The sequence below is a fragment of the Neofelis nebulosa genome, chromosome 3 (assembly GCF_028018385.1).
Source record: "Neofelis nebulosa isolate mNeoNeb1 chromosome 3, mNeoNeb1.pri, whole genome shotgun sequence".
Classification (NCBI taxonomy): Eukaryota; Metazoa; Chordata; class Mammalia; order Carnivora; family Felidae; genus Neofelis; species Neofelis nebulosa.
The window spans coordinates 97,103,562-97,680,277 of NC_080784.1; the positions used below are offsets into that span (position 1 = coordinate 97,103,562).

Consider the following 576,716-nt stretch of genomic DNA (forward strand, 5'->3'; position numbering starts at 1 on the left):
TCCAATCAAAAGACATAAGGTGACAGGATGAAAAAAAAAAGGCAAAACAAAACTCATGTATATGTTGCCTATCAGAGACTCATTTTAGAACTAAAGACATCTGTAGATTGAAAGCGAGGGGATAAAGGAACTTCTATCATGCAAATTAGTGTCAAAAGAAAGCCAGAGCAATACTTATATAAGACAAAACAGACATTAATTCAAAGACTGTGGAGCACCTGGGTGGCTCAGTTGGTTAAGTGTCTGACTTTGGCTCAGGTCATGATCTCATGGTTCGTGAGTTTGAGCCCCACATCAGGCTCTGTGCTGACAGCTCCGAGCCTGGAGTCTGCTTCAGATTCTGTGTCTTCCTCTCTCTCTGCTCCTCCCCAACTTGCTCTCTCTCTCTCTCTCTCTCTTTCTCTCAAAAATGAATAAGCATTAAAAAAAACAAAGACTGTAATGAGAGACAAACAAGGACACTATTTTTAATAATAAAGGGGACAATACAACAAAAGATACAATTGTATTATTATTATACACAAACATGTAACATATTATAGACCTAACATGAGAGCACCCAAATACACAGAACAGTTAATAACAAATATAAAGGAACTAATCAATAATACAATAATAGTAGGGGACTAATTAACATCCCATTTACATCAATGGACATATCATCTAAACAGAAAATCAACAAGGAAACAATGGCTTTGAAAGACACACTGGATCAGATGGATTTAACAAATATATTTAGAACATTGCATCTTAAAACAGCAGCATATACATTCCATCCTAGAAGAGCATAATACACGTTATTTTCAAGTGCATATGGAACATTTTCACAGAACGAGAACAAACAATCTTAAAATTTGTATGGAACCACAAGAGACCCCAAATAGCCAAAGCAATCTTGCTGATAGCATGGAGCATGCTTAGGATTCTCTCTCTCCTCTCTGCCCCTCCCCTGCTTACATGCATGCTCTGTTTCTTTCTCTCAAAATAAATAAATATACTTTAAAAAATAAATCTTGGGAAATGTAAATCAAAACTACAATGAGGGGTACCTGGGTGGCTCCACTGGTTAAGTGTCTGACTCTTGATTTCAGCTCAGGTCATGATCTCACAGGTCACGAATTCAAGCCCTGCATCAGGCTCTGCACTGAGTGTGAAGCTTGCTTGGGATTCTCTCTTTTCCCCTCCCCCTTCTCAAAAATAAATAAATGACCTTTAAAAAAAACTACAATGAGATATCACCTCACACCTGTCAGAATGGCTAAAATCAACACAAGAAATAATCGATATTGACAAGAATGTGGAGAAAAGGAATCCTCTCACACTGTTGATGGGAATGCAAACTGATGCAGCCTCTCTGAAAAACAGTATGGAAGTTCCTCAAATATTTAAAAATAGAACTACCCTATAATCCAGGAATCACATTACTGGGTACTCACCTAAAGAATATAAAAACACTAACTCAAAGGGATACATGCACCCCTATGTTTATTACAGCATAATTTACAATAGCCAAATTATGGAAAGAGCCCAAATGTCCATTGGCCAAATGAATGGATAAAGAAGTGGTACACACACACACACACACACACACACACACACACACATACACAAAATATGTAATATTACTTTGCCATAAAAAATGAAATCTTCCAATTTGCAGTGACATGGATGGAGCTACAGAATATAACGCTAAGTGAAATAAGTCAGTCAGAGAAAGATAAATACCATATGATTTCACTCGTATGTGGAATTTAAGAAAGAAAACAATAAGCCAAATGGAAAAAGAAAAAAGAAACAAACCAAGAAACAAATTCTTAACTACAGAGAACAAACTGATGGTTACCAGAGGGAAGGTGGGTGGGGAATTAAGGAGTGCACTGTCATGATGAGCACCAGGTGATTAAAATAAAAACTAGGGGCCCCTGGGTGGCTCAGTCGGTTAAGCATCCGATTTCAGCTCAGGTCATGATCTCGCAGTCTGTATGTTCAAGCCCCACATTGGGCTCTGTGCTGTCAGTTCAGAGCCTGGAGCCTTCTTTGGATTCTGTCTCCCTCTCTCTCTGCCCGCCCCCCACTCATGGTCTGTCTCTCAAAATATGAATGAAAAACAAAATCCCTAGTCTCCATTCAAGATTCCTGAATCTGAATATTAAGGGAAGATCCAGTGTCTACAGTAGTGCCTTGCACATTAGTAGCTACATGTCAAGGATCAGTTAAATGAGTAAATGTATGAGTTATTGACTCCCATACTGAATACTTCATTTCCTGAAGACAGATGGTTAGTTCATTTTGTGGGACAGAATCATTAGGATTTTGCCCACCTGTATTTTTTGCTAGTCTAGATTTTCCCTGGAATGTGAGCTCCTTGAAAGAAGGTTTGACTGTGCTATTCATGTATTTAACTCCAGCCACAAGAACAATACCATATATGTACATGGTAAGTGCCCACAAATATTTATTGAGTAAATGAATCAGTCTATAAACCTCATATTTATCAAGTCCCATACAAAATGCCAAGAGTGTTTAATCAGAGTAGAACTTATAATATTGAATATAGATACATCCGAGCCAGAAAAGTTGAAGTTGACATTGATGACTTCAATCTATTTTAAGAGCCCATTTTCATTCTTCAAACAACAATGTTTACAAGGAAGGATTGTAATGGCTATCATTTAGAGATCAAATTCTGATTTAAACCTGCATGATAATGTCCTATAGAATTATATACCTACTATATGCCTAATGCTAAAAATGTGAAATGTATTTGTTTGTCAACATTATGGCAGATTTTATAGATGGCACAAATATTTCAATGAACTTCTAACCCAAAGAACCATCCTAGGAGAAAACATACTCCTTCAGATACAAATATTTTTTTCTTCCTTTCAGAGAAAAGGAGATTTCCTTATTTTGTAGATTCCCAGTATAGTTTATATTTTGGTGTTGTTCATTTTTTAAAAATTTTGCTTCTCCTTTGTTTTTTTTTCCAAATAAGAGATACTTAAAGTAGATATAAATAAAACACATACTAAAAAAAATCATATAAAACTTGTAAGAAATCCAATGTTAACTAAATTAACAAAACACTTAAAAAAGTAATAAATGACATTTATTAGTGAAAGCTTCACTAAAAGTGAAAGCTTCAGGAGAGGTGACATATTATTTGACTCTGTATCCTCTGGCCCTAACACAGAGCCAGGCCCATAAAAGGTACTCAGTGAAACCTGGATTAACAAATGAAAGAATAAATGAATGAATTCATTTCTGCCTAATAAATATACTTAAAAAACTAATTTTGTTTCATTAATCAAACCCATTTTTTAACAAACTACTTTCAGTAGCAATTTGCTTGATACTCAAGTACACATACCTTTTTCTACCTATGAAAACAAAACTGTGCTCCAGTTTTCAGTGTTGATTATGCTAGATACTACAGTATGACAGAGCCAAACCATTTCAAGAATTCAGCAAAACACTTCACTCTATTTGACACTTAAATAGACAACAGTATTAAATCCATCACCTTCGTTCTGTTACCTCCACTACTGGGATTTTAATCCAGTTGGTATCCACCTAACACTCAATATACCCACAGTTCTCAATTTTGATTTTTCCCCTTCCATGAAATGGAAAATCAAATGGTAAAGTTAACAGAAGGGTAAAAAACACAGTACCAAATGTATTTTAATGGCAGTGTGAGTGTCGTTTAGGATAGCTGCTCTCTGAATAAATAGATTTGGGGCCTAACAATTAGAGAAAAAGGCATGGCATGTCCATCGCATAGACCTGAAGACCTGTTGGCTGATCACTGTCCAGTTATGATTACTGGTCTCACCTGCAGTTTCCCTATAGCTCAAAAAACTGTCTAGCTGATTTTGTATGCAGAGGTTCCTAGATCAATTTCGTCCTGGAATAGATTCCTCACAAACAAGGATAATCCTTTATTTGAGGTATAGTCACTTGAATTCCTCTCTGTATTCTTCACTGTCAGGCTTTGCAATTTTTATTTATTCTTAGTAGAATGCACTTACTATTGTAGTTATGGCACTTTTCACTCTAAGTCCTTCTTTTCAGAGTCTTCAAGAAAGAAAGGTCTTTAGCTAGAAATTTCTCATGCTTGTTGACAGTCCAGAAATGATTTATTTTACAAAGGAATAGAGGTGAAAGGAGTAGAAAGATAATTTATTCTACCATCTTTGAGAACGTGATTATCAGTTAATCACAAGTTTACTGTTAAATGAAATGTGATGGCTTTCAACCTTTAATTTTTATTGCTTTTATCTTTGTTAAGAGGTAACACTAAAATATTTCAAAATTTCCTGAATAGAGCAAACCTAGGGTAAAAATATTGTCCGTGGCTAAAGTAATTTTAATTTATTCTCTTCCACATTAATGTGGTAAAATGGATTACTATAACACTAGACAATGAAAAACATGATGTAATCTTATGTATATATTTACAAATACATTTACAATATATTTATTCATACATGGGTCTATATATAAACCACTATTTACTTATTCTGTAGGTGTCCCTTCCAATGTTTTTAAACATTAGCTTCTTCCACACATGAAAGAGTCCATGATAATCAGAATTGTCACTCTCTAAAACCTCCACTTAATATTTTGACTATTAAATCCATTGCTTTCCAAACCTTTTCCCCCATAAGAATTACTGCATATAGGGGAACCTGGGTGGCTCAGTTGGTTAAGCATCAGACCTGGGCTCAGGTCATGATCTCACAGTTAGTATGTTCAAGCCCTGCTTCAGGCTCTGTGCTGACAGCTCAGAGCCTGGAGCCTGCTTCCGACTCTCTCTCTCTCTCTCTCTCTCTCTCTCTCTCTCTCTCTGTTCCTTCCTTGTTTGCTCTGTCTCTTTCTCTCAAAAATAAATAAACATTGAGAAAAAAAATTTTTAAAGAATTACTGTATATATACATAGGACTAAATTATAAAATGGTGGGGCACCTGGGTGGCTCAGTTGGTTGAGTGTCCAGCTCTTGATTTCAGCTCAGGTCATGATCCCAGGGTCATGGGACTGAGCCTTGTGTTCAACTCTGTGCTAAGTGTCAAGCCTGCTTAAGATTCTCTCTGTCTCAAATACAGCATCCTTCTGGATTAAAACCCTCAAGAAAGTAGGGATAGAAGGATCATAACTCAACATCATAAAAGCCATATATGAAAGACTCAATGTTAATATCATCCTCAATAGGGAAAAACTGAGAGCTTTCCCCCTAAGGTCAGGACGAGACAGGTATATCCACTCTCACCACTGTTATTCAACATAGTATTGGAAATCTTAGCCTCTGCAATCAGACAACACAAAGAAATAAAAGGCATCCGAATCAGCCAGGAGGAGGTCAAACTTTCTCTCTTAACAGATGACATGATACTCTATATGGAAAACCCAAAAGATGCCACCAAAAAACTGCTAGAACTGATTCATGAATTCAGCAAAGTTGCAGGATATAAAATCAATGCACAGAAATCGGTTGCATTCCTATACACCAACAAAGAAGCAACAGAAAGAGAAATCAAGGGATTGAACCCATTTACAGTTGCTAAAAAACCATAAAATACCTGGGAATAAACCTAACCAAAGATGTAAAAGATCTACACACTGAGAAGTATAGAAAGAAAGAAATTGAAGAAGACACAAAAAAATGGAAAAAGATTCCATATTCCTGGATAGGAAGAACAAATATTGTTAAAATGTCGATAATACCCAAAGCAATCTACACATTCAATGCGATCCCTATCAAAGTAACACCAGCATTCTTCACAAAGCTAGAACAAACAATCCTAAGATTTGTATGGAACCAGAAGAGACCACGAATAGCCAAAGCAATCTTGAAAAAGAAAACCAAAGTAGGAGGCATCACAATCCCAGACTTCAAGCTATACTACAAAGCTGTAATCATCAAGACAGTATGGTACTGGCACAAGAACAGACACTCAGATCAATGGCACAGAATAGAGAACCCAGAAATGGACCCACAAACGTATGGCCAACTAATCTTTGACAAAGCAGGAAAGAATATCCAATGGAATGAGACACTCTCTTCAGCAAGTGGTGTTGGGAAAACTGGACGGCGACATGAAGAACAATGAACCTGGACCCCTTTCTTACACCATACACAAAAATAAACTCAAAGTGGATGTAAGACCTCAATGTAAGACAGGAAGCCATCAAAATCTTCGAGGAGAAAGCAGGCAAAAACTTCTTTGATCTTGGCCACAGCCACTTCTTACTCAACATGTCTCCGGAGGCAAGGGAAACAAAAGCAAAAATGAACTACTGGGACCTCATCAAAATAAAAAGCTTCTGCACAGCAAAGGAAACAATCAGCAAAACTAAAAGGAAACCAACAGAATGGGAGAAGATATTTGCAAATGACATTTCAGATAAAGGGTCAGTATCCAAAATCTATAGAGAACTTATCAAACTCAACACCCAAAAAACAAATAATCTGGTGAAGAAATGGGCAAAAGACATGAATAGACACTTCTCCAAAGAAGACATCCAGATGACCAACCGACACATGAAAAAATGCTCAACATCACTCATCATCAGGGAAATACAAATCAAAACCACATTTAGATACCACTTTATACCTGTCAGAATGGCTAACATTAACAACTCAGGCAACAACAGATGTTGAGGAGGATGCAGAGAAAGAGGACCTCTTTTGCATTGTTGGTGGGATGCAAGCTGGTGCAGCCACTCTGGAAAACAGTATGGACATTCCTCAAAAAACAAAAATAAAACTACCCTATGACCCAGCAATTGCACTACTAGGTATTTATCCAAGGGACAGGTATGCTGTTTCGAAGAGGCACATGTACCCTAATGTCTATAGCAGCACTATCAACAATAGCCAAAGTATGGAAAGAGCCCAAATGTCCATCGATGGATGAATGGATAAAGAAGATGTGGTATATATATACACAATAGAGTATTACTCAGCAGTCAAAAAGAATGAAATCTTGCCATTTGCAACTATGTGGATGGAACTGGAGGGTATTATGCTAAGCAAAACTAGTCAGAGAAAGATAAATATCATATGACTTCACTCATGTGAGGACTTTAAGACACAGAACAGATGAACATCAGGGAAGGAAAAATAATATAAAAACAGGGAGGGGACAAAACATAAGAGACTCTTAAATATGGAGAACAAACAGAGGGTTACTGGAGGGGTTGTGGGAAGGGGGATGGGCTAAATGGGTAAGGGGAATTAAGGAATCTACTCCTGAAATCATTGTTGCACTATATGCTAACCAATTTGGATATAAATTTTAAAAATAAAATTAAAAAATTAAAAAAATAAAATAAAAGATTCTCACTGTCTCTGTCCCTCTCTCTCTCTCCCTCTGTCTTGCTCCCCTGTTTGCACACTCTCTCTCTCTAAAATAAAAAATAAATTACAAAATGGTTATTGAAACAATTATTTAACAGCATTTCAAGATGTATCAAACTCACTGTGGAATGCTCTGATTTTGCTACATAAAATATTTAGACTAATTTCTTTAGAGAATAGCAAAATTCAAGACAATCAACGGATTGCCTTTTTGTTCTAATAAAGGAAATTCTTCAAAGTAAGTTAGTGTTAATTACTTACAAGTTCATCCAGGGAGAAGTAAAGAAAGAATAGTGACTGCATTTGTTTAAAAGACTATTATTTTGGGGCACCTGGGTGGCTCAGTCAGTTGAGCATCCAACTTCAGCTCAGGTCATGATCTCGCAGTTGATGAGTTCGAGCCTCGTATCAGGCTCTGTGCTGACAGCTCAGAGCCTGGAGCCTGCTTTGGAGTCTGTGTCTCCCTTTCTCTCTGCCCCTCCCCCACTCATGGTCTGTCTCTCTTTGTCTCAAAAATAAACATTACAAAAAAATTTTTTTTAAAGAAAAACTATTATTCTGACTTTCCAAATGTGAAATCTTCAATATAGACTAGTAAATAGTACAGAGACTATAGTCGAGTATATACAAAGAGTAACACTAGATATAACTATTAAGAATGTAAAGGAGAGGCACCTGCGTGACTCCGTCAGTAAGCATCCAACTCTTGGTTTCAGCTCAGGTCATGATCTCACGGTTGGTGGGTTCAAGCCCCACATCAGGCTCTGTGCTGGCAGCACAGAACCTGCTTGGGTTTTCTCTCTCTCCCTCTCTCTCTCTGCCCCTTCCCTGCTTGTATGCATGCTCTCTCTCCCTTTCAAAACAAATAAATAAACATTAAAAAAAGGAATTTAAAGAAAATTTGTCATCATCTTAATTAGATGTAAAAGCATGCTGTTTATGAAAATTAAACCCATACTAATTTCTGATTTCTTATGCTAACTGTATGCTAACCGTGAAGGGTCTACAATGTATAAAACCCACCAAAATATTGAATTCATATACAGATAATGATTTCTCAAAACCAGGTTTATATACCAGAAACAGAAAGAGGAGAAAAGTATACATAAAAATATAAAGTTATATATTGTGTTTATTATTATTATATTTTTTTCATTAGAGCCCTAGAACTTGATTTTGTCTCATTTTTGTAGTTCCAAATGTAAAATTAAAATAAATAATCTACTTTTTGTCATATTTGAGTTTGGGTAAGACTAAGATAAAGCTATTACTAAATTTAAATTCCCTTCTCCTTTTAGGGTAGGACCAATAAGTAAGAGGTAAGCCAGGTATGAATATCATACATCAGGAATTACCCAAAAGGACATACCATATCCAGAACAGAACTTAACATGTTATAAAAACAGTATAATGAAGCACTCATATGGACTAGAGTTGTCTTAGCTTTTGCTCCAGGGAGCATAAACAGGTACATAAGGTCAAAACATAAAGAATGATTCTCTCTTTTCCTTCATATTCAGAATGATACATTGAGTCACCTTCTTGAGTACAAGGAGACAAACATAAATGACTGTTGCTCAACTTCCCAACACTGAAAACTATTATGCTCGCTTGAAAATGCTTTTTTTTTTTAGCACAAAAGCATTACTTCTCACAGATTCTTAAATAGCATAAAATTTTGTGTCTAATCAAATATTATTATGACTGTATATGGAACACAGTAGGACCATCTGTCAGGTATATTATTTGGGGCCAAATCCCAACCTGTGTTTAAAAACAAAAAGTACTACATAAACTGTTCAGTTAGATGTTAGATGGTAGCCAGGGTTCAAAATGAAAACATGCATGAGCCATTCAGAACTTATGAATAAATAAAAATGGAAAGGTCAGTAATGGTCTTTCTTCCTTACTGTTACTAAGCCTTTGAAATAAGCTCAGGAAATGTATGCAGGTGGTTTTTTGATTAATTTGATAGAGGTACATCCATGGAACTAATTTACAAGTGATTTGCAGGCAGGCTGGCATTACTGAAATAAACGGTGCTATTACTATGATTTATGCTACCATTTCTAACACAAATGATAAAGTGAAATTTACAGTCCTTAATTACCACCATGAAAAATTGGGAGGGAGAGAAAGAGCAAAGATTGGCAATTTGCAAACTTGTCATTAAGGCAAGATACAAAAATCCATTTGTTATATTTAAATAAAAAAAAGATATTGCACAAATAGGCCTTACTATATTGTTATCAATCCACTGGGGAGAAGGAGGGACTTAAAAAACAAATGACAAGAACTTGACCTTGAGATGCCAGGAAGTGTGGTGGAGGAAAGCAGCTAACAAAATGTAGCCTCTCTAGTTCTAAAAATCAGGAAAGTGACAAAATACAACACTATTCTACACATTATTCTGGGCCTCTCACAAGATCCAGTTTATTCTTCAAATTATTTCTTTTCTATTCTATTTTTCTTTTCCATTCTATTTTTCACATGTTTTATAGCAGGAAAAAAAAAACAAATTAATCATATGTTAATTTTTAACTAAATGTTTTTCTCTTTTCCCACTTATATCTCTTATCATTATATCTCTTCCCTAGCGATTGGAAGTCTGCTAGGATATTCAGAGATGGTTACAGAGGTGTTGCTATCCACAGAACTCTAACAAAGCAATACAGAGAACTCATTCTGAGAGACTTGGCTCAAGCACTGCAGTGTCAAGAGGTTGCATATAATGTGAATGCCCAATTGCCTAGGCCATGGCTCTTTCCTCTCTCCATATTTAATCACTTCCTATTTTAATAATCCAGACAGGCCTGGGGTGCCTGGGTGGCTTAGTTGGTTGAGCATCCCACTCTTGGTTTTGGCTCAGGTCATGATCCCAGAGTCATGGGACTGAGCTCTGCATAAGGCTCCATGCTAAGTGTGGATCCTGCTTAAGATTCTCTCTCTCTCTCTCTCTCTCTCTCTCTCTCTCTCTCCCTCTACCCCTTTCCCTGCTCAAGTGCTCTCCCTCTAACCACCACCACCATCATCATCATCATCATCATCATCATCATCCAGCCAGGGTTTATTTCCAATACTCACACTTGTGTGACTGACCTACTACCAGTAAATGCCTAGAGTTCTAATGGATCTTCTAACCACTATTTGCTAAGTTTGGTTCAATATGTAGTCAGAACGTGTAGCCTCATTCACACTGCTTCACAGACTTGTGTATGGCAAAACTCTGAAAAGTTACAAAATATAGCAACTAAGTATATATGAGGGGCAAGGGAGATGGGACAAACAGCAGAAGTTTCTGGTCTGCCTGATTTAGAAAATAATAGTACAATTTTAGAAGGAAAGAAGGCACAACCAAAACCTGGGAATTGATAGATTAGTTTCAGAAATATTAAGTTTGAGTTGTTATCAGGACACCCAGGTACAGATGTCCAATAAACATTAGTAGGAATGTAGGACTAAAGTTCCCGAGATAACTTAGGCCCAGATATGTAGGTGTTGGAGAAATCTGAATAGAAATGAAGATTGAAGGCATGAGAGAGAATCAGATGGCCATCATGGAGAATATAAAGCCAAGAGACCTTACAGCAAAAACAAAGAGAAGACATATTTGGAAAAGTGGGAGAAAAGAAAAGAATGAGATCACAAAGGGCTAATAAGAGGGAAAAAAGGAAAATCCTGAAAAGAATCTAAAGAAGAAATAAATTACCATCAATGTCACATGCTGCATAGAAATCATGAAGAATAAGAAGATCCCATTAACTAATTTCAACTGGTAATTGCCAAAATAAAAGAATTTAAGAAAAAAACACATTTGAGAAAAAGGAGCTGCAAGGGTAGAGTTCTATTAGAAATCAAACAGGAAAAGGTTAAGAAGAACACTTCAGAGATGGATTAGTAGAAGACTTTGTAAATAATACATATACAGCACATACAAGTATCTCATTGATTTCTGATTTCTTGCCACTTCTTGAAAGTTTCTTCTTTCATGACTGGGATGTTATAGCACATAAAAAGCATTCAGAGAAGCTTTTAGTGGAGTTTGTCTCTTTTGTATGTGGGACCCCAGTGATCATAATGAATTATTTTATCTTTGCTTGTTCCCAGAAAGCCTAAGAGCATTTGGGCATTCTACCATGAACCAGTTTCTCCAGTTCTACTTCCCATCAATTCAAGCTTTGTTCCCAATCCACAAAACTTCATTTTTTTAAGCAGCATTTCCTCCATTTTAATCATTTTCCTCCTAAGATTTTATTTTATTTCATTTTATTTTATTTTATTTTATTTTATTTTTATTTTATTATTATTTATTTTTTGAAAGATAGAAACAGAGTCTGAGCAAGGGAGGAGCAGAGAGAAAGAGGGAGACACAGAATCCAAAGCAGTCTCCAGGCTCTGAGCTATTAGCACAGAGTCCAACGCAGGGCCTGAACTCATGAACTGTGAGATAATGACCCGAACCAAAGTCAGATGCTTAACCAACTGAGCCACCCAGGCACCATACCCCACCAAAATTTTAAATTACAATAAAATTTCACACCGTCTTTAACAACCTCCTTCATAAATTTCATACTTTTCTCTCAGGAATTGCCCATACCTCCATTCATCTGTATTTGGAGAGTATATCTTTTTCATAAGCATTTTGTAAGTCATATTTTCATCACAGTACTGAAATATACCACATGGCATTCTCAATGCTCTGAAACAGAAAATTCTGGTTCTAACTTATAAATTATTTTCATCAGTAGTTAATGTTAACTAGCTTTTGAGGGCTTACTTTATATATCAAACATTTTGTATAGTGCCTGATATTCATTATCTCATTTCATCATCTCCAAAGTCCTTTTTTTTTTTAAGTTCATTTATTTATTTTGAGAGAGGGAGAGAACACACACATGCATGAACAGGGGAGGTGCAGAGAGAGAGAGAGGGAGAGAGAGAATCCCAAGCAGGCTCCACACTGTCAGTGCAGAGCCTGATGCAGGGCTCAATCCCACAAACCTTGAGATCATGTCCTGAATCAAAATCAAGAGTTGGACACTTAACTGACTGAACCACCCAAGTGCCCCTCCAAAGCCCTTGAAAATGATTATTTTTATTCACTCTAATTCATTGACAAGGAAACTCTAAGTGTCAGAAAGATTAGGTCACTCATCTAAAGTCACACAAGTAAGCAACAAAGAGGAAGTTTGAACCTACATCTATTTCACTCCAATGTTCATCATCTATCTTGTGGAAAATTTTATTTCAATCCTTTTGTAGTCTTACTTTACAAGAACATCAATCATTCATTAACACCTTTTCATTATTAGAATGCTGCACAAAACAAATTCTCATTACTAAATGCAGACATCTGTCAATTCTGGTTCATCCTATTGCAAAATACTGAAAAGGACAGAATTCAAGAATTGTTTTGTTCCTTCTTCACAGTTTTACCAAGTAGCATCCTGCCTCCTAAGAGACCCTGAGTTATTTTAATGGGTCTTTGCCCTCTTTCATTCTCTCTGTTCTTTTCTCTATCAATGCATCTTTATTGATAGATAGTGTGAATGTGCCATAAGATCACAATTTGAAATTCATCCTTAATTATCATCAAAATTATGATACATCTTCGGGGCGCCTGGGTGGCGCAGTCGGTTAAGCGTCCGACTTCAGCCAGGTCACGATCTCGCGGTCCGTGAGTTCGAGCCCCGCGTCGGGCTCTGGGCTGATGGCTCGGAGCCTGGAGCCTGTTTCCGATTCTGTGTCTCCCTCTCTCTCTGCCCCTCCCCCGTTCATGCTCTGTCTCTCTCTGTCCCAAAAATATAAAATTAAAAACGTTGAAAAAAAAAATTAGAAAAAAAAATTATGATACATCTTCTAGGGTTAACTTTAGTATAAATTATTATTTCTTATCAAATAAATATCATGTATCTCTAAGTATATATTCACACTATTCAATGGTATTAAGTTAGTAGCATATCTTCATGTTCTATAGCTTAGTGTGAATATGTTAAATTTTTTATTTTTATCATTATATATATATATATATATATATGTAATTTGATGGTATTATACTAGCAGTGTATTTTCTATTAAGTAATTCTCAGACAATACACATATTGGTTCTTTGTTACATTCCTTTTATAATTTTTTCTCCTTTCTGTTTTCACAACTGAAATACAAGTTATACTTATGTCTTCTCAAACACATTAAAAATTGAACAACACAATTATATTTACAAGAAAAAAAGAAGATGCCATGCCTATATGTGATACTTTCTGTAAAACTTCACTGTCCAATATTGTAGCCATTAGCCACACCTAGCATTTAAATTTAATTAATTAAAATGAAATAATAGTTAAAATTTATTTTCCCAGTTACAATAGCCACATTTCAGGTGCTCAGAAGCCACATGTGGCTAGTGGCTCCTATTCTGGACAGAGCATATACAGAACATTTTCCATTATCACAGAAATTTCTTTTAACAGTACTGATTTACAATTTTCATTACATAACTCAATCTTTAGTATGTTTTGCTACTTCTCTTATTACCCTCCAAGAATGGATAAAGAAAATATGGTATATGCATATAATAGAATATTAGATTCCTAAAGAGAAGGAAATTCTGCAATATGTGACAACATGGGTGAGTCTTAAAGACATTATGCTAAGTGAAATAAGCCTGTCACAGAAAGATAAATACTGTATGATTCCACTTATATGATGTATCTAAAACTGTCAAATTCAGGGGCGCCTGGGTGGCGCAGTCGGTTAAGCGTCCGACTTCAGCCAGGTCACGATCTCGCGGTCCGTGAGTTCGAGCCCCGCGTCAGGCTCTGGGCTGATGGCTCGGAGCCTGGAGCCTGTTTCCGATTCTGTGTCTCCCTCTCTCTCTCTGCCCCTCCCCCGTTCATGCTCTGTCTCTTTCTGTCCCAAAAATAAAAATAAAAAACGTTGAAAAAAAAAATTAAAAAAAAAAAAAATAAAACTGTCAAATTCATAGAATCAGAGTGGAATGGTGTTTGACAGGGGCTGGGGGAATATAATGGGGAGTTACTAATCAAGTAGCATAAAATCTCAGTTTAGAAAGATGAATTACCTCTAGAGATCTGCTATATATAACACTGTACCTATAGTCAACAATAATGTATTTTACACTTAAAAATTTAAGAGGGTAGATCTCCTGTTTTTTGTTCTTACCACAATAAAATACTTAAAAAAAAAAAACAGAGCTATATCTGGCATGGTTCAGATGGGAAACAAATGACAGATAATAAATTATTCTTTTACAATTGGAAAAAAAGTATTATCTTCCTTCCTACCTCTTTCTTTTTTTTATATTGCCAATACATACATAGCCCCTATAAATTTTTCTACTTACTACCACTTTGAAATAATAGTGTTGGAACTATTTTACAATGTAATATCAATAACGCAAATGTCCTCCAAATCAAAAAGTCTTTCATAACTTTTCCTTAAACAAAATACCCAATAGAGCTTGAGTCACTTTGTTATTTCCCCTTGTGCCAAAACTTAAATAACAAAACAAAGTAAAATAATCCTTCCTAATAGAGTGTGCAACCTTTTGTAAATTCCAGTTATATTCCTACTGGTGGTCCCTTGCTGAGAATTTTGTTTCTAGAGTTGGAAAAGAACTCTGCAAAGGTTTGTTATGATTCCTATGGACAGGTCATTATTTCAGTTCTTAAATCCTGTATTTCTACCACTGTCAGCAACTTCATAATAGGCACCTGGCTTTTTCCTTGCTTATCTATTTTCTGAAAAGTTTGAAGTCAACAGACTACACATATGAAAAGCTGACAAAAGTTAGGGTTGTAGTGTATACTTAAGGAACACACAAAAGATAACTGGCCAACGTATACACCAAACTTCTAATCTTGGCCTTCTTATCAATACACTCTTTGAGATATCCTTAACAGAAAGTTTACATCTTAATGCATTTCTTATTAGAAAAAAAGAGGTACATCATACTATTGTGTCTTCTTAATGATTAAAAAGAACCACCAAATATAAACCATGTACTTTAAATATGGAAACAAGAAAATAAAGCTAAGACTCTTAAAGGCAGTTGAGTGTGGAAATAAGGCTAGAGTGAAGAATAATGTGGAAAGGAATACTGTATTTAGCCTTAAAAGCACTTCAGGTGATTTTTAAACCATGTACATTTAACAAACAGCTTTTTAAAATAATAAACTTGAATATTGGGGGAAGATGGCGGCGTAGGAGGACGCTGGGCTCACTGCATCCTGCGGACCACTTAGATTCCACCTACACCTGCCTAAATAACCCAGAAAACCACCCGAAGACTAGCAGAATGGAGTCTCTGGAGCCAAGCGCAGATGAAAGGCCCACGGAAGAGGGTAGGAAGGGCGGAGAGGCGGTGTGTGCTACACGGACTGGCGGGAGGGAGCCGGGGTGGAGGTGTAGCCTGCCTGGCAAGGCAGAGCTCCAGAGTCTGGCTTGCAAAAGCAGAGGGGCCGGACTGCATGAGTTCTGATAGCCAGCAGGACTTAACATCTGGAAGGTTATAAATTAACAGCTCTGCTCGGAGAACAGGAGGGCTGGAAGACAATGGGAGGGAGAGTTGTTGAGCCCTGGACGACAGAGCTCAGCTTGATGGGGAACAAAGGCTCTCGCCAGCGCCATCTCCCTCACCCATCCCCCAGCCAAAATCCCAAAGGGAACCGGTTCCTGCCAGGGAACTTGCTTGCACCCCACAAACACCCAACGCTGTGCTTCTGCGGATCCATCCCTCTGGCCAGTCTGACTCCCTCCCGGTGCCACAGGGCCCCTCCCGAAGTGGATATCTGAAGGAAAAGCGAGCTGAGCCTGCCCTTCCCACCCCTGTGCACCTTGCCAATCCACCCCAGCTAATACGCCAGATCCCTAGCACCACAAGCCTGGCAGTGTGCAGTAGCCCAGACGGGCCATGCCACCCCACAGTGAATCCCGCCCCTAGGAGAGGGGAAGAGAAGGCATACACCAGTCTGACTGTGGCCCCAGCGGTGGGCTGGGGCAGACATCAGGTCTGACTGCGCCCCACCCACCAACACAAGTTATTCAAGACAGCACAGGGGAAGTGCCCCGCAGTCCCCCACCACACCAGGGACTATCCAAAATGATGAAACGGAAGAATTCCCCTCAGAAAAACATCCCGGAAATAACAACAGCTAACAAACTGATCAAAAATGATTTAAACAATATAACAGAAAGTGAATTTAGAATAATAGTCATAAAATTAATCACTGGGCTTGAAAACAGTATAAAGGACAGCAGAGAATCTATTGCTACAGAGATCAAGGGACTAAGGAACAGCCAGGAGGAGCTAAAAAATGCTATTAATGAGCTGCAAAATAAAATGGAGACAACCATGGCCCGGACTGAAGAGGCAGAGGAGAGAATAAGTGAACTAGAAGATAAAATTATGGAAAAAGAAGAAGCTGAGAAAAAGATAAAAAAAATCCAGGAGTATGAGGGGAAAATTAGAGAACTAAGTTGATGCACTAAAGAGAAATAATCTACACATAATTGGTATTCCAGAGGAGGAAGAGAGAGGGAAAGGTGCTGAAGGTGTACTTGAAGAAATAATAGCTGAGAACTTCCCTGATCTGGGGAAGGAAAAAGGCATTGAAATCCAAGAGGCACAGAGATCTCCCTTCAGACGTAACTTGAATCGATCTTCTGCATGACATATCATAGTCAAACTGGCAAAATACAAGGATAAAGAGAAAATTCTGAAAGCAGCTAGGGATAAACGTGCTCTAACATATAAAGGGAGACCTATAAGACTTGTGATTGATCTCTCTACTGAAACTTGGCAGGCCAGAAAGGAATCGCAGGAGATCTTCAATGTGATGAACAGAAAAAATACGCAGCCGAGAATCCTTTATCCAGCAAGTCTGTCATTTAGAATAGAAGGAGAGATAAAGGTCTTCCCAAACAAACAAAAACTGAAGGAATTCGTCACCACTAAACCAGCCCTACAAGAGATCCTAAGGGGGATCCTGTGAGACAAAGTACCAGAGACATCGCTACAAGCATGAAACCTACAGACATCACAATGACTCTAAATCCATATCTTTCTATAATAAAACTGAATGTAAATGGACTAAATGCTCCAACCAAAAGACATAGGGTATCAGAATGGATAAAAAAAACAAGACCCATCTATTTGCTGTCTATGAGAGACTCATTTTAGACCTGAGGACACCTTCAGATTGAGAGTGAGGGGATGGAGAACTATTTATCATGCCACTGGAAGTCAAAAGAAAGCTGGAGTAGCCATACTTATATCAGACAAACTAGACTTTAAATTAAAGGCTGTAACAAGAGATGAAGAAGGGCATTATATAATAATCACAGGGTCTATCCATCAGGAAGAGCTAACAATTATAAATGTCTATGTGCCAAATACAGGAGCCCCCAAATATATAAAACAATTACTCACACACATAAGCAAATTATTGATAAGAATATGATAATTGCAGGGGACTTTAACACTCCACTTACAGAAATGGATAGATCATCTAGACACACGGTCAATAAAGAAACAAGGGCCCTGAATGATACATTGGATCAGATGGACTCGACAGATGTATTTAGAACTCTGCATCCCAAAGCAACAGAATATACTTTCTTCTTGAGTGCACATGAAACCTTCTCCAAGATGGATCACATAATGGGTCACAAAACAGCCCTTCGTAAGTATACAAGAATTGAGATCATACTATGCATACTCTCAGACCACAATGCTATGAAGCTTGAAATCAACCACAGGAAAAAAGTCTGGAAAACCTCCAAAAGCATGGAGGTTAAAGAACACCCTACTAAAGAATGAATGGCTCAACCAGGCAATTAGAAAAGAAATTTAAAAATATATGGAAACAAACGAAAATGAAAATACAACAATCCAAATGCTTTGGGATGCAGCGAAGGCAGTCCTGAGAGGAAAATACATTGCAATCCAGGCCTATCTCCAGAAACGAGAAAAATTCCAAATACAAAATCTAACCACACACCTAAAGGAAATAGAAGCAGAACAGCAAAGACAGGCTAAACCCAGCAGAAGAAGGGAAATAATAAAGATCAGAGTAGAAATACACAATATAGAATCTAAAAAAACTGTAGAGCAGATCAATGAAACCAAGAGTTGTTTTTTTGAAAAAATAAACAAAATTGATTAACCTCTAGCCAGGCTTCTCAAAAAGAAAAGGGAGATGACCCAAATAGATAAAATCGTGAATGAAAATGGAATTATTACAACCAATCCCTCAGAAATACAAGCAATTATCAAGGAATACTATGAAAAATTATATGCCAACAAACTGGACAACCTGGAAGAAATGGACAAAGTCCTAAACACCCATACTCTTCCAAAACTCAATCAGGAGGAAATAGAAAGCTTGAACAGATCCATAACCAGAGAAGAAATTGAATCGGTTATCAAAAATCTCCCAACAAATAAGAGTCCAGGACCAGATGGCTTTCCAGGGAGTTCTACCAGACGTTTAAAGCACAGATAATACCTATCCTTCTCAAGCTATTCCAAGAAATAGAAAGGGAAGGACAACTTCCAGACTCATTCTATGAAGCCAGTATTACTTTGATTCCCAAACCAGACAGAGACCCAGCAAAAAAAGAGAACTACAGGCCAATATCCCTGATGAATATGGATGCAAAAATTCTCAATAAGATACTAGCAAATCGAATTCAACAGCATATAAAAATAATTATTTACCATGATCAAGTGGGATTCATTCCTGGGCTGCAGGGCTGGTTGAACATTCGCAAATCAATCAACGTGATACATCACATTAATAAAAGAAAAGAAAAGAACCATATGATCCTGTCAATCGATGCAGAAAAGGCCTTTGACAAAATTCAGCACCCTTTCTTAATAAAAACCCTCGAGAAAGTTGGGAAAGAAGGAACACACTTAAACATCATAAAAGCCATTTATGAAAAGCCCACAGCTCATATCACCCTCAACGGGGAAAAACTGAGAGCTTTTTCCCTGAGATCAGGAACACGACAGGGATGCCCACTCTCACTGCTGTTGTTTAACATAGTGTTGGAAGTTCTAGCATCAGCAATCAGACAACAAAAGGAAATCAAAGGCATCAAAATTGGCAAAGGTGAAGTTAAGCTTTCACTTTTTGCAGATGACATGATATTATACATGGAAAACCCAATAGACTCCACCAAAAGTCTGCTAGAACTGATACATGAATTCAGCAAAGTTGTAGGATACAAAATCAATGTACAGAAATCAGTTGCATTCTTATACACTAATAATGAAGCAACAGAAAGACAAATAAAGAAACTGATCCCATTCACAATTGCACCAAGAAGCATAAAATACCTAGGGATAAATCTAACCAAAGATGTAAAAGATCTGTATGCTAAAAACTATAGAAAGCTAATGCAGGTAATTGAAGAAGATATAAAGAAATGGAAAGACATTCCCTGCTCATGGATTGGAAGAATAAATGTTGTCAGAATGTCAATACTACCCAAAGCTATCTAAACATTCAATGCAATCCAATCAAAATTGCACCAGCATTCTTCTCAAAGCTAAAACAAGCAATCCTAAAATTCATATGGAACCACAAAAGGCCCCGAATAGCCAAAGTAATTGTGAAGAAGAAGACCAAAGCAGGAGGCATCACAATCCCAGACTTTAGCCTCTACTACAAAGCTGTCATCATCAAGACAGCATGGTATTGGCACAAAAACAGACACATAGACCAATGGAATAGAATAGAAACTCCAGAACTAGACCCACAAACGTACAGCCAACTAATCTTTGACAAAGCAGGGAAGAACATCCAATGGAAAAAAGACAGTCTCTTTAACAAATGGTGCTGGGAGAACTGGACAGCAACATGCAGAAGGTTGAAACTAGACCACTGTCTCACACCATTCACAAAAATAAACTCAAAATGGATAAAGAACCTGAATGTGAGACAGGAAACCATCAAAACCCTAGAGAAGAAAGCAGGAAAAGACCTCTCTGACCTCAGCTGCAGCAATTTCTTACTTGACACATCCCCAAAGGCAAGGGAATTAAAAGCAAAAATGAATTACTGGGACCTTATGAAGATAAAAAGCTTCTGCACAGCAAAGGAAACAACCAACAAAACTAAAAGGCAACCAACGGAATGGGAAAAGATATTTGCAAATGACATGTGAGACAAAGGGCTAGTATCCAAAATCTATAAAGAGCTCACCAAACTCCACACCCAGAAAACAAATAACCCAGTGAAGAAATGGGCAGAAAACATGAATAGACACTTCTCTAAAGAAGACATCTGGATGGCCAACAGGCACATGAAAAGATGCTCAACGTCACTCCTCATCAGGGAAATACAAATCAAAACCACACTCAGATATCACCTCACGCCAGTCAGAGTGGCCAAAATGAACAAATCAGGAAACTATGTGGAGAAACAGGAGAGGATGTGGAGAAACGGGAACCCTCTTACACTGTTGGTGGGAATGCAAATTGGTGGAGCCACTCTGGAAAACAGTGTGGAGGTTCCTCAAAAAATTAAAAATAGATCTACCCTATGACCCAGCAAAAGCACTTCTAGGAATTTACCCAAGGGATACAGGAGTGCTGATGTATAGGGGCACTTGTACCCCAAAGTTTATAGCAGCACTCTCAACAATAGCCAAATTATGGAAAGAGCCTAAATGTCCATCAAGTGATGAATGGATAAAGAAATTGTGGTTTATATACACAATGGAATACTACGTGGCAATGAGAAAGAATGAAATATGGCTCTTTGTAGCAACATGGATGGAACTGGGGAGTGAGCAAGGGCACATGGAAAACAAGCCTTATTAATGACCTACCCATTAACTATCCAAACCAGTGATTCATTAAAAAAAAAAAAAAATAGCCTCATGCACATCAACCCTACTCAAGCCCTTACACTTTCTTATTTTGCTTCTTTTTCCCATAACTTCAAAGAAGATAAAGGTTAAACACCAAGTATATAAATATTCAAATTTCTGAAAACATTTAAACCTGCCTTTAAAAGACACAGTCATTTTAACACAAAGGTCAATTTGATTGAGTAGAAATTTGTAGTACTCACTGCAAATGCATCAGCACTGGAAAGCAGTAGGACTAGATGCTGTCCATGCCTAAGTGAATAAAGAGAATCATAATGATAAAGTTGAAATTAGGCTCAATAATTCAGGCATTTTCAAATTAAAATGGCATCCAATTTTCATTTTTATCTAATCTTATTCTTGATTTTCCAGTAGCTCATTCTCAGAAAACTGCAGGCTGCTTAACTGATTGAAGTTACAAGCAAGTGATGATGGGGACACAGAGTACTTGCATTTACAAAGTTAAAAGGAAGAGGTTTGGGTTTTCCACTTGTGTAGATTATATAAATCTCTTCAACTTATAAAAAACCTACTAAACACTGTCCATAAATCTAAACTTCATCTAAATTTTCAGCTCTACATCTATTAACAGCAGAAGTTAATTGCTAGATAAAAAGAACATCAATTTCAGGATGAGGTGTTGGATTCATGTTAATAATGTTCAGCACACTGTACATGATATGCTAAAGTACTCCACTCACAAAATAGTCAGAGATGGCAATGTAACAGCATCTACCCAACCCAGTCAATTTATTGCCCTTCACATAAGAGATAGGTGTATTTCAGTCAACTACAAACTTGCCCAATGTTATATTTAATAAGTTCAGAAGCTAAACTTGCCTCATCAAATATCTTAAGGAATGAATATCTTGAAAGTATCTCTTAAGGATTCAGATTCCCCCTGTCCCCCTGCCAAAAGAATTCAGGTTCCCAGTCATGACATTTTTAAAATTAAAAATTAAGATTATATTAATAGTGTTCAAAGTTAGTAACATAAGATAATTAAATTGCAGAATTTTAAATTTTGATTTCTTTAAAATTAATTACTAACATACTTAATTCATTTTTAATAATGGGCAAAAAATGTCACTCAATTTAACCCTGTTTGACCCCAAATTTTAAATTTCTTACAATGATGTATACTATTATGTATTTTATTTTCTGTATATTATGATGTTTTGACATCTTAAAAAAAAAAAAAAAAATTTCTGTTTGGAGAGAGATTGCCCCTCCCTGGGCTAGCCAATTCTTAGAGATAGCTGAGGGCCCAGCTGGGAACATGTCTTTGATATGCACACTAATCCAAAGGTATACGTCCTCTATCTGGCCATACAACTCAGGAGGAAATGTTCCTATACCTTAATCATCCCAGGGCCAGGTACAAGGCAACTAGGGACCACTCTTAGAGCTTAGAGCTCACCAAAAGTATTCAAACTAATCAATCCTAAACTGTTTTCCCTGTTCTGCCTTGCCTTTCTCTCAGAAACTCCAATAAAGGCAGTGACTTGGGTGCTCTCCTACCTCTTGCCCTTTCAGCCTCCCAATCCATGCTAGTGTTTTCCCATGTAGCCCTTCATGGTATGGCATGGCATGCCTCCTGTTTCTAGGACCTATGCATATAATAAACTTAGTTTTCCTGAGAATCTCCTGTGTCTCCTCTTGTGGCCACAGTCGACTGACCATCACATAAAAGAACATAGAACATGATGTTTCATTTGTTTTCCTGTTTTCTACAGGCAGAATTACTGATGATTGTCCATAAATATCTATTCTCCCCTGCTACCTTTTTATAATAGATATCACTAGGTTTACCTAACCTGTGATTTCCTGGCAAGCAGAGAAATTTCCCAGCACTCCCTGAACATAGATATAGCCTAAGTGGCTAGGTTTTGGGTCAAACTTAACACATAGATAAGAAATAAAATTTGTTTTTGTTAATATAAAAGGCAGAACTAGGACCAACATCTAGCAAATGTAAATGTATATAAGTGAGTTTCAATTAAATATAGAAAATTATTTTCTAATATTGACACTCTTTAGAAACTACTGCACTTCCAACACTAGATCTGCTTTTCCTTCTTTTTATTATCATTATGTTTTGTTTTGAGAGAGAGAAAGAACATGCACACACGAGTGGGGAAGGGACAGAGGGAGAGGCAGAGAGAGAAGCTTAAGCAGGCTCCATGCCCAGTGCGGATCCCCACACCGAGCTCTCAATCTCACAACCTTGAGATCATGATCTGAGTTGAAATCAAGAGTCAGACACTCAACTGACTGAGCCACCCAGGTGCCCCATAGATGTGCTTCTCAAAGGTTGGATAATGTCCTCCACCAACAAATGGAAGGAGAGATTTCTGAATTGAATAAAAGTACTGAATAGATGACCTTCAAAGTTTCTTCCAGCCTAATATCCTGCAATTACATATTAGGTAGGAAAAGGAAAGTTGGAAGGAGGATGAGAAAATGGGAGGCAAGATAAAAAAGGTCTGGAGGGGGGCGCCTGGGTGGCTCAGTTGGTTGAGCGTCCAACTTCGGCTCAGGTCATGATCTCACGGTTCATGAGTTCGAGCCCCGCATCAGGCTCTGTGCTGACAGCTCAGAGCCTGGAGGCTGCTTCAGATTCTGTCTCCCTCTCTCTCTGCCCCTCCCCCACTCACACTCTGTCTCCGTCTCAAAAATAAACATTAAAAAAATTAAAAAAAAAAAAAAAAAAGGTCTGGAGAGCACCTGAGTTGCTCAGTTAAGCATCTGACCTTGGCTCAGGTCATGATCTCATGGGTCATGGGTTCAAGCCCTGTGTCAGGCTCTGTGCTGACAGCTCAGAGCCTGGAGCCTACTTCAGATTCTGTATCTCCCTCTCTCTCTGCCCTCCCTCGCTCACGCTCTCTCTTTTTCTTTCTTTCCTTCTCTCTGTCTCTCTGTCTCTCTCTCTTTCCCAAATAAAAATAAAACATTAAAACTTGTAATTTATAACCAAGGAATAGGTTACTGGGAAATACATCTGAATAATTAGAAAAAAATTATTTTAATTATCATTTTTATACAACACCAAGTTTCACAGGTCTCCCCCCTCCCCAAAAAACAGGATAACCATAACATCTTTCAAACAAATATGTTTGAAAATCTAGAAAGCAAGCTCCAGATTCAGAGTATAGATATAAAATTATATCTCATGGTCTGAAATTAATTTGACTGGAATTGAAAATTCCCTTCATTCATCATTTTTGGTAGCAGTTTTAGACTGCTTGATTGATTCATGTTACAATCATGAAGTAACTTACTAAACTGACAACATGATGTCTCTTGACTTTTGCCATACTTATATTTACATCTCCCCTAGATTCTGTCACTTTATAAACATCTTAATGGTTCTCTCCAATTTATTAATAAGTTAATTAAAGCAAATAACATAATTTACTATATCATGCCATCTTTGCACTATCTCTACTGCCTAACACAATGCCATTGTTATAAGTGGGCCTCAGAAATACTTTTATTCAATGATCATTTATTGAGGCCCTACTCTATACCTGCCAATGCTCAAGGCACTGGAGATGATACAGCGCTGTGGTTAAGAGTGCAGGCTTCTAAGATGAATGAATCTAGGTTTGAATCCCTGCTCTGCCACTTAGTCTATCTCAGTTTCTTTCCTTCTTTTTTTAATTTTTTTTACATTTATTTATTTTTGATAGAGAGAGACAGAGCACAAGTCGGGGAGGGCAGAGAGAGAAGGAGACACAGAATGCAAAGTAGGCTCCAGGATCTGAGCTGTCAGCACAGAGCCCGACCTGGGGCCCAAACTCACAAACTGCAAGATCATGACCTGAGGCGAAGTCAGACGCTCAACCAACTGAGCCACCCAGACGCCCCTATCTCAGTTTCTTATACCTCAGTTTCCTCACCTGTAAAATGGGCAAAATAATAATACCTTCTTCCCAGGTGAAAACTGAATAAGATAATATATGTAATGTGATTAGCATTGTCTAGCATATGGTAAATCCTCAATAAATGCTATTTATAAGTCAATCACATAGCATATATAAAATAATGTCAATAATATAACCATTCATATTATAATCTATGTACTATAATTCATTGGATAAAAGTTCCATGAAAAAAGGATATTTGCCTATTTTAAATAAATTAATCAGTAATCAACACATTTTTTTTACATTAAAATGATTTAATTTTCTTTGTTATGGACATTTGTTTCAAGAATTAGAAACTAAATGGAAGAATGCTCTATTAAGATTAAATGAAGTATGACTTCTAACATATCAAGATAATATAATTCCTTCCAGGATCCTGTCTTATAAAGGTAAGGTCTGTTATATAGGCAATAACTACTTAAAGTAAAAATCAACAATACAAGAAACAACAGGTGTTGCCGAAGATATGGAGAAAAAGGAACCCTCTTGCACTGTTGGAGAGAATGTAAACTGGTGAAGCCAGTCTGGAAAACAGTATGGAGCTTCCTCAAGAAGTTAAAAATAGAACTACCTGGGGCGCCTGGGTGGCTAAGCTGGTTGAGGTCTGACTCTTGATTTTGGCTCAGGTCAAGATCCCAGGGTCATGGGAACAAGCCCCACAAAGGGCTCTGCACTGAATATGGAGCCTGCTTAAGATTCTCTCTCTCTTTCTTTCTCTCTCTCTCTCTCCCTGCCCCTCACCCTTGCTGATACTTTCTCTCTAAAATAAAAAAATAAAAATAAATAGAACTACTCTACACAATCCAATCACACTACTGGGTTTTTATCCAAAGCATACAAAAGCACTGGGGTGCCTGACTATGGCTCAGTTGACTGAGCATCCGACTTCAGCTCAGGTCATGATCTCTCTGTCCGTGGGTTCGAGCCCTATGTCGGATTCTGGGCTGACAGCTTGGAGCCTGAAGCCTGCTTCTGATTCTGTGTCTCCCCTCTCTCTGCCCCTCCCCTGCTTGTACTCTGTCTCTCTCTCTCTCTCAAAAATAAACATTAAAAAAATTAAAAGAAAAAAAGAATACAAAAACACCAATTTAAAGGGATACATGTCCCCCTATGCTTATTGCAACATTATTTACAATAGCCAAATTATGGAAGCAGTCCAAATGTCCACTGATTGGTGAGTGGATAAAGTGGTGTGTGTGTGTGTGTGTGTGTGTGTGTGTGTGTATAATTCAATATTACTCAGCCATAAAAAAGAATGAAATCATTTGTAAGAATAAAATCCTTGCCATTTGGATGGAGCTAGAGAGTATTATGCTAAGTGAACTAAGTCAGAGAAAGACAATATCATATGGTTTCTTTCATGTGGAATTTAAGAAAACAAAACAATGAGAAAAAGGGAAAAAGAAGACAGAGAAAGAGAAACAAGCCAAGAAACAGACTCTTAATTACACAAACTGATGATCACCAGAGGGGAGATGGGGTGACGGAATGGATGGAATAGGTGTTGGGGATTAAGGAGTGTACTTCTCATGATGAGCACTGAGTGATGTATGGAATTGCTGAATGACTATATTAAACACCTAAAGCTAATATAACACTATGTTAACTAACTGGAATTAAAATACTTAAAAAAAAACTACTTACAGTAAAATGCCTACCTCTCTACATAATCTAAATAATAAAATCTTTAAAGTGACAATAAATTGGTGAGTTCATTAAACATGCCTGTTAGATACTCAGAGACATCTTTAACACATAAGAACTTGGAAAACCCAAAATGATAAACTCCTGATTTTCTTATTAATCTTGGGACAGTATAAGACAAATGCTTTTAACAGAAGAAATTAAAATATTAGTAATTCCAATCTTATCTCCCTACAACATATTTTAGTAGTCCTTGGTGTATGGCAAATGGTTTATGCACATTTGTTTTCCATTGAGTATTCTAGAAAATTTGTGAAAATTCGGGGTTGCAGATAGAAAAGAAGAAAGAAAAATGAAAAACTTAAATAACCCACAAGGATTTATATTTAAGAATTATATAATGACTACTGGAGATGTGGAAATATAATGGACACCAGTCACTTCTATCACATTTTCTTTCTCCTTTTTTTCAAAAGCCCTATAGCCTTTGAAGAACTGCTCCTTACCTTTAAACTTTGTGACTCAGACAGGGCTGCCAACTACAATATCACAGCCTCTTTACATACTGAAGTGGGAAGAAGAAATCTGTTTCCTTTATAGTGGCTAAATTAGGATTACTGCCAATTTCAATTGCCTGAGTCATCTCCGTCACCACCTCATAAGAGAAGCCTCTACAGGGGACGGGGCCCAACATGGCAGAGAAGTAGGGGGGATCCATAGTTCCCACATCTCTCAAACAAAGAGGTGTAGAAGCCAAACGACTTTGAACACCAGAGCCTGGGAGGAAAAGAGACTGAATCTACTAGGAAGAAAATAGGAAAGCTGGAAAAAAAGATAGGTGGGTAACTGAACTGGGGGAGATTAAAAAAAAAAAAGGCCACGTGGGCATAGAGGAGGAGGACCCCCTTCTGCTGAGAGACAAAGGGAAGAGAAAAAGCGGCTAGGGAAGTGCAGGACGGTATCTGGACAGGAGAGGAATCCGATCTCTAACTGTGGGACTTTCTTTGGACAGGGGATGGCTCCTTGTTCCACACCTGGGGTGGAGGGAAGCCAGGCCTGGGTGTGGTGGTAGGTCAGAGGTTCAGTCCGCAGTTGGAGAAAGTGGTTCCCTCCCTGGAGGGCTGCGGGATAGTACAGAACCTGCCTGTGTCCGCCATCCCCAGGCGCAGTGGCTGGGCCGAGGGCAACGTCTGCAGGAGGAAAACAATGCCGTTTCCCTGGAGTGCTGCGGGAAAAGACAAAGGCTGCCTGCATCCACCATCCCAGGGGCTCTTGGGGAGGGTGGCAGCTCAGTCCATAGTAAGAGAAGGCAGTCCTCCCTTAAGTGCAGTGGCACAGACAAAGCCAGCCAGGACCACATATCAGGCCTCACTGAGAGTTGCTTCCCCAGCGCCAGAGCACATGGAGCAGGACTTTGAATCCTAGCCAAGCGTAGGGTCGGGGGCTTGGCAGAGTGAGAAGGACCATCCCGTCTATGCCCACGGCAGTGAGGACGACTCAAACTGAGGTCACCTTGTCTAGCTCTGTGGAAAAGAGACTGGGGAATCACCATTCCACCCCACCACCACCGCCAAGGCGGAGCGTCAGGGATCACTCCCAGGGCCCATTGTGGAGGTAGGCTCAGATTACGCCAAACCACACCCCCTTGTACTGGGTAACTGTATATCCACCAAAGCAGCACAGACCCTGCAGATAGCTATTACCTACAAGCAATGCAGCATTTTCCTGGATTAACTCTAGGTCAATTCTGGATATATAGATATATTCTCCTCCCCACCCCCATTTCTCCTCCTTATCTCTTCCCTCTCCTAGGCTGGTTACTCTGGTTATTGGTCTGTCAAAACAGACATATTTAATCCATTTTCTTGATACATGTTCTACACCTCCTTCGATACACTCCTTTCTCTCTCTCTCTGAAATAATCAAGCCATATATTTTCTCTGTCTGGGTAACTTTATCTTCATTTCCTTTTCCTTGCCTCCTTCTTTATTTTCCTTTCTCTCTCCCTCTGGATTAAGACTTTTAGTCTCTCTGCTGAACCAATGTTTATTTTTTCTTCCCACCCCCCTTCCCCACTCCTGTCATTTCTCTCTTTGTATGTGCTCTTCCATCAGCACCACCTCCACCCTCTGCTTTACTTGTGGTTGGTGTTTTGGGGTTTTTTGTTTTTAGTCTTTAGATTTTTTTTTTGTTTATTTGTTTGTGTGCTTGCGTGTTTTTGTCTCCTGTTTGTGTATCTGTTTTCCTTTACAGAGCTACTCCAAGGAACATATCAAAGCACATGTGGTGGAGGGTCCAAAATATTACTATGAGTAGGGTAATAAAATAACCAAGGTCACACCAACAGAGAGCAAGTAACAATCCCTGAAAAAACACCTCCTGAAGGGCCAGACCTTGGACAGTGTATGACCTTCCTTTAATATAGCAGTGCTTGAAGGTACAGAGCATACAACAAGCTTTAAAACACATAAGGACAGAAAACTAGCCAAAATGACCAAATGGAAGAATTCTCCTCAAAAGAAATTCCAGGAAATAGCGACAGGTAACGAATTGATCAAAAATGATTTAAGTGATATAATGGAACAAGAATTTAGAATAATAGTCATAAAATTAATCGCTGGACTGGAAAAAAGCATAGAGGACAACAGAGTCTATTGCTACAGAGACAAAGGGACTAAAAAATAGTCATGATGATTTTAAAAATGCTATACATGAGGTGCAAAATAAAATGGAGGTGGCCACAGCACGGATTGAAGAGGCAAAGGAGAGAATAGATGATTTAGACGATAAAATTATGGAAAAAGAGGAAGCTGAGAAAAAGAGAGATAAAAAAATCCAGGAGTACGAGAGGAGAATTACAGAACAAAGTGAGGCAACCAAATGAAACAATATCCGTATAATAGGAATTCCAGAAGAGGAAGAGAGAGAGAGGGGCTGAAGGTGTACTTGAAGAAATCATAGCTGAGAACTTCCCTGATCTGGGGAAGGAAAAAAGCATTGAAATCCAAGAGGCACAGAGATCTCCCTTCAGACATAACTTGAATCCATCTTCTGCATGACATATCATAATCAAACTGGCAAAATACAAGGATAAAGAGAAAATTCTGAAAGCAGCTAGGGATAAACAGGCCTTAACATACAAAGGTAGACACATAAGGATAGTAGCAGACCTATCTACTGAAACTTGGCAGGCCAGAAAGGAATCGCAGGAGATCTTCAATGTGATGAACAGAAAAAAAATGCAGCTGAGAATCCTTTACCCAACAAGTCTGTCATTTAGAATAGAAGGAGAGACAAAGGTTTTCCCAAACAAACAAAACCTGAAGGAATTCATCACCACTAAACCAGCCCTACAAGAGATCCTAAGGGGGATTCTGTGAGTGAAATGTTGCAAGGACCACAAAGTACCAGAGACACTACTATAAGCAAGAAACCTATAGATATCACAATAAGTGTAAACCCATATCTTTCAATAATAACACTGAATGTAAATGGACTAAATGCTCCAACCAAAAGACAAAGGGTATCAGAATGGATAAAAAAACAAGACCCATCTATATGGTGTCGACAGAGACTAATTTTAGACCTGAGGACACCTTCAGATTGAAAGTGAGGGGATGGAGAACTATCTATCATGCTACTGGAAGTCAAAAGAAAGCTGGAGTAGCCATACTTATATCAAACAAACTAGACTTTAAATTAAAGGCTGGAACAAGAGATAAAGAAGGGCATTATATAATAATTACAGGGTCTATCCAGCAGGAAGAGTTAACAATTATAAATGTCTACACACTGAATTCAGGAGCCCCAAAGTATATAAAACAATTACTCACAAACATAAGCAACATTATTGATAGAATATGGTAATTGCAGGATACTTTAATACCCTACTTACAGCAATGGATACAACATCTAGACACAGGATCAATAAAGACAAGGGCCCTGAATGATACATTGGATCAGATGGACTCGACAGATGTATTTAGAACTCTGCATCCCAAAGCAACAGAATATACTTTCTTCTTGAGTGCACATGGAACATTCTCCAAGATAGGTCACATACTGGGTCACAAAACAGCCCTTCATAAGTATACAAGAATTGAGATCACACCATGCACACTTTAAGACCACAATGCTATGAAACTTGAAATCAACCACAGGAAAAAGTCTGGAAAACCTCCAAAAGCATGGAGGTTAAAGAACACCCTACTAAAGAATGAATGGCTCAACCAGGCAATTAGAGAAGAAATTTAAAAATATATGGAAACAAATGAAAATGAACATACAACAATCCAAACGCTTTGGGATGCAGTGAAGGCAGTCCTGAGAGGAAAATACATTGCAATCCAGGCCTATCTCCAGAAACAAGAAAAATCCCAAATACAAAATCTAACAGCACACCTAAAGGAAATAGAAGCAGAACAGCAAAGGCACCCCAAACCCAGCAGAAGAAGGGAAATAATAAAGATCAGAGCAGAAATAAACAATATGGAATCTAAAAAAACTGTAGAGCAGATCAATGAAACCAAGAGTTGGTGTTTTGAAAAAATAAACAAAATTGATTAACCTCTAGCCAGGCTTCTCAAAAAGAAAAAGGAGATGACCCAAATAGATAAAATCATGAATGAAAATGGAATTATTACAACCAATTCCTCAGAAATACAAGCAATTATCAGGGAATACTATGAAAAATTATATACCAACAAACTGGACAACCTGGAAGAAATGGACAAAGTCCTAAGTACCCCCACACTTCCAAAACTCAAACAGGAAGAAATAGAAAACTTGAACAGACCCATAACCAGAGAAGAAATTGAATCAGTTATCAAAAATCTCCCAACAAATAAGAGTCCAGAACCAGATGGCTTCCCTGGGAATTCTACCAGATGTTTAAAGCAGAGATAATACCTATCCTTCTCAAGCTGTTCCAAGAAATAGAAAGGGAAGGACAACTTCCAGACTCATTCTATGAAGCCAGCATTACTTTGATTCCCAAACCAGACAGAGACCCAGCAAAAAAAAGGCCAATATCCCTGATGAATATGGATGCAAAAGTTCACAATAAGATACTAGCAAATCGAATTCAACAGCATATAAAAATAATTATACACCATGATCAAGTGGGATTCATTCCTGGGATGCAGGGCTGGTTGAACATTCGCAAATCAATCAACGTGATACATCACATTAATAAAAGAAAAGAAAAGAATCATATGATCCTGTCAATCCATGCAGAAAAAGCATTTGACAAAATTCAGCATCTTTCTTAATAAAAACCCTCGAGAAAGTCGGGATAGAAGGAACACACTTAAACATCATAAAAGCCATTTATGAAAAGCCCACAGCTCATATCATACTCAATGGGGAAAAACTGAGAAATTTCCCCCTGAGGATCAGGAACACAACAGGGATGTCCACTGTCACCGCTGTTGTTTAACATAGTGTTGGAAGTTCTAGCTTCAGCAATCAGACAACAAAAGGAAATCAAAGGCATAAAAATTGGCAAAGATGATGTCAAGCTTTCACTTTTTTGCAGATGACATGATATTATACATGGAAAACCCAATAGACTCCACCAAAAGTCTGCTAAAACTGATACATGAATTCAGCAAAGTCACAGTGTACAAAATTAGTGTACAGAAATCAACTGCATTCCTATACACTAATAATGAAGCAACAGAAAGACAAATAAAGAAACTGATCCCATTCACAATTGCACCAAGAAGCATAAAATACCTAGGAATAAACCTAACCAAAGATGTAAAAGATCTGTATGCTGAAAACTATAGAAAGCTTATGAAGGAAATTGAAGAAAATATAAAGAAATGGAAAACATTCCATACTCATGAATTGGAAGAATAAATATTGTTAAAATGTCAATACTACCCAAAGCTATCTACACATTCAATGTAATCCCAATCAAAATTACACCAGCATTCTTCTCAAAGCTAGAACAAGCAATCCTAAAATTTGTATGGAACCACAAAAGACCCCAAATAGCCAAAGTAATTTTGAAGAAGACCAAGGAGGTATCACAATCCCAGACTTTAGCCTCTACTACAAAGCTATAATCATCAAGATCATCAAGACAGCATGGTATTGGCACAAAAACAGACACATAGACCAATGGAATAGAATAAAGACTCCAAAATTGGACCCACAAATATATGGGCAACTAATCCTGACAACACAGGAAAGACTATCCAATGGAAAAAAGACAGTCTCTTTAACAAATGGTGCTGGGAGAACTGGACAGCAACATGCAGAAGATTGAAACTAGACCACTTTCTTACACCATTCACAAAAATAAACTCAAAATGGATAAAGGATTTGAATGTGAGACAGGAAACCATCAAAACCCTAGAGGAGAAAGCAGGAAAAAACCTCTCTGACCTCAGCTGCAGCAATTTCTTACTTGACACATCTTCAAAGGCAAGGGAATTAAGAGCAAAAATGAACTATTGGGACCTCATCAAGATAAAAAGCTTCTGCACTGCAAAGGAAACAATCAATAAAACTAAAAGGCAACTAACGGAATGGAAAAAGATTTGCAAATGACATATCGGACAAAGAACTAGTATCCAAAATCTATAAAGAACTCATCAAACTCCACACCCAGAAAACAAATAATCCAGTGAAGAAATGGGCAGAAAACATGAATTTCTCTAAAGAAGACGTCCAGATGGCCAATAGACACATGAAAAGATGCTCAATGTCACTTCTCATCAGGGAAATACAAATCAAAACCACACTGAAATAACACCTCACACCAGTCAGAGTGGCTAAAATGAACAAATCAGGAGAGAATCGATGCTGGTGAGGATGTGGAGAAACAGGAACCCTCTTGCACTGTTGGTGGGAATGCAAACTGGTGCAGCCACTCTGGCAAACTGTGGAAGTTCCTCAAAAAATTAAAAATAGACCTACCCTATGACTCAGCAATAGCACTGCTAGGAATTTACCCAAGGGATACAGGAGGGGTGATGCACAGGAGCACTAATACCCCAATGTTTATAGCAGCATTTTCAACAATAGCCAAACTATGGAAAGAGCCTAAATGTCCATCAACTGACAAATGGATAAAGAAATTGTGGTTGATATACACAATGGAATACTACTTGGCAATGAGAAAGAATGAAATTGGCCATTTGTAGCAACGTGGTTGGAACTGGAGAGTGTTATGCTAAGTGAAATGAGTCAGGCAGAGAAAGACAGATACCACATGTTTTCACTCATATGTGGATTCTGAGAAACTCAACAGAAGACCAGGGGGGAGGGGAAGGGGGAAAAAAAAGTTACAGAAGGATGGAGGCAAACCATAAGAGACTCTTAAATACTGAGAACAATCTGAGAGTTGATGGGGGCTGTGAGGGAGGGGAAAGTGGGTGATGGGCATGAGGAAGGCATCTGTTGGGATGAGCACTGGGTGCTGTATGGAAACCAATTTGACACTAAATTTCATAAAAACAAAACAAACAAAACAAAGGAAGGAATGATGCTGGAGAACCATACAAGGAAAAAAAAAAAAAGAAGCCTCTACAGAAGGAAAGTATTAAGACAGATACACGAAGACAAGAAAGAAATGTAGAGATTAATGGGGGGGGGGGTCAGATATGGGGGTGTGAGAAGAGAAAAGAGGAAAAGAAAAATATCTGTTGCCATCACCCTAATCTTTGGATTGAGTCAGGCCAGCTAGCCCACCTCTCATCTTCTTAAATTCTTGAGCCAACAATTCTCTCTTTCTGCTCGAATTTCCTAGTTTCACTTCTTTCATTTACAAATAAAAGAATTCTGATGAATACAGGAGACTTCTAATTTTACTTACAAATATATAGAGGTAACTTTGTAAATCAAAATATTTCAAGTCATGAATATTCAAGATTTTCAACTTTGGGCACTATTTTTTGTTTCATGTTTTTAATATTTTATGCCTTTATATGATTAAAACTGTAAAATATTTGCATTTTACTTATTGAAATTACTCTCTTTTGATATCTGAATGCCCACACAATTAATAAAAGTGAAGAAAATAAATGATTCATTTTGAAGAAATTATACTAGCAATTCAAGTTAATATAATAATTATTAAGTTATCAACAGATGCAGTATAGTATGGGGATTAAAAAGCATGGACTATGAAGCCAGATAACCTGGATTCAAATTTAGACTCTTGCACCTACTAGCCATGAGACCTTGGTCAAGTTATCCAACAGAGATACGTTTCCTCACCTGAAAAATGGATTATGGTGTGCTTAAAGTGTTTGAAAGGTGAAAAGTGCTTAGAATGGCATCCTACACAATGTTAGCATTACATTAGTGTTAGTCATTATTATTACTGTTATCTAAAACAATATCGTGTTTTAAAATGCCTCATTGAAAAAAAAATCCTCATTGGTTGACTCCTCATCTCAGAGTTTACTTCAGTGAAAGAAATGAGTATCAGAACTGCTTGATAGATGTGCAAAAGTTTAGGTATACACATCCAAAGTAATGAAGCATTTTAGCAACGTTAGTAGTTCCAAACACAAGAATAACATGGCGGTTCCCTTTGCCACCTACCTTTTTTCTCTAAAGAAGAGGAATGCAGTGGAAACCAAATTATCTTACTGGGAATTTGGGACTTGAGACTGAAAGAATCTAATGCTGATGCTTCTGCCTATTTTCTACAACAATACTATAATGTGTTTTTAAAAATGTTGTATTGTGATTCAGAGATCGCTCCCTCAGATATGTGGAGGACCACGCATGCTCTGTAACCACGAGGAGCACTCTGAGTCTTGTAAATTGTAAAAACACATTGTAAGCTTTAAAAAAATCTAAAATAGTTACAGAGAGGGAAGGAAGCAAACCATAAGAGACTCTTAAATACAGACAGCACACTGAGGGTTGATGGAGGTGGGCAAGGGAGGGTGGGAGAGGAGATGGGAAAATGGGTGATGAGCATTGAGGAGGGCACTTGTTGGGATGAGCACTGGGTGTTGTATGTAAGCAATGAATCATGGGAATCTACCCCCCAAACCAAAAGCAGACTGTATACTCTGTATATTAGTAAACTTGACAATAAGTTCTGTTTAAAAAAAATAATAAAAATAAAACAAAAAAAATTCTGCTGGCCATATTCAGCCATTGGGATGCATGGTTATACGTCCAAAAGTGAATAGTGATTTTATCTGGGTAGTAATATTACAGATTACTTTTATTCGTGTACTTTTTATTATTTCCTAAGTATTGTACAATGTATATAATTTTCTTTTATCATCAAAAGAGAAAAATACACAAAATATATGATCTTTTTAGAAAAATTATAGGTTCATGACTCAGCTACATGTAACTGAATTTGATAATTTGTTGCATCTAAGAAATCCTAAAAGAAGCCTTGGGAGAAGAACATAGCATAAACAAGCACTTCAAGCAAAAACTTTACGAAAAGATAAATCTATGGGTGAGGTTAATTTTAGGAGGTAAAGAACATCCTTAGATGGCTGGCTGTCACTGAGAAATGTCCAGGATAGCATTTTCAACAGGCAGAATGTGAAGTGATTCAAATAGACTAGATGTGGTAAGTGCTTTTTCCGTGTGGTAAAATTGTATTTAATTATCCAAATAACATCTAAAGAATTTTTTCTTTAAAGCTAGAGCCATGCAATGCATCTCTAAACCATACTTCTTGACTGAACATCTTTACAGACATCAATATTGTTTGTCCAGCACAATTAGGGCCAGAAGAATCCATATACCCTGTACGGACTTTGTATAGAAGCAAGTGATGCCACCGACAGAGCTGAATATATCACTATAAATTTTATAATTTTAAAGTTTAAAACAAAGGCTTTGGAGCTCAGAATTCATCTCATTAGGAAATTGGCTTCTAAATTTTGTTTGCTTGTTGACTTAAGGTCTATAAACCATGGGAGAGGTATAGAACTTAGTGAAGTTGAATTAATATTCTAATAATAGCACCCTAAGGAAAAAAAAAAACACTAGGTATCGTGACTATCTAGAAGCTCTGTACAGTTTTCAGCTCTATCAGACTAGTTTCATGAAAAGTCACTGGTCCTGATGAATTTAAATCAGGAAGTGATTTAAGCCAGGAAGTGGGTCAGCCTTAGGAAATACCATAATCCCTGTTACCTGTGTGATTTTGCATTTCAGAGGAATTGCATAGTCTGCTTTAATGCTTCTAACTTTGTACAATGCCTACCATAATAATTATGGGTGGGACTCATCCACATTTTGCAAACCAAACAGAATGTTTGAGAGTTTAATGACTTTAAAAAACTGTTTGGAAAGCTGTCCTTAAGAAGCAAGCAGCTTTAGTATGCATTAAAAGAGAATTTACCAGCAGAGTTCCACCTTGAGGTACTGTTTCTTCTTGTTTTACAAAAACAAAACAAAACAACATTTCAAGGCAGTACATCTAGCAGTCCCACAGACCTGTCTCTTGCTTCAACAGTGTTTGAACCAAACAGACCCATAGATGCCCCTTCTTCCAGCCTCAGACCACCCTCCAACTTCTTTTCCAGTTACAACCTTTGGAACCATCTTCTCAGCTATCCTCTGCCTCTGGCAATGGGCCAACATCATATTTTGAGCTTAGCTCTTTATTGCCAATCAACTGTGAGCTCCCACATTCATCAGAATTATTCCACCAGGGTGGAGACAACACTCAACCGCCTGATCAACATGCATCTTCAGTCCTTCTACACCTAACTCTCTCTAGGCTTCTATTTTGACTGTGACAATGTGGCTCTGGAAGGTTTAGAAGCTTCTCAGAGACTTGGCTGGACTTGGCTGAGGAGAAGCTCAAGGGCAACAGTGTCTCTTTTAATTTTTTTTAAGGTTTATTTATTTATTTTGAGAGAGTGTGTGCACAGCAGAGGAGGGGCAGAGAGAGCGAGAGAGAGAATCCCAAGTAGGCTCTGCACTGACAACACAGTCAGATGCAGAGCTCAAACTCAATCATGAGATCATGACCTGAGCCAAATCAAGAGTCAGATGCTGAACTGACTGAGCCACCCAGGCATCCCAGTGTCTCTTGATGCAAACCAACTCAGCAGCTGTGCTCTCTTCCAGGATATGCAGAAGCCATTCCAGGATGAGTGAGGTAAAACTCTGGATGCCATGGAAGCTACCATGGTCTAGAGAAACCCTGAACCAGGCTGTTTTGTATCTGTACGCCCAGCATTCCAGACCTACATCCCTGTAACTTCCTGGAGAACCACTTCCTGGATGAGGAAGTGAAACTCATCAAGAAGATGGCAACCACTTGACTGATCTCCCAGGCTGGCTGGTCTCTAGGCTGGGCCAGGCCAGTATTTCCTGGAAAAGCACACCCTCAAGCAGGCTAGGGGCCTCTCTGGCATCCCCTCCTGTAAGGCTTTTGCCTGAGCCTCTCTGTGCAGCCACTAGGTAGCTTTTTAACCACCCTGATGCCCTCTCCCAAGCCAGGGACCAAGTGGAAATAATTGATGTTTTTGCAGAAAAAAAAAAAAAAAGATTCAACAACTATAAGTAAAAAACAATCATCATATTGAGACATCCAGAAAGAGTCAAGAAAGTAAAGATTGCAAAAAGTCACATTCTGAAGAAGGAAAATCTAGAACCTTAAAAAATAAAATTTTATATTCAACATTACTGCAAACTACTTTTTAGAAAATTCAATATAACTTAAAAATTAAAAATTAAAAAATTCAGCGTAACATTCTCATTAGCTGGTGAATATTAAATGTTAAAGCAATTTATCTGTTGTCCATACAAAATATTCTATTCCAAATTTACATAAATATACATATATACAATTGTTCCAATTGTTTCCCAGAATGATTTCACTGAAATATTAATTTGACAGAATTTTTATAGATAGTAAGTATTAAATGTGGGAGGCAGCATAGAATAATAGTTGAATTCAAATTATGCCTACTTCACTTACATGATCTCAGGCAAATTTCTTAACTGCCTTATGTCTCAGTTTCCTAATCTATGAAACAGAAATAAAAATGGTATCTGGGTCATAGGACTAATGAATGAAGTGTTTAGAATAGTGTCTGGCACATAGTAAATACTCAGTAAATGGTAGTTGGCATGGTTACTGATATTGCCACGTAAAGGAAAAAGTACAGTAGACAAATATGTGATATTTTGGGTTAATAATATAAAACAGATCTCTCAGGGCACATGGGTGGCTCACTAGATTAAGTGTCTGACTTCGGCTCAGGTCCTGATCTCACAGTTTATAGTTTCAAGCCCCACGTCAGACTCTGTTGTCAGCACAGATCCTGCTTCAGATCCTCTGTCTTCCCCTTTTTCTGGCCCTCCCCTGCTTGCTGTCTCTCAACTTAAAAAAAATTAAAAATATAAAAAATAAAACAGATTTCTAAAGGATTTTTGAGTTATTAATATGATAATATTCATAGTGACTCTCTAAGGGACAGAGTCTGCAGAGCTTTCCAAGCTTTTCTCACTAGAACCTTTTTTCCCCACTCAGCATATTTTTCAAAACTAATATCAATGAACAGGCCTGAAGGATGTAAGTATAAAAAAAAAAAAGAGGATTTCAAAAAGAATTTTTAAAAAAAGACAATACAAACAAATCTGTCTATTGTAATCACTTCAGTAAGGAATTTTTAAAATCTAGTTCTAAAATCAGACCTGGCTTTGAGTACCCACTCCATTACTTATGTACTGTGTGATCTTAGGCAAGATAATGAAATTCTCTGAGCCTCTGCTTCCTCATTTGTAAATCTCACGGGATTGCTGTGAGGATTAAATGGAACAAGATTTGGGAAGTACTTGCCAGAGTGCTGTCAAACTGGGAACAAAGACTCTGCTTGGAGCAGCCTGTGCACTGAAGTCTCTCCATTCCCCTACCCCACTCAAACAAGGCTATGACTCTCTGATGCTGAGTATAACTTGAGAAGCAGGAGAACTCAGATTATCTCCAAATATTTCTGGCTAATGACCCATTATTGCTGGCATAAGATTTTTTTTTAATAATAACATCAATCCCAACCATAAAATAACTATGGCATAACAAATTATTCAGCTTCATGACTGAGCCCTGCTGAGACCATGTTACTACCATACTTAGGGAGGCCAAAGGACACTGCTCAGAGATTCTATATTTTCTCCTGCTTTGTATGTGATTGCTTCTGTTAGATTTTTCTATTTGTTATTATTATAAATTGGAGAATTAATATAATTAATTATATTGGAGTTTGGGTGGGATGGAGGAGGGTAGCTCTATCTGTAGCTAAGCATAAATATTATAATAAAACAGTGCCTTATCATGAGCACACAATAAATATTCCCATGCAGGGTTGGATCCAGGGTTTGTGGGGCAGAAACTTATACAATATGGGAGGGCCCTGTCTGAAAAAAAAAAAAAAAAAAAAGAAATATAAAATCAGACACAGGACCTTAGAAGGAACCCGTGCAAGGGGCTCTGAAGCATAAGCTTTATTAGCTTTATAGCAAATCCACTCAGAGGACAGAAAAATATATATTCCTGCCTTGAAGCAGTTTTAAATATAATAAAGGAAATAAGACAGTACCTAAGAGTTTAAACAGCAGTGTAAATTATAAGAGAAAATTCAATATAGTGATACATAAAGGTCACAAAGCAATACATAATAAATGGGTAAATGAATGGCATAGTTAATATATATTACAGGAGTTCAAAAGATAAGCTGATCACCATGAACTGGATTACCCTAGAAGGCTTCACAGAGGAGGTAACATTATAGTCAGGTTGAAAAGGGAGGATAAGGGTAGGCAGAAAGAAAGGACAATTCTATGTGTTCAAAGGTTCAAATCATTTAAGTTAAAATGACAGGCCTGCTTGGTTGAGGCAGAGGTTTCTGGAAGATAGAAATTGAACACAGTTTGGGAGCAGCCACTTAAAGACTCTGAATAGCAGTCTAGCAATTTGGGGCTTAACCTTGCAAGCAAAATGGAGCTACAATCTTCTCGAAAATAATGAAGTGGTGTTTTAGGACCACCAGCCACGTATTTGTGTATGGGATAAGCAGGATTAGAGAGACATTGGCAGCAGGAACACTATCTAATAGTCTAATGGTCCAAGAAGTAATGTTGAGGATGGAAATGAAGGGACATATTCATGGGACATCCCCAAAGAAGAATCAACAGGATTTGATAACTAGTGAGCAGGGGAGGTGGGGTAAAATGGTCAGTGACGACACAAGGATGTCATCTCAAACTTAAGTTAACCGAAACTGGAAAGTCAAAAATAAAAGTGATTTTGTATGATGACAGGTTCAGATTTAGGTGTGAAAATTTGGGATAAAAAAAATATTCAAGTTTTCATGTCTATAACCAAAGTTATGAATATGGTTTCAAGAGAGTTTTCAGAGAAAGAATTTCTCCTCATCAAATGCTTAAGAAGTGAATTTTTTTTAGCAGAACAACAGTATATATTGGAAGGTACTGGATTTGGAGTCAAGAGGTGCTAGATGCAGACACAGGTATGTTTAAAGTAGCTAGACTACTGGATCCCTCACAGAGCTCCAATACACTACTGATTCCATGACAAGGTCACCTTCTATTTTCAAATTGTTCAATCAAATCTATACATTACAACAACAGAAAATATATAGATGAAAAATCTTTATCAAAATATATAGCTAATTTTTACAAGTATCACAATACTACTGTAAATTTTTTTAAAAAGGGGATGCAGCTTTAGTTTATAGTTCCTAGAGCTCAGAGAACACTCAATTTAAATTCAATGATGCATGCTTTGCAAATACCACTCAACACCTAAAATAAAATAATTATCTATATTTATTACTCAGACTAACATTTTCACAGGCCTTGCTGATTATTACTATTTCATAGATAATTTTAAGTACCTATGAGATTTAGACTGTTCACCCCAAATCCTCATTCCAAGTCACACAGTTTTGATCCCAGCTCTCCATGCCATTGAATTTTCAGTTTCTCACTTAGGTAGCATGAGGTATCTGTAAACTCTGAGAGGAGTAATAGATATGGTAAAAGAGCACCCCATATATAACATGTGCTCTCTATTTCTCTCAGCTTTGGTACTCGAAATAGAAAAGTTTCACCTTCATACTCCCAGGGTCCATCATGAGGCTGATCTGCATACTCTGGTGGTGTTGGGAGATCATCAAAGGAAGCATTCACTTCCATCAGTAAGCCTTGAATCCCTGATTTAAACTTGAGACTCACAAGCCTGTGCAACACTGGTAAATTTTCCCATGCAGTAAATTCTATAGTCCAACTGTCAAAAAGACACAAAAGAGCAAATACTATGATGTAAATAAAGCAATGTGTTTCTTGCTCCTCAAGTCTTGATCTAATTAAATTTAAATAAAATTTTTTACTACTATCCTCAAAGCAATCAACACCTGCATTACATTTTAAATAATTCTAATTGCAGTAAAAAGTTTTTATATGGTATTCGCCCATAGCAAAATCTGCACAAAAAATATTTTGAGGAATTGCTTCCTTTGACTTAATATACAGATACATTTATTTATGTAGTATTTATAATGTTTAGTGATGTGAATTTGCTTTCATTCATTCCACAAGTAATTTTTGAGGACATAATATGTGTGCAGCTTCTCCTTAGGTCCTACAGAGAAAATTCAAAGAAATCAAAGATGTAATCCCTGACGTAAAAGAACATATAATCTTTATAATCACAAAGCAAAGATAAAAATATACATCTACAAACTAATGAATTGTTCAAGGAAGGATAGATTTAGAATCAGATTGGATTACACAGAAAAGTAACAGAAATATGGAGATAAATGTGAAGTTGTAATAGTCAGAAAATGCCTCCTGGAACTTAAGTTTCACAAGAAAGGAAAATACATATATTGAATATAACTATCAAGGATAGTTTATTTTGGGTGTTTATTTTGCCTACTTTAATTTCAAGCTTTTCAAAAACTTAAAATAATAACACCAATTGGTCAGCATTTATTATTCACGTTTCATGCTAGGTGCTAACTTCTAGTATTCCCCTAAAATCTATTTGATTGTTGTTCTTACCTAGATATACATTAAATGTTCATTAATGCTAATCCTTTAGTTTAACAAACATTTGTGTAACCACTATCTGCCTTTTCTGTGCTATGTGTTAAAACTACAAAAACAAGACATTTCCCTTGCCCTTGGGTAACTCCCAATCTAGTAGGAATGAAAACTGTAAACAATATGTGAGAAAACTGTGAAAAGTGCTTTAATAGAAGTTTGGAAACACATAGCAGGAGCCTCTGGTTCTGACAGTGGGAACTGGAAGAATGGGGAGTATCTCAAAGACTTGACAGAAGTTACAGTTAAAGATGCATAGGAACAGAACAGGAAAGGAAACCTTTGATGGGAAACCTATAATGGGAAACCTTTAATGGGAAACCTATAAATGGGAAAATTGGTGTGAACAAAAGCACAGAGCATGTGAAAGCCAAAGAAGAGATGGGAGAGCAAATACAAAGGGAGCATATGTGCATGGTGGGAGGTGGAGGGTGCGGGGTGGGGGGCAGTGATACGATGAGAGAAATGATGCTGGTAGAAGGGGGTGCAGAAATCTGGATAGCTAACATCAGGGCTACATACTGAAGGCATGTGGAGCCAATGTAGGGTTTTAAGCAAGAATTTACTGACAAGGTTCCTGTTTCAGAAGAATCACTTTGGAGGATGTATAGAAGAACAAAAATACTCTAAGAAATTTTGAAGTCTTACCTAAAATTTATTTTTCTATCTCAGCTTCCCCTAATGATACTCGTAAGCTTTCATTTTCAAAGTTAGAGTCTTTATTTCAAATGATTCTTTTGAACGTCTGAAGAGAAAACTGTCTTAAAGAATTGAACTCAATTCAATAACAATGGAACTCTTTATTCCCTCTGTACAACATAATACTTCTTGAATGTCCCAGTGCTAGATACACTCATGCCTTCTCAATTATTCCTTTCTCGTTATATAAAGAAAATTAACCAAAGCTATGCTGACTGAAGGAAGAAAGCAAAATTTAGAGCCAAGAATAAATTACTATAAGCATTGAATACTATAGGTTTAAACAGCCATTTAGAAAACTATCCCATCTTAAAGCAAAAGAAATGTATCTGTGCAAAAGTTTAAAACTTGATATATTCAATGGTATTATTGTTCTTTTGCTCCTAAATATTCTTAAATTATGTCTAGCTTTGAGCTACTTTTGTGTAGAAAAAGAGTTGGAACAATTTTTAAAATGTATTATGGTGATAGGTTTTTTTCCCTTTCTTTATAAACAGATTATGTTCTAATATCTCAAAATGGTCAAAGGCATTCTTCTGGCAGCTTGCAAATATCAGTAAAAATATCACCTCTAGTAAAAATTCAAAATGTCACGTAATCTTAATTTTGTACTAAAATTTAGTTGTTTTGTTATATACTTTACAAATAGCAAATGCCAACAAGAAAACTTATGGAACAAAATAGAATTAATATGTATGGACAGAAAGCACATATTTTTTTTTATTCTAGTATTCAAATGTTCTCTGGTATGAAACTTCACACTTAGTATATAAAGAAAAGCTTAAATGCAAAAACAAAACAAAAACCTCACAACACTATATGCAACAGTTTTAGGTATCCTAATGCTCAATGCTGATGCAATTAAGACACCAACCCCCTTCTAAAATACCTCAATGTTCACAAAATTTTCAACTGCTTAAAGACAGCTTTCTATTAAATTTATGAAATTCCCATTTGATGCCAGCACTACATAGAACAGAATTTGGCCTATGAAGTTTGGGCTTTATTTTTATTTTTTTAATCAAATTTCCACAAAGGAATAATACATCACCTGTAGTTAACAGAGACATTTTTTGCCAAAAGTGCTGACTCCAGAAAGGCAACACGAAATTTTTCTAAACTGAATTAAACTTCTAAAAGTCAATAAAAGACCAGATTACACTCAATATACATGTCTTGTTTAGCTCTATAACCTTTTACTGACTTCTCTTCTTCTCATTTTTAAAAAATTGAGATAAAGTTGACATATATTAGTTTCAGATGTACAATAAAATCCTTTGATATTTGTACTCATGTGAAGTCATCATCACAATTGGGCTCGCTACCATCCTTCACCATTCAAAGTAAAAAATTCTTTTTTTCTATCCTTGTGATGAGAACTCTTATGAGTTCTCTTGGCAACTTTCACATATGCAATGCAATATTATTGACCATAAAAACCATGCTGTATATTACATCCCCATGATGCCGCATTTATTTTATATCTGGAGATATGTGCCTCTTGACCTCATTTACCCATTTCTCCCATCCCTAACTCCTTTCCCCTCTCACAACCACCAATCTGTTCTTTGTATCTATGAGTTTTGTTTTCTTTTGTTTAGATTCCACATTGAGAAAAATCATACATTATTTGTCTTTCTCTGTCTGACTTATTTTACTTAGCATAATGCCCTCCAAGTCCACTCATGTTGTTGCAGTTGAAATAATTTTCATTCTTTTTTATGGATGAGTAGTATTCCATTGTATATATACACCACAGTTTCTTTATGCATTCCATCCAGTAACATTTAGGTTGTTTACATATCTTGGCTATTGAAAATAATGCTGCACTGAACATAAGGAAGCATGTATCTTTGAATTAGTACAATTCCTGGATCATATGGTAGCTCTATTTTTAATTTTTTTTTGAGGAAACTCCATACTGTTTTCCATAGTGACTGTACCAATTTACATTCCCACCAACATTGCACAAGAGTTCCCTTTTCTCCATATCCTTGCCAACACTTGTTATTTCTTGTCTTTTTCATACTAACCATCCTAACATGCGTGAGGTAATATCTCATTGTGGCTTTGATTTCCATTTCTCTGGTAATTAGTGAAGTTGAGCATTTTGTCATGTGTCTGCATATCTTGTTTGGGAAAATGTCTATTTAGTTCTTCTGCTCATGTTTTAATCAGACCATTTGATTTTTTGTTATTGAATTGTAGGCATTCTTCATATATTTTTGGATATTAACCTCTTACTTAATATATAATTTGTAAATATTTTCTCACTTCTGTAGATTATCTATTCATTTTGTTGGTTTCCTTGGCTTTTAGTTTGATGTAGTCCCACTTAATGATTTTGCTTTTATCACCTTTCTTTAGGAGTCAGATCCAAATTAAATTTAGTGCTCCTGGTTTCATTGATATGTTCTATTGTTTTTTTAGTTTCTATATCATTTATTTCTGCTCTAATCTTTATTACTTCCTTCCTTCGACTAGCTTTTGGCTTTGTTGTTCTTTTTCTAGATCCTTAGGTGTAAGACTAGGTTCTTTCCTTGAAATGTTTTTGCATCTTAAGGTAGGCCTTTTTTGCTATAATCTCTCTTAAAACGGCTTTTGTTGCATCCTAAATATTTTGAACTGTTGTGTTTTCATTTTCTTTTGGCTCCATGTATTTTCTAATTTCCTCTTTGATTTCTTGGTTGACCCATTTGTTGTTTGGTAGCATGTCATTTAACCTTCGTGTATTTGTATTTTTTTCTAGATTTTTTCTTGTGATTGATTTCTAGTTTCATACCATTGCAATCAGAAAAGATGCATGATATGATTTCAACTTTTTTTTTTCAATTCATTGATTCTTGTTTTGTGACCAAACATGTGATCTATTCTGGAGAATATTCCATGTGCACTTGAAAACAATGTGCATTCCACTCTTTTAGGATGAAAGGCACTGACCATACCCATTAGGTCCATCTGATCCCAAATGCCATTCAAAACCATTGTTTCTTTGTTGATTTTGTTTGGATGATCTGTCCATTGATGTAAGTGGGGTGTTAAAAGTCCCCTACCATTATTGTATTACTGATTTCTTTCTTAATTTCTGTTAATAGCTGCTTTATGTTGGGTATATAAATATTTACAGTTGTTATATCTTCTTGTTGTATTATTCCCTTTATGACTATGCAGTATCCTTTCCCTTTTGTTACAGTCTTTGTTTTAAAGTCTATTTTGTCCTAAGTATTGCTACCCCAGGTTTCTTTTTGTTTCCATTTGCATGATGTTTTTCTATCCCTTTGCTTTACATGTGTCTTTCGTTCTGAAATGAGTCCCTTATAGGCAACATATAGATGCGTCTTGCTTTTCTATCTATTCAGTCACCCTAAGTCTTTTGATTAGAACTTTTAATTTATATTCAGAATAATTATTGATAGGTAAATACTTATTGCCATTTTGTTTTGTTTTATGGTTGTTTTTGTAGTTCTTCTCTGTTCCTTTCTTCTCTTGCTCTCTTCCCTTGTGGTTCAATGGCTTGCTTTAGTGATATGCTTGGATTCCTTTCTATTTTTTGCATATATGTTGTAGGTGGGTTTTTTATTTGTGATTACCATTAGGTTTATATATAACATCATAGCATATAGCAGTCTATATTAAATTGATGGTCACTCTTACATTTAAACCTATTCTAAAGGCATTAAATTTTTACACCTCCCCTACCATGTTTTATGTAAATGATGTCATACTTTACATCCTTGTATTTTGTGATGTAAATGGTGCCCATCACCTCCTAAAATCCCTGCACCTCCAGTGCACATTCTGACATTAGTAAATAAATCTTCCCTTAAACTTCAAGCATTTTTCAAACTGCTGCTTCTATGCTGTATCTTGGTGGGGTTGTTTGTTATGCTGTCTCTTTAAGAGTGGAGACTCGGGGCGCCTGGGTGGCTCAGTCGGTTGAGCTTCCGACTTCGGCTCAGGTCATGATCTCACAGTTCGTGAGTTCGAGCCCTGCGTCGGGCTCTGTGCTGACAGCCCAGAGCCTGGAGCCTGTTTCGGATTCTGTGTCTCCCTCTCTCTCTCTCTCTGACCCTCCCCCGTTCATGCTCTGTCTCTCTCTGTCTCAAAAGTAAATAAACGTTAAAATATATATATATATATTAGAGTGGAGACTCAGTTTCCTATAGCCCTCCAGTACTCCCAGAACTGAGTCTGTCAAGTTTTAAAGTACCCAGAGTTAAGGTCCAGATTTTAAAACTTGTGAAGTTACCCCCCACTGATTTTCAAAGCCAAATGTTATAAGGACCTGTCTTCCCAGTGCAGGTTCCCATGTCTGGGGTGCCCAGTGTAGGATCTATTCCTCTCCCTTCTCCATGTTTGTGGTATCCCTCCCATTTGTGGTTAATCTTGCCAGGAAATTGATTCCTGACTGGGTCTCTGAACCTCCAACCTTTTTTCCATGTTGCCTCAGAATTTATTCCATCAGTTTTCAGGTCATTTTCTAGGTTAGTTGCACTGATGTGGCTTTTATCTAGGTGTACCTCTGGGATGAGGTGAGCTTAGGATCCTCCTACTCCATCAACTTCTGAGTCTGTCATGTTAAATCCTCATGTTGGATTGACCCCTTTTTCACTATGTAATGCCTTTCTTTGCCTTTTATTACTGTCTGTGTTTAAAGTCTGTTTTGTCTGATGTAAGTATTGCTACATCAGTTTTCTTTTCATTTCCAATTTCATGAAATATCTTTTTCCATATCTTCATTTTCAGTCTTGTATATCCTTACATCTGAAGTGAGTGCCTTATAAGCAGCATACAAATGGGTCTTGTTTTTTTATCCATTCAACAACTCTATGTCTTTTGATTGGAGAATTTAGTCCATTTACATTTAAATGAATTATTAATAGGTATGTACTTATTTCCATTTTGTTAATTGCTTTCTGTTTGTTTTTGTAGTTCTCTCTTCCTTTCTTCTCTTGCTCTCTTCCCTTGTAGTTTGATGACTTTCATTACTGTTATGGTTAGATTTTTTTTCATTATCTTTTGTGTATATACTATAGGTTTTTGCATTGTGGTTACCATGAGGGTCACATAAAACAGCATATATATATATATATATATATATATATATATATATATATATTAGTCTATTTTAAGTTTATAGCAATTTAAGTTTAACATATTCTAGAACTCTCTATTTCCCCCATCAATGTTTTGTTTGGCTATATCAATAGATATAGATAGGTATATAGATGTATAGATTTATCAAGAATAAATCAGAATATTATATATGTTATATATATACACACATAAATATGTTTTTTTTAAATTTTCATTCTTTTAAGTGTAAATGTTTTGTATTTTTTGATGTCACATTTTACATATTTTTATTTTGTGTATCTCTTACTAGCTATTATAATTAAAGTTAACTTTCCTACTTTTGTCTTTTAGCCTTCCTACTAACTTTATGAGTAGTTAATCCACTACCCTTACTATATATTTACCTTTACCAGTGAGATTTTTACTTCCCCAACTTTCCTATTACTAATTAATCCTTAACAATCTGTTGATAGTCTTACGGGGTGCTTTTGTATGTAACAAATTGAGTTGTTTTTCTCTTGCTGCTTTTAAGAGTCTCTCTTTATCTTTACTTTTGACATTTTAAGTATAATGTGTCTTGGTGTATATCTGTCTGGGTCCATCTTATTTATTTATGTATTTAATGTTTATTTTTGAGAGAGAGAGAGACAGAACAAGCAGGAGAGGGGCAGAGAAAGAGGGAGATACAGAAGGGAGAAACAGAATCCGAAGCAGGCTCCAGGCTTCAAGGTATCAGTACAGAGCCGACGCAGGGCTTGAACTCATGAAACATGAGATCATGACCTGAGCCAAAGTTGGATACTTAACCAACTGAGCCAGCCAGGCGCCCAGGGTCCATCTTATTTAGAACGCTCTGTGCTTCCTGCACCTGGATGTCTGTTTACTTCTCCAGATTAAGGAAGTTTTAGTCATTATTTCTTCAAATAAGTTTTCTGCCCCTTTCTCTCTCTTCACCTTCTGGGACCCCTATAACACAAATGTTTTTCTGACTGGTGTTTTCCCATCAGTCTCTTAAGCTATCTTCACTTTTTTAAAATTCTTTTTTTCTTATTGATGCTCTGTTTGGGTGAGTTCCACTATCCTGTCTTCTAGATGGCTGGTCTGTTCTTTTGCCTCATGTAGTTTGCTGTTGATCCACTCTAGTGTATTTTTCACTTCAGTGATTGTATTTGTCAGCTCTGTGACTTCTGTTTGGTACTTTCTTATATTTTCTCCTTGTTGAAGTTCTCACTGTGTTCATTCATTCTTCTGAGTTCAGTGAGCATCTTTATGACAATTACTTTGAAATCTTTATAGGGTAGATTACTTATATCTATTCCTTTAAGGTGTTTTTCTCAAGTTTATTTTCTTCTTTCATTTGGAACATATTCCTCTGTAACCTCATCTCACCTGACTATATATGTTTCTATATATTAAGGATAACAGCTACCTCTCCCAGGCTTGAAGGAGTGGTCTTTGATAAGAGAGAAGTCTGATCATTCAACCTTGCCCTAACCCTTGATTGTCTCTCCAACCTTTGTGATTACCCAAGCAACCTGATTTATTCTTGATAAATCTCAGTTGTTGAGAGTATACCAAGATATGTCAGTGTTCCAAACAGTGGAATCTAGTGTCAGCACCTAGTTTCAGGCTGCTTGGAAGACAGATCCTCAAGTAGCAGCTTTTAAGGTTTGCAAATACATACAATCCGGGGGGCCACAATTTTAAACATTTTTGGCCTCTAGACTAGGAGATCTGGAGGTGTCCCCTAGCCAACAGTTGCAAAAATCTCGGCTTCAGACAAGTGTATAAACTCCTTTCTAGTAGGTACCTGTAAGCTGTAATGAGGGCAAAGGAGAGTGCAAAGATGGTGTCTCCCTAAGTTCCCTGAGAGCCCCATCATAGCCTTGCAAATCTGAAGCCTATCTCTTAGACTGAAGCTCCAGACCAAGTAAATAGTCTTCAGTGGAAGACTGGGCGTGTGTTTCACCCCACTGTCTGTGCAGTGGCCTGGGAGTGATAGCCTGCTGAGAACTGTCTTTTTTGATGCTATAGTCCTGTGGGGCCCATGCCCAAGTCTTCCTGGCCACCAGGGTCAGGTGATCAGGGGCATCTCCTATGTGGACTGCGTGTAACCTCTGGCTTCAGCAAGGCAGTGGGAGAGTGTTGAGGCTGGGGCACACCCTCTGGCTTTAGCTAGGCAGTGAAAGAGCACTGGGGTGGCAGGGCACATCTGTTGGCTTTAGCAAAGCAGTGGTAGAGTGCTTTGTGTGCATCTACTAGCACTTAATGACTTTGTGCTAGCAGCAGGAGTGTGCTATGACTGCTTGTGACCACTTGCAGTAGCAAGGGAGATGGTGAGAGCAAAAATGGCACCAGTTAGTGCCTCCATCATTGGAATCCCAACTTTCCCCTGCCACTCTGGCAGATGCTTTAGTTTCATATATATATACGTATATATACACATACGTATTAATACACACACGTATATATATATATATATATATACACGTATATATATATATACGTGTGTGTATTAAAAATATATATATATGTGTGTATATATATCTATAGATATAGATATAGATATAAATATTTTTAATTTAGAGACACTGCAAGCAGTGCAAGCAGGGGAGGCACAGAGAGACAGGAGGACAGAGGATATGAAACAGGCTCTGCACTGATAACAGCAAGCCTGATTGGAGGCTTCAGCCAAAGTCAGACACTCAACTGACTGAGTCACCCAGGTGCCTCCTGGAAGATGCTTTAAGATTAACAAAAGAATCTCCTTCACATATAATCTACGTGTTTTTCAAACTGCTGCTTTTGTGCTGAGCCCTGGGGCAAGTGAGTCCACATGCAAGCCCTTTAAAAGGAGTAGGTCAGTGCCCAACAGCACTTTGGTTCCCTTGGACATTAGCCCCATTAGTTTTTAAACCTAGACGTTTTAGGTGCTTGTCTCTCTAGTGCAGGTCCCGAGGGTTGGAGTGCCTGATGTGGGCACACACCCCTCACTCCTCAGAAAAATGTTCCAGACTTATGAGATCCTTCCCAATTGTGGAACACAGCACTACGGGTGGGGTTTTTGGCAAGACCACATCTCTGCCTCACCTACTGTTTCAGTGTAGCCCTCCTATCTTTTGTTGCAAAAGAGCTGTTTAGCTAGTTTTCAGTTCTTTTTCAGAGGCAATTGCCCCATATATAGTTATAGATTGTCATATCTATGGGAGGAGATGAGTTCAGTGCTGCCATCTCATTGATAGTTTTCTGTTTAAAAAGTCATTAAATGGAAAACCACCAATGATTTTCAATGATAGTCACTGGAAACCAAGCTGCATTAAAGTTAGGGCTGAGCTATATCAAATTAGAGAATTTTATTTCTAGGTTTTCTACCTGCATCTATAATGGCAAAAAGTTAATGGGAGTTATGCAATTATGTTGAGTCCATAGAATCAATGTAAATACACAGTCTGGGTAACTAAGCTAAAAACTCCTTGCTACATCATTTCTTCAATTATAGGACATACAATTTTTGTCCAGTTTTTTTTCAAATAAATACATCTATTGTCCACCTTGCTTTTGTAGACACCATCTTTTGAAAAGGCCAATAATTTATGCAGGCATCTGTAGTCATTTTATATCCTTCTGATAAATATATTTGAAATTATATTTTTCATATCTAATACTAGTATTGAGCTACAATTACTTTTTTTAAGATTTTAATTATAGATGGGCAGAGAAATTGTAATATCAAACTAACGTCATTTGCTCTGTAGAAGGATTAGCTTATTTTACAAAGTGTATGAAGTATCAGCAAAATAAAAATTATTAGTTTCATCTAAAGAGATGTAAACATGGCTAATAATTTATTTGTATTAAAATCACTGGATGGGGCGCCTGGTGGCTCAGTCGGTTAAGCGTCCAACTTTGGCTCAGGTCATGATCACACGGTTCGTGGGTTCGAGCCCTGCGTCGGGCTCTGTGCTGACAGCTTGGAGCCTGGAGCCTGCTTCAGATTGTGTCTCCCTCTCTCTCTCTGCCCTTCCCCTGCTCACGCTCTGTCTCCCTCTCTCTCAAATATGGATAATAAAACCTTAAAATTTTTTTTAAATAAATAAAATCACTGGGATTACCACTTTGAATTCAAGAATATAGGTATATATGTGCTATTGATACAAAGTTCCTTTATAGAATAAAATGGTGAAGCTATTTATAATCTGAATTTATTCATTTGAAATTATAAATACATAAAATATATAAATATATAAAATTATTCTAGGTAATCTAGTAATCCTATGTATTATCATACATATATCAAGTTTACATAGGATTTAATAAATAACATTTTTACTCCCAGTAAGATATAAAACAATATTTTTTTAGTTTTAATTAAGCCTTAACTGTAAGGAATGCAAAGAACAAAATAGGAAAGTAAGGTTTAAAATTATATAAGGGTATCCTACATACATTCCTAGTAACTAAAATAGTGATGAACTGATACAAATAATATTATATGAGTAATATAGAATATGAATCTGGGAAAAAAGTCACAAGATCCACATTGAACTACACAAAATTATAATACCATAAAGTTTGTCCCACTGTAGAACAAGGTGATCTCTGAAATTACAAGGCGGTGAATTCAGAACCATAAAAAGGAAATATTACTTCACAACCTTTAGTTAACCTGTAGCTAGGAGGTCATAAAATCAAATTCTGTGGTTGGATTTAAAAGCTGGATAATTTTATAGCCACTCATAATATCAGGGTTCAAGCTCATTGCCTTCAGTGGCTGGACTAGAATTCTTTGATCATTCACATCAGTAGACTACTAGGCATGAACGTATGTGGTATGTTTTGTCTTAAAGGTTAAATATTGAAATAACTTCTTGGGAGTCAAATGACACTGTTTACCACACTATTCTCCTTTCTAGGATGTGTTAGAATGGTGAAGAATGGAAGGCAGAGGAAGCTGTCTTCAGAAGTCAGAATTTATCATTCTATTATGACAGAGTCTTCCCATCAATTTACAGGCACACATACACAGTAAACCTATGTTTGATAAAACACTGGCATCAGATGGAGGCTAGTATCCATATTTCCAGTTTATTTCATCTTGACTGATCTGTTTCTAAACTGAAATTTCACTTTTCCAGAATGCCCACTCTTCTCTACATGGTACATTAACTAGTGAGGATACTTCCTATATCTATTATCTGCCTAAAGAATATAAATTACAATGTCTTATCTATGCAAACTTTTAAATTGCTTTTTAAAATGTACTGCTCTTTCATCTTTAAACATTTTTTAAGCTGTTATTTCTTGCCTCTGTGCCTTTGCTCACTCTGACTCTATCACTGAAATGCCATCATCTGCCTCTCCCACTTCAAGGATCCATTTTAGTTTCAGTTTCTTCTGGCTCTAAAGAATCCTGATCTCCTCAGATTAAAGGGAGGAGATCTACCCTGTATGTCCAAAATATTGCATCTATATTTCTCATATTTATCCATTTCTACCTTATTCTAAATGTATGCGTAAATGAATATGGCTTACCTCTTGATTAGCTCTCTTGTAGAGTGTAAAAATCTTATAGACATAAAAGTCTTATAAGTCATCCCTTGTGAATTTCTCAGCACCTAGTCTAGAGTCTTCAATGTGCCAATTGCTCTGTAAGTATCTGTGGCACAAAAGAATAATTAAATGAATGAGGTTTGATGTTTATCTGGGTGTGTGCTTCCTTGGACAATAATGTATGCGAAGATTACTTTGTGGCATACCTGTTATCGGTATCTTTATATAATTCTTACCTCTCTTCTTCCAGCTGGCAATTATTTTATTTTTTGGTTACTTTTGAAAATTCTAATACTTTAAAATAACAAAAATAAAGTTGACCAGTACAAAAATTTAAAAAAAAATCTAAAAATAAAAAATTCTTAAATCCAGTATTCATATGAAAACAAATGCTGTAATAAAAATGTATAAATAAAAGAATGCTGAGACTGTCATTATTTTAAACACAGTCTTGTGGTTGTTTCTGTGTAGAATTAAATGAAGTACCAAAAATATCATTTTGTTAACCTACTTCTTCCATCTAGTGGCAAAAAGCAGTAAGAAAAAAATGTCCTAGAAAAACACCATGATGAAATGGTTCTAAATGCCATTGCAGGAACTACTGGTGGTGAAGAGTCCAACATCCAAGGTTTAACTTATAAGTATATTTAAAAAGTATATAAAGTATTACAAAAAATAATTCTAGCAAATTGACAGTGTTCAGCTAGGATAATTGAGTTATGCAATTGCGTTGCATATGTGTATTTGTACATTTTAACAAAGACTTCTGGTACATATGTAAATGTATGTATCACCCTGTACTAAATCAGGATGAATTTGTTTGGGTATACAATTGTATTTCTGGACCAAATTTTGGGTAATTATTTACAATTCTATTATTCCTTGACTGTCAGCACAGGGCTACTGTGTTGTTATAAGCTTCAAGAAATATAATTGAAAACCACTGTAATTGACCTATCCCATTGGAATTATTAGTCAAAATACTTCTACAATAATAGGCAGTGAACTACTTCATGGCCTGAAGCATAAGGTCAAGTGCAGGGTGGGGGAGGTCACAAACTTTAAAGAAGGCACAACCATTTGGTCTGCATTGTTAGAGCTGCTTCAAAAACATTAATGAAAAATAACATGCAATGCATAGCATAATTGTACATTCTCTGCACTCTCAAAGGCCACCAGCTTATCCCTAATACATGAAGCTTGACTGCCCTTCTAACACTTTGTTTGCCTGACTGCAAATGTAATTAATATTTTAGGAGTTAAATGTTGGGTTATGCTAAAATGGAAAAAATGTTCTCCAAGAAAGCAAGCTTTTCCCCTTCCCCTATTTAAGTGAGGCAACTAACTGTATAATGGTAACATAAATTAAGAGTTTGTTGGGGTGTCTGGCTGGCTCAGTTAGTGGAGTGTGAGACTCTTGATCTTGGAGTTGTGGGTTCAAGTCCCACAATGGATGTGGAGATTACTTAAAAATAAAATCTTTTAAAGATAAAAATAAATAAATATAAATAATAAAAATAAAAAATAAATTAAGAGTCTTTCAAAGTTTAAAAATATATTTAGACTACATATTGGAAATGAAAGTATTAGGGAATATCATAATTATTTCAAATTCAATATTTTAATTAAAAGGCTGTTTGTTTCCTAATTTTCAAGAACAAAGAAACCCTCCTTAACACCCTGAACCCCAAAAGCAAATTTGAGTATAGTAGGATTGGCTGTAATGAAATGAAGCATAAGATCAGAGAATGGAAAAAATTCATTCCAAAGCACCCAATCAATTTTTCTGACCCTGTGTAATCTGAGTTGGAGTGAAGTGATTATATGGTAAAAAATTTTTGTACAAAAGTATCTAGAGAACAGAGACATATTTTCATATTTGGATAGAATACATTAATGCTAAAGGCCTATCCAATATTTGAAACCTTATTCTTTGTAATTAAGGAGGAAGAAAGGACTGTCATAATTTGCACACAAATCCGTCTGAGTTATTATATCCAGTCACTCTTGTTTACTTTTCTGAAGCCAACTTGTAATTATTAGTTGATCACCTTTAATATTCAAAATATTTCTGAAGGACTCACAAGATTACAAAAACAAAAAAAAACCCCACAAGGTAACTTTGAAATATTTTAGGCTTCTAAGTTAAATATTTTTCTTTGCATGTCACATAATTGCTTTTTCTTTCTGAGTCTACACATTGTTTTAAATAAAATCAGAAGTTACAGATGTGCCCCAGTTTTGACTCAGTCTACTGGACTTTAACACAGAATTTTTCACCAAACATCAAACATATACATGAGGTCTGGGTGATAAATGATTGAGGCCAATGTTTGAGATGACAAGTCACTGGCATTGCTGAGCAGAGGTGTGACTTGATCTAACATTTTAAAACATAGCTCTGAACTTCAGCTTGTACCTATGAAAAGATAATTGCTATGGGACTCTTATATGGGGCTTGCTATGGGACTTGCCATAAACTGGATAAAATACATGAATGAAAAACAGGATAAATATATGAAGCCCCTATGTTATATATTAGATAACATGCAGTACAAGAAAAGGGAAACAAAGTTAACGCATAACTACTCTTGCTTTTGGCCTGGAAGTAATTTCCAGAACGCAGCAGAGAGAGAGCTTTAAAAAGTCTCAAAAGGATCAATATGGTAGAGTAATGGGATATCACTTCTGATGGTAGGTTACAAAAGACTACAGCTTTTGTATTAGGTTCACACACTTGCCCTCTTACTCTCTTAGACTACTTGTTCTGGGGGGAGTCAGCAGCCATATCTGGAGGCAGCCCTGTGGAGAAGCCCAGATGGTATAGAATTGAGTGTGAACAGCAAGTTGAGTGAGCTGGGAGGCAGATCCTTCTCCAGTTAAGCCTTCTGATAAGACTGTGGACTCAGTCATTAGCTTCGCCATAATCTCATGAGAGACTTTGAGTAAGAACCACACAGTTTTAAGCCATTTCCCAAATTCCTAACCCATAGGAATTATGAGATAATAAATATTGTTTTAAGACACTAATTTTGGGAGTCATTTTATATGCATCAATAGGTACCTACTACAATACCTGAAATGAAAAGTTCACCTGATAGGACTGACAGCAGATTCAGCACTGTAAATGACAGGTTCACTGAATGTGAAAACAAAATAGTAACTCTCCAAAATAAAAGCATAGAGCAAAAAGACTGGGGAAAAAATGAATAGAATCTCAATGACCGATGTGACCAAATAAAGCAGTCTTGATTGAGCAGAGGAAGGCACAGGAAAGTATTTAAAAATTAATGGTGAGGCACTTGAGTGGCTCAGTCAGTTGATTTCGGTTCAGATCATGGTCTTGCAGTTCATGGAATTGAGCCCCATGTTGGACTCTGTGCTGACAATATGGAGCCTGCTTAGGATTCCCTCTCTCCCTCTCTCTCTGCCCCTTTTCCACTCATGCACTCAATCTCCCTCTCTCTCTCTCTCTCAAAATAAATAAACTTAAAAAAATTAATGACTAAAAGTTTTCCAAATTTTATTAAAACTACAATCCAGAGATCCAAGAAAATCAACAAAACCCCAGTTAAGATAAATACCAAGAAATCCATACCACAGCAAGTCATAAACAAATTCCCAAAACCCAGTGATAGAAGGAAAATCACAAAATTGAGTGATTGAATTAAAAAAGACACATTACAAACAAAAGAAAACAAAATAGCATACTTCATCAGAAACTACACAAATAAGAAGGCAATGGAATTACATCTTTATCATACTGAAAGAAAAAGCCAACCTAGAATTCCATGCTCAGTGAAATTATCTTTCAAAAATTAAAATAAAGACTTTTCAGACAATAAAATTCTGAGAGAATTCTTTGAATCAGGCTTATCTATACCCTAGTAAATATTAAAGGAAGTTCTTTAGGCAGAAGAAAATGATGCCAGATGAAAAAGAAACTTGGATTTCAAAGGAATGAAGAGTGCTGGAAATAGTAAATATATAGGTAGACATACAAAAAAAACTTTTCTCATTTCTAAATTTTTTTAATTTTTAAAAATTTTTAAATTTAATTGTCTAATTCAAGCAAAAATAAACATACTGTGTTATGGATAGAAGAGTAAAGAATGTACTAGCATTCTGTATTATGTATTCAAGGAGTATTATTATGGTATGTATTATGAATTCAAGGAGTAGACATTACAACACATTTGAGAAAATTAAAAGGCAAGCCAAGACATAGACTGGGATAAAATATTTGCAATACATAAATTTGTCTAGGGACTGATATTCAGAATATATTTTTCAAACAGCCCAATTATAATAAAGACAGAAATGGGCAAAATATTTGGACACTTCACAAAAGAAAATATATGAATGGCAAATAGGCACATGAAAAGATAATCAAAATCATTGGCCAGTCAAGAATTACAAATTAAAACCACATTGAGAAACCAGCACACCCACACTTGAAAGTCTAAAATTTAAAGACTGACAATATCAAGGTTAGTGGGAATGTGGAACAATAAGAACCCTCATGCATGTTGGTACTATAAAATGGTAAAACTACTTTGCAAATAATGTATCATCTCCTTAGAAGCTAAATATACTGTTACCACATAATCCAGTTCTCTCATTTACTGAAGAGAAATAAAAAATTATGTTTGCAAAAATATTTGTCTACAAATGTTTATAGCAGTATTATACAAAATAGCCAGAAACTGGAAACAAACAGAATGTCCATCAACAGGTGAATCAATCAATAAATTGTAATACATCCACATAATGGCATAGTAATGAGCAACAAAAAGGAATAAACTACTGATACATGCAACAACATGGATAAATTTCAAAAACATCATGTCAGTGATATCTCAGACACAAATAACTGATCATAGTGTATGATCATAGTGTATGATAATAATTATATAAAATTTTTAGAAAAGGAAAAACTGTGGGAACAAAAAATAGATTAGCTATTGCCTGGGTTTGAGGATGGGAGTAGAGATTGGCAAGAGACAGGAACAGGGGATATTTTCAAGCAATAGAATTGTACATTTAAATGAGTACATTTGTTTTATGTAAATTTCACCCTGATAATATTGCTTTTAAGAAGGAAATTCTGGCTTCTGTGTAGAGTATAGACTTGGATGGGGGCAGGGAGCAGGGCAAAGGGAGAAGCATGGAGATCAGTTCAAACACTACTGCAATAACCCAGGGTTGCAACAATCCAGGGAAGGTGATATTGGGTTGGGCCAGAGTGGTAGTAATGAAGGTGTTAAGAAATTGTGAGATTCCAGATATATTTCAAAAGCAGAGACTGGAAAAAATGGACTAGATGTGGGTCAAGTGAGAAAGAAATTTTTGTCCTGAACTACAAGAAGACTTGCCATTTAAGATGATATAAACTTGGGGAATATCAAGTACAGTGGCTGAAAAGAGTTCAGTTTGGGATATGCAAATATCCCAATACGAGTATAAAATGCTCATCAGACATCTTAGTGGCAATGTCAAGATGTGTATGTTCAGGCACACATTAAGTGGATAAAGATATACATTTGGGAATCATTAGCACATACAGTAAAACCTTGGATTGCGAGTAACTTGTTCTGCAAATATTCCATAAGGCAACCATTTTTAATAAATTTTAACTTGATAAACAAGTGATGTCTTGCAATACGAGTAATATGTGATGCCGAATGTCATATGATCACAACTGAGCCAATGGTTCTTCTCTCTCTCTCTCTCTCTCTCTTGCTGTAGGATTGTGGGTAATCATCTTACATGCTTGGATGTTTGGTCTTAGGCTGCAGTGTTTGGCAGAAATCGATGATTTTTCAGAACATTGGAAGTTGCGCACAACTGAAACTAGTGTATTTTTTGTCACTTCAAAGTACCTATGGATAGTCCTTTGTTTTTCCATACAAGAGTAAGCTTAGGAATGCTTTGCTTCATTCTAGGTCATTGGAAAGACTCCTTGTTAAAGGTGCAGGAAAAGAAAAAGATTCCATTGAGCCAACAGATATCAGTAATTCCATTAGTGATAGTGAAATCATCCTACACAATAACCCTCTTCTCACTCATCTCCCTCACAGCAGCGACGAAGGTTTGCAAAGGTAAGTGCAGGTTAATTTGTTTATTTTTCTTCATATTTTGTATTTTCTTTATTGTTTTTGTGTTCTATTACAATATTGTAACCATTTTTATATGAATATTTTTGGGTTGTGGAATGAATCATCTGAGGTTCCATTGTTTCTTACAGGGAAATTCACTTTGATATACAAGTGCTTTGGATTACAAGCATGTTTCTGGAACAAATTATGTTCACAAACCAAAGTTTTACTGTATATTGTATTTTAAATCACAATATTGACTGAGGTGACCAAGAGAGGGAATATACAGATAGAAGAGTTCTATAGATCGAGTCTCGGCAAATTCCATTTTTAAAGTCTGCAAAGAGAGGGAACTAACCAAGAAGAATTAGAAGGTGAACTGAGAAAATGATATTCCTAAGACAAATGGGGGAAATCTAGAATGAGCAAGACGATGTCTAACAAACTTATAATAAGGTAAATGCAAATTAACATACCATTCTCAACTATCAGGACAGCAAAATCTTGAACGTGTGATAACATACTCCATTGAAGATGGTGTGGGATAACAGAAACTATTATACTTTGATGGTGGAAATGCGAATTCCCTATACAGTATAATTTTGTACTTTCTAGTAAAACTGTACATGCATTTACCCTTTGACTCAGGAAATACCTTGCCTAGAAATATCAAAGATATTTGGGCAAAAATACACAAGTCTTTGTAGAACAGCAATCTATTACTTCTTTTATATGGGAATATCCTAGGTAAAAATAAAATGATCCAATCAAATCTTGTAAGCTAGATCATGATAAATCTGGCACAATAACAATATGTGCTAGCAGAAGATTCCTTATCTATTGAATACTTTTAGCATGATGTATTTGGTTGGTTTAAGATTGCTTATGATAAACAAACTCTAGATTTGGACTTATGCGGTATGGATCCTTGGAAAATATCATACAAGAAGTGTAATAATTTGAATATAAAATGGAGATGGCTATTGACTAAAATATAGCCCCCTTTGGTGTTCAGTCCTGTAGCTGAAAACATGATGCATGTTGCTTCTGCCCTTTTTATAGGGGATATTGACTAAGTCCACCCTTCACCCAACTTTCATGGCCATGCTAAACACCTCTGGAATTGGCTGAATCCTCCTCAGTAGTAAACATTAAGCAATACAAAATTCTAGGAGGACAACAATGGATGATTGTTCTAATTAAGGAAATGGTTGAGGTGTGAGTTTTGATTCCCATTATTTCCCTTTTTTAGCAGTCCTTGCTAACATATAAAACAGTTCCATTGCTTCTCAGTCTTTTGGCTAAGACCAAGTGTAAAACAGAAAATTTCAAGGGGTGCCTGACTGGCTCAGTTAGTAGAGCATGAGACTCTTGATCTCAGGGTCATGAGTTCAAGCCCCAGTTGAGCCTAGAGCTTACAAAAAAAAAAAAAACAACAACAACAACAACAAAAAACCCCAAAACAAAACAAAAACCCAGAAGGTTTCACAAAGTTCCTAAAGGTAAACAATAGACTGTCAAAGATCAAACAAAGTAGTTTCTCAGGTTATTTCAGTTACACCTAATATGGTAAAGATTATATAAGAAGTACAACAGGCCAAGGGGGCCTGGTATGCCAATATGCATTTAATTAATAATGCCTTCTTTTCAATCCTGAGTTCAGAATCCTGTCAGACACAGTTTGCCTTTCATGTAAATGTGTAATGGAAATCAATGTAAATTTACTGTATTGCCACAGCAATATGTAACACTCCTGGCATATTACCACAATCTACTGACTCAGTACTTGGACATAACCATTAACAGCAAATTTTTAAGTGCACTACATTGACTCCTCAAATAAAGAAGTTCAAAAGGAGTGAAAAACCATGGTCACCTTTATGACAGAAGATGGCTGATAAATCCAGCTAAAATTCAAGTCCAGTCCAATCTGAGAGATTCCTGGAGCAACCAGAGATATTTCTCAAACTGTATGAAGTAAGTTATTGCCTTTTAACAGACCCTTCCAACAAGCAAGAAACTCACAGCTTGGAGGACTATTTGAGTTTTGGCAAAATCACATTGCTCCTACAAAAATAGTGTTAGCCCTTATCACAAAGTCATCAAAAATAAGTCTTATTTCAAGTGGGGTCCTAAGAAGAAACAAGCATTAAAAGATTCACAGAGGATGATGGCACAGGGAACCACACTAAGACCTTATGATCCAACTGATTATGTAAGAATATCTATCTCCTAGCATATTTACAGCTGTGAAGCCTTTGGAAGAAGTCGAATAGTGCTAGTCAGCAGACTTCTTGAATTTGGATTTGAAAACTAGCTGAGGTAGTTGACCACTAAAGTCCATTTGAAAGACAGTTGCTAGCTTGTTACTGGGTATTGGTCAAAACTGCCCCCACGTCAGAAGGGCATTAGATAATTCTGAGGTTAAATATCAGTCATGTCTTGGATTATGTCAGAAAGACCTCAAATAGAGAAAGGGCTGCATAGCAAATCTCAGTGACCCAGAACAAATGCTATATGGTAGAATACCCTGAGGTGGGAAGTTGAGGGGGAGTACACTGAATACATGAGCACGCTTCTCACAGATCCAATTAGAGAGCTCTCCAAGAATCCCGCTTGCTCACATTACTCTGACAAAGTAGCTAACTGGTTCACTTATAGGAGTTCCTGGCTTGAGAGCCGTGTTACTGTTTGGAAATTGGCAGCTATGTGCCATACTGATAGAAAAAAGAAAAAAAAAAAAAAAACCTTGATGAGAGAAGGAACAGGCAAGTTGGCAAATTTGGCAGAGTTGAGAACTGCTAATTTAGCAGTGTGAGAAGAATTAGTCTCCTGATCTCAGAGGACCATTTGGATATTTACAGACTTTGGGTTGTAGTCAACAGCAAATGGGTCCTAGATCACCAGACAATTGAATACCCTTATGTGGCACTCAATTAAGTAAATCTCTGTGGGAATTAAGAATTAGAAGGGGTCATGTGTATGTTAACAAAAAAACAAACAAAACAAAAAATCCAGTTTCCAGTTTAGAAAGGAGATTGGAACACTAAGGTAGATGCCTTAATCAGATTCCTGAGCTAACTATCTGGTAGGTATGCATGTTCAGATAACCGTAGCAATCTGCCTCTTCCCTAGCAGGGGTAAATGTTACATGACACTTGTAAAAACCGGGACTATAACATCTGGAATAAACCAAATGGGATCCAGAATTTATTGAACAATGGACTCTAGTCACCAACCTTATAATGGGGAATGTGGTATATGAGAAGTCATTTCTTTGGGAAGAAATTGAATAATCCCATAATATTAACTGATGTGTGGTGTGTCAAACATTATTTTAACCACTCTTCCATAGCTGTATGGTGTAACAAAGGATTTGTAAGCTTATTTACACAATTAGATAAAAAGCAAAAAAGCAAGATATATGTAAACAATGATTCTCCAGGATGAGAAAATATTTTTGGGAAGCCGTATTAAATATCCCAACAGATGGAATATTTACAGAAACTGATTAGAGAAGGCAGTGGATTTGGCCTTAGAAGAAACATAGACTTAAGTTAAATGCTTCCATCAACACACTATAAAAAGGTTCAAATAACTGTGGATAAAAGGAGGAAAAAATGTAACTGAGTTGGTAAAAGAAATTTAAAAGGCTTATGAAGCTGAATGGTCATCATTAAGGTATTTTGTAGAGCGAATTCTCTACACAGCAGCTGCTGGCCTGTGATATGTTTCTCTCTGATTACCAAAGTAACATTCTCTGGGAAAGAAAAAAAGATAGGTGTCCCTGTCTAACCTCCTTGTAAACATGCTGATAACTGACTCCTTAAACTAAATATATTTGCTAGAAGGAATGTTCTTAACTGTGGAATTCCCTTAGCAAGACTGTTTCTAGAATCTATGGATTTATAAGCATGGCTCCTGGAAAAATGTCACATAAACCCTTTACCAATCTAAATATAAAATAGAGATGTTCCATAACTTAAAGAACTGCCCTCTTGTTATGTGAGGTCACTTATAAACCTCATTTAAATTCTTCATCTATTACTGACCAGAGAAGGTGTCCAACACAGAAAGGAAGGGCCAAGGTAGCCACAGAGGTGAACTGGACTTCTCTCTGACTTTCCCAAGACTTTCAATAATTTATAACCTCAAACATATTAGTAAACCTGTGTAAGACTCCTTATTCATGTAAGTCTAATTTGACAGCACAATTTTTTCTGTTAGCTCCAGTATGCTAACATTTACCACTAAGTTGGAAGAAGAGAATGTAGCTATTTATATATATTGCTTATATTCAGATGGAAGTTTAAAGTATAAATTTTGTTAATGGTTATCTATAAAGAGAGAAAGGTAACAGGTTAGAGGGAACTAGAATAGAGGCCAGAGTTTTCTGAGTATATCTTTATTTGTAGAATTGAATTTGGAAACTCACAAATATTTTAAATTATTTAAATTTCCCAAAAGTGAAAGGGGAATGAAACCAACGAACCTAACTATGTATTGAGTTTGGTGTCATAACACAATGACAGAAACTGCTTTCAACTGACTTTAAACACAGTAATTTGCTATCTATCCTTGCTGGGATATACCCTGAGGTCAAAAACGCTAGAAAAAAACAAAAATAATATACCCTTTAAGCTTTTTCCAGTATCATATTGCTGTTAACAGTGTTATTTTATTCAGAATCTGTGCTGTGTATTGTGGGAAAAAGCAAATGAGAAATTATGTTGAAATCACTGAAAACCTATTTGGGTGATGTTAGAAGGGAAACAAATTTAAGATGCATGAGATGAAGTAGGAAGTATCAATATGAAATTATAATGTATTTACTCTAGATCGGATTCTGTGTCTCCCTCTCTCTGCCCCTCCCCTGTCCGCATTCTGTTTCTCTCTCAAAAATAAAATAGGGGCGCCTGGGTGGCTCAGTCAGTTAGGTGTCCAACTTCAGCTCAGGTCATGATCTCACAATTTGTGAGTTCGAGCTCTGCGTCGGGCCCTGTGCTGACAGCTCAGAGCCTGGAGCCTGCTTTGGATTCTGTGTCTCCCTCTGTCTCTGCCCGCCCCCCCCCCCCCCCCCCCGTTCAACTCTGTCTCTCTCTCAAAAATAAAATAAAAACATGTTAAAGGCCTAGAAAAATATACCCAACCATTAGCAATGGGCACTCCTAATGTACAAGTAGTGGTCTCTTTTGCCACTAAGAGAAACCAAGAATTACTGGAAGAATGGCTAGCTCTATGTCTATAGCAGGCAATGTGCAAGATGAGCTTTGAATATCTTGCCATACCAGAAAGCAAATAAGTTATTAAAGACTACTAAGGTCATGTCAAAAGACTTAGAAGTCAACTTAAAGATATTCCCATTGGCCAAAGATTGAAAACACAGACCATATATGAGATATCTACAATGGATTGATATACATAAACTATTTTTAAGATGGTTGTAGCTCTCTCTACTTACTTATGTACTTATTTATTTACTTACTTACCCATTCATTCATTCATTCATTCCAAGTAAGCTCTGCACCAAACATGGGCTTGAACTAATGATACTGAGATCAAGAGTCACACATTCTACCAACTGAGCCAGTCAGCTGCCCTGCATATAAACTACTTTTTAAATGTTTATTTATTTTGAGAGAGAGAGAGAGAGAGCAGGGGAGGGGCCTAGAGAGAGGGAGAGAGAAAATCCCAAGTCGTCTCTGTGTCGTCAGCATGGAGCCTGATGCAGAACTCGATTTCATGACCACGAGGTCATGACCTGAACTGATATCAAGAGTCAATGCTTAACCAACTAAGCCACCCAGGCAGGTGCCCTCATAAACTATTTTTATTTTTATTTTTTATTTTTTTAATTTTTTAAAATGTTTTTATTTATTTTTGAGACATAGAGAGACAGAGCATGAGCAGGGGAGGGGCAGAGAGAGAGGGAGACACAGAATCTGAAGCAGGCTCCATGCTCTGAGATGTCAGCACAGAGCCTGACACAGGGCTCAAACTCACAGTGTGAGATCATGACCTGAGCTGAAGTCGGATGCTTACCCGACTGGGCCATCCAGGTGCTCCCCCCCCTTAAACTATTTTTAAATCCATGAGTTCAGAGAGGTTTTTTTTAAATTCTGGTAGAATTAACATACCATGTTATATTAGTTTCAGGTGTACAACATAGTGCTTCAATAATTCTACAAGTTATTTAGTGCTCATCATGATAAGTGTACTCTTAATCCCTGTCACCTATTTCACCCATCTCTTCCCCCACCCCCACCTTATGGTAATCATGTTTGTTCTCTATAGTTAAGAGTCTGTTTTCTGGTTTGTCTTTTTTTCATTGTTCATCTGTTTTGTTTCTTAAATTCTCATACGAATGAAATCATATGTTATTTGTCCTTCTCTGACTGACTTATTTCACTCAGGTTTATATCCTCTAGATTATTTCATGCTGTGGAAAATGGCAAGATTTCACTCTTTTTTTGTGGATGAGTAATATTCTGTGTCATATATATATATATATATATATATATATATATATCCAGTAGTGGATAAAATATATATAAATATCCAGTAGTAGAATTACTGGATCATAATGATAATTCTATTTTTAATTTTTTGAGGAAACTCCATCCTGTTTTCCATAGTGGTGTACCAGTTTCCATTCCCCCACAACAGTTCACATAGGTTCCTTTTCCTTCATATCTTCACCAATACTTGTTTCTTATGTTTTTCATTTTAGCCATTCTGACAGGTATGAGGTGATATCTCATTGTTTTGATTTGCATTTCCCCAATGATAAGTGCTTCTGAACATCTTTTCAGGTATCTGTTGGCCATGTCTTCTTTGGAGAAATGTCTGTTCATGTCATCTGCCTATTTTTAATTGGATTATTTGGGTTTGTTGGTGTTGAGTTGTGTAAGTTCTTTATATATCTATATATATAACCATCAGATATGTCATTGGCTAATATCTTCTCCCATACCATGGGTTGTCTTTATTTTTGTTGTTCCCTTTACTATGCAGGTTTTTATTTTGATGTAGTCCCAATTGTCTGTTTTGCATTTGTTTCCCTTGCCTTAGTAGCCATATCTAGAAAAATGTTGTTACAGCAAATGTCAGAGAAATCATTGCCTATGCTCTCTTCTGAGATTTTTATGGTTTCAGGTCTCATGTTTAGGTCTTTGATCCATTTTAAATTTATTTTTGTGTATAGATTAAGAAGGCGGATCCAGTTTCATTCTTTTTGCAAGTAGCTGTTCACTTTTCCCAACACTATTTGTTGAAGAGACTTTTTCCCATTGCATATTCTTGCCTCCTTTGTTGTAGATTAATTGACCTTATAAATGTGGATTTCTGGGATCTCTATTCTGCTTTATTGATCTCTGTGTCTGTTTTTATGCCAGTCCCATACTATTTTGATCATGATAGCTTTGTAGTATAGTTTGAAATCTGGGATTGTGATGCCGCCAGCTTTGTTCTTCTTTCTCAAGATTGCTTTGGCTATTCTTTTGTGGTTATACTCAAATTTAAGGATTGTTTGTTTGAGTACTGTGAAAAATGTTGTTGATGTTTTGATAAGAATTACATTAAATATATAGATTGCTTTGGGTATTATGAATATTTTAACATTATTTGTTCTCCTAATCTATGAGCATAGAATATCTTCCCATTTGTTTGTGTCATCTTCAATTTATTTCATCAGTGTTTTATAAGTTACAGAGTACAGGCCTTTCACCCCTTTGGTTAAGTTTATTCCTAGGTATTTTATTATTTTTGGTGTAACTGTAAATGGGATTGTTTTTTGAATTTCCATTTCTGCTGATTCATTATTGGTGCATAGAAATGCAACAGATTTGAAATTCATTTATCAGTTCTAATAGTTTTTTGATGGAGTCTTTCAGGTTTTTTATATATATAGTATCAATCGTGTCATATGCAGATAGTAAGTTTTATGTCTTCCTTACTGATTTGGATACCTTTTATTTCTTTTTGTTATCTGATTGCTGTGACTAGGACTTCCAATACCATGTTGAATAAAACTGGTGAAAGTGGACATCCTTCTCTTGTTCCTGACCTTAGGGGAAAGGCTTTCAGTGTTTCCCCATTGAGGATGACGTTAGCTGTGAGTTTTTCATATACGGGCTTTATTATGTTGAGGTATGTTCCCTCTAAACTTACTTTGTTGACACTTTTTATCATAAATGGATATTGTACTTTATCAAGTGCTTTTTTTTTTTTAAGTCCAGTCAAGGTTAATGTCAATGCTCTGAACTTTTTCAATAAATTTTTAAATGTCTTTTTTTTTTTTGAAAGAGAGAGCAAAAGTCCAAGCCTAGGGAGGGACAGAGAGGGGGTGAACAGAGGATCTGAAGCAGGCTCTGTGTTGACAGCAGAGAGCCCAATGCAGAGCTTGAACCCATGAACTGTGAGATCATGACCTGAGCCAAAATCAAGAGTTAGATGCTTAACTGGCTGAGCCACCCAGCCACACCTCAAATGCTTTTTCTACATTTATTAAAATATTTTTATGGTTTTTATTCTTTCTCTTGTTGATGTGATGTATCACATTGATTGTTTTGTGAATAACAAATCACTTTTACATCCCAGGAATATGTCCCATTTGATCATGATGTATGTTTTTTTCATGTACTGTTGAATTTTGTTTGCTAATATTTGGTTGAGGATTTTTACATCTATGTTCATCAGAGATAGTGGCCTGTAATTTTCTCTCTGCATTTTTTTTGTAATGTCTTTGTCTTGTTTCGATATCAAGTTAATGTGGCCATATAAAATGAATTTGGAAGCTATCCTTCCTCTTCCAAAAATGTTTGGAATAGTTTGAGAAGTATTAACTTTTCTGTAAATGTTCAGAATTTTCCTATAAGCCATCTGGTCCTGGATTTTTGTTTGTTATGAATTTTATGATTACTGCTTCAATTTCATTGCTGATAATCAGTCTGTTCAAACTTTCTAGTTCTTCCTGATTCAGTTTTTGGAGGTTATATATTTCTAGGAATTTATCCATTCCTTCTAGGGTTGTCCAATTTGTCGGCATATAATATTTCATAATATTCTCTTAATCTATGTTTCTGTGGTATTGATTGCTATTTCTCTTTTTCATTTCTGATTTTGTTTTTTCAAATTTTTTAATGTTTATTTAATTTGGAGAGAGAAAGAGAGAGAGAGACAAAGTGCAAGTGGGGGAGGAGGAGAGAGAGAGAGAGAGGGAGACACAGAATCTGAAACAGGCTCCAGGCTCTGAGCCATCAGCACAGGGCCTGATGCGGGGCTCAAACTCACAAACTGTGAAATATGACCTGAGCTGAAGTCGGACACTTAACCGACTGAGCCACCCAGGCGCCCCTGATTTTGTTTTATTTATTTGAATCCTCTCTCTTTTTCTAAATTAGTCTGGCTAAAGGTTTATAAATTTCTTGATCTTTTCAAACAACCAGCTTCTGTTTTCACTGATCTGTTCTATTTTTTTTTTATTTTTAGTTTCTATTTCACTTATTTCTTTTAAAAAAAATTTTAATGTTAATTTTTTTTATTATTGAGAGACAGAGAGAGACAAGCATAAGCAATGGAGGGGCAGAGAGAGGGGGAGACACAGAATCTGAATCGGGCTCCAGGCTCTGAGCTGTCAGCACAGAGCCCAAAGTGGGGCTTGAACTCACAAACCACAAGATCATGACCTGAGCTGAAGTCAGAAACTTAACCGAGTCACCCAGACACCCCTATTTCATTTATTTCTGCTCTAATCTTTATTATTTCCTTCTTTAAACTGGTTTCAGGCTTTGTTTGTTCTTTTTCTAGTTCTCTAGGTGTAAGCTTATAGGTTTGAGATATGTCTTGCTTCTTGAAATAGCCCTGCATTATTAAAACTTCCCTCTTAGAAAAGTTTTCACTGCATCCCAAATATTTTGGACCATTGCATTTTCTTTTCCATTTGTCTCCATGTATTTTTTTTTTATTTCCTCTTTGATATCTTAGTTGACCCATTCATTATTTAGTAGTATGTATTAACCTCCATGTATTTGTGTTCTTCCCAGAATTTTTCGTTTGGTTGATTTCCAGTTTCATAGCATTGTGGTTGGAAAAATGCATGGTATGCTTTTGATCTTTTTGAATTTGTTGAAACTTGTTTTGTGGCCTAATATATGATCTCTTCTGCAGAATGTTCCATGTACACTTGAAGAGAATGTGTATTCTGTGTTAGGATTGTATGTTCTGACTATATCTATTAGGTCCATCTGGTCCAATGTATCATTCAAAGCCACTGTTTCCTTGTTGATTTTCTGTTTGGGTAATCAATCCGTTGAAGTAAATAGGGTGTTAAAGTCCACTATTATTATTGTATTACTATCAATTACTTCCTTTATGGTTATTATTAGCTGCCTTATGTATTTGTGTGCTCCTCTGTTGGGTGCATAAATATTTACAATTGTTACATCTTCTTGTTGGATTGTCCCCTTTATTATGATACAGTGTTTGTTCCTTTTATGATTATGTAGTGTCCTTGTCTCTTGTTACAGTCTTTGTTTTACAGTCTCTTTTGTTGATGTACATATTGATACTCTAGCTTTCCTTTCACTTCCATTTGCATGATAAATGCTTTTCCATCCCTCACTTTCAATCTGCGTGTGTCTTCAGATCTGAAATGAGTCTCTTGTAGGCAGTATATAGATGGGTCTTGTTTTTTTAATCCATTCAGTCACCCTATGTCTTTTGATTGGAGCATTCAATCCATTTACATTCAAAGTAATTATTGATAGGTAAGTAACTTATTGCTGTTTTATTACTTGTTTTATGGCTGTTTTTGTAATTCTTGTCTGTTCCTCTCTTCTCTTGGTTTCTTCTCTCAGTTTGCTGGCTTTCTTTACTGACATATTTGCATCCCTTTCTCTTTAGCATATCTATTATAGGATTCTGATTTGTGGTTACCATTAGGTTTATATATAACATCTTATGCATATAGCAGTCTATATTAAAATGATGGTCGTTTAAGTTTGAACACCTTCTGAAAGCACCAAATTTTTACTCCTGTCCTCCTGAAGTTTTAGGTATGTCATACTTTATATCCATTTATTTTGTGAATTCCTTCACTGAAATTTCTGGATATACTTAATTTCATTGCTTTTGTACTTCCTGTTTTCCTTACTCTTGCTTGTGATCTTTCCTTTCCAGTCACAAAGTCCTCTTTATCATTTCTTTTAAGGCTGGTTTAGTGGTGATAAACTCCTTTAACTTATGTTTGTCTGGGAAAACTCTTTCTCCTTCCATTCCCAATGATAGCCTTGCTGGATAGAGTACTCTTAGTTGTAGGTTTTTTTTTTTTTTCTTTCAGCACTTTGAACATATCATGCTACTCCCTCTGGCCTGTAAAGTGTCTGCTGAACAATCAGCTGACAGCCTTATGAGGTATCTCTCTCTCTCTTTTTCAAATCATATTTCATATATGTGTGTGTGCGTATATATATATATATATATGTATATATATATGTATATATATATATACATATATATATACATATATATATACATATATATATATATATATTTTTTAATGTTTATTTATTTTTGAGAGAGACTGCAAATGAAGAAGGGGCAGAGAAATGGGGCCAGAGGATCTGAAGCAGGCTCTGCTGACAGCAGCTAGCCCAATGTGGGGCTCGAACTCATGAACTGTGAGATCATGACCTCAGCCGAAGACAAATGATCAACCACTGAGCCACTCAGGTGTCCCATGAGGTTTCTCTTGTATGTAATTGTCTTCTCTTGCTGTTTGTAAAATTCTTTATCAATACATTTTGCATTTTAATTACTATATGTCTTGGTGTGGACCTCCTTGGGTTAATTTTGTTGGGGATTCTCTGTGCCTTCTGGACCTGTTTCCTTCCCTATATTTGGGAGAATTTTCAGCTATCATTTCTTCAAATAATTTTTTTTGCCTCCTTTTCTCTCTCTTCTCCTTCTGGCATCCCTACAATGCAAATGTTATTGTTCTTAATGGTGTCACTGAGTTCCCTTAAACTATTTCCATTTATTATTATTTTTTTCTCTTTCCTATTTAGCTTGATTGCTTTCTATTACTCTGTTCTCCAGGTCGCTGATCCATTCCTCTGCTTCCTCTCATCTACCATTTATTCCACCTAGGGTATTTTTAATTTCAGTTGAGTTCTTCATCTCTGGTTCTTTTTTATATTGTCTGTCTCTTTGTTAGGGGTCTCTCTGAGGTCCTCCATTCCTTTCTCAAGTCCAGTGAGTATCTTTATGACCATGACTTTAAATTCTCTAACAGGCATATTGATTACCTGTATTTTGCTTAGCTATCTTGCTATGATTTTGTCCTGTTCTTTCATTTGGAACATATTCCTTTGTCTCCTCATTTTGTCTGTCTGTGTCTGTTTCTGTGTGTCAGGAAAGTCAGCTGTGTCTCCTGCTCTTAAAAGCAGTGGCCTTGTGAAGAAGTTTCTGTAGTGTCCTGTAGTTCAGTGTCCCATGTTCACCAGAACCTGGCACTTCAGAGGTATCTCCTATGTGTGCTGCATGTGCCCTACTATTATGGGTAAACCATGTTTGCCTTCAGTCCAGTCGTTTACAATGGTTCTTTTTGCCTGTTATGGGCACTGTTTGGTCCCTGTGTTGTTTTGGAGCCAGTATGGGGCTGCCTTGGGCTTGAGTTGAGTAAGACCAGGTGCTTTCTAGAGGTGTAGTAGCACCAAACTGTAGGGTGCTCTCCCTGTGTTGTCCTATGGGAAGCTTTCATTGGTGGGCAGCGCCAGAAGTCAGACCAGATGTCTGCCCCCAGCCCACTGCTGAAGCCACAATCAGACTGCTGTGTGTGGTTAACTTCCCCTCTTCCTGGGGCAGGAGTCACTTTGGGGTGCTGCTGGCCCCTGCTGGGGCTGCTTGCACACTGCCAGACTTGTGGCACCACTTTGGATGAACTCTTGTGAAAGGCATGTTGGAGGCTGTGTCTGCAGGAGAAGGAGAAGGGGTTGGGGCACTTGGTGTCATCAGGGTCTACACAGGTCTGCTGTGGGAGAGGACCTGCATCTGCCTGGGAAAACTCCTGTGAAACCTGGTTGGTTTGGAGGGGGTGGATCTGAAGAAGTGCGTGGAACAGGATGTGCTGTTAGCAAGCTAGGTGGAGGGTGTTTTCATTGCACTGATTCGTACAGGTGTCTGCGTGGGGTCTGGGGTACAGGGGAGGGAAGTGGCACATGCCATTTGCTCTTAGAGAAGTCTCCTAAAGCTCCCTGCCCCTCAGCACATGCTCTGAGACTACTAAATAAATCTTCCTGTATACCCCAGGTATTTTTGAAACTGATGCTTTTGTGCTGTATCTCAGCAGGGCTGTTTGCTGTGCTGTCTCTTTAAAGGCAGAGACTGCTTCCTATTGTCCTCCAGCTCTTCCAGAGGAAAGCCTACTGATTTTTAAAGTTCCAAGTGTTGGGCCCCATTGATTATAAAAATTCATGAAGCCAGGCCCTTCTGGTTTTCAAAGCCAAATGTTATGGGATTCATCTTCCCAATGCAGGTCCCTGTGCCAGGGGTGATTGGAATGGGGTCTGTTCTTCTCCCTTCTCTGTGCCCCATGTCATCCCTCCCTCCTATGGACAGTCCTGCAGATCACTTTTGCTCCCAAACGTCTCTCTGCCCTTCCTACCCTCTTTGACGTGGCCTCTTCTCTACATCTAGCTGTGGAGTGTCTGTTCTGCCAGTCGTCAGGTTGTTTTCTATTAGGACTGGTGTGGTGTTATCTAGTTGTATCTGTGGGACAGGTGAAGCCAGGATCATCCTATTCCACCATCTTCCCTGGAAGTCTGAGAGATAATTTAAAAAATCTCATTGGTCATCTTTGGAGATTGCCATAGAACCAATTATTCATAGAACTGCTAAATAAAATAATCAAGTATTATCCTGTAAAAACAGTGCTTCTTGGTATCCTATAATTGAATTGGGATCATTTTTCTTAATAGAAGTACTCCAGCTAAGAAATATGTAATAATGACAAAACTGGATTATCAACATTTTATAAGCCCTAATGAATTCATGAATTTAGGCAATACTCACCTAGTGGCATCTAATATCACAAAATGGAGACAAGTCATTATGCATCTCCTGACAGAAGAATACAACACCATCTATGAGATATTTTTACCAGAAATTGAACCTGAATGTAATCAACCTTCTAGATGTAATTCACAGAAAATATAGGAGGCAGATGAAAGCATGGGGATATAACTACCAAATCCAGACTGCAAAAGACTGTAATTTCTAAAATATGAGGAAAATATCTAGAATAGTGGCAAAAATCACTGAGTATTTTCTCTTGCACTGGATTTGTGGTTTGTCATTGTGAGATCTGTAATACCCAGTTACTTCATATACAAAAAGAAGTTGTCTTTAGATGAAGATGACCTAGAATATGGGAGACCAAGAAAACCTCATATAAATGGACCTAGAAACCTGATTACACAGTGCAATTATCAACCTCTACATCAAACTGTGAAGTCTGCTGTATCTCCTTTTACTGTTTAAGCTGGTTTGAGCTGAACTTACTTTTATTTGTAACCAAAGCTTCTTAATTTATAGATTAGAAAAGGAGCTAGACTGTGAAAAGGAACCACTTCCAATAAATATATTTACAATTTGAGGCTCTGTATATGCAAGTCCTATCTATCTATCTATCTATCTATCTAATCTGTTTTTTTTTTCAAATTATAAATAAAATCAAATTGAAGAGTAAAGTAGAAGGCTGTTTTTCTTCCCTTAGCTTTTAAGCTGCACTGGAGCCACTTTTAATGTTTATTTTTGAGAGAGACAGAGACAGAGTGTGAGTGGGGCAGGGGCAGAGAAAAAGAGAGACAGAATCCAGACCAGACTCCAGGCTCTGAGCAAGCTGCCAGCACAGAGCCTGATGTGGGGCTCAAATTCACAAACCACAAGACCTGAGCCAAAGTTGGATGCTTAACCAACTAGCCACCCAGGTGTCCCTGGAGTCACTTTTATTATTTTTTTTTTAATTTTTTTTTAACGTTTATTTATTTTTGAGATAGAGAGAGAGAGAGCATGAACAGGGGAGGGGCAGAGAGAGAGGGAGACACAGAATCTGAAACAGGCTGCAGGCTCTGAGCTGGCAGCACAGAGCCTGACGCGGGGCTCAAACTCACGGACTGCGAGATCATGACCTGAGCCGAAGTCGGCCGCTTAACTGACTGAGCCACCCAGGCGCCCCCCTGGAGTCACTTTTAAATGTAACGTTCCCCTCCAGTCACTAATCATTGAAAATCTTCTCCAGTCACTAATCATTGAAAATATTTTAGATATTAACTAGTTACCCAAAAGATAATACTGTGAAAACCAAAGTGTTTAAAGCTAGTGTTCTGTAAACACTTTAAATTGATGGATCTTGAACATTTGTTCCTAGATCCAAAATAAGAATAAACTCTTAAAACAACGTATACATGTAATAAATGGTGACAGGGCCAATCGCACCATGGTCAAAACTGCTGCAATATCCTCTCCTGTTCCTGGGAATGACCTCAGGGTGGGAGGTGGACATACTGGACGCACTATGAGATGTTCTTAACCAAGATTCCCTTGATCACCTGGTCTCCACGTGTCCCATTCTAATAGAGGGCCATAATGGCAATTCAGGTCCCTCACTATCAGTGTCAACTTAGTCACTGAATTTACCTTTTTCAGCAATCCCAAATGTCTTAGTAGTAACCTTTCTTCAGACTAGAGTTATTTGGTTAAATGGCCACATTTATCTCCCTGGGGAAGAATTAGGAGGATATTTATCATATATTCTTGGAGCAAAATTTCTGGTTATTTTATTAACAAGATCCAGCTTTTCTTTCAGTCAATAGGACCTGGGTTTGAAAACTGGATTAAATCTACAGAAAGGGTAACAAATCAAAATGATCTATTCCAAGAGCTGAAAATAGCCTGCTGCCCACCAGCTCTCAATTTTTTTTTTCTGGTATATAAGTCAAGTTGGCTAGCTACCCATATCACTCTTAGGTACACCTTAAACTATTAGCTAAAGTCATGGATATCTGATGTTAATGCACCCTGACTGCCACCTCCAGCCCTGCTGCTCATTATAGTAATTACATTCTCATAGCTTCTGTTAATTCGTGTCTCCCTAGGAATCTGATATTCTGGAAATTTATCATACCCATCAACACTAGACATCCCAGTTCTATGCCAACACTGCCTACTCAGTCCTGGGCTACAGAGGCTACCTATAGTTATCCAGATCACAACTGAGTTTCTCAAGAATGACAATGTTCCTCTCTACAGTCTCTTCTATTCTATTCTCCTTGACATAAACATAGTCAGATGGTAGGTTCTCTGGCCTCATATAACATTCTACATTTATAGTCTAATATCATAACATTATCATCTCTCCAAGTCTTTGACCTTTCCTAGATTCTCCACCAAGGCAATTTTAGCATTTCTGCTTCATATACTATAAGCCACCATTTCATCCACTTCAAGAATTCAGTTCAGTAGCATATTAAGACAAGTTCCAGATGTCCTTGTCAAGATGTTAAGCCCCCAGTTTAACAACCCATGTCAACATACATTTTCCCTTTCCAGCCACACATACTAACTTTTTTAGATGAACTCCAACATGTTCTTCCCTTGTTCCAGGTCCTGTATCCTTTCAGTGTGCACAATACTTCTCACAGCATGTACTTATTATTTCTACTATGCCTTGCAAAGGGCTGTAGTCTGACCCTTATTTTAAGTCTGGTGAAGAGAGGACATATTTTGAGAACAAGGATTACTTAAAAGACACTTGCTTCAGGTGGGGTTTTGGGTGGACTATCAAGGCAAGTTGATGATAATTTCTTCTAACAAGGTTAAAGGACCTGCTTCTAGAGAGTGAAGAAAAATCTGGCATTCAAAATACACCAGAAGAGGCTCATCCACACAAATATCCCCACCCCAGGTCATGGATCCCACTCTTTCCATTAGATATCTCTCATTTCAAAATAGGAGACCTGTCAAGGCTCAGTATTCAGCAGTGTAGCTATCGTTACCATTAAACCTTGAGTTTGAGTTTCCATAGTGTTTGTGCTCCAGCTGCTGTAAATAGGACTTTTCAAACACTGAGATGCATTTTTCTGATGCTCACAGTATACCCTGAGTTTGTAGTTGCTTATTTTTTTCTCAAGTCAGTCTAAAGACTTAATCAAAAAGCAGTCAAGTCCACCTTCAACAGATTTCAGAATTTAAAAAAAAGAAAAGTTTTATCAGGTAATTCCACCAGTGCAACTGTTGTCTAGGTGGGGAGAGAGATTCCTGGTGCTTCCTATTCCACCATCTTCCCAGAATCCTCTCCAAATTCTAAATTGTTGTTTTTCATTAATGGAGAAATATAAAATAAAATTATTTCAATATCAGAATAATTTTAAAAATAAAAGAAACCATGAACTTCAGTCCTTATTACTGCCACTGTCTCTATGCCAAGTGCTACCTATCACTTATACAGATGTTTCACCTTCACTGGCTCCTCAAGCCAGTCTACCACTGGAGACAGTCTTAGTAACTGTGATGTTACACTAGAGTCATCACCACCACCAATAGTGTCCCTATCACTGCATTGCCCTGAGTGATTCAGACCTGATTCCCATCCTGACAGGCTCCTTTCTAGGATCACTTCAGGTAACAATTGACTTAGCCTGAATTCCCCATAAAAGAGACCTGGGATGAGAGCTTGCATGTAGGATGATTTTAGTGAAGTAACTGCAAACAAGAGTAGGGAAGTAGGAAGAGCAGAACAGGAAATGAAGAAAAGGCAATATAAAATGTGTTATTAGTTCACCACTGCTGCTGTTATTAGTTGGCAACTGGAGTGTGATCCCTTTAGTAACCCTCTGACGAGGGACCTCAGAATTGCCAACCTGAAGAACAAAAGAGAAAAGTATTTAACCACTTTCTCCCATCCTCTTGTTCAAGAGTTGCCCCATGTGGTATTAGCTACCTCACACATCCAGGGCAGTTACATAATGGCTAAGTGGGTTCTTGCACATGTTTCAAACAGCTGAGGCAGCAGCAAAGCCCTGCACCAAAAGGAATGGAACTAATTGCTGGAGTAAAATGTTAGGCTTAGATAATAACAGATGGGCCAGAAGAACTTTCTAATGCACAGTAGGTAAGTGCTCTAATAAAGCAATGTTAAAATACTACGGAAATTTAAATGCGGAAAAAGCAGATGATCCTTTGGTTTTGAAGCATGACTTCAAAAGCATAGCTCTTTAGGGTGCCTGGGTGGCTTAGTCGGTTAAGTATCCAACTTTGGCTCAGGTCATGATCTCATGGTCCGTGGGTTTGAGCCCCGAGTCAGGCTCTGTACTGACAGTTCAGAGCCTGGAGCCTGGTTTGGCTTCTGTGTCTTCCTCTCTCTCTGCCCTCCCCTGTTTTAGCTTTGTCTCTCTCTCTCTCAAAACTACATAAGCATTAAAAAAAAAAAAAAAGCATGGTTCTCCCATGACTGGAAGAGCTGAAGGCTTAGAGTAATTGCTTTACCATTTGTATCCTTTCTTCTTCCTATTAAATATCAGCTTAATTATATTCATTATCTTCTGCCCCGAAAATCTAATGTTTTAAAAAGAGGAAAAAGAGGACAAAAAATTTAATGCTTTTTCCGTGGCAAAATATTTTTAATGTAAAAAACAATGCAGGGGAGGAGCCGAGATGGCAGAACAGCATGCATGGAAGTTTTTTGTGTGTCTTGCATCCATGAAATACAGCCAGACCAACACTAAACCATCCTACACACCTAGAAAACTGATTGGAGAATCAACACAACAATCTACACAAACTGCACCACAGAATTCAGCAGGTACATGGCGCAGGGAGATGAACTTGGGGAGAGAGAAGGTGGCTGCAGGCAGGGAGCCACCTTTGCAGGCAGAGAGGACGGAGATTGGGGCAGGGAAGAATATGGGAAAAGCACCCCTCCCCAAAAGCAGCTGGAGAGAAAGTGGAAAATTGGAAACAGCCTCAGGGACTAAACTAAAAAAGGAGAAAAGAGAAAGGAGAGCGTTTAAATTCCATTAAGACTGTAAACAAGGGGAGTGCAAAGGCAGCAACTCTGCAGCTCGATACCTGGTGGTGCTCTGGTGGGAAGAGCGAATACACAGGGACAGAGTGCGGTCTGGGAGGTTCTCGAGCCACATGGGGAAAAGTGGTTCCACTGCTGGAAGGACATTTGGTAGAGACTGTTGAAGCCACTTGGTCCCAGCAGACCCCAGAAAACAGTCACATTCGCTGGTGCCGGAACAAGGTTGTTATGAGTGAAGCCTGGTGCCAGATGTGTGCTATGATTTTCCATAATCCCTGAAAAGCCGCTGCTACACTATCTCGTGAAATTTTTCTGGGGCGGGTTGGCACCTGGCTGCAGTCTCAGGGGACTGGCAGCAGCAGGGTCCAGCAGGCATTCCTGGGTGCAGTTGGCATTCAGCCATTGCTCGGTGAGACCCTCCAGCAGAAGGGTGGAAGGGGTCAAAGCCGCAGTCCTTCAGAAGTAAGGGGCTGGGGAAAACAGCAGCATCTGAGACAAAACTTGGGAGAGAGGTACTGCCTGGGGATCGGTCACAGTGAAAAAGCGGGGAGTGGACGAAAGCTGAAGACAGAGGACGGGTGCGCAATTGCTGATTGGAGAGAACAGAGTTCCGATACTAAAGACTGGGTAGCTGGGTGATGCCATTTTCACCACTCTCGCACATGCACATAAGCACATATGAGCGCCGCAACAATCCACCCCAGTAGGCTAGCAGCACCATTTATTGGAGAATGGAGCTGTTACACTGAGCCCTGCCCAACTGGGCCAACCTCGTTCTTGAAGAACAGAAGTCTCACTGCTTACTTGGTTTATGGACTATAAAGGGCTACATAGTCTGACTTCTAGAGGAAAACAAAGTAATTTCAATACTATTTCAATCTGCTAGCAGGTCTATCTATTCAATTTTCTTTTTTTTTTCTCTTCTACACTATTCTTTCTCTGAATACAGAAAGAAAAAAATTTCATTTTTATTTTCAATTTTTATTAAAAATATTTTAAATTTTTTTTTACTATATTTTTTACTTTTGGGTAATTTTTTTCAAATTCTATCTTCCATCATTCTATTTTAGTCTACTTCAGTGTATTCACCTTTTCAAATCATCAAACGATTTACTTATTTTCTTTTTTCTCTTTTTTTTCTTTTTCTTGAATGCAGAAAGTGAAAAACTTCATTTTTACTTTCAATTTCTATTAAAAATATTTTTCTTTAATTGTTTACTATTTTTTTTTGCTTTTATGTAAATTTTTTAAAATTCTATTTTACTTCCATCATTTTATTTTAGTCTACTACAGTGTATTCACTTTTTAAATTTTCAAACAATTTCATTTTTTTCATTTTTTCTTTTTTGTTTCTTTTCTTTTTCTGGAATACAGAAAGAGAAAAAATTCATTTTTATTTTTAATTTTTATTAAAAGTATTTTTCTTTACTTATTTTCCTACTATATTCTTTATTTTTGTGTAAATTTTTTCAAATCCTCCTTTACTCCCATCATCTCATTTTAGTCTACTTCAGTGTATTCATTTTTTCAAACTCTCAATCTCTCCCCCCCTCTTTTTTTTCTCTAATCTGTCAAACCACTTTCAATACCCAGACCAAAACACACCTAGGATCTACCATCATTTATTAGACTTTGTGTGTGTGTGTGTGTGTGTGTATTTTTAAGTTTTTAATTTTAATATTTTAAAAATTTTATTATTTAAAATTTTAATTTTCTATCTCATTAATATCTTTTCTCCCTTCAAAATGACAAAACGAAGGAATTCACCCCAAAAGAAAGAGCACAAAGAAACAACAGCGAGGAATTTAACTAACACAGATACAATCAGGATGTATGAACCACAATTTAGAATCACAATAATAAGAATACCAGCTGGAGTCAAAAATAGATTAGAATACCTTTCTGCAGAGATAAAATAAGTAAAAAATGGTCAGAATGAAATTAACAATGCTATAACTGAGCTGCAATCATGAATGGATGCAGCGGCAGCAAGGATGGATGAGGCAGAAGAGAGAATCAGTGATATAGAGGAAAAACTTATAGAGAATAATGAAGCAGAAAAAAAGAGGAAGATTAAGGTAAAAGAGCATGATGTAAGAATTAGAGAAATCAGTGACTCATTAAAAAGAACAATATCAGAATCATAGGGCCCCCAGAAGAGGAAGAGAGAGAAATAGGGGTAGAAGGGTTATGTGAGCAAGTCATAGGGGAAAACGTTCCTAACCTGGGGAAAGACACAGACATCAAATACTAGGACGCACAGAGGACTCCCATTAGATTCAACAAAAACTGACCATCAACAAGGCATATCATAGTCAATTCACAAAATTCTCAGGAAAGGAGAGAATCATGAAAGCAGCAAGGGAAAAAAGTCCCTAACCTACAAGGGAAGAGACATCAGGTTTGCAGCACACCTATCCACAGAAACTTGGCAGACCACAAAGGAAGGGCAGGATATATTCAGTGTGCTGAATCAGAGAAATATGCAGCCAAGAGTTCCTTATCCAGCAAGGCTATCATTCAAAATAGAAGGAGAGATAAAAAGTTTCCCAGAAAAACAAAAATTAAAGGAGTTTGTGGCCACTAAACCAGCCTTGCAAGAAATTTTAAGGGGGACTCTCTGAGGGGAGAAAAGGTGGAAAAAAAGTATGTGTACATATGTATGTATGTCTATATATCAAAAGCAACAAATATTAGAAGGGACCAGAGACCACCACCAGAAACTCCAATTCTACAAACATCATAATGGCAATAAATTCATATCTTTCAGTACTCACTCTAAACATCATGGACTCAATGCTCCAATCAAAAGACACAGGGTAACAGAATGGAAAAGAAAACAAGATCCATCTGTATGCTGTTTATAAGAGACCCACTTTAGACCTAAAGACACCTTCAGATTGAAAATAAGGGGATGGAGAACCATCTATCATGCTAATCGTCAATAAAAGAAAGCCGGAGTAGCCATACTTATATCAGACAATCTAGACTTTAAAATAAAGACTGATCCAGAGATGCAGAAGGGCATTATATCATAATCAAGGGGTCTATCCACCAAGAAGACCTAACAATTGTAAACATTTAAGCACCAAATGTGGCAGCATCCAAATATATACATCAATTAGTCACAAACATAAAGAAACTCACTGATAGTAATAACATAATAGTAGGAGACTTCAACACCCCACTCACAGCAATGGACAGATCATCTAATCAAAAAATCAACAAGGAAACAATGGCTTTGAATGACACACTGGACCAGATGGACTTAACAGATATATTCAAAACATTTCATCCTAAAGCCGCAGAATATACATTGTTCTCCAGTGCACATGAAACATTCTCCAGAATAGACCATATACTGGGACACAAATCAGCCCTAAGTAAGCACAAAAATCAAGATCATACCGTGCATATTTTCAGACCACAATGCTATGAAACTCGAAATCAAGCACAAGAAAAAATGTGGAAAGGTAACAAATACTTGGAGACTAAAGAACATCCTACTAAAGAATGAATGGGCCAACCAAGAAGTTAAAGAGGAAATTAAAAAGTATATGGAAGTCAATGAACATGACAACACCACAACCCAAAACCTCTGGGATGCAGCAAAGGCAGTCATAAGAGGAAAGTATATAGCAATCTAGGCCTTTCTAAAGAAAGAAGAAAGATCTCAGATACACAACCTAACCTTATGCCTTAAGGAGCTGGAAAAAGAACAGCAAATAAAACCCAAAACCAGCAGAAGGCAAGAAATAATAAAGATTAGATCAGAAATTAATGCTATCGAAACCAAAAAAACAGTAGAACAGATTAATGAAACCAGAAGCTGGTTCTTTGAAAGAATTAAAAAAAATTGATAAATCACTAGCCAGTCTGATCAAAAAGAAAAAGGAAAAGCCCAAATAAATAAAATCAAGAATGAAAGAGAGATCACAACCAATGCAGCAGAAATCAAAACAATAATAAGAGAATAGTATGACCAATTATATGCCAATAAAATGGGCAATCTGGAAGAAATGGACAAATTCCTAGAAACATATCCACTACCAAAACTGAAACAGGAAGAAATAAAAAATTTGAACAGACCCAAAACCAGTAAGGAAATTGAATTAGTAATCAAAAATCTTCCAAAAAACAAGAGTCCAGGGCCAGATGGCTTTCCAGGGGAATCCTATCAAACATTTAAAAGTTAACATCTATTCTCTTGAAGCTGTTCCAAAAAATAGAAACGGAAGGAAAACTTCCAAACTCTTTCTCTGAAGCCAGCATTACCTCGATTCCAAAACCAGACAGAGACCCCACTAAAAAGGAGAACTATAGACCAATTTCCCTGATGAACATGGATGCAAAAATCCTCAACAAGATATTAGCCAACCGGCTCCAACAATACATTAAAAAAATTATCCACCACAACCAAGTGGGATTTATACCTGGGATACAGGGCTGGTTCAATATCTGCAAAACAATTAACGTGATTCATCACATCAATAAAAGAAAGGACAATAACCATATGATCCTCTCAATAGATGCAGAGAAAGCATTTGACAAAATAAAGCATCCTTTCTTGATAAAAACCCTCAAGAAAGTAGGAATAGAAGGAGCATACCTTGAGATCATAAAAGCCATATATGAACGACCCAACACTAATATCATCCTCAATGGGGAAAAACTGAGAGCTTTCCCCTAAGATTAGGAACAAGACAGGGATGTCTACTCTCGCCACTGTTATTCAACATAGTATTAGCCTCCAATCAGACAACACAAAGAAATAAAAGGCATCCAAATCGGCCAGGAGGTCAAACTTTCACACTTCGCAGATGACATGATACTCTATATGGAAAACCCAAAAGATGCCACCAAAAAACTGCTAGAACTGATTCATGAATTCAGCAAAGTTGCAGGATATAAAATCAATGCACAGAAATTGGTTGCATTCCTATACACCAACAATGAAGCGACAGAAAATCAAGGAATCGATCCGATTTACAGATGCACCAAAACCCATAAAATACCTGGGAAAAAACCTAACTAAAGAGGTAAAAGATCTACACACTGAGAAGTATAGAAAGAAAGAAAGAAATTGAAGAAGACACAAAACAATGGAAAAAGATTCCATATTCCTGGATAGGAAGAACAAATATTGTTAAAATGTCGATAATACCCAAAGCAATCTACACATTCAATGCAATCCCTATCAAAATAACACCAGCATTCTTCACAAAGCTAGAACAAACAATCCTAAAATTTCTATGGAACCAGAAAAGACCCCGAATAGCCAAAGCAATCTTGAAAAAGAAAACCGAAGTAGGAGGCATCACAATCCCAGACTTCAAGCTATACTACAAAGCTGTAATCATCAAGACAGTATGGTACTGGCACAAGAACAGACACTCAGATCAATGGCACAGAATAGAGAACCCAGAAATGGACCCACAAACGTATGGCCAACTAATCTTTGACAAAGCAGGAAAGAATATCCAATGGAATGAAGACACTCTCTTCAGCAAGTGGTGCTGGGAAAACTGGACAGCGACATGCAGAAGAATGAACCTGGACCCCTTTCTTGCACCATACACAAAAATAAACTCAAAGTGGACGTAAGACCTCAATATAAGACAGGAAGCCATCAAAATCCTCGAGGAGAAAGCAGGCAAAAACTTCTTTGATCTTGGCCGCAGCCACTCCTTACTCAACATGTCTCTAGAGGCAAGGGAAACAAAAGCAAAAGTGAACTACTGGGACCTCATCAAAATAAAAAGCTTCTGCACAGCGAAGGAAACAATCAGCAAAACTAAAAGGCAACCAACAGAATGGGAGAAGATATTTGCAAATGACATATCAGATAAAGGGTTAGTATCCAAAATCTATAGAGAACTTATCAAACTCAACACCCCAAAAAACAAATAATCCAGTGAAGAAATGGGCAAAAGACACGAATAGACACTTCTCCAAAGAAGACATCCAGATGACCGACACATAAAAAAATGCTCAACATCACCCATCATCAGGGAAATACAAATCAAAACCACATTTAGATACCACTTTATACCTGTCAGAATGGCTAACATTAACAACTCAGGCAACAACAGATGTTGACGAGGATGCAGAGAAAGAGGATCTCTTTTGCATTGTTGGTGGGAATGCAAGCCGGTGCAGCCACTCTGGAAAACAGTATGGACGTTCCTCAAAAAACAAAAACAGAACTACCCTATGACCCAGCAATTGCACTATTAGGCATTTATCCATGGGATACAGGTGTGCTGTTTCGAAGGGACACATGCACCCCCATGTTTATAGCAGCACTATCAACAATAGTCAAAGTATGGAAAGAGCCCAAATGTCCATTGATGTATGAATGGATAAAGAAGAGGTGGTATATGTATGCAATGGAGTATTACTTGGCAATCAAAAAGAATGAAATCTTGCCATTTGCAACTATGTGGATGGAACTGGAGGGTATTATGCTAAGTGAAATTAGTCAAAGACAAAAATCATATGACTTCACTCATGTGAGGACTTTAAGAGACAAAACAGATGAACATAAGGTCAGGGAGACAAAAGTAATATAAAAATAGGGAGGGGAGAAATCAGAAGAGACTCATAAATACGAAGAACAAACTGAGGGTTATGGGAGAGATTGTGGGAGGGGGGATGGGCTAAATGGGTAACAGGCATTAAGGAATCTATTCCTGAAATCATTGTTGCACTATATGCTAACTAATTTGCATGTAAATTTAAAAAAATAAAACAAGTTAAAAAAAAAAAAAGAACAGCCATCAAATCATAAGAGGTTGATATAGCAGTCATCCAAGACTTTAGGATGTTAAATACATGTCTTTCTTTTAATCAAACAAAACAGGACTGCGTTGCTTTTTAAAACCAAATTGTAAGGTGATCCAAAAGTAGAAAAAGTAGATCATTTGCATTAAGTGGCCAAAATTAGACAACTAAAAATTAGATCTCTTTGTGGACTAATTCATAGACTGTATGAAATTTTTTTTTCAATTTTAAAATAGGTTAGTATGTTTTGAAAGCTGCTATTTGGCTATAACCAGTAGAAACATTTTTCTTATAAATAAATATAATGTAATTAAGAAAATGCAGTTGGTGGCTAAAAATACAATGTATTCATTAGTCCTTCCTATCTGTGGGGCATTATGTTCCCAAAACTCCCAGTGAATGACTGAAACCATGGATAGTACCAAACCCTATGTATACTATGCTTTTTACCTTATATACATGCCTAAAACTGGGATCAATAACAATAAAACCAGCATGAATTTCTTTTTCCTTCTTTACAATTTCACAGATAGAAGATTCATTCTTACTATAGATCTCAGCAACCTCAGCATGTGATTTTTTTCTTTCCCTATTTAGTTGAGAATTTTCAACTATTCACTTCAGGGAAGCACTTTCTGGTGTTTCTTTGGCATCTCTGAATTGCCAGTATCACCACTCTTGAGGTTTGGGACCATTATTAAGTAAAATAAGGGCTACCTGACCACAAGCACTGCCATACTGTGACAGCTGATCTGATAACCCAGATTGCTAAGTGACTAATGGCTGGGTAGTGCATATACAGTATGGATACATTGCATAAAGGGATGATTCTCATCCTAGACAGGACAGTGTGAGATTTCATCAGGATACTCAAAATTTCATGCAATTTAAAACTTATGAATTGTTTCTTTTTGGAACTTTCCATTTAATATATTTGAACAGTTGACTGCAGCTAACTGAAACCACTTAAATCAAAACAGCATATGGGGGGGCACCTGGGTGGCTCTGTCGGTTAAGCGTCCGACTTCGGCTCAGGTCACGATCTCGCGGTCCGTGAGTTCGAGCCCCGCATCAGGCCCTGTGCTGACAGCTCAGAGCCTGGAGCCTGTTTCCGATTCTGTGTCTCCCTCTCTCTCTGACCCTCCCCCGTTCATGCTCTGTCTCTCTCTGTCTCAAAGAATTAATAAACGTTAAAAAAAAAACTTAAAAAAAAAAAAAAAAAAAAACAGCATATAGGGGGTGGAGGAACTACTGTATTTCCCCCCAGACTGTGACTTACACTTTACTGGAGCTGTGAAAAAGCATGAGAAAACACCTGAACAAATGCATGCACTGTGTAATCTATTTAGGTGGTGAGAAGAGAAAATCTGATGCCATAGTAAACAATTCAGAACATAGCAAGGAAATGGACTTATACATATATTAAATAAAAGAATGATTATTCTGTTATGGTCCTGAAGTTGAAAAGCAAATTTCAAACAGTGATTACAAACACCATTCTCAAATGCTAAGTTTCTATAGGGTGCATTGTTTGTATCTTACTAATGGACAAAGTTTCCAAAATTCTGTGGTTGAACTATATGTTCCTTTCAAAAGAAAATGTTTATATAAGTGCTCTTGCTTGCTTAGTATTGGAAGAAGGAAAATATTTCTTATCTGGACAAAAGAAAGCTAAAAGATATTTTAAAGACACCTAAACAGAAGAGGATACATAGCAGGTTTCAGAAAGTTCACAAACCACAATATTCAAATTCAATATTTTACATGGCTATGATTATATCTAAAATATCTGTACTTTACTTTCCCCCCATATTATAAACAGTTACACTTTATATCTGAACCTGTGATTCAGAATGACAGATTCACTTCTCAAATCAGGACACACTAAATGTATCTTTTTTGCGGGGGGCAGGGTATAGTTTTATGTGTGTTTATAAAACTGCTTCAGGTAATTTATAGGTAAGGCACTGCAGACTATTTAAAAAAATTTTTTAATGTTTATTTTTTGAGAGAGAGAGAGAGAGAACAAGCGAGTGCTTGAGCAGGGGAGGGGCAAAGAAATGGAGACACAGACTCTGAAGCAGGCTCCACACTCCAAGCTGTCAGCACAGAGCCCGACGCAGTGGGGCTCGAACTCACAAACTGTGAGATCACGACCTGGCCAACGTTGGACACTTAACTGACTGAGCCACCCAGGCACCCCACAAATATGCCTTTTGTATATAAAACTGGCATATTGTTGTCCTATCAAATTAGTTGCTACTGTTGATTTTAAAAATATTTTCTGAATTTATCTAGGATGCCTAACACTGACACCAGCATATGTAGTTATGAAGACACTTACAGCCTTTTGTAAAAGTCAGCATTCATCTTACACCAGCTCTTTTCAGATAGAAAACGTACTTAATAAATGAAAAAAAAATAGTTAATAAGCCACATTTAACTAGCACTAGTGACTGTTCAATGAAACAATACACAGTAGAAGTTAACTCCATTTAATTTACAGCTTATTTTATAACTCTATTTTATTAAGGTATAATTCACAATAGTAAAATCACATATCTTAAATATACAGCTTGGGGAATGTTGACAAATATATGCAGCTATATAACTGTCAGCCAGATCAATATACAAATCATTTCAACTGCCCCCCTCTCAAATTTCCTCATGTTCCTTTTACAGCCAGTTTGAATCCCCTGACCTCACCCAGAGAAAATAGTCGTTCTGAGATCCATCACTACAGCTTAGTTTTGCCTATAATTGGCCATCATATAATTAGTTATACAGAATGTTCTGTCTGGTTTATTTTGCTCAATGTAATGCTTTAGAGATTCAGGTAAGGTTATTACATTTATCAGTAGTCCATTCTTTTTCATAAGTAGTACTTCATTGTCTGACTAAATCACAATTTGTATATCCATTCTCCTATAGATACAAACTTGATTGTTTATGTTTTGTGCCATGAATAAAACTGCCATCAACATTCATTTCTCTTCAGTATGTACTTAAGCATGAAACTACTTAAAAACAGAGTGTGTATTTAACTTTCGAAATTTCCAGTTTTCCAAAGTGATTGTACCATATATTACATTCCTATCCATAGTGTATGAAAGTTCCAGGCACTCCACATTCTCATTATTGCTCAGTCTTTTTTAGTGTTAGCCATTTAACCAGTGTGTATATTTTGTAATTTTAGTCATTTAGTGGTATCTTGTGGTTTTAATTTGCATTTCCTTGATGATAAGTGATGTTGAGAGCATTTCTATATATACTTATTGGCCTTTTGTATATTTTTTCTGTGAAGTGTCTGTGAAGGCTCCTTAACTGGCTTCTCCTTTTATTACAGGTTTGTAGGAGTTCTTTATATATTCTGGGTAAGAGTCTTTTGTCAGATATGGGTATTTTGAATATTTTATTCCAATCTGTGGCTTGCTTCTTTACTTTCTTAATGGAAGCTTTTGAGGAACAGAAAGTTTTGATTTTGATGAAGTCCAATTTCTCTTTAAGTTAGTGCTTTGTGTGTCCTATTTGAAAACAAATGTTTCTCTACTCCAGATTATGAAGATTTTCTCCTAGAACCTTTTTCGTTTCACCAGTCACATATAAGTTAATTTTTATGTAGATTAAGTAGAGGGTCAAGGTTCTGTTTTCATGCTTTTTTCAGCTATCCCAATACCATTTGTTGAAAAGATATCCTTTCCCTTTTTAAATACATTGGCACCTTTGTTAAAAAATCAACTGACTGTATATTGTTTCGTTTCTGGTTTCTGTTACTTTGATGTATTTGTCTAAATCTATGCCAATGTCACACTGTCTTCATTATTGAAGTTTAATAGTAAGTCTTGAAGTCAAGTCATGTAAGTCCTCAAACTCTGTTCTTTTTCAAAATTGTTTGGCTATTTGAGGTCCTTCGCATTTCCACATAAAATTTTAATGTCTGTCAATTTAGACCCCAAAAAAGCCTTCTGGGATTTTTAACTGGGATTGTATTAAATCTATGGATCAACTTGGGGAAACAAATTAGGCAGCTTCTTTTCTCCTGTATAAAGAAGTCAATAGGTAGGCAGTCCAGATATGGTATGTTACTCTACTGCATTGTTTATAATCCAGGCTCCTCTGTCCTGCTGCTCAGCTCTCCCTGGATTGTCTCCTCATTGATACAATACAGCTAGTGTGTTACCTCAGGTTCCAATTATGCAATTCAGGAAAAAGGAAAGGGGAGGGCAAAGGACAAAAAGTGTATGACAGCTGAATCTTTCATCTTCAAGTCATCTTTCCTTAAATCCCCACCTAATACTGTGTACTTATATCACATTAACCTGAGCTGCTTTATCATGCCATTTCTGTCTTCAAAGGAATCTGGAAAAATGTTTTTGAGCAATGCCCCTAAAAATTCAAGTTCTGTTAGTAAAAAACAAGAGAATAATGTATATTGTTGTGTATTCTGTACAATAGAAATTCTTCTGCAAGGCTACTAACCTCTGAGTTAAGAATGCTAGTGGAGAAACAGGTTTAGTGGAGAAGTTCACAGATGATCTGCTAGATGGCTTCAAACTCTGAGCTATATTATAGCACAAAATTTGAAAATTCTAGACCAGGAATGTTTAATGCTCACAAAATAAAGCAAAAACATTTTCACATCTGGTTTAACAGCATACATAAGTAAGTGTCATCTGTTTGTAAACAAAAGTAGAATCAGTTGCCCAAATTCAAGGCTACTTCATTCCATTTCCTTCTACAGACTAAAAATAGCCTCCAAGACAGGAAAAACAGCTGGTTAAATACATATGTATCTTAATGGTGCCTTAACAAATGTGGATCTCCTTCTCAGCTGAAATAGGTCATTGTTTTCAACCCACTTGAAGAATGCAGAAGATTCTGAGTAAAGAATTATTGTACATTACATGGAATTAAAACATGTGCAAATAAGATGTTCCAGTCTCAGGCTGACTGAGGTTTAGGGAAGTGGGAAGAGAAATAATGATTTTGGCTGACAGAGTGGGAGATATTTGGGTTGAGGGTGGTAAGGCAGACAATAGAACTCATTGACATGGTTGCTTCTGGACTAAATGACTCTGAGGAACATTTTAACTTACTAGATAAACTCATCTACAAACCTTCAATTTTCTTGTTAACTCATATACAACTTGCCACAGAGACACTGTATTTTCACTGACTTCTATGAAAATATTTGCTGTTGAAATGTGCTGGTGGTACCATGATTAAAAGAGATTATACTTATTATTGGTTTACCTTAAAAGATACAGAGAAGAAATGATTGATATGATCATCTACTATACTCCTATACATCAGATTTCTCCATGCCACAGCTCTGATTCTGGTTGTTTCCATTCTTCTCCAAGCAGTGTGTTAAAATTGAAAGGCTTAAAGTATTCCAGACAATGGCTAAACACAAAGAAAAAGAAGGTGGGAACTGAAATGAATTATGCATTTGTGAAACAGCTGTCCTCAAGGGCTATTTGTCACATTTGTGACAGAACAACATTCTATTTTAAAAATACCAAAGGTAAGATGTTTTCTATGTGTACAACTTTCTCATTCTTTCTATGAAACATTCAGCTCTGAAATTCACCACATCTCAAAGCACTCTCAATTCTGCAAAAGCTCCCTCATGGCTGAGGGGAGAAATAAAAATCAACCCTCAAAACCTGACTCATTCCATCTAGCCTTAACAAATATTATACTCTTACAGATATTTTTATATTCAAAGTGTTATATACTTTATATGCCATATAGATAATTGTTTTTAAAGCTTCAGCTCAATAGATTATAGAGAATAGACTATTTTGTCAAAGCAAGGGCGGTTAATGTAAAAGAGATTTAATCCTAGTTCTCTCCTTTCTGGGAAAACCATTTAAACTATTGTGGCTTAATGAGGAGAAAGGCTTCACTAACAAGTTACAGTGGATCTCAGCTGTGTAGGAAATCACTCTGCCCTGGCTCCACCTTGTCCAATAGTATAATCATACTTTAATCTAGGGTAAAACTCCAATAACTTGTAAATGAGGAGCCTGAATACAGGAAGGCATTAGCTAGCTGGTGAAGAACCAGAGAAACAAGCCATCTTGATATGAGGGCCCTGAGTGAGTTGCATCTGGATTCCTGTCCCATTCTGCCCCCCTGGCCAGGCTGAACCTGGTTTAGAGTCACATGGTCAATGTAGGAAACTTCCAGTTACAAAATGAATAAATCACGGGGATAAAAAGTGCAGCCTTGGGAATCTAGTCAATATAGCCTAGTGAATATATTGTAATAGCATTTGTTGTATGGAGACTGATGGCAGCTACACTTATGAGCATAGCATAATGTACAGACTTATCGAATCACTATGTTGTACACCTGAAACTAATGTAACAGTGTGTCTCAACTATACTTCAATTTTTTAAATTTTAAAAATTAAAAAAAAAAAGAGGTTAGGGAAACAGTGAAGGATAAGATAAAGGGTCAGGACTGGGACAAATGCAAAGGGAAAAGGGAAAAGTGTGTCAGGCAGAATAAAGGCAATTGGCTAGAAAAGATAAAGGTGAAGTGAGTAAAGAGCGTGACAGGAAGGTGAAAGCTAAAGGGAGAGGAATGGCAGTATAGCACTTTCTAAAGGTAAAAAGGCAGGAAAGTCAGTCTACCATGGTACAAAGTCCACCAGGATATCTGTTAGGCTATTCTAAACATGCAATCACACCAGACTATCTTGGCCACACTAGGTACACCCAGAGAGATACAGAGTAGGAATCTCAGTTTGCCCCAGGACAGCATGTGCCTTTCCTTCCTAAGGGAGCAGTGTTTACAGCAGTCCATGAAGCATTTATGAGGCTGGGCAGGAATCATATTCTCCTTACGTGACAGGTTCAGGTGCAAAGAGGTAAGACTCAAAATGAGAAAATGTAGGCAATACCTTAGCTTACATGCCTGCTGCCCCACAGGAGCCAAAATCTCTTGTAATAATAACTTCATAGGCATAGTTTCTTACATCCCCACAGGGAACGAGACTGTTAAGGGGAAATCCCAAAGTCATGCTGCCCCTATCAGGTATTCATAGTTTATTCGTAATTCCTCTCAGATCAGAATCAATTTACCAATTAAGGGTCATTACTATGACAAGCAATGTTGCCTAAAAATATATCTGACATTTTTATCATCATGAGGTTACCAGGGGAAGAGAGCTAGAGAGTTGGCTGAAGATCACATTTTTAAACAGCAAGGGAAAAGATTAATTAACCCCTCACTCACATCAGGAAACATAGATGCCTCTGGCCATTTAGCTCTGAAAGGGATCATAAATGAATTTGCAACCATATTTTTAAACTAGCCATTGCAATACTAAGCAACACTTTTCTCATGCCGCTATGGAAATGTAAGTGCTCTACTGACAGCAGTAAGAGAGACAATGTCTGCCCAAAGTCAGTCTGTCAAGTATTTACTGGGGACCGTCACTGGACATAAGACTCTACTAGGTATTTGTACACGTGTCTTCTTGGAATGAAAAATGTTACTACTGTTCTACCACAAATTAGATTCCAAAAAACTCAAAATCGGAACGTATCTTTATTTTCTACTTACAAATCAGGTTTTTGTCCTTGTTGCAGTTCATGCTGAGGTACAGGGTAAAGAGCTTCATAATTTCTTTTATCTTTTGACCCATGAATTGCAAATGAATTGAATTTTGTCACCTTTGGTGGAAAATAACTCCAAGGAAGATAAGCTTTGCCTTCCCATTTTGTCTCTTTTCTGGACACTCTGAATGATAGAGCAAGCTCCTGCTATAGAAACATGTGAAACACAAAAGGTAAATTTAGATGTTTTAAAAAAAGAAAATTTTTAATGTTTATTCTTGAGACAGAGACAGAGCGTGAACAGGGGAGGAGCAGAGAGAGAGGGAGACACAGAATCCGAAACAGGCTCCAGGCTGTGTGCTGTCAGCACAGAGCCCGACACGGGGCTCAAACCCACGAACTGTGAAATCATGACCTGAGCCGAAGTCGGACACCCAACCGACTGAGCCAACCAGGCGCCCCAGTAAATTTAGATTTATACTTGAAACATTTTATATAAGACGCACCTCTCTACATATCTTATGGATTAAAGGATTTTGTCTAATATTTTTATTTACTTACTTTCCATACATGTCTTCTTCCAGAGAGTAAAAGCACCAAATGTTGTCCGTGACTGTCAAAATTAAAATTCCTCATGAGTGTTTGAAAGAAACAAATGTTATTTTCTTTACTTTCCTTCATACCTGCAGTGTGTGTGCTTATATCAAATTTCCAAATAATTAAAAGGTGCAATATGAATATTGGATAATTATAGGGAGAACTAGTGTGTTCAGTTACTTAGAAATGTGATTTTCAAGCTTACCATTTTTCAGACCACTGCAGTCAAATGCAGAAAGCTACATGTGTCAGATGAGGCAAAGTATGAAAAAGGGATGGGGGGGGGGGGGGATACCACAGTATCTGATGGCATAATAAAACCCATCTTGAAAACTAAAACACCATAAAGGAAGTTTGCACAAATATCTATGACTGAATCCAACAACTTTACTAAAGGCTATTTCTGTTAAAAAAAAAAGAAAAAGAAAAAAAAAGAAAAGGAAAAAGAAAAAGAAAAAGAAAAAAAAAGACTGACGCTCGTCAGGAAGATAAGAAATAAAAACATAGATTGTCTAACACAAGTCAACAGGCTGAAGATTTTAATTTGTATCTCTTCTTTCACACAACTCTCCACCATCCGTCTGCCTGTTGTGTTTTCCTATTTTTTTAATTTGTACCATTAGCTCAGACACTGATGTTACATTTTCAAAGATAAACAAAATATATCCTCAGAAGGAATTCTATTAAGAGAGCATAATTGGGATGAGCCAGGTCAGTAAGAATCAAAGGATTTCAAGTAGTTACATGAAACAAATTTACTGTCTCTGGAAAACACTAAACATTTCTCCTCAGAGGGTCTGCTGTAAGCTTTTCAGGAAGGATTTCCTTCAATAAATAATTCTAACAGAAGTATTATTTTCACTTAAAAGTTCTCTGTTTATTTGTATTATTATACAACCTTAAGAATATCCTAAGAGGAATAAAAAGTCCTTGCAAATTAAAACAACAATTTTCTTCATGTTGCTTTCCTAGAGGCTAATTAACTGTCATAGGAGTTGATAGCCTGAAGCAAAACCATGATTCTTGATTATTAACTGTCCTGGAATATATGAAACTAAACTACTCTAAGGATTTTTTTTAACTTTTAGAATTATTAATTATATACATAATAGTTACTATATAATTTAAAAACAAAAGAGAATCTAATTATCCTATTCATATACTACTAAACCATTTTATGAAAAGACACTGATAGTATCATCTTTAATGAACTTAAAACTAAGGATAAAACTTTAGAATTCTAGCATACCCAAGTTCTTAACTGCTTTCTAAACAAGTTGAAAGCCTATTTGCCTTAGCTTTCTCTCCTGTATGATGAAAATAATCACACAACAGTTGAAGTTTTATTTCCTCATATGACAGTTTAATCGTATTTTCAACAAAAGATTCTGGCATGTTAGTTAAAAGGTACACACAAAAATATATGATTGTTCTCAAAAATATAATTGTGAACATCTATGTTTTCCACATCAGAATTAGCAAGATATCAAAATAAGGGAAAAGAAAAAAATATCTAAAATTTCATTTAAATCAACTGTTTGGGACTCTGCCCACCCTACAAAGGGACAGAGGCTGCTGGATTTAGATACTAAGAGGTATTTAAAAGGGGTGCCTAGGTGGGTCAGTCAGTTCCACATCTGACTTCGGCTCGGGTCATGATCACATAGCTCATGGATTTGAGCCCCGCATTGGGCTCTGTGCTGATAGTTCAGAGCCTGGAGCCTGCTTCAGATTCTGTGTCTCCCTCTCTCTCCACCCCTCCCTTGCTTGCCGTCTATCTCTTGAAAATAAACATTAAAAAAATTTTTTTTTAATTAAGGTCATTTAAAATGAATAATGGCAATATAAAGAAATATTTCTTTACTAAATATTTTACTAATTTAAATTGTCATAATTTAGATGAAAGGTAGCCATAAATTTACTTTTTTGCATATATAGGAAAAACTGCCAACTAGGTAAAAAGGGTTCCCAAAGGACTGGTTAAATTTAAACAACAGTCCAAGGTTAATTTTTTTAATAAGTCTTTAAAAAAGCTATGTGTGATTTAATTTTTATCCCTGGCATTGAACACAAAGTGACATAGTATACACTCAATAACTGAATGATGAATAAAAGAAGCAATACATAATTATGTAATACATAAAATTCAAATTTAATCCAGTCATTTAAAAGATTCCCGAAAAGAAACTAGTTCAATTCATTATATCTATATCTCCTTTTATTTCTGAATAGCTAATATATAATAATGCAAATTTTAGAATAAATGAGAGGAAGTTTTGTTATTTATAATGATTTTTCATTTTATAAAAAACCCAATTAGAAAACAAGACACATTAGAGAATTGAGAATAATATCAACATAATATTTTCAAAGGTTTATAATATATGTTATACACTAACTTGAAAATAAAGAATTATACATAATTCAGATTAGTTCAGATTAGCACTCCTATTAGTTGAGCTTTTCCCTGACCATATAATTTATAATAAGGAAATAACTGTATTCAAATTACATAGTAATGAGTTAGAAAAAAATGTTATACTTACGGACAAAGTTCAACTTCTAAATACTGCTCAGTTATGTCATTCAAGAAAAATGCTTCCACAACTTTTGAAAACAAAGATAAGACATACTGAGAAGGTTGATTTTGCTTCAGTAATAAATACTTCATTTTTTAGAATATAAAATTAATTAACTCAGTATTTTTAATTCTATCCCCAAAAGAAAACAAATACGCATTGCCTGGAAGAAGAAATACATAGGAAATAAATCATCATTTTTTTCCTACATCAGATCATCATAAATTAAAAATATTAATAAAGCCTCGTGTTGGGTGACGTTCTAAAACAATGAATATTATTACACAGACTTTGAGACAGTTATCTTCTTTTCTAGGAATTTATCTTAAGAAAATAATCAGACAGGGGCGCCTGGGTGGCTCAATCGGTTAAGTGTCCGACTTCAGTTCAGGTCATGATCTCACAGTCCGTGAGTTTGAGCCCCTCATTGGGTTCTGTGCTCACAGCTCAGAGCCTAGAGTCTGCTTCAGATTCTGTGTCCCTCTCTCTCTGCCCCTCCCCTGCTCATGCTCTGTCTCTCTCTGTCTCAAAAATAAATTAAAAACACATTAAAAAAATTTTTTTAAAAAGAAAATAATCAGACAACTGGGAAAAGAAATAAATATCATGCCAGTCATCAAAGTATTGCTCAAAAATTTAGAATGATCTAAATGGTTATTTCCCACTATATAAATAAAACTCCTGTTATATGGGAGAGCTGTTAAATAAATTATGGAATTTATATATTCCATGCAAAAATATATAATACAGTCATTACAATCAAATATACAGTTAATTATATTTTTTGATATGGGAAGATATCCATGACATGTGATAAGCAGGCAGCAGAATAACGAAATGTACATGAAATAAGAATGTGCATGCATGCCTGTGTCTAGATGTCTGTAAAGGGGAGAGCCTGGGTGGCTCAGTCTGTTGAGCATTTGACTTCAGCTCAGGTTATGATCTCACAGTCCGTGAGTGTGAGTCCCGCATCAGGCTCTGGGCTGACAGCTCGGAGCCTGAAGCCTGCTTTGGATTCTGTGTCTCCCTCTCTCTCTGCCTCTCCGCTGCTTGCACTCTGTCTCTCTGTCAAAAATAAATAAACATTAAAAAAATTAAAAAATAAATGTATGCAAAGTATGAGTGCACACGCGCACGCGCACACACATGCACACAAATGACTGGTTATCTCTGATAGGGGCAATACACGTAGGTGATTTTTCTTTTCTTTACAATTTCCTGGACTTTTTTGTGCATGTGATGTTTTTTAAATTGTTTAATTATGAAAGTAATACATACTTCTTATAAATGATTAAAACAATATAAACATATATAAAGTAAAAAGTCAAAGTCCTTTTCTTTCCACTTTGCTCTAAAATTTTTGTCAGATGTTTTCTGTCCTTCTACAATCTATTTTACCTGCATGGATTTTAAAAAATAAATATGGATCATAATTGCCTACAACTTGCTTTTTTCACAAAAAAATTTGCAGCATATAGATACCTAATGCTTTTAAACTATTGTATAGTATTCTTCTATAGAATGTTATAATTTATTCACACAGTCCTTTATTGAAGACACATATGTTGTTTCCAGTTTTCCATGTGTTATTTTTATAATAAAATAGCTAAGGGTCGCCTGGCTGGCTCAGTTGGTTGAGCATCCAACTGGTGATTTCAGCTCAGGTCATGAGCCCAGGGTCTTGGCATCAAGCCCCGCTCGGGCTCCTCGCTGAGCATGGATACAGTGATTCAGGCTTATTGCCCCTTTCTAAGTTTTTTACCTAAATGAATTAGAATGCTTCCATGATGGTTAATTTTTGTGTCAACTTAGCCATAGTACCCAGATATTCGGTCAAACATTATCCTAGATGTTTCTGTGAAGGTATTGTTTACATGAGATTTAACATTTAAATTGGTAAACTTTTAGTAAAGCAGATTATTCCCTATAATGTGGCTGAGTCTCATCCAATCATTGAAGCCCTTAACAGAAAAAAGACAGACTTCCCCTGACCATGAAGGAATTCTGCCAGCAGACACCATCAGACTCAGACTGCAGTATATACTCTTCACCACATCTCCAGCCTGCTGCTCTACCGTGAAGATTTTGTACTTGCCAGACTCTAAAACTGCATAACCCAATACCTTAAAATAAATCCCTCTCTTTCTTTACACATACACACACTCACACACACACTGTATCTCTTGGTCTTGTTTCTCTGGAAGACTCTAATACATCTTCTAATTACTACTTTCCATAATCATCTTAAAATCATTTTTGCATCTTCTCTGAATTAAACCCTGTATCAGATTCTGGGAATACTTTCATTAGCTTACAACCTAATCAGACATGAAAGTGGACACTTCTAATAAAAATATCAAAAGGGAAGGAGGTATGGATTGCTACCACAAGAAAAGAGAAAACAGATACTTAGCTCCAAAATGTGGTTTAGGGAAGGATTCCTGGAGAAGGTGTTACCTAAGCTCCATCTTGAAAGATGAGTTGGAACTGGGTGAAGAGGAATGATGAAAAGGGCATTCCAGGATGAAAGAGAAGTATAATCAAATGTACATGATTAGGAAATATTTTCCCTTAAAGAACTACAAGCAGTTCAGTCTTTCTAGGCAAACATTGAAGTGCATGAAGAAGCAATGCTGCAAAGAGAATAAGGGGCTAGGTCATGGAAAATCTTATATAGAGATCATAAAAAGAAGGATGAAACTATTCCGAGAGGACAGGGAGCCTGAGAAGGTTTGTAAAGACCTGAATTATGAGTTTGAATTTTCATTTTATTTTTTTTATTTATTATTTTTTTTTAATTATTTTTTTATTAACGTTTATTTATTTTTGAGACAGAGAGAGACAAAGCATGAACGAGGGAGGGTCAGAGAGAGAGGGAGACACAGAATCTGAAACAGGCTCCAGGCCCTGAGTGGTCAGCACAGAGCCCAACGCAGGGCTCGAACTCACGGACCACGAGATCATGACCTGAGCTGAAGTCGGCCACTTAACCGACTGAGCCACCCAGGCGCCCCTTGAATTTTCATTTTAGATAGATCACTCTGGCTTCTAAGTGAAGAATGAAGCCAAGGGCAAAAGGACAAGTAAGGAGGCTTTGACTGGCCCTGGTGAAAGATCATAAAGGTCTAACCTATGGCAGGGATAGTGGGGATGAAGAAGAACTAGCTTAGAGAAACATTCAGGAGGTAAAGCTGATAGGACTCAGTAAATAAATCCAAATATGGAGAGTGAGAGAGAAGGATATATTGGAAAGACCTCATATTTCTGTATTTGGTGAACTGATGTATTAAGTAATTGGGCAACTGGGGAAAGAAGCAGGTTTATGACAGAAGTAGATGAGTTGAGTTTAGGAGCTCTTGAGTTTGGTGTCTGTGGTACTTCCAGTAGTTAAGTCACATTGGTGTCTACACCAGTAGGTAGCTGGTATATTTAAGTTCGGTATCAGTAAAAGATAATGTATGTTTTACATATGGTAAGTTAACACTGACAAAATGCATGCTATACAGATGCTATACAGATTGTATGGATTACAAGAATCATCAAAGGTTTTTTTTAAAGAAATGAAACCTATATTAGACCTTAGAACTAAGTGCATTACAGGTGGGGGGGATAGAATGAGAAAAGGTACATGGGCGAGAACATTCATGGATAGTAAGACCATCAGCCTTTCATAAGTCAAGAGCCTTTGGTTGACATATGGTTTCACTTATATATGGAATCTAAAAAACAAAACAAATGAGTAAATAAAAAGTGGAAACAGACCCATAAATACAGAGAACAAACTGATGGTTGCTGGAGGGAGATAGGGAACATGGGTGAAAGGCAGTGGGAGATACAGGCTTCCAGTTTTGGAATAAATAAGTCACAGAGATAAAGGGAATATAATCAATGGTACTGTAATAGCATTGTATGGAGACTGATGGCAGCTACACTTGTGGTGAGCATAGTATAATACACAGACTTGTCGGACCATTATGCTGTACACCTAAAACTAATGTAACATAGTGTATCAATGACACTTTAATTAAAAAAAAGAGCTTTTGGTTGAATATGATAGCCCAACCCATGAGTACTCTGAAATCTTACAGGAAGGGTTTGAACTTCATCTCAGGGACAGTTATGGTTTGTGATCTGAGGAATGGAATCATAAAGAGTATTTCAAAATATAAGTTTGGTTGCTTAATTAGAATACATTAGGAGGGGATCATATAGCAAACCTGGCAAAATGTAATTTCATGGTATGTCTTTTAGTCTTCATTTGACATGTGAGATTGTCAGTATAAAATAAAAACTACATTTCATATTAAAGTTGATAGTATTTCTGTAACTAAAACATCCCCAAACTTCCAGAAAGAAGGTTTATAAGGTTAAAGTGGCAATTTGAAGATACTTAACGACAAAACAGAAATGCTGAACTCTTCTTAAAATAGGTATCAGAAGTAAAGGAAAGAAATATGGCAGCAATTTAAAAATCTGGATTTGTAATTGCCATTTTTCACTGTTCTAGTTATATAGCTGAAGTCACACAGGTGATGGTGAAAAAGTCAGAATAAGAGATTGGTAGGGAACGGAAGAAACTGCACACATCAGCTGCTCAGAAGAGCACACACTTCCTTACAGCAAGATAAAATAATAGTTCTAGGAGAGGGTATTATAAAAAGATTTATGTTTGCAATAAAATACAGTACTTCCACTTACCTTCATAATCCCACAGTTCATTGAAAGGTTTTCCTGGTTCTCCAAGTGGGGCTGGAGGATCATTGAAAAATGGGGCGCTAACTTCCATCACCACTCCTCCATCACCTGGATTCAGCCTGACAAACACTGGCTCATGCTTCACTGGAAAACCATCCCAAGTGTATTCTATTTTAAAATCCATCTGAAGACTCTAAAGGAAAAAAAAAAAAAAATAAGACAAACTCTTTAACCGTATACAATTGTTTCCTATAGTTAGAAATGAAATGGAAATGTCAATGTCAAATAGCAGGAAAGCAGCAGAGGGGCAGACACACAGTTCTGAGAGTCAAAAGGCCATTTGTGCTATGGCAAACCGTGGATGTGAGTTCTATTATAAGATAGGGAGTTGGATCCAAAAAGCTTTAAGACTAGGTCTAGATGCAGCTCATGTTACCTTGTAAAGAATATATCAAAATCATTTTTAAAAACCAATTAAGTCCACTGAAGAAACTATTCATGTACTTAATGACTATAAACACTATGAGTGTCTACATTCTTTATCTTTTATTCTAAAATGTGCAGGTGTATTGGACCCCTTTGGGAATCAAGATCTATATAATAAAAAAAACGATTTGATAAAAAAAATAACTACAAATCAGCAGAAGCACTGCTGTTAACACTTGTTCTTTTGGCTAAAACCCTTTTCTCTTTGGGGTGGGAATTGCGGGAAGGGGGGTGCTCCAACTATTTGAAGGTTAGTAGAGTTTAATATTGTCTTCCTTGATCTCAGGGTACAGATTTTCTTAACCTTCTCAATTGTTGATATTTCAAGTGTTAAACACAACATGTTAATCCCTTCTCTGACTGAAAAATAGAATTTATCGTCTAAACTTTGCAATAGACTAAATACATTTGACACAAGCAGTATTTGCATTTTAAATTGTTTCTCTGAGGATTAAATGCAAAGAAAGCATTATATTTATAAAATTACATTTTTATTTAAACACTATAGATCAGGCATTTTATAAATGTTATCTCACTTAATTTCACAACAAACTTGCAGAGGATCTATTTTTATCCTCATTACAAATGAAGAAAACAGATTTGTCCAAGGTCACATGAAACTGAACTAATATAAGCCACGTTTTCCCAAATGAAGATACATCACTGGGGTGCCTGGGTGGCTCAGTCGGTTAAGTGGCCGACGCCGGCTCAGATGATGATCTCACGGTTCGTGAGTTCGAGCCCTATGTTGGGCTCTGTGCTGACAGCTCAGAGCCTGGAGTTTTCTTCAGATTCTGTGCCTCCCTCTCTCTCTGCTCCTTCCCTGCTTGCACTCCGTCTCTCTCTCTCCCTCTCTAAAAAATTAATAAACATTAAGAAAAATGAAGGTACATCAGAGATCTGTAAGGAGATGAAAACCTTATTTTAGGAGTGGTGGATTCCTCAACTTATATTAGGTCCTTATGTCTTGTTCAGAAGATAATCTTGATTAGCAATGGTGCTATTTCCAAACTTCAATTTCCCTTATCTGAAACCTTTGAATGCATTTCCTTGCTTCATAGGTTTTTACTGCAAATAATAAAGTTATTAAGTTTTGAATAAATTTATTTCAATGAATAGATACTGAGTACCTACTGTGTACCAATCATTGGGAGATCCAAATATATAAGCTCGGTGGCCCACAGGAATCCAAGATCTTTGAAAACTTTTTCTAAAGTATGTAGTAGCTCTTCCTAATTTTCACTACATGCTAACAAATTTTAATTGATAATCTCTAAAATTAAAATAAAATAATTCTGGCATTACAATCCATTTGCAACTTACAGTATTTGAGAAGAGGATATGTTCAGCAATTTATGTTCTTCATTATTAAAATAAGCTCAATGAGTGATAAGTCTGCATAAATTGAGTGATTTTTGTAGAACTTAGTACTGATTTTACGTGAAATAAAATACCTCAATCATAAATTTACTATCCTTAGTTGAAATATCAAGGCACATTCTTCATGTATAAATGGATAAATCTCTATCCCAAATTTTGGTACTGGTTAAGTACCATCTTGAAGCATACAGGAAGAAATAAGAACAAATCAAGATGTTAGAAATGGTGATTAAATCTGATTCTGGTACCAATATGCCAGAGAATATGCTATTCTCATAACCTGGAGCTTTACAATCCTGGCAAAATATAACTTAGTGACTTGGAAGTTTTGGCGGATTCACTCATTCTCCACAGGACCATCATATCTACAAAAATATTGCACACATTAAAGGGATCTCTATCCTAATCAGTGGGTTTCCACTACAGAATTCTCAACGCCCAGCTATTCTAGGCAATCATCTCTATGTCTAAATGGAATTAAACCACACACAGTGATTTGCTCCTAAAAAGTGGCTTGTCACTTCCATCCACACATGGTGGGTCTTGTGGTAAGACTGACATGTACTTTAGAGTTTCAAATTACAAACTACTCTATAACTTCAAATTATAAAATGTAATCTTACTTAAAAGTTCAGAAGAAATTAAATATAAAAGCAGAGCTACTCTTGTTGAGAGTATAAAGTAGTGGAACTTCAAGACCTTCTATTAGCCTTTTTCCCTGAATTTCTTTGAGCAGTGTTTGAAAATTACTGCAAGAAATATTGACTAGACTTCTACCAGCAGGGAGGAGTGTCATGGATGACATGTCCAAGGGTAGCATGTAACTTTGGCTTTAATTGCATAAATGACTTTAGTTTCCTTATTAGAATGACAAATTTGTTAATTTGCTTAAAGAGCATTCCTGTTAATCTAAATGTACACAATGTTTATAACAAAATTAACCTAAAAATATGGTCAAACCCACTAGTTTACAATGTAATCTAAATATAACATGGGCCCAGACAAAAACAACACATTCTCCCTTTCAATTTCCCTGGGATACTTAGAACTGTCTCCTGAAGCTTAACTCTCACTACCTCTCAATTTTTTTGTTTGCACATGTACTCATATGAAATAAAGACAATTCAACTGTCCACGTCCTTTGTGACCTGTGCTAGTGTGCATCCCTGCAGCACTCTACTTCCTGTCACTCTCTACTGTCTATACATGATTCACAGCATTACAACATGTTTACTGTCTCTCCATTCCCAACTAGAATGCCTGTAAGTAATAGGAATTTATTATTTATTTCTTAAGTAAATAATCATTCTAGTCTCTGGATCCAAAATTTCATGATTCTAAGGTTTTGTGCAATAGAAATCAACTGTGTTTGTGGTAGCATTTCTCTTTCAACCAAAACAGTGGTAAGTAACTAAGATAATATATCATACCTAGAAACGTCCTTTCAATTTAGTTTATCATAGGTGTATTGGGTGCCTGGGGGCTCAGTCAGTTAAGAGTCCAACTTCAGCTCAGGTCATGATCTCGCAGTCTGTGAATTCGAGCCCTACATCGGGCTCTGAGCTGACAGTTTAGAGCCGGAACCTGCTTCAGATTCTGTGTCTCCCTCTCTTTCTGCCTCTCCCTCACTCACACTCTGTCTCTCTGTGTCTCTCAAAAATGAATAAATGTTTAAAAAATTTTTTAAAAAAGGTTTATTAACTACTCACTTTATTTCAGGTGACATACCAGGTGCTCAGGAAATAAAGTTTAAGTCTCTAGGGAGTTAGGGATGATTCTCATGTAGCTAACCAACCAGGTCTTGTATAACTAAACCAAACAGGTCTATTATCAATTAGTTCATTTTGCAGTCCAATTTAATAAGGTTGGATCCCTATACCAAACTATAAATAGCTTATATAGTATATTTAAATAGTATATGTTATATATAATATGTATAATACATAGTATAAATAGTAATATATTATATATAGTATATATAATATATACTATATTTAAATAGTATATAAAAATAGTATATATATTTAAATATAGTTTGGTATATTATGTTCAAATTTAAATGAATCAAAAATTTAAACATAAAAACCATATTAAAAAATAGAAAAAATGAATTTTTAAAAAACCTTATAGTAGAAAAAAAACCTTTTAAAATATAACCCCAGGGGCACCTGGGTGGCTCAGTCAGTTGAGTGTCGAACCCTGGCTCAGGTCATGATCTCACAGTTTGTGAGTTTGAGCCCTGCATCGGGTTCACTGCTATCAGCACGGTGCCCACCTCAGATCTTCTTTCCCCCTCTCTCTGTGCCCTTCCCTCGCTTGCATGCTCTGTCTCAAAAATAAACTTAAAAAAATGAATAAAATATAACCCCAAACCCAAAAGACATAAAAGAGTGATACATTTGGCTGCATAAAAATAACAAAACCAGAAGAAGTCTGCCTACATCCACAAAAAAACAAAACAAAACAAAACAAAACAAAAAAACAACTACCACCATTACAGGGGCACTTGGGTGGCTCAGTTGGTTAAGTATCTGACTCCTGATTTTGGCTCATGTTATGATCATGACATCGAACCCCATGTCGAGATCCACGTCAGGCTCCGTGCTGGGCATGGAGCCTGCTTGAGATTCTCTCTCTCTCTCTCTCTCTCTCTCTCTCTCTCTCCCTCCCTCCCTCCCTCCCTCTGCCCTTCTCCCTGGATCATGTATGCTCTCTAGAAAGAAAAGAAAAGAAAAGAAAAGAAAAGAAAAGAAAAGAAAAGAAAAGAAAAGAAAAGAGAAGCCCACCATTACAAAATCAAAAGATAGTTTGGGAACAAAAACATCTTCAACTCATATTTTAGACAAATAACTAACTTCTTTGATGTTTAAAGGGCTCCTAGAAATCAGTAAGGAAAACATCAATATCCCAACAGCAAAATAGGAAAACACAGTTGACAGAAAGTAGATGCAAAATGTTCAACCTCACTTATGATAGAAATGCAAATTAAAACAATACATTACTATTTCCATGGATCAAAAAGTTTGATAACATGGTATGATAAAGAGGGCACTGAGAAATAATCACATATTGTTGTGGAGGCATTACTGGCACAGCCTCTGTGAAGAGCAATCCCTCAATATCTATCAAAACAAAAAAAATGCAAATATTCTTTGACTCAATTCTAGTTCTAGGAGTTATTATACCTGCACATATTCAAAATGACATAAGTATAAAGACATTCACTGCAACATTATTTATAATAACAAAATATCAAATTAATATCATAATTTAAATATCCATCAGTAGAGGACTGGTGAAGAAATTACACTATTATTAAGCAAGGAAATACAATTTAGCTATTAAGAATGAGGCGGCTCTCTCTCTCTCTATATATATATCTAAAATATATTCAGTGAAAAAAGCAAGGTGCAAAAAGCATGAATTTATTTCATTAAAAAAAAGGCTCTTTGCATATATACTTGTGAATGCATATAGTATCTCAAAAAGCATATACAAGAAACCAGTGATGACAGTGGTTACCTCTTTTGAGGGAATTAACTGCCTGAGACAAGACAGAAAGGGAGGTTTACTTGCAACCATTATCACTTTCTTTTAAAAAACTACCTGAATTTTATATTATGATAGGCACACATCACTATCAAAAAATGAATGAATCATTTGAAACTATTTTTAAAGTCCATTTTATGGCTGGATCTCTCAAAGACTATAGTGACCACCTCTTCTCTATAGACGCTTCTCTGACTACATATGCTGAACATTTCTAAAAAGTCAGAATGAACACTGGGAATATTATTGAAGGAATATATTCATTCAAGGTGATCACCAGTCTATTATGCAATTTCAGTGTTGGCTATTTAAACTTTTTTTCATTATTTTTTAATGTTTTATTTTATTTTTGAAAGAGACACAACATGAGTGGAGGAGGAACAGAGAGAGGGAGACAGAATCTGAAGCGGGCTCCAGGCTCTGAGCCCTCAGCACACAGCCCGACTTGGGGCTGCAACTCACCAACCGTGAGATCATGACCTGAGCCAAAGTCAGATGCTAACCCACTGAGCCACCCAGGTACCCCTATTTAAACTTTCTTAAAAGAATGTTTGTTAATCTGTGTTTTTCCACATTTTTAACCTCTATTCTTCAAACTCCTCTTTCATCAAAAAAAGTCACAATTTTTAAATTATTTTCATGCTTTATCTGTACTAGAGAAAAGGCCTTTAAAAGGAAATGAAGGGAGATAAAGAAGACAGAACCCCAGAACACTGAGCACCTGGAAGACGGAAAACATTCTGCAAAGGTTAAGTTACGGAAAAAGGTGTTTTCTCTACAGAACGTTTTACAAGGATAATTTCCAAATTCCTTTTTTCACGAAATTTTCTGTAGTTTCTCACGAAATTATTTTCAGTTTGCATTCTACTTCCACTTGCACCCCTGCCCATTTACGAGAAACGGAGAAAGAAGAAAGTCAGTCCGAAAGTGGGAGTAAACTATGCCAGCAAAAGCAGCGGAAAAATAAATTACCATAGAAAAAGCCAACAAGACTGGTCGAAGGTGCCAGTAATGACAGAGGGAACAGCGCATAACTAGGAGACACCACAGACCCGGAAGCTCTTTTCTGCACCACACTCAGCTCACTAGCTTCTGTGGGGGTCACCGGAGAGGGCTCAACCTTAGGCTCCGCCCAGCTGCCTACACATTCTGGGGGTGGGGCTCGGAGGACTGAGGCCGAGAGGCCTGGTTTTTGCAGGAAAGAAAACTGCTGAAAGACTACCAATGAATATCTGAACTTTTAATCTTTCCACTTAAGTTTGAGCAGTCTAGCAGGGGAAGGATGGGTAATTCAGCAATATAAATACTGTGCAACAATCTCAAAATGGATTATAAATCATTAAAATTACAATAGAACGAGGGCTCCTAGGTGGCTCAGTCAGTTAAACACCGATTTTGGCTCAGGTCATGATCTCATGGTTCACATAGCCGAGCTCCACATCCAGCACAGAGCCTGCTTTGGATCCTCTTGCCCCTCCCTCTCTCTCTCTGCCCCTCCCTCCATCTCTCTCCCTTTCAAAAATAAACATTAAAAAAAAAAATTACAATAGAACACATACAGCAATAATTCACTTAATGTAACTAAAGGCTAACTGGCCCTATAAGCAAAAAATTGTAAATTAATTTTATATTACACTCATTATAAATAATATTACCCTAAATGTAAATTATATTACACTACTGGGAGGCATATACATAGTGGTCAAAGATTGTGACATTGGAACCAGACTGCCTAGGGTCAAATTCCAATTCAAGCACTTTCCAACTGTGATCATCAGCAAGTTACTGTAAAAAGGATTTTAAAATAGGACCTAGCTTCAAAGGTTTTTGTGAGCGGATATATATATATCATATATACACACACACACACACACACACATATATATATATATATATATATATTTAGTACAGTGCCTAGCATGTATGTAGTGAATATAAGAGATTAGCTGTTATTATTAAAGTATATAGGTTTGCTTAAAAAATATTTTTCTGTTGAAATCATTAAAATTACATCTTTCTTAAGTGGTTTTCCTTTAAAAAAAACTAGACTTTGAGGTAGGAGAATCTAACTGATCCCTGAGATCATAAAATATGGTTAAGTGTTCTAGAGATACACATCACGGCTCTGGTTGGTTCAGTCTTAACTATCCGAGCATTTATCAATCTATTTTCCTTCATTTAGTGTCTCTTTCATGCCAGTGTAAACTTATTGTTTCTAAAGAGGATTAGACACAAACTCATAACACAATTTTGTGTAAAATTTTAAACTTCTCAAGAAAAGGTAATAATTTACAGAACTACAATATTTCCAAATAATAGAATCACTCTGTATTTTGGTTGCTGAGAGTTACCAAAATGTCTATAGGATCTATGGGTTTAATTCAGGAGGAGTCACTGCACTTGAACTTCATAGCTACTCTGAGAATACTGTGCATATGCTACATATTTAAGTCAAGTCACCACCATTTTCTCCTGCTCTGCAAGAGCAGACATTAGTATGTAGCCATTACTCAAAAATCGTAAAAATTGCAATTTCACATGGCTCAGCCTAAATTTATTTTGCTTATAGCACACTTTTAAAAACCTCTTTGGGGGAAAAACGGCTTTTGTATTTGTTTTACCACAACTATTATTTTTGTTTTATAAAAATCACTTTGGGTGGGAGAGGGAAATGAGGAGTTATTGTTCAATAGGTATACAGTTTGAGTTAGGTAAGATGAAAGAATTCTAGAGATCTGCTGTACAACAATGTGCACATAGTTAACACTACTATACTGTACACTTAAAAATTTGAGAGATTTCATATCATTTTATATTACAGAAATTATAATAATAAAAAAGACAAGCTTAAAAAGAGAGCTCCCAATTTCCAGGCCATGCTTCTCTTGGCTGGTGAAAATAAACATAATTATGAAGAGCTTCTTAAAAATCAGTTTTTTATGGCATTTAATTATACCAGAGAATGTTTCATACAGTTTTCACCCTAGCTTAAAGTTCCAACTTTGTATTCTTTATGATGCTTTCCATATAGTACTGGGTGCTCAATGTCAATTTATTAAATAAGTTAATATTAGTAAAAGCTATCAATTTTCAAGGGTTTTCTTTATTGAGGAAATAGATCTAGGGCTAGAGAATGGTTAAACACATACTAAGTACTTTTTTTCTCTCACTTCTCATTCCTTGTACTCAATTACATTAATACTTTCCAAGCACATCTACTGAATTCTTTAATTCCTTCTTCACGTATTTGTTGAGCCCTTACTGTGTTCCAGGCAGGAGCCTGGAGACAAACTACAAAACAATGCATGAAGCATTAAGGAAGCACCTTCCTTGGATAAAGAACACAAGGGAACCTTTAAAATCAAGCAACACTAGAGGCAATACTTTAAGGACAAGTGGAATCATCACAATTTTGTTTCATAAGGATGAAAAATTTTTTGAAAAAACTCCACTGAAATTCAGAAATTCAACTAGCTGAGTTTTGTAAACCAGCCCCCCCCCCAAACACCAAATCCCAAAACTACAGTTTGTATTGAGCTTGACTGTATAAACCAGATAGTTCAAGTACAGAGATAAAAATTCCAACTTCAGATATTTAATTTATGCAATGCAAAGACAATTCATCATTTATATCCAGAAGGTACTCTTTGCCAGCACTAATATATATTAACATCTATAACTTCTACAAATGTAGAATTAAGTTTATTACTATTTGATGGCAAATTAAACTACAATATGACAAAATACAGGTTCAAATGTAGGAGAACTTAAAAACAAGTCCTTGAGGAGTCAGTGAAGAGTTCATGAAGAAAAGTCATACACCGACCTTCAAAAAAGAGTTGAAACTTGCCCACTCAATCTCTCCTTCCAATAAGTTTTTGGGTTAACTTCAAGGCTACCAAAACCAGATCAAGTTCAATCTTCACTGACACAAAGCTAAACTAAACTTTTTTATGGTTATTAGATATACCCCCATATTTGCCAGCCTTTAGAGGAAGGGACCACCTCATCCCTTATAGGGAGTATGGAGAAAGCTTCAGGATTTCAAATACCTAAATGGACATAGTGGGACAAATTTTTTAAACTTCTTAATATATTCTGCTAACATTATATCATTTATATTGCATTATGAGTACAGAACAACAAAACTTAAACTGTTAAAGAGAAAGCCAAATGGAGCTACATCTTGACATATCTAGTGAAACCATTTCAATAAAACATATTTGGCAGAACCATAATCTATTAAAGCTAGCTTCAAGTTAATATTTTTGCTAGTGTTGAAACTTCCTCCAATAGTAAGATAAGGCTTATATCCAGACAAAATCAATTTTTAATTCTGATAATTGTAATTTACTCCAAAATTTAAAGTTTTGTCTAATTTTTTCTTGCAATACAATGTAACTTTTTTCTTCTTTTTTAAGGAAGCAAAGTATCTCTAAAGAAATAACTGCTGGGGCACCTGGGTGGCTCAGTCGGTTAAGCGGCCGAATTCGGCTCAGGTCATGATCTCACAATCCGTGAGTTAGAGCCCAGCGTCGGGCTCTGTGCTGACAGCTCAGAGCCTGGAGCCTGCTTTGGATTCTGTGTCTCCCTCTCTCTCTGACCCTCCTTCATTCATGCTCTGTCTCTCTCTGTCTCAAAAATAAATAAACGTTAAAAAAAAATTAAAAAAAAAAGTAACTGCTGAATTTGCAGGACCTTTGGAGTACTTGTAACTACATGCCTTACTGACACACAGTTAAATATTTAAAGAGGTGTTTCCTTTCTCTAAAGACCCAGAGGGGCAGTATCGTACTTAGCTTCTGGAAATAAAGTCCATACTCAAAAATCCTCCAGAAGTTCAGCCTTGGTGGTGGACTCTGAAGCCGCCAGCATGGGTTCTGCCTCCAGCTCCAGAAATTTACTTACTTTCCACTCACTCCTTTTGGCCAGCACGTTCTCCCAGTCCAGAAGTACTAGGTATCAAAGATCCCGGGAACATTTAAAATATGTATTTTATGCCCTACCTACGCTTACATCTTGGGATGTAAACACACATAAACACACACACGTAAACACTGTACTCCACCACAGGAAGACCGAAAGGAGCCAGCTCACCCCTGCCACGCTAGTGGCTCAATTCCCTGTTATCCAGGTTATCGCAGCTCCGCCTATAGCTTGACAAATAGCCAATAGCGTGTAAAGACTCTAAGAAGCGCGATGATGTAAGCATGGACGTTCACGTAGTGACGCAGGCGGCGTTACCGTCTCCAAGGAGCGGTCCAGGGCACCGGTTTCAAAGTCGCAGGGCGGGCCTGGTGGACTTCCGCAGTTGGCCCCGGGTTTCCCCGCGGTCCTGAAGTCAACGCCCCCCCCCCCCCCCCCCAAACGCTCCTTCAAGGACGCCTCCACCCGGCCTCCTGGCTGGCTTCCTTGGCTCTCTCCTAAGTGGCCCGACACGACCCCGAGTGACCTGCGGGACGTCTATATCCACCCGCGTCTCCTTTTTACCCGGCTGGGATTCGAGTGAACGTGGAACAAAATTCACTTGGCGGGTCCCCAGCAAACCTGAAACCTGAAGTCTGTCGCCTGAGCGAGGAGGGGCTCGGCTGGGACTCAGGAGAAGGCGCGGCGGGGCTGTTGACGCCGCGTGAGTAGGATACTGATTACACTGCTGAGTGCTTGACAACCTCCAGCGTTGCTTTAGTTTAGCTTTCCCGGACAGCGAGCTCTCTGGGGTTTTTTTGTTTTTGTTTTTTAAGAAAGTGAAGGTGGTAAAAGCTCCAGACTGAAATTGTATCGAAATGGCCACGGAAATCGACTTTCTGAGAGATCAAAGTAAGCTCCATATTCTTTTATTTGAGAATGCTTACATGTTTAATGTCGTCATCGCTAACCAACTAACATTTTTCGAATGCCTGTTCGGTGCATGGAAATTTGTAAAAAGTTAGCTTTACAAAAAGCTTGGTGGTATGCATGAGGATGTGTATGTACTTAAGCAGAACCGTTTGGTAAATCCTTGTACGTTCCTTTAGCTTACATGGAACTCTACTAGACACCAAACATGGTTGTTATGCTTCTCGCATAACTGGAGAAATTAGAAGGCTAATGTCCAGGAGGAGTTTCCAAGTTTGCCATTAGAACCTAGAGGCACAGTTCTGGCCATTTGTAAATAGATTTTTGTTGAACTACTCCTGTTTCAGTTATGCCAGACTCTGTACAGACATAGCTGCTGCTGCAAAGATGAGGAAGACAGTTCTACCTTCCAAGAATTTGAGAAAAGAAATGTGTAAATTCCATAAATACACTGAAGTGGAAGCAACCGCTCTTTTGCCTCAGTTTCCTTATAGGGTTGTTGGAATGATTAACTGAGTATTAAATATGTAAAGGATTTAGCATACTATCTGACACATAGAGGTAAACAAATATTGACTATTACAGGATTATTATTAGCTGTGGTCAAGAAAGGTGTCATTTGGCCTGAAACTTGAAGTACTAATATGAATATAGATAAAGAATTGTGTAGGTATCCCAAAGAGAATAGTATTGCAGCTTTGAAGGAATTAGGAATATGTTTTGTGAAAGACTTGGAACAAGGTTGGCTTGTACGAAATGTGGTTTATATAGGCAAATAGCAAGTAGACCTAAAGGGAAGAATGGGGCTGGATGGTGAAGGGCCTTGGCTTCTGTGTGTTGAGTTTGGACCATAACACAGGTTATTGGAGCCAGGGAAAGGAATTCACTTGAGAGTAACATGATTGGATTGTGATTTGGAAAGCCTGGTGTGGCTGTTATGAGGAACATGCATTTTAGCAGAGTACAAGTTAGGTGACTATTGTTACCATTCACGTAAGGGGTGAGCTAAGGTAGTACGGTGAGATTGGAGATTAGGGAATTTGAGAGAAAGAGGTAGAGGGCAACTGAGATTTTTGTGTTAAGGAGTGGGAAGGTAGGAAAAAAAGTAGTAAGTTCCATTTTGAAAGCTTTATAAACCAGTGGTTAAAAAAAAACAAAAAAAACAAAACAAAAACCAGTGGTTAAAGACTCAACCTCTAGATTGAGTCTGTCTAGGTTCATATCCTGGCTTTTTCTTTTTTCAGGTCTTTGACCTGACCTTAGCTTCGCTGTGCCTCAGTTTTCTCATTTCTAAAATGGGTATAATAGCACAATAACTCTCATAGGGTTGTAAGGATTAAATGAGATGATGTAAATTGCTTAGCATGATTTCTAGTCCATATTAAGTGCATTATGTATATTTAAAATTATTAATGCCCTGTAATGGTACTATATTATTATTTCTGTGTTTTAAGTGGGAGTATCTGCCATCCCTAAGGAAGACTAGCTAGCCATCAGCTGAGTGGTGTGGGATAAGAACTGGGTGATAAGTAGTTTGGTTGGGGTGGGGAGGGTACCTAAGTTACACAGAAACAATGAGTTTTAGAGGAATGAGCCAGCCGTTTTTTCGTTTTAACTGGACCTAGTGTGCCATTTACAGCTGGGTAGATTACCCAGTTAGACAAAACACCTGGACACCACCTGAGGTAAATATAGATGGCTTGACCCTCTCCCACCTATTCTGACCTTCTCTGCATTAACTTCAATTGATCTTGATTGTCTCTTTTCATTTGTTCCATTTGGATTTGTTAATCTAGTTTGAGACAGTTTGATTTGGCATTTCTCAACTGGCAACCCCTGTGATAAAAGCATTAGCTTTACAACTAACTACAGGCAATTGCAGACCTAACTATGCTCCTAACAAACTAGCATTTTTGTAGTATACCATTCTTCACCTCCATCTGAGAAGGGAAATCTGATAGTCCTTAGGAAACTTGTCAAAGAGATACTTACTTATTAAGCTAAGGAATGAAAAAATCATTCTTGTGGTAGGAATTTGGGAAGTGGTGATTATTATTATTTTTTTATTCTTTAAGTGTTCTTCACGGAGAAGTTTTTAATTTTGACTAAATTCTCAATTTGTTCTTTTATGGATGTCATATCTAAGATATCTTTGTTTAATCAAAGGCTGCAAACATTTCCTTCTATGTTTTCTTCTAGAAATTCCGTAATTTTAGGTTTTATATGTAGATTTATGATGTTTGACTTAAATTTTGTACAAGGTGCAAGATAGGGGTCAAAGTTCATCTTTTTGCATACGGATACAATTGAAAAGACTGTCCTTTCTCCATTGGATTACCTTTGCATCTTTGCTAAAAATCAGTTGTCCTTATTTGTGTCCATCTATTTCTGGACTCTATTCTGTTCCGTTGATTTGTTTATCTATTTGAGTACCAGTATCCCAGTGTTTTGATTATTGCAGCTTTATAGTAAGTCATAAAATCAGATGATGTTAGTCTTTCAAATTTGCTCTTTTTCAGTTATTTTGGCTATCCTAGGTACTTTGCACTTCATATGAATTTTAGAATCAGTTTGTCAATTTCTTCCAAAAAAGATGCTGAGATTTTGAGAGACATTGCATTGAATCTATTGATCAATATGTGTAGAATTCATATCTAATGTCCTCTTACCAATGAAAAGATATATTCTCTCCATTGATGTACCTATTCTTTTATTTCTCTCCGCAATATTTTGTAGTGTTTAGTGTATGGATTTTGGATATCTTTTATCAGACTAATTCCTATGTATTATGTTTCTGATACTATAGTAAATGGTATTCTTTTACATTCAATTTCTGATTTATCATTACTAATGTACAGAAATACTTTTTCTTTTTGTCATATTGTATTCTGCAACCTTTTAAACCCACTTGTTCTAGTAGGGTTTTTTTTAGAGTTCATCAGATTTTTGATATATGGATGATCTTTTCATCTGTCAGTACAGTTTTACTTCTTCCTTTCCAATTTGGATGCCTTTCATTTCATTTTCTTGCTTTATTGTACTGGCTAGAACTTCTAGTATACAATGTTGAACACACGTGTTTGAAGTGGACATCCTTGTCTTCTTCCTGATCTTATAATACAAGCATCTGTCTTTCAGAATTAAGTATGATACTAACTAGATTTTTCTTAGATGTTTTTCAAGGGTTGAGGATATTCCTTTCTATTCCTGGTTTTCTGCGAGTTTTTTTTTTTTTTTTAATGTTTATTTACTTTTGAGAGAGAGAGAGACAGAGAGAGAACCAGCGATGGAGGGACAGAGAGAGAGAGGGGAACAGAGGATCCAAAGCAAGCTCTGCACTGACAACAGAGAGCCTGACATGGGGCCTGAACCCATGAACCATGAGATCATGACCTGAGCTGAAGTGGAACGCTCAACTGACTGAGCCACTCAGGCGCCCCATCTGAGAGTTTTTAATCAGAATGGATGGTGATTTTTTTTTTCCTAATGCTTTTTCTGCATTTATCGAGAGGATTGTTTTTTGTTTGTTTTTTTTTTTTTTCACTTTTAGCTTGTTAATAGGGTGACCACTTAACATTGATTAATTTTCAAATTTTAAGCCTTCCTTACCTTTCTTTTGGGGATAAACTCCTCTTGGTCATGTATTATCCTTTTTATATGTTGTTAGGTTTGATTTTCTAAAAGTTTATTTACAATTTAATTTTCTATGTTCATAAAGCCTTTTTTTCCCCTTTAATGTCTTTGTCTGGTTTTGGTGTTAGGTGATGCTTGCCTCAAAGAATTTCTTGGAAAATATTTTGTTCTCTTTAATTTTCTGGAAAAGTTTGCATAGAATTGGCATTATTTCTTCCTTAAATGTTTGGTAGAATTTACCAGTAAAGCCAGTGGGACCTAGAGTTTTCTTTGTGGAAAGATTTTAAACTGTAAATTTAATTTCTTTAATAGATAAAGAGCTACTCAGTAGTCTGTTATGTACTGTTGTATACAGAGCGACCCTCCACAGATTTCATATATCCAGAGCTCTCTCTGTGTAGCTTTCTCGCTCATATTTTGTCCTGCCAATTCTAATTCGCTTGGTCTCCACCACTTCTTTTTTTTTTTTAACTCCTTTATTTTTTTTTATTTTTTTTTCAATATATGAAGTTTATTGTCAAATTGGTTTCCATACAACACCCAGTGCTCATCCCAAAAGGTGCCCTCCTCAATACCCATCACCCACCCTCCCCTCCCTCCCACCCCCCATCAACCCTCAGTTTGTTCTCAGTTTTTAACAGTCTCTTATGCTTTGGCTCTCTCCCACTCTAACCTCTTTTTTTTTTTTTTCCTTCCCCTCCCCCATGGGTTTCTGTTAAGTTTCTCAGGATCCACATAAGAGTGAAACCATATGGTATCTGTCTTTCTCTGTATGGCTTATTTCACTTAGCATCACTCTCTCCAGTTCCATCCACGTTGCTACAAAAGGCCATATTTCATTCTTACTCATTGCCACGTAGTATTCCATTGTGTATATAAACCACAATTTCTTTATCCATTCATCAGTTGATGGACATTTAGGCTCTTTCCATAATTTGGCTATTGTTGAGAGTGCTGCTATAAACATTGGGGTACAAGTGCCCCTATGCATCAGTACTCCTGTATCCCTTGGGTAAATTCCTAGCAGTGCTATTGCTGGTCTCCACCACTTCTTAGCTGCGTTTCCTTAGAGTCTGCTGAGTCTACTCAGTCACAGAGTCTGCTGAGTTATCCCTGCATTTTCCCTCTTTGTGCCATGGCTTGGAAAGTCTCTTAGGTCGTTAAGCTGGAGCAGTCATAGGGCTCACGTCATTTGTTTGCATCTCTCATCATCGTCTATTGTCTACTGTCTTGCAAACCATAATTTCATTTATTTATTTGCTTTTGGTTGTGTTGAGTGGAAGGGTGGTCCTTCTTCATTCTGGACATAAGCAGAAGTCTTATTCAAGTTACCCTACTTTTGAAATCTGAAACACAAGTTTCTTCCACTGTAACTGTTCTTTGACTTCATCAAGAATTCTCTTCTTTGAACTCTTGATTTTCTTCTATTAACTCTTTCCCAGCTTATTTTTTATTACTTTCTTATACAGCCTATAACCATTACCCATTAGTTCATCTGTTCTCTTGTCAGTAAACATAATATGATTAAACTCTTGCTTCTCTGAGTAGCACATACTCAGTAATACCTAATCTCTAGATCAGTTTTTTTAGTTTGCTTTAACAGTTCTCACAACCAGCTGTTCAGTAGCCATAAGTAAAAATCTCAACTCTCTGGATAAGTGCCATCACAAACTCATGGTTAACTCATAACTAAAAAGTAACTGGGCTGATATTTGAACCCAGGCTGTCTAGTTTCAGTGTCTGTATTCTTAACTTCTACCCAACAAAGAAACTTGCAAAAAAAATGTGTATATATACATATATATATATATATATATGTATATATACACACATATATATGTATATATATAAACCTATTTCACTTATGCATGTGGAAACTAAAATCCTAAATAAAAAATAAATCCAGCAATGACTGTGTGTACATACGTACATATATGTGTATATTAGGTATATACCCATAAAATAGTTGTCTTAATATTGGGCTCATCCCACCAATAGGTAGTTAGCATTAAAAAATTATTGAATACAATAAAGAAGAGTTAGGTTAATGGAGAAACCATTAAAATATCAAATTGCAGATTAGAACACTCAGTATAATAGATATGTCAGTTCTTCCACAGATTAATGGTTAGGTTCGATGCATTCTGAAATGGAGTTTTGACAACATGGTTCTAAAATCTAGTGGAAGAACTAGGGAATTGTAAACAAGGTGGGAAATTTTATTTGCCAGCTATTAAAACTTGGTATAAATATCCAATTATTAAATCAATGTGAGATTGTCAGATTGATAAATCATAAATCAGTGGAATAAATTAGCACAGAAAAAGACACATACATGAACACTTGTTATCTGAAAAAGAACAAACAACATAAATCAGTGGGAAAAGAATAGACTATTTAGCAAATGGTGCTAGGATAATTAGCTATCAAATAGGAAAGAAAAAATAATAAAGATACCTTTTTCACATATATAGAAGAAAACATCTGCAGGTTGATTGAAGAAGTAAATTCTCTTTAAACTTTCAGAAAAAATTTAAGAGGGTGTCTTGATGATCTCAGGATAGGGAAAGATTTCAACAGATATAAACATTTTTGACTAGAAGAAAATACATACAATTAGAGTATTTTAGAGATAAAAGCTTCGATATTGTAAAAGACATCACCAATAAGTGACTAGCCCAGCTGAAGAAAGGGAGAATGTATTTACTAGTAAATATGACTGAGAATTGATTAGCCTGTCCAAAATTTAGAAAGATCTTTCACAAACAAAAATAAATTCATACTAATAGAAAAATGGTTAAAGGATATGACTAGGCCATTTACAAAAAAATAAAATTGAAGAACTAAAAAAACGAAAAATGACAGTCTCCTCAGTAATTCAGTAAATGCAAATTAAATAATAGTGTGATAAGTACATATTGAATGAATGAAGGAAATAGTAGATTTAAATTATAGTAAAATTTTCTTCAGATTAAAGTCAATCTCTGAGGATTGAATGTGTTTTCCTCAGTAATCCACAATTGACTCCTGAACCTATTTTAATCACTGAGAACTCAGATTTAGTATTTTTTCTTATTTGAAAACCCTACTGGGCGGGGTGGGGGGGGGTGGGGGTGGGGGGGGGGAATGTGGTTTGTATTGGAATTACTATATCCATTACCATAACTCCAGCCTCTTTTTAAGACTCACAGGGAAGAAGAGTAACAGGCAGAAATTAGATCCTATATGGGGGTAAAATTGTAGTTCTGTGTGTCAAGTAATTATCTTAAAAGTTCTGTGGGTAACAATAAAATATGTGGATAATTTCTTTTAAACTCAATAAAAAGTTAACCATTTACAGTATCAGTACTCCATGATTACTTGTTTCTTTACCAGAATCACGTTTGTCATATTTCTCCACTAAATTATGTGTATTTTTAAGGAAGAAAACTATTATCTGAAGGTCCCAACATAGAGTGTATGTACTACCTGTGTGCATTATTATATATACGTTTTTAAAACTTACATAGTTTGAATTCCATACATATGTATATGTAGTTATGCATAACATATGTAGCATAACAGAAAACTAAAGAAAACAAATATAAAGCTAAGTGAATGATTACAAAGTTCATACTCCTATAACTGCAACTTAGGTCAAGAAATAGAACATTTCTGGGGCACCTGTATGGCTCAGTGAGTTGAGCATCCGAGTAGTTCATGGGTCTTGTGGTCAGTGAGTTTGAGGCCCCCCACCGTCCAGCACTTTGCTGACAGCTCAGAGCCTGGAGCCTGCTTCCCAGTCTGTGTCTCCCTGTCTCTACCCCTCTCCTGCTCATGCTCTTTCAAAAGTGAATAAACATTAAAAAAAAAAAAATTAGAAAAAAAAAAAAAGAAATAGAACATTTCCAGGTTCGCTTCTCTTCAAAGGTAATTGAAGATAATCAATATCTTTAATTTGCCTATGTTTGAGCTTTATATAAATGGAATCATAAGCTGTGTATTCTTGTTTTTGGCTCCTTTAACATTAATTATGTCTTTGAGATTTACCCACATTCTTGCGTGTAGATGTAGCTTGTGCATTTTCTCTGCTATAAAATATTCCAGTTTTAAATCTATCACATTTATCTGTTTTTCCTTTGATGGATAATTGCAGTTTCTGTTTGGGGGCCATTGAGAATAATGCTGGTATCAACATTTTTTTCATGGTCCTTGGTGCTCAAGTGTACACATTTTGGTTATGTATATTCTTAGGAATTATATATATGTTTAATTTTAAAGTTGTACTAATTAATATCCCCACCAGTAGTATATGAGAGTTCTAATTATTTTATATTGTTACCAATATTTTCTAATTTTAGCTCTTTATTGTCATTTTAATTTGTATTTTCCTGATGCCTAATGAGGTTGAGCAGCTTTTCTATGTTTATTGGTCCTCTGAGTAACCTTTATGTGAAGTGTCCATTCATGTCTCCTTCCACTTTTCTATAAGGTTGTCTTCCTTTAATTGACAGTTCTTGTATATTCTAGATACAAGACTTTTGTCTGTTACATGTGTTGGAAATATCTTCTCCATGTTTTGTGTCTTGTATTTTTACTCTCTTAAAAGTCTCTTTTTGTTAAACAAAAGTTCTTAATTTTAATGTAGTTCAGTTTATCAGTTTTTTTCATTTATGGCTAGTGCTTTTTGTGTTCTGATTAAAAAAAAATATTCCCTAACCTAAGATTTTAAGATATTCTCTTTGTTCTTCTCTAGAATTTGTTTTGATATTCACAGATCTTCATTTCATCTAGAATTGATTTTTATGTATGTTTTATTTTTTATGAGGATATCCAGTTGACCTAGACCAATTTAAAAAAGATTATTATTTCCCCCTCATTGTAATTCAGGTGTTCTGTATGACATGAATATATTTTTGTATTGCTTGTTCTCTTCAATTCGTCAATTTTATTATTATTGTTTTTAATTTATCTTGAGAGGGAGAGAGAGCGACAGTAAGTGAGCAGGGGAGAGCAGGGAGAGAGAGATAATCCCAAGCAGGCCTCGCACTGCCAGCGTAAAGCCTGACATGGGACTTGAACCCACGAACCTTGAAATCATGACCTGAGCTGAAATCGAGTTGAGCACTCAACCAACTGAGCCACCCAAGCTCCCCTGTTTGAGTCTTTTAGATATATTCCTAGATAATTGTGGGGTTTTTTGTATAGTATTGTAAATATTATCTTTTATTTTCTAACTTTGTTGCCAGTATATAGAAATATAATTATTTTTTTGACCTTGTATCCAAAAACCATGCTAAAGGTTATTATTCACTCTCTCTCTGTTTTAAATGTTTATTTATTTTGAGAGAGTGAGAGAGCATGAGCATGCATACAAGCAAGGGAGAGGCAGAGAGATAGAGGGGGAAAGAGAATCCCAAGCAGGCTCTGCACTAGCAGGGCAAAACCTGATGCAGGGCTTGATCCTACAACCAGGAGATCATGACCCAAACCGAAATCAAGGGTCGGTTGCTTAACTGACTGAGCCATCCAGGAACCCCTAAAGGTCATTATTCTAAGAATTTATCAATGTGTTCTCTGGGATCTACCTATACCTACACACTCATAACTATTGATAATGACAGGTGATTTTTTTTTTTCCTTTTCTGTCTTTATACCTTTTATTTTTTATTGTATTAATAATTGCATAAACTAGGACTGCCAGTAGAGTATGACTAAATATCAAGATAATTTGTCATTTTGTCATTACCAATTTCCAAGGGAAAGTTTTCAACATCTCATTCTTAAGTATGATGTTTGCTGTGTGTTTGTATAGGAATCCGTTATTGTATTAAGGAAATTAATTGCTATTCTTACATTCTGGAGGCTTTATCATGAATATATCTTAAATTTTATCATATGCTTTTACAGTAGCTTTTGAGATGATTGTATTTGTTGATCTTTTTTATGAGTTTATTTTCAATTTCTTTGGAGTGGGCTTATCTTTATTATTTCCTTCACCTGACATTCTTTCGGTTTAATTTCCTTTTCTTCTGACTTCTTGGAACGGACTCATAGTTCATTAAGCCATTTTTTTCTAGTATATGCAACTAAAAGCTATAGATTTATTTTTGAGCAAGTTTTGAGTTACTTTATTTTCACTGTCAGCTCAAAATACATTTAAATTTGTTTTGTAATTTCTCCCGTGACCTCTGGATTATTAGTAATTTCCGACTTGCATGCACCACACAAACACCCAACACTGTTCTTTTGTGGATCCATTCCTCCAATGGGTCTGCGTGCCTCCATCCGGGTGCTGCAGGGCCCCTCCCACAGGGGACCACCGACGGCAAAGCAAGCAAAGCCTGCCCCTCCTGACCCTATGCACCTTGCGGATCCACTCCAGCTGTTACGCCAGATCCCATAGAAGCAGCACCACAAGCCTGGCAGTGTGCAAGCAGCCCAGACAGGGGCCACACCACTCCGCAGTGAGTCCTGCCCCTGGGAGAGGGGAAGATAAGGTACACACCAGTCTGACTGTGGCCCCAGCCGTGGGCTGGGGACATATATCGGGTCTGACTGCAGTCCCGCCCACCAACACAAATTACTCCAGACAGCACAGGGGAAGAGCCCTGCAGTTGGAAGCCACCCCAGGGACTACCCAAAATGATGAAAGAACTCTCCTCAAAAGAAACTCCAGGAAGTAGCAACAGTTAACAAATTGATCAAAAACGATTTAAGCAATATAACGGAACATGAATTTAAAATAATAGTCATAAAATTAATCACTGGGCTTGAAAAAAGTGTAGGGGACAGCAGAGAATCTATTGCTACAGAGATCAAGGGACTAAGAAAGAGTCAGGAGGAGCTAAAAAATGCTATAAATGAGGTGCAAAATAAAATGGAGGCGACCACACCTTGGATTGAAGAGGCAGAGGAGAGAATAGGTGAATTAGAAGATAAAATTATGGAAAAAGAGGAAGCTGAGAAAAAGAGAGATAAAAAAATCCAGGAGTATGAGGGGAGAATTAGAGAATGAAGTGATGCAATGAAATGGAATAATACCCATATACTAGGAATTCCAGAAGAGGAAGAGAGAGAGAAAGGGGCTGAAGGTATACTTGAAGAAATCATAGCTGAGAACTCTCCTGATCTGGGGAAGGAAAAAGGCATTGAAATCCAAGAGGCACAGAGAACTCCCTTCAGACGTAACTTGAATCGGTCTTCTGCATGACATATAGTCAAACTGGCAAAATACAAGGATAAAGAGAAAATTCTGAAAGCCGCTAGGGATAAACACGCTCTAACATATAAAGGGAGACGGATAAGACTCGTGACGGATCTATCTACTGAAACTTGGCAGGCCAGAAAGGAATGGCAGGAAATCTTCAATGTGATGAACAGAAAAAAATATGCAGCTGAGAATCCTTTATCCAGCAAGTCTGTCATTTAGAGTAGGAGAGATAAAGGTCTTCCCAAACAAACAAAAATGGAAGGAATTGATCACCACTAAGCCAGCCCTACAGGAGATCCAAAGGGGGATTCTGTGAGTGAAATGTTGCAAGGACCACAAAGTACCAGAGACGTCACTACAAGCATGAAACTTACAGACATTACAATGACTCTGAACCCATATCTTTCTATAATAACACTGAATGTAGATGGACTAAATGCTCCAACCAAAAGACAAAGGGTATCAGAATGGATAAAAAAAAACAAGACCCATCATCTGTTTGCTGTCTACAAGAGACTCGTTCTAGACCTGAGGACACCTTCAGATTGAGAGTGAGGGGATGGAGAACTATCTATCATGCTACTGGAAGCCAAAAGAAAGCTGGAGTAGCCATACTTATATCAGACAAACTAGACTTTAAATTAAAGGCTGTAACAAGAGATGAAGAAGGGCATTATATAATAATTACAGGTCTATCCATCAGGAAGAGCTAACAATTATAAATGTCTATGCACTGAATTTGGGAGCCCCAAATATATAAAAGAATCACAAACATAAGCAACTTTATTGATAAGAATGTGGTAATTGCAGGGGGCTTTAATACTCCACTTACATCAATAGATAGATCATCTAGACATAGGATCAATAAGGAAACAAGGGCCCTGAATGATACATTGGATCAGATGGACTGGACAGATATAGTTAGAACTCTGCATCCCAAAGCAACAGAATATACTTTCTTCTTGAGTGCACATGGAACCTTCTCCAAGATAGATCACATACTGGGTCACAAAACAGCCCTTCACAAGAATTGAGATCATACCATGCATACTTTCAGACCACAATGCTATGAAGCTTGAAATCAACCACAGGAAAAAGTCTGGAAAACCTCCAAAAGCATGGAGGTTAAAGAACACCCTACTAAAGAATGAATGGCTCAACCAGGCAATTAGAGAAGAAATTTAAAAATATATGGAAACAAATGAAAATGAAAATACAACAATCCAAATGCTTTGGGATGCAGCGAAGGCAGTCCTGACAGGAAAATACATTGCAATCCAGGCCTATCTCCAGAAACAAGAAAAATCCCAAATACAAAATCTAACAGCACACCTAAAGGGAATAGAAGCAAAATAGCAAAGACACCCCAAACCCAGCAGAAGAAGGGAAATAATAAAGATCAGAGCAGAAATAAACAATATAGAATCTAAAAAAACTGTAGAGCAGATCAATGAAACCAAGAGTTGGTGTTTTGAAAAAATAAACAAAATCGATAATCCTCAGCCACGCTTCTCAGAAAGAAAAGGGAGATGACCGAAATAGATAAAATCATGAATGAAAATGGAATTATTGCAACCAATCCCTCAGAAATGCAAGCAATTGTCAAGGAATACTATGAAAAATTATATGCCAACAAACTGGACAACCTGGAAGAAATGGACAAATTCCTAAGCACCCACACACTTCCAAAACTGAAACAGGAAGAAATAGAAAACTTGAACAGACCCATAACCAGCGAAGAAATTGAATCAGTTATCAAAAATCTCCCAACAAATAAGAGTCCAGGACCAGATGGCTTCCCTGGGGAATTCTACCAGACATTTAAAGCAGAGATAATACCTATCCTTCTCAAGCTGTTCCAAAAAATAGAAGGGGAAGGAAAACTTCCAGACTCATTCTATGAAGCCAGCATTACTTTGATTCCTAAACCAGGCAGAGACCCAGCACAAAAAAGAGAACTACAGGCCAATATTCCTGATGAATGTGTATGCAAAAATTCTTAATAAGATAGTAGCAAATCGAATTCAACAGCATATAAAAAGAATTATACACCATGACCAAGTGAGATTCATACCTGGGCTGCAGGGCTGGTTGAACATTCGCAAATCAATCAACGTGATACATCACATTAATAAAAGAAAAGAAAAGAACCATATGATCCTGTCAATCGATGCAGAAAAAGCATTTGACAAAATTCAGCATCTTTCTTAATAAAAACCCCCAATGGTGTGCCTGGGTAGCTTGGTCGGTTGAGTGACCGACTTCGGCTCAGGTCATGATCTCATGGTTTGTGAGTTCAAGCCCCGCGTCATGCTCTGTGCTGATGGCTCAGAGCCTGGAGCCTGCTTCTGATTCTGTGTCTCCCTCTCTCTCCCCCTCCCCTACTCATGCTCTGTCTCTCTCTCTGTCTCAGAAATAAATAAACATTAAAAAAAATTTTTTTTTAATTAAAAAATAAAACCCCCCGAGAAAGTTGGGATTTAGAAGGTACATACTTAAACATCATAAAAGCCATTTATGAAAAGCCCACAGCTAACATCATCCTCAGTGGGGAAAAACTGAGAGCTTTTTCCCTGAGATCAGGAACATGACAGGGATGTCCACTCTCCCCTCTGTTGTTTAACATTGTGTTGGAAGTGTTATCATCAGCAGTCAGACAACAAAAGGAAATCAAAGGCATCAAAATTGGCAAAGATGAAGTCAAGCTTTCACTTTTGGCGGATGACATGATATTATACATGGAAAACCCGATAGACTCCACCAAAAGTCTGCTAGAACTGATACATGAATTCAGCAAAGTTGCAGGATACAAAATCAATGTACAGAAATCAGTTGCATTCTTATACACTAGTAACAAAGCAACAGAAAGACAAATAAACTAATCCCATTCACAATTGCACCAAGAACTATAAAATACCTAGGAACAAACCTAACAAAAGATGTAAAAGATCTGTATGCTGAAAACTATAGAAAGCTTATGAAGGAAATTGAAGAAGATATAAAGAAATGGAAAAACATTCTGTGCTCATGGATTGGAAGAATAAATATTGGTAAAATGTCAATACTACCCAAAGCTATCTACACATTCAATGCAATCCCAATCAAAATTGCACCAGCATTCTTCTCGAAGCTAGAACAAGCAATCCTAAAATTTGTATGGAACCACAAAGGGCCCCGAATATCCAACATAATTTTGAAGAAGACCAAAGCAGGAGGCATCACAATCCCAGACTTTAGCCTCTACTACAAAGCTGTAATCATCAAGACAGCATGGTATTGGCACAAAAACAGACACATAGACCAATGGAATAGAATAGAAACCCGAGAACTAGACCCACAAATGTATGGCCAACTAATCTTTGACAGTGCAGGAAAGAATATCCAATGGAAAAAAGACAGTCTCTTTAACAAATGGTGCTGGGAGAACTGGACAGCAACATGCAGAAGATTGAAACTAGACCACTTTCTTACACCATTTACAAACATAAACTCAAAATGGATAAAGGACCTGAATGTGAGACAGGAAACCATCAAAACCCTAGAGGAGAAAGCAGGAAAAGACCTCTCTGACCTCAGCTGCAGCAATTTCTTACTTGACACATCCCCAAAGGCAAGGAATTAAAAGCAAAAATGAATTACTGGGACCTCATCAAGATAAAAAACTTCTGCACTGCAAAGGAAACAATCAAGAAAAGTACAAGGCAACCAACGAAATGGGAAAAGATATTTACAAATGACATATGAGACAAAGGGCTAGTATCCAAAATCTATAAAGAGCTCACCAAACTCCACACCCAAAAAACAAGTAATCCAGTGAAGAAATGGGCAGAAAACATGAATAGACACTTCTCTAAAGAAGACATCCAGATGGCCAACAGGCACATGAGAAGATGCTCAACGTCGCTCCTCATCAGGGAAATACAAATCAAAACCACACTCAGATATCACCTCACGCCAGTCAGAGTGGCTAAAATGAACAAATCAGGAGACTATAGATGCTGGCGAGGATGTGGAGAAACGGGAACCCTCTTGCAGTGTTGGTGGGAATGCAAACTGGTGCAGTCACTCTGGAAAACAGTGTGGAGGTTCCTCAAAAAATTAAAAATAGATCTACCCTATGACCCAGCAATAGCACTGCTTGGAATTTACCCAAGGGATACAGGAGTGCTGATGCATAGGGGCACTTGCACCCCAATGTTTATATCAGCACTTTCAACAATAGCCAAATTATGGAAAGCCTAAATGTCCATCAACTGATGAATGGATAAAGAAATTGTGGTTTATATACACAGTGGAATACTACGTGGCAATGAGAAAGAATGAAATATGGCCGTTTGTAGCAACGTGAATGGAACTGGATAGTGTTAAGCTAAGTGAAATAAATCATAGAGAGAAAGACATATACCATATGTTTTCACTCTTATGTGGATCCTGAGAAACGTAACAGAAGACCATTGTGGCGGGGAAGGAAAAAAAAAAAAAAAAAGAGGTTAGAGAGGGAGGGAGCCAAAACAGAAGAGACTCTTAAAAACTGAGAACAAACTGAGGGTTGATGGGGGGTGGGAAGGAGGGGAGAGTGGGTGATGGGTATTGAGGAGGGCACCTGTTGGGATGAGTACTGGGTGTTGTATGGAAACCAATTTAATAATAAATTTCATATTTTGAAAAAGTAATTTCTGAACTTCAAAATGTATTAAAATTTTTCCTGAATGTTTTTTAGTTTTTAATTCCAGCTTAATTGTGCTGTTGTCAGTTACATGCTCTCTTTGGCTTCGGCCTTTTTGAAAGTTGAGATTTACTCTATTGCCAGTAAATTATCAGTTTTAAATGGCCCGTGTGATCTTGAAAGAATCGGTTTTGTACATTTTAACTGTGTTCTATTGTATGTTTTCTTGATATGAATAAAAATATTAATCACCTTGTGCTTGCTGAGAGCACTTGGTTTTTTATTCCAGTCCTTCATTTCTATTATCTCGTGCTCACTCCTGTTTAATTCATAATCTTTGTCCTGCTGTTTCTCTTCCATGTGGAGGTTTGTTCTGGAACAGAATTTCAGTCTGTTTTCACTATTCTAAAAATGATGGCTACAGTTTATCTTTTCAACTCTTTTCACCTCTAGTAGCAGGGGAAGAAAAAAAAAGTGGAGAGTATCTTTTTTACCTTTGCTAACCTGAAGAGTAAGCCAGGAGAGATTGAGAATTAAATTTATGAAACCCAAAGAATAAGTTCTTTTCAGATATTCTTTTTACCATTGGCAATAGTTGGTTGGGTTATGTGTATAGAAGGGCCTCTTTCTTAAATTTCAAAAACGTGCTGAAATTGAGGATTCATTTTGAGAAACAGTGAAGACTAGCAGTTTTGCATTGGATTTCTCAGGTAAGCTACCTTAGTTGTAATTTTTAAATGTTGAACATTAGCCAATAAACTATAGACTTTTTTTGTTCCTTTTCAGATCAACGACTAAATGAAGTGCTTAGGCGATATCAAATGGAAGATTTTTCCAAATATTCATTGGTACAGGTATGTAAATTAGTTAAGGTCTCTTGATCTAGGTTCCAGTTTGGTTGTAAATATAATTACATAAATAAATTCTATTTAGGATTATTTTCATGTGCGGTTGCCTATAGCACTTTGAAATTTTGCTTACAACTTTGATTCTCATAAGGAGGAAGGAACACTTGTTTTTACTTAATGAATACAAATTCTTTAACCATAGAAATTGACTTTTTTTTCAGTTAGCGCTTACATATTACGTATAATGTTAAAATGTCTGAGTTCTAAAATGAGAATTCATTGACATTTTGAAACATCTTAAAATGTTTTCTCAAGATACATTATAGTAGTAAGTTTTAACTTGGAATTCTCATAAATTATGGCAAGCAAAAGCGAATTCAAAACAGTAAACAATATATGGTATTGTTTTTAATATTTCTTTCCTTGGGTACATGTTCTTATTTAAATATTCTGTTAAAATTTTTTTTGAGCACTAAGGCATACTTATTGCTGAGTTACACAATATTAAAAGGAAAACAGTAGCTCCTACATTAGTGATAGCTCCCTACTGAATTAATAAGGAAGTGTTTTGCTTTTAACATAAATGAATCTTACAATTAAAACATACTGTTTTTAAGATATTGAAAAGGAAGTTGTGTTTAAGAAATTAAAAAGGAATAGTTTATCTGGTTGACCTGAATATACTAATAAATATTTTCTTTAGTGTATTAACATTTAGCCTACTACTCTGTGTTTTTATTTACAAAGACCAGACTCAGAGTCCAGAGGGTCTTAAAACTATCCATCTATGTTAATAACTATATTGTGTTTCTCATGTTACTTTTTTACTCATCCTTAACTAGGAATGTTATCATTTAGATGGTAGAGAATCTTTCATAATATAGTAGCCTCTAAATTTTGCTCAGATTCTTAGGTTCTTTTTCTTCTGCTTAATGTCTCATAGAATATGCCTGAAAGGAGGATTCAAACAAAGATTGATTTTAAAGCCTGAGAGGATCTCTGGGCATGATATTATATCTACTGTACACTGTGGCTGACTCGATTATGAAAGATTGTTTTACCAGATAAAACAATGACTTGAGGTAGCCTTTTAGATGCACCTGCCTTGTACATTGTGATTATAATTAACTAAAGCCTCATGAGAACATGCAAAGTATGGTAAAGTTTTATTTAATAGTGTACTCTTTGGTGAAATTATAGTTCCTTTAGTTTTCTAAAGGTATATGTTCTTCTTTTACAGATACTATTCTTATAGTCACACAATCAAATCTTGATTCTTATCTCTTAGTTTTGGTAGTAGTATACTGTTACTGCCTAAGATTCTTCTGCAGTTCACCATCTCTTCAGAACATGTTGCTGTTGCTGTCTCAAAACACCAATCTCCATGGGTCTTGCCTTTCACTACGTAGTTTGCAGTAATGAAAAAGGAGGTAGTAGGAGAGCATGAGAGGGGAATTAATTTGCTTTCTAGCAATATGGTCCATATCCTTGGCCATATGCAGTGCATTCTTTGGTTCTTCACCCCCAGAAACGTTATTCTGGTTTGTGAAAAAAATGTTCAGGAACAATTGTTTTTATTTATTTTTTTCTGTTTGTAGTAAAGGAAGACATAGAAGTAAGAGGAAACCATTATCAATGGTTATGTGAGACCCAGGAGCACTGACTGAGATCTCTTGTCACTAACTTTAGTGATTGCCACTAGCAGCAGAAATCCTTCATAAATTTACATTTGCCCTTTTTGTCCAACTGTATTTCCCAGGTGCCTAAAACAATTCTTGTTAATAGATGCTCAATAAATAATTGTTGAATGAATGAAGCAATTATATCTTTCCTTTCCTCCTACCTACTTATCTTCCAGTATCATTTGAGTTTTATAGCCAAGTAAGTGAAAGTGGAATTGTAAAAAGTCATGATCAGCTTGTGAAACACAAATAGTTCATGCTTTTTAGTTCTGTATTTTCAAGATAAAATCCCAATGAAATGCCCTCCTCCTTACTTCATGCTAGGTAAATTGCCAGGAGTTGTGTTAAATGAACATACTTTATGAAACTTTTCTAATGTTGGAAAAATAAAGCTGCAGGATCTTGATAATTTATTTCTTGTATTTTAAGTTGGAATTTCAAACTTGATTTTCTATAGAAACTGTTATAAGTGATAGTTAAAATTCCTTAGTGCTATCATTATATAAGGATCATTTAGACTTTCCTTGGATCAAATAAGTTTTGTGAATTGCCTTAAGATGTTTTGTATCGTATGATTTCTTAGGGAAATAAATAGCAACTAGTTTCTTGAATGATATTTTCAGGGTTGTTGTGAAATCTAGTTGTCTTCCTTTGATTATTTTGTGTTTTCTATATAAATAAAAAGTATTTCAAGTGACATTGCTATTTGAGAGTATAGTAGTGGGCACTGGATGACAAGTGTTAAAAGATTTTATTCAAGAAGGTGGGAAATTTCCCTCTTTTCCCAATACTTTGTTCCTACCTTTTTTTTGCCCCCCTTACATGTCTTTCCTCACATGTAGGCTAGTTATGCCTCTGTGCCATACCAGTACATGCGTGTACTGAGGGATGAATGTTTGGGTCTCTTCATGGTTGCTGGAGGGATAAGGTAGAATATTAAAAATAAGTTTATTTTCTCCGAAAACTGTCTTGAAAATATCTTCCTTTTCTAGTTTGGGACAACTCTACTCCTTCTGCTTGAACCCAAAATTAAAGTTAAATTGACATATAGTCTAGCCAGGAAAGAAATGGAACACATAAACTGTCAAACTATGTCAATAAACATAAAAGCATAGTGCCAAGAAGGTATGAGCTGGTTCTGAAAGGGAGAGACAGTCATGGTGCAAATGTATTCATTGATTTAACAACCGTTAATTTATTTTTTTAAGTTTGTTTATTCCTTGAGAGCACATGCACACAAGTGGGAGAGAGAGAATCCCAAGCAAGCTCCGCACTGTCTGCACGGACAGAGCCCTATGAGGGACATGAACTCACGAACCGCAAGATGAAATTAAGAGTTGAAATCAAGAGTTGAACACTTAACCCACTGAGCCACCGGGCACCTCAGCAAACATTAATTTATTAATTCACCAAATCTTGCATTGCATGTGTGTGCTGGGTAAGCTTTGGGGATAGAGCTATGACTATGACAAAGCATCCTATTTCCATGGAAGAGATATAAGTGAATAATTAAGTAATTAATACTGCTATCTTATGTGAAAAAAATAAGGTGCTAAAGTAGAAATTACCACGTATACAGTATAGTAGTGATGTTTGTGGCTGAGATCTATTTTTGGTAGAATGTTCAGAGCAGTCTTCTCTACGGCAGTAGTATTCAAGTTAGCACTGAAAGTTGAAGAAGGAGCCAGAGAAGTGGACCAAAAAGAGGCCCTAAAGCAGGAAAAAATTTGATTATGCTTGCATAATGTATGGGAACTGGTCTCAACTGTAATCAAATAGTAGTTATTTGAAAATACATTGAAAGGGACAGGAGGGCTACTCCTGTTGATCATGTGTTTAAAAATACAAGACTCAATAGATAAAATATAACAAACCACCTGTACTATTTGAATTGAGTCAACTTACTGGCTTTCTAGGCCAGCACCGTCTGATGGAAAACTTACTGTTTTGATGGAAATGTTATATAATCTTGTGCTGTCCAAAATGGTAGCCACTGATCACATGGGACTTTGGAGCACTTTAAATGAAGCTAGTACAACTGTTAGATGATTCATTTAATTTTCATTTTGTTTATTTTTGAGAGGGAGAGAGCAAGTGAGCACACAAATGAACAAGGGGCAGAGAGAGGATCCCACAAGGGGCAGAGAAAGAGAGAGAGAGAAAGAGAGAAGTGGGGCTTACCCGGGGCTTGTGTTTTACCCGAAGTGAGGCTCATGTTCAACCCAAAGTAGGGCTTGTGTTCACCTGATGCAGAACTCGAACTCACCCTAAATGGGGCTCGAGCTCACAAACTGTGAAATCATGACCTAAGCTGAAGTCAGATACTTAATGACTGAGTCACCCAGGCACCCTATTTAATTTTCATTTTAAATAAATAAAATTTAAATAGATGCGTGTGGCTTGTGCCTATTGTATTGGAGAGTGCAGTTGTAGACTCTCCATTTGCTGAATGAAACCTTGTTGATTTTGCATCATCCCATGATGATGTTAGAAAATCAATGACCGTAGCACTTTAAAAAGAGCCATTTGTAAGAGTTTAGCAATTTCTTACACTCTACATTAATAAAGTGATAAATGATGAAAATCAGTCTCTTCACGATATGAATCATATGCTACAACACCCTTAAAATGTGCAACAATATGGGCACCTGGGTAGCTTAGTCGGTTAAGCGGCCGACTTAGGCCCAGGTCATGATCTCACAGTTTGTGAGTTTGAGCCCCATGTCAGGCTCTGTGCTGACAGCTCAAAGCCTGGAGCCTGCTTCAGATTCTGTCTCTCCCTCTCTCTCTGCTCCTCTCCTGCTTACACTCTGTCCCTCTCTCTCCAAAATAAACAAACATTAAAAAAGTAAATAAAATGTGAAGAAACATTTTCACAAAATGTGAGTCAGCTTGTATTTTCTTCCAAAGGATGGCAGAAAGGGTGTCATTAACATATTTGATAGCCAGAGATATAGTTTAAAATCAGGGGCACAAAATTAAACATTCAGAATTATAATTAGAATATTTAGAGAGTGTATAGTTTCCTCAGAGGAAGAAAAGTGTCCAGAAAATTTGTCTACCCAACTATAATTCAATATTATTGGCATTCCTTCTGTGAAATACTCTGACCATCATCACAGGAAGTCATCTTGGGATAAAAATAAGTAGAAATTACTTGTACAGTATCCATTTTTCAAGATTCAAGATATATAAAATTCTGTATATATTGCTTTTATTTAGTGTAATTTATTTAAATTTTGTTTAGGAAATATAAAAAGGATATTTATAAATGCTTTTAATTATTTTTATGGTGAGAATAACAATGTATAGAATTGTCAGATCCCTATGTTGTACACCTGAAACTAAACATGTCAATTATATTTCAATTAAAATACATATATAAATAAATAACACATGTAAATATGGTAATACATATATGTAAATTCTTTTTTTAAAATTTTATTTTTTAAGTAATTTCTACACCCAATTTAGGGCTCAAACCTACAACCCTGAGATCATGACTCACACTCTCCACTGACTGAGAGAGCCAGGTGCCCTTATGTAAATGCTTGTGTAGTTGATATCAATCTTACCCTCCCAACTTGATTTTTTCCACTAGATCTTGAATTATTAAGTCCTACATACTTTTATTCTAAAAGTTTCACTAGCAAGTGGGAAAGGATTACTGAATCTATATTATTATTCTATGAAAATTTTTTATATTTTGTTTTATTATGTTTATCTTTATAATCGTATCATTTTTTCAGCTTATTTATTTATTTTGAGAGAGAGAGAGTGCAAGCAAGTCAGGGACAGAGAGAAACGGAGAGGGAGACAGAGAATCCCAAGCAGGCCTGAAGTGGGACTCATGAATCATGGGATCATGACCTGAGCCCAAATCAAGAGTTGTACTCTTAGCCAACTGAGCCAACCAGGTGCCCTTAGGATCATAATTTTTATAATTTGGATTATTGGTCCTTTATTCTTAGGTTGGCATTTTATTAGCAACTATCATTAGAAAATAGTTTCAGAGCAGTGTCTTTATAGAATTCAGTTTAACCAATATATGTTGAGCACCTCCTATATGTAAGGCACTATGCCAGGAGCTTTAGTGCTATGAAAATGTGTATCATAATACTACCATTTCATAAGGACCTAAAGACTAAGAAATACGGGTTTGAGAAAAATGTTAAATAACATATTATTTAACATATTATTATTCGTATCTTAACCTGAAAGCCAAAAATGAGTATCACAGGGAAAAAGGTGATCATATATAGTTGGAGAGATCAGGGAAAGTTTCCTGAAGGATGTAGCATGTTTGATGAGTACTGAAAAGTAGCTAAGATTTTAAAAGAACTTCAGTGGGGGCTAAAAGAAGAGGTAGTGGAGTATTTATGGAGTAAAACATACTTCATTTTTTCGAAGTGTGTTTGGCGTATATGAGAGAACTTCAATGGGGGCTAAAAGAAGAGGTAGTGGAGTATTTAGGGAGTAAAACATACTTCATTTTTTCAAAGTGTGTTTGGCGTATATGAGAGAAGTAATGGAAAATAACATTAGAAAGGATAGATTGTATTTGCATTGTAGAGGACCTTGAATGGTTAAATTGAGGAGTTTGGACTTAATTTAGTAAACACTAGGAGATTACTAAATATTGTTTAAAAGAACGATAGGGGCGCCTGGGTGGCTCAGTCGGTTAAGCGTCCGACTTCGGCTCAGGTCATGATCTCACGGTCCGTGAGTTCGAGCCCCGCGTTGGGCTCTGTGCTGACAGCTCAGAGCCTGGAGCCTGTTTCAGATTCTGTGTCTCCCTCTCTCTGACCCTCCCCCGTTCATGCTCTGTCTCTCTCTGTCTCAAAGATAAATAAACGTTAAAAAAAAATTAAAAAAAAAAAAAAAGAATGATAAAGTGGAGTGAAACATGGTAAGAGTAACAATTAGGAAACTTCTTTATTTATTTAAATTTTTTTTTTTTCAACGTTTTTTTTTTTTTATTTTATTTTTGGGACAGAGAGAGACAGAGCATGAACGGGGGAGGGGCAGAGAGAGAGGGAGACACAGAATCGGAAACAGGCTCCAGGCTCCGAGCCATCAGCCCAGAGCCTGACGTGGGGCTCAAACTCATGGACCACGAGATCGTGACCTGGCTGAAGTCGGACGCTTAACCGACTGCGCCACCCAGGCGCCCCAGGAAACTTCTAATTGATGGGTGGGAGGTTAATGAGAGCTTGAATTATTATTTTGTAGAATGCCATCCATCTCTAGCTATCAGTCATAACATTGGTAGTTGATTTGATTTTTATAAAAATTCCTAAGAAATTTGAGAAATAATATTTTTAAGGTTTGAACCACTTAGTTATCCCAAGAAGATTTTAACTAACTTTTGGACAATTGAAAGTTAAACTATCTCTTGCCCCTTAATTAATTCTTTAATAAACACAATAACTATTTTTTAATAGTCTAGGATTGAATAAATCCCTCTCTGAAATTGCATAGACTACTGGATTCATTTATTCTTTAATCCATCAGGATTCTCCCTGGAAGGTTACCTTTTCTTTTTGTCTAATTCATCTTACAGTTCTGAATCCATGTAAACATGTCTACTGAGACTTTATATTTTGAGAGCTAATCCTTCCCATGTTGGTTGAAAGCTAATCCTTCCCATGTTGGTTGGTTAGCCAATAGATTTTCCCCCATATTAAGAAAAAAGAAAAAGAAAAAAATAGACAAGATTTATTAAGAGCTTTCTACACGTCAGGAATTATGCTAAACATTTTATATAACATTATTCCTTATTAAATTTACATATTTCTTTTTTATTTTTATTTTTTATTTTTTTTTAACGTTCATTTATTTTTGGGACAGAGAGAGACAGAGCATGAACTGGGGAGGGGCAGAGAGAGAGGAAGACACAGAATCGGAAACAGGCTCCAGGCTCTGAGCCATCAGCCCAGAGCCTGACAGGGGGCTCAAACTCACGGACTGTGAGATCGTGACCTGAGCCGAAGTCGGACGCTTAACCGACTGAGCCACCCAGGCGCCCCAAATTTACATATTTCTTATATATTCTTCAGTACAGTTAATTTTTCAGTAAGGTTATAGCATCCTTTTTTGTTTTTTATTCTCATGTGCTACCTTTTGTTACAGTAGTGAAAAGATATTTCTTTTTACATTTTCAAATTATTGCTGGCACTTGGGAAGGCTACTGTTCTGTTGATCTTCTATGGGATAACTTACCATATTCTCTTATTAGACCTAATAATTGGTAGATTATACATAGAGTTTTCTGGGTAAATGGTCAAATTATCTGTAAATAATAAGAGTGTTGTTTCTTTTTCAACTTTTAAATTCCCAGCCCTTTACCCTAGTTCCACTGACTAGAACCGCTAGTGCAGTGTTGAATTTAGCAGTGATAGTGAGCAACACTGTGTTATACCGTATTTAATGCAGCACTTTTGATGTTTCACCATGAAAGATAGTAATTGATATAGGTTTCTGATAGATACTTTGTCAAATTGAGAAAAATTCTTCCTATTCGACTTTGCCAAGAGTTTTTGTTACATATGGATGTTAAAATTTACCAAATGCACTTTCAACATCAATTTAGATGATTACTCTTTCCTGTTTTGTTTTTTAATTGCATTAAAAGATTTTTCTACGTTTGTGAAATTTTTCACTATAATTTTAAACTACTGTCATTTTGGCTTCGATGATGTGAGAAAACATTTTAAGATGCGATATTCTCTGTTGTAGAAAGCTGTCTTCAAAGGAGGTGGAGATGACACATTAGAGAACACACTAGTTGACCAAAGGTATGTTTGAGTTACCAGAAAAATGCTGTTTTCTTAAATATATTTATTATTGTTAAAATAATTTCTTTAATATTAGGATTATTTCATGGTCTGCTATAATTAGATTTAAATGATCTGTCATTGAATATACAAGTGCGGGAAAGCCAGCATTATAATCTACAAGAGTAGTTCTCAGTTGGGTGATTTTATATCCCTCCTATTTGCAACCTCCTCCAGACCTTCCAAGAGTAATATGGATGTAATCTGAAACTGGCTCCCGTATGTGGAGGGCAAGGACAGACTGAGGGAAGAGGCAGACCACTCCGGGTTGGTAGGTGGCAAATTTATTAAGCAATAGAACCTACTTATGAGTTATCTTGTTGTAGGACACTGCAAGACAGCTAGATTTCCTCACCTGCCTGCCATAATCTTAAAAGTTTGTGTAGAAGCTTTAACTGGGTTCAGTCACATACACAAAAGGCCTTAACTGGGTTCACTTACATCCCAGTACAGACACCCTCTGCATCACATTACTATCTTAAGGCTGTATCCTTGGAGCTGCTTCTGGGTGTGAAGAAAACAAGCAGAATACATATTCTAAGTACAGGGGAGGGTCAGGGAAAGGCCTCCAATTGCCCAGGTTCAGCTCAAGGGTCAACTGGCAGTTGTCTTGATGACCTCCTTCATTACCTCCCCTTCCCAGATATTTGATAGCATCTGGAAATATTAATTGAGATAAGCTTGAGAACACGAAAAAGGCAAAGTATTGATTTTTATGGATAAATTTAACATAAAAATATTGATGTTCTATTTAATTCACATGCTACATATTACACTAGATTAAACAGAATATGAGATTTTTAAAATTATGTATTTTTATTAGCTTTTTAGCTCCTCTTATTATTGAGTATGATAAACATCTGGAAGAACTAAATGGGCAGCTGAAATATTACCAGGTATGAAATCATAGTTTTCAAGTTTTTTTTATAATATTTTATTTTAAAAAAAGAAGTAAAATACTCTTCAAAAACATTGATGGGGAATAACATATTTAGCTATATCTAATCAATTCTTGGCTCTCAAGAAAGTATGAGTGTATTTAAAGATTATCTTCAGTTTCATTTTTTTTTTTAAATTTTATTGATTTATTCTCAAGTTAGTTAACATACAGTGTAGTCTTGGTTTCAGGAATAATTCATCTCTCATATATGATACCCAGTGCTCATCCTGAAAACTGCCCTCCTTAATGTCCATCCCGTCACCCATTTAACCCACCCCTACCCACCTATTCATGTCCCCACCATCAGCCTTCAGCTTGTCTCTGATTTGAGAGTCGTCTATGGTTCGCCTCCCTCTCTGTTTTTATCTTATTTTTCCTTTTCTTTCTCTGTGTTCATCTGTTAAGTTTCTCAAATTCTACATGTGGGTGAAATCATATATCTGTCTTTCTCTGACTGACTTATTTTGCTTAGCATAATGCCCTCCAGTTCCATCCATGTTGTTGCAAATGCCAAGATTTCATTCTTTTTTATTGCTGAGTAGTATTCCGTTATATATACATATAAACCACATCTTACTACAGTTTACTTTTCATCTTTGACAATGGTACATACAGATGACTGGCATTTTAGTAGGCAGTTACATTAGGGTATATGGAAATCATGGTTGTCGAGCTATTCCAGAGAAAGTGGTGACAATGTTAACTTCTTCCTTGTGTGAAGCCATGGGAGTGCGATTTACTGGCTAATTCATTGCAGTGTTTCTACAGTGTAAAATAAATGTAACCTTACTTTTTAGCCTCCCCACCCCCGCAAATTTTTATCTTAATCTATTCATCAGTTCAGAGACATTTGGACTTTTTCCATAATTTGGCTATTAATAGCACTGCTTTAAACATTGGGGTGCATGTGCCCCTTCAAATCAGAATTCCATTGTCCTTTAGATAAATTCCTAGTAGTGCAATTGCTGTGTTGTAGGGTAGTTCTATTTTTAATTTTTTGAGGAACCTTCATTCTGTTCTCCAGAGTAGATGTACCAGTTTGCATTCCCACCAGCAGTGCAAAACGGTTCCCCTTTCTCCACATCCTCGCCAACATCTGTTGTTTCATGAGTTGTTAATTTTAGCCACTCTAACTGGAGTGAGGTGTTATATCATTGTGGTTTTGATTTATATTTCCCTGATGATGAGGGATGTTGAGCATCTTTCCATGTGTCTTTTGGCCATCTGGATGTCTAATTGGAAAAGTGTCTATTCATGTCTTTTGCCCATTTCTTCACTGGATTATTTGTTTTTCAGGTGTTGAGTTTGGTAAGTTCTTTATAGATTTTGGGTAATTAACCCTTTATCTGATTTGTCATTTGCAAATATCTCCTGCCATTCTGTTGGTTGCCTTATACTTATGTTGATTGTTTCCTTTGCTTTGCAGAAGCTTTTTATCTTGATGAGGTCCCAATAGTTCATTTTTGCTTTTGTTTCCCTTGCCTCTGGAGACGTGTCAAGTAAGAAGTTGCTGTGACTGAGGTCAAAGAGGTTGTTGCCTGTTTTCTCCTCTAGGATTTTGATGGTTTCCTGTCTCACATTTAGGTCTTTCATCCATTTTGACTTTATTTTTGTGTATGGTGTAAGAAAGTGGTCCAGGTTCATTCTTCTGCATGTCACTGTTCAGTTTGCCCAGAACCATTTGCTAAGGAGATTGTCCTTTTCCATTGGATACTCTTTCCTGCATTGCCGAAGATGAGTTGGCCATATATTTTGGGGTCCATTTCTGGGTTCTCTATTCTATTCCATTAAAATGTGGGTCTGTTTTTGTACCAATACCATACATCTTGATGATTACAGCTTTGTAATACAAGTTGAAGTCCGGGATTGTGATGCCTCCAGCTTTGGTTTTCTTTTTCAGCATTACATTGGCTATTTGGGGTCTATTGAGGTTCCATACAAATTTTAGGATTGTTTGCTCTAGCTCTAGAATGCTGGTGTTATTTGATAGGGATTGCACTGAATGTGTAGATTGCTTTGGGTAGTATCGACATTTTAACAACATTCTTCCATTCCATGAGCATGGAATGTTTTTCCATTTGTTTGTGTCTTTTTCAATTTCTTTCATAAGCTTTCTATAGTTTTCAGCATACAGATCTTTTACCTCTTTGGTTAGGTTTATTTCTAAGTATTTTATGGTTTTGGTGCAGCTGTAAATGGGATTGATTCCTTGATTTCTCCTTCTGTTGCTTCATTGTTGGTGTATAGAAATGCAACTGATTTCTGTACATTGATTTTATATCCTGCGACTTTGCTGAATTCATGTATCAGCTCTAGCAGGTTTTTGGTGGAGTCTTTCAGGTTTTCCATGTAGAGAATCATGTCATCTGTGAAGAGTGGAAGTTTGGCTTCTTCTTTGCCAATTTGGATGCCTTTATTTTTTTGTTGTCTGATTGCTGAGGCTAGGACTTCCAACACTACACTGAACAACAGAGGTGAGAGTAGACATCCCTGTTGTGTTCCTGATCTCTGGGGGAAAAAGCTCGGTTTTTCTCCATTGAGGATGATATTAGCTGTGGTCTTTCATATGTGGCTTTTTTAAAGATATGTTCCTTCTATCCCAAGTGTTGTGAGGATTTTTATCAAGAAAAGATGCTGTATTTTGTCTAATGCCTTTTCTGCATCTGTAGACAGGATCATATGGTTCTTATCCTTTCTTCTATTAATGTGGTATATCACGTTGATTGATTTGTGGATATTGAACCAGCCCTGCAGCCCAGAAATGAATCCCACTTGCTCATGGTGAATAATTCTTTTAATGTACTGTTGAGTTCTATTTGCTACTATCTTGTTGAGAATTTTTATATTTAGGTTCATCAGGGATATTGGCCTGTCATTCTCTTTTCAGTGGGGATTTTGGTTTTGGAGTCAAGGTAAGGTAATGCTACCTTCATAGAATGAGTCTGGAAAATTTACTTCCATTTCTGTTTTTTGGAACAGTTTGAGAAGAATAGGTATTAACTCTGTTTTAAATGTCTGGTAGAATTCCCTGGCAAGCCACCTGGCCCAGGACTCTTGTTTGTTGAGAGATTTTTGATAACCCACTTACTTATTCATTGGTTACGGGTCTGTTCAAGTTTTCTATTTCTTCCCATGAGTTTTGGTAGTGTATGAGTGTCTAGGAATTTGTCCATTTCTTTGTCCAGTTTATTGGCATATATAGTTTTTCATAGTATTATCTTACAGTTGTTTGTATTTCTGTGGTGTTGGTTGTGCTCTCTCTTTTATTTGTCATTTTATCCATTTGGATCCTCTTTGAGAAGTCTGGCTAGGGGTTTATCAATTTTGTTCATTCTTTCAAAAAGTCAGCTCTTAGTTTCATTGATCTGTTGTACTGTTTTCTTTTGGATTCTATTTCATTTATTTCTGCTCTAATGTTTATTATTGTCCTTCTTCTGCTGGGCTTTATTTACTGTGGCTTTTCTAGCTCCTTTAGGTGTAAGGTTAGGTTGTGTATTTGGGACCTTTCTTGCTTCTTGAGACAGGCCTGAATTGCAATGTATTTTCCTCTTAGGACTACCTTTGCTGCATCCCAAAGAGTTTAGACTGTCGTGTTTTCATTTTCATTTGCTTCCATGTATTTTTCAATTTCTTTTTCAATACCCTGTTTAACCCATTCATTCTTAAGTAGGATGTTCTTTAACCTCCATGTATTTGGAGGCTTTCCAAATTTTTTCTTGTGGTTGATTTCAAGTTTCATAGTGTTGTGATCTGAAAATATGCATAGTATGATCTCAATCTGTTTGATCTCAGTCTGTTGGGGGCTGTTTTGTGACCCAGTATGCGGTCTATTTTGGAGAATGTTCTCAACTACAATTTGTTCAAATAAACCTTCTGCCCCTTTCTCTCACTGTTCTTCTTCTGGAACTCCTATGATATGGACACTTGTTTCATTTCATGGAATCATTTAGGTCTCCAATTCTCCCCTCGTGATCTAGTAATTTCCTTCCCCACCCCCTTTTTTTTTTCAGCTTCCTTATTTTCCAAAATTTTATCTTCTATTTCACCTATTCTCTCTTCTGCTTCTTTCATCCTCGCTGTCACTGTATCTAGGTTATTTTGCATCTCAGTTATAGCATTTTTTAATTCATCATGACTAGTTCTTAGGTCTTTGATCTCTGGAACAAGAGTTTCTCTGGTGTCTTCTATGCTTTTTTCAAGCCCAGTTGTTAATCTTATGACTGTTATTCTAAATTCTTGTTCAGATATATTATTTATATCTGTTTTGAGCAATTCTCTGGCTTTGCTTCTTGCACTCTCTTTTGGGGAGAATTCCTCTGTTTGGTCATTTTGGCTAAATTTCTGTCTTTTGTGTATTTTAAAAGCTTCTTGTGTGTCCTGCACCTGAGTGTACTACTGTATTAAAAAGGGGTCATACCCTATCCAGGGCCTGGCACTCCAGGAAGTGGTTTTTGTATATGTGGTGTGCACTCTGTTGTACATTTTGGCTGCTCATCCCAGTGATCAGTACTGTGCAGAGCTCCTCCTTGCTTATAGTGGTGGAGTGTGTGGACCTTCAACCAGGGAAGCTTTGATTTGTTGTTGAAGTAACCCTGGAAAAGCATAGGGAAAAAAAAGGGTGGGGGAATCCTGATCCCATAAAAAGAAAAATGAAAGGAGAAAATAGTCCAAACAGCAAATCAAGGGGGGGGGGGGGGAAAGGGGGGAAAAAAAGGAAAAACAAAACAAAACAAAAAAGTATAAGGCTAAATTCAGAGGAATAGGAAAATAAGAAATAGGAAAGGTGGAAAAATGATAGAATAAAAATTTCTGCTAAAAAAAATTATATTTATGCACACACACACACACACACATATATATATAGAATAAGAATTGACCAAAAACAAACCAGAAACTATGTGCCTGATTCTAAAAGAATAAAATAGGAGAAAGAACAATTAGAAAGAAAAAGAAAGGAAGGAAGAAAAGGAAGGAAGGAAGGAAGGAAGGAAGGAAGGAAGGAAGGAAGGAAGGAAGGAAGGAAGGAAGGAGAAACGGTTGTCTTTTGGTGCCTAGCACCAGTGGCTGTGCTGGTCTGGAGGAGAGGCCAGCTGAGTTGGCTCAGTCATTCTTGCTCCAGTAGATAAGAAGTTGCCAACCATGGAGGAGCGGTGTTTGGTGTAAGCATGTCCAGCCTCCACTGGGGGTGCTGTGCTGCTCTCTGAAGTTCCACTGTGTTGGTGTTGGGGAGAAAAACGGTGACATCCCAGTCTCGCTCCCCCGACTAGGTGTCTCAACCCATGCTGTTCAGGTAGTCCTCACAGAATAGCAAGGGTGTTCACTTTGCACTGCTCCACAGCCTCCCAAACCTCTTAGGCAGCTTGGCTGCGATTCAAAACCTGATGTCGTCTTCAAGGACTCCACACCGTGTGCACCCCATTCTGCAGTATTGCCACTCTGCCCTGCTGAAAAAAGGCCTTTGGCTGGCACGTGCAGGGTCTTTTGTCCTTGGAGAGGCAATGAATCATCTTCCCAAAGTACTCCAGGAAGGGGACTGTTCTCTCCTAGTGCTCTCCTGAAATTGCTACGCTGTGCTATACCCTGGGGTCAGCTCCCTCCCTCCCAAGGAGCACACGAGTCATGGCACCGGCTCTACCTTGGAGAGAGTCTTGCACTTCCAAAATCTCTCTGCTCCAGAGGCTCCATCCTGCCAAGCTGTCTCCCTACAACTGTGGAGATCCTCTGCTACTCTGCAGATCGATTTCCTGGGTGTTCCATGTGATCCGATCTCAGTACAGCTGTGTTTGAGGGACTAGGAAAATTCCCATTCCCCTACTTCTCTGCCATCTTAACTGCCTCTGCCTCTTCAGTTTCATTTTTTAATCCAGTGTTTCCTTGCTCCTGGTATATCACAGGAGCATATCTTAGATGCTTGGAGCACTTAAACTCATTATTTGTTTACATCTTTATTTTTCCCCCAAGAAGACCAAAAACCATCTCATATAATTTTAGACTTTTAACCCTCATCCTACCTGTATTTCCCTTTGTTTGGAGAATGGATTTTTTCCCCCAATTTCAAACATTATGTCTATCAGATTTGAGATTCATTTGATCATCTTCTAATATAGGTAGGATTATGCTGTGGCATCTTTTGTCTGAAATCCTCTTTAGTAATGAAGGTTTATTTTAGGAGTGAAGAGAGTTTAGAAACCAAGGACCCTTCTGTACCCTAGAATTTCTAAAATTAGGGTATATGGGAGGCTGATAGAAAACTAGAATAATAGCACAACATTGTTCAGGATACAATGTGAGTTTCAGTGAGATACATTTTTAAAGTATACTTGATATTTATAACCTGTTTCTTTGATTTTAAAATGTTTACATTTTTCTCTCAAATTTTGATATTTCTGATTATTGGATAACAGAAGCATTTGTTAAAGAGATGCTACATGTCTCAAGCCCACCTGGAGGCGTTAAACTCCCTTTCCTAGTGTTTGAATATACTTACTACTGTGTTTGGTTTAGGTACTAATCTCTGGATCAGTTCAGTTGGGTAGCAAGTTTCACTGAATTTAATGCAAATGAAAGAAAGTAGAGCAACATTATATAAAAACATCTGCTTAAGACTCATTTCCTCAGAATGGGGCTATAAATGGGCAAACACTAAGAACTTTCTTTTTTTTTTTTTTTTTTTTCAACTTTTTTTTTTTTTTTTTTTTTTTGGGACAGAGAGAGACAGAGCATGAACGGGGGAGAGGCAGAGAGAGAGGGAGACACAGAATCGGAAACAGGCTCCAGGCTCCGAGCCATCAGCCCAGAGCCTGACGCGGGGCTCGAACTCACAGACCGCGAGATCGTGACCTGGCTGAAGTCGGACGCTTAACCGACTGCGCCACCCAGGCGCCCCAAGAACTTTCTTTATAGCTTCCTTTTCTGTTCATGCGGGGACAGCAAGAGATCCTATCATATGCCTTGAAGTCTAGTGCATAATCCCTCAATTCTTGATGAATGAATATAAACCAGGTCTCATTGGAACAAGATGATTAGATCTAGTTTAACAATCTCCTATTTGTAAATAAATGGATTGACTAAAAGGATTTTACTAAAAGAATACATATGCTTATATCTTCTAAAAATAAATTTGGGTTTTCCATTGCACTTGAAATTATTTATACTTTCCAAGAGTAATGAAAGTGATCCTGTAGACCCAAATTTCAAAAACAAGCATTTCTTTAAATTGCAGTTCCTGTTTTATGATAAGTTAAATAGGTGCTTTCCAAGTCTGTACTATGTCCTTTTTTTTTTTTTTTTTGAGCCTGCAGTCATTTAAATTTGAACCAACCATAGATGTCTTTTAATCTTTCTAACTGACAAAGAGCAACAGAAAGCTCTCCTCTGCACAAATGGCATTTTGCTTTTATTTTTAGGGCTAGTGAATTTAAATTTTCTGCTGAATTTACTCTCAGAATTGCTCTAATGATCTATTATGTGGTTTGTTATAAAATGGGATAGCTAGTTATCTTGAATTAAAGGTTTAATTTTTTAATAATTTGATTCATATATATCTTTAATCAGCTATGTTACTAAGGTGTTTAGCTTCATTTTTCCATTTAGCATTCTCAATCTAAGGGTGATTATTGAGTTAATTACAAGAGAGAGGAAACTAGCAAAGAGCCCAAGCAAGGGTCTGTCTATAACAAGAGTAGTTGATACTTTTGAGGAGAAAAGATACTGGCTGCTACTTCTAAGAACAGTTGCTCACATAGATATTACTGATTAGAACTAGTTCTTAGGATTTATTGACCCACTAAAAACATAGTTTATTCTTGTAAGCAAGAAAAGTGTGACTATAATTCTCTATATGAAGGACTTTTTTCGAAAAATATAAATAAGGGAATATTTGATGCTGTTGCTGAGATTTTGTTTCAACTATTAAATATATTTTGAAATATTTTATAGTAAAGAATGTTTAGTGTGACCATAATGATTCACATTTAATCCTAGCTATTGCATATATATTCTAATTATTTTGGTAATTTGAGTAAATATTTTTTCAAGATAAACATTTTTGCAACTTTTAAATATCTTGCAAGATTGTGCAAAATCACTTTTTGTAAAAAAAAAAAAAAATGACAAGATCAGAATAATTGCTACAATAAAATCCAAATCTATTAGTATGGCATTCAAGACCTGCTGTCTGCCTTTCTAATTTTCTTTCATTGCATCGTTGCTCTATGTATGGTCAGTTCTCAGTCATCTGATCGTGAATTCATTCATTTTGGCTTAATTGTGATTCATTCACAGCAAGGACCTGGAAAGATTCACCTTTCCCAAAGCCAGAATTGTATTTAGAGTTGGCTGTTACTGATTTCCTAGACCAAACTGCCTTGAGCTTCTTTGGTTGAAAGGGGGACAAAAGGGCTTAGAGCATTGCCTGTTCTACCCTTCCCTTACCAGGTGCACTCCAGGCTTTGCTTCTCTTCTTTAGCCTAGGATACCCAATCAAGACTAATGGACATATCATGAGTTGATTGCAGTTTAAGTGCGATTTTACATGGCCTCCTTCCTACTCTCCCCTTGCCTATTTACTCTCCCTGAGAGCTGACTACTATTCCTGTATTATCTAATACTTTTTGACTCTGCTTTTACGCATATTTTTCCCTACTTGAAATGCCTTTCCTTCCTGTTGAAATTTTACAATCCCTTTATCTCCTCAAAGAGAATTAATCATACCAATCTCCTCTTTACAATATATATTTTATTCTTGTATTTTAATTAGTGATTTTTTTAACCATTTTTCCCATTAAAGTATTTGTTAGTGACCATATGGGTTTACCATAGCAACCTTGTATTGTCTGGAGAGTTTAGACAGTTAATGGTGGTGGTGAATAAGAGACTAAGTGAATTACTGCTAAAAAGATCTCTATTTTTTTTTCCACTATTAACGTTATACTTTTCCAAATATAAGCTCTTCTATGGGCTTCATCTAAACTAAAGTGAATTAAGATAAACTATATTCAGTGAATTAAGATAAACGAATCTGGCATTTGTTACAGTGACATACTGAGGAATATATATGTGAACATCTATAAATCATAGGGTTACATTTATAAATATTTCTTGTGTCATATAAATATTTCTCTTTATTTCAAAATGAATGTTTTATTATGTTCCAAGTATCATTAAAATATCCATATTTACAAGCACTTGTTAGAAGTAAAGAATCATTGTTTCTTATCAGTAGACTAGTGTCATAGAGTCTGCTTGTATTTGAATGCATTACTTAATAGAGAACTGTCTGCAAAATGTATTGCTATGACCATATTTTAATCTTTCAGAAACAGATGGGTGAGATGAAACTACAACTTGAAAATGTCATCAAGGAAAATGAAAGGTAAATAAATTAACTTCTTTTATTGTTATCCTAGATAATATTTATTGTTGTTATTTAATATTTTATTCATGTAGTATACTGGTTATGAGTGAAGACTCTGGAGCCTGATTTCCTATTTCACTCCCAGGTCCATTACTTACTAGTTTTGTGACTTTGGACAGTTACTTAACCTTTTTGTGCTTTAGTTTTCTTATCTGTAAATTGGAGATAATAACCTATTTCATAGGGCTGACTGTAAAGGAACATAGAGTATGTAATAAGTACTTTATACATACTAGCAATCATTAACAGTACAGTTTATAATAATCATGTATGTTCCAAAACATACTGATAAAAACCTTCAATCCACCATCTAGTTAAGAGCTAAAAAGGTTAGCAATACTGGTACATCTACCCATGTTTTCTTGCCCTATCCCATTCCTCTCTTTCCCTCTGCCAAAGGTAACACTTTGTTGAATTTTGTGTTTATCATTCCCTTGGTTTTTAAATTTTGTTATAGGTGTCTGTGTCCCTAATGATAATTTAGTTTTCTGGGGGTTTTTTAAGCTATATTAAAATTGTATCATTTAGTCTTCTGGGACTTTTTTTTCCCCACTCAGTATCATGCACAAACAAGTACAAGAGTTTCAAGGGATAAAATTGCTGGATCATAGATTATGAAATACTCATTTTTACAGTGTAATGCCAATTTCCAAAGTGGCTGTGCCAATTTACATTCCCACCTGTGATATTTATGAGTTCTTATTGATCTATATCTTTTTATCAGCACTTAGTCTTACCAAGTTTCTTAATTTTTGTTATTTTGAGTCTTAGGTTGTTTTTTTACTGTGGTTATAATTTAATATTTCCCTGAATACTAATATGGTTAACCATTTTTCATATGTTTATTTACCCATGTAGTGTTGTTTTCTCATGAAATGCTTGTTCATTTCTTTTTCCCATTTTCTACTTATCTTTTCCTTATTAAATTGTCAAAGCACTTTATATAATCTGTATTCTGAATATTTGTTGGTATGCCAGTCTGTGTGAATGCAGTAACAATACTGTAAACCATAACCACTAGAAATTTCAGGAAGGGATTCAATCACTTAACATTTGCTACTAGATCACTAGCTTTAGGATCGTATTTAGGGGCTATGATCCTGAAGTCAGGAATTTTTGGTGCTGCCACCATCTCTGTTCCTACTCCTACAGCATCATTTCCATAAAACTGGAGACTTGACATTGGAAAGTGAGGCACAGGGTATTGACTATAAGTGACACTCATGTCTATCCAGTTTTGCGTGCTGTCTTACCAATAGAAAAATGTTCTCAGCTCTCTTCTGTCTTCCATATCCCCCTCAAGTGCTTCTCACTGGTGATACTTTAATCCCACCCACAGCTCCAGCTACAAGGACCTCTGAGAACTGTAGTTTTGGACTTTCAGCCTCTGTGATAGAGACTGAAATATGGAAAGGAATGGGAATGAATGTTGCCACAGTACCATACAACATGCTAGATGATAGGTATTTTCATAGATATATTCCCAGGTTCTGATATGTTTGATAAACAGAATTTTCTATTTTGTTTTTAATTTTAAGGTAATTGAATCTGTCCATCTTTTTTTCTAATGGTTGTTCTTTGTGTCTCTAATAGATCCTCTCTTAGCCTATGATCATAAAGATCCCGTATTTTTGGCTAAAAATATTTAAAGTTTTATTCTACCCCAAGTTTCTTAACTGTAACTTAAAAATTTTTTTTTTTTTAATGTTTACTTATTTTTGAGAAGGAGACAGAGCATGCATGGGGGGAAGGGCCGAGAGAGAGGAAGACACAGAATCCGAAGCAGGCTCTAGGCCCTGAGCTGTCAGCACAGAGCCCAACACAGGGCTCGAACTCACGAACCATGAGATCAGGACCTGGGCCTAAGTCGGCCACTTAACCAGCAGAGCCACCCAGGCGCCCCATTAACTTTAACTTTTAAAGATCATGCACCTGGGCTGAAATCTGATAGATCTCTTGTTAACCTGTGTAACTAGACCAAAAAGTAAAGAAATGAAATTTTTTTAGTTCCAAATTCATTTAAAGCATGGGCTTTTTAAAAGTTAACTTTTTTTTGTTTGCATTTTGCTACATTATATAGCACTTTCCTTTTAGTTTTGTTAATTTATTTTAAAGCATGTTGCTCTCGAGAATAAACTAGAACTCCCACAGAATTCGTATGTCTTATGACTATTTTGTCACCTTCTACCTTACATTTTAAAAAATACGTTTTGGGGCGCCTGGGTGGCTTGGTCGGTTAAGCGTCCGACTTCGGCTCAGGTCACGATCTCGCGGTCGGTGGGTTCGAGCCCCGCGTCGGGCTCTGTGCTGACAGCTCAGAGCCTGGAGCCTGTTTCAGATTCTGTGTCTCCCTCTCTCTGTGACCCTCCCCCGTTCATGCTCTGTCTCTCTCTGTCTCAAAAATAAATGTTAAAAAAAAAAAAAATTTTTTTAAAATACGTTTTCACGATTTCTCCTCTCTTCTAATTTCTGAAAGCGTCATATGTTTAAGCCAGCAATGTTTGCCAAAGTGTAACATAAATCTTTTAATTGGGTTTTCAGTTTTCCTCATTTGTGTTTTTTCCCCATAGAAAAGTTTTTCTAATTTTAACTTTTTATGGTTTACTATTCTTTCTCAAAAAAGTTATTAAATAAGCGATGCTATTCCTAATAAAGGACATTGCTAAGATTTTTGAATCACCAATGTATGTAGATTAATCTTGTATTTTAATGTACTTGGGATAGACAAGGTGTATTATATGGTTGAGATAATCCTTTTTCCTATATTTGACTCAACATATTTAACTTCCTTTCATGTCCAGGTCTTTTTAAGCTAGTCTTTTAAAAAAAATCTGCCTTCACCTATTTAACAGTAATGTGGTTGTGTCTCATGAATGTATTTATTCCTAGTACAATAGGAAAGTGGGAAAAATAGATTCTGAACTTATTAAAAAGGCACTTTTAGTAATTTGAAAATGCTACCAAGTTTTAAAGTGAATTTTACTTATGTTTTTAGGGCAACATCTTACTTTTAATTATGTATTGCAATTAAGGGCTGCAAAATCAAGAGAGTTTATCACTTTTAAGGAAAATATTTAAATATTCATACATGGTCAGTTCTGAATAATAGAAGCTGGCAATGACGTGGATTGTATAATAGTATGCAATTCTATGTTATTGAGTTTTGGGAACATTTTAATATTTACATTTTTATGTGGATGTATGTTTTCTGGGAATTGACTACAAATAGGAAATAATGAAGTCATTTAAAATCAGGCTAAGAGAGAGGTGAAAAAATATTTTATTTTCCTCCCTTCCATTTTTAAGTCTTCCTTGAAATTTAGTTCATCTTGAGAATATAGTGTTGTTTGTTTTATCCTCCTTTTTTCTCTAATTCCATCTTTTCTCCTCAAAACTTAACAGAGGAAGGAAATTTGGTAAGATAATTAAATGGAGAGATATGTACAGCATTTTAAAAAATTACGTTTTTTAAATACTAATTTTTCTAAATACTAAATACTAATTTTTAAATTTCTAAGTTTCTAAATACTAATTTTTATTATTTGTTATTACTCAGGGCATGGAAGACATCATTTGTTACCTACATAAGAGCCGGTTTTTCTTCTTTCATTCATTTAACTCTGATTTTCTTCCACTGTCATTTTGCTCAGGGGAAATTAACTGCTTCCATAATTTTAAGTGATAAGTCTTTTATTTAAGTATTTTATTTTTAAAGTGATAAGTCTTTTATTAAACTTTTATTCAAACTAGTTTGATTTTCTTTTTGCCAGCGATTGGTCTGGGAATGAATATGTAACCCTACTTTTAACCAGTGAAGTATAAGGGAAAGTCTGTTGTAGAGCTTCTGGGAAAGAATTTTCTCCCTGATAAAAAGAGAGGCAGGCAAGAAGAAAGCTTTACCTCCCTCCTGCTGCATGTTATTTTTAAAAGTGATATGTGAAGCTGGCTGGTATAACCATTTTTGTAACCATGGGGGTAGATGTGAAGATTGGAAGAAGGGAAAAATGAGAAAACCTTTGATCCTTATTATATTATTGAACTGCTGAAACAAATCTGGAACCACTTACCCTTCCAATTTAATATTAGATAAGGAAATAAAACATCCATTCATTCATTCATTCGCTTACAAGTATTTATTGAGTACTTAGTAAGTACCAGGTACTAATCAGGTCAGTACATCAAGTGAATACATCAGTGATAAAACAGACAAAAACACTAACTGATATAGAGACTTAATTGCATTTGTCGGGGATTCACAAACTACATCAGTCTATGGACCAGATTTAGCCTGCTGCCTCTATTTGTAAATAAAAGTTTATTGGCTCACAGCCACACTCATTCATTGTGTCTGTGGCAACTTTTGCTCTGTGCTGGTGGAGGTGAATTGTTGCAACAGAGAGTGAATGGCACACACAGTCTAAAACATTTACTGTCTGGCCCTTTACAGAAAAAGTTGACTATTCTTTTGTACATGTAGTGATATTTCACTGCAAACTCTTTCTGTTATCTGGTCTTTAATGCAACAGTCTTTTTTGAAATTTAAAATGGTCTTTGCATTTTTATTTAGGTATAAATGTAGCTTTAGAACTTAAAACTTCAACAGGAAGAAATATAAAGTTATTATTTAATAAATTAAAACCAATGATATTGAGCATATTATTTATTTTACTGTTTTTATTTTCTGATAGTCTGATTTTTATCATTTTTAAGATTATAATTATCAATATGTGATGTAGAAGATTTCAATAGCATTATAAAATGGAATTGTTTTTTATGCTTATTTTCATCGATTTGTTCTCATAATTTGACTACTGATAATTGACTAATAATACATCAGAGGTATGGTTTTAAATTTGATTTCAACTTCCCTAATCATCTCATTCATGAATGTTGACAGTATCCTATGAGCACGTTAAATGCTTTTTTGAAACTTGAGAAATTTGTGTTTATAAAAGCAATAATGAAGCCATTATGTTTTACTAGTCCAAAGACTAGTACATTACATTAGTCCAAAAAAATGGTATTCTCAACCCTAAAACTTGGTTCATTTTTCTAATAGCAGAAGATGAATATATTTGATCTATTTTTGAACGAGAGAAAGAAAAATCTCTGGGATTACATGGTAAATACTGGTGCTCTTGTGCTACTTGAGGCACTGTAAGGAAGACCATCCCCAGAAGTTTGCCAAATCCTAAGCCTTATAAAGTTTTAAATTTAGGTTTTGAATCTCATAAAATCAGAGCTATGTCTCTTTTTTCTCTATATCTGTTTTTATAACTGAGTTTGTTTTTGTATAATTATGTGTACATACATACACTCTTACCACAGTTCCCTTTGAGTACTAATCTCTAGTCATGCCAGCCTTCGTACTTGGCTTCCTTAAACCTGGCAGACCAGTTTCTACCAGAACACCTTACCCGTTTCTTCTGCCTAGAATGCTCTTCTTCAGATCTGCATGGCACTGTCTCCTTCCCTTTGTTCAGGTTTTTTTATCAGGAAAACATTCCCTGACCACATTATCTAGCTGTTTCTATACTCTTCCCTTTTCTTTTTTCTCTAATATAATTTTATTTTATTTTATTTTTGGCACCTATTACTACTTGAAATTATTTATTCGCTTCCTTATTTTTTGTCTTATCTAGTAAAATGTATCCTTCACGAGAGCAAGACCCTTGTCTTTTCTATTTACTACTGTATACATAACACTGTTGAACAGTGCTTTAGCATCTTTTATGCATAAACTATAAAATGCATTCTTTATAATTCTCAGTTTGTTTCTTTGAAGAGTAAAAACTTAGAGATCCCTTTGATCTTTTGATCTTCTGTGATTTTATAATTTTCCTGAGTTTTTGTAGTTATTTTACTTACCTTAATTCACTAGCAGTTCTTTAATGATTCATCTTCATTGAGCCTTTTATTTTCAGTCCAGGTTTCATGGGGGGAAAAAAACAACTCTTTTATATGTTAAGTGTATCACTTTGGGTCATATTTAATTAAATTGTGCAGTCATAGTAAGTAATGCAGCTATGATATAGATTGGCTGTTCCAACCTCTTTTAAGTGTGTATTCCTGTAGTGCAAGAGGCTGGAAAACTGAAATCTAGTTCAGGATATGAATTAGGTTCTGCTAACAATAAGTACTTGTAAGAGGTCTAAATTAGGAGATAAGTAGGAAGAGAAGCAGTATCTGAGGGTCTGTTTTTGTGGTTGAGAATCTAACAAGTATAGAGTAGCTCTAGAGCCAATAATTCTGGGCAGCTACTTCTGTTGAAGCTAAAGCATGGTGTTCTGCAGGTTATCCTAACTGGCAGTAATCCTAATCCCAGGATCTCAGCTAAGAATGTGTGATCTTGGAACCAGCAGTAGGTATAGTTGCTTCCTGATTGTCCGGCTTCCTAACTGTGGCATATTTACCTGTTCCCTCAGCAAATCAGTTTTGCAACTAGCTAAACCAGTAAGATTGGCTTTTTCTAGAAATTGCACTAGAAAGTAGAGATCAACTAATAAGTGGTGGCAGCAGAAAAAGTGAATGCTACTAGTTATTAATAATAAGGATAATATTGTTTACCTCCACAAAGCTTTGTATGATTTCTCTTCTTGCTATCAAGCTGTCCAAAATAATGGAACTTTCTTCTTTTTATTTTCCTCAGGCTCTTACATTTTGACTTAATTATTATATATTTGAATAAATACAATGAGAACCAGAACTCTTACTATCTTCTATGTAATACCCCTTCAAATGTTTGTTGAACATAATTATTAGTGTCTAACTTTCAAAAAACATAAAAAAGGAATGCTTTGAAAAAGATTAATTCCTTAAATCTTTGTGGTACTTAAATAGTTTTATTTTCTCAGTTATATTTCTAATATCTTTGGAGAATTAGATACAATTCATTTAATGAGCATTTACAAATATATTATTACAATTATATTTCAAAGAAAATAAGGACAAAAATAAGTCTGTAGGATAAAAATAAGCATAAGGCTATAGAGGAAAGAACAAATAATAAGTTTGAGTAGGTGGGTATATGTTTGTATGCACTCATTTCAACCGACAAGAATATACTGTTGTTTTCAAAGGCCTATGAAACTTTTGTAAACATAGACATGGACTGCAAACCCTACTCATCGTGTACACAGATACAAATTTAAAAAGTCATAAATCACACCTACAGTAAAGTTTGAAATAACAAAAAACAGGCACAAATAATTTTTAACTACGTTTTCAGCTAACTCCTGAGATGAAAAGAATTAAAAAAATTAAAAACTTCTTAAAATGAACAACATATCAAACTAGTGAGATGAAGCCAAACTAGTACTCAGAACATTTGTAATTAATTGAAAAATAAAATTGAAAATAAGTGAACTGGAGATTTTTGTTTACAATGATGACAGACTAGGTAAATCAGACTCCTTCTGACAAAAACTAGAAATTCTAGACAAAAACTAGGAAATTGGGACAGATATTTGACAACAGTCAGATCTCTTTAAATGAACTCATTGGAGAATTCTAGGGAAGGACCAGGAAAATAATGAAATCCAGGGATATGAGCCTGCATTTGGAGCTGCCTTCATAGGTATATCTCATTATCCTGGAGTAGGCAAAGGTTGAAAAATGGGGCTTGAAACAAATTCACAGAGCTAGAGAGATTAAAATGGAAAGTCAGAGCCCATCAGATTAGAGGCTCAGTGGCTCAGTAAGCTTTCAGGCATTAGGTTGGGGTACCCTATGAGTAAGAGTGACCCCAAAAATCTAGTAGTCCTAAAAAGATCTAAAAAACATAGCTTGGAATTACCTGAATCTCTGTTCAGAGATCGATAATGCCGCTAGCCACATGTAGAAGAAAAAAAAAAAAAAAAAAGAAGACCATTTTATAGGAAGATAACATTATTGCTAGGCCTTAAAATATCTCCCCATGTAATATCTGGCTCATATCTTAAAGAGCATAGTTTTAAACAATGATAAATAATAGACAACATAAAAAAATCCACAGGATTGGCCTTTAAAATAACTGCTTAATATGTTCAGTGAAAACAGACAAAATTTTGAGAATGTTGATAAGGGGATAGGGAACTCTACAAAAGGAACCAAACAAATTCAGAACTGAAAACATATGGTAATGAAGTAAGACATAACTGAAGAGGGAATTAATGGAATACAGTCCAAGTCTGAAGGAAATATTCAGAGTGAAGATCACAGAGACGAGGGGATAGAAAAATACAGGAAATAATGTAAGAGACATAAGGGAAATAGTGAAAACTAAAATTCATATAACTTAAGCCTGAGAAAGAGAGGACAGAGAGACCTCAATCTGCAGGTTAAGGAAACAGCATGTATCATAAGCTGGATAATACAAAAACAAGCAAACAATCTATATCTAGATACATGGCTGTAACATTAAATACAAATTTAAAGACCATTTTTAAAAATGTTCAAAGCAGAAAAATTGTCTTCAAAGAAATAGCAATAAGACATAAACTGACTACTCAACAAATGATGGAAATCAGGAGACAGTGCAGTATCTTCAAAGTGCTGAAAGAAGGACTATTAATTTAGAATTATGTATCTAGTGAAATGTTTTTCTAGAAGTCAAATTAGTACATTTTCAGATGCAAAGAAATTGAAAAAATTACCAGTAGCAAAATTAAAATCCTAAAAGGATATTCTACAAAAAGAGGGGAAAGGGTAACTAAGGGAGAAAGCGTAATGAATATCACATTAACTATTCTGAAATAATAATAATGTTTCTAAAGTATTTGTAGGGAATTAAAATACAAAGCAGCAATATCATAAATTTGGGAAAAGGGTAAATACAGTTAAGGTATTCTCAGGTTTCAGCATTGCCCAAAAGTAATAGAATACTTATTTATTTTAGAGTTTTGTTAATTCTGTGTGTGTGTTTTAATCTCTAGGGTAGACAGTGAAAGTAAAGGATCATATAACTTCCAAGTTAATAAAGTAGAAAAATAGAATAATAAAAAGTAACCAATATAGAACAACAGGAACTCTTAGTCATTGCTGGTGGGAAAGCAAAATGTACGGTCACCTAGGAAGACCATTTGGTGGTTTCTTAAAATATGAAACATCATCTTACTATAACAATTCAGCAGTCATACTCCTTGGTATTTACCTAAAGGAATTGGAAACTTACGTCTACACAAAAACCTGCACATGAATGTTTATACTACCTTTATTCACAATTGCCAAAACTTGGAAACAACCAAGATGTCCTTCAATAGGGGAATGGATAAATAAACTGTAGTACATCCAGCCTATGGAATATTACTCAGCAATATTAAGAAATGAGCTATGAAGCTATGAGAGGATATGGAGGAACCCTAAACATATTACTAAGTGAAAGCAGTCAGTCTGAAAAGGCTACATATTGTATCATTCCAACTACATGACGTTCTAGAAAAGGCAAAACTATGGAGATGATAAAATGATCAGTGGTTGCCAGGAGCTGCGGGGAGAGAGTGAAGGAAGAGAGGGATGAAAAGGCAGAGCACATAGGATTTTTAGGGCAGTGAAACCGTTCTGTAAGCTGCTATAGTGATGGATACACGTCATTATAGAATGTTTTATAATGCTAAGAGTGAACCATAATGTAAACTATAGACTTTGGGTAATGGTGTCAGTGTAGGTTTACCAGTTGCAAAAATGTACCACTCTGGTGGGGGATGTTGATAGTGGGGGAGGTCATGGCAAGGGTGTCAAGGGATATATTAGGGAATCTCTGTACTTTCTGCTCACTTTTGCTATGAACCTAAAACTGCTAAACAATTAAGTCTTTTTAAAATAGTCATCTAAAATAAACACATTTTTTTTAAATAAAAGAAAGCATTAAAGGAGAGAAAATCAAAATAGACAGGGCATATTGGAAGCAAATACTAAGATAGTAGACTTAAGCCCCCCAATAGTAGTAATTATATTAAATTTCAACATATTGGGGCATCTGGGTGGCTCAGTCTGTTAAGCGTCTGACTCTTGATTTCGGCTCAGTTCATAATCTCACAGTTTGCAAGATCGAGCCCCACGTCAGCCTTTGTGGTAAGGGATTCTCTCACTCCCTCTCTCTGTCTCTGCCCCTCCCTTGCTCATGCTCACTCTCTCTCTCTCAAATAAGTAAACTTAAAAGCCAAAAAAAAAAAAAACAAAAAAGAAAAAAAAAACAAAAAAAAAAAAAACCTGGGCAGATGACATTAACAGATATTTCCTCAAAAAAGACATACAGATGCCCAACATCTGAAGAGGCTCAACATCACCCATCATCAGGGAAATACAAATCAAAACCACAATGAGATATCACCTTATACCTGTCAGAATGGCTAAAATCAAAAATACAAGAAACAGGTGCTGGCAGTGATGTGGAATCCTTGTGCACTGTTGGTGGGAGTGCAAGCTGGTGCGGCAACTGTGGAAAACCGTATGGAAGTTCCTCAAAAAAGTAAAAATAGAACTACCCTACCATCCAATAATAATAATACTGGGTATTTACCCATAGAATACAAAAACGCTAATTCTAAAAGATAATATGCAGCATCCTGTGTTTATTGTAGCATTTTTTACTGTAGCCACATTATAGAAGCAGCCTAAGTGTCCATTCATAGATGAATGGATAAAAACGATGTTGTAGATAAAGACAATGGAATATTATTGAGCCATGGAAAAAGAATGAAATCTTGCCATTTGCAGTGACATGGATGGAGCTAGAGTATAATGCTAAGTGAAATTAGAGGAAGACAAATACTGTATGATTTCACTCATGGAATTTAAGAAACAAAACAAATGAACAGTGGGGAGAAAAAGAGATAAACCAAGAAACAAACCCTTAACTATAGAGAACAAACTGGTGGTTACCAGAGGGGAGATGGGTGGGGGGATAGGTGAAATAGATGATGGGGATTAAGGAGTGCACTTGTGATGAGAACTGAATAATGTATGCAGTTGTTGAATTCCTATATTGTACACCTGAAACTAATATAACACTGTTTACTATACTAGAACTAGAGTTAAAAATTGAATAAAAGTGAAAAACATAAAATACTAGAAATATTTTATTTTTAAAAAAAATTTTTTTTCAACGTTTTTTATTTATTTTTGGGACAGAGAGAGACAGAGCATGAACGGGGAGGGGCAGAGAGAGAGGGAGACACAGAATTGGAAACGGGCTCCAGGCTCCGAGCCATCAGCCCAGAGCCTGACGCGGGGCTCGAACTCACAGACCGCGAGATCGTGACCTGGCTGAAGTCGGACGCTTAACCGACTGCGCCACCCAGGCGCCCCTACTAGAAATATTTTAAAATATGAACCTTTGTGTTATTGATAATTCTAAATACTTTTAAAATTTTTAACTAGGAAATAATTAGCAAATTCTGTACTTTCCTTAGGGAGTAATTTCTTGTTGTTCCTAAATTATCCAAACTGTGTTTGATGAACTTTGTTTTCAGTAAATATATTCTAAATATTAAATTGAATTTTTCTAGTTTCAATGGAGATTTTTTAATATCAGTAGATAATTGTCTTTATTTTAAATAGGTGGATGCAGTTTCTTTGGGAAACTTGCCATGAGATATGTTTATTATAAATAACATTTCTTCTTATAATTGTATGAGTTAAGGGTTTTCAAGTTTCTCCGATATTACAAATTTTTTTTTTCTTCCTCTTAGGTTTTAAAGTAAAACACTTAATCCGTCTTTTTAGATGTACCTTTCTATAACTTTTTTTTTGGTAGCTGTTTAAAACATAATATATATGTGTAGTTTACTTTAATGTTAACATTAAAATTGAATTTAAGGCTTTCAGAGTTATGGTCTAGCTGAATACTGTGCCTCTACTAATAGTCTTGATTTCATAACCAGCAACAATTTTATTCTGTTTATTAACTGGATCTAGTAAGTCAACTGAGATTTATGAAATGCAATGGAAAAAATAAATAATTCTACAGAATTTTATATCACATTTCCTTTTAATAGACTAGATGAAACCATTGTTGTATTTACATTTCTGAATGGCTTTTTCATCAATTAATAGGGTGTAATATCTGAATTTTACCTGTTTGAAAAATTTAAATCTTTCTAGGACAAACTGAATTATACTTGAATTAATTATGACAATTTAGTGCGTTTGAAATTGTTATATTTTTACACTTGTAGTGCAGTATTTAATGGTGATTAAAACTTCTAATTTTTGAGGGCTACTTAAAAATGACTTTTGTGTGAAGAACTTTCATTTTAAAGAATGATTTCTGACCAAAATGTTTTTTTAGTTGATTCTGAAAGTGATTACTGCTAGTAAAATGAATTTATATTACTATTGTGTTAACTTTTTCTGAAGGTTGCACAGTGAATTAAAAGATGCTGTTGAAAAGCAACTGGAGACCCTTCCCTTTGGCACAGATATGGGAAATGATATATATACAGATGATGAAACAGTCAGGAATCTTCAAGAACAATTACAACTAGCCAATCAAGTGAGTGACATATATTTTTAAAATTTTATTCTGAATTAACAGAATTTTTTAAATATCTGTTAATCATTATTTATGAATGATAATAGTGGAACAGAAAAATTAATACATACTGATTTTCTACAAGATACATTTAACAGCTAACAAAACGTATGATATATACCCTCCCTAATTGTTATAAATATAGTTACAAAATGTATGTTTTAATTGAATCATAAAGCTTTTGACGTGATTTTTGTCTTATTAAAATATTTTAATTCCCAAGAAAATTTTTAAAGAAAATTATTCACTCACCTAAATTTACATTTTTTATTTTTCTGTGTTTTCTTTTCATACTGTGTTCTCTTCAGTTTTCTAAGATCATAGAATTATATTTTTTCAAAATTATACTTCTCCAAGTTACTTTCTCTCCTTTTGTCCTCCCTCATAGTAATTGAAATATTTGTTATATACATATATATGTATATATATATATACACACACACACACACACGTATGTATTTGTTATGTATATATATATATATATATGTATTTGTTATATGTAATATATGTATTTGGTATACATATATATATATATGTATTTGGTATACATATGTATATATTATACATACATATATCCTGTTTTCTACACTGAACATTTTTGTGATTATACATAAAGGAGTTTAATTTTAATTTATAATTTTCTATTCTAGGCATCTCATAACTTGTATGGATTTGAATCTCATTCTACTTTCTACTTACATGCCTCAGTTTCCTCATTTATAAATGGAGATTACAAATTCTTTATTGTGATTTTGATTTTATAGTTATCTATGAAAAATCACTTTTTTATATCCTAGAAATTTGGTTTTAAAATTTTTATACTTGTGAAATTGAGAATTTAATCAGGCAGGCTGTATGTACCTTGATAAAGGGGCATGTATTTAACTCTGATTTTATTTTTTTAATGTGTAAAGGGAAGGAATTTGAAAAAGCATGCTCTTTACTCTGTTCAAACTAGTATTATCAGTATTTCTAAATATTTATATAGAAATAAATGAAAATTAATTGAAGCTTATGGATGCTTTCTAACCAGGTAGCAAAAGCTGATGCACAATGTACAATTCTCAGTAGTCCATAATAGATTGTGGCAGACCATATGTAAAACAACCCTCTGTTATTATACCTTAAGTATATACAATGATTATTTGTCAATCATACTTCAGTAAAACTGAAAAACAATTAAGAACTAGAAATTGGAGAGGGAGAAGTTAAGATGGCAGAGAAGTAGGGGGACTGGGATTTTCCTTGTCCCTCAAACATAGCTCTATTTCGGTCAGATCACTTGAATACCCAGGAAATAGATATGCAGAGTGGCAGAAGTATCTCCACAGTTGTAGGGAGACAGCTTGGCAGATTCCAAGTACATGTATGTGAATTGGGGGAGATAAAACGGCATAGGCACAGAGGGGAGGGAACCCCTTCTGTGGAGAGAAAAAAGGGAGAGAAAGAGAGGGGCTGTGAAATTCCGAAGTCAAATTAGCACAAAAGGAAAACTTCTCTGGACCACAGACTGGGGAACAAAAAATATGGAGAGTACCAGGTTCTATTTCGCAAAAAAAGCCTTAGAAGCTGAAACGAGGAGATTTCAAAAGTGCGTGGCTTTCTGTGGAACCAAGCTGGAAGCCTTGGCTCATGCTTCTGGGGAGGAGGAAGCCAGCTCCAAAGCACATAGCATGGTGTAGAATCTCAGAGGAGTACTGGGAGAGAACAGTCCCCTTCTTGGAGTACTTTGTGAAGATGGTATATTGCCTCCCCAAGGAAAAGAGACCCTGCAGGTGCCAGCCAAAGGCCTTTTAAATCAGCAGGGTGGGGTGGCTCTACTCCAGAACGGGGAAAGGAGTCCCACTGAGCTGGGTCCTTTGAGACTTTGGGTTATGAATCCCAGCTGAGCACTTAGAAAGCGCAGGAACTGTGGATCAGGGCAAGCTGACTCCCCTAACTATTCTGTGAGGGCTGCCTGAACAGTGTGGGTTGAGATACCCAGTCCAGGGAAGAGAGATTGGGGGGGTTGACATTTTTCTTCCCAACACCAACACCAACACCAACACGGTGGGACTTAAGAGAGCACCTCAGTTGCCCCTAGTGGAGGCAAGACCAGCTTACACCAAACTCTGCCCATATGGCAACTGCTTACTTAATGGAGGAAGACTGACTGATACAACACAGCTGGCCTCTCCTCCAGACCAGCACAGCCACTGGTCCCAGGCACCAACACACAAGTGTTTCTTTTTGTTTGTTTTTCTGTTTGTTTTCCTTTATTCTTTTCTTTTTCTTTCTCTTTATTCCCTCTTTTATGTTTCTTTTGGAATCAGGCTCAAAGTTTCTGATTTGTTTTTGGTCAATTCTTGTATACATATATATATGTGTGTGTGTATAAATAATAATATATTATATATATATATATATATATATATATATATATATATATATATAATATTAGTCATTTTTATTCTGTTCTTTTTCCACCTTCTCTCTTCTTCTTTATTTTCCTCTCTCTCTCCCTGAATTTAGCCTTATAGTTTTTTGATTCTCTATTTGGATTTCTTTTCTCCCTTTTCATTTTTCTCTTTTGATGGGATCAGACTTCCACCCTCTTTCCTTTTTTGGGGGGTGAGTTAGTTACTTCATCAAAAACATTAAAGCACATCTGGTTGAAGGCCCACACATTCTGCCACTACAAGCAAAGAGGAGCTCTGCACAGTACTGGTCACTAGGATGAGCAGCCAAAATGTACAACAGAGTGCACACCACATATACCAAAAATACCTGGAGTGCCAGGCCTGGATAGGGTATGACCCCTTTTTAATATAGTAGTACACTCAGGTGCAGGACACAGAAGAAGCTTTTAAAACACAAAACACAGAAACTTAGCCAAAATGACAAAACGGAGGAATTCTCCCCAAAAGAGAATTCAAGATTTCTTCAAGAAGAAAGCAAGGCCAGAGAATTGTTCAAAACAGATATAAGTAATATATCTGAACAAGAATTTAGAGTAACAGTAATAAGACTAACAACTGGGCTTGAAAAAAGCATAGAAGACACCAGAGAAACTCTTGTTGCAGAGATCAAAGACCTAAGAACTAGTCATGATGAATTAAAAAATGCTATAACTGAGATGAAAAATAAACTAGAAACAGTGACAGCGAGAATGGAAGAACCAGAGGAGAGACGAGGTGAAATAGAAGATAAAATTTTGGAAAATAAAGAAGCTGAAAAGAAAAAGGCAGGGGGGAGGAAATTATTAGATCACGAGGGGAGAATTGGAGACCTAAGTGATTCCATGAAATGAAACGAGTGTCCATATCATCGGAGTTCCAGAAGAGGAGGAGTGAGAGAAAGGGGCAGGTTTATTTGAACCAATTATAGCTGAGAACTTCCCTACTCTGGGGAAAGAAACAGGCATCCAAGTCCAACAGGCACAGAGAACTCCCTTCAGAATCAACAAGAACAGGTCAACACCATGACATATCCTAGTGACACTGGCAATATACAAAGATAAAGAGAGAATTCTGAAAACAGCTAAGGACAAACGATCCTTAGCCTACAAGGGTTGACACATAAGGGTAGTAGCAGACTTGTCCACTGAACCTTGGCAGGCCAGAAGGGAGTGGCAGGAAATATTCAACATGCTGGATAGGAAAATTATGCAGCCAAGAATCCTTTATCCAGCAAAGCTATCATTCAGAATAGAAGGGGAGAAAAAAAAAGAGTTCTCCAGACAAAAAGAAAATTAGAGGAGTTTGTGATGACTAGACCAGGCCTGCAAGAGATCCTAAGGGGTACTGTGTGTGTGGAAAGCAGCAAAGACTACAGAAGGACCAGGGATATCACCATGAACATCAAATCTACAGAAAACGCAATGGCACTAAATTCATATCTTTCAACAATCACTCTGAATGTAAATGGACTAAATGCCCCAATCAAAAGACATAGGGTTTCAAGATGGATAAAAAACAAGAGCCATCAATATGCTGCCTACAAGAGACTCCTTGAAAGTGAGGGGATGGAGAACCATCTATCATGCTAATGGACGTTGAAAGAAAGCCAGAGTAGCCATACTTTCATCAAACAAACTAGATTTGAAAAGAAAGACTGTAACAAGAAATCAAAAAAAGCATTATATCATAATTAAAGGTTCTCTGCACCAAGAAGTTTTAATAATTGTAAATATGCCCCCAGTGTGGCAGCACCCACTTATATAAATCTATTAATCACAAACAGAAGCAAATTTACTGATAAACACCATAATTGTAAGAGACTTTTAAATTTTTTTTTTTTTCAACGTTTTTTATTTATTTTTGGGACAGAGAGAGACAAAGCATGAACGGGGCAGGGGCAGAGAGAGAGGGAGACACAGAATCGGAAACAGGCTCCAGGCTCCGAGCCATCAGCCCAGAGCCCGACGCGGGGCTCGAACTCACGGACCGCGAGATCGTGACCTGGCTGAAGTCGGACGCTTAACCGACTGCGCCACCCAGGCGCCCCTGTAAGAGACTTTTATACACCCTTACAACAATGGACAGATTATCTAGGCAGAAAATCAGTACAGAAACAATGGCTCTGAATGACACATTGGACCAGGTGGACTTAACAGATATATTCACAATTTTTCAAAATAAAGCAGAATACACATTCTTCTCGAGTGCACATGGAACATTCTCCAAAATAGATCATATATTGGGTCACAAAACAGCCCTCAACAGGTACAAACAGATTGAGATCATACCGTGCATATTTTCAGATCACAACACTATGAAACTTGAAAGCCCCCAAATACATGGAGGTTAAAGAACATCCTACTTAAGAATGAATAGGTTAAACGAAATTTAAAAAGAAATTTAAAAATACGTGAAAGCAAGTGAAAATGAGAACACAACAGTCTAAACCCTTTGGGATGTAGCAAAGGCAGTCCTAAGAGGAAAATACATTGTAATTCAGGCCTATCTCAAGAAGTCAGAAAGGTCCCAAATACACAACCTAACCTTACACCTAGAAAAGCTGAAGCAAATAAAGCCCAAAGCCAGCAGAAGAAGGGCAATAATAAACATTAGAGCAGAAATAAATAGAATCCAAAAGAAAACAGTAAAACAGATTAATGAAACTAAGAACTGACTTTTTGAAAGAATAAAAAAAATTGATAACCCCCTAGCCAGACTTAAAAGAAAAGAGAGGGGATCCAAATAGATACAATCACAAATAAAAGAGGAGAGAGTAAAACCAACACCACAGAAGTACAAGTGTAAGATGATGCTATGAAAAACTATATATGCCAATAAACTGGACAATCTGGAAGAAGTGGACAAATTCATAGACATTCATATACTACCAAAACTAAAATGGGAAGAAATAGAGAACTTGAACAGACCAGTGAAGAAGTGAATGGGTTATCAAGAATCTCCCAACAAAAGAGTCCTGGGCCAGATGGCTTCCTAGGGGAATTCTACCAGACATTCTACTCAAGCTGTTCCAAAAAATACAAATGTAAAGAAAGTTTCCAGACTCATTCTATGAAGTCAGCAGTACCTTACCTTGATTCCAAAATCCCCACTAAAAAGGAGAATGACAGGCCAATATCCCTGATGAACCTGGATGCAGAAATTATCAACAAGATGGTAGCAAATTGAACTCAATAGTACATTAAAAGAATTATTCACCATGAACAAGTGGGATTCATTCCTAGGCTGCAGGGTTGGTTCAATATTTGCAAATCAATCAATGTGATACACCACATTAATAGAAGAAAGGATAAGAACTATATGATCCTGTCTACAGATGCAGAAAAGGCATTCAACAAAACATGGCATCCTTTCTTGATAAAACCCTCACAAAACTCGGGATAGAAGGAACATATCTTAACATCATAAAAGCCATATAGGAAAGACCACAGCTAATATCATCCTCAATGGAGAAAAACCAAGCTCTTTCCCCCTGAGATCAGAAATAACGGATGTCCACTCTCACCAATGTTGTTCAGCGTAGTGTTGGAAGTCCTAGCCTCAGCAATCAGACAACAAAACCAAATAAAGGCATCCAAATTGGCAAAGAAGAAGCCAAACTTCCACTCTTCACAGATGACATGATTCTCTACATGGAAAATCTGAAAGACTCCACCAAAAACCTGCTAAAGCTGATACATGAATTCAGCAAAGTCACAGGATATAAAATCAATGTGCAGAAGTCGGTTGCATTTCTATACACCAATAATGAAGCAACAGAAGGAGAAATCAGGGAATCAGTCCCATTTACAACTGCACCAAAAACCATAAAATACTTAGGAATAAACCTAACCAAAGAGGTAAAAGATCTGTATGCTGAAAACTATAGAAAGCTTATGAAAGAAATTGAAAAATATCCAAACAAATGGAAAAACATTCCATGCTCATGGAGTGGAAGAATAAATATTGTTAAAGTGTTGATGCTACCCAAAGCAATCTAGACATCCAGTGCAATACCTATCAAGATAACACCAGCATTCTTCACAGAGCTAGAACAAACAGTCCTAAAATTTGTATGAAACTACAAAAGACTCCAAATAGCCAGAGTAATGTTGAAAAAGAAAACGAATTGGGAGCATCACAATCCTGGATTTCAACTTGTATTACAAAGCTGTAATCATCAAGTCAGTATGGTATTGACATAAAAACAGACCCACAGATCAGTGGGATAGAATAGAGAACCCAGAAATGGACCCACAAATATACCAATCTTCAACAAAGAAGGAAAGAGTATCCAATGGAAAAAAGTCTCTTTAGCCAACGGGTCTGGTAGAACTGGACAGCAACATGCAGAAGAATGAAACTGGGTTACTTTCTTACACCATATACAAAAATAAACTCAAAATGGATGAATGACCTAAATGTGAGACAGGAAACCATCAAAATACTATAGGTGAAAACAGGCACCAATCTCTTTGACCTAAGCCACAGCAACTTCTTATTTGACATGTCTCCAGAGGCAGGGAAATAAAAGCAAAAATGAACTATTGGGACCTTATCAAGACAAAAATCATCTGCATAGCAAAGGAAACAGTCAAGAAAACTAAAAGACAACCAACAGAATGGGAAAAGATATTTGCAATTGACATCTCAGATAAAAAGGGTTAGTATCCAAAATCTATAAAGAACATCTCAAACTCAACACCCAAAAAACAAATAATCCAGTGAAGAAATAGGCAGAAGACATGAATAGACACTTCTCCAAAGAAGACATCCATATGGAAACAGACACATGAAAATATGCTCAAGGGGTACCTAGTGGCTCAGTTGGTTAAGCGTCTGACTTTGGCTCTGGTCATGATCTCATGGTTCGTAAGTGCGAGCCCCACCTCAAGCTCTATGCTGACATCTCAGAGCCTGGAGCCTGCTTTGGCTTCTGTGTCTCCCTCTCTTTCTGCCCCTCCATCACTCATGCTCTGTCTCTCTGTCTCAAAAATAAATAAACATTAAAGAAAAATTAAGCAAAGAAAAGATGCTCAACATCATTCATCCTCAGGGAAACACAATCCAAATGAGATACCACCTCCCACTGGTCAGAATGGCTAAAATTAATTCCAGAAACAGCAGATGTTGGCGAGGATGTGAAGAAATGGGAACCCTCTTGCACTGTTAGGGGGGATACAAACTGTTGTAGCTACTCTGGAAAACAGTATGGAGGTTCCTTAAAAAATTCAAAATACAAATACTGTACAACCCAGCAATTGCACTGCTAGGAATTTGTCCAAAGACACAGAAATGCTGATTCAGAGGGGCACATGCACTCCCATGTTTACAGCAGCACTATTAACAATAGTTCATGAGTTGAAGCCCCGCATTGGGCTCTGTGCTGACAGCTCAAAGCCTGGAACCAGCTTCAGAATCTGTGTCTCCCTCTCTCTGCCCCTCCCCTGCTCATGCTCTGTCTCTCTCTCTCAAAAATAAACATTAAAAAAAAAATTAAAAAGTTAAATTTTAGCTGTGAAATAATAAAAAAATTTCAACATAAGAAATTTCATCTTTTGGGTTCTTCTCTAAATTGTTATTAACACAAGTGCATATCAGGGCATCTGGGTGGCTCAGTCGGTTGTGTCTAGACTCTTGATTTCAGTTCAAGTCATGATTTCAGGGTCATGGAATCGGGTGCTGCATTGACGCCCAGCATGGAGCCTGCTTGAGAGTCTCTTCTCCTTCTCCCCCTGCCCTTCCCCCTGACAAGAAAAAAAAAAAAAGATTAAAAAAAACACAAAGTGCATATCATCAAAAATAGTATGACTATACCATCTTTACACAGTCTTATTTATATTTTTGTGACTTTATATATAAGAATTCATTCTGTAAAAGAATATGATTCATTTGTACTGTGTAATAGCCTACTAATAATTTAATGAATTCTTGATTCTTTTTGTTTTATAGGAAAAAACTCAGGCTGTGGAACTCTGGCAGACTGCTTCTCAGGAGTTGGACAGACTTCAGAGACTTTACCAGGAATATATGACTGAGGCCCAGATTCATGTAGTTGAAAGTCAAAAACAAAAGGTAATCTTGAATTTCATAGTTTTCTTACATATCAGTTTTCATAGTTTTCTTATATATCTTCATTCTGGAGAAACTCAGTTTTGAAGAGGAATGCCTAAGTGTCCATTGTGTTATTTACGTTAAATAGATGATATTTCTTGGACAGTTAGTCAAAGCATTGCCTATTGTACATTAGGTTTTATAATATAAATTAGCAATGGAAGCTTTATTTAGTTCTAAGAAGCAGGTATAAGATGATTCTGTATAAATGGACCCCCAAACTTTTATATTGTTAATTTCCTACCTTGCTTAAGACAGAAACTATTCATTAGATCATGGCCAGTGAAGAAACCTGCTCAAATATAGTGATAACGTCATGTAAGATGAAAATATTAACACCCTTAATGTGACCTCTAAGATAGGTATCAAGTGTTTTACCATAAGTTAATCAGATTAGAGTTTTATAATAGGAAGAGATCTTAATGATTATTAAGGCATTCTTTCTATCCAAAGCAAGAATGATTTTTATTTATTTATTTTTTTAATTTTTTTTTTTTCAACGTTTTTTTATTTAGTTTTTTTTTGGGGACAGAGAGAGACAGAGCATGAACGGGGGAGGGGCAGAGAGAGAGGGAGACACAGAATCGGAAACAGGCTCCAGGCTCCGAGCCATCAGCCCAGAGCCTGACGCGGGGCTTGAACTCACGGACCGCGAGATCGTGACCTGGCTGAAGTCGGACGCTTAACCGACTGCGCCACCCAGGCGCCCCAAGAATGATTTTTATATTGTCAAAGTAGACATTAAGCTTTTGCTGTATACCTCTGTTGACATGAACTTACCATGTCACAAGACCATCCATTCCTTGAAAAATCTGCCTCCTTTATCCTTCCATTGATTCTTTTTCTGCTAAGAACATTGACAGTTGTAGAGTAATCCCAATTCTGATTCCTTTTCTGTGGGTTTTGAGAAGGCAGCTATAAATACATTGGTTATCACGCCTTTCTTTAATTCTCATTTATAGACTTTTCAAATTCCAGTTTAAGATTGTTTCTATTATTATCAGCATTATTGGGAATTTTTACCTAAAGGAGTCATAATAATGCTTACATGATGCTTTGCACTTTACAAAATGATTTTTCTATATATTCCCTGGTTTGCAAATAACCCATATGTAGTCTCAGCCATAAGACGTTTACCTCTGAGAGAAGGGGAGCGGGGAGAATGGGAAAAATGAGTGAAGGGGAGTGAAGAGGAGATACAGGCTTCCAGATATGGACTGAATAAGTCACAAGAATAAGAGGCACATTATAGGGAATATAGTCAGTGATATTATAGCAACATTGTATGGTGACAGATGGTAGCTATACTCATGGTGAGCCATAGCACAATGTATAGAGAAGTTGAATCACTGTGTTGGTTGTACACTTGAAACTAATGTAACATTGTGTGTCAACTATATTCAAAAGTGTGGGGGCACCTGGGTGGCTCAGTCAGTTGAGTGACTGACCTTTGATTTCAGTTCAGGTCATGATCTCAGACTCATGGAATTAAGCCCCATGTAGGGATCTACACTGAGCTTGGAACCTGCTTAAGATTCTCCCTCCCTGCCACTCTCTCCCTCTCCCCCACCCCTCTCTTTCTTTCTCTCTGTGTCAAAAAAAAAAAAAAAAAAAAATTGGAAGTGTGTCTGTGTATGGATATGTGTATATAGATAGATAGCATTTTATCAAAGAGAAAAGGCTTTTACTTCTGAGATCTAGAAACCATTTCTAATACAATCTAGTTCTTTGAGGCTGTTTTCCTCATTTAGGTCAATCTACTAAGTCCTATGTTATTTACCTTTATTCTTGTACTAGCTATGTAACTAGCTATGCAGTTAGTTTTCTTTTTTTGAACAAGACTTTACAAATAATACTTTGTCCTTATTTCCCCAGTTATCTATCAGTCTTTAATTCTGTCATCCAACATATTAACAGCCCCTTCCAATTTTGTGTCCCCTGCACATACTGTGTTTAACAGGATCATAACAGATAATGACATAACTTAAAAATTCAAGCCATGAGAATTTTAAAAGGGGGATAGAGGGACAATAATTCCTGTGCCAGGGTTTTATGTTATAGGTTTTGAGTAGGTTTGAATGTAGTTTTCCAAAATTAAGCAGTGTCTCTCTTAGCATGTCTATTTACTAATAAACCAATTTTTAGAAATAGTGGTCTTACATAAAAAATAAATACATTCATTTTTTGTAATCATTTTTAAAAGTTTTTGTCTTATTTCTTCAACTGTTAATTCACACAATAACAGAAAGGCAAGTAATTTCATCTAAACTTAGGCACAATGAATTTAGACTTGATTTTAGGTTAATTTTACATACAGGTTGAACCTGAATGTCTGTTGTACAGAATGCTATTTATGTACACTTCTACCTTCCTACTATAGGATCAACTGACCAATTTTCAACAACTGACCAAGCAACTTCATGTTACTAATGAGAACATAGAAATGGTAAGTGAAAGTATCCATTTAGTGTGCTTGTTTATACAAACTAGAAATTGTCACTGTAAATATTATTTATGCTAATAAAAATCAGTAACAGAAAATCCTGTGTTACGTGAAATTAAGATAAGTAGGCAGTCCTCTTTTTTATCTTTTACATTCAATAGCATGACAGAATTCACAAAACTTACTGGAGATCTAAAGCTAAAATCTCTCTGAAATATCACCTAATCTAATGGTTATCTTAGGGTCCTAGGTAGGATCTCCTGAGAGTATTCTAGACTGTGAGCTTCTCAAGAGTATGACTTATACTTTATTCTTTCTTTTTTCTTTTCTTTCCTTTTTTTTTTTTTTTTTTTTTAACATTTATTCATTTTTGAGAGACAGAGAGTGCAAGCAGGGGTGGTACAGAGAGAGAGAGAGACAGAGACACAGAATCCAAAGCAGGCTCCAGGCTCTGACCTGTCAGCACAGAGCCCGACATAGGGCTCAAACTCACAGACCGCAAGATCATGACCTAAGCCGAAGTCAGACGTTCAACCGACTGAGCCGCTCAGGCACCCCTCTCATTCTTTATTCTTACCATTTTGTGTAGCACACTGCTAGGTATATAATAAGAATTGTAGAACTGTTAAATAAACTAATAGACCAATTTCTTAAAAATAATGGGACATTAAGGATCATTTGTTAGTGGATTGACCACCAGTATTATTTGGTATATCTAAATTTCCCTTTAATATTTTTCTAAAAGAAATGTAATTAGCCTTCCTAATTCTACTCTTTACCTTTTTTCTCCTCTCACTTTTTCTCTTCTTTTGTCTCCTTTTCTTTTCCTTTCTTCTTGGAATTTTATTTTACCTCATTGTTGAGTAATATAATTATGACATCCCAGGTAATTCCTCTCTTTCCTTTCTTCATTTTGCTTAGTTACTCTGCTAATTCTTGTTAGTACCTAATGAAAATGTCTTTGTTTAAGAGTGGAGTCGTGCCATCAAAAGTAAGTTATTTAATTTTTTCTACCTTTCAAAATTTTCTCCTTTAACCATGCAAAAAATTATTAAATAAATTTTGCCTTATTTAGCTTCTATTTTTTAATCACTTAAAGTTTTTGATGATATGCTTCTTAGACATTTTAAAAACAATATTAAAAGTGCTCCAGAACTAAATGACTAATATCCATAATCAGGAAATCATATTTCTGCATGAAATCAGTAGTCTAACCTATTATCACAATTATTCATTCTTTCAGTATATCTCCTAGAATTTCAGGGATTATATAATCCTCTGTTACCTTATACCACAGAGCTCCTATTTTATTATAAGCAACCCAAAATCATTATGATAAAAGTCATGGGAAGCAAATATTTGAGTATTCATAGGAAATGCATTAAAAATTTTCTAAGACACAAGAATTCATAGATTTTAGCCAAAACTAAGAATAGAAAGTTATGGGTATAATAAAAGTGATAAAGGAGTGACAAGATGGATATAAGAGATGAAAGAGAGAGAACAAAGAAGAGGCTGTCTTGGTGGTTAAAATAAAGGAAAATGGTAAAAGAAATTTTGAAACTTAAGAATTTTTCTTAACGTACCTATCAGGTGGCAAATAAGACTGCTAAATGTGAAGAGACATAGCTAACTGATTGTAAAGATTTTGTATGTCTCAAAGAGCATTCAGAGCATAGGCATAGGAGCACGTTTGAGTAAAAATCAGACTTGAAGAAAAGTACCCTTTAAAAATCAAGCAGTTCCCATAAAAAAGAATTGATAATAAGCTGATTAATGGAATCAGTCCCTATAGATGTACAGTAAATTGGTGAGTATACAAGAAGTAATTATCTTTCATGACCAGTGCACTTTTGTAACATATGGAAGTGATGTCAATGATACGTAAAAGTACAAGTTTATGTTTATTTATTACAAGTATATATTTATTTATATAATAGTAGTTGATATTTCCTAGAGGTTCTCTTAGTGAAATAATATTCTTTTTTGAGATTTGTTCATCTCTATAAAATTACTCAAAAATATTTGCTAATTGCATATTAAGTTCCTTTCACTGTTAAAGGTTGCAAGAGAAATGTGCATCTAACCATAAATTCCTGTCCTACTTGGTAAAACAGGATGACATATGAAATAATCATGATTGATGATTGAAAGGGATGCCTCCTTGGACCTTTATGAATCTTCAAACTCTAGAATATTAATATAGTATTTAATTTTCTTTGTAATGACAAATACAGATCACCAAAGCCATATTCAGTTGCAGTTGTTGAGCTCTACTAGGCTTGCTAGCAAATCAAGTGTGTTAGTTTCTAACACTAGCTTTTTATAATTCACAGTTTCAATTTATAATTCTCCTAATTGCTCTATGTCATTTATTTTTAAGGTGTTCCCAACTGGTAAAAGACACAAGCATTAATTATGTTAATGCTAAGACAGTATATGTAATAAAACATTATGGTGCATTACAGACATAGAAGAATTCAGAGATGTGAATCAGTTTGGACTGAAGTCATTGAGATTGCTTGACAGGAGAATTTGAAATGATATTAAAAGTCATCTATTTCCTCAAATGACATAGGCATCTTTCATTAAATGCTTTTCAGTTAAATGATCATCTAGCCTATGCTTTAGATATTCCTTGTAAGAGATTTATCACTTCCCCAAAGAGTCTGTTCTTTTGAATTCTGATTATTAGAAAACTAAAATCTTCATAAATTTCCTCCCATTGATATGTGATTTTATCTTTTGGAGTAACATAGAACAAGCTCACTTCTTCAAGTTAACCCTTCAATTATTTACATGTAACCATTAGGTCTTTCCTGATTCATGCCCAGTGCTGCACCCAGTTTTTTTGTTTTAACTATTCTGATATGGTATAATTTACCTACCTTTCATAATTCTAGCCTTCTTTTCCTGTGTGTGATAGTTGGCCTCTTAAATTGTGGTCTGTGAATGGACCACTAAATTCTGGTCTGCAGTATTCTGTTTCCCAAAATAAAGAAAGATGCAGTCTTCAAACTCTTCCATGTTTCAATGGAGACATTCATTCATTTATTCCTTAAAGGTTTAGGTACTTAGAATGTACTAAATCATGTGGCATTTACTGAGGATTCTGGGAGAAGGTGGTCTTCAATAAATGACTCATATTTTTGCCAGGAATACATGAACTTTAAATATAATGTTTGAATATAATGTGATGTGTATTGTAAAAATGCATATAAAATTTTATCAAAATATAGAAAGGAAACAATTATTTCTGTCTTAAAGTGAGTGGGCCACACAGGATGTGAAAGGGATAAATGATGGCAGGATGGAATTCTGATTTCAGGAAGAAATAAAATAGTGTATTAAAAATATGAAGTCCGTGGGGCACATCTGTGGCTCAGTCAGTTGAGCGTCCAACTTCGGCTCAGGTTGTGATCTTAAGGTTTTTGAGTTCAAGATCCATGTTGGGCTCGCTGCTGGCAGCACAGAACCTGCTTTGGCTCCTCAGATCCCTCCCTCTTTCTCTGCTCCTTCCCCACTCACACTCTCTTAAGAAAGAGCGAGAGGAAGGAAGGAAGGAAGGAAGGAAGGAAGGAAGGAAGGAAGGAAGGAAGGAAGGAAGGGGAAAGACGGAAGGAGGGAGGGAGGGGGAGTCAATGAAATTGAATAGAATATGATAGAAGCACAATGAAAACTGCTTTGGGGAGAAGCATTTGGACAGATGTATGTATGATTTGTTGGGATGGGAAGAAACTGAAATCAAGACTATGGATTATGAAGTAACTGGAGTCTGTATGACTTTACCTATAAGGCGTATAGATAAAGATGATAAGGATAAGGGATCTGTGCCTTTGTGATAAAACCAGCACTTACAGAAGAAAATCAATTTCCTTTAAAAAAGTTTTTTCTACAGTTGGAAGACTGCTACATATCTTACTTTAGGTTCCTTTGCAGGCTAACCCTGAGAAAATGATTCTAAAGCATGTCATTTATTTAGGAGATAATACAAGGGCGCACCAGTAGGGAAATGGGGAAGTGAGACTGGGAAAGGAAGAGAAGGTAGCCAAAGGGTTTTTAAGAATCATGCCAGTTAACACCGTGGGTAACTGAGACTGAATCCTACCAATGGACTCTGGAAGCCTTTGTATAACAGGCTCAGACTTATTCCACCATGGAGCATAGGAGGAGAGTGAGATGTTTACACACCAGTTCTCTTCAGTCATTGTTATCGAGCTCTTCCAAAGCATACTGGGGACATGAATTCTGCAATACCTGTCACCTTCTGGGCAGTTAAGTGAATAAAGGAGGTTCAAATATTCAAGGAAAGACCTAAAACAGAAAAACAGATGTACATGGTTTGAAGTGAAGCAGACATCCACTAATGTAGTAAAGGTGAGGAAATATTGCCAAGGTTGTATTTTACAGTCAAAAACACTAATCATTATCAAGACTTAATTTTTTCTACTTATATGCCCTGTAGTTAGTCTTTGAAGATGTAGTTTTAAGTGTTCTAATACTGAACGTTTCTGTTTTTTTTTCTTGTGGCAGACTAACCAACACTTTCTGAAAACAGTAACTGAACAAAATGTGGAAATTGAGCAACTCCGAAAACAACTTAGGTAAATTCAAAAATGAATTTTGTTATTTTATTAATAATTTTTTTTCAGGGATGCCTAGTGGCTTAGTCGGTTAAGCCTCTGACTCTTGATTTCGACTCAGGTCATGGTCTCTTGGTTCATGAGTTCCAACCCTGCATTGGGCTCCGTGCTGATAGTGTGGAGCCTGCTTGAGATTCTTTCTTCCCTCTCTCTTTGCCGCTCCTCCACTCACACACATTCTCTCTCTCTCTCTCTCTCTCTCTCTCTCTCTCTCTCTCTCAAGATAAATAAATTTTTAAAGAAATTATTTTACTTCAGAGCAAGTGATGATGCCATAATTTTTCCATGAGTTTTCCATGAATTTTTTTCTTCCCTTTTAAGCTTCTCTCAAGGCAGATTGAAATCAAGGCAATTAGTGAGGAGGCATCTATTAATATACACATGAAAGGATGTTCCATGATAGTAAAACCAGTGCTTATGGAATAAAATCAGTTCCCTTAGAAACATTTTTTCTGCACATATCTTCTTTGTATTTCCCTGTAAGTAGACCTGAGAAAAGGGTGTCAAAGCATGTAGTTTATTGAAATGTAATACCAGGGAGCACCAGTAGGAGGAAAGTGGAACAGAGAGGAAGATAAGAAAGCCAGTAGAGAGTTTTTAAAAATCAGGCAACTTAGGGGCACCTGGGTGGCTCACTTGGTTAAGCATCCGGCTCTTGATTGTGGCTCAGTCATGATTTCAGGGTTGGTGCAATCAAGCCTGGCATTGGGCTCCAAATGACCAAAACTTTTTTTTCACTTTTCGTCCCCCTTAATCATAATACTGAAAAGTCAAAAGTATAATCATAATAGGGTTTTGCTGTATGATGCAGTAACTTAGAAATATCTTTAAATTGTAGTATATATTTACATTTTATTAAAAAAACGTAAGTTTCTGTTTGTTAAATGAACCTTGCTATTTATTTCGTTTTTTACACCATCATGTATTTGGCCCCACAAAATAACATTTTGCTATTTTAAAAAAAGAAGAATGCATTTCACAAAATTTTATGCCTTTATCAGCTTTTTAATTTAATTTAAATAAATTTACATTCTTTTCCCCTAGACATTTCTATTCAAGGGCTCTTATTTGGTCCTCTATATTTCTTTTGATGTTAATGATTTTACATTTTAAAATAGTATTCAATCCCAAGATTTTATTTCTCTTTCTTCCAAATGGAAGTGTCTTATTTTAATTATAAAACTAATATAAGTCCATTAGAGAAAACTCTAGATAGTATGAAAGTATACAAGTTGCAGTGCAGTTCTGGCACTAACCATGTTTAGTCCAGACTCCACAGATTAAGAGCACAATCCCCAATAAGAACCCTCACTAGGATTCAAGTTTAGGGATCCCCGGGCCACCCACACTCGTGGCCAACTGGCTCCAAATACAAGTGTCCCCACAGTAATTCTCTACAATGTCTAAGGGAACTCAGGAAAGCACTATACTTAATGATTAAAATTTTATTATAAAGTTCACAAATCAGAACCAGCCAAAAGAAGAGACCCATTGAGTGAGATCTAGTAAGATCTCAAAATTAGAACTCTCATGTCCTCTGCCCATGGAACTAGGGTGCAGCACCCTCCTGGCACATCACTGTGTTCACCAACTAGGAAGCTGACCTAAGCCTTAGTGTCCAGACATTTTATTGTATTTTTATTATATGCCTATGATTTGTTTTAAATCTAAATAAATTTACTTTTTTAATGATATTTCTCAATGACTGTGTCATCCAATAAAACATTATTTGACTATACTTTTGCAATTTAAATATCATGACTGATTGAATCATTGGCCTTTTGATTGAATTCAATCTCCAGTCTACCTTCTCTCCCTGGAGGTCAAGAAGTCAGGCCTATATTACATGGCTCAAAGCCTCAACTCTCTAATTACCTGATTGCACTTTCCAGCATGGCCCAGCTCCCATTCCTACCTTGAATAGGAAAGATACTCCTGCTATGAGGGGAACGTAGTAGTGGTGGGCTTGAAATTTTATTTTATTTATTTTTTAGGTTATTTATAATTTTTTTTTTTAATTTACATCCAAGTTAGTTAGCATATAGTGCAACAGTGATTTCAGGAGCGGACTCCATAATGCCCCTTACCCATTTAGCCCATTCCCCTTCCCACAACCCTCCAGTAACCCTCTGTTTGTTCTCCATATTTAAGAATCTCTGACGTTTCATACCCCTCCCTGTTTCTATATTATTTTTGATTCCCTTCCCTTATGTTTATCTGTTTTGTATCTTAAAGTCCTCATATGAGTTAAGTCATAGGATGTTTCTGTTTCTCTGACTAATTTCACTTAGCGTACATAATACCCTCTAGTTCCATCCATGTAACTGCAAATGGCAAGGTTTCATTCTTTTTGATTGCCAAGTAATACTCCATTGTATGTATACACACCACTTTTCTTTATTCATTCATCCATCGATAGACATTTGGGCTCTTTTCATACTTTGGCTATTGTTAGTGCTGCTATAAACATGGGGGTGCATGTGTTCCTTTGAAACAGCATACCTGTATCCCTTGGCTAAATACCTAGTAGTGCAATTGCTGGGTTATTGGGTAGTTTTATTTTTAATTTTTTGAGGAACCTCCATATTGTTTTCCAGAGTGGCTGCATCAGTTTGCATTACCACCAGCAGTGCAAAAGAGATCCTCTTTCTCCGCATCCTCGCCAACATCTGTTGTTGCTTGAGTAGTTAATGTTAGCCATTCTGACAGGTATAAGATGGTATCTCATTGTGGTTTTGATTTGTATTTCCCTGATAATGAGTGATGTTGAGTAGTTTTTCATGTGTCAGTTGGCCATCTGGATGTCTTCTTTGGAGAAGTGTCTATTCATGTCTTTTGCCCATTTCTTCACTGGATTATTTGGTTTTTTGGGTGTTGAATTAGACAAGTTCTTTACAGATTTTGGATACTAACCCTTTATCTAATGTCATTTGCAAATATCTTTTCCCATTCTGTCAGTTGCCTTTTAGTTTTGCTGACTGTTTCCTTTGCTGTGCAGAAGCTTTTTATTTGGATAAGGTCCCAATAGTTCATTTTTGCTTTTGTTTCCCTTGCCTCTGGAGATGTGTTGAGTAAGAAGTTGCTGCAGCCAAGATCAAAGAGGTTTTTGCCTGCTTTCTCCTCGAGGATTTTGATGGCTTCCTGTCTTATGTTTAGATCTTTCATCCATTTTGGGTTTAATTTTGTGTATGGTGTAAGAAAGTGGTCCAGGATCATTTTTCTGCATGCCTCTGTCCAGTTTTCCCAGCACCACTTGCTAAAGAGACTGTCTTTATTCCATTGGATATTCATTCCTGCTTTGTCAAAGATTAGTTGGCCATACGTTTGTGGGTCCATTTCTCGGTTCTCTATTCTGTTCCATTGATCTGCGTGTCTGTTTTTGTGCCAGTACCATACTGTCTTGATGATTACAGCTTTGTAGTACAGCTTGAAGTCCAGGATTGTGATGCCTCCGACTTTGGTTTCCTCTTCCAAGATTGCTTTGGCTATTTGGATCTTTTCTGGTTCCACACAAATTTTAGACTGTTCTAGCTCTGTGAAGAGTGCTGCTGTTATTTTGATAGGGATTGCATTGAATATGTAGATTGCTTTGGGTAGTATCGACATTTTAACAATATTTATTCTTCTTATCCAGGAGCATGGAATATTTTTCCATTTTTTTTGTGTTGTCTTCAACGTGTTTCATAAGCTTTCTATAGTTGTCAGTATATAATTTTTTCACCTCTTTGGTTAGATTTATTCCTTGGTATGTTATGGGTTTTGGTGCAATTGTAAATGAGGTTGATTCCTTGGTTTCTCTTTCTGTTGCTTCATTGTTGATGTACAGGAATGCAACCGATTTCTGTGCATTGATTTTATATCCTGCAACTTTGCTGAATTCATGAACCAATTCCAGAGGTTTTTTGGTGGAATCTTTTGGGTTTTCCATATAGAATATCATGTCATCAGTAAAGAGTAAAAGTTTGACCTCCTCCTGGCCAATTTGGATGCCTTTTATTTCTTTGTGTTGTCTGATTGCAGAGGCTTCTAATACTATGTTGAATAACAGTGGTGAGAGTGGACACCCCTGTCTTGTTCCTGACCTTAGGAGGAAAGCTCTCAGTGTTTCCCCATTGAGGATGATATTAGCGTTGAGTCTTTCATATTTGGCTTTTATGATCTTGAGGTATGATCCTTCTATCCCTACTTTCTTGAGGGTTTTTATCAAGAAAGGATGCTGTATTTTGTCAAATGTTTTCTCTGCATCTTTTGAGAGGATCATGTGGTTCTTGTCCTTCTTTTATTGATGTGATGCATCACATTGATTGTTTTTTGGATATTGAACCAGCCCTGCATCTCAGGTATAAATCCTACTTGGTCGTGGTGAATAATTTTTTAATGTATTGTTGGATCCGGTTGGCTAATATCTTGTTGAGGATTTTTGCATCCATGTTCATCAGGGAAATCGGTCTGTAGTTCTTTTTAGTGGGGTCTTTGTCTGGTTTTAGAATCAAAGTAATGCTGGCTTCATAGAAAGAGTTTGTAAGTTTTCCTTCCATTTCTGTTTTTTGGAACACCGTCAAGAGAATAGGTGTTAACTCTTCCTTAAATGTTTGGTTGAAGGGGCACCTGGGTGGCTCAGTCGGTTAAGTGTCCAACTTCGGCTCAGGTCATGATCTCACAGTTCGTGAGTTCGAGCCCTACATCAGGCTCTGTGCTGACAGCTCAGAGCCTGGAGCCTGCTTCACATTCTGTGTCTCCCTCTCTCTCTGCCCCTTCCCCGCTCATTCTGTGTCTCTCTCTGTCTCAAAAATAAACATTAAAAAAAAAATTAAAAAAAAAAAAAGTGTTTGGTTGAATTCCCCTGGAAAGCTATCTGGCCATGGACTCTTGTTTTGGGGGAGATTTTTGATTACTGATTTGATTTCTTTACTGGTTATGGGTCTGTTCAAATTTTCTGTTTCTTCCTGTTTCTCTTTTGGTAGTTTGTATGTTTCTAGGAATTTGTCCATTACTTACAGATTGCTGTTTTATTGGTTTATAATCGCTCATAATATTCTCTTATTATTGTTTGTATTTCTGCTGTGTTGGTGGTGGCCTCTCCTTTTTCATTCTTGATTGTATTTATTTGGGTCCTTTCCTGTTTCTTTTGATCAACCTGGTGAAGGGTTTATCAAAGTTTTTAATTCTTTCAAAGAACCAGCTTCTGGTTTCATTGATCTGTTCTGGGTTGTTTTTTGTTTTTTTTTTTTTTTGGGGGGGGGGTTTGAGTAGCATTCATTTCACTCTAATCTTTATTATTTCCTGTCTTCTGCTGGTTTGAGTTTTTATTTGCTGTTCTTTTTTCACCTCTTTAAGGTGTAAGGTTAGGTTGTGTATCTGAGATCTTTCTTCCTTGTTTAGGAAGGTCTGGATTACTATATATACTTCCTTCTTATGACTGCCTTTGCTGTGTCCCAGAGGTTTTGGGCTATGGTGTTACCATTTTCATTGGCTTCCATGAACTTTTTAATTTCCTCTTTAACTTCTTGGATGGCCCGTTCATTCTTTAGTAGGATGTTCTTTAGTCTCCAAGTATTTTTACCTTTCCAAATTTTTTATTGTGGTTGATTTCGAGTTTCATAGAGTTGTGATCTGGAAATATGCACAGTATCATCTCGATCTTTTTATACTTGTTGATGGCTGATTTGTGTCCCAGTATGTGATCTATTCTGGAGAATGTCCCGTGTGCACTGGAGAAGAATGTATATTCCACTGCTTTTGGATGAAGTGTTCTGATTATATCTGTTAAGTCCATCTGGTCCAGTATATCATTCAGAGCCATTGTTTCCTTATTGATTTTTTTGTTTAGATGATCTGTCCATTGCTGTAAGTGGGGTGTTGAAGTCCCCTCCTATTATGGTATTATTATCAATGAGTTTATCTTTTTGATTAATTGATTTATATTTTTGGGATCTCACACATTTGGAGCATAAATGTTAACAATTGTTAGGTCTTCTTGGTGGAATGTCCCCTTATTTATGATCATGCCCTTCTTCATTTCTTGTTATAGTCTTTATCTTAAAGTCTAGATTTTCTGACATAAGTATGGCTACTCCAGCTTTCTTTTGTCGACCATTAGCATGATACATGGTTCTTCATCCCCTTACTTTCAATCTGAAGGTAGTTTTAGGTCTAGAGTGGGTCTCTTGTAAACAGCATATAGATGGATCTTGTTTTCTTATCCATTCTGTTACCCTATATCTTTTGATTGGAGCATTTAGTCCATTGACATTTAGAGTGAGTACTGAAAGATATGAATTTATTGCCATTATGTTTCTTATAGAGTTGGAGTTTCTGGTAGTGTTCTCTGGTCCTTTCTAGTCTTTGTTGCTTTTGGGGTTTTTTGGGTTTTTTTTGTTTTTTTGTTTTATGGTTTTTTTTGCATCTTTTCTCTCCTCAGAGAGTCCCCCTTAAAATTTCTTGTAGGGCTAGTTTAGTGGACATGAACTCCTTTAATTTTTTTTGTGTGGGAAACTTTTAATCTCTCCTATTTTGAATGAAAGTCTTGCTGGATAAGGAATTCTTGGCTGCATATTTTTCTGATTCAGCACATTGAATATATCCTGCCACTCCTTTCTGGCCTGCCAAGTTTCTGTGGATAGGTGTGCTGCAAACCTGATCTGTCTTACCTTGTAGATTAGGGACTCTTTTTCCCTTGCTACTTTCATGATTCTCTCCTTTCCTGAGTATTTTGTGAATTTGACCATGATATGCCTTGTTGATGGTCGGTTTTTGTTGAATCTAATGGAAGTCCTCTGTGCTTCCTGGATTTTGATGTCTGTGCCTTTCCCCAGGTTAGGAAAAGTTTTCCACTATGATTTGCTCACATAACCCTTCTACCCTTTTTTCTCTCTCTTCATCTTCTGGGACTCCTGTGATTCTGTTCTTGTTCCTTTTGAGTCACTGATTTCTCCAGTTCTTAATCGTGCTCTTTTGTCTTAGTCTCCCTCTTTTTTCTGCTTTTTTATTCTCCATAAATTTGTCTTCTATATCACTGATTCACTGCTCTGCCTCATACATCCTTGCTGTCGTGGCATCCATTCCAGATTGCAGCTCAGTTATACCATTTTTTATTTCATCCTGACTAGTTTTTACTTCTTTTATCTCCACAGAAAGGTATTCCAATCTATTTTCAACCCCAGCTAGTATTCTTATTATCGTGATTCTAAATTGTGGTTCAGACATCTTGCTTGTATCTGTGTTAATTCCCTGGCTGTGGTTTCTTCCTTCTCTTTCTTTTGGGGTGAATTCCTTTGTTTCATCATTTTGAAGGAAGAAAAGGAATTGATAAGGAAAAAAAAACAACCCAAAAAGAAATCAAATAAATGATGTTAGATCATAGGTGTGTTTTGGTCTGGTTGTTGTAAGGACATTGATAGATTAGAGAAAAAAGGGGAAAGGGGGAAAAAAGGAAAATGTCTGAAATTTTCAAAAAATAAATAGATAAAATGAAATTATGGAAATAAAATAGAATTTGAGAAATTTACAAAACTGTAAAAGATATACTGGAAGAAGTTAAATATATTTTCAATAAAAATTGAAAATAGAAATAACATTTTTTCTTTATTGAAGAAAAGAGAAACGAAAAAAAATTGAATAGATGGACCAACTAACACACTGAAATACGATTGAAATTGCATTGTTTTCCCCTAGAAGTCAAACTCTGAAGCACTTTATAGTCCATAAACGAAGCAAGCGGAGAGACTTGTGGTGTTCCTGAAGAGTGAGGTTAGCCCAGTTGTGTGGGGCTTAATGTAACAGCTCCATTCTCCACTAGATGTCACCGTTTAGCTTACTGGGGTGGATTGTTGTGGCACTTGTAGTTGTGTATGCGTATGCGTGGGAGAGGTGAAAATGGCATCACCCAGCTACCCAGTCTCTGTTATCAGAACTCTGTACTGCCTGATCAGCAATCGCACACCCGTCTTTTGTCTCAGGCTTCCGTCCACTCCCTACTTTTACATTGTCCGTGACCAAGCCATCAGGTTGCCAGGTGCCACTTTCCTTCTTAGTTTTATCTCAGATGCAGCACTGTTTTTGCAGCTCCTCACTTCTGAGGGACTGTGGTTTTGACCCTCTCAGATCCTCTGGGGGGAGGGTTCACAGAGCAATGGCTGGGTGCCAGCCGTACCCAGAAATGTTCGCAGGACTGTGCTGCTGCCAATGTCCAGAATCTGTGGCTGGATTCCAGACCACCCCAGAAAAACTTCTCGCAATCATGTAGCAGCAGTGTTTCAGGGATTATGGTAAGTCACAACACATATCTGGCACTTGGCTTCCCCCTTAACGTCCTTCTTCCGGCACCGGTGAATGTCATTTTTCTCTGGGGTCTGTGAGGACCTTTGGCTGTAGGGTGGCTACACGGCCTCTACCAAATGTCCTCCCAGAAGGCAATTGCCTTCTCTTGTGTGGCCCCAGGACTCCCAGACCTCACTCTCTGCTCCTGTGGATTCACCCTTCCCACCAGAGCACCACCAGGTATGGAGCTGCGGAGTTTCAGAGTCTGTGCTCCCCTGTTTTATAGAGTTTTCATAGAATTTAAACACTCTCCTTTCTCCTTTTTCCCGTTTTTATTCAGTCCCTGCGGCTGTTTCCACTTTTCCCCTTCTCTCCAGCTGCTTTGGGTGGTGTGCTTTTCCCATACTCCCCCATTCTCTGTCCTCTCTCTGCAAGTAAAAACAGCTCCCTGCCCTCTGCAGCTTCTCTCTCCCCCAGTTCACCTCTCCGCACTGCCTACCTGCTAAGTTCTATGGTTCAGGTTATGCAGATTATTGTGTTAATCCTCAAATTAGTTTTTTAGGCGTGCAGGAAGATTTAGTGTTGGTCTGGCTGTATTTCATGAATGCGAGACACAAAATGCAAAAATACAAACAAAAAATACAAATACAAAAAAAATACAGAAAAAAAATACAAACAAACAAACAAAAAAACCTTCCATGCTCTTCTGCCATCTTGCCCCTCTCCTGCAATTTTAAATAGAGTATTCAAAGTAAACCTCACTGAATAGTTGAGATATGAACAAAGACTTGAAGGGTATGAACAGATTATCCATAGAATGCAGGGAAACAGTATTCCAAGTATAGCACTTGCCATTGCGTAGGTTGAAAATACTTTTCAATCCTCTTTAGAGTCATATTTGTTAATTATCCATGGTGAGGCACGTCACCAAGTCAATCCAAATTCAAAGGATAGGGAAATAGATACTCCTTTTGATGGAAAGATTTTCAACATCATGTTGCACAGATGTTGATATAGTCAAGAATTTGGTGCCATTTTTTTCAGACTCTTTCTCACTACTATATGTGGAATAGAGTATAAAACAGGAGGATGAGAGTAGTAAAAGATTAAATCAGAAATGATATCGAGGGTGGAAGACACGGTGATATGGGTCCTTGTAGGCTGTAGTGAGCACTTTGGCTTTTTACTGTGGGCGAAATAGGAATGGTTTTTAACAGGAGATTGACACAATCTGACTTACATTCTAATAGGATTGATCACTCAGACTGCCATATTGGAAAGTAGACTGTAAAGAGGAAGAATTGGAAGCAAGGAGACCAGTAAGGAGGGTATTACAGTAACCAAAGCTGCAGTGGGACTCAGGTTGACTAGGGCTGTGGTGGTGGCAGTGGGAGCTGGTAAGATGTGGTCAGATTCTGGAAATGGTTTTGTTTTGTTTTGTTTTTAACATTTTGTATGGTAGATTCCTGATAGATTTGATAGAGGTAACAGAGATTGAAGTATCAAGGATGACTTAAAGTTGTTTTCCACAAGCAAGTGGAAGAATGAACTGAGAAGTCTATGTATAGGTGGCCAGATGGTGGGGGAGGGGGCAGTTTGGACAAATTGGCCTTGCAGTAACTACTGGAAATCCTACTGGTGATAACCATTAACAAGCAATTCAGTAGAGATCTGCACTCAGGGTACAAGACTTTTGATGATCAACATAAGAATAGTGTTGACAGCCATGGCACTGGAATAGATCAGTACAGTTAACCCATGCACAACACAGGTTTGAACTTCATGGGTCCATTTGTATGCAGATATTCTTCAATAAATACATACAATATTATGAATGTGTTTTTTCTTCCTTAGGATCTTCTTAACATTTTTCTTCTTCTACCTTACTTTATTGTAAGAATACAGTATATAATATGTAAAACACACAAAATACGTGTTAATCAACTGTATGTTTCAGGTCAACTGTAGACTATTAGTTGACTTTTGAGGGGGTCAACATTATATGTGGATTTTTGACTACATGGGGGGTTTGGTGCTCCTAACTCCAGTTTTTATCAATGGTCAGCCATACTTGGATAGGAAGATTAAATTTCCTATAAGTTTCCCAGATCTTTAAAATTAACCTTAACGTAGTTTGTATTAAAAACCTCTATAATTTGTGTGTATATATGTGTCTGAGAGAGAAAAACATGGTAATGTAATCCTAACATCATGAAATAGTAAAGTACCATTTACCAAAACCATCCTGTAGAGAATAAAATGCAGTGTTATTTGCAAGAACATGAGTTTGGCCAAATAGAACAGAATAAAGACTATATAGAAATTTAGGGGGCACCCGCATGACTCAGTTAAACTTGATTTCGGCTCATGTCATGACCTCATGGTTCATGAATTAGTGCAGAGCCTGCTTGAGATTCTCTCTCTCTCTGCCCCTCCTACATGTATGCTCTCTTTCCAATTAAATGAATAAGCTATTTAAAAAAGAGAAAAAAAGAAATTTAGTATATGACAGAGGAAATAGTATAAATCAGTAGGGAAACTGATGTCAAAATCATGTCAGGAATGGTTGTTTTCTATGAAGAAAAAAAACTATAATGTTTTTCTGTACACATTTAAGTATTTATGTGTTTTTTTGTTTTTGTTTTTGTTTTACAAGTCAAGTTAGTTAAAATACAGTGTAGTATTGGTTTCAGGAGTAGAATTTAGTGATTCATCACTTACATGTAACACTCAGTGCTCATCCCAACAAGTGCCTGCCTTAATACCCATCACCCATTTAGCCCATCCTCCTGCCCACTTCTGCTCTGGCAACCTTCAGTATCTTCTCTGTATTTAAGAGTCTCTTATGGTTTGCCTCCCTTTCTGTTTTTCTTTTCCTTCCTTTCCCCTATGTTCCATCTGTTTCGTTTTTTAAATTCTATGTATGAGTGAAATCATATAATATTTGTCTTTCTCTGACTGACTTATTTCACTTAGCATAACACTCTAGTTCTATCCACCTTGTTGTAAATGGCAAGATTTCATTATTTTTCATAGCTGACTAATTCCATTGCTTGTGTGTGTGTCTGTATGTGTGTGTGTACACCCACCACATCTTCTTTATCCATTCATAAGTCAGCGAACATTGGGCTCTTTCTGTAATTTGGTTTTTGTTGATAGTGCTGCTATAAACATTGGGGTGCATGTGCCCTTTTTAATCAGCATTTTTGTATCCTTTGGATTAAATACCTAGTAGTGCAATTGCTGAGTCATAGGGTAGCTGTATTTTCTTTTTTTTTTCCTTTAATTCTGTTTATTTAGTTTTTTTAATAATTTATTGTCAAATTGGCTAACACACAGTGTATACAGTGTGCTCTTGGTTTTGGGGGTAGATTCCCGTGATTCATCACTTACATATAACACCCAGTGTTCATCCCAGCAAGTGCCCTCCCCCCATTTCCCCCTCTTGCCTGCACCCCCATCAACCCTCAGTTTGTTCTCTGTATTTAAGAGTCTCTTATGGTTTGCCTCCCTCCCTCTCTGTAACTTTTTTTTTCCCCTTCTCTTCCCCAATGGTCTTCTGTTGAGTCTCTCAAGATCACATATGAATGAAAACATATATCTGTCTTTCTCTGACTGACTTATTTCACTTAACATAATATCCTCCAGTTCCATCCACATTGCTGCAAATGGCAGGATTTCATTCTTTCTCATTGCCAAGTAGTATTCCATTGTATATATAAACCACATCGTCTTTATCCATTCATCAGTTGATGGACATTTGGGCTCTTTCCATGATTTGGCTATTGTTGAAAGTGCTGCTGTAAACATTGGGGTACGTGTGCCCCTGTGAATCAGCAGTCCTGTATCCTTTGGATAAATTCCTGGTGGTGCTATTCCTGGGTAATAGGGTAGTTCTATTTTTAATTTTTCGAGGAACCTCCACACTGTTTTCCAGAGCAGCTGCACCAGTTTGCACTCTCACCAACAGTGCAAGAGGGTTCTCATTTCTCCACATCCTTGCCAACATCTGTTGATTCCTGAGTTAATCATAGCCATTCTGACAGATGTGAGATGATATCTCATTGTGGTTTTGATTTATATTTCCCTGAGGACAAAGATGTTCAAGCATCTTTGATGTTTGTTTGCCATCTGGATATCTTCTTTGGAAAAGTGTCTGTTCATGTCTTCTGCCCATTTCTTCACTGGATTATTTGTTTTTTGGGTGTTGTGTTTGAGAAGTTCTTTATAGATTTTGGATACTAACCCGTTATCCAATATGTCATTTGCAAATACCTTCTCCCATTCCGTTGATTGCCTGTTTCCTTCTCTGTGCAGAAACATTTGTATCTTGATGAGGTCCCAATAGTTCATTTTTGCTTTTGTTTCCCTGGCCTCTGGTAACATGCTGTGGTCCAGGTCAAAGAGGTAGAATTTTGAGTTTTAGGTCTTACATGTAGGTCTTTCAGGCTTTTTGCATCTATTTTTGTGTGTGGCATACGAGAGTGGTCCAGTTTCATTCTTCTGCATGTTGCTGTCCAGTTCTCCCAGCACCATTTGCTAAAGAAACAGTCTTTTTTCCATTGGATATTCTTTCCCACCTTGTTCAAGATTAGTTGGCCATATATTTGTGGGTCCATTTCGGGGTTTTCTATTCCATTGATCTATGTGTCTGTTTTTGTGCCAATACCATACTGTCTTGATGATTACAGCTTTGTAGTATAGCTTGAAGTTCACAGAATTTTAATGCTTCCAGTCTTGGTTTTCTTTTTCAACATTACTTTGGCTATTTGCTGTCTTTCATAGTTGCATACAGATTTTAGGATTGTTTGTTCTAGCTCTGTGAAGAATGCTCATGTTATTTTGATAAGGATTACATTGAATGTGTAGATTGCCCTGGGTAATATCAACACTTTTTTTGAGTATCAACATTTTAACAATATTTATTTTTCCAATCCATGAGCACGGAATATTTTTCCATTTCTTTGTGTCATCTTCAATTTTTTCATAAGGTTTCTATAGTTTTCAGCATACAGATTTTTTAGCACTTTGGTTAGATTTATTCCTAGGTATCTTATGGTTTTTGGTGCAAGTATAAATGGGATAAATTCCTTGATTTCTTATTCTGCTGCTTCATTATTGGTGCAAAGTAGTGCAACCAATTTCTGCATGACTGTCCTGTGAGTTTGCTGACTTCACATATCAGTTCTACCAGTTTTTTGGTGGTCTTTCCGGTTTTCCATGTAGAGTATCATGTCATCTTTAAAGAGTGAGACTTTTGACTTCTTTCTTGGCAACTTGCATGCGTTTTATTATTATTATTATTATTATTATTTTTTTTTTTTTTTTTTTTTTTTTTTTTGGTCTGCTGAAGCTAGGAATTCCAGTACTATACTGAACAACAGTGGAGAGAATAGACATGCCTGTCATGCTCCTGACCTTAGGAGGAAAGCTCTCAGTTTTTCCCCATTGAGAATGATATTAGCTATGGATTTCTCATATATGGCCTTTATTATGTTCAGTTATGTTTCTTCTATCCCTACTTCTTAAGGATCTTTATCAAGAAAGGATGCTGTATCTTGTCAAATGCTTTTTCTGCATCTCTTGACAGGATTAGATGGTTCTTATCCTTTCTTCTAGTAAAGTGATGTTTCACATTGATTGATTTGCAAATATTGAACCAGTCCTGCAGCCCAGGAATAAATCTCACTTGATCATAGTAAATAATTCTTTTAATGTACTGTTGGATTCAATTTGCTAGTGTCTTATTGAGAATTTTTGCATCCATGTTCATCAGGGATATTATCTTGTAATTCTCCTTTTTAGTGGGGTCTTTGTCTGGGTTTGGAATCAAGGTAATGCTGGCTTCATAGAATTGGAAGCCCCACAGTTGGAAGCTTTCCTTCGATTTCTATTTTTTGGAATAGTTTGAGAATAATAGGTATTAACTCTTCTTTAAATGTCTGGTAGAATGCCCCTGGGAAGCCACATCTGGCCCAGGACTCTTATTTGTTGGGAGATTTTTGATAACTCTCAATTTTTACTGGTTATGGGTCTGTTCAAATTTTTAATTTCTTCCTATTTCAATTTTGGCAGTGTGTGAGTTTCTAGAAATTTGTCCATTTCCAGATTGCCCAGTTTTTTGGCATATAATTTTTCACAGTAAATTGTATTTCTATGATGTTGGTTATGATCTTTCCTCTTTCCTTTGGGTCCTTTCTCTTTTCTTTTTGATAAGACTGGCTAGTGGTTTATCAATATTATTTATTCTTTAAAAAAATCAGCATTTAATTTCATTGATTGTTCTACCCTTTTTTTAAAATATCTTTTATTTCCATTCTAACCTTTATTATTTCCCTTTCTTCTGCTGTCTTTAGGCTTTATCTGCTACTCCTTTTCCATCTCCTTTAGGTATAGGGTTAGATTTTGAATTTGGTACCTTCCTTCCTCCTTGAGAGAGGCCTGAATTGCAATGTACTTTCCACTTAGGACTGCCTTTGCTGCATCCCAAAGGGTTTGGACTGTTGTGTTCTCATTTTTATTTACTTCCATGTATTTTTTAATTTCTTCTTTAATTTCCTGGTTAACCCATTCATTCATGTTTTCTAACCTCCTTGTATTTGAGGGCTTTCAATATTTTTTTCTTTGGGTTGATTTCAAATTTCATAGCATTGTGATCTGAAAATATCCATGGTATGATCTCAGTCTTTTTGTACCTGTTGAGGGCTGATTTGTGACCCAGTATGTGATCTGTTCTGGAGAATGTTCCATGTGCACTTGAGAAGAATGTGTATTCAGCTTTAGGATGAAATGTTCTGAATATATTTGTTAAGTCCATCTGGTCCAGTGTGTCATTAAAAGCCATTGTTTCCTTATTGATTTTCTGCTTACATAATGTGTCCATTGCTTTAAGGGGGTATTAAAGTCTGCTACTCTTATGGTATTATTATCAATGAATTCCTTTAGGTTTGTTATTAGTTGATTCTTATATATTTCAGTGCTCCCAAATATATTTGGGTGCATAAATATTTATAATTGTTAGGTCTTCTTGATGGATAGACCCTTTAATTATAATACCCTTTTTCATGTCTTGTTGTAGTCTTTGCTTTAAAATCTAGTTTGTGTGGGGGTCCCTGGGTGGCTCAGTTGGTTAAACATCTGACTCTTGATTTCAGCTCAGGTCATGATCTCATGATTCATGAGATTGAGCCCCGCATTGGACTCTACACTGACAGTGCAGAACCTGCTACGATTCTGTCCCCCTTTCTCTCTGCCTCTCTGCAACTCACATGCTTACTGGCGTGCGCTCTCTCGCTCTCTCTCTCTCTCTCTCTTTCTCTCTCTGTCTCTCAAAATAAACATTAAAAAAAATTTTTTTTAATCTAGTTTGTCTGATGTAATTATGGCTACTCCAACTTTCTCTTGACATCCGTTAGCATTAGATGCTTCTCCATCCCCTCACCTTCAATCTGCAGTTGTGTTTAGGTCTAACAGAGTCTCTCATAGGCAGCATATAGATGGATCTTGTTTTTTATCCATTCTGATACCCTGTGTCTTATGATTGGAATATGTACTCTGCTTACCTTCAGAGTAATTATTGAAAGATATGAATTTTAATGCCATTTTGATACCTGTAGACTTGGTGTTTCTGATAACATTCTCTAGTCCTTTATAGTCTTTGTGGCTTTGGTCTTTTTTTTCCTCCACTCAGAGAGTCCCCCTTAAAATTTCTTGCAGGGCTGGTTTAGTGGTCATGAACTCCTTTAGTTTTCGTTTGTCTGGGAAACTCTTTATCTCCCCTTTATCCTGAATGACAGCCTTGCTGGATAAAGGATTTCTTGGCTGCGTATTTTTCCCATTCTGTACATTGAATATTTCCTGCCACTCCATTTTAGCCTGCCAAGTTTCAGTGAACCGGTCTGCTACTAACCTTATGTGTCTACCCTTGTAAGTTAAGGACTATTTGTCCCCAGCTGCTTTCAGAATGCTCTCTTTATCTTTGTATTTTGCCAGTTTCACTAGGATATGTTATGGTGTTGACCTGTTTTGTTGATTCTGAAAAGAGTTTTCTGTACCTCTTGGACTTGAATGGCTGTTTCCTTCTCCAGATTAGGGAAGTTCTCTAATTTGTTCAAATAAGCCTTCTGCTTCCTTTTCCTGCCCTTCTCTTCTGGCACTCCTGTGATACAGATATTGTTTCATTTTATGGAATCATTTAGTTCTCTAAGTCTCCCCTCATGATCTGATAATTTCTTTTTCCTCTTTTTTCTCAGCTTCATTATTTTCCATAATTTTATCTTTTATATTACCTGTTCTCTTCTTTGCTTCTTCAGTCCTCGTTGTGACTGTATCCAGTTGGTTTTACATCTCAGTGATAGCATGTTTTAATTCATTGTGACTAGTTTTTAGGTCTTTGATCTCTGCAGCAGGGGTTTCTCTGGTATCTTCTATGCTTTTTTCAAGCCCAGCTAGTAGTCTTATGACTGTTGTTCTAAATTCTAAATGTTGTTTTTATCTGTTTTGAGCATGTCCCTGGCTGTGATTTCTTTGGCAAGAATTCTTCTGTTTTGTAATTCTGGCTAAGTTTCTTTCTTTTGCATGTTTTAGAAGCTTGTTATGTGTCCTGCACCTGCAAATACTGCTATATATAAAGGGCTTATACACTGTCTGAGGCCTGGCACTCCAGGAAGTGTTTCCATTGTATGCTCTGCACACTCTGTTGTTGCATTTTGGCTGCTCTTTCCCACTGGTCAGTCCTCTGCAGAACTCCTCTTTCCTTGCAGTAGCAGAGTGTTTGAACTTTTAACTGTGTGTGCTTTGAATTTTTTGTTGGAGTAAACCTGGAAGAAAGGGGGGGGGGGGGATAAATGCCTGATCCCAAAAAAAGAGAAAAGGAAAGGGAACAACAACAAAAACCAAACACGATCAAAAAACTATAAGGGTTATTTCTAAGAAAAAGAAAGGGGTGAAAAAAAAGAAGAGAAAAATAATAAAAAAGCAGATCCAAAAAAAAAAAAAGAGAGAGAAAAGGAAATAAAAAAAACAACAGGTAACTAAAATCCTGATTCCAAAAGAAAAAGAGAAAAAAAAAAAACACAGGTGTCATTTAAAGCACTATATTTTCAATGCACTTGGTGCATGGGGGATGCTGGCTGTGCTGGTCTGGAGGAGAGGCCTGCTGCATTGGCCCAGAGTCAGTCTTGCTCCAGTAAATAAGCAGTTGCCAGACAGGGGTGGGCAGGCATGGTTTAGTGTAAGTGGGTCTGCCTATACTGGGGGCTACTGTGCTATTCTTTGAAGACCTACTGTGTTGGTGGTAGGGAGAAAATGGTGCCACACAGAATAGCGAGGGCAGTTGATTTGCCCTACGCCATAGTTCTCCCTTGTTTTTTCTTTGGTATGCAGCTAGGATTCAAAACCCAAAGTCTCAAAGGACTGGGCACCACGCATATCTGACCCTCTCCTCCAGAGTAGAGCCTCTGCACCCTGTGTCATTAGCCCTCTGTCCCTGAAAAACAGTCCCATGCCTGCATAGTGCACAAAATATATAGTGTCACACCGCTAAAAGCAGCAAAGGTTATATTCCCTCGGGGTGTGCCTCTGACCCATGCTGATGAAAGGCCTTTGCCTGGTACCTGCAGGGTCTTTTGGCTTTGGGGAGGCAATAAACCCTCTTCCCAAAGTACTCCAAAAAGGGGAGTGTTCTCTCCCAATGTGACCTGAAATGCCTACACCACACTATGCACTTCCAGGCCAGCTCCCTCCCCAGGAGTGTGCACCACAGCTCTGCTCCAGAGAAAGTCATGCACTTCCAAAACCTCAGAGTTTGAGCTCCAAATGCTATTTGCAGAAAAAACCCTGTGACGCTCAGTATTTCTTGCTCTCCAGTCCATGATCCAGAGAGATTTTCCTCTTATGCAAACTCAATGGTGCATTTTCTCAGTGCCACTCTCTCTTTCTCTCCCTTTTGTCTCCATGGAAAGGGTTCCCTCCCCTCCATGACACTGCCATTTTTCTCTCCCCCAGTTCACTTCCACACACCTGCCTCACTCTCTCCCTCCAACTGTAGAGATCCTTCTGCTACTCCGCAGATTGATTTCCTGGGTGTTTGAATTGATCTGACCTCAATATAGCTGTGTTTGAGGGATGAGGAAAGCCCAGTGTCCCCCTACTTCTCTGCCATCTTAACCCCTCCCTCAAGTATTTATACAGTTTTATGGATTAAATACCTAAATGTAAAAAAGCAAAACTTTATAGAATTTGTTTTAAAGTATCAAAAAAATCTCTCTTGAACATTTTGCTACAGAAGTAATTCTTAATCAAAATTCAAGTGCAAGCCAAAAAGGAAAAGATTGATATATTTGAATTTGTTAAAATATAAAACTTCTATTATAAGAATCAGTATGTCAAATGAAAGGACAACCCATACCCGTGAGAAGACGTTCACAGTACGTATAATTGACAGTGCATTACTATTGAGGATACATTAACTTAAACATCAATAATAATATAGAAAATTAGGCAAAGAATATGAAGTCAAAAGTCAGCAATCAGGAAAATGCAAGTTAAAATAATGTGATACTATTTCTAAATACTTCTAAAAGAATGTGATCAGTGTGATACCAGTTATCAGTGTCAAAAATATGTGGAGGGATACCTGGGTAGCTGTCAGTTGAGCATATGACTCTTGATTTCGGCTTGGGTCATGATCCCAGGGTCATGGGATTGAGCCCCACATCAGGCTCTACTCACTCTGTGTGGGAAGCCTGCTTGGGATTCTCTCTCTCTTTCTCTCTCTCCCCCTCTGCACCTCTCCCCCACTCGCACACACTCTGTTTGTCTAAAAATAAATAATAAATAAAAATATATAATGAGTATAATAACAAGGTAAAGAAGTTACAGTACAGTATGATACAATTTGTATACATTTTAAATATTTTAAACAGTAATGTGTATTGATTGTGAACATATTTTTTTTAGTTAGCTATATTCATATCAGGATATTTAGTAAAGTGAAATGTAAATATATATATATATATGTGTACATATTATATGTATTATATACTATAAAAGAATAAAATCTAAAAATTAAAAGGACTGATATACCTAACTTCAAGTTTAGTGATTGCCTTTATTTGTAAAAATTGGGTATTAGAGACATTGTAAGTGTCTGTCACTAAGGAAATGGATAGGTAAAATGTGGTGATTGCATCCTGTGGAATAACTGCATCATTTGGAAACTTGTATTTACGTCAATCTAAAAAACAAGGTTTATATTACAGTAAAAAGAGATATAGATCTATAGCATAAAAAACACAAGCATGCAAATAATAATATAAATTTTTCCAGTATACATATATATGTCCAAGAATATATCATAATGTAATATGAACCTTAAAAATGAAGGGGAATGAGAGAGGGATTGGTAATGAACAGGAAAATAAAAGAAACAAATGAGAGCAGTCTTTCACAGCTAATAGTGATAATGGGCCATGGGATGAGAAGTGTGATTAACTCAACTCTGCACTCAGGGTTCAGAAAGAGTGGAAGAAAAAAGAAGAATGTGATTTATGATGTATGTGGTATAAATCAGGGTATGATGATTCTGGAAGGAAGATGAGTAAGGAAATTGGTTCACAAAGACCTGCAGTCATATGATGAAAACAGAAATAGAAAACTGAAATGCATATAAAAGATTCTATGTAGGAAAAATGGTAGAACTTGGTGATATTGGGCAAAAGGGCAGAGGAAGAATTGTAGGATTTTATTGCTAACGATAGCTTAATGATATTAGAAGAAACCAAACTGAACCAAAGGCTCAGAAATTATTTGTCTTGTCCATGGTTGTACGACAAATTCATGGAGCCAAATTAGAGCTCATAACTTATAATTGCTAGTCTAGTGAGTTCTAAACCTGGTTTTCTGACAACATTCACAGCAGTCAAGAATGAGAGTTAATTATTAAAGGACCAAGAGTGGTTACATTGGTTTTTGACACCTGCATGAAGTTTCATTTGGGTTTTGGACATTTGGGCCTAAAGATTATAAGTTGAGGTTAGAGATCAGTAAAGGAAGTAATGGTTTTCTAAAGCTTAGAAAGTCTTAAGTGTATAATTGTCCATGAGCAACTTTGCCATATTTGCTGACAATATTCCATAGCATAACATTAAGCAGTTCATAGTTGTATACATAAAACTATGCTTGCTTTTCCTGCCACAGATCTGAAGAAACATAAGGATAAGCAGATGCTTCTTTTAGGGAAGAGGGTGTTGCTTTCAAGTTTGACAGATTCTGAATGATGGGGCATATTGACATTACCAGAATTTAAGTTTTGAGATGCCCCTGTAACTATGCCAAGAGTAACTAAATTAAAAACTCTTTTAATTCTAGATTTGTTTAAATTTGTACTCGTACTGAAAACATATTAGTTTCATTTGCTGTCTGGTTTTATGGTGCAACAAAGATTAGAATCATGGGACCTCATAATGAAAGCTTTTATCATTTTCCTTTTCAAGAGTTTCTGCTGATGCTCTGTCATAGGAGATAAAACTCTTCAGCCTAGTTTCTAAGAACCTTTATTCACCTTCCCCTTCCCCAACCTCCCAGTTACGTACACACTGCTCAAAATAGTTATTTTATGGTTTCTCATGGAAAGGCCTTTGGTTTCTTCCTTTGGCTTTTGATCATTATTCTGTTTCTCAGAAAACTTACAACTTTCAAAACCTGGTTAAAACCTGCCTTCTCCAAGAAGACTTTTCTCAATTCATTATACCAGATTTTTACTTTTCTTTTCTTGTGGATATACTCAGCATTTATTTATTTTAACATGAGATTTTATGCTGTTTTTCTTTGGGTGCTTTTTTGTTATATTTGTTTATATTTAGCTGGTTTATGGAAACAGTTATTTTTCAGTTCATATGTGCTCAGATTTTTTTATCTTCCTTGTAAAATCTTTGAAGGAAAGGATTGTCATTTGTGTATCTCTTTGAGGAATAAATTGTAAAAAGGACATACTGTAAACTTGTAAAAGGACATACTATAAAGATTGACTAAAGCACTTGCATAGAGATCCATATCATCAGATTGGCACCATCAGAATATTTATTTTAAAAAAAATTAGCCACTAAGGAATGATCTTATTAGCAGATACAGATATTATCTTCATATAAAGAATCTATAACTTGTCAGTCAACTTATTTAATACTTATTGAAAACTTAAACGTGTGCTCTGAGTGTAGAAACAGTCTTTAATAAGTTTATGTATTATACAGCCTCAAACTTGTTGTAATTGGACTCATTTCATTTCACACATCTTCTGTGGATTTAACAATTTCTAAAGATGGGGTCCCATTCCATTTTTTCTAGCTCAGTGTTCTTGTTATCATTTCTACTCCCATAGGTCAGAGGTACTAAACTGTGTCTTACCATATCTCCTGTATCTTTTTATGTTTATGAATGGCACCATCCAGTTTCTGCTTTAGGAAAGTAGGAGGCATCCTAAATCCTTTTCTTTCCTAGCTCTACCTTATAAATGTCTCTCAGATCCTTCAGTTTTGTTTAACTATGTTGGTACTGTGTTTTCATAGTCCATCAGTGCAGCAGTAACCTCCAAATTGACTTACCCTCCACATCTTCTTTTTTCATACTGTCATCAAAATGATTTGAAATAAAATCTGATCATGTCAGTCTCCTTTAGTGGCTACCAAATGCCTGTAGGATTTAATTCAAATTACTCACTATGACATTAAAACCTTCTATGACTTGACCCCTGGCTACTTAACTCTATATTTTGTCAGTCATCCCCTCAATTTTCTGAACTATTTTGTTTCCTAAACAAACCATGCTATTTCATAACTCCCTACTTTAGCTCACATTGTTCAGGCTGCCTAAAATGCCTTTCTCTGATAAATATCCTCTCAACTTTCAAGGTTCAGCTCAGGTGTCACATCTTCTAGAAATCTTTTTCTGAAACGTTATGGTTTCTTCTTCCTCAAGTAGGAGCCAAACATGCCTTTCTTTGTGCCTCAACTTTGGACTGCACATATATCTGTCACAGCATTTTTAACACTTTAACGTACATAATTCTTTACAAATTAATCTGTCCTTGCTAGTTCATAAGATCCTCATTTAGCCATTTATATCTTGCCAACATCTAACACAGTGTTAGACACATGGCAAGTACTCAAAAAAATTTTTTTTGAGTCATTAAGTTAGTTAATTAAGTAATTGTATTTCATTGGAGGGGCAAAACTAAATTTTTGTGGGTTTTTTATTTGTGTACATGACTATTGGCCTTTTGGGGTCACAACTGTTTTCGTGGACTGTAATTATTTAGAAAAACTATATGTTAAATTCTTCAGTTGTGGAGTAATGTAGATCTACTTAGTAGTTTGATTTCTAAAACAACACACCTAAAAAAAACAATTTTTAATATAACAGTAGCTTTGCAAACTGAATTAAAAGATTTTTCAGTGTTTCACATTATGGATACTGGCTTTAAACCCTATTGACTTTTAAATCTGTTTTTATTACCAATCATCTCCAAGTTTGAATGCATGATAGACACATTTAAGTATTTTTTTAAGTTTAGTGTTGTATTTAAATATGAAATAAAATCCAGGAAATCTTTAAAATGTGATAGTAAAATGATTTATAAATAAATTATTTTATTGAAGAACGTAAGAGCTGATGTGGTAGAAATGTAATTGTTGATAGAATTTTATTATGTTTGATGCAACAAAGGTTAAACTACATAAATCACTGTCTATGTATATTCATTGTGTTTATCATTAATCTTTTTTATAGATGCATACTTTTTTTTTTTCAAAAATGTTGTGCCAATAGTTTTTGTATGTTTTAGAAATACACAGATGTACCTTTGCCAGGTAATACTTTTATTTTAGCTGAGATAACAGATTTTTCTCAGATGTTTCATGTTCAAATTTGAATAATATTTTGTCTTCTATTATAAAAATGCTATGGAAATCTGGAATTTATGGATCACTCTTTTGATTCATAGTGTTTCTTGGAAACTATCCCATGTGAGAAATGGTCCAGAGCAGATGTGCTTAGTCATAAGAATTGCCAGACAGTTGCTTATGTGTTGGCAGCTAGTTTTCTGAGCATAGAAAGCATGTTTTTAAAATAAGAAATAGGGCTTTGTTGGCATTTTCCTATCTCCTCATACTGTTTTACTTTAATGTTATTTAAAGAGTTACTTAATGTCACCTCCTACTCAAAAATGTTTATATCTTTTCCTTTTCATCTTTAACAGGCATAAGGAATATTAGACTTTGCTTCTGGAACATACTAGTCAGGAGTAGGAACAAATCCCTAATTTTATTGTTTGGAACTTTACCTCTAATAGGGCATTACTGGTTTATTTCAAAATACGTATCTTATTGGTAAATATAATTATATTGTGCAAATACTCCACATTTGCACACCTAATCTAAGAGTGTGCTTCTATGTGGTATAAAGTTTAAAAAGCATAGTCTTTGAAGTCAGACAGTTCTACATTTGTATTGTTTTTTATATTCTGTTGACTTGGACAGGTTGCTTAACTGAATGAACTTCAGTTTCCTCATCTTAATAATAGAAATAAAATGAGCTTCCTTGTAGTGCTGCAGTATACTGTATACTTTTACTATCTTTGATTTCCTCCATTCTGCTTTAGTATCCAACCTATGTAGGTAGGCTTGTATAATATTTACAAAGCATATACCTGTAGATTTGGGAGTTGGTATTCATATAATAAAAAGACAGTAGATGTTTCCCTCCTGAGCTCTGGAAGATCCATCTTACCTTTGTTGTTGCTATTCTTTCTAAGACTAGATGAAACATTCCTTTCTGTTTTCCTCCTCTCTGTTGTTATAACCTCATGTCTTGTTAGCTATATAACCCCAGTTTTTTGTTTCTTATATCTGATTCCATCAAATATATTCATTCTTTTTAAAAATCTTAGTCTGTCTTTTGTGGGGTTCTTCCAAGACCTCTAGTATACAGATGTCCCCTGATGCTTCCTCATATTACTATATTTTCTCCTTACCCTTTTCTGAAATTGCTTGGAAGAAGTATCGTATGTACTATAGTCACTCTTCCAAATTTCTTTCAGCTTGGATTTGATCCTACCTCTCTATTCTTCTCCTCAAGATTACTGGTACCATTTGTGCCTGAAAATAAAATCCTCCATTCTCCTCTGTTGATTATTTTTCTACCCTTGAACATTTCTCTACTACATCTTTAGTGTTTGTATCCTGATTTCCTCTCTGACCTTTTTGGCCATTTCTTTTCTTCCTTAGCTTTTCCCATTTCCTTAGCCTACCTACTCAGATAGTTCTCTAGTTATATTATACACATCCCCACCTTAAATGATCATATTTATCCTATCCGAGTTAAACTTTAATCTCAATACTGTTGCCCAAATATGTACCTCTGGCCTTGATAACTTTGTTGAGCTCTATACTTGAATTTCTAGAGCAGGAGTTTTCATACTTTTTTTTTTTTTTTTTTAAAGAGAATCCTTTAAAAAATCATACACATAGAACCGCAATATATAAAACTGATCAAAGTTGAACTGCTATGATTGAGGTAAGGATTGCAGGTCTTCCCCATCTTATAACTAATACCATCATCAAACCTAGGAATTTTGCTTATTCTTCTCTTTTGCTTTACTCCCACATTCAAATCTTGTAGGCTCTATATCCAGATATCACAAATCCAGTCATTACCTTTCTCACCTCTATTCCAAGCCATCACTATCTCTTGCCTGTATTTGTCTTCTATCTGGTCTCTCTGTTTTCACTCTTATTCTACTGTAAATCATTTTCAACATACCAGCCCAAGTAGTCTTCTCAAACTATAAAACACATCACTCACCTGTTTTAACATTCAGTAGTTTTCATTGCAGTTGGAACAAATTCCAAAATTCTTACTGTGTCTTTTTTTCTGTGATACATTCCAGCTAATTGTCATTTCTTACAGTAGCCTTTTAATACTATTTGCATTCATTGTTAATTCTCTCTGCCTTATAACTCTCCCTAGATTTTAACTTGAATTCATTGTCCTTTAGATCTTAGCTCAAATATCCCTTCGTTAAACAGGCTGTTCCTGATGACCCACGTCTTTCTCTCATTGTTCTATACCATTTGCTTCATAGCATTATCACTTTCTGAAATTACTTCATTTATTTATTAACATACATATTGTCTATATCCCTCTACTACAATGTATAAAGTTTATGAGGACAGGAGCTTTCTCTCCCTTGTTTACTCCTGCATCACCAGTAGTGACAATAGTACTTAGTATAGTTTACATTAGATGTTCAATAAAATAAGTCTAGGGCTCCAGAAATACAAAACTGAACGAGTCACCAACACTTGAAGCTCAACGTGTCCTGACTATATTTATAGTGTCTGACATATTATAAACATTCAGTAAAGATTTGTTGAAAGAATAAGTGGATGGAATCTTGTAAATTCTATCTTGGTGAAATCTATGCCATCTTACCCAGTGGAACTGCTTACCTATTGTTACCATCACCCTTCACCTTTCCTGCCTCTGTCTCATTTATTATGATCTATTGGTTAAAGAGGACCCTCATTATAGTCCATCCTTTTTCACAAATGCCAGATTTAAATTCCTAAAGTACAGCTCTGATCCCGTTATTTGAGCAGCTCCCCCATTTCATTTAAATTTGTACAGATCACTTAACTTGTTAATTGAGGCACATTGTAACTACCCATTACATTTCCAGTCTTGTTTCCCATCTTCTCTAAATACGTCCTATACTTTCCTACCTTTATGCTTGTATTTGCTTTGTTCCTTCTTGAAGCTTTCTCTTTGTCTCTGCTTGTGAAATCCACCATTCCTGTATCAATTCTCATTTTAAATACCTCCTACTTCCATAGGCTCTTAACTAAATGCAAATGTACTACCTACTCTGAATCATAATACTTTCTTGTAATCTTTTGTGATGCTTGAAGTGTGCTGTGTGCCCCTCCTAAAGATTACTGTATCTCACCTATCTTTATGTGCTTCCTACCACCTTACAAAACATCTTTTCTGTCTGGAACATGACAGGTGTGTGGTAAAAATTTTTGAATATGCCCATTGCCTAAGCCTGTTTCATAACTGAAAATTAATATATTCTTCAGATTATCAGTGGTACTTAAAGTTATATGACTCTAAAACTGTATTTGTAATCATTTCTTAGAGTATTTTTGCAAAGTTAAACATGTTGATTGTGTAGTCATTGTGTAAAATCTAAGACAATGGCTGTATATCAGAATCAACTATAGTGATTCTGAAAAAGAGATGACCAGGTACTATTCAGTCATCTGAAACAGGACTCAGAGACTATGCATATATAGTTGCAAAAAGCTTACTTTCATACACAGAATATAGAGAACCACTACTAGTGTGATAAAAAATTATATTCTAATATAGAATTCAGAATTTTGAACTAAATTGTGTATAATTTTGAATTAAAGTTATGTAAAAGTTATACACAAATGAACTATTTTTAGACTGTAAAACCTATTTTAAATTTTGATAGCTAAGTACAGGAATTATTAATATCCATTGCTTTCACAGTTTCTTAATAGGCTTCTGCCTTTTGAGTAGGTTTAATCATTAGACTATGACTAAAGATTGAAAGGAGAAAAAAATTAAAACTTTTCCAAAAATAAATAATTAATAAATTTAAAAATAAAATAAACTTTTGCTATGATTTTTACTTCAGTTTTCTAAAAGCAGAAGTGGTCGTAAAAATTCATAACTGTGGGAGAGCCTGGGTGGTTCAGTTGGTTAAGTGTCCACCTTCGGCTCAGGTCATGATCTCACAGTTAATGGGTTTGAGCCCCGTGTCGGGCTCTGCGCTGATAGCTCAAAGCCTGGAGCCTGCTTCAGATTCTGTGTCTCCCTCTCTCTCTTCCCTTCTCCTGCTTGCATTCTATCTTTCTCTCTCTCTCTCAAAAATAAATAAACATTAAAAAAAAATTTTTTTTAATTCAGAATTGTCTACAATTATATTTGGGGATTTTCTAAAGTTTTTTAAGCATAAATGGTTGGTTTTATTATCCTGGACAATTACAGAAGTACTTATTAAAGTACCTTATGTATGCCTTTTCTTTTACATTTAAAAATTTTAAATATTCAACAGTAGCCAAATTATGGAAAGAGCCCAGATGACCATCAACTGATGAATGGATAAAGAAGTTGTGATATTTCTCTCCCTTTCTCAATAGATAGATGTAGATCTGTAGCTCACCTTTGTGTGCTTTCTACTACCTTTTATGTGTGTGTGTGTGTGTGTATATAATATGTGTTTATACATATGTGTGTATATATATATATATATATATAGATGTATGTATATATGAAGAAAGCTATCTCACACACACAGTGGAATATTGCTCAGCGATAAAAAAGAATGAAATCTTCCCATTTGAAGCAATGTGGATGGAGCTATGGTATATTATGCTAAGTGAAACAAGTCAGAGAAAAACAAATACCATATGATTTCATTAATTTGTGGAATTTAAGAAACAAAACAGATGAACATAGCAGGGAAAAAGAGGCAAACCATAAAACAGACTTTTAACTATAGAGAACAAACTAAGGATTCTTGGAGAGGAGGTGGGCATGGGGATAAGCTAAATGGATGATGGGTGTTAAGGAGGGCACTTGTGAGCACTGGGTGTGATATGTAAATAATGAATCACTAAGTTCTACTCCTGAAACTAATATTATACTCTATGTTAACTAACTGGAATTCAAATGAAAACTTGAAACAAAAATAAATGTATGTATGGATGGATGTATGTGTGTATATTTTGGAATATGTATCAAATCAGTCAAACTGGGTTTTTTTTCTTTCAGAGCCTTACGGTTTTTCATCATATGAAAGAAATATTATAAACATTTCTAGGATACTGTTGAAATGCCCTACAAAAATATTTAAAATTTTATTGTAATACAACTTAAGCTTATTGTATTTGATGTTAAATCTCAAAAAATATGTTTTGATAATTAAGACATTTTAATTTCTGCCCAAGTTAATGCTATAAGTATTATACTTATTGTATCTTCTATACTTGGTTATACTTTGCTTAAGAGAGCAAAGCTTTATTTTTAAAAAAATTGGGGGGGGGGGCACCTGGGTGGCTCAGTCAGTTAAGCATCTGACTTCGGCTTAGGTCATGCTCTCACAGCTCGTGGGTTCACGCCCTGCACTGAGCTCTGTGATGACAGCTTAGAGCCTGGAGCCTGCTTCGGATTCTGTGTCTCCCTCTGTCACTGCTCCTCCCCTGCTCATGCTTCAGAAAGCAGGCTTCAGGCTCTGAGCTGTCAGTGCAGAGCCGGACACGGGGCTCAAATTCACAAACCACGAGATCATGACCTGAGCCGAATTCGGACGCTTAACCAACTGAGCCACTCAGGCACCCCAGAGCTTTATTTTTAAAGGTTTAATTCAAATCTCTTTAATATTATAAGTAACAAAAATTACATTAATGAAAAATCCCAGAAACTTTATTTACATTTGTGTTTGGTGTAAGAAAGTGATCCACTTTCATTTTTTTGCTTGTTGCTATCCATTTTTCCCAACACCACTGGATATTAATTGACCATATACTTGTGGATTCATTTCTGAGTTTTCTGTTCTGTTCTATTGATCTATGTGTCTATTTTGTGCTAATACCATACTGTCTCCAAGACTATAACTTTGTAATATAACTTGAAATCTAGAATTGTGATGTCTCCAGCTTTGCTTTTCATATACATTTTTATGTTAGAACTGTTGGTATTTTTGTGGTGTTATTTCTCCTTTCTCATTTGTGATTTTATTTGGATCCTTTCTCTCTTCTTTCTGATAAATCTAGCTAGAAGTTCAATTTTATTAATTTTTTCAAAGAACCAGCTCCTGATTTCATTGATCTGTTCTATTGTTTTTAAGTTTCTATATCATTTATTTCTGCTCTAATCTTTATTACTTCCTTTCTTCTGCTGGCTTCAGGCTTCATTTGTTGTTCTTTTTCTAGCTCCTTTAAATGTAAGGTAGGTTGTTTATTTGAAATTTTTCTTGCTTCTTGAGATAAACCTGTAGTGCTGTATATTTCCCTCTTAGGACTGCATTTGTTGCATCCCAATGATTTTGGACCATTGTGTCTTCATTTTCATTTGTTTCTTATGTATTTTTTTAACTTTTTTGATTTCCTGATTGACCCATTCATTGTTTATAATTTTTTTAATGTTTATTTATTTTTGAGAGAAACAGAGTTGGGTGGGGGAGGGGCAGAGAGAGGGAGACACAGAATCCAAAGGAGGCTCCAGACTCTGAGCTGTCTGCACAGAGCTTGACATGGGGCTCAAACTCACAGACCATGAGATCATGACCTAAGCCCAAGTTGGACGCTTAACTGACTGAGCCACCCAGCCACCCTGTCTCATTCATTGTTCAGTAGTATGTTGCTTAACCTCCATGCATTTGTAGTCTCGATTGTGTGTGTTTGTGTGTGTGTGTGGGGGGGGGGTGAGTTGACTTCTAGTTTCATAGCATTGTGGTCAGAAAAGATGCATGGTATGATTCAGTCTTTTTTTTTTTTTTTTAATGATTATTTATTTATTTATTTATTTATTGAGACAGAGAGAGTATGTGATGGGGGAGAGGTAGACAGGAGAGAGAGAATCCCAAGCAGGCTCTTGGCTGTCAGCACGCAGCCCAGCATGGGTCCTGATCCCACGAATCATGAGATCATAACCTGAGCTGAAGTCAAGAGTTGGAGGCTCAACCAACTGAGCCACCTAGGCACCCCTAATTTCAGTCTTTTTGTATTTGTTGAGGCCTGTTTTGTGACCTGCTATATGATTTATTCTGGAGAATGTTCCATATGCACTTGAAAACAGTGTATTCTGTTTTAGCATGGAATGTTCTCAATGTATCTGTGAAATCCATATGATCCCGAGTGTCATTCAAAGCCATTGGTTCCCTGTTTATTTTCTATTTATATGAGAATATAAATATGTCCATTGATGTAAGTAGGGTGTTAAAGTCCTCTGCTATTGTTGTATTATTATCAGTTAGTTCCTTTGTGTTTGTTAGTAATTGTTTTAAATATTTGGGTGCACCCATGCTTGGTGCATAAATATTTATAATTGTTATATCTTCTTGTTGGATTGCCTTCTTTATGATTATATAATGACCTTTCTCTCTTTTTACAGTCTTTGTTTTAAAGGCTAGTTTATCTGATACAAGTATTGCTACTCCAGTTTTCTTTTGACATCCATTTGCATAATAAATATTTTTCCACCCCATTCATTTTCAATCTGCAGGTGTCTTAAGGTCTAAAATGAGTCTCTTATTGGCAGCATATAGATGGGTCTTATTTATTTCATCCATTTGATACCCTCTGTCTTTTGATTGAAGCACTTAGTCCATTTACATTCAGAATAATTGTTGATAGGTATGTATTTAGTACCATTTTATTATTTACTTTGTGTGTTGTTTTTGGAAATATTCCTCGATCCTTTCTTATCTTTGTCACTTTTGGTTTCTCCTTTGTACTCAAAGAGTCTCCTTTAATATTTCTTGCAGGGTTGGTGTAGTAGTCACGAATTCCTTTGGTTTTTGTTGTGTGGGAAACCCCCTCTCCTATTCTGAATGCTAGCCTTCTGGATACAGTATTCTTGGCTGCAAATTTTTGCCATTCAGCACTGTGGATGTATCATGCCACTCCCTTCTGGCTTGCCAAGTTTCTGTTGAGAAATCTCCAGCTAACTTTATGGGTTTTCCCTTGTAAGCTAAGGACTTCTTTTCTCTTGTTGCTTTTAAGATTTTTTGCTTTAACACTATATTTTTCAAATTTAATTACAATATGTCTTGGTTTTGGCCTGCTTTTGTTCATTTTTGATGGGACTTCTTTGTGCCTCCTAGATCTGGATGTCTGATTCCTCCCTTCAGTTAGGAAGTTGTCTGCTATTATTTCTTGAAATAAATTGTCTGCCCCCTTTTCTCTCTTCTTCTTCTTCTGGGACTCCTATAATACAAGTGGTATTTCATTTGATGGAGTCAGTGGGTTCCTTAAATCTATTCTCATATTATATAATATTCTCTTTTGTTCAACTTCATTATTTTCCATTACTTTGTCTTCTAGATCACCAGTCGTTTCTCTGTCTTCCAACCTGATGTTCATTGCATCAAACCTGTTTCCAATCTCATTTATTGTTTTCTTAATCTTTTTAAACTTTTATTAATGTGGTAAGGGTCTCTCTGATGTCTTCTATTCTTTTGTCAATCCCAGTGAGTATTCTTATGATTGTTGCTTTAAATTCTTCATCAGCCATGTTACTTGTCTGTTTCTGTTAGATCTCTGGCAATGGCCTTATCTTGTTCTTTCACTTGGGATAAATTCCTCCACCTTGGCATTTTATCTAAGTTTCTGCTTTCTTCTCTGTGTTAGAAAAGGCAATATGTGACCTGCTCCTGAAACTACTGACCTTATGAAGAAGAGGTCATGTAGTGCCCAGGGCTTGGTGCCTTAGAAAGTATCTCCAGTGTGTGCTGAGTGTGCTCTGCTATTGTGTTTCAGGCTGCTCTGTCCTTCAGGCCAGTCATCTGCAGAGGCTCTCCTTGCCTGCTCTGGGCAGTGTTTGGTCCCTGACCTGAATGTGGTGAGTTTTAATGAGGTGTGCTCTGGTCTGCTTGTAAAATGAGACCTGAGGTGGTGTCCACCTCCACCAGAACTGAGACCCTGCAGAACTCTCTGATTGGGAGATGTGGTGTAGACAGGTTTGTGCTGCTGTTCTGGGGGAAGGTCTGCCACATAGGGACTGAGACAAGTTTGACTGATGAGAAGGGCACTCCTGCCCAGAGTGTAGGGGAATGGGGTTTGGTGTAAGCAATTCAGGTTGCGAATGCCCATGCTGTGCTGCTTCCCACAGGTGGCTCTGTGTTTATGCTGAGGGGCAGGAGAAGGAAGTGGCATCAGCCAGCTTCTTTGTTCCCAGAGAGGCCTGCCCGTAAATGATGCCTCTCAGGGACTTGCTCTGAGAAGAGCAAATAATCTCCCTACTGTGTGCCATAGGTGCTCTTCAGATCCCTGTTTCTCTATTCTGCCTGTCCCCAGGTTTTTTGCCTGCCTTCTCTGCCAGGAACAGAGGAGTGCCCTCTGCACTGTATCCCAGCCAAGCCTGCCAACCTTTAAAACCCCATGCTTTAAGCCTCACTGGTTGCAAGAACTCACAAAATTCAGCCCCTATCATTTCCTAAGCCAATGACTTTGGGGAAATATTCTCCTAGTGTATTCCCCTATGTACTCCCCTGTCCCTCACCCTTCTGCTTGACCGTGGCTCCCTCAGCAGCACCCATGATCCATTTTTACCCTAAACTGCATCTCTGCACTTTCTACCTTCTTCAATGTGGCCTCTTCACTCCCTTTAGTTATGGAGTTTGTTCTGTCAGTCTTCAGGTTGATTTATGGCATATTTAGGATGATTTGATAGTTATCTAATTGTGTTTGTAGGACAAGACCAGCCTAGGGTCCTCCTGCTCTGCAGCCATGTTCGTTTCTGCTAACCAAATCTTAGTTAATATTTAGTATTATTGTTTATTTTTTATCAAATTTGTTTTTCTAAAAAAACTTTTTGACTTATAAAATTATGTACATAAGCAGACATGTATCTAAGACATTTGCATGTAAAATAGTATAAACATATAGTTGTTAAACTTCCTTCATAAAATAAAATTAGGATTATTCTTATTGCTTCCTTTAAAGGTTTTACAAGTCTGAATATTTGAAAGGACTGACAAAACTCCACAGAGTAGACTCATATAAGGCTTTTATTTAAATGCAAAAGATACCATGCAGTTAAAAAAAGAAAGAAAGAAAGAAAGAAAGAAAGAAAGAAAGAAAGAAAGAAAGAAAGAAAGAAAGAAAGAAAAGCATAAACAGGCATAGAGAGGGCACAGGTGACATTCAGCCACAAGCACCCCTAGGATCTTTAGACAATGGCATACTTTGTCTCCAGAAGATTAAACTACCAAGATGCATGTTTTTTTGCCCCTCTGATCACATAGTCCATCCCAGCTATCTAACCAGTACCAAATGAAAACCATCAGTTAAAATCCTGTTTGGGGATTACCAGGTGATATTCAGACTTTAAGCAGCACGTCATAAATCCCACTTTTCATTTCCTGGCTAACAGAGTTAGACATGCATGTATCCCAGTACTTTTTCAGCTATAATCTAGCTATACCACATAGGTCATGACAATTTAAATTCTAAAATAGGGCAAAATTATGATGATAGTTTGCATTTGTATAAACTACAATTAGTTTATAAAAGTGCTTTAATATGCATTACCTTATTTGCACTTTATGGGAATTCTGTGAGCTATACAGGAAAATTGTTATTAATCTGGATTTTATAGCTGCAATTCTGAGACTCAAGAGGTTAAGTGATTGGCCCAGTTTACATGTCTTTTGTGGTGGTAGAGTAAGGTACAGAAGACAGACCTTAACAATTTGTATTCTACAATGTTTTTTAGTATTTCATGCCAAAAATAGAAAGAACTATTCACTTCTTATAAAATAAGGTAGAAATGAAAAAAAAAAAAAAAAAAAAAAAAAAAATATATATATATATATATATATATATATATATATATATATATATAAAATTACTAATTTTTCTCTCAAGCATAGCTTTTTGTGTTTTAGGGAAATTAGTATAACAAATACTTTCTGTATATTTTTCCTTTAATGAGTTTAGATTTCTTAAATCCTTTTTTTTTTTTTTATTTATAACCAAGTTAGTTAACATATAGTGTAATAATGATTTCAGGAATAGAATTCATTGATTCATCACTTACATATAACAGCCAGTGCTCAACCCAACACATGTCCTTAATGCCTCTCACCCATTTAGCCCATCCCCCCACTCAACACCCCTCCAGCAGCCCTGTTCATCCTCCATATTTAAGAGTCTCTTATGGTTTGTCTCCCTCTCTGTTGTTGTATTATTTTTGCTTTCCTTCCCTTATGTTCATCTGTTTTGTACCTTAAATTCCATGTATGAGTGAAGTCATATGATATTTGTCTTTCTCTGACTGATTTCCCTTAGAATAATATACTCTAGTTCCGTCCAATTTGATGTAAATGGCAAGATTTCATTCTTTTTGGTCACTGAGAAATATTCCATTGTCTATAGATACCATATCTTCTTTATCCATCATCAGTCGATGCATATTTCGGTTCTTTCCATACTTTGGCTATTGTCGATAGTGCTGCTGTAAACATTGGGGTGCATGTGCCCCTTCGAATCAGTATTTTTGTATCCTTTGGATACAGATATCTAGTAGTGCAATTGCTGGGCTGTAGGGTAGTTCTATCTTTAACTTTTTGAGGAACCTGCATACTGTTTCCCAGAAGGGTTGCACCAGTTTGCATTCCCACCAGCAGTGCAAAAGGGTTCCTCTTTCTCCACATCGTCGCCAACATCTGTTGTGGCCTGAAGTGTTAATTGTAGCCATTCTGACAGGTGTGAGGTGGTATCTCATTGTGGTTTTGATTTGTGTTTTCCTGCTAATGAGTGATGCTGAGCATCTTTTCATGTGTCTGTTAGCCATCTGGATGTCTTTTTTGGGAAAGTGCCTGTTCGTGTCTTTTGTCCATTTCTTCACTGGATTATTTGTTTTCTGGGTGTTGAGTTTGAGAAGTTCTTTATAGATTTTGGATACTAACCCTTTATCTGATATGCCCTTTGCAAATATCCTCTCCCATTCTGTTGGCTGCCTTTTAGTTCTGCTGATTGTTCCCTTCACTGTGCAGAAGCTTTTTACCTTGATGAGGTCCCAATAGATCATTTTGCTTTTGTTTCCCTTGCCTCCAGAGACCTGTCAAGTAAAAAGTTGCTGTGGCCAAGGTCAAAGAGGTTGTTACCTGTTTTCTCCTCAAGGATTTTGATGGCTTCCTATCTCACGTTTAGGTCTTTTGTCCGTTTTGAATTTATTTTTGTGTGTGGTGTAAGAAAGTGGTCTCGGTTCATTCTTCTGCATGTGGCTGTCCAGTTTTCCCAACAGCACTTGCTGAAGAGACTGTCTTTTTTCCATTGGATATTCCTTCCTGCTTTGTCAAAGATTAGTCGGCCATGTGTTTGTGGATCCATCTCTGGGTTCTGGGTTCTGCTCCATTGATCTGTGTGTCTGTTTTTGTGCCAGTACCATAGTCTTGATGATTACAGCTTTGTGAAATAGCTTGAAGTCTGGAAATGTGATGCCTCCAGCTTTGGTTTCCTTTTTCAGGATTGCTTTGCCTATTTGAGGTCTTTTCTGATTCCATACAAATTTTCGGATTGTTTGTTCTACCACTGGGAAGAATGCTGGTGTGATTTTGATAGGGATTGCTCCTTTTTTTTTTTTTTTTCAACATTTTTTATTTATTTTTGGGACAGAGAGAGACATAGCATGAACGGGGGAGGGGCAGAGAGAGAGGGAGACACAGAATCGGAAACAGGCTCCAGGCTCCGAGCCATCAGCCCAGAGCCTGACGCGGGGCTCGAACTCACGGACCGCGAGATCGTGACCTGGCTGAAGTCGGACGCTTAACCGACTGCGCCACCCAGGCGCCCCAGGGATTGCTCCTTTTAATGACTGAAAAAAAAAAATTCTTAAGACCATTGCAGGAATTTTTTTTCTTTGATTTATGTAGAAGAGAGATTTCTATTTCAAATGAGATAGTATATATTTGGAAGAGTTCATAAAATTATTATTCTAAGATTTCCACACATGAATATTAAATTGGATATGAGGGACCTAAGTTAAATGTCAAGATATAATTGTACCTGTTACTCTTTATTTCCTCCTTTTATGCTCTTTTATTCATTTATGACTTTTACTTGTCTACTATATGCCAAGCACTGTGCTATCTCCTTAGATTTTAAAAAATAGTAAAATGTGATTTTTGCCTTTAATGATCTTATATTCCATATTTTTTTTAAATAAATTCACATTTCCACAAGCGAGTAGGTGTTAATAACATACAAAGTATTATGTAATTTGCAGACTGGCATTATAGGGCCTTTTGACTAGAAGTTAAGGAAGACTTGAGATGTGGAGGTTTTGACCTATGTCTTGAAGATGATTGAGGAACGTTTCAGAAAAAGAGGAAGAAGTCTAGGCCAGTCAAACATGTAAGAAAATAGACAATGATGTGTTTCAAGAAACAGTGAGTTTGTGCTCTGTTATATTTGAAACATAAATTATGTGAAGGGAATTGGTAAAATATGGGACTTTTTGAGGCCAGGTGATGACTAACCTTTATGCCATGTAGAGGAGTTGATTGTGTGCCCAAAGAAGTAAGTAGGAAATTCAGAAAATGTTATTAAACACGAATTTTTGCCACTAGATACCTTTTATTTGCAGAGAAGATGCATTATAGAGGATGAATTAAGGAGGAGACCCACAGTGAAGCCTTCACTTTGGAAAGTAGTGGAATAGTTGTGGGAAGTAATGATGGGGCCAAAGGTTGGGCCATGAAGTGGAAATGGAATACAATTGAAAGATAATTTTAGAATTAGAATAATCAGGAGACCATCTATTTAGGGTTTTGGTCTTTGAAGATTGGCCAGCCACTTCCTTGTTGTTGGATGTGAGATAGCTGAGACAGTCTTGTTATCAAATGAATTGCATTAGGCCTACATTACTAGTTAGTGACAGAACTGGGTTCGTGACTCTAGGGTTTTCCATATTGCACCCTATTCTGATTGTGTCTCTAACCAATAGTTTTTTTTTTTTCTTAATCATGCCATAAGCTTGCATTTGTTTATAGTTTATAGTGTACTTGATGTACATTATCTATTTTGTCTTGTTCAGCAACCTATGAAATAAGTAGAATAAGCATTATTATCCTCTATCTGAAGGTAAGAAAACCAAATCAGTGTGGGTGCTATGCTTCTTTAGAATGTATCCAGTTTTATCATTGCTACCTAAATATCTTACTCCTTAAGTTTTTCCTTTCAAAATATATAGAATGTAGGAGTGCCTGGGAGGCTCAGTCAGTTAAACGTCCTATTTTGGCTCAGGTCATGATCTCATGGTTCATGGGTTCAAGCCCCGCTTCAGGCTCTGTGCTGACAGATCAGAGCCTGGAGCCTGCTTCGGATTCTCTGTCTCATCTCTCTGCCCCTCCCCCACTCATGCTCTGTCTCTATGTCTCTCAGAAATAAACATAAAAAGTTTTTCTTAAATGAATAAACATTTTTAAAAAATTAAAGTATATAGCATATTATAACTGGTAGGTTCATTTTATAATACATTTATTAGTTGCTGTCCTGAAATTATCTCTAAACTTAAAGTAGATTTTAAATGTGTTGGTTTAAGGTGGTCTTGGTTTTAGCTTTGTTGTTTGGTGATCCATTTTGCAAGTAGAAAGGTCTGTTTCATGTCTGATAAATTCAGATTTTTATAAATTGCGTTTATTTTTTATTAAAAAAATTTTTTTAATGTTAATTTTTGAGAGAGAGAGAGACGGAGCATGAGCAGGGGAGGGAGACACAGAATCCGAGGCAGGCTCCAGGCTCCAAACTGCCAGCACAGAGCCCAATGTGGGGCTCAAACCCACCAACCATGAGATCATGGCCTGAGCCGAAGTCGGACGCTTAACTGACTGAGCCACCCAGGTGCCCCATAAATTGGATTTATTTAAAAATAAAAGCATTTCCCTAAAATGCTTAATTTTATATTCTTGAGACCACTTTTTGTAGACAGTTTCTGTTTAAATACCAGTTTCATGTTTAATTTGTGAATCCTTGGGCAAGTTGGTAAATCTCTGTCAACTTCACTCTCTTGACTTTAGTTTGATAGAATAGTCTCAATAGTACTTAATTCACAGAGAGAGTTAATTATATTAGTGAGATGATTGCAAAGAATTTAGGACAGTTCCTGGTATATAATGATTATCTGATACATTTTAGCTATTATTAGATTTTTATTTCCTATTGTTTTATGCCAATCAGAATGTAATTATAAATACTGTTAGCCAAAAGTAAATCAGTTAACATTTATTATGAATTTTCCATCAAATAGTTTTTTTAGGTTCAACAGCACTAATATGATTTATATTTAATACCTACATAAACTATAATTAACAAATAAATATGGTCAGTTCCTATACTAAAGTAGTTTTGTTCCTAAAAATGTATTTTTTTTACATAACCCAGGTGTTTTGTATTCATACTTAGTGCTTAATTGGTAGGATATTAAAAATATTTTTTATCTGTTTCAGAAAGTCTCTCTATCCTAATATCTTTTTCTATGGGGAGTCAAGATACTGAAACTTGACAGTAACAGAACATTCAGTAAATTTGTTATTTTTGTCCTTTGCCACTAAATTTCTGAAAACATTAATAACTATTATACTATCTCAAGACAAATATTTGAATTCGTTATGTTCGGTGGCTATATAATACGTCTGGTGTTTAAGGAATGATTAAGGCACTGAAGCTTTGGTTCATTTTTATAGAAAAGCCAATTAGTGATACTTCTTCAACTCTATAAATTCAAGAAATTACCATAGCTATATTCTACTTAATACTGTCATTCTTGTTAGGTAATTTATTAAGATGATAAAGTACTTTTTCATGAAATATGAATCATTTGAGTATGAAATATAATTTTTCCAAATAAAGTAGTAATAACTCTCACTTTATACCCTTGCCCTTTAGTGATATTTTTCCTTTTCACTCTCTTCCACATGCATTTTATTAGTAATAAAGGGCTCTTTTAGTATCTACCTCTTAGATCCATTTTTAGGTGCACTAGAGTTAGTACTGATTTTATCATATTTGGATTTCTTTTCTAATACTTTTAATTATTTATGGTCTGTGAAAAGTGTTTATTAATTTAATTTCTATTTTAGGCAAGCCAAGTTAGATCTGAGAAGTGCAGCAGCAAAAGTGGATGAGTTAACCAAAGTAACTGAAGATCTTCAAGGACAGATGCAAAAGAAGGTATTTACCTCTTTTTAGGGCAATTGGTAGCCTATAGCTTAGTTTTCTATGAATTTTGTTATTAAACTATTTTGGATTAGGTACTGAAGACAATTGCTGGAAAATGAATTAAAAATCATTTTGAGGGGTGCCTGAGTGTCTCAGGCGGTTGGGCGTCTGACTTTGGCTCAGGTAATGATCTCATGGTCTGTGGCTTTGAGCTCCGCATCGGACTCTGTGCTGACAGCTTAGAGCCTGGAGCTGCTTCGGGTCTGAGTCTCCCTCTCTCTCTGCCCCTCTCCTGCTTGCACGCTCTTTCTCTCTCTCTCTCTCTTTCAAAAATAAACATTAAAAAAAATTCTGTTGCCCTAAATATGAAATATGAAATTAGGAAGCTAAAGTATAATTTTGGAGATAACTTCTTTCCATTTACTTTATCCTGAGTTAATAAAACAGTAATCATTCATAAACACATCATTACTAAAAGACATATTAATGCAAGATCAAATTTGATTAATTGGGAATATGTAAATGAAGAGAAGCATTTAATACTACATTTTGTATTATTTTTAGAAATACTTATTGGCATAAGAAATTGTTTTTTTATGTGTAATAAGGACATTTCACCAGAATCAAGGAATGGTCAGGCTTTAGATTTAGATGGGTCTAATTATTAAAAAGTCTAGCTCTGGTCCTTACTAGGTGTGTAACTTCTCTAAGCCTTATTTCTTAATCTGTAAAAGTTGCTTACATATTTCTAGTAATGGTAGATTCATGAAAGACTTGCAAAACTTCCCATAGATAACAGTTATGAAAATTGGATACATTCTTTCAAACACTGGAACATGTCCCAAAACAGAAAAACACTGAAAGAGGTGTGAATTATAAGTTTTTTAATTTCTGACCTGAGAGTTTCACCAATCCCCATAGTTGTGACTTGAGAAAACAACAGGTTTATATGGATTTAAAATGGCCAAAATCAATGTTTAAGGCTGGAAAAGCAGTTGAAAATTTGAAGAAAAATTATTAGCAGCAAAAGATACACAAAAAAGAGAGAGACCTAAATTCTGAGTACAAATTCTGACCAAATCCGTGTCTAACAGCCAAACTATGCATAGTGGAGTGGGAAAGGGAGTCCAGTGAAGAAGTAGGCAGTAGACCTGAAAGCAATCTACTCTTGAAAGATAGAGCTGTATGGAACTAAATATTTGAGTTTGCTGCTTTCTGTAATTGAGTGCATTCCTGAAATGTGTGCTGTTCAGGCAACAGAAAGCTGAAGACTTAATGTTTGAAGTATCAAAGGACAGAACCCAGAGCAGCTAGAAATTACAGAGGAATCTATAATAGCAACAAAATCATGAAGAGAATGAGTCCTTCCTCTGCCCAAACTTGACAGATCCTCATATTAGGCAGGTACAGGAGAATTTCTAGGAAGCCTAGTTCAAAAACAAACAGTGGAAACAAATAAGTGATCAGAGTTGGCAGCTGCTCCTACCGTAGGGGAAACATTTCAGAGTTTGCACCTAAGCAAGATAATTGCCTACTCACAAAAAAGCCAGTAATGCTCAACAAAATAGAATCCAATGTATTATCTATATTTTCCAGTTTTCAACCAAAACTTCCTTGACAGGAAAGTGTGACTGACAGAGTTGGGGTCAGGGAAACAGTCCATAGAAACACTCTTAGCAGGCCCAGCTCTTGGATTCAGCAGGCAAAGACTTCAAATAATCTGTTATAAATGTGTTCAAAGAATTAAATTACAGTAAAATAAGGTTTCAGTGAAGGAGCAGAAAGAGATTTTTTACTGAGAAATAGAAAATAATTTTAAAAATAGAAATCTTGGAGTTTAGGGGTGCCAGGATGGCTCACTTGGTTAAGCGTCCAATTCTTGGTTTTGGCTCAGGTCATGATCTCATGGTTGCATGAGTCCGAGCCCTGCATCAGGCTCTACACCTGCTTGGGATTCTCTGTCTCCCTCTCCTTCCGCCTCTCCCTGACTCATGCTGTCTCTGTCTCTCTCAAAATAAATAAGCTTAAAAAAAAAAAAAAAGACATTCCAGAGATCAAAAGTATAACAACCAAAATAAAAATTTTATTAGATGGTTCAAGAATAGATTGGGAAAAGCAGAAGAAATAAGCAATGAACTTGAAGAAAGATCAACATAAATTTTCCTGTCCAAAAAACAGAATTTAAAACGTGGAAGAAAAGTGAACAAGTCCTCAGAGATCTATGTGAAAATATGAAGCAAGCCAACAAGAGTGTAATTGGAATTGTGGAAGGGAGGGAAACAGAAAAGATATCTAAAGAAATAATGGCTAAAAACTTCCAAAATTTGGTGGTAAACAGGTGAGATAAACACAAAGAAAATTACTTCTAGACACATCATGACAACGCTGACAACCAGTTATAAAGCTAAAACTTGAAAGCAGCAACAGAAAAATGGCATGAACATGGGAACAGTGATAAGAGTAATGGCTGCCTTCTAATTAAGAAATGTGGAAGCAGAAGGAGTTCAAGATGGCAGAGTAGCATGGAAGCTCTCATCTTGTCTGGACAGTGAAACGCAAATACATCACCACCAAGCCATTTTGCACATCTAGGAAACTGATCTGAGGTTTAACACAACAATCTGCATAACTGGAGCCACAGAACTCGACAGGTATGTGGTGTGGAGGGGTAGACTGAGGGAAAGAACAGCCACGAAGGGTAGGAAGCTGTTTTTGCAGAGGACAGTGAAAGGCAGGGGAGAGTGTGGCGCCTAGGGAGAGTGCAGGAAAAGTACTCCCCCTGAAAGTAGCTGGAGAGAAAGACAAAGAGTGAAAACTCTCACAAGGGGCTGAATAAGAAATCTGTTCCCCAAAATGACTTATGGGGAGAAAGGAGAGGGTTTCAATACCATTAGGATTCTATAAACATTAGAGCACAAAGTCTGAAATTCCAGAGCCCAGTGCTGGGCGGTGGTCTGGTGAGGAAAAAGGGCAAATCCCCAGAAGAAGGCAGTGGGGTCTGAGGGGTCCATGTGCTACACGGAGCGAAGTGGTTCCCCTGCTTGGAGAGCATTAGGTAGGGTCCATACAGCCTCCCCACAGGCAAAGGTCCCAGCGGACCCCGGAGAGCAGCCACCTTTGCTGGTATTGAGACAGACACCAGAGTGCAGTGAAACCTGGTACCAGCTGTGTGTTTGAATTGCCACAATCTCAGAACCTCTCCTGCTGCGCAATAACACAATCGTTTTCTCAGGCAAGCTGGTGCCCAGCCATTGATCAGTGAGACCCTGCCTGAGAAAGTTGAAGCAGGTCCAAGCCCCAGGGTTCTCTGAAGTGAGGGATTTTAAAACACAGCCATGTCTGCGATAAAACTATGGAGGGAGGTGCTGCCTGGCAGGCTGACAATTTGGAAACAGGATAAAGCTGCAGAGTAGACAGAGGACTAAGACAAAGGAGGGGTACTTGATCATAGGTTGGTTAGAATGCAGAGTTCCTGTGCCAGACTAGGAAGCTAGGCAAAGCCATTTCCACCATTCCTGTATACATGCATGTGTGCATACTAGCCACACTGATCCACCCCATTAAGTTAAGTGGTGCCACCTAGTGGAGAATGGAGCCGTTACACTAAGCCCCGCCCAGCTATGCCCTCCCAACACATCCCCTAGAAGACCAGCACAAGTCTCTGAATGCTTTATAGAGTGTTTCATAGTTCTAGAGGAAACTGGATGTAACTTCATTCAGGTTTCATTCTGTTTGCTGGTTCATATACTTGTTTGTTTTCTTCTGTCTTTGTTTAAATTGGTTTTTTTCTTTGTTTTTTTCCTCCTTTTCCTTTTCTCACATACAGTAAGAGAAAATTTTATTTTTATTTTATTTTTTCTTTAAAAATTAATTTTTTATTTTGTAAATTTTCTATTTCACTTTATTTCATTTTCTTCTATTTTATTTACATTTTTTTAATTTCTAAATTTTATCTTACCTTTTTTTTCTCTCTTTCCTTTTTTTTTCTATAGTTTATCACGCTTCTTTCCAGAAGCAGACCAAACATACCTAGGATTCAGCTTCCTTTATTTGACTTTTTGTTTTGTTTTTAAATTTTAAATTTTTATTTTTTATTTCGTTAATTTTTTCTTCCTCCAAAATGACCAAATGAAGGAATTCACCACAAAAAAAAGAACAGGAAAAAATGATAGCCCGGGGCTTAATCAATACAGATATAAGCAAGATGTCTGAACTAGAATTTAGAACCACAATAACAGGAAGGCTAGCTGGGGTTTAAAAAGCATTGAATCCTATCTATGGGGGAAAAAAATAACTAAAATCTAGTCAGGATGAAATTAAAAATGCTACAACAAAGATGCAATCTCTAATGGATGCCACAGTGGCAAGGATGGACAAGCAGAGCAGCAAATCAGTGATACAGAAGACAGAATTATGGAGAATAATGAAGCAGAAAAATAGAGGGGAACAAAGGCAAGAGAGAACGATGCAGGACTTCGAGAATTTAGTGACTTATTAAAAAGGAATAACATCCAAATCATAGGAGTCCCAGAAGATGACGAGAGAGAAAAGGGACAGAGGGTTATGTGAGTACATTACAGTGGAAAACTTGCCTAATCTGGGATAGGACATAGACATCAAAATCCAAGAAGCACAAAAAACTCCCATTAGATTCAACAGAAACCAATCATCACCAAGGCATATCTTAGTCAAATTCATAAGATAAACAGACAAGGAAAGAATTATGAAAGCAGAGAGGGAAAAAAAAGTCGTTAGCCTATAAGGGAAGACAGATTAGATTCACAGCAGACCTATCCACAGAAACTTGGCAGGCCAGAAAGGAGTGGCAGGATATATTCAATATGCTGAATCAGAAAATTATGCAGCCAAGAAATCTTTATCCAGAAAGGCCATCATTCAAAATAGAAGGAGGGATAAAGAGTTTCCCAGACAAAAACTGAAGGAATTTGTGACCACTAAACCACTAAATTTTAAGGGGGAGTCTTTGAGTGGAGAAAAGATGAACCAAAACAAAAAAGATCAACAGCAACAAAGACTACAAAGGATCAGAGAGTATCACCAGAAACTCCCAACTTCACAGGAAACATAATGGCACCAAATTCATATCTTTTTGTACTCACTCTTAATGTCAATGGACTAAATTCTTCAATCAAAAGACATAGGGTATCAGAATGGATAAGAAAACAAGACACATCTATATAGATAAGAAAATAAGACACATGTATATTTCAATACAGATTGAAAGTGGGGATGGTGAACCATCTGTCATGCTAATGGTCGCCAAAAGAAAGCTGGAGTAGCCATACTTAGACAAACTAGATTTTAAAATAAAGACTATAACAAAGAGATGAAGAAGAGCTTTATATCATAAGAGGTCTATCCACCAAGAAGATCTAACAGTTGTAAACATTTATGCTCCAAAGGTGAAAGCACCCAAATATATAACTCAGTTAATCACAAACATAAAGAAACTCATTGATAATAATACCATAAATTGTAGGGGACTTCAACCCCCCACTTACAACAATGGACAGATCATCTAAGCAGAAAAGCAACAAAGAGACAATGGCTTTGAATGACTGGACCAGATGGACTTAACAGATATATTCAGAATAATTCATCCTAAATCAGCAGAATACACATTATTCTCGAGTGCACATGCAATATTCTCCAAACTAGATCACATAGTAGAGCACAAATCAGCCCTCAACAAGTTCAAAAAGATCAAGATCATACCTTGCATATTTTCAGACCACAACACTATAAAACTTGAAATCAACCACAAGAAAAAATTTGGAAAGACCACGCATACATGGAGATTAGAGAAATCCAACTACAAAATGAATGGGTTAACCAAGAAATAAAGAGGAAATTAAAAAGTATCTGGAGGCCAATAAAAATGAAAACACAAAAGCCCTTGGTTGCAGGAAACGCAGTCATAAGAGGGAAGTATACAGTAATCCAGGCCTTCCTAAAAGGAAGGAAGGTCTCAAATACACAGCCTAACCTTACACCTTAAAGACCTGGAAAAAGAACTGCAAATAAAACCCAAAACCAGCAGAAGAAGAAAAATAATAAAGGTTAGAGCAGAAATCAGTGATATCAAAATCAAAGAAACGGTAGAACAGATCAGTGAAACCAGGAGCTGATTCTTTGAAAGAATCACAAAATTGATAAAACCCTAACCAGATCGATCAAAATGAAAAAGCAAAGGACCCAAGTAAATAAAATCATGAATGAAAGAGGAGAGATCACAACCAACACCACAGAAATACAATAATATGAGACTATTATGAGCAATTATATGCCAACAAACTGGTCAATCTGGAAGAAATGGACAAAGTCCTACAAACCTATAACTACCAAAACTGAAACAGGAAGAAATAGAAGATTTGAACAGACCCATAACCAGTAAAGAAATGAAATCAGCAATCAAAAATATCCCAACAAATAATCTTGGGCTGGATGGCTTTCCAGGGGAATTCTACCAAACATTTATTTTTTTTTTTTAATTTTTTTTTCAACGTTTTTTATTTATTTTTGGGACAGAGAGAGACAAAGCATGAACGGGGCAGGGGCAGAGAGAGAGGGAGACACAGAATCGGAAACAGGCTCCAGGCTCCGAGCCATCAGCCCAGAGCCTGACGCGGGGCTCGAACTCACGGACCGCGAGATCGTGACCTGGCTGAAGTCGGACGCTTAACCGACTGCGCCACCCAGGCGCCCCTCTACCAAACATTTAAAGAAGAGTTAACACTGATTGTTTTAAAGCTGCTCCAAAATATAGAAATGGAAGGAAAACTTCCAAACTCCTTCCACAAGGCCAGAATTACCTTGATTCCAAAACCAGATAAAGACCCCACTAAAAAGGAGAACTACAGACCAATTCCTCTGATGAACATGGATGCAAAAATTCTCAACAAGATACTAGTCAACTGGATCCAACAACACATTAAAAGAATTATTCACTACGATCACTGGGATTTATTCCTGGTATCCAGGGCTGGTTCAAAATCTGCAAATCAGTCAGTGCTAAATCATATTAATAAAACAAAGGATAGGAAACACATGATCCTCTCAATAGTGCAAAAAAAAAACTATTTGACAAAATATAGCCTCATTTTTTTATAAAAACCCTCAAAGTAGGGACTTAAGGATCATACTTCAAGATCATAAAAGCCATATATGAAAAACCCACTGCTAATATCATCCTCAATTGGGAAAAACAGACTTTCCCCCTAAGGTCAGGAACACGACAAGGATGTCCACTCTCACCACTGTTATTTAATATAGTGTTGGAAGTCCTAGCCTCAGCAGTTAGACAACACAAAATAATAAAAGGCATCCAAATAGGCAGGGAGGAAGTCAAATTTCACTCTTCATAGACAGTATGATACTCTATGTGGAAAACCCAAAAGACTCCACCAAAAAACTGCTAGAACTGAGCCAGGAATTCAGCAAAGTCCCAGTATATAAATTCAATGTACGGAAATTGCTTGCATGAAGCAGCAGAACAAGAAGTCAAGGGATCAATCCCATTTACAATTGCACGAAAAACCATAAAATACCTAGGAATAAACCTAATCAAAGAGGTGAAAAATCTATACACTGAAAACTATGGAGAGGTCATGGAAGAAATGGAAGAAGACACAGAACAGTGGAAAAACATTCCATGCTCATGGATTGGAAGAACAAATATTGTTAAAATGTTGATTCTGTCTAAGTAATCTACACGTGCACTGTAATCCCTATCAAAATCACACCAGCATTCTTCCCAGTGGTAGAACAAACAATCCGAAAATTTGTATGGAATCAGAAAAGACCTCAAATAGGCAAAGCAATCCTGAAAAAGGAAACCAAAGCTGGAGGCATCACATTTCCAGACTTCAAGCTATTTCACAAAGCTGTAATCATCAAGACTATGGTACTGGCACAAAAACAGACACACAGATCAATGGAGCAGAACCCAGAACCCAGAGATGGATCCACAAACACATGGCCGACTAATCTTTGACAAAGCAGGAAGGAATATCCAATGGAAAAAAGACAGTCTCTTCAGCAAGTGCTGTTGGGAAAACTGGACAGCCACATGCAGAAGAATGAACCGAGACCACTTTCTTACACCACACACAAAAATAAATTCAAAACGGACAAAAGACCTAAACGTGAGATAGGAAGCCATCAAAATCCTTGAGGAGAAAACAGGTAACAACCTCTTTGACCTTGGCCACAGCAACTTTTTACTTGACAGGTCTCTGGAGGCAAGGGAAACAAAAGCAAAATGATCTATTGGGACCTCATCAAGGTAAAAAGCTTCTGCACAGTGAAGGGAACAATCAGCAGAACTAAAAGGCAGCCAACAGAATGGGAGAGGATATTTGCAAAGGGCATATCAGATAAAGGGTTAGTATCCAAAATCTATAAAGAACTTCTCAAACTCAACACCCAGAAAACAAATAATCCAGTGAAGAAATGGACAAAAGACACGAACAGGCACTTTCCCAAAAAAGACATCCAGATGGCTAACAGACACATGAAAAGATGCTCAGCATCACTCATTAGCAGGAAAACACAAATCAAAACCACAATGAGATACCACCTCACACCTGTCAGAATGGCTACAATTAACACTTCAGGCCACAACAGATGTTGGCGACGATGTGGAGAAAGAGGAACCCTTTTGCACTGCTGGTGGGAATGCAAACTGGTGCAACCCTTCTGGGAAACAGTATGCAGGTTCCTCAAAAAGTTAAAGATAGAACTACCCTACAGCCCAGCAATTGCACTACTAGATATCTGTATCCAAAGGATACAAAAATACTGATTCGAAGGGGCACATGCACCCCAATGTTTACAGCAGCACTATCGACAATAGCCAAAGTATGGAAAGAACCGAAATATGCATCGACTGATGATGGATAAAGAAGATATGGTATCTATAGACAATGGAATATTTCTCAGTGACCAAAAAGAATGAAATCTTGCCATTTACATCAAATTGGACGGAACTAGAGTATATTATTCTAAGGGAAATCAGTCAGAGAAAGACAAATATCATATGACTTCACTCATACATGGAATTTAAGGTACAAAACAGATGAACATAAGGGAAGGAAAGCAAAAATAATACAACAACAGAGAGGGAGACAAACCATAAGAGACTCTTAAATATGGAGGATGAACAGGGCTGCTGGAGGGGTGCTGAGTGGGGGGATGGGCTAAATGGGTGAGAGGCATTAAGGACATGTGTTGGGTTGAGCACTGGCTGTTATATGTAAGTGATGAATCAATGAATTCTATTCCTGAAATCATTATTACACTATATGTTAACTAACTTGGTTATAAATTTAAAAACATAGTAATAAAAAGAACAATCTTGGAAGCAGAGAACACTGGAAGAGTATGTGAAGTGCTAGAGGAAAAAAAATGCTGTCTACGAATCCTGTGTCAAGTGAAACTGTGCTTTTAAAAATAAAGGGAAAATAAAAGCATTTTTAGATAAACAAAACAGAGAACTCGTCACTAGCAGAGCTATTCTTCAAAGCATGATGATGGTTAATTCTTTATGCTAAAAGAAAATGACACCAGATGGCAACTCAGATATAGGGAGAAAATAAGAGCAATAATAATTATAAATATGAGATAATATATGTACATATTTTTCTTTTCTCTAATACTTTTAAAAAATTGACTAAAGCAGAATTGAGCAGTATATGTGATGGATTTATAAAGTACACAGATGTAATATAACAGTGGCACTAAAGACTAGGATGATACATGGAAATAAATACATTCCTGCAAGGTTCAAATGTTTTTTATGACTTAAACATTAACTCTGAATAAATTGGGATAAGATAAAATGCATGTTATAATCTCCAGAGCAACTACTAAAAAATAATTTAAAGACATACAGCTAAAAGCCAATAGAATTAAAATGGTATGTAAAAAATGTTTAATACAACAGAAGACAAGGAAGTATCAACAAGGGTTTTTTTTTAAGGTGGTGCCAATCAAACCGATTTATTTCAGAATGTTGCTATGTCAGAGAAGAAATATCCTGTGATTATAACAGGATGCTGTATAACCACGTTAAAAGAGCATATTCTGGGGGCGCCTGGGTGGCGCCGTCGGTTAAGCGTCCGACTTCAGCCAGGTCACGATCTCGCGGTTCGTGAGTTCGAGCCCCGCGTCAGGCTCTGGGCTGATGGCTCGGAGCCTGGAGCCTGTTTCCTATTCTGTGTCTCCCTCTCTCTCTGCCCCTCCCCCGTTCATGCTATGTCTCTCTCTGTCCCAAAAATAAATTAAAAAAAAAAAAACGTTGAAAAAAAAAAAATTTAAAAAAAAAAAAAAGAGCATATTCTGAAGGCTGATTATCTACATACAGTTTGTGCTGTGTTTTGTTAGACTTACACTATAGAAGTAGATTGAAATATTGGTGAAACTTATAATGACTTTTGATTACTGTTTTTCTAATATAAAATTAATAGGTCTCTTCCCCCTTTTTTATTTAGTATATGTGTGATTTGTTTCTAAACTGTTATGCTGATTTTCTTTTTTACTTGTTTAAAAGTTCAACTTTATTATTTTTCTAGTTATAAGGGTAGTGCATGCTATTCATAAAAATGCAAATACCATAGAAATACACAAAGAAAAGCACAATTTATATACAAAATATGCAATAAAGAGATATACAAAATTACCTTGCAGTCAAATCCCTAGGAAGTAATAACTGGTAACAGATTATTTATAGCGTAAAGACCTTTTTTCTCTGTGTGTGTGTGTGTGTGTGTGTGTGTGTGTGTGTGCGCGCGCACGCATATACTTAAATTTTGTTTAATGTAAAATGAGTTGGGGCGCCTGGGTGGCTCGGTCGGTTAAGCGTCCGACTTCGGCTCAGGTCATGATCTCATGGTCCATGAGTTCGAGCCCCGCGTCGGGCTCTGTGCTGACAGCTCAGAACCTGGAGCCTGCTTCGGATTCTGTGTCTCCCTCTCTCTCTCTGCCCCTTCCCTGTTCATGCTCTGTCTCTGTCTCAAAAATAAATAAACGTTAAAAAAAAAAAAAAAGAAATATTTAAAAAAATGAGTCATACCATAAATACTATGCTACAGAATTTTTTTAGTGAAACATATTTCATGGACGGCTCTCATATTTAAATGTTTATTAATGTTTCTTCTTTAATGTTTATTTTTAAGAGACAGCATGAGTGGGGGAGGGGCAGAGAGAGAGAGGGAATCACAGAATCTGAAACAGGCTCCAGGCCTTGAGCTGTCAGCACAAAGCCCAACATGGGGCTGAACTCGTGAACTGCAAGATCATGACCTGAGCTGAAAGTCAGTCTCTTAACCAACTGAACCACTCAGGTGCCCCTGTTATCCCTTCTTTAAACTTACATAATAAATTCTAGAAGTATAATACCTTTATAGACTGAATTCTTTTCTTTATGCTATATAATGATGTATTATATTTTCATATACTCAGGATTCCAATTTCTTTATTTTCTAGGAGGAGGATATGTTGTCTGCCCAGGGAAGAGAGGAAGCATCAGATAGGCGTTTACAGCAGTTACAATCTAGTATAAAACAATTAGAAACAAGGTAAATTGTTAAATACATCTAGCTTTCTCTGTTACCTTCAAAAGGTATTCCACATTAGAATTTAAGTTTATGATATTTTCTAGAATATATATTTTATAGTGCTAAACAAACTATACTTGTAAGTTTGAAATCTGATTCACTGGACATTATTTATTTTAAAAAATCATGTTCAAAATATTGGTATATTTTGAATGTATATTCAAAGACCATTTCTGTCTTACCCTTTCCCCAGTCATTGTCAAGTTAAGTGAATCCCCAAATGAAAAATGTTCTTTCCATCTTAAAGCAGAAAAAGTTGGGTAAAAATTACATAGAAAAACTAATTGGTAGAACCTACTTACTAAGTAGACACACAAGAGAAAAAAAAAATACCCAAGAAATCATTATAGATGTTTGCCCTGGAACCTTCTGGAGCAGTAATTTCAGTTGTCGTTGAAGGTCTAGACTACTTTTTAAATGTATCTGTAGGTTGTTTTTAATTGCTATCTATTTCCTTAAGAGACTTAAAAATTGTCATTTGTAATCCATTAAAGATACAGTGACCACAGCCCATAAATTCACTTTATGGTTTATAAATGAAAAATCTACTCTGATTGGAATCTCATAAATAGCCTGCTAACGTGAGCACATTAAAAATCAAGATCTCCTTGGGGCGCCTGGGTGGCTCAGTCGGTTAAGCGTCCGACTTCGGCTCAGGTCATGATCTCACAGTTCGTGAGTTCAAGCCCCGCGTCAGGCTCTGTGCTGACAGCTCAGAGCCTGGAGCCTCCTTCAGCTGCTGTGCCACCCTCTCTCTCTGCCCCTCCCCTGCTCATGCTCTGTCTCTCTCTGTCTCAAAAATAAATAAACATTAAAAAAAATTAAAAAAAAAAATCAAGATCTCCATTCTAGTCCATGGCTAATTTATTGTTTGTTCAGAAGAAAAATTAGTATACTTAACCTTCTGTTTCCTGTGCTTCAAAATAGTAATAAAAATATTATTTTCTCATAGCAGGTTGAGAACTAATTGATTTTAACTACTAACTTGTGATGAAAGGAGTTATAATTTTATGTACGAGGGTCTTGGGTTTTTGTTTTTCAATTATCTAAACTTTTCAGCAGTTGATTGATTTATTGTACTGCTGCTTTCCTGAACTTCTTTGTGTTAACCTTAGAGAAAAAAATTTGTGATTGTAGATTTTCATTTCTGTTATCTTAGTGGCTATTCTATGCTATGAAAAATGCTAGAGACTTGAGACAGTTAACTGAATAGTGAGTATCAATTCCTTTTGATTCTGATAGCATTGAATCATAAAGAACCTAGGTTTTGGGGGTTTTTTTTTTCATTTTTTTTTTCATTTAGCAGTGCTTTTAGTTGTCTTTTTAATGTTGAGAGTTTGTGGTTTTTTGTTACTCTTGTTTTATTTTGTTTTGCTTTTAATATAAAGCTATAATATGATCTAACCAAATAGCTCTGTAAGAAGAGATCACTGCCTATATAAGAAAATCTAAGGATATTTTTTAAAGTCCAATATTCAGCTAGCCACCTCTGAAAAGGAAATTGTTACATTGGCTTCCTTTTAGAGCTATTAAACTAATATTACTGTTAGAATAAAAACAATTATATATTTTAAACTTTAAAAATCTCTTGTATTTTACGTAGGAGAAAGCAAAGTTATTAGTATATTTGATATGTGTTTCTAAACAATATTTAGCTAGTATGTTTTAGGGGTAAATGTATCTTATTTAATGGAACTTGCAGTTAGAAAAGCTATGTTTTGGGGGCGCCTGGGTGACTCAGTCAGTTAAACATCTGACTGTTGACTTCAGCTCAGGTCATCTCACAGTTTTTGAGATCAAGCTCCATGTTGGGCTCTGTACTGACAGTATGGATCCTGCTTAGGATATTCTCTCTTTCTCTCTCTCTCAAAATAAATAAACAAACTTTAAAAAAAAAAAAAAAAGATAAGCTTTTTAATGGTCATCTTTGTTCCACAAAATCAAAGACATTTTTGCCTCAGTAAATGCTTTTTGGCATTATTAAAATTATTATTTATTTTTAAAATTATTCTTTGTGATTCTTTCAAATGCCACAAACATCTGAGAAGCATTAAGCCATTTCCTTTGTCTTTCAAAGAAAGGATCCCCTCCATTCCCCTTTTTAGATGATTCATGGATCCTGGGAATTAATTACCTCCAGAGAATGACAGTTCTCTCTGGGAAATATTTTGCTGGTTTGTATATGCTCAGCTTGAATAAGGCAGAAGTTAAATGAGTTGAATTGCTCTAAGTTACCTCTTCATATTTTTAAATTTGATGTTTCTTTTAAAATGAGATTATGCAAATAGGACTACAAAACCTTCAGTTATGTGACTGGTGGAAAGTGAATTTCGTTCCAATCATTGTTCAGCTTTTTATTTTCTAACCCTACTCTAAGCATAATAGAATACATAAATTCTTTAAAGATGTTGAAATATGGTCTCGATTTTAAGTAGAATAGAAGGCCATGCATTGGAAATTAGTGAATATGTTGGATAAAATATGGAGGGCCTTGGAGATAGTCAAATTTGGATTTCATGTGATATATTACAGATTCTTGAGTCAGGATTACATGATGAAATTAATATTTTATGAAGATTAATTTGATGATATTTTCAAAGTGAGGCTATTTGGCGACAGGAATATAAATTGTTGGAGGAGAAAGATTTTGAGATTTAGAGGCAAAGTTGCTTTGATTTCTGGTTGTAGTGTATTCTGTCTTTGTACCTTGGAGGAGTTAACCAACCTCACTTAGCTGTAGTTTCTTTAGGATTAAATGAGATAAGAATATATAGGGAACCTAGCACCATGCTTATTATTTTACTTTCTCAAATCTTCCCCTTCTTTCAGAGTAAAGTTAACTTCTTTCTAGAAAACTCACAATTCTTTTCACTTTCAACCTTTACCTTGTATAAGATTTAGGATTTAATAGAATGAACAAGTATTTGGAGGAGAACTAGTCTACTTATTAGACTAACAAATGATGAGAATTCTGAACAGTAAAAAATGGTTTTTGGATCTTAATTGTTTTAATGGTCTTAATGAAATAGAACAAAGTAGAATAAAGTCTAATAAACTGTCACAAAGAATAAAGCAGTCTTCAGTGTTACAAAGAATAAGTCTTAAATCTTTCCCACAATTATAGCTCTTTGGTTTATTATGAAATGTTTTCAAACTAATCTGAGTATTTTTTAATATTGACCAAATAAAATTATTTAATTATATTATTTCTGTAAGGTGGTTTTTATATATTAGTTACAAATTGGCTTTATTCATTTTTAATTTTATTTTTATCAGGAAAATATATATGCATTGTTTCAAAATCGTATAGTACCACAAGCATTATAATGAGAAATACATTCTTGTTAATTATCTCATTTCTTCACATAGTAAGTTTTCTATGTACTTTATACTCATTCTTGGCTAAATACTCTATCAAAGCTCTAAAATGACTCTCAATCTGGTCAACCACATGAGGTCATTGCCATTACATCCTTTTCTTAAAGAAATCCATTGGTGTCCTCCATCCTCTGCCTCAAACTGTTCACTACTAGGACTGATGCAACTCTCATTTTAAAACTTTAATTCACTAGGTCCTGCGATTTCCTTCTTGCCATTCCTATATTGAAGCCTGTCTTTTGCATCCCCATGAATGCTGCTTTCTTTCTTAACTCCTCCTCATTTTGATGGATACCACCAAATATCCATTTGATGGATTCATCAGCTTCCTGAAGATACATGGGATACATTTATTAAGATGTTGCTTATTTAGAAATATTTTTATCCTGCTTCAGAGGTATTTGATAGTTCCTTGAGTAATGAATCATAGGTTGGAAATCCAAGGTTTTAAATCACTTATTCTTAGAATGTTGACATTTTCCTTATATTATCTAGCCTTTGGATGTAGGGAAAAAATTCCTATGTCATTCAAAATTCCAATATTTTCTCTTTGACTCTTCTTTTCCCTCTGAAGACTTTTAGGATCATCTACCACCCCCACCACCACAATCAGTGTTCTAAAATTGCAGTGTGCACATTCAGTGAGAATCCCTTTTCATTCATCTTACTGGGAACACTTCAGTCTAGAAATTCATGTCCTTCAGTTCAAGGAATTTTCATTTGATGGTTTTATTCATTTTTTCCTCTGTTCTTTTTTCTTGAACTTAATATGAGTTTCATATTGGACCTTACGGATTGATTACCTAATTTTTCTATCTTTTCTCCCTGATTTTCCATTCCTTCATTGATTTTCTCCTTTCTTGGAGGTTTCCTTAAATTTTCTTCTAACTAGCCATCTGTTGACTTTTTTCTTTTAATTAATTTATTTTAAGAGAGAGAGAGAGAGAATGTGCATGAGCAAGCAGGGGAGGGGCAGGGAGAGAGGGAGAGAGAGAATCCCAAACAGACTCCGTGCTGTCAGCACAGAGCCTGGTGCAGGGCTCAAACTCAGGAACTGTGAGATCATGACCTGAGCTGAAACCAAGATTTGGACACATAACCAACTGATCCACCCAAGTGCCCCATCTGTTGAATATTTTAGTTATCATAAATTTTATTTTAAAGAGCCATTTCTTATTCTGTTTCTTTTTCTGTAGTAGCTTATTCTTATTTAATATATATTATATCTTAGTTCAGTGTATTAAATATGTATCTTATAAGGTTTTCTTCTGCTATCTGCATTATCTGTGTTCTCTCTACATTCCTTTTTTTTTTTTTTTTTCCAACGTTTTTTATTTATTTCTGGGACAGAGAGAGACAGAGCCTGAACGGGGGAGGGGCAGAGAGAGAGGGAGACACAGAATCGGAAACAGGCTCCAGGCTCCGAGCCATCGGCCCAGAGCCTGACGCGGGGCTCGAACTCACGGACCGCGAGATCGTGACCTGGCTGAAGTCAGACGCTCAACTGACTGCGCCACCCAGGCGCCCCCATTCCTTTTTTTCTGTTTGCCCATCTGTCTTTCTTCAAATGCTTGGTGATCCTTTCTATCCATTGATATTTAATAGTAAGACACCAAAGTATTTGAGCAGCACATATACTAAAAATTGGAATACAGAGAAAATTAGGATGGCCCACATGCAGATCTGTGAAGCATTCCATATCTTTAAACACCAAACCCATAGATAGAGAACAGACTGGTGTTTGCCGGGGAGGGGGTAGGGGATGGAATGGGAGACAATGGTCAAAAGATACAAATTTCCAGTTATAAAAGAAATAAATCATAGGATGTAATGTACAACATGGTGATTATTGATAATAATACTGTATTGTATATTTGAAAGTTGCTAAGAGAATAGATCTTAAAAGTTTTCATAAGAAAAAATTATAGCTGTATGTGGTGATATATATTAACTAAATTTACTACAGTGAACATTTTGCAATGTAAAAAAATACCAAATCATTATGTTGTATACTTGAAACTAATACAGAGTTGTATATCAAATATGTTTCAGTTAAAAATAAATAAAGAGTAAGACCCCAGAAAGCAGATAGGAAGCTAAGTGTGTATAGGTGGGTTGGGATCTGCCAGACTTTATTATGTTTAGTCAGTAAGCTGGCTTTTTCCTTAGGCAGTCCCCATATATGAGAATCTTTCTTGAGCCAGTTTTCCCAGGGTAGGATTCATTAATCTTCTGCTGTGGGCTGAGTAGAAATGCACAAGCGTGAGTGTATTCCAAAGTTGAAGAAGGAGTCTGGAAGTAATGATGTTCAATATTCAAACTTTCACTCAATACCCTGGGTTTTGGTATGTCTTCTGATCCCCAACTTTAGTTGAAATGACCGCCCCCTGCTGTGTAGTTATAGATACATAGATCTGTGGGTTGGATCTGTACCATTTAAGTGGAAGTTTCTATTTGGCAGTATAGTATATTTACTAGGAACACTGGCTCTGGACCTAGACTAAGTTCAAACTCCAGTTTCACCAGTAACTAGATAAATAACCCTGGGCATGTTGATTACTCTCTGTACTTCTGTTTCTTCATCTATAAGATAATTGTAATGATATAACTTATCTCCTATCTTTTATGTACTATAACTTTATATCCTATCTCATAAGTTAATGATATAACCTATCTCACAGCATTGTTGAAGATATTGAGGATTATGTTTTCTTTAACATAAAGTACATAACACAAAGAATGTTATTACAAGTTTTTGCTGTTATCCTTGTTGTTACCATTATTACAAAGATGGAATTGGACCCAATTTTAGCAAGTTGACAGGATTCTTGCAAGATTTGGCTATAGAGCATGTAGAAGCGCTTTTATTAGAGTAAGAATAGTAGTAATACACCTTTTATGTTATAAAATTGTGAAAACCTATATATTTTGAAACTGATTATCTGAATCTGCTTTACTGTAATTCCACTTGACTCCTAACACCAGTCTGACTTTACAGAGCCAAGTGGTTGCTGGGGCTGCTAGACTGTTGAATGCATGTGAATCTTTTCTTGGCAAGGCTTTTTCTGACATGAGTGTTAGTGAAGCCTGGAAGTGAGCGTCAGAGAGACTTGTCTGAGGATTGGAATGCACACAGTCCTAAACAAAGCTTGCTTTTAAGAGATGAAGTTGGCATATGCCTTTCATGAGTTACTTGCTCTGCTTGACCCTGAGGATGCCATGGTAAAGCAAATGGCTCAACTAATAATGCTAGTAAAGTGCCATGTGCCCTATACCTCTTTGGGAGAGGTAGGGACTGCTTCATCTTCTACCACCAATGTTTAACTAAAGTGAAATAGAATGGGGGCGCCTGGGTGGCTCAGTTGGTTGCCGGTGACCAACTTCAGCTCAGGTCATGATCTCGCAGTTTGTGAGTTCGAGCCCTGCGTCGGGCTCTGTGCTGACAGCTCGGACCCTGGAGCCTGCTTCAGATTCTACCTCTCTCTACCCTTCTCCTGCTCACACTCTGTGTCTCTGTCTTTCGATAATAAATAAACATTAAAAAAAATTTTTTAAGTGAAATAGAATGAATAATGTCATATATATAAATCATCACATTAAAATATGAGAGGACTGAATTCCATTAAAAGGCAGAGACTTGCAAAGTTTGATTAAAAAGTAAGGCCCAGTAATATGTTATATTAGAAAATACCTAAAACAAAGGATAAATGAATTAGAACAAAGATTTCAAGGAAAGAAAGATGATTTATTTTAAATTTAAAATAAAGGTTTTAGCGGCGCCTGGGTAGCTCAGTAGGTTAAGCGTCCAACTCTTGATTTAGGCTCAGGTTATGATCTCACAGTTGTGAAATCGAGCCCCACATTGGGCTCCACACTAGGTGTGGAGCCTGCTTCAGATTCTGTCTCTCTCCCTCTCTCTCTCTGTCATAAATAAATATAAAAAAGTAAAGGTTTTAGTGGAGCATATTATCAACTATAAACAAAAAAGAAAGGAGTGAGTCTTACTATTATACTAGGTATGGGTTCATGGTAAAAAGCAGCAAACAGAACAAAGAGAGACTTTATATAGTGAAAAATAGCACCATATTGAAAAAGATACATTAATAACCTTATGTATAGTAAGTAATAAGATAGCTAAATATGTGATGCAAAAGCTAGGAAATTTGATGAAAGGGTGATTTGATAAAATATAGTTATGATCATTATTTTGGGCCATCTGGATCTTATCTCCCTTCCATGTTTGGGTAATTCCCCAGATTATAGTTCTTTATGAGAGAATCAACTAATCCTGTGGTGAAGTTTTAGGCATATTTCTTGCTACAAAGCTTCAAACTTGATTTTCCAGCTCTCCCAGTAAGTCTGTGAACTTACCAATATCTTTTTTAATAAACCTTTTTTCTGCATAAATTAGAGTTGGCTTCTACTACTGCAGCTAAGAACCCTGACTAAAATGGTAGTAGACCTTATCTCACTTCATTCAGAATGAAGCAGAGGGGCGCCTAAGTGGCTCAGTCCATTAAATGTTTACTTTGGCTCAGGTCATGATCTCATGGTCCATGAGTTCGAGCCCCGTGTCAGGCTTTATGCTGATGGCTCGGAGCCTGGAATCTGCTTGAGATTCTGTATCTCCCTCTCTCTCTGTCCCTTCCCCACTTGCATTTTCTCTCTCTCTCTCTCTCAAAAATAAATACACATTTTTAAAAAAGTTTTAAAAAATGAATGAAGCAGATATACCAAACAACAGCAACAACAATGTATCAGAACCTATTATAAAGTCATAATCAAATTGATATGATTTGGGTATAGAATAGGCCAATAGATCAAGGAGACATGATAATCCATAAGTAAATCATTATATTTGCATATTTTAGTATGTTAAAGGGATAATTTTACTTCATCAGTTACTAATGGTATTCATACAACTGGCCATCAATCTGAAAAAAAGTTAAATTGGACTCCTCTCTTACAACACATTCAGAAGTAAACTCCAGATGCATTAAGATTTACTGGTTAAAAATATTAAAGACATAGCAGTCTTTTGAGGAAATCTATGAAATTACATTAGCAATGTATTAATGAAGGAGATAGTCTTTATTAAAAAATGAATCCTGGAAGCTGAAAGATAAAGCCAAATTTAGCTATATTAAAGTGAACATTTTTAGTGTAGTGAAAATTTCCTAAATAGTCAGTAGGCAGCAACAACCAAAAAAGTAGATTTGGAAAAATATTTGTAGCATACAGAACCACCTGAGCATTTATATTTTAATATTAAAAGAGTTCATATAAAGGAATAAGCAAATAACCCATCAGAAAAAAAAATTGGCAGAAGATATGAAGAGGAAGTTCGAAGAGGACAATTCACATAGCTAACAAACTAAAAATGTGCTCAAGCTCTCCAGTATTCAGGGAAATACAAATTAATAGTAAAATGAAGTTCCATCCATCATACCAGGAAAAGAAAGAGCTTTGGGATGTATTGCTTGAGGTGATTTCTGTAAGATATTGAATGAGAAAAGCAAGTGCAGAAAAGGGTGTATATTATGATCTTAATTTTTTTTAATGTTTATTTTGAGAGAGAGAGAGAAAGAGCAGAGAAAGAGGGGGAGAGAGAATCCCAAGCAGGTTCCATGCTGTCAGCACAGAGACCAACTTGTGGCTTGATCTCACAAACTGTGAAATCATGACCTAAAACGAAATCAGTGCTTAACTGACTGAGCCACCCAGGCACCCTATGATCTTAATTTTTATAACACAAAAAAATTATGTTTAAATACCTATGGACCGATGTATATGTACTTTGCATGCTTATCTATGTGTATACATGCATATATATGTGTATACAATTTTATGAACACGGAGAAAAATATTTAAAGGTATACATTAGTAAATTAACATTAAATTGGGTAGAGAGTGGGAAAAGGGAGCCAAGCAAAAAAAGAAAATTTTTAGAAGACAATATAAATAGCAACAACAACTTATTCTTTAAGGATTTGCTTTAAAACATTGTCTTGTGATTATATAATGTAATGTGATACTGTAAAAAGTGTAACATAATTAGAATCAATATCTAGACTCATTCTCAGCACTACAGCTCATTAGCCATATGGACTTAATCACATGCTTAATCTCTCTGGGTCTGTTGTTCTTTAAGATGGAAATAATGAAACCTACTTTACAAAATTTTTGTGCAGATCAAATGAGAAAATACATATGAAAGTAACCAGAATAGTGTTTGTTCTATACTAGATGCTCACTAAATCTCCTATTTTCCTTCTTCCCTTTAAAGATATTTAACTTTCACAATGTGATTATTGACTTTTAGACTCTGTGTAGCAATGCAAGAAGCCACTCAATTAAGAGCACAAAAAACACATTTGGAAAAACAGACCAGAGAATTACAAGCAAAGTGCAATGAATTAGAAAATGAAAAATATGAAGCTATTGTAAGAGCCAGAAATAGCATGCAGCTCTTAGAAGAAGCTAACCTTCAAAAAAATCAGGTAAGAAAACTAGTAAACATGTTTACAAATAATATAATACTGAAAGTTCCTCCATGTGACCTAATAATAAGGAAATCAGTAACTACAGAATAAACATATGAAAATAATATTGCTGTGCTCTGCATTGATAGACATACTGTATTCTTCATGGTAAGACTTAACCACAAAATATGATAAAATAGGGATGCCCGGCTGACTCAGTTGGAAGAGCATGAATTTGAACCCCATGTTGGGTGTAGAGATTGCTGAAATGAAATGAAATGAAATGATAAAATTTTTTTTAAAAGATGATAAAATGTCAACCGTCTCTCAAAACTTTTATATCAGACTTTATGTCTCCAATCCTTATGTGAATAATCTTCATCCCCTATAGTCTCATACTTTAAAAAAGCTATTATAGCACTTTACTACAATATACTATATTTTATTCGGTTGAATCAGATCAATCTTACTCATCTTGATTTCCCCTTCATCACCTACATAATTACTCTAATAGAGCAGAAGCTTAATTGACAGGAATTAAATTTAGCTGTAACGATTTATTAACTGGAACCTTCATGCCACTGTTTTTTTTTTTAACCCTCTAACAATTGTGATTCCTGTGTATCACATATCATATTTTTTTGTTTTATCACTTCCATATAAATGGTGTATAGTTTATAGAAGTCACCAGGTGGATGGATTTGGTTTTGATGTTGTTGCCTCCTTTATGTAGAGATTAAATCATTACTCATTTAACCAACATTTATTGAATACCTAATATTTGCATAATACTCTACTGGGAAATATGGGGAGTACACAGGAAATACTTTATTTATATTTCCTCTTAACATGATAGAGGTTTTCCAAGAAGGCTATTAAAACAAAACCAACGATATAAATCACATATTAAGAAGGTAATAAATAAAAAAGAAATAATATCCTTATTTAAACTGGGAATGCAAAATGCTTGTCATGCCTTTCTGCTAATAATCCCATCTGTGATTTGCATACTGTCTCTTAGGATGGTTGAAAGGCACAACATACACATAATATTCTTGGGAATTGCTCTTAACTCTAAGTTAGCTAGAACAGTTAAGAGCAGGACAGAATTACTTATCTTTCCCCTCTGAAGCCTAGTCATATGAGCATTGTTAACATCCGGTCACTAAAGATGAACATTTTTTGTAAACAACAATGGACAGAGAAGTAGTGACAATACTCATTGCCTATCCCTCAAATCTGCTCACTCAGGTCCGAAGTCAGCAGACCCTTAAAGAGACTGGTTATGGCTGCATATTAAGCTCCCTCCTGACTCATTGTTTAATTGTTAGAGGAATCCCACCTTCAGTTTAAGCAACCTTCAGTTGCTTATTCCAAAGCCAGGGGTTCTCTCAACTGATCACACAAACAGACATGAAACACAGCGTGTTATAGTTCTCTTATGATGCTTCTCTATTTCCTCATTGTCTTATTCTCCCACACAAAGTGGTTACATCATAACAGCTGTTACTGCATAATTTACAATAACCAGGATATGGAAGCAATCCAAGTGCCCATCCATGTATGAATGGATAAAGAAGATTTGGTGTTGTGAGAATAGCTAAAATCAACAACTCAGGCAACAACAGATGTTGGTGAGGATGCAGAGAAAGGGGAACACTTTTTTACTGTTGGTGGGAATGCAAATTGGTATAGCTACTCAGGAAAGCAGTATGGAGATTCCTCAAAAAATTCAAAATAGAACTACCTTACAACCCGGCAATTGCATTATTAAGTATATATCCAAAGGATACAAAAATGCTGATTTGAAGGGACACATGCACCCCAATATTTATAGCAGTGCTATCAATAATTTATAGCAGTGCTATCAATAATAGCCAAATTATGAAAAGAGCCCAAATGTCCATCAACTGATGAATGGATAAGGAAGAGGTGGTATATATATACAACGGAGTATTACTTGGCAATCGAAAGGAATGAAATCCATTTGCAATGACATGGATGGAACTAGAGTGTATTATACTAAGTGAAATAAGTCAGTCAAAGACAGGATATGATTTCACTCATGTGGTATTTAAGAAACAAAACAGATGAACATAGGAGAAGGGAAAGAAAAATAAGATTAAAACAGGGAGGCAACTCATAAGAAACTCTTTAATACAGAAAAACAGGGTGCTGGAGGGTTGTTGGGTGGGGGATGGGCTGCATGGGTGATGGGCATTAAGGAGGGCACTTGTTGGGATGAGCACTGAGTGTTATATGAAAGTGATGAATCACTAAATTCTGAAACCACTACTACACTATATGTTAACTAACTTGAATTTAAATTAAAAAAAGAACGGATGGGCTGTATATATATATACAATGGAACATTAATCAGCCATAAAAAGAACAAATTCTTACCATTTGTAACAACATGGATGGATCTAGAAGGTATATAATACTAGTGAAATAAGTCAGAGGAAAGACAATACCATATGATTTCACTCATGTGGAATTTAAAAAACAAAATGATCAAAAAAAGAAACAGACTCTTAAATATGGAGAACAAACTGGTGGTTGAGAGAGGGCAGGTGGGTAGGGAGATGGAGCAAATAGGTAAAGGGGATTAAAAGTACACTTAATGGTGAACACTGAGTAATGTATAGAACTGTTGAATCATTCTGTTGTGCACCTGAAGCTAATATAACACCTTATTGTTAATTCTACCTAAAAAAAAACAAAAAACCAGCTGTACCTCTTACTAGCTTACCTATTTAAACAGCAGGAAATTTATTAAACAATTGAAAAAAAACAGGTGGGAATGTGTATAGAATCTTTGGAAAATAGTACGGTCAAAACACAGGGCCACTTATTATATGATGATAAAAAAAAAAAAAAAAAGATTCAATCATGCCTAGAATTGGAACACTTCCAGGCTCAGAAAGATATTTGGTCTAGAGGTATAAATTTGGGAGTTATCAGCATATAAATGATATTTAAAACCATGATACTGAATTAAACCATAAAAGGATAGATGGAAATGAAGGATGAAGGACTTAAGTCTTGGGTAGTCAATTTTGTTTTTTTTTATTTCAGTATAGTTAACATACAGTGTGATATTAGTTTCAGGTGTGCAACATAGTGATTCAGCAATTCCAGATATTACCAGTGCTCATCGCAAGTGCACTTCTTAATCCCTGTAGCCTATTTCACCCATCCCTCCACCCATCTCCCCTCTGATGGATAGTGCAATTTTTAAAGAGGTTTAGAAGAAGAGGAAGAAACAGCAATGCAGACTGAAAAGGAGTGATCAGTGAGTTAGGAGGAAAACCCATACTGTGGTGTTCTAAAAGCTGAATAAAGAAAATAAAACAAAGAAAAGAGAGAAATCAGTTATCTCAAGTGCTGCTGACAGATCAAATAAGATAGTTACTCAGAATTGACTCACAGGTTATTAATATGGAGACAATGGATGGTTGAAAGCCTGATTGGAGTTGGTGTAAGAAAAAGTATTGGAGATGAGCAAGTGCAGAATTTAGAGTTTACTCCAGAGAGAAGCAGAGAAATGGGAGTGTGACTGACAACAGAACTAGGATTATAAGAATATTTTTTAATTGGGAGATGAAAATGATTGGATAGATAGAAACATCAAGGAATGAGGTGACAAGGGACATAATTTGAATAATATCAAATAATGGAAAGAAGGGGAAGTCCAAGAGATTTTTTTCCAAGACTTTAATACCTAGACTTGATGACTTATTTTGTATAGGGAGTAAAGGAAAAGGAAAATTGAAAAATAACTCTTAAGATTTCTAGGGGTTAGAAGAGTGATGGCCCTGGCCGAAATAAATACCAGAGGTAAATAATAAATTTTTAGGATAAAGTCAGGTGAGAAGGTGAGGGAAAGTAACAGATTAGGCAAGATTCCAAGTGGAGATGTCCCAGAAGTTTAGCATAAGATGTTTGCTTTCCACAAAGTGATTATTGGATAGCTTTTTAACCATTTATTATGTTACCTTTATTAATAACGGTGTGATCTATAAATGACATCAAGTGATTATTTTTTTGAAGGCTCTACTTGAGGAGAAGCAAAAAGAAGAAGATATAGAGAAAATGAAAGAAACAGTGTCTCGGCTTGTGCAAGATGTTACCCTAAGAACCAGGAAGGAAGTAAGGAGTTTTTAAACTTCAAAATTATTTAAAATTCAAAAGTTTACAGAATTTCACAACTTACAACTAAATATTACCTAAGTTTTTGCCTGATGGACATAACTAATTAACTATCAGCTAATTGCATCAATTGTGCTAAATAAAAATTCAATTCAAATAAAAATTATCTCAGGAAAGCAGTCCCTACCATTTTAGCTAGTATGGGCCTGGGTGGGAGTAGAAGAATTTGGGGGGTGGGGGGGGGGGGTTAGGCTAGGAATATAGTGAAGATTAACACACCTGAAGAAGCCTCAGAAAGAAACTTAGAATGCATAAGAAGTTAAGAGGAAAAAACCTGTTGGCTTGCAGTATCTTAGAGCAGCTTAAGACTGGAGAAATCTGGTTTGACCTCTTATTTTACTGGTAAAGAAACTGAAGCTTCCAAGAGATTATTGACTCCCTCAAAGTTACATACTAATTAAAGCCAGAACTTACACCTGTACCTTCTCCTGCTATACTAAGGCCAGCATTATTTTGATCACATAATGCTGGCACTTACATAATTTGTGAATTATGTTGTTATTTTCAAGTCTGTTATCAAGACTAAATCTGATATTTTTGTGTTAAAATAATGAGTTGTTTGTTGGTTTGAATTGTAAGGCTTATGGAAGTTGAAATTGTCTGAGCAATGTAGGTTTACGTTCATATAAAGAGACAAGGAAGATCTATATCTAGTTGCCTTTTCTCTGGTATGGATATGGATCAGTTCATAAGTGGGGTGGTAAAGTTTGAAAGTATAACATGAATTGTGGAGGAAGAAACCACAAAAACCCATTTTAAAAATGAAAAAAAAAAAACATTTTTAAAACCAAAATACTTAGGTTGCTTAGGGTTCCACCTCTATGAAGTAGCAGAACTAGATGTAAATACAAGTCTGTTGATTCTTGAGCTCTACCCTCAATCACTGTGAATAATTGTTTCCCATTAATTGTGTATTTTTTTATTTTTAGAAACTTTCAAACCCATAAAAAGGTTAAACGTTGTTCAGTGAACACTTATTTACCCTTTAGCAAGATAATTCTTAATGTCTTGCCACACACCCTCCATCTGTCTTTATATACATATGCACTCTTTTTGCCAGCCATTTGGACATGGACCGCAAACATCATGACACTTCACTCCTAAATATCTTGGCATTTTTTTCTCCCTGAGAAAGGACATTTTACTACACAATCATACTGCTATTACCATACCTTAAAAAAAAAAATCAGTATTATTTTTAATCTATACTCATATTTTCCTAAAGTATCCTTTACAGCTTTTTTTGGTTTTGGGTTTTTTTGTTTTGTTTTTTAAAGTTTATTTATTTATTATGAGAGCAAGAGAATGCAAACAGGGAAGGGGCAGAGAGAGAAGGGGAGAGAGAGCCCCAAGCAGGCCCCACGCTGTATGTGGAGCCCAATGTGGGCTATGGCTTTTTGTTTTTTTAAATTCAGGATCCAACCCAAATTTATATATCATTGCATTTGACTACTATGTCTCTGTAGTCCCCCTCAATGTAACCCAGTCCTCTGTCTTCCTCTGTGTATGACAAAGAATCCTTTGTAGAATCCAGAATATTCCACATATGGATTCTTGTAATCATTTCTTTTTGATTCGATTCAGATCATTTCTGGCAGAGTGATAATGTTATCTTCCACTTCATCACGTCAGGAAGCTATAATGTCAGGTTGTGCATTAGTTGAAGCTAAGCTTGACAACATGGTTATGGTGGTAGGACCAGAACTCTCCATTTGTAAACTTTATAAATAACTGGGGGAGATACTTGAAGACTGTACAGTTACGCTCTCTACCAAAAGTTATCATCCAGTGGTCTTAGCATCCATTAATAATCTTTGCCTGAAGTAAATGTTATAAGAAGTGATTACAAATGATTATATCATTTTTATACATTTATTAGCTGTCAGTTTTCGGTAGACTTTTCTCCTTTTTTAATATCGCTATGGTTCATTGGTCTTCTTTAGTTTTTTGTTACAACCTACTACCATCGGGTTTTTTTTATTCTCATAATGTCTCTGCAGCTTTTTTGCATAAATGATATTCCTCTCTCATCTTGTACTTTCCCTACCTCAGACAGGGAGTCAGCCACTTTTCCAGCATGCTTTGGTTATAATTTTTTTATTTGATATTTTTGTCAGAGACACGAATTAGCAAAACTATTGTTTTTTCATTTTTACTATAATATTTACATTAAAATGATTTCCTGTGTATCCATAAAGTCTGTCTATGAAAATAGTTAACAAAAAGGAATGAAAACTAATACTCCTTTCCTTTAAAATGAGCTCCTGTAGGTTAGTTGGGTGCACTGTATATTCCTCCACTGGATAAAATAAAGGTGTTAACTCTTTTCTTACCTGTATTTTCTGTGGGCATTATTATTTCTCTCCTAGATAGACTGAAGTAGACTTGTTTTAAAAAGTCTCATCAGTTAAAGAAAGCTAATGTACTTGCTTTTCTCCCAAGCAACTAAGTGGTAGAATTTTCATTCCTATAGAGTCTCTGTATAAGGTTTCTTGCTGCAAAAGTATTTTTTAGAAATCTGTTACTTTATCACAGGCTGAAATTAGGTGATTTCCTGAGATAAAATCTCTATTTGAGGCAGAATCCAAACTAAAACCCGGTTTGTTGATTTTTTTTTATTACTAATTTTCATACCCTTTCTGTAGGAATCCTTGTCCTATTCTTGGGGTTAAGAATATTATATCTTTGGCCATAGTTTGAATTATTTTTTTTAATATGAAATTTATTGTCAAATTGGTTTCCATACAACACCCAGTGCCCATCCCAACAGGTGCTCTCCTCTATACCCATCATGCACTCTCCCCTCTCTCCCACCCCCAATCAACCCTCAGTTTGTTCTCAGTTTTTAAGAGTCTCTTATGTTTTGGCTCCCTCCCTCTCTAACCTCTTTTTTTTTTTTTTTTTCCTTCCCATCCCCATTGTCTTCTGTTAAGTTTCTCAGGATCCACATAAGAGTGAAACCATATGGTATCTGTCTTTCTCTCTATGACTTATTTCACTTAGCATCACACTCTCCAGTTCCATCCATGTTGCTACAAAAAGCGATATTTCATTCTTTCTCATTGCCATGTAGTATTCCATTGTGTATATAAACCACAATTTCTTTATCCATTCATCAGTTGATGGACATTTAGGCTCTTTCCATAATTTGGCTATTGTTGAAAGTGCTGCTATAAACATTGGGGTACAAGTGCCCCATGCATCAGCACTCCTGTATCCCTTGGATAAATTCCTAGCAGTGCTATTGCTGGGTCATAGGGTAGGTCTATTTTTAATTTTTTGAGGAACCTCCACACTGTTTTCCAGAGTGACTGCACCAGTTTGCATTCCCACCAACAGTGCAAGAGAGTTCCTGTTTCTCCACATCCTCACCAGCATCTATACTCTCCTGATTTGTTCATTTTAGCCACTGTGACTGGTGTTAGGTGATATCTGAGAGTGGTTTTGATTTGTATTTCCCTGATGAGGAGCGACGTTGAGCATCTTCTCATGTGCCTGTTGGCCATCTGGATGTCTTCTTTAGAGGAGGTGTCTATTCATGTTTTCTACCCATTTCTTCACTGGATTATTTGTTTTTTGGGTGTGGAGTTTGGTGAGCTCTTTATAGATTTTGGATCCTAGCCCTTTGTCTCACATGTCATTTGCAAATATCTTTTCCCATTCTGTTGGTTGCCTTGTAGTTTTGTTGATTGTTTCCTATGCAGTGCAGAAACGTTTTATCTTGATGAGGTCCCAGTAGTTCATTTTTGCTTTTAATTCCCTTGCCTTTGGGGATGTGTCAAGTAAGAAATTTCTGCGGCTGAGGTCAGAGAGGTCTTTTCCTGCTTTCTCCTCTAGGGTTTTGATGGTTTCATGTCTCACATTCAGGTCCTGTATCCATTTTGAGTTTACGTTTGTGAATGGTGTAAGAAAGTGGTCTAGTTTCATCCTTCTGCATGTTGCTGTCCAGTTCTCCCAGCACCATTTGTTAAAGAGACTTTTTTCCATTGGATGTTCTTTCCTTCTTTGTCAAAGATTAGTTGGCCATACTTTTGTGGGTCTAATTCTGGGGTTTCAATTCTATTCCATTGTCTATGTGTCTGTTTTTGTGCCAATACCATGCTGTCTTGATGATTACAGCTTTGTGATAGAGGCTAAAGTCTCGGATTGTGATGCCTCCTGCTTTGGTCTTCTTCTTCAAAATTACTTTGGCTGTTTGGGGTCTTTTGTGGTTCCGTACAAATTTTAGGATTGCTTGTTCTAGCTTCGAGAAGAATGCTGGTGCAATTTTGATTGGGATTGCATTGAATGTGTAGATAGCTTTGGGTAGTATTGACATTTTAACAATATTTATTCTTCCAATCCATGAGCACAGAATGTTTTTCCATTTCTTTATATCTTCTTCAGTTTCCTTCATAAGCTTTCTACAGTTAATAGCATACAGATCTTTTACATCATTGGTTAGGTATATTCCTATGTATTTTATGCTTCTTGGTGCAATTGTGAATGGGATCAGTTTCTTTATTTGTCTTTCTGTTGCTTCATTATTAGTGTATAAGAATGCAACTGATTTCTGTACATTGATTTTGTATCCTGCGACTTTGCTGAATTCATGTATCAGTTCTAGCAGACTTTCGGTGGAGTCTATCAGATTTTCCATGTATACTATCATGTCATCTGCAAAAAGTGAAAGCTTGACTTCATCTTTGCCAATTTTGATGCCTTTGATTTCCTTTTGTGGTCTGATTGCTGATGCTAGCACTTCCAATACAATGTTAAACAACAGCGATGAGAGTGGACATCCCTGTCATGTTCCTGATCTCAGGGAAAAAGTTCTCAGTTTTTCCCCATTGAGGATGATATTAGCTGTGGCTTTTCATAAATGGCTTTTATGATGTTTAAGTATGTTCCTTCTATCCCGACTTTCTCGAGGGTTTTTAGTAAGAAAGGATGCTGAATTTTGTCAAATGCTTTTTCTGCATCGATTGACAGGATCATATGGTTCTTTTCTTTTATTAATGTGATGTATCACATTGATTGATTTGTGAATGTTGAACCAGCCCTGCAGCCCAGGAATGAATCCCACTTGATCATGGTGTATAATTCTTTTTATATGCTGTTGAATTCGATTTGCTACTATCTTATTGAGAATTTTTGCATCCATATTCATCAGGGATATTGGCCTATAGTTCTCTTTTTTTTCTGGGTCTCTTTCTGGTTTAGGAATCAAAGTAATGCTGGCTTCATAGAATGAGTCTGGAAGTTTTCCTTCCCTTTCTATTTTTTGGAATAGCTTGAGAAGGATAGTTATTATTTCTGCTTTAAATGTCTGGTAGAACTCCCCTGGGAAGCCATCTGGTCCTGGACTCTTATTTGTTGGGAGATTTTTGATAACTGATTCAATTTCTTTGCTGGTTATGGGTCTGTTCAAGTTTTCTATTTCTTCCTGTTTGAGTTTTGGAAGTGTGTGGGTACTTAGGACTTTGTCCATTTCTTCCAGGTTGTCCAGTTTGTTGGCATATAATTTTTCATAGTATTCCTTGATAGTTGCTTGTATTTCTGAGGGATTGGTTGTAATAATTCCATTTTCATTCATGATTTTATCTATTTGGGTCATCTCCCTTTTCTTTCTGAGAAGCGTGGCTGAGGTTTATCGATTTTGTTCATTTTTTCAAAACGCCAACTCTTGGTTTCATTGATCTGTTCTACAGGTTTTTTAGATTCTATATTGTTTATTTCTGCTCTGATCTTTATTATTTCCCTTCTTCTGCTGGGTTTGGGGTGCCTTTGCTGTTCTGCTTCTATTTCCTTTAGGTGTGCTGTTCAGTTTTGTATTTGGGATTTTTCTTGTTTCTTGAGATAGGCCTGGATTGCAGTGTATTTTCCTCTCAGGACTGCCTTCGCTGCATCCCAAAGCATTTGGATTGTTGTATTTTCATTTTCATTTGTTTCCATATATTTTTAAATTTCTTCTCTAATTGCCTGGTTGAGCCATTCATTCTTTAGTAGGGTGTTCTTTAACCTCCATGCTTTTGGAGGTTTTCCAGACTTTTTCCTGTGGTTGATTTCAAGCTTCATAGCATTGTGGTCTGAAAGTATGCATGGTATGATCTCAATTCTTGGATACTTATGAAGGGCTGTTTTGTGATCCAGTATGTGATCTATCTTGGAGAAGGTTCCATGTGCACTCAAGAAGAAAGTATATTCTGTTGCTTTGGGATACAGAGTTCTAAATATATCTGTCAAGTCCATCTGATCCAATGTATCATTCAGGGCCCTTGTTTCTTTATTGATCCTGTGTCTAGATGATCTATCCATTGTTGTAATTGGAGTATTAAAGTCCCCTGCAATTATCACATTCTTATCAATAAGGTTGCTTATGTTTGTGAGTAATTGTTTTATATATTTGGGAGCTCCCATATTTGGCACATAGACATTTATAATTGTTAGCTCTTCCTGATGGATAGACCTGTAATTATTATATAATGCCCTTCTTCATCTCTTGTTACAGCCTTTAATTTAAAGTCTAGTTTGTCTGATATAAGTATGGCTACTCCAGCTTTCTTTTGAGTTCCAGTGGCATGATAAATAGTTCTCCATCCCCTCACTTTCAATCTGAAGGTGTCCTCAGGTCTAAAATGAGTCTCTCATAGACAGCAAGTAGATGGGTCTTGTTTTTTATCCATTCTGATACCCTATGTCTTTTGGTTGGCGCATTTAGTCCATTTATATTCAGTGTTATTATAGAAAGATATGGGTTTAGAGTCATTATGATGTCTGTAAGTTTCATGCTTGTAGTGATGTCTCTGGTACTTTGTGGTCCTTGCAACATTTCACTCACAGAGTCCCCCTTTGGATCTCCTGTAGGGTTGGTTTAGTGGTGATGAATTCCTTCAGTTTTTGTTTGTTTGGGAAGACCTTTATCTCTCCTTCTATTCTAAATGACAGACTTGCTGGATAAAGGATTCTCAGCTGCATATTTTTTCTGTTCATCACATTGAAGATTTCCTGCCATTCCTTTCTGGCCTGCCAAGTTTCAGTAGATAGATCCATCACTTGTCTTATCGGTCTCCCTTTATATGTTAGAACGTGTTTATCCCTAGCTGCTTTCAGAATTTTCTCTTTATCCTTGTATTTTGCCAGTTTGACTGTGATATGTCATGCAGAAGATCGATTCAAGTTATGTCTGAAGGGAGTTCTCTGTGCCTCTTGGATTTCAATGCCTTTTTCCTTCCCCAGATCAGGGAAGTTCTCATCTATGATTTTTTTCAAGTACATCTTCAGCCCCTTTCTCTCTCTCTTCCTCTTCTGGAATTCCTATTATATGGATATTGTTCCGTTTCATTGCATCACTTCATTCTCTGATTCTCCCCTCATACTCCTGGATTTTTTTATCTCTTTTTCTCAGCTTCCTCTTTTTCTATAATTTTATCTTCTAATTCACCTATTCTCTCCTCTGCCTCTTCAATCCAAGGTGTGGTCGCCTCCATTTTATTTTGCACCTCATTTATAGCATTTTTTAGCTCCTCCTGACTCTTTCTTAGTCCCTTGATCTCTGCAGCAATAGATTCTCTGCTTTCTTCTATACTTTTTTCAAGCCCGGTGATTAATTTTATGACTGTTATTTTAAAGTCATGTTCCGTTATATTGCTTAAATCATTTTTGATCAATTTGTTAGCTGTTGCTACTTCCTGGAGTTTCTTTTGAGGAGAATTCTTCCGTTTCGTCATTTGAATAGTCCCTGGAGTGGCGCGGAACTGCAGGGCACTTCCCCTGTGCTGTCTGGAGTAACTTGTGTTGGTGGGTGGGGCCTCAGTCAGTCCCGATGTCTTCCCCCACCCCACCGCTGGGGCCACAGTCAGACTGGTGTGTACCTTATCTTCCCCTCTCCCAGGGGCAGGACTCACTGTGGAGTGGTGTGGCCCCTGTCTGGGCTACTTGCACACTGCCAGGCTTGTGGTGCTGCTTCTATGGGATCTGGCATATTAGCCAGGGTGGATCCACAAGGTGCACAGGGGCAGGAGGGGCAGGCTTACCTCGCTTTGCTGTCGATGCTCCCCTGCGGTAGGGGCCCTGCAGCACCTGGAGGGAGGCAGGCAGACCCGTTGGAGAGATGGATCCACAGAAGCACAGAGTTGGGTGTTTGCACGGTGCAAGCAAGTTCGGTGACAGAAACTGGTTTCCTTTGTGGTTTCAGCTGGGGGATGGGCGAGGGAGATGGCCCTGGCCAGCGCCTGTGTTCCCTGCGAGCTGAGCTCTGTCTTCCGGGTCTCAACACCTCTCCCTCCTGGTGTCCTCTCACCCTCCTGCTTTCCGAGCAGAGCTATGGACTTATAACATTCCAGATGTTAAGTCCTGCTGGCTGTCAGAACTCAGGCATCCGGCCCCTCCGCTTTTACAAGCCAGACTTGGGGGCTCTGCCTTGCTGGGGGGACTGCCCCTCTGCCACCCGGCTCCCTCCCACCGGTCCCTGTAGCGCACACTGCCTCTCCACCCCTCCTACCCTCTTCCATGAGCCTCTTGTCTACACTTAGCTCTGGAGAGTCCGTTTTGCTAGTCTTCTGGCAGTTTTCTGGGTTATTTAGGGAGATTTGGGTGGAATCTAAGTGATCAGCAGGACACGGTGAGCCCAGTGTCCTCCTCCTCCGCTATCTTCTCCCAACCAAAAAATCATAGTTTGAAATATTTTTGATGGCATATCTTCAAAATATTTAATAAATTTTGTGACTTTCGGTGATAAAAATGTTTTCTCAAAGTACTCATCATCTGAAAAGTCCTCTAATTTTTTTTCCTAATCCTAAAATAAATTCACATTGATTTTAAAGTTGATAGAAGTTGTCTTTTGCACAAGTCCTTAAATAATCTTAGTATAATTTTTCAAAGATACTATGATCTCTATATTCAATTTAAACCTTTTTACAAACATGAATATTCAACTGCTTCTCTACCTAGTAGTCCCACCAGGCATCTGAAGCCTGACATTTCTAAAACAAACTCCCTCTCTTACTCCCTTATCTTCCCTTCCTTGTGGATTCCATTTGATTTCCTTGCATCCAGCCTTTCTGTAGTATTCCAACTATTCGCTCAAGAAGTAATTATTGAGAAATAGCTATTGAGGGGTGTGTGGGTGGCTCAGTCAGTTCAGTGCCAGCCTCTTGATTTCAGCTCAGGTCATGATCCCAGGGTCGTGAGATCCATCCTCATATTGGGATCTGTGCTAAGTGTGGGGCTTGCTTAAGATTCTCTCTCTTTCTCCTTCCCCTTCCCCCGCTCACACACTATCTCTCTCTAAAAAATAAAAAAATAAAAATAAAATAATTTAAAAGAAGTAATTATTGAGCACTAACTGTGTGCCAAGCACTTTGCTGGGTCCCTGCTTTCTCCAAGTCCCACACTATTGCCAAGTTGTTTTTTTAAAGTAAACTTTATTGTTACTATTATTAAAAAGTAATACATGTTCATTATAAAAAGAAATGTAAGAGAAAGAAATGTAAAAGAAAATTAAAATCATAACTCCAGTACCCAGAGATAAGCACTATTTTTAGCATTGCCCTTTGAATTTTCATTTAATTGCAAATTATCAAAGAAATGTTGTAACCATCTGTGAAACAAAAATTCTGGAGACCTATACATGAATCTTTGAATAATGTTAAGCCTGGAAGATAGAATAATGAGGAATCTTTCACTTTCTACATATTGTAATTCTGCAGGTGTGGAATTTCAAGAGTAGGTATTTTTGTAAACAAACTATAATAAGATTTTATACAACATGTAATATGTATTTCCTTATACTTTTAAAACATTTTTAATGTTTTTGATTGAAAATTTTCACCTGTATTGGTAATTGTCCCATTATTATAATTTAATATGTCCTCCAAATAATGTAGAATTAATTTGTTGAATTGGGGATAACTTACATCTAATGACTTAAGTGGTATCTTTTTTTTAACTAAAGTAAACATAATGAATAAATTATCACATATTTATGTTCTGGCTATAAAACTGAACGAAATATGAGAATAGCTTATTTCTTTAAAACGCAGAAAATGCTATTGCTCAGATCTCTCTCAAGTAAAACTTAATTTGTGAAAAAAATTTGATACTGGTTTTGATTTTGATTTTCTGTTTATTTTAAGTCATGGCTTAAAGTTGGTGATCAAAATTATATTCATCCTGTTAGGCAGTATTTGTACCATCATTGTCCTTTTCTATTTCTGTCTCTTGTTAATTTGTCTTACTATTTAGTTTATAGATATCCTTACTATCCATAAACTATAAAAGAAAATGTTTACATGAAGAAAGTGAGGTTGGGTAAGAGGGGATTTTAGTTCCCTTACAGACTTCTGAACCCCAACCACATTAAACTACCTCCAGAAACATGTTATTTGCTCATATAGCAGGGTTTACATTATATTTTATCAGATACCAACCTCAGAAAATTTTCTATGACCTCTGCAGCATATAATTTTATTGATGATACACCATCAGTCTCAGTAGTTATACACAGTCTTTTTTAAAGTATGAATACTTTAATTTGCTGAAGCCATCAACATTATTGTAAAAATGTTTTAAAATATATATACGACTATGGTCATAAACCCTCATGCTAGCTGCATTCATTTCTAGATACTAAAAAGAACACTTTTAAAAAATTGTGTGAGAGAGAGACAAGCAGACATGACTGGCCTTATAGAAACCAAAACTTGTATATTCTAAAAACCTTCATGACTTAATTTCTCTGTGCCTTGATCTTCCTCATCTATAATGAGGATACTGACTACTTAAGCAGATTGTTGGTGAGAACCAGATAATAACACTTACACTGCTCTAAGTAGTCATTAACACATCAAACCTCTGTAAATAGTAACTATGATTATCACTGACCCATAAATAGGATGAATTGATCCTTCATACAATTATTCATAGGCAAAGTTTACATCAAAATCTAAAATAGAGCTAAAATGGACCCACATATGTTTGTCAGGTCTTCAGAAAAATAACTTCTATTAATTAACCAAATAAAATATATGTCAATTTTATAAGTGTTCTAAAGAAGGTTTACATCATGTTTTAGAAATAATCTATTTTATAAGATCTAGACTATTTCCAAAAATCTTTGTTGACCATATGTTTACTGATGATAGCATCAGTATCAATATTCCTCACGACCTTTTTTTTAATTTAAATCCAAATTATTACACATGGTGTATATTACACATAGTGTAATAGTGTATATTACACATAGTGTAATAATTTCAGGAATAGAATTTAGTGACTCATCACTTACATATAATAATACGAGACCCAGTGTTCATCCCAGTAAGTGACCGTCTTAATGCCCATTGCTCATTTAGCCCATCCCCCTACCCAACTATCCACCAGCAATCCTGTTTGTTTTCTGTACTTAAGAGTTTCTTATGGTTTGCCTCCCTCTCCGTTTTTATCTTTTTGTTTCCCTTCTTCTATGTTCTTCTGTTTTGTTTCTTAAATTCCACATATGAGTGAAATTGTATCCTATTTATCTTTCTCTGGCTGACTTACATTGCTTAGCATAATACACTCTAGTTCCATCTACCTTGTTGCAGATGGTAAGATTGCATTCTTTTTGATTGCTGAGTAATAGTCCATTGAATATATATGCTACATCTTTTTTATCCATACATCAGTGGATGGACATTTAGGTTCTTTCCATTCTTTGGCTATTGTTGATACAGCTGCTATAAAAAAAGGGGCTGCGTGTGCCCCTTTGAATCAGCATTTTTGTATCCTTCAGATAAATATGTAGTAGTGCCGTTGCTGGGTCGTAGGGTAGTTCTATTTTTAATTTTTTGAGGAACCTCCATTCTGTTTTCCAGAGGAAATGCACCAGTTTGCATTCCCACCAGCAGTGCAAAAGGATTCCTCTTTCTCCACATCCTTGCCAACATCTGTTGTGGCCTGAGTTGTTAATTTTAGCCATTCTGATAAGTGTGAGGTGGTATCTCATTTTGGTTTTGATTTGTGTTTTCCTGCTAATGAGTGATGTTGAGCATCTTTTCATGTGTCTGTTAGCCATCTGGATCTCTCTTATGGAAAAGTATCTATTCATGTCTTTTGTCCATTTCTTCACTGGATTATTAGTTTTTTTGGATGTTGAGTTTGATATAAGTTATTTATAGATTTTGGATACTAACCCTTTATCTGATATGTTGTTTCAAATATCTTCTCCCATTTCGCCAGTTGCCTTTTAGTTTTGCTGCTTGTTTCCTTCGCTGTGCAGAAGCTTTTTATTTGGATAAAGTCCCAATAGTTCATTTTTCCTTTAGTTTCCCTTGCCTCTGGAGACCAGTGAGAAGTTGCTGCAGCTGAGGTCAAAGAGGTTGTTACCCGTTTTCTCCTCTAGGATTTTGATGGCTTCCTGTCTTATGTTTAAGTCTTTCATCCAATTTGAGGTTATTTTGTGTATGGTGTAAGAAAGTGGTCCAGATTCATTGTTCTGCATTTGGCTGTCCAGTTTTCCCAACACTGTTTTCAGAAGAGATGGTCTATTTTCCACTGGATATTCTTTCCTGCTTTGTCAAAGACTGGTTGCCCATACGTTTGTGGGTCCATTTCTGGGTTCTGGGTTCTGTTCCATTGATCTATGTGTCTGTTTTTGTGCCAGTACTATACTGTCTTGATGATTACAACTTTGTAATACAGCTTAAAGTCTGGAAATGTGATGCCTCCAGCTTTGGTTTCCTTTTTCAAAATTACTTTGGCTATTCAGGGTCTTTTCTGGTACCATACAAATTTTAGACTGTTTGTTCCAGCTCTGTGAAGAATGCTGGTGTTACTTTGATAGGGGTTGTATTGAATATGTAGATTGCTTTGGGTAGTATCGACATTTTAACAATATTTGTTCTTCCAATCCACGAGCATGGATTGTTTTTCCACTGTTCTGTGTCTTCTTCCATTTCTTTCATAACCTTTCTATAGTTTTCAGTGTATAGATTTTTCACCTCTTTGATTAAGTTTATTCCTAGATATTTATGGTTTTTCGTGCAATTGTAAATGGGATCAATTCCCTGTTATCTCTTTCTGTTGCTTCATTATTGGTGTATAGAAATGTGATTCCTGTACATTGAATTTATATTCTGCTACTTTGCTGAATTCCTGGATCAGTTCTAGCAGTTTTTTGATGGAGTCTTTCAGGTTTTCCACATAAAATATCACGTCATCTGCAAAGAGTGAAAGTGTGACTTCCTCCTTGCTGATCTAGATGCCTTTTATTTCTTTTTTTTTGTCTGATTGCCGAGGCTCAGACTTCCAGCACTATTTTGAATAACAGTGTAGTGGAGAGATTGGGCCTCCTTGTCGTGTTCCTGACCTTAGAGGGAAAGCTGTCAGTTTTTCTCTATTGAGGATGATATTAGCAGTCAATCTTTTGTATCTGGTCTTTATGATCTTGAGGTATGTTCCTTCTATCCCTACTTTCTTAACAGCTATCAAGAAAGGATACTGTATGTTGTCAAATTCTTTCTCTGCATCTATTGAGAGGATCATGTGGTTCTTACCCTTTTTTTAATTTATGTGATGTATCACATTAATTGATTTGTGGATATTGAACCAGCTCTGGATCACAGGAATAAATCCCACTTGATTGTGGTGAATAAATCTTTTAATGTATTGTTGGATCCGGTTTGCTAGTACCTTGTTGAGAATTTTCACATCCATGTTCATCAAAGGAATTGGTATGTAGTTCTCCTTTTTAGTAGGGGGTCTTTGTCTGGTTTTGGATTCAAGGTAATGCTGGCCTTGTAGAATGAGTTTGAAAGTTTTCTTTCCATTTCTATTTTTTGGAACAGGTTTAAAGGATAGGTGTTAACTTTTCTTTAAATGTTTGGTAGAATTCCCCTGGAAAGCCTTCCAGCCCTGGACTCTTGTTTTTGGGGAGATTTTTGATTACTGATTTAATTTCTTTACTGGTTGTGGGTCTATTCAAATTTTCCATTTCTTCCAGATTGACCAGTTTGTTGGCCTATAATTGCTCATAATATTCTCTTATTATAGTTTGTATTTCTCTGGTGTTGTGATCTCTCCTCTTTCATTCTCCTTATTCATTCTCCTCTCCTTTTTCATTTTGATCCATCTGGCTAGGAGTTTATCAATTTTCTTAATTCTTTCAAACAACCAACTCCTGGTTCTGTTGATCTGTTGTTTCTTTGATTCAATCTATATCGTTGATTTCTGCTCTAATCTTTATTATTTCCCTTCTTTCGCTGGTTTTGGGCTTTATTTGTTCTTTTTCCAGCTCTTTAAGGTGTAAAGTTAAGTTGTGTATTTGAGACCTTTCTTCCTTCTTTAGGAGAGCCTGGATTGCTATGTACTTCCCTCTTATGACCACCTTTGCTGCATACCAGAGGTTTTGGGCTGTCATGTTTTCATTTTCATTGGCTTCTGTGTACTTCTTAATTTCCTCTTTTATTTCTTGGTTAACCCATTCATTCTGTAGTAAGATGTTCTTTAATCTCCAAGTGTTCATGGTTATTGCAGATTTCTTCTTGTGGTTGATTTCGAGTTTCATAGCAAACTCATGGTCTGAAAATATGAAAGGTATGATCCTGATCTTTTTGTACTTGTTGAAGGCTGATTTGTGTTCCAGTATGTGATCTAGTGTGGAGAATGTTCCATGTGCACTCAAGAAGAATGTGTATTCTGCTGCTTTAGGATGAAATGCCCTAAATGTATCTGTTAAACCATCCGGTCCAGTGTGTCATTCAAAGCCATTGTTTCCATGTTGATTTTCTTCATATTTGGGTGCTTTCACATTTGGAGCATAAATGTTTACAATTGCTAGATATTCTTGATAGATAGACCCCTTAATTATGATATAATGCCCTCCTTCATCTCTTGATACAGGCTTTATTTTAAAGTCTAGATTGTCTGATATAAGTATGGCTACTCCAGCTTTCATTTGACAACCAGTAGCATGATAGATTGTTCTCCATCCCCTTACTTTCTATCTGTAGGTGTCTTTAGGTCTAAAATGAGTCTCTTGTAAGCAGCATATAAATGTGTCTTGTTTTCTTATCCATTCTGACACCCTATGTCTTTTGATTGGAGCATTTAGTCCATTGACATTTAGAGTGAGTACTGAAACATATGAATTTAGTGCCCTTGTGTTCCCTATAGAGTTGTTTCTGGTAATGTTCCCTGGTGCTTCTAGTCTTTGTTGCTTTGATCTTTGTTTTGTTTTGTTTTCTCTTTTGTCCACTCAGAGTCCCTCTTAAAATTTCTTGCAGGGATGCTTTAGTGGTCACGTACTCCTTTAGTTTTTGTTTGTCTTGGAAACTCTTTATCTCTCCTTTTATTTTGAATGACAGCCTTTCTGGATAAAGATTTCTTGGCTGCATAATTTTCCAATTCAGCACATTGAATACATCACTCCTTTTTGGCCTGCAAAATTTCTTGTAGATAGGTTTATTGCAACCGTGACCTATCTTCCCTTATAGGTTAAGGACAAATTTAAGTTATGCAGATTGTTGCATTAATTATCCGAACAATTTCCTAGGTGTTCAAAATAGTTTGGTGCTGTTCTAGCTGTGTTTCAAGGACAAGACAAGTTCAGGATCTCCATGATGCTCTGCCATCTTAATTCCTCCTTCCTTCATGGTCTTTTTAAAAAGTATGAGTAGTTATTAATTAGAAAAATATACTGTCATAGGAGTCATCTTGATGAGATGTAACTAATTCTTCAAAATATTTTGTACACATAAGTCATACTGTTTCTGAAGTATTTTAAATGTTAATTGAAATAAGAGTTTTTCTCACAAAGTAATTTACTTTATACTGAAATATATGCAATATGAAAATATTTTTCTTCTTATAAAACAAAAGTGCCTTAAAAGTTACTAGTTACATTTTTAGTGTGTAATTCAGTTTTTCTCTTGACTTGCTCTATGGCACCAGTTCTTAAAGTGTTGTTCAGAGAGTTTGGAAGGTCACACCTACTTTCATAATTATAGTTTACTGTTTTCTTTTTTCATACTCGTTCTCTGATGAGTGTACAGTGGTGTTTTCCAGAGGCTGATGGTAAGCAGCACAACGGGTTGAACACAGAAGTAGATAATGTGAATCTGGCTATCCCCTGTTCAAACATTAAGGAAATTTACAAAAATGTAAAATAATAACATTTTTCTAGAAAATTTTTTATTTTGGAAAATGAACTTATTTTTCATAAAATGTTATTTATGTTAACCTATAATGACTTAATATCTATAAGGGGGTTAATAAGTAAATATTTTGAAATGTTGCCAGTTTTCACTTCAAATATGGTAAGTTTTCATAGAAATTCACTCTCCTTCCACTGTTGTGATAAATTCTTGACCCTTTAGGGGCACCTAGGTGGCTCAGTCAGTTAAGTGTCTGACTTTAGCTCAGGTCATGATCTCGCAGCTCCCCATCGGGCTCTCTGCTGACAGCCTAGAGCCTGGAGCCTGCTTCAGATTCTGTCTCCCTCTTTCTCTGCCCCTCCCCCAGCCACACTCTGTCTCTGTCTCTCTCTCTCTCAAAAATAAACATTAAAAATTTTTTAAAATAATTCTTGACTCTTTAATACTCAGGTGCTTATTTATTTTTTATGCCGTAAAAGTTTTGTTTTTTTCTCAAAATTATCCTAAATATTTTTATTGGGTATTAATCAATTTTTGTGAACCTAAACAATTTATGAATGTCTTAATTACAGGTTGCAAGCACAAGAAAACAGTATAATGTACAGATTTCTCGACTAACAGAAGAACTTTCAGCCCTTCAAATGGTAGGTTAGAAGACTATATTCTTCTGAATATTGTCTATTTTATTTTTCTTATTTTTTTAATGTTTATTTACTCACCTTGAAAGTGAGGGTGAGAGAGAGAGCAGGGGAGGGGCAGAGAGAGAGAGGTAGAGAGAACATCCCAAGCATGCTCCATGCTGTCAGCACAGAGCGTGATATGGGGCTTCATCTCACGAACCATGAGATCGTGGTCTGAGCCCAAACCAAGAGTTGGAAGCTTAACCAACTGAGCCACCCAGGCGACCCTGAATATTGCTTATTTTAAAGCCAAGATACATTTTAATGTGTCTTGTAATGCACATTCTTGTTCATTCAGAAGATACTTACTAAGCCAGGAACTATGCTAGATTCTAGGAAAAGATTAAAAATCAAGATAAACATGTTAACTGTAATCTTGGAGCCTGTGGTCTAGGAGGACAGATGGATGGCATTTATCACATTTTACTATTACTTTTTTTTTTGACAATGCACAGCATGCTCTGAAGCACCCATCTGCAGCTGCTACCACATGCTAGTTTCATCTGGGAGATTAAGTAGAAAGTAAGACAAAGTATATATGTCAGTGGGATAGAAGAAAGACAAGCTTCCCAAAAGAGATAGAGTACTGAAGGATAAATAGGCAAAGAGGAGAAAGGAAAAAAAATACTTGTTTCGATAGAGGTGAGATTAAATATGTAAATGTAACATTAAGATATAATGAAATGGAATTTAATAACCTTGCTTATAGGGGAATGAAAGTACAAGAATTTTTGGAGATTGGGAAGATATTTTCCACTTCACAAACTCTAATCCTTTCTGAATCTCTACCTCACTTTTAATGCTGCCTACAAAACTTAGCAACAACTTATGTCTTGTAATAAATATGTTACATTATGTTAGTTCTCTTTCCATCTCCCATCTCCTTCCCTCACTCTCCTTTTCTCTTACTTTAGACAAATCTTATCTTTCCAATTGTATTATAAACACCTTGAAGGAGAAAAGTCTTATGCCTTCTTTTATCTTCATTGCCAGCACAGTGTTTTCACAGTATGTATTTTAATAAATACTTATTGACTAATATTTAAACAATTCTGAAGGAAAGAACAGATCTTTTTCCACATTCTACAAACTCTGTAATGTACATCTTGAGACTTTAGTCTTTGTGTACAGGTCCTGAGAGTAATAGACTAGAAACCAGTGTTACTTTTTGTTTAATGTCATTTGTGTTAAGGATGTAGGAACATTAAGTAAAACTAATGGGATGCAGTGTGGCCAAATAGTCATGTCTAATTAATTGTTGTTTTCAAGTTTTACTACTTCTTCTATTACCTTGCTATTTTGCTTGTTGTCTTACATGGACTGGTTTAGCTTTGAGTAGATTCATAGCTAGAAGAAAGTCTTTCCCCAGTCCAGGATCATTTAATGGCTTGTAAACTCTGGAAGGACAAGAACATTATCTCTTTCTGTTTTCCCAAAGGAATGAATGTGTGTTGGATAAGATCTGCAGGGCTTTTAAAAATAATTCTTATCTGTTTACACAACCAGAGCTGTGTAAACTCAATTTCGAGCAAAAAATTATATTTCTTAGGATTTATAGTGAAACAATTATAATACATAGCTAAGTGGATTTTTCTAAAGATATTAAATATTATGTGATGTCATGTTGATTCCATGGGGAACTGTCCTGAATAATTGAAAAGTGTTTGAAATATCAAACATTGAGAAATATGTTTGAAGGAGGACATGTTCAACTACTTTAAAAAGCAGATTTTGTCAGGTAACTCAGAAACTCAGACTATAGTTTGAGACATAATAACCTGATGTTGGCTATTGATTTATATTCTTAAATACCAATTTTATCAGCTGGACCATAAACATGAAGTCAAGGAGGGAGGTTAAGCATACTTTAGCTAACCCCAAACTAAGTTATGCTTGCAGGAAGGAAAAAAAAAACCGTATTTTAAGTTAGTGTGCAGATTTTTTTTGATAGGTTTAAGAAAAGGCCAGAACCAGTCTCTCTCTACCCACATGTCTCCCTTTGGAGAGCAACACAGCTTTTATTTCTCCTACAGTTTCTCTTAAGAAAACTCAAGGCTTTAATTCTGCCAAATAGGAGAGATTATTTTTAACCTACAGTAAATAGTGGGGCGCCTGGGTGGCTCAGTTGGTTAAGCATCCAACTCTTGATATCGACTCAGGTCATGATCCTGCGGTTTAGAGGATCAAGCCCTGCTTTGGACTCTAAGTTCACAGTGCTGAGGAGCCTGGTTAAGATTCTTTCTCTCCTCTCTCTCTTCCCCTCCCCTGATCTCTAAATAAATAAATAAATAAATAAATAAATAAATAAATAAAATGAACTTTAATCTACAGCAAATAGTAAAAAGACTGGTTATAAATGCCCAAATTTTATGCAAGTAAAATGAAAAATTCAATATGATCTTTTTTGGATATGTGAATTTTTTAGAAGTCTAATTTTGAATCTCCATGTGCATAGGTATTTAGATATCTTTTTATTATTGGTTTCTAATCTAGTTAAATAGAGGCCATAGAGTATAGTCTATATGATATTGATTCTTAATATTTGTTGTGATTTTCTTTATGGTACACTATAGGGTATAATTTTGGAAATACTCCATGAGTACTTGAAAAAATATCTAGTTATCATTTGGTCATATTGTGCCCAAAAGGTAGGAATGTTGGTGGTGATTAATAGTAAATATTCATGAAGGCTTTTTAATAATAGTAATTTTAAATACTCACTTTAGTATTACTGTGAATTTTTAATAGAATTAGCATATTTCTCTAGAAAGGTTCAACTTTTCTATCTAATTTTAACTTTGTTGTTTGAGGTTAACCAAATATTTTTTTTTTTTTTTGTCATCATTGGGCAGTGAAATGGTGAATTGGGTAGAGAGAGATGCATAGTATATAACATACCATTATTTATATGCCGTTCACCAGATTCAGAAGTGTGATCCAACCTTGTTGCTAATATCTACATTAAAAATCACATGGGTATCATATAAGCAGCTATAGAAAAAGCATTTGACAAAATCCAACCCCCATTCATGATAAAAACTTGCAGTAAACTAGAAACAGAGGGGAACTTCCTCAACTTGATAAAGAATATCTACAAAAAGCCTACAGCTGTGAAACCAGAAGCTTTCCCACTAAGATCAGGAGCAAGGCAGTGATGTGACCTCTTACCATTACTTTTGAACATCATCCTGGAAGTACTAGCTAATACCATTTGACTAAAAATGGAAATAAAAGTTACATAGATTGGGAAGGAAGAAATTTGATATGATTATCTATGTAGAAAACAAAAAAAAAAAGTGGTGGGGGTGTGGGGGCCCTGGGTTGTTCAGTCAGTTGAGCATCTGACTCGATTTTGGCTCAGGTCATGATCCCAGGGTCGTGGGATTGAGCCCCATGTCAAGCTCCACATTGAGCATGGAACCTTCCTAAAAATCAATCTCTCCCTCTCTCTCTCTCTCTCTCTCTCTCTCTCTCTCTCTCTCTCTCTCTTCCTCTGTCCTTCTTCCCTGCTTGTGTGCTGTCTTTCTAAAATAAAAAATAAAAGTAAAACCCCAAAAAATTCAACCAAAAAGAAAGAAGCAATCATAGCATAGTAAGGTTGCAGGATATAGAGTTAATATACAAAAGTCCTTTGTATTCCCACATACCAGCAATTAACAAGTGGAATTTTATTTTATTTTATTTTATTTTTTTTAATTTTTTTATTTTTGGGACAGAGAGAGACAGAGCATGAACCGGGGAGGGGCAGAGAGAGAGGGAGACACAGAATCGGAAACAGGCTCCAGGCTCCGAGCCATCAGCCCAGAGCCTGACGCGGGGCTCGAACTCACAGACCGCGAGATCGTGACCTGGCTGAAGTCGGATGCTTAACCGACTACGCCACCCAGGCGCCCCAACAAGTGGAATTTTAAACTAAAAACACACTGCCATTTACCTTAGCATGTAAAAAAATTACTTAGATATATATCTAACAAAATATACAAAGTCTATGTGAGGAAAACTGATGACAGATATCAAACTAGAAGTAAATAAATGAAGAGATAGTCCATGCTCATGGATAGGAAGACTCAGTCAAAATGTCAGTTCTTCACAGCCTGATCCATAGATTGAGTGCAATCCCAGTCAAAATCTCAGTAAGTTATTTTGTGGATATTGACAAACTGACTGTAAAGTATATCTGGAGAGACAAAAGACCCAGAATAGCCAACACAACACTGAAGGAGAAGAAGAAAGTCAGAGGACTAATACTACCAGATTTCAAGACTCACTCTAAAGCTATAATAATCAAGATAGTGTGATCTTGGTGAAAGAATAGGCAAGCAGATCAATGAAATAAAATAAATGAAATAAAACAACCTAGAATGGAGTAAAATATAGACCCACATAAATACAGTCAGCTGATCATTGACAAAGAAGCAAAGGTAAGACAGTGGAACAAAGATAAGTCTTTTTAGCAAATGGTGCTACGACAATTAGACATTCACATGTAAAAGAATGAATCCAGACACACCCTCCACAATAATTAATTCGAAATAGGTCACATTCCTGGGGCACCTGGGTGGCCCAGTCAGTTAAGTGTCTGACTTCGGCTCAGTTCGTCTCATGGCTCATGAGTCTGAGCCCCACAGCTCAAAGCCTGGAGCCTGCTTCAGATTCTCTGTCTTCCTCCCTGTCTGTCTCTCCCCTGCTAATGCTCTGCCTCTCTGTCTCTCAAAAATTAATAAACATTAAAAAGTTTTTTTTTAATGGGTCACAACCCTAAATGTAAAATGCAAAACTATAAAATTCCTAGAAGATAACATAGAAGAAAACCTGGATGATCTTGAGTTTCGTAATGAATTTTTGGATATAATATCAAAGGCATGATTGATGAAAGAAACAATTGGTAAGTTGGACTTCATTAAAATGAAAAGTTTCTCTGTGAAAGATAGTCAAGAGAATGAAAATTCAAACCACAGATTAGGAGAAAATATTTGCAAAAGACATAACTGACAAAAGACTGTTATCCAGAATATATGAAGAACTCTTAAAACTCAACAGTAAGAAATCAGCTCAATTAAAAACTGGACCAAAGACCTTGACAGACACGTCACCAAAGAACATATACAGATGGCATATAAACATACAGAAAGGTGCTACACATCATATGTCACCATGGAAATGCAAATTAAAGTAATAATGAGGTGCCATTCATTACATCAAGTATGTGCCAGATATGCCTGTTAGAATGACCAAAATCCAGAACCCTGATACCACCAACCTCTGGGGAAAATGTGGAGCAACAGGAATTCTCATTCATTGCTGGTGGTAATTCAAAATGGTATGGCCACTTTTGAAGGCAGTTTGATGGTTTCTTACAAAATTAAATATACTCTTAACATATTGTCCAACAATTATACTCTTCTGTATTTATCCAAAGGAGTTGAAAACTTATGTCCACACAAAAAAACTCAACATGGATGTTTATAGCAGCTTTTTTCACAGTTGCCAAAATTTGGAAGCAACCAAGATGTCCTTTAGTTAGGTGAGTGGATAAACTGTGGTACATTCAGACAGTTATTTAGCACTAAAAAGAAATGAGCTATCAAGCCATGAAAAAAACCATGGAGGAAACGTAAACACATATTATTAAGTGAAAGAAGCTAGTCTGTAAAGGCTACATATTGTTTGATTCCAACCGTATGGCATTCTTGGAAAGGCAAAACTATGGGGTAAAAAGACTGATGGTTATCAGGAGTTAAGGAGAAGAGAGGGATAAATAGGCATAGGTGAAGCAGAGAGGATTTTTAGGACACTGTACCTACTCTGTAGTGAATACATATCATTATAAATGTGTCCAAACTCACAAAATGAACAGCACCAAGAGTGAACTCTAATGTAAGCTATGGACTTTGAGTGATAAGGTTGTGTCATTATAGGTTCATCAGTATTAACAAGTGTATAACTACAGTGAGGGATGTTGAAAATAGGGGAGGGCTTTGCATATTATGGGATCAAGAAGCATAGCAGAAATCTCTGACTTCTCAATTTTTCTGTGAATCTGAACTGCTCTAAAAATAGTCTATTAAAAATCACATATCAACATAGAAGAATTCCCAAATATCACACCATAAAACTACCTTTTCATAGATTAGCGACTTACTATATGAATATATATGGAATGTTTAAAGTTTCATTTCTTGTGCACTAATAATTCTAGCTTAATGAAAGATAATTTAGATTAATCATCTGATTTGTAACATAGGGTTAAGATCTTCATTATAATCAGAATTCACAATTTAGAAGCTTATTTCAAAATTTAAAAACATTTTGATACTTACATAAAATAAAGTTATGCTGAGTGCACCTGGATGGCCCCATCGGTTTAGCGTCCAACTCTTGATTTCAGCTCAAGTCATGGGATCCATCCCTGCTTGGGATTCTCTCTCCCCCTCTCTCTCTGCCCCTCCCCCACTCACAGGTGCATATGCTCTCTCAAAATAAATAAACATTTTTAAAATAAAAAATAAAATAAAGTTATGCTAAAGATAGTTGAATATTAATTAGTAGTGTACTGACAGTAAGCGGGTTCATCCAAAGCATAATCTACAATTAGTAGAAAATAATCACACTGATTCTCAAAAATAAATAAATAGTTAAAAACAAATAGCTGTGAGGAGCCAGTCATTATAAAGGTTGTTTTTAGTTTAGTCTCATTTGCAAAATATTAAATTTTATCAGCTGATTGATATGCTTGCTCAGTTTTACTGATTAAAGCCTTTTGAGGAGAAATGTTAAAAAAAAGTTTTTTTAATGTTTATTTATTTTAGAGACAGAGTGCAAGCAGAGGAGGGCAGAGAGAGAGGGAGACACAGAATCCAAAGCAGGCTCCAGGCTCTGAGCTGTCCACACAGAGCCCAATGCGGGGCTCGAACCCATGAACCACGAGATCATGACCTGAGCCAAAGTTGGCTGGTTAATCGACTGAGCCTCCCAGGTGCCTCATGAGCAGAAATGTTTAATGATCATGTTAGTAAAATTTACTATGTACGTTGGCTGTTTATAAGTTTTGCCAAAAAAAAAAAATTGAATTTATATACCCATGTACATTTTAGGCCACAGGTTATCCTCAGGATATGGTGTCACTGCCCAGTTCTGTGTTTCCTTTTAAAATACGTGATAAGAGGTCTCTTGATTTCAGCTCAGGTCACGATCTCATGGTTTGTGAATTGGGCTTCGTACTCTCTTTCTCTCCCTCTCTTTCTGCCCCTCCACTGCTAGCTCACGCATGCATTCTCTCCCTCCCCCTCCTTCTGAAAATAAATAACATTTTTAAGAAATTAAAATATGTGATATGAGTATATGAATAAAACTAATATGAGAAAGGGGTCTTATTTTTTTCTCTCTGGAATCCCTCAACCTCTGTCACCCATTTAGTATGTTTACTTAGAACTCCTTGACATTCTGTGCTGGAGGCGATTTCTGAAATCCTGAGATAGGCAGCTCTTTGAAAATTGAGGTTTTTTTGTTTTTGTTGAATAATCAATATGGTCATGCTCTGTTGATAGGGTAAGTGTGGTATTCTTGTTACAAACAAGAATTTGTTTGTTGGTATTTCTTTGTTACAAACAAATCATTTTACCCATTTTTTTCTTAAGTTTTTACAAACATATTTATTTACAATATGAATTGAATTTATAGGAGTGTGCTGAAAAACAAAGCCAAATTGAACGAGCCATTAGGGAGAAAAAAGCAGTGGAAGAAGAACTAGAAAAGGTAAAAAGGAAAAAATACCTAAACTCAACTGCAGATATTCACTATTACTGTTTGCTTTCATCACGCTGCCTACTAGCAACCCCTATATTATAAGTGAGTGTTTTTACCTGGAATATATTCAGAATCTGTACTTAAATACTAGTATTGCCTGAATACATTTCTTTATAAGAGTGGCCATAGTACTTGTACTTTTTACTTAAAGGTGTACATTTTTTGAAGTAGCTATCCTTGATTAAACCTTATTCCAGTAGTAAATTTTACTTCATCTTCCTTGTGTTTTTAAATTCTATGCCAACTTTTATTGGGTTCAGGCCATCTATAAATACAAATATGTATAACCAGAAAATTACAACATTGCTCTGATTTTAACCTTTTAAAAGTATAGATTTTTATTTTGTAAGTAGAAAAATATTACCCAAATGATATTTATGAAAAAATACTGTAAGAAGTGTGTAGTTTAAAATTTATTTCTTACTTAGGTAGCTTTTTTATCATCAGTAAATATCCCACTCTTGTAAAATGCCTTGGGAAAAAACAGAGACTACACTTGGTGCAGAATATATGGTGTTTTAAGTGGTGCATTAGGAACTTTTGTAGAGAGGTTAAGTAAGTTACCTAATGTTAACAAATACTAAATGTTACAGTCAGACTTTGATTTTCAAAGAAGAGTACATACATGCTGTGCTACATAGCATAAAGAAAATCAGTAAACTTAGTAATCAGTAAAAAGCATGTAACATATATGTGTTATTGACATAAAAAGATCATGACATCAGATAGTAAATGAGTCCTTTACAAAGCAGCATATAGCATACATGTCATATTCCAAGTGGGACCTTTATGGTCATCTTTCTCCTGCAAGGTTGATTCCTTCTGAGTTACTATATGTTATGGAATAGGTATAGATCCCATTTAGATTGCCACCTGCTATACATCAGGGCTGGGATGAATTTCTTAATATTACATGGCATAGAGTAAGGAATAGGCTTAATTGAGGAAATGTAAAACTTATAATACTGAAGACAACAGGTAAAGAGAAGGCACAGGTCCCTAATTCTCCCACTGTCCAACAAACAAGTGTGCTGAAGTCAAAGCACTGCTGGGACTATACTATAGGCCTGTATTTTAGTAGTGGGACATTAACTTGCTGATACTTTACCTTTTTATAGAGTAGAAGTGACAAAGCAGTCTTTTCAGTGGAAGAAGATACAGGTTATTGGCCAGGCAGTCTGGATTTAGAGGATAGCCTTGTGTGGAATTTGTCTGAAAATGTGAGCTGCTTAGCACCTGGCAACTTCACACTTCTTGGGATGTTATAGCCCCTGTGTCGTGGTAGGAAGCTTAGTCTTATAAGAAGCTGAGCTTGGGTACAGTCACTCCCGTTGGGGAAAGAGGAACTCCCGTTTCAGTTAGATCATTGTCTAGTTAAACCAGAGTAAGATTCTGAAGTCACTTGCAGATAGTTCTACTCATTCCTCCATAGCATATGTCTGTATTTTTTAATACCAGAATATAGAATTTTCTTAAAAGGTATTCAAGACAATTGAATCAAAACAATTATCTCTAAGTGGTGACATTTAGAGTATTTTTTTCATTTCAACTATTTTATATTTCTTTTTAAAATATTGAAACTGTCCCCAGTACCAGATGACTTCACAGGAAGTTCTATCAAACAGTTAAAGAAGAGTTAATACCTATTCTTCCCAAACTATTACCTAAAATAGAAAAGGAAGGAAAACTTCCATATTCATTCCATGAGGCCAGTATTACCCTAGTACCAAAACCAGATAAAGACACCATTGAAAAAGAGAACTACAGGCTAGTATTCCTGATAAGCATAGATGCAAAAATTCTCAATGACAAAACTGAATCCAAACTATACATTAAAAAAAACAAATCATTCACCATGATCAAATAGGATTTATTCCTGGGTTGCAAGGGTGGTTCAGTATTCACAAATCAGTCAGCATGATACAGCACATTAATAAAAGAAAGGATAAAATATTAAAACTTTTTGAATAGTTTACCATAAGCATGAATAATCTCAAAAAATAAGCAATTATATGTCAGTTTTCAACATTTTATTTTATAAATATGAAACACCAAAATTATTGATATGTTTTAGTGTGTTACAGTGGGAACAGATGAACACATGATTATGGGTTTTTATTTATCCATTGATTTCAGTTTCTAAACTGTATAATTTGTTAAGGCAGTTTTCTTCTGTAAGGTAGTACATATAAGCTTCTTTTGCAGATTTACCATGAAGGCAGAGTAAATGAAAGTGATTACAGAAAACTAGAGGAAATGCACCAAAGATGCCTGGTTGCAGAACGTTCAAAAGACGATCTTCAGCTAAGACTTAAGACGGCAGAAAATAAAATAAAACAACTTGAAATAAAGTAAGTTATTTTATATTTTCTATTAACATTTTTATAATTCACATACTTTTTGACAGATTCTTTACTTTTCTTAAATAGGACTTATATATATGTTGGGACAAAAAATTTAGCACCAAATAGAATTTTTTTCAAGCTTATTTCTGAAAACTAATTTGTTTCAGAAGAAACGATTCAACAGTATTATACCATTTGTATCAAATTTCTCCTTTCTGGCAGTTAAATAGAATGCTTATAAGGCTGGGTTTTTCTTCATACTAACTAAGCTATTGCAGTAGCTTCCTTACAATTATTGCTTTTATAATCAGTTTATACTTATATTTCTTTTTTTTTTTGAATATTCTATAATAATCCTTCATGTTTATTTATTACATTGTCTATTAAAATGGTAAATTTATAATCTGGTATATCCGTTCTAACTAATTTTCTACCTTTCCTGCCAGAGTGTTACTTAATACAGTAAAACTTAATTTGAATTGCATGAAATCTCAATCTGTTACAGAATATGTTTGGTAGATATTTTAAAAATAAAGATGAATACTGTCAGCAATATAGTGGAATGAATTGGACGTACCCAGCCCATATCCCTCCAGAGAAACAAATATGTGAAAGGCATCCCTGGACAAAAGTGCCTTTGTGAAAGCTTTGGGATCCAGGTAGGAGGTTACAAATCACTATTGGAGCCCAAAAACAGAGAGGCAGGTCTACACACCAGTGCCAGCATATACTATGGTCCTATCTATGGGCCAAAGCAGCCCCATCTACATGTGGACTTGGCTCTAGCCCTGCTTGTTGACAGTCCTGCACCTAGCCTCTTCCACTTAGGGATTCAGGAGAAGCCATGCCTGTGAGTGCTTCTGATAACAGGCCTGCCAAACTCAGACCTTACTGTGCCTGCAACCTGGCTTTAGTTCCACTCTACTGTAGTCTGGAAGCAACCCTGCCACCCAGAACCAGCCCAGTTTTGGGAGTACTAACAGTTACCCAGCAGAAGTCACACCTGGCCACACCTCTGGTAACAGGCCTGCCAACCACAGACCTGACTGCAGACTTAGCAAAAACCATAAGACATGGATCCAGCTTTGCTGTACCACAGTTTGAGGTAGTCTTTCATGGCTAGGCGTCCAGCCAACCACCCAAAAGACTCAGCACAAGCTACACCCATAGATGCTTACAGTTACAGACCCACTGACCTCAGAACTGACTACAATCCGTGAAGTAGTTTTGTGACCCAGCTTTAGTCCCACTCTACCACAGTCCAGAAACAGTCCTGTGCACATATGGACCAGTTCAGTGGCATGACAGGAGCACCTTTAGGAACTCACTGGACAAAACACTTGATTGTGCCCTTGGTTACATGCCTGCCAAACATGAACTTGGCAGTAGTCACATGACATGGTTTCAGCCTTGCTCAACCACAATCCCAGAAGCAGCCTCATCAGCTGTGGGACTTGGCAGGAGGAAGTCTTCCTCCTTCAGTCTGTAAGGACTAGAAGAGGAATCTGCTTCTTCAAATACACAGATACCAAGAAAGAATCGGGCAAATATGACATCATCAAAGGAAACTAATAAACTAATAAAGGAAACTAATAATTGACCCAAAAGAAATGGTGATCCATGGACTGCTTAACAAAAATTTAAAATATCGTCTTAAAGAAACTCAGCTATAAGAGAACAGAGTCAACTAAATAAAATCAGAAAAATGTTACATGAACAAAATGAGCAGTTTAACAAAGAAGTAGAATCCATTAAAAAGAAACAAACAGAAATCCTGGAGCTGAAGAACTGAACTGAAAAATTCTGTGGAGTTTCAGTAGCAGACTTGATCATTCAGAAGAAAATCCGCATGCTTGAAGAGAGGTCATTTGAAATCATCCAGTTAGAGGAACAAAGAGAAGAATGAAAAAGACTGAAAAAAACCTACATGAGTTATGGGACATCTTAAAGTGAATTAGTATACACATTATGAAAATCCCAGAAGGAGCAGAGAATGAGAAAGGAACAGAAAGCTTGTAAAGAAATAATAATAGAAAACTGCCCAAATCTGGGGAGGGAATTGAACATCCAGATCCATGACACTCAAAGAATCACAGAAAGGCTCAACATCAAGAGGTCTTCACCTAGACACATTATAATCAAATTGCCAAGAATAAAAAAGAATTTTTAAAACAGGAAGTGACTCATCACATACATGGGACTCCCTCCAACCCCAATAAAAGTATTAATGGATTTCTTAGAAGAAACTTTGTAGCAGAGAGAAAGTGGCATGATATATCCAAAGTACTGAAAGAAAAAAAGTGCAAACCAGGAATACTATACCCAGCAAAGTTGTCCATCAAAAGTAAAAGAGAGATTAAAAACTTCCTAAGATGAACAAAAGCTCAAAAGGGAGTGCATCACTATTAGAGTTGCTGTATAAGAAAAGCTAGAGTTTTCAAATGGAACTGAAAGGATACTAATTAGAAACATAAAAATATGTGAAAGAATAAAACTTTCTGGGAAAGGAAAGTATACTGCCAAAGTCAGAATACTCTAAGACTCATAATAGTACTACATAAATCACTTTTAACTCTAGTATAGAAGCTAAAATATAAGATTATTAAAAATAACAAGAAGTACAATAATGTGATAATTGATATACAATATAAAAAGATGTAAAGTATGACATCAATAACACAGAATGTGAGGAGAGAGAGAAATAAAAGTGATTGAAATTGTTACCAATTTAAAATAGACTCATAACAGACGTTTTATGTAAGTCTCATGCTAATCAGAAAAAAAAAAAAAATGTGTAGTAGACACCCAAAAGGTAAAGAGAAAGGAATGAAAGCAGCTACTACAAAAATTCAACAAATCACAAAGGAAGACAACTAAAATAGGAATAAAAGAACAAAGGAACTACAAAATGGAAAACAGCAAAATCACGAGTTACTACCTATTAGTAATTACTTTTAATTTAAGTGGATTAAATCATCCAATCAAAAGACAGAGTGACAGAATGGATTAGAAAATAAAATCCAACTATATGTTGCCTACTAGAGAGTCACTTTAAACTTGAGGAAATACATAGGCTGAAAATGAAGAGATGGCAAAAGATATTCCATGCGAATGGTGCCCAAAAGATAGCAGGAGTATCTTATATCAGACAAATAGAATTTAAGTCAAAAACTATCACAGGAGGGATGCCTGGATGGTTTGGTTGGTTAAGCATCCAACTTCGGCTCCGGTCATAATCTCAGGGTTTGTGAGTTCGAGCCCCATGTTGGGATCTCTGCTATCAGCATAGAGTCCATTTTGGATCCTTTGTCACCCTCTGTCTGCCCCTCTCCTATTCATGTGCATGTGCTCTCTCTCCGTCTCTCTCAAAAATGAATAAACATTGTTCAGTGCAGTTGTTGGGTTGTAGGGTAGTTCTATTTTTAACTTTTTGAGGAACCTCCATACTCTTTTCCAGACCTACCCTACGATCCAGCAATTGCAGTATTAGGCATTTACCCAAAGGATACAGAGATACTGATTCGAAGGGATATGTGCACCCTGATGTTTATAGCAGAATTATCAACGATAGCCAAACTGTGGAAAGATCCCAAACGCCTATAGACTGATGAGTGGATAAATTAGAGGCAGCATATATACAATGGACCATTACTCAGCCATAAGAAAGAGTGAAATCTTGTCATTGGCAGCAACGTGGATGGAGCTAGAGTGTATTCTAAGTGAAATAAGTCAGGCAGAGAAAGACATACAGTATGATTTCACTCATATGTGCAATTTAAGAAATAAAACAGATGAACACATGGTGGGGAAGGGAGAAAAAAGAGAGACGGAAACAAACCCTAAGAAATCCTTAAAGATAGAGCATAAACTGAGAGTTAATGGAGGGAGGCAGGTGGGGGATAGGCTAAATGGGTGATGGATACTAAGGAGGGCACTTGTTATGATGAGCACTTGGTGTTATATGTAAGTGATGAATCACTGAATTCTGCTCCTGACACCAATATTGTACTGTATGTTAACTAAAATTTACATCAAAATTTGAAAAGGAAAAATAAAATATGTGATTATTTCTGATCTTAGCATCTTTCTGATTTTATCATCCTTTGATCATTTCCTAGATCCATCATTTCATTAGAAACTTTATCAGCCAGAGTTGAATAGGAAAAAAGAGTTATGGTATATGGAACTAAAAGACCTTATATATATATTTCCTCTGACACCTGTTGACCAGAGAATGTTCACAGTATTTGATTAGCTGGGTTTGAAAACATAGAAATTTTAAAAGATAGGAATATAAGTTAGCATATTGAAGCAACATACATGTTTGAAGGTTGTGTTACCCAATAATCCATTGTTGAGAAAGTTCAAGAACTATAACCTATTTAAACTGATAAAATGAGATTTGTAGAGCTGGAAGTTTATAAAAAAAAAATTTTAACTCATGCAACAGAAAAATATGAAATAGGTCTTATTGTAATTTAGTAATCTAGACACCTAATGTGTCTTCCTATGGAGTTAATCAAAGTAGTAAAGGAGTTTTGATCATTATCTACTTCACCTTCCTTATCATTAGCTTCAGTTTATCCTCTTGAAGTCCTTGTTACACAGTGATTCTCAGTGTTAGTAAAAATTTGAAAAAAGTTTCACATAGATTTTATAGGTGAGTAGTAACTGTTCAGTGTATTAGTCAAGATTGCTAAGCTGAATGTATTTGCCTGGGCTAATATAACATTGTGAAACCACATAGTTTAAATCCTCAGTGAAGATAACAACTCAAGCAACAACAGATGTTGGAGAGGATGCGGAGAAAGAGGATCTCTTTTGCATTGTTGGTGGGAATGCAAGCTGGTGCAGCCACTCTGGAAAACAGTATGGAGGTTCCTCAAAAAACTAAAAATAGAACTACCCTACAACCCAGCAATTGCACTACTAGGCATTTATCCACAGGATACAGGTGCGCTGTTTCGAAGGGACACATGCACCCCCATGTTTATAGCAGCATTATCAACAATAGCCAAAGTATGGAAAGAGCCCAAATGTCCATCGATGGATGAATGGATAAAGAAGATGTGGTATATAAATACACACACACACACACACACACACACACACATACACACACACACAATGGAGTACTACTCGGCAGTCAAAAAGAATGAAATCTTGCCATTTGCAACTACGTGGGTGGAACTGGAGGGTATTATGCTAAGTGAAATTAGAGAAAGACAAAAACCATATGACTTCACTCATGTGAGGACTTTAAGCGACAAAACAGATAAACATAAGGGAAGGGAAACAAAAATAATATAAAAACAGGGAGGGGGGACAAAACAGAAGAGACTCATAAATACAGAGAACAGACTGAGAGTTGCTGGAGGGGTTGTGGGAGGGGGGATGGGCTGGATGGGTAAGGGGCGTTAAGGAATCTACTCCTGAAATCATTGTTGTACTATATGCTAACTAATTTGGCTGTAAATCTAAAAAAATAAATAAATAAAAATTAAAAAAAGAAAAAAAATCCTCTGTGAAGAGAAATGAGTCAGAACAAAACAAGTCTACACTATAAAACAGAGTGCTTGACTTCTGTTACAGATCATTAAGTTTAATTAAGGGTTCCTTTTGTTTTTTTATCAGTTCCTCAGAAGAGATATCACGTTGCCAAGAAATGATTCAGAAACTTCAAAACTTATTGGAGTCTGAGAGAGAAAACTGTGGATTTGTCAGTGAACAAAGGCTGAAACTTCAGCAAGAAAATGAACAGTTACAGAAAGAGACTGAGGATTTAAGAAAGATTGCTCTTGAAGCTCAAAAAAAAGCCAAATTAAAGGTATTTTCAAGTCTAGTTAGAGTTGAATGTGTACTTGTAAAAATCAAAATATAAGAGAGACCCAGTAAAACATTTTTAAGGCCTTTTTTTTTTTTTTTGCCTTTTCATCAGATAGCACTAAATCATAATGCAGAGCATTAACCAGTCTTTTTTGTATTGTAGAATTTGGCAAGCATACTTAAAAATGATTGCTTTCACTATCCACACACAAAAAAAATTCTTTCCAACCATGAAATACACTGATATTCTTGCCAAAGCAATTTAAGCAGTGCTAGCAAAACTATAGATGAGATAACTTTACAGACTGTCATCCTTGCTTCTGTAATAGCCTCTTAAAAATTGAACTCTAAAACTAGCTCTATAGAGGATGCTACATCAGTATGCTCTGAGAACCTCTCATAGGTAGTCTAAAATTTCCACGCTAGGAGGAAGGCAAGGGATAAAAGTCTCTTCTAGAAAAAAAAAAAATCCCCTTTATTTTCCCTCTCCTTCCCTCTTTCTTCATGGTAATGTTTAACATGCTTTGACAATAGGAACATGTTTAAGGGAGTTTCAAGAAGCACTGGTGTGACCATCAGCATGTTGCTTGCTTTACCCCATTCCATGCAACTTTTGTAAAAGGTGGCATTAACTCTTTATGGTAAAAAGCTGTATCTTCCAGTTTCATAGTAAAGATTGAGATAGCAGTATTCATGTTTCACTTTGTTTTTTGTTACTGTGTACTCATACAAAGTCACATTCCAACCTAATTCATATCAACCCATATGTATTGCCTTCTGCATGTATCAGACACTGTAGTTATTAATAAAAGCTTTAACTCTGAAAGACAGCTTTGTAGATCATACAGAGAGGTTTGTACTTTATGGTTTAGTATGTGGGAAATCTTTGAAGAACAAAAGGGAAGAATCACACCACCAGATATTGACGATATAAAGCTACAGTAACACTGTGCTATCAGTAATAATCAATTTGATCAATGGAACAAAACATAGTCCGGGGACAAACCCATTTTTCATAATCACCTCATTTATAACAAAAGCACTACTGTAGTTCAACAGGGAAAGAATTATCTTTATAAAAAATGATGCTAGATCAATTGGGTCCATATTTTTAAAATAAACCTTGACCCCTATATCACACCACACATTTAAACTTATTTGAGCTGTCTTGTAGACCTAAATGCAACATATAAAACAGTGGACCTTCAAGCTTCAAATCTTCATGATCTTGGGTTAGAAAGAATTTCTTAATGAGAACACGAAATGCAATAATCATAATAAATTAATTGGATTTCATTAAATTAATATTATTGAGTCATCAAAAGACACCATTAAGTACAATGCAAGCCCTGGTTTGCCAGTCTTGCCTCTTAAAATTCACAATCCGGGGCACCTGGGTGGCTCAGTCGGTTGAGTGTCCAACTTCGGCTCAGGTCATGATCTCACGGTCTGTGGGTTCGAGCCCCGCATCAGGCTCTGTGCTGACCGCTTGCTCAGAGCCTGGAGCCTGCTTCAGATTCTGTGTGTCCTCTCTCTGCCCTTCCCCCACTCACGCTTTGTCTCACTCTGTTTCTCAAAAATAAATAAATGTAAAAAAAAAAATTTAAAAAAAATCACAATCCAATTGTCGAAATAAAAAAAGACACCATTGGGGCATCAGGGTGTCTCAGTCAGTTGAGCGTCTGACTTTGGCTCAGGTCATGATCTCACAGTTTGTGAGTTCGAGTCCCATGTCGGGCTCTGTGTTGACAACTCAGAGCTTGGAGCCTGCTTCAGATTCTGTGTCTCCTTCTCTGTCTGCCCCTCCCCTGCTCATGCTCTGTCTCTCTCTCTCTCTCTCTCTCTCTCTCAGAAATAAACAAATATTAAAAAAAAAAAAAAAAAAAAAAAGACACCATTAAGAGGGTGAAAAGTAAGAAAGTATTTGGAATATGGAAAGTATATATAATGTATGTATAATATAATACACTTGTAACACAATAATATATATGTATATATAATAGAACATAACCAAAAAAAGGACTAATATCTAGAATAGAATATAAAAACTGTTACCAGTTAATGATAAAATAGTTAGCAGTTAATAAGGAGAAAACAAACACCTGTTTCCAAAAGTGGGTAAAAACCTTAAATAGGCACTTCATAAAAGAGAATTTATGAAAAAATGTTCAACTGCATTATTAATCAGCAAAATAATGAAAATTGCAGTGAGGTACCACTGCATACCTACCAGAATGGCTAAAATAAAATTAAAAAAAAACTTAGACTATGAAGTGTTGACAAAGATGTAAAGCAACTGGAACTTTCATACACTACTTTGAGAATGTAAGTTGGTACAACCAGCTTACCATTATCTTTTAAAGTTGGACATACATACATACATACGATGCCAAATAATCCTGGCTACATACCCATAGATATGAGTGCTTATGTTCATGAAGACATCTGTATAAGAATATTCATAAAAGTTTTAATCATATCAAACACTGAAAATAACTCATGTTCATCCACATGAGATTACATAAATAAATGGTGGTACACTCAGATAATGAAATAGATGCACCAATAAAACAGAATGAGTATTTCTGTTTTATTTCTGAGTATAAGTAATTATGGATGAGTCTCACAAACCTAATGTTGAACAAAGAAGCCAGACACGAAAAATCTCTAGTCTATTAATTTCATTATTTGAAAGTGAAGAATAGGCATAATTACCTATGAGGATGAGATCAGAATAGAGGTTACAACTTCAATTACAAAATGAGTAATGATTAGGACATATGAGTGAGCCTCCTGAGATATCTAAATCAGGGTGGTGACTCTGGCATGTCAGTATATGTGTAAAACTTGAGTTGGAATGTAGTTCATTGTAAGGAAAAGAAAGATAAATCTTGGCAAAGGAAAGTTTAGTAGGAGTGCAGATAAAACAAGTAAGTGCACTATGTGGTTGATGGGCACATAGGGATTCGTTGTAATATTTTTATTTTTATTTTGTGTATGCTTGAAAGTTCTCATACCAAAACATTTCCATAATAAAATAAGTCAGTGTACTTGGTGAAAAAATATTTGTACCTTGTTCGATTTTAAATTTTACATTATAAATTTCATATGGGTTTATAACTAAAAGCTATTAGTGACACTATAAAACATTAGTGGGAAATGTAGGCAGATATGTAACTGATAGATGGAAAAGAACTTTCCTAGCAAAACAAACAAAATTGGAAGATATTGCAAATGAATACATTGGTAGGTTTAGGTATATAAAGTTTTTAAATATTTAGAACCATTTTTAAATGTTTTGAAAAGAAATAACTGGGAGAAATAATTTTAGTAAATGGGACAAAAGACAAAAAACATTCATACATAGGAGCTTTAAAAAATATAACCCAATAGAAGAACGTGTAGGAGACATGAACAGAAGTCACAGACTAAGGAAACAAAGTGCTAGTAAATAACTTTTTTAAAGTTTAAAGCCACTATTAATTAATTGCATAGTTATCAGTGAGTGAATGTGCAACTGAGAGTTTAAAATGATACACATTTAGAGGCCCCTGGGTGGCTCAGTCAGTTAAGCATTCAACTTCAACCCAGGTCAATCGACTGTGGCTTGTCAGTTCAAGCCCCACATCGGGCTCTATACTGACAGCTTAGAGCCTGGAGCCTGCTTCAGATTCTGTGTCTCCCTCTCTCTCTGCCTCTCCCTCCCTCACTTGCACTCTGTCTCTCTCAAAAAAAATAAATATTAATTTTTTTTAAAAATGGTACACATTTAGAGTCTAAAATTTTCTTGTAAGAAAATAAGTAAAATATTTCATAATTCAAAAAATCCACTGCAACATTATTCATAACTAGAAATGAAGGAACAATGAGATGGTACATCTATAAAATACTGTATTGAGTCATCATTAAAAATTGGTTCTAAATAATTTATAATGTTTTTTATATTGCTATGTCTAAGTTTTAAAACAATAAGAAAAAATATAAGTATATATATATTGCAATTCTGTAGTCACTACTCTAACTTCTAAAATTCATAAATAAAAAACAACAGGTAGAGTAGAGGTAGTTATCTCTGAGTTGTCAATTACAGAAACCTTATATTTGTTTTTAATTTTTTTTAATCTTCCATTACTTTACAATATGTGTATGTTTAGGGGTTTTGGTTTTTATAATGGGGGAGAGGGAAATTCATGACTTTCCCTACCTGGTGCTACATTTTATCTATCTTTAACAGTTCAGGATAGTAATTGATGTTTTGGAGAACAAAAGGATGACAGAACTATTTGTGTGAGTGGTTCTCTGCAGAGGAAGAGCACAAAGAAAAAAGGGAGACCATAAATCCTTTCTTCCTACCAATATATTGAATTTAACCATTAGTGGGACTTCTGTTATAGGAGACTCAGTTGTTTGTAGTCCATAGCTGCAGATCTGTCCAGTTTAACAGTTGGAATTTCACCAGCTAAAGGATCTGGCATGTGTTTAAAGACTACATTTTGATACCAAAAAGCCATCATTAATTTGGTCTACAGATGTGTTTTGGGAACTTTACTATGTTTCAGGTGCTGAAAATGTAATGAAGACATGCGCCCCCCCCCCAACCTTAAAACTGTCATTTTTTCATGGAGATGGGCAAACTTTAACATGTATTTACAAACTAATAAATACTCTTTAGGAAAAACATAGGGCACTGAGAGAACTTATAACAGAGGGACTTGATTTGGTTCTAGATAGAAGCAATAATTGAACTAAGTTTTAAAAATTGAATAGAAATAACTAAGACAAGCAGGAGAGGTAAGATTACTTCAGGCAAAGGGAACTACATGTGAAAATGAGCCAAGAATGAGAAGCCATTGTAACAGAAACAAAGAAAAAAAAGGGAAGAGTAGCACAACACAAGCTTGTTAGAAGTAGACAAAGACCAGGTTGTCACAAAGAACCTGAGAACAAGGCTTATCAAATTACAAATAAGCTTTCTAAGAAGAAATGGGGAGTTAACTAGGCAGGCAGACTTCTAAAACTGTATAGATGCATTTATCAGTTTTTAATATATATATGAGAGAGACAAAGACAGAAATAGACAGTTCTGCCTAACACATAAGAACCATGGCTTCTCCAGGCAAGGTTGAGATTGAGACAGAGAAGGAGTAGGAGCATATTCAAATCTAAATTTGCAGAATCCAATAAGACAGAAATTAAAATAGCAGGAGTCAAGGAGCCTCAGGAGCTTGTAATATAATAGAGAATTAATAAAACTAAGGTTGTTTTCCCAGTGCCAGTATTTATAATTATATATTATATATAATATATATAATATATAATTATATATATATAAAAGTGCCAGTCTTAAATTTCTACTTGTGTATTATTTGAGAAACCAAATTTAAGAGTTTTAGGAAGCACATTGCATTTAGCAGAAGTAGTGAGGATGGGTGTTTGCAGTTTACCCCAAGAACCATGGATTTTGCTGTTGTTTAGTTTTCCTTGGTATTGAGTAAAGTTGAGTCCTTTTTATTCATCCTTTTTTGATTTTGGAAAGTGGCCATATTTGATGAATTACTATAAGCTATACCAGCTGTAACGATCTTTAAAGCACATTACTTTAAAATATCATAAGATAAATATTCTTTATAATGTTTCTTTAGTATCATAAGATAAAGATGGCCTGAGAGTACACCAAATAAATTGTTCTAGTGACTGTTTTGTCAGTTGCCTCAAGGATGGTATAGACAGTTTCATTCTAGAAGCATTCAAGAGAAGGCAATTCATTACATACACTGAATGCCTGAGAGCATTAGGGCTTAATTTTCTCCCTGAACCCCAATTAAGAATGCTTCTAGAGTATCCAAAAAGCATTTACTTATATGTTTATTCTGCATTATTTTTACCCTAATGACATAAATTAGCTGGAAATAATGGACAATCCTTACATATGAGATTCCAAAAAATCATTATTTATAGTCTTTTTTTTTTCCTGAAAAAGAAATATTTGTTTATACCATAACTGAAGTGGTAAAGAAATTCTTGTATATTACTTTCTTTACAAAACCCTTTAAAAGACAACTTGAAATTTAGTATGAGATGAGTTGAGGAGATTCTGAGTTGAGCACATTAAGGTGCTGAGAGGATGGTGCATTTGGAGAGGTCGTGGAGGCTCTGCACACCCCCAAATCCATACCTTGCCCTATATAACTATTCCATTTGCCTGTTTCTGAGTTGTACCCTTTATAATAAATTAGTAAACTTTTTTTTTTAATGGTTTGAGTAAAAAGCTCTCAGTTATTTGAGAGCATGAACATTTTCCATGGATCCTGGCAGCAAAAGTGAAAGTAGATAATGAGAGCAGTTTTATATTAAATAGTATACTTTTTTCCTACCGGCATTTTAAGATGTTGAGGAAAGTGTTGCAAAAAAAATTGTCCATAATTCTGGTTTCACCAAATTTAAATTACAATACAGGATAAGTCTTCATTTGTGATGAAGGAAAATTGTAAACCTATTTTTATATATCTCATCCAGACATTTCTGTGCCACAAACACAACAATGAGTTATTGCTTTTGTAAGTGTCACTGATCAATGTATCCCCTACAGTAGAAAAAAAATAAATAAAAGAAGATATGTGTTCATTTTGTTCCTTAGATCAGTACAATGGAACATGAATTTTCAATAAAGGAACATGGATTTGAAGTTCAATTAAGAGAGATGGAAGACAGTAATCGAAATTCCACTGTTGAACTGAGACATCTCTTAGTGACTCAACAGAAGGTGGCCAATAGGTGGAAAGAAGAAACAAAGAAACTTACTGAAAGTGCAGAGATTAGAATCAGTAATCTAAAGTAAGTCCACTATTAATTGTTTGATACATTTTACAGAATAAATTATTTAACCTTTAATGTCTTTGCCATCTTTTTGTAAAAATATCTTATTTTTTTATTCAGCAAATATTTATTGAACTGCTATGAAAAATATTAAGCATTAGAAACCAAAACTCATACTACATTTTTGAAAACTTTAGTCACATTCCACAGAATATAATGATTTTTTTTGGACGTGGCAGTTTAGAATCTTAATACTCTTTGCATATAGGTATAGCATATAATATTTTGTAGTTGCAGCAGAATGTGATTGATTTGCAAAGCCTGAAATATTTGCTCTCTGGCCCTTGAAGAGAAAGTTTGCTGACCCCTGCCCGGAAAGTACTTGAGCTTTTATGCTGAATGTGATGGGATGCTATGGAAAGCTTTGAGCAAAGTGATATGATCAGGCTTAAATGTTTAACAAATCAGTTTGATTGAAGTTTGAAGAACAAACTAGAGGGGCAAGGGTAGAAGGGAGAAGGTTGGCAAATACTGTAATAATTGGCATATAAAATGATTCTAACTTGGATTAGGTTTTGAAGGGTTGGAAATCATTTTAAAAAGTTTGTTTGAACCATGTTAAATATGTGCTGCCTAGAAGACATTTAAATCGAGATATTAACTAGTCAGTAGAGTCTGTAAGTTTGAAGTTCAGGGAAGAGATTGCAACAGAAGCTATAATTGTGGTACTCATTAACATATACGTGATTTTTAAAGTCATGGGATAATATTGTGTAGAAAGGAAGTCTAGGTAGAGAAATTAAGCTGTCAGAAGACTAAGTTCCAAAAGTTATATTCTGGAGAGATGAAGACTGAGACTGAAAGAGTCTGAAAGTCTGAAAGAGACTGAGAAAGAATATCCAGAGAAATAAGAATCATGACAGAATGGTTAAAAAAGAAATCTTTTTTTTTTTCAGGAGTATAAGCAATAATAATAGGTGATATTTATTTAGCACATAATGTGTTTTTTTGTTGTTGTTCTAAACGACTTAGATGTACTTACTTAAACTTTACAACAACCCTAGAACTGGATAACATTATCATTTACATTTTACTGTAGAGAAACTGAGGCTGAGGGAGGTTAAGGAACTTAGTCAAAGTCACTTAGCTAACAGAATGGCCAGTAAAGACAATATGCTCTTAACTGTTGTTTTATAAAATGCTACTGAGTGGTGAATATGGTGAGGACTGAGATTGGACCTTTTAGTTTGTTGCCGTTTGATGGTCTTTGTTAACCATGATAAGAGCAGTTTTGGTGGAATGCTGGAATAAAAATGTATTTGGAATGAATTGAAGAGACAAAGAGAATTTCTGCTTCCAGTTAATGGTGAGCTAGGCAGTTTGAACCCGCCCTAGACCACAACCAAAAAAGTTAGATGAATTGTAGAAAACATCTATCGAGAGCATTAAAGAACTAACAAAAAAAATTGTTACCAATTTGGCTTATCCTGGGAATGCAAAATTATTAAAAGCTTAGAAAATAAATAATATAATTTACTGCATTAGGTTTTTTAAAAAAAGAAAAAATTATAAGGCCTTCTCAATACAGAAAAAGCATTTGATAATATTTGATATCCATTTATCATTTTTCAAAATATCTCTTAGCAAACTAGAAATAGAATTTCTTTAATTTTGTAAAGGGATCTATTCTAAAGCAAACATTTTTATTGGCAAAAAATGTTAGTAACTTTCCTTTGAAGATTGAGAAGATACAAAGAAGTTCATTATTATCACTTCTATTAATGTTTGTATCAGAAGTCCTGATTTTCAGTGCACTGTGGCAAGAAAATAAAAAGGTAAACAAACTAGAAAGGAAGGAAGAAACAGTCATTCTTTACAGATAGCATGACTGTATATGTAATAAGTCCAAAATAATTAATAGATAATACGCAAATATATAAAAATCAATTGTATTCCTACATACCTACAACAAATATTTCAAAATTAAACCTATAATAGTAAACTTAACAATGCATCAAAAAGATAAAATACCCAAGAATAAATCCAACAGTGTGTAAGACTTCTACATAACTATGATATCGGGATGATTAAAGAAGGCCTAACTAGATAGAGGTTAGGCCTAACTAGATAGAGGAAGGCCTAACTAGATAGATCAGGTTAACTGATCAGAATACTCAATGTTATAAATTTGTTAACAGCCCTCCCACGCCCCCCGTCATCTATAGATGCATCGTAATCCCAGTTAAAATCTTAGCACATGGAGCAGTATCCAAAATATATTAAGTGAAAAAATCAAGTATTATACAGTGTGTGTAGTATTCTACCTTTTAAGAGGGGGACGTCTCTGTGTATGTGTGTACATATATATACCAGCATGCTACGTATACACTATGTTCATACACATATGCACACATTCTCAAAAAGAGAGGTGACCAAAACAGTAACTGAAATGGTTCTCTGTGAGGAAAGAGAAAGGAGCAAAGGATGAAGGCTAGACTTCTTTGAATGACACTTGTTTTATAGATATATTGGCTTGAGTTTGAAGCTATATAAATGTTCATATAATTATTTTTTAAATTAAATCAAAAATTTTTTAAAAACCCAAAAATTGAAAGTAAAATTAGGGGCGCCTGGGTGGCTCAGTTGATTAAGCGTCCGACTTCAGCCTAGGTCATGATCTCACCATTCCCAAGTTCGAGCCCCACATCGGGCTCTGTGCTGATAGCTCAGAGCCTGGAGCCTGCTTCGGATTCTGTGTCTCCCTCTTTCTCTCTGCCCCTCCCCCACCCACACTCTGTCTGTCTGTCTGTCTTTCTCTCTCTCAAAAATAAATAAACTCTAAAAAAAATTTTTTTTAAATTGAAAGTAAAATTAGACAAATGAGCTAATTGTGTAGGAAGTTAATGGCTTAATTACACAGATAAATTATGTCAAGTTACATTAAACACAGTAATTAGACTGTATATCCCTAGTGAGATAAATCCTAAGGATAAAAGGAAATGTAAAAAAAACCATAAACTGTGTTTAGTAGTTATATCATTAGAAATAATATCGGTATTATTATTATTCTGAAGCTTATAATTATGAGATAAAGCAATTGAGTAATTATATAAATGTCTTTAAGAACCAAGATTTTTGTAATAGAGAAGAAACTCAAAGAAATTAAATAAAACTTACAACTCTAATTGAAATTGGGAATATAATGGGAACTCATGATGTGTTTTACTCTTAAAAACATGTGTCTCCTGGCTCTGTCCACTAAAAGGACCTGGAAGCACTGACCAGTATTCTGTCGCAATGAGGTATCCCAAAAGAAACCAGGACTCTTTAAAGAAATGATTGATAGGGGCGCCTGGGTGGCGCAGTCGGTTAAGCGTCCGACTTCAGCCAGGTCACGATCTCGCGGTCCGTGAGTTCGAGCCCCGCGTCAGGCTCTGGGCTGATGGCTCGGAGCCTGGAGCCTGTTTCCGATTCTGTGTCTCCCTCTCTCTCCCCCGTTCATGCTCTGTCTCTCTCTGTCCCAAAAATAAAAAATAAAAAATAAAAAAAATAAAAATAAATAAACTTTAATAAAGAAATGATTGATCATAGATCTAGGTTAGAAAAGTAGAAGATGAGCCTAGAAAACACTTTGTTGTAGCAAAAGGTAAAGAAGGTATCAACATTACTTGGGTCATGGCAAAAGTACCCAGGAGCTAACTTAAGTAGGCACCCTCTGGCTGATGTGGGGGCAGTTTGAACATCAAAAAGAGTATCTACAATAAATTGAAACATGTCAAATATATTAAAAATCCGTGACTTCAGAATGATATTTAATAAAGAAAAAAAGGCTTTGGACACCTTTGGAAGATGCTGTGGAACCAGCACATTCTGGAAACAGATAAAGTGGAAAGTCAAACTTTTATTGTACCTTTCCTTTACTCACTATACTTCCTCAAATGCTACTTGGTTTTTCCTACTATAATAGCCTTTACTTCACTGCTTACAGAACCAGTGTAGAGATTTTGCCATTTAGTTGTTCAGTGTGTCTGTTCCAATTATGCATCCCAGAACCAGGGAAATAACCACAGAGTTGGATTGTAGACACACTAGGCCCATTGTGAGACAACGTAAGCGAAGACTTCATTGATGACCTGATCTGCATAGACCTCTCCTGGTTAGTGACCACAGTGGTATTTGGGATCTGTAGAATTTTTTCAGCAGCCTTGCTCAGTAATACTGAAAATGTCCTGGATTTCTTTTTCCCCACTGCATGGTCACCCTGCTAACTCTTCACAGGTCCCTTAGACGAAGGCCAAGAGGATGTATATATGGATGTGTAACAGACTCCTTTTAAACGTGTAGATGCATGGGAAAGGGCACCAGCTTCTCCTGTAGGTCATCTACAGCAGTAGTTGGAGATGGTGAGAGATAAATGAAAACAGGATTCTAGTTTGTCCTTATAGTTGCTTCCGTTCATATCTAGCTTTTCTTCATGACATCTAGTTTAGCTGGCCCATAGTGACTTTGGACTTAACACCAGATGCAGAAACAACTGCATTGCATTGGCTTTTCTACCAGCTCCCACAAGTGTGTCACACCTAATTCCCAAAATAAATCCCATATTCTGTATCACTCAGTGTAGCTCTGTTTTCCTGAATAAACCCTGATACATATAGGAATTGGTTTCAATTACAGAAGTAGTTCCAGAAGAATATAACCTCATGAATGGGTACTCCAACTGGATCTGGATTATCTGGAATTGATTCTCTGCTTTGATTAGATTTAAAGGCCACTGGTAAAGGGTACACTGGTAATCCATGCTATGCAATGGCAAAACAGTTACTTAAATTATCACCTATATAATCAAGTGCCTATAAAGGATAAGGTGTGTAAAGTTTTTTTGATGGAGAAAACTGACAAACCAGAGACTCAGGAAATAGTTGCAGGTTGCAGTTTGAGTCCAGTGACATTCAGGCTGGAGACCTGAAGAGCCATTGTTACCATTCAAGTCCAAAAGTGGTCTACTGCAGAATTTCCTCTTGCTTGGGGGAAGTCAGCTTTTTGTTCTATGAGGCCATCAACTAGTTGTATGGGGCCCACCCACATCATGAAAGGTATTCTGCTTTATTCCAAGTCCAGTGATTTAAATGTAAATTTTACCTAAAACACTCTCACAGACACATCCAGAATAATGCTTGATTAAACATCTGGGCACCATGGCCCAGACAAATTGACACATAAAATTAACCATCACACTCTCCATTTTACACATGAGGAAACTCTAGACTTTGAAAAATTTATACAGATCCATAATTCATTGTCTGCAATTTTAAATTTGAAAAAAAAACCCGAAAACAGACTTTTCCAAAGTTAACTGCCTACACTTTGGTGGCAAACCTGACTTGAACTGACAGGAGGCTATTTATGGTATAGGTATATCTGTGTGTGCACACACATATATGCATGTGTATACAGATACACATAAACATTTATTATGCCTATTCACATGTTTTACTGAGAAATATTTATGACTACTGTAATCTCCATCCTACTCTAAACCCTTAAAATACTGTTCTTGGCTGTGTTAGGCTTTGCTATATTATACATGTAACTTGTACACACCAGCTAATTATTCCCAGTAGGTTATTGATAGTGAATGTGTTTTATTTCAGTTTGTATTCTCTGAAGTATCAAAGTACTTTGCCAAAAGGAAGCACGTAGAATGTTGAATATAATTGTCTTGAGTCTGTCAAAATACTTTTAACACAACCCCGTCTATTGCTTTCATCTGGGCTAGAAAGATTGTTAAGGTTCTTTACAACTTGTGACTTCAGGAATAGTACTTGATTTTTTGAAAAATAATTCACCCCAGTTATATACTCATTATCAAGGAATTTTTACATGATTCCCTTGAGTTGTCCCATTATTACATAGGAGTCTGTGAGTTGTAAGATTATTCTTTTTTTTTTTTTTTTTGGCAGGATATTTTGTTAGTCCAGAAAGATCAAAGAATGTCTTCAAAAATTATAGATACCTTTTGGGGAGCCTTGGTGGCTCAGTCAGTTAAGCATCTGACTCTTGATATCACTAGCCTCGGCGGGGCTCCACACTCCATGCTGACTGTGCTTGCTTGGGATTCTCTCCCTCTCTCTCTCTGCCCCTCCCCTGCTCATGTGCTCTCTCTCTCTCAAGAATAAATAAATTTTAAAAATATAGAAATTTAAAAAAGATATCTTAGACTTTAAGTTTTATAGATCTTAACTTCCATACATTTATATTTTAGCATATAGGATTAAATATATTTGACCAGTAAACACCTTAATGAATGTAACAAATGCCCACAAATTGAATTCTTACATCTAAAATCACTTTTTTTGAGAGAGAGAGGGCGCTAGTGAGCAAGGGGCAAAGAGAGGGAGAGAGAGAAGCAGGGTTCACCTGGGGCTTGTGCAGGGCTTGAGCTCACCCGATGTGGGGCTTTAGCTCATCCAAGTAGGACTTGAACTCATGAACTGTGAGATCATGACCTGAGCCGGTCAGATACTTAACAACTGAGCCACTCAGGTGCCCCTAAAATAATTTTAAATGTTCTAACTCATGCTTTTAAAATAACCTGTAAAGTGCTGTGTGAAGGAAAATTTGTATAGTTGTTTTCAATTATAGACAAATCAATGATTCCACAGATTATTTTTCCCCCAAAACATAAATTGAGGCGGAGATCTGGCATGGGCACAAAATAGATGTGTCCCCACATGTGGTAAACACAAAAGATCAAAACAAAGTGAAGATGAAAAAGAGAGTAGACTTGAATTACCTTAGAGGAAGATAGAGAACACAGTGGTGACATTAAACCAGATGGGCTATAATCATAAAAAGAAATTGAATAAAATACTTTTTTTATAAAAATATGCAGAATAAATCTGAAAACATGAAACCTTGGTAGCTGGGATTATTTTTTTTTCTTTGCAGATGTCAGTTAACATTTTATTTTTTAAGTTCTTATTTTAATTCCTGTTCATTAACATACAGCATTATATATGAGTTTCCGGTGTACTATATAGTGATTCAGCAGTTCCATACAACACCCAATGCTTATCATGACAAGTACACTCCTTAGTCCCATCACTTATTTAACCCAGCCCCCCCCCACTCCCACCCCCTTCCCCTCTAACCGTCAGTTTTCTATCTCTCTCTCTTTTTTCCCTTTGCTTATTTGTTTTGTTTCTTAAATTCCACTTGAGTGAAATTATATGGTATTTGTCTCTCTCTGACTTATTTCACTTAGCAGTATACTCTCCAGCTTCATCCATACCATTGTAAATGGAAAGATTTCATTCTTTTAATGGCTGAATAGTATTCCATTGTATATGTATACCACATCTTCTTTATTCATTAGTTGATGGACTCTTGAGCTGCTTCCATATCTTGGCCACTATAAATAATGCTGCTATAAACAAAGAGGTGCATGTATCCCTTTGAATTAGTGTTTTGTATTCTTTGGGTAAGTACCCAGTAGTGCAGTTGCTGGATTGTAGGGTAGTTCTATTTTTAACTTCTTGAGGAACCTCCATACTGCTTTCCACAGTGGCTGCACCAGTTTGCATTTCCACCAGCAGTTCACAAGTGTTCTTTTTTCTCCACGTCCTTGCCAACACTTGTTGTATCTTGTGTTGTTGAGGCTAGCTGTTCTGACAGATGTGAGGGATAGCTGTGGTTATATGATATAATCACTCAGTGCCTTTAATACATACTGATAATATTAACATGGTGATACTAGATTGGAAAGTCATCTATCTTTTGGTAACACTCTTCCTAATGAGCTTAATCAAGATAATAAAAGGCTTCTTTGACTACTCAAACTATAGTTTTCAAATATTGGAAATCACAATAGATTTTAGAAATGTTGATCTGGTGTGAGAATTGAAGGTGAGAAATACACTGCAGCAGAAAAGATCCAAAGCTTAGTAATGAATAACAATTTTGGAGGAACATATTTGCTGGAACATAAAGATATTGGTAACCAAAAATTAATAGTAAATAACATCTTTAATGATAATAGCAATGTTTATATAATGAAATACAGCTACTTTTTTTTTTAATTTTTTTTTTTAACGTTTTATTTATTTTTGAGACAGGGAGAGACAGAGCATGAACAGGGGAGGGTCAGAGAGAGGGAGACACAGAATCTGAAACAGGCTCCAGGCTCTGTGCTGCCAGCACAGAGCCCGACGCGGGGCTTGAACCCACGGACCACGAGATCATGACCTGAGCCGAAGTCGGCCGCTTAACCAACTGAGCCACCACCCCCCCACAGCTACTTTTTTTTAAGATGCAACAAATCTTGGCACTAAAAGATAAAATATAGATATCCAAGAAAGAAATATCACAGGGAGCTCTTCTTTAATCATGTTATGGAATTAACTGTTTCCACAGAGTTGATTTTCACTTGATCTTCTCTGTTCAAGAGTTTCATTATCCAGTTCATTGCTGAATTACTAATCTCTCCTAAAGCTTTCAGTTTGGCCCATTTGGGGTGTGGGGGAGAAGGAAAGAAACCAGGCAAAAATAAATCATAGCTTTTAAGATCGTATACATAGCTGCTACAAGAATGCTTATAGTAGCATTTTTCATAATTGTCTCCAAATGGAAATGCAAATGCCCATTAGCAGTACAATGGATAATGAACTTATTACTCTATAATATCCTGATATACCTAGACATCCCTCTTTCTAGCATATTCCTAAAAATGGAATCGTTGAGTCATAAGGAATGCATATTTTCAACGTAGTAGAAAAGGCCTCACTGTTTCTCAAAATAATTGTAACTATTTACATTTTTGCAAGTAGCGTAAGAATTTCTGATAGTCCTCAGCTCCACTCAGTGAAGTCAGATATGTTAAATTGTGCGACTGTAATGATTATTGGTTTCTCATTATAGTTTTAACTTGCAGCTCATAATTCTATTGAAGTTGAACATCTACGTTTATTGGCCTTGTGAACTTTTATTCTGTGAAGTGTCTCTTCAAGCCTTTTAACCATTTGTCTATTGTTTACTTTTTCTCAAATGTTGCAAATATCTTCTCCAAAAAACAAAAACAAAAATATCTTCTCCTATTTTGTGGCTTATCATTTCCTTCTTTCTATTTTTCTCTTCCCCATCTCCTGACACATTTTGATAAACAGAAATTATTAACTTTGATGGAGTCATATTTATCTCTTTGGTTTTATGATGACTGTGTGTCTTATTTTAAAAACTCCCTTTCTATCCTGACCTCTAAAGATTCTCTTTTAGCTTAACTACCAAAAGTTTTATAGTTTTACCTTCCACAGATAAGTCTTTATTCACTCTAAAATTGATTTTGTGTATAGGGTAAGATAGAAGTCCATTTTTTCCATGTGGTAGCCATTCATCCCTGTAACCTTTCATGACAAAATTGTCATTTCCTCAATATTTTGCAGTGTCCCCTTTGTCATAATTTGTGTTCATATGTGTGTGTCTGTTTCTGAGCTTTCTTATGTTTCATTTGTTTGTCTGCCAATCCTGTGTCGATACCATATTGCTGTTTATTATAGCTTTAGGGGACACTTTTGAAAACAAATACAGAATTAGAAAAGTGACTTGATATCTGATAGAACCACTCCTCTTGTTCTATTTTTCAAAATTCTTGTCTGTTCTTGGCCATGGACATTTCCTATTCATGTTAAAATCGTGTTCTTAAATTCCATAAAGAAATGTGATGAGATTTTGATTGGGAGTACATTGAGTCTATAAGTAAATTCGGAGCAAGTTAAAATAATTTAAAGTTTTAAAGATTCCAATCTTTTGGACATGCATCTCTCCATTTGTTTACATCTTTTTTACTACCCTCAGTAAAGTGTATTAATTTCTTTATAGAAGTCTTACACATCTTTGTTAGATTTAGTTGGTATATTTTAGTAATTGATATTTTATGATATAAATAGTATTTCCCTGATTTTATTTTGTGATCTTTGCTTGCATACAGAAATAGAAATGCTTTTTATAACTGATTTTTTTTAACCAGGAACCTTGCTCAGTACAAAAACTGTAGATTCTTTGAGTTTTTCAACAGCTTTATTGTGGTATAATTTGCATACCATATATCTCGCTCCATTAAGCATACAATTCTGTGATTTCTAGTAATTTTACAGAGTTGTGCAAGCATCACTTCAATCAGGTTTCAGCACATTTCCATCAAACCACAAAATCTCCCATGCCTATTTGCAGGCAGTACCAACTTCCTATTTCTGACAATCAATAATCTACTTGCTGTCTCCTTAGATTTGCCTGTTCTGGGCATTTCCTGTATAGAGAATCACACATCATATGTTCTTTTGCATCGCACTTCTTTCCCTTAGCATAATGTCTTTCAGATTCATCCAAATTGTATCACAGATCAGTATTGTGTTTATTTTTATCGATGAGTCAGTAGTATGGATATATACCATATTTTGTTTTATCTGCTCACCAGTTGATGGACCTTTGCATTGATCCCACTTAAACTATTGTTTAATTGTGGCAAAATATGCATATGACATTTACCATATTAACCATTTTTAAGTATACATTTCAGTGGTATTCAGTGTACTGAATGATGTATCACCACCCATCCTTCTCCAGAATTGCTTTTCATCTTGAAAATTGGAAACTCTGTACCTATTAAACTAAACTCCCCCAGTGCCCTCTTCCCCCTCCTCCAGCCACTGGCAACAACCACTCCACTTCTGTCTCTGTGACCTTGACTACCACCCTAAGTACCTCATATAGGTATCAGAGGTATCAGTCCCCCTGTGACTGGCCTATTTCACCCAACACAAAGTCCCCAAGACTCATCCATGTTGTAGGGTATGCCAGAATCTCCTTCTCTTTTAAGGCTAGCAGATAAGGAGGGACTTGCTTCTGTCATTTTAACTATTTGTTTTCTATATGCTTCACAGCTTTTTTGTCCTTCATTTCTTGCATTACTGTCTTTATGTTTAGCTGATTTTTTTAAATGAAACATTTAAGTTCCTTTCTCATTTCCTTTTGTGTATATTCTGTGTGTGTGTGTGTGTGTGTGTGTGTGTGTGTGTGTGAGAGAGAGAGAGAGAGAGAGCAAGAGCGAGAGAGAGAGAGAGAGAGAGAGAGAGAGAGAGAGAGAGAGAGAGATTACCATAGGGATTACATGTAACATCCTGAAGTTGTAACACTAATTTGGGTTTATACCAGTTTAACTTCAGTAACATACAAAAACTCTGATCCTTTATAGTTCTGTCCCCACTCCTTTCAGTTGTTGATGTCACAAAATTATACCTTTATACATTATGTCCAAAAGCGTAAACAAACAATTGTTCAAAATGCATCAGGCTCCTACATTATGTAGAAAACAAGGGGCACCTGGGTGGCTTAGTAGGTTAAGTGTCTGACTTTGGCTTAGGTCATGATCTCAAGGTTTGTGGGTTCAAGCCCCACACCCAGCTCTGGGCTGACAGCTCAGAACCTGCAATGTGCTTCAGATTCTGTGTCTCCCTCTCTCTCTGTTCCTCCCCTGCGCGCTCTCTCTCTCTCTCTCTCTCTCTCTCAAAAATAAATAAGCACTTAAAAAAATTTTTTAGAGAAAAATATAACTCTACTCTTTGTTTTCTACCTGATTTAAGAGTAATAGATTTTTTAAAAAGCAGTTAGTCTATGGAGTGCCTGGGTGGCTCAGTCAGTTGGCATCTGACTTCAGCTCAGGCCATGATCTTGAGACTCATGAGTTTGAACTCTGCATCAGACTCCTTGCTGCCAGCTTGGAGCCTGGAGCCTGCTTTGGATTCTGTGTCTTCCTCTCTCTGCCTTCCCCGCTTGTGCTCTGTCTCTGTCTCTCAAAAATAAACAAACATTAAAAAAAAAAAAAAGGGCAGATCATCTAAAAGCCAGTATTATTGCAACTTTGGTTCATAACTGTACATTTTGTTTTCTACATAATTTAAGAAATTAATGCATATGTTGGATTTTGTTTATGTATAATTATATCCTCTCTGAATATAACAGTTTTTTTAATATGAAATTTATTGTCAAATTGGATTCCTTACAACACCCAGTGCTCATCCCAACAGATGCCCTCCTCAATGCCCGTCACCCACTTTTCCCTCCCTCCCACCCCCCCATCAAGTCTGAGTTTATTCTCAGTTTTTAAGAGTCTCTTATGATTTGCCTTCTTCCCTCTCTGTAACTTTTTTTTTCCCTTCCCCTCCCCCATGGTCTTCTGTTAAGTTTCTCAGGATCCACATAAGAGTGAAAACATATGGTATCTGTCTTTCTCTGTATGACTTATTTCACTTAGCATAACACTCTCCAGTTCCATCCACGTTGCTACAAAAGGCCATATTTCATTCTTTCTCATTGCCAAGTAGTAGTCCATTGTATATATAAACCACAACTTTTTTACTTATTTCCAGTCGTCATCTGTTTTATTTCCCTTTTTCACCTATTACACTGGCTAGATCTCCATCACAGTGCAGAATCAGAATAATAGCCTCTCCTTTTTTTCAATCTCAGAAGGAAAGCTTTCAGTCTTCATCTTTGTGTATAATGTTTTCTGTGTTGGAAGATAACTTCTGTTAGATTCAGGAAGCTTTCTTATTTTTCTGAGTTTTTATCCTATTGAATTTTATAAAAGATTTTTCTGTATTGTTTGAGGTAATCATTTGATTTTTTTCTTATAATCAATGGGATAAATTTTATAGATCAATTTTGCTAGTGTACCAAATTTATATTCCTATAATAAAACTAACACAGTCCGAATGCATTCTTCTTAATATATTTCTGGATTTGGCTTGCTGGTATTTTGTTTAGTATTTTTTCATCTGTGTTCACTAGAGAGATGGACCTGAAGCTTTCCATTCTTCAACTCTCATTGTTAATTTGTAGAATCAAAGTTATGCCAGCCTCAAAAAATTGTTTTTTTTTTTTCTCATAAACTGTATGTTAGAAATGTTTATTTTCTTTGAATATTTGGTAGATCTCTCCAGTGACACTGTCTTGGCCTGGAGTGTTGTTGTTGCTGTTGTTGTTGTTTTGGGATTTCTATAGGAATATCTTTGATTGTTGATTCCATTGAACAGTTAAAAAAAACTCTTCAAATTTTCTTTTTCTTCTCTGAAACAGTTTTGATAAATTATATTTTTCTAGAAATGCCTCCATGTCTTCTGAATTTCCAAGTATTTTGGATAAAATTTGTTCATAGTATCTTCTTATCTGATGTCTGAAGCATCTGTAATGATTGCATTACTGATACTGATATTATTTGTTTTTTTTTAATATATGAAATTTATTATCAAATTGGTGTCCATACAACACCCAGTGCTTATCCCAAAAGATGCCCTCTTCAATACCCATCACCTACCCTCCCCTCCCTCCCAACCCCCATCAACCCTCAGTTTGTTCTCAGTTGATACTGATATTATTTGTACCTAGTCTCTTTTGTCCTTATCATTCCACCAGAGGATTGTCAATTTCATTACTCTATAAATAAGCTTTGATTTTTTTTATCTTCTTTATTTTATATTTGTTATATATTTTTATTACCTCACTCCTTCTGCTTTCTTTGCTTTCATGTTGCTGTTCCTTTTCTGTCTTCTTAAAATAGAAGCATATCTCACAAATTTTCACCTTTTGTTTTTTCATCATTTGAATATATTTTCTTAAATGCTATTGATTTTCTCCCAGACACTGACATAGCTTTAGCATACAAGTTTTGATACATCTAGTATTTTCACTCTTATTTACTTCAAAATATTTTCTGATTTTCATTTCTTCTTTCAATCCATGTGTTATTTATAAGTACATTTTTAAATTTCTAAACATATGGGGACATACTCTCTTTTTGTTAATTACTTCTATTTTCCATAGATATGTCTCTTAGAAACAGTATATAGTTTTGTTTTAGAACATTTAGTTCATTTATACTCAGTGTAATCCAAAGTATATTGAGATTTGTTATGTTTTATTTTAGTACTTCCTATTTTTATCATCTCTGCTTTCTTTTTCTTTCCGTTCTCATCTTTTTTTATTGACTAGGTATTTTTTTTAATCATTCCACTTCTCCCCTTAAGTTTTAGAAACTAAATACTCTGTTACCCTAGAAATTATGCCATATATATTTACCATAGGAAAGTCTAAAGTTAATCAAAGCCATTTTCCTCTAGCCAGATAATCCAAGAACTTTGGAACATATTAACACCATTTGTTTCCCTGGCCCAACTTATATGTTATTGTTGCCAAATTTTTAAGTCTGCTTTGTAGTGTTTTTATTTCACACTGCTAATTATTTTATATAATTACAGTTCATTTAGCCCATATATTTACCACCTTCTTTGTTCTGCATTTCTTCTTATATCTCAAACATTCCAGTAGGACTACTTTTCCTACTTTTTTTGTTTTTAATGTTTTTTGGTTTTGTTTTGTTTTTTTTTTTTTTGAGAGACAGAGTATGAGCAGGAGAAGGGCAGAGAGAGAGATGGTGGGGGACAGAGGATCCAAAGCGTTTTCGGTGCTGACAGCAGTGAGCCCAGAGTTGGGCTCGAAATCATGAACTGTGAGATCATGACCTGAGCCAAAGTTAGACACTTAACTGACTGAGCCACCCAGGGCGCCCCTATTTTTCCTACTTTTTATGTTCCTATTTGAGCAGTATTTTGGCTGGTTGACAGAATTCCAAGTTGACTGCTATTTTCTTTCAGAAAATTAAAAACAATCTGTTTACCTCTGACTTCTGTTATTTCTATATAGAAGACATCTGGCCACCTCACTTATCACTCCTTTGAAAGTAATCTCTTTTCCTATGGCTATTTAAATGTTTTGTTTTTCTGTCCTTTCACTGTGATGTATCTTAAGTATGGGTGTCATTTCATTTGTTGTATTTTGTGCCTTTTGATGGTGTAGATTGGTGTTGGTTCAGAAAATTGGCAGATGTCAACTTTTCAAATATGGCATCTGGAAATCTCTGTTTCCTGCCATGATGGAGAAACTGGTGCCAGACTTAACTTCCCACAAGAAACAACTAGAAAACTGGACAAAATATTTGAAACAATCATTTTTCTGATACAAGAGAGACAAGAAACAAGATAAAATCTAGACTCACCTTGGATTTCTGTGTCAAGGTACTTTCATGACCATGGTCCAGAGAGGGTACATCTCAGCCACTTCCAAGTCTGCCTGAGTAACTGAAATTTGCAAGGCAGAGAACCAGAGAAGATAGAGCTACACAGAGAAAGAGCTTTAGAAATCTGCATAGTAGTCCCTTTGTGTTTCTTACTCATACATAGAATGAAACTCAAAGAAGCAAGGCAAACAATGACTAAGGAGCTATAAGCTGAAAAACATCAATAGCTCACATAGGGCTAGGAGATATTAGAGTTCTGCCCAGCCAGAGGGGAGAATCCTTCAGTAAAGATTCCAGAATGACTTTACCTTATTAATAGAATTAAGCCAGCCTAGAACAAAAGGTATTCTAAATTTGCCTTGACAAGACTTAAAACCACACCTCAAAATAATCTAGCATGTTCTCAAGTAATTTAATTGCCTGCCAGAAAAAATCCAACACTTTTATTACCAGGTAAGCAAAAAATAGTACCCATAACCAAGAAAAAAAGAAGCAGTGCATAGAAACACACTCAGAAGTGACAGAGGTTTGGCATAATTAAACTTTGAACTAGTGGTTAAAAATGTGCCCAGTGATTTAAAGAAATACATGAAGATGATGAGAAAAGAACCATATGAAAATTTGGGCATGCTAATTATAAAATTGGAAATTGCTTTATTTACTGGATGGGATTAACAAAAAATTATACACCGCAGGAAAAAAGATCAGAGAACTTGAAGACAGAAAAGAAAATTACCCAAAAATGAAACATAATGAGAAAAAAAGACAAAAACAAAGACAGCCTCAGTGACCAGAGGGACAGTATCAAGCAGGGTAAAGTGTGGGGGTGACAGTTAGGGGTATTTTAAGAAATAATAGTCAAAAGTTTTCCATATTTGATTAAACAAAAACCTTTGTATTAGTTATCTATTACTAATTTGTATTAGTAATTTGTTATAACAAATTACTTCAAAACTTAGTGGCTTAGAACAACATTTATTATTCCACAGGTTTTTTTGGGTCAGGAGTCCAGGCTTATCTGAATCAGAATGCCTCTGACTCAGGATCTGTGATGAAACTGCAGGCATCTCAAGGCTCCAAAGGGGAGGATTCAATCCCAAGTTCACTTTAAAGCCATGGCAGTCCTCGAGTATTAATTGTTGTTGGCAGGAGACATCAGTTCCTTGCCTCGTGAGCCTCTTTGTATGTGTACTCACAACATGACTGCTTGCTTCCCTCAGAGTGAGAGCTGAGAAAGAAAGAGGCAAAGAAAGGAAGAAAGAAGAGAAGGGAAAGCAAAAGTTGTTGTCTTTTTTAATCTAATCTTTCAGTGACATCTCATCACTTTTACCTTTTTCCATTAATTAGAATCAAGTTATTGTGTATAGCACCCCCTTTGAATGTGGGGGTCTGAATACCAGAAGGTACAGAAATTGGGAGCCATTTTAGAGGCTACCTGCCACACCATTACATTACACAATATACAAAAGTAACTTGAAATGAATCATAGTCTTACATAAAAGGAAAACAACAAAAATTCTAGAAGAAACATGAAAAAAATCTGTAGTAAGCAAAAATTTCTTATATAGGACACAAGAAGAACAAATCATTTAAAAAATTGATAAATTGGACTACACTGTATTAACTTCTCTTCAAAAATCACCATTTAAGAAAATCAAAATAAGGGGCGCCTGGGTGGCGCAGTCGGTTAAGCGTCCGACTTCAGCCAGGTCACGATCTCGCGGTCCGTGAGTTCGAGCCCCGCGTCGGGCTCTGGGCTGACGGCTCGGAGCCTGGAGCCTGTTTCCGATTCTGTGTCTCCCTCTCTCTCTGCCCCTCCCCCGTTCATGCTCTGTCTCTCTCTGTCCCAAAAATAAATAAAAAACGTTGAAAAAAAAAAAAAAGTTAAAAAAAAAAAAAGAAAATCAAAATAAGACTGTGAGAAAAGATTTGCAAATAGTATAACTGACAAAGAACTTGTACTCAGAGTACTTTATTTTTTTTAATGTTTATTTTTATTTATTTTTGAGACAGAGAGAGACAGAGCACGAATGGGGGAGGGGCAGAGAGAGAGAGGGAGACATAGAATCTGAAGCAGGCTCCAGGCTCCGAGCTGTCAGCACAGAGCCCGACGCGGGGCTCCAACTCACAGACCGTGTGAGATCATGACCTGAGCCGAAATTGGATGCTTAACCAACTGAGCCACCCAGGTGCCCCCGGAGTATTTTAAAAAAATCTTACTGGTCAATAACGATAATAACAGTTTGGCAGTTTACTACAAAGTTAAGTATGTACTTACTATATTATCATGCAGTTGGACTCATAAATATTTAACCAAGAGAAATGAAAACAGATTCACACACAAAAAAACTTGTGCACAAGTCTTTGTAGATGCTTTATTTATGATAACCAAAAATGGGGAAAAAAACCCAGATGTTCATCAAGAGGTGTGTGGATAAATACTCAGCGATAAAAAGGGACAAACTACTGATAAATGCAACAACATGGATGATTGTCAAAAGTGAGCTGAAACAAAAGCCAAAGAAGAGTGCACACTGTATGATCACATTTATATGAACTTCTGAGAACGATAATTTTAATCTGTAACGAGAACAGTTTAGTGGATGCATAGGGCTGGGGTTAGAGATGGGACAATGACTACATGGGGTCATGAGGGAATATTTTGGGGTGATGGACATATTCTGTGTATTAACTGTGATTGTAGTTATGTGACTATATGCATTTGTCAGACCTTACCAAACCCTACACTCAAAATGACTACATTTATTTTCCATAATTACATTTCAATAAGGTTGGTTTTAAAAACAAAACAAATATTGCCTTTGTTCAGTTCTCTCTCTCCCATACTACATTACTGTGTCTCTATTTCTATCTTTTTCTTTCAATGTGCTATATTCAGACAGTTTCTTCAAGTCTAATATTTTATGTTCTGTTTATGTTCAACCTTCTGTATATGTCCACTGAGTTTTTATCTTAAGGGTTTTTTGTTACTAGAAGTTCTATTTAACTTGGTCATATCTGCCATTTTACATTCTTAAAGCCTCCTTTTTCTTGCTGACATTTCCAAGTTTGCCATGCTTTTCTTTTAAAATAGTAAACATTATTTGAAAGACCACATCTGATAAATTCAATATGAGACAGGTTTGTTTCTGCTGGTTCTATTCATGTTGTGTGGTTGCTCTACCTGCTTGTTAGTAATTGCACTGGAAAATTTTTGTTATGGGGATTACCTAGACAGGCTTTGCCTTTGCTGCTTCTGGGTGCCTTAGAGCACTTCTGGTTTTGAGCACTTGACCATACAGTTAGGCTTTCTGGACTACCCTAGGTATTTGTTCTTTGAGGTAAATCTGTAAGATAGCTGGTCTGTGGCCACAACTTCACAGGAATATTTCTTTTTTCTTTTCTTCTCCTGTTTTGCTTATGACCAAAGTAGCTTCTCTATAGTTCTATGACTTTACAAAGAAGGACATGGATTAAGATATGTTTCACCTTTATCCTGAAAGAGTATCAGTATTGGAAAAGGTTTCTCTACCACACCCCCTCATGAAAGAACGAGATCCTAAATATGGGCTATTGTAAATGCCTTCTGGGGCATAGGAAGCATTGGTGTTCCAGTATTCTGCTTCTTTTTCTCATTACAAACTTCCATTCAGTAACTATCTTGGGACTTTTTGCTATATTTTCATCTCTTTAATGCTTTTAAAGTGTTGTAGAGTTTTTCATGGGTTGATTAATCTGAATGCTCTGGTGTGCTTTTACTAGATCTAAGCATATATATCTCTTTAAAAATAGCCACCTCATTTAGCACAGTGATTGATATGTCTTGGTGAAAATCTTTAGATAACTTTTGTCTTGTACAGAGTTTACATGTGTGTCTGGTCGATTACAGCATCCTGGAAGTTGAAATGGACTGTAGCTACAAAATAAATCAATTCAAACTATTACAGGGAATTAGCCTCAGGGTCTTTAGAACCAGTGTTGCACTTATAGAACATATTACTTCTTTAATAAACATTAGCAATTGATATTAGTATTATGTCTTAACTAAAAGAAACACATTGTGTGCCTCTGTGTTGTAACCAAATTACTTTGAGTGAGATATAGCAAGGGCAGATGCAGATTAAGAGACAAAGGAAAGAATTTTATAATTTCTTATAATCACAGTTTCCTGGGGCAAACACAGCACACCACAGAGGGCCACTGAAGGGTCACAAGGCAGAGGAAGTAGGGGTAACAGTGGGCAAGTCCCTTTATTGTATTTTCCGGTGGAAGGAATAAGGCAGGGTAAGTAGGGTTAGGATTGGATAATTTGAATGATTTCAGTGGGCTCTGGTTGCCTGATACCTTGCCCTGGGGCAGTTAAGGTAGATGTACAGTGGTACAGAGTATGAGAGCCACATAACCAAAGTTGTTGGGAGTGTGCATTTAATCGGCTGTACAAGAAAAAAAAAAAAAGACCTCTTGCTAGGGCCTCAAAATTGAGTCAAGACAACATTTAAAAACAACTATATTATACCTTGAAGCAACTAATAGTATAGAGTCATAAGCCTAGGATATAAGGACAGATTTTAATAGGACAGAAGTGCCTAACTTTGAACTTATTTATATCATGGTGTTGAAAGATAAAAAGTACCTGTCACGTTAGCTGAGATCTTAAAAACATCTTGAAAAATGTAGCATAATTTGTAACTATACTTCTTGCTTAGTGAGAGACTTCCCATGCAGAAGATGTCCTGTAAAGATTTAACATTGCATTTTCTAACATAATAGCTTTTTCTTCAGTCAGTATGCTTTGATAATTAGACACTATAAATCTACCCAAAAAGCTTTTGTCACTTGACAGATATTTTGCATCAGGCTTAAGAGAAAGGCAGTGCCACTTCTTTGTGGGTCTCATTACACTTGATTTTTCCCATAGCTCTCAGAAAAAAAAGTAATGAATAAATCAATTTGGTTTACTATTATCTTTGTATTAAAAATTACATGTAGATTATTAAAATGATATAAACTCTGCAAGAATATAAGCACATTAATATTTTATATAGTTGCTTTTTTTATTGGTAAACCTACCTGAAAATATCCAAATTTGCTCAGATTCAGGGCTTTAGGACACCTTTAAAAGTGTTCAGCAAGATTATTTACATCTTGGCTGTCTCTACACTTTATTAAGTTCAGAATTAAGTTCAGAATTCCAGTTTAAAGTGTCTAATACTTCAGTTTGCAGATTTATACAGGTACTTCCAGAAACAAAAGCAGATACCTAAAAACTCACTTTAATTTATATAAAAAAACATGTGAGTGACCACTCTTTTCTAAGCATTCTGCTAGCTGCTGTTGAAACACAGAGATGAGTAAGACCAGGCCCTGCTCTTAAGAAGTTACTATATCCCATTACCCATTTTTTGTTTCTCCTTTTAGTGTTCATCATTAAGAGTTACTGCATTTTGGGGCATCTGGGTGGCTCAGTTGGTTAAGCATCCAACTGTGGCTCAGGTCATGATCTCACGGCTTGTGAGTTCAAGCCCTACTTTGGGCTTTGTGCTGACAGCTCAGAGCCTGAAGCCTGCTTCAGATTCTGCCTCTCTCACTCTCTGCCCCTACTCTGCTTGCACTCTGTCTGTCTCTCTCAAATACAAACAAACATTAAAAAAAAAAAATCTAAAGGGGTACCTGGGTGGCTCAGTCAGTTAAGCATCGACTCTTGATTTCAGGTCAGGTCATGATCTCACGGTTTGTGAGTTCAAGCCCTGCATCAGGCTCTGTGCTGACAGCATGGAGCCTGCTTGGGATTCTCTCTCTCCCCCTATCTCTCTGCCCCTCTCCTGCTCATGCTATCTCAAAATAAATAAATAAATTTTAAAAAATTATTTAAAAAAATTTTTAAAGTAATTGCATTTTATATTTATTTCTTTATACTTTTTATCTTCTTTCTCCCTCATGAAGGGAGAAAATATACTTTTTATCTTTACTTTCTCCCTGCATAAAGTAAGTTGTCTCTCGTGTTCCCCACTATATCCCTAGACCCTAAAAGAGTGTCCAGCCCTAGAAGATACTCCAAACATATTTATTGAGTGAATGAATGAAAGCTAGTTGATCTTTTTTCAATTATTTTTTCTTTTCTAGGACAAATTCCCCTTTCAATTTTGATCTTTTATGCAGAATTTTAGTTTTTGAAATGCAATTGAACTTTGTGAAACATGATAAGGTATAATGTGCCGCCACTATTCAAGAAACTAAGAAACATAAATTGCCATAATTATACCACAGCCTATAGTGAAGTTTTTTCTTATCTCATAAAGTTTTTTAAATGGTCTTCATTCTAATAATTATTATGAAAACTGTCGATGATAAAGGAATACATAGTCCAAGATGAAGGCACCAGGATTGAGTGAAATAAGTTAAAATTAGTACTGCTCATAATCAAGATCATACTTTCAGAGGATTAAATATCACACAAAATAATGTGGCTAGGATTATTTATCCAATTGTTTGAACTCATGTTTGAACTCCTGTTCTAAAATTTCAAGTACACATTGGTCATATATTACAAACCTCTGTGAAGTAAGCATGTGTATCCATAGGCACCAACACATCAGTAGTTATTGGCACATAATATTTATTGAATCAATATGCATATATAAGCATAAATATTTATGTAAACATAAAGTCCATAGCATAGTGCTGGGCATTTGTTAAGTATTATGTACAACATTTATAGGTGATTTAGTTGAATTACTGAAGTGTGATTTTTTTAAAGGAGTTTTTGCCAGCCAGTAGTATAAGACCAAAGAAGAATCCCTTCCACCTGAAATCTGAGATGCAATGCCAGCTTTATGAGCAAGCAGAATAGGTAGCTCCATATATGACTGATTTAAAGGAGTTTCCTGAGGGCATGTAAGTGGCTCAGTTGGTTAAGTGTCCAACTCTTGATTTCAGCTCAGGTCATGATGTCATGGTCATGAGAACAAGCCTCACTTTGGGCTCCACGATGGGCACAGAGCCTGCTTGGGACTGTCTTTCTCTTCCTCTGACCCTCCCCTATTTGTGCACATCTCTCTCTCTCTCTCTCTCTCTCTCTCTCAAAAAAAAAAAAAGTTTCATGGAATGAGTCCAGTGTGTCAAAAAAAATCTCAATCCTGCTGCCTGTCATCACACCACCATAACTTAATCTTTTGAATACTGGAAACTATTTGTTTTTCATATGCTTTTGTCGCATTTTTAGCTAAAATTCAAATACTATGGGAAGTAGTCCAGTGGTTTCCAATCATCAGAATCTTGAAAACAACATTGATGTGGTCCATAGAATGACCAGAAGAGCAAATTGCCCTGACCCCTCTCCTTCTACCTCCTTTCCTGTACCTTCACAATTACTGAGTCTGGCTGATCTTCCCTCCTTAATGTTTTTCAAAGATATTTGCCTTTATCTCACTCCTTAGTTCAGGCCACCCTCATCTCCTTACGTGGATTACTGCAACAGCTTTCCAATTGATTTCTGGAACCCTAAACTTGTTTTCCCTCTAATCCATTTTCCACACTATGCCAGAGATGCCTCTTATAAATGTTAATTCATTTTATTCTCCCACCCCTTCCTAACCAGTTAGGAAGAAGGTGGCTACAGAGATTTTCTCATCGGGCCCTTACAGTATACCAATATCATTTCTATCACTTTCCACTTTATATTACTCTCTTCTACTTAAGAAAATTTTAGAGAAACCTCCATCACCTTAAGGTTCCTTTATTTTAATAAGAATAAGTTAATATTACCAGTTTTAAAAATAAAAGTTATATCCAAAGCACCTAGTCCTTTAAAAATAGCTCCTAGCTAATAAGCCAGCCAGTCAGTTCTCTCTGTGAAACTACAGGGCGTTGGTGGAGAGTGAGGGGGTGAAACTGCTTTGCCGTTATCCAGCAAGAAGATGTGCTTTTAAAAGACAATAGCAGTGAACTAGACAGACAAAAAATCCTTGCCTTCCTGGGGTTTTCATTCTAATAAAGATAGTAAACAAGAGAAATTAAGTATACAGTGTGGTAGAGAATGATAAGGGCTGAAGAGAAATGTAAAGCAGAAAAAGGGAATAGGTAGTATATATATTTTTAGAAGGGAATATAGTTTTTCTTAAGTTATTTTTTATTTTTTAATCTTATTTAAATGCAAGTTAATTAACATATAGTGCAATAATGATTTCGGGAATAGAATTTAGTGATTCATCACTTACACCTGACACCCAATGCTCATCCCAACAAGTGCCTCCTTAATGCCCATCCACATTTAGCCCATCCCCCCACCCAGCCCTGCTCCAGCAACCCTCAATTTGTTCTCTGTATTTAAGGGTCTTTTATGGTTGGCCTCCCTTTCTTTTTTGTTTTTTGTTTTCTTCTTATTTTTCCTTCCCTCCCCCTATGTTCATCTGTTTTGTTTCTTAAATTGCACATATGAGTGAAATCATATGATATCTGTCTTTTCTGACTGATTTATTTCGCTTAGCATAATACACTCTAGTTCCATCTACATTGTTGCAAATGGCAAGATTTCATTCATTCATTTTGATCACCAAGTAATACTCTATTGTATATATATATACCACCTCTTCTTTATCCATTCATTAGTCAATGAACATTTGGGCTCTTTCCATAATTTGGCTATTGTTGATAGTGCTGCTATAAACATTGAGGTGCATGTGCCCCTTCGAATCAGCATTTTGTATCCTTTGGATAAATACCTAGTAGTGCAATTGCTGGATCATAAGGTAGTTCTATTTTTAATTTTTTGGGAACCTCCATACTGTTCTCCCCAGTGGCTGCACCAGATTGCATTCCCACCAGCAGTACAAAAGTGTTTTCCTTTCTCCACATTCTCGCTAACATTTGTTGTTGCCTGAGTTGTTAACTTCAGCCATTCTCATAGGTGTGAGGTGATATCTCATTGTGGTTTTGATTTGTATTTCCCTGATGATGAGTGATGCTCAGCATCTTTTCATGTGTCTGTTAGCTGTCTGGATGTCTTCTTTGGAAATGTGTCTGTTCATGTCTTTTGCCCATTTCTTCACTGGATTATTTGGTTTGGGGTGTTTATTTTGATAACTTATTTATACATTTTGGATACTAATCCTTTATCTGATGTGTCATTTGGAGATATCTTCTCCCATCCATCAGTTGCCATGTAGTTTAGAAAGAGTCAGCAGGGATAATCATTTTGAACTCTGCTGATGCTTTCTCTTCTTCCTTTTGCCAGACAAGCCCTGGTTATCTCCAGTCCGTTGTCCTTTCTGTACCTTCACCCATTCAACTTAAGGTGGCTGGAGGAAAACACACAGCCATGCTGGTGATCTCACTCTAAATTCATCATCAGGCACCTGGGTGGCCCAGTCAGTTAAGCGTCCAATTCTTGATTTTGGCTCAGGTCATGATCTCATCATTCGTGGGTTCCAGTCCCACATCAGGCTCTGCATTGACAGTGCAGAACCTGCTTAGGATTCTCTCTCTCCCACTCTCTCTCTGCACCTCCCCTGCCTGTGCTCGCTCTCTCTCTCTCTCACTTTCTCTAAATAAATAAATAAATAAATAAATAAACAAACAAACAAACATTAAAGATACTAATTAATTATGGGAGCCTGAGTGGCTCAGTCGGTTAAGCGTCCGACTTCGGCTCAGGTCTTGATCTCCCAGCTTGTGAATTGGAGCCCCGTGTTGGGCTCTGTGCTAACAGCTCAGAGCCTGGAGCCTGCTTCACATTCTGTGTCTCCCTCTCTCTCTGCCCCTCCCCTGCTCATGCTCTGTCTTAAGAATAAAGAAACATTAAAAAAAAAAATATATATATATATATATTAATTAATTCATCATCGCAAAAGGGGTCTTTAAGCTGCCAGGCAACCTCTATATATTCCACTCTTTTTGGTGACTATTTCATACCCTCATATCCTTCTTCAAATCTTTTATATCTCCTCCCCATAACCACTTTCATTTGGTAACCTCAATTCCTATTTCACTGAGAAAAAAGAAGCAATCAGAAGAGAACTTCTACTGCATTTATATTTCTCTGTGCATCTTTTCCCATACACCCTGCTGTAATGACATAAACTACCCCTGCTCCAATATAAGGTCAAATTCTTCTTTTGTCCCATAGATTTCATCGCCACTTTGCTATACTGCCTCTTTGTTGAATTTTCAACTAAAAAGTCTTTTTTGAAAACAATTTTCCATAAAAAAAAGAATACCTAATATAGCAACACGAAGTGGTTAAGTGCCCTTAAGAGAGAAACAAATAGAAATAATTCATGGAATAAGCGATTTAAAACTAAACAACCAGTCTTCTAAGGAATATTCCTACTTAAATAAAATCTTTGTTTGTAAATTTTTTAGACTTTTCACCAGTGCTGGTGCACCATGGTCGGATATGCTCAGCAGATTACATTAGGTAATCAAGAAATTACTTTAGCTTAGTCAAACAGTTTGTGTCTTGACTCCAGTTGTACCTTGAATTCAGTAAATATAACTAGGATTCTTTTCAGTTTCAAAGCTTACCCTCTTCCCTGTCCAGGCTTAAAAACTAGGTTTTGGTAAACAACCTTCCAAACCCTAAGTAAGTTAAGGCTACCAAATTTCTAATAATTTAGTGATTTTTTTTTACCTCTTAGATAAAAGGAAAGAAAGGAAATAGAATTATTTCCTTCAAAATCAAGAGAATAATACCATCACTTGACACCAAAAATGGGTAAGATTATTGTTTTTCTTATATTATGTAATATTTTTAAAAATAGCTTTTAACATCAGTTTTAATCAGTGGACAAATATTGCCCTGCCATTGGAGACACTACACTCTAGTTGGGGAGTCGGACTATAACGATCTGTACTAATGGAAGTTTACTCTGCTACCAGGTTTTTAGCAATTTGATCTCTAGTTTTAGTCAATTAATTTTTTATTTCTTTTACCATTTCTATCAATTTGAATTTATATCAAACTCAGTTTGTATGTCATTACTAAGAACTTAAATTGTTCTCAAAGCTTCTTAAGTAATGTTTCAGAATTAATGTGAACTTTCCAAATCATCCATTCAGCACATAACTGAAGGCATTGTGTTCATTTTATTTCCAGTTTACATAGAATCTTAAGAGGACTGTGTATGGTTTCCCTGAGTGATCTCCATCTTTTATACATAACTCTTAATTTGACAGCCTTTTAGATATTGAAAAATAGAAGCTTAGACCCATATATTTATCAGTGACCTTAAACAATGAACTAATGAAATACCAGTTTTTAGAGACCTCAAAAATTTTCTCCTAAACATGAGTGACGGACTTAAGATCTTAATGTAGGAGTCAGTTGCAGTATATAAAAAGCTAACACGCTAAATTCACATCCAAGTTCTGCCCCACAAATGTGTGATTATGTATAAACCAATTTTTCCAAGCCGCAATTTTATCATTGATAAGCATAAAAGCTATATTAGTTTGCTAAGGTTATTTCGGAAATAGTATAAATATCCCAGTGTCAAACTATAAAACATCAAGCAAATGTATATTATTATTAGATTAGAAATATTTTATACTCAGATTTTTAGTTTTTTAATTGCCTTAGTATCCCTGAATTGCTAGTCCTTGACTGTCCTTGAGATATTTTCAACATCCTTTTCAATTTTTATCATGATCTTATCCTTTCAAGTTCAAATGGATATTGATTATTGTCACTACTTTTCTTTCTGCCATCCTAGTTCAGTGTAGCAGTTTTTAATAAACTTAACATAAATACATATGGAAAGAACCCTTCTTTGGATGTTCTTATTAAAGACAGGAACAAAAAAACAAAAAACAGATTTTTTTCAGCCATCACCTCTACTGCTTTTGTGACAATCTGGTCTTTGTCCCATGATTAGAGCACTGTTTTTAATAAATTTTATTTTTTATTTTTTTTAATGTAAAACTTTGTGGTTTTTTAATTGTCTAGTTTTATTTAAATCCGAGTTTTAACATACAGTGTTATAATTTCAGGAGTAGAATTTAGTGATTCATCACTTATTTTTAATAAATGTTAAAAGCCCCATGGTCTTTGGCATTCTGGGTAGGTTGAATAGATTGAGAAAGATTACTTAGAAATAATCGTTATCGGGGCATCTGGGTGGCCCGGTTGATTGAGTGTCCGACTTCAGCTCAGGTCATGATCTCACATTCGTGGGTTCAAGTTGCACGTTGGGTTGTGTGCTGACAGCTCAGAGCCTGGAGCTTCTTTTGGATTCTGTGTCTCCCTCTCTCTTTGCCCCTCCCCTGATCATGCTCTGTCTCTCTCTGCCTCTCAAAAAATAAAATAAAACATTAAAAAAAGTAAATCAAAAATAAATAGGTTACATTTTTTACATGCTTTGAATTTTTAGATTAGTCATACTTCTTTAGATATCTTTTTAAAAAGGAATAATTATGCTTAAGTTAAATATTTCTAGGTTATATGATAATTTCTATAAAATTATAAAAATGTGGGGGCACCTGGGTGGCTCACTCAGTTAAGCGTCTGACTTCGGCTCAGGTCATGATCTCACAGCTCGTGAGTTCGAGCCCCACATCGGGCTCTGTGCTAACAGCTCAGAGCCTGGAGCCTGCTTCTGATTCTGTGTCTCCCTCTCTCTCTGCCCCTCATCCACTCATGCTCTGTCTCTCCTTCAAAAATAAATAAATGTTTAAGACTTATAAAAATGTGAGAAAGCATTATATTCTAACAAGGTTTCATTGTATATATTTATGATTTTGCATAGGAAAATTGGGCTTTTATAGGATATAGTTAACTTTTGCTTGATATTCCTGTGTCAACTGTTTAAACAACAGTTGGAAATAGAAATTACATTGGGATATACTAAGAAAAACTTCATCCATGTCTCTCACTATGTCACTAAAATTGTACTTATATGCTCAGACATGTCAAAACTAAAATGTTAACTTTCAACATAGAAACATTTTCATGAGATTTTGCATTGATTATTTCCTTTCATGAAAAGATTTTATATTTAGTAATGTTGAAAAACAGTATTTTTTTTTTTTTTAGCACATAAGGAGGCAGCACAGCATTAGAGATAAGAGCACTAAGTCAAAGTACGTAAGACCTGAATTTGAATCCCACCCAGGCCCAGTCCTTCCCACTTATCTATAAACCCCATATGTTATTATAAGGATTTATATGGTAACAAATATAAGATGTTCACTCCATGCCTAGCACGTAGGAAAATCTTTAGGAAGCAAACAGTGAACAGTGGGTTTAGGGAATAGCCTTTATAAATTCTAAGACATTATTGTATTCAAAGTAAGCATGATATATTTCATGAGGTGTGTATGAGAAGCTCATGTATTCCACTTTTAATTTATGAAAACATTACTAGTTTTAGAAAGCACTAAATTTTAGGCAAGATTTATATATATAAATTATATCTGTCCTGTTAGAGGATATAAATAACACTGAGGAATATATATGAAATCAAGTCAAAAATTTTTCTGCAATAGAAATGTAGCTACTAAAATATTTTCACTGACATATCTCACCTATTGGTTATAACAGAGAATTATATGGACACCATAATAAATTTATAATTTTTGAAATAGAAAATTAAAATTTATGCTTATTCCAGTGGAAAATAAAATGTTACGAATGTGATGATCTTTACTGGACATATTTGCAGTAGCATCCATATTGAGCATTTAGCAAATTGATGTATGCTATGTTGTACCATTAGGGTACAAGGCTAACTTCTAGAAAGTATTTCTGTATCTTTGGGAAAAGATTCATTTGCTCTCCCTAGAAATGGTTTTGTTTTCAGAATGATTCAGTGATACAATCTAAGTCTTCAACCTATTAGGTCTTTTATAAATTCCAAAATAAACTACAGAGCAGTACTTAAAAAGCAGATAGCTCATTTGATGAATTTGACTCTCCCTATATAAGAGTTTCTCTGTACATGCTGTGACTTTATACATTCTACCATTCATACAAGAAGTGTTTAGCACTAGGTATCCAAAATGAACTCTTTCACATTAGGTCCAGCATCCTGCTTCCCAGTGTGCATTAAGCATCAAAGCTTTCTCTCTGAAAATAGGCCCCTTAAAAATTAGTGCTAGTCTGGACTCATCAAATCAAAAATACTTGGCTGTTTGCATCTGTCCTCTCTACTTTATAACAAATTCTTATAAATTGGCTGTCTTCTTGCTTATTATGTATCCACCTATTTACTACAGTTGCAAAAATATTAGAGAAAAACCAAATATCAGCATAGCCACAAAACCTTAAGGACGTTAGAGTCCTCTTTGGACTAACTGTGCTGCCTTTGGCAACCTTTGTTCCTTCTGTTGACCGTTAAATATGATTATCAGGTAGCTATGATTTCTTAAGATCTTACCCATAAGTAAGTATAGTCATAATTAAATATAACACAAAATAATTAAATAATTTTCCCATAGAAGGAAGTTTTTCATCTGAGTCTCAAAAAGCTGGTATGGGGTGCCTGCATGGCTCAGTCAGTTAAGTGTCCAAGTCTTGATTTCTGCTCAGGTCATGGTCTCACAATTTGTGGGTTCATGCCCCACATCGGGCTCTGTGATGACAGTGCAGAGCCTACTTAGGATTCTCTGTCTCCTTCTCTCTCTGTCCCTCCCCCACTCACTATCTCTCTAAAAAATAAATAAATGAAGAAACATTTTTTTAAAACCTAGTATAAAAGCTTTTTAAAAATCTGAACTCCTCTGTGGTTTCTTTCAGTTTGAAGTTTCCTTTTATTTATAAAATTTCATTAATTCATCTATAATTATTCCTTCTTAATTACTCTTTTATCTTGAAATATATATAACATGGAATTTTGAGCTTCCAAGAGAAAATAATTTTAATAGTTATTATTGTATAACATTTGTAACTGCCATATATCTGTAGTAATCTTACTTGGACGGGACCCTGTTAGTTTTACAGATTAAATCAAAAACTTCTATAGGAAAAAAAATGAGATTTGCCCTATGAGGTATCAAAGTATGTAAAGCTGTATGGTAGTATTGGCATAGGGATAGATAATTTGAACAGAATACAGAAAAATAGAAACCATGTAAAATTAGAAATTTTGTTCATGAGAATATGCCATTTCAAATCAACAGTGAAAAGATGCTGTTGGAAAAATTTTAAATCATTTAGAATATTCCATATATAAGGTAAATTCCAGGTAGATTAACAAGCTAAGTAAAAAAGAAAGTATTGGAAGAAATAAGATTATTTTTAGTATCTTGGAATGGAAAAGTCTTTGTAATAAAAACACAAAACCCAGAATGCAAACAAGGAAAATATTGATTAACTGATTTAACCATAAAAATTAAAATTCTGTATGAAGAAAGGTACTAAACAAAGATAAAAGACAAATGACAAAAAATAAAATAAGGGATTAGTAGGCAAAATCCATCAAGAATTCCATAATTATGAAAAATATTAACAAGCTAATAGATGGAAAAGTATGTGAACTAGCAGCTCACAAAAGGAGAAATGCAAAGCTCCTTTAAACATAACAAACCAGGTTCAACCACAGTATTCACTGAAGAAATGCAGATTTAAACAATAATTTTATTTTACCCAGCAAATAGAGAAAAATGTAAATGACAGTTATTACACAGTGTCTGCAAACACATGAATAAACAGGAATAGATATACAGTATTGGTGGGAGTGTAAACTGGCAAATCCTTTTTATAAAGTAATGTAGCAGTATCTAACAGATTAAACTATACATATCCTTTTGAAATTCCAAGTACAGGAATCTGTCCTAAAGAAATACTTGCATATATGTAAACATATGGTAACATATTTGTCCACCTGTCCAATCCTTCACATCTTAAATCACAGCCGTTAAGGCAGCCTCTTTCTCTCTGGTTTCTCTCTCTTCAGTTTTATTCTGCTCTATCCCATCTTTCATACTGCTGTCAGATTATTTTCCTGAAAAGCAAATATGATTCTGGCCCTGCCTACTTAAAGACTTCTCTTTTACTCTTGCCTATAAGTTTTTTATAGTCTTTTCTCCACCTTATTATCAGCAGTCTGCCTCTGTCCTTCACGTTCCTTGTGTTCCAGCCACACTGAACTCCTACCTCAATAAACAAGCATGCTCAGCCAGCCCTTTTTATAACTCCGAGTCTGCACTCCACATACTCATCATGTATTTATTGAATTTATTGTTCTTTAAGTACTGATGATACAGCAAAGCCCAAGGTCCCCCTGTTTTCTTTTGGGGTTTTTGAAGATAGCAGATTATTGACGGGAAGGTGGAATTGTTGAGTAAAAAAAATATGTATATGCTTAAAATCAAATAATCAAATAATCAAAGTATATGTAGAAAATTAAAATAAGTCAATGTGCTAATGAATGGGTGGATCCCTGAGAATAGGATCCTGTGAGAAAATAAATCTTTTTTTTTTTTTTTTAACGTTTATTTATTTTTGAGACAGAGAGAGACAGAGCATGAACAGGGGAGGGGCAGAGAGAGAGGGAGACACAAAATCTGAAACAGGCTCCAGGCTCTGAGCGGTCAGCAAAGAGCCCGACGCGGGGCTCGAACTCACGGACCGTGAGATCATGACCTGAGCCGAAGTCGGACACTTAACCGACCGAGCCACCCAGGCGCCCTGAGAAAATAAATCTTAAGATCTAATGACAAAAAGTATCCTGTCATTGAAAATCAGAAGAAAGATCATCAAAACAGACAGAACAGTTAGCGCAAAGACCCCAAGGCAGGAATATACTTGGTATGTTTGAAGTAAACAAAATAGTATGAAAAATAAAGGCAATAGTGACAGATGTGGGAAATGTATTATATTAAGTAATGCCAGGCACCACAGCAAACAAACTGATATCTCAGAGACTTAACAAAGGTTTATTTCTTGCTCACATTACACATCTGAGACAGTTTTACAAGAAGGCTCTGCTGGTAGAGATTCCACCATCTTGAGCATATGGTTTCCTGAGATCACTGAAACAGGGAAAGAGAAGAATGGAAGAACAGTAACTCTTAACTAAGCTCTGAAGTGATATACACACATCATTTCCTTTTACTTTTATTGGCCAAACCAGTCATAGGGACCAAATCTAACTGTATAAGAGTCTAGGAAATGTATATGGAACAAGCGGAATGTTTGGTGAACACTGTCTCTGCTGCAGACAAGGACCTGATCTTACAGGTTAAAGAGTTTTAAGTGTGTGAGGCACCTGGGTGGCTCAGTCAGTGGAGCATCTGACTTCGGCTCAGGTCACGATCTCATGGTTCATGGGTTCGAGCCTCATGTCGGGCTCTGTGCTGACAACTCAGAGCCTGGAGCCTGCTTCGGATTCTGTGTCTCTTCTCCCTGCTTCTGCCCCACCCCAGCATGCACTTGCTCGCTCACTCTCTCTCAAAAATATTAAAAAAAAAAAAAAAAAAAAAGAATTCTAAGTGTGAATGAAGGTCAGTGGTCAGTTATGAAAAATGTTACCTGACCAGATTTCTTTTTTTTTTAAGATTACTCTGGCTACTGGGTAGAAAATGGAAATGGCTGAAAAAGCTAGAGAAAAAATTTAAGGCTGTTGCAAGATTCTTGTTAAGAGATAGTGGTGGCTTTAGGGCACCTGGCTGGTTCAGTCGGTAAAGTATGCAACTCTTGATCTCAGGGTTGTGAGTTCGAGCCCCACATTGGGTGCAGAGATTACTTAAAAAGCGAGAGAGATAATGGTGGCTTAGACTAAGAAGAAAGAGAAAGGTGAATTCATTGGGAGTTTTTATTTTTTTAAGAGGTAATAGAAGGTGCTGATGGATTGGTTATGAAATATGAAGAAAAAGATAAGAATCAAGGATGATTCTAGAGGTAGCTTGTACATGCAATTTCTTTGTAGGAATGTCCTTTCCCAATTCCCGACCTGAAAAAGTTTTCTTCCTTCCAGACCCAACTCAAATGTCATTTTTTCTGTAGGACATTTCTAATTCCCCTGACAGATCAAGTCTTTCCTTTTTCTGTACTCCCATACTGGTTTTTTTCAAGTTTATTTATTTATTTTAGAGAGAGAGAGAGCAAGCACAAGTAGGGGAGGAACAGAGAGAGAGGGGAAGAGAGAGAGAATCTCAAGCAGGCTCTGTACTGTCAGCACAGAGCCCAGTGTGGGGCTCAAACCCACGAACTGTGAGATCATGACCTGAGCCGAAACCAAGAGTCAGATACTTAACCAACTGAATCACCCAGGCGTTCCCATACTGATCTTCTTTATGACACTTCTTGAATTGTAGTATGACTGTCATTTACATGCATTTCTTCTGCAAGACCATGAGCTAACATCTTGCCTGGCCTATAGTCAGTCAATAAAATTGTATTGAATGAATGAATGAATGAATACACAGTATGTAATATTTTCATCAGAAAAATATTTTCTTTAGAAAATATTACATAATGTAAATAAATTCATTCTATACAATTTTATTGATATATACACATATGTATGTATACATATATATGAATAAATGTGAATATATATGTGTGTATATATATATGTGTGTGTATATATATACACACACATATATATATATACACACATATATATATACACACACATATATATACACATATATATACACATATATATATGTGTGTATATATATATATATATATATATTCCCCAGCGTGTGTATATATATGTATATATGTATATATATACATATATATATATACACATATATATATACACACACATATATATATATAGATTACACAGTGTTTGAAGCCTAAGGAGTTTTCATCAGTCTTTAAAACATTATTCTTGGCTATATATCTGTAATGTTTGGCTGCCATAACTGCTTTTTTTTTTTTAAATAGAATGAGAGGCAGCTGCAGGTACTGGCAGATTACAAAATGCATAATTACTAAAAGTAACTGAAGCATATTATAGTATAATTCAACAGAAAAAAAAAACATCTGGCACATGCTATGTTAATTTGTCATAAGAGAGTTTCAAAGAAAGCACTTGCTGCAGCTGGCAGATCCATCATTTTCCTGAAACGAATAGTACACCTTTTGTTTTTAATTCTCTCGTATAATATAGACTAGAGCCTTATGTGATTTAATCTTTAGTCATCACTAAAGGATTTCAGGCATTGAGGAAATTTCCCCTGTGCTGTATCAACTAAAATATACATGGCTTATTCTTATCTTAAAACTGTGCCTCAATAATAACAGAATGATCTGAGCAATTATAGTAATTGATTATAATGCCTAAGAAATTGGCCTAAATTTCAAGCTCCCATTTCATAAGGAGCCATACTTCTCTCTTTTTTTTATTTAAAGCATTTATGGTGTTTTCAAAGAAACTCATGCATTATAGGGAAAACTTTGCTGTCATCCTCATAAGCATACTTTTCAGTTATTATATATGCCAGTGATACTAAGAATTGAAGCACATTTTTAGTAGAAATTCTTCCTTTCAACATGTGCTAGGTGGGATATCCATTTCTATGACAGAAACAAACAGAAAAGGGTTAATTATTATAAAACAGGTTCTAGTGCCAACCTTTTTGAAATAATCTGTATTTCCAAATCTCTGCTGAGCATGTCGATAGGTACCTCAAACTCAATACATTTAAATATATTTCACTCCTAACCCAAGTTTTTATTTCATCCTGTATTTCCCATTCCATGACTGATAATATCTACCCGTTTGCTCAAAAAAAACGCCAGAAGTCGTCCTGAACTTCTCCTTGCACCCCTGAATCAATTATTACTAATTCTACTTCCTAAATATCTCCTGAGTCTGTCCATTCCCCACTAATAGTTTAGGCTATCAACATTGCTCACCTGGATTACTGCTATAACCCTTAATTTACCACAGTCATGTCTCCTAACCTACTTTTTCTTGCTGTAATCAGCAGATTTTCTGATATTCAAATCCAGTCATGTGACATCTCTTCTTAAAGTACTTCAGTGCTTCCCCAGTGTATTAATAATAAAGTCTAAACTTACTGTCAAGACATAGAAGATCCTTTGCAATCTGTATTTCCTGTGTTTCCAGCTTTTCCTCTCTTACTCCCACTTCCACCTCCTAGTAACACTCTATGCCTTGCACACACTGAACTTTCAGTTCCCTGAATTTATTATCCTTTCTTACTGCCTGGCCTTCACACATGGATTTGATTGTAACACTCTTCCTTTCCTTACTCTGCTTTTGTCCATCTAACTTCTGTTTCTCTTTCATACATCAGCTTAAAAGCCTACTTCCTCTGGAGAAACAGCTCTAATCCCCTAATCATCCCTACACATTCCCATAGCACTTTTTATAGCATTTACTACCTATATTATAAAGTAGGGGCTTTTCAGTATTTAGTAGTTTATAAATTTCACTATGGCAGTAACTGGATCTTGTTCCTCCTTGTCTCCCTAGCACTTAACATAATATATGGAATGTGACAGGCATTCATTTCAGTATTTGTTGAATGAATGAACTTTATATTCCCTCTATCTTATCCTAAGTTCAGGACTTAAAATTAGATGTTGTGAAGAAAATTCACATAATACTTTGTAACTTTGAGTTCCTCATTCAAATAACTTAAAATAAGCTTCCTGTGAATGATTTTTGTACATAAAGCTCTATCTCACACTCACTTCCCTAGTAGTAATCTCCCAAATTTAATATACCATTTGGTAGCTACTTTGAAAATGTAATCACTGAATTATCTAATTTGTTTTCTTGTGAGAGCAAATATATAGTGAAAACTTTGAAAAGGCAAAATACAGTGTATTAGAAATGTTATCATTGAATGTACTGGTTAACTGATTCTGTGGGGTTACCTAAAATTTGCCTAGGCTAAAAATCACCCTGTATGTTCAAGGCATTAATCTAAGCCTTGTGAATATAGCTCCTCTTTTAGAGCTTTCATTTTAATGAGGAGAGACAAATAGTCAAGAGGTAAGCCAACAAATAAGACAATTTTAGATGTTTTAAGTGGTATGAAGAAAACAGGTCAATATGATAGACAGTAACTGGGACGAGGCGGGACCTGAAAGGACTGCACAATTTTTTAAAAAGTGGTCGCGGGGCGCCTGGGTGGCGCAGTCGGTTAAGCGTCCGACTTCAGCCAGGTCACGATCTCACGGTCCGTGAGTTCGAGCCCCGCGTCAGGCTCTGGGCTGATGGCTCGGAGCCTGGAGCCTGTTTCCGATTCTGTGTCTCCCTCTCTCTCTGCCCCTCCCCCGTTCATGCTCTGTCTCTCTCTGTCCCAAAAATAAATTAAAAACGTTGAAAAAAAAAAAATTTTAAAAAAAATAAAAAATAAATAAAAAGTGGTCGGAAAACCTGGCATTTTAAACCAAGGCCTGAATTGTAGAAATAAACCAACTATACAAAAAAGCCAGGAAAATATTCCAGGCAGAGGGAAGAATAGGAAGTACAAAGCTCCAGAATTAAGAGGAGTTGACCATGTAAATAAAGTATAGTCAGCAAAAAGAGAAGCTATAACATTGAGGAACCAAGGCATGGATTAGATCATGAGAATCTTGTAGGGCGTTTTAAGTAAAATATTCTTACTTTAAGTAAAATATTTAAGACTATTTTAAGTTAAAAGAAATACAGGAGTGGGAAATCATTGGAGAATTTTAAACATCCTTAGATCTTTGAAAGAACACTTTAGCTATTGTGTAGAAAATACAGACGTGGCAAAAATTGAGTCAGGGAGACAAGATACTAGATTATTACAGAATTCCAGGCAATAGATAATAGTAGCTTAGAGCAGAGTGTTGTCAAATGGAAATGGAGAGAAGTGGACAGTTATAAAATCTATTAGGAAGGTAGGACAAAACTTATTTGTTAAGTCAAATATAGGTAATGAGGAAAAGGGAGGAGTCAAAGATGATGTCTTAGCGTAGACTTGAACATCTCAGTAGACGGTGAGGCCTTTTACTGGGAAGGAGAAAACTTGGGATGGTATAGATAAGAGGTAGTTTCCATTTTGGACAGGTTACATATGAGGTGCTCATTAACATTCCTTTACAGTCATAGAATAGATGAGATCACTTACGGGGATTGTGCAGATAGGGAAGGAAAGAACCTGGGAGTATGACCTGGGAGTATATCTATAGCTGGCCTGTGTGCTTTAACTTGTGGTATTTTTAGTTAACTGAATGAGATTTGAAACCGTAGGATGAATTTCCTTTTTTAGTAGTCAGGTCTTTTTGAAGCCATACAAAAAGTTGAGATCACAATCTTTGTAATTACTAACCATTTTGCCACATACTTAGGATTAAATTTTTTTTACAGAATCTTCATTTTGCCTTTTAGGTCTTGATACTATATGATGCCACAGATATGCTTTACTAATATCTTTTGTAATTGATTGGGCTTAAGATATGAGGCAGTGTGACTTAATTGAGAGAAGATTTTGATTAAAGACTGAGTGTGAACCCCGTGTTTTCATTGTCACTGCATGACCTTAGGAACATTAAATAATTTGAGTCTTAATTCCTTTACTTAGAAGATGAGAATAATAACTACTTTGCAAGCTTAAAGTAATAATAAAGTACTGTAGTAAAGTTAAGGTACAGTAACAAACTCTCTTGGCTGATGTCCACTTAATCTTATAACATTAACCTGTGAACTAAATTTCTGTGCAAAGAATTCTGACCAGTGTCCAAAGCATTCTCCATGTCCTTGCTTTAATTGACTTCACTCTAGTGTTGTTATCTGTCACTTGCTTTACAAGTGTCCCTATGTTTGCTCCCAAACCAGGTTATGCCAGTTGTACTTGTATTAGAAATACATAATAAAACAGTGATACATGACTACAGAAAAAGTTATTATTTCTTTCAAAACTGAATTGTATACTTTGGAGAATTTGCTGTTGAAATACATTTGGACAAGCAACTCTAAAAGAATAGAGGGAATACTATAACGATTTAGAGAATTCTGTATTTGGATTGCTTGCCAAGTGCCTTTGAATGCTTGAACCACACTTATGAAGCCAGAAGTGGAAATAGTTATAGATGATACATTATAGATGTGGTTTTTGTAAGAAAGACATTCAACATTGAAACACTCCAATCAGTGTGGTCATACTTTAAAACATAGAGATCTAAAAACAAAACAAAAAAAAACAAAACACTTTGTATATTCTAGACTAGAGGTCCAGACAAAATCCTTATCCTTCCTTGGGCCTCAGACCCCTTAAAAATTCAGGAAATCTATGGATCCTCTTCCCAGAAAAGATAAACACACAAGATATTGCAGATAGTTTCAGGGTGCTTGTGAACATACATATATATAGCCTGTCTGTGGACCACAGATGGAGAACCTTTGCCTTAGTTCCCACTATCCACCCACTTTCACCTCAAATTGATGAATTTGAGACTTTATCAGTGTTGATTATAATATTTTATGGAATATTTTGTAGAAAAGCACTGAATGTTTTCTTAATAGATACAGCATTTATTACTTCGCTAAATTATTTTGTAAGATTTTACTTACACAGAAGGCAGTAAATGAATTATATTTTACAGTGTATTTTCTAAATTACATTTTGTAGGCATGACTAGGATTTTCTGTCACATTAATTATATAAGTGAACTGAAAGTATTTAGGACACCGATGGGCTAAGCAGTTCCCAGTGTTATAAGGAATTCCTCATTCACATACGCTTACATTAAAATTGACAGAAGATAGGGGCACCTGGGTGGCTCAATCATTTGAGCGTCTGACTCTTGATTTCAGCTCAGGTCATGATCTCTGGGGTCAGGAGATCAAGTGCCACATCAGGTTCCACACTGAGCATGAGGCCTGCTTAAGATTCTCTCTGCCCCTCCCTCAATCACACATGCACAGGCGCTCTCTCTAAAAAAAGAAAAAAAAATTGGTAGAGGACAATAATTTTACCTTAAATCTTGTAACATATTGTATAATATACTAGAAATTATATAGAGAAATTGCGTACAACTTCATTTAAATTCTTTAATTAGCATAAAATATTCTTTAAGTGCCATAATGTCGTACAGAAATGAAATGTCATCTGTCTCTTTACTTTCTGGCAGGCTACACTTAAATCATCCCTGATAGGTAGGAATGTTTCTGTTGTTAAAGATTTCCAATGAAGAGATTATATAGCTGTACTTGGTGAGTGTTTCAAGTGTAATACCACTGTGAAACTCTGAAGTCTTATTTTATGTTTATCCTAAATCACTAATGATATAGGGAACTTTCAATTATGTTCTCTAATGAAGAGAAAATTCTCATAGATAATACATTGAGTTAGATCATCCTCCCACGTCTTTCCTTTATCCCTGCAGTGAAATATCCTGACAAAGAAATAAGGAGTTGCTGAAGACTGACAGGCAGACTCTAGGAAGGCTCAGGGGATAGAGTTGGAAAAACCACTTTTCTCTCCACCCTTTAATACCTTCTAAAATTTCAATCAGAAGTGAGATTGAAGGAAATGCATAACTGAAAAATAACCTTTTCTTAGGCACTTCAAATCCTTTGTTAGAAAGAACTAGAATATAAATAAATCTAAATAAATAAAAATAACCTTTATCTAAAAATATGTTTTGTGGTAGATTCCTCAGTAAATGTTTGTTGAACAAATAAGGAATAAAATTTTCTAACTGCCAGGTTTTCTACAGAAATTTAGCCATAAATCACATTTTTATTGATAGCCTGTATGTAAAGCACTATGGTAAATACTATGGAAACTAAAAACAATCCCCTCTTTAAACGTTCCCCATTATACTTGGGGAAGTGTGTGTGTATACATACATGTTATGTATGCTTACACACACATATAAATGACTTGCATAATAGAGAATTGCTAAATGTCTTGTAACATAAAAGAAGTATCAAAGCTTTAATTTGAGAAGAGAACTGTCTGGATTAAAATGAACTGAAAAGGAGGTATAGAAAGAGAAGGGGGCAAAAGTGGAATCTTAAGAGTTTAAAGGGAAATTTAAAAAAAGGATACAGAAAATGACATAAACATGAGTCTAAAGGTGTTACATATATGGCTTGTATGTGAGACAGAACCTAACTGAAGTAGAAGATTCCTATTGGAGATAAGGTTGGAAAGATAGTATACAAAATTGTGGAGGATTTTGAATGCCACTCTCAGGAACTGGATTATTTTGTCCAATAGCAGAAAGCCACTGGAAGTTATTATTTAAGGAAGTAAATTATAAAAGTGACTTAGAGAAATACATTCATGATGTGTGGGTTAGACATGGAAAACCACTATATTAATTGAGTGCTTTTTGTGCAATGTGATGTACTTTGCAAAATTTTTTCACTTCATATTGAGAAGCCTGAGCATTTGGCTTTTGTAATAAATCTAAAAATTAAGTTATAAGAACTTGAGTTGTGATGCTAAGGCTCTATAAAAATGAAGAACGGATACAAGAGACATTGCAAAGGAAGAGTCTCTTTAGGGGCAAACTAGATGTTGCATTTAAGAGAAGGTAAGAAATAGAGTTGAGGTGGTTTAACGTAGGCAATGAGGGCAAAGATGTCACTGATATAAAAATTTAGTGTCAAGGGGCACCTGGGTAGCTCATTTGGTTAAGCATCCCGACTCTTGGTTTTGGCTCAGATCACAATTTCAGTGTCATGAGTTCAAGTCCCACATTGGGCTCTGTGCTAACAGAGTAGAATCTACTTGGTATTCTCTCTCTCCCTTTCTCTCTGCCCCTTCCCTGCTCTCTCTCTCTCTTTCTCTCTTTCAAAATAAATAAATAAACTTAAAAAAATTGTTAATTGAGTGGCAAGATGAGAAGTAGGTTTTCAGGGAAAAATCAAAAAGTTTGATATTAGGCATGTTAAATTTGAATATAACATTTTAGGGAAGAAGTCAGAAATAAAGCTATATAATGTGTTAGGTTTTTAAGTGAATTTATAAATATTTATATTCCTAGGATGTCTAGTACCCAAACTCACACATATATATTCTTTCACATATTCATTCAGCTAACATTTAGCAATTGCCTGCCATGTTGCAGTGTAGGGGAGTGGTTAAGAACACAGACCTTGGAACAAAAGGGCCCAGTTTTTGAATCCTGACTCTACAATTGGACTAGCTATATGACCTAACTTTATTTTTAAATTTCTCATTTGTTTAAATTTTATTTTATTTTATTTAACTTGATTGTTAAAATTCTCATGTGTTTAAATTTTCTCATTTGTAAAACTGGGGATCTCATAGGGTTATCAAGAAAACTAAATAAGTTAATTTAAATAAAACACCCAAAGTGCCTGGCATATAGTAAGCACTATGAAAGTGTTTGCTGTTCTTATCACCGTCATCTTCACTATTACTTGCCAAGCTCTGTTGAGTACGAGATTGTAAGGATACAAAGATGAATAACAAACTTGCTGACCATCCAGTGGGGGTTACAGAGCTTGATGCACAACAGAATAAGTATTTACATGGATTCAAAAGAACTTAAAGTTAATAATTTGATCTTTGTGGTCTTAAATTTTGTGGAAAATCACTATTTAATAGTATTTGTTAGAAATTATTATTATCATATAAATTATGGTTTTTTTGATTTTTTTAATGTTTATTTTTGAGAGAGAGAAGAGCACAAGTGGAGACTATCCTATAAATTGTCATGCATAAGTGGTTTAGGCATCAAGTTATGCAGAAGGTGTTTTCTGAAAAGGTTTAATATAAACTGAATGTTGGCTAACTTTATAAGTGGGATCACTGTATCATTTTAATCTCAGTATTACTCAAAGGTTATTTCTCATCAGCATTAATGTGCATAATTTTACCTTTAATTAATTTGGCCTAGAAGACTAGCCACGTTGGTCATTTTGCCTCTCTTTGTTATATCATGTTGAGGAGCAGCAGTGATTTTAAGCTACACAAGGTACTTTTTGCACAGTGATTTATTCCACATTATTTTTTTTTTTTTTTTTTTTTTTTTAAATTTTTTTTTTTTCAACGTTTTTTTTTATTTATTTTTGGGACAGAGAGAGACAGAGCATGAACGGGGGAGGGGCAGAGAGAGAGGGAGACACAGAATCGGAAACAGGCTCCAGGCTCCGAGCCATCAGCCCAGAGCCTGACGCGGGGCTCGAACTCACGGACCGCGAGATCGTGACCTGGCTGAAGTCGGACGCTTAACCGACTGCGCCACCCAGGCGCCCTATTCCACATTATTATTACCAAAATATAGCAAAGATAAAACATTTGGGTTTGTCTGTCATAGAATCCATGATAGATACTCAGTCTTCTTCCTCATTGTCAGTGTTCTATGTGGATGAAGCCACTGAGTTAGAATAAGGCATTTCCCTCTGAGTTCTATTATGGCAACAGATATGTGTTGCTCTTAGCCCATAGTGTTCAGTAAATATTTGTGGAATTGATTTGTGGGTGACATTATTTTTTGTTCTCTCCTATGTATTTATAACAGATTGTTTGCTCAAGATTTTAACAACTATTCATTCAAATGTAGGACACCTGAGGGGCTTACCAAGTTTTTATACCATGCAGCTCATTTGGAAAAACTTTAAAGCTGAAGTTATTTTAGAAGTGTTAATTTGTTGATTTATTTAAGCAGAAGTAAGGTCAAAGATAAAAACTAGTCCTGAATTAACAGAGTATTTTAATACTCAGAAATTTATTTGGTCTTTTAAAAAAAATTGTTTTTAATGTTTTATTTTTGAGAGAGACAGAGACAGTGTGAGTGGGGGAGGGACTGAGAGACCGAGAGACACAGAATCTGAAGCAGGCTCCAGGCTCCAAGCTGTCAGCACAGAGCCCAATGTGGGACTCAAACTTATGAACCATGAGATCATGACCTGAGCTGAAGTCGGCCACTCAACCAACTGAGCCACCCAGGAACCCCTAAAATTATTTTTGAGACTACATTGTATCTACTTTTTTTAAGTTATGCGTATGTTTGTTTGTTTGTTTGTTTATGGAGGAGAGAGAGAGAAAACGAGTGGGGGGAGGGGCAGAAAGAATCCTAAGCAGGCTCTACTCTGTCAGCACAGAGCCCAATGTGGTGCTTGAACTCATGAACCATGAGATCATGACCTGAGCTGAAATCAAGAGTCAGACACTGAACCAACTGAGGCACCCAGGTACCCCCATTGTACCTACTTCTAAATTGAGACTCTTGAACAAAATACCTTTGGCCAAAAGTAAAACAATGCTTATATGTTGGATTAAAAACAGAAAAGAAAAAAGACAGCCAGCACAATGCATAGGATAAACCCAGCTATTAAAGCATAAAGGATATGAATGTATAAAATATAGCACATATACAACCAAAACATAAATACCAATCCTGAATATACTACACTGAAATGATGTTGGAGTGATTAACATTACCTTCAATTTCCAAGAACTGAATTCCTCTAAGAAGCACTGTATATGAATCCTAAAAATGCATACTCTAGCTAAGAATCACGATAGCTTATGAGATTAGACAGTACCAAATACTGTATCTGTTTAATGTGGATATATATTCATTTTAATGCCAAATAATACCTCAAGATAATATTGAAGACACTTGAGCACTTTCTGAATATATGGTGTGGGTTTTTTCCGCTTTTGGTGGTAAAATATACATAAAATTTGACATTTTAACATTTTTTAGTTGTAATAAAATACACATAAAATTTACCATCTTAGTCATTTTTAGGTGTACAGTTCAATAGTGTCCAGTGTATTCACATTGTTGTACAGCCAGTCTCCAGAATACATGTGCATTTTATAAAGTAAGGAGTCCTGTAAAATATAGTCTATTAATCAGAGACTTTATTTTGCACATAAGATAATTTTGTTCAAAACATGAGCATATATCTCACTAAAAAGGATTCTTTTTTGTTACATTTTTGAACAATTATATTAATGGCTTTGGTTGGGGGGTTGTCTCTTGATTAATAGGAGTGAGCTGAGTCGACAGAAACTTCATACCCAAGAGCTGCTTTCTCAGCTGGAAATGGCAAATGAAAAGGTAGTTGAGGTAAGATAATGACTCTCCCGGGAAGTACGTTCTGCTGCAGCTTGATACACATGTTATAGAATTTTACCTGAGCCAACTCCAAATTAATTCTACTTGGAAATGACCATACAGATGTGAGTATTCCTTGTAGAGAAATCATCCATAACCCTAAAAGTCCACATTTTATAATGTGAATAAAAGCTTTGAAAGTCAGTGATTCATCATATGTAAATGACAAAAGGTAGAGCTCTTATTTCATTTTCACCAATATAACTTGTGCAGTGTTGCAGAAAATGTGTTAAGATCCCCTTCATTTCTAAGCGTGTCTAAGATTATATTTGTTAGCCCATTCCTCTTATTTTGTTTTAATCCAACACAAAAGATATGTAGTAATTACTTTTGCCTACTGGAATACATTAAAATACTCCTTTAGATTAATGCTTTATTTTTTTTTTAATGTTTGTTTATTTTAGAGAGACACAGAGAGCACAAACAGAGGAAGGGCAGAGAGAGAAGGAGACACAGAATCCAAAGCAGCCTCCAGGTTCTGAGCTGTCAGCACAGAGCCCAGTGCAGGGGTAGAACTCACGAGCTGTGAGATCATGACCTGAGCTGAAGTCAGCCGCTTAACCAACTAAGCCACTCAGCCACTCCTAGATTAATTAATGCTTTAGAGCTAAATGCAGCAAAAGTTCACCATTTTTCTCTTTGAATCTTTAAAAAAAAAAAAGTTAACAATTCTAGATTATGATTAGAGCTTTCTAGAACTCTAGTTCTTCATTTGATGTTCTAATGTCAAATGTATTTGTTGGAATTTCATTAATAGGCTATTATGGTCTGCTGTATTTTTGTGGCCATCTATAAAAGTCACAGTGAAATAATTACTCTCAAGTTTCAAAGCATTATAAATTGATATGAGCCATTTAGGAAACAAACAATAGCCATTAAAATACTTACTGTAGTTTTTGGGGCGCCTGGGTGGCTCGGTCGGTTAAGCATCTGATTTCAGCTCAGGTCATGATCTCACAGTCCGTGAGTTCGAGCCCCGCGTCGGGCTCTGTGCTGACCGCTCAGAGCCTGGAGCCTTTTTCAGATTCTGTGTCTCCCTCTCTCTCTGCCCCTCCCCTGTTCATGCTCTGTCTCTCTCTGTCTCAAAAATAAATGTTAAAAAAAAAAAATACTTACTGTAGTTTTTTACTTCCAGGAATCTGTACTTAAGGAAATAATTTAAAATATGAAAAAAATAAATGCAGATATTCAACACAATAATGTTAATAGTATTAGAAGATCAAAAGCAACCAAAATGATCAGTTAAAAAAGAACAGTTGTATATATTATGATTTACCTAATCTAGACTGTGCCTTAACCATGGAAAATGTATGGTTAAGCATGGAAAAATGCATATTATATGTAGTCTGATGATAACCTATGAAAATGATTATTATAGATGATGGGATTTTTTCCCCCAAGTTTTTTCTAGTGTTAATGATATACCTTTTAAATTTAAGAGTATATATTTAAATATCTTGGTAAATTGAAACAGCCAATATGGTTCTCTTCATAAAATTTCATTTTGCTTTTGGGCACAATAAAATATATAATAAGCTCATTTTAGCAATATATTGTTATTTCAGCACTTTTCATTATTAGACATGACATTCACTGTTATCACTTACATGTTAGGGTCTGGGAACGATGTAGTTGTTCATAGAAAATGTGTTTTTCTTACTGTTCCTGATTAGACTGGTATTACTCTCTCAATTTAGACAGGTGCCAGAAAACTACATAACAATTCTAGTTGTACAAAACTTTTCTTTTTTTAGGCTAGTAGGTATGGAGAGCACTAGTACATTTTTTTAATTGATAATTTCTTTGAACTTGTCTCCCTGACAGCATATTATGACAGATTTATATTCATGATGTCCATATAGTTTCCTGAGGCAGCTCTAACAAGTATTACAAACTTGATGGTTTAAACAACAGAAATGTATTGTCTCACAATTCTGAAGGCCAGAAGTCCAAAATCAAGAAGTCAACAGGATGGGTTCCCTCTGAGGGTTCTGAGGAAGAATCTTCCATGCTTCTCTCTTACCTTCTGGTGGCTTCCAGAATTGCTTGGCTTGTAGATGGTGTTCTCCTTGTGTTTTCCTGCAGTCTTCCCCTTGTACATGTCCGTGTACAAATTTTCCCTTTTTATGAAGATACTAGGCATATTGGATTAGGATCCACCCTAAAAACCTTAAAACCTCACTTTAATCATCAGCAAAGACCCTATTTCTTTTTTTTTTTTTTTTTTAATTTATTTTGAGAGAGAGTCCATACATGAGCAGGGGAGGGGCAGAGAGAGAGAGAGGGAGAGGAGAGGGGAGGGGAGGAGAGAGGGGAGGGGAGAGGGAGGGGAAAGGCAGGGGAGAGGGAGAGGAGAAGGAGAGGAGAGGAGAGGAGATCACCAAGCAAGCTCCATGCTCAACGTGGAGCTTTACATGGGACTCGATCTCAAAACCGTGAGATCATGACCTGAGCCAAAATCAAGAGTTGGGCACTTAACCAACTGAGCCACCCATTCCTTGAATTTTAAGTGAACTTTAAGAATGGCAATGTCACAGGGCATCTGGGTGGCTCAGTTGGTTAAACATTGGATTTTGGCTCAGGTCATGATCTCAGAGTTCATGAGTTTGAGCCCTGCATCAAGCTCTGTGGTGACAGCTCAGAGTCTGGAGCCTGCTTGGGATTCTGTGTCTGCCTCTCTCTCTGCCCCTCCCCTGCTCGAACTCTCTCTCTCTCTTTCTCTCTCTCCCTCTCTCTCCCTCTCTCTCTCTCTCAAAAATAAATAAACATTTAAAAAAAGTAAAAGAGGGGCGCCTGGGTGGCTCAGTCAGTTAAGCGGCCGACTTCGGCTCAGGTCATGATCTCGTGGTCCGTGAATTCGAGCCCCGCGTCGGGCTCTGTGCTGACAGCTCAGAGCCTGGAGCCTGTTTCGGATTCTGTGTCTCCCTCTCTCTGACCCTCCCCCGTTCATGCTTTGTCTCTCTCTGTCTCAAAAATAAAAACATTAAAAAAAAATTTTTTTTAATAAAAAAAATAAAAAAAGTAAAAGAATGGCAATGTCGCAGTGTCTCTAGAAGCTTGCTGTAGCATAGTAGTTACTTTTTACTTTGAGAGAGACAGTATGAATGGGGGAAGGGCAGAGAGTGGGGGAGAGAGAGAATCCCAAACAGGTTCTGCACTGTCAGCGCAGAGCCCAATAAGGGCTTGAACCCATGAAACTGCGAGATTGTGACCTGAGCCCAAATGCAGTCAGATGCTTAACTGACTGAGCCATCCAGGTGCCCCTGTAGCATAGTAGTTCTAAATGCACCAGCAGACAGCATCAACACCAACTAAGAACTTGGTAGGAGTACATATTCTCACAACTCATCCCATCCTACTGAAGTTTTACTTGTGAGGCCCAACAGCCTGTGTTTTCAAACTCCAGGTGATTCTGAAGCGTGATCTAGCGTCTCAAGGGTAATGTCAGATATTGAAAATCTTGTTCTTAACCTCTGATTCACTTTCTTTGGTAACACGTAGAGGGGGAAAAGAACAATTTAGTCAAAGTATAATTTTTAAAAATATTAATGTGGAGATCTATCTTTGCATTTTATAAGGGGTAAAGTGATATTCAGATTTTTATCCAGATCAGCCAGGAGAAGGTCAAACTTTCACTCTTCACAGATGACATGATACTTTATATGGAAAACCCAAAAGATTCCACCAAAAAACTGCTAGAATTGATTCATGAATTCAACAAAGTTGCAGGATATAAAATCAACGCACAGAAATCGGTTGCATTCCTATACACCAACAATGAAGCGACAGAAAGAGAGATCAAGGAATCGATCTGATTTACAGTTGCACCAAAAACCATAAAATATCTAGGAATAAATCTAACCAAAGAGGTGAAAAATCTATACACTGAAAACTATAGAAAGCTTATGAAAGAAATTGAGGAAGATACAAAAAAATGGAAGAAGATTCCATGCTCATGGATAGGAAGAACAAATATTTTTTAAATGTCGATACTACCCAAAGCAATCTACATATTCAATGCAATCCCTATCAAAATAACACCAGCATTCTTCACAGAGCTAGAACGAACAATCCTAAAATTTGTATGCAACCAGAAAAGACCCCAAATAGCCAAAGCAATCTTGAAAAAGAAAACCAAAGTAGGAGGCATCACAATCCCAGACTTCAAGCTATACTACAAAGCTGTAATCATCAAGGTACTGGCACAAGAACAGACACTCAGATCAATGGAATAGAATAGAGAACCCAGAAATGGACCCACAAACATATGGCCAACTAATCCTCAACAAAGCGGGAAAGGACATCCAATAGAATAAAGACAGTGTGTTCAGCAACTAGTGCTGGGAAAACTGGACAGCGACATGCAGAAGAATGAACCTGGACCACTTTATTACACCATACACAAAATTAAACTCAAAATGGATGAAAGACCTCAATGTAAGACAGGAAGCCATCAAAATCCTCGAGGAGAAAGCAGGCAAAAACCTCTTTGATCTTGTCCACAGCAACTTCTTACTCAACATGTCTCTGGAGGCAAGGGAAACAAAAGCAAAAATGAACCTATGGGACCTCATCAAAATAAAAAGCTTCTGCACAGCAAAGGAAACAATCAGCAAAACTAAAAGGCAACCAACAGAATGGGAGAAGATATTTGCAAATGACATATCAGAGAAAGGGTTAGTATCCAAAATCTATAAAGAACTTATCAAACTCAACACCCAAAAAACAAATAATCCAATGAAGAAATGGGCAAAAGACATGAATAGACACTTCTCCAAAGAAGACATCCAGATGGCCAACTGACACATGAAAAAGTGCTCAACATCACTCATTATCAGGGAAATACAAATCAAAACCACAATGAGATACCACCTTATACCTGTCAGAATGGCTAACATTAACAACTAAGGCAACAACAGATGTTGGCGAGGATGAGGAGAAAGAGGATCTCTTTTTCATTGTTGGTGGGAATGCAAGCTGGTGCAGCCACTCTGGAAAACAGTATGGAGGTTCCTCAAAATAAAAATAGAACTACCCTTCAACCCAGCAATTGCACTATTAGGCATTTATCCAAGGGATACAAGGATGCTGTTTCGAAGGAACACATGCACCCCCATGTTTATAGCAGCACTATCAACAATAGCCAAAGTATGGAAAGAGCTCAAATGTCCATCGATGGATGAATGGATAAAGAAGAAGTGGTATATGTATACAATGGAGTATTACTCGGCAATGAAAAAGAATGAACTCTTGCCATTTGCAACTATGTGGATGGAACTGGAGGGTATTATGCTAAGTGAAATTAGTCAGAAAAAGACAAAAATCATATGGTTTCACTCATATGAGGACTTTAAGAGACAAAACAGATGAACATAAGGGAAACAAAAATAATATGAAAACGGGGATAAAACAGAAGAGACTCATAAATATGGGGAACAAACTGAGGGTTACTAGAGGGGGTGTGGGAGGGGGGATGGGCTAAATGGGTAAGGGCCACTTAGGAATCTACTCCTGAAACCATTGTTGCACTATATGCTAACTAACTTGGATATAAATTTTAAAAAATAAAAAATGATATTCAGATTTTGTATTGATTATTCCACAAAACCTTTCAATGTCACATACGGATTTTTAACTTGTTTACTTTATATTTCCCCTTAACAGAATGAAAAACTAATTCTAGAGCATCAAGAAAAAGCCAACAGACTTCAAAGGCGTCTAAGTCAGGCAGAACAGAGGGCGGCTTCAGCTTCCCAGCAGGTAGGGAGCTTCCTCATTATCCCTGGTTAGTAAATAATCTGAGTAGATCAAAGATAAGTAAAGTTCCTCAAAAGCTCCCAGAGAACTAGTAGTTTTATTTTTACTTGATTAAACTGTTTAAAATTAGTCTTTTTAATGTTTGAGATTGAAATAATAAACTTTAAAAACAGAAATAAACATGGTCTCCTAAACTGACACCAAAATCTAGACCTCTGCTGCCAGATTGGTAGCCACTAGGCCTAAGCAGCTATTTTAATTTAATTATTAAAATTAAATAAATTACAATTTGAAAACCTCATTAACACTGGCTGGATTTCAGATGCTCCTATGTAACTATGGTTCTCATATTGGACAGCATAAATAGAACTCAATGATCACAAAAAGTTCTCTTGGACAGCACTGTTCTAGAATTTTGTTCTAAGCATGTATCACTGACAGATTTGTAAGTAGAAAACATCACTTTGAGTGTAATGCTTCAAACTGCAGTAACTTTGTTTTTATTGTAGTTTTAAATGGAAAATTTTACTTGGCCTATAGGTTACCTTCATTTAATGTGCATTTGTATATAACCATATAAATCTAAAATACTGTCTGAAAGTTATCCATTGGGAAATAGACTGGAAATGCAGAACATCAATAAAATACAAAGGGGTAATTACTCATAATTTATGCACATCATATAAAGGAAATGCACCATTTGTTCTAAAGTAGGAGCAATAGTCCCTCCTATTAGGAACAATGTGAGATCATTTAGTGATTATAAAGATAGGCTGGAAACCGTTTAGATAGATAGATGGATAGATATAGATAGGCAGAGAAACCAAGTTACTACATTATTAATTACATTTGTTTATAAAAACTGTTTCAATCAGGGGTGCCTGGGTGGCTCAGTCAGTTAAGCGTCCGACTTCAGCTCAGGTTTGATCTCATGGTTTGTGAGTTCGAGCCCCATATTGGGCTCTGTGCTGACAGCTCGGAGCCTGAAGCCTGCTTCGGATTCTGTGTCTCCCTCTCTCTGTTCCTCCCCGACACACACACTCACTCTCTCTCTCTCTCTCTCTCTCTCTCTCAAAAATAAAGATTAAAAAAAAAATTTTTTTAAACTGTTTCAATCAAAATTAATATTATGTACAGATATTACAGCATTTCATAATAGTAAAGCAGCTCTAAATACTCATTGAATTCAGTTTATGTATGTGATATTTGTAGATTTTTTTTTTAATCTACTTCTGATTTGAACATGGCATGGCATTTAAGAAAGTGCAGTAATTTGCCCTTCTGTTCTCCTCCCTCTCGAAAGTAATTAGAGGGGCGCCTGGGTGGCTCAGTCGGTTAAGCGTCCGACTTCGGCTCAGGTCATGATCTCACAGTTCATGAGTTCGAGCCCCGCGTCGGGCTCTGTGCTGACAGCTCAGACCCTGGAGCCTGCTTCACATTCTGTGTCTCCCTCTCTCTCTGCCCCTTCCCTGCTCATGCTCTGTCTCTCTCTGTCTCAAAAATAAATAAACATTAAAAAAAAAAAAAAAAGTAATTAGAGCTTTACCAAATAAACTTATGAACTTACGAATGAATGTAGTAAGTTATTAATCATTCAAGAAACCATTGTTTTGGGTGTCCCGGGCAGTAACTTAAGAGTGGATGTTTTAGTGTCAGGCAAATAGCCGGTGCCATTAAGTAGCCATGTGATTTGGGACAATTTCAACTTTTCTAAGCCTCAGTTTCTTCATGTTTGATGTAGTGTAATAACACCTCCCTTACAGAGTTATTGAAAGATCAAAAAGATTAACACATATAAACACTTAGTATAATCATTAAGTGGTAAGTATTTAGTTATATAAGAAAGTAAATTTCTATATCACAGTCCTTAAATCTTCAAGTTTACCTTTTTTAAAGAATATGGTAAAGAAAATGCCTACTTAAAATTAACTACCTTAAGTTCTATAGTAAAAAGAGTAAAGTTACAGAACCTTAACTGGATAATCCAGTTTGGCAACTAGTTTTGTCTCCCTCCTGACAGAATTAAACCCAAACAGTGCAACATTGATTTTTCTTCTGTGATTTAAACTCTCTAATGACAGACATTTCACCATTCTCTTTATGAGATTTTTTTTTTGATGTTATGTCAGTAACCACTTTACAGTTTTTTTCCTTAAGCTTTTCTCCTTCCATCCCATTTTCATTTGGAGATGAAAAGTATTCTCCCCATCCACAGAAAGGAATTTATACCCTGGAATTAATTTTTGTTCTGTTTTAAATGAGTTCAAGTTATAAACTTCCTTTCTTTAGACATATTCGGCTTTTTAAATCTTTATCTTTGCTTTCTCTGGATTCTAATTTTCCCATTTTCCCCTAAAAAATGGAAACTGCTATTAGAAAGACTACCCTGCTAAGGGCCTGATATTTAATGAAAGAAAGGAGTTGAAGAATTACTATTTCCTCTACTGTGTACATCATACTTGCCAGTGCAGCCCAACGTCATGCACAAGCCCTGCATTGTACTGAACCCTCCATGTTCTAAATGTGCTATTCTGATGAACTTTTTCTGTACATTCTTCATCCATCTTTGGACTGTGGTTATATGTTCTAAATGTATCAGTCTAAACTAATGAAAGCCCTACTGTGTTCTTTTGACCATAAAATCAGCGTGGTGAAGTCTTTCTAAGCAAGAACACAAAACCTAAAAACTATGAAAAGAAATTAATAAATGTGAACCATGTAAAATTTCAAATATCTGCATTTTAAAAAGCCATAGTCAATGAAAAATTGAGAAAAATATCTGCAATACATGTGACAAAAGCAGTATCTTTTATATAAAGAGTGACTAAGTCAACAAAAAGTTCAACGTACAACAAAGAAAACCTATTTGCAGAAAAGGGAAGACAGATGGCTTTTAAACATCTAAAAAGATACTCATCCTCATTCATAAGACAAATACAGGATTAAACCATAATTGCATACCATTTTTCACCATTTCATGATCATGTCAGATCATGAAGTTTGTTAATACATTAAGCTGGCACTTCCATACATCACTGATATAAATGTGTATTGGTGCAGTCTCTTTGGAGCCCAGTTTGGCAGTATCTCTCAAAAATTGTAATGTATATATAACCTTTGACCCAGTCGTTCTATGAGTTTATTCTGCCCGTGGTGTACTTGCACCTTGGCAAGTCTGCAAGGAAACATGTAAAAATAGTAATTGCAACATTGCCTATAATTTTAATAGATTCAAAGCCATCTAAATGCCCATGAATAGAAAGCCAGTTAAATTATGGAGTATCCATACCAGGAAAAGTTTGCCACTGTTAAGAAGAATAAAGTAGATCTCACACGGAGCTATTTGTAAGGTAGATCATTCAGAAGGAAAAAAAAAAGATAAAACGTATATATAGCCCTTTATCATTTTTTTTTAAATAAAAAGGCGTGAGGAAATACATCCATCTATTCTCATTTAGAATGTATTTCTAAAATAGAAAACGGAAGTAGTGGTTGTATCTGGTAAGAGGGCTATAGAATGAAGGACAGCAGTAAGAAGACTTTTTTAGGATGTATATACTCTTTTGTACTGTTAGATATCTTTCCAGGTGTGTATAATGTCAACTCCAGTTGATATTTAAAGACTATTTTCCTATTAGACCTTTCGTACTATGATTTATCATCCTCTCATTACCAACCTTGTATTGTGCTGGCTCACACTTAGTTTGTATTTTACCCACTTTTCTAATTAGCTTTTATGTAGATATTTTTCATTCATCTGTGAAATATGTTTTGGAATTCTAAGTACTGTATATCATTCTGAGCTATGGAATGCTGTATTTGACATGCATATCTCTAGTGTAATACAGGTATTTTAAAGACTCAAGAGTAAAATAGAAAGGAACACACAAAATAACCTCTTCCAGGACCCCTTCCAGTCAGATTATTTGCAATAATTGTAAGTTGTGATGCATTATACTTTGTATTAGTGTAAGATTTTCCATAGAAAAAGTAACTACTTACTGATTGTCTATTTTAATTGCAGCTCAGTGTGATTACAGTGCAGAGAAGAAAAGCAGCCTCCATGATGAATCTGGAAAATATTTAAAAATATTCATAGTTCACTCTCAGAACTTTAGAATTGGGAAAACTGTTCGACTAGAAGTGTATTGAAATGGTAAAAACCCATAGAGAATGGTTAAGGCTTGTGTCGTTTTGCAGAAGCATTTTCCATTCTGTTTTGAGGGCTATGGAAAACAGAACAATGACAGCTTCCTGTAAGTAAAGAAAATATAACCGTATATTGAGCTTCAGTGGAGAATAAAGCCAGCTGAGAAGAATTCATTGCCTTCATCAACGTGTCTATTTTTTAATTCTCCCTTCCTTCCTTTGGAAAAGCATAATAATTTTTAAGCTATACTAATCATGAGAAAGACAATGCTAGAATTTTAATATTTCAGGTTCCATGATTTGAGAATTTTACATCTAATTGTTACTAACTCACTTTTTAAGTTCCCAAGTATCCATTTTATTATAAACTCATAAATGTAATAAATTATGCACTTTCTAAAATGATGCAGTCATGTATTTTAATGTATAATTGTAGTGATTCATTTTTAATTTACACGATATCCAGTTTTTATCAAATATTTATATTTAAGAATTTGGGAGGTTTTGTTTTTGTTTTGCTATTACTCAAAGCAGTACTAACAATAAATTCTGAGAATGCATGGGCATTGAATATTGCAGTCTAGTTGATTTTCATAGGTCTAGTTGATTTTCATAGGTCCATGTAGTTAGCTATTCTCTGCTTCTGGTTTGAACTTGGTACACCCTGCTCTCTGGTGATTACAGCACATGAGTTTGCATCTGGTTAACAAGTTAGGAAACTGCTGCAGTAGTCCAGATAAAGGATAATGAATTGAGTTTGAAGTGACATGAAAACATTCATGTGTAAATATTCACCCAGACAGTCAGAAGCTTAGGACTGGCTCTAACAAACAGATAGAAATGGGGTCTTTGGCATGGTGCTGAGAATTGAAGCCATGGGGTATAGGAGCTTGCCTTGGGACTTTATGGGATGTGGCTACCTCTTTCCGTCCATTTCTTTTGCTCTAGCTCTGATGGTGGCCTTCTTTTACTTCTGTCAACACATCATCCTTCCTCCCCACAGGATTTCTGTGTATACTTTGCCATCTGCACATTCTTCAGATCACTACTCAAATATCCCTGCCTCAGAGAGCCTTCCAGCCTCCAGACTAGATTAGGTCCCCTTGTACTTCTCGTAATAATGTGCTGTATTTTTGATTCATAGCACTTGGGAAAATTTGTAATTAACTTTTTGAAATTTTTTAATATCCACTCCAACAGTCCGCAAACTCCTTGAGAGCAGGATTCATGTCTGCTCCCCTTCATTGTACTCTTAGTACTCAGCATAGTAGTTTCTGGCACACGGAGGGTATTCAGTAACTGTTCAAATTCTGAAAAATAATTTTTAAGGACAGGACCTTAGAAGATATCTTCATTTGTTGAATGGGCTCAGGGAGAGGAGTCATTGAAGGAGACTAAATAGGAACAATGAGAGGGCTATAACCAAGAGAATCCAGTATGATTCTCTAAAGAAGACTAAAGGAGGGCCAGGACTAAAGGAGGGGACAAGTGGTTGCTAGTGTCAAATTCGGTGGCGATATGAAATAGTACAAGTATGATAGTTAAATGATAATTAGGCACTTAGCTTATTTTCATTTTCTAGGAATTTTTCATTTGATTCCCTAATGTGAATTCCTTCCTATGTCACTCAGAGTAATTTCCATGTTAAGAGTTATGTTCATATTCATGTTTATAGAATATAAAATTTATTCTTAAAAACTTTTAATTAGAGAAGATGTTAGGATTATACAAGAAAGATGAGACTGTAGGAGGAAGCACTTCAGAAATGAACATTATAGACAAATGGAATCTGATTATCATCCTTTCTCAAAAAGAAAATCGAACTTCCCAGACTCATTTCCTCAAGGTAAATCTTTCAGTGTAAGCACTTTCTCCAAACTTTGGCCATGGGCACCTACTCTTTACCTTTTAAAATCCATAACCCTCTCTCCAGTTGATCTCCTTGAATACTTAGATATTCTCCAAGTAAAGCTTAGGCTACTAGTCAGACAATAGGCCTTTCTTACCTCTGCTGAATTTGAACAGACTTAAGCTAGGTTTACCAACAGAACTGAACATGCGTGGTTATTTTTCTTTCAGAAAAGTTTGTTAGCTAATGATTTCAATGTAAAAATGTAGTGGAATTTTTGACATTTCTCATATTGGTCAGTCAGTCTTGCCTTCATTTACAGAGACATTATCATTTTTCTGTGAACTGTATTTTAGGCGATAGGGGAAATGAATAGGAAAGAGTGAAAAGAAATGATGTAAATCTGAAATTAAGGACAACACAGCTAGTTCATTTTATTTATTCATATTTCTTTATTTGTGTCTCCCTGAGGAAGAAAGAGATATGATTACCTCTTCTTCCTTTTGTATACAAATATGCAAATTGGGGCAGCCAACAATCTTCTAATTTCTCCTCTGGTATGAGCACTGTAACTACCCCAAATATGGGAGAACATTAGCAACAATTCAGCCATTCGTTTATTCAGCAAATATGAATATTTCATAGCTACACAGTCTGCCAAGCCAACTCGCAGACAAATCAAGGAAGAATGAAAAAATACTTTAAACATTTTAGTATAAATTCTGTTCTTTAACCATAATGTATTTCATCGGTTTTTCCAGAATAGCAAATCTGTAATGGGCTTTTTTACAAACATTTTAATCAAAAATAATGATTAGGTTTTCTTAGTTTATTTAAAAATGTATATATACATATAGATATGTGCACAGTGAGGGGAGAGACACTGAAATACCCCACTGTGATGTATGAAATCTGTCCCTCACCAGCCCTTAAAACATGTACAAATATGTGCCTTTGGAGCAGTGTTAACATTCTTAGTATTTATATAGAAACTAAACAAATATGTATATACTTAAAAAAAAAACATAGGATGGGAAGGCATCTTTAAGGTATTTTTTTTTTTACAACACTGGCACCCACCCAGCTACCGAGAAGACAATCTACACTGAGTAAGTGGTTTTGTAGCCCAAGGGTTCACCACAAAACATGCACATGTGCCCCACATTCCAGTAGACACCCCCATGTACTAGCTCTAACACCACTCTCACTTCTTCCATTCAAGTATATTGGAATGTAAGCATGTGAGAATAACATTATGGAGCTAACTTTGTATTTTCTCTAGTTTCTTTCTAAATATACATTCTTAAAGTTCACTGCTTTATTTTTAGAGAACAGATTAGTGCTGTTACCCTGCACCTCTGTCTAAATGCACTGGGGCTGGAGGGGGTGGGGGTACTCTCCCTTGAGATGGGCCAGTCTACTTTCCAACAGTCCGACCATTAGTCTGACCTTCCTTACCTTACCTTAATGTGTCTTCCTGCCTTAGTTCTACCTTGTGCAACAGAGTAAGTCTAAACCATCTTACAAGTGGCAGGTCTTCAGCCTTTTGAAAATAATCTTCATGTTCTGCCTGCACATAAGTAAACATCCCCATTTCCTCAGAGGAGTTGGTTTTGAGTCCTTTTGCCAGCCACCCACTGGTCTCTGAAAGTGCTCTGATTATCACATATGCTTCTTCATTCATTCAGTAAATGTTTATTGAGCACCTACTTTTTACACCAGGCATGCTTAGGATTTATCAGTCTTATGCCCAGAACCAAAAATTATATTCAAGGTGTAAAAAAACTACTCCCTTGTTCTGAATCATGACTGAGAGAGAGGTGGGAGAAGCGTAAGTGATACCTACCTAAGTGTGGGGGAAAAACATGTATTAGAACCTCCAGGGGACGGATGTGGTTCAAACCACATACCCTTCCCCTTTTCCCAACCCCCAAAATAGTCTGACATGGTCTTTTATGGAAACATGCTTTGAGAGTTATTATAGTTAGTGATTCTTGGATATGTACATGTAATTTCTCATTAGTATTTAGAATGAGAAAAAAATTATTCTACAATGTGTACTTCCATTAATGCCACTTAAAATCATGTTAGCTTTTTTGGAATTTGAATTTCAGTGTTGGAAATGTTGAGCATATTGTTAACTAAAATCTTCGCGCCTTTTCCAAAGGTTTCGTTGCTGAGCTAAATCTTTGCTCCAGAAGCCAGACTGGTCGTTCATCCCTTTTAAATTTTATTATGTCATGACAGTGTTCTGAGGTCGTTTTAGCTCCAATTCTGTCATCCAGTTTGTTACTTGTAAGCATAGGGACCATGTCTGCTTTATTTTTAGTGCTATGTTTCTTGCACTCATGACAACTTTTTTACGATGATGCCATCTATAGGTTTGGTAAACATACCACCCATATTTTCATGAAAATCATGAAAAAAAAAAAAAAAAAGAACTAGACAGATGTGAGTGCAGTCAGTCTCTTAGAACACACCAGCTCCCAGCTACCATAATGTATAATTAATCAGGATCATGGGGCCTGGTTATTCAGCCCATTTTTAATCTGGCCTGTTTGCTGCTTCTTCACCATCACAAAAACATCAAGAAATACCCACTCTTCTGTCCAGAGAAAGTTTGTTTATGCTACAACTGTCATACTTCCCAGACCTCATCTAGTAATCTATCCAAGAAGAAAATTTATTCCGATAGATTGCTTTCTAGTAAATCCATGTAGCTGCCTAGTAATCACTATTTTTTTAATGTTCATTTAAAACCCTTGAAGCCTTTAATATGGCATCATGGAACTTTTCGTTCAATATTTTCATCCTATTTTCAAAGAATAAAATCAGAGCAAAATATGTATACAAAGTCTGTTTGCACTTACATTTGTAAATATTAAAAATGTGATACTAGCACCTCCTTTCATATAAACGGTAGGGGGATAAAAGAGAATGAGAAAAGTTTTGTTTCTACAAATAACCGAAAGAATACATTGGGGAATCTTTCCCTGGATCTACAATAATCATGCTGCTCTGTATGAATAATGTCTATTTATTGAGCACCTATCATATGTAAGACATTGTGCTGGCATTTTGCATTTATTACCTTATATAATTCAACAGACTTGCTAGTTAGGTATTACTCCCTTTCCAAAGGTATCATAAAAGTTAAGTAACTTGCTTCAACTAGTCCTAAGTACTCAGAGTGAGTAAATGCCTTTCAAACATCACGTTTTAAAATATCATGCTTGTTTTGACACAGGAAGTCATACAGTATGACATCAACCACTTTACAATTGCTAAACAATTTAACATATTTAAGCCTTTTTGGTAGATATACTTTTTTTTGGTGAAATGGTTATCACCCATTAAAGAAAAATGAAAACCTTCAAAAGAGGTAGCTAGCCCACTAATTATATAATTTCCCTTGCTTAGATCTCTGTTTTCCACCAAAGTTACTGGACTTTTTTTAGCCAGTTTCAAGTTTTGAAAAAATTACAAAATCCCACCAGATATGAAGGTGCTTTTCCTAAGAAATTTTCTATGTAATGCACGTAATCTAACAATCTCTTGAAGGTTTCCAGATGTAATGAGTGGTAACAATTTCACCCCCAAAAAAGTGTCATGTCTACCAAGTTGCTACCAAAAAATCTTAAATGTTAAATTGTTTAGCAGTTATAAAGTGATTGATACAGTCTTGCATGCCTTCCTGTGTCAAAACAAGAGCATGGGATTTTAAGTTTATTTGAGAGAGATACAGTGTGTGTGGGAGGGGCAAAGAGCAGGGAGAGAATCCCAAGTAGTGGGCATACAGCCAGATGAGGGGCTCGAACTCACAAAACTGTGAGATCATGACCTGAGCTGAAATCAAGATGTGGTTGCTTAACCGACTAAGCCACCCAGGCACCCTAAGCATGGTATTTTAAAGCGTGATGTTTGAAAGGTATTTACTCACTTTGAGTAAGTACTTGGGAATAGTTGAAGCAAAGATACGATCACAGAGATTTAATACGAAAAAGAGAAGCTCAAACAATTCAAACAGTAAAGTTGGAACAGAGCCATAATTAGGAAGAAAAGAAGGAAAGTGCCCTTTGAGGCTGCTACGTGGTGGGGAAGGGAAACACCAGAGAAAAAATTTGCTTCATAAATTGTATCATACTGGTAATAATCCTGAAATTAGAACCATCAGCCAGATTAGTGGATAAAATAACCACAATTAGCCCATAATTATAAATACACTATTTCAAACAGCCATATGTAAGCCAAGGAAGAGTGAGAATATCAGGATACACTAGTGATCCATTAGGAATGACTTCACTATTTAATTTGGCATTGCTTGATTTATTCATTTCTGCATTTGATCTTTGCCAAAAGACTGAGAAGCAAGGACTTATTTCTAAAAAATAACCAGATTTTACTGTACTTTATATCACAAAATTACCGATTGCAAAGTTTTGCATAGAATCAGTTTGAAAAGTCTTAAGACATTAGTCTTAATTCCAGGTTCATCATCAAGAAACTATGTAACTTTAAATAATTCTCTTTAAGTTTCCAAGCAGTGTGTTAGGACACAGAATTAAGTTTCTGATGGCAATGTTATTTTCTTTGATCCTATATGCATAGATTTTATCTGTAAATATGTTTGTGTTACATAAATGTACACGTATGAAACAAAACTAATTCCATTCGATTCAGGAACTGACTGACCGCAAGCCTACTGTTGCTCGTCCTCCATTAGGTTATGTGCAGGTATTCATCCAGCACATGAACATAATGTTTTTTTAGGCCAAGATTATTAGTTTTACTTTATAGAAACTCATTGAACCAAAGTTCACATATATAATCCTCAGTGAACTCAAGAACACACGAACTACTTGATGTGAACTCTTTTTATATTCTGAGAGACAGTAGAGCCCAAGGAGCTGAGTTGTAGTCTGGCTGGGATTAACTCCCAGCTCTACCACCAACTGACCTTGAGCAAATTGTGCCCCTGTTTCCTCATTAGATAATAGTGCCTACCTCACATGTTGTGAGCAAAGTAATATGCATAAAATACAGACCAGTCAGTGTCAGCCATTTGATAAATGCTTTGTAATTACCTGCAGAAGTCTGAAGGGTCCACTGAAGGGTATGTGGAATGACAGCATCAGTTTTTATTGCAGGTTACCACTGTGTAAATGGCATTATCAAGGCTGTAGCTAGTTGGGGGAAGGGATTAATTTCAGCAAGACTGGAGTCAAGGAAACCAGCTAAAAGGCTGCTGCAATAATCCGGGCAAGAAATGATGAGACTTAAACTATATGGCAGGTGGTGGTGGGATTGAGAGAAGTGAAAAATAACTGCTGCGTATGCATCTGGTGACCCGGATCACCATTTGGCTGTGGGAGTTGACGGAAGGACTCACAAAGGACTCCCAGGTTTCAGGCTTGGATGACATTCTCTAAGGCAGGATAGGGAAAAGGAGGCATTCCAAAATCTCAAGTGCCTGCATGCATCCAAGAGGAAATGCCCAGGAAGCAGTCCATTGGAACTCAGGAAGAGCTGGATTGCAGAGACCTCAAACTCGGCAGCAAAGAGAATAGTTGAAGTCAACGAAGTAGATGACAGGTTTGCTTTTTTCCTCTTTTTCAATGACCAGGCAATTGAAGCTCTTCTACCCCAGACTAGAACACATCACCTAATGCAGTTCTGAGCATTAAAAGGAAATCACACTGAAGACTTCAACCCTGAAGTTAACTGCAAAGGTTGCTGCAGATGGCTGATGTTTCAAAGGTAGAATGTTTTCTAAGTGATCTGGGTAAAAACGTAAGCACAAGTCCCTGGTGCCACATTTCCCATCATGTATCACAGAATTGCCAGTGATAGGCCCTTCCTTTGGCTCCTGGGGACTTAATTTCCCTGGGGAACTATTGTGGTTATTCAACTTTAAGACCTTGCAGGAAGAACCACAGTTATTTCTCTCTGGGGTCTTACTCAGAGCAAGCAACATGGAAGTAAATAGTCACTAAGGAGGAACAAGAAGAAATAAACAAGCTTTTAGCCAAATGTATGAACAATTCACATTTTTAAAAATGGCCAAAATTTTACAATAATTATAAATTAGGGACAGTAACACGACCCTGTCATGGCTCATAATCTAGAAGAGAATGCAGACTATAAACCCATACCAGCTTTGCTGTTCCCATAATGAAGGAAAGTATATCTATATGCTGATTTCTGCATGTAGTGGTTAAAGACTATTTCAGGCGGGGAGAACACCAAAGCAGAAATGAGAACTAGGGTCTAGGCCCAGTTCTGCCAATACCTAATGCTTTATGTAATCTTGGACCTACCTTCTATGTAGGATGCAGAGGGTAGCTCTTCTTGGTCCTAGTGTTCCAGAATTCTGCAATCAAAAGAAAGCATTTAACGAAACTACTCTTTGAAAAATCATTCTTGAAGGACCTTAAAGTCTTCCTGTCATTCAGAAATAACTTTTTTTTTTTTTTTACCTCAGAAGGCTCACCAAGTAACATGTTGGAGAAATCAAAGCCTTGTTCTTACTATAGTCTACCATTTAGTAAATGCCTACTGCATGCTTTATGAGATGCTTTTTATGCACTTGCCTTAAATATCACAATAACCCCAGGAGAGGTAGTGGGATGTTATCCTTTTTTACAGAAGGGAAGATTGAGGCTTATGCAGGGTAGGTGACTTGGCAGAGGTCACGTGTCTAGCTCCAGTTCAGCCTGTAAGCCCAGGTCTCTCTGATCCTATAGTCTAAGTTGCTTCACCAACAGTTTATTTTCAGATCAAAAACTGTATTCTGAAAAGAACTCCAGGTGAGAAAGGCCAAAAATCAAACTATTATCATTTTTCATTGTCTCACCATCAGAGTTGAGCCAAACAGCAGCCCTGTGGACCTGTGCTCTTCCATAATCTTGTTGCCCGCTATGGTTCTTACTCCTAAACTGTGAGACAGGAAACGTACACCACCCATTCAGGACTGCTGTTTCATACACACCTTTAAATATTTAGCAAAATCAGATTTCAAAAGACACTTAAGAATGTATTGCAAAATGTACAGCATTTATTCACATACAGACAAAAAGGCACAAATTCTACTAAATAGTTCAACAAAAAAATACAGCTGTCCTCAACTAGTTTTATAAATACTTTCAAAAAGGGGGTAGAAATAAATACAGGATTGGGCCATGTAATATAAAATAGTCATCTCTACATATACTTTGTTTAATTTCTGATTTTTAACTCTTCATGCACCTTTTTTTTTTCCAATTTTAGCTGAATGGACACCAAGCTAGGCACATAGTGAAAAATCCTCTGTACAAGGTTACAAATGTAATGACAAGTTCGTCCATTTCAAAATAATTAAGATTTGTACACAACACATAGAACCCTTCATTTCGATTTTGTGTTTATAACCTAACAAATGACATTCCAGGCAACTTTACAAAAGTTTAACTAGCCTACATTTTGACATAATACACTGATCATAATCAAAGATATTTCTTGGTCAGGATGCACAAGGAAAGATAAAGCTGAAAAGAAAAGAGCAAATGGTTCCACACTAATAAGAGTGCAAGTGGGTGGGTGGGTGTGTGGGCTGCTGCTATGGCCGCCTCATACAGAGTTCCCAGCAGGACATGAACTAACTTACAAAGCTATCATTACACTGTCGGAGAAACCGTGCTCTATACCATTTGCATTTCAAAGCAGGAATAAAAAGTGTGGGCTTTTTATTTTTTGTGTTTTGTTTTTGTGTGGGTTTTTGTTTATTTTTTTGTTTTGTTTTGGTTTTTTTTTGGTTCAGCATAACTTGGAACTTTGAAAGCTTTTCAACCTAAATGTGGGGAAAAAACAGGTAAGGCATTATTTTTGCACAAAACTAGCATTCCTAAATAGTGCAAATGAATCTGGTACCTCTTAAAATGGTGAGAGGTCATATACTTACTAAAATTTAGATTTTCTTTCTATGGCTTGACAAATTACCCCTCTATATATTCTACTCTCACCCAGAGCTGTTGCTGTGGTCAAAAGGTTAACTGTGAAAAGTGTCCACCTTCTTCCATATCCAGCAAAAAGGTTTCTGCTCATATGCAAAAAAATCTGATTTTTAAATTACTAGTGAATGTACAGCTTGGATCCATTAGGAAACTCCTAATATCTGTAGCAACAGCTTATCTGGAGAGCAGTCTTTCAAAATGAGCCCTGTAGCTCAAAAATAGTCAATCTAAAAACCTGGGTCATTCTTTCCCCTCCCCTGAATTAGCTACTAAAATGTATCTGAAAAGTTAAGACTTGGTTTGAAAATGTCATACATACAATGGGGATGCATCAGATCTACTATTTGATCATCCGATAAAACTTGCATAGCAAGATGGAATTCAATAAGCCTTTTTTGCTGTTGACAATCACCTGGAAGACTTGAAAGGTAACTACAGAACTCAAAGCATCACTCATTAAGTATCAGAATGTCCCTGCCACATGGAAACAGATGTATAAATGAATCAGGAATCTGAATACTGATATTAACAAACTAAGGATAATTTAGGGGAAGTTGGGCTTGTTCCAAGTGCCCATAATTCTAAATCTCATTGCTATTTAAACTTTCCTTCTCTTAAGTTTGATTCACAACTACATTGAATTCCAAAGAAAATTAACAGGACCTTAACACTATCCACTGTCTTAATACATATGCACTGCAGTGAGTGCAAAAACAGAACATTGTACTCAAATTTAATGCTAAATTCATTATTGCTGATAACTTACTAGTTATTGCCATTTGCAATTAGAAAGTCCAAGTTACGAATTGGAGCTTAGAACTCTGACTCCAGGAAACCTATTACACTTCAATCTCTTTCCCGTATAACCTTGGTCAATGGTAAGAGGTTATCGCAACTTATTGCCTTTCTATTGTTTTTAAAATATAACTTATTTTGGTTTTTTTTTTTCCTTTTTTTTTCTTTTTTCTTTTTTTTTTTTTTCTTTTCCTTTTCCTTAAGGAATCCGTTCAGGTTGGAAGCCCAGATTCCCCAACATACGCACTAGTGGTTGGCTCTGGGCAGTTATGTCACCAGAGTCTGGAAGTTCATCACTTAAACTTGAATAGCCATTAGTATTGTTGGAAGCCAGACGGCCAGGTATCGCCAAAGGCCAGGGAAATCCCAAGCTGGCCCAGAAGGCAGTGGTTAGGGAAGAGGAAGGTCAAAGGTACTGAAAACATGGAACCAGCTGCCCTTTCTCACAGATAGAACTTTCTAACGGCTTCACTCTCCACCAGTCCCATTTCCACAATGCATTCAAGTGCTTCAGGCAATAGGACCTAGCTACATTTACCCCAGCTCTCCAAGCTGCAGCAGCTCTACCCTGTCCCTTCAGATTTGCAAGTAACAACCTTTGTTAAAATTCTCTTTCCCATCCGCAATTATAATTTACACTTGAATTCCCTAGAGTTACTGAAGCTTCAGAGCTGCTGCCTAGAACTAGAATGCAACAAAAACAGCCTTGTGGGCCAAAGTATAAACAGGATTTCAAGTTCTACCACAGTCCTAGAAAGTAAGTTTTATGGGCTAATAAATGGTACGTGAGGGTTTCTCAAGAACTGCATCTGATTCCGCATATTCAGGTAACCAAGAGTTTGTGCTTTGGGAAGGATACAGAGGGCAGTAAGAACTCAGGAGGCTTCTGTGAGCCTTGCCCTCTTTAAAGACTTATTTCATTCATTCTTATTTTAGTGTTTAATTCAACCTCTAGTCTTAGCGGTGTCTTACAATCTACTCTTGTGTTTCCTCAACAAGTTGCAGATAACACACTTCTCACAACAATGATTTATAAATGACTCTGAAAAAAAAAAATTCAATCTGACTTGCAAGTAAATGTGTTTGCGTAGCTCAGGAGTGATGGGTTTCTGCGTGTCCCCTGCGTCAGAGCTCCCGTCTAGCAACTCCATGACAAGCCCGCGGTGCTCCCACACCATCTGTTTCATCAAGAGGCCAAGATGCTTCTCCTGATAATGTCTGTCCTCCTGTTGATGGTGCTGCTGGCGTGTATACATTTCTTCTCTGATGCCTCACTCTCTGAGTCACTCATCTCTACATCAGGGACATACCCGTCATTCTCATTGTCAGATTTTAATTTGTTTTTGGCCCTTTCCTTAGCTGGAACTCTGCCTAGGCCCAGATAGGGGTAGTCTGAGTGCTGGTGGCAGGCCCCCTCATGGGCCTCTCCCTGCTGCTGCCGTTCCCCCTTCTTTGGAATCCGGAATCCTCCCCAGTTCTTCACCGGGCTGGCAGGCGTTGTAGGCACTTTGACTGCAGTCTGGTTATAGTTTACTCTGATTAGGGAGCCGTTGCACTTGGGCACTATCTCCTTCCTTGTGCCGGGTGCTGACTGCCCCCCTCCAGGGGAGGTGGTAGCTCGTGTGCTGTCCAGATGCCTCTGGGACATGTCTGTGGACCTGAGAGGCTTGTGACTCTGTTTACAAGGTCTGTCCTTTAAGTCTCCCTTACTGAGATCACAATGGAAACGATGGTCTCTTCTGTCCCCGTGGTCGGGCACCACCACACCATTTTTCTGTTGTGCTGACAGGAGACGCGCTTCTGCAAAGGTCTTTTCAAAATTCAAAAAGCTCTCTGGGACCACCATCCCCTCCCTTCTACCACACAGGTCTGGCTGCTTCAGCAGGGCTTTGCCTCCACTCCCAGTGCTGTTCTGCAATGGATCTCGCTTATGGGGCTTTTTCAGCGAATGAACCAAGGAAGTACCCATTTGCTTCCTGAAGAACGCAGAATGCCACTTCAAGTCCTCTATCTTGGGAGCATCAGGGCCCACAGAAGGACTGTTGAACAAAAGCATGTTTTCCAGTGAGGACGAGGAGCAGGAAGATGAAGGCACACCTATGAACATATAACCACAGAGAAAGAAAAATTACAGAGGCAGATCCAGAACAATTAAATTCTAGACCCGTGGCATGGCCCTGTTAATGCAAACTTCCCACCCAACACTACAATATACAACCACCCCATTTATAAAATTTTGGTTTTTCATATAAAGATATTACCTGCCTTGAGAATCTGCATACTCCATTCAATATGCTCTTATTTTATAAAATAGCTGAAGCTCACAAACTTTTTAATGAAACATCTAAGAAAAATATTTTCTGGGCACCTGGGGGCTCAGTTGGTTGAGCATCGACTTTGGCTCAGGTCATGATCTCACGGTTCATGAGTTGAAGCCCCGCATTGGGCTCTGTGCTGACAGCTCGGAGCCTGCTTCAGATTCTGTGTCTCCCTCTTTCTCTGCCCTCCCCCACTCGTTCATGTTCTCTCTCTCTCGAAAATAAAACACTAAAAAAAATTTTTTCCTTCAAACAAAGTAACTGATCTTTCATAGAGGAATCCATGCCAAATCCATCTGGTGGTCAAGCACTGCCCCTACCCCTGCACCTGGCTAGTCACCTGCCTTGCCTCCCTACAAGACAGCACCACAAGGGGAGGCAGCAGGTCTCCACAGTTTCCTTCTCCAAAGTAAATATACCCTCACAGGGCCATAGTGAGGATACATACATGTAAGTACATGAAATGAGAATGGAATGTTTAAAATCATTCTTGACACATAGTAAATGTCTTTTAAAAAGGTTTACTATTATATGCAAAGCCCATTTGTGGAATTAAACTGAATTGTCATCCAATGTGAGGATAGGTTAAAATGGTGTTTTTCATTTCTGATGTAAATCACAGTAACTAAATTTCACAGTGCAACCCAGTAAAGTTTACATTTCATGAAATCATATTAGCCTTCACCATGTGATGTGGCACTCTGACATTTTCTATTCTATGTCACTTGCTTTTAATGCTGGTGGTGACCCACTGAATTCATCTCACAACCAACTTACGACTTAGAACCCTTAGTGTGAAAAACACTGAGTGAATTTGTTAACACACTGGAGTTCATGGACCACATTTCTGCAGGAGCCTCCAGGACATCTATAAAGAGCCGATTTCATGTTTTGTCTCCCATAAAAGATAAACCACCAGGAAAACAAGGCTCTGCCAGACAGGAGCCTACATGCAGCCTCACTGCTCAGCAGACAAGGACCCTGCATGTAAACAACAGAGATGGCAACTCTAAACATGAACCTGCTATGGACAGTCACAGGGGAAGGGGTTTTACAATCTGCTGGGCTAGAGATGTGTGCTTTCTCAAGAATTAACTGTTAGGGCCACCCTTCACACCACATTTCTTTTCCTCAGTCGCCTACTGTGGGAAAACCAAGGTAAGAGGGACTGACATTTTCTAAATTCTGATTTCCATCTACTGGGGATCCAGGTCTCTGAAAAGTCTCTGACTCATGACCTCCCATGAGCACGGTCTCCACTGAGGACACTCTCATCCAACAGAACGGCCCTGCTCATTCTGATTCACACACCAGAGTCTAAACCGCAGACCGTGACTGACACTTAGAAGTCATGGCTGTCCTCCACCTGAAACCATCTATCTTATAAGACATGAGATCCACCTGGGGCATGAGTAAGAACACAACTGAAAATCTAAAAACTGGAAAAGAAAAAAAACAGGCATCCTGAAGGTTTCCCCTTCATTCCCTGTGGCATCCTGCAGTTAGATTAATGTTGCTTTCAACCCATCAGACTCAGTATGGTTCATATCTCAGAAGGATGGGAGGGTTTGTTTACCTTCTCTGGAACAACAGTAGGTTCTCATTACAGCCCTGTTACACAAAATACTTCCTAACCTGGGTAAGAATCTCAATCACCTACCCAAGTAAAAACCTCAGCCATGAAATGCAAAAAGCTGCCTGCAGTATCCATGAAAAATGACCCTTAAGTGAAATCAGATGAAAATGCGCTTTACAGCTTATTTTTATAGGCAATCACTCATTACATAATACCTCAACAAGAGTCACAGAAAGCCCTCCAATGGCAAAACTCCACAGGTACAATCCGCACTAACAGCCCTGTGCAACGGCAGCTCTGACAGCTTGGCCTCTGCCGGCTGGACACTGGCCGATCGGCACCAGACAGCCTTCCATGTGGGCTGTTTGTGTGAGGACGCAAAGGCAAGGGATAAAACAGGTCCCATTTATTTGCATTCAAGTAGGAATAACGAACAAAAGAAGTTCACTTGAAAGAATCTGAATCACTTATGAACCCTACTTAGAAAAACTTCAACTCATTTTAAATCACAACTATAAACTCTAGTTAATGATACATCTGAAAACTATTTATTCTCAGGAAGAAAATAGGTTAATATTAGTAAGTTAATGCCATTAGTATTAACTATGTAACACCTCAAGAATATCATTCAAAACTCCCTAAGCTTTTTTTCTCTTTGTTCAGCTGACCCAATTTACCTCTAGTTCCATACATCTGGTTACTTTTAGGTAAACCAGAATTCGGATTTCCATATAATAGGATAGAACAATGTCTTTGTTGTTTCTACATGTCAGTCATCTACAGAGACTAAAAGCCACAGAAACAGGAAAAGCCAGCGTCTGTGCCTGCATGAAGTGCTCCCACATGAAGGGAGCACTGTGAACACTGATGCTCTGGCCCAAGGGCAGAGCAGATGCTGTGGCCCAAGGCCACAGAGCTCACCGAAGACCCGCCAGACCCACCCCACACACCTCCTTCTCTGAAACCCTTATGAGGCCAGCTGTGCAGGGCTCACGTTCACAGAGTGTTAGCGCTCAAAGACGCATTAGAGGTCATGGTTCTGAACCAAGCCCCTTTTACAGATCAAGAGTCCCAGGCAGGTTCAGCGACTTGGCCAACTTTGCACTCCACCTCCAAGTCACTGAAGTGCTCTCCAGAATTGGAGCAAGTTCCCCTTTTCACTTGACCTAGCCCAGAAAAATTAAGTAAACACTTGATGCTGAATCTCAAAAATATTCAAAATTCCACCTACACCAAAAAGTACACAGTCTTAAGATACCTTATTTATGATATGTTACAGGTAGATCCGAAGGCTAGATAATCCATAAATCTTTACAGGTGTCCCCATGACACTTTATACATTTATCAAGTGCTTTGCAATATAACGTAGAAGTTGCTGTTTTGCTTGCATGTCACAATAGCTCCCAGAAGGAAGCTCGAGATACCTTCCTCATATTACACAGGAGGAAATGGGGGAGCCTCTGAAAACTTAGGCTTACTTGTATTTGGCCTATAAGAGAATTTAGGATTCGACCTCTAATTGAGGTCAAATTCATAGCCCTTTTCCCTATTACCATGATGCTTCAAATGCCAAAAGATTTTCTTTGAATATCAAAGTCTGTGCTATTCAGATTCTCCTATAGCATAAATAAAAGAAAATTAAACATTTTTTTACCTTAACAGAACGTTAAGGTTTACAAACCCCTGCACTATTGTTTGACCTACAAGAGCTTAATGCATACCTGAAACTCTTTCTTGCTCCAAGAGCTTAGTGTAAAGATTGAATATCTGTTCCTGGACTTTGCACACAGATCGCTTAATCTTTTCCCTGCGGGTCACCATGTAAGTGAGGTTCCGAACCTAGAACGTAGAGAATAAAGATTCTAAGTAAGTAATACATCATAACGGTACTTTGGTGTTGGTTTTTTTTTTTTTCCTAAACATGAGAAATTTGTCCCGCTAGGGTCTTGTGTGACATCTGAAATCAAGATGTACTTCAAACACTTTATCCAATCTCTAATCTCCTTTGGGGCTGCTAACTAGGATTCCACATATACCCCTCAATGTAGGGGGCAGCACAAAAAAGCCTAGCAACTCAAAAGCCCTGCCCGCCCCCCACCACCCCCAGCCTGAGGCTCATCCTCAGGGGAAGACTGCCGGGGTCCCGGTCCAGACTTGCTACCTCTTGCCAAGGAGCTCTGCTTACCACCCCTCAGTATCCTCTTTCCACCAATTCTATTATCTAAGGCTTTAGAGCAGTTCAGAAGCCACTTTGTCAAGCATTTTCTGAAGATGGAATTAGATAAGCACAGAGTCAAGGGCCATCACAGGAGGAAACTCCCTCCCCCCTCAAAAAAAAAATTAACCCTGCACAGAGCCCACTAGAAGACCAAAAGGTCACCAGGAAGCCAAGTAAACTTGTCAACTGGATAGTTGAAAGGTGAGTTCACAGGTAGCTAATGTGTTCCTAGAGTGTGAAGCTAGGTAATGTCCTCACTTTGCCATTGACATGCCATCAACATCTCAAGGCCAGCTCGTGTCACCACTTGAAGAACTGACACTGCCCTTGTCCAGAATCACCTGTAAGTAACTGAAAGGACCCAAGTGCTAAGAGCTCCACTTTGTATCCCATGGCAGGCACTGGGATCACGTGCATATGCTAACAAATATGAACTAGCCAACACCCAAATCTGTTCCCCATTTTTAAAGCCACCTGTGATCAGGTGATACGAAAACAAAATAGTAAACCCCCTTAAATCCTTCAGTCCTCAAACCTACTGGGAAACCTGACTGGATTATTGCACCTGAAAACACAAATGTCAAATTTAACACAGCAGGGATACAATTAAACTTTTTCAGGAAGATGAAGACAAGATGCCCTAAATAGCTCAGTGGCAGGAATGAAGGGACGCTGCATCCCCATCACGTCTTCTGTCCAAGGCAGGACTACACTCCCCTAAAAACTCACGTCTTCCAGAGGCTTGGGCAATCCCTTCCCTGACAACCTTCCTTGAAATGGGCAAGTTTGAGTCACCAACCTTTTCTTCTGTTAGAATGGCAACAAGCCACACACACGACTGCACTCTGGCTTCTGTGCACAGACCTCCCCTAGGGTTTCCAGTCCTTTTAGACCCTAACAATTCCAGCTGTTCTGTCCTGAGTTGTACTCAATCAAGGCAGTCTTGTTTGCAAGAGGACAGAAGGCATAAAGAGGAACAGGTTGGCTGGCTTTCACACTGCATCATGGTGCAACTTACTGGCCTAACACCAGGTCACCAAGTAAGGCTTCTGCTGACCCTAACCAATTCACAGACTATGTAGGATGTTCCTAATATCTCTCTTCTTGATGTGTAGACAGACGTGTGTGTATGTGTGTGTGTGTTCTTAGAATTAAAGAACTGAAAAGAAAATCACTCTCCCTGTCTCAGAGTAAATATTATTTTGGTGTAATTTACCTTAGCTAAAGCCCGTTCTGACAGCCTCAGAACCCCAGGCCAGGAAGTAGGTGTCTTATAAAAATCATGACCAGTTTGGGGATACAAGTGGCTAATAGGCTATTGTCTTTGATAAATACTGTTTCACCCAAGGTGGATATTAAGAGTGGAAGCTCAAAAAGAAGAAGGGGCAAGACTTAGATCTGTAGCACAGATTCAGAACTTTTGGAGAACAGTTTTTACATCAAGACAAGGCATCCAACTTCTGGAAATAGGAAATGGAAACAAATTCTGACATCCTAGGAGCAGATAAGAGTCCTCTTCTTTTCAAGTCAGAGGTACAGCCAAGATAACTTCCATTTCCCTTACTCAAAATTATGCATGAAAACAGAGTATCCAAACTTCACATATTATTTAAATTCAATTTTGGTAGCTTCAACCACTACCCCCAGGAAAGGCTTCCACCCTGGCTAAGTGGGCAAATTCTACTTCTTTCCCCCATGATCTCTGATGAGAAACCTCTTCCTATAACCCCAAAAAACTAAGGCCAGGGTGGATTTTCAATGGAACAAATCAGCCCACGAATAACCCAGGCCTAGCTGACCACATTTAGAACAGTGAGCGCCCTGAACTTTTTTCCCTCCCTTATGCACAGAACACTCCTCACACAGCTTCCATCAGCAGTCCCTGTAGTAGAGCTGGACCGAGGCTCTATCCTCAAAACATACCCTGCACGTGGCCCTTCCTGTGCACTACTCAACTATCTTCCCCTGCTGACCAAAAAAAAGCCAGTTCATGGGTGCACTCTCCCTCACACCATGTTAAACCAGAGTCCGGCTTTCCCCAAAAGCGGTGGTTCTCAAACAGAAACATGTGAGGACCCTAAAACACAGAATGCTGGCCCCTACCCCATTTCTGGAGTCAGAGGTGGGATCCAAAACTTGGCACTTCTGTGAGGTGTCCAGGGAAGGTTGCTGCTGGCTGGGGCCCACACTCTGAGAACCACTGCCCTCGGAAATCCAAGAATGGTTTCAAGGGGTTTTCTTCAATGCCAAAACACTCCTTGCAACACTAAAGCTTAACATGCCTTTCATCCAGGGATAACTAGAACCTCTACCAGATTTTCAAAGGTGATCATTCCACTGTGTTGAGTAGGATAGCCTCCCAGGGGCTGGCCCTTTCTGATGACCCAGCCACAAGTGCACAGGCAGTACGTCTTTATCTGAGCACGTACTCATTTATGGATGTTTACTGCATCTTTTAAAAGATGTCTAGGGGAAAGGAACCCCACCAGAGTGAGTGGCAGCCTCAGGAACTTGACATAGCCACAGACTACACATCAGCAATGGTGTCTTCTTAAAGATGTTGGTTCTCAAACCCTCCTAAAATCCACTCCTGCCACCTTTCTGATCCAGAATTGTACCCAGGTGTGCAATGCCCCAAGGTGTATATTTGCAAAAAAGAGCTATTACCATTATCAGTTATCAGTGGTTTACATTTCTAATGAAGTCTACTTATTTGTCAGTTTGGTATTGACCACAGCCTTGATCACAGACTCGTGTATTCTTGGATTCTGCATACCTGCTGTGAACTACTGTGTGAATTAGAAATCCAACTTAATTGAAACACAAAGTAATTTGTTATTTGTTCTGGTTACCCCTGCCCTGATAAGCCTTTGGCCTGACATATACTTGTTGTCTATAATTACAAAGAACTGTGCAGCTCTCAGGAGCACAGCAAATATTTCAATTTTTAAAACCTGGAAAACATATTTTTCATTATAATAAGCCCATTTAAAACTGACACTAAATTCCCTAAGATCTCTTAAGCTTTTAATAAAGTAAATGTAAGTAATGCCACACACACACACAAAAAAATCCTGATTTATTCCCTGTTTCTCATACATCATTGGTATCATTCTACTTAAAACCAACAGTGATGACTTCAAAAAAAAAAATGTTTAGAATTTAATTATAAGTGCATGTTAATCTGAGTAACTTAAGTACAGAAAAGAGTTAGTACACCACAAGCATTTTCTACACTTTTATTTTGTGGTGATTGTGAGACAAACACAGTCCAAACATTTAGACTTCTCGTCCTCCCTCCTGAGGACTATCTGACTCCATAGCTCATGCACCCCAAGTACAGCAGTTGTCAGGCTGGAATAATATAATGGCTTCCCACCAGGATTCCAGTTTATCCTCCTGAATCCCTTTCTCAGCTCTTAACAAAAACGCCACACACACAATGTGGTCGAGGCGAGGTCTTCTTTACACTCACCACCAGGGGGGGCACGGCAGCACAAAAGCCTCACAAACCCTCGGCGCTTCATGCCTGCCTCTCCTGCTCGGCCTCTGCCTGAATCTGGAATCCTAACTTGGTCCTGGAAGGGGTGTTACACAGCTAGTCCTTGGGCACTCAAGTCTCGTACTAGAAGGATCTCTAATGAACACTTAATACTTTCGCTCCTCTGCCGTCTAGAACAGGGCCATGCAGGTCTCTGTGAGATCTGCATCTTTGGCTTAATACTGCTCCTTTTTTTCCCCTATTCCTTGCCTACACTCTCATATTTCAAATCATCTACGTGTCAGATCCTCTCCCAGGCAGATGAATCACACCCTGCTAATAAGTGAGGTGCTTGGGGGAGATGCGTTAACCATTTCAGGCCACTTGGGTGCCTTTCAGTGCAGGATGCTTCAGGCCAGAGAGCCTCGGTCCCATCTCCTCTGCACTAATGAATTCAACAGTAGCTGGCAGTCAGGGGAGATGACGCAGAAGATGCTCTAAGATGTATCCCCAATTAGCAAGTCTCAGAGACTACCTACAGGGAGCAGGAGGCCCTGGAGGGAAGAGAGCCCATTCCTAATTATTCCAGTAGCAGGAAGGGAGGTCCAGACTGGGACTCCAAAGGTAATGGAGAACTGGGGAGGCACAAAACAGCAAACAGTTGAGGGAAGTGCCATCAGCTGAGGCTCCAGGCAGCCAACAGCCACTACGTTCAGCAATCCAGTGGTGTGATAAACTAGTGTCCTGAGCATTACAAGGGGCTCCTCAAACAGATCAGATACCCCTATGCACCAGGTACCCCACCCCACACCTGCACAGACACACCGCATAGACACACATGGGCATGGACACACAAGCAGACACGCACAACATACAGACACTGCCTCAGTGATGACTTAGCACCTCGTTGCCAGGAGTACCCTCTGGAACAGATATGCACGTGTATATAAGATCATGCACACATATCAGCAACCACAGCCTGCTCTCCTCCGTGACATTACTGGAATGTCCCTGTGAATCAGCCAAGAAATGAAGGTGGGCCAGAGAGGCGGTGCTTCGCTCTCCTTGATGAGCCCGTCACAAGCACCCAGTGTTTCCCCAGGTTGAACAAGAGATCTCTCTACTTCTGTCAGCCCCCACCACGAATTAAATCCACCTGGTTTTCTTTTCTAACTCCATTTGCAAACAATTCTGAGCCAATCCTTTGGTCATTTTCCCTGGGGCTCAGTTCCCGCTAGTACTGGAATGAAAGGCGGAGGGGACACACCCCATGTGATCTTACAGAAGAACAATAAGGATTAATAGGAAAGTGTTTTAAAAATAAATCACAGAGAGGCTCCCCACTCTGTGGCAGTCTTACACATATGTACAATGAGTTTACCGGCCCATAAGTATATTGAACCAACACAACCTCATGCTGCAGTATGTACAAGGGTCTGAGAGTAAATGAACTGGCTACCATTCCTTGCTCTGGGCGAGCAGCCGCCTCTTTGCAATCTTCTTTTCTAAGTCACTACAAGGTGTCAGTGTCAATCATTACCCTCTCCAGGTCCTGCCGCAGATGAGTGAACAGCTGCAGCCTCCTAAACAAGACATCCTGCTCCCGCTTCGCTAGATTGTCCTCTTCATCTTTCTTTGGAGTGATCAAGGGCTTGTTGAAGTTGACCTTCCTCTTCAACTTCCAGTACTGGTACAGGAAATCCACTACTTCCTCAGGCAGCCGCAGGGCCCTGGCAACATCCAGCAGGTTGACGAAGGTGTAGAACTCATCTTCCAGCTGCTGCAGCTTCTGCTTACGGACACTCACCCGGTGGGCCTCTTCTTGATTCTGCTCAAGGCTGGCAAAAGGCTCCAGCGGATTCCGAGGGGAACACTCAGAGGCCCCATTCTCCTGAGTGGCCCCCTCACCAAGGCTCTCCTCGGGTTTTCTATGTGAGCTGTGCTTCGGGCAGTAGGACTTGAACTTGACTTCATCATTCTCCGCCAAGATGGTCTTCATCTCCAGGCCCCGGTCGAAAGCACAGGTCACGTGAAAGGCTGTGCGGCAGTTCTTCACAGAGCACTGGTAGGAACACAGAGAAGGAGAGAAGAGACCGTTATGGAGTGACAGGGCTGAAGTCCCTCCAAGCCAAGCACCCCCCATGCGTGCGCGCACACGCGCGCACACACACACACACACACACACACACACAGGAAGAGCAGCACCTCGAACACGTGCCGGGGCAGGATATTCTACCTGGATCAACCCTGGTACACCGAGTCATATTTTAAGTAAGGTAAGGCTTGGGATTTAAGGGAACTCTTTAGGTGAAAGGTTTGGTGAACCAACCCAACTCCCAGAAAGGTAAATGCATCCAAAACGCCTCTAAAAGCAGACACAATTATACAAAGGCCACACACAAACAAAGGTGGTCTGGCACTCAGATTATATTTAAAAAGAACATGTGCTCAACATGCAGAGTAAACTTCGAAGCATTAATTGGTGTTCCTAGATTTGAACTCTTTTAAAAGCGTGCTTATATTAAAAGGTTGAAAAAGAATCTCTTCAGGAAGAATGACTGCTAGTCAGAGTTTTTAAAGGAACGTGAATCCTCATTCTCACCCCCCAGCCAAGAGCCCAACACAAGCGGAAAAATAAATGCTACAGTTCCTCCAAGCAGCCAAGGGCTGCTCACGTCTGAGGAGAATGAATGAAACAACTCCTGGACTAGTAGGAAAGAAAAGGAGAGAAGAGAATCCAGCACAGGAAGGCAGATGAGAAAAGGTCTCCTCACCCGTGAAGAAGCTCCAGCATATGCAGAAGGCTCCAGGGACCAGTGCAGGCCCTGCACGGAGATCAGTGTGCACAGGGACTGGTAGTACCGGCTACTCCCAGCGTCACGTGTGCCTGACTGCTGAGCAGCAGAACCATGAAGGACCTGCTTCCTGTGGGTCACAGGGAGGTCGACCTAGAGACCAGGCACCACCCAGCCACGCCTTCCTCCTCACTGAACACCTTCCCTCTCACTGCCTGCTCAGGGCTATAATTTAGTGCCTTGATTCAGATGGCAAGCCAGAAGCCCAGCAGGAGGAAAGTCATTAACTTCTCCCCATCTGATCTTGCTGGGCGAATCCCTGGAAGGAGGTTCCTTGTGGTGACTAAAGCCAGTCCCTCAAAAGCAACACTGTATTGTCTGAGGCCAAGTGATCCCCGGGCACACCAGGGCTGCAGAGAGGAGCAGAACCCAGTGGCCCAAGGCCAGCTTGAAAAGCTTAATTAAACTCATTCAACAGACCCCGAATCCCAGAACCACAAATGGCAGAGGCTTGAGTTGGGGTTTTTTTTCCCTCATCATTTCGGTATTTAAGAGGTGACTCATTGCCAGCCATGATTTCTTCCATTTTTATAAAGTCTCTTATACCCACAAGTACAGAAAATCCAGCTCCCTTCACCATTCCCATTACAAACACTTATAGCATATCAACTAACATAAATCTGTTAATTTTACCTATAAATAACCTCAATTCCAAGAAATGTGTGAAATCAGCTTTAGTGGCAGAACACACACATACACACCTGGCCACTATCATCAACATACAAAGTGCTCCTCCCTTCTAGCGCGCAGCCAAGCGGGAAGTCAAAGTGGGAACAGATGACTGAGACGCTATCTGGGTCTGGCTTAACCTACCCCTAACCCAGCGCTCGGACCTTAAAGAGGAATGAGCTGCAGCGGAATATTTACACAGGACTTTGTAAAGGCGCCAAATGGCCTTCCTCTGGGTTTTCCTATTCAGGTTGACTCAGCAAACAGATGTTACAGAAACATAAACCAGAGCCTCCACAGCTGCAGACATTTCAGAGAGGAATTCTTTAATAAAAATCATTCTATTCTGTGAAGATATGAAAAATCATCAACCTTAATTGGCCTCTTTTTCAAGCTAATGTTCTGGGAAAAAGAGGTCAGTGGCAACAAAAAAAAAAAAGTCATTTTATCGTTCTCTCTTCAAAAGGGAAACAAAGGTCTCATTTACCCACCTCTCACAAACATCAGTTCAGGACCTGGATAGGTGTGCTCAGGAAAGGGCATAAATTTTATCCTCGGAAGCACATCAGGTAACATGGAAGGAAACAACTTCCATTTCCCTCGGTCTGCCTCTGCTTGTGTCCTGCAAGTGTTCACGTGGGTATGTCTATACAGAAACACACTCACAGGGTTCTAATGCTTATTTTTCATTCTGAGGCTTTTTAAAAATTTTTTCTTCCATTTTCTCCCAAAAGGCCAGAGGGTCTTTGTCATGTTTTAAACAGATTCTATTCACATGCAAAACCCTGCACTATTTTCAAGGTCTGCAGCCAAATCCCACCAGCTATCTCATGCCCCACCCTCTGAATACTCGTTACATTCTGGATTCTCGAACTCCAGTGGAGGTGATAATGAAGAAAAGTAGAAATACTAGGCTTACAAAATGAAAAAGCTTTAAAACCTCCAGTCAGTAGATAACTTTACTGAAACAAGATTTACCAGCCAAAATACAAAATGATTTTGCCCCATGAGGTCATTTCTTCAAAACCTAAGACTGGCAGTTTGTATCTGTGCTCATCTGTTGTGTTTTCTACATCAAAAGAGAAGCCACTACTCCTAGAATGTGTCACTGAGACTGGTGGCCCTGAGCTGGACTTTCTTCCCAGAGGAAGAGCTGGACTTGACCTTGAGAGCCAAAGCCACATACAGCATTTGAAGACCTTGGCGGAAACAGCATCTTGGTCATCTTAAGTCATGACTCTAAAAGCCAATAATAACATGAGCCCCAGAAGTCAATTTCTCAAGCAGAATTTTAGAAAACATGAAAAAGTAGCACACCATTTACATTCTCTCCATAATCCTACCTAAAGATTTTCTACATTTGTCTGTGTGTGGACATGGAATATGCAAGCAAAATTTTTAACATTATTGCTTCTTCCCCCCAGACACACACACTCCATCCCACACATCCTAGGTGCCAGGAAGAATTAGATGTCCAACCTATACTCAGATAACACTTCTGCAAACACCTGGTGCAGCACCTCATGGGTGTCCCACTACCCAGTTGGTGCTCCAAAGAATCTTCTCTACCAAACGCTAAAGTTATTAGCACAGCAAGCTGATTTGGAATAGTGCACATCTAAGGTCTCAGGCACCCCATGTGTGCCCCAAAATTCACAGAGCTGGTCTGCCACCAGCCGCATTAAGTGCAGGTGGGAAGGTGGCCAACCCTCCAGGGTCAAGAATGGTTCTTCCCTGAAGGTATCTGCCTGTGTAAAGAGCTGCAATGCCAGGTTTGGGGCAGAAAGGTAGAAACCAGAAATGAACTGATTTGCCGTACAGCTCAGGTGGACTTCTGACTTGCTCTGTAATTGTTACAGCTAAGGTTCTGGTTACGCTGGACACAATTCGCCAGCTAAAGGTGTTTATACCCCGCTGGAATCACTCCTCAGCAGACTCAGAAGGGCTGGGAGAACCTTGCCCTGCTTTCTGGATTCTAGTTCCATGACCAAATCCTCTAAGAGTTCACACAGCCCTCCCTCGTCCAGCTCCAGAACAGAGCCATCATAACTGAGAGGATTACCTGTATGGAGGCTCCAAACTTCTCATTGCAGAGGCTACACACCAGCGCCCACCGACTGCTGGGGATGTGAGACACCTTCGTGATGGGTTCCATCTTCTCGGGGCTGCCAATGCTCACCTACAGGCCCAAGGAATAGCAAGACAGGGTAGCAAAGGCCATCAGACCAACAAGGACTGAGCATGGACAATAGAAACTTAAAGATCTTGTTTACATGCAGACCTCCTACCTGATAGCGACAAGGGGCAGGCATGCATGCACTCTCCTATGACAGGAAAACCCCTACTTTAAAGCATCTGGACAGGTCAGGGGCCAGCTCTGGTCCAGTAGCAGTAGAGAGTGGAGAGCCCAGAGCACATGGCCCGTGCCCCGTGCCCTCCATGCATGGGGGTAGGGGGAGAGGGAGGAAGGGGAGTTCAGTTGACATACATGTCCCTATTTATAAAAACACTCAGATAACCAATAATATTCACTTCTCACCTGAGTGTCTGACAGCAAAGACAGTTATGTATCAGGACAGAACTATCTAATATACCTCTGGCCCACAATGAAGTGGTAAAGACTGAAAATCTTAATTTAAATAGTTTGTGAACAATGGAGTAAAGTAAATATGAACTAATTTTAGTACCTCTCTCACTGAAGAATACTATTCTCTTCAGTCAGAAAAGATTATTACATTCAAAATGGAAAATTACCAAGATAAATAAGGTATCCTCTCTGCATTCAGCCTGGATCACTGAACTGCATAGCTGTTAATACCAAACCATGAGATCCAGTTGTACCAAAACCCAAGTCATGAAACTACAATCCAAATCATCCCCAGATAATTTTCCTCAGGAGGAAAAATGCACCCAAAATCACACACCAAAAGAAATGCTGAAATCTGAATCACAAATGATATTCTCATAGTGAGCCATGCAAATTAAATTAGTCAAGGTCTGGGACTTGAAATAAATTAGACCAGACCTGAAATTAAAAAGGTTGAGGCTAAGTAAGAATTTTAATAAAAATCACAAAAATGTGACCTACAGCAGTGGCTCTTTAAACCATGCTACATGGCTCCCCAGGCCAAACGAAAGAGGTAGTGCTGATCCCTGGGGAAGGACACAGTGGCACCCAGGCCAAAGTTAGGCCACACTGCAGGTCCACTCCCGGGAGCATGTATCAGCAGTGGGTTGGCCATGACACGGTTCTGAAGTGAAGTCTGAACACCACCAACTGAGAGTCCAACTCACTGCTGCTTCCAGTTAACATTCCCACAATATATACCATGACAAGATGACATTACACTTAAGATTCAGCTTGGGGGGGCAGGGGGGAGACAGCAATTAAAAGCTGTCTTTTTACTCATTAGCTACAATACCCCTTATTTATGAACAGTTCCCCACTCCCGTGCCCAGCTAAAAACCAGTACCTCCTGAGCTAAGCTACTAGTAAGAACCACACCTACCTCAGGGATCCACAGAGCACAGCTGACATGGACCCATTTGGTGCCACTCCGGGTAGGCTTCATAGCTCCGCCTTTCTTGGGACACAGCAAACACTTTGGCTGAACCCCTAGGGCACATGTCCGGCATAGCCAACTACCCTCTGGGACCTTGAGGATTCCATAACAGGCCTGTGAAGCCATTCCCCAAGGAAAACAGAGAAAGAAGGTAGATTTACTTTTCCCCATATACCTATTAATTTAAAAACACCTAGGATGATTTTAACAGAGGTACTCCCAGGTCCACCTAGCTGGAGACCCTCTCCCTTCAGCAAAATTGCCAGGCAGCCTGACAGCAGCAGCCAGGAGGTATCTGGGACAACACATACTCATTTACCAGGGACAGTCCTGAAAACACCTGGAGGACAAAAAAGTTTCTAGAAATTCTGCCTTGCTGTGTGGCTAGAGGCACCTATCTACACACACCAAATTTTTAAATAATGGGCAGCAAATTCTTGAAACACTTCACAAGGCTAACTGATAGGAAGCTATTCCTCCTCTGATTTGCTGATGTGGGTGGGATACAAAGTGAGGGGAAAATGCACAAAGCAGTTGAGTCTCTGAAAGCTGTTCAATGAGATAGCCTCAGAAATAAGAATGGAGTGGGGGGGGGGGGGGGGGGGGCCTGGGTGGCCACTGTCAATACAGACTACTGGAAAAAAAATTTTTAATAGAACTAAAAGATACTATTAAGGTTTCAAATACTTAAAAAAAAAAAAAAAAGTCTGTATCAGGCATTCTAGAGGAACGTCCCATTTGAAGAGATTTTTATTTTTATTTTATTTTTACTGCAAAATCAAGTCTAAGCTAAAAGATTAAGTACGGTACGCCTTAAAGAGAAGTCTGGAAGAACATGTCAAAAGGAAGATGAAGTAGATGTTAAGGAAAAGAGATAATGTGGCAACCAACTCTTGTTGGTTTCGGCTCAGGTCATGATCTCATGGTTCCTGAGATTAAGCCCTGTATGTGGCTCTGCACTGACAGTGCAAAGCCTGCTTGGGATTCCCTGTCTCTCTCTCTGCCCTTCCCCACTTCCATGCTCTATCTCAAATAAATAAACTTAAAAAAAAAAAAAAAAAAAAAGAAATAAAAATGAACTAAGGAACATCCACATTCTCACAGCTCAGCAAACTCTACTCACTAGACTCTATCACTCTCCCAAGTGAACACAACAGGCACAGAAAAATGAGACACTGAAGACAGAGATAATTTGGTCTCTTTACCTGATATCTATTTTTTTTTTTTAAGTTTTATTTATTTGAGGGAGAGAAAGGGAGAGCACGAGTGGGGGAGAGGCAAAGAGTGAGAATCCTAAGCAGTCTCCACGCTGCCAACATGGAGCCTGATACAAGGCTCGATCCCACAAACCAAGAGTTCATGACCTGAGCTGAGATCAAGAGTCAGACACTTAACCAAATGAGCCACCCAGGTACCTCTAGCTGATATTTAAAATAAAGCCTGCATTGCACAAAATGACAAAATTGAACAAGATAGCCTGAACTGCTGAAATCAAGGATTTTACAACTAAAGTCATTAAGATGGTTCAAAAGAAAAGGTAAATGCTAAATAAGTGAAGACACAAAACCAGGATGGTACCAGGAGCACATTCAGAACCTTTAAATATACCAAATTGTTCAGAACTTTATCCTCAAATGACCCAGAAGTCAGAAAGCCGAGAGTCACAGTAACATAGCTCCGATCCTCCAGACAGGAAAAACACAGCCACTATGCAATGTGAATATCCAGGACGCAGAAAGGAAACCACAAGCATGAGGAGCAAAGTTAAGTAACACCAAGATTGGAGCTTAGGAGCACTAAGTCGGTGCCATGAGTAAGCCACTGTCAACACAGACTTACTGGAAAAAAAATTTTTAATAGAACTAAAAGATACTATTAAGGTTTCAAATACTAAAAAAAAAAGAAAAAAGAGAGAGAAAAAAAGTCTGCATCAGGCATTCTAGAGAAAGTCACATTTGAAATGAGATTTTTTTTTTTTTTCTGGAAAATCAAATCGAAGCTAAATTAAAAGATTATGTACAGTATGCCTTAAAAAGAAGTCTGGAAGAAAACGTCAAAAGGAAGGTAAAGTAGATGTTAAGGAAAAGAGACGTGACGTAAGGAACAGAGGACTGGGTGCAGGTGTGGGGGGGTCTGGAGTCCTGAGTCCCAGTCCCAACTCTATCACTAAACCATACTGGGATCCTGGACAACCCATCTGACATCAGTGAATTCATTTCATACAACAGGGCGTTCAACTAGTTTTCAAACAGAACCCTTATTTTCAAACAAAATTCTCAGGAAAAAAAAAATAAGTAAAATGGTATGAAAAATACTGAAACATCATCCAGGTAAATAACACCAGCAACAAAAAGGCAACATCTGTAGTCACAATCATCTTGACACAATAAAACCACTGCAAGAATTCTGCCATCTCAAGGAAATTTCCCAGATAATATGAAAACCTAGAGCTACAAGGTGACTTGTAACAACACAACTAAAGCAGAGACTGTGGCCTCACGTCTCCCTGTCAGGATGAGCTGACAAGAGGCCACCAGTAGTGACATCTCCAGGCAGAGAGGAAGCCCACGAGGAAGACCTATTATAAAGAAAATGATGAAGAAGAATTTCACAGAACAAATTGGATTCTTCTTTCTGAGAGGTCACCCAAGGACCTATTGTACACGAGTCTCTCTTTTAGATTTGTTTTAAATCTCAACATCAATAGATGACAGACAACCCTTTAAATCCTAAGAGTATATATGAACATGTGTCCCCACAGAAATCTAAATTAGTTCATTATTGCATTAAGTAATAAATAAGACAGAAGAGCGTCAGCTGTCACAAGCTTTTAAAATCACCCAGTGCCTATCCTTACTGAAGCCAAAGGATTTACCTTTCTGTGGATGGTGGCAAGCAATGACCAGATGCCAACTGGCATCAGGAAGGACAGGAAAAAACATTTAAGAAAAGGGACCTCTTTGTTCTTCTTCAATATCACAGTTTACATACTACCACACGTTACCAAGTGTTATAGGTTGAACTGTGTCCCAAACAGATATGTGGAAGTCCTAAACCCAGTCCCTCAGAATGTGACCTATTTGGAAACAGGGTCCTAACAGATGTCATCTGTTAAGATGAGGTCAGAGGTGAGCCCCTAATTCATCAGGGCTGGTGTTCTTAGAAGATGGCTATGTGTGAAGACAGACACACAAGGAGGACACTATGTGGCAACAAAGGCAGAGACCAGAACTATGCAGCTGTAAACCAAAAAATAGGTGTTAGCAAACCAGCAGAAGCCAGGCAGGGGCAAGGAAGGATTCCCCTACAAGTTTGAGGGAACATGGCCCTGTCAACATACCTTAATTCAGACTTCCCACCTTCAGAATTGCAAAATCGTAAATAAATGTCTGTTGTTTTAAGCCACCCAGTCCTGTAGTATTTTGTTATGGCAGCCTAACAAACTAATAATAGCAAACTAACCACCTTTTAGGAATTGCTCTCCACCCCCCACAGTGTTAATATCTAAACTCAGGTGTGAAAGCCAGGGCAGAGGGGGCTCATATATTCTTTTTAAGTAAACCTCACTTCTATGGATAGAAATAAAAACAAGTGAGGGAAGGAGGATTTCCATAAAGGATCCTATTCTTCCAGTTGTAAAAAAAAAAAAAAAAAAAGTAACAGGAAATACTTCAAACATTGTAAGAACCAATTAGAAAAAAGAGATATCGTCCATAGGGCACACTTCTTTAACTCACTAAGGACAGCAGGAAAACAGACCCTATGTGGTGGAAGACCTCTGGCCTCCCTGGTGGCAGATGAGCTCACATCCCAGGTGGCTCCTTTCTGGGCCTCGCTGCCCACATACCTGGTGCACACAGATGTTGCATTTGTCACAGAACACCATCTCATTGCCATCCTCACCATCAGGTGACTGGCAGACATCACAGACAACATCTTCATCATATTCAATCCCCAGGCCTTCTTCGGTCTCTATGGCATGATTCATATTGTCATAGCATCGCTGTTCAAATTCCTCCAGGACCCTCTCCATGGTGTATTCATCTAACTCAGGCATTCCTGAAGGAAAAATGCCACAAAAACATTTTAATACATCTATATTAATAAACATTACAGTAAGACAGTATTAATATATTTATATTTATAATACATCGTCTTATAACTAAATCCATCCTGAGTGTCCCATTTTCTACTGAAGAAGGCCTCTCAGACTGTTCAAGGAAGGATCTTCAAATTAAAAGGCAGACACAACCTTCCATGCAACAGTTTGTTACCTATGGACAGGTGCTGAAAATGTAGTGTTGTAAGAAGAAAAGCAAAAGATAAATCCCAAAAGGGTTTAAGGATATTAAATACGTATATTGTTAGATTATCATTTCATTACAACATTATAAACCACAAGTAACATGGAAGGGACTTCAAAACCATGACCATATATAAGAGTTCGGGTATTTTCTGAAAAACATTCTTTCTTGGGGCGCCTGGGTGGCGCAGTCGGTTAAGCGTCCGACTTCAGCCAGGTCACGATCTCGCGGTCCGTGAGTTCGAGCCCCGCGTCGGGCTCTGGGCTGATGGCTCGGAGCCTGGAGCCTGTTTCCGATTCTGTGTCTCCCTCTCTCTCTGCCCCTCCCCCATTCATGCTCTGTCTCTCTCTGTCCCAAAAAATAAATAAAAAACGTTGAAAAAAAAAAAAAAAAATTTAAAAAAAAAAAAAAAAAAAAACATTCTTTCTTGCTACTTAAAATGTTGCTCTGAGAACAGATTTCACTGTGAGCACACAAATGTTTTTAACTGGTTTATCCCTCCTCACTCTCTGAATTTACAAAGTTGAGATGCATAGTTAATCAGACACATGAAAGACAGAAACACAAGGAATGTCTGAAGCAAAGGAAACAGCTCATTGTGAATCAAATAAAATGCATTCTTATGCAAGAATGACCAAAAATAAATTTCAAGTGGTTATCATGGTTATAGGAGTGGTGGAAGAAAATAAGTCTTATCTCACTTGTGGAGATATTCCAAACTTCCTACAATGAAAATACTCATGCAGAAAGAAAAAACAGGTTAGACTAAAAATACTCTAAAAGAACATGTAAGTGGCAAGAAAAAACAGAAATGTTATTAGAGCCAGTAACTTTTATGCACTCTTGATAAATATAAAACCATCAAATTAACACTTTAAGTTTTTAAAAATCTGAAGAACACATTAGAGCTGACACTGTGATAAGCTCTAAGCACATTCAAAAAAGTCACCCAGCACCCAGCTATCACCTCATACCCTAATTACTGATAAGTTACTTGCTTGCATGGCCAGGGCACTCATATCTCAATTCCTCCTACCAGTTTTGAAACTACCAGTGGCTTTGAAAATACAATCCTATGCTCCATAATTATTTCTTACCATTACAAAGAACAATAAAACAAACATCTTTAAGCATATGTTCAATTTACGTTACAACCACATACATAATCTGCCTTGCCAGAAGTATTCCACACTACCATTCAATCTGATGAGTTAGGCCAGGCTCATTACTTAAACCACCTCCAAAGCCGCCAGGGTCTCTGGCTATACCCCTCTGCTTTAAGACAGGACACCTAGCCAGTCAAGTGCATTACACTGGTCTTTACACAGCTACTACAAACCACAACTTTATAATCTTTGAAGCTGGAACTGAATGGTATTCTGTCCAAGGGAGCTCTGAACACTTATGAACAGACTGTGTAAAAGAGCCTCCTGGCTTGCTAATACCCTGGCTACTGAAACCTAAAAGCAGGGACCTTTGGAGATGGTGATATACTCTGTCAAACAACTTTCCCAGTTCAGTCTGCACCACTGCTCCCATGCCACAGGCTGGTGAGCAGCATGGCAGCAAAACAAACAACTGGTATGTGCCAGGCCCTGTGCTAGGTTCAGCGACTAACCGATACAACACAAAAACAGTCTTTGTCCCTCAGGGCTTTCAAATCTACCATCGAATACTCTGTAAATATCTACTGTGTGCCAGACAGCCACCAAACACCTCTCTCCCACCCAGGTCCCACAGCACAAGTTCTAATTAATCCTTGCAGTCTCTCACACAGAGCCCAGACTTGACCTCAGTGGTCCTGCTCATCATGACACTTCAGGAAGCCCTTGGCAATCAGAGGTGGCATGTGAGATGAAACCCATGTGCCATCCTGGTCTTGACACTGGGACGTGCCAGCATATGAGGTACAGAAGCTCCAAGCTGTACACATACACAAAAAGATCAATTTATAGAAAATAAACCATAATGGGCAAAGCGCTCAACTAAGGCGGAGGCTTCACGGAAGGAGAGCCCGGACAGAGGTGAACAGGGAAAGGGAAAAGCACTCCAGGTTTGGAGGACTCAAGGAGAATCACGGAAGTGAGAAACACAAGAGGTGTGTTAGAAAACAGTGAGCCTGGCTAGAGTGGAGTTTAATATGAGAAACAATAGGCCAGAGCTGAGGAAAGGATCTGAATGACATTGAGGTGGGAGGGGGCGGGGAACACAGCAGGAAACTTTGTAGACCAGACCCTCCTGTCATCTTGGGGAAGTCACTTCATTTCTCTGGGCTTCAGTTCCCTTGAGGTAAATAAGTGAGGGGGTGGATCAGGGCAGAGATGGGGAATCCTGCCTCCACACCCACGGACAACATCCCTCATCAATCCCACCACTCTGTCTACCAGCCGCCCACAGACATGTGCCATAGCCAGACAAGCTGATCTCCAAAAAAGAGCCCATGATTCTGAGACTAAAGCTATGATGAAGCTGCCTTCAACAGGATATGAGCTTCTACTACTCACCCAGATGTCTAAAATTCTTCTCATCATTCATTAATAAAACAATACAACCCATGGTCTCTCACCCATCTCCTTAAATTCCTCATTGGTCAGTTCCAGCCATGCAGCATCCATGTCGTTGAGGTCGTAACGACACACACTGTCAGCCAGCGTCCGGATATCAACATAGCCCAACTCTGGAGGCTCGGAGCCCGGTGAGACAATGTATTTCTTGGGCCTGATGAACATGAGGGATTTCTCTTCAGACACGACCCTAGTTAACAAGAAAACAAGGCAGCCACGTTACCCTTCCTGCCACATGAAAGGAATTCATCACAAGGCCCAAAGCTTGCTTCCACTTCCAATGCCCTAAACCCCAGGTTCTCACCAGACAAACTGGCTTAAAACGTCACTGCTAATTAACATCACTGTTAATAAAACTAAGTAGAAGTATCATTTAAGCCCCCAAAATGGAAAAAGATACAAGTGAAAAAACACTAAAAAGTCCTCAAAACCAGCTTTACCAGCTTTTTCCAACTGGCTTCCCAGGATCCCACATGCCCTGAGCCTTCATCTAGGACAGCAGTTGCTCTGCTGGCAACACCTCAACACCAACCTAACTTGCGAGAGTTTAGGATAAAATCACTTTCCACCAATCAGGCCTGACCACCCTGCTGAAGGCCCAGCACTAGGTTCAGGCAGGACAATGCATGGCAGAACACCGCAGAGCCAAGGGGACAAACCCATCACCTCTAATCTTAAAAATAAAACTAGGCCTTGTCCATTACTAATCAGTCTAAGAATCTAAGAGGCCTAGCCAAGTGGGGGACTCTCCCAACATACACTCAGGATCTCCTTATAACTGCCAACCTCCCCCAACCTGTTAACACCCATAGAAGAGCTTTCCACCATACCCCACTCAAAAGAAATGACACAAGACCCAATCACCCCCAACACGGAATGAAGGGCTTTCTCTTCCTAAAGACAAAGGCCCAGCATCAGAGCCCCACACGCCCACCACATCAGCAGTTTGTGTCAGCATCAACAAGCTGTCCAAGGACTGTCCAAAGTATTTTCATCAACCTTACAATTACCAGAGCGATTTTATCTATGTGACACTCAGGCAAACCAAAGGTTGTTATTTCTCCTACTCAACTAAGAGCAAGATTTTAACTAAAAACTCCAGAAGCTGTGGTACCACATACTTCTCTGATGCTGGGCTCCTCTATCCGCGCCCCCCTCCACCCCCCCCCAAAAAAAAAAGATTCATAGAGGAATTCCTGGATTGGGACTGCCAGCACTCAAACAGTCGGGATTGTGCCCCAGATGCAGATTCTAAGGCAAATGCAGTGTTTACCTTGCAGAGCCCAGTTTAACATTCCACTCCACAGGCCAGTCCAGCCTACAGGGGCATCTGATTGGTCATTTAAGCCTGCATATTTATGTGGACATTTGTCACAGATCCAAAACAATGATCATCAGCAACGGTGAATGAGTCCACTTCACAAGGCAGGCAGCTGAGTGACAACACAGCAGAGAAACCAGGTGCTAGTTGAGCACAGAGGCCCTGAATCCTCTCTCCCTGTGAGGAACCTCCAGTCAGCTGAGCAAGACAGCGAAGAAATGAGCAAACTGGTCCTTTATGCAGAGGGAAGTCATCAAGGACCCGGACCCTCAACACCCTTAAGGGGAAAAGTACTTTGTAAGCAAATCCAAAGGAAGCCCAGCAAGAACAACTGGGCAAAGTCCAGCCATAGGAGAATTCATCAAATATAGCCCTCCCCTTAAGCTCCCCTTCCACCTAACCCTGACCTGGCAGGCCTCCTCTCCAGAGGTGCAGTCAGTCCCCACAATATCCAAGAAGCCGGGCCCTCACTCCTCTCCAGAGTGAAGACGATCTGGGGGTAGGTGAGGGACAAGTGGAGGAATAAAAGTTTTCCCTCCCCCAATCAGTTCCCAAAATGTCTTGGAATTTGCCCTCCTCTCATGAAAGTGCAGCCAGCACCTTCCCAAGACAGCTGGAATGTGTCGTCTGGAGGCCCATGGTCCTCAAAAATCACTACTCTATGGACGTAAAATGTGTTTCTACACATTTCTATTGCCACTTGAGGCCTCATCATTTCACTGAAACACTGCTCTTCTCAGGCACCTGTATGTCAGGGCAGAAAAGCAACAGCAGGTGGAGAGGCACGTCTACCTGGCCACAGGCTGAGGGATGGTCCCAGGGCTCACAGGCACCTGGACTCCTTTCTCCCACTCCTGTCTCCAGGGATCTGCCAACACATAGTACTCATCTGGGTTCAGCTGATAGGAGTCATGCAACTTCATAGCGGTGATCAGGTCTGTCCTAAACACCTGGAAAGAGAGAGAAAGGGTCACTGACATTTGATACTTGCATTTTTATTCAGAGTGCTGGCAGCTGCAGGGTAACCATGGAGCTGCTGCGTAATAAGGTCACTGTATCAGCAGAGACCCAGTCTGACCGACGACCGGAAGCCCTCAGTGGGCCACAGCCTTGGCCTCTCAGGCTTGGGGGCAGCATGGCTCACACTACCCTCTCACTTCCTCATCAACTCCACAAGCCTGAGGTGTCTCTGACAAGCAACAGAGAAACCTCGTTGTCCTCCCCTGAGAAATCTCATGAACTCTCAATTCCAAAGACTGCTGCTGAAAACACACACCTAAAAAATCTGTGGAAGGAGGTATTTCACTCAAGGATGCTCTTTTGGTAGATGTTTAAGAAATAAAACTCCACTAACCACTTAACACTTCAACCCAAAACCTAGAACCACCAGGGCCTCCTCTTCTATACTCAGACTGCAGCCACCCAGCTCCTGCCCCCCAGGACACTAGGGCTTATGGCAAGGTGGCTGGGGAGTCAGGCCCTGGTTGGCAGGTGCCAACGCAGAAGTACAGGCTAGAAAAATATGGGAGAGAATTGGGGACAGACCAATGGGGTCAAGTCAGAAAGGGGGCTTGTAAAGAACATGTTTACACACCTTTACCTGATGTAACTTCTACAAAGAAAGCAACATTAGTGGGGAAAGCAGAGGAGGGAAGGAGAGTAAAAGAAAGACGTAAGCAAGCTACTATACTCTCTCTTCACCTGGCCAAAATCAGACCCACAAAACTCAAAAGTATCGCTGTACTGAGGGAGCAAAGTGGCACCCGCATGCCCGCTCCTCCTGACTGGGGACACGGCAGGAGCACAGCCACGGCCTCGTCCTCCATCCTCAGCCCACTGGTGTCTCAGGGCTACATAAGGAAGCTCCAACCCTGGCATCAGCACCAGCCCAAAGTTGTATTTGGCACGAAGCAAGCCTGCATCCGTAAGCTACACTCTGTTTACACAAGTCACAATGCTGAACTCTCTCTTCTTGGGACAGTGAGTTCTTTCTTACGCTGCTAAGCACAGTTCACATTATATGCCTGCTAATAGGTCCATTTGTTTTTCCTGGTGGCTTTTCAGACTGGTGATCACTTTAATAAACTTCACCATAGTCAGACCACCGTCTGAGGCAGTGTCTGAATAAAAAGGCCATTTCTCCAGGCTGCCATCTCTCAACACCGACTTTTCACTAGTATGCCATTTCTTGTTTCTAACGTTCCAGAAAAAAGGAAGAACCTGGCTGTGCAGCCTCCACAAAAGCACAACTAAGATCAGGTTCCCTGACAGCCCTGAGCCACCTGACGCACTGGTCTGCACAGGACCTTGATCATCCGTGGCCTCCTCACCCCCAAAGAGGAAAAGTCCTTGAAAACAAAAATCACAGGAAGCAAGTCAGTTAAAACACACATTCCAACTACAACTTACAAGTAATAAATAAGGGAGTTTGCCAAAGAAGGAAAAATGAAACTGAAGCAACAGGATGAGAACAGGATGGCCCACCATTCCTTTACTAAAAGACTCAGAGGAGGAAGCCAAAAACTGAAAGAGATGCCCTAAATGAATTTCCAAGCCTCTGGCAGAGTTCAGAGTTAGTGCTAACCTAAATATAAAGTAGTCTGAACTAACTGCTGAACTCAGAGAACTTTAGAAAAAAAATCAGAAACAAAACCGGGGTCAGGGACAAGACCAGTGCCATCCATGCTGCTCAGCCCCATCTCACTGCCTGGTGCTCAGCACGCCCAGTACCAGCATACCTATTCGAGTCACCCTGTATTTTTACCCTCAAGTGACAGTACAGTGGTTGTGGAGGCAGCACAGAGAATTGAAGAAATAAAGGCAGGCAGAGCCACTCCAATACCTCAGAAAAGGAGGGGAGCACTGCAGGTTCAAAATGACAAAGGCCTGGAATAATCAAGGCAATAAAATGGCCACCTGCCCATGAAGGTTTGATCTAATGTCTCCTGGGATGACTTTCTGCAATTTTAAAGGAAATAAAGTACATTTCCTCATGGAGAATGTTATTCCACAACTAAAAATTCCTACACTGCTCAACACAGTGTCCCCCAACACTCCCATTACAGTCAGAGAAAATGAAGTACCTGGTGGAATGCAGGCCTCTGCTCTGAAGCTACAGGATGAGGTGGTCTTTGGAGTCATCCCGTGAAAGACGCAGCACAAAACAAGGGGCTGAACCAAAGGCTCTCTTCCCCACAACCTGCCCACCTGAAAACCATGACAAACTAAAATGCCCTTTCTTCAATCATTTAAATCCTCAGAGCCTGGCAGAGGTTGTCAAAGAAAACATATCTCAGGACTGGTAGAAGGCCCTAATCAACAAAGGCCAGCAGAGAAATGCACCTAAAAGCAATTGTAAATAAAGAGACAATAGAGAACAGGTAGGTAGGTAGGTAGGTAGGTAGGTAGGCAGGCAGGCAGACAGATAACAAAACGTGGGGGAGTAGGGAAATAGAAGAAACAAATTGAAAAAGGGGGAAAGCCTTAAGCGTAATCGCCAAAACAAAACTCCCAGAATTACAATGGGTTGTTGCCAAATAAGCCACAAATTCATGGCCAAAACTAACTTGAGGCTGGCAGTGACTGGCAGCAGCCGAACCCGCTGATCTCCTGGCCAGAGGAAAAGTTGTTGGGAGCCAGCGAAGATGAAACAGAAAAGGAAAAAAAGAATATAATTAATAGTAATAGCTAACATTTACTACTGAGCACTTTTAAGTGCTTAGTATGTATTAATGTCTGTGTATTAACCCACTTAATCCTCACAAGAATCCTCTGAGGCAAACACCTGTGTTATCCCCATCTTACAAATTTGGAAACTGAGGCACAAAGAAGTTAGATAACTTGCCCATGATTGCAGAGAGGCATCGATTTCAACCAACCAGGTGTGTGCCAATCATATGTTCTCATGCACACATGTAGGAGGACATGCACAATCACACCATCACTCAGGAAATACCTCTGAAGGTTTTCGATCTTCATGTCTGGAGCACGAACCTCTCCTGTGCTGAGATCGGGAATTCTGTGACCAAGTAGTTGAGAGGCCTAAAGACAAATAAATATCCAAAGAGGAACAATTAAGAGCACACAAATCACTGTGCGTTCACAGGGATTTTTTAAACCAAATTTGGCAAGGCTCACTTCAGCACCTCCCCATGACTCGATGCTCCTCCAATCCCAGTACTTACTTAAACCACTCACTTTCCAGAGCAGGCCTAACAAGCTTGCTCTGGTTCTCACTGTGTATCACAGGTACAGCCCACAGGAGGGAAGGCCTTTTAAGAGCATCATGCATGTGGAGCCTTCATCTGTAAGCCTGCATTTCTTATGAGGTTCAAAGTCTCACGTTGGTAAATACAAACTGAGAAACATTGGAGTTTTCAGTAAACTTTTCTAAATGCTAAGATCATTATGTTCAATCCTAATGCCACCCGCCAAAACTTAAAAAGAAAAAATCTTGACTCCACAAATATAAAAATTTAGCATGCCCTAGAACAGGAAAGTTCCAAGACTGCAATAGACTAGGGGCTATGGCCAAATAACCTTAAAATTGCCTACTCCCCTTTCCCAAGAAATGGCCAACTGGCTCTTTTCTGTGCATTTCTTCCACATTTCTAAATAACGAATGGTCTGTTATCCAGCATCTCCCCCACCAAGCCACAAAATCTGGAAACCCTACCAGGGCACCCATGTCTCCTAACTGCCGCCATGTCTGAGTTCCTCTCAGGCCCGAAGACCTCTCTAATAGCAACAACTCCATCCTACTTCAGATGCTCCCTCCACCCAGGTGGCAATTCTCTTGCCTGGTGTCCACTTTGTCTTCTATGCATCCCGTAAATATTAGTGTTCCTCCTTCCTGTTCCGAGTGCTCTCCCCAAGGAGCACTCACCCCTGCCCTCTCACTCAGTCTTATCCAGTACGCCCAGGAAACTGTCAGACTTGCATTCCCACACTCACCTCCGTCCCAAGCTCCAGGTCCACGTTCACCTTCAGATAAGACATAAAGCTCCGGGTTCCTTAGAATCAGCCAACTCAGCGCGACAAAAACTGGACTCAACATTTTGCCCAAACCTCTTATTCCTCTTGTGTTTCTACTTTGATGAATACCACTATCATTTCTATTAGAATTCAGAAACCTAAGAGTCATCCTAGACTCTCCTCACTCAGGACACATCCAATCAATGGCCAACTTATATTCAATGCAACTACCCAATACCTCAGAATCCCAGCCTCTTTTCTCACCACCTCCACCTCTGCCTCCTGTCACTTGTTTTATGGTCAACTGCAGTGGCCTCCTGTTTGTGGGTACCAGATCACCACCAGAGCTCCCAAACATCCCTCACAACCACCTGCAGTGGGTGTCTAACTACCTACTCACCTCTACCCTGAACACACACTGTACTGTTTCCCAGAAATTAACAACCCCCTCACCCTGCAAATAAAAGCCCGAGCCTGAGGGAGTTGCGTTCTACCAGCAAAACCACTTGCCACTCAAACAGGAAGCTCTTATCTCCATGGATTCCAGAGACAAGGAACAAGAGAATCAAAGCACCCTTAAGACCTTGGAGACATCAAGAAATAGATTCTGTACATAAGCCTATCATCAGATTTGCAATGACCAAAACTAAACAAGATTTCCAAACTCCTCTCTGACAGGGAAGATGTGGGCACTACCCCTGATCACCAGTTCTGAAGGCTGCTACTGGGTCAACTGACTGTTGTTAGGTTAGCAGAATTAGATTTCCTACAGGTGGTCCTACCATACTGTTCAGTAAATACTTTAGAAAAACTCTTCCTTAAAAAAAAAAAAAAAAAAAAAAAAGTATACCTCTTTAGATGCCAATGAGTAAGAATGTTTCACTCCCACACTGAAAGAAAGATTCTGGGCACAGACAGGGGTGCGAACCCAACTTGCAGAAGTTCTAAATCTGGTCATCAGTGGAAAAAGGAAAGGCAGAAGCCAAGTGAGGAACCTGGAGAGAAAGGCAGGTGGCTCCCATTGTTAAAGCCCTTTTTCACCATCTGGTACTGCAGGCCACCTTCCGGCCAGCCCACAGGCTGGAAGAGACAAGGAAGAGTGATAGCAACTCTAGAAAGATGCCCAGGGGTTGGAGAAAGATGCAGGGAAGAAAAGGCATAGGCCCTTTCCTTTGAGTTACTATGAGAAGGGTTACAAATGATAAGAAAACTAGAAATTTTAAAAGAAATCACTCCACTGCTATACTTTAAAAATGAACATGGAGTGAGGGGAAGTGAGTCTTACAGTCAAATACTTACACAGTTAAAGCAGAAACGGCAAACTTGCTCATTTTTAGTTTTTGTGACACTCTTGCCTCTTCTAGGGGATCTGTCAGAGCCCCTCCCAGGTAGTTGCCAAGGTTCCCAGGAAGTGTACAGCTTTGCTAGCCAAGAACACACTCCAAGTAATGGCAGTCACTTAGAAATTTTTCTAGGGCTGTTTCTATATTCTTGAAAAAATAGTCTGTGCCACATTTGCTTTCAAAATCATGTACCCAAAGATGCTACAAAATTGGGTATCTGGTAGTATTATTATCCAAGAGAAACTCTGGTCTACCCAGAAATAATCTGTTTCTCTTCCTTTTAATTTACCTAATGAAAAAAGAAGAGAAAACATAATCTATTACACGCACTTTGCAGAAAAGGAAAGACTAGGGAAAAGGTAAAATTTCAATTATAACTGACAAAATGGAGGTTTATAAATAAAAGTCAAAAACCAGTAATCAACCAAATATCTACCAACAAAATGAATGAGTGAACAGTGGTATCCATACAATTTATTATCCAAATTACGGTATATCCATACAATGGAGTATTACCCAGCAATAAAAAAAATGAGATGTTGATACATGTAACATGAATTAACTTTGGAATAAATGTAGAAAGAATCCAGACAAAAAGAGTACATACTGCATTATTCCATTTACACAAAACTCTGGAAGACAGAAACTAATCTGTAAAAACAGAAAGTAGATCAGAGGTTGACTTGGGAAAAAAGAGGGAAGGATTATCTTGAGTGTAATGATTTCAAGGGTATAAACATTTCAAAATGTATCAAAGTGTATACTTTAAATGTATGCACAAAAAAAAAAGGGATGATTTTCTATCATCCAGTAACAGTAAAGGAAAAGATAATGCTCCATTTTACTTTACACAGGTGGTTGTACATAAAACCTAGATTTCCCTGCTGAACCAGGTGAGAATCTGACGAGGGAACTAGAAGGCCCTTCCATGTCCAGCAGCGGTATTTGTTCCTGGTGATCTCTGTCTGGTTTATTTGCTTTCAAGCACTGTGTCAAGAGACATCAGGGACAAGACACAGATGGCTATTTACAACATACACCACAACTAAGTTGGTGTTGTGCACACAGCAGATTCTCAAAAAAATTTTAAGAGGAAAAAAATATAATGTTGCTGAGGACAAACAGTCATGCTCAGTAAGAATCACCACCACTGTTAACTCAAGAATTGAAGGTGACAAGCACCAAGAATATACCCATTTTACCTATCAGAAGATACACTTTAAAAAAGAAAAAAAAAAAAGATATGCTTTTGTGCTCTAGGAAAACGAGGTCATGGAAAATAATACATTTAAAGACAGCTTAGTGGGGCCACTGCTTCCTGATGGGAATGCACTGACATCTATATTCACAGAAAGTCTACAAGCAAAAGACTAAAGTCTTATAATATCACACCACTTCTCCCTACAGCCATGCTCTCTCCAGGCATCTCCCACGTGGTCAAGAAGCTCCCAGAATATTATCCAAACAAAATAATTTTTGCATCCCCTTTAAATTAAAAAAAAAAAAAAAAGTTATGTAGTCGGGGGAGCTTGGGTTACTCGGTCAGTTAAGCATCTGACTCTTGATTTTGGCTCAGGTCAAGATCTCACGTTTGTGAGATCAAGCCGCAAGTCAGGCTCTGCGCTGTCACTGCAGAGCCTGCTTGGGATTCTGTCTCCCTCTCTCTCTGCCCCTCCCCTGCTCACGTGACTGTCTCTCAAAATAATAAATAAGCATTTTTTTAACGTTAAAAAAAAAGGTTATAAAGCTTTTTTTTGAAAGTATGTTGGATGAAAACAAACAAAACAAATTAAACCAGAACTGAGAGTATTTCAAATACTACAAGGAACAGGAGATAGTGACGTATGCTACAGCAAAACACTAGCCAATTTTAAGTTCTTAAAAACCATGCACTACGATTACACTTGGTTGGTGCTGCATTTTGTTTTTATTTTCAGAATGTTAATAACATTTAATGGCAAACAGCTAAAACTATACCAAGTAAAATTCTTTATTTTGTTACTTTCAGGAGAGGAGCTGGGAACTCTAAAAATATGACAGTGACGTCTAAAAAATTATTTTATTGCCCACAAAGATAGGATTTCCTAAAGTCCACCTAAGTGAATTTAAAAATTCTGCACATGTACACAGTTTAAGAACAATTCTCTATTAAAAAAAAAAACAAAACAATTCTTATTAAACACTGAAAAGAATGAATAGAGAGAAAATATCGTTTTGTTTTCGTATCCCCAAACTCCCATTAAAACAGAAGTTTGTGGAGTTTAACAATACAAGTTATAAAAGGTTCATAGATCATAGCATCATGAGCATGGATCTTGTACATGCACAGAGCATTCTGAATCCTGCTTTCTGGTCCGACTAGGCAGGTATCTCGAACACTCGCCTTTGAAATTAAAAATAGCCATGCTTCTTGCCCTAGATCTAAAATAAGGAAAAAACCTCAAGAGTAAATCTACTACACACTGCCCACATTGGTAACTCATGTGTGATAAGCCAGGGTGCATAGTGCATGAAAGGTTCAGAAATTACAATGAATGGTGGTCTGGGTTCATACCACCACAAAATGCAAACTGTGAAGGAACCTCATCACTATTAAATGGCAATCTTCTGTCTCAAACACTACTTCTAGACACCAAATACCACACTGGTGTCTTCAGGATGTTAAACCACCCTAACAAAGTAAGGCACTTAGGACCAGCAAGTATTAAGTCTAGCAGGCCAGCTGGTGTCACAAAAGTACACAGACCCAAGATACACACACACCTATGCATTATTTCAAGGCTAGGGACAGCCCCGTGCAAGTAAAGCAGTGCTATGGAAACTGCCACCACAAAGTAAGCAATTTAATGTAGTTTATTAGCTTTTTGCTTTAATTGCATGATAGAAGACAAGCCTCTAATACGATTGCTGTTTTATCATGAGCTGACCCTATACTTCCCACAATTCCTCCATCCCAGCATAGCTTTGCTCCATGGTCCAACTCACTTCCACCTTCCAAAGTACAAAAACTTAATGCATATATTCAAAAAACTGGCTCAGGAATATTTCAACGTAAATATACTTGGGTTTTCAACCAACTGACATACAAATGTTTCAGTTACCCAGCACTCCTGCCAACATCCAAATCCAATGGCTACAGAAGACTAGTCCATGGACTAGATCATTTTGTGCTAATTGCTCCTCAAACCCAAGAGGATGCTTGCTCTACCTGTCAATGTCAAAGCCAAGCCACTGTCAGGTTTGAAAAGGGGCAAAGCCATCTCTGTGTGCCTTAAGGAGACACACAGTACATATTTTGAAATATTTGAGCCTAAATCCCTACATTTCAAGAATGCCTACACAACTCCTTGGTGTCTCAAGATGCAACTGATGGAGGAAAAAGAACAAATTAAAAGCATAGGCGGGGTGCCTGGGTGGGTCAGTCGGTTAAGCATCTACCTCTTGATTTTGGCTCAGGTCATGATCTCAGTTCATGAGATCGAGCCCAAGTCTCTCTTTCCCTAGATTCACTCTCTCCTCTCTCTGCCCTGCTTGTGCTCACTCTCCTTCTCTCTCAAAACAAATAAACGTTTCAAAAATTAAAAAAAAAAAAAGTATAGTCAAATAAGAAATGTAAGTGGAAGCAGAGTTAACTTTTATGCAAAAGAGAAACCACCAAAGACCTGCATGAAGGTAAACAAGCACAGCCAACTGAATTAAGAAAATGAAGACAGGGGCGCCAGGGTGGCTAAGTGTCCAACTTCGGCTCAGGTCACAATCTCACTCACAGTCCATGAGTTCGAGCCTTACGTTGGGCTAGGTGCTGGTAGCTGAGCCTAGAGCCTGCTTCGGATTCTGTGTTTCCCTCTCTCTCTGCCCCTCCCCCACTCGCACTCTTGTCTCTCTCTCAAAACTAAAGAAACATTTTTTAAAAAATGAGGGGTGCCTGGGTGGCTCAGTTGGTTAAGCGTCTGACTTCTGCCCAGGTCATGATCTCACGGTTCATGGGTTCGAGCCCCACATTGGGCTCTGTGCTGACAGCTCAGAGCCTGGAGCCTGTTTCAGATTCTGTGCCTCCCTCTCTCTCTGCCCCTCCCCCATTCATGCTCTGTCTCCCTCTGTCTCAAAAATAAACATTAAAAAAAATTTTTTTTAATTAAAAAAAAATGAAGGCAAATTATCAAAAAATATAAGGGAACTCATTAAATGTAGTGAGACATAAAGAGGTACAAAGCAGAAAGTACGTTTAATCCACTAAAAATTGTGGTGTCTCTTCACTGTTTATCTGTAAGCTGGAGAGCACCCAGAAAAACTGAAGTCCTCTCATAACTTTGTTTACCACTCATCAACCTGCATTAATTACCACGTGCAAAATTAGTAGATTTGAACTGTACTCAGATCTCTTTTCTGCCCATTCATCATCACAGGTAATGGAGCAGAGCTCAATTGGGTAAATGGAAGAGACGGAAATGTTTCAAGGCCAATACAGGTGTGGTAACTGGGCAGCCAAGGAGGGTCCCCAAAGGTACCTGGTTCCAGACCCCCAGCAACACACCAGGCCTTCCCACAGGGAAGTCAACACAGCCCTGAAATTAGGAAATTCAACCAGAAAAGGAAGCCCTGCTTCACAACTTCAGGGAAAACTTTAAAGTACATTTCTCTCATTATTTCTAAAAAAACTTTTTAATTTCCCTCTGGGCCTTTGACAGGCACATTTAAAAACACCCAAAAAACCTCCCAAAAACATCATTTTCATTTGGCTCCCCCTTATCTGAGCCAAAGATCCCATATTTTGGAAGAAAAAACAAAATGTGCCAAATGGACAGTATTAAGTAATATTTAATTCTTGTCTTACTTGTACAGGAAAAAAATGTAAGGATGCTGATCAGAGCTGTTAATTGGCCTGAGATAACAATCCATAATTCCTGCCAAAAGAAAGGACACTTGATGTTTTAATTAGCCTCTGCAGCTTTACTGAAGATAAAAATGCAATCTCCTTTAGTTTGGAAATACTGAACAATAGCTAGTGGATCTCATTCCCACATTTGCCAAAACCCCTAAGAACAGAGGATCCTGGGCTGGAAGCAAGAAATGAAGGGCTTGTTTCCCTGGGCCACACCCTGGCACAATATGTAACTTTAGAGATTGGCTAGGGCCACCCTGTGCCAGGAGCCCAGCAATTACAATGCAGCCTGCAAATACCCCAACACTATTTCATCCAACTGTAGGGCCAGTCCTCCACAGGGCACCTGGAGAAAGGCTTCAACAACTCCAACTGCAGCTGGATGAGTGCTTGCACTGGCACAGAAAATGCCCATCCATCCCCAACTGTAAATACCACACTGGTATTCCCCTGGATCAGGCCAGAAAACAAAGCAAAGGACTCCAGTCCCAGAGGCCAGCAGGGCCTAGCCACGGCTACAGTCAGTGTTGTGGCCCCCACGCTGACGTCCGCAGCTGCCTCTCCTTCACTTAGACATGTTTTTGCATTGGGCTGGGAAGTGCTGCCAAAATTCTGTCAGGGCTGCAAGCTGGAGAGGCTGGGGAGTGGCCACTGCACAGACCCAGCCCTTCTTGCAAATCAGGGCTTTCCAAGTGCCCAGACCCAGCTGAGGACCAGCTCAGTTCTGCAGACCCAAATGCAAGGGCAGAAAGCACCCCATTCAGACTACCATGGGCTTACAAAGAAGGATGGAATCCAACACAAATAACCAGGCTGGTGCCAGAGGCCCATGCTATGAGACAGTTGCCCTCAGAGAGGTGGAAAGGGTGTTCCATGGAGTGGACAAGTACATATTTTATAAGCTTTAGCATTGCAAGGGTTCTTATTGAGCTGTTTTTTTACTATTATCATCGTCCACCATAATTACCAAATCATTAAGCCTGGATAGACAGCACGGCCATAAAGCATCAACATATGCTTTATACTGAACTACCTATGACAAAAAGGATGGCCCACCTAACTTCCACTAAGAGGTATCATTCTTGTCCTCCACCACCACCACTGGATTTCCATGTCTAGCCTAGAATAGACAGAACCCAGCTTCGTGGCCTATCTAGGGTAACCCTCCAGTACCCTATAAATATAAATGCTCTGCCTCCACCTTCTTCAGGGAAACTAGCACAGATAAGAAGTATATTAAGAGGAAGAAGAAACTGGCTGTCATACCATTAAGGTGACTTTTGATGGACACATTCTGGTGAACTTTGGGCACTCTATTCTCCCTTTCTAACAAGAGTTCTGGGTGGAAATTCGTATTTAGATGAAATATTTGGTCTTCTAAGGTGGTTTCAGGCTTAACTGTTTCCCCCCAAAATTACTATTTTGAAGCCTAATTCCTAATACCTCAGAATGTGACTATGTATGGATAAAAGCTTTAAAGGGGCGATTAAGTTAAAATGAAGTCATTAGAGTTGACCCTAATCCTATCTCACTGATGTCCTTAAGAGGACATTCAGACACAGAGACACCAGGGATGCACATATGCTCAGAAGACCACGTGAGGACACAGTAAGAAGGCAAGCCAAGGAGAGAGGCCTCAGAAGACAGCAAACCCAACACCTTGATCTTAGACTTCTGGAACTGTGAGAAAATAAGTATCTGCTTCTTAAGCCACCCAGTCTGTGGTATTGGTTATGGCAGCCCAAAAGGTCTAATACAAGGGCCTCTGGGGGCTATTAGGAGCAACTCTGAGGTGGACTAGAATGGGTCATGGTCCAGAACTGCACTGTCCAATATGGTAGTCACTAGCCACATGTGATTGCTTTTAATTTACATTTTAATTAATTAAAGTTAAAAAAAAAGTCTTAAAACCTAGTTCCTCAATTACACTAGATTAGAACACTTACATCCTCTTGGGCAACTCTAGACCAGAAAGGGGAAAGCTCTAAGTCTGAGAGAACATTCAAGGAGAATCTTTTCTTTTTTAAGATTTTATTTTTAAATAATCTTTATACCCAATGTGGGGCTCCAACTCTGCAACCCTGAGATCAAGAGTTACACCCTCTTCTGACTGAGCCAGCCAGGTGCCTCTAGGAGAATCTTTTCTAACCCAGTTAGAATTTCCTTAGGGAGGAAATGAAGCAGCAACAAAAGCAAACAGAGTGAGCATAAACCTGTTGCTCAATACCAAAAAAAATATTAAATAGGACTATAAGCCTCATACTGGGCATTATTAGTATGTGACAGAAAGTAATTCATGAAACCTTCTTCTGATTAATTCTGAACCTAAAAACCAAGACTTTTTAAAAAATTGACGTAAGACAAAACTGTATTCAAGCAAGCATTTGAGCACTTATGACTCTTGAGAATACTCTGATAGGCACCACAGGGGGCAGAAAAGAAATATCTCTGTATGGTTTTGCCTCAAGGAGTAAAAAGCCTAAGTAAATATTAGAGAAAGCAGGTAGTGAGGGCTGTGCAATGACAAGTGCTAAGAAGTTCACAAGGCACTCGCAAGGGCTCTGCCAAGTGGTTTTAACTGCAGGCACCTGGGCACAGACCCTCAACACCCTTGTGAAGTAAAAGCAAAACCCTTCTCTGTGGAGCCCCCAATCCTCTTTCTCCTTCCCTCACCCAGTTTTAACTCTTGCCCTACGCCAAACTCAGCAGCTCCCACTGTCTGTCTCCAAAGTCCCAATCCCTTAGCTCAAGCCCGGCCCTTCACCGTGTAGTCCACAGCTTACTATCCAGTGTACCCCAAAAACATGACACCAAATCTCCTATAGGCACCAAATCTACTTCCCACTGTCCCATGCCGGTACCCAAAACTCCCAAACAGAATGCTATGTTTGAGTTCTTCTGTTTTTCAAGCTTCTGGTCCTGCCCCCTATGCTTCCCATGGCTTAGCAGACAAGCACCACTTTCTAATTTGCAGCTTTTACACTGCTGCAAACTTGGAAAACCAGAAAACTAAAACTAATCCTGTTTCCCTAAAAACTATTTCATCCTTCGGGACCTGCCCAACTTTCAACTCCTCTGTGCTTCCCTGGCCCTCCTGTCCTCTGAATTCATGCTAACATCTATTTATTTCTAGTGAGTGTCAAAAAGACATCTCTAACACTTCCCTAATGACTCTGTCAGAGCTGGATTTTATATAGATCTAAGACAGGGTTCCTTGAAAGCAGGCCCAATACCTTTCCCATTATGTAGCAGGGCAAGCACATTTTCTGAGTTTAATCTATAGTGTAAAACATAAGCTGACGGGCTGGAGCTCAGGCACTGTGCTAGGTACAAAATTTCCTTATTATCTGAGGGAAGCTCTTCGAGTAGTCTGTTAGCTTCTCAATACATAGAAGCTGTGTGACATTTATTTTGACTGCCTGGAAACCAACTAACTTCTGGTTCTCAGCTGCACTGTGAAAATATGGGGATGCCAGAGAGCAGAGATGCAGAGAGAGTAGTAGTATTAAATATGGTCAACGCTAAAAATCAACTGAAGAGCACAGCATGGACTCTTGACTTCCCTTACTTAATATTTTTACAACACACTAGGCAGTCTTCAATCTCCCTTAGGAGTTGGACTAGTTGATAATTACCTGGCTTCGATTAAGTTCCCTCTTCATAAATAGCAACTCTAAGTGCCATAAATGATGTTTAGGAAAAACAGACACACCAGTGACTCTTGGAACTGGATTATTCATCCTTGGATAACAAACCGGAAGGCTGAGGAATGCCTGCCTGCAGTCAACCTCACCAGAAAGATTTGGTTACAGACCTGCAGTATCACACTCAGATGTGATTCTCCAGGCCTTGGCTTTCTCTGACCTGCCTGATATGCAAAGGGCCTCAACTATTTAAAGCATTACATTAAAAAGTCATGTTTTTACACTGACCCAAACGTTGGTAGGCTCCAAGAACAACAAAGCAGGACTTACTGCCATTGTCGTCAGAATCCTCACTGCTGCTGGGAAGGCGACCTCGTTTCATGATCTCCCCGGGAAACAGCAGGCAGCCTGCAAAGCAATGAGACAGCACTTAACCCAAGATGATAATACACAATCATCAAGTTGTGCTTCAGATAGCAGCACAGGATTTACAGCATACAAAAGCAAACAATCGGCTTTAAGGAGCATTTGCATTGTAAACAGTAAAAAGACCAAGGATACATAATTAGGCACAATCATTAACAGGACAGGTTCAAAACCAAGGGGGAAGGGGAGGAGAAGTCAAGTATCAATAGGTCTCCCAAAGGTGCCAGGTTTCTCTCTAGTTCCAGTTGACATTATCACTACCAACTACTCCAGGAGTCTTTTTAGCTGACTGGCAGCAAGCACTGCAAAAAAAAAAAAAAACCCGCGGCAATGAGCACAGTGATTCCTCACTACAGACAGATTCATATTTTACGTGTGTATATGGGGGATGGGGATGAGGCTGTGCCTGAATGTGTGAATATTTACACTGCACTGGGCAGGATTATGCTTCTCAGGCAAATTTTGCTAAAATAATCCTAAAAGCCAAATAATCTGGAATTCTAGGAACAAAACAAACGGGGGATTGGGAAAGCAAATACCTCCTCCAGCCATCTCCAACCCCTCAGCATTCACAGCTGGAACAGAAAGGGACCAGACATATAATTTCTGATCCAGCTCCCTCCCCTTTACTCATGAGAAAACTGAAGCCAAAAAGTTTAAGCAGCAACTTGCCCAAGGTCACACTGTAAGCAGGAGCTTCGAATTCCAAAACCAATTCACTGCCCTTGACCCACCTCCTTATAGCCTGGTCCAACCAACCTAACTTAGCCAGACACCTGGCCAGCCTTGCTGACTCCTTCCAGATGATAAAAGGCCTCCAGCACCACCAGGTAAGAGAATGACTGCACTCAGGAAAGAGAGCAGTGGACCAAGATTAAGAGCCAGTCAATGAACTTTATAAGTCATACGGTCATAATCACACAGGCAGATCTCTAAAGAAATCCAAAAAGCTTTTCCAAACTGAAATTACTAATCACCTTGACATTTTTAGGACGCTGATCTTATTGCAGAGCAATGATTCTCAATGAAGGAGGAAGGCTTTTCAAGTCAGAAGTAGCCACCTAGCCCCTCAGAAAAGTACATCCCAAGTTCCCCTTCACTGGGAATCACAGCATTAGAATGCGATGTGTTTCCCAGAGTGGGGCACACAGGCATGGTGTGGAGCAAAATGTGGAGAACCACCATGTTAGAACAAGACAGAAATTAGAAACCCAAAGCTCCACTCTAAATGGACCTATAAAAGAGACCAAAAAAAGCAAAAAACACATCATACTGTTCCCAACTACCAACAAACACACCTATATAATTGACTCAAATATTCAGGCCCCTAATCTAGAATTCCAGCATTTCACATTTTCTTTCTGAGACATTTGCCAGTTAAGGTTTGTGAGTTTTTGTTTACCAACTGACTCTTCAATAGAAGAATTTACCAAGTGGAAGCCCAGGAGTCATGATCTGGGCCATGGGCTACGTTATGGGCTAGGGTTTCATACTGTGGGGCTGGATCACAGTCCTAAAACCCACCCACCCCTTTTCTGCGGAGCCCCCTTCACCCATAACTAAACACCCAGCAATCTAGAACTTGGCCTGGGGCAAACCCATTCTAGTCAGAAGCTTCCAGAGCAAACACCTGTAGCCCACCTTCCCCCCCCACTTGGAATGACTGTCTTCTCTGCCCTGTCACCATGTGCCAAAAACTGACAGCTAAACTCTCCTCCAACCTTTCAGAGAAGGGAGCCCTCCTCCTGTCCAACAGGAGGCGCAAAGAGAAAAGGGAAAAGCAAAAGACCACACATTCCTAACTAGCTTCTCAGGCCTAGGTTACCAAAGAGCTAGACAGACAGACAGACAGACAGACAGAGGAAGGAAGGAAGGAAGGAAGGAAGGAAGGAAGGAAGGAAGGAAGGAAGGCAGGCAGGCAGGCAGGCAGGCTACCTAAAGAGGAATTCCTTAAATTTACGGTGTGATGTGGCACAAGAAGGGTGCAGCTCCCACCTCCTGAGCAGGTGTGTAAGAAATGAGAAGAAAGAGGCAAAGAAAGCCCAGGAAACACTCCCCAGGTAGAAACAAGGAAACCAATGCTGATCATATCTCCACTGATTCAGACAACTTAAATTTATCTAAGGAAAAGAGCTTCAAGAGCTTAGAATCAGAATATTTTTGAATCAAAAAGCCTTCCCCTCCTAGCCTTCAAACACAACTCGCAGAGAAAGCAGTCACTAAATAAAAAAAGCAAGCACTGGCCAAAATAGAATGATGCTCCTAAACACACTCTCAAGCAAAATTATGCCAGTAAAAGAAGAATAAAAATAGTCTTTTTCTAATGAATTCCATTTTCATCCACCCCAAAAGATCTTAACAAATGAAGGTTGAGAATGAGATACTGTACTTCTCCAAGGAACCTGGCACAATATAGGGGGGGTGGTGCATAGCAGAATTTCTTCCTCTGTGGCTCTAATGTACTTAAACCTTGACATCAGGCTAATTCATCTCACCTGGGGTTACCTGCTATATCAAGAAATCAAAGTACACATTACTATCTTTAAGACACACAATACAGGGGTTGTATGCTTCAAACATCTGTCCAATAAAAGCCAGTGCAAGAAAGTAGAGGGCCCTCACATCATTGCCATTGCTGACTCAGGGCATGGCTGATTATCTAAACACTGGAAGGATACGCAATAACTAATTAAAACTCGGAACACTCCAAAGAAAGCAACAAGAAAATATTATAGCATATAACGCATGCCACATATATGAATACCTAACATAGAAGGAGGTGCTGCAGGAAAATGACCATTTCTAACCTCATGGAACTTCTGGTCTAGTTGAGGAGCTAGACAAATTCAGTAACGGTGCCTGACAGTGGTAAACACAACGCCCTGTAGGAACAGAGGTTGATGGAGTCAGGGAAAAATTCTGAGCAGAGTCCTGAAGAACAAACAAAGGGGAGATAGCCAAAAATGCAAGCACAACATTTTGGTGGTTGTGCTTTGGTTGAAAAGCATTCAAGTATCCAACGACATACATATAGCCTACCATATTACTCTGCACCACATCTTCCCTTTCAGAATCTTACTATTTGCTCATTTCTTTACTAACATACATCCCTTTTTTACCTTATATCCAATTGCCAAAGCTTACTGATTCATAATGTAGGACTCTTTCAAGTTTCCCTAACTTTGCCCCATAGATTTGTCTTCAAACACCTGGATACCTTTAAACACCTCCCTTCCTTTCTCCATGCCCACAATCTCTTACCCCTTCCCATTATCACAATAGTTTAATCCTGTGAAGTGACCGAATCAAGTCATTCCCTGTGCAAATCTCTGTGTTGCACACTTGCAAATGGGTCCAGCCAGAAACTCCTCTGGTGTCTCAAAACTCTACCTAAGCATCTCTCCTAACAACTCCCCCATGGCTAGGCTTGTCTCTGCTGGTCCAGGCCTCTTTTGGTTCTCAGCCTCTAATGCTGGCCTCTTTGCCCTTTCCTCCCTACCTACCCCAATCCCACCTTTCTCAGGGAGTCAGCTCAAAGCCACCAAGCATGGTCCCCCATTCCAATTAAAAGCACCTGCATTCTCTACCACTCATTTCATCTTTCAGAACTTTTTCACCCGACTTTTTAATGTGCTTTCTTTAACCATCAACTCTTGCTTTGCATCATCACTTAAATGTTCCATGTATGTGTCTCTCTAAAAATTTACAATAGGGGCAACTGGGTGGCTCAGTTGGTTGAGCGTCCGACTTCAGCTCAGGTCATGATCTCACGGCTTGTGGTTCGAGCCCCACGTCAGGCTCTGTGCTGACAGCTCAGAGCCCGGAGCCTGCTTTGGATTCTGTGTCTCCCTCTCTTTCTGTCCCTCCCCTGCTCATGCACTCCGTCTCTCTCTCAAAAATAAACATTTAAAAAGTAAAATAAAAATTTACAATAAATTGGTCAGAACAGGAATCTTCTTTAGTTAAATATGAAATAAAGACATCACAGAGAGGGTACCAAGCCAAACACAGCCTCATGGGGCAGCTACAAGAAGACGCACCAGGAACTCTGGTCCAGTCCTCACCCAGACATTCTGCCCAGTTTCATCAAAACTGACTCAAAGTGATTACTCAAAATGATGCCACTTACACTCAAAGTGTCCATTTGCCATGAGAAGCATAACACCTAAGCAGACTTATTATTAGTACTTATTATTAGGCATTTGGGATTTTGTCCAAAAAGAGGAAGCCTACCTAGGAAGCCTGATTATAATAAGAACATGGTCTGGGAAAGGCAAACTAAGAGGAGCCCGTTGGCCAAAGACCCTGGCTAGATCAGTCAAGTGACAATCCTTTGGCACCTCCATCTCCACTGCAGGGTGGGATGTGCCAAGACAACCAGGCACAAGTGGTGGCTGCTCAGGGCACCACCTCCTCAGGAAACACGGGCACTATTTATACTACAATCCCTACTGAGATTACAAGTAAATCACTTTCCTTCGATCTCGTGTGTCACACAAATTAAAACCAGTAGACTAGTATGTTAATTCGATTAAATCTGTATTGAGTTGGGATACCCAAGATATGGTGAACAAGATGTGAAATGGCCCATGGGAAGACACAGCAAGCAAATAACTGGACAAGTAGCTTCAGTGTGGTAACTGCAGCAAAGGTTACAGGATTACCATTCACAGGACTATGGTGGGGCATGGGATACATAAACGAGATAACAAGGTGCCTCAAAACCTTAAAATTTAAGTTTCCTTAGATTGAAACTGCGGGGGGGGTGGGGGGGGGGACACATCAGCATGCACGAAGTTAGAGCAGCCATCAGCTGAAGGAACCCAACCCCAAGGTGGCTCAGGAATTTGAAAGAAGAGTGAACAAGTTCAGTGACCCGGGTGTGGTCCCAGGGAGGAATGACTGGTATGTGATTCTAAGGAAGAAAAAATGAGAAATGACTTCAGGGATAAGGAGTGAAGGGTTTGACAAAAGAATATGATTAAGAATTTGACGATTGTTTACTCACTGCTATTCCTGGGAAAGAGGGGCGATTTGAGGAAAATAAACTGTCCAGTTACTTGAATTACTCTCTCTGGCAGAACATGGACCATTTATTTATCAGGCCATAAACTCTACAGTTACAATAAGGATTACACCCCAGTGATTTTAATTATCTTATGGCTCATATGCAGAAAGTCAGGTTTCTTCCTCAAAGTGTCTATTTTATCCATTATGTTTCATTCTTGTTTATTTCACTCTAAAGTTATAGAAGGTACTCAATTACCTCTAACTACTCTATGTTACCATCTAATGCAATCCTATGTATTAAAATAACCTGTTGGATGAATGATTGAGTTCTCATACATAAACTGAATCCAATGCTCACTGGGCTTTATAGAATTTGAGATGCTTTCACTTTAATATCTAATTGACCCTTAACTGGAGTTACTTCTGTCACATTATTTTTAAATTTACTGGTGTCCTTCCATTTCCTGTCAAAGTTAATCTAATACGTAAATGTACGATATTTTAAAATGTATTTAGAAAATGTGTAATATAAAAATGTATATAAAAAATATTTTCAGACACCAAGTCACCTTTACATAAAAAGTATTTTATAATGAGCTACTTCCTTACCGTTCTGTTTGCTAAGTTCATACAATGAGTTATTATTTTTAAATATTATGCAACTGACAGTTTGATTCCTAAGTTACTGATCATTGAATAACCCTCCCATAAAAAAGACTTATATTTTCTTAATAGGTCACCCTCTTATCTTCTATGGAGTACACAGTACCCAATGTAACAAAGTATCCAAATATAATAATGACCTACACTTCACAGTAATTTTCTGTTCCTCAAATGCATGTGAAAGAAATCCAGCTAGTTTCTTATCTGCTTTTAAAGACAACATTAATTGCTCAGAAGTTTTTCAAATTGGCAACATTATTTAGTTCATATACTCACTAACAGTCTAAAAATACTAGAGTGACTATAACTCAAACACAGCTTTCTTACTTTAAGCAGAGTTTTATCTGGTCAAAAAAAAGTCATATATTTGATTTAACTGACAAACTGCTTAGATCTTAAGTGTTAAAGTTTTAACCTTGTCTAAATATTTCAAACCCCCAAAAGCAACTTTTAAAAATGTTTTTCATGTCATACATCAAAATCTGTTTAAAAAATGCTGCCCAAGCTACCATAGAGCCTTTGCAAAGATGTCACACTTGAAAATATTCAGTGGAAACTTGTTTATTTTAGCAATAAATAACCACCTCTCCCAAAAAAAGACTGTAACTGACCAGATAATCATGACTACAATATTCATTCCTACAAACATCACTAATAAAGCCCAAGTGCTATAACACATTAGTTCACTGTAAATTCTTCATAAATGATTTGTAAACCCGGTCTTTTAAAGTCAATAGAAACATTGTTTAAGATTTTAAAGAACTTATATATTTGAGTGGTTCTAAATGAATCACAAGCAGCTCCCATTTGCCAATTTATAAATAATCCAATCCCTGCTTATGAGAGCCTTAAAAACAATCAGACCCCTCCCAGGTCTCTGTAATCACTGACTCAATTAGAGTCAGTAACTGAAGAGCAGCTATGACAAAACACTGCAATCATTTGTATTTAGAATTTTTTTTTTAACTTCTCTTGACATGGGAATGAATGAATTCACACCAAAACTTAATAAAGGCAGTCAGTCACCATTGCCTCCCATCTCGAGCTTCTATCCCTATTTCCATCTACTCAGAATTCTTTTTTGTTAGATCTACATGTTCAGATATGGAAAGATGCCAGAGACACATTAAGAAACACAAGCAAACTGCAAGGGGGGGGGGGGGGAACCTGAAATATAGGCCCATTTACATGTAAAAGGGACAAAAGAAGAGAGTATATATACACACCAATTGCTTGCTTATTCATTTCTGGAAGAACATAAAGGATACTAATAATGGTGTTTACTTCTGAGAAATGTGACCAAAGTGTTCCAGATAGAATGGGTTGAGAACTTTTACTTCTCTTTATGACCTTTTATATGACTTTTAATTGCTTAGCCATGATCCTGTCCTACGTTTATAATAGTAAAGATTTAAATTCCAAAACACTTCTTCCCTGGGAAGACCCTGGGAGCACAACTTTTGAGTCCCATGCAAAGCACCAGCCTAAAATAAGCAGCCAGCAATAAACTATGTATCCCCCACCTCCTTCCTGATAAGATGGGGTACCAAATGCTTTTGTCTGGCTTCTGAAGAATGTTTGATGGAATAGTACAGAAGGAAAAAAGTAGAAAAGGTAATAGGATAATGCCATAAAATGCTAGTATCACACACTATTTACTTCAAAAGCAAAAGTTTTAAAACACATAATAGCCATTACCAGTAGAAGCTCACTAAAAATAACAATAGAAAAACCCTAACCTAGACAGGAAAACTAGAGTTTAAACTACCTTTAAAGAATAAACATTCAACTTCCTATCCATTTCAAGAGTAGTACTATTTTGGAAAAAAATAAAAATAAAAAAGCTACATTCCAGAGATGGCGACCAAATAGGCCATTTCCTCCACCCATGGCAGGCATGGTTAATAAATTGAGTCATTCTTTTCCACAAGCCCAGACATGACTTCAGAATCCTCCTTAACACAGTGCTACCACTCAGTCAGAATTCATATGAGATAAAGCCCCTATTTGCCCCATATTCTTACTCCTCTTTACATACTGTTTTTGACAATTACCAGGGAAAACTGAAGGTTTTTTTCTAAAGCACTCACTGAAATCAGAAATTTGTGATCCAGTCTGCCCTAGCGTCTCTGAACCAAATCCTAATGTACATAATATATATAAATACCCACGCAAATTAGGTCAAAGTCTAAAAGCCCACTGAAGAATAACACTTAAAAAAACCGAAGTGTTAACAGCAGATAGTTTCTGCATGAACCAAGGTAAGAGTAAGGAGGGAAAGGAGTCTGTCTACAAGCCCTTCCTTGGAAGAGTAAGTCAATAAATGCAAAGTGTCTACAGGGTAATTTTGAAAGATTTTTAAACGTTCAAACCAGATGTTCCTATACAGGATATACAAAGCAGCTTCTGCAGAAACCAGACTCAACCAGCTAATGACAATTACACTGTGCACAGATTGAAATGCAGCTATTTTGAGGAACTTTGTTCCTTGATTATAGCCGGTTGTTAGAAACTATCAGTTACCACTAACAATGTTAAGTCACCAAAAATTTTTAAAGTACTGTTAAAAAGACAAAAAAAATGACTCCCAATGTTGCATATTAGAAGACCTAGATAGCACACTTTACTAAAAACACCTTTACACATCTGAGTTACATATGAAGACAAACATTTCACCATAATTGCACAAGTCTTGTTATTATGGTCATTGAAACATACAGATGATTTCAAAACCTAGGAGCAAGGTCTCCGAAGTATTCTGAGTTCAAGGCTAAAAGGAGTCTCACCCCATGGATTGGGTCTATAAGAAACCCATAAATAATCGCAGCGCTACAAAACATTTCAGAGATAATTTAATCCACTTTTCCTAATTTTAAAGAGAAGTACATAGAATTCTGGAGAGGTTAACCAGCATGAGCAAAGACACACACACACAGGTCTAGTGCAAAGCCAGTCTCCAAACAAAAGACCAGTTCCCAAAGCAAGCAGGCATTCCAAAGCCAGCCACCTCCTCCCAGGTGAGTAGACCACAAGCTTCCCCAACTCCTGGATGTACTGTGATTTTGAAAGACGTTATCTAAAGGATTAAAGCCATTTACTATATATTATCAGACAACTAAAATATAATCCATGAAAAACAATCTGTTAAGTAAGAAACTGAAACGTGGTTTCCTGGCAAGCTGATAGGAAGACGGCTGTAAGTCCCACTCGGCCTGGTAGAGCAGAATGTGCTAGTTTTCTGAACACTAATCAGAGGGGTGTGAGTCCTCCGAACAGCAGGTATTGGCTTCTGAGTGGTCGAACACACACATCCTACTTGGAGAGAAGTTATCTCCCTCTGTAGGGAACTCCAGTTTGTAATGCATGTTCCCTTACACAGGACTTCTTGGCCTGGCCCCCTTGAGGGTGTGACTCCCTAAGTGTGCTTTCCCAGGTACACAAGGGCCCAGGTTATAAATTCTATCCTCAAAGGGGATCTAAGAACCAAAAAGTTAAGAGCCACAGCCCTCAGACTAGCAAACTCCCTCCACATTTATCAAACAAACTTTTAATTTCAACTTATTTTCAGGTTCCTACCAGAAAGGTAACTTAGCCCCAGCAGGAGTAATCTGGTGACTAGGTAATGCTGAGTCTCACTGTAAAAATCAAAGTTTCACAGCTTGTTTTTGTCCACCCCCTGAACTAAAAATGGTTTTTACATATTTAAATTGGGGGTGGGGGAGATCAAAAGGACATCTCATGACACATAAAAATTATACACAATTCAAAATTTCAGTGTCCACATAAAGTTTGATTGTTTTCACACTTCAAAAAGCAGAGTTAAACAGTTTTAACAGAGACCATCAGACCCACAAAGCCTAAAATATTTACTATCTTATGTGGCCCTTTCCAAAAAGTTTACTGATCTCTGCCACAAATCAACATACGGGCAGTATGTTTATAAACCAGCATTGTGTAGGATCAGTGAAATGTAAATCATGACCAGGTCCTGGGCAAACACGTGCCTTAAAGCTTACAAAGTTAAGGATCAGGCACACTCGTTCCTTTAGAAGTTTTTAACTAGATAGAACAGGTAAGAACGAAAAGAGGAAAAGCAGTGCAGGATGCTCTAAGCCACTTAAATAAAAGCCATGTCTAGAAACCTGTGAATTTTCTCAAACCCTTGAGACTCCTACTTGGAGCCAGTGTATACTAAATTATAAAAACTTCTAACAAGCTTCTTACCTGACTTTCAAGCCAATAACACAATAAGCAAAAAAAAACCTGTTTTAGACAGGCTTTTTTTTTTTTTTAAACATTTATTCATTTTTGAGAGACTGAGACACAGCACAAGCAAAGGAGGGACCGAGAGAGACAGAGACACAGAATCCGAAGCAGGTCCAGGCTCTGAGCTGTCAGCACAGAGCCCAATGCGGGGCTCGAACCCACGAACCACGAGATCACTACCTGAGCCAAAGTCAGACACATAACCAACTGAGCCACTCAGTGGTGTAAAAGGATCACAGAAAAATCATAAAAAGAACTCCCCAAAACTTAAACACTACACTGGTATCCAAGAATACATTTAAATTAAAGTATTCCCCCAAATCCCTGAAATGGCATGCAAATTTCAGCGCATCTTGATTTTTCTGGGAGAGGTTCCACAGGTCTCAGATCTTAAGTTTATCCTTCACTTAAAAAAGTTACAAGCCACCAGTAGTCAGCCTACACATCTTAAGTGCATCATTAGATTTCAATGCTGAAATAACTGAGGCTTGTAAAGATGACCATGAGTAATCAAAAAAAAAAAAAAATCTCAAAATCATGTTTAGTATTCTTTGTATTAAACAAAAGCAAACCATGCAACTTGGCTCCAACTCCAGCAACTTGTTAACCTTACCGATTCTTGTTCCTTACCCTAGTAAGGAATAAAGAAAAAAAAATACTCATTTTATTCTTTTTTTGGACTCTTACCACTGAAATCTTCACTTAAATGCTAAGAAACTTGGAAGCTGTCATGAGATTTAATAAAATCTCCTATGCAGACCTTAAATAATCAATACTATATATACATAAATTACTGCTAATTGTGAGCCCTTTTAAAACAAGAGAGTGGGGTGCCTGGGTGGCTCAGTCGGTTGAGCGTCCAACTTCAGCTCAGGTCATGATCTCCCAGTCTATGAGTTCGAGCCCCGCGTCGGGCTCTGTGCTGACAGCTCAGAACCTGGAGCCTGCTTCAGATTCTGTGTCTCCCTCTCTCTCTGCCCCTCCCCTGCTCATGCTCTGTCTCCCTCTGTCAAAAATAAATAAACATTTAAAAATAATAAAAAATAAAACAAGAGAAAATTGTGGTTTAATTCCTTCAACAAACAAGCCCAAAAAAACCCAAGGTTTTAAAAATGAACTTACTTCAACAATCCTCTGTCAATTAATTATGTTTTGACTCTACCTGGAGAATCAAAAGCAAAAACTAAATACTGGACTGGTTTTAGAGTAATCAAAAGCTAGATCCTGAACATCTGTTAAGTGCACATAATATACCATTGGTCTGGAGTTAGTCAAGGATTCTGAACTGAAATTCCCCAGCAACTAAGCTTTTCATTCCAGGTCTAGCAATATTTTTGTTGTTTTCAGGTGAGGAAAAGACATCCTTAATAAGCATTCAAGGCTTAGGGCAGATAAGGCCACAATAACATGGCCAGAGTCAGGAGCAATATCCTCTCAGGCTAGATTTTCTCTGTGGACTCTGGACACTTGACCCTAAGCTAAACCTGCAGACAAGATACCACTTCCACTCAAAGGTAAAAAGGCCCTCTCTAAGGCCACCCTGGCATACTTTAGGAATGCAGGGTAACTTTACTCCATCTGAGTCCACAACTGCAAAAACATCAAAACATACACCCCTCACAATCATAAACCAATTCTTTTATACAAGTACACCAGGTAAATGGCAATAAACTCTCAAGTCTCAACTTTCTGAAATATCATATACAATAAATAGTAAATATATTGTCTAAATTTTAAATACATGAGCTGCGACATCTTGAAAATGGAGAAAACAGACTGAACACTAAAACTTTCAAGGAAGTAACTTACTGTCTCAGGAATTAAAACACTTCCCCAATTAAAGTTCCTACCAGGCTTGCGATACTATCTGATAAACTAATAACTCCAAGCAAAGCCACTTTTAATGTAAAAACTTTAAAAAGCAGCACCTGGGTGGCTCAGTCAGTTAACTTCCCAACTTCTGATTTCAGCTCAAGTCATGACCTTTTATAGTCATTGAGATTGAGCACCAGAGTCAGCTCCCAGAGTCAGCTCCATGCTGAGCACAGAGCCTGCTTGGAATTCTCTACCTCTCTCTCTCTGCCCCTCCCCCTCTTGGGCACAGACACATTCTCAAGATAAACATTAAGAAAATTTTTGTAATTAATTTAAAAAAATTAAAAGCTATTGTTGAATGTGGTGCCAATGTTTTAACTTACAGGGAGGGAATGAAAGAAGTTTAACACGGGCATAACTGTCTGAAATTAGCCAAACTTTCTGATGCCAACCCAAATAAAAAGCAAGAGGAACTGGTCAAGATGGTCAACTTTATTAACCTTGTGGAGAAACTGGGTTTATAATGCAAATCCTGACAGTTAACTGTAGTATAATTCTGTCCCCCAATACTAAAGGACAGAAGAGCTCCACCAACAGGAAGTAAGCAAACTCAGATTCATATGCCTCTACCTAACTCTTGAAAAATCCTAGATATAGGACATTAGCGTTTGATATTTTGATGTTTGCTGTTCCAACTTCCTCAGTACTGAAACACAAACAGTTAATAATTCTTTTCCCAACAAGCCTGCAGACAAATACATCAGGCAAATTTCTCTAAAGTATTTTTCAAGCAGATAATTTCTAAATCTAAAACCCAAATTATAACGTTATTTTCATTTCCAACTTTTTAAAAATCCAGTCATGATTAATTCCAAAGGCTTGACTCCTCAATGTCAGAGGTTCTGTCAAAAAGTAACTACAGATTAAAATCTACTTACGGAAAATAATAACCAGATGCGATAAATGATCCTCAGCTGGACAGTATTAATTTAGACAAAGCTGCTCTGTTATATTTTAGGGCCAACTGCGGAAATCTGAATATATCTCAGTAATAGAGGAGATGAAAATTTACCAAGCTGGCCAAGGAGTGGGGGGAGCCTCCTTATAGACCTGTATACAGTATGATTTCATTTCCATTAAAACATACATACACACACATAGACAATTATCCATAAAGTGATACAGTAGTGATCTCTGGGTGGTAGGAATGTGTTATTATATTTGCCTCTCCGTATTTTCTAATTTCCAACAATGTACATGTAACACCACCTCTGTAATAATACGTGAAGCCACTAAGGGCTCCTTAAAGTCAAAAAACAGTAATTATTAAGTGCCTACTATAGATGAGTCACATGGAGATAGGCTTTTATTCCAAGTCCTCCTAGTTTTTAGCTAATATACTTCCCCCCAGGCCTCTGAGCTAAGCAACAGCTCATTTTAAAATATAACATTTCCTTAAACTCCTAACAGTTTTTTTTCCTCTCATCTCACTTTCAGGCACACTTACCATTTTTCAGTTTTCTCATTACAGCTCTTCTTTAAACTTTAGTAACTAATATGAAACTAAAATGCTCATGAACTTCTTTCCTTTTAAGTGAACATATATCTAGCTTTATCATAGTTAAAATTTCTGTGGCAACCCATCCAACTTATCTTACTACAAAGCAGCTTACCATTCTAAGATAGAATCAAGTTCAAGTTCTACTGCATATCAGGAAACTCCCTTTATGTCTGGCAGTATAAAAAAAAAGGGGGGGGGCGGCCCTGGGTGGCTCAGACCAGTTAACAGTCTGACTCTTGGTTTCTTCTCAGGTCATTATCTAGCGGTTCATGGGTTCCAGGCCCACTTTGGTCTCCGTGATGCCAGCACGGAGGCTGCTTGGGGTTCGTTCTCTCCCTCTCTCTCTCAGACGTGCGCACATACACACTAAATAAACTTAAAAATAAAAGGAGATATGGGGAAACAAAACACTTAGCTGTAAACTGTATCTGTTGTAGACCTGAAAATGCCGAGTCCTATACAAATATAAAAATACACAAACTTAAAGAAAAGCAAAATACCAATCAGGAAACTCATCTGACTTAAAAGTGACATTAAATGAGACCGAAATATTTGGAATAAGAGCAATAAAATTCTGGGTTGCAGATATTTGTCAGAAAGTGTCACCCACAAAACATCCTCTGTATCTCTCCAACATGTGTTGCCCATTCCACTACTATTGTGTTTAAAATGTTAAATCAGTGTAAACATGGTTATAATGAACTCTTCCTTTATCTACCTATAAATGATTAAATCTTGATTAGCTGTGATTGATCAAAATACAACTTACTATAGTAATCGCTAACCAATGATGGTCCACCACTACTAAACCAGCTTTCAAGGAAATAATTTCCTTGTACCTCTTAAAACTAGTTCATCAGCTTTGAAAGATAACAGCCTTGGGCTACCAGTAACTAAAAAGCAAGGCTTTCACAGTGGGTTTCCTGAAACACAAAAATAGTACACCTAATAACCTTTGGGAAAGAAGCCCCTAAAGTGTTCCCTCTTGAACAGAGTAAACGGAGGGCTACAGACCCTCGCCCCGGGTGGGCGAGGTGGGGCGCCTGTCTCCTCGTTACTAGAAAGCCAACCAAAGCAGCTTGTAAACGGTCTCCGGGTGACGACGCATTCCTAACGGGTTTCGAAGGCACGTTTAAATCGCCCGCTTTTTTGTTTGCTCGCTGCATTCACCGTGCGCCTGGGCTGCAGCCGCCCCCGCGCGCCCGGGAGGGGGAGCCCAGGGTCGGGAAGCCCGGGGCCGGGTAGTTGGGGGGAGGGGTTGGAGTGAGGGAGAACGCGGGGCGAGGAGAGCCGGGGTGGAGGACCCTGGGACGAGGAGCCCATGCGGGAGGGAGAAGTGCGGGGTGGGCTGGGGATAGAAGGCAGGAGAGGGGGGAATCCCGGGGTGGGGGGAGCTGGGCCTCCGCCCCGCACCAGAGAACGCTTTGCAAGGCTCCCGCCTCCCGCCAGGGTGTGCGCAGGGCCGCGGCTCCGCGCGGCGCCGCCCCCACCCTCTCTCCCCGCCTGCCTGCCTCTCCTCCCTCTCCTCCCTCTCCTCCTCCTCTTCCCGAGGCGACAGAAACAACAGCGCGGAAGGAGGGGAAAGTAACTCCCGGCACCTCCACCGGAATTAGCCCCGGTGCAGTGATGACACCTTCTCGTGGCGCAACCAAGCCCCGCTCCCTCCGCAGCGGCGTCCCCGCCGCCGCCCTCTCCATTTGAAAGTGGCCACCCCCCGCCGCCGCCGCCGCTCCTCCCGCCCCGCCGCCGCCAGCTGCACCAATCCGCTCGGCCCCAGTTGCAAATCAAACGCTCCCTCGCGTCCAGAAGCCACTTGCGCCGCTGGAAACGGCCGCGCCGTCCCCCTCCCCGAGTCCCTCCCGGGCGGCACCTTTGAGCTGGGGAGGGCGCGCCGGCGAGAAACCGCTGTGAGATGGGAGAGGCGGCGGCGACGGAGAGCAACCCCGAGCGGGCTCGGCTCCCGCTCCCGCCCCCAGACAGTTCTGGAAACTGTGTATCACCTCTGTCACAGGAAGCCATCCGGGGAGGAAGGCGGCGCGGAACCAACAAACAAACGCCTGCGGCCGCCCGCCGGAATCAGCGCGGGGACGGCGACGGCTTCGGGCCGTTCCCTGGGCGGGGGCGCGGCGGACGCCCCCGCGCCGCAGGCTTTGTGCGGGGCTCCCGCGGCGCGGGCGCGGCGGGCCGGGCGTCCCCGCCCCTGAAGCCCCCCACCCCGGGCCCCGCGGCAGCGCCTCTGGGACCGTTAGGTGACGCTCCGGCTGCGGCCGAGAAAACGGCGCCTCGGCCGCCACCCGCCCCCATTTCCACATGGAGCCGCCTCTCCTCCAACGCCAGAGGCGGGCTACAAAAGTTGGCCCCGGGGCCACCCAGCACCTGCCCACGTGCCGCGGAGGCTCCCTCCCGGGTCTACCCCGTCCCCTCCCCCCCGCCGCCCTCGGCCGCCAGGTCACCTATTACCGGTGGGAGGGGAGAGAGCCTGCTATTTAAACGCCCGCGGAAGTTGAGGCACCCCCACTGGCGGGTGCCGTGCACCTGCCTCCCGCCGCCGCGCTCCGCCACTTTGAGCAGCAGCCGCGTCCCCGGCCCCGCCTCCTGCCCGCAGGCGGGCGGGGGAGCGGGAAGGAGGTGGAAGGGATCGAATTTCTCCAGCAAATGGGACCGTTCCGACAGGATTCGGTTCCCTGGTCAACATTCCACATTCCATCCCTCTCCCGCATTTGCAAGCCAGCGCCAACAACCCGGAAAGCCTGCTGGCTACCAAACAACAGCCCCCAACTCACAAACACACACTCACAAGCACCAGACACGTGCACTGTAGGGCTTCGCAACTTGCAGTCCGGAGGTACACACTGCACGTTCATTTAAGGCAGCGAAGCCAGAGCGACCCCACCCCCACAATTTGCAGATGGTGCCAAAGGTTGCAATTTGCAATCCGTTTTAAGTTCATGGTTAATCGGTACTTTGCTCTACCAATGCCAACTCCTTCCTAATTTCACCGATGAAAGGTTTTACTCTTTACAGTCTCGCTTTAAGTAAAAGGTCTGATTGTTGGAAACCCAATTTGGACGAATCTAATTGCCAAGCTGTCCCTACACCCCTTGCTCACTGCCCTTGAATTGATGCAAAGAATATTTTGGACTCGCGGTGACAAGAGCCAGGGCTGCGGCCACCCTACACAGATGTACCTATACACACACCTATGTTTGGACAAATATAGTCGTCCCCCCGCCACCACGGTCACACACACTCTGGATTCATATATGTGCGCGGACCTGCGTTCTGCCATTGCCATCTGTCTACCAAGTTGCTACTATGCTTTCCACTTTCATGCAGCCTAATGCGCTTTGGCTTTTTAAAAATTTGTATAAACTAAAGCCAACTAAACTGGGCTTCTGCTCCTAAACGCGTTTAAATGATGATTCACCTGAAAACCGCATGTTCTTCGCAAATCCGAAAGAAGAAAAAGCTCTTAAGTCTTCAGCCCCCCAAAATTGAAAAATAATCATAATGAAACTTACTGATCCAACATAGATCAATTCTCAGGATCCAAAAATCATCTCTTCCTCCTCTGGCCCCCGCCCCAGCAATGCCCAAGTTACTGGTGGGATAGTAACGCTGCGCTCGGCGGCTGTCTGCCCTCCCTCCTCGCTACAGATCGAGAACCCAATCTTTTGGCGCCATATTAATGACGTACTATATTATTTCCACTAGGCAGCGACCTTCGGCATTAAATTACTCCCGAGAACTCCCGAGCAAAGCAACAAAACCATCAAATATGGCTGAGCCTCTCGGCTCGTCCTGCAGCCGCCGCCGCCGCCGCCGCCGCCACCCCGCCGCCGCCGCCGCCGCCGCCGCCGCGGTACCGGGACGCGCACACGGACCCACACGCGGACACGCGCGGACACACGCGCGGCGCGCCCACCCCGCGCGCCCCCCGCGGCCCGCGCGCGTACCTGATGCGGAAGGGTTCGGCTGAGGCGCTGGGCTCCACGCCGCTCGCTCCGCGCTGCATGAGTTCGGGCCGCGGCTGGCGGGCGGGCAGCCGGGCGGGCCCCTGCTCTTGCCGGCGCGCACACACTCGGCACTCGCGCAGGGAGGCACTCTCGGACGGGCGTTTGGCTTGTTATGGAGGAAGGGCTATGTGAATCAAACTCATTTCTGGGTCACTGCTGCCACAGGGGGGAGCACTTTAATCCCTTGCCAAAACGAGAGGGTGGGGACATGAGGGCGGAGGGAGCGCGCCGGGAGTCCGCGGCGCGGGGGGCTCAGTCCCTGGTTAACTCTTCGCGGTCCTCGCCGCAGCCGGCTGGGCCTTCGTCCGCAGGAGCTGGCAAAGAGCGGCACTGTTCAGCTTTTAAAATCTCTTCCCTCACTTCCCTTGTGAGTCAAGAAATTCTTGAGGTGTTTCTAAACAGGGAGGTGGGCTTTTAGATTACCCCCTCCAATCTACCCCAGTTCCAACTCTTGTCTGCTCTCATTGCACCTAGAAATGGATTCTTTTAAATTCGTTTAAAATTATTTGGATAAAAATGTGACTATTAAAGTGTGCAATCTGGGTGAAAGGTTTTATTTTTAGGCTGAATGGCAAAATAAATAGTTCTTTTGTAGTAACAGTTCTAGGGAGTTGAGAATTAGAATGACATTTTTAAATGCAGAGAATCCAATTTTGGAGACAGAACGCATCTTTACCCAAGTTTGTATCCAGCTGTAATTGCAAATGAGGATTAATTCATTAGAAGACAATGATTATTTATAAATGGACACCACCTTTATATTACACAGTATTACAGAACTGGCCATTGTCTCCCAAATAAGAGAATGGAGCCTAAAGTTTAAACTGGAGTTGCAGACTAATATAACATTAGTCATCAGAGATTTATTTGGGGGATATGTAGCCCAATGACTGGTTGCTGATTTTCCTCATAATACTAATTTGCTTTTTCATATGGAGGTTAGCATAAAAGAAATAAGGGTATATGTGACATTTAGCTTCAAAAAGAAAAAGACCTGGATGCATATTTAAAAACTCCCATTCAGGAAATGTGAACAGTAATCACTAATCACAAAACTGAATATTGAACCCAAAGACATGCTTATCTGCTAGAAGAATTCTTCTGAAGATACCAGGTTTGATTTCACATAATCACATGCCAATCTATCCACCCACCTCTAGAACATAATAATCTGAGAAATGTGGCAAAACAAAACTAATTGAGCCTTTTAATTCTTTTTCAGAAAACAAGTAAGCCAAAGGAAATCTTATGTATATGTCTTCTATCTTCCTCTCCTGTTTTGCTGAGGAAGACCAGGAGACACCCCATCAGTCCTATTCATATGCTCATTTAATCACGTTCAGAACTCACACCTGTAAAGCACTATGCTGTCATTATTACTATTACTAGATCACCTGCAGTTATTGTTATTTTCCTTCGTTCACCTTACACATATTCTCCTGTAGAACTAAAAGTACACAGGCTTCACAGCTGGACAGACCACATCAGATCTAGTTCTACCAGTTCCCAACCTGTGTGAGTGGGGTAAAAGACAGAACCTCTTGGAACCTCAATTTCTTCATGAGTAATAAAATGAGGTTAACAGATGCTAACCTGAAGTGTTGTTAAGAGGAATGAGAAAGCCCCATAAAAGTGCCCAACAGAGGCCCTGGCAGCAGGAGGTCATCAATTCCCTGGGTCATTCCACCGTATCTCTTTCTTGGTCTTCTTTGGAAAACTGCAACTTTTCTAAATTCTAGCCAGCCTCACTTCCCTCATTGTCGCTAAAAAAAAAAAAAATCTAAATTACATTTACCATTTAACATTTTACTTGTTTTTTCTGACATTCCCCACTCCCAAGACATCAGGCAACAAAATTAAAGTGTATTGAATACATTTAGGAGAAAAATAAGGAGGTAAAAGGGCACAAAGACTCCCCTAGCTGATAGATGGATCAGTACTGATGGTCCCAAGAATAGCCTCTCATTATGCCCTTACTTCAAAATACTGATGCACTGAGGCAGTGTTATGTGCTATAAATAGCTCTGGACTAGAATGCAGGAGACTCCGACCAACTCACACTGTGACTCTGACAAATAAATCTCTTTGGGCCTTAGTTTTCCCAGTGAGATGATAGACAAGATGATATTGAATGCCTCTTTTTTCTTTAACATTCAGTAATTTTTGATTGTTCTTACCAGACTTAGAAAGTGGTGATTAGTTGAAGAAATGAAGAACAATTTGAATCCGTACGGAACATGTAAAAACATTTTGTCAATGATGATCAGTAGTTGACATTTTAAAAATAATACATCCCTTTTGCCATCAGACCGCAAAGGAAATTTTTATACAACCTTTTTCTTGTATAAAAATTTAAATGGGAAAGGCAATGACATGGTTTGCCTTGTGGCAGCACAGATAATACAATCTAGAATAAGAAGTACTAAGGTGGCAATTAGAAAAACTAGTTTCTGGTTCCATTCTGTCACTTACTGTTTTACTTTGCCAAATCATTCAGGATCACCATTTCCTGCTCTCAGAACAATTCTGTTAATTTTACAATTTATTACCAGAGTATAAGGACATTCAAGAAAATAGCTACAGGGAGACTGGGTGGCTCAGTCGGTTAAGCCTCTGACTTCAGCTCAGGTCATGATCTCCTGGTGAGGTTCAGTTCTTGGGTTTGAGCTGAGCCCCACATTGGGCTCTGTGCTGACAGCTCGGAGCCTAGAGCCTGCTTCAGATTCTGTCTCTCTCTCTCTCTCTCTGCCCCTCCCCTGCTCACATTCTGTCTCTCTCAAAATAAATAAGCATTAAAAAAAATTTTTTTTTAATTAAAATAGAAAATATGGGAATGCAAGCTGGTGCAGCCACTCTGGAAAACAGTATGGAGGTTCCTCAAAAAACTAAAAATAGAACTACCCTTCGACCCAGCAATTGCACTACTAGGCATTTATCCAAGGGATACAGGGGTGCTGTTTTGAAGGGACACATGCACCTCCATGTTTATAGCAGCACTATCAACAATAGCCAAAGTATGGAAAGAGCCCAAAGGTCCAACGATGTATGAATGGATAAAGAAGAGGTGTTATATCTATACAATGGAGTATTATTTGGCAATCAAAAAGAATGAAATCTTGCCATTTGCAACTATGTGGATGGAACTGGAAGGTATTATGCTAAGTGAAATTAGTCAGTCAGAGAAAGACAAAAATCATATGACTTCACTCATATGAGGACTTTAAGAGACAAAACACAGGAACATAAGGGAAAGGAAACAAAAATAATATAAAAACAGAGAAGGGGACAAAACAGAAGAGACTCATAAATATGGAGAACAAACTGAGGGTTACTGAAGGGAGTGTGGGAGGGGGGGATGGGCTAAATGGGTAAGGGGCATTAAGGAATCTACACCTGAAATCATTGTTTCACTATATGCTAACTAATTTGGATGTAAATTTAAAAAAATTTAAAAAGAAAATTAAAAAAAGAAAAATAATAAATATATATTGAAGAAAAAAATAGCTACAAAGTAATCAATATGGTTGAAATATCAAGATTCTAGTCTTTCCTGATCTGATCTGATTCATGTTTGTGATGAAAATCACAATTCTATATACCTCTTATGTTTTGCTGTAGTCATACACTATTTAATTATTTTCTTCCATAATAATGGATTAATATGAAATAAATATTTGGAACTTTATATTCATATTCCTAATTTTGAAATCATACATGATTAAACCCACGAACATTTACTAGCCATTTCATTTGTATGTACCTCTCTGTAGGTAAAGAATTATAAGGCCTTGATAAGAGATTCAGAATTGTCCATAATTAATAGTTGTTTTTGTTTTCGAAAGTAGCCTCAAAAGAAAAATGAGTCCAAAATAAAAATATTTTTTAAAAAATAAAGTAGGCTTGGGGCACCTGGGTGGCTCAGTCAGTTGAGCATCCAGCTTCGGCTCAGGTCATGATCTCATGGTCTGTGGGTTCAAGTCCCTTCTCAGGCTCTGTGCTGACAGCTCAGATCCTGGAGCCTGCCTCAGATTCTGTGTCTCCCTCTCTTTCTGCCCCTCCCTCTCTCTCTCTCTCAAAAATAAATGAACATTAAAAAAAATTTTTTTAATAAATTAAAAAAATAATGTAGGCTCCACACCCTAACATGGGGCTTGAACTCATGACCCCGAGAACAAGAGCTGCATGCTCCACTGACTGAGTCAGCCAGTCACCCACAGAATTGTTCGTAATTAAAATGAAGTAAATGCCTATGCTGAAAGCCCTATATATCTCAGTATTTTAGATAAATAAGCAAGAAATTCTTATAGCAAATACTACTGCCAGTTGGTATGCATTATGACACATAGAGAGAATTTTTTATTGCACAAGAGCTATCCTGGATAAAATGGGTTGTGTTCTAAAAGTGTATTTTGGGGCACCTGGGTGGCTCAGTCAGTTCAGCGTCCAACTTCAGCTCAGGTCATGATCTCAAGGTCCATGAGTTCAAGCCACGCATCGGGCTCTGTGCTGACAGCTCAGAGCCTGGAGCCTGTTTCAGATTCTGTGTCTCCCTCTCTCTCTCTCTGACCCTCCCCCGTTCATGCTCTGTTGCTCTCTGTCTCAAAAATAAATAAACGTTAAAAATAAAAGTAAAAATAAAAATAAATAAAATAAAATAAAAGTGTATTTGAACTTTACTTGTTTGGGACTTTGAATTTATGCCCCAAATAAACCTTGCTATAAAGAGGGTTTAGGTTGTCAAGTCATTTTTAAGAAAATAATTTTAATAATAAAGGATAGAAAAGAATAACTTTGTATTCACTTTTAAAAATGATATTATTTGGGTGGGAGGGGATCTAGTTCAAAGAGAGATAAGGAGGTATAATTCTGAATAGGAAGAGTAAAGTTGGGAACCATATTCGGCACCTACTGGAATTTCATGAGAAGAAACAGGAGGTGATGGGTAAGAGATTAGGACTGGAGTTCCCTGTCTGACCAGTCGATGAAGTCACCAGTTCCCAGACAGCCTGGTAACCCCTCCTGGTACGTGGTTACAACCTTCAAGTATATGGAAGTAGAAGGCCAATGTCTTCCTGTGGGTGTCAGTAACAACTAAATAGTTGTGTTTTTTTTTTTTTTTCTTGAAGTTCTTTTTTTCCTTTTTCTTGTTCTTTTTTTCCTTTTCCTTTGTTTTGCTTATTTTTTTATTTTAGGTGTTTTAATCTTGTCAATTTTCATGCTTTCAGCACAAGTTAAGATGTCAAAGGAAAACAAGTTCAAGAAGGGGATAAGAGGGGACATAATTTAATTCAACCAGATGGAAACGTCTAAGACTCAGGGAATTCAAAATAAAGGGGAAAAAAATGCTTTCCTCTAATTATGAAAAGAAAATATGATAACGGAATTTTGAAAATTTAGGAAGGTAATAAAACTCACCCACAGGGATAACTATTATAAACATTGCCAGGTATTTTTTCCAGACATTTTTTATGAAATTGGAATGATGTTACACATTCCATTTTACAATCTTCTTTTTCACTTTCACCTTTTTTTTTTTTCATTTCAATATTGTACTTTTTCAAATAAAAACTTTTTTTTTTTTTTCTTCATTTTCAGGTCTTTGCCTCCAAAGCACACCTTCATCTATAGGCCATTTGAACCATGCATTCTCATAGCTACTCCCTGGACCTTGTCAACTATTGGAAAGTTCTGCCATTTTCATTTTTTTATGATTTTTATGATTTTTATGATTTTTATGATTATCATTTTTTAATGATTTTTTTTAAGTTCATTTGCTTGTTTATTTATTTTGAGAGACAGAGAGAGAGAGACAGAGACACATGGGAGGGGCAGAGAGAAAAGGAGAGAGAGAATCCCAAGCAGGCTCAGTGCAGAGCCTAAAGTGGAGCTCAAACTCACAAACTGAGATCATGACCTGAGCCAAAACCAAGAGTTAGATGCTTAACCAACTGAGCCCAGGCACCCCAAGTTCTGCCATCTTTAATATCAAATTCAAATATCTTCCATTTTAGCCACTGCCCCTGAGATGTCCAAAATTTATACTCATTCAAACTTTTTTATCTGAAAAGTCACTCCAATCTATCCCTCCAGCCTATCTTCTTACTAGGTGAAGAACAGTGATAACTCAAAATGTGATCTCCAACCAGCCCCAGCAGCTGCACCTGAGAACTTGTCAGAGATGCATTATCTCCAGCCCTACCCCAGACCTACTGAATCAGCAAGGGGGATCTAACAACCTGTGTTTTAACAAACCTCCAGGTAATTCTGATCCATGCTCAAGTTTGAGAACCACTGATGTAGACCTTGCTCCTACTTACCACACTCAAAATACAGAAATAGGCATTGGAGAGAAGGTCACAAGTAAATAGACAAGTTAGTTAAAAATATAAACAAGTAATTACAATCAACTGCAGCATTGGGGGGATGCATATACCTAGATATCTAATCTTGTGTATGTGTCCTGGGAGAAGGGTTGTCAGAGAAGTCTTTTCAAAAATAAGTGACCCTAAAGCTGAAACCTGGCTGTTAGCCAGGTGAGGAGGAGGATGAGGAGGTAAAGTATTGCACATGCTTCTTTCTTTCTTACAAAACTTCTGACTTCTCTGTGTAGAATGGATGGGGTAAGGGTGAGATAGGAGGTAGGGAGGCTAGTTAGGAAGATTCTGCAGTTACCAGGTAAAAGATGAAAGAGGCTTGGACTACCGTTATTGATCATGGAAGAGAGACAAGTAGACAAATGAAGCCATGATTGAGGCCTCGTTAACACTGTCCCAGTTCTTCTGAGGTCTCCAGCTCATCCAGTTCAGCACCCATTCTGGAAAGTGGTGTGGGAACTCCTTCCCCCAACTAATTATGTGCCGAGGGGATGTCTCTAGACCTTATGGGTTCCCTGGGGCATCTTAAAAAGTCACCTGCTAGATAGATGCAGTTGTTCTGGGAGACAGCATAGTCTAGGGAAACCAAACAAAGGTTCTGCTGGGCAATAAACAGGTTGAAGCCCCAGTACAGAGGAGCCCAAGCCCTGACCCTGTACACAGAATGGAGGCTCAAGCTGCGTGATCCCTGGTAATCAAAGAGCCAACTTACTTCACCCAGTGTGGATGGCAGGACTCATGCCCCAACAAGGGTCTTTCTCAGGGGCCCCCTTCTCACACACAGGCTTGGATCCCATTCCAGGCCCCTCTTCCTTCACTTCTCTGTCGCCACCCTACAGGGTCCTTATCCCACCTCCAGAAAGCTCTATTTTCCTTTTTTCTTCCACAAAATACCTTAATAGCCCATTATAACCTGTGCCTGAATCATTAGCTGATGAACAACTGGCTCCCTTTTCTCTAAGGCTGAGAGAGCTGGGTGCAGATAGGGAGAGGAAGCAAGGAGGGAGGTGCCCTCCCACTAGTTCAGTTCCAGTGTTAATGAGCCAAGAAAAATAGGCAGAGCAAACACAAGTTTTTGTGTTAAAATTGTTTGATAATTCACCTAATTTTTTCTGCCATAAGACATATTTAGTTGTGGACAAGACTTGGTGGATTAGATGTCAGAGGTGAAGGAGAAATTGGAGTAAAAGATGATTCCCAAGTCTCAGGCTTACACAACTGAGTGGATTCTTTCATTTATTTAGCCGACATTCATTGGACACTGAGCTCAGGGCATACAATGGTGAAAAAGACAAAACCCTTGCTCTTCTGGAGCTTACATTTGTTCTCAGAGTAGAGGAAATGCAGACGCGGGGATATGATGAGCTTGAGGAAACACTATCTAAAGGTGCTCAGAAGGCAGATGGTCCCAGGAGTCTGGTTTTCTAAAGAAAGACTAGGTTGTGTTGGGGAGGAGGACCTTCCTCTACCTTAAGGTCCCTCTAGCTGGACTTAGAGTCAAATTGACAGGAGACATATTAACAGGAGAAAATCACACTTAATAGGCATTAGTACAGAGAATCCACGCAGAAATGAAATGCCAAAGACAATGAGGCAACATGAAGCTTATATGAGCTTAGTAAAGGGGTGAGGTTTGAGAACCCAAAGAGGAGGAAGGCCATTAGCAGGAAAGTGAAAGGAGATTTTTTGAAAAACAAAAGTTGCCCTGTTAGGCAGATAAGTTTCTTAGGTAAAGGGGAATCTCTATTAATAGCTCTCTTCCTGGTACAGGCTCTCCTTTCCAATGTAAATTTAGGCACTTAGGACCAAGAAGAGAGCTTTTCCTGCATTTGCTGAGTTTTGATTACTTTTAACTCAAAATAACGATCATTTTAAAGTGACTCATCTGGGTAGACGGGTGTTGGGTACCAAGGAGGGCACTGTTGTGATGAGCACTGGGTGTTACATTAAGTGCCGAATCACTAAATTCTACTCCTGAGACAAATATTATACTATATGTTAAATAAAAATTTGGAAAAAGAAAAAAATAAATGGCCCATCTTGGATCAGCCTGCCCTTGGCCCCTACAGTTGCAAGTATTGGTTTGGTAGTTAACAGCATAGAGAGATTAATTCAGGCCTTGGAAGTGGATGAGATTAATTGGAAGTATCTACAAAGTAAGAAGAAAAGAGAGCCTAGGCTCAAAAATCAGGTGTCACATTTAAAGGATAGGCAAAGCTGCAAAGCTTCAATGGTTTCACTGAAAACAGTCCAGATTAACTGAAATGTTTTAGCCTACTTCATACTTAAGTCCAGACTTCTGAGCACCACTGGAGAAAATCACAGTCTTGTGCTGATTGGTTTCACAATGTATTCATTATCCTCCTTCTCCACAATGTCCTGAAATCACTCTCTATTTCCCCGGTCAGTTCAATCTCCCATTCACCTTCAGGATCATTCTCAGAACTTTCTTCCCATCCTTAGTCTGCCATCCTGCCACTTATCTTAGCCCTTTCAGCAGAGCTCCTAATTTCCTACATCAGAGAAGTAACAAAGCCTGATGGACAGGAAAGCCTTTGACTTTCCACCAGCAAACTTGCAGACAGTCTTCCCTGCAGGCCCATCTTCTCCCTTCTTTCCTGTCACAATGGGAGAGAGATGACCTTCCCTCCCCTGAACTCAGGATCCCCTGAGACTGGCCCACCTTCTCTTCAAGATTAGCCCTTCTCTTTCAGGTACACCTGCCCTGTTTATTGACTTCTTCCTAAATACATTTAAATATAGTTATATATTTATATATATAGTTTAGTGGAGACTAAACAAACACTCTCAAAGCTCTCTTCCTATTCCTTCTTTATAGTCACACTTTTTGAAAGAATGGTCTACACTCACTCTTGAGCCCACTGATATCTGATTAATGTCCCCAGTCACCCCAGTGAAACTGCTCTTGCCAAGATCACCATTGACATTCTTTATTACTAACTCCAGTGGCAATTTCCCATCCTTGTTTAACATGACCTCCCACTAGCATTTGACACTGTTGCCCATTCATGCCCTGTTTTTTCAAATGCTTTCATCTGGCTTACATAATACCAACAGTCTTCTGGTTTCTCTCTTACCTCTCTAGCTTCTTCTAATTCTTTTTCAGGTTTCTCTTTCTTTTGTGTTAAAGAAATGCCTCGGACAAATTATTTTTGAGTACATGAGAAGAAACTTTTTGAAAAATTCAACTAAAGAAATAATTTGGGTTTGGACATTTTATTAAAAAAAAAAGAAAAAAGAAAAGAAAAGAATGGTTCACTAACCATGTTTAGAATGAATACAAAAAAAGAACATCTGGTTAAGGATTATTAGGCTAGTCAATCAGCTGGATGGGTAACCCTAGCTTCCCAGAAGGAGTTCTCAGTCTTATTAAAGTCTGTCAGAAAACTGTTCACGCACTTTATCAGGAATGCTAATTGCTTCCCAGAAGGAGTTGTAAATTACATCACACAAAAAATTTCTGTCCCAGATCAGGTTTGAGTCATTTTTTTTTTCTCATTTCCAGTTTCTTAAATGTTGGTTTTCCTTAGGGTTCTGTCCTAAGCCCTCTTCTCTTCTCATTATACATAAAGCTCTTGGTGATCTCATCTACTGTCATTACTGCCCCTCAAAACACATGTCTCTACAGCTATTTTCACACCTGACCCTCACACTTTCATCTCCAGTAGTTTCCTGAACACTCCACTGGACTTCCCACAGGCAGCTCAACTCAACATATCCCAAACTGAACTCATTTTGTTACAGCAAATACTCGGCACCCAGGAAGAGACAAGCCACCCACACTTGGGGAAAGACTGTTGATTGTGCACTGGTGCCGGCCCAGCAGAGTCACCTCCAAAGGGTGAGCCCTGAACCTTGGCATCAGCCTCCTTTTATGGCTTGGAGAGTAGGGGGTTGAGAGACAAAAGAAAAAGGGGGGAGAGGGGACTTATCAGTGGTGCTACACAGGTAGCTGGTGGAGACAGGAGGCAAACAAGATTACAGAAGCCAAAAGTATGCAAGGGAAGTATCCAACCTCCGCAATCTGACTGGCCCCTTTTATCTTGTTTTTACTAGCTTTTCTTCTCCTTTTACTAGCTTTTCCTCCTACTTGGTGTCTCCTCATCTGCCCCATATCTCAGTTAATGATACCACCATCCACAACTGCCAAATCACCAGCTAAAACATCTTTTCTGACTCCTGTTTTTCCTTGACAATGTAGGGGCTATGGACATGAGTGTTATTGAGGTAAAAGTAGTCAAAACCTAGCAGATTCAGGAAAAGCTCTTTACCTCCCCCTCAACTGCCTGCCAATACCAGGAAGAGAGCTATTATCATAGATTCCCCTTTACCTAAGAAACTTATCTACATAATAGACCAATCTTTGTTTTCCAGACATCTCCTTTCATCTTCTTGTTAATGGTCTTTCTCCCCATTGTATCCTCAGATCCCTACCCTTCCCCTTAGCTCATATAAGCAGTATGTTTACTCACTGTCTTTGGAACTTCATGTCTCTGTGGATACCCCATTCTTACACTATTTTCCACCCATACTTATACTATTAAATTTGATTTTCTCCTGTTAATTTGACTCATGCCGATTTGATTCTTAGTTCATCTAGAAGGACCTTGAAGGGCAGAGGAAATTCTTCCTCCCCAACAGCACCCTCTCCACCAACACCACTAATCCAATTTATCACCAAGTCACTTCTCCATCAGGTCTCATTTCTTCATCCCCACAGCTACTATCATCATTTCATTGACCTAAACCACCACTTAACTGATCTCCCTGTCTCCCTTTCATTCATTCCCTACCCAAGTAGTCAGTGTGATTCTTTTAAAGCAAAAATATGACCATGTCATTTCCATTTAGAACCTTTAATTGCCTTTCCCCCCATTTATTCTTTTTTTAATTTTATTTTTAATGTTTTTATTTATTTTTGAGACAGAGAGAGACAGAGCATGAGCAGGGGAGGGGCAGAGAGAGAAGGAGACACAGAATCCGAAGCAGGCTCCAGGCTCCAAGCTGTCAGCACAGAGCCTGATGCGGGGCTCGAACTCACAAACTGTGAGATCATGACCTGAGCCGAAATCGGTCACTCAACCGACTGAGCCACCCGGGCGCCCCCCCACCCCCCATTTATTCTTAAGGATAGAACATGTCACCAGCATAGTCTATAGGGTCCTTCATGTTCCAATTCCTACTTACTTTTCTAAGTTTTCCTTCCAAACCCTTCTCCCTCACTCATGGCTTTTCACATTTCTTCAGTGGTATCTCAAGAGAACTCTGAAAATCTTTATTCCTAAGCTTGGATCATTCTTCCCTGTCTATCCCTTTTCTTTTGGCTCCAACTCACTCAGGTTCCACAAAAAAGGCTCATGCTACCTCTTTAACCCCAACCCTTTAAAAAAAGTTTTCTTTTTAATGTTTATTTGTTTTTGAGAGAGACAGACAGACAGAGTGCGAGCAGGGGGAGAGTCAGAGAGAGAGAGGGAGACACAGAATCCAAAGCAAGCTCCAGGCTCCGCGCTGTCAGCACAGAGCCCGATGTGGGGTTTGAACCCACAAACTGTGAGATCATGACCTAAGCCAAAGTCAGACGCTCAACCAACTGAGCTACCCAGGCACCCCATAACCCCCACCTTTTCCTAAGTTCCCATGATATTCAATACTATCACTGTGTTATCACTTCTCTTACTGTTTTGTAATTTTTTGTACTCCTCACTAGATTATCTGTGATTCAAGGACTTTGTCAGCTCTGTTCTCTATTGTGTTCTTAGTAGGGCCTAACGGTTGGTAGACACTTAATAAACGTTTTGAATGTGATGGATGAATGAGCATTAGATTCATATAAATAGTTTCCAAAACTCTATTTAAAACACAGATTATAAACTTTCATTCTTATTGTCTTACGCTAAAAATCATACATATTATGCTTTAGAGAAGCCACAGTTAAAATTATCAAAAAGCTATTACTCAAAGATAGTCACTACTGACATTTTGGTATATATTTTTCCTGTCTTTTGTATGCTCGTGTATGTCTGTACATACGTACATTTTTTAAATAAATGGGATCATACTTTAATTCTATTTTGTGACTTCTAAAAGTTAATTTATGGGGCGCCTGGGTGGCTCAGTCAGTTAAGCGTCGACTTCAGCTCAGGTCACTATCTCACGGACCATGAGTTTGAGCCCCGCTTCAGGCTCTGGGCTGATGGCTCAGAGCCTGGAGCCTGCTTCCGATTCTGTGTCTCCCTCTCTCTCTGCCCCTCCCCCATTCGTGCTCTGTCTCTCTCTGTCTCAAAAATAAATAAACGTTAAAAAAAAATTAAATGTTTAAAAAATAAAAAAATAAAAATAAATAAATAAAATAAAAGTTAATTTATCCATTTAGTTGAGCTTCTAGTTTATTTCTATGTTTTTTGCTAGTATAAAAAGTGCTTTAGTGTATATCCTTATAGCTATAAAATCTATGATTAGGAAAACAATATTATTGATAATACAATATTGTATCACATAAGTAGAATTTAAATGATTCCTAATATTTTATTGTTATATCTTTATGTCTTTTAAAATTCTGACTTTTCCAGATAAGGCTATAAGAAATATTCCTATGTTGTACATACACTTTTGTTCAAATATCTTGGCATTCTTCGGATAGATTCTGAAAAAAGTAAATTACTGGGTCAAAGGGTTTAAGGCTTTGGATCCATTTTTCCAAGTTGCTTTCCACAAAATCTGTTGTGATTGAGATATCCACTATCAGTGTATCGGGGACTTGTTAAGGGTGTGCCACTTGCCCAGCATTGAGCTAGATTCCACAGAGGAGGGCCAGGAGCATGCCCTCAAGGAGACTTGTATTGTGTACACAACACACCCATGAAAAATAAAGCTAACCTGACCACATATATGAATACTATAATAGTTTGGAGATAAAAACATCTTTCAACTGCCAAAGTAGGTTGAGAAGATTTTATAAATAAAGGAGAATGATCAGGACCAGGCGAGAGAGGTACAGAGGAAGAAATAAAGACTGTGGGGAAGAAGATTCTGAGTTGGGGACTGTGCCAAGAGAATCTTTGCTTAGAGTATGGAAAGAAAAGGGGAGTAACAACTATTGAATGTTTCTGTGTATGTGTCAGGCACTGAGCTGAGCATTTTTACACATAACATTGCACTTACTTCTCACAACTGTCTTTGAAATTGGTATTGGGGTGCCTAGGTGGCTCAGTCCGTTAAAAGTGTCTGACTCATTATCTCATGGTTTGTGGGTTCAAGCCCCACATCAGGCTCTGCACTGACAGCTTGGAGCCTGCTTGGGATTCTCTCTCTTTCTCCTTCTCTCTCTCTGCCCCTCTCCCCCCAACCAAAAAAATAAATTAATTAGAAAAAAAAAAGAAAGAGGTATTATTTTTATCCATATGTTAAGGATGTGAAAAATTGATGTTCAGAGGGATTAAGTAACTTGCAAAACATCATAAAGCTTTGGAGAGGTAAAAGTTCATGCTTTTAAGTACATCACTCAACTGACTTATTACAAAATCCGAATCATGTACCTAGTCAGAAATTGTATCCATAACCAAAATTATATCAATGACTTGAGTCAGTAGATGCTTGAGAGAGAAAATTAGAACAGAAAGAACTGCACCTGTGTGCTAGTGCTTATTTCAGACAGCAGGAATCTAAACAGCTACTTAAAAATATGTGCCCATGGACTTTAATGTGCAGTGTAAAACTTTTAGAAAAATATATGAGAAGAACTTCAGTATCTAGGGATAGACAAAGGAAATATGATATATTGGATTTCTCAAAATTATTTTTTTTCAAAAGATTCTGTTAAGAAGATAAAAAAAATCAAGCTACAGAGAAAATATTTGCAAACCACATATTCAATAAAGAACTATAATCTAGAATATATGGAGAATACTCAAAACTCAACAATTAAAAAAAGAAATCAAACAATTCAATTAGAAAATGGGCAAAAAACATGACTACATCTCCTAAAGAGGATATACAGATGGCAAATAAGCACATGAAAAGATGTTCAACATCATTAGCCATCAGGAAAATAATGTAGATTTAAATCACAATGATGTATCACTACACTTCTATCAGAATAACTAAAATAAAAAAACAGTGGCAACATCAGATACTGGAAAGCATGTGGAGAAATCGGATCACTCATACACCGCTAGTGGGAATGAAAAATGGTCCAGCCACTCTTGAAAACAGTTTGGCTGTTTTCTTATAAAAGTCAACATGCAACTACCACAAGACCAGTAATTGCATTCTTAGGCATTTATCTTAGAGAAATTAAAACTTATGTTCACATAAAAGCCTGTCCACAAATGTTCAGAACATCTTTACTTGTAACAGTCCCAATCCAGAAACAACCCGGATGTCCTTCAATGAGTGAATAGTAAGTAAACTGTAGTACAAATAGACCATAAAAGATTACTCTGCAATTAAACAAACAAACAAAATGAACCATTGATACATACACGAATCTCTAGGTATTTTTGCTGAGTTTGAAAAGCCAATATCCAAAAGTCATATACTGTATGGTTCTATTTATAAACATTCTTGAAATGACAGTATTACAGAAATGGAGTAGATTAGCAGTTGACAAGAAATAATCAAGGGGTCAGGGAAGAAGGGAGGTATATGTGACTATAAAAGGGTAATATGAGGGATCCTTGTGGTGATGGAAATGTTACATATTTTAATTGAATCAATGTTAATGATATTATACATAACTGTATCACACAATGACATTGTACCATAGTTCTGCAAAATATTACTATTGGGAGAAACTGGATAAAGGGTGCACAGGATCTCTCAGCATTCTTTCTTTTTTTTTTTTTAAAGAGAGAGAGCAGGGGAGGGGGGGCAGGAGAGAGAAAGAGAGAATCTCTTTAAATTTTTTTAATGTTTATTTATTTTTGAGAGAGAGAGAGAGAGAGGCAGAGTGTGAGTGGGGGAGGGGCAGAGAGAGAGGGAGACACAGAATCTGAAGCAGGCTCCAGGCTCCAAGCTGTCAGCATAAAGCCTGAGGTGGGGATCAAACTCACGAACCGTGAGTTCAAGACCTGAACCGAAGCTGGCTGCTTAACCAACTGAGCCACCCAGGGTCCCTAAAGGAGAGAGAATCTTAAGCAGGCTCCACATTCAATGTAGGCCCTGATGCAGGGCTCAATCCCACAACCTTGGGATTATGACCTAGCCGAAATCAAGAGTCAGACACTCTACGCACTGAGTCACTCAGGTGCCCCACCTCAGCATTATTTCTTAAAACTAAATGTGAATCTACAATTATCTCAAAATTAAAAGTTTAATTAAAAATATATAACCAATTAGAAGAGAAAAAAATTTAGACTCTTACACATCCCTAGAAAGTAACCTAAAAGGTAAAGAAATTTCTTTATGTCATTCAACAGAGCCACATGAATGAAAAATTCACTTGGCTATAAGATTATGCTGATATAAACATTCCTAAAACTGTTCAATTCCAAGAAGAAATGCCTTTTCAGTATGGTAGCTACAATATAGGCAGGGTTGCAGAGGTAGGAAGAGAAAAAAAGAGCATTGAAAATAGAAAGAAAAAAAAAATAGAGTGGCTCTTCCCAGAGCCTTTTATAAATATTCTCTGTCACCTGGCTTTCTGTTTTCTACCCAAAGGGCCAAAAGAAATGAATAACTATGTCCTTTGTATGGTAGAGACCCAATACAGCCCTAATGGCAAGGGAAGAATCGAAGTCTTACCTCACATCAGCCAAATCTTACTTGATCTCTTGCACACATTTCTCTACTCCAGTCCCTAGGCTTCACCCTGGATGCCCTTCCCACCCTCTCAGAATCCTGTTCCCCTAGCAGCCCTGCTACCCAGAACAGAGCATCCATGCAGGCATCTAATATATCACTGCCTGACTTCTAATCGTGGGTCAAGCCCACTAGGTCATTCTGTAACATTCATCTTAGTTTTAAAAACATGAGAAAGACATTGTTGGCAAAAATCCAGGCATAATGAATTCTATGTTCTAGAAACAGAGAAACTGAACTATTTCAATTTGAAAGTAAGAGCTGGCAGGAAACCAACAGAGCAAAGTCCTCTGGGAGGGGGGGAAAAAAACAGGCTGGTTAGTTAACTTGTAGGTCTGTAAGGTGGGCAGATTTCTTTAAAAAGCAAACAAAGCAATTTTAGACTTGAGAGACTTAATTGGCATCCAAGGCCAAGAATATGAATAATGTTATATAAAAACCTTGCTCAAGTGAGAATTCTGCAATCGAAGCATTCTGACTCTAATAGCTAAAGTTTAAGGGAAAAGAGTATAGAAAAGGATGTTTATTCATCCACTCATATATCATATACCATTCATGGTACCTAGATATAAATCTTATCTTTTTTTTTTTCATCATGGCAAGTAAAGATTGATGCTTTTGAGAACTTCTTTAAGAAAACGAAGTCAAGCTACTTTTTTGTAGGTTACAGACAATTCCAGGAAACTCTTGCATTTGTTTTTCCATCAATAAAATGGGAAACTTTATTTATGCATGAGGTAAAATTAGAGAACTAATAATGGCTTAATAGCAATTCTAGATCACTTTGGTAATGAAGGATAGGAATAGCATATATAAATAGAATTCAAAGATAACCAAAAATCTATTTCTTTTAACCCTTTCCCATTCTCATACCCCTCCCTGTCCACCTAGAATATTATCAGTGAAATGAAAGAGGCACATAGGAAGAAAAACAACAAAGCAAAGAACCGGGAAACTATATCTATGTAACCTTTCAAAGTATAAGCATCACTGTATGTATCACTGGAAGGACACAGGTTTAAGTATAAAATATGCCCATTTCTGAGTTATTAATTTTATTACAGCAAGAAATGGAAAACAATCTAATGTCTAAAAATAGGAAAATGTTGGGGTGTCTGGCTGGCTCAGTCAGAAGAGCATGCCAATCTTGGAACGACGATTCCAAGCCCCACATTGGGTGTAGAGATTACTAAAAAAATGAATAAATAAACTTTAAAGAAAAATAAGAAAATGTTTAAGTATTTTATGGTATGTTCATATAATGGAATGTTTTATAGCCACTAAAAGAAGTTACATTCTCAAATCATAAAAATTAAAAAGTGAAATACCTACTAATAGTGGAAATAATAAAGGAGATTCTCATACAATGCCAGTAGAAAAGTAAACTGCTATAGCCAGTTAAGAAAGTAATCTGGCAATATTTACTTATTTATTTTAAGTTTATATATTTATTTTGAGAGAGAGAGAGCGCGCGAGAGAGCATAAGTGGGGGAGGGACAGTGACAGAGGGAGACAGAGAATCCCAGGCAGGCTCCGCACCATCAGTACAGAGTCCTAAGTGGGGCTCAAACTCATGAACCATGAGATCATGACCTGAGCCGAGATCAGACGCTTAAGTGACTGAGCCACCCAGGCACCCCTGAAAACATTCAATAAAATTAAAAATACGCTATTCAAAGACCCTGATGCAGGGATAGAGTATTTAAAAACAAAAACAAAAATTAACAAAAGGACTATTCCATGAAATTCTCTTATACAAACGTGAAATAATTTTGATGGAAGTGATCCAAACTGAAAGTTTACTTCCAACTCCCTGACCGTAATGTCTTTGGGGTCCACCCTATGAGATCTTCAAGACTTGCCCTTCTCTTCAATACCAGCCCTCTGGGTAATACCATCTTTCAATACACTTAAAGATATTTAGGGACCATCTGTATTGTACAGTCCACCTAGACTCTTCTCTTTCTTCACACTCTTTCACCTACTCCACTGTACAATTCATTGCCAAGCCTGGTTAACTCTGAATTTGCAATGTGCCTCCCACTTTTCCCTTTCTCCTATTCCTACATTCTCTATCCTGACTCAAGACTGTATTACCTTTCACTTGAATTATGCAATAGTATAATTGGTTTTCCTTCCTCCTTAGCTCTCCCTGCTCCAATGTATTTTACATACTGAAACCAAAGCAATCCTCCAAGAAAATCTGACCATGATACTCTCATGCACGGAGCACATGATGCCTCCTTTTTGGGTAGAGAGCAACCCTCAGCACCCTCAGGGGAGTCTGGGTGGTTCAGTCAGTTAAGCTTCTGACTCTTGATTTCGGCTCAGGTCATGATCTCGCAGTTGGTAAGTTTAAGCCCCACATCAGGCTTTGCACTGACAGCACAGAGCCTGCTTGAGACTCTCTCTGTCTCTCTCTGCCCTTCCCACACTCGTGCTAGCGCTCTCTCTCTCTCTGTCTCTCTCTCTCAAAACAAATAAACATTAACAACAACAACAACAAAAAAAAGAATAGAGGCAGAAATTAAAGTAATACAGCTACAGGTCAGGGAATGCCACGGATTGCCAGCAACCCCCAGAAGCTAGAAAGAGTGAAGGAAGGATTCTTCCCTAGAACCTTTACAGGGAGCTTGACACCGCTGACCACCTTGATTTCAGACTTACACCTTCCAGAACTGTGAGAATAAATTGTTGTTTTAAGCCACGAAGTTTGCGGTAATTTATTACAACAGCTGTAGGAAACTAGCACAACTGACTAGGAGATTTGCAGGGGGCGGGGGACACAAACAACAACAAAAAAAATTAAAAAAACTTAATTTAGCTTAAAGAAAAAGAAATTTACCACAAAGATACCACTGTATTTCAGGGAACCCAAAAGCAGAAATGTAGCTGAGCCTTAGAAACGTCCAAATCAACAAAGGCCACCAGTTTCTCACCCTATGACATTTTCCCCCTTTGTATCTGCTTAATTTCTTTCTCTCTCTTCTCACTCTTCCTTTTTTCTCCCTCTCTTTCCATATTTCTCAGGTCATGGTCATCAACAACTGCAAAGTTTATCTTCTGGTACCCCAAAAGTAATCGACTACCTTTTTTCTCAGTTTCTGCTCCAAAATACCCAAGAAAGAACTGATCATCCTGTTGGGCCAGAAATCCAGCAAGATTCACCAACCAATGGTCAGAAGATGATTCTTACAGAGACCACATGATCCTATGGTACCAAGAAGATGTTTTTCACAGAAACCATGTAAATGAAGTAGAACTGAGAGGGGGGGAGGGAAAAAGAACCATTGGTGTCATGATAATCATGCTTCTTTTTTTTCTAGAAATTCCTTTCTCTCTCATTCTCTAGCTCTGCTTACTGAACTCACATGTGTCTTTCAAAGTCTAGCTTAAATGTCACCTTTTCCACAAAATATGTTGGTCTCTGCCATTAGACCATGAATCCTCAAAAGCAGAAACCCATAGATCTTATTCTTTTCTATATCCTCTTCTTCTAGGCAGCCCTCAGAAATTTGTGGTCTTGAAGCCTTCTTGAATCTATTCATTCGGAATTCATTCCACCCTTCTCTAGGCTCCTGTGGCACTCTGTTGGAAGTTCCTTTTAAAGCTTTTGCCATCTTCTGGCTTCTACTGAAGATACTTCTAAACATGTTTTCCTCCCTCTGTAAGGTGTCCATCCACTCCTTTGTATATAATAGTCAGGTGGTGATTCTTTATTAAATATAATCCCCTATCCCTACCCTCGCAAAAATTTAATTAACAGTATGTAAAGTTAGTTTCAATTGAAATACAGGTATACATATAATATCAATGTATTTTTGTCCTTAGCATATGACCTAGTTTTGATCATTCTCCACTCCCAATATAGACTCAAACCATACCTTCTTGCATAATATAGTGAAAATCCTTCGAACTTAGTGCCCTGAGGAAAGACATCCTTACCAGAAGCCCATTCCTCCAGGCTCTGAATACTGTGGGAAGGAGGGAGAAGACAGAATAAGAAAAAAAGGGGGCCTAGGTACACTACTGAGGATGTAGGAGGGGAGAGGTGCTGACTGGGATGTTAAGAGCAAAGGGGCTTTTGCCCATGTTAAAGAGAAAAACAGAGGACTCTGTGGGCAAGTTTTAGGGCCAATCCAAGGAACATGAAGTTGGTGAAGGAGAAATGGAAGCAGGTCTTGTCAGTGCCAAGATTCTGCAGTCTGCCTCCCCTATTAGGAAAGCAAAGCCTTATAGTGCTTAGATTGCTGGAAGCCCCTGGAGCTGGGCCAGCGGGCGGCCCGGGGGTGGGATTTGAGTTGCTAGTCTGAGCAGGGTATGGCAGAAAGTGGAGGTAGCAGCACTGTGCATGGGTGAAAGGTCTCTGTGCCCTGGAGGCAGTTAAGGGCAGGGCTAGGGTGGGGAGGAGAAGCCCTCCAGGGAGAAATCCAGACTGGGAGGTCTGGCCCCTCATCATGCAGCACTCTGGATGCTAAAACCCATGACCAGAGCAGTAGGGTCAGGCACTGGGCAGGTGTTGTTGCAGAGAGCAGGCCACCCTGCCATCCAGGGTCAAAGAGCACCCCCTAACTCCCGCACTCAGGAACTTTTGAGGCCCCTTCCTGTACCTTTATGCCATCCCGGAAAAAGAGCACAAACTGTAAAAGACACACAAATACAGTTAATAGAAAATTTAAGAGCACTTCTGCCCATAAAACAGCTTGGTAAGGGTTCCAGGTGTAAGAGCAGTTACAGTCAATTTAAAACTTCAATATTACAACAAAAATCTAAATGTGAGACTGTGCTACCCAATATTAACCAATGTTTGTCAACATTTTTGTTTTATAGTGATAAGTCATATTACTACAATGTGATGAGCTTGCAGTTTTTATGTCCAGGACTCTCTGTAGGTGCTCAGTCCTGCAGGTCACTTAGAAGTCCCTGGACAATCAAAGAGCAAGTTAATAAAGACCATTATATCATGTACTCACCTTCTTTGGAGAGAACAAGAATCATGCTGTGAATCAGTATGAAGGCTAGTGCAGCACTTATTACATGCACAGAGCACAGTGAGGACAAGGAAAGTATATGGGGAAACAGACAACGTAGGCAGGGGCATGGCTTCCTGCTTCCCTTCCCCCACCCCCTTTGGCCCTGGCTGGAGGAGCTCATCCAGGTGGACCAGCTCAGCCATCAGACAGGAACAAAGGTCAGGCCCAAGCTTATTTGGGTAGGGCCTGGCTCATCAGCCAAAAATCTCTTACTCCCTTTCCTTACGTGCCATCCAAGACAATCTATTTACTCAAGGGTGACTTTGGTGCATGGAAAAACTATTCAGATGTTACTTTGGTTTTGAAAATTAATTATTGATTTTACAAAGTCAAAACCCATGGATATTTTTCTGTAAGCTTACAAATTCAACTTCTACTACTTATTTATTTATTTATTTATTTATTTATTTATTTATTTATTTATTTGAGACTGCAGCTCACAACCCGGAGATCAAGAGTTGCAAGCTCTACCGACTGAGCCAGCCAGGTGTCCCTAGATATAGCTAAATTTAAACAATTACTTTCAAGGGGTGGGGGGAGGGGTTGATTAATGTTTGGTCACATTTTCAAATTTACTTAACTAACCTATTTTAAATATTTTAACTTAACAGAAACCCATGGGGTAGGGGAAGGAAAAAAAAAAAAGAGGTTAGAGTGGGAGAGAGCCAAAGCATAAGAGACTCTTAAAAACTGAGAACAAACTGAGGGTTGATGGGGGGTGGGAAATGGGTATTGAGGAGGGCATCTTTTGGGATGATCACTGGGTGTTGTATGGAAACCAATTTGACAATAAATCTCATATATTGAAAAAATAAATAAAAAAAATAAAAAGGCAAAAAATAAAAAATAAAAAAATAAAGCCATAACCCATAAACCATAAAAATATATATATATATTTTAACTGTATTTGTAAATTTAATATGTTAAATTTATCTTTTAAATACTTCAGTTGTATGATCAAAAAATAAAAATAAAAACAAAAACAAAAAACAAAAACAACCACCAGCCAAAAAATAGAAAACCTTCCCAAGTAATTAAGTAATTCATATATATCCAATGAATTAATCTTATAAATATGTTAATTTTAAGTTCTTTTAAATGTGTAATATTGTGTTTACATTTGAAAATATTCCACTTAAGGGGCACCTGGATGGCTCAGTCGGTTGAGGTTAAGCGGCCGACTTCGGCTCAGGTCATGATCTCATGGCTTGTGAACTTGAGCTCCGTGTCAGGCTCTGTGCTGACAGCTCAGAGCCTAAAGCCTGCTTCAGGGTCTGTGTCTCCCTCTCTCTCTGCCCCTCCCCCACTCATGCTCTATCTCTCTCTCAACATTAAAAATTTTAAAAATGGAAATAAAACAAAAACATTTTTTTAATTAAAAAAAGAAAATTTTCCACTTAAAATCACAAACATAAATCAATTACTTAGATTACACATTTTAAATAAACTTCTACAGGGGCGCCTGGGTGGCGCAGTTGGTTAAGCGTCCGACTTCAGCCAGGTCACGATCTCGCGGTCCGTGAGTTCGAGCCCCGCATCAGGCTCTGGGCTGATGGCTCGGAGCCTAGAGCCTGTTTCCGATTCTGTGTCTCCCTCTCTCTCTGCCCCTCCCCCGTTCATGCTCTGTCTCTCTCTGTCCCAAAAATAAATAAAAAACGTTGAAAAAAAAAATTAAAAAAAAAAATAAACTTCTACACATACAATGTTATTCTAATAGGTCATATTCTCTTAAATATTATGAATACTTAAAACACTACATGTGTAGATTCTTTTACACAAAAATACTAATACAATGTGCTTGATTTCCTTAAACATTTCTGTATTTAATTGTAAACCTTCCCACTATTTAAAAACATGCTTATTACTTTAAAAAAAAAAGTTTGTTTTCTCAAATTCTTTTGAGCATATCTTCTAACATTGGTTGAATTGCATATGAGGCTTGGAGCTACAAACATCTAAGGGAATTTTGCTCATGACACCCCTACCAGGATGAGCCCCTTAATACTCTTAATATATCATAAACTCCAAAATGTAAAAAGAGAGTTGCCTGTCACCAGCCTTCAAATAGCCCGCAATGATTCTTACCTCCTGTTAGTCACTCTCCTAACAACATGGCTAACATGGGTAATCAATAAGATATTGTGGAAAAGATACAGAGTGACTTCTGAAGCTCTGTCAGAAAAGACATTGCTTCTATCTTGTGTACTCCTGGATTGTTTGCTCTGGAGGAAGCCAGCTCATACAGCCATATAGAGAAGTCTGTGTGGTAAGGAATTGAATCCTCCTACCAACAGTTACTATTAACTTGCTGTGAGTATGAATCACTCATCTGGGAGAAAGATCTCCCACCCCAGTCAAGCCTTCAGCTAATTGTGGCCCTGATTGCACTTTCATGAGACTAAGACTAACCAGGTGCTTCCTGCTCAAAACACAAAAATCCCTTGCTCCCAAATTCTTGACCCAAGAAACTGTGAGATAATAAACATTTACTATGTTTTAAGCTTCTAAACTTTGGGATAATTTGTTATGTAGCAACAGATAACTAATATGGAATGGTCATATCAGCCACACCCCTGAACCTAAAGCATATCATTATCTGATTTTCAAGTCTTTTAACTCCTATAAACCTCCACTCAGGTGACTACACCATTTGCTTGGATAAAACTATTTATTGCTTCATGTCATCCTGATTTTTCCCCCTATTCTTTCTTTTTTTTTTTTATTTTTTTTAATGTTTATTTATTTTGACACAGAGAGAGACAGAGCATGAGCGGGGGAAGGGCAGAGAGAGAGGGAGACCCAGAATCCGAAGCAGGCTTCAGCCTCTGAGCTGTCAGCACAGAGCCCTATGCGGGGCTCGAACTCACAGACTGAGAGATCATGACCTGAGCCCACGTCCGACGCTCAACCAACTGAGCCACTCAGGTGCCCCTCCCCCTATTCTTTCTGTCTGTCTGATCCACAATTATACAGAGACATAAAAGTGTATCAAGCTCTATGTCTAATAGGCCTATTCCTGACTCTGTTGTCACAACTTAACAGAACAGCATTCTACTACCACTTATCATAGCCAAAATGTCCATGAAGGCTAATAAACATCTCAGACTTAAAATTCTAAAAAAGGACCCTCAATTTTCCTTTCCCATTGCCTACACTTTCAGTTTTCTACAGCTCTGTAAATGCCATCATCAACCACCCAGATGCTCATACCAAAAATCTAAGTCATTCTTGATTCCTCTCTTCTTTTCACACAGTCCCAGTGAGGTTCTACCTCCAGAACATATCATGAATTTGTTAACTTGTCTTTCTCTCCATTCCTATGGCCTCGACTAAGCCACCATCTTTCACCAGGACATTACAAATAGCCTTCTAACTGTAGTCCCTGCTCTATAAACATTCACTTACAGATCTTTCATGACATATTTTATTTCTCTTAAGTAAATACCTAGAAGTGAGATTGCTGAGGTATATGCTAAGCGCATATTTCATTTTATAAGAAATTGCGAAACATTTTCCATGTTGCATTCCCACCAATAATATATCCAGTTTTCCACATCTTCTTCAGTACTTGCTATTCGATTCTTTTTTTTCTTAAGCCATTCTAGTCAGTGTGTAGTAGTACCCTTTGTTTTTTTTTAATGGAGGCAAAATTCACATACAATGAAATTTGTAAAGATTCTCAGAGTACATTTCAATGATTGTTGATAAATGTATACCTCTATGTAATCAAGATGTAGAACATTTCTATTACCCTATTAATTTCCCTAGTAACTCCCTTCCAGCCAGTTTATACTCACTAGAGGCAGCCACTTCTTTTTCTATTTTTTTTTTAATGTTTATTTATTTTTGAAAGAGAGACAGAGTGCAAGCAGGGGAGGGGCAGAGGAAGAGAGAGAGGGAGACACAAGATCTGAAACAGGTTCCAGGCTCCAAGTTGTCAGCACACAGAGCCCAACGCAAGGCTTGGGCTCATGGACTGCAAGATCATGACCTGAGCGGAAGTCAGACACTCAACCCACTGAGCCACCTAGGTGCCCCTAGAGTCAGCCACTTCTGACTGCTATCACCATAGATTAGTTTCATTTTTTTCTTAAACCTCATAAAAGGAATAGTATAATATATACTGTTTTGTGTCTGGTTGGTTTTGCTCAACATGCAATGGTTTTTAGGTTTATCCATGTTATTGCATATATCAGTAGTTCTTTATTTTTATTGCCGAATAGCATTTTATTGTATGAACATATCATGAGTTGTTTATCCATTCACCTTTTGATATACATTTGGGTTATTTCCAGCAATTCTATTCCTAGGCATTTACCCAGGAGAAATGAAAACATATGTCCACAAAAAGATAGTAATAGCCTGCCTCCTCTCTTGATCCACTACAATATAGCAGTTAGAGGGATCTTTTAAATAAATTACTCAAATCCCATAACTCTTCTGCTTAATACCCTTTAGTGATTTCCCATCCCACTTAGGAGAAAACACAAATCCCCTATCATGGCTTGCGAAACCCAGACATCACTGATTTTCATCCTGTGGGAACTTTTGATGGCTGGACCCCACCTCAGACTGAGTGAATCAGAATCTCTGGAGGAGGGCCCCACATAGTCTTTAAACTTTTTAGATGATTCTAACAGGCCTGCATGTTTTTGAGGTCCTGCCAGCATGACCCAGTCTCTGGCTCTCCCCCTTTATCTCACACCACTCTCCTGTTCGGGTGCTATAATCCATCCACCCTGGCCCTCTTTCAGCTCTCTGAACACAGAAATCTCATCTGTACCTCAGGGGTTTTGTACTAGTGTTTCTTCTGCCTGAAATGCTCTTTAGATCTTAATGTGACTGGTTCTTTCTTGGGATTTAGGTCTCAGCTGAAATGTTACAGGCTCAAAGGGGTTTTTCCTGCCCACCTGTGGGTTTCCTGTGGGTCTAAAGGACCCACAGTCCAGCCCATCACTTGTTCACATACTCTATATCCCACTTACTTCTAACATTGTCTTATTCTTGCACTTTTTTGCATGTTTATTGTATGCCTCCCCTCTTGAATGTAAATTCTGTGACAATAAGGAACTTGTCTGTCTTGCTCTCTGCAATATCCCTAATATTTATAATCATGTCTGGCTCATAATAAAGGGCTTAAGAAATAGTTGTTGAAAGCATGAAAGAATACATATATGAAATGTGCATCTTACCTAGAAGACAGGGTAAAAATCCGAAAGGTTCTTGTAACTTTCTTTTTTTCCCTCATGTGTGTTAGCATGAGATAGTTGATTTATAGGGAAAAGATGAGATTCTACCCTGAGGAGATTAAATCCAGGTACTTGAGTTCATTATGTCCTAAAGGCAGAGGTTGTTTTGGCTTCTACTCTCTTATCTTTAGCCCTAACTTGATGCTGTGCACATTGTAAGTACTCAATGAATATATTTCTATTAACAGTGAAGTGACTATAATCTGCTTTGAGGGGCTAGAGGGGATGTGGGAAGAGGAGGTGTGAGGTATAGTGTGTTAGTGGGGATTAGGGGATCATGAGAAAGGAGAATGAAGTGTATCTAACGCCTTTGTCCTCACTTTAGGAAATTGTCACCAATTCAAAGCATGAAATTCAATTTAATCTATCCTAGCCAATTGGATTTCAAAACATTGGTCTACTCTACATGCAGTTTCTCTTTATAAGCAAGGCAATATGTTAAAGCAAGGTTTTAAAGAAATTTAAAAAGAAAAACAAGGAGTGATACCAGGAAGAAGAGAGGGGGAAATGAGGAAGAATTTAGGAACATCTTTGTGCTAGGCACAATACGAGGCATGTTCACGCATTTACTTCTTTCTCACAACCCAATGTGAAATAAATATAATTTTACTCATTTTACTGATGAGGAAACTGAATGAAATTGAGAGAAAAGTTGCTTCTCTTTTCAGTATTCTTACAACTTCCCTGTTGTAAGATTGGATACAAATATACAAGATATATTTATTAAGTATATGGATAACATTAACAATGGAAAAGCCACCTAATAATGTAAGCATGATAGACCAAAGATTCAAACTGACCTTGTCAGGCCAGAACACTTGACTAGAACCAAAGGGTAGATACCATACAGTGGATAAAATGTAAATCCTGCAGTCAGCTACACAGGGGCAGAAGGTTTGGCTGGAGATTTTGTAAAAAAAAAATAATAATAATAAATAAAATAAAATAAAAATAAAAATAATAAAACTTCCGTCAGAATGGCTAAAATAAAAAATACAAGAAACAATAAGTGAAGGCAAGGATGTGGAGAAAAAGAAACCCTCATGTACTGTTGGTGGGAATGCAAGCTGGTGCAGCCACTGTATGCAGTATGAAAGTTCCTCAAGAAGTTAAAAATAGAACTACCCTACAATCCAGTAATCACACTGCTGAATATTTACCAAAAAAAATACAAAAGCAGTAATTCAAAGGGATACATGCACCCCTATGTTTATTGCAGCATTATTTACAATAGGCAAACTATGGAAGCAGCCTACATGTCCATTCACAGATGCATGGATAAAGAAGTGTGGTATGTATATGAATGTGTGTGTGTGTATATATATGTATATATGTGTGTGTGTGCACATATACATGCATATATATATGAGGAATTTTATATATATATAAAATTTTATATATATAAAACATTTCATTATATATATATATATATATATATATATATATATATATATAATGAAATATTATTCAGCTATTAAAAAGAATGAAATCCTGCCAATCTTGCAACAACATGTATGGAGCTAGAGTATAATGCTAAGTGAAATAAGTCAGTCAGAGAAAGACAAATCCCATATGATTTCACTCATATGTGGAATTTAAGAAACAAAACAAATGAACAAGGGGAAAAAGAGAGAGAGAGAAAGAGACAAGACTCTTAACAGTAAAAAACAAACTGATGGCTACCAGACAGGAGGTGGGTGGGGGAAATAGGTGAAGAGGATTAAGAGTACATTTATTGTGATGAATACTGAATAATGTATAAAACTGTTGAATCACTATATTGTACACCTGAAACTAATATAACACTGTTTGTTAATGAAATTAGCAATACTGAAATTACAATAAAAATCCTAATAAATAATAAACAAGTAAAACTTGTGGACTGCTAGTTTAATGTAGGCTAATCATAGATGCTACAAATGTGAGTAGAACAACCTGTAAGCTTTCATGATAGTCCTTACCTTATGACTTCTTTCCAGTACTTATCACCGGAGATATTTTAGAAATTCTCACCTGGCTTCCATTATTTCTGATTATCTTTCCATCTTTGAAGCAGATCCTCATTAATACAACACCAATAATATAACAGCCCTCACTTAGTAAGAGTTCTGTGCCAACTACACACATTATTGTATTTAATCCTCCCTCTTAACACTAACGAAATAGGTTGCCCCACTTTATAGATGAGAAAACTTAGGTTTAGAAAATCTAAGTGATTTTCTCAATATCAGACAGCTGGTAAAGTTAGTAGCACCCAACACCAGCAGTCTGACTTAGAGCACACGCTCTTCACCACTGCACCTTATGCCCTAGCATGCTTTTCCTTTGCTCATTCCTCAAGAGTCCCTGTTCCCACAAGTCCAGTCTTCAGTTCTGAGCTCATCACACTTTATTGCCTCTCTGGTTAATCATGAGAAGACATGAGACTTCAACTGATAACGTCTACACTGATGAATCTCATAGCTGTACCTGGTAGTTGCTTATCTAACAGCACTTACCCTCTCACTTTTTTCTTTATTAGTAGGTGGCTCTGTGAGCTTCAGAGGAGGCTGGACTCATCCCCAACTTTGGCCCCAGAGAGTGAATCATTATTGGTTTCAGCCAAACATGATGCTCCCTCTACCCCCACCAACTTTTTGGTGACTGGTTTAAGCACTGGGAAAGAATCAGCTGAGTGACTTTTGAAAAAAGTTATCTTGGTTCTTAAACACAAATATTCATTAACCAATAATCAGTCTTCTATAACATTGTTGGGTCTGCATACGTCTAGAACTAAGGCAGCCATCTTGGAGCCTTTAATAATTTTCAAGATTGTGAGACCAAAATGTTTGAGAACTGCTGCCTAGTCCATGCCAACCTCATTCCTCACCAGGACTTATTTGAACAATTTTCTAAATGGTTCTTCTGCTGCTGATTTGTCCACGGCCAGTCCCAATAAAATCATTCCCTACATTTCTTCCAAGGTGATCTTACTCAATGCTAATCAGATCCCTGTTTAATCCTTCAGTGGCTCTCTGTTGCTTTCAGTTTAGCACCTATCCCTCTTGTATTTTATTTATTTCTCTCCTCTCTCGTTCACCCTAGCCATTCACAGTCAATTGTGGTTTCCAGTCAGAAATGATCCTGGTTGTTTGTATGCCTTCCCACCAGCTCTGTTTTTGTCTTTGGAGCAGAGGACATTTACTACAGTAAATTGGTTACATAGGAATGTAATCTAAGAAGTCACCTGGGATGGTGAGGTAAACAGAGATAAGCAACAATAGGAAGCCACTACCAATAGCAAGTCCTAGGGCTATGGGAATAAAAGGAAGAAGTGGTGTCACCAGGTCCAATGGGTCAAGATTACCCAGGGAAATCTAGAACCATGGTGGAACTGTTCTGCAGGTGCTGCTCTGCAGGTAGACCCAAACCCTACCAATGGTGCCTCCCAAAGCTGAGGGTCTCGGGTCGGACCTGTCACACACTATCCCCTCATTCTCTGGCTAACTCCTACTTGTCCTTTAAAATTCATCTCCAGAGTCATTTTCTGTAGGAAGTTGTCTCTGAGCCCACTGTCCCTCTTCTGTGCTTCCAAAGCACCATTTATCAAAGTGGTTATCAGAAAGTACTGTGACCACTGGTTTGTCCAGTTTCCCCACTAGATAATAAGTTCTTTGAGGGGTGATATGGCATCTTTTTTCTTTGTATTGCTTGAGCCCAGGACAGTATCTGACTACAGTCTTGGGTGATATCATATGTGTTCCGAAAATGTTTTGTGAACACATTAATAAACTCTAACATAATTTGCTTCTGGGATGAGTTTCATTTTCTGAAGCATTTACTTTCCTTTTTATGTGTTCAAGGCCTGGACAGTTCAGGGCCTTGTTCTTCACACCTTTCCAGTGTCTCCTGTAGCCCTTGAGAGGAAATGTTATTTAGCTTCTTAACACCTTCTTTATACCTAGGGATATAGAATGATGCTTCCTGGAGCCTCAGCCTTATGTCCCCCTTCAGACTGTGCTACCTGGAGTGGAGGCCCTAGTGGTTTCTTCGTAATTCTCACACTTAGAGGACTTAAATTTTACAAATCACCTTCTAAAAGAAGCCAGGAAACTCTTTTCCTGTTTTGTCAGTCTTATACCTTTTGTGCTTTTTCATACCTTTTTTTCTTTCACTTTGGATAAAAATAATACGTAACAAAGGCTTAATCATATTTCAGGAATCCCTTCTTTGCTTTTAGATACAGCCATTAATATTAGTGCCTTCCCTTGTGTTTGAGACAGTCTATATGTGCGCAAGTACGAAGAAAAGCTTTTTAGAGAGTAGGAAGACAATGGTCATGGTGTAAGGATGAACAAAGTATGTGCACAGACAGTTCTTTTTTTTTTTTTCCTTAACAGCATTATTGAGATAGAAATCACATATGAGAGAATTCACCCACTCCAAGTATACAAATCAATGCTTTTTGGTATATTCACAGATATGTGCAACCATTGCCATATTTAGAACATTTCTATCACCTCAAAAAGATACCTTGTACCCTTTAGCTAACCTCCTCACCCACTGCCCACCATCATCCCTAAAACTACAAATCCACTTTCTGTCTCTGTAGGTTTCCTGTTCTGGACTTTCATATGAGTAGAATTACATAATAGAATCTTTGAGGACTGGCTTCTTTTCACTTTGTGTAAAACTTTCAAGGTTCATCCGTGTTGTAGCATGTGTCAGGACTCCACTCTTTTGGGCAGTCTTTTCCAAACACCTAAGCTGGTCTGGCCCAGCACTGTCACTGGAGCCATCAGTGTGAATAAGTCTGTTTGTGAGAATATTTTCATCTGCAATGGTTCCTTACTGGTGAATCTTACTGGTACCTGCTACCTCTTTACCTAAGGTAAAGAGGTACCTAAGGTACCTTAGGGCCTCTTTACCTAAGCAACCACTGTCAGCTGGCATTAAGCCTTATGTGAAGATGAGGAAACTAAAAATCAGAATTACAGACAGAATCCCCCAAACCATTTTATGACTTTGAGCAATAAATTTCATAAGAAAACCACCTCAGGCTGTTTCTGTATACATTTCCAGTGGACTCCCTGAGTATATCCATCAGGGAAGTCCAGGCTAGTAATAGGGCTGAAGCTTATGTGAATATAATGGTTATCAGTTCAGTTGTTCTCAGTGTGTTCCCTCAGGCCAGTAGCATCAGAAGCACCTGGGAAACTTGAAATAAATTCAGATTCTAAGGCCCACCCCAGATGCACTGAATCAGAGATTCTAGGAGTGGGGCCCAGTAAATCTGTATTTCAAGCAGCTCCGGGTGCTCCTGACCCACATTTAAGTTTGAGAACCATTGACTTGTTAACTTGTACAGTACTATTAGTATTGGGCACATACACACAAATTACTGACTCACACCCTGTTTTCTGTCAAGTGTATATATCTGATGGATGAAGAGGAAATCATCTGGGGACTAAGTAGGAGATCATGATATATATGCTGAATTTCTGTTCATTGATATGACAGACAACTGCTTATTCCCCATCTCCCATCTTTATTTCCTTTTAAGCAGGCTTTGATAAAAATTTACTTTAAAAAATCCTAATAAACTTGTTGCCTTTACAGAGTTTATTTCCACTTCAGATTGAGATGATCTTATAAGAAGCATTCTTAGAAGATAGTATTTCTGCAAATCTTGGTTCAGAAAAAATTAACTCTTACATGCACTCACATCAGACACAGGTCTCTAGAGATTGCTTTTTTTGAGTGAATGTTTGGTCAGCACAGAGACAACATCAGGCAGTGCATTTTTAAAGCAATTGGTAACATGATGCCCGTATTGATGAAATACCCAAGAGTTCACTTTGGACACGCCAGGGACTTTATCTATCCTTTGTTGTTAAGACCAAACACTTTCTAGATATTCTGAGGATAATTATTATCTCTTTCAGAAAGAGCACAAGAATGGTTTATTCTTACTTAATCTGAATAGATTTGACTCATGGTTAGCAGTTTTGAAATTTTGATAAATCATGCCTTAAATACTTAGATAGAAGTATAATTCTGATAAAAGCAACTTGTCAAAATTCACTATTGTGTAGTTCTTTTGAAGTAGTAGTCATTATTTCCTCAGCATCTATTTTCATTTTTTTAAATACTATTAAAATTGATTTTTAAAAGGTCTTAGACACACAGAAACCTGTCATGTGGTACTTACCATACACAGCCTTGCACTGCTAATTATCACTTCATGTACCTCTGTCTCATCCCTCAACTAGATTTACCCTCCCGAAGGGCAATAAGAATTTCTTATACATATTTGTTTACCCTCATCCTGTCTATCAGGTGTCTTAAACATAGACATTCATTAGATATGTGTGTATTGATTGATAGTTTTGATAGTAACATGAAACATTCATTCTTCTTGTCAGGAATAGAAACTCTCTCAAATTAGGTCAGTTAAGAACAGATAACAATAGACCATTTCATAGACGTCCAAGGACATAAGCAAAGTACACTTGGACATGGAACTGGACAATCAAGACCCAGGGCTAGTCTTCACTCCTGGGACCCTGTGGCTTCAGGTCTGTGCCTCTGTCTGTGTCTCTCCTTCTTTCTCAAGATTCTTCAGTAGACTGACCTTTTCACTGTGGCACCTTTATTCTAAAATTTGAATAAAAATATGAGCTTATATTTGGTTTTAGTTTGTCACGGACCTATCCGACTATTTAAAAAAATTTTTATATAATTTATTTTTTTTAATGTTTATTTACTTTTGAGAGAGAGAGAGAGAAAGAGAGAGAGTGCAAACAGGGGAGGGGCAGAGAGAGAGGGAGACACAGAATCTGAAGCAGGCTCCAGGCTGTGAGCTGTCAGCACAGAGCCCAATGCAAAGCTCGAACTCACGAACTGTGAGATCATGACCTGAGCCAAACTCAGATGCCCAACCAACTGAGCCACCCAAGCACCCCTATCCAACTATTTTATATCAAGAGCCCAGCAACATCTAATTGGTTCAGTTTTAGTGGTCCAATTTCAAATTTCATAAAGACATTATTTGATCAGGGTAGTGTCCAGCTCTAGTACAATCACCCATGGGTAGGGAGTAGGAGGTGTTGAGGAATCAAGTACTATTAGTATGTAGAGCTAATATAGGATATATAGTAACATAATGTATAACTAATCAAGTAGTATAGTATGTAGAGCTATCTTTTCAGAAACTCTTACTAGAACAGGGTCACCAAGAAGGGATAATGGGCAAGGAAGGGTTCATGGGCTGATGCATCTATTCCAATTTATGGGCTATAGTCTAGAACTCCAACAAGTATGCAACAGTTAGGCATTAACGATAACTAGGGTCATAGATAAACTTCTTTCTTAATCTACATCAGGGATTGGCAACTATGGCTCTTGGGTCAAATCCAGCCTGTGGTTTATTTTTTTAAAAAACTACTTTTTTCCATGAAAAATATTAGGCAACAGGAAATTTTAAGTGACAAAGCCTAAAATATTTACTCTCTGGCCCTTTACAGAAAAAGTTTGCCAAACTTTACTCTAGATGAGCTTTCTTAGTTCATTTCACAAATATTCACAAGTTAGAGAGATCCTATCTGTGGAAAGGACATTTATGGTAAGGCCTGAAGGACAGAAAAGAACCAGTCATGAGGAGGTGAACATTACAGCCAGAGGAAATGAGGGCAAAGTCCCTGAGGCAGATAGACATTTGGCTTAGTCAAGGAACCTCAAACAGTCCAGTGGTGTTCAGGCAGGATGTAGTAGGAAATGAAGTTGGATGGTGCATAGGGGTCAGATCATCTATGGCCTTGGAAGGAAGCTACTGAAGATGACATGCTCTCATAAATGACATGATCTCATGGAGTTTTAAAAATATTTCTTTGGCTTGGGGTGCCTGGCTGTCTCAGCTGGTAGAACATGCAACTCGATCTCAGGGTCATGAATTCGAGACCCATTTTTTTTTAAGATTACTTCAAAAAAATTCTCTGACAGCCATGAGATAGATTATAAAGAAGCGAGAGTGAATTCTATTTAAGAATATTGTAAGATTATTTAACCTCTATTTAAGGATATTGTAATAGTTCAAATGAGACATGATTGTGATTTAGACCAGAATGGTGCCATGGACATGGAGAAAAGTAGATGGATTAAAATACTTTGAAGGAAGAATTAATAGACTGATGGATTGGCTATGAAAAGAGAGGAATCACATATTTCTGTTTGAGCAGCTGGGAGGATAGCGGAGTTTGTTGCCTTATCCATATCATGTGTCAGTAACTGAGTAATTAAGGTCCCAGAATGAAGAATCTTGCTTATGTATTAGGAAAATTTTTAAAGCCCCCCCCCAAAAAAATTCTCAGTGTTGAATTTTCTTAACTTTTGCATATGTACTTGTCTACAAGAGATAATTGAATAAAAAGCACTTCTTTGGCAAACTCCAGCCTATCCTTAGAAAATTGCAAGTAGTTTTCTTCTCTTCTGAATAATAACTTGTGTGTGTTGACAGTGTAGTGACCTCTCGGGGCTGCCATTTTGTCCCATGATTTTGTCACTCTGTTTCTCCCTTAGGGAGAATGCTGTGAAAAGGCAAAGAACCATGGGTCCCTGTCCAATAGGACATGCCTGGCCTTCTCCCTCTTCCCCATCAAGGACTATGTAGAAGATGAGAACCAGCATCAGACTACAGATGCTGAGATTTGTTTTGAAGCATTTAAGGAAGAAGCCAATGCTCATGGGAGGCTTTAAATTTCTTTTTACTTACAGACGTTGAATTGCAAGAGTGATCTCTTTACCATTAATCACCAGGTCTAGTGTGAAGCCAGCCAACTTCAGAGAGTTAGTTAAAAGAGGTGACTAATGACTCAACTCTCTCCTTATCTCATTCTCTCTTCAGATTTGATCTCCCCAGACACTCAGGCTGCACTTACCCATTCTTACAAGACTTCCAGTGTACTGCAATATCCAGGGAGTTCTATGTTTAAAGAGGCCTGTTCTGTAGCCCCATCCAACTGGCTGATGGGGAGCTTCAATGACTAGCCTGGGCTTTAGTGGGGCCAAAGGTGAAAGAGCAAATAGACTAGGTCTCTAGAAATGTCCGTGTTGACCTTGATGGTTTAGGCATGACCTAGAATCCCTGGGAGCGCTTTGCCATTTTAGTCTAACAATTTGACACTTATTATATAGAGAATCTTTTTTGAGGTTAGTTCTTCTGAAAGTCTGCTTTTGGTCTCCACTCACTGACTCTTCTAGGAACTTATTTTGGAGATAAGCTTTCATGGTTATCCCTATGGTTCCAGCTTCAGTGATCAAAACATCCAAGATGGTGTTTTCATTCTACTTCTTTGTAGTTATTCTATTGTGGGTCTTTCTGAGTCTTAGATTATACCAAGTAATTATTAGCGACTTTGAACCCACAGTACTTGATTATAACCAAGTACTACTTTCTTTTCTTCTCTTTTCGTTTATTTATTTATTTTTTTAATATATGAAATTTATTATCAAATTGGTTTCCATACAACACCCAGTGCTCATCCCAAAAGGTGCCCTCCTCAATACCCATCACCAACCCTCCCCTCCCTCCCACCCCCCCCATCAACCCTGTTTGTTCTCAGTTTTTAAGAGTCTCTTATGCTTTGGCTCTCTCCCTCTCTAACCTCTTTTTTTTTCCTTCCCCTCCCCCATGGGTTTCTGTTAAGTTCCTCAGGATCCACATAAGAGTGAAAACATATGGTACCTGTCCTTCTCTGTATGGCTTATTTCACTTAGCATCACACTCTCCAGGTCCACCCACGTTGCTACAAAGGGCCATATTTCATTCTTTCTCATTGCCACGTAGTACTCCATTGTGTATATAAACCACAATTTCTTTTTTTTTTTTAATTTTTTTTAATGTTTATTTATTTTTGAGACAGAGAGAGACAGAGCATGAACGGGAGAGGGGCAGAGAGAGAGCGAGACACAGAATCGGAAGCAGGCTCCAGGCTCTGAGCCATCAGCACAGAGCCCGACGTGGGGCTCGAACTCATGGACCGAGAGATCGTGACCTGAGCTAAAGTCGGACGCTTAATCGACTGAGCCACCCAGGCACCCGTAAACCACAATTTCTTTATCCATTCATCAGTTGATGGACATTTAGGCTCTTTCCATAATTTGGCTATTGTTGAGAGTGCTGCTATAAACATTGGGGTACAAGTGCCCCTATGCATCAGTACTCCTGTATCCCTTGGGTAAATTCCTAGCAGTGCTATTACTGGGTCATAGGGTAGGTCTATTTTTAATTTTTTGAGGAACCTCCACACTGTTTTCAAGAGTGGCTGCACCAGTTTGCATTCCCACCAACAGTGCAAGAGGGTTCCCGTTTCTCCACATCCTCTCCAGCATCTATAGTCTCCTGATTTGTTCATTTTGGCCACTCTGACTGGCGTGAGGTGATATCTGAGTGTGGTTTTGATTTGTATTTCCCTGATGAGGAGTGACGTTGAGCATCTTTTCATGTGCCTGTTGGCCATCCGGATGTCTTCTTTAGAGAAGTGTCTATTCATGTTTTCTGCCCATTTCTTCACTGGGTTATTTGTTTTCCGGTGTGGAATTTGGTGAGCTCTTTATAGATTTTGGATACTAGCCCTTTGTCTGATATGTCATTTGCAAATATCTTTTCCCATTCCGTTGGTTGCCTTTTAGTTTTGTTGGTTGTTTCCTTTGCTGTGCAGAAGCTTTTTATCTTCATAAGGTCCCAGTAGTTCATTTTTGCTTTTAATTCCCTTGCCTTTGGGGATGTGTCAAGTAAGAGATTACTACGGCTGAGGTCAGAGAGGCCTTTTCCTGCTTTCTCCTCTAGGGTTTTGATGGTTTCCTCTCTCACATTCAGGTCCTTTATCCATTTTGAGTTTATGTTTGTGAATGGTGTAAGAAAGTGGTCTAGTTTCAATCTTCTGCATGTTGCTGTCCAGTTCTCCCAGCACCATTTGTTAAAGAGACTGTTTTTTTCCATTGGATGTTCTTTCCTGCTTTGTCAAAGATGAGTTGGCCATACGTTTGTGGGTCTAGTTCTGGGGTTTCTATCCTATTCCATTGGTCTATGTGTCTGTTTTTGTGCCAATACCATGCTGTCTTGATGATTACAGCTTTGTAGTAGAGGCTAAAGTCTGGGATTGTGATGCCTCCTGCTTTGGTCTTCTTCACAATTACTTTGGCTATTCGGGGCCTTTTGTGGTTCCATATGAATTTTAGGATTGCTTGTTCTAGTTTTGAGAAGAATGCTGGTGCAATTTTGATTGGGATTGCACTGAATGTGTAGATACCTTTGGGTAGTATTGACATTTTGACAATATTTATTCTTCCAATCCATGAGCATAGAATGTTTTTCCATTTCTTTATGTCTTCTTCAATTTCCTTCATAAGCTTTCTATAGTTTTCAGCATACAGATCTTGTACATCTTTGGTTAGATTTATCCCTAGGTATTTTATGCTTCTTGGTGCAATTGTGAATGGGATCAGTTTCTTTATTTGTCTTTCTGTTGCTTCATTGTTAGTGTATAAGAATGCAACTGATTTCTGTACATTGATTTTGTATCCTGCAACTTTGCTGAATTCATGTATCAGTTCTAGCAGACTTTTGGTGGAGTCTATCGGATTTTCCATGTATAATATCATGTCATCTGCCAAAAGTGAAAGCTTGACTTCATCTTTGCCAATTTTGGTGCTTTGATTTCCTTTTGTTGTCTGATTGCTGATGCTAGCACTTCCAACACTATGTTAAACAACAGCGGTGAGAGTGGACATCCCTGTCGTGTTCCTGATCTCAGGGGAAAAGCTCTCAGTTTTTCCCATTGAGGATGATGTTAGCTGTGGTCTTTTCATAAATGGCTTTTATGATGTTTAAGTATGTTCCTTCTATCCCAACTTTCTTGAGGGTTTTTATTAAGAAAGTTGCTGAATTTTGTCAAATGCCTTTTCTGCATCGATTGACAGGATCATATGGTTCTTATCTTTTCTTTCATTAATGTGATGTATCACATTGATTGATTTGCAAATGTTCAACCAGCCCTGCATCCCAGGAATGGATCCCACTTGATCATGCTGAATAATTCTTTTTATATGCTGTTGAATTCGATTTGCTACTATCTTATTGAGAATTTTTGCATCCATATTCATCAGGGATATTGGCCTGTAGTTCTCTTTTTTTACTGGGTCTCTGTCTGGTTTAGGAACCAAAGTAATACTGGTTTCATAGAATGAGTCTGGAAGTTTTCCTTCCCTTTCTATTTTTTGGAATAGCTTGAGAAAGATAGTTATTATCTGTGCTTTAAATGTCTGGTAGAACTCCCCTGGGAAGCCATCTGGTCCTGGACTCTTATTTGTTGGGAGATTTTTGATGACTGATTCAATTTCTTCGCTGGTTATGGGTCTGTTCAAGCTTTCTATTTCCTCCTGATTGAGTTTTGGAAGAGTGTGAACGTTTAGGAATTTGTCCATTTCTTCCAGGTTGTCCAGTTTGTTGGCATATAATTTTTCATAGTATTCCCTGATAATTGCTTGTATCTCTTAGGGATTGGTTGTAATAATTCCATTTTCATTCATGATTTTATCTATTTGGGTCATCTCCCTTTTCTTTTTGAGAAGCCTGGCTAGAGGTTTATCAATTTTGTTTATTTTTTCAAAAAACCAACTCTTGGGGCGCCTGGGTGGCGCAGTCGGTTAAGCGTCCGACTTCAGCCAGGTCATGATCTCGCGGTCTGTGGGTTTGAGCCCCGCGTCAGGCTCTGGGCTGATGGCTCGGAGCCTGGAGCCTGTTTCCGATTCTGTGTCTCCCTCTGTCTCTGCCCCTCCCCCGTTCATGCTCTGTCTCTCTCTGTCCCAAAAATAAATAAAAAACGTTGAAAAAAAAAAAAATTAAAAAAACCAACTCTTGGTTTCGTTGATCTGCTCTACAGTTTTTTTAGATTCTATATTGTTTATTTCTGCTCTGATCTTTATTATTTCTCTTCTTCTGCTGGGTTTGGGGTGTCTTTGCTGCTCTGCTTCTATTTACTTTAGGTATGCTGTTAGATTTTGTATTTGGGATTTTTCTTGTTTCTTGAGATAGGCCTGGATTGCAATGTATTTTCCTCTCAGGACTGCCTTCGCTGCATCCCAAAGCATTTGGATTGCTGTATTTTTATTTTTGTTTGTTCCCATATATTTTTAAATTTCTTCTCTAATTGCCTGGTTGACCCATTCATTCTTTAGTAGGGTGTTCTTTAACCTCCATGCTTTTGGACGTTTTCCAGACTTCTTCCTGTGGTTGATTTCAAGCTTCATAGCATTGTGGTCTGAAAGTATGCATGGTATGATTTCAATTCTTGGGTACTTATGAAGGGCTGTTTTGTGACCCAGTATGTGATCTATCTTGGAGAATGTTCCATGTGCACTCAAGAAGAAAGTATATTCTGTTGCTTTGGGATGCAGAGTTCTAAATATATCTGTCAAGTCCATCTGATCCAATGTATCATTCAGGGCCCTTGTTTCTTTATTGACCGTGTGTCTAGATGATCTATCCATTGCTGTAAGTGGAGTATTAAAGTCCCCTGCAATGACCACATTCTTATCAATAAGGTTACTTATGTTTGTGAGTAATTGTTTTATATATTTGGGGGCTCCCGTATTTGGTGCATAGACATTTATAATTGTTAGGTCTTCCTGATGGATAGACCCTGTAATTATTATATAATGCCCTTCTTCATCTCTTGTTACAGCCTTTAATTTAAACTCTAGTTGTCTGATATAAGTATGGCTACTCCAGCTTTCTTTTGACTTCCAGTAGCATGATAAATAATTTTCCATCCCCTCACTCTCAATCTGAAGGTGTCCTCAGTTCTAAAACGGGTTTTTTGAAGACAGCAAATTGATGGGTCTTGTTTTTTTATCCATTCTGATACCCTATGTCTTTTGGTTGGTGCATTTAGTCCATTTACATTCAGTGTTATTACAGAAATATATGGGTTTAGAGTCGATGTGTGTATGTTTTATGCTTGTAGCGATGTCTCTGGTACTTTGTCTCACAGGATCCCCCTTAGGATCTCTTGTAGGGCTGGTTTAGTGGTGACGAATTCCTTCAGTTTTTGTTTGTTTGGGAAGACCTTTATCTCTCCTTCTATTCTAAATGACAGACTTGCTGGATAAAGGATTCTCGGCTGCATATTTTTTTCTGTTCATCACATTGAAGATCTCCTGCCATTCCTCTCTGGCCTGCCAAGTTTCAGAAGAGAGATCAGTCACGAGTCTTATAGGTCTCCCTTTATATGTTAGGGCACGTTTATCCCTTGCTGCTTTCAGAATTTTCTCTTTATCCTTGTATTTTGCCAGTTTCACTATGATATGTCATGCAGAAGATCGATTCAAGTTACGTCTGAAAGGAGTTCTCTGTGCCTCTTGGATTTCAATGCCTTTTTCATTCCCCAGTTCAGGGAAGTTCTCAGCTATTATTTCTTCAAGTACACCTTCAGCACCTTTCCCTCTCTCTTCCTCCTCTGGAATACCAATTATGTGTATATTATTTCTCTTTAGTGCATCACTTATTTCTCTAATTATCCCCTCATACTCCTGGATTTTTTTATCTCTGTTATTCTCAGCTTCCTCTTTGTCCATAACTTTATCTTCTAGTTCACCTATTCTCTCCTCTGCCTCTTCAATCCGAGCCGTGGTCGTTTCCATTTTATTTTGCATCTCGTTTATAGTGTTTTTTAGCTCCTCCTGACTATTCCTTAGTCCCTTGATCTCTGTAGCAATAGATTCTCTGCCGTCCTCTATACTGTTTTCAAGCCCAGCGATTGATTTTATGACTGTTATTCTAAATTCACTTTCTGTTATGTTGTTTAAATCCTTTTTGATCAATTCATTAGCTGTTGTTATTTCCTCGAGATTCTTTTGAGGGGAATTCTTCCGTTTGGTCATTTTTGGATAGTCCCTGGAGTGGGGCGGACCTGCAGGGCACTTCACCGTGCTGTCTTGAATAACTTGCATTGGTGGGCGGGGCCATAGTCAGACCTGATGTCTGCCCCCTGCCCACCGCTGGGGCCACAGTCAGACTGGTGTGTACCTTCTCTTCCCCTCTCCTAGGGGCGGGATTCACTGTGGGGTGGCATGGCCCATCTGGGCAGCTTGCACACTGCCAGGCTTGTGGTGCTGGGGATCTGGCGTATTAGCTGGGGTGGATAGGCAAGGTGCACAGGGGCAGGAGGGGCAGGCTCAGCTGGCTTCTCCTTTGTTGAACCGCTTCTGGAGGGGCCCTGCGGCAGCGGGAGGGAGTCAGACTCGCCGCTGGAGGGGTGGCTCCGCAGAAGCACAGTGTTGGGTGTTTGCGAGGTGCAAGCAAGTTCCCTGGCAGGAACTGGTTTCCTCTGGGATTTTGGCTGGGGGATGGGTGAGGGAGATGGCGCTGGCGAGCACCTTTGTTCCCTGCCAACTGAGCTCTGTCATCCCGGGGCTCAGCTACTCTCCCTCCCATTGTCCTCCAGCCCTCTTGTTCTCCGAGCAGAGCTGTTAGCTTATAACCTTCCCGATTTCAAGTCCTGCTTGCTGTCGGAACACACTCCGTCCGGCCCCTCCACTTTTGCAAGCCAGACTCGGGGGTTCTGCTTGGCCGGCGGGCCGCCCCTCCACCCCGGCTCTCTTCCACCAGTCCGTGGAGCAAGCACTGCCTCGCTGCCCTTCTTACCCTCTTCCGTGGGCCTCTCATCTGTGCTTGGCTCCGGAGACTCCATTCTGCTAGTCTTCTGGTGGTTTTCTGGGTTATTTAGGCAGGTGTAGGTGGAATCTAAGTGATCAGCAGGATGTGGTGAGCCCAGCGTCCTCCTACACTGCCATCTTCCCTAGAAATCCCCAAGTACTACTTTCTTAATGATATTCCAATAGAGCTAGTTGTTCATATCCCATGTGTCTCCAATGATGTCTACTCTTGTTGACCATGGTTGCATACTTCCAGGAGGCTCTTTGGCAGCATCCAGTCACATATATCTCAAGTAATGAAGTCAATAGGAAAAAAATAAAGGATGGAAATATAACCATTTAATACCAATCGATTTGTTTAAATGTTTAGGCTTTATCTCAAAGTATAAGTGTGTTGCACTGTGTTTTGTAAAGAAGTGCTTATAACTCATTGAGCTTTCAAAATAACTCTTGCTTATTAAGCTTGCATTGAGAAGTGGGTTAATTTTCCAGAGCACTTTTTTGTGATAATTACAGGACTTACAGATTAGCACAACTGCATTGGCAAGTTTCTGTACTAATAAAAAATACGCACAAAGATTGTAACCTCCAACTGCTTCGAGATTCCTTGAGGAAAACATTAAGCATTCCTGACAGGCTAGTTTTGAGTTCAAGCTAGCACATTAATACATACTTAGGGAAAAATACCTTTCAAGTGACATATGGTCCAACTTTCCCCATGATGAAAGACACAATTCTGGTATTCAAAGATTTGTAACTAACAGTAGATGAGCTAATAAAAGAAAATTTTCATGAACTAGAAGATATTATTTTAAGCTTATTTATTTATTTTGACAGAGAGAGAGAGAGTGCAAGCAGGGGACAGGCAGAGAGGGAGAGAGAGAAAATCCCAAGCAGGCTCTGTATTATCAGTGCAGAGCCCGATGTGCGGCTTGAACTCACAAACCGCGAGATCATGACCTGAGCTGAAGTCAGACACTTATCAGATTTAGTCACCCAGACACCCCAGAAAATATTTTTAAAAATTAAATAAATGGGAATTGAGGAGGTAATAATTATTTTGCCAGCTAGGCTATACAGCTGTTTACTTTCTTTATTAGAACCATATGTGAAATATTGTAATACTGCACTGAACTTTAGGAGTACATTTGATTAATTTAATGAACATTTGTTAAGTACCTGCTGGGTGACAGGCACCATGCTAGAAGCCGGAGATGAACCTATGCTCAGAGATGGTATAACTCGCCTTACCTATGGTCGTTACTTCAGATCACTTTAAACTATCATTGCAATTGCATTGGTTGAAATTTGGGTATTGCAAAGGAATGGATCCACTGTTCTGATATTTAGAAGCTACTGGCTATCAGTGTATACTACTGGGCATTTCTCAGCTGCTTTGGGAGTCTCTTCAAGTTCCAACTAGTTATATAATTATATTATCCACTCCAGGGTACTAAGGCATCTGCCTTCAACTTTCATAAGCTCACTCATAACACCAAAGGGAGGAAGGAAAAACACTTTGTGTCTCTGAGCAAAGATCTCTTCTGTGTTTAACAAAAAACAAAAACAAAATGAAAACAAAATATTTCCCTAGTTAGAAGGGAGGAAAAGAGGAAAGTTTTTTTTTGTTGTTGTTGCTATACATAGAGGGGTATGGAGGCACAAAAAAAGGGCACATTATAAGGTAGTCCATTGACCACTGACTTCATGGCCCTTTCTTAAAGAACAGTTTTTGATTTACAGACAAACTGATAGTACAGAGAGAACCCATGTTACATCCCCACCCCATGCTAAGCCCCAAGTTTGCTCTATTTGTGACATCTGACATTAATATTGTACATGTTATAGTTAATGAAATAATACTGATAAATTATTAATATCTGAAGCCCATATTTATTAGATATACTTAGTTTTTACCTAATGTCCTTTTTCAGTTCCAGGATACCAAATTATATTTTATTTCTCATGTCTCCTTTGGATCCTTTGGCTATAACAGTTTCTCAGACTTTCTTTGTTTTTGATGACCTTAACAGTTTTGAGGAGTGCTAATCAGGTATATTGTTGGATGTCCCTTTATTGGAATTTGTCTTAAATTTTTCTCATGATTAGCCTTGGATATAGGGTATTGTTAAGAAGATCACTGGGTACAGTGCCATTTTCATCACTTCAGATCAAGGGTACATACTATCAGCATGATTTATGACTACTGAGTTTTGCCCTTGATCACCATGCTGAGGAAGTGTCTATCAGCTTTCTCCACTGTAAAGTTACTCTTTTTGTCTCCTTTCCAAACTGTTCTCATTGGAAGGAAGTCACTGTGTAGAGTCCACAACTAAGGAGTGGGGAATTATGCTCACCTCATTATGGATTGAGTATCTATATAAATTATTTGGAATTTGACAAGCGAAAGAAGAGATTTGTGTCTTTTCCCTCATTTATTAATGTACTCAATAATTTATCTATATAGTATAGACTCATGGATATTTATATATTGGGTTATAATCTGATACTACTGTGTTATTTAGTTGCTTGAATTATTTCAAATTTGGCTATTGTGAGCTCTTCAGTTGGCTCCCATGACCCTTTGATATACCCCCATAAATATAAGGTGGGTTCTTTTTTAACACTTCATGACTCCTTTTTATTCTACAAAAGAATGTTTAATAGTTTCTAATATTGAGATTCAATCAGAAGGAGAGATAGTTTTTCAGGTATATGGGTTTAGTTTCTCAAATCTTGTGCCAAAGGAGCCCATTATTTTAGGCTCATCCAAAGATATATATACACTGTCTCTGCTATCCACCTCCCTGCCCCCATCCCTTCCCCTGCCTGGGAAAAGATGAGTTAATCATATAGAAAGATGAATTAACCATATTTCTCAGCACATGGTACATTATCATTACTGGTATGTGTAGGTTTCTGCTCTTACTCTGCTTATTTATTCTCTTATCCCTAGACTCCATTCCCATTTCCCCTATCTTCTCCCCCTCCTGCCCCTACCCAGGAAACTATTTCTTTTTTTTTCCTAATAGTTTTTAAATGTTTGTTTATCTATTTTGAGAAAGAAAGAACATGTGTGCATGTGAGAAGGGGAGGGGCAGAAAGAGAGAGAGAGAGAAAATCCCAAGCAGGGTCCGCATTGTCAGTGCAGAACCCAGTGAGGGGCTCAAACCCACCAACCATGAGATCATGACCTGAGCAAAAATCGAGTTGGTCACTCAGCCGACTGAGTCACCCATGTACCCCCACCTAGGAAACTATTTCTTTTTTTGTTTTGTTTTGTTGTTTTGTTTTCTGTTTTCTTTTTTTAAGTTTATTTATTTATTTTGAGGGAGAGACAGAGAGAGCAAGCAGAGAAGGGGCAGCGAGAGACAGAGAGAGGGAGAGAGAGAGAATCCAAAGCAGGCTCCACACTATCAGTGCAGAGCCTGATGCGGGGCTTGAACCCACAAACTGTGAGATCATGACCTAAGCCAAAACCAAAAGTCAAATGCTTAACCGACTGAGCCACCCGGGCGTCCCCCTGGGTACATTAGAAATAGTGTACTTACTATACATTTTGGTTGTATGTACTTTTGTAAAATGTATATTCTTTGGTGCTCAGGTATTCTTTAGCAAATGGTGTTGTATTATATATTTCATTCTTTTTTACTCACATATTTATATTTTTAATGTCTACACATGTGGCTATGTGCGTAACTGTTCCTTGCTTCTAACTGCTGATTGGTACTCTATATTTCATCTTTTCACTCTCTCATATTGCCTCACACTGCCCATAATCACAAACAACCCTACAACAAATATCCTTACATATGTTGCTGAATGAATCTGTGTGAGTCTTTTTGAGATGTATACCCAGGAACAGAACGGCTGGATCCTGGAGTACTGTAAACTTAATTTAACTAAGTAGAGCCAAATTGCTCTCCCAAATTATATTGGTCTACACTTCAACCAGCACATAGCACAACAATACTTGGTATTAACTAGCCAAATTTTTTGAGAGTTATAAGTGTAAAGTAATATTTTGTTGTTTTCATTTTAATTTCTCTAACTACTAGTTACTTTGAGTATCTCTCCACATACTTCTTGGCCTATGGATTTGCAGTCTTATAAACTGCCAGTTATAGCCTTTGGCATTTCCCCTTTAAGTTTGACGTCATTTTCTTGTTGATTTGTAAGAGTTCCTTGTTTATTTTAGATATTAATCTCAACAGTTTTAGATAATGCAAATATCTTCTCCATTCTGCATTGTCATATCTTTACTATGTTCTCCCTTGAAGGGTTATTCTTAGCTTTGGTATAATCAAATGCATCAATATTTTACAGTTTGAACTCCTGTTCTTAAAGTCCTTAGCTGGGGCACCTGGGTGGCTCAGTTTATTAAGCATCTGACTTCTGCTCAAGTCATGGTCTCATGGTTCATGAGTTTGAATCCCACACCAGATGAGCTCATGCCCTACTTGTCTTGTCTTGTCTTGTCTTCTCTTCTCTTCTCTCTCTGCCACGACCCCTGGGATTCTCTCTCTCTCTCTCCCCCTTGCTCACTTGTGCCCCCCCTCAAAACAATAAAAATAAAAATAAATAAAAAACACCCAATTCCTTAAAAAAAAAAGTTCTTAGCTAATGAATGCTTTTTTATAGGTAGACACATACAGAAAAATGTGGCCATATTGGGGTGTCTGCATGGCTCAGTCAGTTAAGAATCCGACTTCAGTTCAGGACATGATCTTCATGTCTGTGGTCCATGGGTTCAAGCGCCATGTCAGGCTCTGTGCTGACAGCTCAGACACTGGAGCCTGCTTTGGATTCTGTGTCATCCTCTCTCTGCCCCTGCCCTACTTGCTCTCTGTTTCTCTCTCAAAATAATAAACATTAAAAAAGTGGTCATATTGTTAAGAGTACACTGTGGGCTTAAAGAAGAAAATGATACAAAATCTTGAATTTGCTTTAAAATAATTTGGCAAGGTAAAAAAAAAAAGAAAGAAAGAAAAGAAAAGAAATAAGGGGATAGAAGAAACAAACATGATAAAATCTGAAAAATTTTAAATCTTGAGTGGTGACTATGTGAGAGTTCATTGTTCTATTCTACTTTTTTTTTTTTAAGTAAGCTCTATGCCCAACATGGGGTTTGAACTCTCGACCTTGAGATCAAGAGTCACATGTTCTACCTACTGAGCCAGCCAGGCAACCCTATTCTATTCTACTTTTGATATATTTGAAAATTTTTAACATGAAAAAAATGAAAAATTATTTCCTTCCCTTAGATCATAAATAGTTTTCTCTGTATTTTTATTCATTTTATAATTTCAACTTTCACTTTTAGGTCTTTAATCCATGTATGATTTTGGCAGAGATACAGTTATATATTTTCTTATATATTTAAATAGAGCAAGTTCTTCCAAAAAAATCTGTTAAATTATCTTCTCTTCATTGTTTGTGGTACTACAAAATTAACAATAATTATTTGCATATATGGGTAATCTCTATTGTCCACTCTATTTTGTCTAATACATCCACTCTATTTCATTCATTGATTTGTTCTTGCACAAACATTATCCTGTTTTTATTACTAAGGTTTTGTTATACTTTCATACCCCTATATTCTTGTTTTTAAGAATTAAGCTGACTATTCATATGTCTTCCCATATAAACTTTAGACATGTTTATTAAGTTCTTAAAAAAAAATCTGACTGGTATTTTGACTAGGATTGAACTGAGTTCATAGATACAGTTAGAGAGAACTGACAGGTTTATAATTATTTCATATGTCTTTTTCTATCATACTGACTTAATAAAGGAATGGTCCTATATCTCTTGTATCAGAATCTGGCCAATCCATGTTATTTGCCTACTAACAGGGTAGAATTTAACTGAATAGTAGTAAAAGTCGATAGAACTAGTTTCAAAACACTGAGTAGATGGCAAAGAAATCAGACATCAAATCATGAAAATATATTTGTTAAACTCACAATTATTCTTAGTGCTCTGCTAGATTTTATAGCCAAAAAAAGATATAACTGCATATATTACATCACTTGGGGGCTTATATTTAAATGGGCAACACTGAATGGATAAACACATACAAGATTTAGCACAATAAGAACTAAACTAGTCAGTGAATGGACTAGTGTATTTCCGGCATAGAAAAGTGCAGACTAAAGGCACATCAGAGGTGAGAAATAGGAGTGAAGGAAGAGAGGGGACAAAGAGCACCAGGGTGGAGAAAGTGTTAGAACATATCAGGATTTATTGTTGCCTGAAAAAAATAAGTGTGTAAAATAGACTGCCACTTGTGTGAAAAGGGGGAGAAAAGTATATCTACACATTGTTTTCCTTGTATGTACTTAAAATATCTCTGGAAGGATATATAAAATCTAAAAACATTGGTTGTTTGCAGAAGTGGGGATGGGTTGGTTTGAATGGGAACAGAGAGAGAGAAAGATTTCTTACTGTTATATGCTTTTAATTTTTTAATTTGAATTATGTAAATTATTTATTTAAAATTTTAAAAAATTAAACTTAAAAAGTGAGTGAGTCAGAAAGGAAAATTTCCAGACTATTTGTAATACAAAATAGGAAAAACAGGCATGCACATATATACACTTATACACATACATCAAAAGAATTTTGTACTGACAGAGGGGAAGACAGTGGCAGAGTAGGACACCCTAACTTCACTAGCCTCACAAGTACAACTATACAACTATCATATCATCCTAAATGCCCCAGAAATTGATCTGAAAACTGGTAAAACAAACTCCACAACTAAAGGTAGAGAAAAGGGGCACCTAAGTGGCTCAGTACGTTGAGAGTCAACTCTTCATTTTGGCTCAGATCCTGATCTCACAGCTTTGTGAGTTTGACCCTGTGTTGGGCTCTGTACTGGCAGCACAGAGCCTGCTTGAGATTCTCTCTCTCCCTCTCTTTCTTCCCCTCCCCTACTGGTACTGTCTCTGTCTCTCCCAAAATAAATAAATAAACTTAAAAAATTAAAAAAAAAAATGAAGGTAGAGAAGAAGGCACAGTGAGGGAAGTAAGTGGGGTGATGTGGCTTGGGAGAGAAATGGATTATGGCTGCTGTGGTGGAGGGAGCTGCAGTCCCAGAGAAGGGTGAGAGACAAAGTAACACACAGGGGAGTGCATGGGGAAAACAAATCCCCATAGTAATTGGCTAGAAAAACAAAAGGGCCCAAATTTTGTGAGTTCTTGCAGTGACTGGGGTTTAAAGCCTAGAGTTTTAAAGGTCAGCATGCTTGGCTCTGGGAGCCCAGAGAAAACTGGGGCTGCTCTTACAGAAAAGGCAGAGCACACAGCCCTCAGACATACAGTGTGGAAACAGCGATCTGAAGAGCACTTGGGCACACGGTATGGAGGTTAGTTGCTCATCTCAAAGTATGTCCCAGAGAGGCAACATTCATGGAGAGATTTGTCAGTAAACAAAGGACTGGCAGGCACCATTTCCACACCTCCCCCTACCCATCTCCTGCCTTTCAGCACAAGCACAGGGCCATCTGTGAGAACCAGCAAAATGCCCACACTCACTACCTAACTTGCTTACAACAAGCCTCACCCCCTGCAGTCCAGTGGAACTACCCCTTTCCAGTCACACTTGCCTCAGTTCCAGCATGGTGAGCCCCATCCCCCAGAAGACCTCCCCAAACCCCTGCCAACATTGTGCCACATTCAAATCAGGGACCAAACACTGTTCACAATAGGCAAAGAGAGTCTCTACAGATGACTGGCTGAAAGATAAAGCAGCCAGGACACAACAGGAAGCATACAGGGTACACACTGGAGACACTCCTGGAAGCAGCAGACCCTGGGGAATAGGAGACATTACACTACAGGGCACTATAGAACCTCTACTTCATAAAGCCGTTACACTCAGGAATAGGATACATAGCTGACTTTCCTAACAAAGAAGTAGGCACAGAAACTTAGAAAAAAATCAGAAGACTGAGGAATGTGTCCCAAATGAAAGAATAGGACAAGGCCACTGCCAGAGGTCTAAGCAAAACAGATATAAGTAACATGCCTGATAGAGAATTTAAAGCAATGATCATAAGGATACTCATTAGATTAGAGAAAGGAATGGAGGACATCAGTGAGACCATTAACACAAAGATAAGGAATAACATAGCAGACATAAAGGTTTCAATACACAAAATGAAAACCACACTTGATGGAATGAACAGCAGGCTGGAACAAAATAATGACCTACAAGTCAGAGTAATGGAAAGTAATCAAGCAGGAAAAAAAAGAGAAAAAAAGAATTATGCAAAATGAGAATAGACTTAGGGAACTCAGTGACTTCATTAAAGGTAGTAACATTTGTATTATAGGAGTCCCAGAAAAAGAAGAGAGAGAAAAGGGGGCAGAGAATTTATCTGAAGAAATAATACCTGAAAACTTCCCTAATCTGGGGAAGGAAACGGATATCCAGATTCAGGAGGCACAGAGAACTTCCAACAAAATCAACAAAAACAGATCCACTCCAAGACATATTGTAATTAAAATGGCAAAATCAGTGATAAAGAAAAAATATTAAAAGCAGCAAGACTAGGGCACCTGGGTGACTCTCAGTCAGTTAAGTGTCCAGCATCGGCTCAGATCATGATCTCACAGTTCATGGGTTTGAGCCCCTTATCAGGCTCTCTACTGTCAGCACAGAGCCCACTTTGGATTCTCCGTCTGCCTTCCTCTGTGTCCTTCCCCCGCTCATGTTCTCTCTCTCTCTCTCTGTCTCACTCTCTCTCTATCAAAAACAAACATTGAAAAAAATTTAAAAAAAAAAACAAAACAAGGCAAAACTAGACAGTTACATACAAAGGAAAGCCCATAAGGTATCAGCAGATTTTTCAGCAGGAACTTTCCAGGAACAAGCCAGAAAAGAGTGGAATGATATATTCAAAATGCTGAATGGGAAAAACCTGCAGCCAAGAATACTCTATCCAGCAAGGCTATCATTGAGAATAGAAGGACAGATGAAGAGCTACCCAGACAAAAACTAAAGGAGTTTATAACCATGAAACCAGACCTGCAAAAAATATTAAAGGGGATTTTTTGAGTGAAAAGGAAAGACCAAAACTGACAATATGAAGGTAGGAAACACAAAAACAGTAAAAAATGAATATTTCTGTAAAAAATCAGTCAAGGAACTCAGAAAATAAAAGGATGTAAAATATGACACCATAAACTTAAAACGTGGAGAAGAAAGGAGTAAGAGTGGGTTCAAACTTAAATGATCTTCAGTTTACTATATACTGCTAAATGTAAAAGATGGTCTACATAAACCTAATAATAACCACAAGTCATAAAATCACTAATAAATATGCAAAGAATAAAGAGAAAGAAATTCAAGTATATCATTAAAGAAAACCAGCAGACCATGAAAGAGTGAAAGACAAGAAAGGATCAGAGAAAATCGTGAGAAATAAGAAGAAAGCAAGCAATAAAACGGCAATAAATACAAATCTATCAATAATTACTTTGAATATAAATAGACTAAACACTCCAATCAAAAGACATAGGGAGACAGAATGGATTAAAAAAAACAGACCCATCTATATGCTGCTTATAAGAGACTCATTTTACACCTAAAGACACCTTCAGATTGAAAGTGAGGGGATGGAGAAATATTTTTCATGCAAATGGAGGTCAAAAGAAAGCCAATGTAGCAATACTTTTATCAGACAAAGTAGATTTTAAGACAAAAAGTATAGAGGCACCTGGGTGGCTCAGTTGGTTAAGTGTCCAACTTCAGCTCAGGTCATGATCTTGCAGTTTGTGAGTTCGAGCCCTATGTTGGGCTCTGTGCTGACAGTTCAGAACCTGCAGCCTGCTTCAGATTCTATGTCTCCCTCTCTCTCTGACCATCCTCCACTCGTGCTCGGCCTCTCTCCCTCTCTCAAAAATAAATAAACATTAAAAAAAATTTTTAAACATAAAACAAAGAGGATAACAATAGACAAAGAAGCACACGATATAAAAATGAAGGTGGGGGGAGTGCCTGGGTGGCTCAGTCGGTTAAGCATCTGACTTCATTTTGGCTCATGTCATAATCTCACAGTTGTGAGATCAAGCCCTGTGTCTGACTCTGCACTGAGAGTGGAGCTTGCTTGGAATTCTCCCTCTCCATCTCTTTGTCCCTTGCCTGCTTGTGCTTTCTCTCCCTCAAAATAAATAAAGAAACATTAAAAGTAAATAAACAAACAAACAAACAAATAAGTAAATTAATAAATAAATAAAATGAAGGGAGAAATCCAACAAGAAGATATAACAGTTACAATATTTATGCACACAGCATGGCAGTATCCAAATACATAAAACAGTTAATAAGAAACATAAAGGAACTAACTGATAATAATACAATAATGATAGAGGACTCTAACACTCCCACTTACATCAATGGACAGATCATCTAAACAAAAAAATCAACATGGAAACAACAGCTTTGAACGACACACTGGACCAGATGGAGTTAACAGATATTTCAAATATTCCACCCTAAACCAGCAGAATACACATTCTTTTCAAGTGAACATGGAATATTCCAGAATAGATCACATTTTAGCTGACAAAACAAGCCTCAACAAATTAAGAAAGATCAAAGTCATACCATGCATCTTTTCTGACCATAATACAATAAAACTAGAAGTCAACCACAAGAAAAATATCTGGGAAAATGACAAATACATGTAGGTTAAATAGCATGCAATGGGTCAACCAGAAAATAGTGTAGAAATTAAAAAGTACATGGAAACAAATAAAAATGAAAGCACAATGGTTCAAAACCTTTGGGATGCAGCAAAAGTAGTTCTAAAAGGGAAGTTTATAGCCCTACAAGCCTACCTTATGAAGCAAGAAACATCTCAAACAACCTTATCTTAAACCTAAAGAAGCTAGAAAAAGACCAACAAACAAAACCTAAAAATAGCAGAAGGAAGGAAATAATAAAGATTAGAGCAGAAAGAAATGATACAGAAACTAAAAAACCAACCAACCAACCAAACAAAAAAACAATGGAACAGATCAATGAAACCAGGGGCTTGTTCTTTGAAAAAAATCAATAAAATAAAAAAAAATCAATCAAAAAAAAATAAAAAAGTCTCTAGGAAGACTTATCAAGAAAAAAAGAGAAAGAACTCAAAATCACAAATGAGAGAAGAGAAGTAACAACAAACACCACAGACGTATAAACAATTGTAAGAGAATATGAAAAACTATATGCCAACAAAGTGGACAAATAGAGGAAATGGATGAATTACTAGAAACATAAAACCTACCCAAACTGAAACAGGAAGAAATAGAAAATTTGAACAGACCCATAACCAGCAAATAAATTGAATCAGTAATCAGAAAACTCCCAACAAAAGTCCAGGACCAGATGGCTTCACAAGCAATTTCTACCAAACTTTTATTTTATTTTATTTTTTATTTAAATCTAAGTTATTTACCATATAGTGTAATAATGATTTCAGGAGTAGAATTTAGTGATTCATCACTTACATATAACACCCAGTGCTCATCCCAACAAGTGCCCTCCTTAATGCCCATCACCCATTTAGCCTATCCTCCCAACCAATGCCCTTCCAGCAACCTTCAATTTGTTCTCTGTATTTGAGAGTCTTTTATGGCTTGCCTCTCTCTCTGTTTTTATATTATTTTTGCTTCTCTTCTCCCATGTTCAGCTCTCACATTTCTTAAATTCACATATAAGTGAAATAATATGATATTTGTCTTTCTCTGCCTGACTTATTTCACTTTCTACCAAACATTTAAAGAAGAGTTAATACCCGTTCTTCTCAAACTATTCCAAAAAAAAAAAAAAAATAGAAGAGGAAGGAAAACTTTCAAATTCATCCTGTGAGGCAACATTACTCTGATACCAAAACCAGATAAAGACACCACACACACAAAAAAGAGAACTACAGGCCAATGTCTCTCATGAACACAGATGTAAAAATCCTCAACAAAATACTAGCAAACAGAATCCAATGATACATTAAAAAGATCATTCACCAGTATCAAGTTGGAATTATTCCTGGGTTGCAAGGTGGTTTAATATTCACAAATCAATCAGCATGATACATCACATATCAATAAAAGAAAGGATAAGACACATATGATCATTTCAATAGATGTAGGAAAGGCATTTGACAAAGTACAACATCCATTCATGATAAAACCCTAAAAAAAATAGGGTTTGAGGGAGCATACCTCCATATACTAAAGGAGTTATACGAAAAGCCCATGGCTAACATCATCCTCAATGGGGAAAACCTGAGAGTTTTACCCCTAAGGTCAGGAACAAGAGTAGGACGACCACTGTCACCATCTTTATTCAACATAGTCCTGGAAGTCCTAGCCACAGCAGTCAGACAAGAAAAAGAAATAAAAGGCATCCAAATTGGTAGCAGAGAGGTACAACTCACTATTTGCAGATGACATGATACTATATATATAGAACCTAAAAGATTTCAGCAAAAAACTAGTAGAATTCATAAACAAATCCAGTAAAGTCATAGGATACAACTCAATGTACAGAAATCTGTTGCATTTCTATATACCAATAATGAGGCAGCAGAAAGAGAAATTAAGAAAATGATCCCATTACAATTGCACAAAAACAATAAGATACGTTGGAATAAACCTAACCAAGTGAAAGACCAGTACTCTGAAAACTATAAAACAGTGATGAAAGAAATTGCAGATGATACAAAGAAATGGAGAAACATTCCATGCTCATGGATTAGGATTTTTTTTTTTTATGATTCAGGGATTTATTAAGTCATACATGCAAAACATACTGCTAATTGCTTTAGCAACAGATCAATGTAAAAAACACTCCACAATTCTGCAACTGTCAATTTAAAAATTTTGTTCTAGTGTTTGAAAGGTCCAACCTTGTATTCTTAAAGAACTTCATGAGCACGGTCTTACAGAACCTCACAGACTCAAAGGAACATGGTTAGGCAGAGCAACAGGAATCATGTGTCAGTGGGGGGTGGGGGGGGGAGTAAAGCAAAGAGGAAGGTAAGCATTAGCAAGGTACAGTATTAGTGATCTGGCAAGACAGTGATGTTAAGAAAGTTCATATTTTAGGAATATCTGAAATATTTTGAAAACTGTAAAGCTGCAACACATCATGTGTACACCTAGTTACTAGAAAACTAAGAAAAGTGGTTATTAGCTTTGAATAAAGTAACACAGAAACAGGAATGTACTTTTACTAATCTACAAAAAAAAGTCTAATGCATTATCAGAAAGATCTTATAATACAAGGAGGTATACTGCTCATTAAGAAGGGGTTCTATAAGAAAAGCACTAAGGTAGCAACTATGGGAATGACCAGTTTAAAAATGAATTAATGGGTGCCTAGGTGGCTCATTCAGAGAAGCTTCTGACTTTGGTTCAGGTCATGATCTCACAGTTGGTGAGTTGGAGCCCTGCATCAGGCCCCGTGCTGACAGTTCAGAGCCTGGAGACTGTTTCAGATTCTGTGTCTCCTCTCTCTGCCCCTCTCCCTCTTGAGCTCTGTCTCTTTCTGTCTCTCAAAAATAAACATTAAAAAAATTTTTTAAAGATGAATTAAATGCGCAATTTCAGGAGGAATGGCAGATCTAAGAAAAAGGGAAAGCTTAAAACACGGTGATGATACTGACCATTCATCATTTACTGCATTTGACTGAAATTAACCTTTTAAGATTTTACCCATGACACTTGTACTCAGTTTAATTATGATGTGCACAGTATAGTACAAATTAACCTCCATATTTTGTCAAAATACTGTCTTCATCCTTTCATTGCCTCCCATGCTGCACATACCCCACCCCAGTGCACCCACGGCTAGAGCAGACATTTCATCAGAACAAATATTGTTAAAATGTCTATACTATCCAAACCAATTTACACATTTAAGGCAATCCCCATCAAAATACCACAGGCATTGGTGGGAGGAGCCAACATGGCAGAACAGCATGGAAGTTCTTTGTGTGCCTCACATTCATGAAATACAGCCCGACCAACACTAAACCATTCTGCACACCTAGAAAACTGATATGGGGATTAACACAAAAATCTGCACAACCTGAACCACAGAACTCAGCAGGTATGTGGTGCAGAGAGGTGAACTGGGGGAGAGAGAAGCCGCAGAGGGCAGGGAGCCGCTTTTGTGTGTGGAGAGCGGATGGAGATGGGGGGAGAGTACAGGAAAAGTACCCCCCACAAAAGCAGCTGGAGAGAAAATGGAAAAGTGGAAACAGCCACAGGGACTGAACTAAAAAGGGAGAAAGGAGAAAGGAGATGGTTTAAATTCCATTAAGACTATAAACAGGGGGAGCGCAGAGTCTGAAACTCCGCAGCTCAATACCTGGAGGTGCTCTGGTGGGAAGGGCAAATCCCCAGGAGCAGAGTGGATTCTGGAGGTCTTAGGGCCACACAGGGAGGGCCGGATCCCCTGCTGGGAGGACACCTGGTAGAGGCTGTGTGGGTCCCCCAAACGCAAGGCCCCAGTGGACCCAGGAGAACAAGCACATTCGCTGGTGTTGGAACAAGGTCATCAAGGGTGAAGCCTTGTGCAAGATGTGTGTTGTGATTTTCCATAATCCCTGAAACGCTGCTGCTACACTATATTGCTAACACTTTCAGGGGTGGGCTGGCACCCAGACACAGTCCCTGGGCATCGGCAGCAGCACGGTCCCACAAATGTTCCTGGGTGTGGCCGGCACACGTCCATTGCTCGGTGAGACCCTCCTGCAGAGGGGCAGAACAGGTCAAAGCCCCAGTCCCACAGAAGTAAGGTGTTGGAAAAAACAACTGCATGTGAGACAAAACAGGAGGCAGATGCTGCCTGGGGCTTGGTCACGGACTGTGTAAAAGTGGGGGGTGGACTGAAGCTGAAGACAAAGGATGGGTGTGTGATTGCTCATCAGGGAGAACGGAGTTCTGATACTACAGACTGAGTAGCTAGGTGACACCATTTTCACCGCTTCTGCCCATGCACATACACACCTACAAGCACCACAACAATCCACCCCAGTAAGCTAAGCAGCACCATCTAGTGGAGAACAGAGCCATTCCACTAAGCATTGCCCAACTGGGCCAATCTTGCTCTTCAGGAACACAACTCTCTCAGCCTGCTTAATTTATGGGCTATAAAGCACTTCTTAGTTTGACGTCTAGGGTAAAACGAAGTAATTTCAGTAGTATTTTAGTCTGTTCGCTGGTCCATCTATTCAATTTTCTTTCTTTCTTTCTTTTTCTTTTTTCTCTTTTTTGTTTCTTTTTCTTGAATACAGAAAGAAAAAAATACATTTTTATTTTTAATTTTTTTAAAAAACATTTCTCTTCAATTTTGTTCTACTATATTTTTAAATTTTGTGTAAATTTTTTCAAATTCTAGTTTACTTCCATCATTTCATTTTAGTCTACTTCCGTGAATTCATTTTTTTCAAATTTTCAATTTCCTTTTTTTTTCTTTCTTTCCCCTTTTTTCTCCAATCTATCAAGCCCCTTTCAACATGCAGACTAAATCACACCTAGGATCTAGCATCGTTTATTCAAAATTTTTTGTGTGTGTGTTTTTAATTTTTTAATTTCAGTATTTTTTTAGCTTTAAATTTTTTTAATTTTAATTTTTTTTACCTCATTAATTTCTTTGCTACCTTCAAAATGATGAAACAAAGGAATTCACCCCAAAAGAAAGAACGGGAAGAAATGACAGCCAGGGACATAACCAACACAGATATAAGCAAGATGTCTGAACCACAATTTAGAATCACGATAATAAGAATACTAGCTGGAGTTGAAAATAGATTAGAATCCCTTCCTGCAGAGATAAAAGAAGTAAAATCTTCTCAGGATGGAATAAAAAATGTTATAACTGAGTTGTAATCTTGAATGCTGCCACCGTGGCAAGGATGGATGGGGCAGAACAGAGAATCAGCAATACTGAGGACAAACTTATGGAGAATAATGAAGCAGAAAAAAAGGAGATTAAGGCAAAAGAGCATGATGTAAGAATTAGAGAAATCAGTGACTCATTAAAAAGGAACAACATCAGAATCATAGGGGTCCGAGAAGAGGAAGAGAGAAATAGGGGTAGAAGGGTTATGTGAGCAAATCATAGTGGAAAACTTTCCTAACCTGGGAAAGACACAGACATCAAAATCCAGGAAGCACAGAGGACTACCATCAGATTCAACAAAAACTGACCATCAACAAGGTATATCATATTTCAATTCACAAAATACTCAGACAAGGAGAGAATCATGAAAGCAGCAAGGGAAAAAAGTCCTTAGCCTACAAGGGAAGACAAATCAGGTTTATAGCAGACCTATCCACAGAAACTTGGCAGGCCAGAAAGGAGTGGCAGGATATATTCAGTGTGCTGAATAAGAAAAATATGCAGCCAAGAATTCTTTATCCAGCAAGGCTGTCATTCAAAATAGAAGGAGAGATAAAAAGTTTCCCAGACAAACAAAAATTAAAGGAGTTTGTGACCACTAAACCAGCCCTGCAAGAAATTTTAAGGGGGGCTCTCTGAGGGGACAAAAGATGAAAAAACACACAAACAAAAACCCCAAATAAATAAAGACCAAAAGCAACAAAGCCTAGACAGGACCAGAGAACACCACCAGAAAATCCAACTCACATCTTTCATAAATTCATATCTTTCAGTACTCACTCTAAACGTCAATGGACACAATGTTCCAATCAAAAGACATAGGGTAACAGAATGGATAAGAAAACAAGATCCAACTATATGCTGTTTATAAGAGACCCACTTTGGACCTAAAGACATCTTCAGATTGAAAGTAAGGGGATGAAGAACAATCTATCCTGCTAATGGTTAACAAAAGAAAGCTGGAATAGCCATACTTACATCAGATAATCTAGACTTTAAAATAAAGCCTGTATCAAGACATGAAGAAGGGCATTATATCATAATTAAGGGGTCTGTCCACCAAGAAGACCGAACAATTGTAAATATTTATGCACCAAATGTGTGGCACCCAAATGTATCAACCAATAAATTACAAACATAAAGAAACTCATTGATAGTAATACCATAATAGTAGGGGACTTCAACACTCCACTCACAGCAATGGACAGATCATCTAATCAAAAAATCAACAAGGGAACAATGGCTTTGAATGACACACTGGACCGGATGGACTGAACAGATATATTCAGAACATTTCATCCTAATGCAGTGGAATATACATTCTTCTCAAGTGCATAGGGAACATTCTCCAGAATAGACCACATACTGGAAAACAAATCAGCCCTCAACAAGTACAAAAAGATCGAGATCATACCATAAATAAACATATTTTCAGACCACAATGCTATGAAACTCAAAATCAACCATAAGAAAAAATTTGGAAAGGTAACAAATGCTTGGACACTAAAGAACATCCTACTAAAGAATGAATGGGCTAACCAAGAAGTTAAAGGAGAAATAAAAAGTTCATGGAAGCCAATGAAAATGATAACACCACAACCCCAAACCTCTGGGATGCAGCAAAGGCAGTCATAAGAGGGAAGTGTATAGCAATCCAGGCCTTCCTAAAGAAGGAAGAAAGATCTCAGATACACAACCTAACCTTATGCCTTAAAGAGCTGGAAAAAGAACAGCAAATAAAACCCCAAACCAGCAGAAGACAGGAAATGATAAAGATTAGAGCAGAAATTAATGCCATCAAAACCAAAAAAAAACAGTAGAACAGATCAATGAAACCAGAAGCTGGTTCTTTGAAAGAAATAACAAAATTGATAAACCACTAGCCAGTTTGATCAAAAAGAAAAAGAAAAGGACCCAAATAAATAAAATCAAGAATTAAAGAGGAGAGATCATCACCAACACAGCAGAAATACAAACAATAATAAGAGAATATTATGAGCAATTATTTGCCAATAAAAAGGGCAATCTGGAAGAAATGGACAAATTCCTAGAAACATATAGACTACCAAAACTGAAACAGGAAGAAATAGAAAATTTGAACAGACCCATAACCAGTAAGGAAATCGAATCAGTAATCAAAAATCTGCCAAAAAACAAGAGTCCAGGGCCAGATGGCTTTCCAGGGGAATCCTACCACACATTTAAGGAAAAGTGAACATCCAGTCTCTTGAAACTGTTCCAAAAAATAGAAATGAAAGGAAAGCTTCCAAACTCTTTCTTTGAAGCCAACATTACCTTCACTCCAAAACCAGACAGAGACCCCACTAAAAAGGAGAACTATAGACCGATTTCCCTGATGAACATGTATGCAAAACTCCTCAGTGAGATATTAGCCAACTGGATCCAACAATACATTAAAAAACTACTCACCACAACCAGGTGGGATTTATACCTGGGAGGCAGGGCTGGTTCAATATGCTCAAAACAATCGATGTGATTCATCACATCAATAAAAAAAGGACAAGAACCATATGGTTCTCTCAATAGATGCAGAGAAAGCATTTGACCAAATACAGCATCCTTTCTTGATAAAAACCCTCAAGAAAGTAGGGATAGAAGGATCATACCTCAAGATCATAAAAACCATACACAAAAGACCCAACGCTAATATCATCCTCAATGGGGAAAAACTGAGAGCTTTTCCCCCAAGGTCAGGAACAAGACAGGGATGTCCACTCTCACCACTGTTATTCAACATAGTATTGGAAGTCTTAGCCTCTGCAATCAGACAACACAAAGAAATAAAAGGCATCCAAATCGGCCAGGAGGAGGTCAAACTTTCACTCTTCGCAGATGACATGAAACTCTATATGAAAAACCCAAAGATTCCACCAAAAACTCCTAGAACTGATTCATGAATTCAGCAAGTGGCAGGATATAAAATCAATGCACAGAAATCAGTTGCATTCTTATACACCAACAACGAAGCCACAGAAAGAGAAATCAAGTAATTAATCCCATTTACAATTGCACCAAAAACCATAAATACCTAGCAATAAATCTAACCAAAGAGGTAAAAAAAAAAAAATCTATACACTGAAAACTATAGAAAGCTTATGGAAGAAATGGAAGAAGACACAAAAAAATGGAAAAAGATTCCATGCTCCAGGATAGGAAGAGTAAATATTGTTAAAATGTCGATACCCAAAGCAATCTACATATTCAATGCAATCCCTATCAAAATAATACCAGCATTCTTCACAGAGCTAGAACAAATAATCCTAAAATTTGTATGGAACCAGAAAAGACCTCGAATAGCCAAAGCAATCTTGAAAAAGAAAACCAAAGCAGGAGGCATCACAGTCCCAGACTTCAAGCTATACTACAAAGCTTTAATCATCAAGACAGTATGGTACTGGCACAAGAACAGACACTCAGATCAATGGAAGAGAATAGAGAACCCAGAAATGGACCCACAAATGTATGGCCAACTAATCATTGACAAAGCAGGAAAGAATATCCAATAGAATAAAGACAGTCTCTTCAGCAAGTGGTGCTGGGATAACTGGACAATGCAGAAGAATGAACCTGGACCACTTTCTTACACTATACACAAAAATAAACTCAAAATGGATGAAAGACCTCATTGTAAGAAAGGAAGCCATCAAAATCCTCGAGGAGAAAGCAGGCAAAAGCCTCTTTGATCTTGGCTGCAGTAACTTCTTACTCAACACATCTCCAGAGGCAAGGGAAACAAAAGCAAAAACAAACTATTTGGACCTCATCAAAATAAAAACTTCTGCACAACGAAGGAAACTATCTGCAAAACTAAAAGGCAACCGACAAGTAATCCAGTGAAGAAATGGGCAAAAGTCGTGAATAGACACTTCTCCAAGGAAGACATCCAGATGGCCAACCGACACATGAATAAATGCTCAATATCACTCATTATCAGGGAAATACAAATCAACACCACAATAAGATATCACCTCACAACCTGTCAGAATGGTTAACATTAACAACTCAGGCAACAGCAGATATTGGCGAGGATGCAGAGAAAGAGGATCTCTTTTGGATTTTTGGTGGGAATACAAAGTGGTGCAGCCACTCTGGAAAACAGTATGGAGGTTCCTCAAAAAACTAAAAATAGAACTACTCTAGACCCAGCAATTGCACTACTAGGCATTTATCCAAGGGATACAGGGGTGCTGTTTCAAAGGGACACATGCACCCCCATGTTTATAGCAGCACTATCAACAATAGCCAAAGTATGGAAAGAGCCCAAAGGTCCATCGATGGATGAATGGATAAAGGAGAAGTGGTATATCTATACAATGGAGTATTACTCGGCAATCAAAAAGAATGAAATTGTGCCATTTGCAACTATGCGGTTGGAACTGAAGGTATTATGCTAAGTGAAATTAGTCAGAGAAGGACAAAAATCATATTACTTCACTCATATGAGGACTTTAAGAGACAAAACAGATGAACATAATGGAAAGGAAACAAAAATAATATATAAACAGGGAGGGGGACAAAACAGAAGAGACTCATAAATATGGAGAACAAACTGAGGGTTACTGGAGGGGGTGTCGGAGGGGGGATGGGCTAAATGGGTAAGGGGCACTAAGGAATCTACTCCTGAAATCATTGTTGCACTATATGCTAACTAATTTGGATGTAAATTTTAAAAAATAAAAAATAAAACATGTTAAAATTTTAAAACATGCCATTAACAACAACAACAACAAAAGGTTTGGAGGGACTTTTTGTTAATTTAGCATAATCCAACCCATCCTGACTGATGCATGCTATGAATTACATGTGTTCACATTCATTAAAATAATCTTTTATGGATGTAGAAAATATAGAAAGTTCTTAGAATTATGAATGATTACACTATTGTTATAAATATCAAAACTGTAAAAGATAGTCTTGGCTACATAAAAGCAGTACGTTTTACTATTAAAAATAAATAAATAAATAAATAAATAAATAAATAAATAAATAAAAACTGCATAGCGAAGGAAACAGTCAACAAAACTAAAAGGCAATCTATGGAATGGGAGAAGATATTTGCAAATGACATATCTGATAAAGGGTTAGCATCCAAAATATATAAAAAACTTATAAGGGGCGCCTGGGTGGCGCAGTCGGTTAAGCGTCCGACTTCAGCCAGGTCACGATCTCACGGTCCGTGAGTTCGAGCCCCGCATCGGGCTCTGGGCTGATGGCTTGGAGCCTGGAGCCTGTTTCCGATTCTGTGTCTCCCTCTCTCTCTGCCCCTCCCCCGTTCATGCTCTGTCTCTCTCTGTCCCAAAAATAAATAAAATAAAAAAAAAATAAATAAATAAATAAATAAATAAATAAATAAAAATAAAAAACTTATAAAATTCAACACCCAAAAAACAATAATCCAATTAAAAAATGGGCAGAAGACATGAACTGACATTTCTCCAAAGAAGACATACAGATGCTCAAAATCACTTACCATCCGGGAAATGCAAATCAAAACAACAAGATACTGGGTCTCCTGGGTGGCTCAGTTTGTTGGGCGTCCAACCTCAGCTCAGGTCATGATCTTATGGCTCGATCTATGAATTCAAACCCTGTATTGGGCTCTCTGCTGTCAGCGCAGAGCCCAATTCAGATCCTCTGTCCCTCTCTTTATGCCCCTCCCCTGCTCACTCTCTCTCTCAAAAATAAATAAACATTAAAAAAAATAGAAACAATGATATATAACCAAATACTGTCAGAATAGCTAAAATCAACAACACAGAAAACAATAGATGTTAGTTTAGGGTGTGGAGCAAAAGGAATACTCATTCACTGTTGGTGGGAATGCAAACTGGTGCAGCTACTCTGGAAAACACTATGGAGGTTCCTCAAGAAGTTAAAAACAGAAGTACCGTATGATCCAGCAATTGCTCTACTGGGTTTTCCCCCAAAGAATACAAAAACACTAACTCAAAGGGATACATACACCCCTATGTTTACATTGCATTATTTACAGTAGCCAAGGTAAGGAAACAGCCCAAGTGTCCATCAACTGATGAATGGATAAAGAGATGTGGTATAGGAGGAGAACCTTGGCAGCTCAATTGATTAAGCATCTGACTCTTGATTTCAGCCCAGGTCATGGTCTGAAATTTTGTGGGATTGAGTCCTGCATCAGGCTCTGTACTGAAAGCATGGAGCCTGCTTGGGATTCTCCCTATTCCTCTCTTTCTCTATGCCCCTCCTCTGCTCACATGCACTCACTCTTTCTCAAAATAAATAAACAAAATTAAAAAAAGATTATATATATACACACATGCACACACACAGTGGAATATCATTCAGCCATGAAAAAGGAATGAAATCTTACCATTTGCAATGACATTGACAAAGCTAGAGAGTATAATCCTAAGCACAATAAGCCAGAGAAAGACAATAACAGGATTTCTCTCATATGTGGAATTTAAGAAACAGAAAAAATGAGGAAAGCGGGGAAAAAAGAGAGAGAGACAAACCAAGAAGCCGACTCTTAACTATAGAGAATAAAGTGATGGTTACCAGAGGGGAGGTGGGTGAGGGGATGGTTTAAATAGTTGGTAGGGATTAAGGAATGCACTTGTTGTGATGAGCGCTTGGTGATTAAACAAAAAACTTAAAAAAATTTTTGTAACACAATGCCATTAATTCAATACTATAGTAGTAAGGAAAAAAAAGAAACCATGGTAGAAGTTCCAAGTCTATCATCAAGGCCTAAAAGCCACAAATGACACCCACAAATGTGAATAGAGGAGAGCTAGGAACCCATTACTGAATAGATAAGTCTAAGACATCCTCAAAGTATCCTCTTTCTTGGAATAATCTGAATCGAAAAGATATTTAAAATCTGAGAGATATTTAACCATGAAATACATTATCAGTTTACCCTCCCAAAGCACTTGGCATGAGGATGTTAGGAAAGCAACTTGGTTAGCTTCTTCTAGCTCCTCCCAGCCAACTGAAATCTATATCCAAAGTTTAATGATGGAGTATTGATCTGTGTAGTATAAGAACTGATAATCATTCAGCTGTCCCAGAAAATTCATTTCCAGCCATTAAATGATTACAGGCAATTCACGGTAAACAACAGAAGAGACTGCTTTTTCTATAGCATCACAGGAGAAAGAGCTAACAGTAAGGCTTAATAGCCTTTTTTTTCTGGCTTATAATCAAAATCTTACATTTCACAGACAATTCCTTCTCTGAGTAATAGAGAATTCCTACTTTGATTTATATACCTGAGTTTTATCTTTACTACCACCGGCACTGGTAAATTTATATTATCTTGATTTACCTAAAACACCTTCATCAATAGCACATCCATGTCTCAACTGTATATTTCTATATTAAAATTCCTCTAAAGTAAAATTTGCATATTGATTTTTAAATCACTTATTTTCTTCCAGTATGTACATCTTGATTTCTTAGAATTTAACCTTAACATTCTTTTCTTGCTCTCTTTAAAAATTTTGAATTATGTCTTACATTATGGCTTTACTTAGAATTTTGCACATAAAATATTTTTCTCTGAAAACTACCATTTATTAATTGTCTTATGTTCCTTACTGCTACCAATGAAAAATTTGTGACTTATTTTTAAGCATCCTTTATTATAACTTCATTGGAATCATGGATATGAACAAAGATTTGGAATATGATCAGGTTCACACAAAATTTTAGGTTGCCCATATCTTGAAACTCATCTTTCTACTGAAATATTGGTGAACTAAACTTCATTTAAAGGTTTATTAATGAAAAGCAAGTACAAATTGTTATAAATAAATCAAAATGCTACTGTGGTCAATTACATGCACAATGTAGCCAGACTGCTTGGGGTCAAATCCCAGGGCTACAACTTACTACCTGTGTAACAAGGGTAAGATTTAACCTCTCTGACTCAATTTTCTTACCTGCACAGTTGGGCTAGTAATGGTACTTACCCCATAAGTTTGTTAAGAAGGTTAACAGTAAAAGGGTGCCTGGGTGGCCCAGTCAGTTAAGCATCTGACTTAGCTCAGGTTATAATCTCATAGTTATGATCTCACAGCTCATGAGTTCAAGCCCCACATTTGCTCTCTGCTGTCAGCGCACAGGCTGCTTCTGATCCTCTGTCTCACGCTCTCTCTGCCCTTCCCCCAATTGCTCTCTCTCTCTCTCAAAAATAAATAAACATTTTATTAAAAAAGAAGGTTAACAGTGAATATGTATAAAGTAGTTAGTGTTGATATAGTAAGTTTAGTTACTTCTACCTAAATAATTTGTGGGTTTATTATCTGAGACCTTTATTACTTTCCCTTTTTATAAAAATAATTTCTTTTTTTCCCCTTTCTTTCATGTAGTTTCCCCGTTTTAGCACAGTTTTCGATCCCCATTATCATCAGAATGTATTATTCAGTACTAGTGCTGATGTACCTCAATTTCCCACAGGAAAAGTTAGCTATGACTTTATCAAAGCCCAAGTTTGATTTAGGTAGATTACACAGATTATTTTTTTTCTCGATCTATTCTTTCTCTGAACTCTTTCTTCTCATCCACAACCAGATGCCACATAAGGTAATAATCAAATCGAGAAGCAAATTAGAAAGGAAAAGGCAATCTGCCTTTTAAAGCCCTAAGAGATTTTATGAACAAAACAAAGAAAACTCCAGACATTGTACCTACTAAATGCTCCAGGAGGATAAAAAGGGACAACACTTCAACCAGTAAAGCACTTACTAGAGAGGTTTTTCCACATCACAACACATTCTGACCTTACTGAGAGTTTTTTGCTACTTAATCCTCTCATGGACATTATATGCACTAGAGAGGACAAGAGCAAGAACAGAATAAGCCATACATAGAGTTTCAGAGAGAAGAAGATTTCTGCTTAATAGAAATTAAGCAGAAAAAGCAGAGAAGTTGTTGTTGTTTTTTTTTAAGTCCAAGTTTCGACAAAGAGGTAATGGGAACAGGAATGGAAATGGGAAGTAAAATAAAACTGCACAGCTAGTGAGAAATATGGGAATAAATGCAATGCTTAATAGATGGCAATAAGTACAGTTCTACTTTGGAAAAAAAAGTCCACTGGAAAAAAATCAGAGAACATATGGGAAAATAACTAGAAAGCTGTTGAAAGGATGAGCCTGGAAAGAAGAAAAGAGCTTAAGTTCACAACAATGTTTGAGAGTGAAGAAAGGTTTTCTTCCTCTTCAAGATTCCCATGCCCTCTGAAAATATGGTGACTAGGATGCAGCCATCATCGTGGTATTCACCCCATTTCCCTCCTTTCTGACATTTATTTTCATTCAAATAGGCTGCAAATCACTCTTACTAGAAACTTGCCAAATCATATTTCAAAAGTTTGTAAAAGACCTGACACTCTTGGAATAGTATCTTGGGGCTGGCTGTTTTATTTGGTCACACATATTTGGCTATCCTTGAATAGCCACAACTGCAGCAGGCAAAATGAAACTTAGCTCACCAGGTTGGAGCAAAGGGCTCAGGTTACTTCCTCATGTGACCCAGTTGGCTTGACTTTCTTCTGTGGCAGCAAACTGAATCTCTAGCTCCAGCCAGCTGTCACAAAGCTGCCAATGGTCAAAGGATGTCCAGGTTCTTAATATAGCCTGAGGATCCATGCACAGCTTTGGCCCAGAGAAACTCCATTACTTGCCGCAAAGAGGGCCAGGAATAGAACCCAGTGTCCTAGGTCAAAATGCATTTTCACTACAGAGGCTAGATTTACATACTCTACACATGGCTATGCAAGACTTAATAAAGAGCTTTCACTTCCTAGGAAAAACTCTACTATTTGGGCAACTTTTTTTTCTTCCTTCTTTCCCACTTTGTATTAGATTGACATTTTCTGCCCCCCCCCCCCCCCAGCCCTCTCTGTCCTCCCTTACTACTATACTGGTTTGGAAGCTATGACGTTCATTTCTTTTAATGGTTTCCATTAATTAAAAAAATACATGAAGAGATTTTTCAAACACATACAAATAGGGATAATGGTATAAAGATCTCCATGTATTCATCACCTAGCTTCATCAGGTATAAATAAATAGCCAATTTTATCACACCTCTGATTTTTTTCCCCTGGTTTGTTTTTAAGTTTGTTTGCTTGTTTAATCTCTAACCCCAACTTGGGGCTTGAACTCATGACCCTTGCATGCTCTTCTGACTGAGCCAGCCAGGGGCCACACACTTCTGATTATTTTGAAGAAATTCTAGACAGCATATCATTTTACCTATACATATTTTACTATGTGTCTTTACAAGAAATTAAAAGAAAACATAATTATAATACTATCATCACACCTAAAGAAAATTAATAGTAATTCCTTAATACTATCAAATACCTAGTCAATGTTCATACTTCCCCAGTTGTCTTCACTTGTCTCACATTTTTTTTTTTCATACTTTGTTTGGATCAGTATCCAAATAAGGTCCATAGACTGGAAATGTTCGATAAGTATTTTAAGTCTCTCCTCTCTTTCTTGTTTTCCCTTCCATCTCTATCTGTTTTATCATGTAATTTTATTTTCAGTTGAAGAAACGTGGTTTTTTGATCTACTGAGTTTCCTATAGTCTAGATTTTGTTGATTCCATTCTCAGTGGTTTTGTTTGTTTTTAAAACATAAAACAAAACAGAACCATGTTCCACTCTCTCTTATACTTCTTATGAAGCCATAGTTAGGTCTAAAGACTTCATCAAAGTATTATGAACAAATCATTATGAACTAATGGATTTAAATAAGAATTGTAAACAAATAAATAAAATCGTGTGGTCTAAGCCATTCAGTTTTGGAGTAGCTTGTTACATGGCAATAGATAACTGCAACAGTCCCCTTTCATTTAATGAGAAAGCTTCAGGGGCTTCTGGCTGGCTCAGTCAGCAGAGCATGTGACTCCTGATCTTATGGTTGTGAGTTCAAGCCCTATGTTGGGTATAGAGATTACTTAAAAAGTCTTTAAGGGGCGCCTGGGTGGCTCAGCTGGTTAAGCAATCAACTCTTATTTTCTGCTCAGGTCATGATCTCATGGGATCAAGCCCTGCGCTGGGGTCCATGCTGAGCATGGAGCCTGCTTAGGATTCTCTCTCTCCTTCTGCCCCTCCCCCTCCTTCTCTCTAAAAAGTTAATTAATTAATTAATTAATTAAATCTTTTCAAAAATAAAGAGAACACTTTATGAATAGAAAAGTTAATTAAAATATTTTTCATTGTCCTTTCTGTTGCATCCATGAGCTGGCATTCCAACCTTGATGGGCAGGTGGCATTGCCATTTGTTTTAGAAACTGCTCCCCATTCTGTGTCCATCCATGTGTAGCACAGTACCTGATCAGTCCAATGTGTTCCCCACATGTCCTTTCTGGCACTGTTGCTTCATGGATCATGCACTGTATTTGTCCCTCAAGAGTTAGCCCCCTTCCCATGACCAGATTTTTTGGTTTATGCTATTGCTTCTAATTTATTAGTGATCCATTTACTTCAAATCCAGTGTCTGGGAGCCTCTTTTTCTGGAGACAGAAAAATTTTAAGCAAAATTGGTCCATCTCCTTTACTTACACAGAAATCCATGTCTAATTTGTAGGTGAGTAATTTTGATATTACTAGAACCGTTTTTCCTGTCTGAATGACTGTAATGTGTTTAGAATCTCATTTGAGAATGAGGCCCTTACATACAGCTTTCTTAATATTTGGTTTCTGTCTTGGAGCCTATGGAGTGATGGGAACCTAAATGCAATAACATTTTACAGTTAAATTTTAAGAGCTATTAAGAGGTATATCTCGAGACTTATTGAGTCTTCAAATCTCTAACATCAGTAATTAAAATATGACTAGGTGTATTCACTAGCCAAGTGACTATCACCCACCAGTTTTCAAGGTTGGCCGATTCTTTCCAGCAGACTACTTTAAAGGCATCATCTCATGTAATTCTCACCAAACCCCTATGAAATAGGGATTCCTGTTGCAAACTATAACATACCAGCATACTATATACTAGCATAAACTATAACATACTAACTTTTAGGTCACCTGCAAAGGGCAAAACTGCAGATATTAAATCAAAGTGTGGCAGGGTTTTTCTCTATTCACTGTAATGTGAATCTCAATCATTACCATCATCAGGGTTTACTAGACTTCTGTAAACACACACTTATAGAGAGCTACTAAAAAAGTGTAAAATAGAACCTGTAATTTTGGTGGTCTTAGCCTTTCAAATTGTGAGCTAAATGGATGATATGTGCGTGTTGGTTGCCCTCTGAACACTCTGCTTTTGGTGTGTGGAAGTTTCATAGACTCGGAAAACCAAAAGCTAATTACAGGCAGAGGAGACAGAGAGAGAAGAGTGAAGAAAGGAATAATAGAAAAGAGACAAGGTTCCTTGACATAATAAGACCTATCCATAAGCTACCATATATGTAACTTAAACCAGAGGGAAATATAATAGATTTATATTCTTTCTTGCTGCGTGTTTTCTCACTATACCAGCAGACTGTAGCAAGAGAGTAAGAACAACATGAAAAACACTGAGAAGCAACAACAACAACAGTATTCTGACAGGCTGTTCATCTGCCTCATGGTGATATTTTCTCCAGAGGTTGCTAATGTTATAGTTGGGAAGGAGGGTGAATTGGAGGCTGGCAGTAGTGAGTATATTCAGAAGTAAGTCTTAGAATTTTTCTTTTTAAATGTTAAGTTTATTTATTTATTTTTGAGAGACAGAAAGAGCGAGCAGGGGAAAGGCAGAGAGAGGGAGAGAGAAAGAATCCCAATCAGGTTCCACACTGCCAGGGCGGAGTCTGATGCCAGCCTGGAACTCATGAACTGTGAGATCACGACCTGAGCTGAAATCAAGAGTCGGATGCTTAACCAACTGAACCACCCAGGCACCCCAAGTCTTAGAAATTCTTGATGAAGTTCAGTAACATCTTGCTAAATCTCAAGCCCGGTAATTTATATACACTCTTATATCCAAACACAGACACACTCTTCTGCCCTGGGTGTTTAGCAAAGAGAGGGCAGCTTATAGCTAAAGAGAAAGCTCACATTACAAAGACTTCATTACTTTTACAAAATATGTACCCAAGGACATTTACTAGTGCACTGAGAGCTATTATCATAAATAATTAAAACTAAACTATTCTTCTCTAAATAAATGTATAAAGTGCATTGGGTGATTCAAAGCACTAAGCTTTCTCAACATAGTGTTTTGTATAATGCAAACTTATAATGCAAGAACCTAACCAAGTCATTAAAATCATATTCCTGGTTCTTCCATAGAGACTTTTGGAGCAGATTTGGATAGGGCACAACAATATAGAGTACTGAACTCCTTCCTACTGTTTGGTCTTTTCATCCTATGGTAATTATTTATAAGAGGGTGAAAATGTTTATAGACATCTTTACAGGAGGATTCCCAACAGCAGTATTTTATACAAATACTTTGACACATAGTTCAAAAAGTCTGAGTGTCAAGCAACATGACACTCAACATCACTGCCCATTACGGAAGCCATTGTGGTTTGTGTTGAGGAGTTTCCTTCTGGAGACTTCCCTACTCAAAGAATACAAAATGAAGAGCCATCACAATGTCACTGAAAGGATTCCCTATGCCCTTTAACCCAACGTACATTCTCATATTTGGCTCAAAACACTGATTTAGATATATAATAACTGCTTGGCTTGCTCCTCTGTTAGTCCTGGAAGAAACTGAGGTTGCCTTGAAAATGAAGAGCTATTTTAAGGTCAATTTCAACAGGCAGGATTCTCCTTTTAGTCCATTTCTAGGATTATCCTGATTTGAGTCTTCTGAAGGTGAGTCGCCTTTAGGAATCCCCACAAACTGGAGGTTAGTCTGACCCAATTCAGATCTTGGAACGGAACTTAATTCAAAAGCAACTTACTAAAAAATTCAGACTCTGTATATGGCAGCTGTGTTACCTAAAGTCTGTGAGCACCCATGTTATCTCCAAACCAAAAAGATATTGGCACCTGTGCCATTACCCCCCCCCCCCCCATTCCTCGGTCAGGTAGACAGCACTAATCTACCATGATTTTCTGTTTTGCTAAACTCAGATATGCCCTTGCAGTACTTCTCAATGCACCGCAGAGAGCCACTATCAACTGCTGGCATTAGCTCTTTAAAAGAACACTATTTGGGGCACCTGGGTGGCTCAGTTGGTTAGGTATCCAACTGTGGCTCAGGTCATGATCTCACAGTTCGTGGGTTCAAGTCCTGCATTGGGCTGTGCGCTGACAGCTCAGAGCCTGGAGCCTGCTTAGGGTTCTGTGTCTCCCTCTCTCTCTCTCTGCCTCTCCCTGCTTGTGCTCTCTCTCTCTCTTAAAAATAAATAAAAATAAACATTTAGGAAATAAAATAAAAGAATACTATTTCTGGGGTGCCTGGGTGGCTGAGTCAGTAAAGCATCTGACTTTGGCTCAGGTCATGATCTCGTGGTTCATGAGTCTGAGCCCCACATTAGGCTCTGTGCTGACAGCTCAGAGCCTGGAGCCTGCTTCAGATTCTGTGTCTCCCTCTCTCTCTGACCCTCCCCTGCTCATGCTCTCTCTCTGTCTCAAAAATAAATAAAAACATTCAAAATAAAATCCATCATGGGGCACCTGGGTGGCTCAGTCAGTTAAGCATCCAACTTCGGCTCAGGTCATAATCTCGCAGTTCACAGATTGGAGCCCCGCCTGGGGCTCTGTGCTGACAGCTCAGAGCCTGGAGCCTGCTTCAGATTCTTTGTCTCCCTCTCTCCCTGCCCCTCCCACACTTCCACTCTGTCTCTGTCTCTCTCTCTCTCTCTCTCTCTCTCTCAAAAATAAATAAACGTTATTTATTTTTGAGAGAGAGAGAGAGAGAGAGAGAGAGAGAGAGAGAGAGAGAGAGAGAGACAGAGCACGAAGAGGAGAGGGAGACACAGAATCTGAAGCAGGCTCCAGGCTCTGAACTGTCAGCATAGAGCCCAACACGGGGCTTGAACTCACAAATTGTGAGATCATGACCTGAGCCAAAGTCGGTCACTCAACTGACTGAGCCACCCGGGGGGCCCCTCAGAAATAAATAAACATTAAAAAAATAAAATAAAAGAACACTATTTGCTATTCTGAGGTTAGGGCTTTGAAGTCTCTAAGCTAAATGAAGTATCAGACACGATGTCATTTTCAGGCATAAAAACTTTAAAGCTCAAATGTTTATGTCAACAGAGTGTAAAACCTGCTAAAATGGGAAAATGTTTCATAAAGAAGAAAGAACGGAAATGTTGGGGCGTAAATTTGGGGCAAAGGGCAGTTCTCTGTAAAATATTCTGGCAAAGGGAAGATTAGACTGCAATATGAATAAATCACTTGGTACACTGGTACAGAAGTTTTCATAAAATAGTAATTTTTAAGAATGAAAACACTAGATTTTTAATCCATTTGTTATCCTGTTTTACTTAGAAACTAAGATATATTTTTATAAAATAAATTTAAAATGTAGACAGAAAGGATAAGTCAGGAAATAATTTTTATTTTCTTTTTTTTTTAACGTCTATTTATTTTTAAGACAGAGAGAGACAGAGCATGAACGGGGGAGGGTCAGAGCGAGGGAGACACAGAATCTGAAACAGGCTCCAGGCTCTGAGCTGTCAGCACAGAACCCAACGCGGGGCTCGAACTCACGGACCGAGAGATCATGACCTGAGCCGAAGTTGGCCGCTTAACCGACTGAGCCACCCAGGTGCCCCTAATTTTTATTTTCAATAATAGTTACTCATTTTCACCTGTGGTGTGAAGTTTGTCCTGTTCTACAAATGAGAAAGTGAAGAAGGTAAGAAGGTGAAGAAAGGAAAGTTCAGAAGACAGAAAGGTGTGAGTTAGAGATGAAGTGCACACTATAAAGCCTGGTGAAAATAAAATAAAAGAATTTTAATGGAATAATTACAGCAGCAAAAGCTTTTACTATCCGGGAACTAGTGGAGGCTTAATCTTCAAGTGTTTAAAGTTGGAAATCTGCAATTTGCGGGGGGGGGGGGGGGGGGGGGGGTGCTTCTTCATTCTAGGTGGGAGCACAGAACTCGAATTTGTCCTTAGGTCACGTCCTCGTTTCTGTTCAGGAAGTACTATTTTGGTAAATCTTTTAATAATACAAACATAAGGTCAGTCAGTCCCCACCTGTCTTAGTCTATTTGGGCTGCTATAACCAAATATCACAGACTGGGCAGCTTATAAACAACAGAAATTTATTTCTCACTATTCTTCAGGCTGCAAATTCCAAGACCAAGGTAGCAGCATGATCATGTTCTGGTGAGAGCCCTCTTCCTGGTTCACAGCTGAGGCCTTCTCACACTGTCCCGCAGGGTGGAAGGGCCTAGGAGTCTCCCTGCAGCCTTTTTCATAAGGCATCAATGCCATTTCTGAGGGCTCCTCTCTTATGATTTAAGAAACTCTGAAAGGCCCCACCTACTAAAGCCATCTCCTTTGGGGCCAGGATTTCAACATATGAATTTTGGGGGAACATAAACATTCAGACTATAGCATAACCACTCAAGGGAAGCTCTGAATCAGCAAGTTACACAAATGCAAAAACTGATGTTAACATTCTGCTTAGTCTTTTAACTTAGGTCATTATTGGAATGAGAATCTTGCCTCTCTGGATACAGAAAATATTTTCCTCCATAATCTGAATTTCAACTGTTCAGTGCCTAAAAATCATCCCTTTCTCTGAAGATATGTGATTGGCCTTGTCCAAGCATTTGTTTGCAAGGACATCAGGAAACCAGATTATGGCAAGAAGAATTATCAGGCTGAACTTTGCTCCAGGTTATGCTTGAGGAAATAGAATTCCAAGAAAATGGATGAGTATGTGTACATGCTCCCTGGGTTGTATACAGGACTGGCTACACAATTTGTGGGCCCAGTACAAAATGAAAATGCAGAGCACTTTGTTCAAAAAGCAAGGGAAAAAATACCACTAAAGTTACTAAAATGTAGGGGTGCCCAAGTGGTTCAGTCAGTTAAGGGTCCGACTCCTGATTTTAGCTCAGGTCATAATCTCAAGGTTTGTGAGATCGAGCCTTACATCAGGCTCTACACTGACAACGTGGAGACTGGGATTCTCTCTCTCCTCTCTCTGCCCCTCCCCCATAAGCGTGCTCTCTCAAAAAAATAAACTTTTTTTTTAAAAATGTGCTTAAAAAATAAAATAAAATAAATTTAAAAAGCTACAATATAAAGCTTTTTCCTCTCTTCCTTTGTCTCTTTCTCTGCCTCTCATGGTATTCTTTATTTGGTAATTAATGTCATGCTCTCTCTAGCACCAGACTACTCATGGGCAAGTGCAGATCCTCACAGATATTGACAAAGACCCTCTCCTTAATAAGACTTTAGGCAGATTCCTCTGACCTTCTTCTTGACCAATCCTGAACTATGGCCTCCATTCTGGCTGCATAGCCTAATTATAAATAGAGTCCTACTAAGTCAGTTTAGAGAAAATCTCCCACCCTTCATACATGATCACCCTGGATGCCTTCAGCAAGAATCCTGTTAAGTCAATTTAACAAGAATCCCTCTATTGTGGTTATCTCTTCTCAGTAATTTTCCACCCACAGACTGCCCACTCTGCTCCCTGGCTATACATCTCCGTTTGTCCTTGCCGTATTCAGAGCACGGCCTGATCTCTCTATTCTATTGCCATAGTCTTGACACCTATTGCAATAGTCCTGAATAAAGTATTCCTCACTGCTTTAACAAATGTCAAAATAATTTTATGGTGCTGCCACTCAGATAGGATCTAAATGATCATCAAATCCCTGGACCTCTCATCAAGGATGCCAAGTGCACATGTTTGAAGCCTTTGTCTTCACTCTTGATTGGGGATCCATTGGTGAGTCTACTAAGCCAGTTTTGTGGATGACAGTCCACTGAGCACTGTAAAGACAGATTTTGATTCTTAGGATTCTGGGTTTACTCTCTGAGGCTGGGTTATATTAAGTCACAGGTTTTTTTGTTTGAAAGATATCTCCTAAGCTGGAAGTTCTTTATGGAACTTTCAAATGGAGATTCACTGCCTGACTATTGGGCTGGAAATTTCAAATGGAGATTCACTCCCTGATTCTTGGGTTGCAAATTTCTTCCTGGCACTTTGTTTCAAGTGATGATTTATTTCCTGACTCTTAGGCTGGAAATTTGTTTCCTGGATCCTTGTGAAGACTCTTTGTTTTCTCTATTTGATCCTACCTCTCCCATGGGAATGTCTCAGTCAACTGAAACCCCCTTCTCAAACTCCTGTTGACTATATGCTCTACCACTATAGCACTAATTCTGCCAAATTTCTTTCTGGTTGACATAATTTTACAAAGGATAATTTGGAACTTAAGATCTCTCTGAAACTGGCTCATCTAAGACATCTCCCTTTCCATCATCTCTACTGATGTCCCCTCAGTCTCTCACCTACAATTTAGTTCCTAGGCTCCTTAAAATCACATATCAGAGCAAAAGAAAATCTTAAAGTTTCCTCCATAAATATTGGTGAAGTCCTTTAGCCCTCTATTGAGTAGCTAAGCTCAACTCTTCCCATTCATCAGTTCAGATAAAAATATAAAGTCGAAAAACAATGTGCCCCAACTATTTCATATAAACTAGTCAGTTTTACATTACTGTTTAAAATGTTAACACTGGCTAAAATTTTAGAATGAAAGCTATTTGGTCTCTATTAGTGTCTATCTGTATGTTTATGTATATTTATATATGTCATGTATATGTGATAGTTTTCTACCTCTAGATGGTATTACCAAATTAATTCACAAAAATCCCACAAAGGAACTCTATTCAAACTGGCTTAGAGATGAGTAAGCACTTATATAAATAAAATATTCCTAAAACTATCAGAAACACAGAAATTAACCAAAATGGTTTTCAAGTTCATGAGACTTGAGTAAATCTTGATAGATGAGACTAGTTTGGTATTATTGGTTTAATAATGCAGAGATTCAACATTAAGTATAATAGAAACATATATTTTTTTTTACTTGCGATTACTAGTCAAATAAGGTGACATTATATCTACTAGATGTTTAAAATTATAAAAACTATAAACTCAACCTAAGAACAAATGGACAAGATGCAGTAAAAATGAATTTGTTGAGGGGCACCTGGATGGCTCAGGCGTTTAAGTGTCCGACTTCAGCTCAGGTCTCATGGTTTGTGGGTTTGAGCCCCATGTGGGGCTCTGTGCTGACAGCTCAGAGCCTGAAGCCTGCTTCAGATTCTGTGTCTCCCTTTCTCTCTGCCCCTCCCCCACTTTCTCTCTCTTTCTCTCTCTCAAAAATAAAATAAACATTAAAAAAGTTTTTTAATGAATTTGTTGATATCCATTATGCATACTTCATGTATATCAAGCATTGCAGTAAAACAAACAAACAAACAAAAACAAAAACCGTGTATTTAACCTTTATAGGTTTTGTTTTTGTGATACTTGCCTAACATGCATATGCTGTAAAAATAGTTAACGGGAATAACTTGAGATGATGGCTAGCTTTGTTTAATGATATACACTAGTTTCCAAAGTCTTTTTGGTAACTTGCAACTTTAGAGTTAAGCTAGGTTAAGTAATAGATACTTGTTAAGTATCTACATCATTTCTAAGTAAGATATACTATTGAAACATTCATCACTAAGCATAAATTTAAGTTTATATACTTTTGGCTTCTTACTTTTTTATGGCACATAGAAGCTAAATGTATTTGGGTCTGTTAATAAGTTATTTTTGCCACATTGAAAAGTGGTACTATGAGGAAGCATATACCTATAAAATTGTGAGACAGAGTGATGGTTAATTTCTGCGTCAACTTGACTGAGCTAAGGGATATCTAAATAGTTGGTAAAACGTTATTTCCTGGCATGTCTGTGAGGATGTCTTGGAAAGAGATGAACATTTGAATCAGTAGACTGAGTGAAGAAGACTGCCCTTATCAGTGCTGGTGGGAGTCATCCAATCCAAAAAGAGCCTGAATAGAAGAAAAAGGTAAAGAAAAAGCAAATTCCATCTCTTTACTTGAGCTGAGCCATCTTCTACTGCTCTTCGACATCAGAGCTCCTGGTTCTTACACTTTTGGACTCATACTGGGACTTAGACTATTGGTTTCTTAATTTTCAGGTCTTAAGACTCATACTATCTTCTCATACTGCCTTTTCCTGGTTCTATAGTTTGCAGATGGCAGATTGTAGAACCTCTTAGCTGCCATAACTGTGTGAGCCAATTCTTATAATAGATCTCTTATACATATCCATATATATCATATAGGTTCTGTTTCTCTGGAGAACCCTGACTAATACAAATGGTATACTCATAAAATTTGCCAATCTGCTGCAGAATGGTGGTATGCAACAGACAATTCACAAGTGTCTACTTCCCAATTTTCTCTGTTAAAAAAAGGTTACTACTGGCTAAAAATTATAAGTATATGTAAATAAAACTACTACAAATAATAAGGGTAAAGAGAAACATCTTTGCATGAAAAGAAAGCAAGGAATGTAGGATGTGTTTCAGTTAAGGGAAAAAGAGGAATTTTGTCCTACATTAAATGATTAGTTATTCAAGAATAAGAGGAAGAGTGTAGGACAAAAACTTAATGGATATAAAATGTAGAAGGTTTGCAGAAAAGGAACCTTGGAAAAGGAATATTATCTCATGTGGTCAAAGCTGGCTCAGATTCAGCCGGCCAAAGCCAGTTCATTTATAAGGTTGTTTGCTTTTAACGAACTTAGATATCAAAAGCACACTGATATAAAACTAGATTTTGATTTTCTCCCTGTTAAAAATGATAAAGTTTTTTTTTTTAATTTTGTCTGCTCTTAATAAGAGACTGTAAAAGGTTTTTCTTTACTTTTTGAATAACATGACTAGGAAACCAAGATTTTGTGTCTTATCAAATAATTTCATGTGCTGTATGTTAACTTTTATCATGTCCTCAATTATTTAAAAGGACCCAGTCTTTTCACGTTTTTATTTATTTTTTTAATAATATTTATTTGAGAGAGAGAGAGAGAGAGAGAGAGAGAGAGAGAGAAAATGAGTGGGGGAGGGGTAAGAACGGGAAAGAGAGAATTCCAAGCAGGATCCGTGTTATCAGCATGGGGCCTAACGTGGAGCTTGAACCTACCAACTATGAGACCATGACCTGAACTAAAATTAAGAGTCCGTTGCTTAACTGACTGAGCCACCTAAGAACCCCAGTCTTCTCTTTTTAAAAGAGCTAAGGTTTTTTATAATCAGGTTACCTCCTATAGTTATTTTTGAATTATTTTATTCTCACTTTGGTTAAATAGGTAGCTCGAGATTGTCTCACAGTGACCTAGTATCTTATTTAATCAACGGTACAAACCTCTTAACATTTTTGACAGTTTTGCCTTTCCAAAATCAAACCCTAAATGAAATCTTGATCCCAAACTGACTTTGAGATTTCCAAGAGGGCTTCTGGAAAAATCTCAAAGGATTTGTTCTTTCACTTTGTAAAAAGTGAGATGTTAAAAGGGGTGCCTGGGTGGCTCAGTCGGTTGAGCGTCCGACTTCGGCTCAGTTTATGATCTTGAGGTTTGTGAGTTCGAGCCACGCGTCGGGCTCTGTGCTGACAGCTCACAGCCTGGAGCCTGTGCCTGCTTCGGATTCTGTGTCTCCCTCTCTCTCTGACCCTCCCCCGTTCATGCTCTGTCTTTCTCTGTCTCAAAAATAAATAAACATAAAAAAAAAAGTGAGATGTTAAAAAATAATTAGGTTTATTTGTATGTTGAATGGCATAAAAAAATAATTGTCAAGAAGGGATGGGTAACTTTCCCTAGATTATATCTGTATAGGTAAATTTCATTAATATAAATATTTCAGAAATTATACAAAGTTCATAGCAATTTATCAATATTCTCATTGTCCATGATATGTCCAGTATAATGTTATCAATTAAAAAAAATTTTTTTTAATGTTTACTCTTATTTTTGAGAGAGAGAGACAGAGCACGAGTGGGGCAGGGCAGAAAAAGGAAGACACAGAATCAGAAGCAGGCTCCGGGCTCTGAGTTGTCAGCACAGAGCCCGAAGCAGTGCTCGAATTCACAAATCATAAGATCATGACCTGGGCCAAAGTCGGACAGCTAACTGACTGAACCACCCAGGTGCCTCTGGTGTTATCAGTTATAATTCCAGTCATTATTTTTAAATGTTGTATGCTACAGAAATAACCAAAATCCCTGGTCAAATTAATTCACCTGGGATCTTCAACTATGGCCATATTAAGTCTTTTGTTCACAGATAGTTATTGTTTTACTCTGACACTTTCTGAAAAGTGTTTGAAATTAATTATAGGTTAGAGTGCTTCATCTTCAACAAAAAGAAACTGTCTCAGAGAGTCATGGAAAAGAATATGACAGGTACCCTGAGATACAGGATTTTGGTGCCATTGCTTAAATAATTTTGAGACCATACCACTGGACTGAGTAAGGATTTCCAGAACTCTAGTTGAGAAGTAGTTTAGGTTCCTAAAACTTCTAACCCAAGTTCAAGCAGAACAAGAATTAATTACATGGGATTGAGTGATCTGATTAAGGATGATTATGACTTTTTCTTTGGAATTTTGCTAGATCTTTAATGTTCTCTATGTTGGATATAATGTACTCCTCTTTCTTTTCTCTTAAGCTATGTATAACTCACAACAATTTAGTGATTATACTTTTATAAACAGAAACTGAACACATATTTTTTTCTCTCTGCCTGATCCCTCCAGAATTAAGAAATTCTTATTGAGTATTCTTATTTCCATGACAAAATAATTATTTGCATAAGTTCAATAAGAATCTGTTATCCTTGTAATAGAGCATAATTAGAAATTTTAGGGGCGCCTGGGTGGCGCAGTCGGTTAAGCGTCCGACTTCAGCCAGGTCACGATCTCGCGGTCCGTGAGTTCGAGCCCCGCGTCAGGCTCTGGGCTGATGGCTCGGAGCCTGGAGCCTGTTTCCGATTCTGTGTCTCCCTCTCTCTCTGCCCCTCCCCCGTTCATGCTCTGTCTCTCTCTGTCCCAAAAATAAATAAAAAAAAAAAAAAAAAAGAAATTTTAGTTATACGGGGCTGGCCCAGTCAGTAGAGCATGCAACTCTTGATCTCGGAGTCATGAGTTCAAGCCCCATGTTGGGTACACAGCATACATGAAAAAAAATTAGTTATATAATCAAGCTTTGACTGGGTTGTCATATTTCAGAATAATATGCATAATCAGGTATGAACATAGAGTTTTAAGGAACTAAATCTGACTTTATGGACCTGATGCTTACAAAACCCTCTTGGGAAAACCAATCTGGTACTTGAGTTACAGAATTCCTGGTTTTACAGGTGAGTAAGGAAAGTCACTTCCTGGCAGGCCCAGAAAACCTAGGTTATTTGGGGAAACTTGAGAAGAGAGGAAAGCATCCAGATTTATAGGTATTGCAGGTAAAGTTTGGTGGTGAGTTCTTGGCTTGGCTTCCTATTCTCAAAAGTTTTTAAAAGTCTAATTTGAGATCCCTTATTTAAAGTTCTAGCAAAACAGACTTAAGGCATATATGGTCAATTACATTAACACTGTACTCATATATATATAATCAGGCCAAATCTGATGAGACCAGATTTATTTTGTAAACAAGAATTAAAAAGGAGGGTAACTAGAGGCACCTGGCTGGCTCAGTCAGTAGAGAATGTGACTCTTGATCCTGGGGTCATGAGCGCAAGCCCCACGTTGGGCATAGAGCTTACTTGAGAAAAAAAAAGGAGGATAACTATAGAGATTTCCTGTTTCATATACTATAGGAAATATTTATGTTTCATAAATTACAAGAAAACTTTAGCATTCCTTTGTGGGTTTTAGATTCTCGTTCTATTCTTTTTGTCTTTGTTTCTTATCCACATGTAAATTGGACTGGATCCTGCTGTCCTGCATATTTTGTCAGTCCTGACCGAATTTTCAATTCTTCTAGTTTCCTCCAATATCTGGCTATAACTCTCCATATTAATGTTTTCAATTTTTCTCCCACTCTCATGCATTAGAGCTACCGAGAACAAAAAGCTGACTACCCAGATCCTTATGGGGGATTCTAGGTTACCTTGTATCTAAGGAAGGCTTGCAAGCTGAAGCTGAACATTGGGCAACTTTTGTGCTTGGAGCTACTGCTGCTGTATGAACCACTCGATTTTCACTGGAAAACCTGCATCTTCATGCTCTGCTTCAGGAAATAACCACAGATGTGACATTGATGTCCATCCTATCATCAAATACATTCATACTGTAAACCAGGAAATCCATGAGATTGCCACTGTTGTCCTCACTCTACCATCTAAGGATGTTTCAAGCCCAACATCTAGAAATCTTTTCAACTGCTGCCAAGTCTCAACAGATGGCTCAGTTAGTCCTTAATGAACAAAAGACAGCTAATGGAAAATGGACTTATATAGTCTAATAAAAGAAAGAATGTCTCTTCTTTCCTTGAACAAGAGGAAGGACTGACAAAGATGCACTTCTTGACCAAACTTGTAGACAGGCTCCTCTGAGCCTTTGTCTTAACTAGGCCTTGGCCTTGGCCCTCATTCCCGCTGGGCCTGAACACCCCAAATATAAAATGAATGTTGTTAAGTCAGATTAGAGATAATCCCCCATCGCTGGATATCTGATCAGATTCCTCAATTCCTACCCTTTATAACTGTTCACCCTGGCCTGCTATCAGCAAGAAAGCTGTTATGTTAGCTTAATGAGAATCCCCCTACCTTTGATGACTTCTCTCAGTAATTTTCCCTACTGACCTCTCCCACTCTGTTTCTTGGCTATAAATATCCATTTGTTTTTGCTGTATTCAGAGTTAAGCCTGATCTCTCTACCCTATTGGAATAGTCTAGACACCTATTCCAACAGTCCTGAGTAAATACTCCTTTACTATTTTAATAAGTGTTAGAATAATTTTTTACTTCATAGTACTCCAAGCTCCCACCCTGAGACTCAGCACAAGACGCCACCCAGGGTTTTCCCATCCTGCCGCCTGTAGGACCACATGCTATGCCTGCCTGGGGGCAGCAAAGTCAAGACAGGCATCTGTGCCAAAAAGCTCAAGGTACCTGGATCAGGGGTGAGGGAGAGGTGAAGTTTCCCCATTTCTCTGGGTCAGAGGGCAAGTTGGAGACTTCAGTGGCAGATACACTTGGAGACACCTGTGCCCAGCAGAATGGACATCTCACAACGGTCACTGGCAACACAGGCAAAAGGAAGAGGCTTGAATGGAAAAACAACAAGAACAACAAATAAAAGACAAACAAAAACCTGAATGATCCGTTCTGAAGCACATGAGGAAATCCCCCGAGAAATTTCCAAAAATAGCAGAGGGAAGACTTAAAAGGACTACATTTCAGCAAATGATTCAGTGATAATTTAGTACGAAAAGGAAATATAATTTCATTTTAAAGTTACACACTGCTGAGGCCAAAATGTATGGGTTGCACATTCCAGAAATTTATAAATAACTAGGATTATCAGTCCTATTCTAAAACACACACACACACACACACACACACACACACACACACACACATATCTATGGCTATTCACCACTTTAAGAAACAAAACAGAAATGATTTCTTGGCTATAATACTGAAGGCTCCAGCAATAAATGAAAGTATAGTCAAACTGGACTTCATAAAAATTAGAACTTTTGTGCATAAAAGAGTAAAAAGGGATCCCACAGAATGGTAGAAAACATTTGTAAATCACATATCTGATAAGATTAATATTCAGAATATATGAAGTTATATAAAAGTGTGGATAGGAATTATTACTTAATGGGTATAGAATTTCAGTACAAGATGATAAAAAAGTTCTGGAGATGGATGGTGGTGATGGTTGTACAACAATGTGAATGTTCTTAATGCCACTGAAAATGGCTAAGGTGTATATTTTACTACAATAAAAAACAAAGAATAACCAGCAAAACCCCCAAATTTATTAAACTAATAAGTTAGGAGATGGTTATTGGACTATAAAAGGATTTCTTAATTTTAAGGAAGATTCTTTCCTAGAGTTTTACTGTCTCTTCACAAATCATTAGACATTTGTTAAATGTTTATCTTTTAACAGGAAATAATAAAGAAAAAAAGAAAATATACTAGAGAGCTTTGTAAAACTGTGTGTGTCTCTTTAAAAGGCTATTCAGTATGGGTTTTCCAAATGTTTTGTTTTGAAAAAATGTTTTAAGTTATGGATATAGTAAAATGAATTTCCTTATATCTGTCACCTAGGTTTATCAATTGTTAACAATTCACTACATTACCTTTGTCTCTCTCTCTTTATATATATATATTTATATATATTACAAACCTCTTTATATATATATATAAATTATTGTTATTTTATTTTTCTAATAAAGATTAGAGAGTAAACTGCAGACATTGTGATTCTTTACTCCTAAATAATTTTAGCATGTAATTCATAAAAACAGTGAGTGTGGGGCACCTGGGTGGTTCAGTCAGTTAGGCATCTGACTCCTGATTTCCACTTAGGTCATGATCTCATGGTTCAATAGATCCGTCTCTCACCCCTCCCCTGCTCTCCCTCTCTCAGAAATAAACATTTAAAAAATTAGAAAAAAAAAACACTGACTTTGTGTCACGTAGCTACATTACAATGATCATAATCAGAAAATTTAACACTGAGGCAGTACTATACAATGCATATACACATTTCTCCAGTTATCCTCTTAATGTCATTTATAGAAAAAATAATTATCTTTTCTATCCAGAATCCAATCCAGGATCTGCATTTAGTTGAGATGTTGTGTTCTTTAAATTCTTTTAATCTAAAACAGTTCAGCCTTTCACGACACAAATAATTTTGAAGAGTATAGGTCAACGATAACACATCCATCCTTTGTTTGAGGTTGGTCTGATTCATGTTTATGATTAGTTTCAGGCTGTGCATTTTGGCAGGAATGCTACATAGGTGATGTCGTGTCCTTCTGAGTATATCACATTATGAGGCATATGACACCAGTTTGTCCATTCTTTTGCATTCTCTCTTGGTTAAGGTAGTGTCCACCAGGTTTCTCCATTATAAGGTTACCAGTATTTTTCCCTTTGTTATTGTAATTTGTGAGGAAGTACTTTAAAGCTGAGTAAATATCCTGTCAAAGTTGAATTCAGTGGTTTAAACATCCATTGACGATTCTGGCCCTAATTATTTCTATGATGGTTGCAAAATGGTTAATTTTCTAACTTTATCACTTCTTTTAGTAGATGTTGTTTTAAAATGTAATGTTTTGTAACAAATATATGCATTCTTTTATATGGCAGATATATTGGAAATAAATTTGTATTTTGACTATGAATGTGAAAAAAATGCACTACATTTTTGACCCACAGAGGATATAAAAGAGAAAATTAAAGAGATAAGGAAAAATGGACAAGTATTTCAGTTTTCTTTCCAGAAAGTAGAAACTTCTTTTGGATGAAAACAGTGATCTATGACTATGCTAATGTTTAATATAAAGAGGTTTATTTCCAAGATAAAGATAGAGAGAGTGAAGGCAACTTTTTAAAGAAGTCTGATTATCAATAACCAAACAGAATAAACATCAATTGGTAACAATTAGGGATTAGTGAGAAAGATTGGTTCTGGGTATTTACTTCTTTAAAGTTTAAGTATTATCTTAAAATGGGGTGTAGTGATTCTAATCATATTTAGCTGTTTTTTAGAAGTACACTTACTGTGATCCACAGAACCAAGGGATCATTAGTCATGTAACAGCAGGATATAGTAATTGCACATAATAAACTAGCAAGAAAAATCTTCCGATGCTGAACTTGCAAAAATAAAGATATTAAGTGAGAAAAGCCTTAAGTCAGTTGTTCTAAACCCTGATAGCACAAAAGAAACACCTGGGAGCATTTAAAATGCCCAGGCCTCACCTCAACCTAGTTATACCAGCCTAGCATGGGTGTGTTGAAAAATCACCCCAGGTGGTTCTAATGTGCAGCCAGAGTTGAGGTCACCACCTAAATCCATCACCCTGTTGAGGAAATCATTAAACCTCAGGCTGGTTAAAGATTCCTTCTCATTTCTCTATTGCTTTTTTCATCCTAGGCTAATATCTTTCGTTTTTCCCAAAGCCCCTTGGGATATGTCTAGAGGCCCTCTTTCAACAGCTATACCCACTTGTCTTACCACTTATAGTTCCTCCTTTGGTGTAGGACATACGATAAGTATTTCCATTTCTCTAGATTCTTCTCCTGCAAAGAGTCCCTTTCATTTTTTTAAATTTTTATTTTATTTTTTTAAGTTTTATTTATTTATTCGGAGAGAGAGATAAGGGGAGGGGCAGAGAGAGGGAGAGAGAGAATCCCAAGCAGGCTCTACACTGTCAGTGTGGAGCCCAACGCGGGGCTTGAACTCAAGAACTGTGATATCATGACCTGATATCCGAAATCAAGAGTCAGAGGCTTAACAGACTGAGCCACCCAAGTGCCCATAAGTTTTAATTTTAATTCCAGTTAGCTAACATACAGTGTTATATTACTTTCACATGTATGATATGGTGATTCAACACTTCCATACATCACCCAGTGCTCATCACAAGTGCCCTCCTTCATCCCCAACACCTATTTCACCCATTCCCCCACACACCTCTGCTCCAGTAACCATCAGTTCTCTGTAATTAAGAGCTTGTCTCTTGATTTGTCTCTCTCTCTTTTTTTGAGTCCCTTTCATTTTAAGGGTTTCCAATGCAACAAATAAAATAAAACATACATTGAAGCAACCGTAAATATTGTGAATATTTTAGTTAATTCTTAAGCTATCTATTGCTTATTGAAATATAAAAAAAAGTTACCTTGCTGTTTTCCCTTCCTAGTCTCTGTTCTTTGATAATATAGAACAATGCTCTACACTTTCATTGTATTATTTTTACTCACCAGGGCTTAAGTTTACTAGGATCCAACATTCCTAATAAGAATCCCCAAGTTTTCAATCTGATACCCTTCTTAGAAGTCCCAATGATTTTACTAAGGTAAACATATCAATATGTACATTTACATGGATATATATGTGTGTATACACGCACACACATGCTGGTTATATATAGCAGAATATTCAATTGCTGTAAGACACCAGTTTTACACTTCAGGGGAACTGGTTTATCCAATCTCTAATTTCCCTAGTTTGCATTGGAAAACACCACCCTATAACTTCCTGCTGCTGCATATTGAAAATCATAATAGGTATAAAAATAAAATACATATAAAACTAAAATCTAAGTCAATTAAATCAAAGTTTTTTTATTTATTAAATTCATTTTGTAATGTGCCCAGGAGCAGTCAATTAGAAACACTGAATGAGAGTGAAATCAGAAGGAAACATAAATATTATCAGTCATGAGAACTTCTGCTGATGAGTAGTTATAGGAATTTCTTGAAATGCTTCTAAATCCCAATATGAATATTTTAACATGACAAAATACATTTTTGAGGTAAGTCAGTGTTATAAACTGTTGTCCAAATGTAAAACCTATTTCTGAATATCTAATTTCAGCAAACTTATGTTCATTTAAGTAAAAATGCTGGGAAAGTATAGTTCTTTCAAGTTCAACACAACGGTTCTATTCAATCAAACATTTCCATCTTTGAGGAGGTTGAAGCATTTTGCTGATCTGGTCATAATAAATAACCCTAGACTATGCTTTTTTCCTATGGTCTATCCATGAAAGATTAACTCTACCAATGGAAGTCTCTGGATATTGTACGTGGAGAAAGAAAGAAAAGAAATGAGCTGTTTTAGGACTTTGTCATTTTTTCATCTAACATGAAGGTTGCCATTTTCCTTTAACTTGTTTACTTTGTCTCCACCTCAAAATTATAAACAACCACAGCAAGAAAAACTACACCTAAACTGTCCTGTTTTATTCATTTTTAAAATGGAACTATGACTTCTGGCCCCTCTTTGATTGTTTCATGACACCGTTTAAATAAAACAACTGAAAATTGCCACCATGCTAGTTATAACGGAATTTAATCTAAGCAATTAGATATTAGGAATTCAGAAGATGAATCTGGTTAAAAAGTCTTGATATGATTCAGGAGAAGGTAAGGTTTGCCTCAAACCCATCCAGTGTAAAGCTACATGATTTTGAGAGACCACTAACAAAATAAAATGCCATGCACAGTAGAAGTTAAGAACCAACAAACAAAAAGATGTAGAAGAAAGTCCCCGAATCCAAGAAATAATCTTTGGTTAGGAAATACTTGATTACCTACAGTTTTTAACTTCTTGAATGCTCTTCACAAAAATTTAGCTACACTTAGGGTAGGGTGTTGGGGAGTTTTTTCCTAACATGGTTTCTTCCTAATGTGGATCTTTAGTTTTAGTAAAGAAGCTATCATACTTCCCTAATGTTCATTTATTTGCCTTTAAAGGTCCATAATTGCATTCAAAATGCTACATTTCTTTTCATTTCAAAAAAATGTGCCTGATGAATTTTATTACCTCACTTCAGTACAACCATGCAGGGGCTCAGACAGGTGCCTTGTAATCTCCTCCCCTCCACTCTTCAGCAATGCAGTAATCTCCCTGAGTGAGAACAGCACTGACTTCATATCCATTACTGTGTGTCTTTGAACATTAAGTGTGTAGTAGCTTTTGATAATAGAGGGGCTTCCACAGAGGAAAGGCTAAAATCACAATAACTGACTTCAAGTATAATAAATAGCGCCATGTGCAGGGGTCTTTCTATATCATAAAAGGCCTGAGCATGTTTGAGTCATCAAGTCAAGACAGTTTCCAAAACCTCTGAGTCAATGTGACAGTAACCTGGGTTAAGGTTTTGCTCTCTTCTGAACACTTGATTTAGGCAAGATGAGAGAAAATAAAATAATTATTTTCTAGATTTATTATTTTATTTTAAAAGAGATTATTATACCAAACACCATTACTCATTATCTAACTGTAACAAGTATCAACATTTTGCGATAAATAAAAATGTTTATAAATATATTTTTGAGAGAGAGAGACAAAAAGAGAATGCAAATTGGGGAGGATCAGAGAGAGAGGGAGACCAAGAATCTGAAGCAGTCAGAGCCTGACCCAGGGCTCCAATTCACAAACCATGAGATCATGACCTGAGCCAACGTCAGATGTTTAACATACTGAGCCACCCAGGAGCCCCAACATTTTGCCAGTCTTGAGAAAAAAGAATTTTAATACTAGGGAATTTAATACTATAATAATTAAGACAGTCACAGTAAAAATATGACAAGCTGACCGGAAAAATTAAGCAGGAAAAAAATGAAAAGAATGCTAGTCAATTACAAGAAACTTGATTTCCGCTGGCCCAGCATTCAGTTTTGTTCAATACTGTAAAAGTAATTGCTGCATGGTAAAGGAAACTTTCAGCTGAAACAATAACATACACATTGCCTTTACTGTGGGTTTTATGAAACCCTGACTGGGAAGAATGGTACTCTGCTTCTTCTAAGACCGCTGCAGGGTTCTAATTTCAAAAGGTGTGTGTGAGAAATGGAAAAAGGGAGATCTTCTTCTGGAGGCATTCTGTGATGGAAAGGGCCCAGGGCGAGGCCTAGAAAGTTTAGGTCTCTTCTCAACTCTACCAATAGGTGGCTGGGTGACCACTAACAGAATAAAATATTATAGAAAATAGGAACTAAAACAAAAAAGATGTAGAAGGAAATTGTGCAGGTCCAAGAGCATAGTAAACTAAAGCAGGTTAAATTTTAAAACGGCAATCTTGCGGGGCACCTGGGTGGCTCAGTCGGTTAAGCGGCCGACTTCGGCTCAGGTCGTGATCTCACGGTCTGTGGGTTCGAGCCCCGCGTCGGGCTCTGTGCTGACAGCTCGGAGCCTGGAGCCTGTTTCCGATTCTATGTCTCCCTCTCTCTGACCCTCCCCCGTTCATGCTCTGTCTCTCTCTGTCTCAAAAAAAATAAATAAAGGTTAAAAAAAAAAAAAAAATTTAAAATGGCAATCTTGCTTAAAAAAAAAAAAATCAACCTCCAGGTTTAACCACCACTTACAGGGGATAGAAGAACAAGTCATATAACCACAAGGAAACAGCCAAATCCAGAATGGGGGACATTCTACAGGAAAAAAAAAAATGAGCCAGTTTCTATAACAAATTAATGCATTAAAAGAAAAAAGTGAGGAAAATAGGGAGGGAGGAGGCTCTTACAGAATAAAAGAGATTCAAGAAACTTAACAAAGAAATGCATTGTGTGAATAATTTTTTTGGATCCTAATTTAAACAAACCAACTAGAAAATACACCTTTGAGACAGTTGGGAAAATATGATGATGGCCTCAGTGTTACATGGTAAGCAATTACTCATAATTTTGTTAGGTATGATAACAGTGTGGTGGTTATTATTATTTTTTTACATCTTATTAGTTAGAGATATCTTACTAAAGTATTTACAAGGGAAATGACATGTCTGAGACTTTCTCTAAAATTTTTTAGCAAAAAGAAGAAAAGGAAGAAAGAGAAAAGAAAGATGGAAGGAAGTAAAGGAAAGAGAAAAAGAAAAATATGTGGGAAAGGATAGATGAGACAATATCAATAAAATGTTAATTTTTGTTGAAACTGGATAATTGGTACATGGGGTTCATTACACTTTTCTTTCTACTTTTGTGTATGTTTGAACATTTCCATAATTAAACTTTTTTTTTAAATGTTTATTTAGTTTTGAGGGAGAGAGAGAGACAGTGTGAATGGGGAAGGGGCAAAGAGAGAGAGTGACACAAAATCTGAAGCAGGCTCCAAGCTCTGAGTTGTCAGCACAGAGCCCAACTGTGAACTGTGAGAGCATGATCTGAGCCCAAGTCGGACACTTAACCCACTGAACCACCCAGGCGCTCCCATAATTAAACTTTTTAACGGATGCTTTGGTGTATTGGGGGATATAATATTTATGTCAGTCCACCTGCTCCTTGAGATTTATAGACTGAGAATTTTTTATCTTTTTTTAAAGCAAACAATGTAGTAGCACTTAAAGGACACAGATATGATTTAAGTTAGGCCTATTCTAGCATTGTTTTTGTGTCATAATGTACTGTACTTGAAGGGCTGTTTAATTCCTGCTTATTTAGTATTTCTGTAACACAACATTTTCTAGCTCTTGAATTCTCTGCTTTATGAAATACCATTTATAAATTAAACACTGCATGGGGCGCCTGGGTGGCTCAGTCGGTTAGGCGGCTGACTTCAGCTCAATTCATGATCTCGCGGTCCATGGGTTCGAGCCCCGCGTCAGGCTCTATGCTGACAGCTTGGAGCCTGGAGCCTGTTTCGGATTCTGTGTCTCCCTCTCTCTGACCTTCCCCCGTTCATGCTTTGTCTCTCTCTGTCTCAAAAATAAATAAACGTTAAAAAAAAATTTTTTTTTTAACTAAATAAAATAAATAAATAAATTAATTAATTAAACACTGCATGAATCCTTAAGCCAGCCCACTTAGATGAAAACAGGAGGTTTTTTTTTTCTGTATTTATTTATTTATTTATTTGAGAGAGAGACGGAGTATGAATGGGAGAGGGGCAAAGAGAGAGGGAGACCAGAATCAGAAGTCGGTTCCAGGCTCTGAGCTGCCAGCACAGAGCCCAATGCGAGGCTCAAATTCATGAACCATAAGATCATGACCTAAGCCAAAGTCGGACGCTCAACCGACTGAGCCACCCAGGTGCCCTGAAACAGTCATTTTTCCACTTCCAGAATGCTCATGCAAGTACATTTCATTCTGAGAACATACTCATGGACTTAGGTGAAATTGCATTGTGGAAATTCTAAGCTTACTAGTTAAGGTGAACAAAACTTGTCAACTCAAGGTCCTAGACCAGGACAAATATGAATTATCATTCTTTCCCCAACATCCAACACCAATTTAACCTCTTCAACGACAAATTTTGGTTCCATCTAAGGCCTCTGCCCATATAAGCAGAAGCTAGTAAAGAGTAGTTGGGAGGGTTGTGACTTTCTTTTTCTTTTAACTTAACCATTTTTTTTGAGAGAGAGAGAGAGTGAGCATGGGAAGAGCAGAGGAGAGAGAGAATCTTAAGCAGGCTCCACACCCAGCACTGAGCCCAACATGGGGCTTGATCTCACAACCTTGAGATCATGACCTGAACTGAAGTCAAGAGTAGGACTCTTTACTGACGGAGCCACCCAGGTGCCCCAGAGTTGTGACTTTCTTATGCCTACAAACATCTCTCAGAATGCAAAACCCTGGCAAAGCCCTCTTCATAGGTTTTTGATATGAAGAAGGCAAACATCAAAAAATGATTTAATTTGATCTGAACTTGATTTTTAAAAATTAGCCAAGTTTTTATACACTAATTTGTCTTTAGGTAAATTTTTAGCAGAATTCTAAACATTCTAGAGTAACTATTAAGTTATGACTGGATAAAAATGTCGTTAATTTTTTCAAAATTGGAAGAAAAACAGTAATTCTTTAAAGGTTTATAATACATCTCTGGTGATATATCTCCAAAAACTCCTCTTTGGAAAAATAGCCTGGCATAGCAAAATTGAGGCATGTTATTGAGGAGCCAAGAATAGGTTCTAGAATGAAAATACTGCCAACAATTAATATACATTAAGATATATACCTTAAACAGCTAGCATTTATTATTCAGTATAGTTTTTAATAGAAAGTTGTAAATACACACATAAGTGTATGGATCAATAGATTTTAACAAAGTGATCACAACTGTCTACTGACCACCCAGCTTAGAAAACAAATCATGAGGGGGAGCCTGAGTGGCCCAGTAGATTGAGTGTCTGGCTCTTGATTTCAGCTTAGTTACTGATCCCAGGGTTGTGGGATTGAGCCCCATGTTGGGTTCTGGGCTGAACATGGAGCCTAATTATGATTCTCCTCTCTCTCCCTCTGTCCCCCTCCCCACCCCGCTGCTCTCTCTCAAAAAGTTTTTAAAACAAAGTCTTAAAAAAAGGAAGACAAGTAATGGGGATTAAAGGTACAGCAAGGAATATAGTCAATGGTTTTGTAAAAGCATTGTTTGGTGACAGATGGTAGCCACACTTGTGGTGAGCATAGCATAGAGTTGTTGAATCACTGTGTTGTACACTGGAAGCTAATGAGACATTGTGTGTCAGTTATATACTTCAATAAAAAAATTAATTAATTGAATAAAGAAAAAACTTAAAAACATTATGTAGCAGCCCCCTTGTACATCAACCAGTTAAAACCTCTATAGCCTCGTTGTCTGCACTATTTTGTGCTCTTTTGCCACATTTTATTTAGCCTGTTCTAAATTTTACATAAATGGAATCGGGCAGTATGACTTTTTTTATCTACATTCTTTTGCTCAACACTCTTGTAAAATACAACCATATTATTGCAGATGCTATTATTTTAACTGCAAATAGTATTTCATTGTATGCATACCCTATAGTTTATCCATTCTCTGTTAGTGGGCATTTGGGTTATTTTCGGTTTGGTGAATTACAAATTGACTGTTGTGAAATTCTTGTACTATCTCTTGGTGCACATATGAATACATGTCTGTTGAGTATATGCAGGCAGCATTTGTTTTGACAAAACCTGAGATTTACATGGCAGGGATCACATTTCCTTCATCTTTGTGGTCCCAGGACATACTAGTGGCTGGTAGTCAGGAGATAATAAATCTTTGCTAAATGAATGAAAAAGTAGATGCTTTCTGTGGCCAATTAGCTTTCCTTCAGGACTTAACGCCACACCACCCAAAGTAGTATATTTTGGGGTATCATTGAAACCTTTCTATTTACACACATATGCCAATTTTCCTTTCCGTTAGGTTTTATCAGAGAGGTTTTCTATATTGTGTATCTGAGTGTTGTAACTAATGATTGATGCCCTGCAGGCATTTCAAAAAACAACATGCATATTAAGACTGCCCTCTGCCTAGTGCTGTTTACAGCTTGCTTTTTGTTTTGTGAACTGCCTGACACTTTTGCTCAGAGTCATTTATTACTGAGGCTGCATTCTACATTTATCTGTCTGCTACTCTTTTTACAGGATACCATAACTAGACTTTTTAACTTGAATTAGCTCTAGTTATAATACTAGCTCTCACAAGTTGGTTACATAAACTTAAAAAAAATGAACTTTAAACTAAAATTTTGACTTTTATCTTTTTGCAATGTAGGCGTGGGACAAAAAAGAGCACTTTTTGAGGCTATATTTATATGAAATGGGAAATGCTATGGCATATGCTTCAGGTGCTGATATATAGCCAAAAGAAATGGCTAGCAATATTAGTATCTTACCTTATTTTCCTCTCCCTAGTTCAGAAAATGTTACTTTTCATTGTGGGTGGCATTAATTAATATAATGAGAAGATGATGGAGCTAAAAAACAACAAAAATATCACAAGCTCTTCATTCAGCTACAGACACTGACAAACGGCCCACCCAGGTGGACTTCTAGAATTTCAGTGCTCAGGATTCTATGATTCTTACATTAGCAATTAGCCAGAGTAGGAGACCTAACATTGTTGGTAGTTCAAAAAAAATAAGCTCTAAAAACTTTAAAATTAAAAACAATATATGATTTGCTACACATTTTTGTTGAAGACAAAATACCTTCTTCGTGAAGAGACTGATTTAGAGATGTCAACCCAAAAGTCTTTAAAGGGAAGGACACATCTAAAAAGGACAGTCACTTTTGATGGTTTGTCCAATTAACTTAGAAATATCCTTGACATTTTTCCTCTGGGAAGAAAGACTTTGGGTGACAGTTTTTTATACTGCTGTTGTTTGGGGTTGTGGAATTTTCTTCTGTGTTGTTTTTAGCCTTTAAGCAATGAGAAATGGCCTTGAACTTAAGCTCTGGAGTTTTATACCTCCTTGCATGCATGTAGCTATTTTCTGGGTCATTGTACTTGTAGTTTCCTTTTTTTTTTCCCCCTCTTAAAATCACTTAGATACCTCATCATCATTTAAAAACTACTGTTCCCAAAGGCCTCTCCTAGTTATCTTTTAGATGACTGATTACTATCAAAAGAGGAAAAAAGTAAAATAAACTTTAAAATAAACCTAAAAAGAAAAGGGAAAAAATCCAAACCATTTAAATCAGTGCCATAAAACTATTTTGGAAAACCAGCTTTCTATATTTTAATGCTTTCCATGTCTGAGGCATTTCTCCAGACTTTGGTGCTATAATTGTAACACCATCTTGACACTTCTACTTTTAAGCCATAAAGTTTGTGCCTGTTCTTTTTCAAAGAGAAAAAGTTGGAGCCAAGTGACCACTATGCATACTCATGACTCATAGGTAATGGAGACAGCAAGGAAAGGTCCACACTGAAGAAGCAGATCCAAGCCTATGTTTCTTGATGGTATATAGAGTAGGGAAGGTGTCCAGGGCACTGGAGAAAGGAGCATGGCTGAGGTTTACACCTGCTCTGATAAGGGATGAGAGGAGAGGAGAGGCAACCTGTGCAGGGCAAAAGCCAGAAGGGAAGAGTCCTTTGTAAGATTCAGAGACTAGGGCCCCCGCAGGCATACACTGCACCTACAGATTAGAGTATTTTGAAAAGAGCCCCTTCTCTCAGTTGAGGTAAGAGAATATCAGGCTAGATGTCAGCCCCTCCTCTAGCCCTGGGCCAAGTGCTCTATGCCAGACAGAGCCTAGATAATCACAGGTTGCAAACATTACTGTATGGCAGCCTTGCAATTTACCGGTTCTCTGGCTATCCCACCCCAAAAGGGATTTCATCTAGGCCATGTCCAAATCACCCATAAATGATCTTCCAGCCAGCTGCATTGGCGCAGGAACTTTGAGGCATAAGCAGGTCTCCTAACACATAATTTGGGATTGGTGGAGAAGAGGACAGGGAGAGATGGCGATAAACAGACTCATCTCAAGAATTTAAAAAAAAAAAAAACACAGTCAAAAATAAAAAATAAGGAGCTGCAATAGGCAGAGCTGGGGAAACTGTAATGAAGTATCTTTCTTATAAAAGAAAGAAAAATTAGATTTGCTAAGTGCCTCCCACATGCCAGGTACTATTAGACAGAGCTTTATTTTTATAAATGTTACCTCTTAGGGGTGCCTGACTGGCTCAGTAGATAGAGCATGTGAGTCTTGATCTCAGGGTTTTAAGTTCCAGCCCAGGTTGGGTATAGGAATTTCTTAAGAATAAAAATCTTTAAAAATAGATAGATAGATAGATAGATAGATAGATAGATAGATAGATAGATAAAACCTCTTAACCATCAAGAAACCCTGTACGTAAGCTATTGTCTTCTCTCTCCCAATAAGGAAAGAAGCTAAGGCTAAAAGAGGTTATGTTAATTGTTCAAGGTCACATGGGTGGTAAGTAGTAGACCCAGTTCCCAAATATTACAATTCTTTTTTTTTTAATTTACAATCAAGTTAGCTAGCATATTATTTTTGCTTCCCTTCACTTACATTCATCTGTTTTGTATCTTAAGATCCTCATATGAGTGAAGTCATATGATATTTGTCTTTCTCTGACTAATTTCGCTTAGCATAATACCCTCCAGTTCCATCCACGTGGTTGCAGATGGCAAGATTTCATTTCTTTTGATTGCCGAGTAATACTCCATTGTATAGATATACCACCTCTTCTTTATCCATTCATCCATTGATGGACATTTGGGCTCTTTCCATACTTTGGTTATTGTTGATAGTGCTGCTATAAGCATTGGGGTGCATGTGCCCCTTCAAAACAACATACCTGTATCCCTTCGATAAATACCTAGTAGTGCAATTGCTGGGTGTAGGGTAGGTCTGTTTTTACCAAATATTACAATTCTTAATGACTTGCTATTTCAGTTCTCACACACTGATACCACCTATCTCCAGATCTGACACAGGAGATCTGGGTTTGAATGGCACGGCAGAGACTACTGGTTGCCTTCTAATAGGCATTCTCTGCTTCTTTATTAAAAGGAGAACTAATTGTAGCTGAGCATACAGCCACTCAGCTAACAGACTATATTTCCGGGCTTCCCTTGCACATATGTCACATGACTGCATTTTGGCCAATGAGACATAAGCAGAAATGTCATGTGGGTCTTCATGGAAGCCATACATCTTTTTACTCTCCTTTCTCCTTAGTGCGACCTAGAATGTGGATATAATCTTAAGCCTTGATGTTACTTTGAGAACAGAAGTTAAAAATAGCAGAACAAAAATATAGAAGCAGCCTGGGTCTCTGACATGGACTATCCACCTCCAGACTTCCTTCTTTATGAGTGAGAAATAAGCTATCTAGATTAAACCACTATTTCGGGGTCTTTCTTACTTGTGCATGAACCCAATCTTAACTGGTAGGATCTGCCATCTTATATGTCCATACCACTGACTTCGTTTCTCCTTTCTACCTCAATACTTCCTCGTTCTACCCTTTCATACCTCAAGATAATTTTATAATTTTTTTCACGATTTTCATGATCCCATGGCTCATGAGATCGAGCCCTCCGTGCTGACCATGCAGAGCCGGCTTGGGATTCTCTTTCTCCCTTTCTCTCTGCCCCTCCTTCTGTCTAAATAAATAAATAAATATAAATAAATAAATAAATAAATAAATAAATAAATAAATAAGCAAGCTTTTTTCTTTTCTTTTCTTTTTAAAAAAGAGGTCAGTACCTTATACTAGAATTAAAAATTTAAAAAAGAGAGAGAAAGGTCCCTCGTTTCCCTAGGGAAATTCCCTATTGATGATTCCCTTACCCTTTTCTGTGTAAAGCCCTGCTTGCCAAAGGATAAAACCCACCTTTGACAGGTCCCCCAAATTTTCACCACTTCTTTCCCCAGAAAGTAATTATTCAACCTAACTTAAATAACTAAGGGACCTCAATTACCTGCATGTTCCCTGAAGAAAACCCATCTGTTCCTAGATGACTTGTTTTTCTATCCAGTTAGATTTGTAGGAAATCACCTCTGCTTCCCGGATATACCAGCTTTGTGAACAGGAATGTTACATATGTTTGGGTAGGTTGTACACTGCAGAAGGGAATTTGCCCTGAGAAAGGGTACTGTCTTTTAATTAAAGCACAAGGGAATTATTTGATGGCCAATGTATTGCCTACAGGGCTATATCTGTTCAGGCACTATATGGGATAACTGTGCACCTGTCTGTGACAACAAGACTTTAACCCCTATTAGTCTTCTCATCCATAAATATAGATTAATTCATAAAACCTATGTTTTCTCCTCTATAATGTAAGGAAAATACCTAATCTAGAAAGAAAGATGCAATAGCTAGGTTTCAAAGTTCTCCACAAAGTCTAAGAAATTCTGCCCACCCTTCTTTTTATAGACTCTTGTGACCACCTAATCTAAGAGTCATGTCCAGAGTCATTCTCTATTACATCACTTTCATTGTCTTTATTATCTGAAAATATTCTGTTCATTTACTGTTTACTGTTTATTGTCTGTCTCCTTCCCATCCCCCACTATTCTAGAATATGAGATACATGGGAGCAGAAGACTTGCTCATCTTGTACATTACTTGTATCTTCCATCACCAAACAGTTCCTGGCATATAGTTCTCAAAAAATATTGGTTGATAGTAATGTGAAAAAAATTCTATGAATACAAAGTACTATTTTATTCATGGTAATTCAGGGCTTTAATAACTCATATATTTCTCTCATCAAGATTAAGCTACTTATCACATTTACTACTGAGACATTTAAAGTTTAGAGGCTAAGAACACCAGAGTGAAAGACCAAAGAAAGACTGAAGTGCTGGTGTGTAAATGAAGAAGCCAGTGATTGTTTCTTTGCTTTTATGCTTTGCCTGAGTTGAAGACAGTAGTTGTGGTATTTTACCTATTCAGAAACGTCATTTTAAATAAGCATCCAGAAGGTCATTAGTTCAGGCTTTTTGCCACAGTAGAAGAAATCTAAAGAATAACCAAGAGGGGTGCCCAGCTGGCCCAGTCAGTAGAGCATCCAACTCTTAAAGAGATCTCAGACTTCTGACCTTGAGCCCCACGTTGCAGGGGGCGGGTGAGGTAGAGTTTACTTTAAAAAAATAATAATAAATAACCAAGAGATTGCTACCTTGCTCCGTATGTAGAATGGAAATACACAGGTGATTGGTGAGCTTTTATTTGCTTTGTGTGGGAAATCCCCACAGGGCATTCCTCATTTCAAGAAAAGTTAGGTTTTCCACACTCCTTATAACCTCTCTCAAGTAGTCACACCAATCAGATTCTCTCTCCCAACAAACCTGCATCCTTTTCACTGGCTTCTCATTCTAGCATTTGTGCTAGCTTACTACGTGTGGAGCAGGGTACTGATTTGTTTTTTTCCTGAAAGATATGGTTATGCATTTTAAAAATCAACTTTCTTTTGATTTCATATAGGTGCTGTATTATTCAGGTTTAAGAAAAATAAAGAGGAAGAGATAGAGGAGAAAAAAGAAAAAAGAAAACGGGGTAATGTCTGGTCATGACTGCTGCTGTGAAATATTAAAATGCCACTGACATTACTCTACACATAAACAGAATAGAGATGCACAAGCAGCATTTTCAGGATGTGATAAATGTCCTTAAAAATACGAAGATGTAAAAATGAAATGGGATAGAAAACAGACCAAGAGGAAAAAAACATAAGATGAAAACAAGTGGTGGAAGAGAATCCCTTCTAATCACTCACAGAAATTGTTAAATAACATTTTTTTAAAAAGAGAAATATTGCAATACAACTTCATCTCTTTGGTGTCTTGAATCCTTAGTTTAAAAAATGCAGATGTACTGAATATAGTAAAGATTTTTCTTCTTTTAAATAAAGATGCTATAGTGCCCTATTATATTATGCAATACAACTTCATCTCTGTAGTGTCTTGAATCTTTAGTTAAAAAAATGCAGATGTACTGAATATAGTAGAGATGTTTCTTCTTTTAAATAAAGATGCTATAGTTTCCTATTATATTAACTGTGAATCAAGTGGATTTAAAAAATAATGTTTTGGTGCTTGATTATTTTATAAGATAAAATAGGATACAAATTATAATTTCAAGGTTAGAAAAGTATCTTCATAAGATAAAGAATACATAATATGTCCATTGGTGAAATACTTAAAATTACATTAAGACAGTTATGTATATATCAGAAACAGAAACTAATGTTCTCAAATAGAGAAGACATTAGCAAATTTAATAATTAATGAATTAGCTGGGGCACCTGGGTGTCTCAGTCAGTTGAGCGTCCGACTTTGGCTCAGGTCATGATCTCACGGTCTGTGAGTTCGAGCCCTGCGTCAGGCTCTGTGCTGACAGTTCAGAGCCTGGAGCCTGCTTTGGATTCTGTGTCTCCCTCTCTCTCTGCCCCTCCCTCACTCATGCTCTGTCTCTCTCTCTGTCAAAAATAAATAAACATTAAAAAAATAATAATAATTAATGAATTAGAGTTTACCTCACAGTTTCACCCTAGGATAACAATTTGTTTGCTTAAGTCAGATCCTGGGTCTTGATTAGCATGTCAGTATATAAAGATGTTATTTGAGCATGGGTTCCTGCTTTTAAAAAACCCTTATGTATTCTTTGAAAATGGTATCATTCACTAATTCTTATTAATGATGAAATTAAAAGATAAAGATAACTCAAAATGGTTAGAATAACATCTGTGACACTGTGGTAAGGTGAAGATGAGATAATGTTTTGAAATCAGGTAGACCTAGGTTAAATCCTGACTCTACCATTTTCTTGCAAGGTCTGTAATAATCTACTTAAATTCCTAGCTTTGGTTTCACCAGTTTTAAAATAGAGAGATTATTGCCCACCTCACATGGTTGTTTAAGTCAACACAATGTATTTAAAAACATCTGGGTCTCTACTGGGCACACAAGTATTCAAGAAATCTTGGTTTTACCTGCTTAGGAAGGGAGGCAATGTTGAATTCTGCATGCAAAATACTCTAATTTTAAATAGCAACAACCTTTGAATTTTCAGAAATAAACCTAAAATAAAAGGTATCCAAGAGAAAAATAAGAAGTATCCAGGGGAAATAAAATTAAAATTCAACTTACCAAGGGATGCATAGTTACAAAGATTATAAGTCTTTAGAAGTCAACAAAAGATGAGGATTGAATTTAACTGTTTCCTTTTGAAGTCTAAAAAGCTGTGGAAATATATAGGCCACGGTATCATGATATCATGATCCGTGGTATCACAGATTATGATAACAATCATGATCATTATGTCGCTTTCAATTTTCTCCATTTATAAACTCAAAGTCGGCTAGGTTCAGAAGGGCTCAGACTGAGCTGTAAGATTGGCTTCTGACTCACAGGCTCCTCTCTCTAAGATGACTGCTATTTCATGACTTTAAACAAGTGTCACAAGTGCTCATTTCCATGTGTGACATTTTTGATAAACTTCCAGGTTTCTAACTGGATAGAAGAGCCAGATTACAAGCCACACTTGCTTAGTGTGAACAGTGAACTAACTTTGATATAGCCCCTCTCAAGACTTTCAGGTAAATTCCTCAAATATTAGCCAAATACTTCAGTATGAAGAGAACTAACTATAATCAATCTCCAACATACAACAGAAATACAATGGATAGAAAAGAGAGTGCTTGAAAGAAAGAAAGAAAGAAAGAAAGAAAGAAAGAAAGAAAGAAAGAAAGAAAGAAAGAGAAAGAGAGAAAGAAAAAGAAAGAAAAAAAGAAAGAAAGGAGGGTATTTTATGGCAGAAAGATCTTTGGAAGTCCTCAGGACTGAATGGAATCCTCCAGAAGTTCCAAGCAATAAAATAATTATGGTTTATCATCTCATATATAATTCAAAATAAAAACTATTCCAAACTATATAATAAAAATAAAGAGCTCCAGGGGCGCCTGGGTGGCTCAGTCAGTTGGGCATCCGACTTCAGCTCAGGTCACGATCTCGCGGTCCGTGAGTTCGAGCCCCGCGTCGGGCTCTGGGCTGATGGCTCAGAGCCTGGAGCCTGCTTCTGATTCTGTGTCTCCCTCTCTCTCGGCCCCTCCCCCGTTCATGCTCTGTCTCTCTCTGTCTCAAAAATAAATAAACATTAAAAAAATAAAAATAAAAAAAAATAAAGAGCTCCAACCAAAATTCTGAATTTTCATATGATGATGGTGTAGAGGTCTTTTAAAAGAAATGGCAGGTGTTAAATTTTTTAAAAATACCTGTTTTTCTTGCTTTGCTCATTGGTGTACCAAGTTGTCAACAGCAAACTCCCTAAGAGGCCACCATAATGATCTATTGATCAAGCATAGCTAAATTTGTTAAATTTACTGAGAAGAGGAAGAAGACCACCTCAACAATTTTAGGAGTATCTCAGAAGAGGTCAGAGGCAGAAAACTTTAGGGTTTGGGGTATGGGTTTTTTAAAGTGGGGGTCAGGTTAAAATTGGGAAAAGTTTATGATATAGTAGGTTGAGATTGATGGATACAGCAGTGAGAGGGTCTTGAAGAAAGTCTTGACAAGTAAACAGTTGTTTGGTAACAGAACATTTGCCCAGGTAACTAACCTATTGTTTTGAGAAGAGGGTTGTTTATCCAGATGATCAGTTTATTGTTCAAATGAATTGGTTTTTGGAAATTCCCTGGTGTAAACAATGAAATTATTTATTGCTCTACCAGTTTATCTTCCTGGACAAGAATTCCCTGGTACAACAATACATCATGTTGCTTCAGGTGGGCTAAGTTCTTAGACCTAATAGTTAAGCTGTGTGATTGCAAGTGGAATCAGTTCTCATTGTCTAACATGGAATCCAATGCTGGAGAGACCTCAACACTAAATTAGATATTGAATTAGGAAAAAAGAGAAGGGAGTATGGGGGCCAGTCAACAAAAGGATGTGCAAAATAATTTCAAGGAGACTTGGATAAGGTCAGCTGTTTTCTCCAGCAGGACTGAAGGACTTCAAAATTCAACATTTGCCCAAATGGAGCAGTGAGAGAAGATCCAGTTACAGCTGATATAGACCTGCTTATTAATTTATTTGAGAGGTCTGAGATGCTTAGATCTGATGGTGTGTTCCTTGAGTCCTGGACCTGCCCATTTAATTTTGTATCCCTCATACAGGACATGGTGTCTTTAAGTGCTCCAAACATGCCTGCTGGAATGAATGAGGATTTACTAAAGGTTGTAGTTGGTCTCTAAATGGGGACAGAGCCAGTGTAGATGCAGTTTCCTGGTTGCTAACAAGCCTACATTTAAGAAGCTGAGCATTAACCACATTGAGATTCTTGGACTAAGAAAAGACCACAAAGATGCTTAAAAAAAAAACACCAAAATAGATGAGGAAAAGGAAAGAGCAGAGAAGAGGAGACACCTGATAATTAAAAATAGCTTGTGTTTACCCGGCACCTTTTAATGTACAAAGTATTTTCATTTGTTATTTCATTTGATCTTCATAATATGCTTGTAAGGAAAGTAGAATGGGCATTATTATTGCCATTTTATGGATGAGAAAGTTGCAGCTCAGAGATGGTTGGGTGTCTTACCCAAGGTCACAACATTGTCAAATGCAGACAGGGCTCTGGGGCCTAGATCTGAAGAATTTTGCAACTGCTAAGAATTGGAAGCAGAACTAAAACCGTGAGAAGAGTGAGAGAGGTGTTTCTCTTTACCCCTCCAACCATAAGGACCAAAGTTTGCCGAGTTTTAAGTTCTGTAAATAGACAAGAGTATGCTGTGAATTGTAACTGAATGGGAACTGTTGATGGAGTTGTCAGATCCCATACACTGTGCCTGGGTACCCTGAACAAAGCTTCTGAACCACCAGAAGTCAACACTGCCATCATTTAAACACAGATTACTGTTTTTACGCCAAAGTCCTGCCTGGCCACGTGTTTCCACAGGCAGCAAAATTTCAGTATCCCTGTCTGGCTGGGCTTAAGTTTTTGGCAAGAATTTCCCCTTCTCTTGTGAACATCTTGGAAAGCTTTTAGCTGAGCACAAAGATGTTTATTTTGAGAAGCAAAAGGGACTAACTAAGTTCAAAAACAATCTCTACCTCTCCCACCAGATGATCCTTACTTTTAAAATGTAAGGTATTTTGCTACCCACCATTTAACATGATAGAACTGCCAGGTGATACTACCTGGAATAGCTCTGAAGAAACTGGTGATTCTCTCTGTGACTTCAAACACTGGAGAGGTATTAGGAAACTAGGATGGGGAGGCATTGAGGGAAATAGAAAAGGAAAGAAATGGTAAGTCTAGGAGGAGAGCAGTCATATTATGAAGATTGACAGCCATCCATTATTCAGCTGCCCCTCAAATGGCTGATTATTTCTCAAGTACCTTTTGGAACAGTTTTCATACCAGTTTTAGAAGGGGTCATGTCAAGGCATAGAACATAATTTGTTAGGCCTTAAGGATAGTGGCAAATATAACACAGTCAATGATTTTTGAGGCATGTTGATATATAATCATGTCATTTTAGAATTATACTTTAGAGTAATTGGTCCAAGTTTCTCATTTGAGAGATAAGGAAACTAAGACCCAGAAAATTAAGTGATTTTTCCAAGGTCATACATAATTTAGGAGTAAATCTGTGTACATAAAGCATACAAGTATATACGCTTGATTTTTGTGATTATTGCACCACACCAGGAAACATTTATTTTGAAAGCTAACATTTCTTGTTTTTGTTTGTTTGTCTATTGACTGATTGACATAATTTTCTCTTCTTTCTACATTGGATTATTCACTTTTTAAAAATGCCATCAGGGGCTCCTGGGTGGCTCAGTTGGCTGAGCATCTGACTTTGGCTCAAGTCATGATCACATGGTTCTTGAGTTCAAGCCCCACATCAGGTTCTCTGTTGTCAGCTCAGAGTTCACTTCAGATCCTCTGTCCCCCTCTCTCTCTGCCCCTCCTCACTCGCAATCTCACATGCTTTCTCTCTCAAAATAAATAAACACTGGGGCGCCTGGGTGGCGCAGTCGGTTAAGCGTCAGACTTCAGCCAGGTCACGATCTCGCGGTCCGTGAGTTCGAGCCCCGCGTCAGGCTCTGGGCTGATGGCTCGGAGCCTGGAGCCTGTTTCCGATTCTGTGTCTCCCTCTCTCTCTGCCCCTCCCCCGTTCATGCTCTGTCTCTGTCCCAAAAATAAATAAAAAACGTTGAAAAAAAAATTTTTTTAAGTAAAAAAATAAATAAATAAACATTAAAAAAATTTGAAAATAAACAAATAAATAATAAAAATAAAAATAAAAATAAAAATATTGTCAAACTTCCCTTACAATGCTCCTAACCGAAGTTAGTAGAGGTAAAAGTTTTTTAAAGTTTTGCTTAGCGACTCAGACATTAAACTTCCTCTAGAAGTTTCCAACAGGAAGGTGGTAGTAGGGGCAGGGATGTAATGCAAAAAAGGAGAGAACTGAACTTCCTGAAAATGAGAAGGCAGATCTCTGAGGGCTTGGAGATAAAAAGAAAGACACTGATTTAGACCAAGATGAAACCTTAATTTCTTTATCATGGAAACAACCAAAACTTTATGAACAGATTCTTGAAATTATTGTTTGATGTACATCGAGCCATTAATTAGTAATTAGTAATGAGCTATTAATTAGTAATTGGAGAGAATCATACCACGAGCACCAACAGATAGTGTAAAGTTATAAATCAGTCTGGTTTGTGGAGGTAGATTAATTTGACTTGGATCGATACACTCTTTATTCTTCTAGAACAAATTCAGGTGTAGAGGCCAAATGGGAGAGGATACCTCTGGGATCCCCTATACTCATAGGGTCTTAAATTCTTAGAATTCAATTTTCCCATTGCTTGCCTCTCTCCTACAAGTTTACACCAAACATCATCATCCCTTTGCCATCAAGTCCCATGACTTACAAGTAGACACTCAGTTAACAGCCAATGCTGAATGATCTGGATGGCTTTTCAGTCTTAATTCATTTTGTCCTGCCTTTTAAGTTTCCAAAAACCCCTCACCTGCCCACAGTACATAATTTCTCTCCTTTGTCTTGAGAGCAATAGTCACTGGATTTCATGTTTCTCCTCTTCTCCTGAGGGAAGGAAGTGACACCAGTTTGAGAGTGTTCCTATTAATACTGTTGCTATTGGCAAAGTATTATTTTGCTTTTTAGCTACACTTGCCTTACTTCCTGGGTTTTGTTCTCTGAAGATAACTCCTGATTTTAGCTCAGAAGCAAAGAAATTCTGACAAGTCAAGAATCAAACCAAGAAGCAGAAGACAACGTTGCCTATATTTTAGATCTAATAGCTACAGTTGCAGAACTTCCAAAAGGGGAAGCAATAGCAGGTAGCAAAAGAAGTCAAGGTTCTAAGTTTAACTGCTACATCAATGAAGGTGAGAGGCTGGAAATGCAAGCTGGTGCAGCCACTCTGGAAAACAGTATGGAGGTTCCTCAAAAAACTAAAAATAGAACTACCCTATGACCCAGCAATTGCACTACTAGGCATTTATCCAAGGGATACAGGTGTGCTGTTTCAAAGGGACACGTGCACCCCCGTGTTTATAGCAGCACTATCAACAATACCCAAAGTATAGAAAGAGCCCAAATGTTCATTGATGGATAGATGGATAAAGAAGAGGTGATATATATATATGATATATATATCCGACTCTTGATTTCGGCTCAGGTCATGATGTGAAGGTTTGTGAGTTCAAGTATATATGGATATATATATATATATATATATATATATATATATATATATATCTCCATATATATCCATATATATCCATCCATACACACACACACACACACACACACACACACACACACACACACACACAATGGAGTAGTACTCGGCAATCAAAAAGAATGAAATCTTGCCATTTGCAACTATGTGGGTGGAACTGGAGGGTATTATGCTAAGTGAAATTAGTCAGAGAAAGACAAAAATCATATGACTTCACTCATATGAGGACTTTAAGAGACAAACAGAAGGACATAAGGGAAGGGAAACAAAAATAAAATAAAAACAGGGAGGGGGACAAAACAGAAGAGTCTCACAAATATGGAGAACAAACTGAGGGTTTCGGGAGGGGTTGTGGGAGGGGGGATGGGCTAAATGGGTAAGGGGCACTAAGGAATCTACTCCTGAAATCATTGTTGCAATATATGCTAACTAATTTGGATGTAAATTTTAAAAAATAAAAAATTTAATTAAAAAAAGAAAAAAAAAATGAAGGTGAAAGGCAACCAAAGTCATTAGGACAGCTGGTCTTTGATTCTTCTCCCAGACAGCATTCTCAAAACCTTCAGGACCTTTTTTGTTTTCCACTTAGCTAAACTTCAATGGACTGAATGTTTATGTCCCCCCAGATTCATACGTTGAAATCTTCACCCCAAAGTAATGGTATTAGGGGATGGGGCCTTTGAGAGGTGATTAGGTCATGATGGCAGAACCTGTATGAGATTCATCCTTATAAAAGACAGCTCAGATCTCTCTAGGGTCACCCTTTCTTCCTCCTTCCACCGTATAAGGTTATAGTGAAAAGATAGCTGTCCAGGAAGCAGGCTCTCACTAGGCATGGAATCTGCCAATGCCTTAATCTTTGAATTCCCAGTCTCCAGAATTGTGAGAAATAAATGTGGTTTTTAAGCCACTTAGTCGATCTTTTGTTATAATGACCTAATGGACAAAGATATAAATGCAGAAATGTTTCTTGTTTGGGTGTAATGATGTTTCAGTTGTCCAAGTATGGACATTCTTCCTGATTTCCTCATAAGCATCAAATTATAATTCCATCACTCACACTTACACTCCTAGGAACTAGTGAGAGTTTTCACCTTCCTCTGACAATTAAGGCTTGGATTTCAAAAATTGTCCTTGCTATGGAAATTCAAGGAAAATTATTCAAATGATGAACCTACTATGGTTTGGATTTTTAGGTTTTTTTTTTCCTCTTGAGATGACAAGGTTACACTTTTCTCATTGATGACTGCGCCACTCTTAGCTCAAAGCAAATTAACAAGCGGTTTTTGACTAAAGAACTGCAGATGTTAATGAATAGATTACTTGTTTTTGTTAAGCTCTTCAATAAGTTGGGAATTTTATTTACAGCAGAAAATACCAAAACCTGTTTTTGTTTTTGTTTTTGTTTTATTTATGTATTTATTTTAGAGAAAGAGCACCTGCATGAGCAGGGGAGAGGGGCACAGGGAGAGTGAGAATCTTTCCCAGCCTCCACGCTCAGCATGGAGCCCAACATGGGACTTGAACTCACAAACCTTCACATCATGACCTGAGCCGAAATCTAGAGTCAGATGCTCAACCCTCAACTGACAGACACCCAGGCAGCCCCCAAAACCTGTTTTAAGTTAAATAAGTGTGGTGTTTTAAAAATATGTTCACAAAATCTTGGACACCCCTCCTTTCAAAAGGTGGAACCTAAATCCCCTCCTCTTGAATGTGGGCTGGACTTAGTGAACTGCTTCTGATGAACAGAATGTGGTAGAAATGATGCTATGTTGCAACCAACCCCAGGTGATTAAACAGGATTGCTTCTGCTTGGCTCTCATTCTCCTGGGTCACTTGCTGGGGCAGGGAGGCATGCAGGGAGCCAGCTGCCATGTCAGAAGAACACTAGCACAGTCCTGGGAGAGGTTATTTGGAAAAGACCTGAGCCCTCCCCCCAAAACCAAGTCCAATGTGGGAGCCATCTTTAAAGGGGATCCTCCAGGCTCAACAAGCCTTCAGAGTACTGCAGTCCCAGCTAATGCCTTGATTCTAGCCTCATGAGAGACCTCAAGCTGCTCCAGAATTCCTGACCCATAGAAACTGCCAGAGATAATAAATGTTTATTGTTGTTTTAAGCTACTAAGTTTTGGAGAAATTTGTTATGCAATAATAGATAACTAATATAGGAAGCAATTAGCAGAGGATACTGTTCTATTCTTGAAACCCTATTCTTGAAATGAAAATAATAATTATTGTACAATCAGAAAATTCTTTTTTCCCAGCTATTTACATTTTATTCTCATTCATTTGGATCACATAAATCCTACCCAAAATGCTCTGAATCTCTATTTTTCTTTCCATCTGTTCACATTTGAAAGGTTGATATGCATTATTTGCATGTGAATGCATGGATGTGAATGGAGCAGGAATGCCAAAAAGGGGTAAGAGAACTGAAAACTAGATACAACTCCCCTATTACCTTTTATCTCCTTTGAAATCCTGTTTTTGTCTTGGAGAAAATGCTTTAGTTTGGATTGGTGTTAGCTCCAAGGTACTAGCTTCTCTTAGGGCTTCATTACCTCTTGAGTGAATTACTGGTAAGGTCTCATCTTTTGCCCTCTGGCAAAATTCTCTTCTAAGGCACCGATCTGACTATATCACCTTTTCACTCAAAAACTTTCAAAGATTACTCATTATATTCTGGATTGAGGTCAGGCATCAACTCCCTGACTCCATGTGAGGTTATACGCAGGGATCAAAACAAGATCGTTTCTGGGAAAATGTTTTATAAATCATAAGGCATGTACAAGTATGACATATTCTGTTCCTTTATGTTCTATAATACCTTATAATGTCTCCCATTTCCTAAGGAAGCAGAATCTATTGACAACCCATGTTTAGTCATACCTGTTTTCCTTGGGTAATGATGTTGAGTGGAATCTTTTAGATTTAGTGGTGTTTTCTACATAACACAAGACTGCCTAGTCTTTCCTATCCCTCTACTAACCTTCATGATGGGCTTGGAGATGCTAACTCAATGGGGCTTTTTTTTTTTTTTTTTTTAATTTATTTTTGGGACAGAGAGAGACAGAGCATGAACGGGGGAGGGGCAGAGAGAGAGGGAGACACAGAATCGGAAACAGGCTCCAGGCTCCGAGCCATCGGCCCAGAGACTGACGCGGGGCTCGAACTCACGGACCGCGAGATCGTGACCTGGCTGAAGTCGGACGCTTAACCGACTGCGCCACCCAGGCGCCCCTCAATGGGGCTTTTTTAGGAAGAGAATTTCAAAGGAAAGGTAAAATCATCTCTAGTCACGTTGGCTGTTAACGCAATCTACCTGAAATGTGGATGGGAGTTGGTGAGCAGCATCTTCCTGTAAAACAAGATAGGGGAGGAAAATATCTTTCTTTCTGCCCTTCTAGGTTCTCAGCTGGGGCTCTGTAACAAAAGACAAATTAATAAGAAAAAAGAAATAAATACAAATTTATTTAAGTTTCTTCTGCAGAAGAAGACCTGAAGAAGTAGTTAAACCTGAACATTTTTATACTAGGTTTGATGCAGAGTGGAAAATCATGGGAAAATGTGCTAGTGCAAAAAGTATGTGCTAAGAGTAGTAAGCTGGGGGACATTTGGTAAAGCCTGCATCCCCTAAATTTAGAGATAAGGATGCTTCTCTCCTCTGGGTATGGTGTAGGCACCTCTCACATGAGGGTCTTATGAATGACTTTAGGAGAGGCCATCGAGTCCTTCCAACATCTATTTCTCAAGATCCTTCAGCTGAAAATATATCATATGCCATGGTACCACATTTTGGGGTAGTGTGTCTTAAACCCCATCGCCAGGAAACCATGAAAACCATAAGGCTGGGGTCATGTTGAAATTGTATGGTGCCAATGGCCAATCATTTCTCAGCATTACATTAACTGAGTGTGATCTTTGGAAATCTTCTGCTTATGTGCCAGTTATTAAGTTTTTGCATTCAGTTTCAGACCCAGTCTTGTATACTCTGCATTTCTGCTTTGCTAGAGCTCCCTGTTAGGGGATGCTGAGGGAGACTGCTGAACCAGAGGAGGGACAGGGACTTGCTTCTCCCTGTTTGTTTTCTCTTTGCTTCCCGTCTGCTTGTGGTTCCTGTCCAGTATCATTCCAGCAACATGTCTTCATCCCTGAACACAGTTCCTTCCCATAGTAGCAGATGAATCGGCTTTGTAGTTTTCCAGCATCTGTAGAACCAGCTTCATCCCCTCCCCACCACTAGCCCCAGCTGGAGGGAACCCTTTTCTTAGCTGTCTGAATTTCAGCTTCTCAGGACCCTCTTCTAAATGTTGAAGTTTTAGTAATTCCAACCTCTTACCTTTCTTCTCCTAGCTCTAAAGTGTGTGACAACCATAAGAATGTCCCTTACACACCTTCAGCTATACAGAATATAATCAGGGGTGCTAGATTTCACAAATAAAAATGCAGGATGGGTACTAGTTAAATTTAAACAACAAATAACTTTGTAATGTAAGTATATCCTATGTAATAGTTTGGGATATGCTTATACTAAAATGTTATTGTTTGTCTGAAATTCAGATGTAACTGGGTATCTTATATTTTATCTGGCAAGCCTAAGCTTAATTGCCCAAGGACCCCCCAATACTGCTCTTTGAAATCCCTCCACTGCTGTGTCTTCTCTGAAGCCATGCCTCCCCTGGCCAGTTCCTGATGCTGATTGTGTCAGAACACTAAGGCAGATTCTTGGGACACCTGGGACTACTGTGACTGGCAACTTTGGCTCAATGACTTCCCTCTGGCATAGCAGAAACAACCTAAGATTTTATGGTTCTTTTCTCCTTCACTCAATTTAGATATCTCAGTCTTACAGCTCTCTCAGCTTCCTCCAGGTTCCTTTCACACAGGCATATCCCCTAGTGAAGTCCTTGTAGGTTTAATCCTGTCTTAGTATCTAACACAAGGTAGGCTAACACAGGGTAGTAGCAGCTTCCTACAGTTACTACTGTGTGAGGCTTTAGTATTCCTCTCTACTCTGTTAGTTACCTAAGAAAACAACTTACTACTTTGCTAACAATTCTATATGTTAAATCTTCTCTCTTCAAAGAATTGATGTAGTTTCTATCTCTTGACTAGACCCTGACTGGGTGCCCCTGAGCCTGGTAAGAACTTTTTTTTTTTTTAAGTTTATTTATTTATTTTGAGAGAGAAAGAAAGAGAGATCGTGTGAGCAAGAGAGAGTGTGAGCAGGGGAGGGGCAAAGAGAGAGGGACAGAAAGAGTCCCAAGCAGGCTCTGCACTGTCAGCACAGAGCCCAACGTGGGGCTCAAACTCACAAACTGCAAGATCATGACCTGAGCTGAAATCAAGAGTTGGAGGCTTAACTGACTGAGCCACCCAGGCGCCCCTCCAGGAAGTTTAAGAGACTAAACCACTCCATTAAAGGGATATGGGGTGTGTTTATTTCCTTCAACTTCTTTTGTTATTTAACACAGAGTTGGCAAAACAGGTTGAGCAAGATGACTGTTTGTTATAATTGTGTCGTTAGACATTTGTTATGTGCCATTTGATACTGGGAGTTACACTTGGACACAACAGACTAGAAGGCCTTCACAGGAAGGTAATCATGAAAATGACAAATCTTGAAGACGTTCCCAGTGAGGGACATGCTTATTCAATCTTAAGAAGAAAAGACTGCAGAAGGATGGGGTTCTCAAGTATTTGAAGGTCAGTCATATGGAAACTGGATTAAATCTATTTTGTGTGGCTCCAGATGTCAGAACTGGAACCAGTCAGCAGAACTAGAATGAGACATGTGGGCTCAAAATTTGGCAATAATGCAAATTGGTATTCCTTTAATATCTGCTAAACATTTATCTGTCAAGAATGAGGAGAAACCATTTTTCCTACTAACAAAATATATAGTTATTTATGCTCAAAATAAAGGATTTATTACATGTGGTAACATAACAGTAATGTTTTTACTTTTTGAATTTTTTTCCAGTTTTGATACGAGTCACAACCACATAGTACAAGTCACTTACACTCACAAGGTAAGAATAGAAGTAATTTACATGGGTTTCATTAAGTATCTTGTCTAAACATAAGAACTCCTTCAACTAACTTTTATGTTGGCACACATTTTCTTGTTTTGTCCAATACTTACTGTAATATATTCTTCTTAGGTTATTTTATAGTTACCTCAGTGGAAAAATAGTGACCTTATAAAGGGTTTCTGATTTTAGATAACAAACCACCCATTCCTAGTCAATACCATGGCATTATTGAGCTTTCAAATTTCAGATGACCATAACTTTTTCTCCAGTGGGCAAGTGTTGGAATTAGGCAGACTAAACTTTATTCTCCTTGTGCGACTTATGAATTTGTCTCTCAAAAATACTCAGGGTGCCTGGGTGGCTCAACTGGTTAAGTGCCTGACTCTTGATTTCAGCTCAGGTCATGATCTCACAGTGGTGAGACCAGCCCCTGAACTCCAACCCCAGCACAGAGCCTGCTTGGGATTCTCTTTCTCCTTCTCTCTCTGCCCCTCCACCTCTCTCTCTCTCTTTCTCTCTCTCTCTCTCTCAAAGATAAAATAAAGAAAGAAATAATGACCCTGTGCACATGGATGATTATTATAGGGAATTTGGCTCTATGATCTGACCATTTGATGATCTCTGTGATGCAAGAGATGATAGCTAATCCTTTTTGTCAGTCTTTTTTTTTTTTTTTTTTTTTTGGTCCATTTGTCTACTTGTGAGATCAAATTAAGAAAATATTTTGTGCCCATTAGAAAGGACTTGTGCCTACAACTCTTTGAAAACTGGACTGGTGAGTTTTTTGTTTCTATGTTTTCTCTTGACCTGTAGCTGAGGTTATAGAGCTAAAGCCAGCCAGTTCTCTGTAATTGAGAAAAGCTTTTATCTCTCATTGTGTGTGTGAAATATTTTTTTACCTCTGGAGGATATTAATACATTTGATTATAAGTTCTTTTAAATTAAAGAAACTCTGTTCTGTTTTAATTGACTTAAAGGATAAACCAATTATTTATACTTAGAGTATGCTTACATAAATCTGATATTTCCAGAATTCCTAGAAAATAAACTGAATTTCTAATACTCTAAATATTCTAGCCTCTTAAAAATTCTTTCAGAAAGTGTCAACTCGGGGGCACCTGGCTGGCTCAGTTGGTAGAGCATGCAACTCTAGATCTCAGGGTAATGAGTTTGAGCCCCACATTGGGTGTAGAGATTACTTTAAAAAACAGTGCTAACTCAGAAGCATTTCATATGATAATCTAAATACATACATATAATATATAATATAAACAATACCTAATCTAAATTCACATGATTAAGATGACTCTTCATATAAATCAGATTCATTTTTTTTAAGTTTTTTGAGAGAGAGAAAGAACATGAGTGGGGGGAGAGGCAGAGAGAGAGGGAGAGAGAATCCTAAGTAGGCTCTGTACTATCAGTGCAGAGCCCAACCTGGGTGTCGAACTCATGAATCATGACATTATGACCTAAGCCCAAATCAAGAGTTGGATGCATATCCAACTGAACCACCCAGGCTCCCCCTAGTTTTAATAATGACTTAAGAAAAAAAAATCTACACTTTCCCCCTGATCTTAGTAGTAGTAGTAGTAAATGTATTTGTACATTTTATTTTTTAGAAGATCTGAATTTGTTTTCTGAACCTCCCCAACTTTCTATACTAGTTTATTGATGAAGTAGGTTAACATTACTATGTATAATGTTAAGGATTACGAAAAATGCAAATTCATGTGTATAAACAAATTAAATGATAATTTTGACAATCTTTTTGACATCAACAGTCAAGTTCTATAGTATGTTGGCTGAAATATACTTTCTAATATCCTTAAGTTAACCTTAAAATATCGGATTAATATTAAATCTTTGGATATTTAGATTATTTCTAAGATAGTATGCTAAAACACTGATTACTAAATATATTTAAATTTTTTTTAACATTTATTCATTTTTGAGAGACAAAGAGACAAAGTGTGAGAGGGGGAGGAACAGAGCAAGAGGGAGACACAGAGGCTCCAGGCTGAACTATCAGCACAGAGCCCAAAGCAGGGCTCAGAACCATGAGCAGTGAGATCATGACCTGATCCAAAGTCAGATGCTTAACCGACTGAGCCACCCAGGTGCCCCACTAAATATACTTTTAATTTTTTTTAATTTTATTAATGTTTATTCATTAAAAAAATTTTTTTTTTCATGTTTATTTAGTTTTCAGAGAGAGAGACAGAGCAGGAGTGGGGAGGGGCAGAGAGAGAGAGATACAGAATCTGATGCAGGCTCCAGGCTCTGAGCTGTTAGCACAGAGCCTGATGCAGGGCTGGAACCCAGGAACAACAAGATCATGACCTGAGCCGAAGTCAGCTGCTTAACCAACTGATCCACCCAGGTGCCCCTATACTTTTTAAATATGTATACACATTTGTTTCTTATTTTACTATACTATAGAGTGGCAAACCTTTGGATCATGTTAATAAATGTTTATTTGTGTTCTTATAGAACATTCAGTTATCAATTATTACCCATCTCTGAGTTTTCTCTGTAAAATAGGGGTTATGTTTTTTAAACAAACTTTTTTAACATAGTTAATATGAGTGATTAAGACCATACTAGGAGCAATAATGACAATGCTATAAGCAATAATTCAAGCAAGAACAACGAATGATTGCAAAGTAAAGGAATTTGTTTTTCAAAAAAAAAGTGAGTTATGTTCTAAAGGAAAATGTGTATTTCAGAACATGAAATAGGATAGGGAAAGACAAAACTTGAATAGATACAGAAAATTGTAGAAGGTTTATTGAAGTAAACCATATTTGTCGTGGTTGTCTAAAAACAAGCAATAAAATATGTTAAAATTTTGGCAAAGTTCTCTCAGATTTGATGGGCTTATTCAAAAGATAATTTTTTAAAAAAGGAACTTGGAATCCTTTATTGCAAAATATTGAATTAATGCAAAAATAGAATTTGGCTTTCTCTCTATTAAAACAATAAACCAGTCTTAGAGCTCTTAACAAGGGGTAATAAGCAGTTATTATTTACCTGCTGTGTAATACATACAGATAGCAGAGATTTTTATTGAACCAGAATAAGTTTCTGTACTTGGTGTTGATTTTATCATGACTATGATTATTTTTTTTAAGGACAAAGAAAAAAGTCTCCTCACATCGAAAAGAGCCAAGATTCCTTAAAATTGTTTTACCTACTTCTAGGTCTATTTCAAAATGTTATATTTTGGGGCTCCTGGGTGGCTCAATTGATTAAGTGTCCGACTTCAGCTCAGGTCATGATCTCCAAGTTCATGAATTCGAACTGCGCACCCAGCTCTGTGCTAACTGCATGGAGACTGGAGCCTGCTTCAAGTTCTGTCTCTCTGTCTCTCAGTCTCTCTCTCAAAAATAAATAAACATTAAAAAAATTTTAATAAAATATTGTTGCTGTAATGAATAGGTAATAAACTTTTTATCTCAAGTACCCATAATACTATCTTAATTATGGACCAAATCTCCTGTGACAAATCTATTGCTTTTGACTTTGTACGATTCAGATTCAGAAATAATAAAATTCTCAGAATGTCTTTACATCTAAAACTACCTTGGACATTCCCAAAGAACCTCTGGAAAATCACAAAGATTTGTTTTTTTACCTTATAAAAAATGTTAGAAATAGTTAGGTTTGTTGGGGAGCTCAGTATTGTTTAATAAGTTCAATACTATGGTAAGAGTAGCACAGGAAGAATTGTCCATTCAAAAGGGATTTTCAGCCTTCCCTAAGTTAAGGTAAATTTTGTAGAGGTAAATGTTATTAACATAAATATTATAGAGGCTGTATACTTTATAGGAAGGTCCTTAAGATTTGGCACTGTCCTTGCTGTCCTTGCCCTTCTTATCCTCTGGGAGACACTGATCAAACCCTGTGAAACACGTACACATTAGACAACTTTGTTCTCCTCCATTCTGATATCATTAGTTACTGCAATAAATTAACCATAGCCATTCAGTCTTAGGGGTGCTTTCTGCTTTTCCCTCATGCTCACCTGACGGCTTTAAGTTACAAGCCACAGATCAGATCTTCAAAAACAAAATCTTACAACCTCAAGGAAAGGACTGTATTGGGTACTCCCAACTATTGATACTTCAAAAAACTCTCCTAAATACAAGGTTTCTGAGTTGATAGCCCTTAGACAACTTTCAGTCTGTGCCAAGGTTCTGAGTCAGGATTTCCAAGACTCGTTCTTTGGACAAGCAACTCTTAACTATGTAAACCCAGAATGTTGACATAAGACTCAGTGCAACTAGAATTAATTATAGGATCTAAATAACTGATAAAGGAAATATAATAGTTGTCATTATTTGTTTGGGATATTGTTAATGTTCTACTTTCTGATGGGTATATTACTAATTTTTAGGTGGCAGATTTTTTTTTTAGAGGAATCCTTTTCTTTCAGAGGTACATTCTGAAATGATATATCACATGATATTCATGTGAAATGATATATCTCAGATTGGCTTCAAATAATCTGAGTGGGAGAGTGAGGGGGTAGATGAAATTAATTTGCTGTGTTGATAACTGCTCAGCAGGGTGATAGGTACATGAGGGTTCCACTTTTTTATCTGTTTGCTATTTTCCACAGTTAAAACTGTTTAAAAAAAATTCTATTATCACAAATTTTCCTGTGTTAAGCTCATCATAGTTAATATTTCAATATTCACATCTTATTTCAAATTATACAAAAATTATGATTATTAATCTTTATTGTTGAATTAAGTTTGTTTTCAATTTTTTATTATTATAAGTAATACTGGAATATACCTTTTAATGCATAAACTTTTCACTATTTTGAATTTCCCTAGAAGAGGACTTGGTGGATCAAGAGGTACGAAATTCTAAGGCTCTTGATCATGGAGCTATTTAATTTCCCAAATGTCTTTACCACTATACATCCATGAACCACACCCTCATTGGCATTGGGTATTTTACTTTTTAAAATATTTTCCAATTTTGCGAGGGGGGATAGTATCTCATTGTACTTTCACTTGAGAATTATTTCCAGGACGCTGTTTCTATGCTGCTGTTTGAAGTTTCAGTATCTTGTATTCACTTTTGTTTGGATCATCACTCCTACTGGGCATGCACTTGGTATTTGGCTGCTGATGGTCATGATCCCTTGCCCCTGAGCCAAGGGAAATTCTTGGATGCTTTAACACTGTGATTCTGACATTTTCTGGCTCCTGGTATGAAAAGAAGATCCAGACAAGTGGGAGGGAGCAGGTATTGACTGGCCCAATTGAAGCTCTGAGCCAGCAGGAAAGAACACTACCTCAAGTGTGTCTGGAGGCTGGAGGTTCTGAAGAGATACTAGGGTTAACCTGTGAGCATTTTACATCCCAGTATGGCCTCTGCCACTAAAACAGGAAGGAAGAGTGAAGTTTCTAGGCTGATGAACTGTCCACTGGCTAATATTTTTAACTTCAAGTTGGATATAGCAAATGTCATTGCAATTTAATAAATGTAAAGTATGCTGAGAAACTGCTCTGAGTTTGCCTGATTTTGAGACTATACTGCAGGCAACAGGGGAGTTAAGTAACCACCTTCCTGTAGGTGGTATGAAACTGTCAGGACTAAACCATCTGCCAACAGGGATATACTCACTTTTTCAAGTCAAACTTTGTTGGATGCAATATTCAATATTTCTATATTACTCTAGTATTAAATCTTCTGTGATAACATCTTAAAAGAGACAATTTAGGGGGAAAAGGAAGAAGGTAGGGCAGGAAAGTGGCTAACAGTTCCTCTGTGAGCATCATTACAGCTTTAAAAATTCTACTCACGAAATCATCTCTCCTTGTTGCTGTACTTGATAAATAAGTTTTTATTTATGAATCTGTCAGGAAAATTTGTGAAAGACTTTGAAGTGGGCAAAAGATTACTGGGTGTCCATTTCATGGAGAAAGAGGCATTGTCTGGAAGACCTTTGGGGCTTATCTGATTTTATAGTGATCTATGCCTTTCACTGCCTTTGACCAAGCTATTTTACAACTCTGTAAGTTGTAGAAAACGATAGTAATGCAAATTATTCTTGTCCACAGAGATGCAAATGGTTTGGTTTTGTAAAGATGTATTTGATTTTCCCTTACAGAAAAGAAAATTCTAACCTTTACACTTATTGGCCTGTGAAGTTTTGCATCCATTAGCAATTTCATTTTCTTATTCCTGATTTACTGAGTATCTGTTATAGAAGTGTCTGTTCTTCAGATTTTTCCTTTAAACTGGTTGTAATATCTTACTGGTTTCCTCATTAATCAAAGAGTTCTGTAGAATCTTCAGCAGTTGTTCATTTCATATTTGCACGAGTGTCTTGATTTTAATTAAAAAAAATTATTCTTTAACATCTCCAACTTCAATTAAATATGTATTAATTCTTTTCAGTAGCCATTAATAATGTTTTTTTCCTTGAAGCCTCAATATTTTTTCTGGCATCTGTGAAAGGAGACCAGGTCCAAGAACTGAAACAAATCTCTACCTCCAAAGTGGATAGGTTTCTCTCTCAACTACTCTGCGATAAGGTAAAACAATGTCTGAGGTTTGCCTGGACTAAGCCTGACTGTGCAGAGCTTCTAAGGACATGAGTGTAGCCATTGCTACCCATAGAAATCTTTATAAGTATTCAAAATGCAAGGGAGAAGCAGAGAGAAAAGATGGAAGAAAGGGGAGTGCAATGTATGGGACAGTATGAGGGGGGTTCTGTGGAGCTGTGCTGTCCCTCATAGAATCTTGTAGCTGGGCACTAACTGGACCTCTAGGGCTGAAGAGAGTGAAGCCATTTATAAATGTCTTGAACTGATGTTTAGAAGAGAACACTATTGAATACAATGGCATGGTTTTTAAAGTTTTCCTGAAATATGTGAATGGTGAAGTATCTACAGAAGGAAGGGACCAGGTAAAAAGGTGAACTGAGAGAGCAGCAAAGGGTGTAACTAAGTGTCAGCCTCCCCATTCCCTTCAAGGGCCTTCTCCTTGAGGATTTTGGAACAAAGGTGGGTAGTCTCCTGATCTACTCTTAAGAAGTCCATCTGGGAGCTGCTTTTCCATAGGCCATTCTCATGTACATCCCAACTAGCCCAAAGTAAAAAGGAAGTTTCTGGGCTGTTTGCTAAAGATGACTGTTCCCATAATCCAAGGAAAAGCTCTAAAGTTCAACTTCATTTGGGGTCTCTTCAGACATTCTTCAGGTGTTAACTTAGTTTTCCAGGTCTTTGAGAATTTACCACTTTGAAGGAAAACAGGTACATAGGTTTAAGAGCCCAGGTTGTGACAGGAAACAACTTGAGTTTGAATCCCAGGTGTGTGATTTGTTTGTTGTATAATCACAGGGTAGAGGGGCATGGTGTTGCTTAAACTCTCATGTCTTGGCTTACTCATCTGTAAAATGGAGACCATTACCCTATTGGCCTCACAGGGATGCTGTGAGGTTTAAATGCATTAACTTAAGTAAAGCACTTAGAATAGTGCCTGAAACTAGTAAATGCTAGATAAATGTTAGCTAGCTGTTAATAAGCAGTGTGTGATTGAGAGTGGGATTAAAATCCCGACTCCACCATTTACAAACTGTTGTGACAGTGACTGAACTTCTCTGTGCCCCAGTTCCTCAAATGCAAAATTGGGAAATAGTAGTTCCTAATCGATAGCATTGCTGTGAGGATTAAATGAGTTATATGTGTAAAGTACTTCATACATCATGTTAACAAAGTACATGTTAAGTAATTATTATTACTAGATCCATAATTATTAGATATTGTTATTTTATTGTTATTAGATATTGTTATTGTTATTGCATTACTCTACCTCAACGGGGGAGAAAAGGTAAGAGGGACCCTGTAAATTAAGAGACTTATTGGAAAGCTCAATCGTTCACATTGTATAAGCCTTACTTAGATTCTGATCCAAACAAACAAATCTAAAAAGAGAAAAACAAAAACAGTCATTGGACAATCAAAAAATGTGAACACTTTGAACACTGACTGGATATTTGATGGTTTGAGAAATATTATTAAGTTTTTAGGTAAGATAAGAATACTGTGGTCACGTAAAAAAAAGTCATCATTTTTTAGTTGAGAATAAAATTGTACATGCCTGGGATTTACTTTAAAGTTATGTGGGTGAGGTGGGAGGGTAGGGTAAGACTAGTTAAAGGTTGTGAATGGGAGATAGAAACATAGAGCTTTGTTAATCTATTGTCTTTTGGGGGGTACATCTTACTTAAAAAATGAGGATGAGGAGGACAAGGAGGAGAAAGAAAAAGAAGAAAACTACACTCTTAGGATCTGATCTCACCCTAAGATTCATCTGTCTTTTCACCTGGCCTCCAGTTGGGAGGGCCCAGCAATCTTCAGCGGTATATTTTCCAAAGTGTGAGTGTTCTGTCTGGAGCAGTATCACGGAGCCTTCAGCAGGACAGTTGAAGGAGGGCTTTGAGACTCCAAATTTGAACCATCTCAAGTTTTCCCTCCAGTGTGAGGGGAGAGGTTAAGGTACACTTTCATATCCTCGCAAGGAGTCCGGTGGATGTCTGTGGCATCATACAAACGCTCGCGCGCACGCACACACACACACACACACACACACCATTTTCCAAGGACAAAAACTAATTTTCAGAGGCAGTAGAGTCAAAAATCCATTTTTACATATGCAACATAATTTCAGAGTTGCTTCTTCGCAAGAAGGAGGTACCTTTCATTGACATTTTTATGCAGGGAGGTATCAGTTCCCTTTGTATCCTGAGACCTACTCCTTGCATAAGAAATGGCATCCATTCCAGAGCAATCTGCCTCTCTGTGGACACCCTTAGGCTCACAAAGACCCGGAAAAAACTTTAGTATTTATGGCTTTTTCCCTTTTACTGTCTAGCCCATACCTTCCCACCTTTCCGATGTGGAGATAATAGAAATGCAAAAGGCTGTGCAGGTTAATCTCTCCAAGCAAACCCCTGAGGTATGGAGAAGGGAGGAGAATTGGGGGGAGGTGAAAGGGAAAACAGTTCTTTCATTCACAAAAAACATAATAGATTGTTAGAACTGAAAGGGCCTTAAAGATCATTCCACACCAACTCTTTCAATTTACCCGGAGATGGATGCTTAGAAAGTCAAAGGGAGCATTTGCTGCAATCCTACACACGGTATTTATAATACATATTTAAATGACTTTTCTCACAAAACTTGGCTAATAAATAAAGTCTTAAAAATTGAGAAAAAAATTTTTTGGTATTTTATCACTAAATTACTATCTCAACCCCAATCTTTAAAAAAAAGTTTTATGTAAAAATAAAAGTTTTATGTACTATTTTATATATTATGGTTGTTAATAAATTAATTTATGTATTATAGTTGTTTTATTTAGTTGCCTATGATATTTATTTATTATATTTGTCATATTTATTTAGCTAATTTCAAAATCACCTTTAGTTTGCTTGTTGCAGAGATCCTTCAGGAATGCTTTACCAGCCCCTTATCAAGAGAGAGACATGAAGTAGGCCTCCCCAAGGCAGGCAGTAAGGGGGAACCTTGTCTAGAGAACTTTAAAACTATAATAAAACTAGGAGTTGATCTACTTTTTATGGTCACCATTCTCTGCAATTCTAAACAATGTAAATGATAAAATTGTCCTCCCTGAAAAAATCTTTTGTTGGCCTAAATTCTAAGCAATTGCTGCAGTTATTGTCGAGTTTTAATATATAAGTAAGTTTCAAGTTAGCACATTTTCATTACATTTTCTTCAATAAACATTGTATTCTACCTAGAAATGAATTCAGAGAACTCACTATTATCCAATTTGCCTTCGATACACATGGACTCAGCCCCACACATTTCTTTTAATGCTGAATCCTCCAGCCCCTGTGGTACTTCATGTCTGCATTTAAAATTTTGATGTGTAATAAATAATGATGAAGAAACAGAACTCAAGTTACTTCAGTTATTCCAGTCTGTGTGACCATTTGTTTTTAGTTGTGTGGCACTTTTGTTTACCTGCAAATTTTAGTTTATATGCAAAATATTTCATTGACTTTGAATGCTATCTTTAAAAGAGAAATTTATTTTTTAATTGTTAATGGCTTTAAAACCAAAAGTGAATCAAGAAAATATCAGTGGTATTTAGTAGGTACCTAAATAAGTAACTTCTGCTAAAGTTGTGGTTTTATTAAAGTATACTTGCTAGTTATGGAATTTTTTTAATGTTTATTTATTTTTGTTTATTTTTTTAAAATTTTTTTTAAATGTTTATTTATTTTTGAGACAGAGAGAGACAGAGCATGAACGGGGGAGGGTCAGAGAGAGAGGGAGACACAGAATCTGAAGCAGGCTCCAGGCTCTGAGCTGTCAGCACAGAGCCTGACGCGGGGCTCGAACTCACAAACCATGAGATCATGACCTGAGCCGAAGTCGGACACTTAACCGACTGAGCCACCCAGGCGCCCCAATGTTTATTTGTTTTTGAAGGAGAGAGAGACAGAGTGTGAGTGAGGGGTGGAGGAAGCAGAGAGAGAAGGAGACACAGAATCTGAAGCAGGCTCCAGGCTCTGAGCTGTCAGCCCAGAGGCCAACGTGGGGCTCAAACTCATGGACTACGAGATCATGACCTGAGCTGAAGTCGGACGCTTAACCGACTGAGCCACCCAGGCACCCCTACTTTTTTCCTTTTTTAAAAATGAGTGTGCAAAGATCAATTTTCACAAAATCATTGATACATTGGCAATGTTTGCAAAAAATACCACCACAGGAAGCCACAGCTAGAAATGAGTAAAGGAGGCTAAGAGATTCTTTAAGAACTCTTAGAAGATAACATTTTAAAGAAATTTGGCTAATCTAAGGAAGAATTTGAGAGAGGATGGGTTTTCTGCTGTATTAAGGACTTGGATCAAAGAAATACTGTTTTGTTAATGTTATCATGCCTCTGTTTTTATCCCAGGTTGGTATGTCTTGGGACAATGTCAATTATAGTTATAAAGTTATCTTCTCTTGCTAAAAAAAAGATCTAGAGAGACCATCATCTTAGAAAGCAGAAGGCTTTCCCCCACCTTCCCTACTTCCTGCTGTCAGAAGGATTTGCTGGGGAAAGCATATATACACTCAGTAGGTAAATCCAATCCTTCTCGCATAGGCATAGAGCCTGCAAAATGCTAAGGGGTTCTCTCTTTCTTAAAAGGCCAGAATTCCTTATGTCTGATACTAGGCTCTCTCATTATATCCATCATATATATTTTGCTAGTATCTTTGCAAATATTTTCAACATCTCATGGTTCTATGAGGGTAAGGCCCATATAAAGTTAATTCACATGGTGGCCTAGTCTTAGCAAAAACAAACAAACAAAAAACTACAGTTGAGTCTCCAAAAATAATTGAACATCAGTTAATATCTTTTTGCAGATTTTTTAAGGAAAATGACTCTGGGGTTGGGAATTTATTAATAACACTTGGTAAATGTATTAAATCTTTCTCTCTATAATTCTTTGTTTCTCACATATTTGGCAGATACTCCCCAAATCTCTCATATCTTCTGTCTGCAAACTTCCCCAATTTCTTCCCAAATGCAGGACATGCTCACTTTGGTCCCATCTTCCCTTCCTCTGTCATCTTCCAGAGGTATTCACTTCAGGTAGCTATAAACTCTGCCATTCCCCGTCAAGTTGCTACAGTGCTCTCCTTATTCAAAACCCCAAATCTGCACAAGATTCTTGTTGGCCACAAAAGGAAATCTGCTTTACAGACAGAAGGGGAGAAGTGATGTGAGTTCCTGTATGTTAACATCCTTATCTGTTCAAGAACTTCCCCAAAGATTTTCTGTCAAGTATAAACCTGTCTGTGACCAAGTAGTTGATTCAAATTCTGGTGTGACTGAGGAAAGAATCTTCCAGCATTTGAAGACAAGGGAAGCCAAATCTAATGGTGATTTGCATTTAGCAATTGAAGACCACCAAGAAGGGAAATTTTTACTTTTCCATTTTTGGTGTGTTGTAACTTGTTCTCGTTAATACTTTTTTTTTTTACATTGAAAAAAAAATTTTTTTTGAGACAGAGACAGAACATGAGCAGGGGAGGGTCAGAGAGAGAGGGAGACACAGAATCTGAGGCAGGCTCCAGGCTCTGAGCTGTCAGCACAGAGGACAACGCGGGGCTCAAACTCATGGACTGTGAGATCATGACCTGAGCTGAAGTCGGACGCTTAACTGACTGAGCCACCCAGGCACCCCTACTTTTTTCTGTTTTTAAAATTTTATTTATTTATTTATTTATTTTTTAGAGAGAGAGAGCAGGAGTGCACAAGCAGGGGATGGGCAGAGAGAGAGAGAGAGGGAGACACAGAATTTGAAGCAGGCCCCAGGCTCTGAGCTGTCAGCTCAGAGCCCTATGCAGGGCTTGAACCCACAAACCTAAGCTGAAATCAAGAGTTGGATACTCAACCAACTGACCTACCCTGGAGCCCCCGCATTAATACTTTTTGAATATGGATGAGAAAGAATGAAAAATAAGAATAGTATATGCAAGAAATCTGCAAGTTTCCTTATTAATTCTATTCCATTCTTTAGATGTTACATGGCCTGGTGAAAAAGCATAGACTTCAGAGATACGGATTTATACTTACACTTCAATTCCAGATCAATCACTTTCTAGCTGAGTATAACTTATAATGCAACAGTTATTATCAGGAAAGGAAGGAAGAAAAGAAAAGGAAGTATTGCTTTTTGTAAATGGAGACAATAGCTACTTTGCAAGATTATTGTGAAGACTAAATGAAGTAATTTTTGGAAAATGCTAAGTGTAGCATTATACTTATATAAGTATATTTATATACCATAATTATATATAATTATATGTAATAATAATTATTACTATTATTGCTTTTTGTTTTACTGGAGTTGGATGGCTTCTGCTTAAATCTCTTCTGTTTCTAATGTTCTAAAGTTAGCCTCAGTACTGTTTTATGATATCTTTACTTAAAAAAAAATCTAGAATACCCAACAAATAACAGTAATATGCAAATATCTGAGTAAAAAAACTTTTCATATCTCAGTGATTGGTGGCAATAATCAAGAAATTGAATAATCTCTTGTAGATAACCATATGTGACCTTCACTTTACCTATAATTTATATATTCCCACCTGCTCCTCCCTAGTCTCCTCTTCATGACCACCAAGGAGAGCTAGAGGACCTTAGAGGAAGCTCAGAATAGTACTGCCTTGATTTTGGCAACATGCATATTGTTTCTGCAGCTAACTCAGCATGCTTGAGATCATTTTAACAGCATAGTGTTATCATGTGGTTTCAGTAGAAAAAGTCCCTATGTAAAAATAGCACCTTCTTCCTCAGCATGTCTGCTCCCTTTAATGAAAATAAGACTTTAGCTTAGACTGAGCCAATGCAGCTATCAAGGAGTGAGCTAAAATCTCATCTGCTCCAAACACTGTTAGCCAAATTCACTAACGATGATACTTCTAGCCATTGACAATAAGAAAGACAATGTAGTAAGAGGCATGAACAATACAGGATACTTCATATCTAATACACAATACTTAGACATCAATTCCTAGAATGAGGCCTCAGAGAATATGGTCAATGAGAACCATCACAATTGCTCTACAAGAATATTTACAGCAGTATACACAAATGAAATAGAAAAAAAAAAGAATCAGTAACTCTCACAAATTCTTATGCAACCCAATTAAAAAAAAGAAGAGGAAGGGGATAAGTTAATAGAATTCAAGCCATATGGTAAGCTAGTAGCTTGCTGCTTCTTGGAGAATGGGGTTTCATTCATTCTTATCAGTCTGCACTCTATCACACCATGTTCCAGTTTGGACTTCGGAAACTTCTGTATGCATTATTGATATGAAAAAAAAAACACACAGAAAAAGTAGCTTTATTTTACTTTTAAGGAAAGACACAATTGTACTTATAAAAGTTATCCTGAAAAACATAGTTTTAGAAACTATTCTTGGGCCATCAGTGTCCTCTCCTATTATCTTCAGAATCTGTTCAAGCCTGATGACTTGAGTAATTATGCTTATCCAAGTTCTGTCAGAAGATCAATGTCAGAGTAGTAGGTACAGCTACAAACATATTCAGTTCCACGCCTGGTATATCAATAAGAGTTCAATCAAGGAATCTGGCACAAGAAACAACCAGAAGTATGTCCATCTTATGGGTACTTTCATTGAGAAAAATTTACTCAAAGAACAAAAGAAATGTTACCAGGAATTTAGTCTGGGTCCTAGAAGTCTCTAAGATCTTTTTTTAGAGGCAAAGGGAGAAAGGGAGAACTGCTATTTTATTTTATAATCCATTTCCCCCAGAAACCAGACCTTTTAAAAAAATTTTTTCATGTTTATTTATTTTGACAGAAAGAGAGAGAGTGGGGGAGGGGCAGAGAGCAAGGAAGAGAATCCCAAGCAGGCACCCCTAAGCCAGACCTTTCTTAAGGGAAGATTATTTCTATTTTGCAAACCCTAAGATACCTTTAGCAGAAACTTTTTGAAAGTCATTTGAGGCTGTCAGACACCTCTTTTATTTTTTTACAACAGAGATTTCTACAGCCTCACTTTCTTTGGTGTAACTGAAACCTTCACTGGGGTATCAGTGGCTGTCTGCAGTCCTACCTGTGCAGATTCCATATCTGCATCTGACCAGCCCCTCCTTTATCTATTATTTGAAAGCAATCCTAGAAGATGTTCACCTCTGTCAATTAAGACAGACAACAATGCCTTGCACACAGTAGGCATTCAAAAAATGTTACTTAGCCCCATGCTGCCTCCCTCCACTATCCCCAGTCCCTTTTACCTGAAGGAAAATCTAGAATCAAATGACCTACTGGTTGCCTTCTTTGCTTGTATTCAAAATAGATTTCAGAAGAACTATAGATAAAACATATGGGTGGAAATATTCAGTGGGCCATTTGAAAATTGAACCAAATTTAAGAATAAATTTAGGAACTGGGGATATAAATTATGAAATCATCTACCTAGATTTGTAATGAAGCCATGGAAGTAAATAGGTTTACCAAGAGAATGTATGAAAGAGAAGGTGAAGACAGGCAAACCCTACTTTTAATCATAGAGGGATGCCTGGGTGGCTCAGTTGGTTGAGCATCCAACTTAGGCTCAGGTCATGATCTCACAGCTTGTGAGTTCAAGCCCCACATCAGGCTCTGGGCTGACAGTTTGGAGCCTGGAGCCTGCTTCTGATTCTGTGTCTCCCTCTCTCTCTGTCCTCTCCCTCTCATGTTCTGTCTCTGTTTCTCTCTCTCTTTCTCTCTCTCTCAAAAATAAATAAATGTTAAAAAAATTTGTATTCATGGAAGGAATAACAGAACTCTGGAAAAAAAATTGACAAAGCAGTCAATGAACTAGGAAAAAAATGAAAATGAATATTTGCTTGTAACAGAAGCTATAAGAAGTGAGTTTCAAAAAGATTAATTGTGGGAGCACCTGGCTGGCTCAGTCAATAGAGTATGAGATGCTTGATCTCAAGGTTGTGAGTTTAAGCCCCACGTTCAGTGTAGAGATTACTTGGAAATTTTTTTTTAATTTTTAAAAAAGGTACTTTAACAAAAGATTAATTATATTAAAAACTAAAATGTTGGGGCACCTGTGTGGCTCAGTCGGTTAAACATCTGACTTCAGCTCAGGACATGATCTCGTGTTCATGGGTTCAAGCCCCACGTTGGGCTTGTGCTGACAGCTCAGGACCTGGAGACTGCTTTGGATTCTGTGTCTTCTCTCTCTCTCTCTGCCCCTCCACTGCTCATGGTCTGTCTCTCAAAAAATAAAATAAAATGTTAAAATGTTTAAGGAAGGAACATGTTAAGGAATGTTTAAAAAATAAAATAAAATGTTCCTAAAATGTTTAAGGAAGATAGGAAGACATCACTCATGATTAGGAAGTAGCTAGTTAACCTAATTACTAGAATAGTTGCGGCAAGAACCATTTTACAAGAGGGTTCAATGGTACAAGAAACATTTTACAAGAGGTGAGCTGGGTGGCTCACTCAGTTGAGCATCTGACTTCAGCTCAGGTCCTGATCTCATGATTCATGAGTTTGAGACTCACATCAGGCTCACTGCTGTCAGCGCAGAGCATGCTTCACATCCTCTGTCTCCCTCTCTCTCTGCCCCTCCCCTACTCACTCTCTCTCTCTCTGTCAAAAATAAACATTAAAAAAAAAAACTATTTAACAAGAACTGAGAAGTGAATGCAGGAAAAGGAAGTAGAGGTAATTAGAAAAGCTACTCTACCAAGATGGTGGTAGGAAGAAGAACACTTGATTTGGCCTCTGGTACATTAGCAGACATAACACAAATAGAGGCTTAAAAAGTGCTTGCATAATGGAGTCACTTGCTCTTGTCCACCATGTTAAAAAGCCTGGGCTTTTCTGCTAGAGGATGAGATGACATGGTTAGAGACAGCTGGGGCCCCAAACATGTGAGTCCAGCCACAAAAGAACCTGCAGAGACTAGGAAAATTGTCTAGTAAGCCACAAAATGGTAAGAGACAAGTACAGTTGTAAGCAACTATGTTTTGGAACGGTTTGTTACACAGCAACAACTACATAATACAATAGGATTCCTTCCTTTTGAACTTATTTTCTAACTTATTTCTGAATAATATGAGACTCTTAGAGTGTTGACATCATCTTAGAAAATAAAGAACAACAAAACTCACAAATATCAATCATGTTCTATCTGGTGATCAGACACCAAAAATCATAAGCATCCAGAATACAGCTCTGAACTTAGGTAAGCACCAATGTAAAAGATACTCAAACATAATGCAGTGAAGAAATGGGCAGAAGACATGAATAGACACTTTTCTAAAGAAGACATCCAGATGGCCAACAGGCACATGAAAAGATGCTCAACGTCACTCCTCATCAGGGAAATACAAATCAAAACCACACTCAGATATCACCTCATGCCAGTCAGAGTGGCCAAAATGAACAAATCAGGAGACTATAGATGCTGGAGAGGATGTGGAGAAATGGGAACCCTCTTGCACTGTTGGTGGGAATGCAAACTGGTGCAGCCACTCTGGAAAACAATGTGGAGGTTCCTCAAAAAATTAAAAATAGATCTACCCTATGACCCAGCAGTAGCACTGCTAGGAATTTACCCAACGGATACAGGATGTTTATAGCAGCACTTTCAAAAGTAGCCAAATTATGGAAAGAGCCTAAATGTCCATCAACTGACAAATGGATAAAGAAGATGTGGTTTAAATATACAATGGAATACTACTTGGCAATGAGAAAGAATGACATCTGGCCATTTGTAGCAACGTGGATAGAACTGGAGAGTATTATGCTAAGTGAAACAAGTCAGGCAGAGAAAGACAGATACCATATGTTTTCACTCATATGTGGATCCTCAGAAAGTTAACAGAAGACCATAGTGGAGGGGAAGGTGGGGGGAAGTTACAGAGAGGGAAGGAGACAAACCATAAGAGACTCTTAAATACTGAGAACAAACTGAGGGTTGATGGGGGTTGGGGGAAAATGGGTGATGGGCATTGAGGAGGGCACCTGTTGGGATGAGCACTGGGTGTTGTATGGAAACCAGTCTGATAATAAATTATATTAAAAAAATTAATAAAGGCTCAACCTTTATGATTTGAGAAACTGTAAAAAAAAATTAAAATAGCATATATGCTGTGAGTTACTTAAAAAAAAAGATACTCAAACAACTGTGTGATTTATTTATGTCATAATCACAGGTCATCTCTAAGGCTTTCTATTATAACCTGCTGATTTATATAGAAAATTCTATATAAATATGGTGGCGAGTTTATAAAGATTAGTGATTTGATTTCCATAACTATTATTTCATACAAAGGTTACAGATGATATATTGAGAGAATTATTGGGTTGAAGCAGGAAGACTAGAAACCGGTACATATGTGGGACATGGGCTGCAGAGCAGAAGCCACCGTAGTGGTCATAGGCAGCACCTCTGGGTTCAGCAAAGATTGCAGTAGGACACTGTATATTTTACCAAACCCTGAGGATATCTTGTTCGGAGTCATTAAGATATGTTAAATGATGTTCAATGTATTCTGTTTAATGAGGCCAAGAATGGAATCCATTTTATTATAATTTCCATAAAATAGCTTAATTTTTAAAAAGCTTGGTCCTTAAAGGGTGTAAGCTTCAATTCACTGGAAAACTCACTTCTTTGTGACACCTCATTTTCTGACGATACAGATTGGCAAGGTATTAATTTAGACATATTCATTTGGCATTATAATGGACCTTCTAAGACTATAACATAACAATTACTTCCAGAGACAGAAAGGAAGCATTGTCCAGCAAATGAAGAGTAGAACAGTACTTTGTTCAAATTAGGAAACTGACATTGATGTGATTTCTTCATGGTTTTTCTTTTAAACAACCATCAGCATTCTGCGGCCTCCACGGTTTTTAGTTCATATTTCCCTGATGCCAGATATTACTATTAACCATTTTGCCCTTTTACTTAGCAAGTCCCTCAGTGGCCCTTGGTCCTTGTTCAGCAATTCAGGCTTTGGATCAACTTCCATAAGGAGTCCCTCTTTAGCAAGACTACATCTTGAATTCCCAATCCTCCTCCATCTTTACTGTTATTTCCTAAACATGGAATAATTACTGTCATCACAGTTCTTATCACTAAAAACATTCATTGTGGGCCTACCAGTTTCTATGTAGCACACAATTAGTGCTTCCTCAGTCCTTTTTTCCCACCTTGTCTATTATACCATCCGTTAGGTCTAATTTTGGAGCCAAATTCCCATACCCAGGGTAAGGCAGCCATCCATCTTATTCTCCAATACAAGGGTCATTGAACTAAGCTTTAGGCTTATGGAATACAATATTCTCTAGGTGCTTTAAGTTTCCAAATTTCTCAATTTTCCTACTTGTTGTAATACCTTCCAAACACTAGCTCTGCTGTTTGGGATTTTGTCTTGGATAAAAGTGTTTCTAAACGCAACATGGAATTTATTTTTTAAGTGTATTTATTTTGAGAGGGAAAGAGAGAGAGAGAGAAAGGCAGAGACAAAGGGAGAGAGAGAATCCCAAGCAGGCTTCACTCTGCCAGTCCAGAGCCTGACTCGGAGCTTAAACCTACCAACCGTGAGATCATGACCTCAACCAAAACCAAGAGTCCAACACCCAACTGACTGAGCCCCCAGGAGCCTCTGCAATGTGGGATATTTTTTAAAAGCACAGGCTTTGGTGGGGATTCTCTCTCTCTCTCTCTCTCTCTGCCCCTCCCCTGTTCTCTCTCTCTCTCTCTCTCAAAATAAATAAAATAGGGGCACCTGGGTGGCTCAGTTGGCTGAGCATCCAACTCTTCATTTTGGTTCAGGTCATGATCTCATGGTTTGTAAGCTGAGCCCCACATTGGGCTCTGTGCTGACAGTGCAGAATCTGCTTGGGAGTCTCTCTCTTCCTCTCTCTCTGCCCCTCCCCCTGCTTGTGCTCAATCCCATGTGTGTTTTCTTTCTCTCTCTCTCTCTCGATATAAATAACTAAACATTAAAACACATATAAATAAATACATAAATAAATAATTTTTTTTTTTAAAAAAAACACAGACTGGTGTAAGACTTGAGTTCTTATCTTGGTTCTATCCCATGTCAGTTACATGACATTTGAAAATTGTTTTACTTCTCTGAGCCTCAGTGTATTTATCTTTGTAAGCAAGTCACTGCAATGATATTAAATAGTTCATGTATGTAAAGCACCCAATATGGGTCCTGACACAAAGGAGATGCATAATAAACATTGAGCTCTTTCATTTTCTCTTCCCTTCATAATTAATCTATGTCTCATTTAGGCCATTACCCTTTGGATTTTGCTTCCTTTTAACTAAGGCCATGAATGACAAAATTTTCTAATCATTTTTATGAACTTTCAGCTTCTCACCAAGTATATAGTAATATGGGAGGGCTAGGTTGACAAAAGCTATAAGCTGCTTTTTCATTATGAATGGACTTGTATTTGAGATCATGTCTCCCAAACTTTCTTTCTATATACATGCTTCCCACTTGTCATGTCTTCTTCCCCTCTAAGCACCCCAAATCCAAGAACAGTGGGTGCACTTGTAGGAAAAACCATTTTATTTTTCTCCCAACATTCAAAAGCTTTGGCTTCCAAAATGGGAATTTCTCCTCTGTAGAATGAATAATAAATGTTACTTCTGTTCTTGAATTCCCTCATTTTCCCCCAAGGAATGTGAAGATACTAATCTGATTGGTGATAATAGGAAATAATTGAGCCAGCTTAGCTCCTCTGGGCTTTCTCTTTAGAGCGCCTGACTGTAAGACAAACTACCCCTCTCCTCTAGCTTCCATGTAGTATCCCACATGGTCTGGAGGACCACAGAGTGAGAAGCAGATCCCCACTCTCCTTTCAACTACCAGGCTGTGTGCTCTGCAGATCAAATGTGCTCCTTACATGGGTCCCCAAGTATAGACTTGAGGTAAAGGAGTAAAAGACCTGATTTCAGCCATGGTTCTGTTCTCCAATCCAGCTTTTCTCAACAAAAAAGAGGATACTTGGATCTTAATGAACTCTTATGACTATTTCTCATTTGGCATGTCAGAGATCTCAACAGCAACCTACTAGTGTGAACAGGATTTAGTATAATCTCATATCTTCTATTTCTTCTCACTAACACATAATTATTGTAGGCACACTGTCGGAGGAGAACTATATACCATAAAATCCCTGCAGTCCAACCTCCCTCATTTTATAGATAAGGTAAATGAGGCTCAGAGAGATTGAGTCACTCAGGCTTGCATGAGTAGTCAGTGGCAGAACTAGGGCTTGGAACCCAGGTGTTCTGATTACTGACCCAGTTCTTTTGCCAAACATCATGTTGCCTCTTCTTAGCAAAGTATAATTCAAAGCAGGTCTCTGCTGGTGGACAAAATTCTCTGGACCCTCACATCAGTTTCAGACTCTCACCTCCTAGGTTTCCATCTTGTGTTCAGCCTGGATCCAATTATTATTAGCTTCTAGTCCTCTTACCCACCTGGCTATGAAGGATTGTGTGCATCAGAAATCTGGGTACCCCCAACATATCTCCAGGCCCCAGGAGAACTGAAGAATCAGAGGTATATTTCCTGAAGCAAACCACTTAATTTGGAAGTAGCTTTTGTGTACACATTGCAGGAACTTTAGAGCATCAACATCTTTTTCATGGCTAAGCTTTATGCAGTTGTCTTATTCTTCCTTTTCCTCAATATTTAACATCATAGATTTAGAGCTCCCTAGATGTTCAAAGTTCTGTGGCAATGATATTTCACATCAGTATACAATTTTGTCTAATGACAAAATGAGGCAGGATTCTCCTAAGAAATACATTTAACACATATACACAAGGTAATGGGTATAACCATTGTTGAATTTCCCAGCTATATATACACTATAAGTCTAAAATCATGCATTTTCTAACTACCCCAACAAAGGCAGAGCAGATAGAGTCCTTGGGAAATGCACTGCTTGTGTAACTCACAGATAGATTGTATCTCCACTTTCAGCTCCTGACAATTTATACTCAATGCCAGTTTATTGGGCAGCATCAACAGCAGCTGGGGCCCCTGCTGTCTGAAGGGGAGGGAAGACCCAAGGAGTGAGCAGAATGGGTGACTGGTCTCTAGGAAGCCCAGGTGATAGAGACTGTCCGAGTGTATGTATGGGCATGTATGTGTTTGGTACTGGGAAGAACATAATGGTGATGTATGAAGAGGTGATCTACACTTCCCCTTATGCCCTGGCTTCCTGGAAGCTCTTAATTGGCAACAGTCGCCTTCCAAAGAGAAATGGCTGCTATAGTCACAGTGCAGGGAGACTCCAGGGCAGATCCTCCAGTCCATCAACCTGAATGACTGATGCTTTAATTATCCTAATGAGAGATTTATTTCTTAATGTGGATGGTAGTTTTTGGAAATATTCATCCATTTTATTTGTTTGCCCATTATCATCCCCAGCAGCTTAAGTAGTGAACTGGACAAATACTACCTTTCATTAAAGGAATTACAAAGGGAGAAAAGCCATTACCCAATAAGCAAGGGAAAGGAGGAAAGTCCTTTTGTTCTGGAGATGTTGAGAATCAAGCAATTAGTCATGAGTGCTCTGATTTGACCTTCTGGGGAAAAAATCCAAGAGGAAGGAGCAATGAGATAGATTTCAGGAGAAATCCAAAAGTGGAGAGTTTGTACCCCTCCCTTCAGATAAGGAATGTATTATTTGCTTACTCATGGGTAGGCAAACTGTATCTCTAACTCCAACTCCTAAAGGAGACCCCCATGCAAAGTGCTCCACTGTGACCAGGAGGCTGAGCAGAGTAAAAATGGTGGCACAGCACAGCTCATTGGAGAGAGCTACATTAGTATTTCCAAGCTTCCTTTAGCAGTCTGTAGCACCCAAAGTGTCCAGGATTTCCCACTAGCTCTGGGGCTGCAATGTGGATCATGGGGCCAACTGAAGCGTTTAGCAGGGGATTACTATTTTAGAGGTTCAGTGGCCCTGGGGCAAAGGACTGTAGGGCACACCCCCCAGGTTCATCTTAAGTGTAGAGCCCACCCTTGAATGATGGAAAGTGCTGACTGACATTAATAGTCAAGTTCAGGATTCACAGAGCCAATGCCTCAGGCCCTGATCAAGCTAAGAGAACAGATTACGTGAAAGTCTGCCTGCCAGAGCTGCTATCATTTCCCCTCATACCTGTATCTACAAACACATGGAGTCTGTTTTCCTTCGCCTTGAATCTGGTTGACACTGCACTTTGTCTTGACCAATTGATTGTAGCTGAAGTGGTACATGTAAGAGGCCCTACTCTGGCAGCTTTTGCTTTTGTTCTCTTGGAAGCCAGTTGCCTTGCTGTAAAGAAACTCAGGCCACACTTCTGAATGATGAGGGACAAGACTGTGGAGGATAAAGATCATCTTGGACATTCCAGTCCCAGCCAATCTCTCAGCTGAATATAGCCACGTGAATGACCTCAGCTACACCATGTCCACAGACTCCTGAAAAGTAATTGTTGGTTTAATGGTTAAAACATTGTTGGTTCAAGCCACTAAACTTTTGAGACAGTTTGTTACACATCATAAGATAACTGTAACAGACGTAATTCACAAGTCACAGATTTAATCAGTGGCATCCAGTCTGGCCAGAAACAAGCTGGGTCTAACACTTTGTAGTCAAAACCAGCAATGATTCAGAGGAGAGATAACCCTCGGGTGTGAGGCCTTCTCTACTACCATTTGAGGAAGGAATAGTAAGAGGGAGAGAAACAACTTGGGAAAGGTGGTATGGTAGGTGGAACAATGGCCCCCTGTGAAAAATTACATTACATGGCAAGGGGGAATTAAGATTGTGGATGGAATTAAGACTGCTTTAAGACCAATTGATCTTAAAGAAGGGAGATTATACTGGATTATCTGGACAGACTCAGTGTGATCAGAATCCTTAAATGTGGAAGAGGGAGAACAGTCAGATCAGAGGAAAGAGACATAAGAAGAACTCCATGCGCTGTTGCAGGCTTTGAAGAAGGAAGAATAGGACCATAACCCAAGGAATACAGGCAGCCTGTAGAAGCTGGAAAGTACAGGGAAAGGGATTTTCCCCTCAAGCCTCCAGAAAGGAAACAGCTCTGTGGACACCTTGATGTTAGCCTAATGAGACCCATTTTGGACTTCTGAGCTTTAAAACTGCAAGATAATAAATTCATGTTGTTTTAAGTCGCTAAATTCATGTTCATTTTTTTTATAGCAGCAACAGAAAACTAATACAGGTGGTAAATTGTAAGTAATTGCAAAATAAGACTATCTGAAGCTGGAAGAGACTGGAGATGGCTTTAAATGGCAATTTTCAGATTTTTTTTCCCCCCTCACATCACCCAGTGTGAAAAAGGCTGGAGAAATAAGATTAGATCATTTATGGAAAACAAAAAAGCTACCTCTTGGTTTTCCACACTCCTGAATATACTGAGTTAAATTTGAAACATTGTTGTACCTTTGTTCTGAGGCTTCATTTTCTGTTAAAACCAACTGCCCTTGGAAGAGTCACACATTAAACTTTCCAGAATGAATGAGTTTATCTGATTGCTTCCGAAAACAGGAGTTGGGTGAGGGGAGGATGGAAGAGATACAGTTAAGGCTTGAGCACCTAGATTTCTTGGCAGGGAGGAGGAGGTAGGAGGGCAGGCTGGTTTTGACTCCCAGGCGTGGCAGACACCCCCTGAACATACTGCAGTCCTTGAGCAAAGCTGTTATCAGTCCATTCAACATTGCACTTTACAAACAGTCTCAGAGGTGCCATAAACTCTGCATAGTGTGGCACTGAGTGCAGGTAGGAGTTCATTATGCCCAACAGCGAGACCAATCGCTTCATGTTACTCAGGGCTTTCACATGTACACTGTTTCTTTCTGCTGCATTTTAGATACCCGTGGTTCTAGTTCTGTAACTGCAGTCCCACATTTCATCATTGGTCTTCGACCCTCCAAAGTAAAGTCTTTTTGAATCCAAAGTTATTTTCAATTTTTATTTTATTATTATTTTTTAATTTTTTTAACGTTTTATTTATATTTGAGAGAGACAGAGCATGAGCAGGGAAGGGGCAGAGAGAGATGGAGACAGAATCAGAAGCAGGCTCCAGGCTCCCAGCTGTCAGCACAGAGCCCAACGCAGGGCTCGAACTCACAAGCTGTGAGATCATGACCTGAGCTGACATCTGACGCTTAACCGACTGAGCCACCCAGGCACCCCTATTTTCAATTTTTAAAATAAATTTTTCTGTCACCATCATCAATTAGTATTCATTGCTCTTGAAATGACTGTAAACAATATAATGTTAGACAAAACACTAAATACTGAGTTACTGAGTAACTACAAAACACTTACTACTGAGTAAGTAGTACTGAAACACCACATTCTAAGCATGCCCCACACTGCTGTAACAATCGCCAGTGATTTATCATCTCAAAGATACATATCTATGTCTCTTTGGTACTTTCTGGGCAGCTACCACAGATCCCTTGAATGCTCTGGAGTTCACCCTTAATTTAAATGGGGTTAAAGTCACTCTAACGCTGTGATTCTTAGAGGTTACTTACTCTCTCTGTAACCTCTATGTCCATATAAGAAAAAAGACAGCAGTGGAAATAATAATGCCAGCATCTTAGGGTCAATGTGATGATTAAGTAACTTAATTCACACAAAACATTTAATTCTAGGTAGAAAGTAAAGACTTGATGAATGCTAGTCCCTTTTTATACAGAAGTCAAAAGTTGAGAAATCAATACTTTTGCCAAATTACAAATATTTTTTCTCATGTATTGCCCACTTTTAGTACACATAAGATAAATGTTTAGCCCACTTTGCTCCCCTCATGTGAGGTTGGTGTCAGTGCCCTCCACACCTAGAGTCCCTGGAAATATTTGAGAGGATAGTTGCTGTTTCCAGGTTTCCTTATCAGGCCTCCATTTCTGCTTCCCAGTCCCTGCCTTCCCCCATGTGGTTCCAATATCAAAATATTTAGTCCATCTGTCCCAGAAGGGTTTGGTCTTTCTCTTCATTTGTGCTTCTTGAAATAATATGCTCCTGAGGCACAGACTGTTCCTTCATCACTAAAAAAGGTCAAGCATTTATTAGTCTGTGTATAAACATGACAACAAAGGAGCCCTTGTAAAAATGGAATGTTCAGCTTGGATAGAACACAGAGGAGTTCCTCTTGAATCTGGCAAATTCCCTTGGATTTCATCTCCTTTAAATACACCATGTTAATGTCACTGTTTCTTTCTGGATTCTGGAGCTCTACTTATAAATCCTCATGAACCCTTTGAGGTACAAATTTCTTCATTTATAGAGCCTATAAGTGCAATTGTTTTTAATTCAAACACATTAACTGTTTCTTCAGATATACCGATCCTAGTTCTATGAATAGATGGTATGCTTTCCTGTGTATCACACAACCGCTTATCACAAAAAGGGGAAATGACCTTTCTTCGCCCACCAGCAGCCACTTCATACAGATGCTATTCCCATCCTTTTTGGTGGCAACTCATGGAAGACCAACCTCTGATTCACTTTCCTCTTTAGATGTCCTCTTCAGATGACAGTAACCCAACACAGAACTCTCTCTATCATCTTGGTTTTCATGTCCATCATGGCAGCCAAGCACTATCTACATTAGCCTGTTCCCTTTCTTGAACTCCAGTCCTTGCAGACAACATATATTATTATCTCTTTGTAAAACATACCCTCTGGTTCAGTGATATGCATAATCTGGGTTCTCAAATGGTTTCAGATTTCCATATTATCTCTTTATAAACTGTTATTGGTGCTGTTCTTTACAGAAAAGTCTATTGCTTTCCTTACCAAAGGACTGAAGAAGATATGGATTCCATAATGAGGCATTTTCTAAACCAGTCAGTCTCAGGTAAATCCTGTCTTGGAAAATGGTGATCATGTTCCATGTCCCTTTAAAACTAGTGGAGTAAAAACATCCACCTCTTACTGAAGAGCTCAGATTTTATGTTACTGGTGAGGATTGCAGGAATATAAGGCTCATTAAAACCAGTTTGATCAATCTGTTTCCTCTTCTGCTGAAGTTATCTCAGTATGAGAACATTCTACGTGAACAATAGAGTTGCTAATCTCTTCCTGCCCCCTTCTCCCCAACCCCCTTCCTCATCCTGCTCTCCTTTCCCCTTCTCTTCTTCTCTCCCCTTTTTCTTCTTGACTTGCGTTTTTGTCCAGGGCTGGCCAAGAAAGCAATAAGACTTGGAAAAGGATCCACAATATACTGGCTCACCAAATACTTGTTTTACTGCTATGAATTTCTCTGGTGTATGGCAGGAAATCACGTGACTGTACTTTTTCAACTTAATGTCAACTTGTATTATTTTGTAACTACATAAGTGAATGTCAGCGCTGAAATTTAGGGGCCTACCCTTCTCACAGGAAGTACAAAGTACATTTCATTCAAGTAAATGAAACAAACATCTGCTTTCAAGGGCTGGTCCCAACTTACTTTTCTAGTTTCTTCTTCTAACATATTCATCACTTTCCTAACACACACACACACACACACACACACACACACACACTGCTATTAGCACATCATATTATTCCCTTTCCTTAAAGCTTAGGACAATTTAATACTTTACCTGTTTTTGGAATACCACCCTTCCCACTATCCCATTTTTACTGAAAATTTTTCTACTTGTTTTTAAGTAGAGCAGCAGAGCTTGCTGCTGCCTCTTCTTGAAGTCTTCACTCAGTATCACTCTCTCCCTCCTCCTTACACTTACAGTGTTTTACTTCTCTTTTTTTAATGTTTATTTATTTTTTATTTTTGAGAGAGAGAGAGGGAGAGAGAGAGAGAGAGAACGTGAGTAGGGAAGGGACAGAGAGAGAGGGAGACAGAATCTAAAGCAGGTTCCAGGCTTCAGATGTCATGGGGCTTGAACCCACAAACCTTGAGATCATGACCTAAGCTGGAGTTGGAGGCTCAACCAACTGAGCCACCCAGGCACCCCTCACAGTGTTTTACTTCCTAAATGCACTCTTGCTTTCCCTTTGTTTGCCATTTTTTGTTTGCTCCTCTTATTCTCCCCCTACAATGCAACTTCCTTCATGGTAGGAAATATCTCTGTATACTACAGTCTAGAATAATGGCTACCATAATATAAGCAATGGAATGTTTCATGTCTTAGTTTACTCTTTGTTAAGCTCTGGGAGAATGATTTTCAAATTCCAGGCATGGGGGGGTGGGGCAGAGACAGAGAGTATCTACCTTGATACTCTATCTTGATTAGAGTATCTAATCAAGATATAGGATGCACAGTAGAAGGTTAAGGTGAATGTATATCCTGACATAGGTATCTGGTAGTCACTCAGATTCATAGGTCTTAATTGAGAAGAGATCAAGACTAGATATAATGAGTTGGAAGTTACCAGTGTAGAGGTGAGAAGTAAAACCACAGGAGTGGGTGAGAGCACTGAAGAACTGAAGAGGATGGAGGATAAACCCCAAGGAAAGACAACATTTAAGGATGAATCAAGGACAGGGTCCAGCAGCAGACTCCAGGAAGGAATGGTTTTAGAAATAGGTAAAGAACAAGGGAGTGAAGTTGTGGAAGCTGAGAGAGGAGTCAAATTCAAGAAGGAAGGAGTGGTGATTGAGCTCAAATGCTCAATCAGAATGAGGGGTACAAGGTCAATGTAGGAATTTTATTTTATTTTAATTTTTAAAATGTTTATTTATTCATCTTGAGAGAGAGAAAGCATGAGTTGGGGAGTGTCACAGAGAAGGAGAGACAGAATTCCAAGCAGTCTCCACACCATCAGAGCAGAGCCTTATGCAGGGTTCAAACTCACAAACTGTGAGATCATGACCTGAGCCAAGATCAAGAGTCAGACACTTAACTGACTGTGCCACCAAAGCACCCCTCAATATAAGAATTTTAAAGGAAGGAAGTGAAAATTTCTTTTGGAAGTTTCTTATTTTTAAGGATGAAACAAGTAGTTGATAATTAAAACCTAACAGGTCTAGTGTATGGGAACCAACCTCTCATTAAGACAATTATAGGGGCACCTGGGTTGCTGAGTTGGTTACACAGCCAACTTTTTGCTCAGGTCGTGATCTCAGGTTCATGTGTTCAGGCTCTACATCAGGCTCTGTGCTGACAGCTCAGCCTGGAGCCTGCTTTAGATTCTGTCTCTCTCTCTCTCTCTCTCTCTCTCTCTCTCTGCCCCTCCTCTGCTCATACTCTCTCTCTCGCTCTCTCTCAAGAATAAATAAACATTAAAAAAAAAAAAAGGCAATTATAGACCTGGGGCCATTGGGTGGCTCAGTCAGTTAAGCATCCTGACTCTTGATCTGGCTCAGGTCATGCTCTCATGGTTGTGAGATCCAGCCTCGCCTGGGGCTATGTGCTGACAGTGAGAACCTGCTTGGGATTCTCTCCCTTCTCTCTCTCTACCCCTCCCCTGCAAGCACAAGCATGCACACACTTCTGTGTGTGTGTGTGTGTGTGTGTGTGTGTGTGTGTGTGCATGTGCGCATGCTCTCCCTCTCTCTCTCTCTCTCAAAATAAATAAATAAACATTAAAAAAAGACAATTATAGACCTCATCAAGTATCATCAAGAAAACTATATTCCAATCTGAATTTCCTTGTTCCCATAAAAGGGATTACAGGAACATGACAGAAACTTTTCTCCACACCCTGTGACTACATTAGAGTCACTGAGGAACTCCAAGCCATATTCCCTCCCTAGATGATGAAACCCAATCTTGCTGTGGGTCACTGTGAGAGGGTTCTCAAGGAAAGCCTTTGAGGACATGAAGAAAATTATCTACCACCACTGAGCCTAAGGAGTAACAGAAGAGGGGCACTTAAAAGCAAAACATGCCTTGAGAGAAGTATCTAATTTATTACTATAATGATAATGGTTACCACAATTTAATTTATATTAATTTGTATTTATCTTATTTATATTAAAAGAAAATGTGGACTTCTTTCTGAAATGGATTAAATTAATATCAACACAAAAACAATAACATTTTTTTTCCTCATTTTACTTTTGGGGAGGAGAGGAGACCCATCTGTCTATTCTTTCATTCATTCTTACCTCCACATACCCATCCATCTCTCCATCCATCTGTCTGTCTGTCTGTCCATGCAAATCACATTTTAAGGCCCTCTTATTTACTGGGCCTTATGCAAGTTCCCGGGTCTACAAAAGTGTAAAGACCAGATGTCAGATCTCAACATAGTCACCATGTAGTATATAGGAATTTGATCTAAAATATCACTTAAAATTAAGCCAGCGATCAGGATATACATCATTTTTTAAAAATAAAACCAAAAGATACACTTCAGGCAGCATCTGTGTACTTCTTCAGTATACTAATGCTCCCTGACATTATTGCTATCACTGATAAATGTCAAAGGGGAGAGTGATATTTTTGGAGCTGATTTTTTTTTACCCTCTTACAAAAATAGATTATAAACACATACGCATATGCCATAGAAAGAACTTAGGCTAATATTTTTATACAGGGACAAGCATTAGCATGTTTTTAAAGTTCACAGTTACATTTCTGTTGTTGGTTATAATCATCTGTTAGCTTGAACTCCTTATTTTATGATAACAAAATCTATTGATATGATGTAATCTGCTTAAATTTCACAAATGAGAATTTTAGTCAAAGAGTTTCTGAAGGAGGCTGTGTGATTCAATATTTTCATGCAACCAGCTTCATAAAGGCATAGTGCTAACTTAAACCAACAAATAATTATCCTTAATAACACAAAGCTATAATCGAACTCAATTCATGAATATTTCATTTTTAGGTAGTTCTTCCTGTCCATGACATTAGTCTAAGTCAGTATTTAGTTATAATTTACATCAGGCATGTGCTTTGGGGAAAGACCATATACACTAAGGCAAAGCACAAATGAGTCAAAAGTTATCCGGGGCATCATGCTACTTTGCCATAGGTCCCTTTGCTCTTCTTGGAAGGCTGTAGGTGCCTCCGGTATTGGAAAAGGCATGAAGGTTAATCTGGATTGCTAGTCAGACAAGTGAAAGATATAACGCTTTTCATAAAAGTCTCTGAAAGTTAAGGTTTCTCTAACCTTAGACGTCCTACCCTCATTTAAAGCCCCTTGCTTGATATGTTGGCAGCTGGAATGCCATATCATACAACATACTATGCTTTCTTTAATTCAAGGACACTGTTGGGGCACAGTGTCAAAACAGCAGGCACAAAGGCCACAGGAGCTTTCATTATTCTCACAGATGAGTCACAGATTGCATCACAGATTGCAGCCTGATGGGTAAAGACCAGTACTAGTGGAATACTGAAGTCACAAACTTCATTTTCCTACTCTACTCAAACAACATTAATTAGTCAGCTCTGCTGCTATAACAAACACCCCCAAATCTCAGTTACAACTACAAAGGCTTTTTCTGGGATCTGGAATAAAAAAGACATGTGCATTAAAATTAGCCTCATGTCTTCTTCATTCCAGATCCAGGCTGAAAGAGCCTTTGCCATTTTTGGACACGGCATTCTTAAGGCAAAGAAAAAATAGCAAGAGAGCTGCTGGAAACATACAATGGTTCTGTCTTAGTCAGTTCAGGCTGCTATAACAAAAATACCATAGAGTAGGTGGCCTAAACCACAAATATTTAGGTTTCCCAATCCTGGAGGCTGGGAAGTCCAAGACCCAGATACCAACAGATGCAGTATCTAGTGAAGGCCCCCTTGCTGGCTTACAGGAAGTTCTCCCTGTATCCTCACAAGGCTGAGACAGAGTTCATCTCTCTCATGTCTCTTCTTATAAGGGTACTAATCCCATTCATAAGGGCTCCATTCTCATGATATAATTGCCTCCTAAAGACCCTACATTCAAATAGCATCATAGTGAGAGTTAGGGTTTCAACAACCCTATGGGTTGGGTGGAAACAAACATTCAGTTCATAGTTTGGCTTGGATGAGGCATAGCAAAGGTTACCCACATATCATTGACTAAAGTACTCACATGCCCAGGCCTGACGTCGAAGGTACAGAAAGTGCATACTCCTCAACTGGAGGCATTGCAGGTATGTGATCCACTGTCAGAAAGGCTGAGTTTCTGGGTATGAAAGCACAGTCTACCACACCATGTTTCTTGCTGTAGTCCCCAGCTGATTCTCCAGACTATTCCTTCAGCCCTCTCGTCTTCCTGCTAGCTCAATGGGGATACTGTGGGGTTCCATGGAGAAAGACTGCACAAGAAGTGAAGCTGTAGCAGATGTTGTTTCTACTCTTCCTAGTTTTGTTCTTTCTCATCAGCGTCTGAGTGCAGAAGGCAGAGTGGGTTGGGGAGAACTGCAGATAAGAGGGAAGACAAATGAGGGAATGGAGACTTCTCTCATGGACCCAAGGGGTGTTTGGGGTAGGGCCAGGGCAAGAGACAGAATGACCTTTAATGTATATCGCTAGAGGGCTGTGCCTGAGAAAATGTAATTAAGCCCACTCCTCAAGGCCATGTCCTCTTCAATTAATATTTACTGAGCACCCACTGAGACACTGGCCCTGTACTCAGAACTGCAAACTGTCTTGGGCTGGGAAAAGCTCTGACTAATTTGCACATTAAAAAGCACACAGACAGAGGAAACCCACCTTTTTTCCCCTTCCCAGTCACCCTGGGAGAGAACCTCTTCTCTTCTTCATTCATGTGTGGAATCCCAATTAAACATAGTAAACAAAGGAAACTTCTTACATTGTAATTTTCCTCCCTCTCCCCTTGCTTTATTTGCAGTCTGGATTTATTGCTCAAGAATTGCCTCCTTTAAACATCATCCCCTATTAACCAGAGAGATAAAAGCCATAAAGGGAAGGGAACTCCTTCAGTTCTCTTTGCCAGTTGTGAGACAGAACAGCGCCTTTACAAGGGGAGTTGACATCTGTTGACTGAGACTGCCTGTCCTGCACCAGGGCTGTGCTCATGCTCAGAATGCAAACTGCAGCCATCAGAGACAGAGCCTGGTTTGATAACTGCTTGAGCCCAGAGCAAATGTGCTTGGGCACTAGAAAAGAAATTGTGTAGTTTTAAAGCAGATGTATGTTCTTAACATGGTTGGCTTGTACAGCAATAAAATACGGGAATTTTTTTCCCCCTTAGCCTATCACAACTGTTAGAGTACATACTGTAACTTAAGACAGGGCAATTCTATCACAATTCCATGTAATATTTAGTCCCTATAACAGGATGAAACTTAAATTAGCATCACAGATAGAAGGCATTTCATTTTCTCACGTATGGTACAATATTAGGAGCAAACAACATATGTCTCCATGGTTATAAACAAAGGTGTCATGTTTGCAAAACAGATCCTATATGTAGAACATCTATAAATGGGATAAAATATGGGGTTTTCTTTGGTGGAAATAGTGTTAAATATTTGAATCCACGTGATCTTTGTAAGAAAGCTTTCTCCTTCTCTGTGAATATCAATAAGCATTGTCTTTGCATTACCTTTCTCCAAACCCAAGTTCTTGGCTCTGTTCTTCTTCTGTGACCTTGAGAAATCAACTAGTTTGAGATTCCATTTCTTCTCTTATAAAATGAAGATGTTGAGTTAGATTAGGGTTTCTCTAGGTTTATTCTGAGGAACATCCTTTCTAAGGAAATTAATAGGGGTAATGTTTTTTAAAGGGGGTTCCATGGTCAAATAAGTTTAAAAACTGTGACATTAAACAAAATCAAACACATTTCTTTACTCAGAACTTTAATATACTAGTAGTATTCATTGTGATTCAGCAAGAGGGAGATACAGCACAAACATTGTTTCCCTCATTTTTTTAACCAGAAAACTTTTTCTTGGAGACCGTTTCTCAGAACGATTCTAAACACTAGGCTTTAAAGAACTTCAGCCTATGATATTCCATGACTCTACTGACTGTTCATTCTGCCTAATTTCCCAATTTCTCTCACCTATTTCAGGAAAAGAACTACCTGAGCTCCAATTCATTCATAAGTAAAAGTCCATTTATTCTTCATTCTTTTTTTCCCTCTGCAATTTATTTATTTAGAGAACTTTCAAACCCATGAAAAAGTTGAAAGAATAGTACAGTAAGTATATACTTTGCACTTAGATTTGACAGTTATTAACATTTTGCTCCAATCTCACACTCTCTCTCCACACACATACTTTATGTACTATATATATAATTTTACTGCTGAACCATTTGAAAATAAATTGCAGACATCATGACACTTTATCTCTACATCTAAGACAAGAACATTCTCTTATATAACCTTAGAATCATTACTACACATAAGAAGTTCAATACTACTAATTAATATCATCTAATGATAATTCTGTATTTAAATTTCCTTAATTGACCTCAAAATGTTTTTTATAAATTTTTTCAAAATCCAAGATCCATTCAGGGTTCACACATTGAATTTGGTTATGTCTCATTGACTTTGATCTAGAACCATCTTTCTAACTTGTTTCTTTTAAACAAAATTAACTTTTTTTGAAAAGTCCATGTCATTTATTTTGTAAGCTAACATTTTTAATTTGTGAGATTGTTTCCTTATAATTAGATTCAGTTTAAATATTTTTGACAATAGATTAATAGGTGATAATGTTGTATACTTCAGACTGCCGCATCTCAAGAGGGATATAATATCACCATCCTATTATTGGTGGTGTTTCAACTAATAGCTTGGTTAAGACATTATTTGTTATGTTTCTCTATAATAAGGTATCCTCTCCCCTTGGTAATTAATAAATGATCTGGTAGTCAATATTTTGAGACTTGTGAATAACTTTTTTCCCAACCATCTTTCACCCAATAGTGTTAGCATTAATTGATGATCGTTGCCTGGATCAAATATTACACTGGTATTGCAAAATAGTGATTTTTTTCCCTAATTTCTCATCACTTCTACTTTGTTAGCTGCTATTCTTCTATAAAGAAGAGTCTTCCCGGGGCGCCTGAGTGGCTCTGTAGGTTGAGCGTCGAGGTCATGAGCTCATCTTTCGTGGGTTCCAGCCCCACGTCGGTCTTTGGGCTGACAGCTCAGAGCCTGGAGCCTGCTTCGGATTCTGTCTGTCTGTCTGTCTGTCTGTCTGTCTCTCTCTCTCTGCTCTTCCCCCGCTCATGCTCTCTCTCTCTCTCTCTCTCTCTCTCTCAAAAATAAAAAAAATTAACATAAAAAAAATTTTTTTAAAAAGAATTATCTTCCCTTTCTCTCATTGAGTATCATGATGTATAGATTCTTTTTTTTTTCATTCAATGCTTTATAAACTATTATTATAATTCATTCTTTTAACATTTATTCAGAGACTACTCTGTGCCAGATACTACAGTGAGATTTACCTAACGTTAATCTTAGTTTACTTTACTTTTCCCCATGGTACTTAAGGAAACTATCAGTGGCACGTGGACAAGTAATCCAGATTATTGTATTGGCCACCATTTTGCTACAAAGTTTTGACAGGAGGGAGAGAGAAATGAAGATGGGGATGGGAGTGGAGCAAGATCTCCATATTGCAATTATCATTCCCTTTTTGTAACTTTGGCCAGGCTACTGTGGTTCCTACAATCATCAATGGCCATCTAAATCATCACACAGGAAATAAAAATCAACGACCATCTCTGTCAAGCTATGCTGGACCTACCTCAGAAGGCAGGCAATTCCAACACCAAGAACTCAACCTCAATCCCTGAGCTGATGATCCATAGAAGGAGAATAAATTCTGTTTCTACTCTGAGCACAAAATAGGTCATTTAACTACAACCCAAGTCATTAGGAAGATAGGGGAAATATGTCCATGTCTTTAACATATAATAGGTTCTTAAGCAAATATCATGGTAAAAAAGGGCTTGGGCAACACAGGAACCGCAGAGCACCTCCCTGGACAAACAGGCCACACATCTCAAACAGGCAGCATCCTTACCTCTCTGGAAGGATCTGAATGATGGATTCCAAATAATTAATCACAAAACAAATAAAAAACAGGCTTCAGCATAGTCTGCTTTCAGTGGAAGGATAAAGGACCCTCTGTTTTCCTGGGAAATAATAGACTGACCCATCTTGGTCAAATTTTCCAGTGGAAGGAGGGTTGGGAATTTTATACAAGGGGGGACCTCTTGCAGTACAAGCCTGTATGCCCTAGGGCCCTGCTGATGAACAGAGGTCAGAAAACCTATCCAAAGGATGTACAATCTTTTGGGTTTAATTTTGTTTCTTTTAGGGGAAGGTTTCTGCTCCCTGTGGAGTCTAGGAACAGCTCCTCCAGCCCCAGAATAACGCATGGTCTGTGTTCCCAATGGGGAGGGCAAGCAGAGACTGGGTTAAGCCAGGGAATCAATAGCCAGAGGGTGATTATGATACCTGGAACCTTTGTTACCTCAAAGTTTACAAAACTTTAACATCTGAGGCTATGGAGGAAGATTCTCCCAGCTGACAGAATACCTCCAAAGGGATAGGGGCCAAGTGGAAAAAGCCCAGGTTTTAGGGACCACAAAACTTGAATTCTAATGCCATCCCTGAAATGTACAAGGTATAAAACCTATGCAACTTAGTTAATATCAGTTCCCTCATCTGTGAAATAAAAAATACCTCAGAGATCTGTTGTGAAAATCACTTTAAAGAAGGTAAAGCATGTGTGTCGCTTTATTAGTTAGGATTCCTTTCATTTCGGGTAACAGAAACCAACCTGAGCTAGTTTAAAAAAAAAAAAGTGAGAGAGACCAGAGAATTAATTATAAGGTAATGATATCTCATCATTCTTTTTTTTTTTTTTAAGTTTATTTATTTATTTTGAGAGAGAGTGAGCGAGCAGGGTAGGGGCAGAGAGACAGGAGAGAGAGAATCCCAAGCAGACTCCATGCTGTGAACACAGAGCCAGATCCCACAAACCGTGAGATCATGACCTCAGACAAAATTGAGAGTTGGATGTCTAACCAATTGAACCACCCAGACACCCCGATATCCTTTCATTCTTAAAGTCAAGACTTTAGCTAAGCCTCATAATGAGGCTAGAATCAAGACATAAAAGTCATGGGGTGTCTGGGTGGCTCAGTCAGGTAAGTATCTGACTCTTGGTTTTGAGTCAGGTCATGATCTCATGGCTCATGGATTCAAGCCCTGTGATGGGCTCATGCTGACAGTGTGGAGCCTGCTTGGGAGTCTCTTTCTCCCTCTCTCTCTGCCCCTCCCCATCTCACACCCACACATTCTCTCTCTCAAAATAAATTTTAAAAGTTTAAAAAAAAGACATAAAAAGTCATCAGGAGCCATTGTAGCTTCTCTTTGTATATCTCTTTTGTTCTCTCTTCTAGGTCAACAGAGCTGACATTGTGACTGTCCATAGCTTTTGAGTCTATGTATCCCTTTCTAAGACAACACAGAGGGAATGGGAATCCCATAATCCCAATTCCAAAGTCTCACAAAGAGTCTGATTACTTCCCTTATAACAGGAGTTCATTGTGCATGAGTGTATGGCAGCTGGGGATAGTGGGAGGGAGCAGTAGGACTGGATAGCACAAACGTGGCTAAAAATGCTCACCTGTGGTTAGTGGTATAGCTAGGGGATAGTCTATAGTCTGGGAGATGTTCTAAAATGTTTCTACAGGTACCTACCTTAGTATTTGTCACATAATGAGGGTGTTAGTTTTTCTTTTTCCTTCATCTTATACTAGATATGATGCATCTAAGAGAAGAGCTGAGAACAATTGCTCAGATTATTCCGGGACTTTTTGATTACTGATGGAAATCATAGGCTCAACATGGTATTTGGCAATAATAACACCACTGAGATAAATAAGGAAAGCTGTGTACTTTTTAGACCTTCCTTGTTCTTCCTAAATTTGGCTTCTAGCTGTGTTCTCTGAAATGTATCTGCCCACCCTTGGAAAATTCCTTGTTTCTGGTGATATGGTGGCAGGAACAATCCTTCTATGAAGAAAAGTGTTCTGTATGGAAGCAGATGGGTTAGGAGGTACTGGTAGGGCTAATGGTTGAAAAAAATACTAAGAACACAATTGCTACAGAAACATAGCTGGCTTTTTCCTATTGTCGCAGACCACATTCCCAAGTGTAGCTACTGTGGACAAAGCTAATACTCCTTCCTTCCTTCCTTTCATAGAATAAATGTTTACTGAACTGAATACTGTGCTTTTGACAGACATACAAAGAAAAGCACTCAAGATGTTTTACATGATCACCTTTTTCTCCTGGGAAAGCAGAGGGCTCAGACTGGGATTTTAGAAATCAGGGCTGGGCACTAGAGTAGAGAAGATTGTCCCCTAATTATAGGATGCTAGTCAAAGTGGCACTGGGTAAGGGCAGGCCAGGAATTGAGGAAGGCCAAAGAACTCAGACCAAGAGAGTAAATGGAGAGCATGGATCTAGACCAAATGGTCAACAAGGATGAGCATGCAAGGCAGAGCCAGCGGCTGATGAAGGGCCTGATATGACCCTGAGAGGCTATAAACAACCCAAGACAAGAATCTCTTATGGAAAGCCCACAGGCCGTGGCCTAGGAGGGACCTCTGAAGATACCCAGGACTTTTGGGCCTAGGGAGAACAAAAAAGAGTTCTGAAGGGAGAAATGTTTTCCACACCAAACACCTTTCTTAATAGGTATTTATTTATTTATCTTTATAGATTTTATTTTTAAGTAATCTCTATACCCAACATGGGGCTCCAACTTACAACCCCAAGATCAAGAGTTGCATGGTCTACCAACTGCCCCTTCTTCCCACTACCCTATTTCCTGCCCATCCCTGAACACAACTTGCAAAATCGTAATGAAAGAAATATATTTCTATAGATTCACTACTGAGACTGAAGTATGCTTTCAGGAGTTTAGAACAAACATAAGCTCTTAAGAAACAACAGTGTACATGTAGTCACTTGAGCACAAATTTCTTTACATCACCATTGAAAACAAATTATGTCTGGGTGGTAAAATATATTAGATGAGTTTCAGGGTTTTCACAGATTTTGAGGCACCATTTTATCTTCATCCATTGTCATTTGTCTCTACTATGTTTCTCAACCAATTGAAAACCCCCAAATCAGTGGGAAATACTTAATGAGTAATGAGAATCACTTGAGTGGCAAGTTGTATTTGACTAAATAGCCCAGCCATGTCTTTGCTATTGATATAAATGCTTCCATACTATATTTACATCATTATATCCATTGTAAAAAAGTATATTTCAACAGTGCAAAAATAATGTGGCAGGAAGGCAACCTTGGGATGTTATAAATATCAGATAAGTCATAACTATAATGATAATATTGGAATTTATCTTCAGAAGATAAAGGTTAAATTTACCAAGAGGACACAAATGAACAATAAAGACTTCCTTATTGAGTACAGATAAATTTCAGATCTTTGATAATCTTGTTAAATACTAGTAGTTCCTTATTCTTAAAGCCTTCCCTCAGTCTTAAGACTGCTCACTGCTTTTATAAGTGCTACTTTTTGTTGCTTTTTCTTATTTGATGACTTCTACTAAAACATTAGTGTGGTATCAGGTATCAGATAGTCTCTTTCTTTCTGTGCTTCTGCTTCTCTCTTCCCCCAATTCCTTTCCCATCTCCTTTGTCCCCACAATTCCTAGCATTCTAACTCTAATAGTAGAAGCAAGGAGATAAACAAGGAAAATAAAATGCAAATAAGAAGTAGATATTGAATAACAGAAGAGACAGAAGTATAGCACCCATGTGCCCCCTTTCTCTACCTAAACAAATATCACTTTTGCTTCAAGGCCATAGCATTAGTCTATGTGGGCTGCCATAAAAAAGTACCAAAGACTCATACAACAGAAATGTATTTTCTTGCAATTCTTGAGGCCAAGATGTTGGCAGGGCTGGTTTCTTCTGAGGTCTCTCTTCTTAGGTCGTAGATGGTCACCTTCACCCTATGTCTTCACATGGTCTTTCCTAATATCCTCTTAGAAGGATCTCCAGTCATATTGGATTAGGGCCTATCCTAATGACATCATCTTAACTTAACTGTCTTTAAAGACCCTATTTCCAAATACAGTAACTTTCTAACTATTGGAGGGTTAGAACTTCACCCCAATATTAATTTTGGGTGTCACAATTCAGCCCATAATAGCCACCATTATCTACCTTTACCAAATACTGCTTCTCTGCCACACCAGCCTAACCTGGGGTTGACTATCCACAGCCTTGGTGACCTCTGACATTATTTTAGCAGCTGATTAAATGTAATTGGATACTTAGGGACATTGTCTTGAGTGGTTTTTAGATAAAAGTAATTTCTTCCCCAACAAGATCCAGGAACACAGATATAGTTTTTAATCCCTCTCAATACCTAGAACTCAGTCAGCACATTAGTAGATAGGCTTACAATAAAACAAAACCAATCTCAAATGAATTGAAAAAGAAAGTCTCAGTCTTTTAGTTGCTGTGTTAGTACATTTTATCCCTTTGAGAAAAAGCCCATTACAGGCAAGACTGTGCCCTCTCTGCAGAGAAAGCAAAGGAATTAATTCAGTTGGTCCAATGAAAACTAAAACTTGGACAATTATCAGAATCCTTTGTCTTTCTGATATGATTTTTAAGTATAGTGCTGTGAGAATTTTATAAATGGGTGAATTCCAATACTTTCATATATTTGGCTGAAAAGATTTTGCTTATAGGAGCTTAGATAACTTTGAATGATAATCATTACAAGTTGTGAAAGTAACGGTGATCCTTCTTTCTGGAATAAGTTTACAACACTGCAAACTGAAAGCAAATCCTGAAAATTGTTGTAGAGGTACTGTCTACATTTTGTTTTGCACAATTTCATTTTTCCACTTACAGTGTTACTTCATATGCCCTTCTTAACTTTACAAACATGGTGGGTAAATGATTTTGCTGTGACCATGATCTTCAGGAAGTTATCTGACTCTTCACTTCTGCATAACTACATCAGACTCTTTCAGAGCTCACTTTACTCACACCCAAGGGTGTGCACCAGACCAGAAAGACTGTTCAGTTATATTCTCTCATTCATTTGAAAATTCAGGCTCAAAGAGATGAAATTTATGTTGTTTCCCAGACTCTTTGGGGAGGTAAGCAAATATCTACCTTATGGAAAAAAATCTTAATTCTTCAGCATAAGAAATAAAAGCCAGATTGAGAGAATCCAGGATAACCAAAATAATGATTTATGTTATCTTCAAAGATAGCTCTAAAGAGAAATTAACCACCATTATCATGTAGATGGTGATAAAGAGGGAAATGACAGGTCATGGAAAGTCTGATTTAATATTTTCTGAACTGTTCATTCTTCAACAACCAGGATAATAATAATGATGGCAGTGGTAATTCTCAAAAGGAATTAGACATTTGCATACTGCTCAGACTGTGAGATGATAGCCATTTGGAAAGACTAGGATGTTGTTGGGCAGGTAAGAAGCTATGCCCAGGAATGCTAATTGCCTCCTATTGTGATGGCCATGGTTTCATTTATTACCATGGGCTAATGGCTTTACTTACATTACCTGATTGAATCCTCACAACACTTAATGAGGTGGGCACTGTTCTCACGGTTTTACAGATGAGGAAACTGGGGAGTCAGAGTTTATGAAACTTGCCTAAAGTCACAGAGCATAAGGAGGAGAGAGAGGAGTGCCAACATGTATGCTCTTTGAGATCATCAGACCCAATTTACTGTATGAAATTAAAGGCATAAAATTTAGGCGGGAGAAATATTTCCCAAAGTTACATGCTGGTTTTTTTAAATCCTCTATAATGTATATCCCCAGTCCAATTTCTTCAAGAGCTGTCCCCGTTCTCAGTTTCCATCGTGTAAAATTTTTGGAAACCAACCTGCCAGAATGACTGAAGGTTTCACCCAAGAGTTTCCACATTGCATTAAATAATAAAGTCTCCAAACTTCCTGAAAGATAATTATTTATGTATGAAATAATTATATTGTATTTTGATATGAGAAAATTTCTCTCCTCAAAGTCTATAGGACTAACCACCACTTATGGCTGAAAACATTAAGAGGAGTGGCTTTTACTTTCAAAAGATTGCAAAACACTTTCCCAGCACCTTCATTTCAGAAAGCAATATTCCTATTGAAAGTTCCTTTAGACTTTTCCCTGAACCGGGTCTTCTGTGAGTTGTCATCTGCAATGTCTGCTCTGATCTAAGGAGGAGCCCCTCACCTTCGCTGTCCACAAAGCCCAGCCTCAGGAGCGAGAGGGAGGAAGAACAAGCCCAGTTGCTGTCACAGTGAAAAATTTCTAGTGAGGCATAAGCCTTCATACACATAGTTTCAAGAGAGATTTCAGCCAGACCTAGCAGTCCCAGTAGTTGTCAGAGACTCTGGTTGATTCCCACCTTCAGCAAAAATCCTTTAGGGCAGCAAGCGCAGCAGGAAACCTGTCATTAACAACCACCATAGTGTCACATCAGCGATTCTCAGGAGTGTTGGCTCCACTATTTAACTCAGCTATTTACCTCATCTGGGAGAGCTTTGTTTGATTGTCAGAAAATAGAACATGTACATTTGTCTGTCATAAACACACACAAGCTCTCCAGAGCACAAATAAACAAAACGATCATGTACATTGGTAAATGTGTTTGCATTATTTAACCAAACCAGATGAAGCATGTGAATAACCCTGCATATCAAGTACCATCGAGTAACTCACTTGTAATCTGTCTTGTACAATACAGCCATTGCCACTCATTCCACTCACCCAATTCAGCCCCTGGAAATGTACTATTTTTAGACTGGCTTTGTACACTACTATTTACAAAGCGCACTGTTAAATCCTTTGAATAGCAGCCAAGAAGTTGGGTGAGAACCTAGAAACCTGCCACACAGATCAGCATCCTAATCAACCCTGGGACAGCCAGCGCTAAAGATCTGCCTTTGTTTCCTTTTCTTCTTTCCCTTTGTCTCCACAGGAATATCAATGTAAAAAGGCAAGGGGACAAAGAGGTGGGCCTTATCTGTTCTTGTTGTTCAAGTGGGTTGCTTTACTCACTCTCCTAGATAACAGCCCATGTGTCAACACATCTTTGGCAGTTTAAGTTGTTCTTTGTCAAAACCACTTTTGGAAACGATTTGACCATTTATTTACTTGGGAGCCAATGTGAACGTAGCAGGTGCGTCATGGAAAACTCTGACTTAGGTGTTTCACAGCAGTTTGGATTTGGTCACATGACAGCCCACTGCTCCTGGCCAATCCACTGCTGGTGAGCTGGCCAAGTGGCCACACGGGAAGGAGGGACAGAAAAGAAAATAGTAGGCAAAGTGTTGGCGTGAGGCAGGTGGTGGATGAGGCAATCGCAGAGAAAGAATTGCAACACCAGGGAGGAGATGAAGGGCCTCATCATTTGGCAGCCAACAAGAAACCTGAAGGAACTAAGTTTGGCTCTGTTTCTACAGCTTGAGAAAAGCTGAGAACGGAAGCAATGACTGGGCTAATTCTGGACAAAATTTTTTAAAAATGATTTTTGAGAGGAATCCAGATCCTTGCTTCAATTCTTAGCTTCTATGTAAATTGCTCATTTTCCAAAATTCTTTAATTTTTTTCAGGTGACTTGAAGTGATTTGTATTTCATGGGATCATTTGAGACATTCCTGGTAGCCTAAAATGTGAAGAGTTTAATCCTTTTCCTTTTGCTCACCTTCCTCATGGTGCCATTTTGTTTCTTCCCTTAGCCTGGATTGGCCAGTGAAAGTGGTAAAGCCAGACTGTAGCCAAACAGTGGTATCCTGTCCTACTCCTGTACCTGTACTTGGGTGCCCTCATGTTCTCCACAGTAGTATATCTTTCTCCTTACAGAACTAGTCAGAGAAATAGAAATGGATTTTGAGTACTTTGGATGAAAAGTGGTTCTGAATCTAAGGCATTTTTATTATTTCAAGTTAATAGGGTCTTTATATTCTTTATAGTATTAGAGATATTTTATGAGAAAGTAATGTGCCAAAATGATAAACAACAATGACAACAAAAGTTATCTGCTTTTCCAGCCCATGTGTGCCAGGTACTATTCTGGGCACTTTATACAGTATCTCTACCCATACCAACAGCTCTGCAAGTTAAGTATCATTTTCCACATTGTGAGAGAGCACTGAGAATTAGAAGAGTACTCTGGCAAGGTCACCAGCCAATCAATGGCAGATCTGAAATTCAAACCTAGGTTTGTTGTGTCCTTTCTACCACACAAGGCAACACCATTTGCAAATGTGAACCCATTCCAAGCTGTCAAAGGGAAACTGGCTTTACCTTGATGAATGTCAAGTATATATATTGGGTTCAGATATTTTAACATTTTCAATACATTTATCTCAGGATCCCTAGAGAAGAGTAATAGGACTGTTACTGGGTTCTCACTTGTAGAATTATGCTTATCTGCTACTACTTTTAATTCTTCAGTATCTTCTAAGTATTCCATTTCACCTGATTCTTTTCCTGGAATGGTGGTATGGAGAACATGGTCTATAGTAACAGTGCATAAGAATAGCCTGGCTTTCCTTTACATGCATGAATAAATGAGGAAAGAAAATTTCCCCAAACCTGAGCATGTAGGCAGCACCATTATATGTCAGGCCTGCACACATACACAGTTTGACCCAAAACAATCATTGGACAAAGCTTGGGCAAGGATTGGTGCTAAATAGGAAAGGGAGCAAAGGTCATGAAGAGCTGCAAAGAAAACAGGAAGCAGGTATTGGTAAATTTCACATGTACAATAGTATTGCTATTATAGTGAATGTCTGCTCAGTATATTATTCTCACTTTCTTCCTCTGTGTCCATTTATTGCTTGGTCACCATCACCCTATTGGGTCCTAGTATAGGTCCTTTTTCTCTTATTTTTTTATTTGAGTATAGTTGACACACAAGGCAGTATACGTCTTAATATAGATTCTAGAAAGTGAAAACTGCCTTTTATAGTTCTAAAACCAAAGCTTTGGGCCTCAATGTGGATTGTAGATATCAGTATACTCTTTATTACCTGGGCTTTTTTCGTTTGCTTGTATCTCCATGTTCCATTTCTGTTTTGTCTAAAAAGAAAATGAAATAGAATTACCTCCTACACTCATACTGCTATTGACATTAAATTTCATTTTCTTTTATTATGATCAGCAAAGTTACTCATAACATTGGAATTTGTTTTTTTGCTTTTAGAGTTATAGCTACTGCTGTTGTTGGAATAATTAGTATTGCTTTGGCACTGTATTCCACCTAAACTCATGGCATTTGTGTACTATTTACCTTTCAGAAAAGCTATTTTCAAAGAAGAAAAAGAAAATGGGAGTACAGACTTCCAACAGCACACATTTTTTCTGCTCTCTCCTTGGCTCCAAAAGAGGATGCGTGAAACAGAATTTCAGGCTGTAATTAATGCAGCTCTTCATAAGATAAGAGGTTCTTTTATCTATAGAAAAATTGCTGCATTAATTCTCAATGAGAATCAGAAGGCTTTGGTTAATGCTCTTTCTACAAGAGGAATTCACCTTTTCTCCTCTCTACATACTTGCAATCAAATTTTAATATATTGTTACAGGAAACTGGAGGCGAATAAACATGCAATGATAATATTATTTTATAGGGCTAAGTCTATAAGCCTTAAATATTATGTGTAGATAAATGCTGAATAGAGATTACATACAGAATGTCCAAATAATATGGACTTTATAGTAATGTACTTGCAAACACAGACCTTAATTGAATACAACTTAGTTCTAGCTCTTTGGGGGGCAGGTAAACAAATTGGGAAATGCATCCTCATTTGACATAGTGAGGGAAAAGGGCTATATATAATTCCTTGTTATGTCCTAAAGTACTGTCCAAACAAGAAAGAAACCTCTGCTGTTTCTATCTTGATTTACATATCTCCTTGTAGAACACACACTGCTATTTAGAAATCATATTTTCTTTATGTATGTTTTATGTGTGGGCTTGGAATGATTGATGATGTATTGGCACTATGTTCTACCCAAATGCATGGTATTTGTATACCATTTAACTTTTTTAAAAATTTATTTTCAAAAAAACAAAAATAAGAAGAATGGGAGTACAGAAATGACTAAAAGTTAGAGACCACAAGATTCTTCCCTAAGGTCCTGTCAAAGAAGACCCCACTGTAAGGTAGTAAGACCTGTGTCGCATTGGTAATTCATTGGCCTTTTGTATGGTCCTCATTTTCCACATCCATACACAGTCAGATAACCATTCTTTCCCTTCTGTCATGATACCACGTGAGGTAGGTGTTAAAGGAGCACAAAGGCTTTGTCATCGGACACAAAGGCTAGGATGGTCAATCAAAGAAGGAAATTAGGTAGTTTTACTAAAAAATGTGCATGGTTTCTGGTGTGATTACTGCAAGTAAAAGTGAATGGGAAGTTTCAGCAACAAAGTTATTGTCATTTAATGTATAGTAGCAATTTTTACTTAGGTGAAAAGATGTTTGTAATACTTCAAAAAAAAGAGAAGACAATAATATAGAGAGTAGCAGTACAATTCTGTGTCTGTCCAGTGCTTACTTCTCCCTTGCACATCCACACCTGTGTGTGCACACATACACCCATGCAGAAAAGTGTTCTTTCTAACATGTTCACAGAGACAAGACTTTTAAGCTCAGAACCTCTTGAGAGTAAGAAACTTTTCTTGGTAGACCACCAACTGATTCTGAGAGAACAAACCTGACAGAGCCATTTTCCTTGGTTCTTTTTGCTCATATTGTTCACGTTCACACAAGGAGGGCTGTTAGGTAGGGTAAGACCCACAAAGGAGATAAAAGTGAATTATTCTGCACTAGCTGTCAAGCAATCCTAAGCTTCAGTTAACCCGGTATCTCTTTTCCTTGCCTCTGGCCCTCAGTTTTCCTTTTGTATCCTGAAAATACCATTGACATTAAATTGGGTCAGTGGGAAAAAAATCTGTCACCAGCTACAGCTTACAATTTTGGCCCCCAAGAAAACATTTGGTAAACAACTCTTATCTTGAGTGCACACTATACAAGGCTCTGAGGGTGGTATTTGAATCTATTCATCTTAGGAAAAGATGTTGGTTATTTTACACTCAAATTTCCACAATTAGAACATTTGCCTAATGCCATTCCAATGTGCTATGTTTTACAGAAGGTCTTTCATTTTTCATTTTTTTTAAAGATTTTATTTTTAAGTAATCTCTACACTCAACATGGGGCTTGAATTTACAACCCAGAGATTAAGAGTTGCACACTCTACCAACTAAGCCAGCCAGGTGCCCCTACAAAAAGTCTTTTAAATCAATATAAGTAGATATATACTCCATAGAAGTCCTTGCAATATACATCAGTGGACATGTGTAAATATTTTCATAGTAACACTATTTTAAATAGACTAAACTATTTGGAAATAGCCTAAATAACCATTGACAGGAAAATAAAGTGTGGCATAGTCCAATATGGAATTCCATAAAACAGTAAAAATGGACTACAACTATATACAACAATATGGATGGTTCTTAACATAATATTGTGTGAAAAAGCAAGTTCCAAAGATTACTTACAGCATAAAATCCACTTTAAAGGAAAAAAGTAACTAAAACATTCCCTTGGGGGTTATGTGTATACACAGAGTGATAACACTATATAAAAGTGCAAAGAATAGTGGCTATATTAGGTATGGGGAGGGAGGGATGTGGGATGGAAGAATGGTATATAGGTAGATAACTGTCAATGATTTGAATGTGAAACATTATGTTTGCTTATGAAAATAACAAATATTAATAATTAAATAAACAAAAAGACCATGCATGGGGTAAAACTCAATATGAAATAAAGTATTGGCAGATTATATGGTGATATTTACATAAAAATACAGGAAACGGTTTTGTGCAAAATAAAATAAGTAACTGAAGTCATCATAAGGACAACATACTACAGGATCTGGATCTGGCCACTTCCACTTATCCCTCACATCTGATCTATCCTTCCCTGATTCCTTTAGGAGCCATCTCCCTTCTAGTTTGAGTCCTTAATAAGTGGATATTCCCTATGACTTTGTCATTAATTATCTTCTCTTGTCTTTGTATACTCTCTCCTTTGAAGACCACATTCACTCCCAGTTTCTCCAACTGCCTTTCAGAGGATCCCCAGACTTATCCACCCAACACTGATTTCCCTCCAACAGCATTAATCCCAGCTGATCACAGATATATTTCTCCTTGGATTCAAGGCATTTCCTCAGTCAACCACCAGGGTGACCATGAACTAGTGGACCATGACCATAAGCTATCGATTGATTTCCTCATCTCTGAAAAGAGAGATTTGTCCATATGATTTTTAAAAATTTTTTTAATGTTTATTTATTTTTGAGAAAGAGAGACAGAGCATTAGTGGGGGAGGGGCAGAGAGAGAGATACAGAATCCTAAGTAGGCTCCAGGCTCTGAGCTGTCAGCACAGAGCCCAACACAGGGCTCCAACCCATGAACCATGAAAGCATGACCTGAGCCCAAGCCAGACACTTAACAAACTGAGCCACCCAGGTGCCCCATTGTGCATGTAATTTCTAAGGTCCTTACCACCTCTAAATTTCTATGAATTTATGCTTATTGACTCTTCTTGACAAAAAGCTGTTTGTCCAGGATACCAGCATTATTCTTGGCTTATCTTTGACTCATATCTAGTTCTGTTTGCTTATACCCAATCTGATACCAAATTTTGTCATTCCTTCTTTTGAAATGTCCCTTAAATTCACCCCCATTTTTTCCTATTCCCCTGGTTTAACCTTAATCCTGGACATTATCAGTTTATACTTCGATTACTTTAAATGTATCTTAACAGATTTTCCTGCTTCCCATTCCGTCCTTGTTTCAAAAACCACTTCCAGATTATTCATGGAAGTAGCTTAGAAAAATTGTCAGGGGCGCCTGGGTGGCTCAGTTGGTTAAGCTCCTGACTTGGCTCAGGTCATGATCTCACAGTTCACGAGTTCGAGCCCTGGATCAGGCTCTGTGCTGACAGCTCAGAGCCTGGAGCCTGCTTCAGATTCTCTCTCTCTCTCTCTCTCTCTCTCTCTCTCTCTCTCTCTCTCTCTCCCTCTCCCCTGCTTACACTCTGTCTCTCTCTCAAAAGTAATAAACATAAAACTTTTTTAAAAAAAGAGAAAAATTATGTCAGACCAATTTAAAAGCCCATTATCCTGTATTACCTTCTAAAGCAATTTTAGTACTGCTAACAACTTTAAGAACTTCTGTAATGCATAAGATCTTTCCAACTTTCTCTCTCACCAAGTCTCAGCACTTATATTGCGCTGAAACTAGAGTCATCAATGTCAAAAATTTCTGCCTCTGAACCTTTATGCCAATTCCTCAAGCCAAAATGTTCTTTTCTCTCTTTTTTTAAAACCAAAGTACCAACTAAAATTTCACCTATTTACAGATTTCTCCGATATCTCAAATCTCTGGCTAACTTTCTCTTCTCATTCAAATACCACAGTAGTTAACACTTGATTATGGACAACTGATTATTATTTTTTAATTTTTCAAATTATTGAGGTCTTAAAATTTTCCAACTGAGCTATAATATTCCTGAAGGTAGGAACCATATCTCAAACCTTTCTTATAGTTCCCTTAGTATTCATTCAGTAAATATTCATCTCTAGAACTAAAAATATGTACATCTTTAAAAAAATAATATCTATGACAATATGTTCAATTTATCCCTTACTGAGCATTTGTATAATGCACTGTGATAGGCACAAAGGTCCTTCAAAGCTGAGTATATACTTATTCTCCTCAAGAAGCTCAGAATCTATTGAGCTTGGGATAATACATCTTTCTTTCTTTCTTTCTTTCTTTCTTTCTTTCTTTCTTTCTTTCTTTCTTTCTTTCTTTCTCTCTCTCTCTCTCTCTTTCTTTCCTCCTTTCTTTCTTTTAATGTTTATTTTTGAGAGAGAGAGAGAGAGAGAGAGCAAGTGCGAGCAGAGGAGGGGCAGAGAGAAAGGGGGACAGAGGATCTAAAGCAGGCTCTGTACTGACAGCAGCAAGCCAATATGGGGCTCAAACTTAAAAATCGTGAGATCATGACCTGAGCCAAAATCAAGAACTGGATGCTTAACTAGCCACCCAGTTGTCCAGTTATCTAATTTTTTTATGGTTGGAGACAGTTATTTAGATTCTTTAGAGTAGAATTGCAAAATTATTAAATACTAATTTCTGTGGGTACAGATATGGTTAAACCAGCTGATAAATGGTTAATGCCTGGTGCTAAGTGGTACAAAAATAATGCCACACATTTGATATTTGGGGATAGTTATGCCTTTTTCTTAGTCAAAGTCCAGAGCTCAACCAACTGAGCCACGCAGGTGCCCCATATGCTTTCAAATTTTTAGACCTAAAACTAGTCTCTCTCTAGAGATCCCATTTATGTCCAAGTGCCTTTAACTTCCCTAATAGGAGGTTTCATAGGCACTCACCTCCAATTCAACTTGTTCATTGTTTGCTTCTATACCTGTCTCCCCGGTACAACTTTGTCAATTTTTGCTTTATATAATTTAAAGCTATGTTATTAGCTCTATTTAAAAATTGTTATGTTTGGGGGCACCTGGATGTCTCAGTTGGTTAAGCAGCCAACTTCAACTCTCAGGACATGATCTCGCAATTTGTGAGTTTGAGCCCTACATCAGACTCCACAATGTCATTGCAGAGCCTGCTTGGGATTCTCTCTCTGCCCCTCCCCTCTTCTCTTTTTTTCTGTCTCTCAAGATAAACTTAAAAAAATTTTTTTTAATTGCTATGTTTTAGGGGTGCCTGGCTGGTTCAGTCAGTAGAGCATGTGACTCTTGACCTCAGGGTTGTAGGTTTGAGCCCCAGGTTGGTTATAGAGGATACTTAAAAATAAAATCTATTAAAAATTTTTGTTATATTGTCCTGGAAGCTCTTCCTCTTATCATTTAATCCCCAATGATATTTCAGTCCTTAAAGAATATTTCATTTGATATTAATATAGAAACCATAGCTTTTTTTTGTTTAGAATTTGCCTATTTTATTTTCAATTCTTTTCCTTCAAACTATACTCTTAAATTTTAGGTATTATAAAGAGTGTAAAGATGAGTTCTTTTTTTCTCTCAGTCCAACTGAGAATCTCTACCTTTAATTGGAGGATTTAATCCATTTATATGTATTGTGATTTCTAATCAAAGTTATTTCTCTTTTTTTGGATCTTTTCTTTGCCTGTTTTTTCTTCTTTTAAAAAATTATTCCTAGCCCTCTTTTGGATCAATTATAATTTTTCCCTATCCCCCTACCCCCACTAATTGCTTTGGACAGTATATACCCTATAACTATTCTCTTAATGTTTATCCTTAAATGTAAAAAACATATTCAGGGGCACCTGGGTGGCTTAGTTGGTTGAACATCCGACTTTGGCTCAGGTTGTGATCTTGTGGTTTGTGAGTTCTAGTCCCACATCAGGCTCACTGCTGTCAGCTTGGAGCGCATTTTGAATTCTCTGTCTCCCTCTCTCTGCCCCTCTCCCACTTGTGCTCTCTCTCAAAAATAAAATAACACTAAAAAAAATTCATATACTTAATCAGTTGCTCTACTAATTTTTCAAATACAAGAAACTTACACCCTTTTAACTTTATTTTCCATGTAATTGTTGTTTGAATTTTAGTTATTTCTCTGTATTAACCCCAAATTAAATATTATTATTTAATTACATATGTATTCAGTTACATATTTAACAATTACTTTGCTCATCATTCTTTATTGTGCTTAAATTGTCTGGGTAAAATTTCTCTTCCTGAAGTACATCTTTCAGAAATTCTGCTATCAAGTTTATTGTATATATGTATATGTATATTTCTATAAATAAATATATGTGTATGTTGGATGTTGGTATGTACAGAATTTTTTTTAATGTTTATTTATTTTTGAGAGGGAGAGAGAGAGAGAGAGAGAGCAAAAGCAGGGGAAGAGCAGAGAAAAAGGGAGACACAGAATCTGAAGCAGGCTCAAGGCTCTGAGCTGTCAGCACAGAGTCCAAGTGGGACTTGAACCCAGGAGTTGTGAGATCATGCCCTGAGCTGAAGTTGGAAGCTCAACCCACTGAGTCACCCAGGCGCCCCTTAGCATAATAACTTATAAAGATAGCATGTCTTTTTTCTCTGGTTACTTTTAATATATTTTCTGTGGGACCCAAGGAATTTAACAAAAATCTCCTACCCCTGGACAAGCAGAGCAAGACTAACTCCATTTTGTGCTACACCCACCATCTCATGTATAACCCCCACATGACCTGCTTATTGCTTAAGACACTCCCCCACCCTAGTCAAGCCACTGAGCACACCCTTACTGGAAACCGGCTCATATAGGAATGCGGAACCCCTAACGCCAAAGAATGTAAACCCCACCTTTTGCCCGCCAAACTTGTGCGCCAATTCTTAAACCCCGCCTTTTGCCTGCCAAACTTGCGCGCCAATTCTGACCAGAGTGATAGGCTAGTTCAAACAGTTACTATAGGGTAAATTGTAATTCAATTGGCCACCTGTGTGTGGACTGACATGACTATGCAACTTTCTGTGTGTGTTATAATCTCATTGGCCACTGGCCCCTATAAAACTGCTACTCCTCTTAACCTAGGGGTCCAAGTCCCTGCTCCGCTGTGTCGGGTATCCTTGGGCCCAAGCTCGAGCTTGCAAATAAACCCTCGTGTGTTTGCATTGGTGTCGGGTCCTTGGTGGTCTCTCAGATTCGAAATCGGGGCATTACATTTTCTTTCCTTTGATTTTTTTTTTTTCCACACAGTTTCCCTACAGTGTGTCTAAGTATATATTTTCATTTGGGTCTCATTGTGCTTTCAGAATCTGAGGACTCATGTCTTTATTCTGGAAAATTCTCAGCTATTATTTCTTTGACTATTGTGTCTCCCTGATTATCTCTATTCTCTTTTTCTAGTAATCCAAATAATTCTTCTCATTCTTCCATATCTTTTACTGTTTTAAATATCTTTATCTTCCAATTTACTAATTTTCCTTTTTTTAAAAAAATTTCTATTTAATGGAGTTTTTAAATTAAGCCGTTATATTATATATTTTTTAGAAGTTCTGTTTTCTTCATTTTCCTGATTTTTAATCTTCAAGTAGCTTATTCTTTTCTTATGGTTTAAATTAATTCCTTCAGGTCTTTATTTTTAAATGCTCTTTTTATAGTTTCTTTTTCTATTTTTAATGTTTATTTATTTATTTTTGAGATAGAGCACAGTGGGGAAGGGGCAGAGGGAGGGAGAGAATTCTAAGGAGCCTCCACCCTGTCAGCACAGAGCCTCACGCAGGGTCAGAACTCATGAACTATGAGATCATGGCCTGAGCTGAAATGAAGAGTCAGATGGCTGACTGAGCCACCCAGGTGCTCTTGCTTATCTTATAGTCTTAAGCTAGTAGTTCTATTATCTGAAGGTACTGGGAATTTAACTCTGCTGTTTGTGGTCTCTGTGGCTTCTTATTCATGGTGAAGTTCCTCTTTTCCTACATGTGTTTTATAGTTTTTGATTAAGCTCATCTTTAGCAAGGCTTTATCTGTAGGAATCCCACATGGATTACATTGAAGGTATGTCCCTACTAAGCAGTTTTCCATTTGCCTCTAATGGGCAAATCTGTGTTATCACTCACTGGGTCTTTTTATGTGGATTTCTAGACTGAAAGATTTCTGAACCATTCAAACAGTGTAAATTCAAACCCAAATCTACATGAAGCTTTTTTTCCCCTTCCACCCAAAGCCCAGGCCAAGACAGGCAAAATTCCTTATCACCTCCCAGTGCCCATAGTTGATTTTTTTTCTTTTATTGAGGGTATAGCCCTCATCAGTCCTGGCTTTATGTAACCGTCTCAGTTCTAACTCTACTTCACAGGCACTCAATGCCTAATTTCCTATATTTGCATGGACTTTTGAGATTATATCCAAGACCAGAAAGTTTGCTAGAATATCAATTCACACCTAGCTTTTAGGTTTTTTTTCTCTCTTAATTTTTAGTACTTGGGGATTTACTTTCCATAACTGGAAGCTCAACTATGCATTTAATGCTATTTTTCAGAAGGAACTCCACTGTCAGATCTGATTTATGCTATCTTCTGAAATTCAAGTCAACTGATTTAGATCTGGCTCTTGCTTCTCCATCAACCTTTGTGAACTTGACATTTTATACTATTCTAGAAGCAACCTTACCCAGGACTCAGACTTTGGATCCCTTCCCTCCATTCCTACTCCTGCCCCAACTTCCAGGGATCCTGGCCAGGGCCAGACTGTACTCCAGCCAGCCTCGAAGGTAATATTGGCCAATGATAGCCTCCTATCTCATTACTGAATCAATACTCCCTTACCGTCAGGCCCATCCTTAACACTGCCTCTAGAATGACTTTTTCTAAAACCCATATCGATTATATCACCCCCTATATAAAATCCTCTGCATCAAAATGAAGCCTATTCTATTAAAAAAAGAAAGAGTGCTATATTATTTTTAAAAAGTCAATGTTCTAAGAGCCAAAGAAAGGCTGTAGAGATGTTCTAGATTAAAAGAGTAAAAGGATACAACTAAATGCAATGCTTTATCTTAGAATGGATCCTATACTGGAAGGGAGAAAATGCCTTAAAAGATGTTACTACTTTAGTCGACAAAATTGGCATATGAACTCCAGATTAGATAAAAAGTATTGTATTAATTAGGATTAAATTTTATTAATTAGGATTTAAATTGCATTAAAAAGGATTAAATTTAAAGTTGATAACCATTCTGATTATGAAGAGAGTATCCCTATTGTTAGGAAAAGTACACAGAAATATCTAGAAGAGGACCATGATTACTCTTAAATGGCATTTTAAAAAGAATGTATGTATACGTATATGTATGTGCACATGTATGTATGTATGTATGTATGTATAATGAAAAGGAGAGTGAGAAATCAAATGAAAAGCAAATGGGACAAAATATTAACAATAAGTGAATCTGGGCATAGGATATATATTGGTGTTTCTTGTACTATATAAACTTGTAACTTTTCAGTAAATTTGAAATTATTTATACACAAAAATTTTAAAATGAAACAAAACACAAAACCCTCCACTGTTTCTCCACTGCCTGAGGATGTAATTAGACACTTGGCAACCTGGCTCTGACCCCATTCTAGCTGCAACTGCTACCATTTCCCCTCTCTTATCCCAATTAGCAGGTTCCTGCTTCCCTTTCCCCAAACATACCACAGCTTCCTATCTTTGCATATGCAGGTCCCTCTGCCTGGAGTTCATTCTGCTTTCCTGCTCAGAAAATCCTCATTTCCCCAAGGTCCAGCTCACAATGATCTATCTCTTCCATGAAGCTTTCTGAAAACTCTTACAGAAAGCTAGAAACAATATACTATGTTTAAAATAAGAAACATGTAAAATAAAAGATTTTGAAAGAGTTGGCTCATTTCACTGTACAATTTGTTTAAGTGCATGTATGTACGTACGTATGTATGTATGTATGTATGTATGTATGTATGTATGTATTTAAGTAACCTCTACACCCAACATGGGCTGGTGAACTCAATACCCTGAGATCTAGAGTCGCATGCTCTTCCCACTGAGCCAGCCAGGGGCCCACAAATATTTTTAACTTAAAAATTTTCTGCATGATTTAGTGTATATAGTTTCAAAGTCTTCACTCAACATGAAACTTGTATTTGAAACGTTCTATGTTACAATATGTCATGCTATAACCTTTTGTACATCCTATAAGATAAAATGCTATATCATAATTATTTCTTGAGTACTGGTTTGGCCAGACACAGTGTGGGATGGGAACTATCATCTTTATATTCTGACATTTGGCAAGATGCCTAGGATGTAGTGGAATCTAAATTAATTGAATGGTCATTGTGTAAAATAACCTAATTATCAAATATAATTTTAACATGCATATACACTCATCTCCCAAGTTTAACATCACTATCATCCTAGCAAATGAATAGCAAACATTTAGCCAAAATGTTTTCACTGAACCTACTTCTTCCCATGGGCAATCTAATGAATAGAATTTACATTTCTCCTGTTCTCTCCAGGCAAAATGGCAAGTAAGGAGTGGGTGAATAAGGGCTATGGGTCTACACAAAGTGAAGCCTTTTAAGAGCAAATTTACATAGAACCAAATCTAGTTATGGTCAGAATTTGAAAGTCCCACCAGACTCAAAGCAATTTGTAAGTAACAAAATCCCATTTCAAGTCTATTTGTCTCTGGTTTCTTACAGTGTCTGTAGGTAAATGTGTGTAGGTAAATCAGTCTTTGAACAAACATCAACATTTTTGTGGCTAGATTTGTCAGATAAATGTGTGTATTCATCTGTCTCTGTGCTTAGAAAACAAGTAATTTTATACTTTAAATTTATCAGGACAATTATATTAGTGGATATTTAAATAACCACTGTGGAAGTGGAAATTTTTCCCTTCTTTCCTTATAGGTTCTTTGGCTAGTCTAATAATTAAATTGATTCTAAACAGATTAATGGAAGAAAAACAAACAAAATTACTTATATAAGGGAGCTCAATAAAGCTATGAAAATTTCAAAAGGCAGCCTCAATAACATCCAGAGCTAAAGAAAGGGGTAGGAGTCTAGGGATACCAAGGGAAGGAGGGCCATTCAGAGGGAAACAGAGAAGTTTAGAAAACAAAGATTGCCCTGTTATGCAGATTAAGTTTCTTAGGTAAAAAGGTCCACCTATGGTAATAGCTCTCTTCCTGGTATCGCCCCCTTTCCAATGTAAATTTAGGCCATTAATGTGAAGGTTAAGAGATTCTCCTGAATCTGCTGGGTTTTCATTGCTTTTAGCTCAAAATAATCCTTGTGACCAAAGTGGCATATTTGGGGGTGATAAATTCTGCTCCCCTTCAGCAGCATCCAAGTGCTATGTTTTCTAGAGAATAAAGAAATACAGTGCATTCTAGGATCTAAATTAAAGTTAAAAATCAAAGTAAATTTCTATTTTTATGGTCTGAAACCTACTGAAAATGAGACATGAACCCCAAATCTAATTTAAATTTTAGCTAAGAATATCCTAGCATATCAGTTGTTTCCTGGAATTTTAACTAATATTTGAAGAGGTGGGAAGAGACATTTTCCTTCTTTTTTTTAAAGAAAGAGTTAAATAACTACCAAGAATTTTATTTTATTTTTTATTACAAACCTATAATATTTTGAGTACTTTTGTGTTTTAGTGCTGAAAGGGCGGGCCTATGCCGGCCGGCTCCATCTTGTTCTATGTCCTTCACCTAGATCACGCCTCCTCCCCTTGAGTAACTTCCCGCTCACCCGTTCAAACTTCCTGATCAAAACACGCCCAGCGACCTGTGTAACAGGACTCTGACCCTTCCCCAGCCAATCGGCGGAGGCCACAACCATTCCCCAGCCAATCGGCTGAGGCCACAGCCATTACCTCACCAACTGCCCCTAGGCCCAATAAAACCTTTGTGCTTTGGAAACTCGCTCTCTCTCCCTGGTATCTCACCGCTGAGTCGGTGCAGGTAGGGGATTGAGCTCGAGCTAGCTCGAATAAAGGCTCTTTTGCTTTTTTTTTTTTTTTTTGAATTTTTTTTTCAACGTTTTTTATTTATTTTTGGGACAGAGAGAGACAGAGCTGAACAGGGGAGGGGCAGAGAGAGAGGGAGACACAGAATCGGAAACAGGCTCCAGGCTCCAAGCCATCAGCCCAGAGCCTGACGCGGGGCTCGAACTCACGGACCGCGAGATCATGACCTGGCTGAAGTCGGACGCTTAACCGACTGCGCCACCCAGGCGCCCCTCTTTTGCTTTTGCATCGGACTCAGCTCCCTAGTGGTCTTTGGGGATCACGAATTCTGGGCATAACATTTGGGGGCTCGTCCGGGATCCCCAAGACCCCCGAGGGACCCCCAACCCGGAGAGCCTGACTGGCCACGGTTAGTGTCTGTCTGTTTGTTCTGTCTTTTCTGTGTGAGCTCATTTCTGGAATTCTGGTAGTGCCCGACGCGGTCTAAGTGGACGCACAGGAGGACCATAGGCCGGGAGTTTCGGAAGACGTTCCGATTCTCCCTTCTGGAGGGACGTGGAATCCCCTCATCTGTTTTGGAAGGTCTAAGCTAGCTTTCAGTTTTGCTTCCATGGAGTTGGAAGACTTTCTAGGGGCCCTCTGTTTGTCTGTTTTTGTGTTACTCTGTTTTGTTCTGTGGACTTACTGGATGGATGTTATGGGACAGACTCAGACTACCCCTCTACCCACCCTCTTGGCTTAAGCCCTTCCTAGCCCCGCTCCCTCCGGAGCCAAACCCATTCTTGCTTTGCAGGGTCAAAGAAGAAGAAAAGTCTTATCCAGCCTTCAGCACCCCTCTACCCTGTCTTACAGGGGGGTACTGAAGAAGAATTAATTTTTCCTCCCCGTATAACCCCTCTAGGATGCCGGAAGAACACCATCCTCCCTCTCCGGGGAGGCAGACGCTGTTCTGAGAGCGGGAGGTGGAAACGCTCCAGTGGGAAGCCCGCCCTTTACCAGACAAAGGGCTCAGAGGGAGCAATCCGCCTCCGCCGCCGACTCCACTATTCTGCCCCTGTGAGCCACCGGACCCCCAGACGCGGAGGGGAATCAGCCCCATCACTATTGGCCTTTCGCCACTAGTGACCTCTACAATTGGAAAGCTCAGAATCCTAAGTTTTCCGAGAAACCAGCAGGGCTTATTGATTTATTAGACTCTGTTCTTTTTACCCATCAGCCCACGTGGGGCGATTGCCAGCAGCTTTTGCAGGTCCTGTTCACGACTGAAGAAAGAGAAAGAATCCTCAATGGGGCCCAAAAACTAGTTCCGGGTGCAGACGGGAATCCCACCACCAACCAGGCTCAGATAGATGCCTCCTTCCCCTTAACTTGGCCCCAGTGGGATTTCAACATGGCAGAAGATAAAGAGAGGCTCCGGGTCTACCGCCAGACTCTAATGGGGGGTCTCCGAATGGCTGCTAGAAAGCCAACCAATTTGGCCAAGGTAGGAAATGTACAACAGGGAAAAGATGAATCTCCGGCTGCCTTTTTAGAATGGATCATGGAGGCATTCCATACCTATACCCCCTTGGATCCAGAGGCTCTGGAAAGCAAGGCAGCTGTTATCATGGCCTTTGTAAACCAATCGGCCATAGACATTAGGAGAAAATTACAGAAAATAGATAGACTAGGAGAAAAAAGTCTGCAGGACTTACTGGTGGTAGCCGAAAAGGTATATAATAACCGGGAGCCTCCTGAGGACAAGCAGCCTCGTGCCATGGCGGCTGCCAGCAGTAAGCAGACTCGAGACCTGGCCAGAATACTACTAGCTACCACTGCTGACTCCCCCGAGGAACGAGACCGCCGTCTCCAGCAGCTGGCAGACAACGCAAGAAAAGGTAAAGGAACCACCAAGGGGGGGAAGCGGAGGCTGCAGAAGGATCAGTGCACATACTGCAAGGAGATAGGGCATTGGGCCCGAGATTGTCCAAAAAGGGCCGGCGGTAAGGGAAGCAAGACTGAGTAAAAGTCCTAGAGCTAGATGAACTAAGTGGTTAGGGGAGTCGGGGTTCGGACCCTCTCCCCGAACCCAGGGTAACTCTTAAAGTGGAGGGGACCCTTGTTGACTTCCTTGTCGACACCAGAGCACAACATTCGGTCCTCCACACCCCACAAGGAAAACTAGCCAGCAAAAAGTCCTGGGTACAAGGGGCAAATGGTATGAGCCAGTATTCATGGACTACCCGAAGAACAGTAGATTTGGGAACGGGCCGGGTATTCCACTCGTTTATGGTAATACCAGAATGCCCCTACCCACTGTTAGGACGGGACTTACTGACCAAGATTGGACTTCAGATAACTTTCAGACAAGGGGGGCCTCAGGTCACCGATGGCAAGGGCCACCCCATCCAGGTCCTGACCATGAAACTGGAGGATGAATACTGCCTCCACTAGGAGGCGCTCCCGAGAGAGGATAATATAGACAGATGGCTTCAAGAATTCCCCTCGGTTTGGGCAGAGATGGGGGAGGGATAGGACTAGCCGCTCACAGGACCCCGGTCCTGGTAGAGCTCAAGCCAGGAGAGAGTCTGGTAAGGATCAAACAATACCCCATGTCTCAGGAGGCCCGGAAGGGGATCCAGCCACACATCCGGAGACTACGAAGCCTAGGGGTACTAGTTCCTTGCCAGTCTGCCTGGAACACCCCCCTACTGCCGGTCAAAAAGCCTCACACAAATGACTACCGACCGGTACAAGACCTCCGGGAAGTAAATAAGAGGGTCGCGGACATACACCCAACTGTTCCCAACCCATATACTCTCTTGAGCTCCTTGGCGCCCTCCAGGGTCTGGTATACTGTACTAGATTTAAAGGATGCCTTCTTCAGTCCGCCGCTGGCACCCCAGAGCCAACCCTTGTTTGCCTTCGAGTGGCATGAGCCAGAGGAGGGCTACAGTGGGCAACTCACCTGGACACGGCTACCTCAGGGATTCAAAAATTTACCCACCATCTTCGACGAGGCACTACACGAGGACCTGGGTGAGTACAGAAGGGAGCACCCTGGCCTCACCCTTCTACAGTACGTAGATGACATCCTGATTGCTGCCGACATGGCCAAAGACTGTGAGTGAGGGACCCAGGACCTGCTGGCTACCCTGGGGGCCTTAGGGTACCGGGCATCTGCGAAGAAGGCTCAGATATGCAGGGAGAGGGTTTTGCTGAGATCGCCAGGCCCCTATATGAAGCTACCAAAGAGGGGAAAACATTTAAATGTTTTTCCCCACACACCATTAAAGGGGTCCTGAAACAGCCTCCTGATAGATGGATGAGCAAAACACGTGTGACTCATTACCAGAGCCTCCTACTCAACCCTCCATGAGTGCCATTCCACCCCAGCGCAGCCCTCAATCCTGCAACCCTGCTGCCCAACCCTGACCTAGGTGCTCCACTACATGACTGCAGGAATCCTGGAACAAGTACATGGATTCTGGACGGACCTGACCGACCGGCCCCTCCCCATGCCAAGGCTACTTGGTTCACTGATGGCAGCAGCTTTGTGCAAGACGGACACAGGTATGCGGGTGCAGCGGTGGTCACTGATATGGACACCGTATGGGTGGAGGCTCTACCTTCCGGAACATCAGCCCAGCAAGCAGAGCTCGTCGCCCTTACCAAGGCGCTAACATTGGGAGCTAGAAAATGGCTTAACAACTATCGGACTTGGGAGACCCAGTTTTACCAGACCTGCCCAAATACTCCCAAGAGGTGTTACAGCAGATCAAGAAACTCCCTATGGCCCAGGAGATAAAGAGATGGTGATATACACCTAACAAGGAGCTTGGGCTGCCAGACCAGCTTGGAGTCTCAATATTAGAGCACATGCATCGGTCTACTCACATGGGGGCCCGAAGATTAAGACTTAATCCGACATGCCAGAATCAAGATTCACT

General features: G+C 37.7%; 3 protein-coding genes and 1 long non-coding RNA gene across 21 annotated transcripts; 1 reads left to right on the forward strand and 3 right to left on the reverse strand.

Annotated features, from left to right (window-relative positions):
- Window positions 1-88,679: 88,679 nt before the first annotated feature.
- C3H4orf33 (chromosome 3 C4orf33 homolog) lies at window positions 88,680-112,206 on the reverse strand. The gene is given in 7 exon segments (XM_058721397.1): window positions 88,680-91,524; window positions 91,526-91,606; window positions 93,779-93,978; window positions 94,333-94,384; window positions 96,915-96,975; window positions 101,649-101,838; window positions 111,969-112,206. Coding segments are annotated over 6 exon segments (597 nt in total). The 5' UTR covers window positions 101,830-101,838; window positions 111,969-112,206; the 3' UTR covers window positions 88,680-91,502.
- Window positions 112,207-112,285: 79 nt separating this feature from the next.
- On the forward strand, window positions 112,286-335,213 carry SCLT1 (sodium channel and clathrin linker 1). Of its 6 annotated transcripts, none has more exons than XR_009259312.1 (21): window positions 112,286-112,877; window positions 129,173-129,240; window positions 137,655-137,713; window positions 138,576-138,648; window positions 148,010-148,065; window positions 160,444-160,579; window positions 169,006-169,128; window positions 171,548-171,613; window positions 176,144-176,214; window positions 215,405-215,495; window positions 226,989-227,080; window positions 236,820-236,997; window positions 241,033-241,131; window positions 257,876-257,947; window positions 265,664-265,738; window positions 267,995-268,140; window positions 273,769-273,961; window positions 280,598-280,794; window positions 306,538-306,614; window positions 324,779-324,857; window positions 330,570-330,584. XR_009259312.1 is itself a non-coding variant. In XM_058721393.1 (21 exons), the coding sequence occupies exons 1-21, from the start codon at window positions 112,844-112,846 to the stop codon at window positions 334,747-334,749; spliced, it is 2,067 nt and encodes a 688-aa protein (XP_058577376.1). In that variant the 5' UTR covers window positions 112,287-112,843; the 3' UTR covers window positions 334,750-335,213. The 6 variants fall into 6 exon arrangements, 4 of the variants coding, with proteins under 4 accessions (XP_058577376.1, XP_058577378.1, XP_058577377.1 ...); XM_058721393.1 differs by lacking the exon at window positions 306,538-306,614 and adding an exon at window positions 334,687-335,213 and having other exon boundaries at window positions 112,287-112,877; window positions 330,570-330,665; XM_058721395.1 differs by lacking the exons at window positions 112,286-112,877; window positions 129,173-129,240; window positions 306,538-306,614 and adding exons at window positions 132,176-132,354; window positions 137,930-138,023; window positions 334,687-335,213 and having other exon boundaries at window positions 330,570-330,665.
- Window positions 319,263-327,185, reverse strand: LOC131507081 (uncharacterized). Its single transcript, XR_009259313.1, has 3 exons — window positions 325,794-327,185; window positions 324,516-324,619; window positions 319,263-319,731 (listed from the first exon to the last, which is right to left on the reverse strand). It is a non-coding gene; the product is annotated as an uncharacterized LOC131507081 (long non-coding RNA).
- Window positions 335,214-343,692: 8,479 nt separating the features above from the next.
- Window positions 343,693-403,077, reverse strand: JADE1 (jade family PHD finger 1). Of its 13 annotated transcripts, none has more exons than XM_058721386.1 (12): window positions 402,853-402,909; window positions 385,486-385,563; window positions 374,268-374,353; window positions 373,879-373,921; window positions 371,105-371,262; window positions 368,994-369,181; window positions 365,971-366,182; window positions 362,070-362,237; window positions 360,623-360,739; window positions 356,577-357,098; window positions 351,059-351,176; window positions 343,693-347,540 (listed from the first exon to the last, which is right to left on the reverse strand). In XM_058721386.1, exons 2-12 carry the CDS (start codon window positions 385,489-385,491, stop codon window positions 346,630-346,632), a joined length of 2,529 nt encoding a protein of 842 aa, XP_058577369.1. In that variant the 5' UTR covers window positions 385,492-385,563; window positions 402,853-402,909; the 3' UTR covers window positions 343,693-346,629. The 13 variants fall into 13 exon arrangements, with proteins under 13 accessions (XP_058577369.1, XP_058577368.1, XP_058577370.1 ...); XM_058721385.1 differs by lacking the exon at window positions 402,853-402,909 and adding an exon at window positions 402,418-402,727; XM_058721387.1 differs by lacking the exon at window positions 402,853-402,909 and adding an exon at window positions 401,357-401,377.
- Between the last annotated feature and the right edge of the window lie 173,639 nt (window positions 403,078-576,716).

What these genes read in the sequence shown, in the direction of transcription:
- SCLT1 (XM_058721393.1), top strand. Translation starts at nt 112,844, where the DNA reads ATGGCCACGGAAATCGACTTTCTGAGAGATCAAA. An exon ending in AAAAAAAAGCCAAATTAAAG is followed by an intron (nt 273,962 to 280,597) that starts GTATTTTCAAGT and finishes TTTGTTCCTTAG; the next exon opens with ATCAGTACAATGGAACATGA. An exon ending in CAAATGAAAAGGTAGTTGAG is followed by an intron (nt 324,858 to 330,569) that starts GTAAGATAATGA and finishes TCCCCTTAACAG; the next exon opens with AATGAAAAACTAATTCTAGA.
- JADE1 (XM_058721378.1), bottom strand. An exon ending in AAGATCGAAAACCTTCAGAG is followed by an intron (nt 371,263 to 374,267) that starts GTATTTCCTGAG and finishes CTCTCTTTCCAG; the next exon opens with GTGTTTAGGACAGACCTGAT. An exon ending in TGAGGAATTTAAGGAGATGG is followed by an intron (nt 366,183 to 368,993) that starts GTGAGAGACCAT and finishes TTTTTCCTTCAG; the next exon opens with GAATGCCTGAGTTAGATGAA.